A 576,716-nucleotide genomic window follows, 5' to 3' on the forward strand; every position below is an offset into this window, starting at 1 on the left:
TTCACTGATGAGCTATGATGGAATATTTTACTCACAATAGCATATATACAGATTTTATAAATTGCACATATTTGTATATGACTTATAATGCAAATTCTCAATATGTCCATCAAACAAGGCCAACTGATTTTCTATTTAAGTCCCTATATGTTTTCTGGTGAAGATTAAGTATTCATTCCCAGCCCAGGTTGTTAGCCTAAAGTGGACACCAAGTTTTTGTTCACTCGTTTGCTGTCAGGATACATAAAGCCATGAAATCTGGCAAAAAAAAAAAAAAAAAAAAAAAAAAAAGTCAAGCTAACAAGAATGCATAAATGTTTTGGGTGCTAGGGAATGGTGCACAATAACTGTTTTAGTAGCACTAGAGACCAAAGTTCAATTCTGCAATTCATAGGAATAAACATTACTGAAGGACTATTGTAAAAAGAGTTTGGAATCTTTATTAGTAAAGGCAAAGCGTCAAATTGAGAGTGTTCTGCTTGCTCTCTTGAAGATGATGAATGTCTACTATGGGACAAGGTATTACGAAAACAAATAAGATGTAAGATGTGTTCAAGTCTGGTACTCATGGTACCGAAGAGATGTCTCAGCAGTAAAGAGCAAATACTGCTCTTGAAGGAGATCTGAGTTTTGTTCCCAGCACCCATGTCAGGAGATTTGCAACTGACCATCGCTCCAGCTTCTTTGGGTCCAAAACCCTCTTCACGCCTCTGTATTGATCATACTCACATGCACACCCCTTCCCACACACATACAAACACGTGTATACATAATTCAAAAGAAAATCTTTTACAAGATTGGTGCTAGCTATAGTTCACCAATTAGTTAACATTTTCATCAAAGGACCAGTCCCACAGAAACAAAATTCATTTGCTTTCCACCCCAAATTCTGACCTAATATTTGGTTTCACTTGGGTTACCTGTGGATCTTTTGATGAATTGACACTCATTGCCTCTTGGATGTTTTATTAGATAATATCACACATCTATTCAGCAGGCATTCACAAATAATCTCAAATGTTTTGGAGGTCATAGCTGAACTTTCTCCTTCAGAAAGTGCATGCCTTCTTCAGTGACAATGGAAGTAATTACTCAAAAAATGGCTTCAGAAAAATCAATTATGAATGGCTATCAGGTGTCCCTTCCCTGAGACTATAGCCATTGACTCTCTCCTGCCTCATACACTACATATAATCCTGACCTAGATATGTGGTCTTAGACCTACTAGAGTTGTAGAGAGTAGAATGCTGAGTGTTGTTTGGATTTCAAGGATGCAGGTTTGTGAGGGAGCATCCATGCTAGAGTGAAGGTTTTTGATGATGCAGCCACCATAGAACTACACATGCTATTGCAGGTAAAGTCTTCCCCATGCTCCTGTAACTAAACCCAGTGAACTCATTGTTTATATATCTGGGTTTATGTGGAATGGTTTATTTGATCTGTTGTTAGTCTATCTCAGTGAATAGGTTTTACTGCGTGTTTCTGTGATGCAACAAAATTCACTATTTCCAGATGAGTGTTCCACAAGTGCCTAAGTTATATAGTCAAGGGGAGGGGATGTGGCACACTTCCAATAAAAATGTCAAGGGAGAAACAACCAGACAGATAAAGTATTCGTTTAAGGGAGATAAAATATTGGATAAAATACCAATATTTTGTAAAAAATTTCAGTCACCATTTCTAAGTGTAAAATTAAATGTTTATAAGATATATTATAGCTAATTCAGTAAAATGGGCATGTAAGGGACCTCACTGATGAACAGAACATTTTCACATAGAAAATGCTAGATAAAAACAAAATACAATGAGCTAAAATATATAAATATTGCTCAAATAATAGGTTTGAAGAGCAAAACATACTTCTGTAACTTTCTCTTGCATTTATGCCCATGCTATACAAATGAAAAATAGTATTGTTGCAAAGACTTATAATGGTGGGGATGGCAGTGCAGGGAAAACCCACTCTTTTTGTTTGTCATGTTGAAACTGAACACATTATAAATTTGCAAGTTAAAATTCTTTCAAACCATATACAAAGGAAGAGTTGCATTTTAAAAATGTTATGTCGGCTATATTGTCAATTCATGTAATATGTGCTTTTTTTCAGGTTTTTAATATTTCAAAGTTGGCTGAAGTTTTATGTGATAAATTGGATAATGCAAGGCTGATATACAGGGTGGGCAAGGAGACTTGCAACTAAATAATTTTCATTATTAAATGGTATATATTATTTCAATATATTTCTATGTAACACCATTTTTAAATTAAAGTGGTTCATATTTTTATTAAACAACAAAAAATTATATTTTAGTACAGTGACTCAAAAAGTCATTACCTACTTTAACTTAGATTATTCACATGTACTGTCAGCACAGAGGGATGGCAGAGCCAAACAGGTCACAAAGTGGTGACCAGAGAACCTAAGAAACCTGGCACAATAAAAATCATGTTCCATGCTTGCCTTAAAATAATTTATTGTTATTCCCTTCTTATTGTCTTGTTGCCTACTAAAGTGATAGAAGCAGAACAAAACAATAATGAAAGGAAGAAATAAAAGAAGAAAGTTTTGACTCCCCCAAAAAAAGTATTTTTCTGCAAAATTTTCCCATACTGTGTCTTAAATATCTTTTTTCATTACTTAGGTGGCAGACGAAAACAGGTGTTTACCAAATAGGACCCTCCAGAGCTTGAATGAATTAATAGTGATTTCCTAAGGAAAGATAACAGTATATGCTTAAATATCCCTTAATAAGCTCAATGCTTCACTCACATAAAATGTTTTTGCAAAGTTTTTTCTAGCATTTTGTTGAATATTAAAAGAGAAAGAAATAACCTCACTCACTGACCCTTCCTCTCAATTTTCTCTAGCTATCTATGTACCTATACTATATATACATAGTTAGTTAGAAATTCTTCATTTCATTTATGTTTAAAGACAGGCAGAGCACATGAAATAGGAAACATATCATTGTGTACTATAAGCATACAGAGAAGACAACAAAAGGAAGAGAGGAAGGAAAAAGACTCATGTATAAAAGGGAGATAAAAGAAAAAATAGAAACATACATTTTAACCTGCAATTTGAAAATGGCTAAGAATTTTCTGTCCTATGATTTTTATTACCAGCATTTTTCCCAGTCCAGATTTCTTGTAAAATCACTCCAGATTTCTTGTAAAATAAGGGTATGTTACTCAGAGACTGTTGAAATGGCTCAGGTGATAAAGTGCTCTCATGAGGGTGTGAACACTGGACTTAGGATTCTTAGAACCTATATAATAAGCCTGGCATGCGGTATACAGAATGAGGCAGAGATAACTTGTATGTGTAGCTTATTGTCTAGCCAAAAGTTTAATAGATGGACATTTTTTAAATGTCATGATCTGTTTATTTTTCTTCTTTTTAAATTTAAATTTGAAACAAGGTTGTTTTACATGTCAATCCCAGTTCCCTCACCTTCCCATCATCCCCTATCACCCCCACCAAACCCCAACCCATCCTCTTTCTGCTCCACAGGGAGGGTGAGGCCTTCCATAAAGAGTCTTCAAAGTCTGTCATATCATTTGGTGCAGAGCCTAGGCCCTCCCCCATATGTCTAGGCTGAGAAAGTATCCCTCTATGTGGGAAGGGCCCTCAAAGCCCATTCCTATACTAGGAAAAGAGGCCCCATAGCCTGCACAGTCCTCCTAACTAACACCCATATATAGGGGGTTTGGGTCAGTCCTATGCTGGTTTCCCAGCTATCAGACTGGAGTGAATGGGCTCCCCCTTGTTTAGATCAGCTGATTCTGTGAGTTTCTCCAACCTGGTCTTGACCCCTTTGCTCATCACACCTCCATCTCTGTAACTGGCCTATAGGAGATAGGCTAGCGTTTAGCTGTGGGTATCTGCCTCTGCTTATAACAGCTACTAGATGAAGGCTCTAGAATGGCATATAGATAGTCAACAATGTAATTATCATGGAAGGGCATTAAAGATAGCCTGTTGCTTAGATTGCTTAGGTTACTTAGATTGTTAGTTGGGTTCATCCTTGTATATCTGTACATTTGAATTTTGTGAGTCTATCCCCAAAATTAAAATGAACAGATGTAGCATGAATTGTAATTTGTCTTAATAATAAGTCCCCCCCAGTCAGATAAGGGGTATATGCTAAAAGATTGGAGAAGCAGAACAGGAAGTCATTATTTCTTACCACTACCAAACCTAGACTGTCTCTAGTAATAATCTAACTGAGTATTACTCTTAGCTCCTGTCTTTTCTTGCCCTATATTTCTCTCTCTGCTCAGCCAAATCCCTTCCTGTCTCCATTTCCCTGGTTCTGGGATTAAAGGCATGCAATTTCCAACTCATGGGATGGGATTAGAGGTGTGAGCCACCACAACTTGGCTCTGTTTCTCTTTTAGACGGGATCAGTTTCATGTAGCCCAGGTTGACCTTGAATTACAGATATCAGTCAACATCTTTCTCCTGAGTGCTGGGATTAATGGTGTGTGCCTCCACTGCCTGACCTCTATGGCTAACTAGTGTGGCTAACTTCACACTCTTATTTTCAGGCAAGTATTATATATTTAAGCACAAACAAAATATCACCACAGATAGTGGTCAAGAAAAGACATCTGGCATTAGTGCCTGTTCACAATCTGTAGGTGCTCACATGTACACATGCATGCACACATGCACATAGCATACTAACAAGTGCATATAACACATGAAGAGACACCACATATATACACATATACATGACCATCAACATGTGCATACTAACAAATGCATATAACACTTGAAGAGATATCACACATACACACACATATCAAACACACACACACACACACACACACACACACACACACACACAACTAAAACATACATCAAAATAAAATTAAAACTGACAAAACCGGATAAATGTGTGATTGTATGTATATGTTTAGGTGCAAGGGTGTATTTTGGTGAAATAATATCAAATAATACACTAAAATAAATTATCTAAAGACCAAAGGAAATAAAAAAGGGAAGACAGTAGCTCAAGATTTCTAAACTTAAAAATATGCTAACTTATACACCATCATAGAGCCCTCATCTAGTAGCTGATGGAACAGAAGCAAACACCCACAGGTAATCACTGAGCCAAATTTCTAGAATCCAGTTGCAGAGATGGAAGAGTGACAAGAAAAGGGGTCAAGACCAAGCTACAGAAACCCACAGAGACAGCTGACCTGAACATGGGGAGCTCATGGGGAATCCAGCATTATACTGACTCAGACACCCTGAACATGGGTCTCAGTTAGAAGTTCTGGGCAATCTAAAGGATCTCTGACAGTGGAATCAGGATATATCCCTGGTGCATGAAAGGATTTTGAGAGTACATTCTGCATGGAGGGATACTCCCTTAGCCTAGTGGCAGGGTCAGGGCCTAGACTCTTTGATGATTCCTCCTGGAAGGCATCACCCTCCCTGTGGAGTGGGGAGAAGGGAGGAGAGCTGGGAGGTCATGGGAGCAAATAAAAGGGAACTGCAATTATATGTAAAATAAGAAAAAAATAATAAATGTTTTTTTAAAAAATGAGGAACAAGTTGGTTATGATGCCTCATGACTTCATTTCCATCACTTTGGAGGCAGAAAGAGGTAGAAGGTAGATGTCTTTGATTTTGAGGCCATCCTGCCCATGTAATGTGACCCTGGTAGTTGGGAGGAAAGAAAAGAGAGAAAGAAAAGAAAATAAATAATCAAACACAAAGATCAGCAACATATTTCCCCATTCCTGGTCATTCAAACAAAACAGGATCCCAAATACACCACTGAAGTTTCACACGTCTCAGAGTGAACGACACATTGTGTTGGCTTGAAAAGCAGTATTTCTTTTATACTTGTATCACACCAAAGTTGAACATGGGACAGGACAGTTTTTATAGATGATCTCCCTAGCAGCGTGGTAGATAATTCTGAGAGTGTCCCTAGACCAATACTTCTGTACATTTTTTCTCATTAATAGATTCAAAAGGTTCTAAGTTAAGTCATCTTTTATGTTTCCAATTAACCAAATTGTTGTACTAGCTATTTTTCTTCCTTCCTTCCTTTTTTTCTTTTTCTTTCTTTGTTTTTTTCCCTTCTTTCCTTCCTTCAATTCTTTCTTTCTTTCTTCTTCTTTTTTTCTTTTTTTAAGAAAAGACCTTTTAGCATAAGATCCTTTATTAAATAAGTGGCCCTTTGTGTAAGTGTAATTTTTATGGTGTTAAATTTTTTCACAGCTCCTTGGGGAATTTTTTGAGGAAAAGAATTCTGTGAGTAAATATCCTACTTTTACTCCTTTAAAGGAAGGAACACCTGAGCTCTGGAAAAACTCAAGTATCACAGACAACATATATTTTTCTTCCATATGATTGGTCCTTTCAAGAAAATTATTAGAAAAATTCACATGCAAATATCATACTAAGCCAGCTCTTAAATGGGAAGAAAATATCCACCAATCCATCTCAAAAAACAGTGGAACCAGAATCTATTTCTATCAATGTCATTTAGTTTTATTGTAATCAGAATACATTGTTTGAAGAAAAAATATTAATTTAGGTAGGTCTGAAGAATTGTCACCCAGTTAATTAATCCCATCTGCTATTTTACTGTCAGAGCATCGACAATCTGTTTGCCAGGGATTCAAAACCATAGAAAAGGCCCCATGAGCCCCACTAACAATCTATGTCTACAACAGCTTTTCTCTAATACACATGGACTTAAATTTGGAAAGGTGACAGGGAAAAAACTCTATCATGATAATCTGCTGTATTTAATTTGTGTCATGAAAATTAACAAAATTAACTTTAAATATCATGACATTCAAAAACATCCCAAACTGTGAAATTGAGAGGGATGGAAATGAAGAGAAGTATAGGAATATGTTTATAAAATTTACCTTTGTTCCTAAAATCAAATTAGTGGTTTCAATCATTAAAATGTGGCCTCATTCCATGCAACTATTTCTCTGATATCTGATGTAACAAACTGCTGTTCCACTCTTATGTTAATTTTGGAATCAAATGTATACCTGGTCTTTAATCTCTTTACATATTTTGAGAGACCTAATATTGGCTGTTTTGCTGAGAAATAACTCACATGTCACAATGTAATGAGAGCAATTACCTGCATTATAAATTTCACAAATTGACATATGGTATCATGTATTCCCTTGTGAGTTTATCATTTAGTTGTGTAGGGAAATATGTTAACACTTCAGACACTCATATTTCAATATTAAAAGCAACAATATCACACACATACACACTAAACCCATTCTTTAGAAAGACAACAAGTCTATCATACTTAATGTCACCAGTGAAAGCAAAGATAGATATGCAATTCTAGTCATCAAATTTCCTTTCAGACTTTATCTTTAATACAAAAAATTAAAAAAAGAGATAGATATTGGGGTTCAAGCTGATGGTCAAATAAACAAAGCAGACAGACACTAGCTCTTACCTCTACCTCACACTGCAATGCTCTCTCCATGAATCTTTGGAGACCATAGCCCTCCCTGTCTGGAAACTAAATCTCCACATGGGATCCTTTTCTTCTTCCTTGTATACCTCCCTAGTGCTAGAATTAAAGGTGTGTGATCACAAATACTGAGATTAAAAGCATGGGCTATGTTACTCTACACTCTTGTTTTTGCCAAGGTGGCCTTGAATTCAGAGACATCCATCTGCCTTTTCTCCTGAGTCCTGGGATTAAAGCCACCACTGCCTGTCTCTACAGATTTCTAGTATGGCTGCTGAGATTATAGGTGTGTATCACCACTGCCTGGCTCTATGACTTTGGCTAGCTTTGCATTCGGAACCCTCAGGCAAACATTAATATATCATAAATAATATATCCCCACAATTCCGCTTTTATGTCCAATGTAAAATATGCTACAACTAACATTAGAAATACTATATAAAATAATTACATACAATATATACAGGCAATAAGTATCGTCAGTCTAGTCCATTACTTTTGACATATTCAGAATAAATGTTCCATTATCTATTCTGTCTATTCTCAATCTGAACCTGAGAATCATTCATCTTCTCTACTTGAATTGAATCATAATTCTTCCACTAATTTTGTCTTTCTGTGATGGTGTTAATTGTCAACTTCACAGAATCTAGAATTACCCTAAAGCCTGGCTGTAGGGAATTATGTTGATTATGTTGACTGATGGTTGAAGATACATCTAAATGCAGACAGGAACATTGGGTACTTCATTGGGGCCGGACTGTATACATGGAGAAAAGGAAAAGAACATCCATGTAGTTTGCTTCTGCCTCCCTCTGCTTTTTGACAATGATAGCAATGTAATCAGGTGCATCAAATCCCTGCCTTTATGACTTTCCCACTATGAAGTACTGTAGTTTGAACTATGGGATAAAAAAAAATTCTACATTAAGTTGCTCTGGTCATGTATTTTATGTCACAGCAACATAAAAATAATGATGGCCCCTGTTCTTTCAAGGATATATTTTCAAATTCTATCATATTGCATTTTCTTTAGAGAAATATTATTTAAAGACATAGGATAAAGTGTCATTTATTTTAATGTGTGCCATTTTAACTGTATTTTCATTTGCTTGATTGCTAACCACAAAATTAAAGCTACCCAAACCTAATCATATCTTGTTTCCCCTTAAACTACATCATTTCCCTGTATTATTATCATGAGTATTCGTTTGTCATCTGTATTATTAAAGGTAGTGGCCCATTTATACTGTTCAATTAATTCTAAAGATCAGTCATCATTGTGGCTTTTTTTTTTCTATTTATAATTTAAATTAGAAACAAGCCTGTTTGACCTGTCAATCCCACTTGCCTCTCCCTCCCCTACTCCGCTGTACCCCATCAAACCTCTATAGCATTCCCTTTCTACTCCTCAGGGAGGGTGAGGCCTTCCAAGAGATCTTCAGAGTCCCTCATACCATTTGGGGCAGGGCCTAGGACCTCCCCTGTGTGTCTAGGCTGAGAGAGTATCCATCTATGTTGAATGGGGTCCTAAGTCCATTCATACACTAGGGATAAATACTGATCCACTACCAGAAGCCCTGTAGATCTGCCAGGCCTCCTAACTGACACCCATGTTCAGGAGGTCTGGCTCTAACCTATGCTAGTTTCTCAGCAATCAGTGTGGGGTGCAGGAGCTCACCTTTGTTCAGGTGAGCCATTTCTGTGGGTTTCTCCAGCCTGTCCTTTACCCCCTAGCTCATCCCTCCTCCCTCTCTGCAAATGGGTTCCAGGAGTTCAGGTCAGTATTTAGTTGTGGGCTTTTGCTACCCTCAGCTACTAGATGAAGGCTCTAGGATAGCATATAACATAACCAAAAATTTCATTATCAGGGAAGGTTATATAAGGTAGCCTCTCCACTATTGCTTAGATTGTTAGTTGGGATCATCCTTGTAGGTCTCTGGACATTTCCCTACTGGAAGGTTTCTTGTTAATCTATAATGGCTCCATCTATTATAGTATCCCTTTTTTTGCTCTCCTCTTTTCCCTTTACTCAATTGTCCTTCTCCATCATGGTCACCTCTGTCCTCTTCTTCTCCCTAACTCCCAATTTGCTTGAGAGATTTTATCCCTTTCCCCTTCTCAGGAGGAACATGTATATCTCTGTTAGGGTCCTCCTTGTTTCCTACCTTTTCTGGTGGTGTGAATTGTAGGCTGGTGATCCTTTGTTCTATATCTAAAATCCATATATGAGTGAGGACATACCATGTTTGTCTTTTTGTGACTGGGTTACCTCACTCAGGATGATTACTTCTCATTCCATCCATTTGCCTGCCAATTTCAGGATTCCATTTTGTTGTTGTTGTTGTTGTTTAACTAATATCCACACTTATTAAAGTCATGACACTTATATTGACAAGTAAGGTTTTGAGGTTAGAAATCACTAACACTCAATAATTTAACATCTTATACCAACAATTAGCTGTGCTCTGATTTTCTACAAGGAACAAATCAAATATTTACCAATGAGCTTGTGATTCTAAAAAATTATTAGACATCATTTATACTAATTACTTATGGTAGAATTGTGATGCTAGACATTTGTTTGACATTATTGTATTATTATAGTATTTAAAATTTGTTTTTCATAAACACTGTTTTCAAGATCTCATGTTTCACACGGGGATTATATTTTCAACTACTTGTCTACAACCCATGTGAGGAAACTTTCTAATACCAAGAAACATTGGGTATTTTTCACAGGTTTTTAAAGAGAAATTATGTTATAACATTTCTTAAGTTGGGCTATTCTTGAGCATTTATTGAGCTATGATTTGTTGTAGATATTGAATATGAATTTTCTTGTTCTTAGGCCATGTGTGTAGTTATTTAATTTTAATAAATCATATTTCTATTGGGCATAAAAGTTTTGGAAAAAACTTTTTCTAGACATACTTAAAAATAATAAAACACCAATCCTTGATAACAAAAAATTTAAATTCTATTTCATAACAAACCATACTAAACAATAAGCAATAATCATAATAAATCCTCACAGTTTGATGAGAGTGCTAATCTCAACCCACCCAAAAAAAAATAAGACATATTTAGGTGGGTTGTGAATCTGAAAAATGAAAATGCAGGTTTACAGACAGGGAGAGAGGATAAAATGAAGTTCTTTTGAACTTATTGCAGATATTGTGTTACAAAAAAGATAGGTTACAAAGTTGTTTTTTCCTTCTTTCACAATGAAAGGTTGTATTTCTATGGTTTTTTTTTTTTTCTTTTTCTTCCCCAACTGTTGTGCTAAGTGGTAAGATAGAAAATATAATATGCTAAATGAGTAAGCTACAAAATAGCTAATGAAAGGAAGCCATTCCTGAAGATCAAAGAGTTAATGAGGAATTTTTAGTAGCCTATTGACTCAGCTTCACTCTGTTACCACTTAAATGGTCCCAAATAGGATGGGAAGCATAACATATCACGAAACAGATCTTAAGTTTAGGTGGCTGTAAACATTTGCTCATTAATCCTGGTTTGTTTCATGCATCAGCATCAGTTGTAGCAAGTAGGCAGCCTAACCTCAAGTTTTATTTATTTGTTTATATGAAAAATGAGACAATAACGAAACAATAAAAACATATACTGTTCTTCATATTTACTTGATTCTTTTAAAACAAAAAAGACTCATACCCTTGTCTTTTTTTTTTTTTTTTTTTTTTTTTTTGTGGTTTGATAAGACCAGTATTTTGTTTCCATATAGTAAATGGCAATAAAAGAATTTCTAGCTCATATGGCTGTGCCCTATTTTTCACTGACACATTGTGTGTCTCAAATGTTTGTATATCCTTAGTTTTAGGTTTTTATCTTAGCTGGGAATTTATCCAAAGTTTCCAGATTCTTTTTTTGGTCATATTATATTGGCAGTTACAAATGTTTGTAAATATTGAAACTATATTTTGTCAGTCTGAATGTCTTAGAGTTTCTGTACTATATTTATGATGTGATTTTGGATGATATCAACTAGGATTTTTTATTATACATATTAAAATAAGGCTTTTGTAAGCAAAAATGTTTACATATATACTATTTATTGACTTACTATGTTCAGAAATGAGTGAATCTCCACTTCTACATTTTATTTTTTAATTTATTTATTATTATAAACTTCATTTCACTTTCCAACTATTGTTCTTCCTGCCATACTTCTCATCCTCTTGCCTTTCTCCCAGTGATATTTTAAATGCATATTCACTCCAACCAGTAATTGGATGAACAAATATCCTATATTTCATAATCAGTTCATTTTATTCCTTCTGTTTCTAAAAATACTCAGTGATTCCTCTATTCATTCTAGAAAATATTCACCATTGTCTGATGAATGAATTGGTCACCATGCCCATGACTGATATAAACCTAGTGTTGTTAAGGACATTGTTCTTTAATGTGACTTCCATGACAGTATTTGTCTGTCTTTTAGAATCTGAATTGTCTCCTCTTTAGGAACATCCCCATATCCTTTGAGAATTACTACAGTCATCCTACTTTATCTTCAACAATGCCCTGGGTATTTATCCTCATTAGTAAAAGGCTACCATGACTGGTCTTTCTTCTGTCCTCAACATGACACAGAACCTTTCAGTGTTTTGTACTTTGTAGCAGTCAAACACCATGAAGTCTCATTTATTCCCAAGCTTGCATCTCTTGATGTTAACAGCATTCAACTTCACAAGGGTAACTACTCCCTGGAAAGGCTGTGCTGTGCCATTCAGGTCTTGGGCAGATAATCTTTCCCTGACAAGGTTCTCAGTTTGCATAGTCTCTTAGTTTCCTCTGTCATTGTGTCCCCAGTCTGTCCTCATCAGCACCTCAAAAGATTTTACCCTGTAATTTTCTCTTGACCATTGCATTATATTAACCTTTCTTTACCCTTATTTTATTCTCTGACCAAAATAGTTTCTCTGTAGATACAATTCACTGTATTGTATATTTTCAGTTTCTCTAAAAATCTCTAAGTTCTAGCAGAACAGATTCTCTAAGCTTTGCTTACTATTGTCTGTTTGATGTCTGTTTGATACCTGACCCATGGTAGGCAAGCAAACTTGTATGATGAATGGATCAGTTACAACTCAATTCTTACCTAGGAAGTGATTTGGTATTTAAACAAAAAGATGGACAAAAAGAAAGTCCACATTCTTATGTACTCCTCAGTGTTGCCTCTATTTTATATGGCTTAAGCAAGAGCCCCCAAACTCATACTTTTCATGTCCAAAATTCATATTTAATCTTGGCCCATCTACCCTCAAATTCAGGCTGTACTGAGGTATTAGGAGACCTATAAGAGGTTATTAGGATATAAGGGCTCCTTGATCAAATTGTATTATGATCCTTAAAATTATGGATGCTCTGCAGCATGAAGCTGACCTAATCTTCTGCTGTCACATTGCTCAGCAAAAATCATTCCCTGTTTACATATTTCCATTAAGTCTAGAACAAAAACCTGCAAGACCATTCATCTGACAGTCAAACTGATCATATCATATATTCCCTTCTCTTTTAAATGTCCAACTCCTGTCTTTAAATGGTGACCAAACTAGTATGGTAGGAAAGCATGTCTGTAGTCTGACATTTACTTCTCTCGTGGTTTGTTCCTTGCCATGTTCAAACCACTTACACAGAATGTTCCTGCCACAGTGATCTGTATTCAGCACTCTACTATACCATCTGTCTTATTTCCAAGATTCTGATAGCAACTCCAAGAGCCAACATTTTCCAACCAAACTTAGTCTCCATAGCCTCAAAATATCAGCTAGATGATTCTTCCCTTGTGGAGCAGTCACAAACTCACAATGTAACATTTTATCTATTTAAAAATGGTCTTTTCTTTTGATGGTTTAACCTGTACTCTACACCCATTTAGGCAACGATCATTTCTTCTTTATAATTTTGAAATCTGAAGGATTGGCTGATCATAGTATGTGAAGGCTTTAACTGGCATTTATCAAACTCGTAGCTATTCATAAATCTTTCCCTGTTAATGAAAATAAATGTTCATATCTAATACCAAATATTGACTTCCACGGCCTTTTCCATCTTTTCATGTCTATTCAATGATCCTCTACTCACTGTACTGACTTTCACATATTGTGTGCATTAACATCTCTATATAATCACTTCCATCTGTCTGTAACACATACATAAACTCACACTCACACACACACACACACACACACACACAAATACAACACAAATACCTTTTGATCTGTATTTTTATTCTTAACCCTACCTAAGCATACCAGTTAAAATTTTCCTGAGCTACATGTTCCAACTAAATTTCTAAACAGATATGTTTGTCTTTTAACTATCCCCACTCTCAGTTTTAATTTTTAAATAATGTGCTTCAAATTGACTACTACTAAAATAAAATGTTATGACTGAGAGATTTACAAACAGGAGACATTTATTTCTTACTCTTCAGGGACTGAGGGATCCTAGTTCAGCATACCTTCAAAATGATAATCTCCAGATTATGTTTCTTCTTGAAAGAAGATTGCCTTTGATATTGTATCTTCCAACAGAAAGAAATGCTGTGACAACACATGCCTGATGGAAGAAGACAAAGGACCAACCTCTCTCCATGGACCTTATAATGACTCAAGTAATTCATCCACAAGTGGCCTTTATGAACTATCTGCCCCCAAAGCCCCATTAGTCTAAATTGTTACACTGGGAATTAATTTTACTGCACAAATTGTTTACTCATAGGAGATTTCACCTACAAATATAATATATTTAGATCATATCCAATTCTCACTACCCTATTTCCAACTTCTCTTGACCATAACCCATAGCATAATCCAAGGTTCTTCTCTGCCTCATTTTCTATCTAATTCTTCTTTAAAAAATCTATTGATTCATGAGAGAGTAGCACATGTATCTAATTCCAGCACTCAAAAGGCAGAAGCAAGATTTGAGTTCTAATCCAAACTAGTCTACAATGAGATTCTGATTTCAGATTATAGCAGAGGCTACATAGTGATAACCTATATTAAAAACAAGCAAACATTGAGTCCAGTTACTACTCTCTGTATGAGTATGGGTATGGGGACATCCACTGTAGTATCTGCAACCTACCAGGGATCACACCACGGAAGAAATCTTACCATGTCCTCTATGAGCATCTATCATTTGCCAAAGCCTCCTCAGGTAGAAGACGGGCTCAGATAGGGATGAGTTCTCCTGAATCTTCCCTAATCATAGTAGATGGAATATTGATTGGTTTCATCTAGCACAGGGCTTGTGCAGACAACCATAGATGCTTTGAATTTGCTAGTGTAGTAGCCTTATCATGTCCATTCTTCTGTCCTCCTTCCTTCCTTTCCTTCCTTCCCTTCCTTTATTTTCCTTCCTTCCTTCCTTCCCCTCCTTCCTTGCATCCATTTAACCTTCCTTCCTATATCCAATAACATTTAGTTCATTTCTTTAAAAACATTTTTATTCTTTCAGTGTTAGATTACTTTGCATCTTCTATTCTTATGGAAATGAAACATTTTTCTCTCATGTATTACATCTTAACTGCAGTTTCTACTCCCCCCTTCTTCCCTCCCATCCTGCAGACTCCCCACACCATCCTTTCCCCTAGACCCAGCCTCCCTCTTTCTGCCCTCAGAAAAGAGCAGGTCTCCCGGAGACATCATAATATGTTACTATAAGAACAGGCACGTATTATCAAATCAAGGCTGGGTAAGTAAACCTAGTAGGAAGACTATCACTGGATCTGCTGCTAGGAATCTTACAAGAACATCAAGCAACTTTAGCTATAACATATATGCATAGTATCTAGGTCAGATCCTTATAGATTCCCTCATCTCAGTGAGCTCTCGGTCTATTGATTCTATGGGTCATGTTCTTAGGTATCCCTGACCTTTCTGGTTCTTCCAATCATTTCTCCCCATCCTCTGCAGGACTCTCTGAGCTCAGTCTACCCTTTGCCTGTGGGATTCTGCATCTGCTCCAGTCAGTTGTAGGAGGAAGTCTCTCTTGTCTCTTTGATGAAGATTCTGCTATGGTCCAGTCCCAGAACACTGTGCAGGAAGATTAAGATGCGGGCAAAAGTTTGTAACTGAGTAGGTGTCATTGAGGCCTTGCATGATTACAGAAGATGGCCAGTTAATGCTTCTTGTACCCATTATGAGAAGTCTTTGCTGGGGTTATTCTGTAGATTCCATAGAATTTCTCTTGCACTATCTTTCCACTTCACCCCGGAAATGAACCCCCAATTTCCAGTCCTTTCACAACTTGTTCCTTCTTGTTCTCAACCCCACTGTCCACCCACAGAATCTGTTCTATTTTCTTTCCCAGCGAGATCCTTGGTTCCCCCTTTAAAACCTGCTTGTTACTTAGCCTCTCTTGAGTCTGTGACAACAGCATGCTCATCCTTTATTTTACAACAAATATCCATTTATAAATGAGTGCATACTATTTTGCCTTTCTGTGTCTGTCTCACTCATGGTATTCCATATTTTATAAGATTTTTTTATTTTTGTTTTTCTTATTTTACATATTGATACCTCTCCTTCCTTTCCTCTCTCATCGTGATATTTTTAAAATTCCAACCATTTGTCTGCAAATTGAGTGACATAATTGTTTATAACAGCTTAGTAATAGTTGATTATGTAAATGTACCACATTTTCATGGATTTTTGTTTTATTTTGTTTTCTGCATATTTTCTTTATTCTTCAGTTGAGGAATATCTAGGTTGTTTCAAGTTCTTGACTATTATGAGTAAAGCTGGGATGAATATAGTTGAGCAAGTGTCCCTGTGATAGGATGTTATGAATTTATGACCAGGAGTGGTATAGCTGGGTCTGGAGGTAGATCGATTTCCACTTGCCTAAGAAATGGACATATGAATTTCCCAATTGGCTGTACAAGTTTGTACTTACACCAGTGGAGTAGCATTCTCCATGCTCCACATAGTTGCCAGCATAAGCTATCACTTTTATTTTTCTTCTTCTTTTTCTAATTTAAATTTGAAAGAAGGTTGGTTTATATGTCAATCCCATTTCCCTCACCCTCCCCTACCACCCTCACCAAACACCAGCCCATCCCTTTGATGCTCTGCTGGGAGGGTAAGGCCTTCCATAGGGTGTCTCCAAAGTCTGTTTTATAATTTGAAGCAGGGCTAACTTCTCCCCCCAATGTGAGAAAGTATCCCTCTATGTGGGATGGGCTCCCAAAGTCCATTCCTATACTAGGGATAAATACTGATCCATTACTAGAGGCTCCAGAGACCGCCAAGTCCTCCTAACTAACACCCACATTTACGGGGTCTGGATTGGTCCTATGCTGGTTTTCCAGCTATGAGACTGGGGTGCATGAGCTCCCCCTTGTTCAGGTCAACTGATTCTGTGGGTTTCTACAGCCTGATCTTGACTGCTTTGCTCATCACTCCTCCCTCTCTGTAATTGGATTCCAGGAGTTTGGCTAGTGTTTAACTGTGGGTGTCTGCTTCTATTTCTACCAGCTACTAGATGAAGGCTCTAGGATAGCATATACTGTAGTCATCAATCTCATTTTGTGAAACTGTGTTGAAGGTAGCCTCTCCACTATTGCTGAGATTGTTAGTTGGGTTCATCCTTGTATATCTCTGAGCATTTCTCTAGTGCCAGGTTCCTCCTTTAATCTATAATAGCTCCCTCTACTATGGTATCTCTTTTCTTGTTCTCCTACATTATTTCCCTGTCTCAATCTTTCTGTTCCGTAATTCCCACCTGTCCCCTCCTCTACCCTCTTCTCTTTCTCCTAACTCCCTCTTCCCTCCCTCCATGCTCCCAATATGCTCAGGAGATCTTGTCCATTTCTCCTTCTCCAATGGACCATGTATGTCTCTCTTAGGGTCATCCTTGTTTCTTACCTTCTCTGTCAGTGTGAATTATAGGCTGGTAATCCTTTGCTCTATGTCTAAAATCCATATATGAGTGAATACATACCATGTTTGTCTTTTTGTGACTGGGTTACCTCACTCATGATGAAAACATGGTATATTTATAAATGAAGTACTACTCAGCTGAATAACAAAATGGAATCTTGAAATTCACAGGGAAATGGATGGAACTTTCTCTTGTATTTTTTAACCTAGCCATTCTAACAGGTAAAACATGGGATCTCAATGTTCTTTTCATTTGCATTTACCTGATGGCTATGGTTGTTGAAAATTTCTTAGTATTTCTTAGAAATTTTCTGTTTTGTCCATACACCATTTTTCAACTGGATAACTTACTTTGCTGATATCTACTTTTGTGAGTTCTTTATATAAATTTTATCTTAGGCAACTTTTCCTTCTATCAGGTTCAGTGTATCTGGTTTTATGGTGGGGTGTTTGATACACATGGTCTTGAGTTTCATGAAGGGTTATAAATGTGGATCTATTTGCACTATTCTATGTGATGATATCCAGCTAGACCAGAACCATTTTTTGAAAATGATTTCTTATTTTCATTGTATATTTCTGGTTCTTTATTGAAAGTCAGATTCCATAGGTATGTGTATTTACACCTTCAATTAAATCCCATTGATCAACATGTCTGTTTTTATGCCAGTACTATGTGGTTTTTATTACTACAGCTCTATAATACAGTTTGAAATTAGAGTTGGTATTATCTCCCGAACTCTTTTATTATTTGGTGTTACTTTATCTGTCCTTTTCTACCATCACTAGTAATTGTTCACAGAAAGTGGTACCGTCTCCATGAATTATTAGATCTTATGTTGTTGTTGATATCCAGCTTTAATCTGTGGTGTCCTGATAAGAAATAGGGGTTTATTCCATTTTTTTTCTTTGTATTTAGTGATACTGATACTTGCTTTATGTCAAGTATTTAGTCAATTTTAGAGAATGTTCCATGTGGTTCTGCAAAGAATATGTGTTCTCTTTTGTTTGGGTAAAGGATTCCATAGATACCTGTTTTGTCCATTTAATTCATAATGTCTATTAGTTCCATTATCTCTCTTTTTAGTTTCTATCTTCATGCCCTGTCCATTGTTGATAGTAGGGTGTTGAAATCTCCCACTATTAATATTGGTGTTCAGTGTATGATTTAAACATTAGTAATATCCATTTATAATGTTGATGCACTTGTATTTGGAACATATATGTTAAGAATTGCAATGCTACTGGGTTAAATTTTTTCTTTAATGTGTATGAAATATCCTTGTTCATCTCTTTCAATTAAATTTGAAGTTCATATTGTTTCATATTAGAATAGCTACACCAGCTTGTGTCTTTGGTCGATTTTTCTTTGGAAAATCTTTTTCTGATCCTCTCCTCTGAGGTAATATCTGTCTTTGAGGTAAGGTCTATTTCCTGTATGCACCAGAAGGATGGATCTTGTTTTCATATCCATTCTGTTAGGCTTTGTCTTTTTGTTAGGAAATTGAGTACTTTAATATTGAAAAATATTAATAACCAATAATTTGATTGTTAATTCATGTAATTTTGCTATTGGTGATGTTGGTGTTCTCTCTCTCTTTCTCTCTCTGTCTCTTAAGTGTTTTTGTGCACATGTGTTCCTTCTTTGGTTTTGTTGATGTGAGATTATAAATTTTCTATGTTTTCCTGGGAATAGTTAACGTCCTTATTTGGAATTTTCCTTTTAGTACCTTCTATAGAGGTAGATTTGTAGATAGATATTGCTTAAATTTGACTTGGTCATGAAATGTCTTTTGGGGGGGGGTGTTTTTTTTTTTTCATGTATTGTGATTGAAAATTTTGAAGTGTATAGTAGTCTGTGCTGTCACCTGTGGTCTCTTATAGTCTAGCCAGGCCCTTCTAAATTTTAGTCTCCACTGAGAAGTCAGGTATAATTCTAATATGTCTGCAATTATATGTTACTTGGCTCTTTTCCCTTACAGCTTTTAATATTCTTTCTTTGTTATGCATGTTTCATGTTTTGTGTATTATGTGGCTAGTGGACTTCCTTTTCTGATTCAATCTAATTGGTGTTCTGTACCTTTATAGGCATGTCCTCTTTTAGGTTAGGAAGTTTTCTTACATTGTTTTCCTAAATTTTCTTTCTAGGTTTTGAGTTGGGATTCTTTTCCTTCTTCTATTCTGATTATTCTTAGGTATTGTCTTCTTATTGTGTCCCAGATTGACTGAATATTTTGGTTTTATATTTAACAATTTGTTTTCAGATTTAATATTTTCTTTCATGATGACTCTAGTTCTTTTGTCATATCTTCAACACATAACTGTCTCTTTTCCTGTCTTGTTTTCTATCTGTTTGTTCATTTTTTCATTTCTTGACATTCGTAAAGGAATTTATTGGATTTTCTCCCCTTTCCTATTTTTTTTTTTTTTTTGTGTTTTCCTCATTCTTTATTTCCTTTGTAAGGACTTTTATAATCTCTATAAAACTGTTTTTAAGGTAGTTTTATTGTGCTTCAGCTGTTTTGGAATATTCAAGTGTTGATGTGAAAGAAAAACTAGGTTCTGCTAGTATCATATTCTCCTGGTTGTATTTCATTGTACTTGAACATTGACATTTAGGTGTATCGGTTTGGAGTGACTAAGGTTTAGTTTATGACTTCTGAGTTTGTCTTTGTTGGATATGTGTTTTTTCCTTGGTTTTTGCTTCCTTTTTTGTCATATGGTCTTTGTGTCTTGGTTTTCTGAATGACCCCTGATCTGGAAGGGATTTTCTGTCCAATTTTGAAATTAGCCTTGTGGTGTTTAGTTTGTCTATTAGTGTACCATGGATTTTCTGTATGGAAATCATTCCATATCAAAGTTCTTCAGTTTACAGTTTTACAGTTACATAGTACTCTGCTGCATATACCCTTGTTTTGTGGATAATCTTGTGTATTTATAATTGTAAGTATTACAAATATTTTATAATTATAAATTGTAGCACCATGGATAATTATTCTGTGTACATATTCACCTGTTTGGATGGATGTGTTCAGCAGAAATTCACAAAGTTGAGTAACAGATAAATGAACAAATTTATTTTCTATAGAACTTGTATTTGTATGATCAATATACAGTATGAGACTCACCCAATCCTGTCAATTGATCTCATCATCAAGTTTCCAATTTTTACAAATTTAACAGGTGATTGTTTTGCTTGATTTCATTTTAATTATATTTGAGATTGAGTGTCATAACATCATATGTTTAATATACATTTTTGCATACTTTATAGGATTTTCATTCAATATCTGAAGCTGCATTTCTAATCCAAACTTCAAAATTTATGTATTCATAACACAGCACCTCATCTGCTCCTAAATCTGCCTCTTGCCATACACAATAGGTGGCAAATACATTATCTTTATTACTGAGGCCAAAAGCTATGGTGTCATTTTTGTTTTTTTCATTGCCTTATTTCCCATGGTTAATTCATCAGGAATTCCTGGTGGTTCAAATCAAAACCATTTCTGATTTGTGCTTCGCTGGGTTACTTCGACTGTGCTATGCGAGTGACTGCTGTTACCATTCCATCAAGGAGTTATTGACTGTTCTCCACCCTTCCTTCTTTTAGTACTAAAGAGGACAGGGTTATTATGTTCAAATTCATAGTGTATATCATCATTCCTCTAAAGGTTCTTATTCCTTTCATAGGAAATGCTGTATTAGTTACTGGAATCTCCAAATGCTTATGCAGTTTACTATTCATCACCTCTATGCCATGAACTTCTACAAAGCTACTATTTGGTTAGTTCATATTTGTTGAGCCTATATCCTTGCTAGCCAACAACTAAATTATATTTTTCTGTATGGTAATTTTGTGTCAGCATATCTTCCTTTATGAAGCATTTTTCATGTAGATATCCATTTAGGAAATTCTATTTCATTAATGTAAATTCTTAAATACTATTATATCAACAAAGTACTGTTATGAGTATGTTTTCTTCCAGCCTGGTCCCACCACCACACCAGCCCCAAATAATATAGAGATATTGTATTAGATGTAATTCTGTGGGCCAGTTACTTATTTCTTATCGGCTAGCTTTTTCTTAAATATTAACGCATTTCTATTAATCTAAGTATTTCTGTGAGGCCTCATCTTATTGGAGAGAGGTCCCAACATTCTTCTCTCTCCATCCTCAATCTTGAATCTCCTCCATACTACTTTCTGAATTTTCCTTGTCTACTAGTCCCGCCTATCTTGCTTTCTTATTGCACAATAATACTTTATTTAATAAACAATAAGAGAAACATTTTTTACAGAATGACATCTCCCATCATCTCTTTACTGTGTAAAATAAAAAGAAGGCTTTTAACTTTAACATAGTAAAATATATAACATGGGTCTATCTGCAGTCTTCTACATACCATCATCCAGTTGTGCCAGCACCATTTGTTGAAAATGCTTTCTTCCTCCCATTGTACACTTTTAGCTGCTTTGTGAAAAATCAGGTGTTCGTAGGTGTGCAGATTAACATCCGGATTTCCAATTTGACTCCATTGATCTACTTGTTTATTTTTGTGCCAAAACCAGGCTGTTTTCAGGACTATAATTCTGCAGCAGAGCTTAAAGTTGGAGATGGTGATGCCTCCTGAAGTTCCTTTATTGTACAGGGTTATTTGGCTATCCTGGGTTATTTGATTTTCCATATAATGTTAATTATTAGTCTTTCAAGTTCAGTGAAGAATTGTGCTGGGATTTTTTTTTTTTTTTTTGCTCTTCCCTCTCCCTCCCTCTCTAACTCCCTTACTCCCTCCCTCCCTCTTACACTCTCTGCCCCCTCACATACACCCTGATCACCTTCCCCTCCCATCCCCCCACCACAATTCCACATGTAGGACAATGCCATCCAGGTGGGGTCATGCAGACCTGTCAAGTAATTTGAAGTAGGGACGAAGACTTCTCTTATGTCTCTAGGTTAATGGAGTATCCCTTCATGGGGGATGTGTCCGCAAGTTTCTTTTGTGCCCCAGAAATACATCCTGGTGCCAATGTCTGAGGTCCCTTAGACTGCTCAGTCCTTCTGGCTGAGACCCATATTCAGGGGGCCTGAGTCAGTCCCATGCTAGATTCCCAGCTGCCAGTCTAGGGTCCTGTTAGCTCCTCCGTGTTCAGATCAAATGTCTCTATGTGTTTCTGCAACCTGTCTTGTCCTCTCCCTCTGCATCTGGATTCTAGTTCGATTCAGTGTTTAGGTATGGGTGTTTGCTTCTGTTTCCAACAGGTACTAGATGAGGGCTCCATGATGGTGGATAAGTTAGTTGTTGATCTCACAATCTGGGAAGGGCATTTATGGTAGCCTTTCCATGGATGCTCTAATTGTTAGTTGGCAGCAGTCTTGTCGTTCTCTAGACCTTTCTTTTGGTTCATTTTTCTCTTCAAAACAATAATGGCTCCCTCTTTTATGTTCTCTCTCTCTGTGTGTTCTATTCCTATCCTTACTCCATCTTCCTAGTTGCACATCCTTTCCTCTAATCCACTTCTCTTTCTCCTACTTATCTCTCCATTCTCTGCAACCCCACTTTCTGTGTGAACAGGGGGACGGGGGACTTGTCCCTTCCCCCTTCTGTGAGGGACTTGATATGAATCTATTAGAATACACCTTGTAAAATAGTTCCTCTGGTGGTGTGAATTATAGGCTTGTGATCCTTTGTTCTAACATACCATGTTCCTCTTTTTGTGACTGGGTTACCTCATTCAGGATGGTTTCTTCAAGTGCCATCCACTTGCCTGCAAATTTCAATATTCTATTATTTTTTTTCTGCAGAGTATTATTCCATTGGGTAGATGTGTCACATTATCTTTATCCATTCTTCAGTTGAGGGTCATCTAGGTTACTTCCAGTTTCTTGCTATTACAAATAATGCTGCTATGAACATACTTGAGCATGTGCCTTTGTTGCATGGATGTGGTTCATTTGGGTATATGCCTAATAGGGGGGATGGTGGGTCCTGTGTTAGACTGATTCCCATTTCCCCGAGGAACTGCCATACTGATATCCAAAATGGCTGTACAAGTTTGCACTCCCACCAGCAGTGGAAGAGTGTACCTCTTTCTCCACATCTTCTCCAGCATAAGTTGTCATTGGTGTATCTAATTTTAGCCATTCTGGCAGGAGTAAGACAGTATCTCAAATTTTTTTGATTTGCATTTCCCTGTTAGCTAAGGATGTTAAGCACTTTCTTAAGTGTCTTTCAGCCTTTCTTATTTCCTCTATTGAGAATTATTTTTTCAGTTCTGTACCCCATTTTTAAACAGAGTTATTTGGTGTTTTGTTGACTAGTTTCTTGAGTTCTTTGTATATTTTGGAGATAAGCCCTTTGTTAGGTGTAGGATTGATGGAAGTTTGTTCCCAGTCATTGGGCTGCTGTTAGGTCTTGTCCACAGTGTCCTTTGCTTTAGAGAAGCTTCTAAGTTTGAAGACGTGCCATTTATTAATTGCTGATCTCAGTGTCTGTGTTCCTGGAGTTATGTGCAGGAAACAGTCTCCTATAACAATTTGTTCAAGGGTACATCCTACTTTCTCTTCTAAGAGGTTCAATGTGGCTGGATTGCTGTTGAGGTCTTTGATCCATTTGGACTTGAGTTTTATGCTTGGGAACAGACATGGGTCTATCTGCAGTCTGCTACTCAACATCATCCAATTGTGCCAGCACCAATTGTTGAAGATGATTCCCTTGCCCCATTGTATTCTTTTAGCTGTTTTGTCGAAAATAATGTGTTCATAGGTTGTGGGTTTATATCAGGATTTTCAATTTGATTCCACTGGTCTACCTGTCTAATTTTATGCCAATACCAGGCTGTTTTCAGAACTATAGCTCTGTAGTAGAGCTTAAAGTCAGGAATGGTTATGCCTCCTGAAGTTCTTTTAATGTACAGGGTGGTTTTGGCTATCCTGGGTCTTCTGTTTTTCCATATAATGTTTATTATTATCATTTCAAGGTCAGTAAGAAAATGTGCAGGGATTTTAATGGGGATTGCATTGAATCTTTAGATTGCTTTTAGCAATATTGCCATTTTTTTTCCTGTATTTATCCTACCTATCCATGAACATGGGAGATCTTTCCATTTTCTGCTATCTTCTTTAATTTCTTTCTTTAGAGCCACAATGTTCTTATTATATAGGTCTTTTACTTGTTTGGTAAGCATTACCCAAGATACTTTATGTTGTTTGTGGCTATTGTAAAGGGTGATGTTTCTCTGATTTCTTTCTCTGTCTCTTTGTTGTCTGAAAAAAGTAGGGCTACTGATTTTTTCGAGTTTATCTTGTATCTTGATAGTTTGCTGAAGGTGTTTATCAGCTGCAAGAGTTCCCTGGTAGAGTTTTTGGGGTTGCTTATGTAAACTATCATATCATCTGCAAATAGAGTCAATTTAACTTCTTCCTTTCCAATTTGGATCCCTTTGATCTCCTTTTGTTGTCTTATAGCATTAGCTAGAACTTGTAGTACGATATTGAAGAGATATGGAGAGAGAGGCCAGCCTTACCGTGTTCCTAATTTTAGAGGAATCGCCTTAAGCTTTCTCCATTCAGTTTGATGTTTCCTGTTGTTTTGCTGTATATTGCTCTTATTATGTTTAGGTATGTTCCTGTAACCCCTGATCTTTCCAAGACCTTTATCATGAAAGGGTGTTGAATTTTTGTCAAGGCTTTTTCAGCATCTAGGGAGGTGATCATATGGTTTTTCTTTTTCAGTTTGTTTATATGGTGGATCACATTGATAGATTTTCATATGTTAAGCCATACCTGTATTCCATGGATGAAGCCTACTTGGTCATGGTGGATGATTTCTCTGATGTATTCTTGGATTCAGTTTGCCTATATTTTATTGAGTATTTTTGCATTGATGTTCATCAGGGATATTGGTCTGTACTTTTCTTTCTTAGTTGTGTCTTTGTGGGGCTTGGGTACCAAGGTTACTGTGGCATCAAGAGTTTGGCAATAAACCTTCTGTTTCTATAGTGTTAGAAGTAAAGGTGTATGCCATCATACCCAGTACTCTCTTTATTATTATTTTTATTATTGTTGTTGTTATTATTATTATTATTAACCATTGTATCTTTTCTTTTTCTCTCACAAGCCTATGTATATTTTAAAACATATGGTAAATCTTTAGAGGTTTTTCTTAATGTGAATCTGTCCTTGCTGTAAATCTTTTGTGGTCACGAGTCATGTCTTTATCCCATAAACAAGTTGTTAAAATGAAAGCCATAGCTGTATTAGCTGTGGCCTATCAAAGTTGGCAGCAGGTAACTTTACTGCTAGAATTGACAGCTGTGCTCATTGCCTTGGTCCACGCTGCCATCCAGCAGCATGGTGCTGCCTTGGAGATGTGGTCACTGCCATTACCAGCTCTCTTACACACCGTTCAGTTGTTAGCAGAGATCTTTATAAGCCTTGTGGATTTTTGCCACTTATGCTGAGTCAGGAAACCTCCTTTAAAGGAGCCATGCAAGTCTCTCCTGGTCTCAGCAAAACAGAGTCCAATTGAGAAAAATGCTGTTAGCAAGAAGCCTTGCTTATATCTGTTCTCTTGTTTTTAAAACCCTTTTTAAGCTTTTGTCAAGTTCTAAGTGGAAGTTCTTATAAGCCACATTGCCAGCTTCACTTTTTTAGGAGTATGTTTTCTGCCAGTCTGGTCCCACCAACGTACCAGCCCCAAATAATACAGAGACACTGTATTATATATAATTCTTTTGGCCAGTTTACTAGTTTCTTATTAGCTAGCTCTGTCTTAAATATTAACCCATTTCTATTAATCTAAGTATTTCCATGAGGTCTCATCTTATTGGAGAGAGGGCCTGGCATTCTTCTCTCTCTGTCCTCCATCTTGAATCTCTTCTTTACTACTCCTGAATCTGCCTTGTCTCCTAGTTCCGCCTATCTTGCTTTTCTATTGTCCAACAGTGATTTATCCATCAACCAATATGAAAAACATCTTTACAGAATGACATCTTCCATCAAAGTACATCCTGAACACCTTATTAACATATTTTCCTATACCTCACCTTTGAAAATGTAATCACACTCATATTTGTTGATATGTTGTAGATTTTACTCTTTTTTCCACTTTTCTAATTTTTTTATTTCTTTTTACATTCCAATTATAGTTCTGCTTCCCACCCCTCATTCTACCACTCTTAACTCCACCTACCCCCCTCCTTATCTTCCCTCTAGCCCACTCCTAGTCTACTCATTCACACGGATAAGGGCTGTAATGAAGAATCAACACAGACAGGTACAATCTGTTGTGGCAGGTTCTGGGCCCTCTCTCATGCATTAAGACTGACCATGACATCCTACAAGGGGAAGTAAGCTCCAACAAGCTAAGTCATGAACCAGGATAATATCATGGTCCTACTGCCACTCATTATGGTATTCCACCCTAAGGAATGGACTCTAAACTTAGCTCATCTACCAGGTTTTCATCAAAATCCTACAGCCAGGGTCCCCTTAGGTAGTCCAAGCTTCACAACTATCTCCCACATATAGAAGACTTAATTTGATTCCCTGGAGTCTCCACAGTTGTAAGTCTAGAGTTCATGAGTTTCAACATGCTTGGTTTGGCTGTCTTCCCTTTATCTCATCCCTACTCCATGTATATTTCCTTCTTTCTTTTTTTTTTTCTTTTTTCAACCAACAAAAACCTTTAACTTCACAAAACTTGAACATTTTTTTTGCTAATGCATTGTGATAACTTTGAGTAGCATTTGACACATAGTAGGTGTTTAAAAAGTCTGTGATGTCTGAAAGTAGGCTGAATAAGTCATGTTCCATTCCAGTTCTTAATATTTATACAGATGCCTCATATATTTCCCATTTCACTGTCAATTAAGAGCAAATATCTACAGTCATGTGTCAGATTAAGAAGCCATGATTTCTAGTAATTTTTTTCCTCTAAACTTCATTTTCATAAACTGACTTCATAACTGAAAAGTGTAGACTATTAAAGGCACTTACAATCTTGATCACTTGAGATTATATTTCAACTTAAAAAAAAAAAAAACTAGTATCATATCAAATGACAAATTTTGCCTGCCAAGTTTGTAGAAGTTGAAATTTGCAAAGTCCCCATCTCAATATATGCCCTGAACATCTGCCATTGTTTGAAACCAATATGAAATCTGAAATATCCTGAAATTGAAAATAAATATGAATATTCACATTCCTCCAATTATTGTTTAGAATATTCTCATCACCAAATTATCCCTTTTATTTCTCTTTCTTAAATCCATTAAAGATAGCATAGAACTATAATGTCAAAATATTTCAGTCATTATTTGGTCTTCTTAATTAAAAGAAAACCAGAATTAATAGGAAATTCTTAGAACATACAGCTTTCAATCCTCAATTGACTGAAATGATAAATGAGACAGGAAAACAATGCTATCATTTACCAGTGTTCACTATTAGTGTTTTAATTAGGACAAGAATTCAGAAGACCTGATTCCCACATTAATTACTTTCTCTTATCTTATAAAGTGTAATTTTAAATATCACCAATATTTTAAGAATACAACTTGTATGCTTTTATTTTTCTATTAGCTTTCATCTATTAATTCTGAAAATATAATATATTCATGTAAATTTTTATTTAATATTTACTACCAATATATGGATTTTTGATTGCATGTATGTCTGTGTGCCTGATGACCTTGAAGTCAGAAGAGGGGGTCAGAATCTCTGAAACTGGAGTCATTGGGTAACACTATATAAGCTCTGATAGTAAAATTTTTGGATCCTCTGCAAGAACAAGTACTTTTGACTGCTGAGCCATCTATATAGGCAAGGATTCATGTAATTTTATTTATTTATTTATTTTATATAACTCAGTACATTTAAATGAAAACAAACATTTATAGACAATATTTGAGAATTTGGGTGTCATTCTTTCCAAACTACTTCCTGCTGGTAAGGGGCTCTGTCATGGGGGATTCGAAGAAGATGCAGAAATCCTGGCTGTAGTCTGCAAGGCTGCTTTGTCCAGCTGTTTTGAATGTAGGATCACCTGCTACTCTGTCTCAGGCGGTCTGGCGTGATCAAACCACATTAGTCTGGAAGGAATCCACATCTTTTCATTATCTGTGGAAACAAAATTAGAAATCCTTTTCCCCAATAACTTGTCCTTGAACTTAAATTTTGGAGTCAAAGCATTTTTTTTTAGTTTAATTTATTATTTTACATGTCGATCCCAGTTCCCTCTCCCCCCGGTACCTCCCTCCCTCCTTACCTCCCTCCCTCCTTCAATCCCTCCCTTCCACCCTTTTAACCTCACTGCCTTATCACATGCACCGTAACTCCCCTCCCATCCCTCCAACCCAATTCCATATGTAGGGGAATGCCATCCAGTTGGGGTCAAGTAGAACTGATAGGTCATGTGAAGTAGGGACTAGGGATTCTCTCCTGTCCTAGGTTAAGGCAGGTATCCCTCCATGGTGGATGTGTGCACAAGGTCCTTTTGTCCAGCAGGGATACATCTTGGATCCACTGTCTGAGGTCCCTTAGACTGCTCAGTTCTTCTGGCTGAGACCCATATTCAGGGAAACCTGAGTCAGTCCCATGCTGGCTTCCCAGCTATCAGTCTGGTGGCCCGTTAGCTCCTCCTTGTTCAGGTAAGCTGTCTCTGTGTGTTTCTGCTGCCTGGTCTTATCCTCTGCATCTGCATCTGGGTTCTAGTTCGACTCAGTGTTTGTATGGGTGTTTGCTCCTGTTTCCAACAGGCATTAGTTGAGAGCTCCATGGATAAGTTAGTTGTTCTCACTAACTGGGAAGGGCATTTATGGAAGCCTTTCCATGAAAGTTCAAATTGTTAGTTGTCTGCAGTCTTGCAGTCTTGTAGTTCTCTAGACATTTCTTTGTGTTCAATTTTATCTTCAAAGCAATATTGGCTCCCTCTTTTATGTTCTCTCTCTCTCTCTCTCTCTGTTTCTCTCTCTCTCGCCAACAATCAATGGTTCTTACAGTCAACATTAATGGGCTCAATCTTCCTGGTAGCACGTGTTTTCCTTTCCTCCCACTCATTTTCTCCTACTTCTATCTCTATTTGCTGCCCACCACTTCCCCTGTGCTCGGGGGTGGGGGGGGGGACTTGTCCCTTCCCAGTTCTGTGAGGGACTTTATATGAAAATCTAGGATACACTTTGTAACCTAGTTCCTCTGGTGGTGTGAATTATAGGCTGGTGATCCTTTGCTCTACGTTTAAAATCCATATATGAGTGAGTACATACCATGTTCCTCTTTTTGTGACTGGGTTACCTCATTCAGGATGAGGTGCCATCCACTTGCCTGCATTTTCAAGATACCATTATTTTTTTTCTGCAGAGTAGTATTCCATTGTGTAGATGTGCCATATTTTCATTAACCATTCTTCAATTGAGGGGCATCTAGGTTGCTTCCAGGTTCTTGCTCTTACAAATAGTGCTGCTATGAACATAGTTGAACAGATGTCTTTGTTGCATGGATGTGGATCATTTGAGTATATGCCTAAGAGGGAGATTGCCAGGTCCTGTAGTAAACTAATTCCCACATTAATTACTCACCTTCCTCTATGTCTACTATTCTTAGGTTTGGCCTTTTCATGGTGTCCCACATTTCCTGGATGTTTTGTGTTAAGGATTTGTTGGATTTATGATTTTCTTTGGTCAATGAATCTATTTCTTCTAGTTTATCTACAGCGCCTGAGATTCTCTCTTTGATCTCTTGAATTCTGTTGGTTATGCTTGTGTCTGTAGTTCTCAAATTTTTGCCCAGTTTTTCTAGTTCCAGCATTTCTTTGGTTTGTGTTCCCTTTATTTTCTCTATTTCAGTTTTCAAGTCTTGAACCGTTTCCTTCACCTGCTTAATTGCTTTTTCTTGGCTTTCTGTACTTTCTTTACTTTCCTTAAGGAATTTGTTTATTTCTTCCCCTTTTTTGTTTTTTTTTTCCCTCCATTTCTTTAAGGGATTTTCTCACATCTTCTTTGAGGGCCTCTATCATTTTTATGATGGTAACTTTTAAGTTGTTCCCTTCTGCTTCCTGTACTTTCTTGTTGTGTTCGTTCTAGTTGGTGTAGATTCCCTAGATTCTGATGGTGTCATGCTTGCCTTTCTTTTGTTAGGTGTTTTCTTATATTGCTGTCATCCCATAGCTTCTTCCAGTAGGTGTTGGTGGGGTCTTCCCCTACTCTATGGTACTTCTCCGGTGGGCTTATGTAGGTCAGAGATTCAATATCTGTACCTCTGGGTGGTCCAAGCACTATAGGAGGTCTCTCCGCAGACAGAGACCCAGGGATGGGGTCAGGGCTCAGGATCCAGTAGAAGATGCCACTAGCCAATGGTTGAGCTGAAACTTGGGAAGTGTTTGTAGGATAGTGGGATCTCACTGGAAACTGGAACTCTCCAGCTGAGTCCTCTTTCTTTAGCAGAGGCCCTCTTTGGGGGACAAGGATCTTGCAGGCAAGAACTCAGAGTGTACCTGCAGAGATAGGCAGATATCTGGGAATGGCCTGGGACTCCAGCCGAGGACTGGAGGTCGGGCGAGAGACCAAGCAGGTGGAAATTACAGGTGGTCCTACGTAGATAGGCAGGTCTCCTTTGTTCAAAGTTGCTCCGAGAAGTGGATTCATATAAATTTTAATCCCCCAAAAAAATATTAAGTTGTCAGTTTCTTCATTACAAATCTACAAAGCACTTAATAAATTATTACAAAGATGTGTTATTATGGCACTTGGAACAAATTATTCTCTAAATAATAAGAAAAACATCCAACAAAATGTGACTATGAGTTGGACTATTCACAAATTCAAAAAAGAAAACATCCAGTTCCAGTTTCTAATGATTTACCTCAATAATTTCATAAGCTTTCTCTTAACATTGATGATTTGCCATTTAAATCTGTAGGCATATGATTTTAGAGTGTCACTTTGCATAAAGCATGGGTGCTTGACAACTTCAAGGCATCTCATGTGGATGTCAATGTGGTCATGAAACAAAAGGTGACTATTCTTGTCTTTTATTCCATTTATAAGAGGACAAAAAACAAAACAAACAACAAATAATAAAACCACTATGTAAGAAGAAGTACGGTTTTTCTGCCTGCCGCTGGTCTGGTCTTGTCCTGCCGCCATGCCAGCCCCAAATAATACAACCAATTGTGCTAGAGTGTATTGACTTCTCATGGGAGCCCTTACCAGGGCAGAGGAGAGGACTGGGGATGGGTCAGGTGGTAAGTAAAAGAGAGTGGGAGGAGGGTGGGAAGAAGAACTGTGATTGGAATGTAAAATGAAATCAAATCTAAAAAACAAAAATAAAAGATAAACGAAAGTTGACAATCACTGGCTTAGTAGAACTTCTGGGTGATACCATGGAGGTTTGTAAATCACTTGGCTTCATAGTTTGCAACTGCAGCTCTAATCCTCCACATATCTTAAAAGTCTGTTGATAGCTCTGTGCTGGGAGGAATTGATTTCTGTAATTTCTGTGACCTGTTTTCTCTTTCACACTTTACATTGCTCACATCTGTAGCAACATGCCTCTTTTCTTTGTCTATTCTCTCATTATGTTTTGTTTTGGATTATTCTGAAGTTTGTCATTTATATTAAATGATGATGGCCATGAGATCTTTTGTCCTTTAAGATAATAAAAGTTTAATGTCATATTTCTCTCCCTAGTACTGCTTTAGTTTCATTTCAACAATTTTAATTTGTGCAAGTTTTTATTTTCATTTAGCTCAAAGTAGTTTGTAACCTTTCTGACATCTTCCTTTTAGAGAGCCTGAATTTCCAATGTTCTGATTGTTTGAGGTGATCATTTTGTTATTGATTTTCAAGGCTTAATGTATATACTTGAAGTAACTTAACTTTCTTAAATCTCATTTTCTTATTGTTTATCCCCAGAATATGTTCTTTCTTGGTGTATTTCATGAGTACTTGAAAACAATGTGTTTTATTATAAAGTAGGCTACAGATATTAATTACAATTTACCAGTTGGTAGTTTTGATCAATTCTATATATACTGTTGATTTTCTGCCAACATATAGTATAGTTACTAAGCAGAAGAGTTGTGGGTCTCAAGTTTTATTGATATTTATTCTTTCTATTTTTATGTATTTTATGAGTCCTTGTTAGATATGTACACATGTAAGATTATATGACACTTGGTGGCTTAGTCTTATTATCATTATATAATTAATTATGTATGGTATTATAAGCCAATAATACCTACCACCTATCACCACCAAGTGATCCCTACTTCCATATTTTATTTAGGTACTCAATCATTTTCCGTTTAGATATTTGTTTCTTTGCATGTGCTGTGGCATGCTCACAGGTGTTAATGGTCAACTGGAGGTAGTCAGTACTCTACTTCCATAATAAGTGACCTAATATAGAATTCAGGCTATCAGACATCCTAACAAGTGTCTGTACCTCCTGAACATTAATACCAACTTCTTCCCTAATTTTAAATTTAATATACAGCATATTATCTTCTGTTATTTCACATTATCCTATCTACAAAGATTTATGGATGCCATTTTTCTTGTATTTTCTTATAGTTTAAAGAACTCTTTTTTTATCCCTTGTTGACATTGTCCATTTCATTCCTTATCCAGATCAATGAAGTTTCTATTTAGTTTAGATTTAGATTTTGACTTAATATTTCTCTCTTGCCTTATCTTTTCACAGTTGCATCATTTCATTTTATTTGCACAGTCCTGGTGATTAAACCCAGGGTCTAGCGCATGCTAGATAAGCTTGCTAGCACAGAAATGTATCTTTCAGCCCACATCTGTCTGCATTGGTCTAATATAATTAATCTTGAAGTGGCATGCATAACATTTTGTTGTGATTGCTGTTCTTCAGATTATATTGTACACATACTGCTTTTGTACATCTTAGAACCATTGTTTAAATGGATTGTAAAAATCTTACTAACAGATTAAGCCCTTAACCTTCCTTGTTTATATTATCATTTCATTACATATTACATATACATACATTGGCAATCACACTGAAAAATGTTCAATTTCAACTGCCAAGAATTACCATATGCAATCAAAGGGAAATGAATAGTCTATTAAGTTGTTTCAGATTGATCATTTGTTGATATTCCATTGTTAGTATTATTCAAAGTTTGATGTTATTTCCATTCTGCCTAAATCTTGCCACCCCAAAGCTTTTTCTAAGTTTTCCTTTCACATTAAATTGCCTTTAGTGTACCTTCATTTCTTAGAGATCATATTACGGAGTAGAGAATTGGAATAGTTATTAGATTTTGAGAGATATCCCCCATATCTGTATGTGATTGAATTTTAGGGACTGGAGTGTTGACATGGTAAATATGAATGCTTGTTTTCTTTCCTGAGAACCTAAGTTCAACTCCCGCCACCCATAATGGACAGCTAATAGCTGCATATAGTATCGGATTAAGGTTATTCAGCAACATCTTTTGGCCTCTGAAGTCATCTGCACTTAATGTGTACATGCCTACACATGGATACACATTGTTGAAAAATTATTGTATAATGATACACCTACTAAAGATTATATGTACAACATATTAACTATATGTGTGTAGATATATATGATATGAAAGTAGAAAGGAACTATTATTAGAAAGAGACCATCAGAAGGGGAAGGAGAAACATAGGTTAATGAGTTAGGTAAACACACCCACTGGACCTACAATACTTAATTTTTAAAATTCTCCTTCCCTCCATCTCTCCATTCTCTGTCTGTTTACCTATCATCTCTGTCTTTTGATTTCTTCCCCTCTGTCTTTGCTGCATTTCTGTGGCTTTATTCTACTGCATACTTGCTAAACCTCAAATTTCTGTATGATTATTATTAATATGGTTGTGGATTCTCATCACTTTCTTCTGGACTTCAATTACAGAAATAGTAGAGATTTTTATTACTGTTTTGCATATCACTGATATCAGCTTTGTTTCCAACAGTATTGGTTTTTGTTGTTGTTCCGATTCATTATTATTATGAAGTAATCTGCAAATTCATTCTTTTGCATCTGATTCACTGTTAAGTACATTTGGCTCTTGCTTGCAACTGATCATTCTAAGTTATTTGTTTAGTTTTCACTCCTATCTTAATTAGCAGTGGTCTCCAGTTTCTTGCTAAGCATTTATATAATGGCTGCTGTTAGTGTTAGCATGCCATGTTACTGATATCTGTTGACTTTTTCTGTGAGAAGTTACATTGTTCTTTTTGTCTACATGAGGATAAGCTTTAACCTAACCCTGGACATTGTAAATATTGCACCAGAAAACATTGTAGGTCCAATTGTTCCTACATGTAGATGATGCTTGTTTTGGTTTTGTTATTTAAGGGTAGGATTTGAGCCCAAGTTCTAGTCTCCTTTCTGAAGACTAATTGCACTCTATCAGTTCATTTCTTAAAGTGCTTATAGACACACTCTACTCTGTGTTCTGGCTTGTGGTGAACATAGGAGTTCATCTGCTTATTAACATTGCTCAAATCCTTTATTCTTCTGTGGAGTACAAATTCTATCATGTGATGTTTTGGGTACAGATTTCATGACACACTGTTGGCATTCCTGTCCATACTTACTATCTTTGTAGTGTCCCCTTCACATTGTATTTTCCCAAATCTCTGCTTTTCTGTGCTTTGATAAACATGTGAGGACAGTTATGACACTTTTGACAAAATCTTCTATGATTGCACCTATGTCCTTAGCAGAACCAGTGGGAAATGAAGGAGAGAAAACATGTAGCAGCAATTTGACCAACATTCTTAGAGTCATTCTTTATCAGCTGGACAGTCTCTGTCCTGTAGGACTCTAATAATGGTAAAGGTAAGTTTGTTAATGTCCTGGGACAGAGGAGGAACTCCATGAGAACAGAATGGAGGAGGGAATTTCACACGTGCTGTGATTATTAGATGTCTTTTTCTTCCAAGATCTAGACCAAGAGATCTTTCCCTGGAGCTCCCTATATGTCTAATGTCAGTTCCTGATGAACTGAACTTAGAGAGTATTGTGGGGGAGGTGTCTTATCTCTATGACTGTTCAAGGACATTCTGAATTCTGTTCTTTTTGTCAGAATCCTTCTGTAGTTGTTTTATTTTCTTATTAAAATTTTGTGCTTAATTTACATACCAACCACAGTTTCCCTTCCCTCCTCTCCTCCTGTCCCCACACTTCCTTTCTATCTGCCCCCCATTCACTCCTCTGAAAGAGTAAGGCCTTCCATGGGAGTCAACAAAGTATGGCATATCAAGTTAAGGCACAACCAAGCACCTCCCTACTGCATCAATGTTGAATGAGACATTTCACTCTGTTCTGAATTCTCAGCTCAAGCACCAGAGACATATCCAGCACTGGGGATTAAGATAAGGACAATATTGTTAGCAAGGCATTATTTTGCCTTTAAGTGCTGATTAATACTGATAGTCTTCAGGTTTTGTTTTGGTAACAGTCTATGAAGATAACAACAGTCTTAGAAAAACTGTATCCTTGTAATAAATAAACTAGGAAAAATAAAATAGTTGAAAGAGCTTTTAGTAGATAGGACTTATTAAATAGAACCTGGAGGGTAGGTTTTCACTCAGGGAAATAAAAACATAATGAATTTATAGATTTCAAATTAAGCTTAGACTGATGATGAACTTGAAAGATAGAGGCATGAAGATCAGGAGTCAAGGTTATCCTTGGAAAGAAATAAAAACAAAAAAGAAAATTCACACCTCAAATTGTATAAAAGTATAGCTTATGCACTGTTATTACTGATGAGAACATAAATTTAGTATGGTTATTTAGGATGATTGACCTTTGTATCTCTCACCTCTAAAATGGGATTAAAATAATACTTTAGAAAATTCTTAAAATATAAAGTTAGGAAATGTTTATAATATACTTACAATTACTGATACCTAGGAATGGTTCAAGGGCAAATTAGTCATTCTTGGAGATTGAAGTGAATATTTTGAAAAGTCAATAATCTCTGTGATCTGGAGCTTTTTCTCAAAAGACTTCCTCTGGGAAGATTGATGACTATTGGAATTATCAGTGTTCTACAAGAAACCTTGGAAAGTGTCACAGACTGATGGATTCAATCTCTAAACAAGATTACTCCCTTCATGCATGATTCTTATCTTTTCCAGAGACCCATTGAGGTTTAATGAAAAGCAAAGATAAACCTGCATTTTAGGGTGACCATAAGCTAAGAGTGGAGGGCATATCATTGCCAAATCCATATGTACTAAAATCACAGCCAGTTGTGCAAGCCATAGGAGTCTGAAGAATCTGCAGAAGGTCCTAAGCTTCCTCTGAATATTTGGAGACTTCTAAGTCTACAAGCCCAAGTATGTGTATTTTACATATCTACCCCAGTTCCCTCTCCCTCCCATCCTCCCATGCCATCTCTCTGACCCCCCATCCCATTAGACACCCACTTCCCAGGGAGGAGGAGGCCTTCCAGAAGGGATCATCAAAACCTGTCAAGTCATTTGGGATAGGGCCTGGGCCCTCCTTCCTGTCTCTAGGTTAAGGGAGTATCCCTCCATGGGGAATGTGCTCCCAAGGTAATTTCGTGCACCAGGAATACATCCTGGTTCCACTGACGGATGTTTGATAGACTACTAAGTCTTCTAACTGAGACCCACACTCAGTGGGTCTGGGTCGGTCCTTCTTTGGTTTCCCAGGTATCAGTCTGGTTTGCTTGAGCTCCCCCTTTTCCGGTCAGCTGTCTCTGTGGGTTTCTGCAGCTTTGTCTTGACCCCTTTGCTCATCATTTCTCCCTCTCTAAAACTGGATTCCAGGCGTTCAGCTCAGTGTTCAGCTGTGGGTGTCTGTTTCTGTTTCCAACAGCTACTAGATGAGGGCTCTAGGATGGCATATAAGGTAGTTATCAATCTCATCATGGAAGGGCATTTAAGGTAGCCTCTCCACTATCGCTCATATTGTTAGCTGGAGTCATCCTTGTAGGTGTCCTGACATTTCTCTAGTGTCAGTGTTCTCTTCAAACCTATAATGGCTCCTGCTATTTTGGTATCTCTTTTCTTGCTCTTGTCTATTTGTTCTCCAACTCGATCTTCCTGGCCCCTCACATTCTCCTTTCCTCTCCACTTCTCCTCTTTCTCCTAACTCCCTCTCCACTCACTGCCCTGCCCCTCAACTCCCAACATATTCAGGATATCTTGTCCCTTTGCCCTTATGTGGGAACCATGTATGACTCTCTGAGGGTCCTCCTTGTATCCTAGCTTCCCTGGTGGTATGAATTGTAGGCTAGTGATCCCTTGCTCTGTGTCTAAATTTCATATTTGAGAGAGTACATACCATGTTTGTCTTTTTCTGATTGAGTTACCTCATTCAGGATGGTTTCCTCTAGTTCCATCCATTTGCCTGCAAATTTCAAGATTCCATTGCTTCTTGTTTGTGTGTGTGGGGGGGGTGTTTTGTTTTGTTTTTGCTGAGTAGTACCCCCATTGATAAATGTAGCACATATTCTTTATCCATTCTTCAGGTGTGGGGCATCTAGGTTGTTTCCAGATTCTAGCTATTACAAATAATGCTGCCATGAAAACAGTCGAACAGATAGATATCTTAAGATGCATGGATGTACATCTTTGGGGTATGTGCCTAAGAGTGGAATTGCCAGATCCTGTGGTAAACTGATTCCCCTTTTCCTGAGGAACCACCATACTGATCTCCACAGTAATTGTACAAGTTTGCACTCACACCAGCAGTCAAGGAAGTGTTCCCCTCTCCCTCCATCCTCTCCAGTATGAAATGTCATTGGTGTTTCTGATTTTAGCCATTCTGACAGGAGTAAGATGGTATCTCAAATTTTTTTTTTCATTTCCCTGATGGCTAATAGATGTTGAGGACTTTCTTAAATGTCTTTCAGCCATTTTCGATTCCTCTATTGAGAATTCTCTTTTTCAGTTCTGTACCCCACTTTTTTATTGGATTATTTCATGTTTTGGTGACTAGTTTCTTGAATTCTTTGTATATTTTAGAGGTCAGCCCTCTGTCAGATGTGGGGTTAGAGATCTTTTCCCATTCTGTGGGCTGCTGTTTTGTCTTGTTGACTGTGTCATTTGCTTCTCGGTTTCAGGAGGTCCCATTTATTAATTTCAATCTCAGTGTTTGTGCTACTGGTGTGTTCAGGAAGCAGTCTCCAGTACCAATTCATTCAAGGGTACCTCCCACTTTCTCTTCTAAGAGGTGCAGTGTGGCTGGATTTATGTTGTGGTCTTTCACCCATTTGGACTTAAGTGTTGTGCATGATGGTAGACATGGATCTATCTGCAGTCTTCTCAATACCAGCATCCAGTTATGCCAGAACCATTTGTTGAAGATGCTTTCTTCCTTCCATTGCATAATTTTAGCTGCTTTGTCAAACATCATGTGTTCATAGATGTGTGGGTGGATATCACAATTTTTTATTCAATTTAATTGGTCTACCTGTCTACTTTTCTGCCAATACCAAGCTATTTTCAGGACTACAACTCTATGGTAGAGCTTGAAGTCAGGGATGGTGATGCCTCTTGAAGTTCCATTATTTTAGAGGGCTGTTTTAGCTATCCTGGTTCTTTTGTTTTTCCATATAATGTTGAATATTATCTTTCCAAGGTCAGTGAAGAATTGTGTTGGGATTTTGACGGGGATTGCATTGAATCTGTAGGTTGCTTTTGTCAAGATTGCCATTTTTACTGTGTTTAAACTACCTAGCAAAGAGCATGGGAGATCTTTGCATTTTCTGGAATCTTCTTTAATGTCTTTCTTTAAAGATGCAAAGTTCTTGCCATATAGGTCTTTCACTTGTTTGGTTAGCCTTACCCCACAATATTTTATGTTGGGAAATCTCACCCTTTACAATATCCACAAACACTATCCTTATTTTAAGCCAATTTTTCTGACCTGAAGTTTCTTGAAATACTGCCATTGAGTACATGCCATTTATGGTAAATATAACTCTGCCCAACAGTTCATAAATTTTCCATGGAAATTAATCCAAAGTCTCTGTTACAATGGGATAATTGCAAACTCTTCTTCCTTTTTCCATTGACTTAAGCATCATGTACCTAAATCATAGAGTCTTATGTCATTTTTAATTATGAATACTTAATGTCATTCTAGACTTCTTTGTTGTTGTTTTCTGATTGTGCTACTTCCAGCAAGAATGCTACTGACCTCCCTATCCACTTGGAAAATAGGTCTTAACTAGATACAGTATGTCTCATTTGTAAGTTCTTTCTTATATCTCCCCTGCAAACTGTTGATCTATCTGTTTTCCAAGTTTGTGTTGATCATTTCATGTCATTTATAACATTGTATTATAGACATTTTAAATTTTCCTTACTATCTGACCAACTATGCAATGATCTGCATAAAACAGAAAGTGTGTTTCTTGTTTCCATGTTCAAGAGTACCTGGAACTTTCCTGAAAGAGTGGTAGAATTTTTATCAAGAAGACAGTTGGCTCAAAATATATGAATATCAATATTACATCACTCATCCTAGCTTACACAAATGATTTCGAAAAGGATAATCACAAAGAGGAGCAGAGGAGCGATTGATTATCTGTTCTCTTACAGTAGCATGGCTTAGTATTCTCATTTGCTTGTCTTATCTAGATGCATATATTCTTTGCTTTTCAGCCTGTGTTTTGTAAACATGAAGAGTAACAAGCATTTCACATAATTAAATACTTTGTATGTACAGTACTGTTTCAAAGAGCAGACAGGCTTTGTGTATCCTATTAAGAAATCACCAAACCCAGAAAGAGAATTTGATTGGCTGTCTTAGGTCAGCTGATTGTTGTAATTCAATTACCAGTACTTTACTATGGTAGAATTATTACTGAAATGAGACGATTGGGAAGTAGTAGTCCTACAGAAGGAGAGGAGGAAGTGTCATGTGATCAACAGCTATCTACTCAATTTGAGTAGTGCCACTCCCTGTATTTGTAATATGTATTTGTAAATATGTCAATGTGGGGATGTTTACCACATTATATTCTTGGTTGAAATAACCAATGGTCAACACTTCTCAACTTGATGAAAATAAACTCTGGATGTTAAAATCCTTGAGAAACTCAAAACTTAATTCTCAGTTCCTCTGAGTCCAGACTACTTTCTCCCACTACCAAGAAGCTCTAGTGACTTCATTGGTGTCTCCCATACAGAGCCACTCCAAGGGGCAGCTGTGTATTTATTAAACAACACCAGCACTCATTATGGAGGTGTTAAAAATTCAGATCCTTAGAGAACACAGTAGATCGAAATATTGACTCCTGTTTCACTTTCCCCATCTGTCCAAACATCAATAACAACAGTGTATGGGGTGTGGAAGTACTGGGCTAATGTACCTTCCTTCGATCATAATTCCAAAGTTCACCTTAATTAAGATTGATTTTTGCCCCTATGTTGTACATCTCTTAACTAACAGAAAAGTCTCAAGGGCACAGTTTAAGCATTAAGAATGTGTGGATTGAGGAGGAGGGAGTGGGATCAGGTTTTGTTCTTATGGAGTTGAGATACTGCAGAGCTTGTATGTTTAAAACAAATCCTCAAGCAGATTCTTAAAGCACTGGCAGAGAGACATAAGGGCACTGGAGAAATGAATTGCTCTTCTGACTCACTTTCCTACATAGATGCTGCCTCTGTATGTTATTTTTTATGGGAAGAAAGAAAGGTACTTGAGTATAAGCAAGTGTGTGCCATAGCAGCCCACAGCTATCTGCTTTTATTCTTAGACATTTTCTGAAACATCACAGTCATCAACAAAACTCTATTGAGCGCTAACAATACTGCAGGCTCTTTGAGATTACTTCTACTCTACAAAGGGAAAGTATAGCCTCTGCCCCCAAGCCAATTACAATCTAGAGTAGAAAGGAGACCTGGCATTAAGGAACAGAGAAAGTGAAGCCATGCCATACACAGAAAGAAACAACTCCACAAAGGGGTTTGGATTGGTCTTGACTCTGCACCTTCATAGAACTGCTCAGAGAGAGTTCTCTTTGGGAAATAATTTTAAAGTTGTTTGTTTTCATTTCCAGAGGAGTTTGAATAGGAACACAGTGAACTGGGAGAAACACATTTCTCTCAAAGTGTTAGAATTTCATGCTAGAACTTTTAGCTTTCTTTTTACTGTGATATTTTATGGGAGTGAAAGGTCACACAAGTGTGTATGCACGTGAGTGTGTGTGTGTATGTGTCCATTTACTGTAAAGTTAGTATTGACTTCAAAAGGAATACTGATTCTAGTTGCTGGTTTTTTTTTTTTTTTTTTTTTTTTTTTTTTTCATGAAAGTTACACTGTCCCCCAAACTTCAAATATTCCTTTTAGAAATACTTAACTAAACATCACAGTAAATTTATTCACCTTATACAATTTTCCTTTAATCCATGTATTCGTGTGTATGTAGCTGAAATAAGGTGAAAAAATATCTGCCAATTTTCATGAACAATTTAATGATCAAGATTTAAAAATCCTCATGTTGGTGATAATGTAATGAAACTAGTCCTCCTTTTAACTATTTTTCTCTCCGGTCACATGGAAGTCTCTATTTTAAATGTGATATTATCTGGTGGTAAATTGAAAGGAAATAAGTGGACCTTCAAAAAAATTGATTATTTTTATGAAAGTACAGAAGGAGTTAACAATCATATATCATCTACCTGCTATCACTTAACTATTTCTCACCTATCATCGATGTATCAATAAATTTATCTATCCACGTACCTATCAATTATCTCTGTCATTGTCTCTGTTTTTGAATCTATCTCTGACTCTCTCCCATGCTCCCTACTGCCCCAAGACCCCCACCATCCCTCTAATGATATTTCAAGTTAGTATGAAACCCAGAAAAACATCCTTACTAGAACAAGGCTGACACCTTAACTTTGGATTCCATATCTGTGAGAAACTCTGTTGTGTGAGTAAGATAGCTTATGGTATTTGGAAACATTGATACTAACACAAGGATTCTGTACAAAGCTATGTCACTGATTTGGTTTTTTTTTTTTTTTTTTTTTTTTTTTTTTCATTTTATTTTATTTACTATTTTTTTTTTACAAACAATAGATTTGCTGCAATATGCTCTGGCTCATAATATTGAATTAAAAAATTTAACACATTTCAAAAATATCAAAAACACATTATGATGAGTCTTAGGACTACAATACAACAATGATTGCACAAACACCAAAGATAAGATCCCATTGTTCGGATGACATCCTCTGGCAACAGTGAGAAGGTACCGTATAGCTTCGGGGAGAGGTGCATGAAATTTAGATAAAAGGAGCTAATGTTCTTTGGCTGATCACCAGATGATGGTACAGAGCAGATGTATGTAGCTACTTCTCTCACTGATTTGTATTAAGGAAAATACTTTCTCAACGTCTTCCTAAAACAATGCAGTGTGTGTGTCTGTGTGTGTGTGTGTGTGTGTGTGTGTGTGTGTGTTCTTTCCACATAGCTTGGCATTCTCCACTGTGAAGTCTAGACCACAATTCTCCCAAGGGAAGAGGAAAAAAGGAGAATGTTAGTAGACAAAAATACATGTAAACATGACACATACAAATAAACCTGTGTATGGTCCTGTTAGTTAAGAAGTCCTGAGCTATCATGAAAGGAAGATACTAACATCACTTTCTTTGTGTGCAATAATTGTAGAGAGTTTAAATCCAGATTTATGCCTAGTGTAGTAATGATTAGTATAGAAATATCCAATTTGACTTGGACCATGCATTAATCCAAGGAGGATAACTTACTCAAAGAGGACAAAAGGACTTTCTCCTCCCTCAACAGAAGCATATTTTACTTATTAGCTATTTTTTTGAGTGATTCAAAGGACTCTTCAGAAATCTAGGCTGATGACATTTCTTCTTGTGGTAGATTCATCATTTGGAATCTAGTATCTCTTTGATTGCTTCCTTGACATTGAGCAGTGATAGTGAAAATCTGGGACTCATGCTTTTGTTAAAGCATCTACATTTTGTCACATGGCTATTAGTCTCTCCCTGACTCTGCCCTTCTTCTCTGCATTTTGAGGTTGGCTTTGCTGCCTAGCCTTGGTTTGCCTTGTTATAAGCCAATTCAGCTGTACCATCAATCAATGAGAATAATACATACTCTCAGCATACATAGAGATTATCCCACATCAACAATTGTTTTTTAATCCAGGTTTCATATTGAAGGCAGAGGCCAGGGTTTTACAAGAGATAGGCAAGTCATACTAACAGGAAACAGTACTCCAGCTCTCTATAAGTATTTTCCCTCTCCTAAGTCATGTCAAAAACTATGAATGCAGATTCCACTCTTTTCTTACCATAACCCTTATTTTCCTTGTTATGCTCTGCCAAAATAATTAGCCCCAACACTTTAACTCAAGGAGCACTATGAGTAAAATGTTGGAGGGTTTGATCCCCTGGGCTACCTATCTCTGGTGACTTCCAATGATACTGCTAGCAAGACATATGCTATCCAAGCTTAGTGGACAAACACTCCTCTGATTCAGTCTCCTTTATTATTAAATGTCATCAATTTTTTTTTGCCCAAAGTATATATCAAAGGTGTAGTCTTTTCTAAATTTACCCCCTGCAAGTAGTCAAGCTGGCAGCAGTAGATTTTTATTGCTGCTGTAGGTTAAATGACAAATTTACTTTTTTTTTTTTTACACAATACCAGTTTACAGGAATGTTTCATTTTACTGCATATGTTACCATTTTCTCTAGAAAATTGATATTACTTACAAACCTGTCTTGATTTAGTCTATTAACACCACTTTTCAATGTGTTGACATGAATGTTAGCAATTAGCAATATTTTAACTAATAATAATATTGGTATTATAAGATGTAATAGTGTCATTCCTTTAATTGACTGGAACTTAGTGTAAATATATTTTTGTATGGAATTGGGAATTAAAAATGCATGACTTTTATTGTGACAATTGTGACACTCCCCATTATTACAGTAGTCTGGAATTGAACCTGCAGTATCTCCTAGGAGTGCCTGTTCCCATCTGCAGTCTTTTAGTGAGAATTCTGATGCAGGTGCTTCTGACCTATAATCAAGGTCATGCCCAGGATGCATTCATAGGAAGCATGAGGAGAAAAGTCTTACCTTTTTGAGTTTCTAAAATTGCCTACATTCCTGTGCTCATTGCTCTCTCCCTCTTTCAATTTCATCAGATACCAGTTTCTCAAATTAGTTTACCACTAACTTTTCTTCTCTCCCTAATTCTTATGACCTCACTCCCTCTACCCTATGGTCACATAAGACCCACTAGGTGACCTAAGATAACTATAGCTTATCTTGTTAGCTAGTAGATTTACCTTCATCTGCAATCATAAATACAATATGTTCAATGGTCCTGAATATTATTAGTGTGTAGGCATTTTTGGAAAGTAATTTTTCTGCCTACCAGAATTAAAATTTCTCCTTTAATTGCCTATAATATTTGGTCAAAAATACCAAAAACAATCAACTCCAACATCACAAAAGACCTTGATTAACATTCACTTAAACAGCCTACTTTTATAATCAACATGTTTTCCTGTGTCACTAAATATGCTTTGCTCTTTAGTTTTAAAATGTGAAACTTGAGAAATGTCCTTGCAAAACCTATTCCTCTGCTTGTTTTAAATTAATCATTAGTATCCCATTTTTAAATCAAAAGCTCATTGCATATATATTTGTGTCCAAAAACAACTATTGATAAGTTACTTAGTTTCTTTCTGTGTTTGACTAATTTTTTCATTTCCATTAGTAATGCTACTGATGGCTACACACAGGCTATTCTTTTGTACTCTAAGACATCATTTTACTCATCATTGCCAAAACACTTGTCTGGAACTTACTTTACATAGATTTGCTTTGAATAGAAGTTCTTCAGAGACTTTATAATTAGTTGGGCAAATATAGTCATTGGTCAATTATCTATATTCTTTATATCCTGTCCTTTTTAATTGACACCTTTGACAGAAGTCTCTCTTGATTCAAAAAAAAAAAAAAAAAAAAATCAGCCCTTCAATATGGTACTCACACATGCTATAATGTATGAAGTGTTTAATATACTGAAGCTAATGTTGGAAAAAAGACCTCTCAGATTATCTTATTATCAGAAAAAATGTGCATGGTTCTTTTGTCTTCTAATATACAGGGACAGTGTAATTATGGAAGGAGGTAACTTCTGCATGATAATACAGCAAGTAAGGCTCACATAGGGCTTGACCTCTGCTTCTAATCACTGACTCTGAAGTCTTTAGCATGAAATTCTTAGGAAGTGGTTTTCCAGGGTTCCCACCTTATTCACTCAAACATCTGTCTGAGAAACCATGCAAATTCTTCTATTACCTCACAAAATGCCTTTCCAATTCAATTGAGGAAGTGTTTATTGCATGTACACTGAACTCCAGGTGCCATTTACCTGGGACTGTACAATGTTTATGCTAACTCAGCCTTAGATCACGAGGCACTTCCTTCAAAGGCAGCATGTTTCACATATGGACACAGTTATTATCAAGGGTATTCTTAAATTTGCTGTCGATGCAAAACCTCTCTAAGCACCCTATATAGATGTTGCTAAAATGGAAAAAAAAAATTCACTTGATTTGAATAAAGAGAAAATCTGCAGCCGTTGTTTTGTCAGTTGTCCTCGGGAAACAGTTGTTCTTAGTGAGGAGCGGTATGTCTCAGCGATGTTTGCATAAAGCAGAATTTATGCAGGAGAAGCCTCTTGGCTCCTCTGTAATGGCAAACTGAGAGGCAAAGGAAGGAAAGGATAGAAGGGGGTGAGATTAAGTCGACAATTATCTTTACAGACTGTCAGGTTTTTTGCTGTTCCATCCACATGTACAGACATGTAGTTTGTATGGTCTGGAGATCATACTTTTAATGCATTGTGCCTTCTGCTTTCAAAGAACCAAATAATATTAATTTAATCCTTTGGCCACAGCTTTTAGCAAGACAGCAAATGACAGATTGTGAATGTAAACGAACAAGAGATCCTACGAAGTACTGTGGGCAGAGTTCCCCTTACAAGTATAGAGCCATAGGTGTGATTCCGAAGTGACTGTTACCTAAAGCTGGACATTCAGAATGTTCCATAGACATCCTGTGGAAGGAAGCAGCCACAGAATGCTGAGTACATATGTCTATGTGCACGTTTTTAGAAAATCCCCAACAAAAATTTTTACATTTGTGAACTCTTTTAATTTTATCCTCTGACGTGTCTCTCCCCATACCTAGCAGCGCCCTCCAGCCCTCCAGAAAGCTAAAAAACCTCTAGAGGTCTTTGAAGTAATGAGAAAGCCGAAGGCCTTTTTCCCTCCTTCTAATAATTATACTTTGATTTCTCTATAAACATCTTTAGTTTACAGCCGGTTGTCAGTACAACTTTTACAGCTTTTGCCTCTCAGTGAAGTACCCTTGGCGTCTGCAGTCCCATCCTCCCTGGACTACGTTTCTTTCTTTTTTCTTTCTTTCCTTTTCTGTTTTTTTTTTTTTCTGTCCCCCCCCCCGGATGTGAATTGTCCACTAGGTGGAGCTGTAACAATTTAGCTCACAGATCGCAATGTAAGAAAGATTAAATTCACTGACCATTGCTCAGTCCTCTGAGGCAGCTTGTTGCTATGGCCCAGAATTGCAAATCAAGTGCAGAATGGAAAACAGGACAACAAATCCCATAACAGGAACACAATCGGAGATAACAAATTCCATGGGACGTGTGTTTACTGATTCCACAAGTGAGTCTACGTTGTATTAGTCCTTCTAAAAATTGCTTACCTAATTCCTGTTTGGTTGATGGCAAATTAAAAAAAAAAAATTGCATCCAGAACCTGGAAGCTCCTGTCTTGGACTCAGTTGTGACACTTTCCGGATGCTGAATATCATTCAAGAGATAGTGCCAATGATTTTGTGGATAATATCCAACTAGAATCAGTATTTTGTTATAAAAATAGAAATAAAATTGCAATAGTTTTTACAAGATAGTGTAAAGTATCAATACCAACCTCTGCTTATGAAATATTTCTTCTTAGTTAAATGCATCTATGCATTTATATATTGCTTTGTCTGAACACTGGTTTTAGGGAAATATGTGAATTATTTTCTTCACTTCTATTCCACTTTTAAAAAGTAAAATCAAATGAGAATATCCCTTTAAGATGTGAATTGTTGCTTTTGTAAGTTGAGAGTCAGAACATTACCCCTCTATGGTGAAATTTACTAACTTCCTGCTACCCTTTCAATAAGTTTTTCCACTATACTTAATCTTGTTTACATGCATCCTCATCCTTAATTTACATAGAACATTGCATTTGAATAACCTTTAGATCCTGCAGAACAATAGCAGCAGATAGCAGAACTGCAGCATAGGTATTTTCTCACTGAGAAGTTGATTATTTCAAGTTCCCTGTTTCCATGGGTTCTTGGTTGAGCCAGTTTTTCATGCTAAAACAAATTGTTTAATTATTTTTAGCATTCAGTTTTCTCTAGATAAAGTTTCTCTCTTTCACTCTCGAACAAAGATATGTTTGTCTGGAGAGCTGTTAAGTTCTAATCCTGCCTTTCTCTTTTGCCTAAAAGCTTTTCTTTCTCCCATTAGCCCATGGCAGTGAAATCTAATCATTCAATGCACTCATAGTGAAACATTGAAAGCATATGCAGAAACATGTATGATCTGTTAGGTATTTTTATTTATTATTACTGTTTCATCCATATTTGTCTGCATGTGTGTTGTGTACAATATGTGTACCTGCTGCCCTTGGAGGCCAGACTTGGGTGAAACTGGAGTTCCAGATGATGATGGTGATGGTGTGTGTGTGTGTGTGTGTGTGTGTGTGTGTGTGTGTGGTGAAGTACATGATGAAGCATCCTGGTCAGCTCCTTTATTACATTAGCGAGGAACTGAAGATCCCCATTTGGTAAATAGCTTGCCCAAATGATAATCAAAGAGTTGTTTCTGAAATACATGTGTGTGGAACAAAGCGAGTTAATTACATCATTTTATCTCCTCACATACTCCCAAGAGTCCAACCAAAGGATAACTTTGCATGTTCCCAAGGGATCAAGCAGAATAAGTGCAGAGCAATTTCTACAGTGTTTGCAGTAGTGAGATTAAAACACTGTAACCCCAAGAACTGAGTAAGAGAGTCTTCCAAAACTGTTTTGTGGCAACTTTTTCCAACAAAATTGTATACCAACAGGTCTGTCCATCACTTAAATTGCCAAAGATTGTCTCTTTGAGTATATGTTAGGCTTCTCTGGGTTACCTTCCGGAACACTGCTCAAGTGATAATCCACTACTCTCTTCCGACTACATGTTCCAATTGAATACAAAATCACTAAGTTGGTTTAGATATCCCCTTAGTCTTTATGTCTCCTCTTCATATTTTTCTGTCCACTCATCCTCGTCCCTATCTACACTCTGCTCCTTGACTTTGTATCTCAAGCTGCTTTGGCTAGTCTGGGAGGTAGATCAGATCTCCAGAATTCCAGTCTACCATGTTAATAATCTTGAGTAATGTCTTCCTTCCATGTTATCAGATAGCAGGATAGTGTTTCTTCAGCCAAATGAAACAAAACAATGTATTTTCTTTTACAGGTGATCCATTATCCACCTAATGCATTAACATCCAATTTACTAGTTCCTGTAACCAAAATCGTAACCATGTCACTACAAACAGATTTTTATTGTCTTAGTTCTTCCAGCTATGAGTTCATCTCTAGAGAAGCCAGAACTGAAGAAGGGGGAGGAGGCTAATGAGGACTCTGCCTGAGATTTTGAGGAACTGCTAAACTGCTCAACTGAAGCAGGCCTCATAACAGAAAATGACTCATAGATGAAGGGTCCATGCACAGAAACTGCAGAATGAACATTTTTAAATCTATTCTATTTTGTATATTATTTCAAGAAGCACTGAATGGCTCCTTAAAACATCTGTATTTATTTTTACACAGAATTATGTTTTTCTTTTCAGAAGCTCAGTGAGATGTCCACTTTAGAAAAGAAAAAAAAAACAAAAAAACAAAACAAAACAAAAAAAAAAAAAACATTTGAGTGCAATGACTTCTTTTATTTTCTAACATAGAGACCTACAGATCATTGAGGAAGTACAAACTAAGCAGAGGAAAAAAAAAAATAGATTCAGACAGAAGTCTGGAGTCCTTTTAGGATTTTTTTTGTTTTGTTTTGTTTTCACACCTCATCTGAAGTCCCATGAAATGAAAACAATGAGAATTGGTTATTCTTTCTACTCCTACATCTAGAAATTCAGATGAACTAAATGACAAGCTTGTGAGTAATACTCCTGAAACATTACTCTGTGCTGTTTTGCTAGAATAAACATCCAAATTATCAGCTCATTATTTCCTAAATCTGCTTCCAGATAGAAATGTTCTTTATTATAACATTTAGATAAGAAAGAACTAATAACATTGTAAGGTTAGAAAGAGTGCTTCCTTATAATTAAATCAGAAAACAATGAAGGCAAGGGTTGATGGATAAGCCCCACCCACTAAGTCAAAAGAACTTCTATGTATTATATGAAATCACTATGTTCTCAGGATACTACTATCTTATTATAGGTGAGGGGGAAGTCCTTATAATATTGTAAACCATGGCAAGATAGAAATGGCCTTATATCTTCAAAAAGGCCTTAATGATTGTATTTAAAAATCCCTGTGTTCAATAGCTTTTGTTGAACTTGGTAATTCCTCCAAGGTGTTATTCTGCTTCCCATGTATGTTGTCCGTAAGCAAGGTGCTAGAAGGTGCTAGTTTTTTTTTTTTTTTTTTTTTTTTGGTTTGTTTGTTTGTTTGTTTTTTGTTTTTTTGTTCTAAGGAACAAGAATAGTTTTCAATGATTCAGTGATTCAGAGAACAAAACCTGCTACCCAATCCGCTATGTGACATTAGAGAATTGTATTGTTTTATTCAGTAAAATCTCATGAATATTCTAAAATGGTAACAACCTGTGTTGGTAGAGATCTGCTAGTAAAGATCTGCTAGTAAATATCCACTAGTAAAGATCTTGGGGCTGGGCAACCTTAATTTAGCTTAATCTTTTTTATTACAATGTTTTCTCTCTTGAGAACTGACTGAAGATTATATAACTTTTTGTTGCATGGCATTTAGATCTAATAGTTGTTTTAGGGAAGACATGATTTACTGAGAAACTTAATACAAGAATGGACAGAGTGATTGATAGGGGTTGGTTGGGTTGGAAAAGAATTCCTTGAATATAGTTATCATGGTGTATCCTGAGAATGACACAATGGAGCTGCAACATGGGCAGATAACAATCTGTTTACATTGATTCATATTTTAAACGATTTCAAGCATAGAGTTAAGCAACACTGTAAAAAAAATGAGGGAAATGTCTAAATTATTGACCTTTGTCATCAATAAGCACCTTGAATTTGGAGCATGTTTTACTGAAGACTTTTGGATCATATGTGATCTTCCATAATGTGATGATTTTAGTGTTTAGAGTTAATTCTCATAATTCATCTAAATAAATGTTCAGATATTTTGCTATTACAATTATTAAAATATATTGATTGACATGCTAGATTTCGATAGATGGAACTTTGGCCTTTGGATACAAAGTAATTGTAATTATGAATAGTGGAGAGGCATGCCTAAGATGAATCTCTCTCACTATGTTTGTACAGATTCTGTATCATGGATTAGAATTCTCTGAGAATGAAAGTTACAATTAATGAACAGTTTGGAACTATTAACTATTAGCCCATGAGGTCTCTTTTAACATTGAATTTACTTCAGAGAAATCCAGCCCAGTTTTTGTTGCTGTTGTTATATGGTTATATCTTTTAATCTATGCAAACAATCCGGCTTGCCTGGGGTGAAAACAATTCAAAACATAGTATTGTCTTAGGTTCAACTAATGGTGGCTTATGTTGTGCTTACTATAACTATTGTATTGATATTTTGAATTCAACCTGGCAAGCACCTATAATTAAGGCTGAGGCACAGTTTGATCTATTATGTCACAAAACAGACATTTTCTGTTGAAGAAACTCAGTTAGGGTATTGGGGCAGGTTTGGGGCTACCTGGAGATGCACAGTATTGACAAGTAAAAGAGGCAAGCACTCAGTGCTCCGCTTGGATTAGCAATATATAATGATTACTAGGGTCTTCAAAAGCCAAGTAATCTTTAATCCATAGATCCCCAAGCATCTCAAACACATTGATTTATTAAGTGTGGCCACTATAATAGTAATGTTTTGAAGCTGAAACACTTAACCACTGTGTTCAATAGAGATACGTTTATCTGCGGCCGTGTCTACATGACATGGAAACAAGAAGCAGAAATGGTCAATTCATTAAAAAATAAGTCGAACTAGTCCATTGTATTGTGTCAACTTACTTAATTGGCATTCCATCCATCAAAGAATGAACTTCCTGGCTGATTTCCTCCCCTCTCAATTGAGTGAGGTTATATGACATAGAATTTTCCATGTGAAAGTCTTTTTGTACTTTTTGTTTTTGTTTTGTTTTGTTTTTCCATTTTCATTTTTAGATTTGGTAATTTTTCTGGAACTGAGGCAATCTCTATTCTTATAATATCTATTTTTAACAATTGATAAAAGTATCCTTTTATACAACTTAAGAAAAAGTGAATGCTGAGAGAGTTAGATATAGCAACACACTGCTTAAAATTCTATCCCTGATTTAAGGTCCCAAAGTCTTAATGATAAAAGAGGTAGTACTTCTTAACTCAGAATTTTATTTTTTAATTTGATTTTTTCATTGGAATGAAACAAGTAGTGGCTTTCAAGCTAAATCTCAACATAGAATTTTAAAATGTTCTCTGATTTCCCTAACAATCTAAGAAACTTGCCTATTAAGATACAGTTAAAATACCTGCATAATAGTTAAGGAATTACAAGTACTGTAATTTTTCAGGCAGCACTTGTCTTTCTATATCTATATACACATAATTACAGTGAATCTATAAAATCTTAATAGAAACAAAAAGTGATCTGTGGCAATTGATCTTTGGGTAGAAGGACACCCTCTAGGATGAATTTATTTTTAATCAAGTGTAATCATAAATAGTATGTCTGGAGCGTCTGATGAATCTTTAGAAGGCCCCAGGATGAAATCCTTTGCATTAAATTAATATAACTAATATTTAGTGAGGAGGGGCTTTGATACTGCTACCATTAATGATCCTTCTAACTGAAGCTGTGAGCGAATGTCCATAGCTAATGAGCTGGCAACCTTCAAAGTCTGAGCTTAGAAAAATTTGCTTAATAGAACTGAAAAGGATCCCAGGATACATATGCTTCTTTGCCTTCCATGTTAAACATGGGAATCACAATCCAGAGAAATCATGATTTTATTCTCATCTTCTCGGACAGCTTACTGTTTTGGTTTTGTTCTATTTAATAGTTTCTTGTCAAAAACCTGGAGTACCTTGTAGTAATATGGGTAGAAGGAAAGTCTAGATCATAAGATACCAATATGGGTAATAATAATGGTGACTGTCATTTGTATTTATGAGGAATCATATTATGAATGATTGTACATTGCACCTGTAACTACATACTTTAGATGCTTGATGAATTTCACTAAAGTTATCTACAGCAATAATTTAAATAGCAGATTAATTCCAAATGTTTTAGAATATCAGCATCTTCCCAATATTGTCTACAGTGTTGTACGTCTTTCAACACTAGCCATTGAATTATAGATAATAACCTTTAAAATATTTTTATTATTTTCATTTATTTTTATTTCAAGTTAATGGGTGTTTTGTCTGAATGTACATCTGAACAATACATAATGCCCAGTGCCTAAGGAAGCCAAAAAAAAAAAAAAAAAAAGATTATCAGTCCCCCTAGGATTGGAATTGCAGATAGTTATAAGACTATGTGGGTTCTGGGAAACTAAACTGGGTTTTCTGAAAGAATAGTCAGTGCTCTTAACTGTTAAGTCATCTCCTTCACTTCCTGCTCCTTTTTTTTTTTTTTTTTAAAGATAAAGTATTACTATGTTGTCTAGCTGGATAGCTAAAATACACTTTGTAGAGCAAGCTGGCCTCTAACTCACAGAGAACTTCCTGTTTCTGCTTCCTGATTGCTAAGGTTAAATGTATGAACCACAGTACTCATTATGTCATAATTATTTTTTCAAAGTATTTTTGACATTACTTTTGATATTACATTTGATAGTATCATAATCCCCCACACATTTCCTAAGCAACATGTACAAGAAGACAGACAAATTATATTGAGCCCTGGTAAGACTGGAGAAGGTTACATCAAGAAACTGACAGTATCAAAAAAACTTCCATTTTTACTTATGGTAAAAAAAAAAAAAAAAAAAAATATATGTATAGATGCCATCTGCCCGATCACTGCAGTAAACAGCCTAGAAACTCCTGCAAATATTCATACTTGAATCTTTTAAACTGCTTACTTTTGACATTGACTCTCCTTTATTTTTTCCATGTAATTAGTGTGACATTGTGTGAAGATGAACTAGACACCTACTGACAAATTATTGAGAGAACTCCAGTTTCCAGATTTATAGTCACACCATGATTTTCTGGATAAAGATAATTTGGCTTGAGACATAGTCATATTTGATAAAAATATTTTTTTTATTTGTGGAACCCCTGAAATTGCAGCCAAAAAGAGTCAAGAGTCAAATGAACAAAACAAGAAAACATTTTAACTTAGGGGGAAAAAAACGGTCTGACATCACACATCACACAATAATTTTCAGACTTGGCACAAAATTTAATGTATTGTATTATAATATTTCTATCCAAGGTGTCAATTAATTAGGTCAGAGGCCTCTTTTTCTACCATCCTAATCAATAATAGAATGTTCTTCATCAACAAGGATTGCCTCTGTATTCCTCCTTCTCTCCAAGCACTGTCCCGCAAGCATCTTTACAGCAACTACTCTTTACTACAAATTAAATTTTATGAGGTAAGCATGGTGGGTGTGGAAGCATGTGGGGCTGGTCTTCTGAGCATTCTTTTCCAAAGATACAATTAAAGATCAGTGAAGATGCAAGAACAACAGAACACCTCTTGTCAAAGATGAGAGAGGAAGGCTTCCTTCTTAATTTCTTTAAAGCCAATGGAAACTAACAGTATTTATCATAATCTAATGGAGTTATTAGTATCTACTTGAATCAGAAATATCTTCATCTCACTTAAGATTCAAGTCAATATAAATAAACATTCTGCATAAATTCTTCCCACAAAATTCTTCCCACAAAAATAACCTAATAGTACAGAGTTGTCTTTGAAAGAATTCACCTGAAACATCTCACCCTATTCTATTCTTCTCTGATTGGGAAGCTGTAGCACAAGACAGTGGTTTGCTATCACAGATCATATTCAGCATGGAGCTTGCCACCTTTAACCTAAGCATTTGCAGAAAACACTTTACTTCTATGAAACAAGGGAAAGGATGGTGCTAACCCACCTCATACAAATGAGATAACTTAGAAAATGCATGTGCTCTTTAACTCTTAGCATGCTGTCTAGGGATTGATAAATGCTTCAAAATTATTAGCCATTGTTATTCAAAGTCCTCATCAGCAACCTCACCTGCAGCTTGCTATTTATCTGCTTGTTGTAACCACATTTAGCTGCAGTACTCTCAAGCTTGGGAGTTACCTAGTAAACAGATTGGTTAATTGAACCCCTTGCTCCTGCAGTAATATAGTCCTAACTTACCTCTGGCTACAAAATGTTCTTGTCTGATTCATAAACCTAATTTAATGCAGTATCTGTTTATATTTCTTTCTGAAAACATAGAAGGGAAAGTCTTCTGTAACTGTCTTTTTAATGATATAATTATGTGAAGAATCATTTTTTTCCTCTTCAGGACAATATGAGCCAGGTACTTCAAGAGTTCCCATTTTATAAGTGGATACCATTTGGACAATATGAATTGACAACCAGGTCCAAACACAGAGTTATTTGTAGTATGCCTTCAGTGTATGAACTCCCAGTTTGCTACATGATATTATTTCCCAGAGAACAGGTAGGACAGCATCTCCTAACTCCTACTATTAAATCTTGTTTTCAGCCAAGAAACTAGAAACATTGATTTTTGTTTCTCCCTTCCTTTCTTGATTTCTTTTTCCTTCCTTCTTTTCTTCCTGTCTGCATCTCCTAAATGACAACAATCTTTTACCAGTAAATTAGTCTCTTTTTTTCTTACTATAATGAAATATTTCAGGTAGGTTAGCATTATAAAGAGGTTTTCTCATCACTTTTAGAGGTTGGGTTCATCTCCTATGAGAGATGGCTCCAAGGCTTGTGGTGGAGTGTTGCGAGAGGAAGCAGTGTTTGAGAAGAATCAGCACACATTGAAATAAGAAACCAGAGAGAGTTTCAGGGTCACACTCAAGGTTTTATAACAACTCCCACCAATAATATTTCAGCGGAAAGGACTACTATTTCCTCTTGAGGCTATGTCCCTAATAATCTAAGGTCCTTCTCCCAACCTATCACACCCTGAAGTTCCCAAAGCACCTGACAGAAACTGACATTCTAGGGACTGTCATCGAATGTATGACCCTTTGGAGGGCAAACAAATTGGAAACCATAGCCCCTTAGTTTTATAGAGCTCTGTAGCTGAGGAGTCAAATATTCTTCCTGTTTGTCAAATCTTTTAGAGCTGTTTGCAGGTTTTGCTACATTCCCAAACTATGCCTCACCTCACATTGCCATTACTTAACTACTCCTATTGTACTACCTATATTTGTTTAGTGTGAACTGGCAACACTTAACTCAGTTCAAAACAAGTCACACTTAGAAAAAAAGATTAATATATTAGTGGTCTCTATAATTTTCAAAGAACTGGGTGAAGATCCAGAGTTACTCTTTTTTTATTTTTATTTTTCTATTATTTTGTCTTATTTTACATATGGATCCCAGTTCCCTCTCCCTCCCATCTTTCCATGCCCCTGCCTCTCCTCCCAGGAGAGATCCTTCCAGGAGGCCTTCCAGGAGGGATCATCAAAATCTGTCAAGTCATTTGAAGTAGGGCCTAGGCTCTCTCTCATGTCTCTAAGTTAAAGGAGTATCTTTGACAGTGGAACCAGGAGGTATCCCTGGTGCACAAAAGGACTTTGAGAACATATTCCCCAGAGTTACTCTTACTTGTTTAAGACAGTATATGAACTTGAGTACAAGAGTAGGATTTTCAAGCTGAATTTCACAGCTCAGTCTTAAGTGAACTTTTCCCCAAATAATATATGCTAATGAAGTATCCTTAAGTCTTTCAAAAGGTATTTTCACACACACACACACACACACACACACACACACACACACACACACATGCTAGTCTGATACAAATATAGTTGCAATTGTTTTCCATGTTTAGTCTCTCTTCTAGCTGCATGACTATTCTTTCTGCTGAAGCATAACAAAGTTGCAACCTTGGTTCTCCCTCAACTGTGCAGTGGTGGTTTTGAGAAACAAATTAGGAACAGAAAATCTCCAATTATGAAGAAATGGATGCCCAATCACTCATTGAATTAATTGCCCTAAAGCTGTAGGGCTTTCTTCTCTAACTACCTCTAGCTTGTCTCCCAAAGGATGTAGCTCAAATTATTCAGTTCCAAAGGGTTAACATCAGCACCATCAAGCCATCCCTTTACCTGGCAAATTCTATCACTCTTGAGCATATGTCACTTGCACAACTTTTCAACTCTTCCTTCCTAAGGTAATGGGCCCAGAAGCTGGATGCTGCTGTGCTTCGGCACCTGTCATTTTGACATTTCATGCTTTCTTTAGAAAAGAGAAGTTAGTAGAATGTGAGAAAAGTGGGACTTTGACAGGTTGTCAGGATATCTTGCAGCACAAACCAACCTGCCAGCCAGCCTGTTTTCTGGTATATTTCAAAGTCTCCTAGCAAACGAACTGCAGTAACTGACTGAAGAATTGCTTAAGTCAGAAGAGCCTTTGCTTTTTTTCAAGGCCAACATTAAATTACTTTCACCTGAAATTGCTTTAAATGGCAGGCTGCTTACTTACAGATGTCCAACAAACAAAACGTATGACACAGGAAAACGAAATTAACAGATGCAACCTAGCTGGTTGTGTTTTCCTTTTCTTTTGAATTAGTTTGAGTTACACATACATTTTTAAAGAATGAACATCTATAACTACAAAATAGTTCAAGAAATGACCTTGATTTTTGCAAGCAATAAATACTTTGTGTCTCCTTCAAAAGCAAAAGGTGCTGGCATACAGATATTGGTAAGGGATCAGGGAAAATAGGCCACCAACCAGGAATTCAGGGACATCACTAGTAAAAGGAATAGGAATGCACCTTTCCTCCTATAGATGTTGTGGGTGGGTATGTGGACCAATGGCCTATATAAAATATTTACTGATTGTCAATGTTCCTACTAATTCTTCTTTGGTATGAATTTAATGTTTCTCATGATATGTATCCCAAAAGAAAAAAAAATGATACAAATGATTTATTGGAAGAGTATTTGAATTCACCTACATAAACTGAATACCCTAAAATTGTAGAAAAGAAGGAATATTTCTTGTAATTGTACTGGCACAAAGATGTTTGTTGAGTCAAATCCAACTCTATATGGTGTTTTGATTTTTTATTTTTTAACATCATTCCTCCCAGTCACAGATTAGGAACTACAGGTCCTCCTCGAATTGCTGATTCTAGTATGACTCATGTTTCTCAATGGGACTACTTTATAACTATATTTTAAAACTAGGAAGTATTTGTTTTTTGTTTGATTGAGATTTTATAGCCTCTAGGGAATAATTAGAAAGAACTAATGTTCATTTTATTTCTGCAGTAAAAGTTCATTTTTCATTTTCCTTTCTTCGTTGTTGATGATAACACATGTGGCTAAAATCATTGCACTATAGATGATTCAGTCTCTGCATTAGTGACATATTGAATGTTGGCATGTTTTCTTTTATCTACTGTATAGAATGTGTAAGAGCTATAATGAACTTCCTCACATACATTGGCTTCTATGAAGTGTTATATTGAGTCTTCTATTGAGACAGGAGTGTTGTACTCTAAGCAGATATTTTCATGGATCTCCATCCATTTCTAGAGAAATGGATGTGCAAATGACTCTGTCACTGCCCTGTAAATAGATAGCAGGAGACACTATTGCAAGAAAACAAATATGGCAAGCAGTGTGAACTGCAGGAGCAAGAAAGAGAAAAGAGCCAGAGTATAAGCATCAGAGCACTGTTGTATTTACAGCAGACCCAGGTTTAGTTCCAAGCACCCACATGATTGTTTATAAGCATCCATTACTCTAATTCTTGGGCATTCAACACTCTCCTCTGATGTCTGTCTTTATCAGACACACACATGGTTCAAATATATATACATTCAGGAATATTAATTATAAAGAAAAATAAAGCTAGGAAATGTGTAAAAGAAGTACTAGTTGGTACTATGTACAGTAAATATGCATGTGAGGGAGAAATAATAGCATTGGAGTAAATATAAATAATTACAAATAGAAGAGACAAGAAACATCACATTTTATCCTGCACTTTTTAAAGTTTGTTATCAAAAATACATCCTGGGCCAGGGACATGTCTTAGTTGGCAAAATGATTGCCATGCTAGTATGACAACATGAGTTTAATCCTTGGTATTCAGATGACAAATGGGTAGGGTAGCTTTGATGTATCAGTTCAAGGGTGGGACAGTGAGTGGCAAAGCAATCCGCAGAACTCAGTGCCTTACCAAACCAGCAAGATTCTCATCTCTAACTACATCTATATTTTCTTTCCAAAGTACGAGAGACTTTGGCAGACTAGATTCAGCGAGAGACTCTGTCTCAAGGCATACAGCAGAGAACAATAAAAGGAGATATTCAAAGTCAGCCTCTAGCTCTGTATGTTTGTAACAATGGCACAAATATACATGTATACACATGCACATGTATATTACACACACACACACACACACACACACATACACACACACACACACACACACACACCTTTTCCTGAGTTACTTAAGTAGATCTGTTCCTAATCCTAATAACCCTCTCATTATAATAGACCTTCTGAGTAAATGTGAGACCATCTTTAAATATCATTATTCTTTCCATTTGAAGAAAACCATTCTGAAGATGTCACTCTTCATTTGATGGTGAAGTCTGATTCTCCTAATTCCTATTGTATTGCTCATGTGTGTTAGCTATATTTCATCTGGGCAGCCACTTACATCCATTTCACTTTTCAATTAACTGGTTTATAGTCTGGTCTCTTTATTTTGGTAGATATGCCCAAATTACTTTTTTCTCTAAAGTGACTCACTCCATCTCTTCCATCATTTTTTTTTTGAAGTTTATTTGCCTGCCATGCATTTAACATGCATTTGTTTACTGAATGAAGAGCATTTTGTCAGAGTGTTCTACACCATGATTCAGGGAACCTACAGCCAATCCTTCTCATAAACATGGGACTTGACAGCAAGGAGTTCACTGTCCTGGATACTATTGTTTTCCTCTATAAATGTGTAACAATATTACAAGTTCCCAACAGCTCATTGTTGAGAAATTTAAATGGAATTGCATGCATGAAATTTCTTAGTATGTTACCTGGAAATTGGCAGATGTCTAATAGCATGGATTGAATATAAATCTCAGACTTTTTCACTCTTGAAGCTGTATCACCAGGGAATCTTATACTCTCTTTATTACTTCAATTTCTGAGCATATTCTGTCAAGAAATATTTTATTGAACACCAATAATGAATTACCACAATCATTTTTAGTTACAAATTCTGTTAGGCCTCTGTCTTTTTATACATGCTTATTAAAGCAAGGATAAAGTTTAACAAACATTAAACACTTATAAGTTATAAACTTTATTTACAAATTTTCTCAGAACTGGGGGATCAAAGTCCCCTTACCCTTACTTTATAAATAAGATAATTGCGGTCATTTGTATTGAAATAACTGACACAATGATGAGTTAATGGGAAGAGCAGATTTGGATTTTGGTGGGATTGACTGACTCAAGAGCTTCAAACTTCAGCCTTAAGGTTCTTACCGTCACCTCCTGCATTTATTTTTTCTCATTCAATACCATACTAAGACTCAATTTGTAAAACATTTTCTATTCAATAGAACTACAACTCTGAGTTTTATTAACTTTTCTTTTTCATTTTACATTCCAACCAATTTCCACTCGCTCCCAATCTCCTCCCTCTCCATCAGCTCCCATCCCACCCCCCATCCACTCCTAGAGGGAGGAAGACTTCCTTGGTGTGTCAAAAAAGTCTGACATACCAAGTTGATGCAGGACCAAGGCACTACACACTGCATGAAGATTGAACAAGGTATCCCACCAGAGAATGGCTCCAAAAAGCCAGTTCATGCATCCAGGGTAAGTCTTAGTCCCACTGCCAGGGACCCACAAACAGAAGAAACCACACAACTATCACCCTGGTTAGGTGTCATTCAGATTCCCCAGATGTTAGTCCCTAGTCTGTGAGCTCCCACGAGCTCAAGTTACCTATTTTTGATGTTTTCTCCATCATGGTCTTGTACCCCCTTGCTCATATGATCCCTCCTCCCCCTCTTTATCTGAACTCCAGGAGTTCAGCCCAGTGCTTGGCTGTGGACCACAGCATCTGTTTCCACAAGTTATTAAATGTAAGTTCTATGATGACAGTTAGGATAGTCACTAATCTGATTGCAGGAGCAGGCCAGGTCAGGCAGCCTTTTAACTGTTGCTAGGAGTCTTAGCTGAGGTCATCCTTGTGGATTTCTGGGAATTTCCCTAATACCAGTTTTCTTCCTAACTCCATAATGTCTCCTTCTATCAACATAACACTTTTATTGCTCCCACTCTCTGTCTTTCTCCCAACTTGGCCATCTGGATCCCTCATGTTCTTATCCGTATCCACCCCTCCTTCTACCCCTACCCCAGTTTACCCAGGAGTTTTTAACTATTTCTCCTTCCTAGAGCCCTTTGTGCATTTCCCTCTTAGGGTCCTCCTTTTTACCTAGTTTATCTTGTTATCCTTTGTTTTGAGTCTAACATCTAATTATGAGTGAGTAAATACTGTGTTTTTCTTTCTGGCTCTGGGTATGTCACTCAGGATGATTTTTCTAGCCCTATCCATTTGCTTACAAATTTCATGTTATTGTTTCTTACCACTGGTTAATACTCTGTTGTGGAAATGTACCACATTTTCTTTATCTATTCCTCAGGTGATAGGCATCTCTATTGTTTCCAGTTTCTGGCTATTATGACTGATGCTATGAACATGGTTGAGCAAGTGTCCTAGTGGTATGATTGAACATCCTTTGGGTATATGCCCAATAGTGGTATTGCTTGGTCCTGAGGCAGATTGATTCCCAATTTTCTGATAAACCTCCCTACTGATATCCAGAGGCAAAAAAGCAGCCTACAGAATGAAATAAAAAATGTCTTCACCAAACCCACATCTGACAGAAGGCTGATCTCCAATATACAGAAAGAACTCAAGAAACTAGACATTAAACTACCAAATAATCCAATGAAAAAGTGAGATAGAGATCTTAACAAAGAATTCTCAAGAGAAAAATCTCAAATGGCCAAAAGACTTTTAAGGAATTGCATATTCCTAAAAGGAAATGCAAATCAAAATGACAGTGAAATATCATCTTACATCTATCAGAATGGCTAAGATTAAAAAAAAAAAAAACACTGATGACAGCTTATGTTGGAGAGGATGTGGAGTCAGGGGAATACTTCTCTACTATTGGTAGGAATGCAAATTTGTACAGCCATGCTATAATTCTGTTATAGGGTGGACATATTTTATGTTTTAAACATGTCTCTTTAATAGAGTCTGTAGAACTTAAGGAGATTACAGATGCACTCCACTATACCCAGCTTTTATGGGGTGGTAGGGATCTGAACTCAGGTCCTCATACCTCCACAGCAAGCACCTTACTGATCTTTGTAGATCAGTAGTGTCTATTTGATTCAGGACAGAGTTAAAAATTATATGCTTCTTAAATTTTCTGGCATGGTAAGAAAGCATAATCCTTCTTAGAAATACACTTTTCATTCCATGTTCTCTCATTAAATGAAACTTAATTGTTTCCATCTTTCTACTTCCCAGAGGAGGAGAGCAAGGATAAAAGGTGGCCTATTAGGGATGAGTCTGTGGTTTCTAAAGAGAGACCTGCCAAATAAATTTTTGTCTCAGAAAACCACAGTCCTCAAATCAATTATAACTTTCTCAGGCTTCCCAGATGGTTTTTCCTTGTGGTATAATTCTTATATTTGTCCAGCTAACCAAGTTTGAACTTCTTTTTTTTAATTTATTTTATATAACAAAGTCCATTTAAATGAAAACAAACATTTATAGACAATATTTGGGAATTTGGGCGTTGTTCTTTCCAAACTACTTCCTGTTGGTAAGGGGCACTGTCATGAGGGATTCGAAGAAGATTCAGAAATCCTGGTTGTAGTCTGTAAGGATGCTTTGTCCAGCTGTTTTGAATGTAAACCCTGGGCCTAGATCAGATCATATATTTTAATTAGCTGGTAGGACAATTGCAATCCCTGGATTACCCTCTGCCATATGGTACTCCTGGGTGTTGATTGTTGCTTCTATCTTTCATATTTTGTTGGTTGAATCTTGCTTTCAGTGCTTCATGACCATCAATCTAGCTTGATTCATTCCTTCTTTTTGACAGTGTATGAAGAAGTTTGCCTGGACTCCAGAGGATAGAGGGTATACTCTGGAGACTGGAGTTTCTTTATTGTCTTACATGTGAACTTTTAATCATGGAATTCCAAAGTCAGCTTCTTGGTCTGGCAGGTTTGTTTGGCAAGTAGGAAGGAGCACATTCCTAGGTGATGAGGAATCAAATGCAGAGGAGATGAAGGAAGTGTATATACATAGAATGGTCACCGTGGAAATGAATAGGAAATATCTATAGTTCTAACAATAAGGACATATAATATTGCTAAAGGATGTATGTGTGAAAAGTTTTTAATGGTAGTTAAATAAACAGTTTAAGAGACTGTTGCATTTCTGTATAAATCCTGACTCATTATAGAGCTTGGCATCCTATAATAGAATAAAATAAAAGGGACCGCAGGGAAGGCACTGCCCTGGTCCCCTGCTCTTCTCTTTCTCGCAGTACCCTTTCTGCATCTCTCAGTTACCAGAGTTGGGTTATCATCAGGGCATGCAAGTCACCAAGGTGCCATTTCTCCTTGTATCAGAGCACGACAGCAGACCCCCTGTAGTAGAGATCAAGCTACCTTTCACCTATGAAATGTGTTTGTTCCTGTCTGAGAGGGCTAGAGTCCCTGTGATGGGGACATCATTAAAAAGGCACAGGGAAGCTGAAGTCGACTTTTGGAGGGACTCAGTAAGTCAAAACAGGTTTCATTAACAAAACTCATTTGGTTCTAAAGGATGCCGGAGACCAGACAAATGGCAGCCACTTAGCCACTATAAAGTATTGGCAACTGAAGAGTATTCCCTGCCACATTAGGGAAGGAGGGAATTTAGGCCAAGGACACAGAGGTGGTCCCTGTTCCTCAATACTGCTATTCAGTCTTTAATGTTCACATAGAATCAGCTTTTGTAAGACATTATCTGAAAGACACATACTTTCTAAATTGTGAAACTTTCCATTCTCTACCTTGTGAGGATGAATGGTTGAGAGAGCCCTGCTGAGATCAGAGCCTCTCCATCTAGGGACTCTAAGTGTTTAAACCAGCTGCTGAGCCACTGTGCCAGCCCTCTACCCTCTAGTAGAACAGCCTCTCCACAAAGAAGTCCACTTCAGCAGCCATCCCCCTTCCCCGTAATTCATTCCCAGGTTTAGAAAAGAAGCAGCTGTTAAATAAGTAAGTTACCTCCTCAGAGTTTTTTTACAGATCTAAGTGTCATTAAAATGTTGTGTATGTCAGACTTTGAAGATTCCCCATGGAAGGCCTCACCCTCCCTGGGGAGCAGAAAGGGGATGGGATGGGGATTGGAAGGGGGACAGGGCAAGAGGGGAGGGTGATGGAACTGGGATTGACATGTAAAACAAGCTTGTTGCAAAATTAAATAAAAATATTATCATATTTAAAAAAAAAACTGAAGTAGGCTGGATGTTGGTGGCTTACACCTTTAATGTTCAAGGCCAGCCTGGTCTACAGAGCAAGTTCCAGGATAGTGAGGTATACACAGAGAAGTCCTGTCTTGAAGAAAACAAACAAACAAACACAACAAAAACAAAATAAAATCACACACACACACACACACACACACACACACACACACAATTTGAGCAATATCAAAAAGTTTATTACCCTAGAAAAATATTACTATTAAGCATAGAATTTCTTAAAGATTCATTTACAAAATTAAAAATAATAATTTTGTGTATCATTTGGAAACATAACAGAGATTCTGGAAAGGAGATCAGGACAAACTCCATGTCTCTGTTTTTGCCAAGTGGATACAAAATTAATCTCCTCAGCTATCAATAGTGTAATTCAAGTCCTAATGATCCTTACTCAAATCTATATAGCCACTTAATTCTTTCCTAACACAAACATCATACAAGCTGTTAGTATATCTCAGTGAACTAAACTTCCAAAATACAGAGTCACCCTCCTTTTTACAAACCTCATGATTATAGCATCCCTAGCATGCCTCCTGAGTCACTTCATGACCTGGCCTAGATCAGTTTTCTTATGTACCTCTTCCACTATTCTCTCTACCCAAGACAATCAAATGTCTACTTGTTCCTTTTGTCCTTCAAACACACTAGGCTCACAATTATAATAGAATCTAAGGAATAGTGAATCCCCTATTGACAAAAGAATGATTAGTCAGAAGTATTAAAGATAGTTTCTGTTACATAGTATGTTTGGTGAACAGTATGTTATACAATAACCTTTTCATGATAAACTATTTAATGAGAGCCAGGTATGATAGCATGCTCTCCTTGTGTCTGATCTAGCAGTCTAAGGCATTGAAAGCACAAGTTCAAAGATTCCCTGGGACAAAAAGTGAGCCCTGACTTAAAAAAGAAATCTCTGGTTACAAAACTTAGCTTAAAATTTTATTTGGGTGCAGAGCAATGGCTGCTTATTTGTCTGTGTGAATGTGTGTATACGTGTGCTTTCATTTCAAACCCAAAGAGAGCACATTACAGTTCAAAACTCAGTTTGCCTACATTCAAAACAGCTGGACAAAGCAGCCTTACAGACTAGAGCCAGGTTGCCGCATCTTCTTAGATTCCCCTATGACAGCGCCCCTTACCAGCAGGACGTAGTTTGGAAAGAACGACACCCAAATTCCCAAATATTGTCTATAAATGTTTGTTTTCATTTAAATGGACTTGGTCATATAAAATAAATAAATAAATAAAAACTCAGTTTGGGGCAATTGTTTTCTGTCTTATTATTATCTTAATTTTTATGAATACACAATTTTTACTAGTATTGAAACTCATCAATTTATATCTGTATTCCTACTGTTTGCTCAAGTATCTTAGATACCAGAAACAAAATTTCAGCAGCAACTGGCTTGAGAAAGTCAAAGTTATTTGTTGGCCCCTGGAACTGCTTTGCCAAAAGGCCAAAAATATAGGCTCTCTTTTATTCCTCATCAGTCTCTCTTTCCTTCATTTATTTCAGGAGATATAAATTGAATAAGAAATAGAGAATATGCTGTAAAGAGCTCCTACCCAATTTTTCCCTCTTGGAGCCACTATTTAAATACATAGGACATTATACATTACTAAGAACAGCAATATAAATCTCTACAAAGGACTTTGGTTCAGCACAAGTGGGCCATGTACCCACCAATAAACCAATCACTGGGCCTTTTCCAAGGCCCCAAGGTATACCCTACCTGGGAAAGGAGACAGAGGGATTGTGCATTAACAGAAGGGGAAGAAAAACTAGAGTCATTGCATAATTCATGAAACTAGTTTAAATTCCTTCTATAACAGCTGCTGTCCTGTATATAGTTTTTACATTATTTTTTTTTTGCTTTTTGTATTTTGCTAGAGTGTACATGTATGTACTGGCATGTGGCAGTATCAGAGAATAGTTCTAGCTTACTCTATTCTTTCTAGCTTACTCTATTCTTCTCTTAATGCTTTGTGCATGTGGTTGTGTGTGCACACTCTCATGAACATGTATGCGTGTGTGAGAGAAGTTGCCCTTTTAACAGTAAGCATCTACTACTTCTTTGTTTCTAAGCGAGGCCACATAATTGACGTATGGGAAATCCTAAAACATTAGAAATTTTGGGGGCAATGGATATAGCTCGATGCAGGAAAAGTTTGCTACCCAAGTATGAGGACCCTAGTGTGATCTCCTGAACAAGCATTAAAAAAAAAATGATAAGCCAGGTATGGAAACATGACCCCTTTCCACAGAGTTTGGAAATGGAGACCAGTAGATTCCATTTTCAGATCCAACTTAGAAAAAGGTCTAGAACTCAAAATTCAGAATCAACTTTGTTGGCAGAAGATTCCTGTTTCAACTGCCTGCTCCCTTGTAACACCGAGATTTAAGATTACTTATAAATGCTCAGTCAATAGCTCATGTTTGATACTAGCTAGGTCTGTAGTTTAAAATAACCCCATTTCTTATCTACCCTCTGGCACATGGCTCATGGTTTGTCACTTCATTTTCTACACATCCTGTTTCTGCCGTGTCTGCTGGCACTCCCTCCAACTCTGCCTTTCTTCTTTCCATCATCAGTTTGGCTCCCCCACCTAACTTTTTCCTTTTCAACTATTGGCCAGTCAGCTTCTTTATTAAACCAATCCCAATGACAAATTTATCACAGTGTACAAAAGGATTATTCCACAGCCCAACTTATCAACATTCTTGCTGATAAGGCTTGCAGATTAATAAGCTGATGAATATGGCTGCTATGTGAAGCCACGTGGTTTTCATGATTCACACTGAGAGAGACTATTCCAACTTTTTTCAGGTTACATAAGATCTCGCTCTCCCCTTCATGGTGGCATTATCTGTCCTTCCAAGATTTCCAATAATTGAGAGAACAAACAAACCAAGGTGTGTGTTCTCTGCATCAGCATCTCTGTAAGGAACTCAGAGGAAGCTGGTACTTTCATGGCCAATTCTTATTCCTAAGCAAACAGGGAGATTGTTTCAGGTTTGCTGTTCCTATGTATAGATGAAGGTGAGAGAAATGAAGTCTGTAACTTTATTTCAGTGATAGTGTACCCAAATATGAACAGGAGGCTAGGGATAAGGAGTTTGCTTTTTAATGACCTTGATTTCTACTTCTAAGCTCAGTTTTCCTCTTCTTGCTCTATTTTTTATTAGTTTTTTCTTCATTCTATTTTGATGTATAATTTCTATCAAATGCCATAGCCCTTCAAGAACATCTTCTGAATTTTGAATTAGATATAAAATTTAATCTGTTTGAAATGTTCAAAGCCACCTCCAATGGCACCCTCGTGGCTCCATATAACAAATTGAACACAGAGCAATAGCCCTATTAAGATGATGAAATCATTGATTTCTTCTATGTGTAATGGTTATATTAAAAGCTGAAATTTTCAAAAGATGTGATACGAACTCACCCACAGCCTTACCATATTAACAAAAAGCCTTTTAAACTCATGACCATTAGTGGAGAGTGTTTATTAGAATGTGACTAGGAATATAAATATACCAAAACTGTAACTCCATATTCTAGAATCAAAAAAAATATCAACAGATTGTTTATATTGTCTACTTTTTTGCCTAGAAGATATAATGAAGCATTAATATGGAAATATGTCAAGTGTTTTCTCAGCTGTGTTAATCTACAAGGTTGGAAAATGTTTGGGATACCTGGCCTTGACAACTGGTTCCCCAGCAGAGTTTAGCTGTACAAAAACTGATTAGTATGTTGGAAAGTTGAACACTTAAATCCAAGGTCAGATGAACAAAAACAGAATGTAGGGGGAAGGTAGGATCATTTATCAGGGCTCCATGTGGTTTGGGCATAGATAAATTTATAAGCTATCATAACAAATAAGTCCAAGATTTGATTCAGATAAGAAGTGGATTAGGGCTGCTTTATTTCCTTGGTACATCTTTCTCCAACTTTGATATGCAATCCTTTTATAATGATACTATATGCTCTCTCTCTTTATCTGCACTGATCCTAGAAATTTCACAATGAGGTCAGTCTTATTACTTAGTGTGATTAAAAACAAAGTAACTTTAGTTATACTGGTAGTAATTTTTGTTGGCATAAACAATATTAGCTAAGAATATGTTTCAAAGAGGATAAGGGAACAGCATACTGAAGGATAAGCTGTTAAAACTCAACTAATATAGAACTTGCTAAGAGCTGGAGAGTCTGCTTAATGTGTGACTTCTGGCATACTGACCACATTCCAAAGAGCCCTGAACCTGAGTAATTGGCTAACACAAACTGTCTGAGTTTTAAAAGATAGATAGAAGGTGGGCAGTGGTGGCACATGCCTTTAATCCCTGTACATGGGAGGTAAAAGCAGGTGGATCTCAGTGAGTTCAAGGCCAGCATGGCCTACAAATAGAGCTCCAGGATAGCCAGGACTGTTACACAGAGAAACCCTGTCTTGAAAACCCATTTAAAAAAGACAGATAGAGAGGGACTGGCTTAATTGGAGTGTTAGGGAAAGGGAGGTGGATCAATGAGGAGTTGGGAGAGATGGTGAATATGATCAAAATAAACCACATGAATTTCTCTAAGAAATTATTAATGACATTGTTTTAAAATTTGTGTATAGCTTACAATTTTCTGACAAGTTTCATTTGCAACTCTCAAGGATCAAAAAGTACATGTCTGAATTTTAAAAGCAATTTATACCTTTTCTGTCTTTTTGTGGACACAAAATATCCATATTGATTTGTATCACTATGTTGCTGCTATTCAAACACATATGAGAATAGTTTCAAACTCCTGTCACATAATTTAATAGTGCTACAGTTTTCTATTACACAAAAAATAATTCATTACAAAAAGGTAAGTACCACAACCCATTATCAAAAAGCTACCATAATCCATTGCCACTGCCCATTGGCTCTTCACTAAATTGAATAATAAACAGCATAATGATTTCACAGTTAAACTCTACTATATCCCCAGGATTAGTTTCTTAGGGCCATTACTAATATAGTTATTAAACTCATCTCTATATTATGAATGTAATGCAATTTTTTGTGTAGAAAATAAATTCTACACATCTCTTAAAGAAATGCAAATTCAGACCACTTGGTTGTTGTAGAAGAGAAAAGTAAGAATATCATATATCATATATATATATATATATATATATATATGTGTGTGTGTGTGTGTGTGTGTGTGTGTGTGTGTTTGTGTGTTTGTGTGTATTATGTGGCAGAATATTACACTTGGAATAAAAATAAATATGTATGACTCAGCTTTTTGAAATAAAGAATTAATGACAACAGACTATATACTATATATGTATCACAGAGTTGTCTACCTGTGTATGTTGGTCCATTTCTAAGAAAGTTCCAATCTCAGAGATCATCCAGATGCTCTGACAGTAGAAAGCAGAAATCTTTAGAAAAATGTTGGTTTAGGAAATGACTCTTTGTAAATTATTGTCAACTAGGCATGCTCCCTCTTCAAGGATGAATAAATGCAGGTCCAAAGAATCATAGAGAAGGGAACTAATGTAAAAGATCCCCTTAAAATATTTTTCATTTAATTTATTCCTTAAATTTAAAGATAACCCCATTCCCAACTCTGGAGGTAATATGTATAATGGCCATGAGAAAATATAACATACTCAAGTGGAGTATTTTATTAGAATGCATACATAAATTATCCATAAGGTATAGTGATCAAGGAGATAGGCATGGTTTACTAGCAAAGAAGCTGCAAATTTAGATAAACAATACAGGCAATTTAGTATAAATGTTTTCTTAAACACTGTGTGTACTGAAATAGAGAAGGAAGGAAAAGTTAATTATTTAAGTGCTTGGGGAGAAGTGAAATTCAAACATTGAGTCCAGTAATACAGCTAAGCCATTCTACCACACTGAAAGCCTCACTGAAGTGTGCTTTCCAAAACCAGGTTTTTGATGCTAAACACTAAGATGTAATTAACCTGTAGTAGAGAGGAAATGTGATGTAATATGGTATTTGGCTCCAATCTTGACCCTATTTCTTGATTACCTGAGCAACCTAAAAAAGGCTCAAAATTTGTCATTGTTCTGACAATAAGGAATTAACATTTATTGTATGATTTAGGAATGTAAGTTCATACTCAGCACACAATGTGGCACATTCAGTATGTGCTTCATAAACAGTCTTCTTTTGGAATAAAAACTATTTTAGTGAACATTTCCATTTCATATTATAGAAGGACTTTAAGATAATTTTGTATACTCTTGATTCTCCACCATTTCCTTCCTAATATATTTCCTCAATAATTTAACAACTTAGCTGAATAAAATGCAGGGCCAACCTTGTAAAAATATAAAAGAACTTTTGATTAAACCTGTTGTGCCTTGGAATCTCATATATGGATCTGTATTCAGTTCAAAACCTAGACATGTATAAGCTCAGAGTTGGTATAGAATATTAAGGATGAAACTGGGAATGAGAGAATCTATACAGAGTTTGTTTGAATGCTAATAAATCATGAAATCCCTTCTTCTGGGCTACTGAAATCTGCAGCACAAGAAACCCAAAATTCAACAAGGAACCAGGTTCCCTAAAGAACTCCTTAGTCTGACTGAAACCAATACATTCTAGGAAGGAAAAAAATCAAAAGAAAACCAAAGAGATTTCTAAAATGGAAGGAATTGCTTGTTTTAGAGTCTTACATGTTTATAATTGTTATTTTAATACTAATCAACCCCCAGTGGCAGAACTGTGATGGCACTGGGAACAAGAAAGATAACCACAGAGCTACAAAGTCTTACAGCTTGGTGTTGCAATAATATACTTCTTCTTCTTCTTCTTCTTCTTCTTCTTCTTCTTCTTCTTCTTCTTCTTCTTCTTCTTCTTCTTCTTCTTCTTCCTCTTCTTCTTTCTCTTCTTCTTCTTTTAACAACCTTACCCCTGTCGTTGTTCCATGTTGTTTTCTATGTGCAGCCTCCCTTGTATATCTGTAGCCAAGTCAACCTACTTCTCTGAATTTCATATACTGTGACATGGACATGTTGGAGCAAATATGCTACACACACACACACACACACACACACACACACACACACACAAACACGGAGCAAGATCCATGTTCCATGTGAAAGGGTGTCTTCATGTATTTCACCCCTGCCAGTAGGTTCGGGGCAAACTTCCCCAGAAGAATTGATGAGGAAGGGAAGCACACTGGCCACCTGGGCTGAGTGAGAATAAGAAGTCAAACCAACAAACCATCCTTCCCCAGAAGATTGTTTCTAGCTCTTCCTCCTCCTCACATATCCTCACTGTAGAAGGAAACTAATTTAACAAGATATCCCCAATTCCTCTGAACAGTGGCAAAAATATTCCTACAGGACTTTATTAAGACAGACCCCAAAGTACTCATCAGGCTAGAGAAGGGAAGAAGCCTGCTGTGGCCTTTTCTACACACAACACCATTGCAATTAAAGAAGAGACCAATATCAAAGCAGGCAGGTAACTTTATAAGCACACCAGGCATTTGCCCATGCCCAAGGCCATTTTAAAGGAAAGAGCCATTATTTTTCCAGTGGTACAGGAAAGGAGCTGCAGGACATGCAGGTTAAATTGAAAAGCCCTTACAAGTACCTTTGGAGGTTAACAGCATCACCTGAAGCCAGGTTCCCATCAGTTATGGATTCAATATTTGTTGGCATTTGATGAGGTCCATGGGGATCTTTGTAGAGAGGAGATGTGATTGGCCCACTTACTTGGCAGTTGTTTGGCATCCCAAGCAGAAAATGTAAGAAGTTCTTTATTTTTTTTCCCATGTGGATCTGGCAAAATAAAGCACTGAAAACTCTGTGCCAACCTGGACTTGGATGTAAATTGTAGCATTCTCATTTCTGTAATTTGTTGTTTGGAAAGATGGCGGCAGAGAATGGCAGAGGGACAAGGTGATTATTACATGACACAAAATATAAATTTGATTTTATTTTTAAAAGTGAAATGTTGGTGGACATTTTGGATTTGGACACAAGTAATGTCCAGCAGACTAATGTAGTACATAATTATAGATTGGAAACATAGTAATTTTTAATTTAGGTCTTAGTTCTGCTATTAATCCTAGCTTGCCTTTACATCTTTTCTCAGGGAGAACTCTGTTTTGAATCATTTGTGTGTTTCATTTGTTATCCTTGAGGAGGGTTTAGGACTTAGGACTTTCTTTGTTAAAATAAGATAATTTCTCCCAAAGGAGAAGCAAAACAGGAGGGGCAGATCCCCTAGATCTTGGGAGGTAAGAAGATAAAGTTCTTTCTCTATTGCTCACAGTTCAATTTCACACTTTCTTTAAGGCTATCATAGTGCTCTGGAGTTCAGCAGATCAATTTAGACTGTGTACTTTTCTGTCTTTATTTGCATTGTTCTTTTATGCAGCTGCAAGTCTGCTTTCCTCTTAGCAAAATGTCAAATGGTGTTGAATTTGTTCAATTAGCTTTGCAAATGTGTGTTTGACGTCCAATGGCATCTTTCTCTTCCTCTCTTTGTTGTATATTTCTTATATTTCAAAGGGAACATCAAATAAATTCTTCTTTTGAAAGAAATTAGCATTTTAATTCATAGATGATAGTCTGCAGTTGTGTTTCTGATTATGTTTTTAATTAAAGGACAGAAACATGTGCATTCTTCTCCCATTTGATTCACTTACTTGGAAGGTGAAGAAAATACTTAAATCCCAGCTGCATTGAAGGTAATATTTTGACAGAAATAACTTTATTATACAAAGTAGCTTAATCAAGCAATTGTGGCTGGCCTACAGACTACAATGTAACACTTTCAAATCTTGCTTGCATCGGCCTTTATAATTTCAGTTACTGGAACTGAAAATGTATGAAGTACTTTTTTAAAAGAAAAAAATAAATGAAGTCTTTTCAGGAATCATAGGGAGCAGGAAGACAGATTTTTTTTCTCTAATGAGATCAAGCCAATAAAGGTTATTTGTACAGAGTGACAGAAAGTCAGGATTTTTATTTTAGAAGAGGGGAGGAAGAGAGAGGCTGAGATCAGAGTAATGGAGATGAGCGAGGGAAGTCTGGGGATGCACTGCTCTCATTTAAGACAATTTTACCAGGCAAAAGCAATAGTTTATTATCCCCACTCATGCCTCGGCCATTTTTTTTTTAGTTCTTACATCTCATTCAGGTAAAAAATAAAATGAAAGCACTCTGTTCTGCCCCATTTTCAGCTTTCCAGAAAGGAAGGAGGTAGACATAGCACACAAAATACAATTAAAGGCCTTCAAAGGCCCTGTCAGGCTGCTGAAGCTAAGCACCTCTTATCTGCATCTGGGTTTGGTTTCTTTGAAGTTAATTCAGAGATTATACTTCATGCCTTTAAAATTCTTTAAATAAGAATGTGCATTATGTCTTTTTCTAAAATCCCCTGTACCATCAGTTTGAAATGAAGCTGAATGCTCCATAAGTTACTGTTGCCAACCACAGGGTAAGGATACAACAGCAACATCAGGGTGGCCCACAGTATAGTGGAACTGTCACAAACAACTCTGTTACCTTCCTCTATTTTTGTGCTTTTTATTGGCTTTCCATTTCTCTCTCCCTCAGCTGGAAAAGAATAAACTTTTCATCACCACATGGCATGGAGAAGTTAGAAAATCTTCCTGGTGGGTAATACTTTCATGGTAGAGCTAATTGACAATTGAATAGGATATCCAGGTGTAATAAATAAAGTATATTTGAACCACTTCTGATAAAATTGTTTTCCTCAGCTTCCTAAAAAGAACCTAGTCATGAACAGACTGAAACTGGCTGCTCAAAGATAAGTTTGCTGGTCCCTTTGGTTAGGAAGAATGCTCATTTTCTATCTACAAATCAGCTGTTGTCTGAAGTAAGAGCCTTGGTGTAGGGAACAAAAACATTTGATGAGCTAAGACTGAATATGGTGGAAGAGAAGTTATATTTACAGCTCAGAGTAGTGGGGGCAGGGTTTGGAGCCTATGTATGCAGGGAGCTTTGTTGTTTCCCAGGAGAGCTAATTGCTTGTTAAGAAATATCAGGGGAAAAAAAAAAAAAAAAAAACATGATTCTTACCAGAACACTAGATGCACAGAAGCAAGTGAACAATAATGTCATCTGAGATTGTTTTAGAAGACTTTTGTGGTAAGCTTTTTGGTTTTAGTTTGTTTGTTTGTTTGTTTGTTTCAATTTAGTACTAGAATCTGATAGCATTAAATTGTGTACTTACAAAAAAATTACTCAACTTAGTTAAATAAATATTCTGGATTATTCCTACTCAATCTAAACACTAAAAGAACTCAATGTGACATTGAGTGAATGAAGAGGCCATACTCTTTTATTCCTTGCAGCTTGTATTGTTGTATATTTGGTTTGTGCAAGATAATAAAGCACATGGAATTCTAATAAAGTTTGTCTCACAGAATGGTGTCAACCGAAGCTCATCTGTTACCTTAAAGAATAATAGGCTAAGCATGCCCAGTTTTATCTTGCAGAACCAACAATGTCTAAGTAAAAGATTAGTAGCTGACTAACAAGACCTGATAATGAATGGAATCACCTATTCACTTTGAATTCTGCTGGGTATGATTTTAGCTAACTAAAAGTTGAATTTCATTTTGCTTATATCCTTTACTACCTTGAAAAAAAAAAACAACTAGACAAAATGGTTGTTATTAAAATAGTGGCAGTTCTTTGATTTTCAACTTGTGTCCTTTTTTAATATCTGAGGTAAAGAGCTACTGATTTAGATAGCTGTATATTATCAAGTACTATTAAGTAGCTATGCATTTTCAATTATTATATATATTATCGAGTATTGATATCTTATAGTTGCTCCCTCAACTATAAGAGTATGGTAGAAAATTAAGCCACTCAGAGTGCTAATATAAATATTATATGTACAATATTGAAAGATTTGCTAATGTCTATACGTGTCTTGTAGGTACATAGGAATAGAATTTGTTGGGAAAGTTGGGATAGCTTTGTTGTTTGGTTATTTTCTTTCTTTTCTTGTGTGTGTGTGTGTGTGTGTGTGTGTGTGTGTGTGTGTGTGTGTGCGTGTTGTGAGGAAGGAGATACAATAAATTTAAACCTTCTAGGATTTTAGGGGTGAAAGCACTATGTCAAAAACAATGTAAAGGAACTAGGGAATTTGTGACATCTAGGTATCTGGGAAACAGTTGGAAGATGGGATAGAGAATAAGAGCAAAAGGCAGAGATCCACCTTTCTGAAAATACACCATCTGACTAAAGAGCAAGGATAAGAGAGAGGGTGAGCCACAAACAACCTGGGAAGAGGGCTCTAAGAGAAAGTACTAGCTGAAACCAGGAAGCACGCAAGTGACTGCTTGGAATGTTAAATGAAAACAAACAGGCCCGCCAGCCTTTCTGCATTAGCACTATGATCAACACCTGGAAAATAAATGGGACAATGCCAGACAATGTAGTGCCCTGTAGACAGAATTACATGTATGCTGAGAAAAATGGAGAATTTATCACAAGAAAAAAATGCAGAGTAAAGTAATGACTCTCTAGGCAATTAAGCATACTACTGTTTATAACTGTTCCCTCTCCCCTTCTTTCCTGTGGGGTGTGTGTGTGTGTGTGTGTGTGTGTGTGTGTGTGTGTGTGTGTTTGTGTGTATGTGTAGGTGTAGGTGTTGGGGAAAAAAAGGAAGTCTGTGAACAATTTATTGAGAGCATCCTAGGCTTCCTCATATAGGAAAAGAGGTTGTTCATTCTGTTGCACTTTAATGTCACTGAGATTTAGTGATGGGTAGAATATAGAAAGGGAAAAAGAAAGGGACAGTGTGACACCATGGACAGGAAGGACATTGTTTATCATATGAGAAAGTTGGCTATAAGAGTGGGTGCTGGTTTAAATCCAAGAATTCATCTTGGAATCCATATGATTTTCTGTGGACTGACAGAGTTGATATTTGGGAGACCTTAAGGTGGAGTTGTAAATCTAGAAATATGACTATGCTGTGTTCTTAATACCATATTTATCCATGAACAGACAAATTGGAGTTCAGGGCTATGAAAAGGTGAGCAGGGGATATGTTAATGCCTGGTGAAGCTATGTTTGGGGAAAAAAGAGGAGGGCTCAGGGTTACTGAAGCCATATGCAAGAAGTAAGTAAGAGAGGTGTATCCATCGTTTCGATAAAATGTGAACATCTGACCAAAAGACGTAAGACTATATAGAAAGGAAGTCTTAAGATATGGAACAAAATAAAAGGACTTTGGGAGCACATTCCCAATGGAGGGATACCCCCTTAACCTAGAGGCAGGAAGGAGGACCTAGTCCCTACTCCAAATGACTTGACAGATTTTGTTGACCCCCTCTTGGAAGGTACCACCCTCCCTGTGGAGTGGGGAGGGGAGTGGGATGGGAAGGTGGTCAGGTGCCATGAGAGGGAAAGAGAGGGAAGTGGGATCGACATGTAAAATAAGAAAATAAATAAAAAGAAAAGGGATAAAAGACATGAATAGGCTCTGAACTAGTGTGTCTTTGATGCTATGAGAGATTACTATAATCACAGTGACTCAAAACCATATGGCATTATTTCTGAAGTGTTAGGATATGACAGTTCTCAAATGAGTGTCACAGGGCTGAGGTAAGCTTTCTGCAGGATGAGCTCCTTCAGAAGAACATAAGGGTTGATTCATTCCCTTGTTTCCTTCATCTTGTGGAGGCCACTGATGTGCATTAAATTTGCCACCTCTTTTGTATTTTTTTTTTTCTTTTTTGGTATTTTAGGGACATATATACTTACACCGAGTCCAGCAAGATCACCCTGGTAAATGTGCAATCTTTGAGGACTGTTTAGCAATCTATAAATTTGTTTTCCCTTGCTAAGTATATTAATAAATTTATATACATATTTGCTCATTCTAGGGATTGGAAACAGTCATTATTCCCATATATTCAAAGATGGCCCCTAGGAGAGAAAGAACATAGAGATGTTTCTCTTCCTATGGAAAGTTTGCTTTTACCTATTGGAATTATCAAATAGAAGGAAAAGAATCAGTGTTGGGTATAGATGAACTTATAGGATGGTTCTGATTTGGCCTTAGCAGAGGGCAGCTGTGCCAGACTGTAGAGAATAGAGCATAGTTAACTTATCTATGACCACAGCTAGCCAGTATAACCTGAAGGTGAACACACAATTAAATAAGTGGATGCTGTGGTTCAGTAGTTCAATAGAATCCCTTTCACATTCATCTGTTTGTGGAGTACTGTCATGAATACAATGATGAAAGAAAACAAATTGTTAAGGATTTAAGAAGGAAAGAAAATATAAACATTATCCTGAAAGAGAGAATACTAAATGTTCTGAGACAATGAAAGGATTTTGAAGCTGAGGCATTACAGGCAAAGGGAAAGTTTATACAGAACATATTGAGTCAATATTATGGACTGTTTGCATTTTATGCTAAGGGAGCCGTAGCATATTTTCATTTGATCCCAACAAATTTATGTGCAGAAGTCCTGAGTGTCACTACTCAAATGGTCACTTCAAACTTAGCCTAATTGCTAGGACATTCAGAAGCCTCAGGTCAGTGTATATTGTTATCTTTATCACTTCAAACCTTTCCTTTATTCAGATCTCAGGCACTGTCTCTTTACATCGCAAGTTTTGAGGCCATGGGGTAATTTATATTAGCTTTTAATATATTGATTTGAACTGGAAGAATTACTACATTTTACCATGAAGTTAGAACTTTAAGACTATAACATTAATTAGAAGATTACTATGTTTATATGGTTTGAAAATTGTCACAGTGATATTATGTATTGTTCTTACATAGTATAACATAAAATTAATACTGTTAATTTCATTAGAAAAATAACAAAATTCATGGTAAATGCTATACTGGAACAACTGAAGGACAATTCAAAACTAATTGGCTACTACATACTTCTAATATTTTATTAATTATGTGAACATTAAAATACATTTTGCTTTGATTTTTTAAATCTCAAATGTGACAGTTATGGGGAGTGGAGTTACATTTGAGATTTGCTCTTGTGTATTTCAGAAGTAAGGGGACAGGACTTATTTGCACATGAATGTGTGATACATATGCATATTTGGATGATAGAGTTGAATTGGGATTGAGATGATGGATGTTACAAGCAGTGGGGCAGAATGTTTATAGTTTTTGAAGTTAGGTGATACACAAAGTATTTTGCAAATTTGTTTGTCTATAAACACATTTTAAATTGTTCATAATCAAATGATTACAAAAGCAACCCCTAAGCTACCTCATATGGACCAACTCCTTAATATGAAAGGCACAACCTCATGTATATGCTAATTTTATTGTAACAGAAAGTTGAAAACTGAATGGAGACATAAACTTGTTTAATTGGCATTAAATGTCTAGGTATTCCACTGACTGTACATGGACAATTGGTGTGTGTGTGTGTGTGTGTGTGTGTGTGTGTCAGGTATAGTTGTTTAAAATTCCACAACTTCACAAATGTATTTTCCTCCTTGTTTTATCGATTGTCACATTTACAGAACATTACAGAACCTTTCAGAGTCCTTCTTCTACTAGTGATTCTTTGTATGTCAATGGTAAGAATTTCAAATCCATCACCTTCAGAGGAGAAGAAATGTAGTTAAAGATGGATGCTGTCATTTGTGCTGTGATTGATTTTTAAAAATAACAGTCATCATTTTTGTTGTTCCTTTAATTTGATGTTAGATTAATACTGTTTTACCTGGTAATAGTGGCCATCAATCTGTTTTCCTTCCTATGACTGAAATGATTTCTCACCTGCTGTAGGTTGAGGTCAATACTCAACCTACATAATCAGATCTACGTTATTAAGCTAAATAATACATTCAATTAAAAAACATTTGATATGGTTGGGTGAGGAAAACAATAAATAAGTCTTTTGGGTCAGCATTAAAATTTTTTTTTCAAAATATGAATTCCACAACTTAATAGCTTGTATTGATTTGAAAATTAAGCATCTGCCAATAACTACAGTGCATTTTATGTAACAAAATGATGAAAATATGTTTTGGCCATTTAATTTGAAATTGCCCTTCAAGACCATACTGTTCAATGTGTACATTTTAGTCTACTCAATAAAACACAATTATGAATGTGTTCTCTAAGACATAGGTAATTAATAAAAGAAAAACATCATAAACACATTTGGCTCCATGTATTATAGTCATGACTTTGAAGGTGGGGGATTATAATCTATCTAGCATTGTATTTGAAAACACATATATGTTGATAGAAGTAACTAATGTTTCTTATATATCAGTTACATGCTAAGAAGGCAGTTGCTTATCAATGATCAAATTAAATTTGGTACTTATTTTTCATCTTTGTGGCAAAGTATGATGACTAGAACACATACTTTGTGTGACTAGAAGTGATGTGGTGACTGAGTATAATGTTGCACACTAGAAGGAAATGTTACAGAGGGTGAGAATTTTCTAGCTAACTCCTTACAGTGTTAAATGGGAACTCAAGAAAGTTCAGATTCATGCAGTCTCAAAGGACCTGCGGTTCTGTAATCACTGAGGAAATAATTGTTGGGTGTATTGAATTATGTTTTTTCCCCTCTCATCTCTCCACTATTTCTGTAATTGGAAGTTATCTCTGTATAATTACATCTTCAGGAAAAGTAATTAGAATTCTTATCATTGGCTTCTAAATGAGCTTTTTTTCCTCTCTAATAAATACTATTTTTTGTATCCCATCTAGCTAGTCTGATAGGAGTAGCTAGCATAGGAAATCAAACAAGATTTCAAACTGCAAAACTAGTTAAATGGGAGAAAGTTTATGAAGTTTTATGAAGTAAATGCAGTGGTCCTTGTAGAAACCAGAAAAAAAAATTGAAACTAATTTTTATAGGAACTGATCAGAAAAGAGGAACAGCGTATCATTTTATTTTTCTCTCATGTTTTCACCCTCTTCCTCTTCCACTCCTCTCATTCATTGTCACTGAAGGAGTTCAGTCCCAATAGCCTCTGGATCTATCATTTGTTCACCAAATACTGCATTGATATCTGCCATCATGTGAAATGACTCAACTCAGTAATATATTTCTTTGCAACATTAAAATAAAAATTAGCTAGATAGTGTTCTTGGAAGGTGAAATGAGAATGGAGAATGTTTAGAAAGCCATCCTAGCTGCAGCTGGAAACTTGACATAAACATAGACTCACAAGGAAGAGAGAATGGCCTGTGATAGAGTTGTCTGTGTCCATGTATGTGTGTCTACAAGACATTTTCTAAATTGATAATTGATGTAAAGGGTACAGGCCACTGTTGGCACTACATCCCTAAATGGGCAGATGAACAATATAACAAAGCCAGCTGCGTAAGCCATGACACAATATTTCTCCATAGTTTGCTTCAGTATTTTATGCCAGTGTCCTGTCCTGGCTACCATTGAAAATGACTGTAAGCTGTGGGCTGAAATAAACCCTTTCTTCCCCAAGTTTGTTTTGGTCAGAGGTACTTCAACAGAAAACAAACTAGCACAAAAATATTTACCTTAGATATCTTTAGTGTTCATAGGAATCTTTGAGAAGAGCCTTGATTGAGATTGCTCAAAAACATTGAAATCAAGTCATGAAGTATTTGTATGAGTGTGTGCACACAGAGTTGATCTACATGGAAATTATGGAATTCTTTTGTGCTGATAATTGGCACAAAACAGATATTGCATGATTGACCATCTATAATACAGACTGTAAAATATTAAATGACAGATAGTTTATCAGAAAAAAGAAAAAAATGAGTAATGGGGGGCTGTGTTCTATACCTTGTCAGTGTTTATGTACACAGGCTCCTGTCTGATAAAAGTTCAACTATGACCTTTATAATTAGTAAAGACATATGAAATAAAATAAGTTGAGGATTGTTCCAAATATGGTCAAATTAGAGGGTTGTCTTAAAAAGTCCTACTGTCTTTTATTTTCTCTCATAAGAAAACTGACCTTTTAACTTGCTTTATAGCTATAGTACATTGTAATAGGTAAGAATTTAGGTTGATTTATGTATAAATTGTTCTTTATTAAACAGGCTGGGTAAATACAAGACATTTATTTAAAGTGTTGTTCCATCCGCAAAATGAAAATTACAATGACAGGATATTGATTATTCATAAATCACTGAGTTGATATGAGGATAAAATGTGTAAAGGCCTGAGTACCAAAATCAATTGGCTATACAAAGCAGAAAAAATATAAATTGCTATTTTGATTAAAGTTTTCTAGCTTTCTTAGATCACTAGTTATTTTCTTTCACTTATTTCATGTATGCATAGGTGCACATCTCTACATGTATTTGGAGGTAAAAGGAGTACATACAGGAATTGGTTTCCTACTTCAAATACATGGGTTCTGGGAATTTGGTTTGGGTAATCAGGCCGGGGTGGCAACTATATTTATCTGTTGAACCTCTCCAGCCAATGCAGCTATCTGAAAACTAGAAATAAGCACTTCAATTATCAACAGTAATTAGAAAGGCTAACAAGAAGTTACTTTAGATTGACAATTATAATTCAGAGAGAAGAACTAAGTAAACGTTTGTTGTGTGACAATTGCCACCACCCTTTTCACCAAAATATCAAAAATGATTTCTAGGCAATGTACTAACATTCTTCTCTGAAACCTCTTGAACCAGCTCCCAACATTTCAAACTACTATCAGCACATTGTCTTCCATGCTTCTACTAGTATGCTGCATTAAGCAGTGCTTAATGCATTCTACTCCTTTCCTAATACAAAGTACTGAAATCACTATCACTCCAAACAAACACATGGTCAGGCCTATCGAAGCAGAGTCCCTCTCCTGGTACCAACTTCTGTCTCCAGTTTGGGTATTTATTGGTATAAAGAGACACCATCAACCTTGGAAACTATTATAAATGAAAACATTTAGTTGAGGGGCTCACTTACAATTTCAGAGATTCAGTTCATTACCATCATGGCAAGGTGGCATGATGGTAGACATGGTTTGGAGTTGAGAGTCCTACATTTTACTCAGAGGCAATAGGAAGTTAACCGCCTCTCATACTGAGGGAATCTTAAGTAAAGGAGACCTCAAAGCCCACACCCACTGTGACACAGTTTCTCTAACATGGCCATACCTCCTAATAGTGCCATTCCCTTTGGGGGGCATATTCTTTCAAACTACCACAAGTAACATGGATTTGAGTAAATAAAGGTACTGCTGTTTTTCTCATGAGAAAAGCTTTTGTAGGTTTAGGGTGGAGTGAGAAGCCATGATCAAAAGTCAGCCTGTGAACTTAAGCACACTAACTTCTCCTTCCTATGTGATCCTCTTCCTGTAACTTCAAACTGTGCTTAAAATTTGTATAACAATACAAAGACAACCTAATCTTTATGTGTCTTAAGGCAGAAACAGAGGGGCTCTGAGCAATGAAACAGCAAAGTAGAAGTCAGATTGCTGGGAAAGAAGAAATGCTTAAGAAGTTTCCAAGTCTCCTGAGTAGCATGTAAAGAATATTCTAGAGCCCTCTTAATACTTGAAGGAAGCCACACTTTTGTAATCCAGGAAGCACAATGACCTTCAAACATTGATAGACATGCACATAAAATTAATGAATGGTTAGAAAAAAATCTACATTAGAGATTCCAATATTCTTGATATTACAAGCAGAGATACTTTTCCAAATTAACATTTTATACTGAGAAATTTGTTGAAAATTTATTTGAGAGACAGAGACAGACAGAGAAACTTTCAGAAGGAGAAATTGTCCCAGTAGCTTTTAACAGTTGCCTTATGGATAGCCAGCCCCCACCTCTACCCAAATTAATCAAAAACGAAAACCCTAATTGGGAGAAATGCCATCTGATGTGTACAACAAGCAACGAATGGATGGGATATCAGTTGAATGCTTGTCAGTAACAAGAAGGCAACCCCCAAGTAAGTCTGGCATGCCCTGTGTGAAGTAGCCCACAACTCAAAATTAGAAACGCTTTTACCACAGCTGCCTGAATGTCGCTCTTCCATTTTTTTGGATAACTTGACTCCTCTTTTGGAAGCTGCAACACTGATGGGCTATCTGCCATCATAAGTGAGTGTGAATTAAGGGGAAAACAGTTGGATCATCTGTCTCAGCAGATGAAGGTTTGCACTGGGTTGGAAAGGTAAATCCTTTGGATTGCTCTGGAGAACATGCCTGGGAAGTACACAGACAAAGGGGAGCAATTACAGTTCCCCTAAATAGTGGAATTTTCACTTCAATCAGGTGAAGTGGGTGAGATTTAGTACTCGTGGGTGCCCTAGCCACCTCCTTGTTGTGCAACAATCCTACTCTTCTTTGCTGTGTTAAAGTGTTCACTTCCCTTTCTCATTCCCCTCTAAGAATTTAGCCACCTTTTGTTCTGACTACAACCTTTTGTTCTGAGAAACAAAATCTTCCAGGCTTACAGTATTTTGAATTAGAACACTTTTTAAAACTGTGGTGTTAAATATCATGTCTAATCTGCAAGAGGTGGTCGTAGCCCCCTAGACACTGGTGAAAGGGCTTATCCTAAACACACAGACAAAATGTGATGCTGTCAGGGCCCTGGACTGCAGCCATTTCTTGATTTTCCTTGCATAACCCTCTGCCTCTTCACAAATTAGTCTCAGATATGTTGGTCAGAAGCATGGCTGCTTTCATTTTAATACATTGCAAGTCTGTTCTTTCAAATGGAAATTTGCATGACAAAAATTACCACAAGGGGTTTCTTAAAACAAAACTGTAAATCTTTTAAAATAGAGATGCTGACTCTTTTAAATAGCAAAGCACAGACTAGACAGATTTGATATGATTGAAACAAGGAAAATCCATAGTATCAGGATCTAAGCCAGTCTCCTTGACAAGGCACTAACTTTCATTTAAAGCCTTCCTATTTTAGTTTAATTCTTCTAAGAAAGGATGCAATAATGAGAAATGCAAAAAAGAGAGAGAGGATACTATAATCAAGGGCAAGAGCAGTAAATGTTTGAAGATGTGTTCTTCAGTCTGTAGGGTTTACTGGGATTACTTAGGCTAGACAAAAACCCATGAAGGTCATAATGACATATCATTTTAGACTGATGTATGCCATCTTTTATATTGTCTTTGCAATACACATTAAAATTTTAAGGAGTAAGCTGTTACATTAAAAAGGTAGATTTAAAAATTTATCAGTTTCAGCCCTCTGCAGTTTAACCATATTTGTTACCTCTATCATCTAGGAATTTACTCAGAATCTGTTTCACACAGTGATGCGTTTTCTACTGGTGAAAAGTAACTGGCTATACTTACATATTTCTATGTTCTGTGAATTAATAATAGCTAATGAAGAAAAAATGAAAAGGCATTATTACTTGATATGCATTCACAAAAAGAAATATGGCAATCACCCTCTATTTTGGAGAAACTATAAAATATTTGCTAGGAAAATTTGTAAATCCTTAGGAGTAATAATACCATAATTACCTTTATTGGAAGCTTACTGTGTGAATCCAGAATCTCATATCTCAGACAAGTATATTTGCCCAGTCATCACCACATATTTGTCATATAAGAGGAAGTTTTGAAAGAAATGAAAGAAAACAGATGACATCCTATTGGGTGTCAGAAAAATATTGGTAGTCATTAAGGAACAAATTACCCTAACTTTGTATGATTAGAAAAAAAATTATAGAGATTAAAGTATTTAATAACAAAGTGGCAAGACTCTTTGGAGGTAGAAATAGGCTGTAACTGCAAATATGACCAACGACCAAGTGAGTCATACATTTGATCAGATATCTGTACATTTTTTACTTTGTATTTGACAGCCTTAGGAAATAGGTAGCTATGTGTTGGACTCAGGCATGAAAATCACTCTACAGGACACTGAATTCAGCTATTGAGATAGTAACACTTATCCATATGCTAGGAGGAGCTTTATTTTAGATGAAATTAGTATTTTGAAATATATTAAAGGTGACATCATTTTGTGAAGACAGTGATGCCAGGTGCTTCAGTAGATACTGGCCCCTAGTAGTGAAATTTAGTAAATAAGCCAAAGAACATGGCCACCTAGTAAATGATGAGTCACTTTCCTGTGCTTCTGTGCTTCTCTGTTAGTTTTCAGTCTACATTACAATCCAGTATAAATCTACACTGAAGAAAAATGTGTTACCTTTTCTTTGTTGTGAAATTGAATAGGTAAGCATCTTATCTCACCAGATGAAGCATCATGGGACTAGAAATATGTTATTTTAAAATGTGGGCTGCAAAGATGTCTCAGTGGTTAAGAGAACTAGCTGTTCTTCCCAAGGTCCTAAGTTCAGTTTCCAGCAAGCACATGGTAACTCACTACCGTGGAAAATGAGAGCTGGTACCCCCTTATTGTATGCAGACACACATGCAGACAAAACACTGTATACATAACAAATAAATCCTTAAAATTAAAAAGATATGCATGCTTGAGCTATATGAGTCAATAGAGGGAGGTAGATAAATCAGGTGGGGGTGGGTAGAAGAAACATCAAATTGAAGAGCAAAGTGAACTCAAATGGCAGAGAACACTTGGGAGATGAGCAAAGAGAGGAGCAGCAAAGAGAGTTGGCTAAGATGTAACCACCTTGAACCCTGACTGATATTCTAGATCTACAGGGTCATCATTGTCTTTTTCCATTAGTAGGCTGTGCTACAAGCAGGCTGACCACTGGGAGTGCAGCTGCAGTTTGGAACTTCTCTCAACATTGCAAATGCTAAGAAAATCTTTCATGAAGCCATCAATATTTTTAGAGTTCTTAGATTTTCTTTTCCCTCTGCACTTGTCTCTCTGAACAACAATCTTGCACACAAAGGTTTTAATGAAAAGCATTGCATATTATTCACAGTTGCTTTGGTCTTTTCCTCCTACCAGTCAACATTCTCACTTGTTATATGAACCTTCTGAGTCATTGGCAGGCAGCAGTAGTAATGTCTTCCAGCTATGCCTGTCCATCTCAGCAGATGTGTTCTGTGCTTCTGGATAGGCACAGAAAAATCTTCTTCTTCTTCTTCTTCTTCTTCTTCTTCTTCTTCTTCTTCTTCTTCTTCTTCTTCTTCTCCTCCTCCTCCTCCTCCTCCTCCTCCTCCTCCTCCTCCTCCTCCTCCTCCTCCTTCTTCTTCTTCTTCTTCTCTTTCTTCTCCTCCTTCTCTTTCTCCTCTTCCTTCTTCCACCTTCCTTTTCACTTCCGCAATCCCCTCCACCCACTTCTCCCTTCCATTCCCTCCTCCACTTCATCCATTCCTCTTTTCCTCCTCCTTTTCTTCTTTCAAATTACCACTCTCATCACAAACTAAATTTATCCTAAGGCTGCTTCTTTTCAGTATGGTGGCAGCACACTGACACCTCTCCTGATTATGTCCATTTTTCTATTGATATCTTCCCCAATTTATATCCCTCATATCTTGTGAACAGCTGTATTCCTTGGGTTTAGCTCCAACCTTATTTTCCCTCCTTGAAATCTTGTGTATTGGCCTTGAATTTTTCTGTAGACATTGTAGTCCAGTTAACTGTGTCCTGTGCTTCATTCATCTGGTGTTTTGTGAAATTCCTAGAAGTCTCCCTGGTGTTTCAGCTTTCCATATTTGGGTTCAGAATGCTACTTCATTCATTTGCTCTATCTACTTATCCATAGTTTACATTTGATACTCAAACACCTTTAAGTTTTCATGATAGGTACTGAAATATGGTTATTTATACTCCTTCTCATGCCATAATGCTTCTTGAACATCAGTATAATCTTCCTTTTCTACAATTCTTCATTGCTTCACCATCTAGTTACTGTTCAGTGATTGCCTTATTACCTCCCTGCTTCCACTCAAATCTTCCTCAGTAAAATTACTTTCAATATCCGAATCTTCCATCCCTGAAGCAAAAGACCATGGAGACCATTCAGTGATGTGTGTTCAAGTATATTTGTTCCTTTTAATTAATAGCCCTGGGATGTCAGCAGGAGGGCTGGTACATCTGGAAGGGAAGAAGAAGTCATGGGAGGTCTTAGTCATCTATTTTTAGTAAAATTGCCATTGCAAGGATGGAATTAAAGTCTTGGTGCCTAAAGGCCAGATGTGCTAAAGATTAGTTACAATCACTTTCAGTTTTGTTCAAGGTTGTGATTGAGACATGGAATGCAGACAGGAGCTAGCTGAATTCATTTCAGCCTGGAGCTGCAACTCAAAAGATATACTTCTGTCTGACAAGAAATAAATACAAGAGGCAGGAGTGTATATACTAAGCTCTTAACATCTAGTTCATAGTTGATATTCTTTAGTTTTGCCTTGTTCAGAACCTATAGTATTTCCCATTTTTACTTACTTTACAATGAAATAACACCATTTTTAGAAGATGGAAATTTAGATTTCCAACTCTAGAATAACAATATATTAAGAAAAAATATTCTTTTGTAATTTCAAAGAAGTTTAGGAGAGGAAAAAAGCCAACTTTATATAAAGAATTGTGTGATTAGTGTGAAGTGATAATTAGAATGCCACTGTTACAGTTTATGAGCTTGGCATTTGGAAAATCAGTTCTTACTCTGATTCACTATTCTGACTAATGCCTGTAGCTTGCACAGATGCTGCAAAGTACAGGATGCCTGGGAGGTATAGCTGAAATAAGGTTAAATTGGCTTTTTCTTCAATTTCTTAACTTGTTATTATGGCATGTTATTTGTTTAGTGACTGTGTGTGTGTGTGTGTGTGTGTGTGTGTGTGTGTGTGTGTGTGTGTGAACAGTGGCATGTCATAGGTATAGGTTTTAGAAGAATACTCACTAGAGTCAGTTCACCCCTTCTACTGTGGGAATCCCAGGGATGAAACAAACATGATCAGATTTGGGGACAATTGCTTTATTCATGGAGTCATCTCGGTGATCCTAAACTAAGAAGGCTAGTGATTTATTTGCCTTCCTTCATTAATTTCTTTAATTTACCCAACATAAATAAAATAGCCTCTGTCATGCCTCTATCTTAGAGTGATGACAGTGACTTAAAGGGGGAAGAGACTAGAGGTTGGGAAAATGTCTCATTTGTGTAAGAGTGGGTATATTCAAGCATAAGGACCATTTGAAGCCTGGGTATGGCTAAGCATGCTTGCAAATGCAGCCTTTGAGTTTGAGAGATTTGTTAAATACTAAATTGTTGTGGCTTGCTGGCTGTCTCTCCAGCTGAAAAGCATGGAGATATGAATTCATTGGGAGATCCTGTCTCAAGAGAATAAGCAGAAACTGATGACTGACGGAGGACACTCATGCGTGGATGCAAATGCCCTTTAACATACATGTTCAAAACTGTATACCACACATAAATTAGAGAGAGTCAAAAATGTTATATCACACATACATGAGAAAGAGAGAACACATGAACATGGTATCACCAATATAATCCTATTAATAAAACATGCTTTAAACATTTAAAACTGGATATTTATCATTTAATGATATTAGCAGGGAATTAAGATAACAAAGGTAGTGAGTAATTGACTTTATTGGGCATATAACAGGACCTGAGCTGACAGATTTTCAAGTTGAGTGTTTAGAGATGTTCTTTTTTGACAAACAAATATGGAGTAAGTGTTGGTGTTCCTACTCATAGACTGAAAGAAAACAAGATCTTTATTTCTTCAGCAACTATTGAGTTCATCTTCAAAGACAGAGTTTACACAGAGTGAAGATGTATCAGGCACAATCTTGATGGGTAATTTCTTATTGCATAAACATTTAGGTGGATGGTATCCTTATTGCCTGTTATCTCTGTAATTTATTTTTATCTCAAACTGTAAGAATCCCATATTCATGAAGTTTCATTTTTGTTGGCTTGATTTGAGTAATAGCCACACAATACAAAACTATCAGTTTTGTAAAATCTTTCTGTAGTCTTCAGCATGATACCATGTTGTATTAAATGAATTTCTAAGATGTTTTCCAGAGAAACTGAAAAGAATATCTTGATCTTCATTATTAATTTAATACAAATTGTAATTACTTCAGTCCACCTTCCCTTTCCTCCCTCTAGAATATCTCTCACAGTAGCTGTTCCTCAGTTGGCACTGCTCCATGAAACTACAATTCTGACTCATGTTCTCCATGATTTATCCACTTTGACACTATAAACATAAATGGAAATCTATAATACTTTTCAATTTGTGTCTGACTGATTTCACTATGTATCTGCCTTTCAGTATATATCAGTACTTCATTCATTCCACAGATTAATAAAATTCCATTATACATGTAACCTTCAATTTGTTTACCCATTCGTTCTTTAAAGGAAAACTGAGCTATTTGATTTTTTTTTCTTGTTGTGAGTAGTTCTAATAAAAGCATACATGTACATGTATTTGGGGAGTGCAATCATCAATGCCTAACATTTTAAGGAACACCTAATCTGTTTATCACGCTGCAGGAACCTTGTCTTCAGATCAGTAGCATACAATCATTCAGATTTTTCTATATCCTTGTCAACATTTTATTTTCCTCTTTTTAAATTCTTTCTTCATATATCCTCTCCTCCCCTTTCTCATCACGTTTGTCTTCCTCCTTCTCTGTCATGTTTCCCTTTTTCTGCTCCTCTTCCTGTCCCTCTTTAACTTCTATCTGTACTTGTTATGATTGATACCTTGTAAGTTCTTGAATTTACTTAGAAACCAACCATATTGAACACTTTCTCAAGTGTTGATTCCAGGAGGCTTGATAGGAAAAGAAAGAGTCTTGTTAATAAAATTTAATAATAAATTGAAATTAATACTCTTTTTTTTTTTTTTTTTTTTTTTTTTGAGACTGGGTTTCTCTGTAACAGTTCTGGCTGTCCTGAAACTTGACTTGTAGACCAGGCTGGCCTTAAACTCGCTGAGATCAGCCTGCCTCTGCCTCCCAAATGATGGTATTAAACACATGGGCCACCACTGCCCGACTTTTTATTTTAAGATCATTTTTCAAAATAAACTTATTTTAGTTAGAGCTGTGCCAGTTTAGGAAAAAGAACTATTAGGTTGCCTTTCTGAAACTAGCATTCAGGATTGTCCTTGACTTTATTTTCCCCTGAACTCCTAACACATAGACAATGAAAATAGTCCTTTAAGTTAGCACTCACTATCAATTATTACACTATGTGTTTTTGTTGTCAATACTCCGGTGCAGTCCAACATAATCTGCCTCTTACCTAGGGTAATTGCTGATTTAATTTAATAACATGGCTCAATTATTCTATACTCTTCATAACAGTCAGGCTATTAATCATGATGTAGAGTATGGCAGTCAGCTACTTAGCACCTACAACTCTTGATATCACACATGGGAAAAGAAAAGTGATTTGTTGTGGAATATTAGTTAAAGATGTGTTACATTCTTTTAAGCTGTGTAATATATGTTTAATAATGCAAAGATGTGTTGCGTTTGTTTGATTATGTGAAGCCTGTCACTTTGCCTGTCTATAACACCTGATTGGTCTATTGAAGAACTGAACAACTAGTAGCTAGGCAGGAGAAATGATAGGCATCCTGGCAGGCAGAGAGAATAAATAGAAGGAGAAAAATGGAGGACAAAGGAGTGAAAGTTAAAGGAGAAGAGAACTTCAGGGAAGGGTCACCCAGTTGCACAACAAGCCACAGAGTAAGAAGCAAAGAAGGGCATATAGAATGGCGAAACACAGTGGTAAAAGATAGGATAATTTAAGGTAAGAAAAGCTGGCTAGAAATAAACCAAGCCAGGTTTTAATAAGAAAGAATAAGTATCGCTGTGATTATTTGGGAGCTGAGTAGCAGGCTCCTGAAGAAAAAGGAACAAAGAGTAAAAAGCAACCAACAACAAGATTGTGCTGCATCACAGCCTAGGGGTGTGACTCACTTTGTCACCACTATATATGAAATTACTCTCTCCATGGGCACCACTGTCTGCCCAGTCCAGCCTTTTATCATTTTGGGACATTCTTCAGGTCATTTGCAGATGCAGTTACCTCAACCTGGAAAATAACTCCAAAGAATCCTAAAGATATATATTGTTATTCCTTAAATTATGCTTTCTTGGGAATTACTTAATCTCCAGACACCACCTAGAACAGAAGGTTAAAACTGTTGATTTTATTCACTTCAAATTGTACTTTAGTATATCTATGAAGTTTTTCTTTTTGTCTTTGTGTGTTGGCCTTATATTCATTTAGAGTAAGGACTGTTTCATTTTATTCAAATTAGTATAAGCTGTAGTTCTCAGATGAATGGAGGCTCTTCATAAATGTGTGATGTTTGGAGTTTGCATAGAAATGTCATTGTCTTATTGAGAGGAAATAATTAAAGCAAATAGAAACCATCCTTAGGGAAGAGTACTTCTGTAGATGTCTGGAAGCCTCCCATCGCCTTTTGAAGAACCGACTTCCCCTTTTTGAAGCCTATAGTTTGTAAAGAGTGATAGTAATATGGCATATCCATAGGAGACTATAATGGACAGGAACAGTCATAGTTAAGCAGAACCAGAAGTTCCTTTAATCTTACAGTTTTGTACAGGTTACCCCCTGACATTCAAGAGTCAATACTTGAATTCCACTGCTGTGACTAGTCCACGGCATCTAGACCTGAATTTCACCCACAAATGTAGGAAATAAATGGAATCAAGTTGTATGGGAATATATAAATCTGTTTCCAAGTAAACAAAATAATTTGGAGTCAGCATGGATTCCTGTAATGTACTTTTCATCACTTTGCCATCCCATATTAGGTGCTGAGTACTATACTCAAAAAACAAAACAGGATATTTTTTTGTTGCATTGAATATTTTCAGTAATTGAAATATGCTTTGACCATTATGTAGATAGAATCTGTATTTGAACTGTAGTCATTGATTTCCAACAAATATATGGTATACAATCAGGGATCTTCTGCTACTGCTAAATTTTGTGATACATATATATATATAGTCTCTATTTTCCCTTGTCTTTTCTTATTTTATTCCCAGTTCCCTATCTCTCTCACCGTCCCATACCTCCCCCCCCAAGTCCCCTATCCCATCCCCCTTCCACTCCCCAGGGAGGTTGAGGTCTTCCAGGAGGGATCATCAAAATCTATCAAGTCATTTGGGAGTAGGGACTAGGCCCTCCCTCATGTCTCTAGGCTAAGGGAGTATCGCTCCATGGGGAATGGGCTTCTAAAGTCCATTAGTACACTAGGGATGTATCCTCATTCCACTGTCAGAGGTCCCATAGACTGCCCAGGCCTCTTAACTGACACCCACATTCAGGGGGTCTGGGTCAGTACTATGCTTGTTTCCAAGCTGTCTATCTAGGATCCATGTGTTTCCCCTTGTTCAGGTCAGCTGCTTCTGTGGGTTTCTCCAGCCTGTTCTTAACCCCTATGCTCATCACTTCTCCCTCACTACAACTGGATTCCAGGAGTTCAGCTTAGTGTCTAGCTGTGGGTGTCTGCTTCTGCTTCCATCAGCTACTAGATGAAGGCTCTAGTCATCAAGCTCATTATCAGGGAAGGGAATTTAAAATAGCCTCTCCACTATTGCTTAGATTGTTAGTTGGTTGGGTTCATTCTTGTAGGTCTCTAGGCATTTCCCTATGCCAGACTTCTCTTCAAACCTATAATGGCTCCCTCTATTATGGTATCTCTTTTCTTGCTCTCCTTTATTCTACTCTAACTCAATCTTCCTGCTCCCTCAAGTTCTCCTCTCCTGCCCTTTTCTTGCTTCCTCTTTCTCCTAACTCCCTCTCCCCTCACAGTCCCCTTCTCCCACTCCCAATTTGCTCAGATCTTGTCCCTTTCCTCTTCTGTGAGGTATCATGTATGTCTTTCTTAGGGCCCTCCTTGTTTCCTAACTTTTCAGGCAATGTGGATTGTAGGCTGGTAATCCTTTGATCTATGTCTAAAATCCATATATAAGTGAGTACATGCCATGTTTGTCTTTTTGTGACTGGGTTACCTCACTCGGGATGGCTTCTAGTTCCATCCAATTGCCTGCAAATTTCAAGATATTTTTCTTTATGTTTTTTTGTTTGTGTTTTGTTTTTTTTCCTTTTGTTTTGTTTTGTTTTTGACACTGAGTAGTACTCCATTGTGTAAATATACCACATTTTCTCCATTGCGTAAATATACCTGAATCGTCCTGAATATGCCCCCACCAAATGCTGGAATAACATTATTGCCCCACCATGCCTGAAAAAAATGTTTTTTGGTCATTTTCTGAATTTATATCTTCTTAGTCAAATTTTGTCAATTTTTCTGTAATTTTCAAGTTGTTGTTTCTTCAAAATTATTCTTTTGTATGTTATTAACCTTTTGTTTGGGAAGCATGTAACTAATATTTTCTCTTTTTAAAGTCTTGAATTCCTAATTTTTTTAACATATAGAATGCTTTGTTGTTGTTGTTTTAATATGAATAGATCTCACTATGTAGCCTTGACTGCACTCACTGTACAGAAAAAATTTGCCCTAAAATTCATAATTCTGCCTCCCAAGTGCTGGGACTAAAGGCATGTGCCACCATGTCCAGTTCCTAATATTTGCTTCTCTAGTCATACTTAACTGTCCATCAATCCATCCTTCTATTGACCATGTTTCTGGGTCATGATTAGGACCTTTGCCCACCATGGTGCTAAGAAGAAATTCATTCAGTTTCTTGTAGTATTTCTATAACATTTTTTTAAGTTTTTTTGTGTTTATGTCTTTGGTTCATTTAGGATTCACTGTTTGTGTCATGATCATATAAGTGGCTTTTGCAAGTTGTTGCTTGTGTGTGTGTGTGTGTGTGTGTGTGTGTGTGTGTGTGTGTGAATAAAGTGATTTCTGGTTTTTGTTTGTGAAAGCACCCAGTTATCTCAGTGATCTTTATTCTAAAAAATTTACCTCTGCTTCTATAAGTTGAGATGTCATCTTCATATCATTACTGTTATCATTAATCTGTTTTCTGTTCACACATGATTAGGATATTTATTGTATTACTTATGGAAAACTTTTTTATTTATATATAACTGGTAGATTTAGTCCCCTAATACAATTTTTCTTAAAATATTCTTTTTTTTCTCTATAGTCTGTTTCCATCATATCTTTAGTACAGGTCTATAAAAATTGGTTTTAAGACTTTTGTTGGGAATTGTAAAAACTTTCATATCAATGGATAAAAAGCACACACCTCTCTCTACTGGCTCCATAGCTCTTTATGAGTAATAATTATTTTATATACATATCTTAATAAAATTGAGCCACTAATGTTAAATTCATAAAAATATTAGAAAGGATGTCTTCATTTTGTGTGATGTAAGATGGAAAAGAATTGGTCTGTATTTATGGATGCTGGTAGAATTGTCATAATATGAAATTTAAATCTGATGCATCTTGCTGTCCTCTGTTCCTTTTGCTCCTATTCTTAATAGCTTTCCCATTTCCCTAAAAACAAACGTTTTTTATCTATTTAATGTTTGTTTTTCTTTTCTTTTTTTACTGAGAGTTAGATTGGTTTTCTTTGGTAGAGGACAGGATCTCAACAGGTATCTCACCATGAAGTTTTGACTAGTCTCTAGCTTACTACTTGGAACATAGTCTTGACTTCATACTTGGAGCCTTCCTGACTATAAAGTGCTGAGCTGCCATGACTATCACACAAAGTGTTTTAATATTCCTATTGGTAATGAAATTTTTTTCATAATGTATTATTATCTCTAGAATTAGAATTTCTGTCAAGATTTTCTTTCTTTCTTTCTTTCTTTTCTTTAATGTACTCAAAGTAGGGACTTTCAATTTTGAAATGTTATTGGTTATCATGGGTTACTTTCTCTTTTGTATACTTTATATATGTATGCATATTTGCTCTCTTGGTTTTGTTGGTGATTTTTAAATTTTGTTAAATATTAAAATCCTAGGCCCCTATGTTTTTAAAGATACCATGTGTCTGTCTATCCTCTTCTTCAATCATTCATTTATCTTTATTTCTCTTGTCATTTCTTTTTATCTACTCTGTGGTTCTTAAGTCACTCATTGGTTTAAGTTGGATGCTATTTTATTTTTTCATTACTAAAACTAACCCACTGTATGGCTATGAATTTCCCTTGTATCATTGTTTTACCTTGTCTATGATGTATATTTTATTACTATATTTTTATATATACTTCTTTATAATATATTAGGATTATTTCCAAAAGCCTATTATTCCATGTTTTTCTACTAATGAGTGAATAGGAAGTTCATTATTATATTAAATGCTAACCAAAGAGCATTCCCCTTCCTTTTTAAATATTAGGTATTTATACTTTATTATGACCAAATAGTTGTTAGCAGTGTTACCTTGTAAATATTAGGTATATTTTAAGGTTATTTATTCTATGCATTTTCATAAAACCCATTATCTCCTAAGAAAATAATTTTTCTGTCATGGAGGTAAACATTTCAACACATTTGTTTACTAAGATATTATGCACTACCATGCTCATGCTTAGAATTTAACTTTTTAAAACATGTTGTAGTACAATCAATGATCTATTGTATTTTCTTAAGTTGGAATCAAAAGTTGCTCTTTATAATCTCTCACTGATGGATGCTTATTTACGACAAGAACACATTCTGGCATGCATATAACAAAGGTTTAATTTTCATTGATTTCTCACCTCCTTTCTCCAAGTTGACAGATCCTTACTGTGCATGTTAGATTTTTGTCAACTTGATACAAGCTGGATTCACCTGGGAAGAGTCAGTGAGAAAATGCCTCCATCACATTGGCCTTTAGTCAGTGTGTTGAACAATTTCTTGGTAAATAATTCATGTGGGAAGGCCTAGCCTACTGTTGGTGGTTCCACCCCCCAGGCAGATCATCTTGACTGCTTAAAAAAAAACAAGCAAAGCAAGACATTGCAAAGAAGCCAGTAGGAGTTTTTCTCCATGCTTTCTACCTCTGTTCTTGCTGGAGTTCTTGTCTTGACTCCCTTCCATGATGAGCTGTCATCAAAACATGCAAACAAATTACATACTTTCCTCCAAGGTCATTGTTTTATAATAATAGGAGCCAAACTAAGATGCTTACTTAATTATACAATTAACGTGGTATCGTGGAAAGCACTGTAAAATAAAATGAATAACAACACCTGCAAAATTTCCAGACATTTGTTTAATAAAGTAGAAGAATAGAGGATTTCCCATAAAGACTCTACTAGGTCTTATTTCCATTTTTCAGAGGAGTCAGGGCATAAGCCCCTATTAAAAATATTCTTGGGATAAATATTATTGCCTGAGAGTAAATCATTTTATCAAGTTGCAGTAAATAAGAACAAAAAAATGATGAAATCATAAATTATAAAAGAAATAAGTAAATCATAGTTTAAAGCAGAAATTATAGATATATTTTAAAGAGAATCATTATTCAGTCCATAAATTCAATTAGCATTTTCAAATATGATATATAAAAAGGCATCGCATCATTATTCAGTAGTGGTAAGCAGGGTCTGGGGAGACCCTTAGTTGGTAAAGTGCTTGCCTTGTAAGTGTGAGAACTTGATTTAATCCCTAGAACCCACATAGCAAGCCAGATTTAATGGAGAGCACAGCCAACACACATTAAAAACAAAACAAACAAACAAAAAACCAGGGATGCAGAAACAGTATCACAAACAATATTACTGGGTCCTATTGATAGCTAGTCTAGACACATTGATGAGCTCTAGGCCCCAAAAAAAACAGCTATCCAAAGAGGTGAACAGTATTTCTGATGATGGTCAAGTTCTTGAACTCAAATAAAGGACATGTAATAGTATCCATACCACACTTATATAAGTTTGCACACACACACACACACACACACACACACACACACACAAATACTTACATGTACCCACCTACCTACCTATCTACACACATACACACACACACACACACACACACACACACACACACACACTTACTTGAATACAAAAGAAATACAGGTAGGTAATAAAGAGAATTGGTATAAGAAAATGAGAGGGACTTCTTAGGATATTCTAGTATTTCATATGTATTTTTATATGCTTATATGTTGACACAAATATGTGCATTTATAAGGACTGTATAACAAACTTATCCTATTGGATTGTGTGGGAGATCTGCTCCTGAAGGGTTCAGGTCTCAAAGACAACATGTGGAGTCAGCAGGTGGGTGAGCAGGAGGAGGTCCACAGGATCTAATGGTTATTTTGGATGGCTGCCAGCTGTTTATTGAAAAAAAGAATCCATTTTTTTTATACTCTATAGTTGCACATGTGATTAAAAAAGAGAAAGAAGGCATGTTAACTGGGGTGTAGCTTGAGATCAGCGGTTGAGAAAGCTATCATTGATCTCAATAATAGGCAATAGTCAAATGTTAATGGAGGGCTACAAGTTCCTCTTGTCAGAGAGAAGGCTGCAGAACTTCTTCCTCCAACCACCAACACTCCTTTTTTTTTTTTTTCTTCTTTCTTCTTTTTTTCTTGTTTTTTTTTTTTTTTAAAGCAATCAGAAACTTTCTTCAAGCTCCTCAGGGAATGGGGAATTTTGTCTAAATGTCTGACCTTGGGGAAAGGACTTTCTCAGGGGACCAGATGTCCCATTATAGAATATTACAGTTTCTTGTATGACTTAATTTATCCAAATAGCTAAAGCTTAAAAGTGAATAAAGATGAGGCAAGAAAAATATTACTATGTACCTGAGTATACCTTAGGAATTTATAAATCTTGGTTATTAAATATACCTGATTTATCAAGCATATGTTACTTATCTAAATTTTCCAGCAGCTTGGTGTTTATTTGTATGGGAGTGGGCAGAGTAAAAGGATGTATAAATCCATGGTGGGGAGGATCTTTTCCAAAGAATTATTATTATTATGAGAGGCTACCATTGTAAACATTGTTAGGAATAAAGCCCTTGGGGAACTTTGGTAGATTCCATGGTGGTTAAGAGACAAACATGTCTGGCAGATAGAACTTAAGAGAAAAGTTTTATTAAAAAGGGAAGGGGGGAGGAGAAAAGAGATAAAGAGATTCAGAAACACAGAGACAGAAAAAGGACAGAAAAGGGAAACAGGAAAAGTCCTGCATTCCCCTTCAAGGATGCAGTGGGAAAGAGAGTGGAAGTAGCCAGGGATTTTTCTTTTTCTTTCTTTCTTTCTTTTTTTGTTCCGCCAGTTTAGTGATTTTTTTCCAATTTTAATTTTTTTTTCATTTAAATTCCAGCCATAGTACTCCCATTTCTTCTCTCACTCCCCCGACCACCCACCTAGCCCAACCCCAGTCTATTCCTCTGGTTAGGGTTAGGGCTCCCATGAGGAGTCAATATTGTTTGGCATAATAGTTTGGATCAGGCCCCTGTACCACTCCCATGCATTACGACTGAGCATGACATCCCACCATAGGGAATGGGCTCCAACAAGCCAGCTCATGTACCAGGTTTGGATCATGGTCCTACTGCCAGGGGCCCAACCAATACTCCAAACTTTACTACCATCTTCCACATACAGAGAGCCTAGTTCAGTTCCCTGGAGTCTCCTCAGTTGTAGGTCTAGAGTTCATGAGTTTCCATGAGCTTGGTTCAGCTGTCTTTGTAGATTTTTCCATCATGATTTTTACCTCCCTTGCTCCTATGTTTCCTCTTCCCTCTGTTTGCCTGATTTCCAGGAGCACAGCCTGCCTGGTTCTTGACTATAGATCTCTGCCTCTGGTTCCATCAATTACTGAACATGGGTTCTATGATTATAGTTGGGGTATTCACTAATCTGATTACAGGGGTGGGCCAGTTCAGGCATCCTCTCTACTATTGCCAGGATTTTAAGCCGGGATCCTCCTTGTAGATTCTTGGGAATTACCCGAGCACCAGGTTTCTTGCTAAGCCCATAGTGGCTCTTTCTGTTAGGTATCTTTTTTTATTGCTCTTCAACTGCATCTCTCCCAGCACCTGTGTGGACACTGTGTAGCCATGGAACCCTGGGCTGACCAGGGTACTGCCTGAGTACATTCTGTCAGGGGACAAGGAGCAGGCCAGCATAATGCCTGAATCCTTACACACATTATCATCCTTCACCAAGCCTGCACAAAATTTCCCAAAGGGAAAGGCATAATAGTGAGAATCATTAAAAATGTAAGTAAGAAGGTTTTGGAGAGTTTTGATTTTCAAAGTTGATACTGGAACTTTGTCAAGACAGAATGGTCACTATGCAATTCATGCCAACATTCATTTATATGTTACATGTTCTCTAAGTAGATAATATTGAATAGTAGACAAAGAAGAAATGAACCAGTTAAAGAACATAGGGTGTCTTAAAAATCTCAGAAAGTTTGTCATGCAATGGGAGGCATATATAGTAAGTACATAATTGATAAATAGACAGTCCAGGAAGGCAGAGGCTGGCCTATGTCAGCCCAAATTCATTGAGAATATTTGCATATGGCAGCCTTTGATGTGCTACTTTTTACCCTCCAGCAAATACTTCTTTACTATAAAATTGGTGAATTTTGGAGGCAGACCATGCAAGAACCTTTCCCCCAAAATTTGACCCGCTTAGAAATCTTACACAAGCAAAGCTTGAAAAGCAAGTACATAAAGTAGTTCTTAAACATATTTAATTCTTTCCAGGATAATACAAGACTACAGCATTTAAACTGTGAATCCTATAGTCTATTAAGAAAAAATGTATTTATTTACATGCACATATATTTTGATGTCTTCCATATATAATATTTAAAGGAAAAGCAGATCCTTATGAAAAAAATGGGGTGCTGTTTAGATCAAAGCCATTGAAAAATATTTGTAAATTAAATGAAATAAATAATGCCTAGTTATTACTACTTTGTGTTGGCTTTATTTCCTATTTGAAAATGCATTCTGTGTTATAAAAAGCAGTTTAACTGTTAGGGTTTTAAGGTGAATCCAAAAGATGTCAGTGGTAGTTATTGTTAAATATTTACGAGCCCACTGGTAAGGACAAATCATTTTCTTAATCTATTTCGCTAATAGAAATTATTTATAAGTACATCATTAATTATTTATACTTTCCGGGTATTATGTTTGCATTAATAATTTAAATATTCATAATTATCTATTAAATCATCTAAATATGATTTAACTTCATTTGTTTTTTGTAACACAAATAGCAAGTTGATAATTTACCATAGTAAAATAAAACAAGGTGTGTCACTATAATCACTATAATCAATGGTCCTAGAGAAAGAATTGTAACAATACTCAGCATATTTATCATTTTGTTCAATATCTGTGGGGCATAATGAAGATTGTTCAGAAGTCTTAGAAATTTCTGACCTATGAGTCTTTTTTCAACTAATATCCCCGGGTCTTTGCCATGTAGAAAGTAACATTTTTTTTCTACAGTTTGCTAATTAAAATGCCCTCAGAATAACAAAAACAAAACAAACAAATAAACAAACAAAACAAAACAAAACCTTCTCCTTATATCCTTCCATACTAGGTAAAGTCTCATTCTGTTTTGGAGCAGAATTCAGTATCCTAGCTGAGAGCAAGGTTTACTTCTGGACATCGTAATTATCATAACCACTTTTGCCTTTCCCTCTTATTGATTTGACAAAGTATTTCTCAAGTTTCAGTTTTGAAGTAATGTCTGGAATTTATAACCAGATAATAGGAAGTTTTATAACTCTAAGTAGATGTAAAAGAGGAGATGTCTTCATTGGGAAACAATTAAAAAGCTTCTAACTACAAGAAGAAGGTTTATGGCTGAGGACACTGGGAAGAGAGCCCAAATTATCACTTGAGTTTTCTGGAACAGAAAAACATTTACATGGCATTGAATAGTATGGTAAAGGTATAAAATAAGCTTAAGTATGAATTCACCAAGACTAAAGGTCTCTGAGTTGTAATCCACAAAAACTACAATTCTGTTTGTAGTCTATTACTGGCCTGTGTCTCTCAAAATTGTATGTCTCTATAGCTTAATCCCAGTACTTTAAAAACAACTGCATTTGAAAACAGTCTGTTTGCCAAAATAGTCAGTCATAAAGGAATTTGAACCCTGTAAGGCTGCTGCCCTTTAGCTGGAAGAGAAGGACACAGGCACAGACATGAAAACACACAAGAGGAAAGACATAAGGAGAAGGTGACCATAAACAGCTCACGGAGATGTTTCTGAAGGAGGTAAATCTATGGTCAGTTTGGTCTCAGAACTCCGAATTACAAATCTATTAGAAAATTGATTCCCATAGTTGTGAGGTATTTGGTCATTGACATATATTTTTATTGTAGAAATCTTCAACATGAAATCCAACTGTCCCACCCTAGGATCCTAACTTGGGGCATTTAAAGCTGGAGCTGGAGGCAACTGTTGTCCTTTATCTACAAAGCAGTAGGTCCTAACTAGAATTGCTCATGATTTTACCTTTTAGCAACAACATTTTAAATGATTGGTTTTAAGAAAGGAACTTATGCAAATAGGCTTCCTAAATGCTTCATTAACAGCCATTTACCATGCTTTCCTGACAGCCTTGGTACCACTGGGTGTTCCAACTGATCTTAAGATTAAATCGCCTTTTACAGTTTTATAAGAAAAGTTTAACATTGCCACACACTGAGAATCTTAGTGGAAAATTATAAGAAAAATGCACTTGCAGTATTTTTAGAAAATTGAGCTGATACTAGGTATCTATATGTATTTTCCTATTTAGATCTACATGTATTCCATAAATAAATTCATCAAATACTTCCTAGTAATGTAGTTTTATTAAATTTTAGTGTGTGTGTGTGTGTGTGTGTGTGTTTTATGAAATTCTTGACCTATTTGCTCCTAGAACCTGGAATTAGTTGTACTTAGTATGCAGGGCTATTTACTGAATACTGTTCAACAATGTTAGGTTACAAACATGGGGAAAATTAACTGCTTCCATAGCAAGATGACCCAAGGGGACACTTTAGGACAATAAAAGCTACTGTGCTTAAGAAATGGGGCCGATGGCAACATGTATATCTTGTTAATTTGAGGATTATGTAGGAAATGAAATGTAATCTCCAAGGTGAACAAGTGCCTGTGCTGGAGTACTTAACCCTAAGTATGAATCCAGCATAAATTACAGGATTGTTATTAGCTCATATTTAACTTCCTTGCACTGTAACACTTACTACATTGGAGAGTATTTTTTAATCTGCTCCTGGGTGATTAAAATGTTCTTTTCTTTCATATTTAATATTGTAGAATCATATGCATTGAGAACTCACTAACATATCAATTATTTAGTCATTAAATTGTGGGTGAGAAGTCATTATGGTAATAATTAGGACTCAGTCCAACAAGTGGAAAAGGAAGTTCCCTAAATTGCAGCAAAGAGCAATAGAAACATTAAATTGTCCATTAAAAAAGGAGTATTATTAACAATTCTCTAAATGAGGTGGTAATTCATAGTTTATAACAGCAGAAAATATGCATTTGAAAAACCATTCCATGTATCAATAAAAAATTCTAGGAAAATACCCACTTTTGGACGAATTTTTTATCCTGACTGAAATCCATTTAATATGATTGAGAAAAGATCTCCACTATGGAAAACCAAGATATCTATAAGAATGAAGTGTATCAAACCTTCAAGTCATCTTCAGATGTAACTTGTCAAATCAATTACTGTGACAGTAAGATAACCACTGAATAAACAGCAGCTTCATTGGTGTTTATGAAATACCACAGATTTGATGAAATATGCCTTCATTGCTTCCACAAGAACAACATTTTAGTTAAAAGGATGAAATTGCAAGTTGGGCAGATTTGGCATACACCTTTAATCCCAGCACTTGGGAGGCAGAGGCAGGCAGAGCTCCATGATTCAAGGTCATCCTGGTCTACAAGGTGAGTTCTGGGATGGTTATAAAAAGAAACATTTACAGGGAAAGTAATATTATCATCATTCTTCCCTCAGTTTCTCCCCCAACTCTCTATATTCCCACAAGACTACTCCTTTCCAACTGTAGTGTTTGTTTGTTTCTTCATGCCCCACTAAATCTAGTAAGCCCTTCTCTTAAAGTGCATGGGTGTGGAGCTATCTACTAGAGATGAGAAAGCTAGTAAACATATCCTCAATAAAAGATGGTCTCTCCCACAGCAGATATCAATGCCAATAACTCCTCAGTATGGTATTGGTCCCAGAGATCATCCACCCTATTTGTGGTAGGACTTTGGTGGGCTTGATCTTGTGTAAATCTTATTATACAGGTCACCTTAGCTCCTGAGTTCATCACTTGACAGCAATGCCATCCAAACATAGCATCTCAGAGGACTCCTCCCCATTCTTTTGCTCTCACACTCATTTTTCTCCTCTTCTACCACCATGTTATCAATTATTCTTGCTTTCTCTCATCACTTATGACACTAATATTTGCTATTATGACCATTGTTTCATATGTATTATATAGCTTTTGTGAGAATCAAGAATTAGGAATTATTTATTTCACATAAAACTTAAAATGGAAGGCTTTGATGGCTAAAGAAATTATTAACAGGTGTTCTAGAACATAAATCAGTCTGCATTCCTTAGTATTTTATTAGAGCTGTTTTTTGTTTACTTATTACTTGCTTGTTTGCTTTTCTTGAACAAGGTTGATTATTTGGGAGAGCAATTACATGTATTAGTTGGTCATCAGAACCTGTGAAGTTTGTGTACGCTGTATTTGAATATTCACCATCACCACCTCTAGGTCCCCCTAACTGCTTCATAATTCAGTTTTATGCCATCCTAGGATCCTGTCGATTCCTGCTTCTATTTCCTCTCATTTGTGACATATAAGTAGATAACAAATAATAAATTTGTTCAATGACATATGATATAAGATAGCAAGGTTTGTTTTCCTTGAAATTATGCTTCTGAACATTGTCACTATTTGAATAAAATTGGGTAATGCTCTTTAACTGTTTTGCCTGAGTTTAAATGTGAAATTTTTTATTTATTTTTCTTATTTTACATATAGATCCCTGTTTCCTCTCCCTCTCTCTCTTCTACCCTCCCATATCCCCCAACTATCCTCCCCTCCCATTGTCCACCCACTCTACATTTGAGGAAGATAGTTTAAATAAATGCTAAGAAAATTAAATTACCATGTCACTGGCTCTTACAGTAATAAATGTTACATGTGTGACTTATTCCTATACTTTGCATTCAAATATAAACCTACAAGACTTATAGTATGCTCATCAAGCCTTTATTTTTTCAAAACTACATAGTTGTCTTATATGTACAAAGGAAGTTTGCACTTGTGCACATGTACCCTCTTTTGATGGCTTTGGAAAGCATACTGACATGGTCAACCTCTAGTTGTATGACACTTTCCTAGATGACAACATGCATCTCCTCACTAAAAATAGCAAACTCTGGCAAACTTGAGTAAGAATACTACTGATTTCTAACTTGGGAAACCAGCCAGTGATTTTAATTGAGGTTATTTTGTAGCTTGAGTTTCTTTTCTGCCTGGTCCCACAGCCATTTAGCCCCAAATAAACACACAGAGACTTTTATTAATTATTAAACAGTTTTACCAATGGCTCAGGCTTCTAATTGGCTAGCTCTCTCTTAAGTATTAACCCATTTCTATTAATGTAAGCATTTCCATGTGGTGGTCTTATCTTACCAGACAATCTTGCTCCCTCAGCAGTTACATGGTGTAGCCTCTCTCTGATTCTCTCCCCAGCCTTCTCCTAGTTTGGTAGCTCTGCCTATACTTCCTGCTTGGCTACTGGCAATTAGTGTATTATTCATCAACCAATAAGAGAAATATATATATATATATATACAGAAGGACATCCCCCATCAGGATTATTTACAAGGACATTGGTGAAGGGTATTTTACAGGAACAGAAATAAGTTAAAGACAGTTACATCACCAAAACTATCCCAGCATGGATGGCAGCTCACAAACTTGAACATCTGGAACACACTATACATCTTAAAGGCAGCTCAACTAGTCAGAGAATACTATTTCTGAGCTGCAAAATTGATCTGACCCTCTTCTTGAATACTCAATTAGGCTATGATTTTACATTCATATTAGCTGGTCTCTGCTTTCCCCAGGGTGCTCCACTTGTCTGAGTGTCTCTGAGCTGCCCCTATTTCTTATACATGCTTGGGAAAGGATGGACCTTGTAAATCTGGTTACTTGCAGGGGCTCCCTGATGCAATTGGATTGTTTACTTTCTGAATTTGAGAAGCTTCTCTGAAGGATGGAATGTTTCACCTCTCCTGAACCACCCTGTGTTTAACAAGAATTCCCCCCACCCAAGATGGAAGGTTTTAATCTCAGAGGAGATTGCTACTCAGCACATGTGCACATGCATTCTCCACTTGAGGCTTGAAGATTTACACATTCATTTATGTTAGCTGTGCTAGAACCAATTTGGAGCATCAGCATCATGGTGAGATAATGTTTTCTTTTTCTTAACTTGTCAATTGCTTTGATGTTAGAACTGATTAGCAGGAGTTTGTAGATATCAGACAGATGGGTAAAAGCCAGTGTATTGGTTTCCTCTTGTAGAATGAAATATTGCCTCAGACTAGAAACTTGTAAAGAGCTAAGGAACACCCTACTGCTGTGCAGTCTTGCAGGTCAGAAGCTGCTTTGTGGGCTAAATGGCCCCTGCTCACAATTTCATCTCACTGCAGCCAATGTGCTGATCAAAGTTGAATTTTCATCTGAGACTCAGAATTCCTTTGTAGTCTTGTTGGATGTTGGCAGAATTAATTTCCTTTCAACTGCATCAGTGGCAACCCTACTTGTTAGCTAGTTGTTCTCCAATGCTGAAGACAGCCCAATATTCTGTACCCTGTGTGCTTTCCAGAGTGCTAGGTCTTAAATGCCAGCATGATATACCCCATGCAACTCTGTGTATCTTATGGCCTCTCTGATATGAGTTCTATATTCTTGTCTTTTAAAGTTCATCTTCAGGTGTAAAGCCACTTGTATTCATAAGAAATAAATTAAGTAATGACATGCATTGGCACTCAAGAGAAAGAGAAAGAGAGAGAGAGAAAGAGAGAGAGATAGATAGATAGATAGAGAGAGAGAGAGAGAGAGAGAGAGAGAGAGAGAGATCCTGTAGGGTATCTACAGAGAGTGAGAGGGTTAAATGGAATGATGTCAAATATGCCCCTGACAATTGTGAATGGTTTCTTTCTGGGAGACATAAAATGGAACAGTGTGTGTGTGTGTTTCTTTGCCATGATAATCCTTTGCACTGTTTTGAGAATCTAGAGCAATCAGGTTTACAGACTCATTTATACAACTGTTTTCAAAATGGTATCAACATTTTAAGAACATTTTATATTTTAAAATAAATATTTATACACACAGATGTCCACAAAAGCTAGCTTCTTATTTTCATCATAAAACTGTAAATAAATTTTACTTGATGGGACACACAATCCTCTGGGTAGAAATATTTATGGCAAATATGTTTAAAATAAATATTTTTCCAATTTAGTTGTAATGTTCAAAACATTTAGAGTAATGACTATTGATTTTTGTTATTTTAATATCTATGTCTACACTCACAAAATATTTATAATGTTGTAATTGATATGATGTTTAGACTTTTAGTGTGGCTAATTCACAAGTCTAAGAATTATATCTCTGTAAAATAATTTATCAATATCAGTGGAAGCATCCTAGTGGATCTTAAGTCCTTAACTCTACAAAATAATCCTGATTTCAAAACCCAAACTGGTAACTAACACCATTCTCAGAGGGCTTTGAGAAAATGAAATAGCTACAATATTTCTTGTTTCCTTAGTTTTAAGGTTAATACTAATTTCTTCTTTTTTTTCTTCAGTTTTCTTCAGGATTGTCATGGATGACTTGGTTAATCACCAGAACTCTACCTAGGAAAGTCATGAAGTCATGATATGTGTTATTTCTAACTTCTTGACCAGTTAGGTAGTTGTTTTTTTTTTTTTTTTTTTTTTTTTTTGAATAGGGTTTTTTTTTTTTTTTGTGTAGTAGTCCTGGCTGTCTCTCCTGGAACTCATATTGTAGGCCAGACTGGCCTCAAACTCACTGAGATACACCTGCCTCTGCCTCCCAAGGGCTGTGTTTAAAGTGATGTGCCACTACCACACAGCAAAACTTGCAGATTCTTTACAGGAAAAGATTGCACCGTTCAATTGAAAAACCTCGCTTGAAATTACTATTCTCATCTGACAGGAATTGAAACAAACATAGTCCCCAAACTATTTATTTCTCTAACTTGTTTCTTCTAGGCATTTATGTTCAAGTGGTATCATTGTGTTGTCTTAATTTTAGAAAATGTATTCTTTTAAAATTAAACTTTATGTTCTTTATCCATTTTTCAGTTAAGAAAGATGTAGGTTGTTTACAGTTTTGGATTATTATGAACAAAGTCAATGTGCATATAGCTGAGCAAGTGTCCTTGTGGTAGGATGGAGTATCCTTTGGGTATATGCCCAGGAATAATATAGTTGGATATTGAGACATATTGATTCTCAATTTTTGAGAGATGTCATATTGGATTAGATGTATTGTATGAGAGAAGAATCTATTTTCAATAATAAATAAATAAAATTTATTATAAAACTTTCAATAAAAAAAATCACATACTAAAATTAATCCGACCCAACGTCTATGCCATTTTCAGACTATAGAGCTTCCCATTTGATTTTATACTTTCACTATTGAATATTTTTATGCACTCATCTACTAAGACCACTCCTCCTCCCAAGAAATCTATGACAATGTTAGAACAAGAGAAAAAATAGCTTTGGATGCCCTTTAATAATCCATGTCCATTACCTGTATTAACTGTTTCCATTCCCTAACATCTAGCCTGTTTTGTTTGTTTTCCTACAGGTTAAACTGTACCCATATGTATGTGTGGAGTTTTAAGACAAAGAGGTGCCTAAAACTTTACAGATATAAACTTGTGTTATTCATTCATATTGTATTTCGATTTGTTAATAATCCAATAATTGGCTTTTTGAGCAAGTGGTTTTGGTGATCTTGTCTACAGAATTTCAAGTTCCAAAATAAACTTGTGTGCACGAAATTGAATGTGTGCATGATATATTTATTTTGGTTTTCATTATATCGTTTAAAGTTTGAGTATGAGGGCTTGCCATATTTCTCTACTTCTCTTAAAAACTATGCCCATAGTCAACTACTAGATGACTCCCAAACCCTGGTTCTGTGAATCTGTGGATAATAAATAATACATGTAGAATATATGTAAGATGACTTTTTTACTTTTTAAATTTATTTTATTTTTTTTTCTTTCTCAAGACAAGATTTCTTTGTGTAAAAGTCCCGATTGTCCTGGAACTCTGTTTGTAGACAAGACTGACCTCAAACTCACTGAGATCTACTTGCTTCTCCTTCCCAAGTGCAGGGATTAAAGGTGTGTGCCACAAATGATCAGCTCTAAGTTGATTTCTAAACAATAAGTTTCATGTCAATTGGAAAATAGTGGAATTATTATCTGTAAAGAATCATAATCATTGCCATTCCTAGTTTAAAAACCACATTTGTTTTGGTATTAGTTGTAAGTCTATTTTTTAAAATATTTTGCAAACATCAAGAAAGAGTAGGAAACAGATATGTTTAGAATTAGTTTGAGTGCAACACAATATGTACATGTAGTTGTCAACATGAGTATATGGCACCTGGTTTTGAAATACACAAAGATTTATCATTAATGATGTTTTCTGATACCAAGACAAAGCCTACAAGTTAAATAAATGTGTATTTTGAGCAAGGCACAGAAACGACTTGCTAGCCAATTTGGGAAATGAATACAGGATGAGGAATTTAAGAAAATGAATGTTTCCATCAGATACAAAGGGATTTGGTAAGGGAGATGTTGGAACTGTATGTTACCTCAGATTTATGTAGTGAGGGTTCATTAACTTCAAACAAGGGGGAATCATACTCAATTTAATAAGACATCACAGAGCGATCCTGTCCATTTTCAGTGTGTTTCTCAAGGTGAAAACAGCAGGAGAATGAAATGACTTCATTTGCTGGAATTACAGCTTCTTTTGTATAAAACTTTAATCATTTTATATATGACAACTTTATGCTTAATGTTTTTAAAATACTCTTCATAAAACATTATTTAGCAAAATCATCCTCTCCCACTGAGGACATTGCTACTTCAATGGCTATGCTAATCTAGTTTGAATATATACGGCATTTAATCTTAATTATGATGCTGAAGTCTATACAGTGTTAATTATTCATTACACATACTCCCTCCACTTTATTGTAACTCCTAATTTGCTTAACAAAATGTGGCTTTTAATTATAACTATGGGATAGTAGGGGCAAGGTAGTGTTCTAAGTGTTCACATATGTACAAATGAGCCCCTGTGCTTTTTATTGCAGTGGAAATACATTGGGGGCTTTGAGTAACCGAGGTCAAGTGTTTTTAATTTAAAATGAAATAACCTTTGGTAATTCCATTTTCCCTCTTACTTAACTATTTCTCAGTTATAATTTGACATGGAAACAGGGAGACATAACCAGTTACCATTTTGAGAATGAAAGGACTGTATCTGGTCCTTATAACTTGCATATTCAGAGAGACTCTAGAGATACTGCCCAATTTTGCTTTCATTATGAAGAATACAACTTGGATAGATTTTGTTCATTCAATAATTATTTGTTTTTAGTCATGAGGCATGATTTTTAAAAATGAATTCAAAATATTGTGCTTTACTAAGCTTGGGAAAGTAATGAATTTACATAAAAGGTGATAATTCACTTCCCCAATGTGAGCAGAACTGGGATGACACCAGCAACCTTGCAATGGGGAAGGAGAAGCCCATGATGCATGTCTTAACACTGCACAAAGAAGCTTATGAAGCTAGAGAAAACTTGGAGTGAGAGAGTTGTGCTCCTCAGGGAAGAGCACTCCAATCTAATTGGTGGTCCAATGTCAATGGTCAGCCCTAAAAACATAAATGCAAGTTATCTTACATAAACTAAACAAGTTATATTTAGGGATATACATGTACATATACATACATACATACAAACATACATACACACATACATATGCATACAATAGCAATTAGTAAAAATGCAAGCCATGATCTTGGCAGTGGTGGTACACACCTTTAACTACTGTACTAATGAGGCAGAGGCAGGTGGATCTCTGTGAGTTTGAAGCCAGGCTGGTCTACAGAGTGAGCACTAAGACAGACTCCAAAGCTACACACAGAAACCCTGTCTTGAAAAACAGAAACAAAAACAAAACAAAACATAAAAGCTAGGAATTTGAAAAAAGTGTGGGGATGGGATATATGGGAGTATTGAAAGGGAAGAATGGGAAAGAGAAAAATGTTGTTATATAATTATAATCTCAAAAAAGTTAACGCTTTGCAATTTCTACTTTCAGTTATGTGCATGCGTTTATATTTGTCAGTTTACATTTTAATAGCTCTTGAAACTTATATTTATCCTTTAAATTCAATGTAGCATTTTTCAGATATAAATAAACAATGACTTAATATCTTATCACATATTGTCTATCTCTGTATACCTTAGAGAATGGTTAACATTCTATCTTTTTGAATAAAGAATAAACAATGCGAAGGATATCTAAAGTACGTTTTAAAAGTTACAGAGTTTTAAATATTGAATTCCACATATCATTGCAGTTAGTGGCATGTGACATCTGAGACCACCTGACATGCCATGGCTTGTACCCCAACTCTTTACTTCCCTCTGTGATAACCTCAGCTATATGTTTCCACTATTCTCTGGGTCATCAGACCTCAATGCCATCTGTGCTGTTAGCTCAGACATTTGTGCTGTTTGCTCCAAATCCTCCTTCTCTGAAATAATTTTATTGGGTCCCCACATTACACACACTCATAAAAACTTCCATTTGTTTAATCAAAAGAGTAGCTTAGTTAGTATAAGTAAGCAACTAAAATTGTGGATATTGATTGGATAAAATGTCTAATCATAGAACATTTTGGATAATGGGAGACAGAAGTTGACAATCTAATAAAAGAAAATTCTGCTTTGTTTTCAGAGCTGTATCCATTTTGATACGCACCGAACTAAATTAAATGACATTTGAGTATATATAGGGTTGTGGTGTGCAATTCTCTATGGTCAAGTTCTGTTTGTTTAAACATTGACTTCTGTTAACGTGCCCTTGCTCTCTAGGTCTTCCTACAGTCATAACCACTGCACCATATAAACATATATAATATATATGTATATATACATATGTATACATATATACACGTACACATACATACATACATATGCATATACATATATAATCGCTACACCATATAAACACACGTTATATATATATACCATATATGTGTATACTATATATATTATATAGTGTATACTATATATATTATAGTTTCAGTTACTGATACACACATGCTTATGCACTAATGCCACAGGGTCAATAAAGAGTGAAATATTTCAATATATGTAAAGTACTATAAGTAGGAACAAGATTGTCTGTGGTGCTTGTTTTTATTAATACACTCCACAGAATCTGAGGAGCTGCTTTTGAGAAACGTTCTGATTTAAGATGTCTTAAAAAGTACATGGATCTTATACTAGACTCGTCTGAAGCTTGAAGTTATTATGTTCCTACTGTGAAGAACCTTCTCTCTTTTAATAACCTTTATCAAAAAGTTCATGTAACACTTCTCTTCCAAATAATGCAAGTAAAAGAAAATGGCTAATAAATGTGAAAACTTTTATCCAAATAGGTTTTTTTTTTTTTTTTTACATATATTCAAATCCTCCAAATAATTACAAAGCTCCAACTTAGGTTTTTTTTTCTTAGAAATCACCTAAGCATATCTCAACAGACACAACTTCTGTCATCCCACTTCCCTTCCTCCAGTTCCTGAATGGCTCTTTATGAGAAAAAACGGGGGCGGGTGTGGGTCGGAGTGGGTATGTGAAGGGAGAGGATTCTCAAGAACATGGTGTGACTAGGATTGTTTGCACCCACACGCTTCTCTGTGTTCTTTACTGATTATTTAGTTTTGTTTCTCATATTTGTCTCTGCCCAAATCCCAAACCTCTAATGTAAGCCACGTAACTAATCTTGAGATGTTCTCTTAGTGCTGCGAACTTGTAGTTAAGTTTCTTCGGACTTTTACATCCTGGGGAATTGCCAAAAATTATGAAGCTCTGTGGAGCATTGCCAAAACATGAGCCTGCTAGATCCCTTTGTCCCCTCTCTTTGAAATGGAAAGCTCTAGCTTTTGGCCTGAATCTAGATCTATTCACTATTTAACTGACACCCTGGGTGGTTTCTGATGTTTGCCTCCCAGGCAGTTCTGTGTCCTTATGCTACACCCCACCCTTTCTTCCCCCTGTGCTTTCCAGGCTCCTCTTTTGTCAGTGGCATTGCCATTCTATTTAGGCATCACCCAGGATACCTTGTTCTGTCTGTTGTTTACTGAGTTGATCTCTAGGCAGGCAGCAACCTTGCAACACTTCTTCCTTACTGGACTCTTCTTGGTTTTGTTGCTAGGGGTGCTTCAGACCAGCAGATCTTACCCTGTCGATTGAGACTCCTTTGAGGTTCAAATGACCTTTTCATGGGGGTCTCATATCTGATATCCTGCATATCAGATATTTACATTACAACTCATAACAGTAGTGACATTACAGTTATAAAGTAGCAAGGAATATAATTTATGGTTGGGGGTCACTACAACAGGAGGATCTGTATGAAAGGGTCAGAATTAGGAAGGTTGAAAACCATTGATCTAGATATTTGTAAGACTTTAAAAGGGCCTACTTCTTTTGTGGCATGTCAGTGGAAAATTGTGTTGGGATAGTTTTAGATATATTTGCCTCATGCCTTCTTTATAGTGACATCTAGGTTTCATCTTAAAGATGCAGAAATTGACCTAGAGTCTCTCATTAGACAAGACCATCATCTGATATTTTTTTCTCCCAGTTGGTCCTGCTTCTTAAAAATGATACATTCTGCTTCCTGCCATTCACTTAGCAGATTGTGATTACTGAGTGATAACTATTACATCAACAGGTTTAAAGTAAAAGAGCTCAAGAAAAAGAAGAAAAGCTTTAAAAATAATTTTAACAGTTATTTAATATCTAATAATATTTTAAAATAATGTTTACTTTTACTTTATGTGCACTGGTGTTTTTCCTGCATGTATGTCAGTGTGAGGGTATCAGATCCCCTGAGACTAGAGTTACTGACATCTTCTGTGAGCTGCCATGTGGGTTCTGGGAATTGAACCCAGGTCTTCTGGAAGAACAGCCAGTGCTCTTAACTACTGAGCCACCTGTCCTGCACCCATAAAACATTTTTATGGAGTTCATAGTTGCTTTTAAATTATAATATTTATACACGTGGGGACAGCCATATTTTGGGATATGGGGCAATTCATTCATTCAACAAGGATGTGTTGAGTGCTTTTGCCCTGCTGGACAGTGCTCCTGGCAGAGGTAATGAAGTCCCCATACTATGGATTTCCATTCTTTCAGAGGAGTCATCGGTGAGTAAACTAGTATTCATTCTGTGGTTGTGCTGGGCCTTTTCTAATTGAGAAATTCATTCAAAGACTTAGTCCATTGGAATATGTGTTTCTTATTTGCAATGGAAAATGCTGAGAACTTTTGACCAGTATCTTTTTTTCTTGTATAGGAAGTAGCAGAAAAATATGTGGAACAGTTTTGCATAATATATAAATATATGGAAATAGACATGCTTAATACTGTGTGCTGAAATATGTAGGAGGGATTTTTGGCAGGATAGTTGTACAGTTGGGAATGTGGGATTTAATGTCTGACAATGTAGTCCCATGTTCTTAGGACACATTATTTGTACAAGCCTTGTTTTCTTCATTCACAAAATGGACCACACAGCTCCTGGAGGGAAGAGTTAAATGAAGAGAGAAGACTTTCTCTCATCTTCAGTGAGCTGTGAATTGCACAGAAGTAGCAGTGTTAAGCAGGGAGACAACAGTTATAGTAGCAATTATTATCAATATAGTTTCCAAGGCTTTTTCTGTGTGAGAGTTTTTCTTTTATCCCATTTCTTTACAGATATAAAACCTGCAAATGACATATGTGAGATCTTTATATAAAGTCTATGTTTATTATTTTTATCATCATTATTATTTTACATGTCAGAAATAAAACCCAATTCTGTAGTCTTTGGGAGCAGAATTTCTATCTTACTTTGCAGTGGGAATTTCTGTTTAACAGTCTTTTACAAAGTCCTAACTTTGGTTTCAGTGGTTATCAGGAACCAACTTAAAGGAGCATATCACCCAGTATGGTAGCTCCAGGCAGTTCTGACACCATGACTGCTGGGTGGGGCTTTCACTAGGTGCTACTAGGAAGAGATAATGAGCTATTTGCTGCTTTCAGAATACTACAATTCTTTTTTGTAGCCAGTACCTAGTCTGTTTTGTTTTCTGAGGATTTCCTTGTTGGGGGACACTGCAGGTCTAAGGCATTGAAGAAGAGGGGCTGGGAGTTGAGTGGTTATGAAATTCATATATATATATATATATGTATATATACATATATATATATGCAGCAAATATCATCAGACTTCAGACTTATGATAGTTTAGAAAGATAAGTGAATTGTGGCAACTCTAAATTTGAAGTTATTGCTTTAAAATCATTTGACCATCATTAGCCTAAGGAACTCATTCAATATGATTAATGATATATCTACTTGGATCCCTAGTTCTATAAGATATTTTATCATGTTTGCTCATGTTTTCTCATTTTAAATGATTTAACTTGAAACACATATGTAGTTTTAATTTTTAGATGTCTTAGGAAAAATTTTGCTAATGAATCAGAATTCAATTCATGAAAAAAAATCAATGAGTAAAGAATAAATGCATTTTATGCTAATGTTAATCATGGAATTTTTATAAATATGGAATCAGTATCTCAATTCTCCTTCTGCATAAATGAATAATAGTACAAAATTATTGAAACATTAACAGTTGTGCCAAAGACTTTCATGTCACAAGTAAAAGACATTTAACAATTACCCGTATCTGATTTTCATATTTTTGTTTTAAATTAGCTCCAGACTGACATAAAACAGACATCTTTAATTGCATAATATCCATTCAAAGAAGCACAAGGTAGAATCCACAAAGTAGAGAGAAGATCACTTGTTTAGAAATTGCAGCATGCCACAGGAAAGGACTTTCAAGCCATCACAGGCTTTTCTTAAATATACTCTGACCATGGTTTGATGTGGCTGCACAAGGTTTTCAAGTCAAACATTTTCCAGATTCTTACATTGTCAGTGTTAACTCTTAAGTTCATTCATACTTAGCTATTGGTTATCTTATTTAAAGAAGAACTTTAAATGACAATCACAAGCAGGATAGTATCAAATGAATAATTCTTCTTTTTTCTTAGCATGTATGAAGTCCAGCAACAGAAACATCTGCTGGAGACTAACAGCAGAGAGTTTAGCAATGGTGTTGTTAATCATTGGATTCTAGAGGCATATCTTTAATTATTTTTTAATTTTAATGAGCATAGTTACAACATATCCCCTTCTTCTTTCTTTCTCCCAACTCCTGTAGTGTAGCACCAACTAACTCAAATTCATGGCCCTTTTGCCTTTATTATTTTGAATATATATTCATATATAACCGGCTCAGTAACTTAGTGTTGTGGGGTATGTCTTTTGAGCATTAGTTTATATGTTGCTTGAAAGGTCCCTAAAGATAAATTGTTTTAGCTGTCACTGAATGTCTCTTTAAGGTTTGTAAAATTTAGCTATATAAGTCATGGAAACATTCAACAGGTAAAGGTGCTTGCCTTCAAAGTCTGGTAACTTGAGTTTAAACTTTATAGCTTATATAATAGTAAAAGCAAACACTTGGCTCCACAGAGTTGTCCTCAGACTTCAATATGTGTGTCCTGGAATGTATGCTGCTATACACATATTCATGCATATCAACCATGCATACTAATAACGAATAATAATATGTATATTCACATATATACATATGTATTTATATTTGTATCTATTAACACACACACATATTTAAACTGGTATTTACCTAAGTGGTCATTCTTGCTAAATTAGTAGTACCTGTACTCTTTATGTGTGACAATGTCTCAAAATGAGGGAAAAACAATGAAATTTTAGTTACTTAATTCATACTCTACTGTGACTGCATTGAAAACAATTGGTATTTAGGAAACATTTTCAGTAGCAATACACTTGATTTAAGACATGAAGACACTAAATGGATGGTGATATTTATGTAATATTGTCCAAAACGATGATCTATAAGTATTCATTGGTGTTTATGAAGATACTGTTTTGTTACTATATCACAATATTTTTTGGGAGGCGTCAATTAAAAGACCTTCTTTGCAACATGCTCCTTATCAAACTGTTTCCCTAAATTGTTACACCAATTCTAATTCCTGTATATTTTGTAGTTCTTTAGTAGTTTACCTACAAATGACTAAGTCTTTCTCTTGACAAATAATTAAACTGATTAGATGTAATAAATTATGTTTAAACTTTCCTAAGTAAAATGGGAAGCCAGCAGTTACTATCCATTAGATGATCTAGACATCATTCCTTTAGTAATTTTGCTGAATACTCAGAAGGTATTTTTTAAAAGGAGTGTTCTTATATGTAATGTAGAAGAAATATTTATAGGAGTGGCTACAATTCTTCACTTTAATTCCAGATGTATGGTATTTCTTAGACAAAGACCTCTCAATTTAGAGAATAGAAAATTATGGTGCTAAGAACTAAATGAGTGATGAACTGAGAAGAGAGACCTGTCCCATCACTGATGAATTATACAGAACTTTTAAAGGACCCTGCACGGTCTTCTGCCTGCTCTCTTTCCTGCTGACATAGAGTAATTGGTTATGCAGACAACAAAACTGGTGCCTGAGCCTTACAAATATGAAGTTTGCTCTTTAGTTCTTCAGTCTGGGAATATGGAGGAATAGGGCTGATATAATCATCACAGCAGTTCTGCTCAGCCATTCCCATGGGGAGCTTAGATGCAGGAATGGCTCCTCCATGTTGTTGATAACACCTAAGCCATGCATGTTAATACTATCAGTTGTGAATTACAAGTGTTTTGCAGAGTCATTTTACCAGCATATGACTGATATGGCCTTGATATTCAACATAATAGAATGGAGAGGGTTTAATAAGTACTTGATTTGATATGTAGATTATGTGATAAAACCCAATGCCTTTTATCAGTGAATAACACACAATCAGTGCAGTTTGGTTATGTGACATATTTTTGGAGGGGGTCCCAAAGGATATTAAGTATATAATTATTAGGTAATTGTGCTGTAGTTTCTTAGTTATACATATATCAGTTTTTCCATAAGGATCTTGTAAAAGTAGAATTAGTTATTAAAACAGTAAAACATATACTTATAACTTCTTCAAAAGAAAACTATCATAGACCATCGCAAAAATATTTAAACTTTATTTGAAATTCTTTGATTTTAAATAATGATTATTATGATGAGCAAAAACCTCGGGATATCAAAAAGGGATGGCAACTTGGGGCACAGTGCATAAAGGAAATTCAGTCTAGGGCCCTGTAAGATTCCTGAAGGATAAATAAACCCCAGTTTTCAGATACAATCAGATGATATCAACCCCCAAAAGAATGTCTAGGTTCAGATATTTGGGATTGAACATAACAATCTTCTGTAGTGGCACTTAGCATAGACAAAAATAGAGTGAAGGCCTAAAAGGATTCATTTTTTTCTGTGCTAGATAATGACCTCCCAAAAGACAGGCTTATTGAACCTTCTCACAGTCAGTTTCCCTAGCAGTGATTCATTAGAATTTAGCAAATGTTTTTTCAAAATGAATATTATCAACCTGCTATTACAGATTATGAAATACAAGTTCTGATCCATAACTAAGAACTTATCTCTGTTTGACAACTTCTTGCAAAAGAAAAGTTAATTTTCCCTACTAGAATTTCACTGGTATATGAAGGCACTTAGAGGTAGGTCCTGTGCCCAGCAGGAGATGTCCAACAAAAAATGAACTCAGTGGTATTTTTTGTAGATTTTTTTTTGTCTCGTTGTTTGTTTTTATTCTTGTTTGTGTGATTTTATTCTTTGCTTGATTGTTTTTGTTTTGCTTGTTTGTTATCTTAAAGAGAGAAAAAGACATAGAGTTGGATGGGTAGGGAGTGTCCGGGAGGAGATGTGGGAGGATAAACCATGGTCATCATATAATGTATGTAGAAAAATATATTTAAAAAAGAAAAGGGTTTTCTCTACCTGTGACAAGCAAGAGAACAGACTCTATGGAGAAGAGCACTGAGTCTTGCTTGGCAGCAGAGTGGAACTGACCCTGTATGTAGGGGTATGGGTAAGCCAGGACAAGAACTAGAGTAAGGGAGGTCTGGCCTCACCACAAATCTGTTATATGGTGGCATGAGCAAGCAAGAAATACCCCCCCCCCAGTGCCGCTGCTGCCCCAACTCCTTTCCACCTGTGGAAGTTGGAAGAGTTTACCCTGAGGTTATAATAGCCAAAAGGCTGTACCTTCCCCTCATCATCTGTAGCACTTGGGAAAGTGGCCCATTAACCAAACACAGGCATCACAGTAGGGCAGGCTGTGATGGTCCAGGTATGGGAGAGCCAACTTTGAGGACATGAAAGCAAGAGAACTGCTTGTGCCCCTTGCTCCTTGCTGCATAGGGTGAAATAGCCCGAGAAATGCTAGCAAGCTCACCCTGATTGTGAAGATGGGGGTCAGCTGGTTGGCTGACTAATCCTACAACTACTCAGGCCAAGAACTAGGGATATGATTTGGCCAGCCACAACATCCACACTATCTATGATCTTCTGGAGCATGTGAAGGGGCAGGTTATTCATACCCATAGCTGCAGGATGTCCAAGACACTGGACAACGACAACAGGATATCCAAGAGGAGTCTCAGTAATGGCCCAGCATCAATGTGTAGCAGAAACTAGAGGCCTAGAACCTGACCAATGACTCTGCAATGAATACTTATGAGTAGAGGTATATGAACTAAAACGTATACTATTCGATTCACAGTGTCATATTACCACTTCCACAAAGAGACTTCTATTTTCCCCTCTCCCCCCTTTTTTCCTCTTAAATTTTATTTTATTTTGGATGGGGGGACGGTTTGCAAGAGCAGAAGGCAGAAGGCAGGGGGCAGAGGACAGATACAAAAGGATGGGAAGATGAATGGAATAAAAATACTCCATATGAAAGGCACAAAGAATAAATAAATAAGTAAACAAATTAAAAAAAAGAAATTCAAGGCTAGAGAGGATAAAGTAAATATAAAGTCATAAACAAAAAGCATATCTGTTTGAATGTACAATCCAAACCACCATAACGGAGTTAGTGTGTATCAATACACCTCTCTCTCTCTCTATATATATATATATATATATATATATATTAATTTAAAAGTATAGTGCTTAGTTGTATGTAAATTCTCTGTGTTTCACTTTACAAAAATATCATGGATTTTTTTCTTTCTTTTTATTTACTATTTTTTTTTATTATTGGAACCACACCAAATGGTTGTCCAGTTTCCAGATGAGGGTCATCCCTGAAAACATACACACAGTAAGCATTATACAGACAGGTATATGTTTATATCCATATCTTTATATATAGAGGCAATAACAACTAGTTAAAAAATGCCATGAACTTGAAAATGGAGGGAGTATATTGGGAGAGTATGGTCTGAAGAAAGGGAAGGGGGAAATATTATAATTAAATTTTGGTCTGTGGTGACAGCAGTATTAGGATTTCTCTGATGCCAGGCTTTACGATAACCCATATGTTATGCAATCTCTGTTTTCAAGGGAAACAATGACAATATTAGTTAATGAGATTTTGGATATGTATTTAACCAAGTCACTCATGCACAGGTATCTCCAAATACAAAGATAATTGCTATAAATCTACTGAAGTATACAGTGTATAAGTTTTACTTCAAATATTTTTTTCCAAAATAAAGAGTTATAACTTCTTGAAAAAAAAATAAGAAAGAAAGGCAGAAAGCTGCCTTTCAATATTTTCTAGTCAAAAGTATTCTTCATAAACAACGGGGACCATACATGAATCAGCTTGGTCTCAGTTGGAACTTTCTTTCAACAATAACCTGTATTTAATAAGCTAGTACCCAGAGTGTGTGCCATGCTGGTTCAAAGTGATAGTAAGACCGAGAAGAAGATCAAAGGGAAATGGCCATGGATCTGAACGGTTAGACCAAGCAAGAGAAGTGTATCTGTGTGCACACAGGTGCTTTTTGTCCTGTTTGTTTGAGAAGAAAGATTTGCTTTATTTTCTGCAACTGCTTAAGGATTTTAATCCAAACTTCCTTTCAGACATAGATCAAAACCCCCAAATATTTTGACATGATGGAAGAGGGTGACAACAGATCTGCTGCGGGATCATTTCAGTAGCTTCAGAATCACTGTGGTTTAGCATTGTGATTGGTATAATTCTAATTTGTTTCTGTTTTACATTTTTATTTAAAGAAAACTTTGGTGTTTTTTGAGACAGGGTTTCTCTGTGTAACAGCCCTAGCTGTCCTGGAACTAACTTTGTAGACCAGGCTGGCCTTGCCCTCTCAGAGATCTATCTGCCTGCCTCTAATTCTCCAGTGCTGGGATTAAAGGCTTGTACCACCATGCCCAGTTTTATTAAAATATTTTATAGAATATATTCTGATCACCACTTCCAACTCTTCTCACTTTTTAATCCATCCAGCTTTATGTTCCTTTCCCCAGTCTTTCAGGAAAAGAGGGGGAGACCCCCAAACCCCAAGTAACCAAAAATGAAAGTTAGTAAGACTTCAATTACACACAACTCTGAATCAGAAATTTTGGGATCTGAGTCAAGGGCAGGCACTGTAGTGCTGTTTAACATTGATTCCCTTGGACTGAATTGACTAGCTACTGCTCTCACAACTGTTAGTATCCATGTGTTGACCTGCTACATGTATTATTGAAGTATTTGTTGCTGGAATAAAGATAGAAATATCACATAACCTGTACTTGTGTAATGTTGTAATATCTGTTATGACCTATGATTTAAAGCACTTAATTAAGTTAAGATATGTTCTATTTAATTCAGAAAATGAAAGAAATATAAGTATTTAAAGGTAGGTGTGTGTGCGTGCACGCGCGTGTATGTGCCCATGCTCTTAAACTTTAATACATTTTTTTTTCCAAGTCTAATCATTCACTGAAAAGAGAATGCCATTAAGAAAATGGGAGAAGATATTCACCAATCCCACATCTGACAGAGGGCTGAACGCCAAAATATACAAAGAACTCAAGAAGTTAGTTAACCAAAAACCAAATAATCCAATTTAAAAATGGGGTACAGAACTAATTATAGAATTTTCAATAGAGGAATCCAAAATGGCTGAAAGACACTTAAGAAAGTGCTCAACATCCTTAGTCATCAGGGAAATGCAAATCAAAACAACTCAGAGTAACTATATTACTCCTGTCAGAATGGCTAAAATCAAAAACACCAATGACAACTTATTCTGGAGGGGATGTGGAAAAAGGGGTATAATCCTCCACTGTTGGTGGGAGTGGAAACTCATACAGCAATTTTGGAAATCAGTATGGTAGTTTCTCAGGCAAATAGGAATCAGTCTACCTCAAGATCCTGCAATTCCACTTTTAGGCATATACCCAAAAGATGCATATCCATACAACAAGGACATCTGTTCAACTACGTTCATAGTAGTATTATTTGTAATAGCCAGAACTTGGAAGCAACCTAAATGCCCATCAACTGAACAATAGATGGAGAAAATGTGGTACATTTACACAGAGGAATACTACTCAGTTTAAAACAAAACAAAACAACAACAACAAGAACAATGGAATCTTGGAATCTTGAAACTTTTAGGCAAATGGATGGAACTAGAAGAAACCATGCTGAGTGAGGTAACCCAGTCACAAAAAGACAAACACAGTATGCATTTACTTATATATTGTCTTTGGACATAGACCAAAGGATAACTAGGAAGACCCTCAGAAAGACATACATAGAGAAAGGGAATGGGAAAAGATCTCCCAAGCAACTTTAGAGCCTGGGGGGGGGTGGTGGATAGGGAGTTAGGAAGAAGAGGAGAGGAGAAGTGGATAGGAGAAAGCAAGAAGATTGAGTCAGGGCAAGAATAGAGAACAGCAAGAAAAGAGATACCATAATAGAGGGAAATATTATAGGTTTCAAGAGAAATCTGGCAATAGGGAAATGTCCAGATATCTACAAGGATGACCCAATTAAGAATCTAAGCAATACTGGAGAGACTAGCTTAAATGCCCTTCTCTGATAATGAAATTGATGACCACCTTATATGCCATGCCAGAACCTTCATCTAGTAGCTGATGGAAGCAGAAGCAGATACCTACAGCGAAACCCTGAGCAGAACTCTTGGAATCCAGGAAGGACTGATGAGCAAAGGGGTCAAGACCAGACTGGAGAAACCCACACAGACAACTGTCCTAGGAGGAGCTTATGTACTCCAGTGTGATAGCTGGAAAACCAGCATAGGAATTACCCAGACCCCCTAAATGTGGGTGTTAGTTAGGAGGACTGGACAGTCTAGGGATCTCTTGTAGTGGATTAGTATTTATCCCTAGAATAGGAATGGACTTTGGGAGCCCATCTCACATAGAGGAACACCCTCTCAGCCTATACTCATGGGGGAGGGCCTAGACCCTGCTCCAAATGATTTGACAGACTTTGGTGATCCCCCATGGAGCCTCACCCTCCCTGGGGAGCAGAAACTGGATGTGATGCTTTTGAGGTTGAATCTATTCTCAGGCAAGGAAGAGTCCCGTGGTTGCAGAAAGTAGCAAGGATCAAACGTTAATAGGAAAAAGGGTAGGTGGTGTGATGTTCTGACCATCACGGTGTTTGTATGAGTGCCAGAACCAGAATATCAAGCATGCCTGTTCTCTTTAACATGTTGTTAAAGGTATTGCTTCTTGAAAGGAAGCTGCACTTTCAGTATTCATTATCATGATGTCCCTCAGTGATTGTATGGTGCCCTTCTTGAAACACTGGAACCATCCATTATTGATGTCATCTAGAGCTCTGCTCTTCCTCTTCCAGGCATCATAGTTTTATTAAGATGTTTGCTTCACACCTCTACATAAGTCTTAAAATAAGTTTGCAAATGAATAATGCTAATTACTAAGCATTCACACTAAAGTGTAAATAGCTGATAATATCTAATGAAATGCCACATGGGGCAACATCAGGCAGTGTCTGAATGGCGGGGGAGTAAAGAGGAAGAACATTAAGGACAGAGATGAAAAATTCCACTTACTTAATAACTGTGCCTTGGGCAAGCTCTAGTCTAAGTAGTTCCTAATGCTTCCGAGTCATAATAATAATGGTTAAGAAATTTGGAGTGTTTCTCTGACATTACAATTTGACTTAAAAAACCTGAAAAATATTCCTATGAGAAAAAGAACTGTTTGGATTCATATATAGTAATACATTCTCTTTCTCCATGAAAGACAAACACAATTTAACATAATGAATATAAACATAACAAAATGCTTTTACAAATGTTTTTTTTCTTCTGACCCTTCTTTTAATATATACTTCTTTTATTCAGTGGCATTAGAAGCATTGGACATAAAAAGAAACCATTGGCTTGCACTACCCCTATGCAGAAATCAGCCTTACAGATGTATGCTGTGTGATTAGTGACAGACACAGACATTCTTAGGGAAGCTTGTCATTGGCACAGCTTTGCAATTTTTCCTTTTTCTTTTTCATTTTTTAAGTCTAAAAACTGAGAAAATAAGCAAAATCTTGGGAAAAAATAGACATTAGTTACATTCTCTGATATAGTTTTTAGTGTATTCATTATGTAACTATTCTTTTCAAGGCTCACTGTCTCCTTCTCCATGACAATTCAGATTTTAGGGAATTTCAATCTGGATTGCTGAGGGAAAATGTGGATTTTAAAGTCAAACAGTTTGATGCTTAGTACTTGGTCTTGATATGGTCTCTGGGCCTGTTTTTTCCTGTGTAAAAAAATGAAACAAATGAACTCCATACTCAGCATTGTCTTTATACAGAAACTAGAAGACAATACAGTTTCAGGGTTTGTTGATGATACCCAGACAGATAGAAAACTCTGACACAGATGATACTTTCTTAGATATGTTTCCATTGCTGTGCAATGGTCAAGGCAACAAATAAAATAAGCACTTAGATTGTACTCACAGCTCCAATGTGTGTCCAAGATCATCATGGCTGGAAACATACCAGCAGAATTACAGGCATGTTGCTAGAATCTGAGAGCTTACATTTGATCCCTAATCATGAGAACTAAGTGAAAGAGGTGTGAATTTTGGAAACCTCTAATCTCACCCCCAGTGACACACCCTTAGTCCTTCTCAAGCAGTTCCAACTGTAGAGACCAAGTATTAAAATCAATTAAAATATAGCATTCATTCTCATTCAAGTCACCACAATGGCAAAACAGTATTCTTGGCCAAAAGACATGTTCATGGTAACAGACTTCTTTGAATTTTTTGTTCAACCTCAGAAACTAGGTTTCTTTGAATTACTTTGAGTTAACTCATGGTACTGGCCAAAAAAAAAAAAAAAAAATGAATGCACTATGAGAGTTACAGCTATGTACACACATGAACACACCAGTATATATTAATACACTCAATAAAAAAGCTTTCTGAAACACCAGCTGCCACATAAAAAACTACAATACAAAGCAATTTATTCTTGTTGCTTCAGCCAAGTAAATTACAGAGTAAGAAAAGGAGATGTCATTTATGTCTCAGTGTTACTGCCTTTGTCTTTGATAAGTTGCTAAATGATTCCCATAGCAGGAATCTGTGTCACTTGGGTGTAGTCATTCACCTGGGCTTGTCTAAGGCTGCATTCTCCCCCAGGAAATACTAAGTAGAATATACTGAGATCTCGTGGCTGTCATTGTTTTCCCCTGTGCCAGATCATAACCCTCCTCATAAGAAAAGAGAGTCAATTTATGTTCACTCAATTATGCTAGCAATACTGCCTGCCCTACATACTTCTTTAGAAATTATGTGTATTCTTTGACTTTTACATTCATACATTTTGTTTGCTTTAATTTGGCTTTTTTTTTTTTTTTTTTAAACAGGTTTCCCCTATTTAGTCCTGGATTGTCCTGGAACTCACTCTGCAGACCAAGCTAGCCTCATACTCAAGAAAGGAATGAAGACAGGTGTGGTAACATCCACCTTAAATCTTGGCTATCAGGAAAAGGTGTGTGTCACCACACCTGGCTCCATTTTTTTCTTGAATTATGCTTTTCAGTTCTTTGAGAAGTTTAAGAGTTATTTTGATCATACTCAACCTGCTCCCTAAAAACTTGACACATCCAACCCCCCCTTTTCTTCTACTTAACTTTGAGTCCTTTTAAAACATTCATTTTCTGGTGGTGATGCACATCTTTAAACCTAGCACTCAGGAGTGAGAGGCAGGCAGATCTCTGTGAGTTCAAGGCCAGGCTGGTCTACAGAGTGAGTTCCAGGACAGCTAGAGCTACACAGAAAAGTCCTGTCACAAACAACAACAACAGAAAAACAAAACCAAAACCCAAACCCCATTTTCTCCATTAAGGCCAGTTAGTACTGCTCAGGTATTACTGGAACATGGTGAACATGATCAGAGGCTCCGAGAAAACTGATTATCCTTCTTGCAACAGTTCACATGTATCAGTGGGGCTAGGGGTGGGCCTCCCTGCGAAACTGGCATCCTCATGCTTGGATTATATCTGGCTTTGTCTTTCACAGAATTTATGCATGCTGTCACAACTGCTGTGAGCTCATAGGCACAGCTTCCTTGTAGCACCAGGAAGACAGTGTCCTTTGTAGTCAGCCACTGCCTCTGGCTTTTATAATCATTTTACTTCCTCTCCCAAGATGATTCCTCAGTCATCAGGTGGAGGTTCAGTGCACACACTCCCTTTGGGGCTGACTAGCTGAACATTCTGCAGTATCTTGTTCTTTTGTACTTTGGCCAGGTCTGAACCTCTTTGTTGATTATCATCTACTGCAAAGAGACATGTCTCTAAAGAGTGATAGAGATGCACTGCTCTGTGGTTATTATGATAAATCGTTAAGAGTTGAATAATACTATGCTCCATTTAAGAGAACAACACTAGTAAATTCTCTTTTAGGGTCTGTGATATGTCTTGCAACAGGTTCTTGGTCTGATAATGGTTCAAGGTTTGTGTTTGATCTTGGTTTTAAATTCTTGGTCTTGAATTCAATCAGAACCACTCTTCTGGTGCATTATAGAGTTTTAAATTTTTGATATTTATTTTGTTCGCTTTAATTTTTTTTTTTAGTTTTTGTCTCAAAATATTATCTTGAACCACACTTCCCCCCTATTTGTCTTCACATACCTTTTTATGTTTTATATAAAGGCAAATGTTTAGGAAATTACCTGGCACAGAGCCATGTCTGCAAACAGTGTTCTCACAGGAAGTGCTATTTTTCTATGGGGGGTTTTGAAATGAGATTTTCATTTATCATGTAACTCATAACTTGTGGTTGATCTCATGAGCTTCAAGAAAGTTTGACAGATACAATACAATTTGGTGTACAGGTCAGTCATTATATGTAACTTAAACACACCAGGTCTTGCCTCCCCAGATTTGATGTTAAACTTTGAAATTTTCTAGTTATAACCACTGCATGGCCTCTACAAATTCTGCTAATGGACACACATAAATCTATGAAATTGCTTTATTTTGAACACTTACCACGTGTGTACTTCTTGAAAATGAACAAGTTTGGGAAAGTGTCAATCTATACCTTGCCTTTGTTTATAACATATCTAACCTTAGTGGTGGCAGGACTCTATCTGCTTACCCTGTGACCCTGGCAATATTCTTTACCATTCCTGTTTACATTTTATAAATATGTGGTAATTGTTGCGCTCATATTTGTAACATATCTGTCCAATCAATTTTATGTGACAAGATAGTAGGGACTGTTGTAAGGATATGAATGAATCTGAAGGATACATTAAAAATGATTGTTCCACGGCTTCTATACAGAGACCTCCTTATTCATGACAACCTGAGGCTTTATTCTAAGCCATGGTCATTCCTATGTGGTTCCAGAGAAATTATCTTACTCCATTGTGGAAAACAAACAAACAAACAAACAAACAAACAAACAAAATCCCAAAGATGGCATTCAACTTGGTTATAAAGATGGTTATAAAGAGGTAGAAGCAGGAGAAACAGGAGGGACATCGTGGACTACCTGAAACCTTCTTTCACAAAAAACAAAGAGGGAGAAAGGAGGAGGCAAAAGAACAGTGGAACCAGGATGTATCCCTGGTGGACAAAAGGACTTTGGGAACACTTTTCCCAAGGAGGGATACTCCCTCAACCTAGCAGTAGGGAGGGTCTAGACCTTACTTCAAATGGCTTGATAGATTTTGTTGATCCCTCCTGGAAGGCATCACCCTCCCTGTGGAGTGTGTGGGGTGTAGGATGGGAAGGTGGTGGTGGGGGCATGGGAGGGAATGAGGGAGGGAAGGAGAAAGGGAGGAAGAGAGAGAGAGAGAGAACTGGGATGGATATGTAAAATAAGAAAAAATATATTTGAAAAAAGAGCTAGATTTACATAGACAGTTGGGAGATAGTTACATAAATAAATGCTATAGTCTCACAGTGGTCAACCTAAGGAAATGAATAGTGTGGTGAACAAAATGTCCTGGAAAACAACAACGACAACAAAACAAAACAAACACACTGAGTCTGCAGAGAGTAATTGACTGAAAATACTGGGGGGGAGATTGAGTTGCTGCAAGTGAAAAGGCTAGTCACCTGACATTAGGCTAGCGCTAGCCCATTGCAACAGCCATTCCTTCCCCACCTCTGTGCTGTAACTAATACCTTGTGACTAACAGATGAAAACCTTGAGAGTCTTTTAACTTAGCGGACAGCTAGCTTCCATCAATCAAAAGTAAAGAATGACATCATCATCTTGAGCCTATAGAAGAGCTTTCCCACTTTCACTGTACCTGCCTCTCTGATACATCCTGCACTGTTGTTTAAACTTGCCTTGATTTCTGTCTTATTTTGTTCTAAAATGCTAGAAAAATGTCACGAAACTGCTCTTGATGGAATATGGAATTTATGAAACCTAAATCTCTATTACTTGGCCATGGTCACTCAAAATGATCTCAGAACAAACTCTCTATTAAAAGTAAGAGAGCTGTAATTTTTGCTTGATCAGACCAGTCCTCTTGGGCAAAGCACTCATGCAGAGCCCCTAAGGGAAAGATACATTCTTGTAAATCCATGCTATGAAAGCTGCAAGCTGTGTATCAGAACCATGTTGATGTGGTCTCAAAATGCAGTAACTAAACTCAGACTGTTTAGATATAGACAACACTTACAGAAGAATGAAACGGCTGACTCTTCTCTTATACTGACAGGGGCTTTCAACTAAAAAGGAGAAAATTGACATTTGAATGAGAATAGAGAGATTTAGACAAGAGTTAAATGCAGGAAGAAGAAAAAATCCTGTTAAAGAAATATCTGAGGAATGCCCAGCTTTTCTAACTTTTTCATATTTATGTAACATTCCAAGACAATAGACTTCTAAAGCATATGAGGTGTGTGTGTGTTGGGTGTATTTATTGCTGAACATACCTGACTCAGTGGTCTATCTCAGGATCACAGCATATTTTCAAGAAAAAAAACCTCTGTCCCAACCAGCATATGGAAATAGACTCAGGGGTGGGGCATAGAAGCACTTTTTATAGAAAGGCCATGACCATATTCTTTGCCCACTATACAATCTCCCTGATTCTTTCCCCCAGTAGTATAAGCAATAGTTTGGAAAACAGTGAACATAAACTATGCTAACTGCTAGCAGCTGCTCATCTCATGCATGTTTTTGATTGTACATTGTTTCTCACCACCACTGTTTACTCTGCTTACCAGTAATCACAACTTTCAGACTGAAAAAAAAAAAAAAAAAAAAAAAAGAAGGAAAACAAGAAAAACACTTATTTTGGAACGGGAACCAAATGCATGCTGCTCTTTCCTACTGTTTCAAAAAGTTGACTTCAAATGCCTCTGGCCTCATTTGTGAAGCTAATGGGAAAGTTCTGCCTTGGATAAAACCTACAGATCTGTGTTAGAGAAATCCACATTGTAGCCAACAGGCTACCTCAAAGATATGCCCTTGTGAGTTCTAGTGGGAAATAGGTCAACAGGTTTCCCATCTCAGAATTTTCCCAACATATTTCATTAGGAAGCAATTTTCTTCGTCAAACTTTTTTTCCCTGTAAATTTTATAATAGGATGCAGCTGCTTGTATACCCCCATATATGCTGATACAGTGTTGTATATAAATTGCTGCATAAAAACATGCCAAATGGGCAAAAAATACAACATGAGCAAAATTATCAGATTAGATTGGCAGATGCTTATATTAAACATGTCTGTTTACATTGTGTATGAAAGGTTTTCATGGGCTTTGATTTTAGATTCACTGGAGCATCTCTGTTTCTTTTATGAGATCTAAATTACACTAGTTATTACCAGTTTTAGAAAATGTAAGCTAAATTACAGAAATAATCATATGATTTTTCTATTTATTTTCTTATTATAAAATGTATCACAAACGTAGTAATAATATACTCTAGGAGATCTAAGCAGTTACTCCTAACTGAGGTAGTCTCAGTGTTAGCCTAATTAGTGTGGTTTTGGAAATCAGTGAGAGAAATAAAAGTAAATTTCAAGCCATAATGATTTATACCCCAATGTCAGGATTTAAGGATTCTTTGCAGATAGAAAATAAAACAGTGAGCACACAGCTTGAAGAAGGCTAAGTTACTTGCTTAGTGATGGGCCATATTTTATTACATTCAGTTGTGATATTGTTTTTAATTTATGTTTTCAAATATTTTGATAAAATTCTATAATTTATTCAAAAGAGTGCCTACTGAGAATCCATGCATGTATGCATAGTTTCTACAAAAATGTTGATATACTTATGATATAGTTGTGTGTTTATAAACATAACTTGCAGTGAAAAGATTCTGAGTTCAAATTACATTTCAGTGCTCCTAAAGTACATCAGGGTTTAGCCACTGTGCTGAGAACACTTACTTAGCCATGGATGTTGCACCATGATATGCAAGCCTGTACCTCCATGGCAAAGGGAATGCAATGTAAATGGGCCTGAAAGATTTCAGAGCCAAAGAATGGGAGGAGTGTCCTGTTTAAAACTGTTTTCGAGATATGCAATGGTTGCAATAATCATGAGCATGCAACAACTGTTTTTTGTTTGTTTGTTTGTTTGTTTTGTACAAAATCTATATAGATAAAGATGTGAACATAGGAGGGAGACTAGCTGGAAGAAAGGGGGTTCTATGGAAGTGGGAGATAGAGACGTTAATAGATAGATCAGATTAGAATACAGAGCATGTATAAGAAATTATGCAAAAGACAATTTGGAGCACAGTTCTAATTGAATGCAAAGTTCCCTCTTAGCACTTTATGTGTCAAAAGTAGTAGTAAGTTAGGAAAAAAATGTTTACAACACCTCCTTTCCCTAATTTAAAAGTCATAGAACATCTCAGCGCCTATGCTATTAAGATTCTGTTCATGAAGTAGTCTCTCAACATTATTTCCTACTTCTTATATCAGGTTCATTGTAACTGGATTTATGTTGAGGTCTTTGATACACTTTCGCTTGAGTTTTAGGAAAGATGATAAGTAAGGATCTATTTGCATTCTTCTACATGCCAACATCCAGTTGAACCAGCACCATTTGTTGAAGATGCTTTCTTTTTTCCATTGTATAATTTTGACTTCTTTGTCGAAAATGAGGTGTCCATAGGTGTGTGGTTTTACATCTGGGTCTTCAATTTGATTCCACTGATCTACCTGTCTGTTTTTATACCAATATCATAATTTTTTATAGCTTTGTAATAAAGCTTGAAATCAGGGATAGTCTGGCCCAAGTGGCATCAGAGCGGCTTCAGCCACCAACTAATATAAACCCTAACCCTAACAGTGGGAACAGGGGCTGTCTCCAACTCTGTTACCGTCTTTTGGGACCATACTTCCCCTGCTGGGTCACCTTGCCCAGCCTTAATACATGGAGAGGTGTTTAGTCTTATTGCAACTTGATATGCCATGTTTTGTTGCGTTTTCTTGATATTCATGGGAGACCTGTCCTTTCCTAAACAGTAATGGAGGGGGAGTTGACAAGAGGATGGGAAAAAGGGGCAGGGGTAGGGGATTGGGCAGAGAGGAGAGAGGAGAAGCTGCAGTGGGATGTGAACAAACAAATAAATAAAGAAATATTTAAGTATTTTTTAAGAGAGATATCCCAAGGACAGAAAAAAGTATTTGGATAGAGTGTATTGCTCTACTTTGTACCTAGATTTTTTGTTTGACTTGGAAGTGACTGAATATCTTTAAACAAACAAACAAACAAACAAACAAAAATAGAAAAATAAATTATAGAATAATCAGTTACTAACTGTATCACATTAATATCACACACAATTAATTCCTGTGTTATGTTTCCCACCAGGAAACTACCCCTGCCCATGAGATGGGAATAGAACACTCTGACATCCATTCTAAAGTCACACATTTTGTACCATGGTTTCAGAAAACATCCTTAGACAGTTCCAGAAATTCAAGAGGAACTTAAGTGGTCCACAAATGGGCAACAGAAAAAGTGTAAAGGTTTGTGGAAGTATCCTAACATCAATGCTCTGATTTTTTTCTTAATTTGTGAAATCTTCAAAGAAAGTCTCTCTATAGATGTCTGGCCATGTAAGACTTTCTTTCTTAAATATAACATTCAAATTTATGCTGAATAGGAAATAGTAAATCTTATTCTAAATGTTCTTTCTTACCTACATTTTTCAACACTTATTAGATTGACATGATTTTGAACATCAAATAATTAATACAGTGAGTATCTTTCATTTGGCTTCTTTTAGCTAATATTTCTTTTTTGATATTCAGACAAATTAAAGCACACAAGAATGCATTTTTTTCATAAGATTTTAAAATTCCACTGGAAATATGTGCCAGTTTAAATAATTTTGTATTTAAATATTTGTTATCAACATATGCAAATTACATGACTATGGACATATTTGAACATTATTTTAGTTGGCCAATGTGATTAACACATGTATTTAAATAACATGATAGTTCTAATGAGATGATATTTTTATCATTTGCCATCATTAGACTTGTATTCATGGGATTCCAGTGTATGTGGTCCATTTTGTCCTTGTTGAGAGTCTTTAGTGGTGGTGCTGAGTGTGGCAGTGCTTTATCTGTTCAATATTGTATTATTTTCCACTTAAAACTTTGCTTCTTTTTAACAGGTGTGTGTTTCTTCCTCATTTGTTAAAGACAGTGTGTATTTCAATTATAATCCATTGTTGATTTTATGTAGCACATACATCACCTGTTACATTAATATCATAAGTTTTGAAGTAAAAATGAAAATTAATAGTATTTCCTTTACTATACTTTTATTCAGATAAAGTAATACCTGTATATGCCATAGTAAACTCCTACATTATTTTATGAATATATATAATTGGTTTATTTCACAGGGAAGTTTAAAAGTTATTTCTCATGCTTGCATCATATTTATTGTAAGTTTATGTATAATAAACAGTAGTTTTGCAGTTAATCCCGCACCATTTACTGAAAAGCACATTGCTTTTACTGTGTTCAGCAGTACATTTTAGTAAATGTAGTGACAAACCTTGCATATTTTTTTTAAAAAATGGATTTACCATTTATAATATTCCTTTACAAAAATCATGTAGTTTTAATCTCTGCTTTTTATTTTTTTTTTAAAAAAGCTCAGAGTCTAGAAGTAGGCAATTACCATTCTGTCATCTTCTTCAAAGTTATGTTTGTTAGTGATCAGTTCCAATCCTAAATGTCTTAGGAGCCATTATATTGAATGCGGACTTTTTCTTAAGTGATGATTCATGACCTTATTATAATTGTTTAACAACAATAGACAAGTTTAAATTATTTGACAACAGTATGCAAACTGGATCATTTTTATCAATCTATAGTCATTGGATTGTTTTCATTCCCCCAATAAGATGTAAAACACACCTAGTGTTCTAGATTTTATGCAATACTTTCATACTCTTCAGCTGGTTCTTTGATTATATTCTTAGTTTTCCTCCCAAGATAGTCTAGCATTTCATTTACTGAATTACCATTGCCATTTAGCCTGTTGAGTATGATTAATGAATCTGGGGTTGTAACGTTATTCTCACTACTTTTCATGTTATATCACACAGTATTTAACTTTGTATTGTATTTTGGATTACTGATTGTCTCATGTAAGGATTTTAGATTCAGTGAACTATCTGTAGAAGACAGTTTCATTTTTTGGTGGGTTTTGCAATGCAGTTGACTTGGTTGGGCATAAATAGTAAATCAGCATAGTGAAGAAGTTTGTGATGATAGAGTTTGTCTTTAGGTGGCATGGTCTGAACTTTTACTAGGTCAGTTTTGCTAACATACTGTTCAGTAGAATGACAGAGACTTGTTGAGCTGTGTTCAGTGACTTTCCGTCTAAGGGTTTCTTTTTATATTTTCTCCCATTACCACAATCATTACTGGAATTTTGGGGGAATTCTAGTAGAGGTTTCACTTGTTGACCACAGAATTGAGGATCCTCTCAGGGTTCTTAATCTTGATAGTAAAATAACTTAAGGATAGGTTAGAAAGGAGCTCAAGACAAATTTTATTAGCTTTTTCAAGAAAAATCCAAGTCCAGGCAAACTGTACATCTTGGCAGATGCTTATAGCAGAAAGAGGGAGGCAGAAACAAGTAAGCCTTACTATTTGAGTTAAGTTACTTACTATTTGAAGATAGCAACATGGTGGACAAGGAACCTTCAGAAAAAGAATATAGAAGCCCATGTATCTAAACCACAACAACAACAAAAAAGGGTACTTAGGTCTGGCTGGCATCTAGAGGAGAGGGACAGAAGAGAAGGAAAGGGAAACTATCAAAATGTCATGCTACCTGTATGACATAAGCACAGAGAGAAGGAGTTGTGGGAGGAAAAGTACATTATCTCATTGAGGGTATAGTTATTTGTTTCATCTCTTTAGCATAGCTTACAGTGAATCTGCTTTCCTGAAGGATGGGCCCCTGGTCAGGTGACTGACTTGTCCAACTGGGTTAACTCTTAAGGGAGGAAGCATTGCCCAATCTCTTGCAAGAGTAGATTACATTCTTTTTGCCTAAAAGGCAATAGCTTTCATAGTAGCACTTCAATGCTACCAGAACACAATAGTTTCTTCTAAATCCAAACAGGGTATGTGTTTACTATGAGTGTTCCTGTTATCATGCAAAAGGTGGTATGTGACTTCCTTTCTACAGTTAACAGGTTAGAGAACTCCTTACAGGAGGCTCCTTTTCTAGAATATACTATACTATTAAAGCCTATACTACTGCACCAGGCCCAAATAACATTGGGCAGGAGTAATAATATTAACAAACTCTTGACTATATCACTAGTATATAGTGAGATTAATATGCTTCTTTGCCAGTTGGTAGTACCTTTGAATATGTGAGAGATAATGTAATTTTTGCTATGCTGCTATATGAGTCATCAGTCTGAGTATTAATCAGCCACATTTCATTTAAACAAAATTTCATATAGTACTCAGTTGATGCTAAATCTTCACCAAATATCTTTAAACTTACCAAAGACAAAGGAAGATATAAAACATCTGAGCATATACCATCCCCCATGTTATCCTGAAGCAGCAGGAGAAATATAGAAATGAAATGGTAGAAAATCTTAACTAAGAAATAACAGAATAAAAAAAGATTGATATGTGTGTTATTTCATTAGAGATAACCTTTAAAGGGCATGTATTACTTTATACAGAAATGTGCTGATGAATACATTTCAGAAAGAGAGTGCAAACATTGACTGATAGGTAAGGAAATATGTGTTATGCTCAGAGATAGTATGGAAAATACATTTCATTAGAATTTAATGTGTCATATGAGAATAGTAGACACTAAAAATGAAGACTAAGCACAAACTTGGGCAGAACTTAAATGAGACCACTGGGAAAACAATGCATAGTTAAAGAGGTTTAATATTTTGGGGATATTGTTTGGTCTCCATTTCTGTTACTTGATTTTCTGATAACTGTTACCAAGTCATAAAATAAAGGAGATTAATTTTTATTCATGGTTCCAGAAGATTTGTTCCATAGTCAATTTTCCCTAATAAACTTGGTCAGAATATCGTGGTGCTGGTTTGTATGGAAGAAGGGAACTGTTTCTTTCATGGGTTAATGGAAAGGGGAATTCTAGGTTGTCTTTCACTGTACACTCTTATTTTTCCATAGTCTTCTAACCCTAGAGATGGTGCAATGGTACAGAAACCTTCATGGTAGGTACCTCCACCCAACTAAAATACATTTGAAGGCTGTGACAGCCACATCCATACATATATCTTGCTAATCTCTTAGGTGACTTTATATCTAGCCAATTTGACAGTGACAATAGATCACCACACTGTTCTTCATAAGGACTGTAATAGGGAGTTTTCCAAGGAAATAAACAAAGAGAAAATTGAAGGAGTTGACAGCAAGTCAGGAAGTTTCCTGCAGACACAATCTGTTTGAAAAGGAAGGAATGACCAAGATACATGAAGGGTAGCCATAGAATCCAGTAGCTAAACAGATACACAAGGAAAATGGGAGGCAAGCATGAATTTGGAAAGTTTAAAACAGGGTAAGTTTACTTTAACAAATGTTGAATATGCAGCAAAAGTATATTATAATCAGAAAAGAGCTGGTGATAAAAGCTTGGGTTAAATATAAATATCATGGTTGCAAGCATGTATTTAGAGTCATCTGACTAATTATAATTAATAATAATTGCAGCTAATATCGATAAACTGTATGCCAGGCACACTGCCAAGTGCTTTACACAAATAACCTCATTTACTCATCAAAAACATCTATGTGTGTCCTAGTTTTTATTTCCAAATTATGTGTGGAGAATATGAGTCTCTGATATGTTCATTTCCAAGGTCACACAAATAATAAGTGACAGATCTAAGATTTAACTCTTACAAAAAAAATGAATCCATCATCATTACTGACTCAGTAGAAAATTGATGCTAAGAAATCAAATTAATGTCTAGATCCTTTGAAGTTGTAAAGAGATGTTGAGCAAAGAAGAAATATAGAAGAAAATTAAATGTGTAGCCAGGGTTCTTGTAGAAAAGGGACTGAGAAATAAAAATTAATAGTATTATCATCAGGAACTCAATATAATCCAAATCATGATGACCTTGATCCTGAATGAATTTTGGGTGTTACCATGTAATGTGTGTGTGTGTGTGTGTGTTTATGTGTGTGTGTGTGTGTGTGTGTGTGTGTGTGTATTGAATGCACATGTATGTATTTCATAGAGGATAATGTAGAGACATAAATTATTCCTTCTCCATATTTCCTACAATGTAATAAGTCCTATATAGCTGCTTCTTCTGTTGTGTCTTTTAGCCCTGCACCTGGGCAATCTTCTTCTTGATAGCCATGAACATCACTTTGGACTTATTACAGTGTCTGTTATAGTGGGTGATGTATTTCTCTATATAGGCCTTTTCCTTTACTAGCTACAATACAAAGGAGGCCAAATTATCACTTAAAATAAAATTTTATATAAATAATTAAAGGGACATTTCAGGATGCAATGAAATGCATCAAAATGAATTACACATTTCATAATATTCAAACAGACAAAGGATTAGACTAAAGCAATTTCTGTTGTCTAACCAGTTATAAGACTTGCTTGTAAATTGCTTCTCAATGTCCAGGGGCAAGAAATAATCATCAGTAGCATCTTCCCAGTGTCATGATTTAGCTATGAGTTTAACATTGATTATCAACACCTTCAAATGCGTTGTTTCCATTTTGACTTGGACATTCGTATTTTCTTGTTATTTCCTTTGAATCCAAGTCTCATTTGTCTTTCCTTTGATAATTCTCATGCACACTTCTTAAATTAACCTAAAGGTGGGATTAGAAGATTTTTCTTCTTTTTCCTAATGAGAGAATATGTACTCTCCAGACAGAACTATTTTCTAAACTTAAGAGAGCCCCTTTCCATCTCTGTCATAAAATACCACAGACAAATAAAATGTATGGAGAAACAGGTTATTTGGTTATGGCCCAAGGAGACTCAGTTTATGATGCCTGATTTGTGTCACATTCCTGTGACAAGGACATTATGGAAAAAGCATAAAGAGGAAGTGTGATCATTTCAATGCCTCCAGGAGAGAGGGAGACATGCCAAGGGGATGGGGTGGGGAACAAGTCACCTATATCTGCTGCAGAATTAACTTCTAATGACATACTTCCTACATGTACTTTCCTAAACTTTCACCTTCTAAAGTTTTCACCACCTCTAGAGACCAACTAAAGCTGGAGAGTTAAATCATAACATGTGGTCAAACCATGCCGACAGTTAAATAATTATGACATTTCTGTTCATTGTGCCTTCTATGTTTTAAGTTTTTGAGATATTAATATAAATACATAATTCACACATTCTTTCTCCTCTTTTCAAACCCTCAATACATCCTTATCTCCTTATCTCTTTGAAATTCATTATCTTTATGGTTACATACATATACAGTGTGTATCACATGGAAGAGATGACTAGAGAGAAAGGAAGGGTGGTTAGGTTCAACAAATTCCATACAAGCGATGACTAGAAAGAATCCCTCTGAATTCAGTATCATAAATACACAAACACTCACACATATATTACATGTAATTTTTATGTTATTACTATCACTTGTGAGTGATGCTCCCTGTCAATGTGAAAGAAGACATGGATCTTTATGAATGAAGAGGAATAGCTTCATCTTCATGACTGCGTGTAGCTTTTACCATTGCCTTGGCAACTCATGGGTCTTTATTGCCAGCACGAAGCTTCAGGAAGTTTAAAGAGTGAGTGCCATATAATTAATTCCAAGTCTGGTATATTAACTAGCTGGACCTGAATAATAGGAACCCTTTTCTTCTCATAATAGTCATCAATTACAATAGGTGACATTTTAAATATTTAATAAAATATGAATAATAAATAACACTGTAAATAAAAGGTCAAAAGCTGCCTAACACTGGGGAACTCTCACACTTGAGGGGAAGAAACATGCATGCATTTATGCCAGGCCATTATCATCTGTGGTCTCCAGAGCATAGCCCCACCAAACCAAAAGGCCTTTCTTACTTTTTTTTTTCCATGGGTTTTAAGAAAATTGTAATTTGAAGATGTTGGTACTCGGAAGGACTGAAGACTTCATTAAATAAGAAAATATTAGATTCTTTAATCTAAGTTTTCATAGCTATATATGCATTTGAAACTAACATGTTCAAGTTCCAAGTCTTTGATTCGGTATCTTTGAACAAGTGAGTTGCTCTATCAGTTGCATTCTTCAAAAAGAGCATTTAAAACTCTGTATCATTGTTATTCTATTCACAAACTGAAACTTCCCTGCATGGAGTGAGAAAGAGTAGAATATAGACACGGCATTGGCTAATAATGATAATGGACATAAAACCAAAAGACTCAGAGCAAAGACTGAAATTTTGTTGGTAATCACTTAGTACAAATCTGAGAGTTGATTTTTTTCTGTCTTGTTTCACACTAAGATGGAGGGAGCTTGTTCTCATGGTTTGCTTCATACACTGGTCAAAGTACACAAAGAAAGTGGATCTACTGAGGGGAAATACATAAAAATACCACACTGTTCTCTTTGAAATTTGGTTTGGGTTCACTTCATGTTTGGGTTTCTCTGCCTTACGAACAATAAACTATGTGTAGGATTCTCTGAACATATAATTTACTTGTTAAATAATACATTCCAAAATAAAGTTGCATTTAAACTCTCTACAGAAAACAAGACCTTTACTCTATCACAGAGATGATATAGAATTTTTTATTTTTGGTGAGCTGACAGACTATTAATGCCTATCCAGAAAATTCCCCACCCATCTTATTATGCTCATATTAATGCCAAATGTATTATTAAAACCAATATATCTTATAACCCTCATACTGTGATACTGTAGATATTCAGAATTTCTATTAAGGGAATAAGAATACTGAGAATTGAGCAGTGTATTTTACAAAATAAAATACAAAATGACATTTTAAAAATCAAGAAACTCTTTCTTTTCAGTTGACTTTTATCTATTATTTATTCTGAATTGTATTTTTATAGTGAAGTTGTTAGAGAAATCTGAAGCACAAACAACATATGGAGAACTAAATATTTTGTAGGCTTAATGATGTATTAGTATTTTGCTTTGTATGAAATTCTAATCACCAGATATGTTTATCACTACAGATGGGATGTGCAGGCCCCTGATTCCTGAGGGGATTAGAAAATCCAAACATCTGTAACAGTGGGAGAATAAAAATTCCCATTGCATTGTACAAAATTTAAAAGAATGAATTAATGAGAGAAATGAATAGAAATAAAAGTTTATTATTAATACCATCTTGTATATATAATTACCAAGGAGCCCCATGTGCCTTAGAGATCTTGATTCCATCCTTAAAAAATGTAATGAGATCTTAAAATGCAGCATAGATGTAAGGTGGGGAATGTGTAACACTCTTCAAAACATTTTTAGTTGGTTGGTTTGGAACTGAGATAAAGATTTGCCAGTAATTAATGCATTCCACATCTTGGGCTATTTATACAATAGAAGCACCTGCTTTATAATTGGCTGTTATACTAAATTCAACCAGATATTTTCTCAACACTTTAATACCATATTAATTGGGAAACATAGATGTGAAGGGTGCATTTCTTATGTGTTATTTACAGGTTTAACAGAACAGGAGCCAACAGATGATGGATGTGGCATATATATTTACTTTAAAATATCCACTGCCACTTGGTCATAAAAGACACAATCTGTAGTTTTTTCTTTTTATTCTTATCTCTCTAATAAGTCTAAATGTGTGGAAATAATGAATTAGCATTCACTTATTTGATCTACTTTAAATTTTTTCATGTTTTCTATTTTTCTTTTTCCTTTTTTTTTAATTTAAATTTGAAACAAGGTTGTTTTACCTGTCAATCCCAGTTCCTTCTCCCTCTCATTCTACCCCACCAAACCCCAGCCAATCCTTTTTGTGCTCCCCAGGGAGAGTGAGGCCTTCCATGGGGAGTCTTCAAAGTCTGTCACACCATTTGGGGCAGGGCCTAGGCCCTTCCCTCATGTGTCTAGGCTGAGAAAGTATCTCTCTATGTGGGATATGCTCCTAAAGTCCATTTGTATTCTAGGGATAAATACTGATCCATTTTAGAGGCCCCATAGACTGTCCAGTTCTCCTAACTAACACCTACACTCAGGGGTTCTGGGTCTGTCCTATGCTGGTTCTCCAGCTATCAGACTGGAGTTCATGAGGTCCCCCTTGTTCATGGCAGTTGATTCTGTGGGTTTCTCCAGCCTGGTCTTAACTCCTTTGCTCATCACTCCTCCCTCTCTGTAACTGGCCTCCAGGAGTTTGGCTAGTGTTTATCTGTGTGTGTCTGTTTCTGCTTCCATCAGCTACACAGATGAAGGCTTTACGATGGCATATTATGTATCTGTCAATCTCATTATCATGGAAGGGCGTTAAAGGTAGCCTCTTAGAGAAGAAAGTGAAGAAACCCAACTCAAAGGTGCAGAAAATATATTCCACTTTAATTTTTAAGGAAATCTTAGAAGGAGCTTTGCTAGGAGACAGATAAGAAAAATTGGAACAAATCTTATGTTCGTGTATTCCAGGTAGAATGGAAACAATGGTCCCTGCCCTGGAAAGGGATTTGATTGATCAAAATTTCTTGATAGGTAGGTAGGTAGGTAGGTAGGTAGGTAGGTAGGAAGGTAGGTAGGTTGTAGTGAGATAGTTCTGTGGCATTGACCACGCCCATTGGGTGGTGGAGCCATGGGCAGAGTGACCTGTGGAAGGAGGTCCGAGGGGGCCAGGAAAGGCGCTCTCTTTCTGGCTTGATTCGGACAGGAGAGGATTGGGTTGAATTTCCTGGGGTTGAATTTCCTGGTGTTCATCTGTCTAGGTTGTAAGTTATTTCTCCCTGAATAAACATCTATTCAGCCTATTTGTTTATCCTGATCCTTATTTACCGCGATAGTAGGTAGCTAGGTTCATAGATTGGTTGATTGATAGACTGATGGGACTTCCATGGAAATTTTAAATATTATGAATTGTAACTCAGGTACAATTTCTTTGATGGTTTTAAATGTCACATCATTCATAGAATTGGTCTTAGGATGGAAGAGAATGCTCATTTAAATTGTGGAAAAGTTGGTAATAGCATGGTTTCTGAAGCTGGACAACTAACTGCTTTCTATGCCAATTAGAAGCTGCTACTCAAGGTAATTGACTGTACAGTGATTCAGTTTTCACAGCAGTGGGAAGTTATTAGTATGTCTTTGGGCAGGATAGCACATGGTGTTAGCTATTAAATCTGCCCAATCAAATTGTGTTCCCAGGATTCACATTGTAGAAGGAGGCAACCCCCTATGTCTAGTTTTCCTCATATTTCCACGTGGAAAAGCTATTGTTTACTGTTTTTCATGCATGGATTAAACAAATAAATAAATGTAAAATAATGCACAATCTTAACAAACATGTTTTATAACAGTAATGTAAAGATGAATTTATAAGCATACACATATATGTTTATGCAAATCAATATGTATGTCTATACATAGATTAGTATTGGTAGATATTGTTTGTTCCCCATCATCTACTTGGGATAGCTTACAAAATATTGTAACTTATGCTCCATGGAAGTAGATGCCAGCTTCTGACGTCATCGGACACAGCACTCCTGTGCACAATTCCTGCCTTCTTTCCCAAAACACCCTCCGACAAACACATAAAGAAGATAAAAATTAAAAAAAAATCTTTAAAAAACAATGTTTTCACAAGAGCCAAATTGAGTTTTTACTTTAAAACTTGATTTATATTCATTGTCATGTTATCATCATTATTTTCCTATTTGTAAGACTACTATTGGATTATTTATATCTCTAATATGTAATGATGAAAATGGAAGTGTCAATAATTTATATACCTGGGAACTCTATGATTTCCCATATTTTTTTAAAGAAAACTCTAATTTATTTTAACACAAAATTGGGAATCAAGAATGTAAGTAAATATTGACAATGAAAATCTGGAGAGATTGATCTGAATAAAGATACATTTGAATAATATTTCATTTTAATATATGTAGACCTGAGTGAAGTGTTTCTTTTCAAAGAGACCAGGATTATCTGAGTGTTATATAAAGAAGAGAGGGAAAAGAAAGCTACTGTCCTTGGACCAAATAACCTTCCATATTTATTTTGGTGAATACAGTTTTCTTTGAATCCAGCACACCTTGTCTGCTGTGTACTGTCTGTGGCTGCTTTCATGCTATACTGACAAAGCAAAGTAATAGGGCAGAGATTAAAAGTGTTCCTTATTGAGTCCTTGAACCAATAAATTGCTACACTTGAAAAAATAGGGTCAAAGTCCATCATAAAATGAACAGGCTTACTAAATCATAAAATCATGTAAAATCAGTCTCTAATTGATCAAAACTTCTCATGGAATATTAACATTATCTGAACATGTCTACATCTTACTGTTTTCTTTTTTGTTTGTTTGATTGTTTTAGTTAGGAAATTAAGAAGGGTTCCCAATTATAAAATTATAGTTGGCAAACCTTCCAAAAAAAAAAAAAAAAAAAAAAGTCACAGGCTACATGAGGAGAAAGAGTGATTTTAAAGAATGGTTCAGATAGCTTACACAGCTGTTGATTAATGTGTGACTACCTGTCATCCATAATTGTCACATAATTAAAAAAAATATCTACAATAACAGGGATGCTAGTACTTTGAAATGTGTATGATTTAAATATCAGAACTGAAAGAGGTCCATGGAAAACCTTACTCAGAATTCACCAGTATGTATTAGGCACTGAGGGCTATGTAAAGTTAATTTCAAAGGGTCATTTCATGGTCTACCTTTTTATATTGAAAACAACTGGCCTATGTTTTAATTCTAAGATCATGTTTCTGATTATAATTATAATTCCCATATTGGCAAGTAAAAATGAAATATATGTAAGATACAATTCAATTATTGTTCACTGTGATGTAGCAGAATTCTTTTGGGCATAAATATAATATTAGATGCCCATTAGTTCAGCAAACACAAAGAAAATCAAAATCCAGGGTTTCGTTCATAGTAAACACCACCTGATCCCTGGTATTGAGCTTACATATATTTCACATATCCACGAATGCGTCACATTTTCCGAAGGCACCCTGCCATTACACAATGTTCCCAGCAAACTTTTCAAAGTAGAATCCTGAACTCTTTCGGATTTCTTTTGCTCTGAGAATAAATTAGATTTGGATGGCATATTCTTCATATGTGACTATAGATACTCACACACACACACACACACACACACACACACATATACATATGTAGTAGGTGAATAAGACACAAACACATGTGAAATTAATTTGAATAAAGATGTGAGTAATTATTTTATCTTCTTAAAAGAAATTATTCACAAGTTATCTTATTACCAAAATAATATGTTGTTTTTAAGATAGTTAAATTTAAAGAAATCTGTGTTCTTTTCCAGGGGCAACATTGTTTAGCCTCCTGAAGGTAGCAAAGAGATACAGAACTTTGATGTACCTTCTGGCCTTCTTTTTATAGATGAACTGAGAAGTTTGTTTGAACTGATACCCGTGTCAATTACTATTTAAACAGCTCAATCACAGGCTCATTTTGAAGAATAAGAAAAAGCATTGTAAGGAAAACACACCTGACAGATTTTCAACTAAATGATAGATAATGTCGTGAATGTGTTCTTGTACCAAACTAACACATCATTTACTCTGCTTTCTAGTGTTATGAGTGGCATTTAGTTTAAAGTTTTCTGTCTTTTCCAGCATTCCTAAGTGATTTGATTTTTCCTGTTTTGCAATGAGGTCTGCAATCATGACAGAAAAGGTTATGTCCTTCAGAGGCAACTTTCTCTGAAAAGCAAGGTCTTGCCAGAGTATGTTTATCAGCATTAACTAATAATATGGTGTTCCATGACAGATACATTTATCCATGATCTCCAAGCTGAGCTTAAAAATGTAAATTGAAGTGGGGTGCATTTGTAGAGCAGTTGGTGCCTGATGATGGTGGATGGGATACATTGCCACACTGAAAGCAGTTTACAAGGAAGGCAACTTTGTGCATAGGCACATGTTGTGTACATGTTAAATTCTACCGAGATTGTAAGAATGGCACCATGTTTTGTGGGCAGATATATTATTGGACATTTAGAATAATCTAATATATGAATTATATTCCCCCACTAAAGTATTAACTATAAAATGTTCCCAGAGCTTGACTCAGAATCACACACCACAAATATGTCACCTAGTTATTTATCTGAGTTGAAGGATTGTATTTTATCAATGAACCATGAAATGTGTTATGGCAAAATTTTATGCTAAAAACTGATCACAAGAAATTCATGTGGTAATAAACCTGAACGATTCAGTACCTTAAGATAGCACCATTCTAAGTAAACTAATGCTTCATGGATGTTCAACAGATAACAGGCACCATAGGTCTCTGCTTGTCAACTTTAGCAAGATAAATGATTTCACAAGATGATGACTAAAAATATCTCTCCAGCTCATTTTTTCCTTCATAAAAGGCAAGTTCACTCTGGTGCCTGAGTTGAATTTCTGTGTTGTAAAAATGGTATCATCTGATGGCTCTTAAATGACAAACCAGTTGTAAAGGGACTGAAAAATAATTTCCAAGTCCTCACTGTAGCTATATTCATTATTAGACCTGGATCCAGTTACATAAACCTCTCAATCTCTATTCTCACCCAGGGACTCACTGTTGCTTCCTGCTTCTTGTGAGGGGCATGGTATTTCTAACATTATTTAATGGGGTCTAGGGTTTGAACCCCACATTCTTAGCTTAGTAAGTTAGGATAATTGGAGGATTACCAAGGATCCTTTGTGATTCTGTGTAAAATTAAACTAGATGAGTCCTGCAAGAGAGAATAGCCCCATGACCACAAGGAATGCACACTTGACATCTGTTCTGTGCTTATCATTTCCATCCTGCTCACTTAGAGGACTCCTCTGTGCTTTAATGTACATATAGATATATACGTATATATACGTATATATGTATCTGTATTGTTTCATGTTGATTTAAGATGTGAATGAGTATATGTAAATATAATATTCATATAACTATCTTAGTAAAAGGACTGGACAATGGTAGATAGCCAGCAAATGTAAATCTGTGTTTCTATTATTTATTCTCAAACTACAAACTTGCATCTCTTTTTATTTCCAAATGACATCTTAGATTTAGTTGAGTTGTCTAATCCTTTCAAGCTGATTTTATAGGATGAATCAAACAGAATAAAGCGTATGGAAGAAGTGACATTTAATCCCCCTTTCTTCTAGAGAGTAAGAAGTTTTGGAAAGATAGATTGCCCCGAGGTTAATTTTATGAGACAATATTGGTTACCCACTGTTTGACACCCATATTCCTTCCAACAAAAAGTAAATTCTATGTATTTTCCCTGTAAAAGACATTTTAATTATTTCTCTTTCCCTGTCTTTTACTGTAACATCCCACCCTAAGCATAAACTATCATTTCTCATCTGGAAGATATTAGTGTATTCACAAGGAAATTGTCACACCAAACTAGTCATTTCTTACCACATGTCTAAATCATGTAAATAAACTGCTCTGCACAAACCAAGACTATAGGCTTGTCCTGCCCTTTATAAGTCACAGCCAAACTCATCTTCCTGCTGTCTTGGGAAAGGTTTTTAGCCTTACCTCTCCTCTGTATCTAGAATTAACGTTCCTACCACCTTAGCCTGAGATCACATTTCAAGTCTCATTTTGCTCAATTCCTTCTTGGGGAAGCAATGCCTGAACCTTTAGCAGCATTTTACATGCTTGCTTTGTTTTCTTTCCTAGCATTTGTGCTTGTTTTCAATAGGACTTATGCTTAAAATGTTTCAGACATTGGCTTAATCATTAACTGTATAGGTGTCTTGCTGACTAAAGTAGAAGCCCCTGGAAGGTTTTATTGTGTTTTTCCTATACTGCATACAAATTAATAAGCATATTACAGGCTCAGTAAGTACATTTGTACTAATGGAAATACTCCATGATACTCAAACCTCAAACAATGAATGACCTATTGTCAAGCATAATTTTTAGTCGCCCTCCCCACTATGTTATTTAGTGAAATGGGTCCTCAGAGTAAGAATCAGTAGATGCAAGTTATAACCCTAATTTGTGGCATCGTGCAAACTTCTTTGAGATTCATTGAAATCAGCTGCAAATTTTGTGGCTTTCACTAAATAATTATGGTCTCTTTCATTTCTAAATTTTCAAACTTTTGACTCTGTAATCCTCCAAATTATCTCATTGACACCAATGATTACCTTCTTTTACTGTCAATTACAACTATAACCACATTAAGAATTGCAGTGCCTTTTGAGAACTGTTTGAGAAAATATGCTATGACAAAATGTCAGTGTCTTGTTGAAATGAATACATATTTTATTTAACTAAATAACACCTATATTTGAAAAATAATGAAAGCATATGACACAGGAGACACAGTGACTGAGTCAAAAGACGCTTACTATGTGAAGGCATTTCAGGACCCCTGAGACTAAGCTACTCATCTTACCAAAGCCTTGTATGACAAAATCTCTTTGCACACCTCTCCATCCTTAGCAGTCCTCACCTCTCAGCTGCCTGAACATCCTTCATTTGTGAAGACAGATTATGTAATTTACATTTAATAGATGCATCCATTCATTTGCCCCTTCTTATTCCCTCTCAACAGGTTGTAGGTACTATTGCTTTCTGCTAATTTTATAGATGACCAAACACACAGATTTAAGTTTCCAAAGGTCAGTTGGGGTAGATACATAGGTTGGGGTGGTTTCTCTATTAAATGCACTGGACAAGGTGCTGAGGGATCACAAAAGTAATGAATTTATTTGTGTACCTGTGTTGTATGTGGTGTGTGTATGTGTGTGTGTGTGTGTGTGTGTATGTGTGTGTGTTGTGTGTGACTGTGTCTGTGTCTATGTGTGTATGTGTGTATACTGAAGCATAAGTGTGGGTGAGCCCATTACTACTGCATGTATTTAGAGGTCAGAAGACATTTTGCATGCCAGTTCTTTCCTACTTTATTTCACACTGGCTTTCATTATTATCACCTGTAACTGTGTAAGCCAAACTAGCTGGCACAGGAGCTTTAAGGGATTATCTATCTTTCTCTCCTAACTCTTTATAGGGAACACTTGGATTACATATGCAAGCTACCACACCTGGCTTTGCTTGAGTTCCAGGGAGTCCCACAGTTCCTCTAGCTTGCACAGTAAGCATCATATCCAATGAGTCCTTGTCACAGATTTTAAATTTCTTTTAAATGAGAAGGAAAAACTGCAGTTTAAGATGATGATGATGGCTTAATTTATGTTAAAATGTCTCTTTTTGCCAACATCAGTCAGCACAGAGAACAATACACCTCCCCCCTACACACACACAGAGGGAGAGAGAGACAGAGAGAGAGGGATATGCAGCAGGGGAGGGGGAGGACTTTATGTCACATGTGGTTACAACATTTTACTCTCAGATATAAGTAGTTCCGTGACCCTGTATTTTTTTAGTTTCCTGTTTTAGGTCATCTCTTATAAGTGAAATGCTAACTAATAACTGCTGTGCACCTGAGTTTATGTGGCTTATAAGCCACATGTTTCATTTGCCAGGCTCTTTATAGCTTAGCCCATAATTCTGTCATTGAGGATTTACACATTGCTTTTTCCCCACAAGATATTTTCTTCCCAAAGAAAAATTTTACTTTCTTTCTACCTAATCCCGTTCCATTAAGTCTTCACAGCTAACTGCCATTAGGAATTGATAAAGGGGCCTGTAAAGGAGCCTGTTCTGTACTGAGCTTAGTACTCAAACACATCTTTCGCATTATACCAAGAAATCATTAAATTTCAAAAGGTTTTATGTAGGTATCTTTCATATGGTATTGAATGTTGTGCTTTTGTTACAAAATAAATCAACTGGCTATGCATCCTAGTGGAGGAAAATGAAAATTCTTTAGTTCCCAGGCAACACATACCTGTTGATGTTCACATTGCTGGGAGCTGTTTCTAAGATCACATTGGTACTGAGATTGATTGGAAGATATTGAAGGACAAATTGTTTCATGTAATATGATCATAACACACTGAATGATGGTTTGATACAATGTAGATTTTAATTAATATGAAATATAAAAAAATCCTTTGTTAGATTTACAAGAATGCTATGCAGAAAGGTAGTACTTCCATGTGCAATAATGACTTAAATTCACTTGTTATCACAGTTTCAAATGATTTTTTTTCCATGTTTCATTTGTCTGTTAATATTTTTAGTAGCAGTATTTGCTGTGGCATCAGAGACCATGTTTTACAAGAAGGACAATTAGAGGTCACAAATTAAATGTTCTTTGTACAAGTTGTCCTAATAGATATTTTAAAAATTAAATGTAGTTCTTAAATGATATGTATTTGTGTGTGTATGCCTGTGGGTATGCATATATGTGGGCTCAGGTGCTGAAGGAGTCCAGAACAGGATACCAGCTCTTCTGGAGCTGGAGTAACAGACAGTTGTGAGCTGCTCAGTGGGGAGTACATTCTCTAAAAGGAAAGTGCATGTTCCTAACCACTGAGCAATCATTTCAGCCCCTTCTCCTTCATGTAGATCTTTTGCTGTTCTTTTGTGAATTATTACCTCATGATACTGGATGTTAGACTCTGAGTGGGAGTTTTGGGGGCCTAAAAGCAAGTATGCAGTCACTTGGGGCATGGGGGCTCTAAAGAAGAATATGTCTATTTTCCCCCTTTCATTTTTTGAAACCTGTACAAAAAGGGTTGTTTATGTTCTATAAGAATATAAATAAAAGTAAACCAGAGATAATAATAAAAATATTCACCTCCTGTCAGTATTATAATATCTATAAATCCTTTTGTTAGTATGCAGCAATATCTATTACTAATTTTGTTTTGTAGGTATAGATCACTATTAAGCTATTAATACAAAAACTAATTTTATATGTGGAAAACATCAGGTGTGTTATTTATTTAGCTATGATCCTTACCGTAGGGTGAAAAGGCACATAGACATTACAAGTTTCTTGTGGCTAAAGTGATGATTCTGCTGTTAAAAGCCCTTGCTCTTCTTGCACAAGACCTTAGTTAGAGTCTCTTCACCCTTATGGGTTCAATCACAAGTTGCTGGAATTGCAATTCCAGGAAACCTCACATTCTCTTGTAATTGTCTCAGGCAGCTACACGGATGTACATATAGATCGAAGTTCTGCCCCACGAGGTCCTACAGCAGTACAGTTCCAAACAAATACACAGAGGCGTCTGTTAATTATAAAACTGTTTGGCCAGAGGCTCAGGCTTCTTATTTGCTAGCTTCCTCCTAATTATCAACCCATTTCTATTAAACTATGTATACCCATAATGTTCCAAAATGTTACCCCTTCAGCAGCTACATGGCATTTTCCAGCGGTCACCTCTCTGCTACCTCTTCCCAGCATTCTCCTAGTCTGATAGCACCACCTATACTTCCTGCCTTGCTTTTGGCTAAGCAACATTTAGGCATCAACCAGTAAAAGAAACATATATTCATAGCAAAAACAAGGACATCATCCATCATGTATACATACCCATAACCATAAGCAGAAATGTACACATAATATTTAAAAATTTTTGAAAAGTGCAAGTTTATTTCACTCAAAACTATTTATCATGCCAAATTAAAATTTACTATATTTCAAAAACTGGGAGACTTTAAATTAAATTGTATGTTAATGTATTAGATGTTTTAGCTTTTATTTTTTCTATTGTATTTGAGTTGTTTGACTCAAACTCAACATATAACAATAAAGAAACATATAAGAGAACTCTTAGAAGTTGTGGATCATATACTGGGGCAGTCATAATCAAACAGACTTTCATATAAACTGACATGGATGTGGACATGCTATACATATTCATGAAAGGCTACAGTCATGCACACATTCATACATGTCTGTATATTTTCTGTCTTCAATGTTGATTGCAATCTCTGTCTTGAAAAGAGAATCGAATACAAAACAATAAGTCTTATACAAATGAGGAATGGCAATGATAAATGATGGCTACGTAGGTTGTTTTAAGGGTTATTCACAGAAATTATAAGATCAGGACCATTGGAGACTTTTGAAAAAAAAGATATAAAACTAAGAATTGAGAAGATGAACATTAGAAAGATAGAAACAATATTTCCTAATATTACAAAAGACAAGGTTTTAAGATTTCTTCTGCATATTTTAAAATCAGGAGGAATTTATACAGTTTTTTGGTCTTTTCAGCTGGTGAAGTTAATGGTGATTGTCAAGTTGATTAAAATTGCTTTAGACTAAACCCCAGGTAAGAATTACACTTTATGTTTATTGACTCAAACTGGAATAAACTGTGTACAAACTAGGAAACTTATACCACATAATCTTTGGAAAAAATAACATCAAAATTCTCTCTCTCTCTCTTCTATTTTCTTTTGATTTTCCTGACTTTTTTATTTGCTTGTTAGTTTCTCTGTTTTGCTAGAATTAGTGCAAATCACAACTCATTCACACACACACCACACACACACACACACACACACACACACACACACACACACACCAAACAAACAAAAAACTTTCTCTTTGAAACAGGTTGAGCTTAGGGTTAATTTTATTTTGCCTATTTGTTGCTAAGATTCTTGAGCTTTCAGATTTTTATCTTTTATTTTTGTTTTCTCCATGTCTGAACAAATCCTACCTCCAAGTAATAACACGTTTCATTAGTGAAAAACCGATAAGCCTCCAAGATAAAGCCATGACAAGTCCTATGTGTGACTAGTTCTTCACAGGTAAAATATAATTTAAAAATGTCAGTAATAGGTAAATAAATATTATCCAAAATATTTCATAATATTTTATTATAAATTTTGTATATTGTCCTGGTGTCAGTATCTCTCCTTTCATTGGTATGCACGTGAATGCCATACTTTTAACTTGATAACTTTTGGGATGCTAGGGCTATTGGGAGAAGCCGTTTTGCAAAGGTGGCCAGAGGCACAGGGTGCTATTATTTCAGCATATCCTTTTGATATATATTCTTTAATTAAAATAAAAAGCTAAGGTGTGATGTAGTATTTGTATTGAGTGTGTAATACTTAAGCTTTCTCAATTTTTGGACTGGATTCTTTGCTAAAATGAAATAGTATGCCTTGTATTCTTTTCTATTTTCTTTGTAGTAATTGGATGACATTTTAACTCCTACTAGATTTGAGATTAATTAAAAAATAATTGTTTTTTGTTACGTTTTATTTCTTTAATACAGTACTTCTGAATGTCCAAATTTATATGAGGCAACATAACCTCATATATAAGGAGTGTCATATAGGATGTTAGGCCTATTGCACTTCTTATACAGAAAAGACTGTCCCATGGTCACATGACCCAAATAGTGAAAAAGCAAGAGATTTTCCCAGAGATAAAAGTTACTTGCTCATAAAGGAAGACTGAGTGAGAGTAAGTAGTAACAGTAGTAACAGTAACCGTGTTCTCCTAGTGAACACTAGCTGAAATCTTTGGGAACCTGTCACGCTCTGGGGCTATGGATGTTCACACATCAGTTCATTTAATATTTGGGGAAACTATGAACTAATGACATAGAGCATTCAGGGAGTTTTACTATACAGGCACCATATGAAATTACCAGCAACACACAGGAAATCAACACCAAAGCTAATGTCTAAGCCCAAGCTAATGTCTAAGCCCATATTAGGTTAATAAGCATGTTGGTTGACTGTTTTAATATCAAGAATCTTTGTTCTCCAAACAGACCATTAAAGAGCACTTATTAGCAACATGTTAAAGAAACAAAGATCTATTTTGTATAATTTTAAGTGGTTATTTTTTTTTGAAAAAAAAGTTGAGCAATGAAAGAAAATAAATGGAGAGAAATATTCTTTAGTTAAATATAGAAAATAAAATTAAAATTCATTTAAAATTATTTAATCATAAACACATAGAAACCCAGAATTATACAAAATTGCAAGTACTCATTCTATTAGAACACTCAATAATGAAAATAATAGAATCACTATATGATTAAGTTATAGGATACATAATGATAAGGCCAATCTACTTGTAAAAATTTAGTTGCTTATAACCTATCATTAAGATATGTTTTATCCTTTAAGACACTATAAATTCTTACAGTGACACAGTACATAGAGACTCTACATTTGACTAGTGTATTACCTAATTTCTCTAGTACTATTTAAATTCCAAATTTAAAATATGTCAAAATGTTGTGATTTAACATAAGATATCTGTGAGATTAGAAGCAATAAATATATTTTAAATGATAATTATATTTAACTATTCATTCCATATTATAGTATTTGGTCAAAATCAGATGTATGACATGTTAAAATACTTAGGATAATAATGAGTCTTACTGTTTATCTACAGCAAAAATACTGTGTAAAATACAGTTGTAAGTGAAGTAGGATGGGCAAAACTATTACCTATAGAAGGAAGTGTGTAGGTCTGGATGTCTCACTCTGAACATGATTAAATTTGAAATGTAAAATGTATAATTATGAGAATAAAATGTAGGGGGCATGTTTAAAGATGTAGGCATAGACAAGAACTTTCTAGGTAAAATAATACATATTACCTCCCAGAAATTGTCTAATGGGATTATACAACCCCCAGAAGCTTTTTCACAACAAAGAACACCATCAGAATTGGACAGGAAACTTATAGAATGGTTGAAATATTTGCCAGTTATTCATGGGGTTGATTTCTAGAATATATAAAGGACTCCAAAAATTGAGCAATGGGAAAACAAAGTAGAAATCAGTAAGTGAACCACAAAATAAAACAGAAATCTTTTAAAGATGAAACACATTTGTTATCAACCATAGCAACCAAGAAAATGGAAAATAAGTCTACTCTAAGATTCCATGTTAGAGAAGGAAGAAAACAAATGACAAGAAACTCTGGTAAGGATGTTGGGAAAGAGGAACTCTAGGTGAGAGCAACAGAAAGTCAGTATGTATTTTATTTTTTTTTAAACCTAAAAATTGCACTGCCATATGACCCAGCTATACCACTAATAGGCTTGTATTTAAATGGCTCTATAACCTAATAGAGACACACTTTTAACCTATGTTTAATGTTGCTCTATTCACGACCGTGAAGAAGTATAATCAGCTTATATGTCTTCTAATGGAAGGGATGGATAAAGCCATGCAGTACAATTTTATTCAGCCACAAAAGAAAATATAAAGTGGCAGATATTAATTTGGAAACTCTTCTCTAGAAGTTATTACATTTAAATCACCCAGAAAGAAATTTGCAGCATGTTCTTTGTAGTGTGCAGGACCAATTTCTGACTTATATATCTTTTTATTTATATGTGGTGTGGGTTTAAGTCATGGAACTAGAAAAGGGATGAGAAAGGAAAAGGTTTTAAGGAAAGCGATGGAGACTATTATAAAATGCATGAGGCATGAAAGAGGAACAGGGATAGTGGAGGAAGAAAGCACAAGGCAGAAGGAAAAGGGGGATGAAAATGAGAAGTTTAATGGGAAATGGGAAATCATCCATATCAAAGTATGAAGGAAAATGTCATAATGAAGTTGCTACTAATCAACTAATTTTGGAAATGGGAATTTCCCCTTTTATCCCATAGGAGTCAGTAAGAGTTAAAAACTATTTGTAGGGTAGAAAAAGAAGAAGTATCTTTACTTTGTGACAGCTTTTTCTTTTCTTTTTTTTTTTTTTTTAAGTAGATAGTGTCTATCATTTCAATGTTGTGAAGTTGAGGGATGTTTTTCATAGAAAATCTTCTAAACACCTGGACTGAGGTGGTGATAACAGATACAGGAAAGTGAAATTCAAAAGCCCTTCAGTTTTTATCAAGTGCTTGCCATTTGTCTAAAGTTAGACTTGAAGGATGTAAAAATCGTGACAAAATAAACAAATTCTCAATTTTCAGAGGAATTGTACTTTAGCAGGAAACACGGGGGATAGGGGAAAAATAGTCAAATGATAAGTAATGTGCTTATGTTCTTTGGTAACTGTTATACAAGAAATCAGTAACAAAGATTCAAAAATAAAGTAGCAGCTTGACAGAGAGGTAAGAGAATGCCTTCATGAAAATACAGAATCAGTGTGGTGGCACTTGACAGAACAGAGAGGGAAACTGGCAGAATTGGGAATATTTTTGAGTGTGTGTGTGTGTGTGTGTGTGTGTGTGTGTGTGTGTGTCTATGTATCTGTGTGTGTGTGAATGAGAAAGAGAGAGAATGTATGCATGTATGTATGTATGTACGTATGTATGTATGTGTGTTCCACATGTCAAAGGTACTTTCTTTCGAACTTTCATTTGATCATATAATTGTAGGTTTCGTGTCACAAACCTAGCTGTGTGCCTGAGTCCTCTGATATCATATCATTCTTGAAAATGCAGTTGTACTTGGAAAAAGGAGGTGGAAGGTTAGTGTGGGTTGGGGAAGAAGAGAAAGTGAAAACATGACTTCTGACAAAATGAGGTCAACTTGATTAAGAGCAAGGATTGGCCTCAGGTGAGCTCCAAGGGAGCTTGTTTGGAACCATAGGTAATAGCTCCCTAAAAAAGAGTTTGAGGATTTGTGAGAACACAGGATTCCTGAAGGTACCTCAAAGTCTGTGTTCAAGCAGAGATCTTCCACAAGAGAGAGAGGGTAGCAGCATATCCTAAACTATGTTAGGTAGGAAGACTTGAGATAAGTGGTTTAAGGGACAATCTCACTGTTACATTTGGATTGGTAAGTGAAAGAAAAAAGAATTTTTAGAAAGGATGGTCTATTTTCTACTCAGACTATGAACAAAAAGTAAACAAAAATTGCAAAACTATGATATCACCTAGTAAGCTTCAAAAGAAATGGAGGAGTGAAAATTTCTGGACTCTTATTCAGCATAAAGCCAATCAATCAAGAAGGTCAAAATTAAGATTAGATTCTATAAATGTATGACTAAATTATATACACTGAACACACATGTTTTAATACAGGCTTTATAATACCAGTTTATACACAAACACAAAAATTTCACATTTACCAACCAGTAGTAGATGTTAATGATTACTGAGTATAATTTCATTGACCATATTTGCTAGTGCTGTTGAAATGTTAGAAGTTTTCAGGGGGAAATGCCAATTTGACTGGAAACATTCAGTCTTCATTTTCAAGAATAGTTGTGCAATACTTGAGAGAGGGACAGATAGGCACCTAGGGGTTTAAAAAATGAGCATGAGTTTTAACCCAAATGACTGTGTCCATACATTATGAACACATTCCTCTCCTATAATATGGGCTTACATTAAGCACCAATGTGATTGACCTTGGAAGAGAAAAATAAAAAAAATTTAAAAAGCCTCTTTCTATCCTAATATTTAGCATCTCCAACCAGTATTTTCAAAAAAACAAGTTTCACCCCCCCCCCAAAGGTCCATCATGACAAAACCACCCTGGTAGGATTTACTCCTCTGAACTAATGAAAATGCTTGATATACCTGGATTATTTTGGTTGAGGAAGGGTCTCAAATTCATTGACATAAATATTTTGTAGCAGGTATCATATGCAAGGTGCTGTGAAAGGCACTGAGATTACACCAACGAGCAAAACAAATGCTCAATAGAGCTTGTCTCCTGAGGTGCAGAGGGAGAGAAATCAGGAATAAAATAAAATAAATAAAATGTTGTTAATCAAATGGTGATATCAGCTCAATCAGTAATAATGCATAAAAATCTCAGAAACAGGGGAGCAGATGAGAGCTACCAGAGAATGGTCAGTCTTGAATCCAGGATGAAAAATATTCAAATAAACATAAAGACAAAAAGCCTGAGGGTATCTGGGGTGAGAATATTCACAGAGATCCTCCATAAGAAGCATCAGAGATGAGGAAAGGGAATGTGTTTGTCAGTGAAGGTTGTAATAGGTCACTCACTGTTTTGACTTGAGTACATTCAAAGACAAAGGTAGATAAAAGGATGAGAGACAGTAGAGGTGAGAAAGGACATATTGTGAAATAATATCCAGACTTTGTGTTTTCACTCAGATCTAATACTAATAGAGAAATTGTAGTGGAAAATAATATGTGCTCTCCGTGCATTTTAAATAAATCATAAATAATATGAAGTCATTGTAAAGAGAAACATTGTCCTCCTATTATAATCTCTGCAATACTGTATTTGACTACATTCACAAGAAACTTTTTATTAGCTCTTTTTCAGATTAAATTGGAAATATGGAAGAAGTTCTATGTATTACTCACTACATAGTCTAATATTTTATGCCAATATTTCCAGTTTTATTTGTTTTATTATTACTTATTTTAGTATGTGTGTGCATAGTTCACACACACACACACACACACACACACACACACATATATATATATATACATACAAATATATAAAATCAATGAAATGTATATTAGTAAGCAGGTGACCTTCCATATTTATACATAGCTGCATAATATTCCACTCAATATTCTGTGATGGGAGATGTCATTATGTATATATGTCTCTCATACTGGTTAATGAATAAAGCACTGTTGGCCAATAGGAAAGGAAGATAGGAGGGACTAGAGACAAGGAGGAAAGAGAAAGTAGGAAGGAGGGTCAAGATGGAGAATCTGGAGAAAGCAGAATGCCGGCCGGCTCCCCGGTAAGAGAAATACATAGATTAGCAGAAATGGGTTAATACTTAAGACAGAACTAGCTGATAAGAAACTAGTACCTGGCCAACAACACTATATCATATACAGAGTCTCTGTATGTTATTTGGGGCTGGAGCAGCAGCAGGACAAGACTCGGCGGCCGGCTGAAAAAACCTTACTCCTTACAATTCTGTTTTGTTTTTCTTTATATCTAGATGTTTCACTAGGTGTACTTGTAAAAATTATAAACAGCAGTGGTAATATCAAAGTAAATCTATTTGATATCCAATGTAATACTATATTTATATTTACAATCCAACAAAAATTATATTCTCCAAATTATAGGGACTTTGACAAGATAAATATAGAAATGTTTAAATATGTTGGTGGTTTTATTTAAGTGATTGTGCCATCTGTATACTCACCAGGCTACAGAGTATGTAATTTGAAGTTATACTTAAGTAAGGACATTGAAAATCATTTCTTGTCTTTCTAGGATATTTACCTCTTACTCAGTTCCTGCTAAACATAATTCACCTCTTTTGCTTCTATTTTTTGTCTATTGTTATTTTATTTAAAAAGGCACAAAGTTTAATACCATCATTAAAGTCTCAAAAGTCAATTGCAAGAATATTGTCTGTTTTTATACTGCTTTTGTTGACTCACTAATAAAGAATGTGTCACAACACATCTCTTTATTATAGCTCAATTATTTCTTCTACTCTTCCCTTGCCTTTATTTATTCTTTTAAATTTATTTATTTATTTTTTTACAGGTCGATCCAAGTTCCCTCTCCCTCCCTCTCTCCTTCCCTCCCTCCTACTCTATCTCCCCCCTCACATGCACCCTGACCACCCTCCCCCCCCCATTCCCTCCACTCCCACTTCACATGTAGGACTATGCCATCCAGGTGGAGCATGTAAATCTGACAATTTGTTTGAAGTATGGACTAGGACTTCTCTTCTGTCTCTAGGTTAAGGGAGTACCGCTCCATGGGGGATGTGTCTGCAAGGTCTTTTGTGCACCAGGAATACATCCTTGTTCCACTGTCTGAGGTCCCTTAGACTACTCAGGCCTTCTAGCTGAAACCCATGTTCAGTGGGTCTGAGTCAGTCCCATGCTGCATTCCCAGCTATCAGTCTGGGGGCCCTTTAGCTCCTCCTTGTTCGGGTCAGCTGTCTCTGTGTTTCTACAACCTGGTCTTGTCCTCTCTCTCTGCATCTGGATTCTAGTTCGACTCAGTATTTAGGTATGGGTGTTTGCTTCTGTTTCCAACAGGTACTAGATGAGGGCTCCATGATGGTGGATAAGTTAGTTGTTGATCTCATTATCAGGGGAGGGCATTTATGATAGCCTTTCCAGGGTTGCTCAAATTGTTAGTTGGAGTCTATTTAAAACTGGGTAATTGTTGGTTGTTTTTCTTTCTCATTGATATAATATATTAGGAAAACCTAGGGCTGAGTGCCTTCAGTGTCTCCCAAGAATTTTTCTCAACTTATCACATTGTCTTAATTTGTCTGTAATTCATCATAGCTGTTTTTTTTTAAACACTTAGGTTTTAAAGTATTTCAGGTGTGTTTCACCTGTGTGTGTGTGTGTGTGTGTGTGTGTGTGTGTGTATTAATACATGCAAATTCCTGTGAACAGTGTGTTGGACCCTCTGAAGCCAGACATTATAGGACATTGAAATCCACCAAATGTGAGTGCTGTGAACTGAATTGGTATCTCTGGATGAGCAGCACAGGATCTTAAATACAGCCTCATTCTACCTATTTTATTTTAGATTTCTGTTCTATATTTCAGGTATAGGTGCTTATTATATAAACCTGGTGATTAATGTTTAATCTTGGAACCCATGCAAACAAAGAAGAAGAGAACTAATTGAAGAAACTACCCCTGAGATCTCCATGACTGTACACTATGACTCTCTCTCACACACACACAAATACACACACACAAAATAATTGCCATCAACATCATTATCAGTAATAGTAAATATAACATAAATGTTTTAACTTTAAACAGATAAGTCTAGTTGCCTTGGTTTCTGTGTTTTCTAATTGGTAAAAGATAGAAGCAAATAGTTATTATATCAGCAATTTGGTCAATTGCTGCAGCAAACCACAGCAAACTGACAGTTTCTTAAATCAGCAATACAGCAGTATAAGTAGTGTTATAACTCAACTAGATTGCAAAGGTAGAGTCATTAAGTTTTGAGTTTTTAGCATGAATAGAAACTCAGTGATTAAACCAATGTTTCTGACATTATGAATCGAAACTTGACATTAGCCAATTCCAAAGTAGATGCTTGTTTAGGATAAGACCTCCAAATAAAAATGTCAGCAGTGAGTGGGCAGTTGGATAGTAAAGCATTGGGAGACCTGTAGGCTGTAGAGATAGGTTTGGGAGCAGTCTGCATAATAGTGCTGCTCAAAACTATGAGATTGCTGAAAGTACACCAGACTTGCATGTAAGCAGAGCAGAGGGAATGTATTGAGTCCTGGAGAATTGAGTCAAGTAAAACAAATAAGGCCACTTAAATTGACATCCTTGAGACAAGTCTATGGCCAGTCTTATTGAGAATGAGTGTGGTCAGGATAATCAGACAACTAAAAGAGAAGTATAAAGGTAGAAGCAGACTGGTCCCATCATGTGTCCATCCTAGCTCGCTGCATCCATGCATTACCTGAAAATTTTATAATTTCTTTTTTCTTAAAACCTGAACAGAATTATGTTGTGTATGTATACTTCATTTTCTTTATGCATTCAACAGTTGAAGGACATTTTATTTGTTTCCATTCCCTAACTATTATGAATAGGGCAACAATGAACTCAACTGAACAAGTTTCTATGGAGCCGGATGTCCAATCCTTTGAGTCAAGAAGTGTTATAGTCGGGTCACTTGGTAGATCTACTTTTGGCATTTGAGAAAACTCTACACTTATTTCATAAAGCTACACCAGTTTGATATCTTACCAGCATTGTATGGGAGCTTAAAGAAGACATGAGAAAACACCCAGATAAACATCAAGAGGATAGAAACAAACTCCTGAGTGCCTTAAAGACAAAATACATTCTATTTAAATAAACCCCTCTATGTTTCAGAAACCATCTGCATCATGCATGATGTTTAATTTTTGTGATACTTCTTAATTGTGTATGTTTTTGGTAAATGCTTGGGATCAGAAGACACAATCAGATTCCAATTATGTTTGCAACAGAAGATAGAATCAGAAAGAAGAGATAGAAGACACTATGGTATCACATGTTTGGCAGCCAGCAGTGTTTCAAGGAGGAACTATAAGGGAATAGCTGAGAGCATTGCCTATAATAAAAAGAAAATGGGTTACAGCCATGTTAGATGTCTTATAGATAATCATGGAATGGATGGCCCCTGATTCTTCATACCAGATAGGGCATACAAGTAAGTCAGGTATTTTACAGACACATGCATTGGTGTTGCATGCCTTTAATCCCAGCACTTGGGAGGCAGAGGCAGGCAGATCTCTGTGAGTTTGAGGCCAGACTGGTCTACAGAGCTAGTTCCAGGACAAGATCCAAGGCAATACAGAGAAAATCTGTCTCCAAAAACCAAAACAAACAAACAAACAAATAAAACAAATGTTTTAAAGGGAAACAATGTAGTTGAGCCTGGAGACATTACACAAAATGAAATAAGCCACCCACTTAATGTCAACCATTGCTAAATCTCTCTCAAATAAAAAATGTGTTATAGTCAAGTTGACAAAATAATAGAGCAAAATGGTGGTTATCTGGGACAGTCTGGGAGGAACTGGTGGTTGGGCATTTGTCAACAGATTCAAAATTTGAGTTAGATATTAATACTTGTTTCAGAATTAATTGGAATCTATTTTGGATACAATTAATTAGATACCCAAACATTTTAAATGTTTATCAGTTAATTACTTAATTAAAATTATTGAAATGATATAAAACCTTAGGATTTCATAGAAACTCAGAGCAGACAGTATTCCCAGTGCTGATAGTTTTTGTTGCCTGATGAGAAACAGTTTTTATTAATTTAGCGTCAGGTAGTTGGTACCTGCTAACTTTATCCCATGAAAGGTAGGATAAAATGAAATGAAATGATGAAATTTAGTAAATGAAGCAGTAACTCTAGTGCATATTATGAAGTGTAAAATTTTGGAAAAGTCTTAGAGTAATAAGCCTGAAGCTGAATAACAGATGCTATGTGAATGCATTTGTTAAAGCTACTAAATGTTTTTTTTTTAATTCACAGACACATAAAACAACACAATAAATGGGATGAAAAGTCTGTGATGAGAAACAGTAGATAGTTCATGATTAAGGGCTAAGATGTTTCAAGTTGAAAAAATGAAAAAAGTTGTATAGAGAGATGGTGGTGATTGATACTGATGATGTGTGTATAGTTTGCAACACCAAACTTCATATATAAAAATATTCACAATGGAAATATGCTACTAAGAATATTTTACCACAATAAATTATTTGTAAATTCGTAGAAGATAGCTCAGATTTACTGCATACAGATGCTATGATTAATACATTATAATCAGAAAATGGAAATAAGAGTGAGATTTTCATTCATCCATCAAATTCTTTAAACACACAAACACACACACACATACCTACCTGACAGGTTGTTGAGAGTAAATATCTCTGAATTTTTGTGCAATTTACCTTTTCATGGAGCACTGACTGCCTTCCTAATGGTCATATCTTCATGTTAAAAGTGGCAATAAAGCTATGGCTTTCTTTGTTTATTTGGGAGAACTTATTTAGACACATTTATATAGAAACATAAGAGTCTTGTAGTAGACCCTTCATAAAAATATACTAATGTCTATTGCATTTTACTGAACAAATGAGTATTATGAGTTGCTTATGGTCCAGTTAATACAAAGCTGTGCACACATAAGATACATGTGAAGAAAAGGAAATATTTCAAGACATATGGCTTAGTAATGACTGTGACTTCTTGAGGAAATACATAGACCAAAATATTGTACATACACATATATAAATAATACCTAAATGCAAAACATATTAAAATACACATTTCTCCTTGTAAGTGTGTAAGCTCTTAAGTTGTTTTAAAATTAGAGTTGTGAAATCAATATTATAGTAACAGTTTTCAAAATCAAACAAGGATTCTATTTTTTCTAGAAACTACCATATTTTTAACAAAGTAGCTATTTTTCCCCATTCACTTCTCATCTTACACACATGGATCTATGCAAATGAAATTTTGCATGTGACATTTCCAAGTTTAATAAACACTCAAATAGTGGATGGAGACTTATTTTAATATTTGTATTTCTACTCCTAGTAAATTTTGGTAAATTATAATAAATATGAAATAAATATAGTGAATTTAATACTTAGTGTGTTTTTCTTCCATTATAAATTTGAATGACTAGAAATAATTGTAAAAGCTATAAATGATTGGCTGTGTGGGGGTCAAGTGACACTCCAGTGACACTTGCATCTAGAAACAACATGTTACATCATCAGCTACTGCCTTCAGATCAGCTGGCTGCATAGATGATGAACTCCTTTTCTGATTAGACATTACAAATGTTCTTTCTTGATTTTTCAAATTGCACTATTTCAGTCGCAGAAGTTAAGTAATTTTCAATACTGAGGTATTCCCAGATATATATTTGTTTCTGGATGCTATAACACTAATATATTTTTATTATTGAAAGAGGGCAATCTCTTTACTGTATGTTTTTATTTTGTAATTAACTTTTTATTTATATTAAAAACAATGCTATTTCAGATACCAATCCTAGTTCCCTTTCTTTCCCATCATCCCACTCCGTGAACCATCTCCCCATCACACCCTCTATCCACTCCACAAAGAGGGTAAGGCCTCCCATGGAGAATCATCTAAGTCTTTCACATCATTTGATGCAGGACTTAGGCCCTCCCCGCTGTATCTAGACTGAGAGAGTATCTCTTAATAGGGAATAGACTCCAAACAGTCCATTCATGCTCTTGGGATAAATACTGGTTCCACTGCCAAGCCCCTCAACTGACCTAGTAACTGTATGTTTTTATGTTTAAGAGGAAAAAATATATTTTATTGTTTATTATGATTACATGTATACATGTGTTTCTGGGTGAGGAATATGTCCACATGTGTGCAGAAACCACAAAAGCCAGAGGAGATGGATTGTCTGGAATTGGCATTGCAGGAATCTGCAAGTTCTTTGGTAAGGGTGCAGGGAACTGTGGGTCCTCTAGTAGGCCAGAAAGCACTCCTTTGCTAACCTATCTATCTCTTCAGCACCAAAGGAGGGAAATTTCTTAATAATACAATTATCAAGTGATCTGAGTTAAATAAGGAATCAAGTAGTCATTAACAGTATATTCTTTCCCTTTTTTTCCTTCCTTTTTAAACATTTTACTGTTGTTAATGTAGAAATATTAGTATGATTACTAAATTTTTACAGAAATTTTATATACTTTTCCACTCGTTATTGAGTAAAACAAAGACATAACCACACCATAAAAACAGTTCAGCTTTATATGGATTCTAGTGTAAATATGTAACTTATAAAAGAATATATTATCCAAAATTATGTTAATTACACCCAAACTTCACACTAGTAAAATGTTTTCATATTCATTTTCTTTTAATTTGGTGACATCACCACAAATTTTAGAAGAGCAATACCCCAAATATCAGATATATTTTGAAACTGACTATTTTACTGTTCTTACACTTGAATTTTCAGAACTAAGCAACTAAAATTCATGAATCATTGAGCATGTAACTATAACTAGTAAAATATTCACTTAAAATACTAATATACTGAATGGATACACTCTTAAGTCTATTAAAATGAGAATCTCAAATAAAAAGTTGGATAATAAGTTTCCCTTTATTAACTCATTGCTATCACTGTCTTTGTTGTCATTAAGATGAATTTTCTGCTCTGCAGTGATATTGTTTTTTCCTGAGCTTTTCAGTAGTGCTTCTGCCCAGGTTTCTTGAGATAGAAATTCATAATCCACACATTCTGCTGTTTATAATGAGGCATAAATACCCATTCACAAAATATGTGGACAATTGCTACAGGACTAGTTCTTCTCTTGTTTTCATCTGAGAGCCTTATTTTCATGATTTTAATTGGCTAATATGGCAAGTAGATGTTTTACACACATATATTTGTAAAGGGTAGATAATAGCATCTGCTCTTGAAATAATAAAATCACATCAATAGAAGAAAAATGGATGTATTGGATATATGTTAAAACTTTGACTTCAAATATAGTTACTCCAATTCATATAACATGTATTTTGGGAAGGGGATGAGCAAGTGATGACTTCAGTACACGAGGAATGTGTTGTGTGAAAAGACTTTGACCTCTGGTTTGGTGTACTGGCTTACTCCTGTGTGCTTTATTTCTAACTAATTACAAGTGATCCCAAGACATGCACATTAGGACCCCATCTAAATGGGAGAAAAGGCTATAAATATATTCAAGTATCTTGTGATCATGGCAGTTTAATTCTCTTTCATGACACAATGCTGTGTACCTTTTCTCAATAGCACAGTCAAATCTGATTACCATGGCCAGAATTCAGAAGCTTATGAATACATAGATATAGCCCTTGTTAAAATCACAAGTGGACCACACTCAATCACTTGCCTTCCAACATACAAATTTAAGTAGGGCTTCAGCCCTTTCCCCCTTTGCTAATCAGTACCACTGCTGCTGACTGGGTTTTTATAACCTTTCCCATCATATATTCATACCACCTGTTCTGTTATTATTGTTTGCTAATTGATATGAAGTTTTAAGTATGTTTAGCCTTTGTATTTGTGAATGCAGCTGAATTTTTTTGACAATTTCTACCTTACCAGTTGTATAATATTCTGTTTTGTGTAAAATTCATTTCAGATCATTTCTATTGATAATATTTTATGTTTTTCATCTTTCTCTCTAAATATAAATGACAATATATATGCTAGCATTTCAAAGACAAGATTATTAGATGGTAAAGTTATTGGTTTTTAAAAGTTCTTAATCATAATACTATAACTTGATAACTTTGAAAAATTATTATCTAGTTAACAGTTTTAAATACAATCTGATACATAGCTTAAAGGTGCCCTATCAGACTGTTAATGAAAATACATGAACTATATTAATAAATTAGAAATATGTGCTATATTTTTCTGCTGTACATTGTCTATCTATGGTAGCTAATATAAGCTTCTCTGACATCTTCCACCAATTATTTTCTGTATCAAAAATGAAAAATGTACAAAAATAATCATCTGATATAGTAAAAGAAATATCATGTCTGGGTAAGCTAAGACTTCCACCAAATAGGTGCATTTTAAAACCATTTTCATGCTGACAAACAAGGAAGGCATTCCTAATAAACACATAGAAGGATTTCAAGAGGAATGTGTGCATGTAAATAAAATTTTACTACTTTGATCTTACTTAAGGGGTAGCTTTCAAAGGGATTTTAACCACAACAAAAAGAACAGAACCACAGTAATAGTGTTTTATGGCTGAGAATATTTCAGAATCTAATTTTTTCTTCAACATTTGTGTGAGTAGGTTCACACAGAATTTAAGAATACACAAAATAGTCATATGCATATTTATTTTAGATGATGAATGTGTTGGATGTATATACAGATGAAAGGCCGATTTGTCTGGATCATCTTGAAAATGCCAGGTTATTTCTGTTCTTCCTCTCGACCATGTGAAAAATAGAGATGACTATAACAATTCTGACCCATTTGCATTTGAGGCATTAGACAAATTAACCCGAATATGAACTCTATCCATCAAAGTAATAGCAGTTAAATTGCTCATCCTATCATTGTATTTATACCCTCTCATACTAACACAGACCTAATTTGAAAAGAAAATATATTGCAAGATTGAGGCAGCTAAATCAGGTCTTAGCAAAATATTACATAAAGTTACAAACATCATGGAGCCCTGAATATGAGTATAATTATCCTACTTTTCTGGGAAACAGGTTGACAAAACCATGAAAAGTCCTTTCAATAACTCACAGGACTTGTGCCAGACAGTAGTTACACTGTTCATAACAAAAGCCACAATTTAGTAAAATAAAAACATGAAAAGAATCTTCTTAGGACATCTTCATTTTGTACAGTTTAAAGATGGCTTTAAAGTTGCCTGCTCATTTTACCAATATGGAAGTCTAGAATGAAGGGCAAAAGGAGAGGAGAATTAAAGTATGAAGTTGATAATACATTAGCCACTTCCTTTTATGGGGCATTTGAAGCATGGGTCATTCAACTGTTCTTTTCTGTTCTGTTACCTTTGGGTCCAGAGAAGCATCAAAGCTCAGATGGAAATTGAAATCCAAAGAGAATGACATACCAACTGAGCTTTAAAATTCAACAGCAGTAACAGTGTTGCCATTGAAGTCTTCTCTCTCTCTCTCTCTCTCTCTCTCTCTCTCTCTCTCTCTCTCTCTCTTTCTGTGTGTGTGTGTGTGTGTGTGTGTTAATGTGCATGTGAAGATGCATTTCTTTGTGTGTGGATACCATGTATGTACTTATGTGCACTTGCACATAGAGTTCAGAGGGCAACCTTGGATGTGATTCTTCAGGTGCAGTACACCTTTTAGTTTTGTTTTTCACATTTGGGACAGGGTTATCATTTTATGGACTGGAGCTCACTACCAATTATGCTATGCTGGTTAACTAGTAAACCCCAAGGATACTCCTGTTTCTGTTTTTCCAGCACTGGGTTTGAAAGCAAACACCTCAATGCTTGGATGTTTGTACATGATTCAATGATTTATGGACATACAACTCATGCATCACACTTGCAAGACAACGACTCTTCTATTGATCTGTCTCCACAACCCCCTTTTTGCATATTTTCATGTGCTCTAGCTCATATGTACAATATTGTACTAAAAACTAAAAATTAGAGAAAATAGAGGGATACACTCTCAAATGAAATCAAATTTGATAAAGCACTTAGAGAGTGTCTTAGATGATTCCCCTGGTGTTTTGATAAAGTACCATAACATGGAAAGAAAGAAGGGCTTGTTTTGACTTACCTTTCCCAAGGGGTGCAGTCCATAATGGCATAGCACACAGAAAAGCATGCATATTAGGCATGACAACAGCAAGACAATTTCTGTTCACACTAGGTCCACAGTCAAGAAAAAAAGGAATAGGAAATGGACACAGACTACAAAGCCTCCGGGCCAGCCCTAGTGATCCCATTCTTCCAATAAGGCTTTGCCTCCTAAGTTTCCACAATGTTCCTGAATTGTACTACCAGTTGGAAACAAGCATTGAAATAATTAAGAAGGTAGGAGATATTTCTTATTTAAACCATAGCGGAAGTCTTTTTAAATAACTGTAGACTACATCCTTGCTTTTGTCTATAAATGGTGAGCAGTAATTCTAGGCACTATATATATATATATATATATATATATATATATATATATAGTTGGAGAGGTCATAAATGTATATACCATGAAATATGATTAAACCCACCTCCATTTTCCTATTCTGTCCCTCCATCATGTCACTTTTTACCTTCATATCTTTTACTTTAATTTTTTTATAGCACACTAAGTCCAGCTAATTATGACTATATGTTTACAAATGTGTGACTATATCCATATCCCAGGCTGTACGGGAACCTGGGATATCTATGATGTGAAAGTGTAGATACCCTCATTTATTTCCTTGCTTTTTTTCTCCCTTTGTGATAGGGTTTCTTCTTGGCACTGGCTGTTCTAGAACTCACTAAGTAGAGCAGACTGGCCTTGAACCCTCAGATACATGCCTGCTTCTGCCTTCTGTATGCCGAGATTAAGGCCATGTGATTCTACCTGGTTTATTGGTTTGTTTTTTAAAGCAAGAGCGAGCGAGCGAGAGAGAGAATATGGAGTTGGGTGGATGGGGAGGTAGGAGAGGAGATTGAAAAGAGGCCACCATGATTGGAATTTTATAGAAAAACATTATTTTCAATTAAAAATATGATTTCCTTTCCATTAGCAATCATCAGCTGCCAATAACTCCTCAGTAAGGGCAGAGGCTTAGAAAAAAATTACCTTCCCTACTAATCCCAGAAGCGTGGCTTTATCTTGTCTACATTTTGTTCAGTTAACCACAGCTTCTGTGAGTTCACAAATGCTACATCTAGGTTCATTTTGATATTGCAACTCAGATGATGTTAATGACGACTTCAACCCCATACCCTAATTTTCATATGCATGATCTTTTCCTTTTCCAAGTGTGATCTGGAGACAAGAGAGGAAAGATGAAAAGTAGCCTGCTCTGATTTCATAAAGATTATTGAGATCAATAGCCCAGGACTGGCATTTAGGTGACCTGCTGACCTTATAGTTGATGCAGTTTTCAAAAGTGCTTAAATTGGTAGCAGAGAAGAGCTTACCCCCCGGTGAAATCAGGATCAATAGTTATTAAATACTTCATGAACTCTATTCATTTCCAAAACAGCCACTTGTCTGCCCTTCCTGTCATGTTCAGAATTAATTTGATATGTGATACATTCCATACAATTTATATTAGGTTACTTGTATTCTGAAAAGGGAAAAGCCATGTTGATGCCTGGGAGAAGGGCCGTTAGTATTCACTCTGTCATTAACAATCTGTTCTGTCTTTTATTATTAATTGTGTTTTTAATTAACCTTTTAAGTCAACATACACAGTGATAGGTTTCGTTATGGCAGTTTTATACATACATGCCGTTGAATACTTCTCTTTCCCATTTTCCTCTCTAACCACTCCCCAATCCCAAGATCTTTATTGTAACATTTTCTACACACATTTCAATTAGTTTCCCTCTGGATTTTGTTAAAAGTATTAGGCTTAAGTCCACAAGCAGTAAACATGAGCAAGTGTTTTGATATTCAGTTTGTGGACTTGGGGGAAAGAGGTGATTTGTGTAAACCATTATTAGTCATTTTGTTAGATTCTATATAACATAATGTAGTTGGATTTTCACATTGGAAATACTTGCTTTAAATTGTGCAATGATTTTTTTTTCTTTTAAAAAAATAGAACATATAATTCCCCCGAGTAGTTTAGATAAGCTATCTCTGAGAGTAGCATTTTACATGGATTTCAACTCATTTCATATTTGGCACTCATACTGAGTGTGATCTTCTTCATCTTCTCCTTCTGCTTCTCCTTCTTCTTCTTCATGGACCAAGAGCTCAAGAGCTATATTTATTGTAAGCAATCCTTCATCTGAGGTCATTTTTTTATTATTTAATATATTATTTTACATATCGATGCCAGTTGCCTCTCCCTCCTTGACTCCCTCTTTCCCTCTTTCCCACGCTTACATGCCCCACCAATTACCACCCTCCCCTCTAATCCCCACCTCCAAATGTATGATGCCTTCCAGGAGGGGTCATCTAAATCTGTCAAGTCATTTGGAGTGGGGACTAGGCCTTCTCTCCTGTCTCTAGGATAAGGAGTATCCCTCCATGAGGAATGTGCTCATAAGGTCCTTTTGTGCACCAGGGATACATCCTGGTTCAACTGTCCAAAGTCCCTTAGATTGCCCAGGCCTTCTAACTGAGACCCATGTTCAGGGGATCTGAGTCAGTCCAATGCTGGATTCCCAGCTATCAGTCTGGGGGCCCATTAGCTCCTCCTTGTTGAGGTCAGCTGTCTCTATGTGTTTCTGTAGCCTGATATTGTCCTCCCTCTCTGCATCTGGATTCCAGTTTAGCCCAGTGTTTAGTTATGGGTGTCCTCATCTGTTTCCATCAGCTGCTAGATTAGGGCTTTATGATGGTGGATAAGTTAGTAATCAATCTCATTATCAGGAAGGGCCTTTCCACTCTTGCTTAAATTGTTAGGTAGCATCAGCCTCGTAAATCTCTGGACATTTCTCTGGATTCAGTATTCTCTTCAAACCTATAATGACTCCCTCTTTTATCCTCTCTCTCTCTCTCTGTCTCTCTCTCTTGCACCTCCACTGACTCAACCGTCCAATCCCACAGGCTTTCCTTTTCTTCTCCTAGCTTCCTCTCCACTCACTGCTGCCCCTCCTCCACACTCCAAATATGGTCGGGAGATCTTGTCCCTTTCCCCGTCTGTAAGGGACATTATATGAATCACTTAGACTCCTCCTTGTATCCTAGTTTCTCTGGTTGTGTGAATTATAGGTTGGTGATCCTTTGATCAATGCCTAAAATCCATATATGAGTGAGTACATACCATTTTCATATTATTGTGACTGGGTTATCTTACAGGATGGTGTCCTTAAGTCCCATACATTTGCCTGAAAATTTCAAGATTCCAATGTTTTTTTCCATTGTGTAAATGTGCCACATCTTCTTTATCCATTCTTCAGTTGAGGGGCATATAGGTTTCTTTCAGATTCTTGCGATTACAAATAATGCTGCTACAAACATAGTTGAACACATGTATTTGTTGTATGGATGTGGATCATTTGGGTATATGCTTAAGAGGGGGAATGACAGATCCTATGGTAGACTGATTCCCATTTTCCTGAGGAACCGTCATACTGATCTCTAAAATGGCTGTATGAGTTTGCACTCCCACCAGCAGTGGAGGAGTGTTCTTTCTCCACATCCTCTCCAGCATAAGTTGTCATTGATGTTTCTAATTTTAGCCTTTCTGGCAGGAGTAAGATGGTATCTCAGAGTTGTTTTGATTTGCAATTACCTAATAGCTAAGGATGTTGGACATTGTCTTAAGTGTCTTTCAGCCTTTTTGATTTCCTCTGTTGAGAGTTCTCTATTCAGTTCTGTACCCCACTTTTTAATAGGGTTATTTGATGTTTTGTTGACTAGTTTCTTGAGTTCTTTGTATATTTTGGAGATCAGCCCACTGTCAGATGTAGGATAAGTTGAAGATTTTTTTCCCAGTCTATGGGCTGCCATTTGGTCTTGTCAGTTTGAGGAGGTCCCATTTATTAATTGTCGCTCTCAGTGACTGTGCTACTGGAGTTATTTACAGTAAGTGGTCTCCTGTAAGCAATTTGTTTAGGGGTACCTCCCACTCTCTCTTCTAAGAGGTTTAGTGTGGTTGTATTTAGATTGAGATCTTTGATGCTTGAGTTTGTGCATGGCAATAGACATGGGTCTATTCAGCAGTCTTCTACACACTATCATCCAGTTGTGTCAGCACCATTTGTTGAACTTGCTTTACTCCTCTCATTGTATATTTTCAGCTGTTTTCTCAATAGTAAGGTGTTCATAGGTGTATGGTTTAATGCCAGCGATTTTTGATTCTATTTGATTTGTCTACCTGACTATTTTTGTGCCCATACCAGGCTGTTTTCAGGACAATAGCTCTGTAGTAGAACTTAAATTTGGGGACAGTGATGCCTCCTGACGTTCCTTTATTGTCCAGAGTTGTTTTGACTATCCTGGGTCTTTTGTTTTTCCATATAAAGTTCATTATTATTCTTTCAAGATCGGTGAAGAATTGTGCTGAGACTTTAGTGGAGATTGCGTTGAATATGTAGATTGCTTTTGGCAAGATTGCCACACTTACTATGCTTATCCTACCTCTCCGAGAGCATGGGAGATCTTTCCATCTTCTGGTATCTTCTTTAAATTCTTTCTTTAAAGACACAAAGTTCTTGGTATATAGGTCTTTCACTTGTTTGGTAAGCATTAGCCCAAGATACTTTATGTTGTTTGTGGCTATTGTAAAGGTGATGTTTCTCTTATTTCTTTCTCAGCTCCTTTGTCATTTCAATAAAGTAAGGCTACTGATTTTTCTGAGTTTATCTTGTATCTTGCTAGTTTTCTGATGTTATTTATCAGCTGTAGGAGTTCCCTGGTGGACTTTTTTGGGTCACTTATGTAAACTATCATATCATCTGTAAATAGTGAAACCTTGACTTCTTCCTTTCCAATTTGTATCCCCTTGATCTTTTGTTGTCATATTGCTTTAGCTAGAACTTCAATTACGATAATAAAGAGATATGGAGAGAGAGGGCAGTCTTGTTGCTAATCTAATTTTATAGGAATTGCCTTAAGCTTCTCTCCATTCAGTTTGATGTTGGCTGTTGGTTTAATATATATTGCTTTTATTATGTTTAGGTATATTCCTGTTATCCCAGATTTGTCCAAGACCTTTATCATGAAAGGGTGTTGAACTTTGTCGAAGGCTTTTTCAGCATTTAGGCAGATGGTCATGTGGTTTCTCTTTTTCAGGTTATTTATATGGTGGATGATGTTGCTGTATTTTCATATGTAAAACCATCCCTGCAACCCATGGATGAAGTCTACTTGGTCATGGTGGATGGTGGATGATTTCTCTGATGTGTTCTTCGATTTGGTTTGCCAGCATTTTATTGAGTATTTTTACATCAGTGTTCATGAGGGATAGTGGGCTGTGGTATTCTTTCTTAGTTGTGTCTTTGTGTAGCTTGTGTACCAAGGTGATGGTGGCCTCGTAAAAGACTTTGGTAATCAACCTTCTGTTTCTATTGTGTTCTATTGCTTAAATTTCTTGTAGTATTTTGCACTGAAGCCATCTGGCTTTTATTGGTTGGAAGGCTTTTGATGACCACTTCTATATCATTAGGGGTTGTAGATCTATTTAAGTTGTTTATGTGTTCTCAATTTAATTTTGGTAAGTGATAGTTATCCAGAAAGTTCATTTCCTTTGAATTTTCAAGTTTTGTGGAGTACAGGTTTTCAAAGTATGACATGAAAATTGTCTGGATTTCTTCAGTGTGCATTGTTATGCCCCCTTTTCATTTCTGATTTGTTAATTTGCATGTTTTCTCTCTTTTTTTTTCATGAATTTAGATAAAGTTTTGTCTATTTTGTTCATTTTCTCTAATAACCAACTCTTTGTCGCATTTTTTTTTTATTGTTTTCCTGGTTTCTACTTTATTGATTTCCTGGTGTCTACTTCTCTGGGGTGAGTTTGCTTCTTTTTGTTCTAGGCTTTCAGTTGTGCTGTTAATTCTCTATTGTGACTGTCCTTTGTTTTTCTTCAGATGGGCACTTAGTGCAATGAATTCCCTCATAGAACTGCTTTCAAGGTGTCCCATACGTTCAGGTATATTGTGTCCTCATTCTCATTGAATTTTAGGAAGTCCTTAATTTCATTTTTTTATTTCTTCTTTGACCCAGGTATGATTCAATTTCCCTTTTGCCCTTTGTTCAGTTTCCATGAGTTTGTAAGGTTTCTGCAATTTGTGTTGTTGTTGAATTCCAACTTTAAAGCATGGGGGTTTGATAAAATACAGGGGACTATTCCTTTTTTTTTTTTTTTTTTTTTTTTTTTTTTAATCTGTTGAAGTTTGTTATGTCCCCCAGTGGTTGATTTTTGAGAAGATTCCATGTGGAGTGGAGAAGAAGGTATATTCTTTTGTGTTTGAATGGAATGTTCTATAGATGTCTGTTAAACACAATTGAGACATAACTTCTGTTAGTTCTTTTGTTTCTTTACTATGTTTCTGACTGGTAGTCCTGTCTAGTGGTGAGAATGTGGTTTTGAAGTCTCCTCCTATAAGTATGTGAGGTTTTATGTGAGCTTTGAGTTTTTGTAGCATTTCTTTTACAAATGTGGCTGCCTTTTTATTTGGGACATAGGTGTTCAGACTTTGTGCTGATGGATTTCTCCTGTGATGAATTTGAAATGACTGTCTTCATCTCTTTTGATTGACTTTGGTTTGAAGTCTAACTTGTTAGATATTAGGATAGCCACACCTGAAAGCTTCTTCTATTCATTTGATTGGAAGAACTTTGCCCAATACTTTACCCTGAGGTAATGTCTGTCTTTGAAGCTTAGATGTGTTTCTTGTATGCAACAGATTGATGGATTGTGTCTTCATTCCTTTCTGTTAGCCTGTGTCTTTTTATAGGTTATTAAGATTATTAATGTTAAGAAAAGGTAAAGACCATTAATTGTTAATGCTTGTTTGTTTCAGATTTATTGTATTTGATGGTGTTGTGAATATTTTTCCTCTGCTTTATCCTTGGGTTCTGGTGAATTGGGATTATCTATTGCCTATGTCTTTGTGAGTGTATTTAATTTCCTTGTGTTGGAATTTTCCTACTAGAACTTTCTGTAGAGCTGGATTTGTAAATATGTATTATGAAAATCTGGAGTTGTCATTAAATATCTTATTTTCTCCATCTATAGTGATTGAGAGTTTTTTGGAGAGTATCCTGGCCTGCCATCTATGGACTCTTAGTACTTGTAGAACATCTATCCAGGACCTTCTGGCCTTGAGAGTTTCCATGGAGAAGTTTGGTGTAATTTTGATAGGTCTGCCTTTATATGTTACCTGGCTTTTTCTTCACTGCTCTTAATATTCTTTTTTTTATTGTGTATGTTAGGTGTTTTGATTACCATATGTCGAGGGTCTTTTTTTTTTTTTTTTTTTTTTTTTTTTTTTTGGTCCAGTCTATTTTTGGTGATGCTTCTTGTACTTTTTCATGGGCATGTCCTTCTTCATATTGGGAAATTTTCCTCAATGATTTTGTTGAATATGTTTTCTGCACCTTTGAGCTGGGCATTTTTGCCTTCTTATATGTCTATTATTCTTAGGTTTGGCTTTTTTTCACGGTGTCTCACATTTCCTGGATGTTTTGTGTTAAGGATTTGTTGCATTTAAGATTTTTTTTTTTTGGTCAATGAATCTGTTTCCTCTAGTTTATCTTCAGTGCCTGAGATTCTCTCTTCCATCTCTTGTATTCTGTTACTTATGCTTGAATCTATATTTACTAATTATTTGCCCAGTTTTTCTATTTTCAGCATTCCTTTAGTTTGTGTTTTCTTTAGTGTCTCTATTTCAGTTTAGAGTCTTGAATTGTTTCCTTCATTTGTGTATTCATTTTTTTTCTTGGCTTTCTTACTTTCTTTAAGAGATTTGTTCATTTCTTCCAAGTTTTTGTTTGTTTTTCCTTCCATTTCTCTAAGGGATCTTCTTACATTGTCTTTGAAGGCCTCTATCATGATCATGAAGATAATTTTTAAGTCATTCTTTTCTGCTTTGGGGTTTTCTGGTCTAATTGGTGTAGAGTCCCTAGATTCTGGTGGTGTCTTGCTTGTCTTTCTATTGTTAGGTGTTACTTGTATTGCCTTCTTCCCATTGCTTCTTCCAGTGGGTGCTAGTGGGTCTCTCTCTCTCTCTCTCTCTCTCTCTCTCTCTCTCTCTCTCTCTCTCTCTCTCTCTCTCTCTGTTACTCCCCTGGTGGGCTTAGGTAGGTCATTTGATATCTGTAGCTCTGTGTGGTCCAAGTTCTCTAGGAGGTCTCTTCAGGTAGGGGCCCAGCGATGGGGGGTCAAAGATCCAGCAGGCAGTGACTCAGCATCATCCCATGGAGATAGGTGGATTTCTGGCCTGAGACTAGAGCTCAGGCACAGGACCAGTGGTGTGGGTCAGAGATCAGTCAGGCAGAGACTCAGGGTGGTCCTGCGTGGATCGGCAGATCTAGTGTGATCAGAGCAGCTCCTGGAAGTTCCACGAAGGTGGCAGGATTGTTGGATCCACCCTCTCTTCCAGTGCTCAACCAGAGCTCTCTGACAGTGGGCTAGGTAGGGCACAGGGTTGGGGGAAAGCAGGCTCTTTGCAGGGCAGAGGTTGTGTATCAGTGCAACAGGAGTGTCTCACTGGGGACAGGACACATGGGGGGGAGCGAGTTTCGGGGCCAACCCAGGGAGTTCCAGGGAAGGGTGTGTGTGTGTGGGGGGGATTCAACTGGAACTGGTTGCAAACTCACCTCCAGCAGAGGCTTGGCGATAGGTGTCAATGACCCACTGGCAGGGACTCAGAATGGTCCAGCTGGGATAGGTAGATCTCTGGCCTGGGCCCAGAGTTCTGGCAGAGGACCTGAGTGTGATTTTCTATTATGTACTTTTTCAATGACTTTCAGATAAAGCATACATGGTTTTAATTCTTCAAAACTAAGGACTCCAGTACACAAAGAGAATGAGTGCTAGCAAGGATCTGAGATCATCAGGTATCAGGTCTCAGGCTTTGGCTTCTTAAAGATTTTAGACTCAGAGAATGTACTATCAACTTCATGGTGTGCTAAGGTTTGGGGTGTTTGAACCAGCACAACTCCAAATTGGATTCCTTAAGAGAAAAATAAAAGCCCTTTACCCATGTATCATTGAAGCTTTCCAGAAAAGCTCCCCTCACTTTGAACCGCATCTCTCATGACAATATCTTTCTATATTATATCTCTTACCAGTCTCTACTTTCATGAACTTGGCACAGTAATTGCTGTGAACCTACACAGCCATCTTCCCTAAGAAGGATAAATAAAGCTAATCTTTCCAGTGCTGTGAATGAAATAAAAAAAAAAAAAAGTTCTCATTTGTAGCTCTTTGGAAAACACTATTCCCCAAATAACCCTAGCTTTTTTGAATTATCATAAAATGATAGCATATGGCTTCCTGAATGTTTATTGGACACTCAGATTTTTTTTCCAAAGGCATTGAGTGCAGTGTCTCTTCTTCAACTCTCTGAAATAATGCCAAACCATCAATAACAATTGGACTTTGTCTTATGGCCAGAGACTGAAAGTATTCTAAAAAATTGCACAACAGGTAGGAAGGAAAAACTTCATTAATTGAACTAACCCAATGTCTTACTATCGAAAGTAGTTTTCATATATACTCAATGGTGTTTGTATTTCCCAAAGGGGTACACTTTTCTGCCAGCCAGAAGGACATTCTGAGTATCTTGTTTTGTCACAATGCTTCATACAGCAGTGATTGTCACTGGGGTTTAGTAAATGTTCTGAGTAAATAATGAGGGCATTGTCTAGTATAGAAAATGCTACAGCAATTTATTGAGGAGTTAGAAAGAAACCTTAATTACACCCGTAGTGATGTAAAAGAACAGAACTAATTTAATTAAGATCTTTGAGTAAAAGACAATACACGTAACAGATGTGATAGGTTTAAAAAAAAAACTTTGTTTTTCAAAATTTCATTCCTTGGAAATCATGTCTTGATTTCTCTATTCACTTTGGATCTTTTACTTGTTTGTTTTCCTGATTTTTTAAATTCTCCAAAAGCTCTTTTCACCCATTAGTATCATTGATATAGTAGCTGTTATCAGAAATCATTCTCAGAAAACTGTGCCCCCACCCCTTTTCTGCTTTTTGGCTACTTCGAAAAGGAAAAATACTTAATATCAGTATGAATAACAAATGTGCTCGTTGCAGCAAAATGTTGGTGCAATCTGTGCTTGATACAGTTATAAATAAGTCTTTGAAAGCATTTTTCTTTATTTTAAATAAAGGCTATAGAAAGCCACAAGAAGGATCTAGCCTTGTTAATATCACAAGCTGTTCCTCCACCTGCACTCGGAGCAGCTTTGGTACAGCAGCTGGTGGGTTTGTGTTGGCACATCACTGTCTGCACAGGAACCCCATGGCTTACACAGAAAATGAATAGGCCTCAGTTCCAATGGGGTCTTTAATAATCCTTCCTCTAATGCTTCCATGTGTGAACATTGGGCTTTGAAGGGCTGTGAGGTGGGAAGTTTCAGGGGGATTACTTCAAGCCACTCAATTTTGAAAGGTTTTAAAAAAAAAAAAAGCATTACAGAAGCAAGCAAGTACCTTACAATGCTCCTGCATGTTGATCAAATGTGGTTTGTATTGATAATAACACTCCGTGTCCAGCATGTGAGAGCAAATGAAGGCATGGATATAATTACATGGCTCCACTCCATTTGGCCTCCTTTAACATAGACAAACAAAACCCTCTATCAATGTTCTGTTGATTTCATTTACCAAATATTAGCTGGGAAAATATTAACCTAATGGGAACAAATACCAATCCTGTCATACCTATGGAAATCACACACAGAGAGGAAGAACTTTGTATGTTACACTCGCTTTGTATTAATAAGTGACCACTGGACTCCGGAATTGAATCAGTAGTTTGTCTTTTTCTTCCTTCCTTCCTACCTTCCTTCCTTTCTTTTGTTCATAAATTTTTTAAGAAAGCATCCTTTTGTGGGAAAACATCAGTTACATATAAATTGTTGAAAATTGGGGTATATCCCCACATTTCTAACTCCTCTTAGGTAACATTGGAGAATTAAGAATTTAGTATTGAGATAATCATGAGTATTTTGAAAGACCAGAGCACGTATGATGTGATGTGATTTAATTGTTCACTTAAAGACATACTATATAGATATAGAATGATAATACTAGGGTATTTCCAGTTATGTATGACCCACATTTATACTTAAGTTGATATTATCATGAAGTATTGGGAATTTAAGTATTAACCTGAAAGAAACTTAGCACCCACAAGTGTGTGAATAAAAGCTATTCATGAACACTCAATCAACAGGCATTTGATCTATAGATCAGACATTGTGTTGGCAGTCCAGAACAGCAAGGAAGTAACAACATAGGATATATATATATATATATATATATATATATATATATATATACATATGTATATATATATGTGTGTGTGTGTGTAGATATAGATACATATATATAGATATACTCACACACACACACACACACACACACACACACACACAAAATCTTGACTCCTTGAAATGGAAGCCTCCATCTATATTCCTTTAATTTCATTTACCAAATGTTAGCTGTGAAAATATTAACCTAAATATTAACTCGTCTAATGAGATGCATACATTCAAAGACCTATAGAGCAGCCTTAGAGGAAGATGAGTGTCAGGAAGAAAACAGTAAAGCTGAAAACTCAGTATCACAGGGTATAGCCAACAAAGCAATCAGAGTTTCCCTGAGTGGATTAAAAAGGCACACAAAGTAATGTGTGTGATGCATGATTATAACTCCATACAGCATGGTATTTGAACTTGTTTTGATAACATTTGGAACACAAGTTTGCAAAACAGACAAAAGATCATAATGGATCTGTTTCCTAACATTCTGAAATAGAGGAATAGTGAAATAAAACAAGCCAAAGGTTATCATGTACGTATTTGCATTTTTAAAGATGTTTCTGAAACAGGAAAGTGTGAAAAAGTGGCCTGAGGAAGATCAGCCAGCTAAAAGAAATAGGAGGTATAAACCCAGTTAATAAAGAAAAGGCTAGAAATTATGAAATGGGAGAATAAAATATCCAGGAAGCCTACTTGTCAATTCTCACTGGAGTGACAGAAATGGAGTAACACATCTCTGGAGTTGTGCTCTGTTTTACTTCCCCTTTCAAAAGATTGAGCACCATCATACTCATAAAATTATTGAAGATTGTGGTGAGTTTTCTGTCTTCTGCTTTGACAGTTTCCAACCCCTTCACATACTTCTGTTCTATGCAACGGAGCATGGAGGATCCATAGATGTTCAGGGCAGAGAAACCAATGGCTACTTCCAGCAGAGGTTGACAGGTACCTTCGCCCTGTCATTGATTTACAGCAGCGTTTTAGCCATAGTGTAAAGATGATTGTAGCTACCATTGCCCTCCTTAACGCTAAATAGCTTGCACAGTATTTTGCCCTAATGTTGTCAAGAAGCATAGCTCCTTTCCTAGAAACTGCTCTAATTGGATTCAGTGGACCTTGACTGGCTTGTCACAGCTATGTTGGAGGTGAAAGAGAAAATTCTGAGATGCTTTATCATGAAAGTTAGAACTGAATGCCTATGACAAAGGCATTTTGTTCCTACTATTTTTTCCTGACTTTTGTTTTGTTAATTTGACAATAACATCAAAATGAATATGTTAAGGTTGTAGGAAGGGTTCCATACACATATTTATAATTCTGATATTTCATTGATAATGACTATACAATTTGAAATTTTCAAAAATATTATTCCAGCTTTTACTAAATTCCATTTTAAAATTTTGTAGGATTTTGGCGTTTCCTGTGGAAGACACCTTGATTGAAAACTCAGGTGGATACCCTCAATAACCACCTGATCAAGAGAAAATACACAAGTTCATAAGGTAAGGGCATCCTTATTTCCTACTTGGCCTATTTCCCAGGAATCCATAATGATGTTTTAATTATTAATGAAATAAAGTTTATTGCTTTGTCCTAAAAATCTGAGCATTATGCAAAGCTATCATTTAAAATAATTATTGTTGGAATTTTCAGATAATCATGAATAAAATTAATTCACACTCTCAGCCAGATTTTCTTAATCTATTTTTGGTGGTAGGACTACTGCCATTCTGTATGACACAGGTAAAAAGAAAAAAAAAAAAACGGAAAAGAAAAATCATCTGCATATGCAATCATATGAAGGGAGTGACATGATTGTAGTTAGAAACAGAAACACTGTGTCCTTAGGCCTCATTTGCATAGAATGCCAAGCAGAAACTTTGACTTTTAAAACATGCATGTATTAAATACTTATACTATCTTGATGACTGATGTAGCACAACCTGGATCTTGTAAGACAAATAGACATTGTGTGAGTTATGTCAGTTCTGAGTTACATGTAAGAAAATGGCTATTGTGTATTAGATCATCTTTCTAAAAATAAGAATGATACTTTTGTGAGTAATGGGAACATACTTTGTCTCCGCGTCAGTGTAGTAAGGAGAAATGTGATACAGACAAACTCAGAATGAGGAGTTAGATTGTCAGGTGATGGGTTCGAATCTCTCTCTCTGTCTCTCTCTCTGGAGAAAGTGGTCATTTTGAGAGGCACCTGTTAGAGGGTGACAAATCAAAGTTGATTTTGTTAAGTGAAGAAGCTAAAAGTCTGGGCACTCTTTACTCCTCAACTTCATATTAAAACATTCTTCTCTTGACCTTTCTTGATTCCGATTCTTTAGAAAATGTAATACTGGGAAAGTGTGTGAAGTGTCTCACACAGAAAAGTGGGGAGCTCTTCTCCATCCATGACTGCACTGAGTTTCATCTTAGTCTAAGATACATTTTTTTTTTCTTTTTAATGAGTTGTTTGATTATCACCATGGAACTGAGAAAACTTAAGTTATTCCACAGACAAATATCAGAAAAAGCAAGCAGTGATCTTGATTTTTCAGAAGTCTACTAACTTCTGAGAGCATAGCTACCACTCACATTAAATTATTTATTTGAGCCTATGTTGAGAAATAAGTAGACTGGATGGATTTATACATGTCTTCTGATATATGTATCCCTAGCACGAGAATTTAAGTATGAAAATTCAGGATGCTTTGCATCCTGTATGCTAAACTCAGATTCAGGCATGGTAGTGATAATTATGCAGTAAACCAGTTACCTGTGGGGTTTCGCTGTGCTGATTTTTGGAAGAGATTAGTTATTGTGAGAAATGTTACAATTTCTGTTTATATAAAACTTCAGAATTTCTAACTTGAGCCTCGCAGGAATCTCTTAACTCATGTACAGCCCTGTTCCATGAGGGTTGGATGCAAATTGAGGGATGAGAGAGCTTTTCGATTTCCCTTCCAAAATTTTCCTTTGTTTTCTGATTAATGGAACCCCTGATTTTGATTTATATGATTATATTACTCATTGTAAGAGGAAAGAGAAGTCAACCCCTTTTTTTCTATTTAATTTTAAAAATTAGGGCTAGCAGTGATAGAATTTAAAATCAAATTATCCTGTCAGAGTGACAGATAAATCTCAAGAGTTTCTAATGAGATTTCCCACTGTCAGGGTGCTGAAAATCTCCTTTCCCAGACTCCTTCATCCCAGGCTCTTGACAGTGAGTGACAGCGAGCATCTGCCTTTTGAAATATGGTGCTATTGGAGGTATTTGGTTCTTATTTAGAAATTTTGGGGCAGCTCTCTTCCTTGTTTGTTCTTGATTAAATGGGAAAATGTATCTACACAAATAACATGGTAAGTCTTTTCACCATGTAACCTGTGGATAATTACCCCATACCTGGATATAGTTAAATGAAGTACTTTTAGCAAGCCTTCTCTTGCCTTGGGTGTTGCTTTTCTTATGAGGATATTTCTGAGGAGCTGTGATGAATATGACTCAGTGTTCTCCTATCCTGTCCCTCCTCACTCTTTTCTAATCATCTTAAATAAATTGAAAACATCTGATGCTTTCGTAGCATTGGGCAGACCTCTATCCTAGTCAGGTCAGCTAATAATTTAGTTGTATTTAAGCATGCATTTAGCAGCTCTCTATTTCTGATACCTAAAAAGAAATAATTCTTTGCTGTGGTCTGATGTGAATAACCAATAATTGTTCTTAAATTAAGTATTCTGTTCCTCTATAATATGTATCTCCAGTGACAGTACCAGAGTAACTGAATTACCAATAGTTTTAAATGCCCTGCAGAAGCAAAAGGAATATAAAAGGGAATGAGTAATGATAAGAGGATCTTTCATGTAAGCCTATCTTGGTACATAATGTGCTGCAAAGTGAAATTGATTCTAGCTCTACCTGTTTCACTTCTCTGACCAAGACTACAGGGAGAGTGGTGGTGTGATCCTTTAATCTTAGCACCTGGGAGGAAGAGGCAGACAGCTCTCTGTGAGTTTGAGACCAGTGTGGTCTATAAAGTGAGTTCTGGGACAGACTCCAAAGGTACAAAGAAACCCTGTCTCAAACAACAAAAATAACACAAGACAAAAAAAAAAAAAAAAAAAAAAAAAAAAAAAAAAGACTGTGCAAGGAGCCCATGAATTGTCCAGAAGCTTTTTTCTCCTCACATATACATGAGCTTTTCTTTGCTTTGCTTTCTTTCCCTCATTTTCTTTCTTTATTAGCAAAAAGCTAATCAAAAACTACAACTGAAAATGCAGAGCTTTGCTTTTTCATTATAGTTCAGTTTTTTCACATGTTGTAATCCTTAAACTGAAGATATTAACCAGGAAGTGCCTCCCAAGAAGCCTGCTATGGTTGCTCAATTATTATTTGAAAATGAGACGTGGTAATGATATTAGCTAATAATTCAAAGAGCAGATGATACTCAGAAGAAAATGTGGCAAGGCACCTAAGCATAGGCCCTGGAGAGCTGTGCATACTGTATGGTAGTTAAGGGTCTTAATAAAAGAACAGAAGGAAAGGAAAATAACACAAGATGAAGAATGAATTACTTAAGATTAAATAGTTTCTATTTCAGAAATAGGATACATGTATAGCTAATGGCAGGCAGTTTCTACAGACAGATGGAATACTCTCATCTCCCAATAGTATTGATATGAAGATTCTGTTAAGATTCTTTTTTTCTGAAACATTTGCATATAAATATAAACATCATTACTAGGGGCTAATTGCCCTGCAGGAACTCAAATGTGGGAATTAGCATCTTTAGTCGTTTTTATCATTATTTTTAAAGTATCTCTATCACACATCATATTTGGTACTGCATGGCTGCAACAGATAATTACTACCATTAAGGATCTCAAACGCAAAATCCAAACCATTTGGAATGGCTTCCAGGGCAACCCAGAACAGTGAGTAGCCACCAAAATGAATATAGGAGGGTTTTGTTCATGCATATTCATAAGGGTATTTAATTTGATACTCCTAGTAGGGGACTTTTGAAAGTTTATCAAAAGAGCAGCCCCAAACAAGACTAAACATCAAAGAGCATACACCCATGCTTGTCCACTATGGGTAGTAAGAGACAATGGGTATTAATTACTATAGGAATTATTTGTTTTAACTACTCTGAGGAGGCAATTGTTTCTATGAAGATATAAACCACATGCTTTTTCCATCTTTACCATCCATCTTATTGATCAGAAATGTTGGGAGTAAAAGCTATTCATAGGATAGATTATAAGCAACAACTTTGATGAAATGAGCATGGTGATTAATGTCTCTTGCTTGTGCAAAATATGAGAAAGTGTCTGTGGCATGTCTCAAGCTCCGACAAGAGAAAGTAAATACAAAGATGGCTGAGATTCTGGCTATGTGAAAACACTGACCATTTGGGGGTGGGCCTTTATACTTAGCATACAGGTGCTACTTTGCTTGGGGGCTGTTCTCCAAGGCGATCTTGCTGACACTTATACTTTTCAACACCATTTTCATGACATTCAGCAAATGTGTATTCTGCTGGAACAAATCTGTTAAATTATAGATTAGAAACAGCACAAAGAAACCTTTACAAATGTTTCAGTTTCACACAAAGTAAACACCATTATATTTAAATTCAGCACTCTTGGATAGAATAAAACATCTATCTACTTATCAGGTTTTTGTAACTCTTATGCCTTCCCGGTCTTTTGAGTATAGATTCCTGAGAGACACAGACAAGACTGAATGTGGATCCTATGATCTGTGATTCAGAACCTGCCTGCCCTTTAGTGTTGTTCTCCTCCTTTCTCCAGACTGTCTTTCCCTAGCATCACTTCCTACCCAACCCCCTACTACTTGACTTGGCTTTCCAATATTTCTATGAACACTCTGTGAAACATTGAGTGCTGCAACATAACGGTTGTCTCATTTTATTTAATGAGCATTTAATTTTCCTCTTCTCCCCTGTGTACCTTCAGATACTCATTATATTTAGGAACTATTGGAGATTTGTAGGTTTAAAAGCATTCTGGGAATAAGCACTAGGACATCACTGCACTTAACACAGGCTGCCAGCCACATGACTTTGAAGTGATTGTATCTGTTAAGACAAATGTTAAATGCATACTTCTATGTTGAGATAAATAAGGTCTAATTTAGCAATTCTTTGTTGAAATGGTTTTATTATGTGTATGTATTATTTTAGTAAATAATCACAATAACTTAACAAATAATTTGAGGCCTTACTGAAAAAGACCAAATGATCTAATATGCTAAGTTCTTCTACTATCCTATGAAAACAGGCCAATGTTTTATAAATGTTCAGTTGGCTACAAACATGTTTTAAAAGATATTTTAGAATAGATTTAAAGTATGATGAAAATATATTGAAGTATTCTTAACATAAAATATGTTAACCATTATGGTATTAAATAATATCTAAAAGGATAGATAAAAGAAATATTCTTTTTGTGGGTGAAAATCCAATAATTCATTGTATTTTGGATGAAGAAGTTACCAGAAAGACATCTGAAAAGCACAGAACTTTTATAACCAACAGATAGGGAAGAATTTTGGCCATTTTTAGAAAGAGACAATAGTTTAATTCTTATTCATATAGGAAGATAAATAATACTGAGATGGGAACAGAATCTAAAATTATACATGAATGAAGGTCAGTGCAGACTAAATATTAATCTAAAATATTTTAATGATAAAAAGTCAAGTAGATAAGTGCTTGGGACATTGCCATACTTCTGAGCATAAGTACCTCCTGTAGATTTTGAAAACTATAAGCCTAGAGTCAATTATTGAAGAAAAAGTAAATTACCTGAACTAAAATTTGAAAACATGTTTGTTTTCAAAAAAACTTATTGTTAGTTAATTTAAGTAACACAGGAATTTAAATGCCAAAAAACATAGGATTCTGTGGTGTGTTTCTCTTAAAATGGTAAGCAGTGACAGATGTCAAAATATAAAAGCCAGAATGATATAATAGCCTATAAAAGTACTGAACCTCCATTGCAAGAGAATACGAAGAAATAAGACGATATGTATACCTCCTAATGTTTAATGATGCAAGAGGAAACAGAAAGACTGTAAGAGTCAAATGTGGTGGCTAACTTTAAGGAAATGGTATTTCCTGGCTACAATAAGGCATTTACCCCTATGAAATAATAGTAATAGTAATAGTAATAGTGACATCATGTCCAAGATCTTTGTAAGCTAGGTGAAGAGCAATTTACAATTGAGAGCTTCTGAAAGATAGGTAGTTAGCTTTCTTAAAGTGTATGGTGCCCGGTGTATCTAACACGTGTTAGAGGATGGCTACACACTTGAGAATCTATGGACAATACTAACGGGAGTTACCGATTTGTTGCTGAGTTTTGTTCTTGCTTTTTAAAAGAACACACAGATGGATGGGTTCAGATCAGGGTACAGATCTGGGAGAATGATGATTATTACCAAAATACAATGAATGAATTCTCAAAAATAAAACAGACATCCTTTCTTTTGTTGATGGTTTTATTTAGCTCAGTTTTGTTTTCCAAAACAGCTGATATTTATAGGTAAAAATCTATCTCCTGCAGACAGAAAAAAGACGCAGGCTCATCCACAAACGTGTATATGCGTGAATATTAACTTACTAAAATTATGCAGAAAATCAACTATTGGTTTAAAATATAATATTTACTCCTTTCCCTATCTGATCAGGCTTTCAGGGATATTTTTATGAGAACATGACTATTGTAAAATAACACTTTAATGATGTTTACTTCTGGCATTTTTAGAATTCTTATTAATAGAAAAAAGTCCAAGTGTGAAGTGCTATCTCTTTGCATTTACATTGAGTAGAATTTTCTGGTCTCAAATGTTGATTTATCACCTGCCTTCAATTCTCAATGTCTATGTAAGTGTAACAGAGATTCTGTTACAAAAATGTCCACATCCTTCAATCAGTCAATACAGGGAAAGACAAGAAAAGAATGGGGAATGAGGTCATGGACATCCAGCGCAAGCCCCATTGAAGCATAACAGTCTTAGCATTATAAAAGGATATTGCACACATGTGTTCAGTTAGTATACAGTGAGGTTCTATGAAGGTGGGGAAAGAACTTGGCTACAAATTGGATTGAATTAAAAGGCATGCATATTGCTCAATGGTAAAAGTCTTTGCCTAGTATGTGTAAGGCCATGGGTTGATGTCTTTATCCACAAAATGATGAATATGATCAATTATTTTTTTCATTGACGCAAAGCACATGAATAATAGCTAAATACAGGCATAATATATTTTTACGATATTCATATATTACATATATTATAATATTTTTATTTCCGTTGTATACAGAAATCCCATATCCTAGAGGAGGAAATGTTCAATTCTACTATTTCAAGCATTTAATAGCAACACTCACTTCCATCAGTTTATATTTTCCTCAGACGAGTGGTTTGCTAGTCCAATTTCCTTTTTCAGAAATATAGGCACCTGCTTTCCAATTGTCAGCCTGAACAACAATGGTTTAGTCACCTTTTAAAAAACAAAAGCTCCTGGTAAGAGACATGCTTTTCTGGTTCGTTACTGTGCTCTTAAAACTTGACTACTTAATAAGTATTTGTTGAGTGATGAATGCAAGCTTCTTATATGACTAAGCTGTTTGTGTAGACACGCTTAGTCCATAGGGGAGAAAAAAAAGAACAAAAGAATGTAAAACTAAGAGCAAAGAGAGGAGATTAAGGGATGAAGAAAAACTGAGGCAGAGTATGATATTTGTGATAGATTTTTCTTTTTAAGAAAAGCAGAAAAGACACTAGGAAAAAGAGTTTCTTATTAGCTGGAAAGAAAACTGTTCTGGTGTGATTCGATGATAGGGTTTTTGAATCTTAGAGTAAACATATTTCATTTTTCAAAGTAAAATCTGATTATGTTTCAAAGTGATAATCCCAATTTCTGCTGTAACCCCAGTAACTATGTGAAAATGGGGCTAATATGTAATATGACCAGTATTTGGTATTGTGTCATTCTTTAATTTTCTTCAACATTAAGGCCAAAGCAACCATTTCATTTTAATTAGTATATGTTTTATTGCAAGTGATAAATAAGTTTTTTCATCCTTGTAATATTGTCTCATTTACATTCTTAAAAGTACAGCCTTGATCAGTATTTTTGTTGTTCAAATATTTTATCACCAGAAGTCTTTGTGTAATTTTTTAAGTCTTACCCACACAATTTTTTTATGGGAACTTTTGGGCAATAAAAGCCTTTGTAAGTTTATCTACATTTTGTGATATCTTTTAGCATGGTTGATATAGATTTAGGTTTTGTGGTATTTCTTAGGGTTTGCTTGAGAACTGTTTTGCTTTTCTGGATGTTTTCTTGTATTTTTTTAAAGCTTGGTAGCTTGATTATTTGGACATATTCATTATCTACTCATTTAACACTGCATGGAAATTCTCTCTCTATCCCATTCCTATATAGTAAGAATTTTGAGTTCAAATTCACTATTTCCAACAGTAATCAGCAAGAATCTGTGCAGTATCTATTGAAGAAGTCTTTCAGTAATGTGCAATCCTACCTGGCATAGGATAAAACCATCAGTGAGGCAGGTTCTAGGGACCCTATTTGATTCCACTTAGCCACATAATGCCATTCTATTCATTGTTCAAGTTTTGTAGTTTTCTTGTTCCACAGTTGAATCCACATGTTCCTAGTCTATGTATTCTCTAGCAAATATATTTATGGGCAGTCTTTGTGTGTGTGTGTGTGTGTGTGTGTGTGTGTGTGTGTGTGTGTGTGTGTGTGTGTGTGTTTAGGCTAGAACTAAATCTTGAGTGTCATTCCTCACTTATTTTCCATATTAATTATTTAATTTTGTAGTAATGTTAGAGAGCTGTGGGATACCCAAAAGATGTAAATGTCACCATTGCATCACTAAGGGGATCTTGCCTCATGATAATTGTTTTTCATAGGTATCATGGTAAAAGGACTATTTCTTGCTTCCTTCCCTGGGCAGGTTGCATAGTAACTTCCTGTTCTATGTGGAATAGTCTTCAGGAAGGAGGCTTCTACATCAGCTCCACTTCCATCCTTCTGAATCCTGTGACTGAAGTATGTGGTGTCTTTTGTAATAGGCACTTACCTTCAAATTCTGGGAGACAACCAAAAGTAATGGCAATAGCTTATATTATTTTGACATCTCTTGAAGTTTCCTAACCAACAACTCAAAAGGTTGTTTCTAATGGATGGTTTTAGGAGTTTTATTGCATAGACTGTGGTTCTTAGAGGGCAGCATTATCATCCTTGATGTGTGTGTGTCTGTGTGTGTGTGTCTGTGTGTGTGTGTGTGTGTATTTATGTACATGTCTATCTAATTTATGTGTTATTCTAGAAAACATAAAATAAATTAATGTACCATGGCTTTTTCAAACAACCTTAGTGTTGTTATCAGTACCTCCTCACCTCTTTCCTCTTCTCCAGTTAAAGCCTCTTACCATATATTTCTATTCCATTTCATGCTGTAATCATCTGTTGAGTTTCTTCTCTCTCTCTCTCTCTCTCTCTCTCTCTCTCTCTCTCTCGCCCTTTTGCTCTTTGGCTAGGCTGACTGAAAATTAAGCCTCAGGCATCAACTTGTTTCTGACCCATCTGCCCTGTACTAGGATAACAAAAACATATTGCTGTCCCTAAGTTTCTTGATATAAGTACGAAGAATGAGCTCAGATCCCCATATCTATGCAACAAATGCTTATGAACTGTTTTCTTTGCCCAATAAGCAAATTTTTGTATAGATAAGCTAAGCTTAGAGTCTTAATATAGCATGTTTTACTCCAAAAGGGTACTTTTATACATTAATATAGGCTCTCATTCTCAAAAATGGTCTGTGCTTTACAGTCCCTTGCACAGGGTAGACTTTCAGGATCTTTTTTACATGCTTCTGACATCCTGATATTTTTGCTTAGCAATATATTGAAGAATAAATACATTTCTATTTCACCATAACATGTGTTTGTTTTAGTGGTAACAAAATTGAAATTCCTAACTCTAATAAAATAACATAAATGGAACTTTTATCAAGCTTATTTGAATGTTGACATTGTCTTAGTGTTTCTATTGCTGTGAAGACACATGATGATCACAACGACTCTTATAAAGAAAACATTTAATTGGGGTAGCTTTCTTACAACTTCAGAGGTTCTGTCCATGGTCATCATGGCAGGAAGTATGGTGATGTACAGGCTTGTACAGGCATTGTACATCTTGGCTTATAGGCCACAAGAAGTCAACTAAAAGAGTGGGCAGTTACATGAGCTTAGGAAACCTCAAAGCCTGCCCCCACAGTGACACACTTTCTCCAATAAAGCCCCAACACCTAATAGTGCCATTCTCTATGAGATTATGGGGGCCAAATACATTCAAACTACTACAGACATATATTTTATTGCAAACTCTTTTCCTTATAACACAAAAGTACAAGTTGATTACAATCACTGTGGAAAATGGTTGTGTTCACACAAAATACTTGAAGAAAATAATGCTAAGTACTAACAGATATCAGAGATATCTGCCTTTTCATTATCATTATTGAATTGTTTTCAAAAGCTCAAATATGGAAATAAATCAACTTTTAACAGACTAATGAAAAAATAAAGATGAAGACCAGAGAGATTTCTCAGTGATAAGGACACTAGATACCAACCCCGACTAAGAGTTCATCCTCAGAACTTAATGGGAGAAATAAAGAATTCATTTTGCAGCTTGTTTTCTGCTACACACACACACACACACACACACACACACACACACACACACACTTACCACATATATTCATGATGGCATTCACATGCTACACCCTGACAAGTAACACACAAATAAGTTAAAATTTGATCGTATTTTTAAGTTGACACATGTATGCATGTACAATAGAATATTTCAGAATTTAAAATATGATATTGTTGACACTTGAACAGAATGAATAAAGTAAACATTGTTAAGGAAACTCAGCCAAATATAGAAAAGAAGGCATAGTGTGATATTAATTATGCACAGTCCTAAAACTTGAATTCACGGAAAGTATGGAAGTATAATTACCTGGGATAGGATACTAGAAGAATAAGAAACTATTGATCACAATAAGCTTCAGTTATCCAGAATAAATGTTCTAGACAAATAATTCCAAGCTACATGTAAGCACACCTAACAAGCCTATCATATGATACTGAATCTATAGAAGAGATTATAAACAAAGATATTTATGTGAAGGAAATGATGTATTAATATGCTTAATTAAATATAATGCATATGTAAATTCTCCAGTCTCCAAATATAGTTAATTTTTGCTAATCATTTCTCAAAGAAAAGGAAATGATTATGCTATGATATAAGAATATTGGTTCTTATTTAATTATTTGGGTACTATGTTTTTATGGGTATAATATCCTTGTTATTATAGAATCCTCAAATTCTTTACTAACTGACTTGTCCCATTTCTTACCATTTTAGAATTCTGATAAAAAAAGTTTTACCTTGAGTTATGGGACCAATTCTTTAAAGCAGTCAGTAACACTGATAACCCATAACTCTTGAACACTTTAGATGAGATGCATTTCACATTTAGTTTCAAAGTTAATGTTAAAATTACATTGAGAGTTTTAACATTTTGTGCAAGAAAAATTATACACTTAATTAATATTTTAAATATCTCATGTTGAAATGATCTTCCAGAAACATTAAATCAGCTTATATATATATATATATATATATATATATATATATATATATATGTGAAACACATTATAAAAATTTCCACTTGTTTCTGTTAAATAACTTGAACACATTTCTAACTCCATTTGTTGTTAATTCCTTTTATTTACTTGTAAAGACAATTAAAGTAATATATTTACACACTTTACTAAGATTACCTATGTAAGTTTGTATCCTAGAGTCTTCCCATGATCTTATGATTAGTAGACATTTCATTCAACTCTAGTTGAATATCTCTATTCGATTTTCCCATATGATCATTCAATGAGAAATGAAGCTAACTCAGGATTTCAAATTTGCCATTAAAAATTTTATAAAGTTGGCATCTGCAAATGCTAATACTCATACCATCAAAGATTATCAGAATAAACAATGTAATATTGAGAAAATTAAAGTCATTGTCAACCAAGAATTAAATTCTACACTTCCCAGACAGATTAGAAGAAAACCAGTTATATTTGAACTTCACATAAGCAAAAACTGTTATCATGAAATATTATGAATGTCAAATACCAAACAAACAACACATGAAACATGGATGTCATTATAGTAAAGAATTGCTGTTTAAATGAAATAAAATTTGATAGAATATTTTGTAATTTGATTTGCTGAGTATCTGCCTGATTGGGTAAAAGATTGCATCTCTGATTTCTTGGTAGGTTAAATGGAGGAAATAATTGGCTTTCACATGATGTGAGCTTGATAAAACCTTATTCTTTTGTTTTCTAGCAGACCACAATCTTTGATTTATGAAAGGTTTATCCCTTGTTTGTGTCAGTTTATGAGTCATTTATTATCCTTTACTGATTACTCAATTCCATGTCTTTTTCCCTATCTATCTATCTATCTATCTATAGATATATATTAAATTACACCTGATATATTTGGTTTTAGCTTCAGTGTTTCCTTTTGAAATCAACTGTGTAGACAGAAATTTCTGACCTGCCTGGTCCTGCAGTCTTTTAGTTCCAAATAAACACACAGAGAATTATAATAATTATAAATGGTTTGACCTAATGCTCAGGCATATTATTAACAAACCATTACAACTTAAATTAATTCATAATTCTTATCTATGTTTAGCCACTTGGCTTGGTACTTTTTCTCTGTATGACATTCACATCCTCTTTACTCTGTGTCTGGTTAGTGACTCTGCCTGTGCCTTTCCATTTCCCAGAATTCTCCTAGTCTGGTAGCCTTGCCTATACTTCCTGCCTGGCTACTAGACAATCAGCATTTTATTAAACCAATATGAGTAACAAATCTTTACAGTGTACAGAAACATTACTCCACATTATCCCCCCCCCTTGTTTTCTTTTCGAACAAGAATCCTGAATCTAAATTTCTCTGTTTAGATTTTTTTCATCATCATTATACTTAACAGCTTGCAATCAACATGTTAAACAAAGACAAGAATCCATAATCCAGTTTTTGGAAATGCAGATACAGTTTTCTAGGCTACTTCCTGCTGATTGGGGAGGGTGGTAATCTTATGGGCACCCAAATAAAATTTAGGATTATGGTCAAATCCTGACTGGAGTATTCTGTGAGACTGGATCATCCCAACCAGTAGCCTTGAAGCTGTTCTGGATGTAGAACTCAGATGAAACTGAAACAGATGCCATCCATTCCCTTTGGAGATGTTTCAGGAGGTCTTCCTCCATCAAACCTTATTTTTCTCAGTGCAGAATGAATCCACAGCCTCTCATTTGCTGTAGAAACAAAAGCAAAACCTCTTCTCTAAAGTAACATCTTTGGACTTAAACTTTGAAGTCAAGGCACTTTCTAAAAATATATGTTGGATTAATCCATGAGCATGTGTAATCAAATATTCTTTTTTTTCTTCCCTTGTCATTTTTGTAATTTTATATAACCAAGTCCATTTAAATGAAAACAAACATTTATAGACAATATTTGGGAATTTGGGTGTTGTTCTTTCCAAACTACTTCCTGCTGGTAAGGGGCACTGTCATTGGAAATTCGAAGAAGATTCAGAAATCTGGCTGTAGTCTGTCAGGCTGTTTGTTCAGCTGTCTTGAATGTAGGATCACCTGGTACTCTGTTTAAGGTGGTCTGGCTTGATCAAACCATGTTAGTCTGGAAGGATTCCACATCTTTTCATTTTCTGTAGAAACAAAATAGAAATCCTTTTCCCCAGTAACTTGTCCTTGAACTTAAATTTTAGAGTCAAAGCAAATATTCTTAGCACCTGTTGCTCTTTCCTCGCAGTCAATTAAAAAACAACACAATATATACAGAACCAAATTCTTTGGGTATTTTTCATTTTTATGTGGCTATTTTTTAGTGCTCTCTCCCCCCCCTCTCTCTCTTACACACACACACACACACACACACACACACACACACACACACACACACACACACACATTAGTTTTACAAGACAGATTTTCTCTGTGTAACAGTCCTGGACTCAATTTGTAGACCAGGATGGCCTGAAGTCACAGGGATCCTTTTGCCCCTGCCCATCAAGTGCTAAAATTAAAGGCCTAGTCCAACATCTCCTGGCTTTATTTCTTTTTGAAGTACTTTCTGTATCCTTTTTTCTTTTCTTTCCCAAGTCTATGTATATTTTTAGATACACTCTAAACCATTTAACCATTATTAATTTTTTTTTGTGTTTGGAATCAATCTTTACTGTAAATCTCTATGTTTTTCAGACCACATGATTTTTAATCTACTAAACCACATGGCTAAGATTAAAGAAGTGGCTGGTTCCATCTCATTCCTTGGCTTCCTGGGAGTCTAACTTCATGGCAGAGGTACTGGTCGGAGCCATGTTTATTACCACAAAACTGGACTTTTTAAGTCCATGTCATCACCAAGAAGCATTGCACTGGAACACAATTTAATTCTTTGTATAAGGAACAGCCTTGTGATTTTTGCCTCTCTTAAAGGAGCTGAGCCTCTCCTTGTCTCTAGCAAACAGAATCCACCCAAAAAATGCTGCTACCAAAAAAATGTGCTTGATTCTGTTCTTTTAGTGTTTAGAATTCCTTTTTTAAGATTTTTGCAAGATTTACATAGAAATTTTTTGCCAAATATTTGGGCTCCACAAAGATGTAACCTCATTAGAATGCCTAATTTTTACTCCTCACTTTATAATTTAAACTGGTATCACTATTTAACCAGAATCTTAATATCTCTAATTAAAGAAAATGTACACAGAAGGGCCTTATCACCCCCCATACTTCCTAGCCTTCTGACAGGTTTCTGCTTTAGGCATTTTATTACTGATATCATCAACCTGGGATCCTTGGAAAATATGCTTGTTAAACATCCTGAAACCTCTGTTATATTTAGAAAAGACAAAAGAAAAAGTTGGCATTGAAATGAATTAGAATGTTGACTTACATTTCCCAATGAAAAGGAAACAGGCATATATAGTAATGCTACACTCCCTAATACTTTAGAATGAATCAGAAAGTACTTGTTAATTCTATGACAATTAGCTGAGTAGGAAAACTATTAGTCATTTAAATGCATTTAATTTACTATGATTGCAAGAGCTGGAAGGATTTACACATAATACTAACCTACATTACATTTGAGACTTTATATGGTCACTTATAATTTTATAACCCTTGCCATTTAGTAAACTGTTAAGATCTATGAAACATTTTATGTAGTTTTATAGTTCTTATTCAGTTTTAAAGTTAACCATATATCATTATACTATTTTTAAATAACTGAAATAACTATGCCATGATTAAAGAGCAATAACTAGGAACTATTACTTTTTCAGATTACAACAGCTCTCAGCATGGTTCAGAACACTTAGTAGGTAATTAAAATGCTTATTTAATTTTCATGCATGGTTGACTCAAGTTAAATATATGAAGAGCTTAGGGTTTGAAGTCAGAGTCAAATTTAGATCATAAGTCCTATGCTTAAAAGCTATGTTACTTCAAACAAGTTGCCTAAGTAGTTCAGTTGTAGGTTTAGTTTTGTAAATTAGTTTTCTAAATAAGAATCAATGGCTATTGGCTTGCTATGAAGATTAAAAGTTATTATGTAATAAATTATTAATTAAGCCATAATAAAATATGTACTCCATATAAATATTAGGTCGTACTTAATTTTATTTTTAATCTATTGTTTTTAAGTGATAGACAATAGATTACATAAGGATAAACTCTTCAAATTATCTCACATTAATAGATTTCTTTTCAAGGCTATTTTTATGAGGATATCATCATTGTCGAAATCATACATTTTAAACATTTTATGTTTACTTTCATCAGAAAAGTTTTACATGTGCATATTCATTTTAGGTAAATAGCAATAAATAAGACTTTCCTTACTTTGTGTAACACACTATTTGTGCTTGCAGTTATGATTGACAGTTAAGAAATGGGTGGCTACATAGCTTTGGCATCAAATTGGAAAGCATAAAAAAGGCAAGGGTTTGAGGTTGAATGAATGTTGGTTAGGTAGAGAGATCTATGAAATAATGCATGAATAAATATATAAACATGATACATGTCTTTGGAATTAATGAACAACATAGGAATTACTTTATTCACCATTTCTAAAAGCCTCTGTTCAAGCACTTTCTAATATGCGCCTCAAATAACAAACGGTGTCACATTATTCACATAACATGTGAACTTGAAATGCTTCTCTCGGCTTTGAATGCAAGGGCTATATGTATTATGAGCCCTGTTTGGAAACAGTTTGTTTCTGTAGTGATTAATTTTAATACATAGCAATATCCTACTTTTCTGCTGAAATGAAACAGAATTCCCTAGTGGACTTGTTCTTGTTCATTCCCGTAGGATGGGGAGTATGTGTATTCTTACATTTGTAAGGTAAATTATATGCTTAGGAATGTAATAGTCTTTGCTTTCATTTATTTTTTTTCTCTAAGGAATTAGGCACATTTCATATTGGTTTTAGAAAAATGGAAAAGTAGATTTCAGTCTTGACCTACCATCAGAATGCTAGATGATAGCTTATTTTCAATATTTTCCCCAAAACTATAAAATGAGTTGTGAGGGATCTAAGATAACATATAAAGAAATGTGTCTTGAGTCAATCACAGCATCTCAAGTCTGTATCAAGCACTTACACAGGTGAAGAAGTGGAGAAGGGAAGGTCACTCTGAATCTGAGGACAAGGGCTTTAAAATAAACATCAGGCCAGATTGGGTTACATAATCAGATTCAGAAGATACTAGGGGACAAAGTGAGATCCTATCTCAAAACACAAGAAAACAAAACAAAATAAGAGTAAAATTTAATGGAAAACAAAAACATTTTAATTTATTCAGCCAAAATATTCAGATAAAAATTCAGTAAATAAATGAGTAAAGCTTAGATGAAAACTAGACTTTTCTCCATAAATAAGCTAAGAATGTTTAAAGACATTTAATTTTTAAAAGAGATAATATTTACTGTTTAAAGAAATATGATTATTAAAACTATTTTATAATATTAACACTTTGTATTATCATCATTAAGGATTTATCTTTAGTGGCAGAAATAAATTCTATTAAAATGCCTGTCCACACTCTTCTGCCTGTAACCAAAGTGATGCTTCTTCATATTCTGGGAGAAGTAATCCTGTACAGTTGTTAAAATCTTTATTCTAGCTGCCATTGAACTGCCATACTAGAATATTGGGACAAGCTAAATTAGTTCTTTTTCTTTTATTATCCGACAGTTATATTGTGTGGTATTTAGTAGTCTGTACATTCATACTATATAGAAATTGATAGTCTTTGAAAGGGCAATTATTGTCACCGACTATGGCATGGTTGCAAGAAGAGCCCATGCATAGAATTTATATTGAGAAATTGCAAAGTTGAAGGTTGTCATAACTCACTATTTCTCTGTTTGGGAACAATAGGATCTCAAAGGGTCCTACCATTGTATTCTGGTAGGCCAGATACCATGTGAAATTGTGTTGTCAACTATATGAGAACAGGAGTACCATTGTGAATATTCAAACTTTAGATTATGGTGTTTAGAAGTTGACTGTTACCTAACCATGGTGCAACCCTTGATAGACTTTCAATGCTTCTGACGTATGTCTTCTCAGTGAAATGTGAGTAATCAGGAAGTCTATGGTGATATCTCATTAGTGCTTTAAACATAAGCTTGCTTGAAAGATTAGAGAAGTAAAGGAAGTCTGAGGATCAGACTCTTGGTCTGAGGTAGAGGTAAGAACTGGTGCTGGCTGCTCTGATACTCTTATGTCAGGCAAGCTTTATTTGTTAGGTCACAAACAAAATATCACCACAGAAGCCTTTACCTTCCTAATAGCCTGGAGGAAGAGAAGAAGGAAGAGAAGTAGTATACTTAGAGCTTTGATGACAGTGGCAGATACACAGGTACTCTGTTGTGAATGGTGAAAATAAAGACCATATTCAGAGAGAATCATTTCACTCAGCTTTTCAAGCATCTCTACTTGCCAGTCCAACTTTATGTATTATAAATAACCACACCATTCATTCATAACTCATTTTTAAGTATGCTTTCACTTTCTGTTTTGACAGACACCCATCACAGTTTTGAATTAATATAAAATATCATTGTTCTAGTTTCATATAATTCATTTAGATTTTCTCTTCTTAGCTAGGTTTTCATAAAACTTTTTGACATTTCATAACAGGGCTATAGTTCTCCCTCACATGAAGAGATATGTTCCAAGAACCCAGTGAATGTATACAATTCCAAATGACATCCAACTCCATATATATTTTTACAGATATGTATTCTATGATCAATTTAAATATATAAATTAGACATAAGTAGGATATGAATTTATCCATGTAGACCTAAAGCTGTTATTTCCCACACCCATAAATCTCTCTCAGCACAGACTACTCGGTTTTAACTTGTCGTCTCATTGTGTCTTCTTGCTTCTTTGTAGTTCTCCTTTTTGTTTCCATTTATTAATTTTTTTATTTCAGTTTACATTTCAACCACAGTTCTCCCCCATCCCTTCTTCTGCTTCCCCGCTCCAGAGCTCCCCTCACTTCCCTCCTAGCCCACCCCTAGTCCACTCCTCCTCACAGGTAAGGACTCCCATGGGAAGTCAACATAGTTTGGCACAACAGTTTGAGCAGGTCCAGGACCCTCTCCCATGCTTTAAGGCTGAATTTAGCTTCCCACCATGGAAAGTGGGCTCCAACACCCTCGCTCATTTACAGAGATTGTATCATGATCCTACTGCCACTGAGTATGCCATCCTACCCTAAGTAATGGGCTCCAACAAGCTAACTCATGTACCAATTTTGTATTATGGTCCTACTACCAAGAGCTACCTCCCTTCCTCCGGTTCAAGTTTCACAACTGACTCCCACATAGGTGGGCATAGTTCAGTCCCCTGGAATCTCGACAGTTAGATCTAGAGTTTATGATTTTTCACAAGCTTGGCTCAGTTGTCTCTGTAGATTTCTCCATGATGCTGTCTTGGTCATCTTTCCCTGGCTTTCCTGAAGTTAAAAGTTTGAATTGCATGGGGTCCTTTTTCTCACTACTTATTTTGACTGTTTTACATGTTCTGCCGCTTCTTTCTCATCAGGCGTTGAAGGCTCTGCTGTAGAACTTGAACATTTTACTCGCAGCCTGTGACTGAATTTTCATTACCATCCTAATAGCCTGGAGGTATTTATTTATGGGACACTTTAATGATATTTTCTTTTATTTCTCCCTCATACATTACATCATTCCAACCTATTTTTTCAACCTCCACACTCCCCTCTCCCACCTATACTCTCTCCCAGTTTCAGTCCTCCTCTGATTTTCTTTAAAAAAAAAATAAAAAAAAAAGAAGAACAGGTGTCCCAGGGATACCAATCAAATGTGGCCTAACAAGATACAATAAGACTAGGCAAGAAACCTTATATCAAGGCTGGGCTGGACTAGGCAACCCAGTAGGAAAAAAAGGCAGGCACAAGAGTTAGAAACATCCCCTAACTCCTGTTGGGAGCCCTACAAGAATACCAAGCTACACAAGCTACACATGCAGAGAACCTAGGTCTGACCCATACAGGGTCCATGTTTGTCACATCAATCTCTGTGAGTGCTTTAGAGCCCTGCTTGGTCTGTGCTCTTGTGGAATCCCCTACCTCTCTGGCTCCTATGTTCCTTCCTCTCCACTCTTCTGTGGGGCATTCCCAGACTCCACCTAATGTTTGCTTGTGGGTCCCTGTATTTGCTTCCATTAGCTGCTGAATGATGCTCCTCTGATGACAGTTGGGCTAGTTACCAATCATTTTATTATTTTTCAAATAAGCTCAATACTTTCAATATGTTGGCTTCAGTGTCAGTACGCTTTCTCTTTATGTCTTCCACCTACTTAAATGACTCTGCCATCTTAAATGTGCACCCATTGTGAACCACACTATGATTGTGACTTGCTTCTTTGTGAAGCAAACCGATGCTGCCATTAATTTGTTTGCTTCTTTTAGCTCTCATAGATAGATTAGCTCTTCCTATAAATAATATGCCTCTCTCTATAACATAATCTTTATTGTGTTGTTTCTTTGTTCTAGAAATTTCACCTTTCCAATTAAAGGAAGCAGTGTATGTTTTGTTTGTTTACAGCATGTTTGTATTGTCAATACCATTAATTTTTGCAATTTTGAGCTGTTGATGAGTGAAAATAAAGAGAATTTGAACACAGTTGCTCTGGAAGTACATTAGTCAGTATAGTTACAGAAATCGATCAAGGCACTTAGTGCACACTGGTTGGATAAGAAAGAGAAAGGAATGCATTATATCCCCATGGGACATAATAAGGTAAGGTTTGGAACAGGAAACTTCAGTGCTTGTCCTAGCTTTCCTATGCTGCATTGAAAACACTATGGCCAAAAGCGACGTGAGGGGAAAGGAGGGTTTTATTTTTGGGGGGTGGGGGGTTTTACTTAGTCTCAACAATAGACCTTTGAGGGAAGCTAAGGAAGTAACTCAAGCAGTGCAGGAACATGGAGGTTGGAGCTGAATGCAGAAGCCATAGATTGGGTGGTACTTACTGGCTTGCTCCTCATTGCTTGTTCAGCATGCTTTCCTATAGAATCCAGGACCTCTATCCCAGGGGTGGTACTACCCACAACAGTCTGTGCCCTTTCCCCTTCAATCACTGATTAAGACAATGCCTTACAAGCTTGCCTATAGTCCTGTCTTAGGGGAGGCGGGCATTTTCTCACTTGAGGATTTAGCCTCTCAGATTGTATCTGTAGCTTGTATCAAGTTGACATAAAAATAGCCAGCTTACCATTTTACTGGAAAATATGGAACTTAAAATATGTCTTGAGCTGTCCATTTCATAGTATTGAACTGTCGTCAGTGATCAAGAGTAAGTAAAATAGTGAGAAGCAATACGTCAGGTAATGGAAGGGGAATTTCACTATACTTGTAATGTCTCCTACAAATCAATCAGGTCAAACAACAGAAAAATCTACTTTTAAAAACAGTTATTATGTATCATAAGTAAACACTTCTTCCAACAAAGCTTACAAGAACAACTGTGTCCATTCTCATCAAATCTACTATGTAGTCTTTTTACTACAGGTAAAATCTGTTTGTACTGAAGGAAATAGTACATTTCTACACATTTTTCATCTGAATATTGTACACTAACACCACATAGATATAATTTCTCTAAAATAGAAATTCTACCCACATACTTGCTCACCAAGTGTTTGAGTTCATTTCTGCATGGCAAGGAAGAAAATAAGATTTTTGTGTTGTGTCATGGTAAATGAATAAATAGTTTTTCTATTCATTAGAGTGGACATAATAGAATAATTATATATTCATGGTGGTCAGTTTTCTATAAATATTGGAATCCAGTAATTGCTATAGAACTGCATGCTATTTATTCATTTAGAGTCTTAAAGGAACATGCATAGCATGAAATATTTCTATAAATAAAACATATACTTGCCTTACTTATTGTGACCCTTGAGCTGCTATAAAATACTATTTTCTTGTTAATATTTGATATATTCACCATCCAGAAGTAGACAGTATTTTAGATAGTTTTCCTGTGTACATGATCCTTTTACGGCAACTACTCCTCTCCCAGATGGCAGGGATATTGAATTTTCTTTTCTCTCTTTTGTTTTCTTCTCTTAAAGATGTGGGGAAACAAATGAAAATTGCCTATTTTTTCCTCCCACTTTCATAGTCATATTGCCTAGCTTTTGATTGTTTTCACTAGGAAGTCTGAGAATTGAGAACATGTAGGGTGGTGAGAATTTCTCAGCTTATGTTTTCCCAGAATCAGGGTGCATATGGCTAAATAGATTCACATAGCAAACCTCAGAATGCTTCTTTTCTCCAATTTGTCCTCCTCCATATTTCCATAACGATCTAACATTCAAGATGTAGGCTTCACAAATAAGAATATTTCATGCAAAACAGGAGCCATCTGTCAACCCTCAAAAGCATCCTGGCTATTGTGTTCTCTCTTTGTTTGCTTTTAGAGGAAGAGAAATTTCAATTTAGGAATCTAACATGAATCTATCTCTTCTGAACTTTGATCACTACTTAATATCACATTAAATTTACAAAGCATTTCTGGAGATAAAACTGTCATGGAACTCAGAAGTCCATAGAAGGAAAACTAGAGATGCAGAAAAAAAGGTATGGTTTAATCAATAATTTGCACAGGCAAAAGCAAAAATATGGTCAAATTAATTCACTGTAATACTTGGCTTATCCTGTTAGTTTCAGTTCTGTACTCATCAATGTTGACTAAATAATCTGTTTGGGTGTTCTATTTGAAAACAGGATAAAGAATCAAACTTCCCCTTGTCAGTATTCAAAATATATTTTGTCTTTACTAAGTCATTACAAGACACTGACAAAATGTCCATATATTCTCTCCAACCATGGTTTCCAAGACTTGCAGTATAAAGAGGGTTAATATAGAATGGCTGCTAGTAACAATACCAAATGACAGTGATTCTTGCTAAGTCATCTTTTTTCTTTTTTTAATCAGAGAAAAGTGTGATAATCAGTAATATTACAACACTGGTTCCTATTACAGATCAATATTCATTTAATACAATTTGTCTCTAGTTAAAATTAGAAACACATTATACACATTATGTAAACTACACTTGTATTTAAGCATAAAATAACCAGACATTGATGGTTCTGATACATAATTTGTCCATGCACTTGTAAAAAGCTTGATTACATACTAAATCATTGTTTAGTAGGTTTAAAAGCTAATATACTTAATATTTTTATATTTTATAGGCAAATCAACATATTTATCATATATATACACACATATTTCTGTTAACGTGTTTACAAAACATATTTTGGGATATATTATGTTAATCATAGAAAAATTAAATTTCTATTGTAATGCTTTTGAATTTCATTATTTCCTTGAGAGCAATAAACACAATTATTACGCAGGGCATTTGAAGATAATTTTTCAGTGATAAAACTGTGCAGTCATTAATAAACTTGTGTGATAGAATAACTATTATCAAATACAGAGAATGAACTTTCATTAAAAACAAATACATGATCAGTGAGCCTAACTGGAATCCAGAAGCAGAGAGGGAGGACAAGACAGTCTGCAGAAACACATAGAGACAACTGACATGAACAAGGAGGAGCTAATGGGACCCCAGACTGATAGCTAGGAATCCAGCATGGGACTGACACAGACCACCTGAACATGGGTCTCAGAAGGCCTGGGCAGTCTAAGGAACCTCAGACAGTGGAACCAGGATATATCCCTGGTGTACAAAAGGACTTTGGTAGCACATTCCCCATGAAGGGATACTCCCTTAACCTAGAGGCAGGAGAGAAGGCCTAGTTCCTACTCCAAATGACTTGACAGATTTAGATGACTCCTCCAGGAAAGTATTATCCTACATGTAGTGGGGGTTGGAAGAGGATGGTCGTCGGGGGACATGGGAGTGTGGGAGAGAGGGAAAGAGTGAGTGAAGAAGAGGGAACAGGGATTGATAATGTAAAATAAAAATAATTTTAAAAAATCCCCTCCCAAAAAATAGAAAAAAAATGCATGATCAAAAAAGCAGCTTCTTTCTAGCTTCCATAATTGTGGGATGAACCCCACTTACAAAAATAGAAATTGAAGAGTAAATGTGGGTTTAGAGCAAGTGTATGTTTTTTTTTTTTATCCCTGAGAAAGTATAATGAATGGGCATTATTTTCTTGTGTATAAAAAAGAAGATGCAAAGTATTTTTTAAATCTCTTAATCATGTTCTGTGATATAGTTTATACAATGTATAGTGATAACTCTGACTTGGAAGATGAATATAAACATATTCATTTAATATATTAAACCATTGTTTTTATTGGTAATATCCCAGAATGTCTCTCTTGTTAGACAATTTTCCAGAAGTGCTATCAATTCACATAGTATTGTTCTTTTCCCTGATCAGCACTGAGAAGGTCACAGCAATGCAGGTATTAAATAGCATATTGGAAAAAGAGAAAATATATTTATATATTGTGAAATTTATATTTTCAATATAGCTAATTACTGTCACGAGCAGTAGTTAGCTATAAAAATAACAAATGAGAAAAATTTAAGCAAAAAAAATCATTACAAAATTTGCATGTGTGTATCACATGTTCAATTTAAACACTGTGTAGGAATGAATATTTACATGGAAATAATATTTAACAAGCACTACTCAAGGTATAGGATCGAGTTGTGTGTGTGTCATTAGAGCAAATAGCTCTCTTAATCCTTTAGCATACATAAAAGAATTTCAAAGACCTTGTCGTTACTGAATGGATGATGATTATCATTTACCAGATAACTCTTTCTTGTGTATCTATTATTGACAGGCAGTAGGTTTTTCCTGGAAATATAAGGGTATATAAAAAGGCTGTGTATATAGGACAGAGTTTTGTATAGATAGTTTAAATACTATACAGTTATGATACCTTCAAAACATAACAAATGAAAAATTTTTTAAAAAGTCTTATATGAGAAAAGAGTTACTGGTTAATTATTAAATTAAAAATCTGACAGCTGAAAAAACCATTATGTTATACAAAGAAAAAAGAAAGAAATTTAGAATTTTGTTTTAGGCCAAGTACAATTTTCATTTTCTGGACTTTTAAGGAAAAACTGCTTAGGGCTCTCTACATTTAGCAGTGCTAGATGTAGACCACCCACATTGAAGATTTGGGTCTAAAGGAAATCAGACACCACACATAGGTGACATTATAAGACCTTTCTTTGTAGACTGAGTTTCTTTCTTGTTTGATCCTACTACCTACCCTTCAGCCTCAAATGAACACAAAAAGACATATTAATTATAAGCTGTTTGGCCAAAGGTCCAAGCTTCTTATTCACTAGCTCTCTTTTAATTATTAACCATAACTACTAATCTATGTGTTTCTACATGTCCTTACCTTACCAGACAACATCCAGTGCATCCTATCTTCCCCATAACTAGACGATGTCTCCTCACTCCTTCTCTTTGAGTTTTCTCCCCAGAATTCTCCTTGTCTGGTTGCTCTCCTTATACTTTCTGCCTGCTATTGGCCAATCAATGTTTTATTCATCAACCAATAACAGAAACATATATACAGAAGGACATCTCCTATCATTTTTATAACAAAAACACTCTAAATAATGTAGGTAATGTTTTGAGTAGATTTGTATAAATGAACATGGGATATTCCTTGGGAAATTGAGACCCTCAAATAGGAAAATAAACTGTAGTAATATCAAAAATCTTACTTTTATTTTGTATCTCCAGTATCTTTAGTTAGCTTAAATGAATACTGTTGTGTATATTATTATTTTTATTATTATCTTGATACACAATGCTTTGATATAATACAAATAAAAGTTAAATAAAAACAAAAATATTTATATTTCATGCTTTATTAAATTAGAATACTGATGGACTTCAGACTAAATTTAAGTCAAGGAGCCCATTGTATAGATAGCAGAAAGAACTAGAATTTCTGATCAAAGTAGCAAACAAGAACAATTCAATTCTATGTGTTTTTCTGAGAGAAACCAGAATAATATTGCCAGATTTTTCTTGTAGATAGAGTGAGTTAGACTTTTACATAGGATCAGACAATATGCATGTGACATAGAACAGGTAAATATTTAGTAGATGAATTGTAGAAGGAAGTTATGTGTAAAAATGCAATAAACATATATATATATGTTAGCTGCTGTAAACACAATTCCACATGTTGGATTCCTTTCTCTCTTGTTCTTGCTAGTGTTCTGATATTTGCTCAACAATTTTCTTTCTTGTAAGCTAGTCCTAAAAGGAAGGTTATTCTCTTCTACTCTGGATTTAAAGAAGATATTTTCAGAAACTAAATAAAACCACATGAAAAAATAAAATTATCTTTGGAGCTTGTGAAATTCCATATTTGTAGTTGTTTTCCATCCTATTTTTTCACTTTTTTCTGCTTCCTATTATTTCTGCACAAAGCTCTACAATGCAAATTTATAAGCATCTTTAAAGAGCATATATTTTACTGAAATTCTTAGTTTCCCTCTCAATAATAATGCCAACAATAAGATAGATATCCAAGAATCCATGCACATAAGTGACTTCACTGATGTTGATGAAAGCCTCTTTCAAGGAGGGTCTAGTAAGCATCCAACCTTGTGGATAATTAGAGAGTCCTGGGAAGAAGTATTGCTGGGCAACCTGGCGATGTGCACAGATTTTAATTTTGTGTTCCTCAGAGTTCCTATATCCTGGCCTCAACATTATATTTTACTGTCTTCTGAAAAGTTCTATGTCAGAATATATAGTCTAATTCAAAAGTAGACTTGGCATTCTGAATTATGAATGATTGTGGTCAGTGTAAAAGAACCTGAAATATTACTGAGCAAATTCCTTAATAAGATTCTTTACAACACATTTTTCCCTGTGTTATAATAATTCAATAATGATATTAGAAAGAATGAGTCTAAATAGTGATTAGTATGTAATATGAAATAGTTTATATGACCATTAGTTCATAAATACATTTAACTATCTTTATATAATCTTAACTCTTGACAAACAATACAAGACATCATTAAGTCACTCTGGAAAGTGTTCAAAGACACTGTTTTGTGTGACAGGCCACTGTGGTCCAGTTGTCTTCTCCTGTCCAATTCTCATATGGCTTTTTATCCTTGATGCCAGTAGGCCAAACTATATGCTTGGTCAGGCTTTCTATGTGGTCCTGAAATATGGAAATCATCTTGGACTCTCTTCCCTAAAGAATGCATTACTACTATTGTTATAAGTGGTTTGCTTCTTGAAACAAGGTCTCACAATGTAACTCTGGCTTCCTGGAACTACAAAGATCAGGTTGACCTGCAACTCAAAATGATTCACTTGCCTGTTTCCTGAGGTTTTGGATTAAAGGCACAGATCTAGCTGTCTAAATTATTTTTTATTTGATTAAATATATTTATTTTATATCCCAAACACAGTCTCCCCTTTCTTTTATCCTCCCATCTCCTCCTCCACTTTCCCTCTGCTCCCCCCCCATTCTGCTCCTTCTCTGTATCTCTTCAGAAAGGGCAGCCTCCTCTTATGAATATCAACAAAATATCAAGCTGTGGTAGGACTAAGTACCTACCTTTTATTAAGGCTGGGAAAGACAACCCAGTATGAAATATAGATCCTCAAAAGCCAACCACAGTGTTAGGGACAGTGCCTGTTAACACTGGAAGGATTCCCACAAGTAGACCAATGTACACAACCATCACACACACACACACACACACACACACACACACACACTATATATATATATATATATATATATATATATATATATATATATATAGTTAGAGAGAGAGAGAGAGAAAGAGAGAGAGAAAGAGATGGTCTTGGTTGGTCCCATGTTGGCTTTCTGGTTGCTCTGACTGGTACAATTTTTCTTCCCCCTTTTCAACATGATTCCTCAAATTCTGCCTTATATTTGGCATTGAGTCTCTGCATCTGTTTCTATCCGTCACTGGATAAAGGCTCTCTGATGACAATTGGAGTAACTACCAATCAATGAATATAACAGAATACCATTAGGTATCATTACATTGACATCTTTTTTTTTTCCCCTCCAATCATGTGTAGTCCTATCATAGATCTCTGGGCCATTCAGCCTCTGTGTCCTGGTAGTCAGAAAGTGTCATGGGTAAGCTCACTCTCATAGCATGTGTCTAATCAGGACCAATCATTGAATGGTCACTCCACAGTTTATGTGCCACCCTTATGCCAGCACATCCCATAGGCAGTACAGAGTGTAGATCAAAAGTTTATGGATGGATTGGTGTTCCAGATCCTCTACCTGAAGTCTTGCATGGTAACAGGAGATGGCCATTACAGGGAATGTATTTACTCTTGCCAGGCTTCTTACAAAAGAGGAGGTGAGAGAGTAGATTGGAGGAAGAACACATGACTCATACTCATGGTGTCCTGACTTCAATTCCACTATGAATAATAAGTAAAGTCAATGTATATCCCTTATCAAACTTTAATTTCCAGTAACCACCTTCATTTAAACATTCTACTTGTTGACAAAGTTTAGTGGACTGCCGTGAGCTTTTGTGTAACTTTTATGTTGACAAATGCTATTAATTATTTTGAGCATATTTCTAAGTGGGATCTATTGGGTGAACAGAAATTCTCTTTAGGTTTGGAGGAACTGCTCAACTCTCCACTGTAGTAGTTACATTTGGCATAAGCAATGACTGAAGATTAATTTGTACATAACCTTGTTAACACTGGCCACTGTCTTATCATTGGTTATATCTTGATTACGTCATTTAACTCAAGAATTGGTACAAAGATATTCCTAGAAAATAAAATGATTAGACATGTTACATCAAGAGAGGTCAGAGCAACATATAGGTACACAAAGAAAACAAGGTCAAACTGAAGAAATTTCAAATCAATTGTAATATTTTAAAAGAAATTTCCACATGAGGCATATTCATGGAAAGACTAAATTAGTAGTTATTTGTGTTTGAGGGTAGAGTAGTGGCACTTTTATTGGCTTTGGGACTTTGGGGAGGCAATAAAACTATTTTGCAAATTGTTAGGACTGGTAGATTCATATTTTATAAAACAAATGAAGTCTTATATGTTCATATATTTCTAGAAGATACATGTACTATCTCATGAAATATACCTCAATTATTAAAATTACATTTTATTTATTTTTAAAATATGTGTGCGTGTGCATGTGCACACACACACACAAACACACACACACTCCCTCTCATACATGTATACATGCATAGGTATGCCATAGCAAATTTTGGAGATAAGAGGTTACATTCTGCAATTCTCTCCTTCTGCCATCCTGTCATGTTCCAAAAGCTGAATTTAAGTTGTCAAGTCTGGGAGCAAAAACTTTTACATACCAAGTCATCAGTAGCCGTCACTATATCAATTTTTAAAGTCTATTTGGAAAACAATTGGCATAACAACTGTAATAATGACAATTACATTCAATATTGGAGAAAGGAGAGAAAAGCAAAATGCTATGAAATGTGTTTATAATAATTACTCTGACAATTTCATACAATGTATTTTGACAATATTCACCACCCTTTTCATAAAACCTTTCTGTGCATACATCTTACTATTCTATTTATTGTAAAAACCACTTAGTACAATTTGAGTTACCCAAATACTCAGATGTGAAGCCAACCCTAGAAGATGCCACACCCTAAAAGAAAACTAACATCCCCTTTTCTGGTAACTATCAAGTACCAATAGACATCATCTAGGAATGATAACTTGTGCTTAACCCTCAACCCACCCCACCTCTGCCAAGAAGGTGGAATTTTCTGTCCAGTTCTGCAAATGTTGTGCACGCTGCCACAATTGCTTTGAGTTCCTATATGGTATTGCTGTGTTGTTTGCAGATAACAGTGTTTCTTTGTAGTCATCTACCGTCTAGCCTTTAGAGTTTTTCTGTACCTCTTCCTGTGATCTCTGAACCTTGGAGATTTTGTGTGCTACTCTTCTGTGTAAGGTCCTCTGAGTTCATAGTTGTTAGACTTACATACAAATCAGTAAAGCTAAATAACCAGATATGAGGTCTGTATATGCAATTATAGATGTATTGGCATGATATAAAATTCATCTGTTTACAGACAGATGAATTGATTTCATATTTTGTCTATTTGGATAATGTTATTTTATCTAACATGGGACACAAATGAATCTCTCTTTGAATCCCTGTTGATTTCACATATTGCATGTGGATTCATGAAAGTAATTCCATTTCATTATTTTGAGAAAAACTTGTTAATGTTCTGGTAGGGGTTTATTGAATTATATTGCAACATAAAGCATGCAGAGTACAAGGTAAAGGGTAACAACTATTGCACATGCTTAACAAGAATTGAGATACACAGTGTGTGTGTGTGAGTGTGTGTGTGTGTGTGTGTGTGTGTGTGTGTGTGTGTGTGTGTGTGTTTGCTTTTTGGGTAGTAGCTGTCCTACTGGATTGGAGATGGTATCACATTACTTTTCTTTACTTAACTAGGTATTAGTGAGATTGTGCACCCTTTCATCTTTTCATCTGCTTTTGACCATCTGTGTATTATTTTCTTTGGAAAATTTCTGTTTAAGAATATTGCCCATTCTATTGTTTTGCTCTGATTTCATTTATGTTGTTGAGTCTAAGGAGATTATATGTTCTAGATATTATTTTCTTATTAGAGAAATAATTTAACAAAACATTTCTACACATGAGTTATTTTTTTCTTTATGAATAACAATTTTCAATATTAAAAATTATACTTTTAGTATAATTTTAAATTTTGTAGCCCATGCATTAACATCATAATCAAAAACCATTTTAAATTCAGTTGTACTTTATCTTCTTCTAGGAGTAAATCTTTAGGGCTTACCTATAAGTCATGGATCCGTTTCAAGATAATCTTTAATAAATTATTATATCCATGTATAAATTCACTTTTTACACATAAATCTTCAATTCCCCAAAATATATTTGTTAAAAAGAATCACTTCACTTGATTGTGCTATTGAGGGTGTATCTTGGAACTTTCCCATGCTGTGGCCTGCTGTTTTATCTTGTTGATTCTGTACTTTGTCTTACAGAAGATTTTAAATTAAAGGAGGTCCCTTTTATTAATTGTGGATCTCAGTGTCTGTGCTACTGGTGCTTTTTTTCAGGTAAGAGTCTCCTGTACCAATTAGTTAAAGGGTACCTTTCATTTTTTTCTTTTAAGAGCTTCAGTGTGACTGAATTTATGTTGAGGTCTTTGATTCATTTGGACTTAAGTTTTGTGCATGGTGATAGATGTGGCTCTATGTGCACCCTTCTGCAAGTTAGCATCCACTTATGCAAGCATAATTTGCTGAAGATGCTTTCTTTTGTCCACTGTATAATTTAACTTCTTTGTCAAAAATAATGTGGTCAAGAACCATTTGTTGAAGATGCATTCTTCCTCCCACTGTTTATTTTTAGCTGTATTGTCAAAAATCAGGTGTTCGTGGGTGTGTGGGTTAATGTCTGGATTTTGGATTAGATTACATTGTTCTACTTTTCTATTTTTTGTGCCAATACCAGGCCAACACAGTAGTAGAGCTTAAAGTTGGGGATGGTGATGCCTCCTGAAGTTCCTTTATTGTACAGGGTTGTTTTGGCTATCTGGTTCTTTTGTTTTTCCATATAGAGTTGAGCATTATCCTTTCAAGGTCAGTGAAGAATTGTGCTGGGATTTTAATGGGGATTGCATTGAATCTGTAGATTGCTTTTGGCAAGATTGCCATTTTTGCTATGTTTATCCTACCTATCCAAGAGCATGGGAGATCTTTCCATTTTCTGGTATCTTCTTTAATTTCTTTCTTCAGAGCCACAAAGTTCTTATTATATAGGTCTTTCATTTGTTTGGTAAGCATACTTTATGTTGTTTGTGGCTATTGTAAAGGGTGATGTTTCTCTGATTTCTTTCTCAGCCCCTTTTTCATCTGTATATAGTAGGGCTACTGATTTTATTGAGTTTATCTTGTGCCTGCTAGTTTGTTGAAGACACAACTGGATAATAATGTGTAGAAGACTGCAGATAGACCCACTTCTATTGCCATGCACAAAACTCAAGTCAAAATGGATCAAAGACCTCAACATAAAACCAGCCACACTGAACATCTTAGAAGAGAAAATGGAAGATACCCTTAAATGAATTGGTAAAGGAGACTGCTACCTGAAAATAACTCCAGTAGCACAGACACTGAGATCGACAATTAATAAATGGGATCTTTTCAAACTGAGAAGCTTATATAAGGCAAAGTACACAGTTGAAAAAACCAAATGGCAGCCCACAGACTGGGAAAAAAATCCTTACCTTATCCTACATCTGATAGAGGGCTGATCTCCAAAATATACAAAGAATTCAAGAAATTAGTCAACAAAACATCAAATAACCCTATTAAAAATGGGGTGCAGTACTGAACAGAGAACTTTCAACAGAGGAAATAAAAAAGCTGAAAGACACTTAATGTGCTCAACATTATTAGCTATTAGGGAAATGCAAATCAAAATAACTCAGAGATACCATCTTACTCCTGCCAGAATGGCTAAAGTTAGAAACACCAATGACAACTTTTGTTGGAGAGGATGTAGAGAGGGGGAAACACTTCTCCACTGCTTGTGGGCATGCAAACTTGTACAGCCATTTTGGAGATCAGTATAGTGGTTCCTCAGGAAAATGGGAATCAGTCTACCACAAGACTCAGCAATCTCCCTCTTAGGCATATACCCAATGATCACCATCCTTGCAACAAAGACATATGTTAAACTGTTTTCATAGCAGCATTATTTGTAATAGCAAGAACCTGAAAGCAACCTTGATTCCCCTCAACTAAAGCATGAATAAAGGATATGTGGCACATTTACACAATGGAATACTACTTTGTGGGGGGAAAAATCAATCCTGAAATTCACAGGCACGTAGATGGAACTTGAAGAAACCATCCTGAATGAGGTAACCCAATCACAAAAAGAGGAACATGGCATGTATTCACTCACATATGGATTTTAGACATAGAGAAAAGGATTACCAGTCTATAATTCACACCACCAGAGAAACTAGGATACAAGGAGGATACAGAAGGGGAAAGGGACAAGATATCCTGGACATATGGGGAGTTGGGGGGTCAGTGAGTGGAGAAGGAACCACGAGAAAGGGAAGGGGAGGAGAAGAAAGCATGAGGGACTAGGAAGACTGAGTCAGGGGAGGAATAGACAAGAAAAGAGAAGAGAGAGAGAGAGTGTGTGTGTGTGTGTGTGTGTGTGTGTGAGAGAGAGAGAGAGAGAGAGAGAGAGAGGAAAAGAGAGAAAGAGACAATAAAAGAAGGAGCCATTATAGGTTTGAAGAGAACACTGAACCTAGAGAAATGTTCAGAGACATACAGCTGGCCCTACCTAAAAATTTGAGCCACAGTGGAAAGGCTAACATAAATGTTCTTCCCTAATAATGAGATAAGTGACTACCTTATCCACCATCATACAGCTCTCATCTAGTGGCTGATGGAAACAGAAGGAGACACCCAAAACTAAACACTGAGTAGAACTGGAATCCAGATGCAGAAAGGGAGGATGAGGCCAGGCTACAGAAACACATAGACACAGCTGACCTGAACAAGGAGGATCTAATGGGTCTCCAGACTGATAGCTGGGAAAGCAGCATGGGACTGACTCAGATTCCCTGAACACTGGTCTCAGATAGGAGGCCTGGGCAATCTAAGGGACCTCTGACAGTGGAAGTGGGATGTATCTCTGGTGCACAAAACGACTTTTGTAGTTCATTCTCCATGGAGGGATATTCCCTTAACCTAGAGACAGGAGAGAAGGCCTAGTCCCTACTACAAATAACTTCACTGATTTAGATGATTCACCCTACTTGTGGAGTAGGGTGGGGAGAATGGGAGGTGTGGGTGGTCAGGGGGCATGAGAGAATAGGAGAGTGTGAGAAAGAGAGGGAGAGAGGGAAGGTGGGAGAGTGAAAGGGAGGGAGGGGGAACTGGGATCAATATATAAAATAAGAAGAAAAAAAGAAAAAAAAATCAGGTGTTCTTAGGTGTGCGGTTTAATATAAGGGATTTCAGTTCAATTCCATTGGTCTTCCTGTCTATTTTTGCTGAACTGTATTTGTGTATATTAGATTTACTTTTTCAACTATACTTCTTTTTTATAATATTTGTTGTTTTATCTTTATTTAAAATTTGTTTAAACATTTTCTGTTTCTTTAGTTCTCTTCTTTAATACTTAATACCTTATTTATTTATCAAAGTTTAGGATATTTTCAGAATTCTTCCATTTCCTTTTATGTTTTCACTTGAAGAAGATAGTTCTCATGTACCTATAATTTCATGGATTAGGACCAAACTTGTGCCTTAAAATGTAAACTGATATGGAGAAGATCCCACAAATGTTTGGAATTCTCTTTGGGCCACCACCCAGCTCCCAAATAAAGGCATGGAGACTTATTATTAAATATGAATGCTTGTCCTTAGCTTATGTTTGTCCCACTAGCTCTTTTAACTTAACATGTTTCTATTAATCTACATTTTGCCTCAGGGCTTTTATCCTTTTCTTCTGTATGTCATATTTTCCTGATTCTTCTGTGTCTGGCTGGCTGGTCTATAACATTTCTCTTTCTCTGTTCTTGAGCCTAAAATCCTCTTCATGCTTAGTCTCTCTGCCTTCGAAGTTCTGTCTGAGCCTCCTCCCTCACTATTAGGTCTCCAGCTTCTTGTTAGACCAATCAGGTTCCTGAGGCAGGCCAGCAACTCATCTTTACATAGTTAAAATTTTATTCTGCAATATCTAAATAAACTGGATAAGATAGTAGGTGCTGTGATTAGGAAATCTGGTTTATATGTATTCTTTTGTGTGTGTGTGTGTGTGTGTGTTTTCATTAAATCCTCCTTTCCTTATTCATTATATCCCTCATTATTCTATCCATTGAGGATGGAATGAGGTCTTCTTTATTGTAAAATGGTCTGTTATTCCCCATGAATCTTTCAAGGGTCATTTGTTATATTTTCACAATTGTCAGGCATACTGGTGTTTATAACTGTTGAATCTCTTTGTATCTGATGCATTTATTCACATATAATTTTCCTTTTTCTCTCATGAGTGCCTTTATTTCCATAGCACATGAAATTTGCTATTTAATAGAGTTACATTTGCTATTAGTATAGTCACATTCTCCATTTGGATGGCTATTGTCATAATACACACTTTCTCATCCTCTCAGGTTAAAAGTGATTGTACATTAAACACCAAATCAGTCTTTTCTAGAGAGTATATGTTTAAACCAAGCTTTGGTATCCATTTTGCCAATCTGCTTATCTTGTTTGCTAAATTTAGTCCATTTGTACTTAACAGGTTAACTAATTAAAAGTCACTCAGTTTTTTTCATTCCTTATAGTTGTATATATAGTATCCATGTTGCATCTCTGTCTTTAATCCACTCATCTTTGATGGTATTTTAGAAAAAAAAGTGTATTATTTTATTTATTTATTTATTGGTTTTCCTTTGTGTGTGATATGTTACTAATTTCTTTGTGGTAACCATGGGAACTATATTTACCATCTTAAAATTATAATGCTACTCTTTGGGCTTATACAATATAACTTTAATATCTACATTTTAAATGGCTCTTTTCCCATTCCTTTCACATTACATCTTCTTGTGTTATACACCCAAACAATACATTGATAATTGCTTAATTCATCAATAAGTTAAAATATCTACAAAACTAACTTTGGTATTGAAGTTGCAACAACTGAAATGTTTATATTTATAATTCACTTAAAGGCATCTCACAACCATATATGAAATAGTGAGATAACATGCCATAATTACAAAAAATAAATTGTCATGGGCTTACCTATATGCAAATGTCTATTTCTTCATAAAGCTTCGTATTACTATGTGAAATGATTTTGTTTATCCAGCAGACCCCTTGAGCTTTTCTTATTTTGTTCCTGTTTGCTAAGTGTCTCATTAACAAGATGCCTCTGATTGTCTGAGAATGCTTTATGTCTCATTTACTTTTGAATGACATTATCTTATGTAAGGTTTGTTACTAAGATTCTTTCCTATTGCCTCTTAATATGGTAACCATTGCCTTTGGGCCTTCAAATATCTGATGACAAATCTGTTGATATCCATGTGAAACCATTGTATGAAATGAAATGCATTTCCCTTGCTGAATCAAACTTCTGTCTTCAATTTGAGTGGTTTTCATTTAACATGTGCTGGTTTGCATATCTTGCTTTCTATTTCCAGTTCAATTTGTTTGGTTACTTATTTTTATAGTTGAGCCTCATCATATTGAAAGGCTTTTCAAGTATTAGTTTAAACTTTTTATCTTCCCTTTCTTCTCCTTATCACTTTCTTGGGGGAAAGCCACAGATACTAATAGTAGGTTAAATAACTGTATTAGTCAGGATTCTCTATAGAAATGATTTTCAGCCTTTCTAATGCTGCAACTCTCTAATATAGTTCCTTACACTATGGTGAGCACAACTATAAAATTACTTCATTGTTACTTCAGAACTGTAATTCTGCAAATGTTATGAACTGTAAGGTAAATATCTGATATGAACAATATTGATACATGATCTATGTGATCCCCAGGTTGAGAACCTATGCTCTATAGTAAAAGGAAGAATCTGTGTGTGTCTCTAGTACACACACACACACACACACACACACACACACACAAATAACACATATGTATGTATGTATGTATGTATGTATGTATATGTGAATGATTATAGGCTATAGTTCAGCTAATCTGACAATGGCCACATATGAATGGGAAATCTGAGCATCCAGTAGTTGCTCAGTCCAAAAAAGGATATATATCTCAGCTTATCTCCAATACATGCTGGAATCCCTAAATAACTAGGCTCTATCACCAGTGAAGAAATGGACTTGCTAGCAAGGAAAGAGAGGGAATCAAATAGCAAAAGCTTCCTTCTTTCATGTTCTAATATAGACTTTTAGCAGAAGCAGTGGCTCAGAATAGATCTGATTAAAGACCTGGATTAAAGATGTGCATTAAAGTGTGCATTCTTTTTTTTTCATATTTTACATATTGATCCCAGTTTCCTCTTGCTCCCTCCCTCCCTACATCCCTTTCTCCCTCCCTCCCATGAACCACCAACCACCCTTCCATCCCATTCCCCCAACCACACCACAGAGAGGGTGATGCCTTCCAGGAGAGGTCAACAAAATCTATCAAGTCATTTGGGGTAGGGACTTGGCCCTCCCTCGTGCATTCTTAAAGATATAAACTACAAATAGATCTTCCTACTTCAAAACAAGTAGAAATTCCTCACATGTGTCCACTCCATTTGGGGGTTTTAGTTAATTGTAAATATAATCAACTTGATAACCATGTATAGTCATCACAGTGATGATGCACATGTCTCCTTGGATCTTCTAATTCACCTTCATTAATCTCTTTTCAAGATTCCAATGTCTTACTTCAAGCTTTCTCATGCTTTCTACCTGGTAAAATTTGCCTTTGATTCTTCACAACACAACATTAAAAAAATTCACTTTAACTTTGTAATTTTTCACCTCTGAATTTCCCTTTTGGCTTCTATTTAACATGTTTATGTCTAACTGGTATTTATGTATTTACCATTTTTTTTTTGAAAAGTTCTGGTTACTTTTAAATTCTGTTGAAAACGTGTTATTTAGAGAGTTGGTCCTGAGGTCTTAAGAGTGGAAGAACTGCCCCTGCCCCTCACCATAGGCAGAATTGGAGAGAGAAATCTCTGCTCCTTGCGCACAGTAGAACTGAGGCAGGGGTATGGTTACATGCTGCCTGATAGAGAAAAGGGTCCCAACCCTCCTCTTTACCACCTATAGCACTCAGGAAAGTGGGCCATGCTCCTTGCCTGAGCAGTACAATGGAGGTGATCCTGTTGGTGAAAGCATGGGTAAGCTGGCCCTGAGGCTGTGAGAATGTGAGATAGCTTGCCACACCAGGAGAGAAATGCCCTCCTGCACTGCCCCAAATCCTGGTAATAGGTGCAAGGGTTGACCTTTCCCCTCACCAGCTTCAGCACCCTCACCAGCTTCAGCACCCTCACCAGCTTCAGGAAAGTTTGCCCTGCCCCTCAACTTGGAGAGAGTAGGGTTGACCCATGGGTATCAGTGAACCAGCCCCCAGAATGTGAGCTAGAAGATCTATCCCTGCCCTTAATCTTCTATATGGTGATGTGGGCAGGGGAGGGATGTCCTCTCCAACCTTTCTTTCCTATGGCAAGTGGTAGAGCTGACCCTGAGGTAAAAAGAGTGAGAGAGTTGTCCCTACCCCTCACTAGCACTAAGGAGAGTTACTCCTACACATAGCCTTGACAACAAAGTAGAGCTGTCCCTGAATGTCCAGGTGTGTGAAAGCTGACCCTGAGAGCATAAAAGCAAGAGAATCGTCAGACCCTTGCTCATGACTGTAAGGGGTTAGCTAGCCAGAGCAATGCTGGGCATCCACCCTATATATGATCTGCAGATGAATGTGAAGGGGCTGGTTGTGCAGCCCCAAAGCAGCAGGAACTGCATGACCCAGAGCAACAACAGATTACAGGAATTTCAGGGAGGGCCCAGCAACAGTAGTGTAGTAGAAACCAGAGGCATAGAATCAAAACAATGACTCTTTATGATGAATACTTGCAAGTAGAGATACATGGACAAAGGGATTTATTGCATGGCTTACTGTGATGAGATTTTCCCTTTTTCCTTTTCTTTTTTTTTTCTTCTTAAACATTATTAAATTTTGGGGAGGTTGCAAGGGCAGAGGACAGATTTAAAAAAAATGAGGAAATGAATATGATCTAGATTCATGATGGAAAAAACACAAAGAATAAATAAATAGAAAGTTTTAAACCAGAAAAATTGTTACATAAATTCAAACAGTGTGGTAACAGGAAATCAGGTTTTATGCCTTGTTAGGGCTTACTCTATCTATTTTGAGGGTTTTTATGTGCTATGTCTATATCACCCCTCAGTCTACAGCAGAACACAAAGTTTCTCTCACATCTTTTCAGGTCACATATTATCACTTCTGTCTCTATAAGGGCTTTTTCATTTCCTGCATGAATAGGGTTGCTTTCCAAATTTTAGCAACTAATGCCTGACCTCTAAAATGAGAGAGAAAGCGGGGGAGAACAAGCAGTGTGAAGAGAAGGTAGTACCACCTTTATATTTCTTATTACTTCATCTGGGGTGTGGGGTAGGGATTGCAGCAATACAATGGATGATAACACAATAGTAGTGGTTTCCTTGGTCATAATTTTGTGGTAAGAAGCAGCAGTCCATTATGAAAGAAGTACTTATATGTTTGGATATTTTCCCACAATAATAACTGACAGACAGCTTCAGACATTTGAACAGGTCTAAGAGTAGAACAAGGGAGGGAATCTCATGAACCTGGTAGTGTGGGAAGAACTGTGGTTGATAAAACTAACTACCAGGTATTGTTTATTGCTTCCCAGAGAAATCACAGGCTTTCTCCATTGCATAATTGTTCCCAGATTTCCTGGGCACTTATGTCAGATCATTTGCCAATGTGATTGCTCTGCACATTGGCCAAGTGTTTTCTGGCAGATCTAAATTTCCACCACCTATAATCCTCTGCTCTCCTAATATTTCATTTTTGCTTTAGACATTCTGTTTAGTTATAGGACAAACTTGCCAACTTCTCCAAGAAGTTCCTGGGATTCTGATTCAAATTTGTAAAATCTAAGAAATAATTTTGGGAGACATGACTTTAAACTTTAAGATTGGATACAGAGATATTAAATACTTTTTTCCCTAAAAATGAGTTAATTCTGTATCAATTTTATTGCCATAGTTAACAAAATTAACAGGGCATAAAAGGACTGATCAAAATATTTCTAACTAAAAACACTGGGAACCAAAACCTTATTGTATCAATTCTTCTGGATTTCTAAGGGATATTATTTTTTAACGATTAAGTTTTCCAACTCCTAATACCCATGCACATATGGCTTATACTCATTGGAACTAAAGTGTTACATGGGGAAACTATGGCATGGAGGAGGGAGAGGGATGTATTGGGTTGCAAATGGAGGGAGTTGGAGGATGGAAACAGAGGCTAGATCATATTTCATTACATGGGAGTATGAAATTCACAAAACTAAAATAATTGGCAAAAAGAAGTATTGTCTTGATCTTGCCTGTTAATTAATAAATAAGGTATATATCTTCCTTCATTAGTCTTCTAAAATATTTCTGTGTTGGGTGCCTTATAGGCATGTAGGCTGAGTTAGAAACATCACAAGATGAGGGATTACTGAGGATATAAAGTGAGCTCAAGGCCCATCATCAGCTATTTACTGAGACCCTGAGTCAAAACTCAAATGAAACCGGGCTGAGATTGTAGCTCAGAACACAAAAGTTTTCTAGGAATGAATGAGGTTCTGGGTTCAAACCTCCAATAGTAAATTAAATAAAATGCAGTTTCTCTCTGCTTATTTTGCTTATTTGTATTTCTTCTTTTGTTGTTGCTGTTTTCCATTTATTATTTTTTTCTTATTTTACATATCGATCCCAGTTCCCTCTCCCTGCCATCCTCCCATGCCCTCCGAACCCTGCCATCACATTCCCCAACAACTACACAGGGAGGATGAAGCTTTCCAGAAGGGATCATCAAAATCTCTCGTCATTTGGAGTAGCGCATAGGCCGTCCCTCCTGTCTCTAGTTTATGGTAGTATCCCTCCACGGGGCATGTTCTCCCAAAGTCCTTTCATGCACTACGTTCTTGTTATTGTATTTATTCCTAGGTATTTTCTTTTTAATGTTGCCATAAGTGGAATACATTCTGAGCTTTATTTTCTGGTCCTACAGTATACAAATGTAAAAATCTAATTTCGTTGTCTCTTGTTTTTATTTTTTTTTTTTTTGTTTTTGTTTTGTTTTTGCTTTGCTTTTCAAGACAGAGTTTCTCTGTATTGCTTTGGAGCCTGTCCTGGAACTAGCTCTGTAGACCAGGCTGACCTCGAACTCACAAAGATCTGCTGCCTCTGTCTCCGGAGTGCTGGGATTACAAACATGCAACACTAACCCCGGCAAAATCTTATTTCTTATATAAAATTATACATGATTTGCAAAAAATCATTTAATAAGTCTTAAAAACTGTTTTAGACCCTTAAGACTTTCTTTATAAATATAATGTATAGATATCTGCACAATTCTACTTCTGTTGGATACTGATTTGGCTTATTGCAATGGTTAGGACTGCCAGCAAAATGTTAAACTACATGTTAGAATGGGCATCCCATATTTTTCCTTCTATATCTGGGTTTGAGTCCATTCCCTATGATGAGTCCATTCCCATGCTCAGTTTTAACACAAGGAGGGAGGGGTTTTGTCCTGCCCCAACTTAATGTGCCAGACTTTGCCAACTCCCCATGGGAGACGTTACCAGTAGGGATGAGTGGATGGAGAGTGGACTGAGGAGGAGCCAAGGGGAGGAGAGAAGAACAGTGGGAGGTAAAACATTTTTTATAATTTAAAATAAAGTAAAAAATACACATTTAATAAAAAATATAATGGACATTCACATACGCTCCAGATCTTATGTATACATACTATTAAAACGTACTGACCATTGAAAAGTAGGATTATGGAATAATCTGTTCAGCATATTGAAAATGGAAATTCACCTTAGTATTTTGGCTCTTATATTTATTAAGTTCTATATTTAATTAAATATGTCTAATGCCTTTTTTCCCTCTTCTCACAGCCTTTCTCAATTATGTCAATGGGCTGTTACTCTGATGAATTTTTAATATATATGTATTGTGTGTGTGTGTGTATATATGTATATATATATATATATATATATTAAATATATCAATGTCTACTTTATGAGACACAATAATCTGTTATATCCTTTAAAAATCTCAATCAATTTCTGCTATTAGTAGTTTATTCTTAAAGAATAAATTGGCCTATGTTCATTGCTATATTTTCTTTGGGGCTATGGATAAGACTATCAATCAAAGGTATTCTCTATTAGGTTTTAATAAAACAATCCCCCATTGAAATATGGAGATTTACTTGCACTGTAACAGTAAACCATCAAGTCTTGGATCTTTCAGTACAAGTGAATTTTCAGTAAAAGTACAACTTGCTAAACATATAAAGGATTTTCCACTTCTCTTTATTAAGGTATTTATTTCAGCATGTTGTCTTTTTATGGACGCAGTCAAATTTGTTGACATGTAGTAGATGATGATAGCATTTTCTTCTGTAGCATGAGAGGGGTTCACATTCTCTTGACTATGACTAAATGTTTACCTATCTTTTATTTTTTTATATTTTTTTAATTTTTTTAAAAAAACTGCATAGCTCCTTTTAAAATTTAATTTAGAAACAATCTTATTTTGCATATCAATCCCAGTTCCCTCTCCCTCCCATCCTCCCATGGCCCCCACTGACCCCCCTATCCCACCCCATCCACTTCCTATGGAGAGTGAGGCCATCATGGGGTATCATCAAAGTCTGTCATATCTCTAGTGGGAGGGCCTAGGCCCTCCTCCAGGTACCTGGGCTTACCCATCTTTTCATTAAAGCAACTTTGGACTAACAAAATTGCCTAGTGATCAACTCTATTTATTTTAATTGATTTCCACTATAATTCTTTTTACTGTGTATTAACTGATTTGGACTTAAATTATTTTAATAATTCACTATTCTCAAAGTTAATCTCAAGTTATTGACTTTAGACCTTACCTTAGCTGCTAAGATTAGAATTTAAAACTAGAAAATTACTTTTAAATTCTGTTTTAACTATATCCTAAGTTTACTGACATTTTAAAATATCAATCACTGAGAAATACTTTCCAACAGATCATGTAATTTAATAATTAACTTTTTAAAAACTGTCCTCTTTAATTACAAGCTATTCAGGAGTTCTTTAACATATTTTATATTTAATTTTATTTAAATAAATAATGGGTGTTTTATTACATAGGGGATATGCAATTAATTGGAAGGTCTTATGGCAGAAAATAGGGTCAGAGATTGCTTCCATGTCATTTGAAAACTAACCCTGTGAAGTATAAAAATTATTGTTGTGATGTTTTTCCAAAGACCCTCATTCAAACAATTTGATAATATTGTTCAAATCAATATCATTCCTGATTTTTATCTAAGTGATCTGTTAATGTTTTAGAGATAAATATTATTAAAATCTATAATTATGGAATTACATAGTGATTTAATTTTGGCTATTTTTTATGCATTTTTAAGTTCCAATTTTAAGTTGCCACCTTTACTTCACAAAGAAAAATTTGCCATTATGAATCTTTATGTATTTTGGCTCATAGTGTTTTCTTGAAGAATTGACTGTGACTATATCACTATAATTGGGAAGCAATATCTTTAGATATTTTTAATCTGCCCTTACTGAGTAATAGGTTAATTTGTTTTTATATAATTAACTTCATATGGTATGGCCAGAACTTCTTCATTTCTTAAGAAAATTTTCATATTCATTTGCAATTTTCCCTATAATGTTACCTCTATTCATATTTAAAGTTCTACAAGGAATCATAGTTTGTCTGTAATAAACTATACATCAAGTCTTCTTTACCAAATGTTTGGATTCAATAAAATATATTTAGACTCTTATTTTAATACATTCTTCTTTGCAATCAACTTTTGAAGCTTTGAAAGATAACAATATGCTTTTTAATATTTAAGATCTATGACATTAATATTTTAAAGAAATAGTTTTCTTTCAAACTGAACTTTTAATGTTTATGCTATAAATTTACTCATAAAACATCCAAAGATATTATAAACTATTAATACCATAATAAACTTGTTACTTTAAATAGTCAGATTTGTTTTAAAAATATGTACCTATTTATCTGTCATCCTTACTCCATATTATTTATGGAAACTACATATTATTCCTTCTGAGGCAAATTGAATTAGTTTCTCATTATCAGATCATGTATTTGCATTACTTTTATTTTTGTAGCATATAATTGTGGACAAAGTTTTTGACTAAGAATTATTTTATCTCAATATGTTATAAGTGGTATTTTGTTGTTCCCTGCATGCCAAAGACTGAGGAAATGTCAGCGGCCTTGCATTCATTGTTCTGTTTCATATCATGATTGATTTTTCAGTGACTGTTTACAAAAATTTCTTTCCATTATTGTTCTTAGCATTTTCTTGATATTTGGTGTATATACTATTATAACAATATTGTTGTATTTGTTCCATTTCAGGTCTTATCATTTTTAAAAATTACATGTATTTCTTTCTATACTAGTAATTGTTTATACATACACACATATGTATGTAACAACAATTAATGAGGGTGGGGAGGTCAGAAATATGTGGGAGAACCTGGAGGGACGAAAGGTAAAATGAAAATGATTTAATTATATTATAAGTTCGAAAACAAAAGAAAAATAAATATAAATAGGCCTATATTAGAGAATTTAAATTGTGTTTAAGTAATGAAAGCCACATAGTCTATAGAGTGGAGTGATCAGGATGATATATTTGAAGGGCTATTAGAATGTGAATTTTTTTATCCAGTAAATTTGGTTATTGACAGTTTCACATACATATGTAACGTGTTCTGATTACTCTCATTCTACCCTTTTCTGTCTTCCTTCCACCCTTGCTAACCTGCCCTCTTGCCATGACTTTCATTGGTATGGGACCATTCAGTGGAGCCAGTTGTGCCTATACCTGTGGGTACACAACTGAAAATGACAACTTCTTCTTGAGAAACTGGTATTAGCCAATAGTTTATAGTAATGGAAGGTAGTATCCCAAGAGTCCCTCCATTATTTGTGATTCAGTGTGGATGTGTGTAGTCTTGTATAGGTTCAGAAACAGTGATTGCTCTGAAACCATAATTGCAGTGTCTGTCATACCTACAAGAGAGTACTTGGAAGCTGTTCTTGTTCCTCCAGCTTTTATTTTTATTCTTCTCCTATTCTGTCATATTCTTTAGAAGGGTTGGGATAAGTGTCCCCTTTGGGGCTTTCAACTGTAAATGGAAGGCAGAAAGAATTCAGTAGAGTAAGTTTTTATGCCAGTTTGGAAAAAAATAGAATAAAAATTGAAGTGCATATTAAGATCAAACCATGGAGGAAGTAGTGAAAAGTGTATAGATATAGAAGATAAAATATCTAAATTAACAATTTCCATGTTTGTATAAGACATGTAGAATTTGTGCCCCTCTCAGTGTCTAGAAATCAAGCAGTTATTTCAAGTAGCCAGGTAGTTGAGACTAACCTGTTCTAAAATCACTGGTACTTTTATTTTTGGCTTCAACTGTGTAGAGGTATGAGTTACAGTATGTTTTATCTATCTTTTCTCATTTGCATATCTTTCAACAACAGTTCATTTATTTGGGAATAATTAGAACCTTTTGTTCAGGAAAACAACATTGTGATATGTGCTCAGCCATCTAGAGAATATCATTACATAGAAGCAAAGATACCTAAATTGCCCAGGTATTCATGAGCATTAGTCATCTATAGCTTCTAATTTATAATTTATTTCATTGACTTTTGAATAAATTATGTAAAAAGTCTCACTTATGTAATTACAAGGGCCAATGAAAATGAGATTTGTGTTTTACACTTGTATACACTTGATGGACTGCTAAAGCTCTCCTCGGTGACACTTAGTCTATAATGGTGCAAAGAAAGCCTTGAATGTCTTACATAATGGTCTAATAGATAGTAATATATATTATTTCTGTAATGAATTTTTCAAAAAGTACTTGGTGTTCTTTTAGATTAAAAGAAACTAATTTGACACATGTGATCATTGCAAAGACTTCAAACTGAAGACCATAGAAGGTTTTTTAAACTGAGAAATTCCTCATCTAATTTAAATTTCTCTATTTAACTTTCACAAGAACTGCCTTTATTTTACAGTTGAAACGGGCAATATTGATGTAAAAGTATCTATCTAGAGACATCTTTTCTTATACCACATCTACTTTCACTTCTGCATTTATATTAAATCTTAGCATTTTTTTTATATGTGATTGAACTGAAATTTCAAACAGGTGACTGTCAAAGAATAGGTTACTAGTTTATTAATATTTTAACATTTCCCATAGGCAAACATTAAAGCTACTGCCATTAAGTGAATGATTTAGGAATAAACTGATGGTGGATATGAGGAATATCATTGTAATGATGGACAATAGCATTATATTTGAAGGATGTTAGGCAGAGTATTTATTACTTCTCTTGTTATATCTTTGAGACATGAATTATAAATGATTAAATTCTCCTTAAGATAGGTATATTGCATTAGAAATTAAAGTATTTTATGTGTTTCCATTAAAGGGACAGCACTATGTAAATATTCCTTGTGATATTTTATAGCTAATGAAAAGTTGCTGTTTTGAAACAATAAATGAAATGCAAAATAATAAGAATCTTTTCAAACAAGTCACTGTCATGAAAATTGTTCTTACAGTTGATTTGATTGCCTAACATACTTCTATAAAGGAGCTGAAAATTATGCATGCATTGCTGATATTAACTGTATAAGCTGTTCACATCAAGCCTTTACCTGACGCAGAACTAATAAGTCAGTTCAATGCATTTATTGTATTAAAGCATATTAGTTATGTCACAGATGATTTCATTTTTTTCAATAGTATACATAAAAGCAATTTTCTCTTGGGGGAAATGATGATTTTAATTTGATTCTGTGTAACTTCACTGTCTTTGCTATCACTATGGAAAGTATGAGCAGGGAAATGACTGAAGACAGTGGGAATTTAATGGACAATGGGAGTCGTAAGGCATGATGATGCCCACCAAAACAACTTCTAGACTCTTGTGGTTCACTTCATTAACATATTTTGAGCATGTGAATTTGCCCAACTAAACACTTCACTGAATGCAGCTTTTCTGAGAGTTATTTGGGGGAGAAAAACAATATTTATAAATTGAGACATTTATGGGGATACAATGAAATATTTGTAAACCAGTGTAGCTGGAATATTTTCAGTTGAAATGTTTGTAAATCAATTTCTCTGTCTAAAGATTTTTCATTGCTGATATCACACCACTAGTGGAAATTTTCATCCTACAGATCTTTATTTTGTGTAAAAGTTTACTGCAAATTGTACATATACGTGCTTTCAAATTATGTATGTAAGTTGCACATGATATGTAAATGAATCTTATTTATAAATTTGAGTCACATCTCTAAGATTATGTGGATGAAAATATCCCAAAATTTAAAAGTAATTCCAAATGTCAAATATAAAAAACTAAGTAATTCTTTCTATTCGGAAGTTAAAATTAATATATGATGTTTAGATATGTCATTATCAACTAATATTTAATTAAAATTATTTTAATCAAGGAAATTCTAATTTCTTTAGAAAATTTCTATTAGAATTATAACCAAATACAAGGTAAACTAATTCATTTACCTTTACTCCCGATACAGCAATTAGAAGTAGTAGTGTAAATATAAGACATTATGAATGAAATCTGAAGTGCTGTCCAACAGAGGAATGACATTTCTAGGACACTTGATTGGTATCAAATCTAAGCATTTCCAGTTGTAGTTAAGAAATCAGGACATAACAGTTGTACGGCCAGTCATTAAGTAAGGATTTCATTTAGCAAAAAGAAAATTCAAACAGCATCTAACACCATGGATCTAAATTTCTGCTAGCCTGAGAATTCACTACCCATCAAGTGTTAGGTACAGTTACTGCAGACAAAGTTACATTCAGGAAGTGAAAATGACCACAAGGAATAAAGTATGAGATAAGAGAAGACTTCAGCAAATCACCAGATATTTCCAATCCATAACATTTCAGAATATATTTTCAGAAACTTATGTAAAATCATTTCTATTAGTATATTTAGCTGAGTTTGAGCATATTTTGAACAGATTGTTATCCAAATATTACATTATTATAGACAACTTAAACATTTTCAGACATTGCAATTGTGTGTCTATGTTAAATTTGATGAGGGACAGAAGCAGTGAATGATTGGTAAATGTCAGAATATTCTTGCTATAAATTCTTGCTATATCTAAATCCTGGTTCACAACAGGGAGGAAAGTGTAGAGTCTGGAGAATTAGAGGGGGTGGTCTATGAGAACACAAAAGCCATAGGGAGTAACAATAGAAATGCTGAAGACAAAACAGAAAGTTTGTGAAAGGATAAGAGTGTTGTATATGAGCTGAGAACTGGAAGAGCATCCTGAGGAAAGGGGTATTTCTTTCAGGCAGTAAGTGTCGATTTATTTAGAAAAGGTATAAATAAAAAAGAACAGTTTGTTTCTTTTATATAAAGTGAACAAAGCAAAGATATCATGGCATATGATAAACAAGAAGAGCAGAAAAGGAAAGGCAAGAGTCATATGCAAAATATATAAGACATTAAGTGGAATTAAGAGCACAATTTTTTTTTTGAAAAATAAAAAGGGAATTTGTGAATTCCAGGAGTAAGGAGTTAGAGTTTCTAGTTAGATGGGGTCATTTGAAAGACCCTGATAGTGGACAGCTTTCAGGATATCTTTCTGTACAACAGCAATAGCTGATATGATCAGGAGAACAAGGGAGCTGATGTTACTGAAAGAGAATGAAGAGAGGGAGAATAAATGATCTCAAAGAAACAGTAGGAATCAAGATCTCCCAGGATCCTGTAGGAGCCTAAAGATGTGCTAACTCCTCTGAGCAAAGCAACTGGTTTTAGCCAGAGGAAAAGGGGAAGGATATAACACAAGCAGAAAATTTGATCAGAAACCTATAGAGATAATCAAGGTGAAGAATTATGACATCTCAGAAATTGTGCTGAAATGTAGCAGTCTCTATGTCTTTAATGAAGGTTAAATGAAGATGTCTTCTTGATTAATTGGAAGCTGAATGTGAGAGAGACTAATCAAGAATTATTAAGCTGTTTTGGTTTTGAGTAACTGAAATAATGGAATAACAAAAATTAAAATGATGGTTTGAGTGTAGCCAAGTTTAGTTCAACTCAAAAGCAAGAAATAAAAAGCATGTAAATTAGAAATGAATTGTAGTGAGATATTTATTCTGCTCACACCTATTACACAGACCATGCCCAGTGGGGGTGAAGACAGGTGTGGACATGGACCTGGGAGAACTTGGTCTGGAATTGGTGACCCAGAGGCTGTCTCTTGTATCCCGGTCAGAAACAGATAGCATTTAACCATAGGCTACTCTCTCCATTCATTCCCTCCCTGATTTCCCTTCTGTACTCCTAGAAACATCATCTTTTCTCTTCCAATTTTCTTGATTCATGACTTTCAGTTAATAATCAAATTCAGTTTGCATGTAACTTGCTCATAAGAAGTTGATTTTCATGCAATTTTTAAGTTTGTACTTTTAGCAGAAATAATCCATTTACAATCTTTAGGGTATTATGAAAAGCTTCCTATATATTTGTTAGAGTGATCTCTTTAAGGAATTTGACACCTTTGAACTAAATGGCATTATCAATGTGAATCCATAGAAACAATGTGGAAAAATGATTGAGGGTTGTATGTAAAAGATATAGCTATGATCATAATGTATTATTTTGTCACTGCTTTTCAGTTGCTATGGCTAGAGAATTCATTCAAATGCAGATTATAATAAATGTACATCTATTCTCTCACAAGAAAGCTTTAAACATACTCAAGGAAATTCGAATTACCATAAGCAATGCACTCCAGCTCTTTAGCTGGATAATACTGTTATTTTTTTTCTTGATCACTCAGCATTCTTGGCACATGTTTCTTGTCATTTTCATGTTGTATCCTTGGTTCAGGTTTCCACTGCCAACAGCTGGGATAATCTCTTCCTCAACATCTGGATCTGCCACCAAAGCTTACCCCTATGCAACAGCTAAACACAGATGCAAGTCTGATGATCTCTAATTACCAGGTCGGCTGTGCATTTGCCTCTCAGTTGATGACAGATTGGGGGAAATTTTAAATAGAATACCTACATTTATATAATGTTTTTCATCATGTACATTTTAAACAAAAACTTTAAAAAAAATCTACTATAAATTTATTGCCCATACTCCACTCACTATCATTGCTAGGCAGTACATGGAGGTGGGATGGATGAGAGTTTTTATAAGAACATAAGGTAAGCAATTTAAAAGTCATCAATAGATTGTAAATTAAATGTGTAATTTAACCTGTAAGCATTAAACAGGAAGGCAATTGCAGGATGGTGGAGCTTTGGCTGTGGCTCCTAAGAGAGTAGAGTGGCAAGAAGTTACATTGCTATGCACAGACTGTGAGTGAGAGTATTCCAACAACAAGAAACATTGTATCTACTGACATGTACATTATTTGTGCTTTAATAAAATCATCAGTGTAAAAGGACATTTGACTGTTTCTATTCTCCTTAAAAATATACCTTGAGATAAAATACCCTCTTTTGGTTCTCAAATACTATAGTTCTGAACTTTTCTGAGTAGAAAGGATCACTCATATTTAACAAAAATAAATAAATAAATAATAAAATAAAAAAGAGAAAGAAGTTATGAAAACATTTTGTAACCACATGCATTTAATTATAAATATCCAGATATACCAAGAAAAAAATCTCAGGTTCTGTCTGTGTGAGATCACTGCTTTTTAAAAATAGGATCCTTCCATTTCTATGGTTCTCAAAGACTCCATTTGCTCTATTGGCTGACTGTAATAATTTTAAAGGGAATTTACCCAGGTAAACCAAAGTTTAGGTTTCTGCCTACTGGATTGCGTCACTCGCATAGACATAAAATGGTTTCCCAAGTTCTATTGGCTTTTCTTAACATCATATCTATTTACCTAGAGACATCTAGTAAGGATTCTGACTTTTCTCTGCTGTCTTCTTCTTTCATTAGAAAGACTTGAATCCATTATTTTCCTCCTGTTCCATCTATGGTTTATGTTGTCAACTTCTTTTTCTTACCTTTATTTATTTCTCCTGTTTTTCCAACTGCTATTTTTGAATATTTATGTGCAGAAGTTTTGAAGCAAGGTAGAATATATATTCATGTTGGCTGCTATACTTACATATAAATGTTAAATCTGTAAAGTATTCTTAATTCTGTTAATTCAGAGCAAGGCAGTTATCGTCCCCTAGCTTCAAAGTTTTAACCTCAAAATAGTATAATAATGCATGCTTGTGTAGGATTCTTGATCATTTCCATTGTTTTATATTACTAAATAGCAGAAGTGAAGCAATAGTACACAAGAGGGACTACAAAGATAATAATGGTGGTGATAGGAAGCAACCAACTATTGATACCCATCCCTAAGGCAATTCTGATCACATAAAGAGAAAAAAGACAAAAGACAAGAGAAAGAAACAGAAAGCACTGTTGCATTTATTAAAATGCCTGACATTAAGTAGTAACTATATCTTGATTAGAGTGAGGCTTTAAGTCTCCATCAAATATGAATTCAAATTAGAATTATTTAAACATTCTTGTATGTGTCATCTCTCAAATATGATGTTAAAAACAATAATATATTGCCAATATTACCACCAAATAGAGCTGAAGATACAGATTCATTGATATCTATGACCCCATCTTTACAGTTTTGTCTGTGTCAAAGTTTTTCTCATTTCTAAATGGCTTTTCCCCACCTCTGGCTTAAAGATAATGATCAATATTTGTTAATTGGCTATATGATGTATTTTTATAGGTCATGTTCATTTTGAGATGAATCATGGTGTTTTTCCATTCCTTTCTAAAGCCTTACTTTATCCAATAAGTTCAACAGTATTTTTTTCTAAGTGAAAAATGATAGAAGTGGGATTATTTTTTATACTATGGAGGATGCTGGAGTAGAAACAACACACTGCAGCAGTGAGATGTGCCTTCAGCTTGTTGCTCACTAAGAAGTATATTTACATTTAAATAAATGTAGAGGAATAGCAAAATGTATAGAGTGCCTACAGTGCAGAAACATTGCACCAATATTAACTCATTCAACCTTTATGTCAGTACCATACGACTTCAACATTACACCCAAGGGGTGATTATAAGCAGTCATATAAATCATGCAACTGGAAATTAACCTAACAACAAACACTCCGCTGCTGAGTTAAAATGTGTATGACATTTCTCAGTACCTTGGTCTCCTCTGCTAAAGTTAGGCTATGGACAATAAAGGCTTGAGAAGACACAAGGAGGCCAGGCATTAAAAGGGAGATGGAAGAGTTTTCTTGGAATCAGACCTGGTAATAGGGAATGATTTATAAAATAGACTAGAAGTTAGCTGTTCAGAAAGGAAAGCTAAATTTAAATGGAGGAATGTGTCTAGGATCCCACAAAAGAAAACTGAAGGATATGAGAATCAACAGGGGTCGTATGTGATCATCTGACCCAACTTAAATTTTCAGCACCCCAACCTCAAGGGTGTAGTTTATTTGATGGATAAACTGGCAAGGGTTTACATGTTGCCAGAAATAAATTTGATTGAAGAAGCTCAATGAGATAGGAGGAAACTATGCACTAGCTGTGTGTTGAGGATACGTATCTGGTTTACTATAGCTTTGTGGAGGGTTTTAGAGTGAAAATATCTAGAGAATTGAGTCTACATAGGCTAAAATCCTCCATTTTGCTTATGATCAATCCTATCTGGAAACTAAACTGCGATGAACTGTACCCAGATTATAAAATTACACTCACCGTTATTCTGTGAAGATGACACAGAAGTGAATTCGAGTCCTTTGCACAGAGTTGAACTTGAAGTTTTCAGTGATTATTAAACTACTCTTGGAAAGAGGACAGTGATATAGAAACAACTTTATAAAGCCAAACATGCTGTGATTAGAGAAAGGCAATGTTTGTATTTACGGTTATAACTCTTCGGAAGACAGCACTTTAAAATCTGGACTTAGAAGAAAAACCTCCTGCCCAGTTCTGAACAGAAAGGGCTCTGTAAAGGAAGAATGAAATACAATATCCATAATAAAATGTAGGACTTGTTTCTTTGATATGGTAAATAATTGCATTGTCATCACTAAAAATGAGAAAGGTAAAAGAATACAAAGACATAATAAAAACCCCTTGAGGCACTAAAGGTTTTTCTACATTTGCTCTTGCCTATTCTACTTGCTTTTCTGTGGATGTAATAAATACCATGACTATAAGTAATTTCTAGAAGGCAGGGCAATTTAAGAGCAGGAAAAACAATTAGAATTTATAGATGCCCCATTTTGCTCCTTTAGAAAGGTAAAGCTTTTAAGTGGAACAAGCAAAGCTCTGTTTAACTTTTTATATCTAGAATATATCTAGAATAAAAAGTAGAAGTAGATTTCAGGTACTATGAATCTGTGGCTACTCTGTCTTTGCACTGAGATATTGAAGCAGTGATTCTATTACTTAGTGAGAATCCCATGATGCCAGTGTCATCCCAGGTGATACTATACTCAGAGGCAGAAACAATAACATTACCAGTACATATTGGCCCAATTAAGACTGGTGAACAGGTGACTTACTTACTTCCAGAATATGCCATCAACTTAGAGTGATTAGGACTAATTGTACACACACACCACTCATCAGTTTTGTCTTCTTGGTTTATAAATAATAAACAAAATATGCAAAGGGCACAAACACATAGTCAAAAGCTGACAAATACCAGCACCAGGGGCTGCAGGAGACATATGTGATGACTCAAGGATGATGTCTTCATTATTTTAAACAATGGTTTTGCTAGCAGTAATTTGTTTATTATTTACTTAATTAATCCTAGGTTGTATTTCTAATAACATTCTTCTGTTTTATTCCCTCTGTATTAACTGAAATGGCCAATTTACAATAGAACATTCAGTTTCATCTCAGGCCGAATGCTATTTTCCTGTTATCAGAAAGAAATGTCAGATCTGTATTTGTTTCTACATTTCCCTTTTCCTGAAATTATAAAACCAAAACATGATATTTCTAAATTCTGTAACTTGTTTAAGTATCAATTATCAATTAGTGCAATGATAACGTTTTCTTTCTTCACATTCTTAGAGATTTCCTGGGCTTGTCATAAACTATATGTTAAAATATTTTATATTTATTATTAATGCAATACTGTCAATATTCAATATGCAAAATATATGTGTGGTGTGTGTCTTTGTGAGTGTGTGTGTGTGTGTTTGTGTATGCCCATCTGTTACTGGAGTTTAAATTATGGCTTTGTGCTTAGTAACGGAAGTGTTTTAACTGAAATTATTAGTCTTATTTGGCATTTTATAAAAATCATAATGTACATTAAATGCAAAATACCCATTTTGTTGTTTCAAGCAAAGAAAGCATTTCCATGATGAATTTTATTCCTTGCTAATATATCCTGACTTCCTTACACATACAAGCATTTTGCATTTGCACTCTTTTGTCAGGAACATACATACTCTATTTCTTTTAATGATTTGTGAATGGAATGTAAGAATTATTCACTGAAAAGATGATAACAGGGGAATAGGTTACCTATCACTTTTATCCTAATAATATTTTCATCCCAAAATAAAGTCAAATTTGCTCTTATTGCCTAGTTTATATTTAAGATATTTTCCTTCTTCCAAGTGTAGTTTACTGCTAATGAAAAGAGAATATTTGCAAGCTTGAATAGGCCATATATAATGTGATATAATAAAGAATGTTTATCGAAATAGCACACTTGTAGTTATATTTAGTGAGATCAGGGAGATGGATGTAAAAACTTGCCATTGTGTATACCGGGCCATTATGTTCATGATTTGTTTGCCACAATACTGAAAAAGAAGTTTCAGCAATGACTTGCATAGAAACCATGCAGTACTATAAATACAATGCATAAGGCAAATGTTTTCAGCTGTTTTCTATTGCATCAATAAAATCCATCCTTTCACATGTTAAATATTAAACATCAGTGTCTTGATGCAACCTTCAATGATCCCATTGTGTGGTTATGTGTTGTCATGTCCCTTTATTGCTATAACAATGAATGTAAACTTCACCCTTGTTTTAATTTTTCATGAAATGTCTACATTTCTGATGAGCCTGTATGTTCCCTAAGGCCAGATTGTGTGGTTTGGCTCCTAGTTTAGTTATGAACTGAAAGCACAGAGTAGAGAACAAAGCAAAAATAAGTAACATTTTAAGATTTGTCATCCCATCTATTAGTCTATAATTTATCCTTCCAGCCCTTATGAAGCAGCATCACATAACTGAGATACATTGCACATTACAAAGTCAAACCTAGTGCTGTACTTAAGAAGTCCTATAAACACCTTGGAGAGACCCAGTACTTCATTCTATAGTGGAGTCTATCCCTTTGTAGGTCTCTGAGATAGAATGAAAATATGTTCTGCATTTGTTAGTTTCTAGCTGCCTATCGGGATGTTTCCCCCAGCATTGCCTGGAAAGCAAACTCCCTACGTGGGTAGTTTCTGGCCCTGCCTGAAAATGATAAAAATAGCATCCTTTTGTGAAGCTTCTGTTGGTGGGGTGGGTGATGGTCTTGGTCACATTTTCATCACCTTGAGTGTTCAATGTGATAAACATAGCCCCTTGTACTCTTATTTCCTACATCTTCTTGTTCCCAGATAAGAGTGAATGAATATTTCTTATGAAAAAAATAGTGTGAGTAATATGTGAATTATAAAGAAGTAAAGCATTACTTGAAATATTAGAACTAATGTTGGAGAAATGATTTAAGGGTTGAAGTACTTGTATAAACATGAGGGTCTGAATTTGGATCCTTAGTATTCACATTAATGGTAGATGTTGCAGCCAACATCTACAACCACACTGTTGAGACATGGCAGGAAACAGGAAAATCCTAGGGCTTCCTAGCCAACCAACATAGTTAAAAATTATCAGTTCAGGATTAAGAAGAGATTCTGCCTCAAAATCAAGGAGTAGAAATTGTTTCTATTAATATGTATGTTTGAAAGAAAGCAAGACACTGGGGGAAGAAGGACGAGCATGTGCCATGGTTTAAGGTCAGAGGACTAACCCTGGGTGTCAGCTTTCTCTCACTGTGGGTTGTGGAGATTGAACTCATTGACTCAGGAATGCATGGGAAGCTCTTTTACCCATTGAGCCATCTAATGGACTTAACAACTACTCTTTCTCAGTTGGCAAGGGATAGTGTTGAATGAAGTGACCCTAAGAGAAGAAAGGGCAACACAAGACTCACTCAAGTAAGTCAAGTATACATAATCTGAGCATATATATGCATGCTTTTGTCTTCCTACTCAGCAATTCTTGTTTATATCCCAAAGGGCATCAACAGACCACCATTTAGTGTCATTTTACCATCTGAGTAAATGCACTGTTGTTTTGTTTTTCCCTCCTACCTATGAAAAAGAGGTGTCTGGTATGCTTATGAGGAAGGAAGCACAGGCTATTCTTAATGAAGATAGAAGTTCCTATTCATTGCAGGAACACATATAGCTGACAGTCTATAATTGAGCTATTGAAGAGCCCACCCAAGGAACATAATCATGAAACTTCCCTATTCAAGAAAATCTTACCAGCCAAAGTAAAAATGTACTTGCCCTCTGTTTCTTTTTATAGCATGCCACAACATGCACATTAGTAGCCCACTATTGTTATGTATGTGAGCAAAATGCCCCAAATTTTCAAAACACTTTTATGGAAGCACAAAGACCACCAGTAGCTGGGGTTTTGGTTTTTGTATTTTGTTTTGAGGTGGGGGGGGCTGTGATGGAAGAGGTCATGGTAGTATCTACATGGATTAGCAAGGCAATTCACTTCATACCAAGATAATATATAAAGAGAAGGTGCTGGGTCTCAGTTGGAACTTTGAGGTCAGTATCCCAGGGATCCTAGAACTTCTCAGGAAGACACACTTTTTAGTGAATCTGTTACCTTCCAGTTGTTGCCACCAAACACTGTTGAGTAATCAATTAACATTGTAGCATTTTTTAGGACCAGCAAGATAACTCAATGGGAAAAGTTCTTTTGGAAAAGCCTTATAAATGAGCTTGATCCCTGTGACCTACACATTGCAGGAAGAGAAATTATATAAGTTTCCCACTAACCTCAGAGCACCAGGTATGGCATATGCATGCTCACCACCCACATACACGCAAAATAAACAAACAAACCAAAGACAAAAAACAAAAACAAACAAACAAAAAAACAAAAGAGTATGTAAGAGTATGTAAGTTTGTTAAAGTACATGGCCATTGATGGGAAACCATCTAAATCAAAGGCCAAAGGTATTTCATAGAATTTCTAAGTTTACTGCAATATGAGTGCTGGTCAATTAGGACAGTCATCAGAACAGTTGTACTGCTAGACATCATCTGTTGGCAAATTTTTTCAAACAAGGAACAAAGTTGATAAAAATAGTAGAGATGGATTAGCATCAGTGACATAACAGAAATTATGTTTTATTTCAGGCATCTCCACACTTACATAGCCGTAGTTCAGATGATATGGTATTTGAATGCTGAAATTCTTTTGATAGTTAAGGTTTTCCCTAGGAAATATTCCACAAATGCACACAGATACCGCACACACGTGTGCGCGCCTGTGTGTCTTTGTGTTTTTGTGTATGAATTGATCTTGACTAACATGTCAATTCTTATTCTTAAATATTTTATGTTTGAATTTGATAATAGAATGTTAAATGTAGGAAAATAAATCATTGTTTCTTTAGTGTTCACTTATAGTTAATCGTTTTTAGGAGGGAATATGCAAACTGAGTATTTTCTTTTTATATAGTGAGTTACTATAAGTGATTTCTCAGCCTGATGATGGTTAGTTTAATAAGCAAATCACAGAAATGTATAGCATAAACCTCTTTAAACATATTGTTAGCTTGAAGTAAGTCTAGTGATACATATCTTGTGTTTCATAATGAAGCTTCATTTCCTTATTCGTCATCACAAACCAAGTTAAGCACATGATCCCATTCTATGAATGTATTGAGGGTTCCAATGCCAAGTGATTACTAAGAAAACAATTAATGCATGGTAAAAACAGGATCTGAATCTAGATAGACTAGATGCTACTTCTACAGGGTAAGCATTTCCTATTGGGTTCAATAAAGGTGTCCTTTAAAAAAATTATCATTTTATACATAGAAGTCAGAAGGTACTAGGATGAATCTAACTTTCTCTTTCCTTTATCTACCAAAAGCCTCTTCCTTTTGTCTTTCTTCCTTGTTCTTTCTAATCACCCCTCTCTAGTTTTTCACCGCTCATTGAGGCTGATAAATTTAGAGCCCTCATTTCTTTTTAGTAGGACTTTTTGTGCCTCATTTCTTCTGTCTCTCCTGATTGATCTCTCCTCCCATGATTGCACTCCCATCATCTCTGGTTTGACTCACGAAGCTGGATGCTTCAATCATAGGACCTGCCCCTGATGATCACCTTCAGGAATCTTACCTGGCCGTCAAATTACAGGATTGAGATACATTTTGTCTTTGACTTGCATCTTTATTTTGAAAACCAGTGACCTTTTTTGCATGTCCTTGACAGTGGGTGTCAGACATGAAGATCTATCCCCTATTCCAAAGAATAGATATAAGGTATAGATTGAATTTTGTCTTCTAATTTTGACTATTTCAAGTGAAACAGGCTTATTGCATTTTTCCTTTTCAAGTAAAAACTTTAAAATAAAATTGAAATATTGTTTTCTTAATTATGACAAAAGACTTACATGAAAACTAAGGAAGCAACATACTGTGGAATTGGAAGAGAATCATAAATGGTCAGTATTGAAGTGTCTTTTTCACGAGATATGCAGTGTCAAGTAGCATTAACAAAATTGCTTCAAAAGCACTCAAATAATTTATTCTTATTGAGAAGTAAGATCATTATTGAAGTACTTGGTAAAGTACAAGCGATCAAGGCTCCTACTACATCCTGCTCAAGGTAGAGATAGGTGATTCCAGTAGACCAGTTGGAACACACAATTAAACCAAAAATGTTAATTAAATAAAAATCTCCCACATCTATAAAATGAAATGGAAAATCAAAGTCCAGTAGGTAGCTAGCAAACTAGGATGGGAAGAGAAAACTATTTTCTTTGACAAAGAATGAAACAATACTAATAGCAAATACTTCTGTCATAGGTGCATTAAAACATGATTTGGATGTGAGTATAGATTTTTTTTTTTAACCTCCTATGCTGCAGGAAGTTTTTAAAGTTTTGGGCTCTCTATGTGGTTGTTTGTTTTAGAATTCTTTAGTTCTTGAAGTTTCATTTTGCTCACTTCTCTACTCCCTTCAGATCTTGGCAAAAATATCAAGTACTCCTTGTGATTTGACTCTTCTCATGACAATATTAACATATGTTGTTTCCTTATCCTTGGCATGTCAAATTTTGGATTCAGTATCTCTGGGGATTTTGTTTTTTGTTTTTGTTTGGTTTGGTTTTTGCCTATTATATCATTTATCCAAGTGCTGCCTGAGAAACTAAAACATTTGAATTCAATGATATAAATTAAAGTTATTATACTAAGAAGGATAACATGTGCCTAAGCATATTGGTTCATGTATAAAGAAAGCAGAAAGAAAGAACAGTTGAAATTCTATAAGTGGGAAATAGACTGATTCATAAAATGTTATCATAGGTCATACAGAAGGATATTTGAAAGAATATGTTTTACTGACATTTAATGAGTACAAGAATAACCACAACTAAACAATAACTGTGAAGAGAAGTTTTTAGTTTAGTTTATGAAAATATGGAGAACATCAAAATCTGTATCGCCCACAGTCACCATTTTTAATTGATAAAGTTAAATGAAGTTGGGGTGGTCTGAGCAGATGGTACCTGGCTGAATATTAGCAGATGTGTTTTATTAGGCAGAGATGAAAATTTTAGTTGGTTAATGTAGACATCTTCAGCTGAATGTTGTTCTCTACATATCTGAAGGTATACTGCACTTGGCCTCCTCTTTGAAGAAGTCCCTCACAAAAGCCTCCCCCTACTGCAACTCTGCCCTTAGAGTCACCTAGACAGCACTTTCTTGCTGAATAATGGATCAGCTTGTAACAGCCAGGATTGCAAAGCTTTGTAAATAGCCACTGTGTTATTTAAGCAGATAACTGAAGCAGCAAACCAGTTGGCATTAGTTATTGGACCTGCTCAAGTCCAGTGTTCCACTCCACAGTTATTGAATAGGATGGTATCGCACTAAGAATATTTTCTAAATATATTTAATCAACAGTCCTCCAAAGACTTCTCCAGAGAAGACACATGATCATATTGTCATTTCTAAAAAAGAAAAAAAAATCATGTAAATTTAAGGACTTGAGAAAACCCCATATTTCTAACTTAGAGATTTGTGTGGGTCAAAGTCATTATGATAAAAACAATATTAATTCTTCTATTTCCCTAAAATGGATATTTTGATGAGTTTACTCTTCTAACACTGAGACAGATGAAAATCATCTTTTGCTACTTAGGTGTTTTGTTTTGTTTTTACATATGGATATTATATATAACTGTACCTCTCAAATATATGTGGTATTTATGACCTCCCCCTTGATCAAGCATTGACAAAGAGATGCACTAAATCGAATTGGTCTAGTCAGAGCTATGTTTTGTGTTGCTTTTGGTGTCCAGTGACAAATTTTAATTTTTGAAAAAAAAAAATCCTGCATATGTGGCTTCAGTCAAAGTGATCAATTCAAACCCAAGGCCAAACAAAGCACAGTAAAGTGTGAGAAACACAAAGACTTGCTATCCATTGGGAGAAAATGATGCTTTTATAAATAAGTGAATGCCATAGAAAGAAGTAGCAGGTAGGAATTTCCTTAATAATGAAACACTTAGAGGAAAATCCTAAGATACAAGGAAAAGTTTACATTTGGGAGAAATTTAAATTAGTCACTTTAAATGTCACTTTATAGAATGTCCTCTTAAAAGGAGTAACAAGTTAATTAGTATGTTTTTTATTTTTTTTCTTCTAAATATGAGCAAATAAAATGTGATGTGATTCTAAAGGTAGAAATAAGAAAAAAAAATCAGTTTATCTCTTTTAATCCCAAAATTCCTTAGCTGGGGCCTGTCAGTGTTGCTATGTTGCTCTCGATGTGTTCATTGAAAGATGAAACTAACCAGCATCAAAGACTTAACATTGAGATTAACCACTTTTTGGCATCTCACCTCCTTTTAGTTTGAACTTGGAATCCCCTCCATGTACAGCCCACTAATGAGAAAATCCTTGCTTATGAATTCAGTTCAGAATGGGCAAACTCTCCCCCTGCCTCCTTTTGCATAATATCTGCTTTGAAGTCAGGCAGTCCAAGAAAATGATTGATCTCACCCAAGTTCATAACTTTTTCAAAGTACTGCCGATATCATTAAATTTTAATTAACCCTTTGAGCTCCTTCTATGATGTAAAGATGAGGGAACATCAAAGGCCCCTGTGTTGGAGCAGCAGTGGTATCTTTTGCTCCCATAAAGCTTTTTAGGAGGTATCTAAGATGCAAATATTTCAATGGGGTCTCCAACTTTTTATTTGTGTGTGTGTGACTTTGCTGTGATGTGACAGTGGTAGAACTAACATCTATTGTTAGCCTTTCAAAGCTGGTTGTTTTAAGTGTTACCATGTTAAGGCTTAGAAGTGGTATACACTTCTATCTCCATTACAAAAAGCATTGTAATCAAGGGATCTGTTTAAAATGTCACTTGGTTTGCAGCTTCTTGTGTTTTTGTCCTTCACTATCTCTCATTCATAATTAATTTCACTCTCAACTTATGACTTCAGATGTAACATTTTGCATGCATTTTTAGATAGAGACTGTTACATTAAAACCTGCTTCATTAGCAAGTCAAGGTAGAAAGTGAAATGTGTACTGCTAAGAGAAATGGGTTTTTTAGGCTACATGCAAAATATGATAAAGGAAAGCATTTTGGGATACATTAGCTAATACACATTGAGTTCCAACTTTGCCAGACATGATTTAAGGTGGAGTTGTTTTAATAAAGCAGAGTTGGCAAGTGCAGGTATTCTTTGCCTTTTACTATCTCTAGCAATTACACTTAAATATTATGTTATTTTTCCTTTACTACAATTTAAATAAATTTATAAATGTTTCACACAGGCTTTCCTTTGTAGCAAAGTTCACTAATTCAGTACATGATGGTAAAGGGGGAAAGGAAACAGAAATAGCAATGTGCACACAGTGTCTAATGGCCATGTCTTGGATAACTAAAGTCAAGAAATTTGTGCAGTTAAAAAAAAATAACTAATGGACCTATACCTAAAATTTTCTTACACTTGTCTAATTTGATACCTTTTTGAACAATTTTAAATGAGGGAATGCACACAATTTTTGAAATAATACTCTACTACAATTATTGTGATTTTAGCTCATTGAGATGTATAAAATTTTGACTTGAAAAGGGCTTGTGCCTCCTATTTCTGTTTGATTACAAATAAATATCAACACCCATGGCTTTTCCTCTAAAAATTCTGTGTGAGGAAGAACAGAAGAAATGATGGAAGACTTGATTGCCTCACTTCTTTGGAAGTAATGATATGCTCATTTCCAAGGCCCAAATGCACATTTGCCCCTCTGGGGTCACTTTAATCAAGGCATTATCGCAGATGATGCGTGTCTACCAAAATGAGATTCTGTGACCTTCTGAAATGAACATGATCTGGCCTTGCATTTGGGATGTCTGGTTTAGTGAGCTTCGTGTTTATGAGATTTAAATTAAACTTGCATAGATTATGAGGAGAGGATTGAATAGTTTTACACATAACTTTAAAAAGTTGGAAGTTTTTCTTTCAAATAGAAATTTAACTGATCAGATTGAAGAAATTATAGTAGAATGAGATAATGATTCTACAATACCTGATAATATCAAGTTCACACAACAAAAATAATAAAATTGTTGTTTAAAAATGAGATATTTACCCATTTGACTGATTGATATAAGCAATGCTTTCTGGCTATAGTGTATTTATTGTCTGTTTCCCTTATAGATAAAGATAATCCTGGATAGGTTAAGAATGTATAGACTACAGGAGTTAGTGAAAATAAAGAAAATTAAAATAAAAATTTTGTAGGAAAGAGAAAATAATACATATAACAAATTTATTGTTATTTTTCATATATGTTGGCCAATAGATCTTTAATGGTGACAGTATTTATTTCATATTCTTTATCATTGCCACCTCCATTTCTTTCAAATTGTTAATTGTATGAAAATTTTTAAGTGTTTTTTTCATAATAGAAGACAAGAATAAGTATCATGGACATTTGTTCTAGGTTGCTTGAAAAAAAAATTACAAACATTGACAGAAGAAAATTATTCAAAACAAATCCCCAACAAACTAATTCTTAGAACAGTACACATTTTAAAATTATTCCAACAAAGAATTTATCTTAAAACTAAATTCCATTTACATATATAACATGACATAATTTAGGGGCTTGCGCAAACTGAGTTTAAAATAGATTTGTATAGATCATGAACATATGGTGATCTGTGAATGTTATGGCAAATTTAGTCATAGTATGTAAATTATATAATCTTCCACCTTATCTTCCTGGTATTTCTACCAAATGGTAACATGCAGAGATTTCAGTTACAATCAGAAGAAAATTTGAAGTCTGTGTTATGACAATAATTCCCCATGTGTCCTGTGCTTTGTGAATTTTCAAATATTCAGTAGTCATCAGGGAGAAGATGAACTAAGGATAACTTCTTGTTTGGATAATGTCATGTCCTGGACTAAGGATAACACTGCTAGAAGTGCAAACTCACAAGAGGCATCCAGAAAAGGTGTGTGGAGATGGATAATTGCTTACTCTAATGATTCTCCATTATTTAGATTAGCATCTGGGACCTACAGACAAATTGAGTTTCTGAAGAATTAAATATCTTGACCAAAGATAAGCTATAAACAAATAGTAAAGTTAACATTAAAAAAATCCTTTGGTGTAAGTATATGGGAATGTATGTATGAGTGCAAATGTAGTATATGTATGTATGACATATGTGCACATGTATGAAGAAACATAGGTCTGTGCACTCACTCAAGGATGCCAGAAAAAGATGATTGGTGTTCTCTTCTGTGTCTTTCCACCTTATTACTTTCAGATAGCAGCATCTGTCATTGAACTGGTGTTAGGCTGATGGCCTCACAGCTCCAGATACAAACCCTTCTACCTCCTGTAGCAGTAGGGTTAAATACATACTTGACCACATCTGTTTTTGTTTGTTTGTTTGTTTGTTTGTTTCTCACATGCAATGTGAACTAAGGTCTTTATCCTTCATGGCCAATGCTGTTAGCCACTGTGTCATTTTGTGTGGGTTTGACATTGTCCAATTTCAGAGTAATTTTTATTCAGCTGTACAGAATTTGGCATTTATTTTGTCAGTTTCTAATGTTTTCACAGAGATGCCATACTCATTACTGTCTGCTCTCTGAGATGTGGTAGAGGACCTAAGTGATAGAAAAATATGTTCCAACTTCACATCTTTCCTAACAGCCTTCTGAAAGCAGAGACTTTCAGACTTCTGAAAGCAGAGATCATGTGGCCCAAAGGTACCTCAGTATAACTCTTAGATCAGACAGTAAGCTTTAGCCCCCTTCCTCTATCAGGACATCGTAATCACTTCAAAGATATGTGTGTAACTCATGCTGGATCAAGCATCAACTCTACCCCAATATTAGTGGCATCAGAAAGGACATCTCCTAGTATGGCAATTTATTTATACATATATTGCCTGCTCTGTGGATACTCCCTTCTAACTGTAAATTCACTCAGAATCAACCACAGCCATAGAAATTGGACTCTGTAAGATAATAGGCATCCTAGATCCAGCCATGCCAGAAGCACAAATATTTCTTCCAGTCACACAAAGCAAATGAACCCACAGGAGCCTCTATTGTGTTGGAAATTTTATTGGTTGTCAGAAACACTGTTACTGTTGACATGCATTTTATGGTTTCTTTGGTTTAGAATGTTAGGGAGAGGGGGCTGGAGACCAAAATCAGGCCTCTGCACATACCAGACACATGCTCACCTTTATCATTCAGCTTTACTCCAAACCCAAACATTTGATTTAAAAGCACCCTTTTTTGAACACAGATTTGAGATGTATTTCAATGAAACCCATTTTCCTTACCTAGTCAATAACATTTTGTTTCATTATCATTCTACAATCCCTAGGACACTATACATTTTAACACGGTATCATCCAGTTCTTACACTTCTGCATGCCCACGCACACACACACACACACACACAGGCACATATTCACTCACACATACTACTCATTTTTACTATATTTACTTTTAAAAACTTACTCAGATAATACAAAATACTAGGTTACATACTGTATAACAGAATATTATTGATAAGTCTAAATCTACTTTCAAAGCACTTAGAGTCATTTTTTGGAGGACAGAAGACAGGCAGATGGTTGGGATCATATGAAGGACATAATTTCCATAGATGCTGTAAACAAGAACAGAGCAAACCAGTTGCTTCCGTGAGCACTCACTATGCACAAAGCACACAGAACTAAGAGTTTGACAAGGATTTTATCAGTCCTCTAGATCACCCTAACCAGAATTTTGTACATTTCAGTGTTTAGCAGACTAAAGGGTAGGGGCATCATTTGGACCAAGTCTCTACTGTAGGTAGAGTATGTTGAATAAATGCCACCTTTGTGAGGGAACCTGAGTTTAACTGAGAAAAATGATTACAGTAGTTACCTCCACCCTGGTCTATGGATCGGTGTCTCATTGGTGCCTAAGGATGTCTGGAGCTACTCTCCATCCAAACCAATATTTGTTCTAGTTGTGTGTGTGTGTGTGTGTGTGTGTGTGTGTGTGTGTGTGTATGTCTATTTTAGGTACAGTGAGAGATTACATCAGTAGCTACTGTGCAGAACATTAATAATAATAATGCAAAGGTTTATACTTGCCTTTTTTCTCCTAAAATTGATATTTTGTAGTTCCACATTTTCAGTTAAGCACTGTGTGACTTCTCTTTGAAATATATGAATTGATAGTCTCACTTCTTTTGGTCTGAGGGGCCATGAATTGGTGTTACTTGAGCATGAACACTCTGGCACTGCTGCATTCCAGCTGATAATTAAAGGCACTATTTAATTACAAGTACTAATAATAGTATGCTATTATACTAGTAAACTTTTTTTTCTTTTTTATATGCTAAATGAAAGTTAGCATAGCATAGTATTAGTTAGCTTTGCAAAAAAAAAAAAAAAAAAAAAAAAAAAAAAAAACAGTATTCAAGTCCCAGGATTTGAAAGAGAGTGAGGTGGCTTTGAGACTTTATCACATGACACAAGGTGATATACCATTTCAAACATCCAAATTATTTTCTTCTAAATTTCTACATTTAAATTGTGGCATATGGTAGAACATGATAAATCCAAAGAAAGAACAACTACAGATACATATCTTGCTATGCTAAGATTGTGTTCAAGCCTGTATCCAGTGATAGAATTCTCCCTGAAATCAAGGAGAGAAGAAAAGTAAGTGTGAAGAAGGAAGTGTCAGTGAGACCAGGTCTCAGGATCAAGATGAGGCCAAGTAGAAGGATCATAGATTCAGAATGAAATTTAGCAGTGTAAGAGATAAATTCAAGAAGTCTCAGAGTTTGTGGTCTCTTTAGAGTCAGGCAGTAAGATTTGGGATAGTATGTACTGGATACCCAGCCACCTAGTTAATCAGAAAATAAGGGAGATTTGTTCTGTGAGCTTTCAAATGATCACTTATTCCCCTTAACCAAATGCTTTGAGAAGCATCAAAGAAAAGGGCCAAGGAGAAGCACTCCAAGCTATGGAGCTGAAAGGAAATGAAAGTGCTTAGGGATTTAGAGGAAAGGACTTGAAATGTATCAAAAGATGCTGCAGAAAGTAATTCTTATAAAGGGAAAAAGGACAAAGGGAATACAGTCTGAGAATTTAGTATGACTGATTTGAGTGATGGATGAGAAAAGAATTGCAGAATTAATTTAAGGAAAACATTCCAGAGAGCAAAACGGGGCACAGCATGCAAGCCTTTTGTGTGATCAACATATATGGTTCTAAGTCATGAATATTACTCTGAAAAATTAATACATTTAAAACAACTATTATTTCCAAACCACAATCATTAACTAGAGCACAGTGAAGGTATAAAATGAATCCTCATTTGAAAGCAGCCTGTGTGAAATCTCCTTTATTTGTGCATTTCTAGGAATGGAGATAGGAAAGCAGAGAAGCTTGAAGTAAAATTTTGAATTGATAATTGTGCTTTGGTGCAAGTCACATGTTTGAAACACAATTTGAATCTATAGACATGGAGTAGCTATTCAGACAGTTGTGAAAATCAATATTAAAAATCACTCTCAATTGTGTAGCAGGATATTGATCATAATAGAAGGAAATAATATTTTGATGCACTCATAGTTACTATTTTAATAAATTATTATTTTATTTTATTTTTCATTTAATACAAAACAAGCTTATTTTACATGTCCATGCTAGTTCCTGCAACCTCCCTTCCTCCCCTGTTGATCTTACCAACCCTTGTCCCATCCACCTTCTGCTCCCCAGAGAGGGTGAGTCCTCCCATGGGGAGTCTTCAAATTCTGTCATATTATTTGGAGCAGGACCTAGGCCCTCCCCCCATGTGTTTAGGCTGAGAGAGTATACCTCTATATAGAATGTGCTCCCAAAGTCCATTTGTACACTAGGAATAAATACTGACCCACTACCAGAGGCCCCATAGACTGCCTAATCCTACTAACTAACACAAAAATTCAGGAGGTCTGAGTTGGTGTTATGCTGGTTTCCCAGCTCAGACAGAAGTACATGAGCGCCCTGTTGTTCAGATCAGTAGTTTTTGTGGGTTTCTCCTTACTGGTATTGACCCCTTTGCTCATCACTCCTCCATTTCTGCAACTGGATTCCAGGAGTTCTGCTCAGTGTTTAGCTGTGAGTGTCTGCTTCTGCTTTCATGAGCCACTAGATGAAGGCTCATGTTTGTCTTTTGTGAATGGGTTACCTCACTCATTCCATTCATTTGCTTATGAATTTCAAGATTCCATTGTTTTTTTTTTTTTTCTGCTGAGTAGTGTATCATTCTGTAAGTGTACCACATTTTCTCCATCCATTCTTCAGTTGAGGGGCTAGAGGTTGCTTCCAATTATTGTCTATTACTAATAATGCTGCTATGAACATAGTTGAACAGATGTCCTTATTGTATGTATGTGCATCTTTTGGGTATATACCTAAGGGTGGAATTACTGGATCTTGAGATAGACTGAGTACTTGTGAAGAATATGTTAAAGTTAATGAATCTTAGCAACTTAACTCATTTATAGTACCTCCATATTTTTAATATGCCATCTGGAAGTATAAGTTGGTTCCTTACCCTCATTCTGTATAGCTATCTCTACTGCAAGACAGTTATCCATTCCCATTATCCTGAGAAAACTCCGTATTGATTTCCAAAGTTGCTGTATGACTTTGCACTCTAGCCAGCAGTGGAGGAGTGTACCACTTTCTCCATATCCTCTCCGACATATGCTTTGGTGTTTTTGATTTTAGTTATTCTGACAGGAGTAAGATGGTATCTCAGAGTTGGAAAAACAAAAGATCCAGAATAGCCAAAACAATCCTGTACAATAAAGGAACTTCCAGAGGCATTGCCATCCCTGACTTCAAGCACTATTATAGAGCTATATTCCTGAAAACAACTTGATATTGGCACATAAATAGACAGGTAGAGCAGTGGAATTGAATTGAAACCATCATATTACCCCACACAACTATGAATATCTGATTTTTAACAAAGAAGCTAAAATTATACAATGGAAAATAGAAAGCACTTCTACTAATGGTGCTGGCATAACTGGAGGCTAGTGTGTAGAACACTGCAGATAGATCCATATCTTTGTCGTACACAAAATGTAAGTCTAAGTGGATCAAACACATCAACATAAATCCAGCCACACTGAACCTCTTAGAAGAAAAAGTGAGAGGTACACTTGAAGTAACTGAGACAGGAGCCCCACTTCCTGAAAAAACACCAGTAGCATAGACACTGAGATCAATTATTAATAAACAGGACCTCCTGAAATTGAAAAGCTCTGTAAGGCAAAGGACATAGTCAACAAGACAAAATGACAGCCCACTGAATGGCAAAGATCTTCACCAACCCTATATCTAATAGAGGGCTGATCTCCAAAATATACAAAGAACTCAAGAAGCTAGTCACCAAAACACTGAATAATCCAATTAAAAAGTAGGATACAGAATTAAATAGAGAATTCTCAATAGAGGAATCCAAAATGGCTGAAAGACACTTAAGAAAGTCTTCAACATCCTTATCCATCAGGGAAATGCAAATAAATTATTAATTATTATTTTTAAAACAGTGAATTATTATTTTATGTCCAAAAGTCTATAGAGTAAGATCTGTAAACATAGAGCTCTGCTCTGAATATTTAAGAGATTTTTCTCAAATTGAGACCCAAATTATATCAGTAGTTTACATATAGTAATACATATATTCTTACATTATTTTGATACACAACACTTATCAGTTTATCAGCCAACCTCCAATACCTGTTCACTAGGTAGGTGCAAAGCTAATGCCAAGGTTTTATTTATTTATATTTTTGCAGCAATCATTCACTCTTACAGACTAATTTCTGTATCAGCAATATTTAAGTAAGCTTATGGCCAGAGAGCAAATACCTCCACATTTTTTGCTAATGATGTAGTCTGGAAATCTGATATAGGTTTTCTTCATGTGTCTTCTTTATTCTAGGTCTGATGTTGACAACATAAGCCTAGGTGGTATATGTTGTTTGGTGAAAATGGGAAATAATCTAAACACATGGGCATATTCTAAGAAATGGTGACATATTAGTTCAGCTCATAGACTCTTGGTCCAAAGCCAACAGTGTGGGCACCCCAGTAACAATGACCAAGGAAAGTATGGATGTGTTCCCAATATATTATAGTCATAGCATTCATTTTCCAACAAGTTGATTAGTAGGAGTTATGTTTTATGGAGTGCTAAAGAACCATCTAGATTAATAGCCTTGTGACTAAATCTGTGACTGGGCTATATTCTGATGAACAGGTGAGATGGTGGGACACAATTGACTTGGAGAGTGAAAGTCTATCTAAGGAAGCCCCACCAAGCCTCATGAACTCTTCAAGGCAGGAACAAAGGGAAGTAAGAAATTGCAGACACACAAAGGAAATTTGAGACATCCTCAGATTTTGTTTGGGGTACAAATAGGCAGACATGTCACAAAGTGTAAAAGAGTCTCCAGGAGCTGGAAGCAGCCAAGAAAAGTTAGGAAGACAAAGATATTACTTATGCAAGCATGACACCAATCCTTACTCTTACAATCATGATAATTGAATGTGTCCAAATGCACATAGGAGCAGATTCTTCCTCACAATTGTTGGAAAGATATGCAGATTGGCTAACTTCATCACAGGATAACCTGAATATATAATACATTCATCTGGTCCCAGGCTTTTGGTCTTTTGGCATAATAAAGAATTGTAAAGTGGCCAGTCTGTGGTGACGCATGCCTTTAATCCCAGCACTTAGGAGGCAGAGGTAGGAGGCCAAACTGGTCCTCAAAGCTAAACAAAGAAACCTTGTCTTGAAAAAAACCAACCAAACAAACAAACAAAGAATTGCAACATACCCATACTATATTTGTATACAGTCATAAGCATCAGATAAGACGGATGTTGAAAAATGGACTATAAAAAAAGCTACCAATCTGTGGTAGATTGGCATTAAAACACATAGAGGTGGTTGCACTATATCTACTCACAAACCAACAAAACATGGGAGTATTTTATCTGGCCATAATATAACAATAAAGTCCAAGAAAGCAGTCATAAAAAAGTCATAACAAACAAACATTTCAGCTAGATAGACAGGGTTTGATTTCATCTGTTTTAGGAAAAGCTACAGCTGTTTGAATAATATACTTAATCTCAGTAAGCTTTCATTGAACATAAAGCATTTAATAGTCAATAAGGATTATTTGTTGAATACTGGAGAATATGAATATATACATACATACATACATACATACATACATACATATATATATGGGTGGGTATGTTAATTCATATCATTTATTGTAAGTTTAAGAACACTTCCTATAAATTGTCTAAATTGTCTAGAGCATATCTCTATGCCCAATCACTTTAACTGTATTCTGAACCATGTCAAACTCTCTACTGAGTTTGTGCAAAGAAGAATCTAGCAGGATGCCAATCTGGGCAAATTGGCTCCAGGCTTCATCTGGATAGGAACAGTCCCTAGTCATCAAACCCACAGTTTGCAATTATGGCTTTTGCATTAAAGTTCACGGAGCATCACAGATAAGCTCTCTTGATTAAGATCATTAAGGAATTCTTTATCTTTAGTTCAGTGGCATCTTGCCTAAAGATTTATTAGGCTGCATTTTTGGTACACTGCCTATTTCAGGGAGAAAGTATTCCCCTACTAAACACAGGCAGGATAAGATTATGCACAACTGCCAATTGCACATAAGGAGTAGGATGTGTTCCTATAACCTAAGGGAGTCTGGTACCCAGAAATAAGAATAACCAGAAAATCCTTGACTGAATTAGGATGCATGTTAATGTGTGCTTTACACATACAGGTACTAAAAACATAGGTAATTTACTGAATATCCTATAAATAAGGAGCAAGCTAACCTTCAAATCCCAAGCTTTTCTTGTTTTCCCACAAGCTCCATACTTCTCTTTAGAAGCACTCTCTCCTATTCACAAGTTTTTGATGAATAGTAAGGAATTTCTTTTCTCAATATGTGTTTATAAGAGATAACATTTAGTCAAATGCCTGGTGATCACCCATGGATGAAGGGGAGACTTAGATATCCAAGATAAAATCTTGTCATAATAAAACCAACCACATGGTTCTACCAAGAAATTATTTAGTGAAAAACCTATTATAAGAAAACATGTAAATGGTACATTATATCCTTTATCCCATGAACACCAAAACCTACTCATAATTCTTACAAACAATGAAATTTTAATTAAAGCAATAGCATGAGAAATATGATGGAAAAACCCACAAAAATGCAGAAAGCTTTGGTAAGAGATGAAAAATAAATGAAATAAAATCCCAAAAGAGAAATGTTAAGAAGTACCCAATCAAGAGAGATGAAGGGGGAGGAAAGTGATCAAAGTGTGAGTAAGCAATTATCTGGATTCATGGCTAGGAGAGAAAACAGCACAGAAATTCTAAGACACTCATAATAATGTTGAACACATCATTCTTTATCATTTTATTGCTAAAATTATGGTTAAACTAGAAAGTCTGAATGCAAAGAGCATTTGTAAAGTATTTATGGTCACATTCCTCCTTTCCTGAGGAAATACTAGAATATAATAGTGAAGGCTAAATGATGACATGTGGTCACATTGAAATACATCTCTAAAACCTATATGGAACACGAAATACAGTGTGGTATCCAAGGTTAAGAGTGACACTGGGAAGGAAGACTAATGTGTGTCATTATCAGAGAAATAATACTGGATGTGTTAGGAATACACTTTCAGAAGCAGAGACTTTTACAAGGCAATTATAGTATTTGTGAACATGTGTTAGCTGTATTTGAGTTGTATTACTCTACATACATTACAGAAATAATGTGAATGTTTAAGTAACAAAATCAGGTTAAAATGGTCCTGATTTTATTATAATTATATAAGTTAAGAGTCATCAGTTCTGTATTATTATTCTCCCTTTAAGAAATGTAGATGTTCACTAATGACAGACATTAGCTAAATATGTGTGTTTTGCAGGAATATGGCAATACATATTAAATACTTTTCTAGAAACATTGTGTCCTTCAGTAAGAACAGAGGCTTTGGAAAGCATGAGAAATAATAAGACTCATTACAATATTATAAATTAGCACACAAGTTAGGTTGAGCTAGAAATGACACAGTGACTTCATGTTCTGCAACCCTCATGTGTTCCAATGATGACTGCATTTGGAATGAATTTAGCCCTGATCCTAGGGAAAATGTGTGCAGACCCAAATAATCAATTCTAAACCTTGTTAATGATGTTATTAGTCGCACTATTGTAAGCTTGTTTAATTTTTAAGAAATATTAATAGGCTGATTGCAATAGTCATATTATTAAAATGATGCCATGTCATTATGGTAACAGAACACTGGTCAGCACCTTATTCTAATAGGAATTTCAGAGACTTATATGACATTGCTCCTCGGAATGACTGTTTCCCTTGCATAACCAATTTCCTCTCGATACAGAAACAATGTGATGTGATTTTATGGTAGAGGCATTAAGGGTAGAGTTATACCTTAAAATAGTGTGTGGTGTTTATCAAGGCATTATAAAAATATATAAATAGAGATAAAAGCCACAATTATATACTTTTTAAAGATTAATAGTGCTTCTATGTGATCCTTTTCAATGGAGAATGTTTAGAAAAGACAAAGTAGTTAGCAGCATTCCACTTGAAATTTTCAAGAAAACTTGTCTTGATGTATCTCAAACATCTATTGAGTTGTTACTATACACCCTTCACTACAAGAATTAATCCAGTGTTTCTTTTATTGTTGTTGATAACTTTTTAATTTAAATTTGAAACAATCTTGTTTTACATATAAATACCAGTTCCCATGCCCTCCCTTCCTCGTAAGTTTCCCCCACCAAACACCATTACATCCTCATTCAGTTTCCCAGGGAGGGTGAGGTCTTCCATGGGGCATCTTCAAAGTCTGTCATATCATTTTTACCAAGGCCTAGGTCCTCCTCCATGTATCTAGGCTTATAGTATCCCACTATGTGGAATGGCCTACCAAAGTTCATTCCTGTGTTAGGAATGAACACTGATCTGCTACCAAGGACCCATATCCTGCTTAGTCCACCAAACTAACACCACATTCTGGGGTTCTGGATTGGTCCTATGCTTGTTTCCCCGCTGTCAGACTGGGATCCATGAGCTGCCCTTGTGCAGGTCAGTTTCTTCAGCCCGGTCTTGACCACTTTGCCCATTAATCCTCCCTCTTTACAACTGGATTCCAGGAGTTCAGCTCAGTGTTTAGCTGTGTGTTTTTGCTTTGCTTCCATCAGCTACTGGATGAGGGCTCTCGGAAGGCATATAAGGTAGTCATCAGTCTCATTATCTGGGTAGGGCATTTAAGGTAGCCTATCCATTATTACTTAGAGTGTTAGTTGGGGCCATCCTTGTAGTTCCCTGGACACTTCCCTAGTGCCAGATTTCTCTTAAAACCTTTAATGGCTCCTTCTATTATGGTATCTCTTTTATTTCTGTCCTCTTTTTTTCTCTGACTCAATATTCCTGATCATTCATGTTCACCTCTCCACTCCTCTTCCTCATAACTCCCTTGTCCTCCCCTCCTCCTCCAAGTCCCCAATTTGCTTGGGAGTGTTTGTCCTTTCCTCCTCTCCATGTATGTCTCTCAGAGTTCTCCTTATGTCCTAGTTTTTCTGGTGGTATTGACTATAGGCTGGTAATCCTTTGCTCTATGTCTAAAATCCCTATATGAGTGAGTATATGCCTGATTTGTGTGTGTGTGTGTGTGTGTGTGTGTGTGTGTGTGTGTGTGTGTGTGTGTGTGAATAAGTTACCTCACTCGGGATGTTTTCTTCTGGTTCCATCCATTTGCCTATGAATTACAAGATTCTTATATTTTTTTAATTACCATTAGTAGTACTCCATTGTGTACATGTACCATAATTTCTCCATCTATTCTTCAATAGAAGGGCATTTAGATTGCTTCCAAGTTCTGCCTATTACAAATAATGCTACTATATACGTAGTTGAACAGATGTCCTTGTTGTATGAATGTGCATTTTGAGGTATTTTCCTAAGAGTGTAATTACTGGATATTGAGGTGGACTGATTCCCTTTTTCCTGATGAACCACCAATCTGATTTCTAAAGTGGCTGTACCTCTCCAGCACAAACTGCCTGTGGTGTTTTTGATTTTAGATATTTTGACAGGAGTAAGATGGTATCTCAGAGTTGTTTTGATTTGCATTTCCCTGAGGGTTAATGATGATGAGCACATTCTTAAATGTCTTTCAGCCATTTTGGATTCTTCTATTGAGAATTCTCTATTTAGATCTGTACTTCCATTTTTAATTGGATTCTTTGGTGTTTCAGTGATTAGCTTCTTGTGTTCTTTGTATATTGTGGAAATCAAACTTCTGTCAAATGTGAAGTTGGTGAAGAGCTTTCCCCCTTCTGTGGGCTGCTTTTTTGTCTTCTTGACTGTGTCCTTTGCCTTACAGAAGCTTTTCTATTTCAGGGTGTCCCAACTATTAATTATTGATCTCAGGGTCTATGCTAATGGTGATTTGTTCAAGAAGTAGTCTCCTGTATCAATTCATTCCAAGGTACCTCCCAGTTTCTCTTCTAAGTGGTTCAATGTGGCTAGATTTATGTTGAGGTCTTTATCCATTTGGACTTAGATTTTGTGCATGGTGATAGATATGGATCTATCTGTAGTCTTCTGCACATAAGCATCCAGTTATGCTAGCAAAATTTGTTGAAGACCCTTTATTTTTCCATCATATAATTTTAGCTTCTTTCTCAAAAATTAGGTGTTCATAGCATTATCGATTTGATTCTGTTGGTCTACCTGTCTATTTTTGTGCCAATACCAAGCTGTTTTCAGGAATCCTCTGGAATTTCCTTTATTGTACATACATATTTGTTTTGGCATCCTGGGTCCTTTTTTTTTTTTTTTTTTTTTTTTTGTAAAGTTGAGTATTGCTATTTCAAGGTCTATGAATTATTGTGCTGGGATTTTGATGGGAGTTGCATTGAATCTATAGATTGCTTTGGGCAAGATTGCCATTTTTACTATGTTGATCCTACTTATCCAAGAATATGAGAGATTTTTCCATTTTCTGGTATCTTCTTTAATTGCTGTTTTAATGACTCAAAGTTCTTATTATATACATCTTACGCTTCTTTGTTTAGTACTACCTCAAGATATTTTATCTTGTTTGGGGCTATTGTAAAGGGTGTTGTTTCTATGTATATAGTAGGGCTATGGTTTCTTTTAAAATAATCTTGTATTGTCCCACTCTGCTGAAGTTGTATATCACTGGTAGAGTTTTTGGGTCACTTATGTAAACTATCATATCATCTGCAAATGGTGAAAGTTTGACATCTTCCTTTTCAATCTGTATACCCTTAACCTACTTTAGTTGTCTCACTGCTCTAGCTAGTACTTCAAGTACAATATTGAAGAGATATGGAGAGAGTGGGCAGCCTTGTCTTGTTCCTGATTTAGGAGGAATCCCATTGTGTATCTCTCCATTAGTTTGATGTTGGTGGTTGGTTTACTGTGTTTAGGTATGTTCCTGTTATCCCTGGTCTCTTCTACTTCAAGACCGTTATCATGAAGGGGTTTTGGATTTTGTGAAAGGCCTTTTCAGAATCTAGTGAGAAGATCATGTCATTTATCTTTCTCAGTTTATTACAGTTTATTCAGTTTTATGGATGACATTGATGGACTTTTGTATGTTGAAACATCCCTGCATCCCCTGAGATGAAGTCTACTTGGTCATGGTGGATGATTTCTCTAATGTGTTCTTAGATTTTATTTGCCAGTATCTTATTGAGTATTTTTGCATCAATGTTCATGAGGGATATTGGTCTGTAGTTCTCTTTCTTAGTTGTGTCATTGTGTGGCTTGAGTACCAAGCTAATTGTAGCCTCATAAAAAGAGTTTGGCAATGACCCTTCTGCTTCTATTGTGTGGAACACTTTGAGGAGTGTTGGTATTAGTACTTCTTGGAATTTCTGGTAGAAATCTGCACTGAAACCATCAGGCCCTAGCTTTTTTTTTTTTTTTTTTTTTTTTTTTGGTTGGGAGAATTTTGATGACAACTTCTATTTCACTAGGGGTTATAGGTCTATTTAAATTGCTAATCTGTTCTTGAATTAATTTTGGTAAGTGATAGCTATCCAGAAAATTATCCATTTCCTTTGAATTTAAAATTTTGTGGAGTACAAGTTTTCCAAGTATGACTGAAAATTCTCTGTATTTCCTCAGTCTGTTGTTATGTCCCCCTTTTCATTTCTGATTTTGTTAACTTGCAGGTTTTCTCTCTGTCTTTTCATTAGTTTGGATGAAAGTTTATGTATCTTGTTGAGTTTTTTGAGGAACCAACTCTTTGTTAGATTGATTCTTTTATTGTTTTCTTAGTTTCTACTGTATTGATTTTAGGCCTCAAATTGATTATGTCCTGGTGTCTAGTCCTCCTGGGTGAGTTGGCTTCTTTTTGTTCTAGAGCTTTCAGTTGTGCTGTTAATTCTCTAGTGTAACTATTCTCCAGTTTCTTCATGAGTGCAGTTAGTGCTATGAACTTTCCTCTTAGCACTGCTTTAAAAGTGTCCCATAAATTTTGGTATGTTGTATCTTCATTTTCATTGAATTCTAGAAAGTCTTTAATTTATTTTTTTCTTCCTTTACCCAGGAATGATACAATTGGGCATTGTTTGACTTCTATGATTTTGTAAGGTTTCTGCAATTTGTGTTGTTGAATTCTAACTTTAAAGCATAGAGATCTGATAAGATATAGGGGGTATTCCAATTTTTTGTACCTTTTGAGGTTTACAATGTTGCTGAGTATGTGGCCGATTTTAGAGAAGGTTCCATGTGGTGCTAAAAAAGTTATATTCTTTTGTGTTAGGATGGAATGTTCTATAAAATCTGAATAACCCAATTGGGTCATAACTTTTGTTAGTTCTTTTGTTTCTTTGTCTGGTGGACCTGTCTAGTGTTGTGAGTGGGGTGTTTAAATATCCCAATAGAAGTGTGTGAGGTTTTATGTGTGATTTGTGTTTTAGTAATATTTCTTTTACAAATGTGGGCTGGGTTCCTTCTTTATTGGGCATATACGTTCAGAATTGAAATTTCATCTTGATGGATTTCTCCTGTGATGAATAAGAAATTCTTCACCTCTTTTGAGTTTTAATTTAAAGTCTATTTTGTTAGAGATTATGATTGCTAAAGGGGGATTATCTATTGCCTGTTTTTGTGGGTGTAGTTCATTTGCTTGGGTTGAAGTTTTTCATCCAGATCTTTCTGTAGGGATGGATTAGTAAATATATACTGTTTAAATCTGGTTTTGTCATGAAATATCTTGGTTTCTCCATCTATAGTGATCAAAAGTTTTCCTGGGTATAGTAGTATTGACAGGAATCTGTGATCTCTTAGGTTGATGGAATATCTATCCAGGCTCTTCTGGCCTTTAGAGTTTCCATGGAGAAGTCAGGTATAATTCTGGTAGGTTTGCATTTATCTGTTACTTGGCTCTTTTCCTTTTGCTTCTCTTAATATTCTTTCTTTATTCTGTATGTTTGGTGTTTTGATAATTATGGGGTGAGGGGACTTTTTTGTGGTCCACTTATGAATATATTTTCTGCACCTTTGAGTTTTTTTTTTCCTTCTTCTATATCTATTATTCTTAGGTTTGGCCTCCATATTTCCTGGATATTTTGTGTCAGAAATTTGTTGGACTTAAGATTTTCTTTTGTCAGTGAAGCTATTTCTCCTAATGTATCTTCAACACCTGAAATGCTATCTTCCATCACTTGTATTCTATTGATTATGCTTGCCTGCTTTCCTATTTCCATCATTCAGACTGTGGATTTTTTTTTCTCTATTTCAGTTTTCAAGCCTTTCACTGTTTGAATTGTTTCTTGTAATTTTTGGGTTGTCTTTTCCTCCATTTCTGTATTTTTTTTCTTCCATTTCCTTACCAGATTTTCTCATTACCTCTCAAAGTGCCTCTAGCCTCTATCACCATAATAAATTTGCTTTTAGAGTCATTCTCTTCTTCTTCATCAGTTTTGCCATGTTCAGGTTTTGCTGGTATGGAGTCTCGAGACTCTGGTGGTGTCATATTGATCTTATGTTGTTGACTGTGATCGTATACTGTTGCCAAACCATTCCTTCTTCCTGTGTATACTGGTAGGATTTTCCCCTCTCCTGTTGGGTGCTGGGCCAAACTGCTCATCCCTTTTCAGGTGGGTGTAATAATGTCCAATACACCAATTGCTCTCCTCTTTCAGTGGGCTGTGGTGTGACTCCTCCCATGGGTGGAGATGGGAACAGGATCCTGGCAAACTCTAGATGGGCCAGTCTGCCATGGCAGTCTCCCCAGCATGCAGACCCCAGTCCTCAGGAGGCTCTGAGCAGGGCACCAGAGGGCAGTATCCAGTGTTTCTTAACCTTGCTATACAATATAGTCACATAGAGGGACTTGTATTTAGAAAACAGAACAACAAACAAACAAAAACTCCAAACTACTGAGGTCCCTAGGATATAACACAAACAACTTTTACTAAGCTCACTTGGCTCAAAATCCTGTCACTGAAAATTTATTCAGGTTTTCCTGGCAGTTCTGTTTTGTGGTCAATGTCTTAAATCAATGTTTTCAAACAGAAAAGCTTGGAGCATGCCATATTCTACTGATGAACTCTATGCTTGTTGTCCAAGGAACTTACACTATGTGTATTCCTGAGGCTTCCCCCCTATTCTGTGTATGCATGCTTTACTCTCCTTTGCAGAACTGTGAGACATGGTTAGTGTTCTAAGTGTTGTTTTTATCATATGAACTTAACTATCTCCATTGAGTCAGAAAAGCTACCGGGATTAGGAGTTGTAGTTAATGTTATAGTTTAAAAAAGAAATGGCAGGCAGGAGTCACACCATACAACAGTTCTCAAGTGTAAGGTTTATTGGAAGAAGAAAGAGAAGGAGGAGAGAATGGAATAGAATGAGAGGCAGAGACTGGTCCTTGGGGACAAGAGTAAATGGAGGTTTAGTGGGAGGATGGGCAAGACCTTCCTTTTAAAAGGGAAGCTAGTAAATGTAGACAGGTGGTGCTCATAGTAGCTGCAGCTGAGGATGCATCCTGTCAGAATCCCAATGGCAGGCCAGTGCAGATGCCTAAATACTAACAGTTAATAATACCATGTAAGAGATTTGAGAAACATTAGCACCCTATTGAGTCTTAGGGGAAAATATTGGAAAGACTACACAATTTCCAGGGAAAATTACAGCTGTTGCATGTGTGACTGTCAGAATAAAACTAAAAATCACCCTAAGAATCAACAATATAAGGAGAGAGAGAAAAGAGCCTGAAAGGTACACAAATTTTGCAAATTCCTACACTGGGATGAGGTCTAGTAGTATTTTCCAAGAAATAATTCCTTGCCACAGGCAGCTTGACCCAAGGAAACCTATTGGGCAGGTAGTCATGAGACTAGGCTACACAAATCCAGACAGAAGAACATAGAGAGAAGAACATACACTTCCTAAATTAAAGTATTCTTAAACAGCAAACATATCCCCCATCCTCTGTGGCATAACACTTATCACTTCTCTAAGAAGAACAAGGTGCTAATATTGTTGAAGATGTAAAATAGCAAGGTCATTCCACATGACCCTTCTAAAGCAATTGTAATACTAAAACCATGCAATGCTCTGCTGTAAAACACAACCAGCATTTGACCACACAGCCAAGTATCCTCCCTGGACTAATTATTTTGTAAAAGCTAGACAGAAAGCCGTTGGAGTTTTAGGCACTTGTGTCAACATAGGAGTGAATAAAAGCACGTTTCTGTCAAGCATGCGGTTTAAATAGTATGTTATTCTGTGCTATTTATTTTTTTCTGAATTGAGAATGTTTTCATCTCACAAGGAAGCAATAACTTGAGTGTTACAATATTTTTGTTGTACTGGATGAGAAAAGTATGCAATAATGGATGGTACAGTGATAACTAAGTGATGTATACATGCACTTTCTTATCAAAGTGTACCACCCCCAAAAAGGTTTCAGGGTTAAAGCTTCTTGTACTGATGCCACAAAGTACACTATGCTTTTGTAAGTAGTAGTTGAGTTCTTTTACATTCACTATAGATAATGTGAACTATGAAACTGTGAGTGAAGCTGAATGAAATCCCAGTTGGAATGCTGAAAGGTCACTGGATGATCCCACAAATTTTATATGATTCAATGAAAAATTTTTAAAGGAACAGGCACAGATATGTCATATTAAACATAACAATTAGTTTTTTCAAAGCACAGGATCTGTAGACATGATTGGAAGATCCTGGTTGATTTTTAATTTAGCCTCTCTTGCTTACTGGTAGTGAACTTGGGCTATTTCCTCAAGTCCTCTCCCTCTGGCTTCCTAAGAATGAACACTAATTCTACTGCCTACCAGTGGAGGTTACTGGTATTGTTTAGTAGCGACTCATTGAATTGATATCGATGACATCAACTTATAATCTGTGCACATATACTACATATACTACACGGTATGCTTCTTGTGAGCCTGGCCAGAATATGCCTAAAAATATTCTTATTTCCATCAAAATAAGTGTTTATATTGTAAGTCACAGTTACATACAAACTATTTCACCAACGCTTTGCAAAATTAACACAAATTGGCAGACTCTTGCAATTGTCCACAAGAGAATGCCATTCTTCATGCAACTTTATCCTGTATTTTTGTTGAAACAGGATGCTTTACACATAGTTTTTTAAAACCATATGCACCCAGCATCACCCCCATTATTCTTACGCAAAAGAAAATTTCAAAAATGCGCAATGACTATTTCTTTTCCTCTGTTAGATGTCAGTAAGTATTGAAGACTACACACTTTATTGGTGGTCAGGTGGAAGAAGATAGTTTTTATAAAAATGCAAACGTTTCTAAAATGGCCAATCTCTGTTCTGGCAACATCAGCTTCAAATCATCTTTCCAATGAGATCATCTCTGTTTGACATATTCTGTTTTATAAAAGCTGATTCAAGTTTTAGATTCCTGTAGGGTCTTCACAAAGTGATGTACAGTAATAAAAGATACAAGACTAATCTTCAAGACTTAATCTAGGGACATTTATTTCTTATGTCTCCTCCTTTTAGAAAAAATGGTGTTGATTTTTCTTTTTCTTTTTTCCAACATGACATTTTTATTGATTCTTTGGATTTTATTTTCTTAAATATGTCTTGTTTGTTCATCAAATTTTCAAATAGGCTGCAATAAAGAATATGCAAGTATTAAATGGATATTCATAATTATATTTTAGTAACATCATAACAAATTATAATATTTGAAAAATAGTACCCAGAGAATCAGGTATTTTATTTATTTAGATGCTCAATTAGGCTTTAGAACATTGTTTATCTTCAAATATGTTTTAAGACCAATCATCTTGATGTAATGCTCCCATATAAGAAGGAGACTGTCTTGTCTCTTTAACAAATTAATAAAGTGAACGAACAAAAGAGGTGGCCCAGCTGGTAGGAGCAGTTTTATGCAAGCAGGAATAGCTGGATTTCAATCGCAGGACAGACATAAATTCTGGACATGACTGTGTCCATACATGTACCCACAGGACATAGGGCATAGAAACAGAATGGATTTAGGAAGGCTGCCCAACAGCACAGATACTTGTAAAAGTCAGATACCTTGTCTGAAGGAAATAAGGCTGATAAAGAAATGGAACATTGTCCTCTGGCCTCTCCATAATCCCAGAAATATTCACATATCCCATACTCACACAGATAACACACACACCAAACAAAAGAAAAAGAATATGCAATTAGAATTTGATTATTTAATATATCAAGTAATCCAGTAAAGAACATATCTAATATGATGACAATTGCACATAGAATCTATTAGGTTGGTTAGTTATTATGATTATTTCTGAATTTGAATATACTTAGTGAGAAATGGGTTTTTTTTTCAGTATTGAAGAGAATGCGTAAGATTTCAGTCACTCACGTTATAAACTAGTAATAAGTACTTGCTTTCACAGGATATGACCCAGTAGTTGAGATTTCAATGTTAACCTCAGGGTAACTATTTGATGTATATGCGTGTTTTCTCTGCTGCAATCAATCTTGCAGAATTAGAATTACTTGGTCTGTGACTGATAATGATCTCCTTGAATCTCAAAAACTATATAATAATTATCTCCTTTAGCATTTATACCTCATGATTTTCCAGGATATTTATGTTTATATTTTAATCCTGCATAATCTTCCCATTATTAATATAACAATATAATCTTCCTCTGATATTGGATTACAACTTATTCACAAACTCATTTTGTCTTATTTATGATGTCAGCTTTTCATGTTCAATGTTGGTATGGCTAAGCTGATCTTAGCAATTTGCTTCCATTGTACTGGATATATTTATCATTTGAAGCCATTGCAGTTGTTTTTGAAAAATCTCAAACATTGACATCATTTGGAAATGTGCTTATTGCTAGTTTTGACATATATAAATATATAATCTCCAATATATTTACTCACCTACTGTGGAATTGATCCCCTGCTGTTTTTGGCTTTTATTTCCCCCTCTACTAACCAACCTGCTTCTTAACTATTACAATCTCTCAGTGCATTTCAATTCCTTCCAGGTTTATTTCCCCACCTGTCATTTACTTCTCCTCTTTGTACTTTTTATTTTGTTTGTTTTCAAAGGAATTTAGCTTTTCATGTTTGCTTCAGGCTAACTCCACTATTTATGACTAATATTGTTTTCTACCAATTTCAAAATTCTATATAACATAATTTTAATTAATTAATTAGTTAATTAACATTTTGTGCAGTGGGGTATGTGTGCATGTCCTGTCCTGTAGAGGTCATGTGGAGGTGAGAGCCAACTTACAAAAGTTAATGTTTCCTTCCACTTTGGGGTCCAGCAGGAAGTGAAGTATACCTACCAAATGCTTTCACCCTCTATCTTATTTCCTGACCACCCAAATCCTTTTTTTTTTTTAATTGTAAAATGATTTTTAATGTTATTCAGTTTTCTGTGGATTCAGGGAGAGGCTTTTAAAATAGGCTATATTCTGTGAATTTAAATACTTGTAGGGAAATATTAAGTCTATATAGTAAGCCTTTCCTTTTCAGAAATCAATGTTCTATTTTCCTCAGGTGTATGTATATAACCTAATGTGGAAAGCTTTTAAAACTTTATGTTTAATAAAAAATATGAAGCATAGGACAAAATGTTTTTAGCTTTACAAATTAAAAATAATTGCATTGTGATAATCCTGGTCATTTTTATTACCTTCAAAGTTTGTTTCATTGAGAATGATACATAATTGTTACTTAGATGATTGTAGTTGTAGATAACTATATCCTAGTTCTTATGCATTGGAAGCGGAGGATAGTGAATCCAAGACCAAATTGGGTTACTTAGTGAGGCCAAGTTTATAGCTCAGTGGTAGAATGTGTAATGAACATGTACAAAATTCTAGCTTCTATCCCTAGTGTGCCATAAAAGATAATGAAAATGTAGTAGATGCCATTTTTAAAAGCATTGTTCTAAGAGGATTCTATTTCACTGTATCATAGTCTTTATATGATCTCCACCTTGTGCAGAGAGATACATGAGAGAGTGAGCAGAGTGCTCTAGAGCATATCTACCTAATAAAGGAATGCTAAGGTCCAAATCCAGGAAGATCAGCCACAGAATCAATACTCTCAATTAATCTACATGCTTCCTTTGTGACTTGCTAATCTTTATGGTTAAAACACGAGGAATAGGCTAAGTATCAAGTATCTTCCATTTTGACACATGCAAAAATCTATGGTTAAAACTCTAGGAGCATCTTTCATTTCATAGCTTCTTGTGCTGATAACAAACATGTGGCTGTAAACACATTATTTTCTTTGAGGTCTAATATTTTGTTAAACAATTTACCTAAGCAATGGGATGAAGCATTTTCATTTTCTTCTTTAAAATACTTGAGTTTGTTCAATACCTAATAAGCATCTCACCAATTAATTCAAAAGGAAAAGATTAATACAGAAACCCATATGAGTGACCAGTATGTAGAGGACAATGTAATATATGCAAGATGGTTGCATGAAATGATGGCAAGGGAAAGTTCTTCTTCTAAGATTGACAACACCAATGACCTTCCAAGTATCATCTTATCTCTATCCATGTTTGAATTGATATAAATTATAGTAATACCTTACAATTCACAAAGACACAAAGCAATTTAAATCATCCTAACAGGAGCACCTGACTGTTCCATACGACTATTCTCCAGTCCAAGATTCATGGCTATGTGTCTACTTTCAATTCATCATTCCCTTCTCATGAACAGAATGAAGCAGTAACATTACAGAAATATGTTTAATGTGTGACAGAAATATGGTAGGATGGAAAGGCTGGGTCTTCTCATTAAAATAAATTTTATGAATTACATAGTGTCTGACAGTTGTTAGTCGGTGGGAAGCTGTGTTGTAATTGGCATTAATCCAAACAAGAATAGAAAACATAGTATTGGATTCATTTCCAAACATTGATTTCTTTATTGTGCATGAAGGCTTTGTCTAAATAATTTCCTAAGCTTATTCCAGCATTCTCCACAGAAACTATGGTCATGTGTACATACATGTACTCATGTATACCTGTATGCACAAATGTAGCTGTATAGTGATACAACTCTATTTGAAATGGTATTTAGGCTAGTGTTGCAAATTGCAGGCTAAGACTAAAAATCACAGAATTATCCGTATCAAGATTCCTTCAACCTACCTATAAACCTAAGTTTTATGTAATTTAGAGAAGACTTCCTGAATAATGTTTGTGAAACATGTTAGAGAAATGTGTTCAAGACAAATAACCTTCCTTGAGCAAGGTACTATTTGACCTTGAACTCTCCTTCAGTCTCTTCTCTTTGCTGGATCTCTAACATTGGTTTCTTCAACTACAGACTATGGAAAAATCCTGCATCTTTAGGATTTGCTCACTTTTATAACCACATGACACAGTTATTTAAACTAAAGTCCAAAATCACACACACACACACACACACACACACACACACATTGCTGATCCCATGGCCGTGCAGAATTCTGATAATATAAACTGTTGACAGCCCTGGCTAATGAAAAAGTTAACCTTGTTCTCTTTAGAATCTTAAAATGTCTTACCCTCTAATCAGTTATAAACTGATAGCATTTGCTTCACATGCTAAGCATGGAAGAAGAGTATATACAGACTAAAGTAAATGTAGTGCATTTTTCCATGGCATTTCTCCCATTGCCAAGCCTCCTTTTATTTGCTCTCATCTTTCCTGTCTCTCTATGTCTTGAATTGGTTCTGTTCTTAGGGTTAAAGGATTAATTTTGGCTATCCTGTTACATTTAGATCTGTGTCATATTATTATCCAGGTCTTTTTTTATGTCAAGCTAGACTAGCATAAATTGTTGGCAGATGAATAATAACACCAAATGAAATGAAGCTTGCAATTAATATCCCATTTTAAATTATGTGCTTATTGAATCCACTTTCAGGAGACCAAAATAGTCTGCACTGAACATACCATCCCTGATTTGTCCAATGCTATAAACATAAATCACCTTGGATTCCAATCACCAAGGTCTTACATTGGTGATCCTTAAATTCCAAAGTCTTGTCTCTAATGACATGAATTCTTTATATATGCAAATCTGTATGGTGTTTATATATATATATATATATATACATATATATATATATATATGTATGTATGTATGTATATATGCTGGCTTAAAATAGCTTGATTCTTCCCTTTCATCTTGTTGACTAAAGTGAATCTGTAAGGAATCATTAAGAGTAATCGAGAGAAGTAGATTCACCAATATATTTAAAGTATTAGGCAATGGAAGCTTCTTTTTATCTCAAACAATAACTTGCCATTTTTTTTTCATATTCCAACTAAAACTTCTTTGTCTTTTTATTAAAATATGTACTACCTGTGTGAATTTTTCATGGCAAGTAATGCTGTAATCACCCATCCATGATTTATTGCCCACAACACCTTGCATCCTCTGTCCTCTATAGTTTTGAGTGAGGTAATATATTGTGTTGAATTCAACTGCAGGAGAGTGAAAATGGTATAAACCATTTCTATATGCAGGCTCTAAACATTGACCTAGTAGCACGCATGCCACATCACTCATTTGCTAACAGAATAAACATGTTAGAGATAGAATCCAAAGAAAGATTCCAAATTTCTAAGGTTAAAATAGAGGGAGTTTTTATATGAAATGTACTTAGTGTGATTGGTTATAAACTCCACAGAGTGTTTAAAGAAGAAATTCATATGGCTTTTTTTTAGAGTATGAAAATAAAAGGAAGTAAGTGTTATGAAAGTCAGACACTTGGGTTTCATGTTTATGATAACATATTCTAAGCTTTCATTATAGTATATTAATTGGAAGTTTTTCCATTATATTTCTAACTCTAAATATTTTGACCATGTAGAAAATATCCATACTGATTGAATAAATTTGCTTTCATTTTTAAGACCTATTTTAAATATTTCTTACTTCTTCATACCATAATAAAGATTTTACTATTACTTCCAAATATATTAATTATGTAACATCATGAATTATGTCCTAATATGCTTAATTTATTTGTAACCAGTACATTTTTCCAATTTAATATCTGGGACATATCTATGTACATAACAAAAGAGATACTTAATCAAGTTTCTTATATTCCTTATGTTCAAAACTACCTGTAAGCATATTCAATTTTTGTCACTTGTTATTATACTAGGTAATCACAGGACATATTAATATCACTTAGCTTAAACATATACTAAATGATCACTTCATACATAACTTTGACCTTTTCATTTTTATATGATTTACTCAAAAATTATAAATTTGATAATTTTAAAATTGAAAAATATAATTGATTTTTTTTAAGAAAGCAGTTCTGAGTAGTATCTTTTACATGCTCACTGTTGTGACTTACTTACAGGTGACTCCTCTCTGGAAGTAAAGAATTCCTTACATTTCAGAAACCATTAACATTTTAAAGATGCAGAATCCTGAGGTCAGCAATAAGCAGGCTAAATGGTACCCATGAGGAAGTCAGCACATGTCCCCAAAAGTAAATTTCTTATCCCCTTATCACAAGAAGCAGACTATTAAGTAGTTATGGTAGTAAATTTTAAATTCCCCTGAAGAAAAGGTTGACAAAATTGAATTATGAAGAAGAGGAAAGAAGATTAAATTACCAGAATAAGAGCAAAGTCTTGAGAGTAACTTCATAGCAAGCTCCAGGTCCAGGAAGATTTATTAAGGAAGAAGTGGGAGGGGATACAATAAGATAACATTGCTGAATTTGCAGCTGTTTAGGGTTATCTGTGTGCAATGTATGAAGGGTGTAAACACTGCAAGAGAGGATAGAGGAAATTTGTAACATCTGGTATTTGGGAATTAATGTTCAGCACATCCCCAATCCTAGAGTCCTATGAAAATAGAGTCCACCTTTCCTCTCTGAAATGAGAAAAATGAAACAAAGAAAGGTTAGGTAAAGAGAGTGAGGGTACATCACTCCAGGTTTCAGAGAATGAAGTGTTTATAGATGCCACACAATATAAACTATTATTACTGCAACCCCTCTGATTCATTTTTTTTTTTTTTTTGTAATAACCTATTTGAACATTCCTGGGTTTGTTTCATTGTCTTTACCATTTAAAATTGAGCAGTATATAGCCAGTAACATCCCATATTTACAGCTTATATTCACATTAGGTGAATGGATCAGGTTGCACCTGTTTCTATTTTCCCAACATGTACCACCACTGCCCTTGTTGTATGAACACCAAAATTAGATATCCACTTGGTATTTTCCACAAACCAAGTCCATCCAACCTTTCTAAGCAGAGCATAGGATGGCCAACCCCAGTGTTCCTTCAACCATAGCTAAAGATTTCTTTCTTCTTCATCCCAAAATGAATAATTCATCTGGGAACAAGGAGAAACTTATACCTAGAGTTATGGATTCTGATATCATTTGTAACTGTAAAGATTAATATAGGAGAATGCTGATTGTGTTATCAAAAAGATTGCTGTCAAGAGAGCCACAATATTCACTTAACTATAGCTCCTAGGTGTCATATCCACATTGAAAATGTGGATCTAGGCATATTATAATATCACTTTCATAATAAAATTTTAAATAATATAGATGTAAAAGTTCAATAAACTTTCTTTCAAATCTGTTTTGGGAAATGTTACAACCAGACTATGCTCCAAATTATTTCATTTTGTGGAATCAGGCACTTTAGGTTGTACCTTCCCCTTGGTGACTCCAGTTCATATAGTGACATTTGCTTTCGTTTTGAGTGACTAGGCAAATGACATTGCATCTTATTGTACACATACATACTATTACCTGTTCAATACTATCTGTGAAGCAGACACTGATAAATACCTTATACATTACAACAATTGGGTACCATCTACATAAACTTGTTAAAGTATATAAAATATATTGGGAAAACATAAGCATATGAGCACATTAAAATCATTTAGGAAACTGGATTGAGTTTTTACTGAACACACCAGTGTGACAAAGGTTACAAGGCCATGAATTGGATTGCACAGAGAGGGATGTCAAACTAACATTGGGATGCCAAAGGTCCCATTACCTGCCATCTGAACACCCATTGCATACATCAACGACTGACAAACATCTAGATTATAAATTATCACCTTTCTTGTTTCATCTCTTTTATTTTTACTTTTTAAAAGGGCTTTATTTTATCATTTTTAAGTGTGTATTGGAGTATATGCACGCATGTGGACAGCCACATGTGAGTGTGGGTTCCTCCAGAGCCCAAAGGTTTTAAATCCTTTGAGATGATATATAGACAATTATGAGCTACCTGTCATGAGTGCTGAGTATTGAACTCATGGGAGAGCAACAAGTTGTCTTTACTGCTGAGCCATCTCTCCAGATATGTCCTTTACTTTTGTTTTCTTTTTAAAAATCTTATTTATTTCTTTAGTAACCTATGCATAATTGAATTGTGGCATTTGCAGGAAAATGGATACAACAGGAGATAATTATGTTACACAAAGTAAGCCAATCTAAGAAATGCAAATGCCATGTTTTCTCCTATATGGAGAATTTGATTTATGCATTTAACTATTTATAGGTATGTATCTATCTATTATCTACATTTATATCTATAGCTAAAGATAGAAACATATATGAGTGGAATCAAAAGATAAGTGTGAGATTTGGGGGAGGAAGCAGAAAATAAATAGAAAGAGAAAGGGATCAACAGAAGAGGCTAATAGGGGTGAATTTGAGAAAGCACATAATATACAAGTATGAAACATCATAATGAAGCCAATGACTTTGCAAAATGAATACTAACACCACAAAAAATTGAAACAAAAAACCAATTTTATTTCATGGACACATACAAAATTAATTATCAAGTATGTGATTCAGAATCTTAAGTTAAGTATTGAGGACAAAATTATAATTTTGAAAGTCATTGCCTAAACCAGCCACAATACTAGATAATTAAATGAAGGTGATGGATGGGCAGATAGAAAAGAGATGAGGTTTAAGGTCAGAGGACTGAGAGTTTTCTCTGCCTGGGGTACCAGCCTCCAAGACAGCATAAGGTTCAAAAGGAACCCATTGTGTTGGAATATACTATACTTTTCTCCCTGAGGGGGTTAAGAACAATGGTAAACACTCCACTCTCACTTGATCTCTTGATGGTTTCCTTCTTTACTGTCTATTCTTTTGTGTTCTTTCTTGAATTATTTTTCCTGTTTCCATTTTTTTTTTTTGGTTTGTTTGTTTTTTTGTTACAGCTTATACACCCCAACAAAGTTTTGTAGGCAATGTAGGAATATGGTTGCCTTAAATTATTCAAGTGAACAGTTACAGTGAATACAAAAAAAAAACAGTTAAAAAAAAAGCATGTTTTCCATATCCCTTAAATGATTAAACATTTTATGTATCATAGGTTAAAAAAAAATCTCAAAATCCACTTACATTCGTACCCAAGCAACTTGTTATAGATTAACTATGTGTGCAAGCAAGGTATTCTTCTCAGTTAGGCCTTTTACTGACAGGCTGCATTTTGCAGTTACCAGTGGCCAATTATTCTTTATTACTTATCTTTGAAAGGTAATATTTTAATGAATCTTAAAGGAATAACAAGCCTAAATTTTTATATATGGAAAAGAATCAGTCAGCTCTACTTTAAATTTTTAGGGTGTGTGTGTGTGTGTGTGTGTGTGTGTTATGTATGAATGTATAATGAGATGGAGGGCAGAAATCTGTATAAGGAATTAATCATCATCTTTGATCATCAACCAATCCTATTAAGGAAAGTATGTCACCTAGTAACAATTGGGCTGTTTTGTACTCTTGACTCAGTTATGTTTCCTTTTAAATTGTGTTTTTTTTTTTTTTAATCAAAACATCTGATTTAAACTGAAGTTACTTTAAAGCTTTATTTCAGCTATGATACACACTGATACCTGTGACTGTGACTTTCAGCATTAAGATAATTAAAGCCAGCCTGGCTCCTGGGTATTCAAATGTGTTTCCTTAATCATTAACTTGAGCTATGGTCTATGTAGCTCTTTAGGTGAAACTCATAGGCTCTGGCCGTGTAACATTTCCTTATATTTATTTTTTATTCATTAAAACTCTGTATAAACTAACATTATTATTATCAATTATACAATGCAGATTAGGAAAGAACCATCTTGACAACTCACAGATTAAAAAAAAAAAAAAAAACAGAACAGGATGTCACCATTAATAAACACAGTACATTACAGGCAGTGGGGGTCTCCCCACATCTACTTACACCTTCCAGACACCAGAGAAACATTGCAGTAGCAAACATGTAAAGGCACATTAGAAACAAAGTACATTCCATGGCCTGTGATTTGGGACATTGCCTAACTGAGATGGATCCATCAGAGAGTTTCTTCCTGTTGGTCTGACACCTTGAACTTCAATTGCCTCCTGCTGTTCCTGTGACATCACCATCACCAGAGAGTCATGGAGCCTTACAGGGTGTGTAATAAAAAAAGAAGGATCAATGGACAGGTAAGGAGACAGGTATGTTGGCTCAGATGCCAATGGGAGTAATGTCCTAAAAAGTGGAGTTACTAGCCTAAATATTTTTTTTTACATCATCCCTAATTTCAGCTCAGCTTCCAAACCATTCTCCTGATGCTTTTTTTCCCCAGTATTCTTGTTTCTACTAGGACTTGGCAAATGAATGTCAAGTAATTGGTAAGCTATCTTTGAAACAAAGACTTCAGTAGTAATTCGTTAATCAAATCAATGAACTTCCCACACATCTAATGAAATTATCAGTGACTTCTTTTAAACTTCACTGGGGAGTTGCTTCAGACACAAAAATTAATGCAAAGTCCAAATCCCACACATGAAAGAACAATATACCTTTAGAAGTTTAAAGAAATCTAAATTTCAGCCAGCCACCCACTCCAATATTGGGAATAATTGAAATATTCATGCTCATGATGGGCATTTAGCAAACTTTAAGAACCAAAAATAAATCACTAGTCCTGATTTTCACCCCTCTTAGTAATAATTAGTACAAGGTTATAGAGTGAAAAGGGGCAAAGCAGATTGGTGGATTTCTCTTAACCTGTTCACCCAGTCAATCACCTTCTTTCACTTTGTTGTAGTTCACCTGCAACCTTTTCCCTGCCTTGGAGGTAACCTTTCTCATGTAGATAGCAAAATCAGTGTTTTCCCATGCATAGAACTCACTTACTTTGACTCTGCCCCTCTTTCTTTATCCACCATGAATGTATCCATTAACATAGCTATCACATTTGGAAAAACTGAGCTGTTTTTCAGAAGACAAGAAGTCCCCATTATCAAAGCCATTCAGTTAAGAGGAGCAGAAAACTTGCATCAGATTTAGCATTACTGAGTGGACTTAGCTGTATGGTGACATTGACCATGACCAGCACTGTCCCTGGTGCTGATGAAAGCCTGGTGGAGTAAACTCAGCAGAAAGAACTCCCAAAAGTCCTTCAACCATGGCACTTTCTAGAATAGAGAGATTATGAATAACAGAAATAATGCATCCACATCTCTGTGTAGGCTGAAGCAAAAGGGAGTTTTGCAAAGTTGATAGAGGGTCTTATGCAGAAACAACTGAGATTTGCTTTATGTTTCTGTATTTTCTAAGCATCAGGTTCATCATATTTAGGGAAGCACATCATCTGAAACCCCACCAGTCCATCCTTTAACATCCATGCTCCTATCATTATTACAGTATGCTAATGTCCCACTGGCAATACCTGTTAAATTCTAATTTTAGGGTTTCCCTCCTCCAGACTTTTCTAAAAACTCTCCTAAAAACCAATTTCAAAGACTTCTTACCTTAGGAAGAGTCTTAAACACCCTAACCCTGGAATAATTTTACTATCCTATTTAGCATCCCATCAAAATAACAAAGACTTGAGATAGTCATTATATAGAGATGAGGTTTATTCGGGATACATGGTTTCAGAGTTACTTGTACAGAATCAATCAGCTCTTTGCTGTGGCATGTTGCTGGATGGCAAAAATGACAAAATGTTCATGGAAGAGAAATATGTACCTTATGATGTACAACAAAAGAAAATAAAAACAGGGCTACTCAAAAATTATACATATATGCCTTCAAAGACTGAAAAGCTCACATAGACTCTTCCTGTCTTAATGGTACTTAACTGGGAATCAGACATTCTTCAAAAGGAATTTGGGGACACACCAGAGATGCATAGTAAAACACAAAGGGTAGATTATCATACTATGATGCTTGCATTATCTCATTTATTATCTCATTTATTTGTAAAAAACTAAGAGGCAAAATCATATAATCAAATAGAATAGTGGTTCTCTAGGGATGATAATAGGAAGGAATTACTAGTCAAAATGTCAAATATTATAGTTAGAATATAGGTTATGAAAATTTAACACAAGGCATGATAATTACAGTTTTTACTCATGCAAATAATGCACTGTTTGTTTTCATCTCATAAATATTTTGACTTTTAAATTTTATAAATATATTAAATTTTTCATTAATAGTTAGTAGTATACAAGCATAACAGGCTGTATAGACATCAGAAGTACGATGTTGGAACTTGATGCTGATAGATTCTTATATTTTGCCACATAGGTCCATCCATGCACTTACCTGAAGAAATTGCATAGAAAAGCAGGGGCTGTGGTGAGGGAACTTGGTGCATACTAATATCTCTATGTCTTATCACAGATATAAGAAAAGTATACAAGACTTTTCTCTTGCAAGTCAATCCTGGAACTGCTGTCAAACATTCAGATTTGTTAGAATAGCTGGATTTTGCTTCCAAGGAACTCACAGGTGGATTCAAACAAAATAAAATAAACAAGAGGAGGAAGAAAAATGGAGTGATAAAAGTCTTCAAAACACAACAAAGACATGAAAAGAAAATGAAACAGTCTACTAAAGAGTCTCCATAAGCTCATAACTCAGTGCCAAAATCAAAGCTAATGTGTGTTAAGAATACCAGAAAATCACTTCAAATTTTAGAATCCCCCTAAAAAACAAACCAATAAAAAAACAAAACAAAAAGACTTATTGATGTTTAGTAAGGATCAAGAGAAACAAATAAGCCGAATAGATGTTTATTCAGGAAGAAATAATTTACAACATAGGCAGATGAACACCAGCAGGTTTCTGGTCCCAAGGATGCCTCTGGATGTACTCCTGTCCCTGTGCTGCAACCAGAGAGCTCTCTGAGTCCCTTTCTCAGCCTTAGTTCCCCCAGGTCACGTCCAGCCCTGTCTCCACCTCCAATGGGCATGGTCTATGCCACAGGTGCAAACAAGGTGAATATCTCCCTACAATGACTATATAAAAGATGAATGATATAAGAAAATAATTCATGACCATATTAAAAAGGTCATCAACTAAACAAAATGATGATTAATTAGGTAGAGAAATTTTAAAATGTAGAAACTAAAATTCAGTAAAGAAATTGAGATTCAGAAGCTTATGGAAATGAAGAATAATTCAGTAAAGTAATAATAAAATATTGAACAGTATCATCCACAGACAACACCAAATAGAAGAATGGAATTCAAGGACAGAAGTGAAGGCTAGTCCTATAATGCACTTAAAAACATAAAAATAAAAACAGCAAATGTTAACTAAACTTCCAAGAACCCTTGAGTAAATGTACCACATTTTCTCCATCCATTCTTCAGTTGAGGGGCATTTAGGTTGCTTCCAGGTTATGACTATTATAAATAATGGTGCTATGAACATAGTTGAACAGATGGCCTTGTATTAATGTGCATATTTTGGGGATATGCCTAAAAATAAAATTTCTGGATCATATGGCAGATCAATTACCATTTTCCTGAGGAACTGCCATACTGATTTCCAACGTGGCTGTACAAGTTTGAACTCCCACCAGCAGTGGAGGAGAGTTCACCTTTCCTCCACATCCTCTATAGTATAAACTGTCTTTGATGTTTTTGATTTTAGCCCTTCTGATAGGAGTAAGATGGTATCTCAGAGTTGCTTTGATTTGCATTTCCATGATGGCTAAGGAAGACCAATATAATAAGGCATTGGGTTAAAACAGAGTAACGATAAAGTCAAACAGCTTAGGGAATTTCTTCAGTAAAAAAATACAACAACAACATCCAAAAAAAATCTTAAACATTGACAAAATGTGGAGAGTCAAACATAAGAAGTATTTAGAATTCAAAATAGACATGACCGAAAGTTAGGGAGGTTATCCATGGTTTTGCTAACTCTCCCTCTCTCAGAACTCATCAGTTGCCAGTCATTAGTTGTTCTAGTATGTGACTTTGTGAGGTTTCTCCCCTTCCCTGTTAGAAGGTCTACTAATATTGCCGTTTTTCAGGCCTTAATTGTACTGTCATATCTATGAAGGAATGCTTAAAGGCAGACTTCATGATATGTTTGTTCTTACACTCATTGCATTTTATTTTCTGTGTTCTGCCTTGGCTCATAGAAACAGGAGATGTGCTGTAGATGTATTCATTGAGACTGGGATACCCACAGTCCATTGATCCCTTTATTGTCTTAAGTTGTGATTTGGGTTTTTTGTTTTATTTTGTTTGTTTTGTGATAGTCTCCTTTTGCCACTAAGAATGCTGTTTTTATGGGGGTTGTAGCTATTCTTATTTATATGTTTAAGGATAAGTTTAGAATATAGTCAGGAATCAAAGTTTGAGCAGTATATTCTCTACACTATCTCAGGGGAGTTGGATATCTTTCTAGTTTTAGGCACAACTTTTTCTTTGTGGAATGGGAAATAAATCCAATTATATATCTGTTGATTACCACCAACATATAAGTGCCACTTACTATACCTTTAAAGATATCTTGACATGCTAGTCATTGTTATGGTTTATAGCTGGGTATGACTATTAACTAATTTCTTTCCTTGGCAGTTTGCATAGTAACTTTTAGTACCATGGAAGCTAGTCCACAGGAAGGAGATTTTGGGATTAGATCCCGCAAAGGTCAGAAATCCAACTACTGTTTTCCAAGAGTGCAGATTGTTCAGGAAAACATGCACTTACCTTTATTTGATGGAGAAGGAGGGCTATTTCAAGATAAGTATAAACTAAGGCAAGTGATTATGACTAACCAAGAATGCCAAAAAATGCTTAATGAGAATACAAGAGATTGTCTCCTCCATGAAAACACAAGAAACAATACCAATTATGATATGATATGAATGGCACAGGAAAGGCAGACAAGAATCTGTTTTATATATAATGAAACAAACATGCAAAATCCAAATTTCAGCATAACAAGAAAAGAAATACCAATACTCAATCAAAAAGAACTTTAACAACCAACAGAAACAAAATAGCTCTCAATAATAATTATCAGTGTAATTGTCCTCAATTATCTAATTAAAAGGCATAGACCAACCAAAGGAATGAAAAGATCTAACCACAGATTGTTCCCAGGAAACATTCTTATAGACATGCAAAACATGAAAGTCAAAGAATGGTCATCAACCTTTATAGCCAAGGAAGCTATCTGCAGAGAACAGAGGCAGAATATAGGATAGAAATAGGATAGAAAGAATTTTTTCAGCCATAATTCAGAAATAGCACTAATACCTAAAATGTATGAAGAGCTGTAAAATCTAAATACCAAGAAAAAATTTCTTATAAACAAATAGATCAATTAACTAAATAGACAATTCTAAAAATAAAAATAATCCTGTAAAAGTTTAATGGTCTTTAAAAGTTTAATGGTCTTGAATGTTACTAGCCATCAGGAAAAATGCAAACATAAAAGTGATACCATTTCATCCCACTCAGAATTGCTAACCTCAAAAAAAAAAAAAAAAAAAAAAAAAAAAAAAAAAGAATGACAACAATTACTAGTTAGGGTAAGAAGGAAGGAACAAGGAACATAATCCACTGTTGTGGGAGCATAAACTGATGCAGCCAATAAGAAATTAATATGGCAGTTTCTTTAAAAATTATATAATTACTCAGTTATAGAACTCTTAGGTGTATCTTCAAAGGACTTTAAGGCCTACCATAAAGATTCTTGTGTATCATATCTTTTTCTGAAACAATCACAGTACCCATGATGTGGAACTTGCCTAGATATTCATTAAAGTCTTAATGAGTGTGTGTGTGTGTGTGTGTGTGTGTGTGTGTTTAAATGTGGTAATATACACATTGAAACTTTGTTCTACTTTAAGGCATATGAGTATCACAGACTCACAAAATTTAATACTGGCTGTTTTCTTTCTCATGTGGATTCTCAGTTTTAACACATGCATACACACATACATACACACACAATCATATGTAAATATATATATATATATATATATATATGTACAAACGTGTGTGTGTGTGCATACACATATGTATACTAGAACAATAAACTGAAATAAAATACCATAAGAAGGGAAATAAGGCCTCAGAAAGTGCTGGGAAAGAAGAAAATGGAGAGCGATAGAGAATACAGAATATGTAACATGAAAATGAAAGAGATTTAGTAGGCAAAAGACTAGCCACCATGTGTAGGACCTGGGAAAGTCTTAGAACAGTAAAGGAAGACAACCAACAAAACAAATTATGTATACAAATGCCACAACCATCCCCACTATTTTCATGCTAATCTTTAAAAATGAGTCTTCAGTATAGCTGGATCAACTGGTGGTTTGCCATAGGCCAATTGTACTTTAAACAAATCAATTAAACTACAGAAGTTTTCAGAACTTACACATCTTATAGTTGTTGTTTTTATAGGTCAAGACAGGTAGGGAGATGGCTTGGTAATGACGCTTTTGCTTGGGCAATTGAAGCTAAGGTGAGGTGTGTCAAACAAGGCATCAAGGCATATCTCTTACTGTTTATAGGGAAGGCGATATCCAGGCTTTCCCATGATGTATTTCAGAATTTTATTGATGTGAAAAGCTTCCCCAAAGAGTATTTCAAGTGACAGGTAATTTTGTTACGACCCTACTCCACAGCACCAATATCCACTATTCTGTGGAGGATTAACTAGAGTAAGCACCCTGTAGTCACTGGTTATGCATTGTAAATGTAGTGTAATTATGGTTCTAAAAGTACAAAACACATTTTTAATAGTGATTTGTGGGGCCTGTTTTATTAGAAATGAGCTGAAAACTGCCAGATTCATTAGCTGTTAGAGCAATGCTGGTCATGTCGTTTGTGTGTTTGTGTGTTAGGCTTTCTTAATCAAAGGACTAAGCTCACATAATTTCTTTTAAATCACAAATAGTAGGGAAGGAGTGGCTCAGGAAGGTTTGTGAAGAACACTATGAAATAGGAATGCCAAGAGTAGTTCCATATTAAAAAATGTTTAATGAGCAATAAAATGCTTCTGTGGTGAGTCCAAGGGAGGCATAGCATGGTCCATGGAAGAGAGAGTGTGTGCCAATAATTCCTTTGAGAACGGTATAGTTTGCAAGCTCCAATTATGATCTGTTGTTCAGATCTGTTTAACTGATTGTCTTAGCATTGTTCTTGGGTTTTTATTGTTGTTGGTAGGAAATAGAAATAGTAACTTGGTGATATATTTTGAAAGAAAGATTATTTCATGAACTGAGCATAACTGTATCTTTTGTAAAAACAAAAGCAAGACAAGAGAATCCATTGTATCACAAAGTGAAAATCTTTTTCCCATTAAAACAGCATTATAGACACACTAGCCCAAGAAACCATGAAGGAAAAGCTTATATACTTTGAATGTTGCTCAAGTATTCACTCATCCATCAAAAACCATTTGAATGTATTATAGTCATATTATCTTGATAAATGTATATATATATTAATTTATATCTATACACATACACGTATATCAGTATACATACTATATAATAATCACAGTATTCTAATCAAATAAGCTACATATAAGCATTTGTATTACATACGTAACATAGTTACTATATAACATTTTAAGGCATTTTTATAATAACACAAGAATGTCATTGGCAGTCATTAAGAACATATTTGATGTGCAAACATGTCATCAAATTTATAGAATTTGTGATAAAATCAAATCCCTCCTTCATGGATGTAGCTTAACATCTTACCTGAGTTGTAACAACACAATGACAAATAATGACTCATTTCATTCATAAACAATTGTGTTATGAAGGAGTACTACATGTTTTGTAAAAGATCAAATGGCTTCTTCCCTGTTGTCATAATAGACTTATCAAAGAGGCCCTTCAACTCCCACCCAGACTTTAGAATACCCAGCTTATGACTTTCAAAACACAAAGGAATGCTTTCCACACCACCCCATTTTTCATGTTTTTTGGACAATACTAAGTACTGTCCTTAGGTGAGACAGAAGAAATACATTGTGGAGTCAAAGCCCCTATACCCATTACCTGTATAAACAGGTGAGATTTGTCCAATTGGTTAAAGATAGTGAGACGACAAATTATAGTTTTCTGAAGGTTTTTCTCAAAGCTCTAACATAAAAATCCTTTCTGAATTTTAATGTTAGTTTACTGTTTCTGTAATTATTATTTCATCATTTCAAGATTATGATATAATTGCATCTAAGTTTTTCAGACTACAAGTTTCATGGAAATATGGGTGCCATTTTCATAATATTTTCTCAGAATCAAGTGGTTTTTTCTGACAAACAGCAAGCTCTCGCTGTGAGTTCCAGTGAAAGACAGAAAAACCTGACAAATAAGATGCTCACTTTTATTTTTCTATTGATGTTAATGTCTTCTAAGATAATAACTATTGTTTTTAAACATGATTCTCAAGAGCAAAGATTCAGCTGTCATTTAGTGTAACTAATAGTATTTGAGTAATTTTTTACATTTATGTTCTTTGGTAATGTATTTATTTTTTATTAGCCTTCAGGGAAATGTCTTAAGAGTAAGATAAGAGACATACAAGTGCAAGTATTTGCTGAGCTGTTCAGTGAACTACATTATTGAAATACTGTCACACACTCAGGTTTTGTTCAGAATTCTTAATTGGTCTGCATATTCCATCATTATCTACAATTTTACTAGCTGTATTCAACTATCTTGTCTTAGAATTGCTCACAGATTAGCCAATGAAGTAAACTTTCTCTTCCTGCAATGTATTCCTCTCTGTAGCTAAGAATACACTGATGAAATTGATTTCATATATGAGAGTACTTATCTAGTTATATGTTCCTTTTGAAACTAATATGCCCCCATTTTTCTGGGTAGCTTGGAAAAATCTGAGAATGAAAAAGTGACTAAAAAGTGCTTCTTGTTCCAAGTCACTCACTTTGGGCAAAGGGGGAAGAATGGTATACAATGAATAACAATTTTGTTGAACACAACTTTGATTGACATCTTGAGTTTGTGCCTGTACAACACAACCATTTAAATATTCTGTAGTCCATAACAAAATATTCCAGAGGAAACTTTTCTATATTTCCAAGTTAATACTTCTTTCCCACTAGAAAACTGATACTCCCATGCATAATATCATGGATTATAAATTTATGCTCAGAAATATTTAAGTAGATTCTTTGACAATGTTTGAAATGTAGTCTATACAGCAATCATTGCAGAAGAAAGCATATGGTTGAAAGAGTCAAAGGAAGGAGACATCCGCCATGAAACAGTATTTTGTAGACATGATAGCTCAGGTGCACGTGTGAACATACAGCAGCTAGAGCTGCATGCACAAGATGTACATATGATCAAACAGTTCAAATCCCACCATGATTAGAGATGCGACTCATGAAGTTCAAATCCAAACTAGCAGCTACTGATAACACATACATGTAGGTAAGGGACAGTACATTTACCTAAGGGATGAGGCCTCTTATAGACTGATTTGTAGATGATCCCACACCCCAACACAGGATGGCAATGCTAAGTGGGCTCAGTGGATTTTAACTGGGTCCCATGAAACTGGGAAGAAAATGGGGTGGAGTGCATAAAGCAAGGGTTAACAAGAAGGGGAAAGGTATAGATTTCATTAAAACACTGTGTGTGTATTCCATAAAGTTAGGTCTGAGATGTTAGAAAATGGAAACAGTGTAAAGAGTGTAAATCTTCCTGAAGGGGAGGTAGTTCAGTTGAGCCTGGAATGATGTGCACTACTTAGTGCATGAAAACATGCAGTGCGCCTTGTTAAGAGTATGTTTATCCCACCGCTCTGGTCTTGTCTCTCTGTCTTGCCAGCCCCAAATAACACACAGAGACATTATATTTGAAATAAAGCTGTAGGCCAGTCATTTGTTTCCTATCAGCTGGCTATGTATTAAATATAAACCCATTTCTATTAATCTAAGAATTTCCATTTGGTTTTATCTTACCAGAGAGAGGGGCTGGCATTCTTCTCTCTCCATCATCCATCTTGGATCTCCTCCTTCCTATTTCCTTTCTCCTCCTTGTCTCATAGTCCCACCTCTCTTGCTTTCCTATTGGCCAACAATGCTTTATTCGTTAACCAATAGGAGAAATATATTTACAGAATGACATCTCCCACCATTGACTTACCTGAAGGTAAGACAAATGTAGTAAAGAAAGAACAATGTTTTTGTTTTTTTCAGTAGATAGAGTATAGGTTATTTCACTAATCAGTATAAGGTCAATACTAGATGAGATATAGGACACACGTAAGAGAGGGACGAATGGTCCAGATTTTCCCTAAAAGGCTAGGAGTGTCTAATGGGTTCTGGGGTGTTTGGAACTTCCCCTTTGCAAGTGGGGATGTAAGAGCAATGTGAGGAAGAGAGGAACAAGAACAATTCCTATGACATAGGAAAGGGTTAGTGAACCAGAACTGCAAGATAATAAATTGGTCACTTTCCAACTAGTATTTTCCAGCTCTTCACCAACACTCTGTGATAGTTAATTTGAGTTATCAACTGATAATAGTGAAAAGAGAGAACTGACTGTAACAAGGCTCTGGTCTATACACACACTACAGTAATATGTTATAGAAAAGCCTAGAAGTGAGGTACACCTCTGGGAATATCTGTTAAGCCTACTCTGGAGATAACTTGATCCTAGTACTCGGTACTAATTACTTGATTAAAACCTTGATAAGATTAACAGTAAGATGCCATTATTATAAGGTGGAGCACAGACAACTGGGGAAAATGGATAACTGAGAGCATACTGCTACTGATATTTTTGCTCTAACTCATTGTATTCCATTTCTCATCTCTCTCTGCATGCAACATAGTTCTTCACTGTAGCTAGAGATATGGGCTCAAAGGACTTTTCAGTGAAGCCTGAGCCCAATACGAAATTTTCCCCTTACATCGTTTCTGTCAGATACATGCTCATAGGGATGACATAAGTAGTTAGTATTCTACTTGCCCAATGTTACTGATGATTTTATAGGAGGAAAGGCTCAAAATCTCTCAGTCTTCCCCATCATATTGACCACGTATCTAACATAACTTAAAAAGGAAAGACTTGTTTTGCTTATGGCTCTGGAGATTTTTGGACCATTGTTAGCTGACTCTGTTCCTGGGCTTTTTGTGAGAATGTTATGGTAGCAGGAGCATGTAAAGAGGTAAAGTGATTCAGCTCAAAGCAGGTAGGAGATAAAGCAAAAAGATGAGTTAGAGATTGGGCAAAATCTAATTCCACTGGCAGCCAGATATCCTTAGAACCACCTAAAATAATGCCTCAGTGGGGAACCAGGCATTTAACACTTGATCCAGGGATGTGAAGCATTTCCTATTCAAACCATGAAAGTCAACCTATGCCTTGCAAAGGCTCATGCCATCTCATATGCAAAAACATGGTTAGTTCATCTTCAAGAGTCCTACTGGTTTCAAAGTTCTAGTACTGCATTATTCAAAAGTCTCAAGTTCAAAGTCTGCTCAAAGCCTCCAGGTCAATCCTAGCTATGAGATCATGTACTTTAGAAGAAAATTCTATACATCTAAGGTACAATGGCACAAAATAAACATCTCTGTCCCCAGAGGTTGGAATAAAAGAAAGCAAAGATCAAAACAAAGCAAGACAAAATCTTACCAGAGAAAACAGTAAATCTTATATTGTATGTCTGGCATCCAGGGCACATGGTACTATGAAGTCAGTTTCAGTGGGCTCAGTTGAGCCTGCTCTCATAGGATTGTCTTCTGCTGCTGACAAGACCCCTCCTTCTCTAGATTTGTCATTAGTGGACAGTCAATGTTCTATAAACCTCAGAATTACGGAGGTCTCTACTGAAGTTTAGGTTAGACATTCTCATTGGCTGCCTAAAGAGGTCTTATCTCTGTCAAACATTGTCTGGCCTCTCAGACTTGTATTAAATCTTGGTAATAGCCTTCAGGATCTTATAATTCTCTTTTCTATGACTAAAAGCTAATGTCATATGGATGACAAAGTTTGTCTTACATGCATAGTTGTATGATTTTGGAAATATGGATGAATCACAAACTTATAGTCACCATAAAATATTTCAATTGCTTTTATTTACTGATATTTAAGATAGTGATAATAGTCTATGACCCATAGTCTGGGAAAATATTGCCATAAAGTATACACATTAAAAATGACCACTTCAAACCTGGGAGGTGGTATACATGCTTTTAATCCCAGCACTCAGGATGCAGAGGCAAGAGTAATCTCTGAGAGTTCATGGGCAGCCTGGTCTACAGAATGAGTTCCAGGACAGTCATGGCTATACAGAGAAACTCTCTCTTGAAAGAGAGGCCTGGAGAGATGCCTGAGCAGTTAAGGCCCCAATTCAATTTCCAGGAGACCACATGACAACTTACAACTATCTCAAATGAGATCTGATACCTTCTTTCTCTGGCATGCAGGCATACATGCAGATAGAATACTCATATACAAATAAATCTTTTTAAAAATGGCTTCTTCAACAGAGGAGAGGGAGGAGTGATGAGCAAAGAGGTCAAGACCAAGCTGGAGAAACCCATAGAAACAGCTGACCTAAACAAGAGGGAGCTGATGGATCCCAGTCTAATAGCTGTCAAACCAACATAGGCCCAACCCAGACCCCCCTGAATGTGGGTGTTTTTATTTTTTCTTTCTTTTCTTTTCTTTTCTTTCTTTCTTTTCTTTTTTTTTTTTTTTTTTTTTTTTTTTTTTTTTTTTTTGGTAAAGATAAAAACAAAAATCACAGCTCAGAAATTGCCAGATTCTGCCTAGCATCATCCACTGACCAGAATAATAAAAATAATTTAGATAGATAGTTAAAGTGTTATTTTTCAAGGTTTGAAGGTAATCTATATGTCTTCTGATCCTGTCAGGGAGACAGAAGAAAACAAAGGTTCAGATTCAAAGTCATTTATTCATTTTTCTTGTATTCCACTTTTAGCTTCTGTTTTATTTTATTTTATTTTTTGTATGGTTTGCTTTCTCTTTTAGGAAGCTTCTCATCTACAGAATTTGAAACTTAATATAGTGCTTTTCTCAGTCACAATTGCTTTTGGGTTCACAGTCCTAAGCTATCTAGATGGTAATGAATGATGATACTATGTAATCCAAAAGCTTTATGTGAAACCCAGTTTGAACCTGCAGTTTTCTCACTATAGCCCAGTCATAACCTGAAAGGTGTGGTTGATCCTCTCAGTGATGTTCCTAGTTAGCTAATCTATTTGTAATCCAGACTGTGACTTCATTATTTGAACTTATGGAGGTTCTCTGTGTATTCTTCTTCTGTTGGGATTATTACCAACAAATGTTATTTGTGACAGCTAGTCTCAGAGGAGAAATAAACGTGGGTGAATGACATGGTTAAGATTCTCTGTTACAGTAGATTTTACACTGTTTACTATGACTGATAGCATAAGACAAAGGAGAAATTTGCTTGAAATCACTGTGGTTTGCTTGGAATACGTAAATGAGTCAATACCGTTCAAGATGGAAGTTCTCTATTAAAATTATTTCCGTATTAATTGCACTGAACATTCTTATGGGCAATAAATGCATGAAAAAACACTATCCACAAAACACACTATTTTTATATGCATGTCTGGACACAGGCTGTGGGACCCTCATGAACACACAAAATATGGGTGTTGTTTTTAATTCCTATCTAGATACAGCAGCATGGTTCAAAAGTACCTTTTCTGTTAGAACTGCTGAAGCCTGATTTCCAACACCTTGCTATCTTATCTGCTTCCCTTCAATCTCTCAGTTAATAGGATTTCTATAAACCAGCACAGCACTGGGCTCCATAGCTCAGCAGATTAGACTGCGGGCTTTCATCCTTGGAACCTGGTTCAAATTCAGTCCCCACCAAGATGTCCAATAATCCTCCATGGACAGATTGCTCTCACAGAGGCATGAAGCCAAGATTATATTTGAACCTGATTTGATTTTTTTCTTTACTTTTCCTATAGCTCCAATTTATATCATTCATATACCTAAAATATTATGTAGTATAGACACTTTGTGTAAGTGTAGACTAGTTTTTATGGCCCAGAATTTCAGGGTGGGGTGAAGATTTTTCTTTTTTCCCCCCTTAACTATCTATATGCTACAAAATTCAAAACCAGAGTCAAAATACTTTACAAATATTTATTTTTGTTGTTTTTAATGCTTGAGGACAATTTTACAAGAACTTGAAAGAAAATCCCCAGCCAGAAAAGCTATGAACATCTGTTGGTGCCCAGTGATGTTAGATAGAGAAGAGAAAGAGGATGCCATGCTCATCGACTTAAGCAGACATTGAGGTAGGGTACATGATGAACAAGCAGCCATATGGCTAAAGACAGAGGGTTTAGACAAAGATTATAGAAGCCCATAATACCAGAAAATCTATACTTAGTTTCCGGTCAGCAAACAAAAGAAAACTAGATGGCAAGATAAAGAATATGGTTACATCTTTCTGAGTCAGGACTTGGAAAGACCAGCAGTACTATGAGAACCATCTGGAACCTTTAGAGCCACTACCTGCTTTACACGTTTTTCTGACAACTTTCTCTTAAGGACTATTACTTCATCAGCCCCATCCTACCATATCCAAACTGTCTTGATGCACATAGATGAATGCCAGAGTAATAAACTGTCAATTAATTAAGTAAAGACTATGATGCTTGCTGGTTCATTCTTCACTACATCCAAATATCCTTGTAAATTCCATCAGAACAGATATCATATATTCTTCATTCTAATATATAGACAATGTGATTGTGTGTGTGTGTGTGTGAGAGAGAGAGAGAGAGTGAGAAAGAAAGAAAGAGAGAGAGAGAGAGAGAGAGAGAGAGAGAGAGATGTTGGACATCAAACCCAAGGTTTGAACATGTTAGGCCAGCACTCTGCCACTGAGTTATTCTATGACAGTCTAATTATATTTTTTATAGTTCCTACATTTCATAGCTCTGTTTTATTTTTTCTTTTTACCTATTCTTTAAGCAAACACTGGCTTTATTTCTCTCATCAGTCTAGGTTCTCCAATATCCAAGCACAGGAGCTGATCTTTTGTACAGTACATTAGAAGGATCAATGAACTCAGAATTCTATAAAACAAAGCAAGAAAAAGAGTGGTGACCATGAAAATAATAACAAAAACATATACATTTACGTGTTAAATGCATGCTGGTTTTTAGGACCACTGTTGCATGTCTCCCCAATAATTAAGAATGTTTCCATGAATATATAACTCCAATAGTGAAAGCTTAAACTAGTGTTTAATGATTTGCTACCTTTTTAAAGATATGGGTAGAGAATTGTAAACAGTTTCCCAAAAGAAAGATGTTATTCCAGATTAAAACATTTTTTTCTGTTTAATTTTTTCCTAATTTTCAATTGTGACCCTGCTGATTTCTTCCGTTAACTCCCTGAGCCTCTTCTGTCAATGAATATGAAAAGGTGATCAGTAATCCCTTCTTTTTTTTTTTTTTTTTTTTTTTTTTGAGGACTGCAAGGATTTTTGTACATTTCAGACTACTATTTTATTTTGTTTTACATTACTAACCACTTGGATCTCTCTCTCTCTCTGTCTCTCTGTCTCTCTGTCTCTCTGTCTCTCTCTCTCTCTCTCTGTGTGTGTGTATGAGTGTGTATTACTCAAACAGATTCTAATTGATTATAGGGTCATCATCACAAAGAATTCATCGATTTATCTTTTATTTTTAGGCAAAGCACATACACTTTAAAGGCAAAACCATTAGTATTAATGTTAAACAGAGGAAATGAAACATTCTAGAAACTAATTCATTGAAATATTTTCTTAGAACTGAACTCCCACTCCTTACAGTGTATTTTCAGTACAAAAATATATTGAGCAAAGTTTCTGTAGACTAAAACTTAAGAGCTATTGGAATATTGTGAATGTCTTTGTTCTGCACATTCCTAACACTATGAACTTTCAAACCTTTTAAAGTGGGAAGGATTAAGAGTGACATATAATTTTGAAAGAAACTATTGTCTAGTATTACTAATTATAAGCAGAATTAGTCAGAATGAATAACATTTAGAGAATGGTTATGACCTTTTGTCCCCCCAATTGGTGGAGGGGCTAAGATGGCTAGCACATTTCTACTCACAATCAACCAAGGCTGCAAATGTATTCTCAGAAAGATAAAAGCAGAGATTTTGAGATAAAATTTAATCCTTCAGTAAATCTTTTCCTTTTCAACACTTTAATATATTTTCTGTACATTAAAAGATACTGAGTTGGAATGAGTATAATATCTTTTACCGTCTAAAAATTCTGATAATGAAATTCGTCCTTCTATATTTCTCTTTATTTAATTCACTTGAATAATACAGAGGAGTATGTTAATATTTAGATCTTTCCCCATCATTTATGCTTACATCTTTATTGATACCCAGTATACTGTGAACTGATGCTGACCTACTGGAATGTAACAGATAAGACAATAGTACTTTAACAGACCAACTAGAGATAATTCATGAAGACCTTAACAACAATAATATGAACTACAATTTTTCTGGACAAAACACATTTATGTTTATTAATATAGTTACTTGTTATTTAAGATTAAGTGAAGAGCTATATAATATTATAGTCACTTGAGATATCAAAATTGGCTTAAATCTCCAGTTTTATTTAGCAATGTTGTAATATCCCTTACATATATACATATATACATACATGCATACATGCATACATGCATATATATATATATATATATATATATATATATTCTTACTTCAAAATATAAAAAACCAAAAATCACTCTTTCATTCTTTCACATGGATTTTATGGAAAGAGTTGTCAAAAATCATGAGTGCATTTAATTGCATGAATGAGTTTACCTGTATCAATATGATACCGATTTAATAGAGGGGTCTTCAGGTTGTGTATGATATAGTAGGTACAGTTATTGTGATATAAAAGATTTGAATAAGGTTAATGTCAATATCTTAAGTAAAATTAAAAGATAGCTGAGTGTGATGATATACTACTTAAGAACATCTTAGTTTTATATATTTTTTGAGGCCCTTCAAAAATCTATATAAAAATGTTTGGACCAACACAGTTTTGTTCTAGAATTCAGGTAAAATTTTATTTGGTTCCACATGCAAAGTGCATGTATCCATACATTAAAGGTGAAAAATATATAGTATTATATAACTTGAATTTACAGGGCTGGACTGATGGCTCAGCCAGTAAAGGTTAGGCTCACAACCAAAAGTATAAAATGAGTTTACATGCAGTGGCTATGGACACCTTGCACCTGAGTCTAATTACCTAGAGTTAGAATTTAGGTTATCTTTTTAGTAGTTTCCATCTATAATATGTCCAGGATTGTGATTAATTGGAACACATGAGAGACACTCAAACCTGGCCATCTCACAATTACTATGTTTAGAATAGCCAAATTATTTTTACTTTGTTTAATCAAATTTACTAATCAAATTTTATGAACTACATCATATGAGCAATCTGCTATGATTCAATATTTCTCCTTAGTTCTGTAGGTCTTGCAGAGTGGTATGTAAACCCTTGGTTTTATAAATAAAGTTTTATTGAATTAATGGTGCATTCCACATTTTAGTTTCCATATTGTGGGAAAGAGCCTGTACATGAGTCCTTAAAGCAGACCCAGGGCCAGGAGTAGTCAGTTCTCCTTCAGTGTGCTACAACTCTTGAGATCATTACTGTATAAGAAGAAAATACCTTATTTTGACTCACAGTTTGACTCACTCCTTAATTGATTGGCCAGATGTTTTTCTGAGCCAATGTTGTGGTAAATACCAGTACAAGAAGTACACAGGAGAGTAAATGTTCACCTAATGGTAGCTAAGAAGCAATGAGAAGCAGGATGGGTGGAAATGCTAACAAGCCTTTAAATAGATTTTCTCTAGCAGCATAAATTCTTTCAACTAAGTTCACACCAGCTCCACATCATGGTGACCATGTTCTCATAAGACAGGCCTAAGAGAGACATTCCCAAACTGGAGCAAGATAAGAACTCTAAATACATTTTTGAGCCAGAATCAAGATCACAGTGTTTGTCTCCATTAAGAATAGTATTGCTGCTTTGAAACGCCATGACAAAAAGCAATTTGGGGAGGAAAGGATTTATTTGGCTTACATATCCTCAAACATAGTCCATTGAAGGAAGATATTGTTAGGAACTCAAACCAGTTAGAACCTAGAAGCAGAAGCTGATGCAGAGGCCATGGAGGAGGGCTGTTTACTGGCTTGCTCCTCATGGCATGCCCAGTGTGATTTCCTATAACCGAAGGACCACTAGCCCAGAGATGGAACCACCCACCATTGATCACTTAGAGAATGCCCCACAGGCTTGCCTGCTCACACCATTATCTCAGTGCTGTAACTTGTGCCAAAATATTTGTGTCAAATAGACACAAAACTGACAGTTCCATAAAAGACAACAATCAGTTAAATAATTGGAATAACAAACATACAAGAAACCTCAAAACTCAGAAATTTAATGCAATAAAAGTTTACTTTGTCTCCCGAAAATTGGGTGACTTGTATGCAACTCTCTGGGCCATGGTCCTTCATAAGGGTGTTTCAGGAACTCATATGGAACCTCGCTGGTTCTACTAATCTCAATAATTTGCTGTCAACTGGTTAGACAGTCTGGGGAGCCATGTGAACTTTTTTTTTTTTTTTCACTTTTCTAGCTTTTAAGTAACCCTTGCTATTTTAATTAACATATCATTTTCCAGAGGAGGTCCCATGGCTCTGTACAATATTGAGAAAAAATGAGAAGTATTTATTTCTTGCTCTTAAAAGAGCTAAGAACACAAATTATCAGGCGTGAATAAGGTTTGGCATGTCACAGAAGGTCTTTTTGAGGAGGCTGCAACTGACCAAATACTGAAGATAAAGTATCAGTGAGGAGAAAAGTAGGCAATACTATGACTGATACCTCCATCAAACTACGAGAAAGCCAAGGAAAAGAAAGGTCATGGTGTACACCAACATCCAAAGGATACCAATGTATATAAACTGGAGAAATAAGATATAATTAAGAAAATTCAGCAGGGCCTTGTAAGTCCTGAACAAGTTTGAATATTATTCAATAGGCACTTACAGACTCTTTCAAACACAGGACATCATCTCATTTGTGTTAAAAAGGAACCACATTGCCTCCAGAACAGAGAATGGATTGGGAAATTTGTCTATGTCAGGCAAACCCCAGTGAGATTCTTTCTCTATTGTGAGTCCCTTTCTCTGAACATCTCACTTACAAATATTGAAAGTTTGAAATTAAATATTTTTCTGGTGAAGGTCATAAAACTGTCATAAGTTTTAACAACAAAAATGTATTCTATTACAGAGATTAAGACAAACATGGAAACTGTAAATTACAGTTTTGGGGCAATGTGACCTAATGTTTGCCACACAAATCCCCCTCCACCCAATACTGTTCGTATAGATTATGCACCAGCAGGAGACCAAGATTAATGAAGAGGAATTTAACAAAACCTCTTTTGTTTTCCTTGCTACCAATTGTAGCTTATGCAACCACTCCACGTGGAATGAGAGCCGGTATTTCTTCTCTATTTTCATTCCCCTTTCTTTTTTCAGGTGCCAGCTTTTTTATGTTAAAAAGATAAGGGTTTTGCAAAACAGAAAAACAACTTCATTTTTTGCTTGACTCTTAGACATAAAATTTGTAAATACTAGATAATAAATCATAGAGCATGGATGTATGTGATGTTATAAATTTAATTTTGATGTTTCCCTGACTAGCAAAGCAACAAAATTCATCCACAGTGTAATCACACCTTTTATAACAATTCCTATATACATATATCAGGTTAATTATAGTTGGTGTATCTGACAAGAATTTTCTGACAGCTGAAAACAGTTTTCATTTCTCTTTATAAATGGGTGACATTTTTTCTTCCTTTGAGCACATTTCATCAGTTGAATTCAGCATGAACTGTGAGAAAAATAATGGGAAAACCCACATTTCAGGTATTTGAGGCTGCCAAGCAGTGAAATCCAATGCTGTGGGTTCTTTTCCCAAGTGAAATTAACCAGGACTTTTAAGGCATATGCCATCCTTTTCCAGAGGCTACCCAGAAAAATATCCAAATGTCCTGTGACAGCTGCCTCTCAAGTCCCTTGGCCAAAATTAGGGAACATTTTGTTTCTCATCTTGTTCACATTGGATGTCCTGAGTCCTCATGTTGCTGACACTCAATGTAGTAAATGAAGGGAAACTTCTTTGGGGTACCATCATTTTCAAAATAATTAATGTTCTAACTTTATAAATATATTTATGTATCACAAGAGGCTTATTAGATTAATTCCCAGGAAATCACCCTCTCCTTTCAAATATTATATGAATTGAAGAATGGTATGAATACAAAACCATCTTTTAACAATACTAATGGCAATTTTGCTCAGCCCTTAACAAGAGGACCTTTATGCAATTAACGAAGAAATGAAAGTATGAATTACAAATGCCATCACATGTGCAACACTACCATTCTCAGCTTTTCTGTTTGAACATTGACTCAGTTACTGTTTTTTTGTTTTCTAAACATGTGAGTTTGTACATTTTTTAAAAGCAATATCCAAAACTATAGAGTGAATTAAAGCTGAGGCTAGAAAGAAATTTTTGAGACGATAATTACTGGCTATTGGGTGGTTTCCTTTTAATACTTGATGTGTCAGGTACTGTGCCACATATTTTTCATGCATGACCTTAATTTAATCTCTATGAAAACTATGAGTCAGAGCACTGGTCTTCTCTTTCTGTAGATACATTTTAAGTTCCTGCTTAGGAGAACACATGTACAAGCTCTGGGCAGATTTGAAGAAGAGTCCACACACACACACACACACACACACACACACACACACACACTTCACAATCAGTTTTTAAATCTTATTTCCATTACAGTGCACTGAAACCTTCATAAACAATAAAATAAAATAATTGTTTTCATATTCCCCAAAGACATCATGTCTGTGAGACATTTAGACACAGCAATTAACTAAAGGCAGTTCACAGATCCCATGTTCATTCTTTGTCATGTACCATCACCTCTAAGATGCTCACAATTTTCCCAGTGCTGTAGGTTTGTGTTTATGGTTATGCACAAAACAAAGTGTCGTGGGTATAAAAAATCATGAAAAGTCAACAAGTACCAAGAATGAGTGATGATAACATTTAGAGCAGTAAACAGTGTCTAGCAGATTGTACTTTAATTAAAATTAGTGTTTAACTTGGATCAGGAAAGACTTCAAATGATAACTAGCATTTTGGGAGACCCGATGCCTAAACTAAGTAATTTAAGCTTCACAACTAATTATTACACACTTTTTTAACAGACAAGGCTAAAAATTAAATGGAGTAATTTATCAGGTTTGCAGAGGTAATCGGTGAAAAAGAAGTAAGTGATGTGCCTTTAAATACCCAAGAAAAGCTAGTGAGTGCTAGAGGAACAGAGACACTGGTTAATTTCAAATTTGATAAGGAGGGTGGCCACACTGAAAAGCCAATCTGTGGCAATATCTATAGAATTCAAATAATGAGCTCCAGACCAAATAGAAGTCTGACACAAGGCTTTGAAGTAGATACTACACAAAACAAGAGATGGTTGCAACATTTACAGCCTATTACCTTCAAAACAGCAAAAGACTTCCTACTCATGCAGAGTAAAAGCTAGCATTTGCAATAAGGCTCTGCAAAGAACAGTTTATTTTCTGGATTCTATGTAAAACTTGATTCAAGGATGAACATAGGTCAAATATCTAGAGGACTACCTTGCTACCCAGGGGAAGAATATTTACAGGTGAAACTATAGGATGGAACAATGGAAGATAGAGAAAATATTCAGAGTACTGTATTATTTCTTAAGGCAGTTGCAACAGAACCTGGGGATTAAACCCATTGTGTATGGATGAAAAAGAAGGGACACATATAACAGTGTTTTGACTTAAATTAGTGAAACAATATTTTTAGTTCCTATAGTTCAGCAGTAAATGGTGGAGGGGTAACAAGGAAAAGGAATCATATGATTGCTTTGTAGACTGATAAGTTAATTGCTGTGCAGATGGTTCATCTTAGGCTACTAGAATATACAAGTGTCTGTGGTCTCTCTGTGGTTCTCTACTTATAAAAAAAAAAAATGTCCTGATCCAACAATGCAATGTCTGATGAGTATTTCCTGACACTTATGCTTTGTGGCTGTGGTGGTTATAATGAGAATGACACCATGGATTCATATGTTTGAATACTTGTTCCCCATTGGGGAAAGTGTCTGGGAAGTGTTAAGAGGTATAGCCTTGTTGGAGGAGGTGCGTCTCTGGAGACAGGAATTCATAAACTCATGTATTTCCAGTGGGCTCTTCTGCCTTGTGGTTGTGAATCAAGATGAGAGTTCTCATTTGTTCCTTTGCTTGTTCCATCATGGACTCAAACTCTCTGAAACCTGACACAAAATTAAATGTTCTCATTCATGAGTTGCCTTGGTCATGATATTGAATTGCAACAATGGAAAAGTGAGACATAGTCCTAGGGATTTTCCACATCAGGATGAAAATAATTTGGAATAAAACCAATATCTTATATCCTTTGACTAATGCTTAATGTTAGATCTTTGTTTTATATCTCTAAGAAGAAAGGGAATTGATTTAGATTTTAATGTGTCGCAAAAGGCATATATAAATAGATCCCGAGTATTTAGACATTTCTTAATAAATGGAAGGTACTTTCCTGCTATCATTACTCTAACTATTATAAGTTGTGTCATTTAGCTGAGATTAAACATTCTACTTTGTATTTGTCTTTGAAGCCATTTTAAAGAATATTAAAATGTCACAGTCTGCTAAGTTTATATAATTAACATGTAACTGATGATGAATTTATCCATTTGTTTGGCTTTGTAAAGTAGGAAGCTAGAGAGAAAGGGTAGTTTCAATATAATTTTAATTGTTTTATGAGTGAAGTCTAATACAATAGGGAATAGCCACACTCTCTGTAGAGGCCTAGATACCATCCATGAGTCATGGAACAAACCCACAATCTCTTCTATGGCTCATTAATTATCAGTTGCAGGCTAGATATGGTGGTACACACTTTTAATCCCAGCACTTGGGAGACAGATCAGGCTTGCCTACATAGTGAATTCTAGACTACCAAGGCTACACAGTTTGACCATGTCTCAAGAACCAAACAAAAACAAACCAAAATCAATATAAAAAATTATCAATGTCTTGAATTGTTTAGTGAATACATCTTACCAACAATGTCTAGGCAAACTAGGTCATCATGGTTTAATTTTATGAAAATAATTACCTACTTTCAAAGTGTCAGTGTGCTGGGCACTGGTGGTACACACCTTTAATCCCAGCACTGGGGAAGCAGAGGTAAGAGAATCTCTGTGAGCTCAAGGCTAGCATGGGCTACAAAGTTAGTTCCAAGACAACAAGAGCTATTAAACAAACAAACAACAACAACAACAACAAAAGATTTAAAGTGTCAATCTACTTCCCTTTCATTATGAAGACATCACCTCCAACTGGATTAAAATGTTTGTCTTTTAGTACTCTCGTATGTCAGACCAAGCCTTGGAGATTTGACTTGGTTTCTATGCTAAGTTGACAATATATCAATAATCATGTCAGTATCTTCTTAGCCTTTGAGCATCTTATATGTGTCCTTGGCTCTGGGAAAAGGCAAGGCAAGGTTATTCTCTTCAGTGCTCATCTATTCAACATTCTGTTAATTATTCTTACATGGGGCAAAGTTTAGGTTTTAAAGTAAATCTAGTGTGTGCCCTCAAGGATAGTGCCTTTTAGAGCACAGCTTCAGGAGTTGAGCTTGTTTGGGAAGAGGAAAACTGATACCCTAAAGCAAAAATAGTAGATTTTTAAATCATTAATATTATTTATTCCTACATATTTTTCAGAAGTTCTAGAAACTACATAGCATTTGACATTCCAATATATTGTTCGGTAGGAAGCACTGTCTAAGCCTACCATTTGCTCAGTTAAGAACTCAACAGTATTATTTATCCCCAGGAAATGTTGGTATGATATAGTGCTTCATAATCCAGTAAAGGATAATAACAGGATGCAGAAGACAATCCATTGACCCATGAAAATGTGTACTGTGACAAAATTTACAGAATTATCACATTGAAATTCGAGTATCTGTTCCTTACCACGTCTTCCCTTGGTTTTTATTTGTTACATTCTACTTAAGAAACTGCTCAGAAATTTAGCTGTGCTGGAGCTGGTCTGCCTTATTTCTAAAGGCCTTATTTTCTCTAAAGTATGAAATGATGGGCATTGTAGCATGACTGGGCTCATCCATGTGAGATATGTTTAGAAGTGATAACAACATTCTGCAATGTGAAGTCAGAGATCATGCCTCTGCTTTCTTTAGTTTCCATGCTAGATTATATAACAGATCTTTTCAAATAACATGTATGTAGGTATGTCAGTTGTACTCATTGTTTACCTCACAGGCATGAGGCACTGTTGCAGACAATAGCAAGGAATGAAACAGTCGACGAAATGAGTCAGACGATAAGCAAATAGTGAAGTGGATATGTAAGACAGTGTCCAAACTCATAATTTAGTACAGAAAAATTAAGTGGCATGAGCAAAATTAGTAAATCCTACGGGAAGGACTCTCTGAGCATGGGAATGCTCTACTTCGAAGTTTCACTTTGCACTTTCAGTGACCAAACTTGTATACTGTACTCAGCATTGGAGGTAAACCTGCAAAGGGTGATATGGATCAATAGTTAAATCAAATTTAAAAACACTAAAGAGCTGCATGTACCTTATACATATTACATTCAAAATAATCTCTAAATAGGTTGAGTGAAGAGGACAGTGGACTTCTGTGAAAAGAGGCAATCTGGTCCACATAGTGACTTTCCAGCCAGCTAGGGCTACCTAGTTAGACCCCCCTATCTCAAAAAGAAAATAAAATCCTCTTTCACTTGTATTTTTTAAATTGCATATTCATTTATTTGTTTATTGTGGTGTGTGTGCATACTTGCGTGCATGCCTGCATGCGTGCGTGTTTTCACTTGTGTGTATTTGTGGAGGTCAGGGGGAAACTTGTGAGGGTTGGTTATTTGTTTGTATAGGTTCTGGAGATAGAACTCAGGTGATCAGATTTGATGGAAAACATCTGCAGCCCCTAAGTCTCATTGCCAGCCCTTTATTGTTTTAGTTTATCACAAATGTTAGACTCATTCTCTGAGGTCTATTTCAGTGCACACTATTCTGATTTGATGGACCCCCACAAACATAAGCTGCATCTTCTCTAAGTATCCACCCAGGATACATGTCAGTAGAGTCATCCTAAATTTGCCCACATCTCAAGCACAAATACCCACCTTGAGGAAATTAGTGCTTAAATAATTTATTCTGGGTTACATAACTAGCCATTAAAAATTAAGGCCAATTTCTAGTCTCATAATAAATTGCATCATTCCTTGTTCACACAGGGGCATCAGAGAATTGAATGTAGCAGAGTTTTGTGCTCTCTTTATGTCACCTCAAAATGCCCAGTATCATGCCTCCATGTGCTGCAAATACCTATGTAGTTTTTGATGAAAATCACACTGAAAGAACACAAACCTCTGATGGAATATAAAACTATGCATGCAGCATTATTCTAAAGATGTGATAACAATTAAGGGTCTAAGAAAGCATTGAGAAGTAATAGGGGCAAGGAAAAGCTGGGGATGAATGCAAATCCATGCCTTGCTTTCCTCTAGGGAAGTAAATCAAATCCTCATTGTATAATTTGATTTAGTTAGTCATTGTTTCTAATTAGAAATAATCACATTTACATGATTTCCCCTCCTTTTTAGTTTCTCACCAAAATTGCTTTGCTCAATTATGCCACTTTATGGTTTCATATAATTTGTATCTCTTGACTCAACAGTTCCCTGTATCATTTGGAATGTTTTTTATTTTTTTAAGAAGTGAAAGTTTGAGAGCTATCCTCCAATTGATCATAAGACTGAAGTAGTCCCAGCAAGTGCAGAAGCATGCTAAAAGCAAACTGAGGGATGCTTGAAAGTTCAAAACTGGAATGATGCTTATTACTAACTATATATGAAATTAATTAAAGATTTAATTATTTGAGGAAAAATAAATTGGCAGTTTCTACTTTTTGAGTCATTAAAAATATGTCTATTGCTCTAGGGGCTTTCAAAAATGTGCAAAAATGTTGAATACACCAGCTTTGATGTTGCAAGTACTCTCCTAATAAAAATTCAACTTAAAAGTGTGCTACAGACTTTGCTGTTTATCCCAAACGTGCCAACCTAATTTCTGATTTTTGGGGTTTTTTGTTCTGTTTTCTTTGTTTGTTTTGTTTTTTTTTTGTTTGTTTGTTTTAAATGATCTTATGTATTCCAGTCTGGCTTTGAACTCTCTATGTAGCCAACAGTGATATTAAACTTCTGATCCTTTCTTCTGCCTTTACCTCCCCTGAGTACTGGGATTACTCTATTTCAAAAGGAAGGACTGATACACATGTTCACTGAGATTTTTCAGTAGAACAAGGCACCTTTTTAACTTCCTAAAATAAAATGATGGCACTTGGAGCTGTAAGATTTTTCAGTCTCATTTATAAATAAAAAGACTGAGGGCTAAGTATGTGAGTGTTAACTGTGTAGATAGTAAGCACTGAGCTCACAGATACAAGGATAACCCTGTGCTAGTATTCCTGTCAAAAGATGTTGTAGAATGGGTAGAAATAAATAGGAAAGAAATTGTGGTGATGAAAATGTCAAATCATTTCTTTCTATACATACAATGTGTGTGCACATATATTATATCTTTTTTGTAATTTATAAGAAAACTTTCATTTTTCTTCTGCTCTAATCTTCCATACTCTACTTTTAAGTAGTCATTGTTGATGTAACAAATACCTACTATATGGCAGTTTTGTACTGCTGTCTAATCTAAGTGATGTGTATGGAAAGGTATTTACACTGTAATGGAAACACTAAATTTCAAAATATATGAATATTCATAGATTACATGAATATATGGATGGATCTATAAGATAGCTTAATTAGTCAACAGTACCTTTTGCCAATCCTGATGACTAGTGCTCAGTCTCAGAATCCTACATGGTAGAATGAGATAACTTTCTCCGGCATGTTGTCATCTGACTTCCACACATGGTATAATTATACATCCATTAATTAATAATAATACATCTATATGTATATTTCACATAGGGGATTTTGTAAAAGTAAGTGGAAAATGATGAAGTGATATATAAGAGTAGCAGCTTGGTTGGTAAAGGTATCTAAACTGCTGGTGTGGTCACAGGAGAATCTCTCTGAATTATAAGTATTTTAAATAGTTTTAAGAAGTCAAGAACACTAGCAATCTGCCTTTACTGTCAACTAAATTGAATATAGAGATATCCAGAGACAGATTCCAGATATCACTTCACATGGGAAGACAGCATTTTCAAAGATGATTATATCATGAGAGCTGTGATATAATCAATTCATTCTTCCCTGTATTCAGAACATGCTGTGAGTTTGGGAGTTGATGAAACATAGCAGGTAGAGTCTGGATAGATGAAATGAAGTTCAGGTGGGGTCTCATCGGAGAATGTCTTGAACTGGCTGCTTTCTGTTTTCCATTTCTTTGTTCTCCTGGATTCACTGATAAAATCAGCTATATCCTATAACACAATCCCACCATCATAGAGTGGTTCCACTAACACTGTGATAACATATACAATTCTTCTCTAATTTTTTATGTCAAAAACTGTCATAACAACAACAAAATCATCTATCACAGGAACAAGGCATGGGGCATACTTGGAACCCAGGGTTCCAAGAGAAAAGGGCAGATGGTATAGGGGAAAGGTGTGTTCTGAAGGTGGCTCCATATTCTGACACAAATTTATCAAGAGCACAGGAAGATGAATCTAAGGTAAAGGCAGAACAAGAGAAAGGAGTGGAAAGAATTCTGGTACTTAGAAGCCATGGGCATTTCTCTCACTCATTTATGTACAATTTAAAGACCACTGATGTTATCTTTGCTTGCATGCTTATTTATGTAAACTATAGAATTCCATGTTAACATATGGCCACTATTCTGAGTACTGTGCGATTCCAAAGTAAACAATGGGGTTCTTTAGGAAAGAAAAAGGCAGAATCAAGTTTAGTTCTGAAACTATACTAGAAGATTCTTTACTTAGTGGCTAGATGAACTACCCAGTTCAGCATCTGCTTCTTTGTAAGTCAAGTATCTATGTGACACTGAAAGTTAGGCACAAACAGAAAACTCAAGAATGTAAGTTATTGCTGCTTTCTAGCACAGTACAAATTAGGGTTCTCTGTTTAATATTTCAGCCATCATTTTTCTTGGAAATACAATATTTTCATGTAAATAAAATCATCTGTAGCCAAGACAACTTCTAACAGACATAATCAGGATATGTAATTATGTAAAATGATGATCTATATTTTATTGACTTCAATAATGGAATTGCCTTTCAGAGCAGTTTGAGTCATTACTTCTCTACCTTGTTTAAAGCAATTTCCTTTTTTGTTTTTTTCTAAAACATGGGTAAAATTGAACCAGTGTGATAAAGGGAACACAAGTAGCGGTTTTGTAATGATACATTTTCATCTTTCTGAGTATTCAATTACTATTTATTATATATGAATATATATATGTATATATATGCAATATAATAATTAACTAATGGATAGTAAATTCTTGTGTCTAAGGTCAAGAAACTTTGCTATTGCCTTTTTGTGTTTTTTCTTTGTTTTTTTTTTTTTGTTTGTTTGTTTTGTTTTTTTGTTTTTGAGACATGGTTTTTCTGTATAGTCCTGGCTGTCCTCCCCACTCTGTAGGCTAACCTGGCCTCAAACTAAGAGATCTGCCTGCCTCTGCTTCCCAGTGCTGGGAATAAAGGAGGGCACCATTACTACCAGGTAACATTGCTATTTTCATGGAACACAATGTAATTCAATCAGTCTACTCAAATGCTTCTCTTAGTGTTCTGTACTGTAAAGAGTAAAGGCAGATGCAAAAGTTATGTGTTGCTCTCGATAGAGCAAAATGATAGGAAGTGTGTCGTGAAGGTTATATTTAAATCTCCATGTTAATAGGTGTAGCTAGTACCTACTTCTTCATTCATTTGGAGCATTGTTTTCACCAATACAATAGAAGCATACCGTTTTCTTTTGTGTTGGCCATCTCCTTCTAGGCCTACCCTAGATATTGATATACCCAATAACACTCCATTAGGGAGAAAAAAAAACTGAACTGCTCTCTCCCAATGGGCTTCAGTTGCAAATAGCTTCTTGGTTAGAGGTGGGGTTTATCTGTACTTTCCCTTCTCCATGCTGGGATTTTGTCTGGTTTGAATTTGTGCTGCTCAAATTATACAGCATGAAGATTTTAAATAAAAAGTAAACATGCCAATGTCGACTTTGCATGTTTACTGGCAGTTTTAAATGATTCACCATGAAGTGCTATATAGACTTGCTGTACATAATACCTCTAGTACATGTTTTTGCTTCATAAAGTTTAACTACTATTGCATTTTTCATTTTAGCATTTTTAAAGGAAAAGCTTATATGAAGACAAGGGTATCTAGTTTTTCTATGGATTTTTATTTCTTTGCTCAATAACTTTTCTTATCTGCTATGCAGGAGTAGCCAAGGATCTATTCTTTGACAATTTTACCTTCCACTTTCCCTCTTCCTTTCTCTTTTAAGTTTTCATGATTGCATATATCTAGGGCATATGTATAAATTAACAGAAGTGGCCTATAAAGTAACAATGATAGTATTTTTAAATTTTTATTGTACTTTACTTAGTTATGTTTAAAGAATGAAATCATGGGCTACAGTGTATATTTAGACATTAGGGAACAACCTGCAGGAGTTGGCTCTCTCTTTCTTACCAGTAGGCCCTGGGTTTCACTCTCATTTCATCAGGGTTAGTGGTGTCACACATGCTGAGTCACTTTTCAAGTCCTGGTAATAATGTCTTAAAATCTGAGCTATTTTTCAGGATTTTCCATTACCGTTAGCTCTACCTTTAAGGTGAAATGTGTGAGTCTTTCATTTGGTAGGGATGGGTATCAATCTTAACCCAATGAATTCTGTTTGTGAATTTGTTGAGACACAGCTCTCACTGTCCTGCCCTGTCACAGTATGAACTCTGTGTGGCCTCAAACTTGAAATCCCCCCCTCAGCCTCTTTAGCCCTGGGATTCCAATTGTGGAACCATAAGACCCTATCATCTTACTGGGTTTGAAGAATTGCTTTTGAAAGATAATGTGTTTTACTTATGTGTGGACATATGCAAAGACTTTTATTTTCCTGGGGCATTAATATGGAGTCACATAAATATATTTCATCACATTGCCATAGAACCGTCTTTGAATTCCTGGAACAAATCTTGTTTATGATGTGTTTCCTTTGTTACAGGATTCCATGCTATCAAATTTTATTTGCCAATTTGCATAGTTATGTATGCATGAGACTGGTACATATTTTCATTTTGTGTATGTGTTTAATCATTTAAGTTTTGTATTCTGCAGGAGAAATTTGGAAGATGCCCGTTTCGTAATTCTCTAAGTATTGTTTTACACTTTCAAAAATACCTCCATCAGTCTGAACAGAATTGTTAACAGTGTGGGCTTGGTCTGCGTGGTCCCAGCTTCTTGGTGCTTGTTCAAACAATTGGAAAAGAAATGTACATCAAAAACAAAGTAGTTTTATCAAGAGCAATGTGTGAGCACAGGTTTTAGATATGCAGCCAAGGAAAAGAGTTGTAAACCTGATAGAGTATCCAAGAACTTTGATAGTTGCTTGGGACTTCCTTTGATGCTATCCAAGAGCAGGACAACATAGTTGTTGCAGATGTAGCTGGAGTGATTTTCTATTCTGAATGACCTGCTTGGGTTTATGTAAAGTTTTCTGTATTACACATGTACTTTACAATGATTAATGTGATTTTAATCACCCTGAATGCCCGCTCATACATAAGCCAAAGATGGTAAATAGAAGGTTCTATCTAGATTTCACTCCAGGGACACAGTTTGCCTTATTGTACATGTGCTCAAATCGTGCCCTGGCTTGCTCCACTTCCCTTGGCTTTATGTGTAGTCAGACATTTTTGAATGGAAACAAGGTTTTGTAAATGGAAAAGGGCTTTGTAAGTGGAGTAACATTTCCACTGTTTATCACTGATGTGAATGAAACCTGTTGCAACTGGGGGATCCCAGGTTGTCCTTATATTGCTAGGTACATTGTTAGGAAAAGGGTATGATTATGAGCCTAAGCAAGTGAAGTCCCAGATTGCTAAATTAATCCATTCCCAGCCTGCTTCAGAGCAGCCTTGGAAAAGTCCTGGCCCCGGTGTTTCCTGCATGGAAAAGCAGCTGGTTGGTTTATGTTTCTAGTTTGTCAGTGAAACAAATAGGTTTTTATTGTTTCTCACTTAAGATCTATTCAGGTAACTTGTATTTCATGTAAAATATATCCCTTTGTAGATCATTATAAGTGGGTAATGGCTACTGAGAGGGGAGAATCAGTTTATAACAAAGTCAACCTGCCACAGTTGTCCAATCCCAAATAGGTAGCTTTGAATAAATATGTATATGAGCAACAACAAAGGGTTTCAGTACATTGATTGTGTGTTTGCTTCTCTCTGTCTCTCTCTGTCTCTGTCTCTCTCTATCTCTGTATATATATAATAATTATTAAAGAAGAAAATAGTGGTGTATGGAGAGAGTTAGAAGGTAGGGCATAGTAGAAATTATATATATGTCATATGGATATATGATATACTCAAAATACTCACTATAAAAGTTATATTTTTCCCTAAATATTAAACAGATTATATGCCAAATAGACGAATAGATGAATAGCTGAAGGGATAAATACTTATTTGTCGCATTGTAAAAATAGCTAATGACAATGTGAATAAGTGGTTTAGAAATGATATGTAATAAGCAGGTAGATTGGTTGTATTTATGTTATATCATCTTCTAAACACAGTGATAATTCAGGTATAGTATATGGTCACATAAATAATAAAATTGAACGTTAGTGTGTTATGTTATTTGAAGTCCACCATCACTGAATGTTTTTTAAATTTATTTTATATAACAAAGTCCATTTAAATGAAAAAAAAAACATTTATAGACAATATTTTGGAATTCGGGCATTGTTCTTTCCAAACTACTTCCTGCTGGTAAGGGGCGCTTTCATGGGGGATTCGAAGAAGATTCAGAAATACTGGCTGTAGTCTGTAAGGCTGCTTTGTCCAGCTGTTTTGAATGTAGGATCACCTGGTACTCTGTTTCAGGCGGTCTGGCGTGATCAAACCACATCACTGAATGTTTTCCTATTATGAAGTTATTCACTAATAAAATAAGACTGTGAAAGGACAGAGTGAGAACATGACAGGATGTGCCATTGAAACTGGATGTGTAATAAAATGTACAATCTGGATTTATCTAAATATATTCCTTGATGTTCTGAAAGCAATTACATCCCCTGTCGGCATAAGATACATCTCCTTACTGAGAAATACACATCTGTATTTCCATTTGTACACAGTTTTCCATATGTAGTATCATAACACTTGCAAGAAAGAACTTCTCCCTGTAATGTTTAGCTTAATTTAGCCAAAGTATTGTTCACATAATAAGCATAAGTTGTCTTTTTTAAAATGTATATATAGTCTATAAATGTTTGTTTTCAGTCAAATGGACTTGGTTATAATAATAACCAATAAATAAATAAATAAATAAACAAACAAAGATTTATGGAAGGCACAAAGCATAGATTCTGGGATTATCTCATCATTAATGATATAAATAAGAATATGTACTACAAGTGACTTTCAAAAGATCTGTAAGATGCATCAGAGTTGAGCATTTGTCCAGTGTTTGGGTGGACATGGTTTGGTTTATATATTTGATGCTCATACATAAAGGATACAATTATTCCTACTGTGGTAGGAAAAATCACCACTAAAATTTGACCATGCTGTAGTCTCCAGAGTCAGTGGGCAGGTTACATTGTTAGCAACAGAGACACAAGGCTACCTGAGATATCATTCCTAGTTAATGTAATTTAGATAAAGTATCCTGAATATCCCAGACAAATCTATTGTAATCACAACATTCTTCAAAAGAACGAGAAGCTGCTGAGTAGGGGAGTCAGGGTTAGCGACCTGGAGTTACAGAAACTCAATTAGGTTTAATTTCTGGCTTTTAAATATGCAGGAAAGAATGTATAAAACAAAAGAAGAGGTGGACTCTTAAGACTGAGAAAAAGCAAACAAACAAAATAAAGCAGATATTCCCTTAGAATATCCATTGAGAAATTTAGACTTTCTGACATTTGAACTTCAATTGATTAGAACATAATTTGCCTTCTTTACCCCCATAACTGAAGGATATTGAAATCCTGTTGGCTTAAGCTACTAGACTTAAGAAATTCTTTCAGGTTTTTTCCCAACAATAAGAAGTAAAGACACTCAATAAGGTTTTGTAGCTTCTAACAGCTTCATATATTGTTTTGTCTGTTTCCAACCTGGGGACAGGTGCATAATGAATCAACAAAGGCCAGAAATCTAAATTTCCAGAGATAAATACTTAAGTTTACTGATAAGACTTATTGCTGAAGTTAGCTTATTGGTCCTGACCAAATTATATTTCTGTCATAAATAGCAGTGGGTGTTTTGTGAGAATCTTTGAAAATATCTGTTTAAATTCAATGCCAAATAAATATTTCCAATATCAAGTCTGAACAGTGAAACTGATGATTTAAGAGAAATTTCATGTTTTGAAATTAAGTTTAATACCTAACAAAAATAATGTGAGATTTATCTCACATATATATATATATATATATATATATATATTAATAATGTACAAGTACACATATGTACATTTTAAATATGTATAATCAGGAATAATTGTACGTGCATTTGTGTTTATGTACCTCCACATGTACAAGGTCCCTTCCCTCTGAATTTTTTTTAAGGAAGGTTACATTTTCCAAGCATTTGTTTTGCCACGTTTTACTGGGACAGGACTTACTGTTTATCAAAATATAACAAATTTTTAGGGAGGAAGTTACTCATGAACATTTTTGATGAAAATATTCAAAGGTAAAAATAACAGTTTTTGTTTATTTGTGAAGAATTGTATCCTTTCATTCAATAACTTGATCATGGTCAAGAGATCATGCTTGAGTACATATGTGGCAGCATGGGGGAAGATCCTTGGCTGAAACACAAAATGAGATGAACTGTCAAGATGGTATGGAGTGTCTTTCTGATATTTTTGCTAATTAAACTGTTACAAAAAGTTGCAGCATTGTGTCTGCCCTCGGGGAAGGTTTATTGCTTTTCTGAAGTAGTTCAGGAAACCAAAACATGGGCCCTTTAGGAAGCAACACAATGTGCAAGGCCGAACTTAGATTAGCAGAGTTGTTTTGAAGAGGCATCAAATAATTGATCAGGAAGTAAAACTGTGATTATAGAATAAAATCACAGTTGAATTGTAGCAAATAATTGCAAAAATAATTAAAGTCACAAATCCTCCCAGTAACAATGTGAAACAATTCTCTTTAGTGCCCCACAGGGATAGGACTTGCTCCCTTTGATTGGGATTAAACATGGAGGTAAAAGAAAAGAGTAGGGGCTAGAAGAAATCATATTGAGAACATATCAACTGTGAAAAAATAAACTTTGTAAGAAGTGAGTATGGACCTTATATAATTTCCATTTCAAAGGATATAATTTATTATAATTCCTTTAATGATTTTTAAAGGGAGCCAGGACAGGTGTGGGCTTCCACACACTGACAGACTTCTGGTTCTCAGTTTATTTCTTTTGTGCTGTGGTGAAATACAGATAACTTGCCTCGAATTTCCAGCTGAAGAAAATATGAACTCAATTAAGGGAAATCTTTTTTTCTTCCCAGTGAGAATTATAAATATGATTATGGTAAGCAGAGGCTGAATTCAAAAATGTAAAATCACGATTGTTTGAGCTTTTGTGCATAAACAGAATATACAATGCAATGTGCTATTACTAGACAGAACCCTGGTGTCAAAGACGTGAATCTCAAAATCCATCTCACATCCTTCATAAAATTACATAGTAATAAAAATACAAAAGATTGCTCATTTTTGCAGTTGATATTCATGTTACATACTCAGTAATTCTCTCCATTTGTATGTTATGATCCAAGTATAAATATTTGCCCAATCTGGGATGTCTCTGATTTCTCAGAAATTTGATACATAAAGTGGCCCAAGGAAAAGAGGTGTAATGGGAGAATTTTAAAATAAAACAATAATTATATACAATTTAGTCTTGACTTCAATGCATGCTGCGTAGAGGTCCCGCCACAGTCCCTTTTGGTGTGTTTATTTCTGCTTCCAAAGTCACATGCTCCTTAAGACATTCATTCTTTATATGCTACATGTAGAAATGTATTTTCTGAAGCATGTGGTGATTTCTTTTCAGCCAACATTTTGATGTTTGCAAATTGCCTTTGTAGGAGCCAAGATTCTCAAAATTTTTATTTATTTATTTTTATTTATTTATTTTTTTTTTTGGTGGCTTGTTTTGCTTTTTGAAACCTGAAGCTTTGGTGATACTGGGCTTCCATGTCATTGTAGCATAAACTAGTAGCATAAACTGGCTAGGACAACATAATGACATCACCCGTGTAAATACACACTCAGATCTTGCTGCAGTCCTTATCCTTCTGAACACCAGTTCTCTGAACACACTAGACATCTGGTCAAGGGTTATACCCTTTGCCTATGAACTTCCCTTCTGGTTTACTTTTGGTCTTTGTCATCATCCTTCTTGTTTCCTATATTGCAGGGCTGGATCTTCTCTTGTTCTTAATGGATCCAGGACTTTCTCTTTGTGTATTTCTTTCACCACTACCATTAGAGGTGACCCAAAGTCCTTCCCTTTGTGTGCATTGCCTTTGTGACAAGGCCTTTTTACACTCTGCCATTACCAAAGCAAGTGAGATAGCCTTGCTCCTCTGTTGAAAAAATAATCAGAGAACCAGCGAGTGATGATAGCTATATCCCTGCAATAGAGCTATGTGACCCTAACCTTCCTGATCATTTCGCAGCTACACCACATCACTACCTATTCTGCAGGCCACTGCTCTCCTTCAGGTTCTCAAATACTCCAGATGTCCTAACCAGGAGCCTTTTCTCTAACAAGAATCATTATTTCTCACCTCTTGCTAGTTCTCATCTGATGTTTTCAGTGAGCCATATCTTGAATATGTGGTCTCATGGAATACACCCACCTGCTGTCACAGACATTCAAATCTCTGACTGATTCACATTCATGATTACTTTCATTATTACAACTCATTATTCTCAAAATTGCATGTTTTGTAGATGTATTCTGCCTATTGTTTATTGTCTGTCTTCACTGCCTGACTGGCGAACAGGAATCTGAGTCACTTTATTTTTCATTGCTCCTCCCAGGAACATAAAACAGTGCAGTATTTAAGAATATTAACTCGATAACTGGACTACAGATGCCGTGTGATAAAACCTGAAATGGATGTGATCTCTCATAGCTGTATTCAGAAGGACATTTTTTTTTGTTTGGAAAAAATAAGGTATTCATGATATATAATGGACTTCTAAAGTAGCATATTGATATTTTTCTTTTGCTGGGACATATCTTCTAACTGGAACCCCTGGAATGCTCGTCCAGTGTTCGTAGCCATTCTTATTCTTACATATTTCTGTGGGAGAAAAGACAATGAGACTACAATCTGACATCGTCTTTGTTTCTTCTAACTAGCACAGAGCTAGATTTGTCACTCTTCCACTCACTTGCATAGTTATATGCTAAAACAAAAAGAAGAAAAGCAAAATTGCAATTTAGGCAGTAGTAGCCCACCAAGACTCTTTTTAGCCTGTGTTTCCCAAATGATTTCCCAACAATCATAGTAATTTAGTGTGTTATGTTCTTGATTCTCGTGGGCAGAGAGTGATTATGTAAGAAAATAAGGTATTTTGTGCTGTTTGATACTGTACTTAGCAAAGGCACACCACCAGCTGACAGCAATCAGGCTAGGAAGAACAATTATGTGGAAATTTCCCAGAGTGTGCCTGAGCTTAATGAAGGTAGAAAGGTGATGAACACTGGTTGTTTGGTCAGCATACTGGAGTTTGGAGTACAAAGTCTATGGCTTAGAAAAGAAGAAGTATTAGTGAGTCCTGCATGGTTAATGATCACTTTGAAATTCCAAAAAGGTTGCTTGTTATGTGGGTGTGTGGGAGACCAGTCCAAATGTTAGGGACTCCTGTGGTCTGTATGGTATAGCACATGATTCCCAGCATGTAGTGGCATTTGATGAAGAAAGAGGTTATGTTTTTCTTCATCACATGGTGATTGAAAGATTTTGGGAGCACATTCATCATGGAAGGATACTTCCTTAGCCTACAGGCAGGAGAGAGGGCCTAGACCCTACTACAAATAACTCCATAGATTTTGATGATTCCTCCTGGAAGGCATCAACCCCCACCTCTGTGGAGTGGGGGGAAATGGAATGGGAGGGGAATACCAGGGGCATGGGAGGGACAAAGGAAGGGAGGGAGCAAGAGAGGAAGGAAGGGAGGAAGAGAGGAAGGGAGAGAGGGAGGGAGTGAGAAAATAAAAAAGGAAAAATAAAAAGGCTATGTTCTAACAGGGTACTCTTCCCCTCCTAGGAAAAAGTGTTATAACAGTTTACAGAACGCTTATTGCTTAATATAAAATAAAGTGATTGTAGAAGCTAGTGCAAGAATCAAGATATTTACTTGGGTGAGAAAATGATTCAAAAAGATCAAGTTAGCACAAAATGATTAAAACTATCAAAATTATAGGTTAAATATCTCTGAGACAATAAAAAAGTATTACTTCTCATAACAATTTGTTATAAGGTGATATAATGGGTTGGAAGATTTTGAAATCATAGACAAAGATCTTCTGTTTGACTTTATTCTTATGATTCTGGAACCTTGAGTGTGCTATTTAATGCTTGATATTTCCATTTGGACAGTGGGACATTGTTCCAAACTCATGGCTTGTGGAAATGAAAAATTAATGATATTATGTCTGAAACAGCTGAATCCTGGCATGCTGTATAGGCAATGTGCAGTGTGTGTTTGTGCTCTTCTCATGTTATATGCCCTGCAGGTAAGGGATTTGGCTCACAGTAGAAGAAATGGGGAGAGGTGAAAAAGTCAATGGGATATGGAGATGGTTCAATTGGAAAAGTTTATCCCCAGCACCACATATACACCCCAGAAACATCATAGATATATTATCCCAGGTTAGAAGACAGAGACACACATATCCCTTCAGCTCATCAGTCATTCCGTCTAGCTATAACACCATGCTGAAGGGTCAGTGAGAGATTCTGCCTCAAAACAAATATGGAGACTGATTGAGAAAGGCAGCTGGCATTTATCTCTAGCTCTGTTGTTCAACACATATGTATGTATACCTAAATATACATGAGTAGAAATCCACAGGACCTATACATACATACATACATACATACATACATACATACATGCATGCATACTACACACAGAGATGGAGACACACACACAAACAAAATCAAAGTTGATAGCATTGTTGAAATTAAGCAAAAATGGCTCAATTATTTTTCATTCACTTCATATTATATTGCTTCCTGGGGTATGCAAAGCTTTATGAAAACAAAATATCACAAATTCCTCTGTCATAATATTATATAACTGGTTTAATCATTTCACTTATCTAGTCACACAAAGCACACACACACATATATATATTATACAGTTATGTATATACTTAAGTATATGAAATTTGTTTTTTCACATTGAATGCATTGTTGCTAATATTTTTGACTAACATGTCTAAGAACAAAAATATATTTATTCAAAAAAGTTGCATCATTTTGATTGTTATAGGACACTATATTTGAAAAATGTCTTCTTATAACCTCCATTAGACTTTTCATGTTTTTATGTCATGCAATAATTTTATAATTATATACTTTACATATTTGGGAAATTATAAAAGGAATAAACAAGCTTGATTCCACTAGTACATATTTTCTTAGAATCAATTACACATAATTAATTCTCCCTATCTCTTGCCATCAACTCAATATTCTCATATTGTGTACATTTGGTCTTAGATGCCATTTTCTCTTGAGTCCCATCACCACTAGTTTTACACTATTCAAATTAGTTTCTTTCTGATGATTCAGAAACTCTCATCTATAATCTTTCACTCCCTTGTTATAATATGTGCAATAAAATACATTGGAAACCAAGAAATCCTGGCTTCTATTTCCAATATATATATTATTTCACTGTAAATATGTTCCATGAGTTTTTTATAAATTGCTACCTAACATGGTGATATAAAACAATAAACATATTTTGCCTCAAGTTTCTGTGAGAAAAGGATCATGGTACATCAGCACTTTAGGCTAAAGGTTTCCCATATTGGTACAGAAAACTAACAGTCAGGGCTGCAACCTCTTCTAAAGGTTTGACAAGAAATAAGTGAGTTTACTTCTGTACCCATAGGTGTGGTTGTCAACAGGCTTTATTCCATTGACACATAGATGTCTACAGATGGTTGGATCATAAAATTATATGTGACCTCTTTGAAAACAAAGAATGCAATAGAAAAAAAAAAACAAAGGACATATGAGACAGACCATATAGTACCACAGTTTAATTCAGTAAGTGCCATTATGTCACTTTTGTCACAATGTTTTGTTTTTTGTTTGTTTTGTGTGTGTGTGTGTGTGTGTGTGTGTGTGTGTTGGTGTGTTCAGCATGCATTTTTTTCTTTTTTCTTTCATCTATTTATTTTATATCCTGACCTCAAACTCCTCCCTGCTACAGTTCCTCTCCCTCATTCCCACCTCCCACACCCCAATCTCCTCTTCTTCCATAATATGCAATTCAGCATGCATTTACAGAAAGAGAAGATCACACAAGGACATGTATATATGACAGCAAGGAATCTGCTCTTGAAGGCCATGTCACATCTCAAATGTATTTGGATGTTTAGCTAAATGTTTCACTTCTGCTTCTCAATGAGATTTTGCACTTACACATATGTAGGTTCTAGTCTGTACTCTCTTTAAGTTACTGATACTTCAGGTAAAATGTATGCATTTTGGTTTTTGTTTGTTTGAATCATTCTTAAAGGGCAGTGATTTTATTATTTTTTCAACCTCATGTATGATTTAGGATTGTCAAACATCTTTTATTTATTTTTCCTTTTCAATTTTTTTATTTAATTTTATTTAATTTATTATGTCGATCCCAGTTCCCTCTCTCTCTCCTTTCCTCCCTCCCTCCCTTCCTATCTCCTCCCTCCTTCCATTTTACCCTCTCTGCCCTCTCACATGCACCCTAACCACCCTCCCCTCCCATCCCCTCACCTCAATTCCATATGTAGGGGAATGCCATCCAATTGGGGTCATGTAGATCTGACAGGTCATGTGAAGTAGGGACTAGGACTTCTCTCCTGTCTCTAGGTAAAGGCCGTATCCCTCCATGGGGGATGTGTTCGCAAGGTTCTTTTGTGCACCTGGGATACATCCTGGCTCCATTGTCTGAGGTCCCTTAGACTGCTCAGTCCTTCTGGCTGAGACCCATATTCAGGGGGGCCTGAGTCAGTCCCATGCTGGATTCCCAGCTATCAGTCTGTGGGGGCCCATTAGCTCCTCCTTGTTCAGGTAAGCTGTCTGTATTTGTTTCTGCAGCCTGGTCTTGCTCTTTCCATCTGCATCTGGGTTCTAGTTCGACTCAATGTTTATGTATGGGTGTTTGCTCCTGTTTCCAACATGTATTAGATGAGGGCTCCATGGATAAGTTAGTTTACCACAGGACCCGGAAATCCCCCTCTTAGGCATATACCCAAATGATCCACATCCATGCAACAAAGACATCTGTTGAACAATGTTCATAGCAGCAAGAACCTGGAAGCAACCTAGATGCCCCTCAATTGAAGAATGGTTAATGAAGATATGGCACATCTACACAATGGAATACTACTCTGCAGAAAAAAATAATGGTATCTTGAAATTCGTAGGCAAGTGGATGGCACCTGAAGAAACCATCCTGAATGAGGTAACATAGTCACAAAAAGAGGAACATAGTATGTACTCACTCATATATGGATTTTTGATCTAGAGCAAAGGATCACCTGCTTATAATTCACTCCACCAGAGGAACTAGGATACAAGGTGTATTCTAAGAGATTCATATAAAGTCCCTCACAGAACCGGGAAGGGACAAGTCCCCCAGCACAGGGGAAGGGGGAGCAGCGAATGGAGAAAGAAGTAGGAGAAAGTGAGGAGGAGGAAAGGAAAACACAACAGGTGAGACTAGGAAGATTGAGCCCGGTTAGGAATAGAAGACAGGAGAGAGAGAGAGAGAGAGAGAGAGAGAGAGAGGACAGAAAACATAAAAGAGGGAGCCAATATTGGTTTGAAGATGAAACTGAACACAAAGAAAGGTCTAGAGACCTACAAGACTGCTGCCAACTAACAATTTGAGCATACGTGGAAAGGCTGCAATAAATGCCCTTCCAGGATAGTGAGGCCAAACATCTTTTATTTGCTTTCTTTTGTAGATTTACCTCCAAATTAGTATCTGTATCTCTTGCCTGAGGAATGTTCCTGGGAAACAAAAGATCTTAAAAAGGGATGCTCAGTCTACAATCCCTTTATAAATTCTTAGTAGTAGAGTTTGATATCCATAGATATAAAGCAATCTTGATTTTCCTAGGATGGAACACTTAACAACTTCTACAGCTCTTCCAGAGGGTTTAAGTGTGGTTCCCAGCACCTACATCAGGCAGATTACCACCACTGTAACTCCAACTCCAAGGGATCCTGTTTGGCCTCTGTTAGCACAGGCACTCATGTGCACATACCATGTCTCCAACACACACATACACAGGATTACACATAAATCTTTTTTTTGAAATTCTTGAATATTCAAGATGGGATTTTGAATTACTCAAACCTTGTTATATCTACTTCAGATACATAAATATCAACTTTCTGAGTATACTGCTGGTTTAAAAGAGACCAGCCCAGTCTTCAAAGCAATGCAAACTTCTTTTGAAGAGTGCTCATTATTTCCTCTACCCCCTATATTTTTTTTCCTAAGTATTCAATCTTCAATATAAAAATTGGACACTTAGCATGCTATATTCTCCTGTATCACTGCCTTTAAATATAAAGGAAACAGAGAGACAGTTTACCAGATCACACAGCCAGTGCAATAGAGATTCAGAGCATCAAATTATCTTACCTGTAGAATGGTCTCACATATGCTGTTAGACTCAGATGCTTATTGATGGGAAATACCATATGGCGACCTAGATTGAAAGTGTGTTTGCCTTCAAACAGATTATCTGATCAGAAACAAAAAAAAATATATGTGTTCCTTTATTTATACTTAAAAAAAATTAATTGCTCCATATTATGATTTGTGACTAGTGTTTCATTTAAAATTATGAAGGCTTAAAGATTAAATATTATTTCTGCGTTTATTGCCATCATTAGCCAACTTAGCATGTTATATATTAAGAGCCAAAGTGATTTTAAAACAGGAAAATCTAATGTGATTCTTGAATGATTTTTTATAAGGTAGTCAGTTTGGACAATGTAAATACATTTGTGCTAAATTTTACACGTTTTAGTGTATAAACTCTTCTATAGAGTTTATGGCTAGCAAAAGAATTCCCAGATAGCACTAATGTTTTTCTAATGGAGAGGACATCTAGATTACTTTTTAAAAATTTTGACATTGTTTCCAGTTTGAAACAATGTGAATGGAAAAGAATTCAATTTGCTCAACCATACTATTGAGTATCTTTCTAAGGGAAACTCTACAAAATTTAAAAACAAAACAAAAATCTAGTTTATATAAATTCCTTCCAGCTATAAATATTGTCCCCCTGACAGTCTCGAAGTGCATAGGTATGAGTGCAGGTGCACATATGAATAAACAAAAGCATAACAAAAGGAATATCAGCAAAATTATTAAGGCTGGTAGGAAAGGGCACATTTTTGCCTACCAAGCAAGCCAAAGAACTATTAAAATAAAGATGGCTTACATAATGGGGTACAGCATCATTGCAATGGGGTAAGTGTGCAGTTGTACCAGTCTCTCTCCAGGAGTTGGATAGATATACATAAACTAAACATAAATATTTTTGTGTGTGGCAGATTTTTAAACCTAAATGTTAGTAAGCAATGACTCCATGAAAAGCCTCTAGGGGACAATGAATTTCTCCAGTATTGAGAGCATTATAAAATAAAAACAAGCATGTGTATAAAATATATTTGAAGGAAATTGATGATTATATTTCTATTTAGCATACAATATTCACTTTGGCATAAACCATATTAGATGCATGCTATAATCACAGAGCTCAGAATAAAAAAAAATCTTCAGTCAAAATGTAAGCCTTAAGTTAGGGCCATCGTTAGAAGAGGAAATATGTTAAGCCTTTCTTCCTTCTGCTAGTGGATAAAATACAATATATATATATATATATATATATATATGTGTGTGTGTGTGTGTGTGTGTGTGTGTGTGTGTGTTTTGGAATAATGAGAGCAAAATCTCAATTAGCTGGACAGGAAAATATTATATTTTTAATGTATTGGGAAACAGTTAAGATACCTAGAAAACATAATTTCCCATCTCATAAATCAACAAAAGAAGATCTAGGATTTTGCAGTCTGTAAGTATTGGTGAAAAATTGCCAATGCCAAAAAAAGTCACATGACAATGTCCCTCATTTCAATGAACCCCGTCACAAAAAGAGGAATATGGTATGTACTCGCTCATATATGGATTTTAGACATAGAGCAAAGGATCACCAGCCTATAATTCACACCACCAGAGGAACTAGGATACAAGGTGTATTCTAAAAGATTCACATGAAGTCCCTCACAGAAAGGGGAAGGGAAAAGTCCCCCAAAGCACAGGGGAAGTGGGGGGGGCAGCGAATGGAGAGAGAAGTAGGAGAAAGAGAGGGGTAGGAAAGGAAAACACGTGCGACTAGGAAGATTGAGTCAGGGTATGAATAGAAGACAGGAGAGAGAGAGAGAGAGAGAGAGAGAGAGAGAGAACATAAAAGAGGGAGCCAATATTGGTTTGAAGAGAAAACTGAACCCAAAGAAAGGTCTAGAGACCTACAAGACTGCGGCCAACTAATAATTTGAGCAACCATGGAAAGGCTACCATAAATGTCCTTCCTGGATAATGAGATCAACAACTAACTTATCCATGGAGTCCTCATTTAATACCTGTTGGAAACTGAAACAAACACCCATACCTAAAATTGAGTAGAACTAGAACCTAGATGCAGACAGAGAGGACAAGACCAGGTTGCAGAAACACATAGAGACAGCTGACCTGAACAAGGAGGAGCTAACGGGCTGGGAATCCAGCATGGGACTGACTCAGGCCCCCTGAATATGGGTCTCAGCCAGAAGGACTGAGCAGTCTAAGGGACCTCAGACAGTGGAACCAGGATGTATCCCTGATGCACAAAAAGACCTTGTGAACACATCCCCCATGGAGGGATAACTGCCTCAACCTAGAGACAGGAGAGAAGTCCTAGTCCCTACTTCAAATGACCTGTCAGATCTACATGATCCCACCTGGATGGCATTGCCCTACATGTGGAATTGGAGAGGCAGGATGGGATGGGGGTGGTCATAGTGCATGTGAGGAGGCAGAGAGGGTAAAAGGGAGGGAAATAGAGAGGGAGGGAGGGAGGGAGGGAGAGGGAACTGTGATCAACATGTATAATAATAAATTAAATAAGAAAAAAAAAGAATTTGAAATGGAGCACTACTCCTCATGGAGGGGAAAAATGGGATCTTGAAATTTGCAGACAAATGGGTGGAAATAGAAAAAACCATTCTGAATGAAGTAACCCAGTCAGAAGAAGACAAGCATGATACATACTTGCTCATATATGGATTTTAGACATGGAGCAAAGGAGTACCAACCTACAGTCCACACTGCCAGAAATGCTAGGAAACAAGGAAGACCTTAAGAAAGACATACATTGTTCCCTGGAGAAGGGGAAAGGGACTAGGCCTCCTGAGAAAATGGGGATATGGGGGGAGGGAAGAGGAAGTTATGACAAAGAGAAAGGGAGAAAAGAAGGGAATAGGAGGATATGAGGGAGTAGGAAGATTGGGTCAGGGAAAGAATAGAGTAAAGGAGATACCATAATAGAGGGAAACATTATAGATTTAAAGAGAAATTTGGCACTAGGGAAATGTCCAGAGATTTATAAGAATGACCCTAACTAGCAACACAGGTGTGAGAGAGTGACACCAGAGAGCAACAGGGAAGAAGGCAGTACCACCTGATGGCAAAAGAGAAAGAAGAATGTAAATTCTGATAATGACATGGGGGCTATCTAATACCCTAAGAATACAGGGAAGAGATTGCCACCTGACCTTTTCCCCTATTGCTCTATACCATAAGGCATAAATAGTCAGAGGACTTCTCAACTGGGCTTTATTTTTAATCTTTGCTATTCTCTTAGCTTTTATCAATTTCTAAGATATCTCCTTTTAGGAGATTTCATTTTGTTTGTTTTGGGAACTTGGGCTTTTTAAGTCAATGAAATATGATTGTGAATTTCAAATTATAAATCAGAATAGACTGAGATACTGTGCTGTATAGCAGCGAAGAACATTCAGTCTCCTGAGACTCCATTTCTTAGTTCCTAAAATGGGTGCACTGTCAGGCACAATTAGCTTAATGACTGAAAAATAATCTTAAAAAAAGCAAACTCAGCTAAAGTGTTGTGAAATAAATTTAAAGAAGCCATGGCCCAGCTTCTAGAACTCACTGCTTCATCAGGGATTCCTGTCATTAAAGTCCACCTTCCAGCTAATAAACCACATTGTCTATGGACTTAACTATGTTGTTAAAGATGGCTTGATTATATATTACGTTAGATAAGCTGAAATGAGATCTACAGTTTTCCAAGATACCAAAGGCACACTGTAGGAACAGCCTTGGCTTCTCAATCACAACTACAGAATGGACAAGTAATTGAAATCACTTTGAAGGCCAGAATTGCCTTTAACTGCTTCTGGCCTAAGATAGTATTAATTTTAAATCACTCTCCGTTTTAAGCACCCATTATTATCCATTTTCTCCACTGCACCTTACAACTAACCTCGAAATGGAGACTTAATCCTATGGCTAGAATACATTTCTTAAAATGAGTTTTAGTTCTTAAGTAGTTAAGTTATGTCTGGGATCTAATGGAACAATATCAGTCATCTTATGTCAAGAAAAAAATAGTGTCTAATCTTTGACAGGAATGAATTACTTCATATGGGACAGCTACATTTGGCCTGATACTTGTTGTCAGTTTTCAGTGGGAGACGAGGAACTAAGAAATAGATTTCATCAAATTCTGAGATGGGAGGAAATGAAATCTTAGCAAAGAAAACAAGTTATGCCTCTGAAATGAATTGTACAAGCAGGAAGATATATCAGGTGAAAAGTGAATGTTAAAATCATTTGCCAAAGTATGACATAAAACATTTTGGACAGATATTTAAGGAAAGGAAAAAAAGGCACAATATTACCAGTTTATAAAATGTTCATGTATTCAAGAAAACTATATAATATCCAGATTTGGAGATTGCTTGTAAACATTCTCTTGTTTTAGCAGTAAATTTTCCTTCTCACTTCTAGTTCTTTCCATGAGCTGACTATTGTCTCTACAATGAACATCAATAGAATAGGCTTATAACAAACATTAATCCTTTTAGCTTGAATAACTAAAGAAACTAATTGTCACTTGTTTACCTGACTCACCACTCCAGATTTAAGTTAAGAGACCACTTATGCTTTCTCACATTGATGAAGAATGAAACATCATATTTGTCAAACGAAGGAGACAGGGATTAAGGATTGTAGATGGACCTTTTCATCTCTAAGTCACTTCTCGCTGTCTGTAGTGGGTTGGCTGTGACAGAAATCACTGTGTTTGAGAGTTGTTCTGCTGTGTCCTAGGTGTCAAAGACATGGCAGTCTTCATCTAGTTCCTCTTAGACATGTGTCCATATCACACAAAATCCATCCTGATTAGCAGCTAGTGAACCTGTCCCCTTAGGACAAGGTGAAACTTCCTTACCACTGCCAAACTAGATCAGAAAGAGCAATTCCAGGTGCCATCTGTAACAAATGATTTCAGATATTTATCTTATGCAGGGATAATAATTCAGAAATGAATATTGCTCTGTTCAGTGTACTTATAATATCTGACTCCCAAAAGTCCAGAGACCCCCAAATGTAGGTTGAAAAGGATAAATAAGTGACAAATCTTAGGACTCATTACTTTGAGAATATATAAATTTAATGAGAAGTAACTGTATAGGCTTTCATATTAGATGTTAAACTTGCAAAAAAGATTTTATGTGTATTATATATAATATATATGATATATATTTTTGACTCCATATCACATAAAAGACACAAAGGATAATTTTTAAATGATTTTGTTCTTTGAGAATTCTTACATATATTTTGATCATATTCCTTGCCTTTCCCCGTCTCTTTTCCACCTTCCTACACACCCAACCTCATACTCTTTCTCTGTCTTAAAATGCCATGGAGTCTGATTTGTGTTGTCAAGCTACTCTAGAGCCAGGATGCCTGCCCTCAAATGTAGTTGATAAACCCACTATCATATTATTGAGGAAAACTGTTTTTCCCTCTCCCACGAGCTATCAACTGTAAATAGCTTCTTAGGAATAGGACTTTGAGCTCACTTCCTTTTCTCTATCCTTGGATCTCTCTTTTGGCTTGTGCTTGTTCAGGTCTGAAACATGTTGTCTCAATCTCTGTGAATTCTGGCATGCATCAGCTCTGTTGTATATCTAAAATGCCATTTCTGTCACTTCTGGCTCATAGAATCTTTATACTCCCTTTTACACACAGACCATTGAGACTTGACAGAGAAGTTTAATATAGACATGCCATTTACAACTCAGTGTTCCAAAAACCCTCACTCCCTACACATCATCCAGGTGTGGATCTCTGTGTTAATGACCATCAACCAGAAAAGGAAATGTTTTGTTATTTTTGTTGAGCAGTGTACTGATATGTGGGAAAAGCAATGCATGATCAGGAGTTGTTTTAGTGCTATGTCCAATTAGCAAAGTAAAAACAAAATATTTTCTTTTAGTAAATGGGAAATATTTTCCACTCAGTATGTACAATAGTGGAAAAGAGTCCTTGCTAAGAAATAATATCACCATCAACATCCCAACAGGTTTCCTTTGCCACCTCTTTTCCCAGTGCCTAGCCCCTCCCCTAAATATGTAACATCTTTGCTCCAATATTATTGTTTTCCTTTGCATATACTGCTATAATTTATTTTGTGAATCATTATGCATTGTCTAAGTTTAGGGCTAAAAACTTATTCAGTTGTAACAAGAGAAATAAAGATGTGGAATATGCACATTTCATAATGAGATTTATAACCTTGAGACTCTGACTACCTCTAGCCAAAGTTTATTACAGTTTATGTATTTATTTTAAATCATCTCAGTTCATATTTGTCTGTAGAGAGAGCTACCAAAAGGCATGAAAATTAAATCAAGACACCAGACCTCAAGGAGTATGGTACACAGATACAAGATAAAAGTAAGTTGATGTAGGAATAAAATAGCTCTGCTTCAATGACAGTATTTTATTTCTATCACTTAATTATATTAATATTGAGGCTGGATTTTTAACTCTTTGGGTTTTCAATTCCTTCAAATATAAAATGTGACACTAACAATAAATTTTTATAGTCACTTTTTAATATGATCTATGTTTCAAAAAAGATAGTTTGAGAATTATTTTTCTTACAATTTTTTTGTCATTATCTACTATGCCACAAAACTGGAAGTAAGGACTAGGAGTGCACTTCGGGTGACACCTGAAGAAAGACTAGATATGGAAAAAAAAAAAAAAACACTTTTGTTTCAAGGTCACAGTCATACTGTACATTTTGTTCCATAATGCCAGATTTTTCATTCTGAGAAAATACCTTGGAGAAGAAGCATAGGTTTAATCTCTCACATTATACAGATAAGAAATGAAATCATGGAGTACTCTAGTGATTTATGAAGTAGCAGGTAAAAGTTAGAAGAGGTGGGGAAAGGAGTTTGATCTCTTGTCTTCCCTTTCAAGGTTCTTTCAGAGACTTCCCTCTTGTTATTGAACTCCAACATGCTCTTTGGATAGCGGCTGGAATGAATATGGGAGTCTGTATTCTCTGAAGGGGAATGTAAAAGAGACAAAGGAACTCTTTCTTATGAAGCTCTTGACCACTGGTGCTTAGTTCTCATAGTATTAAGTGCCCAGGCAAACTGCTTAGTAGCAGAAATGTCACTGCCAGAACTTTAAAGAGGTTAATCAATACTGGGCCTCAATCAAAATCTTGCCATTATGTTTCCAAACACTAGCGTCCTTGTGGAGACTTTTACATATTCACTGAAATGCTTCTAGAGCATAGAGGTCGGGCTCTTTAAATTGTTCAAGTGTTGTCAGCCATCAGCAGGTCCCCATAGAGTATAAACAAGGAACAGAGCCCCTGTCCTCCTGTTTGATACTTGTTTTCCCAGTAGAGGGCTGAAGTTGCTGGCTGAAATGTCAGAATAAAACAAGACTTGCCTATTTTTAGACTTAGCTCACACAGTTTCCTTTCTATTTAATCATATATCAAGATTTTAAACTAGCCACCTTTGTGAGACTCTTAAGGAAAGTGAAAGTCTGTAAATATGGGAAACACTTTAAATCAAGTACTGAAATATATAGGAACAATGGTATTTGATTTTAGAAACAGGCAATTTTGCTGTCATTCTTTGGGAGGCTGTATTTGACTATCCTAGCCATTGTGTCCTAGCATATCATTGGATACCTAAGTGAATGAAATGCCACAAGTTCCATAAAGGAATAAATCAAAATGACAAATAATGATGAGGGCACTGTACTAGATCTTCACCCCAGACATCACTGTCATATCATCCATGTCATTGGTGACCATAGAACATATTGAAGAATGTAATACATTTCTAGTTAGTTTCAGAGAAAAATAATTGTGTTCACAGCTGATAAAAATTTATATTGTTTCAACTTTACTTAGACCTATAAAGGAGAAGATAATCGTGGCAAGTCATATTATAAATGTAACTAAATCATAGCAATATATCTTGTGTGGATAGGAAACTATTTGTAGAAATTGAATTATAGGTGAGAGTTTGAGGTAGAGGTTTTGGAACAGCTGGTATTTTACCCAATCATTCAGAGAGCCTTTGTTGATGCCTACTATGTACTCAGATTTACTCTAATGAAAAACAACTGTACAATCTGAAATGGGAAAACAGGAACCAAGTAAAGCTGTATTATCAGATTGTGATAACTTTTGTGCATGTGATGTATATTGTGGATAAATCGTATGTTAGAACTGATTTTTCACTCAAAGACAGTAGTCATGGAATCCTTGATAGTTGACATTAAGGAAAGGCACAAACAAAATTAGAGTGAGCTATGCAGCTAAATCTGCTAAAATTCTTTTTCAAACTAAGGAAACCGTCACTGAAGTGTATATTCCAAGTGAAATGTGGATGGCTAAAGGCTTGTGAATGATGAAAAACAAGAAGAAAATGGAAGAACTCTGGGCCAACGATAGGAGAGGGCCTGAGAACTTGACTGTTGAGGTCATTCTCAATGGTCAGGAGTTTATTGTTGTAACAATAAAGGTTTAACATTGTTTTAGAGTTTTGAACAGCATTTCAGCTGAGATTTGCCTTCCTCTAAGGTAACTCTGGTTTCTCTGAAACTTGATAGTCGGGCTTTAAAACAAAAGTCAGAAAAAAATAGCCTGAAGATACAAATGTTAGCTTAGGTTATTGGTGGTGTTTTCAAATAGCCAATACCAATGAAGATAGCTGGATGAGGCTGAATTCTGAATTTACTTAAGAGGAAGTAAGTCAAGTTTGGTAATGACTTAAATTGATAATGCCAAAAGAAGAAAGGATGTGGTAATGCTTTTAGTGCAGGAAGTAATTGCATGACGGTGCCTTTTTTCAAGTCTTAAATGGTGATCTGAGATGAATCTGGGGAACAAATGAGATGATAGAGCTCAAGTGCACCATGCTTTAAACTTGATGCTATTTAAATGAAAATGTCTGATATCTCAATGAAGGGTCAATGTTATAACTAGAATTAGACAAACTTTATAAACATAGATTCAAGAACACCTCCTAATGAAAGAATAGCCATACAAAGTGACTTACAAGCTTCCAAAGGAGGGAAGTCACCACCAGTTCTACCTAGATATAATACCTATAAACCATATTAACAATCTGCAGTGCATGATAACCCTAAGGATGCAGTAGCAGCACACATAACTTGCCACTAACCATCAGCCCTCTAATTGGATTTTATACTGCTCAATAAGGGTGAACTATGCCTGGTACTGAAAATCAATTGGGCATCCAAGTAACCAGGTATAGTAAAGTCATGGATCTTGTAGAAGAAATGACAATCAGCACTTTATTAAGCCAGAATAATCCCCAACAACATTCTAAATATTTATTACTATACATGTAGGTAAGTGTAATCCTCTACCCTCATCAAAGAAACTTCTCTTTGCAACATATGGATATCACTACAGAACACCATAAAATGTGGAAGTATGGAGCCTGTTCCATGTACAAAATCCATCTCCACCTAAGCCTCATGGATCCCTGGGGAAATGGTGGGGGAGGGACAGAAAAATTGTGAGAGTCAGATGATCAGGGAGTTTGCTGTGGGAAAGTGACACATAGCAATGTCAGACATTACACTCATAAAGTCTCACCAACATGAGCACCTCAACCTGAGCTGAACAGGACAAAACCAATAGACATTCTAAGTGACTGAAGAAAAACTGTGAGGCTTCAACCCTACACAAAGTGACACAAACATGCAGCTAAGGAATGCTGAAAGTGGAAAAAGTAATCTTCATAAAAGAACTCATAGATTGGTTAACTAATACCAAATGGTGAGCCCCAAAAACATGCATACTAATAACATATGTATTCCTAAATATAAACTTCTCAGTTTGTGTAATATTGCTTTAAAAGTAAGCAGTGTGATAGATTGAAAGAATAAAGTTATTTTATTAATAAGTTCCTAAATTAAAGGTTATATCTTAGATCTGCTTAGGCCCAGTGGTTCCTTGGAATCTAATAAAAATAAGTCATTACATTCTATTTCGGATGTACTTATAATACATTGTAGTCTAACAGGTTGGAAATTGTTTTCTGTGGTTCATCAAACTTCAAACAATGAGTTATAGCACCATTATCTGGACATTACAAAAAAAAACTGGTTAGAACATTTTTCATTTAGACTTGTGTACACGAATAGTACAATGTCTTTTGTTCATTGTTCTTAACCCTTCTTCAATTGTGTGATATTATTTCATCCATTTCCATATGATTGCTTATTAGATAGTACACTGGTTTTCCACTGAGATACTTATTAATTTGTGGGAATAGTTAAAGGCATTGATAAATCAATGCCCAGAGGTAAGTCACTAAAGCTGTGTGTTTCTCAGAACAGATTCTACATAATATTTGATTCTGACTTCAAATGTGTAATATACCTGGTTAAAAAATTTCCATGCTCTAGGAATTCAGGAAAGATTCAGTAAATTAATGAGCTTCATGACTGCAAAAAAGAGAAGATGGCTACATGTGTTATTTTTTCCTTCATCCTTAATTGCCACTCTGATCTTTTTATGCACAGGATTCCATAAACAGTGAATTTGAAAGAAAGAGATTATTTCAAGGCTAAAATGCAAAAGAACTTATCAATTTTTTTGAAAGTGAACTAATTATTATTAGGGAAAATTGAAATTGATAAATGTTTTGAGGAACACTTTCAAAGGACAAGCAACAAATTCCTCTTTTTGTATTTTCATGTATTAATGATACCAGATTACCATATACTAAAGAGACAGTTACCAAAGGAGATTAGCCGAAATCCACAGTGCTTGTAGGTAGGAGTGGAGATATTCATTTATCCCTAGATCATTTGAATTCAGGGTCAGATCTCCATCAAACTGGTTCTCGAAATAGGGTCATTGAAATAAAATTTTCCATTTTTTGTTGCAGTTTACCATATATCCAGATTTAGTCTCTTCAATCTCAAACTCAAGAATTTAGAGACCAGAACTTTTAATTCCAGCAAAACTTCTCTGTAACCGTTATAGTATGGCATGGTCTGTTCCACTAGCTTTTAGGTTTTTAGTAAAATGGATGATATGTGCCAGAGCTGGAAAACATACTAGGCCAATAATATATAATTATGAGTGTGGTAAATTAAGATTCTCAGATTTTAATATATATATCAAAAGTATGTGTGGAGATGTTTTACCAAGATCATTCCCCAGAGCCTGAATATTGAAATATGACCAGGCACAAAGATGAATGGATTAAGATCACTCTAGAGATAGACTGAATGTGTGTGTGTGTGTGTGTGAGAGAGAGAGAGAGAGATTAAAAGTTTGATTCTGGTTCAGTTGGTCTGGCTAGATTGGCTGAAATCATGCCTTTCTTTCAAACCCCTAGTTAATATGGAAGCAGTTGCTCTAAAGACACACAGGCTGAATAGGAAAGATTTAATTTGCAGTTACAATTTTGCATTTGCTCCAACACTTTATATTTAATAACTACGAAATTAAAGCTTGAATTTAGTTAGAAAACTCCCCTGGAGAAATTCTGAGCATTGTAGGCACAATGTGTTAATATTTTATTCGTTGCCTTGTGCTATTGCATGAGAGCTGACCAACTGTCTTGCTCTGCCCATAACTGGTTTAAAAAGTAGAAAGGGGATAGTTTCAAACAACCCAGAGGAAAAGTGACTATGTTTCATGGAAGTATACTTTCGTTTCATATGGAAGAAACTGATTCTAACATGAAATGTTCATTCACCATAGTTGCTTGTGCTATACCTACAGGTGGTGAATAGTGCATCTGAGATGTGTACAAAAGTGGATTGCCCATCACTCAAATGATATTCCTCAAGTTCAACGTTCACAGACTGTAGAAAACCTGGTTTGAGATCTAGAAACTAGACCTAAAAGTTGTAATATGTTTTGTGTGCTAGTAAAAGAACCGCCCTGTAGTATTCAGACACATCTTTTACCTTCAGTTTTGGAACACCGGGTCTCACCTTGTAATTCACATTGACCTGACATTACCTGCATATAATAGATTACCTGTGAGTGTGGAATCTTCCTCCTTCAGACACCAAAGTGTTGGAAACATAAGCATGTACTACAAGTCCTCATGACAAGAATGTTAATAACTCCTATATACCAACATTTCCTCTGAGTATCTAAGCCAAGGTTATTCTAAAGTGTTCGGAGCATGGCCTAGATAATAATTTTGAACATCGGTTTTGTTAGTTTTACTTCTCCTTGTAAATATTTTTTTAAACTTCACCTTTGGATACCTATATACCTCTCTTTAAATAATATAAAATATTTGCTTTGTTAATACCACATTTTATGGTTTTGTAATTCATGATTCAAAACCATTAACAGTAATTTGAGGATCAAACAATACATATAAGTCTGTGGATAAGATCTCCAATTTTCCATGTATATATGAAACCCAAAAATTAAGACAATTTTAAGCATTAAAGATCATACTTTTACACATGCTGAGGTACCTTTGAAGTTAATGTGGTGTACTGTTGAAAAGTGTATCTAGTTAGATCCATCCTACTCCTCAGGCTAGGATCCTTTGGGGGCCTGGTCCATTGGCTTTGTCTAAATTCTACAAGTCACCTTAATGCAAGGTGATAAATGAATGTGCGCCTATATCAAGATGAAAGTATTGGACACTGAATTAATTCAAAGCAGTTCTAGGCTATTTTAAGACATTTAGAATTTTTTAAATATTCTCAATCTCATCTCTCTAAACTTTAAAGGCTTTCCTAAAAATTTCAGCATGGCAGAAAGAATTTCAAATCCCACTCAGAAAAGTAGATTTAAGGGATCCCTGTAGTGTCTTACATACATAGACAGACAGACACACACAAACACACACACACACACACACACGTCATATTAATCTATGAGTCTGTACTCTACTTGTTTTCTTTTATCCTAATATGTATATATACATGTATATTTCATTACATACAATTAATTTTATATGTTAAAAATATTTTATAAGTTTAATTTAAATCACTATGTCTCGGATTAGTCATCAGAGGACAGATTCTATTCACCACTTCAGTCATTTTCTAATACATAAATGTATTATTTGATCCTCTTGAAAAGAAAATTTTGCTACATTTATGCAAGCTAAAGTATCAAAAATATCTTAAAACAGACTTTCAAATGAAACTTTCATTTCTAATAAAGATAATATAAAATAAATTGCTTGGTGTGACCAATTTAAAAAAAAATATTTAAGCATCATCACTTAGCGGCAAAATATTTCCATGACAATAATTTTCATTTCCACTAAAATGTATCTCTAGGAAATGAGAATCCTTTTCTTAACAGCAAAGAAACCAATAACAGTAGGTGAACACTATTGTTAGTATTGTCTATTTGACAAGATCTAGATCTTCTACGAGACAGGCTCTGAGCACACCTGTGAGTGATCATCTGGTTAGGTTATCCTCTGGACATGCCCTGAGGGATTATCCTCACTAAATTAGTTGAGGTGGGAATACTCTTCTGCTGTAGGTGGCAACATTCTCTGGGCTCAAATATTGTGCTGTATAAAAAGGGGAATGATGAGCACAAGTGTCCATTGTTCTCTTCTTCGTTGCTGTGGATATAGTGTGCCCATCTTCAAGCTCTTGCTGACTTGGCTTTCCAACTGTGATGGATGATACCTTGCATTGCAGGTCAAAAGCAATCCATTCTTCTTCCCTTTAAGTTGCTTTTGCCAGGGTACTTCATCAGAGAGGCAGGACCATTTACTGAGACTTATATGTATATGACACAATGTTCATAATGGCATCTTCACAATGTGTCTGACCTCTTTGATCCCCCAGTCTTTGATGTCCTTCCTGTGTTAGTTAGGGTTTCTATTGCTGTGATGAAGCACCATAACCGAAAATCAAATTGGGGAGGAAAAGGTTTATTTGTCTTACACTTCTGCAGCATTGTTCATCATCAACGAAGTCAGGACAGAAACTTAAATAGGGCAGGAACTTGGAGGCAGGAGCTGATTCAGAGACAATGTGGAGATGCTGCTTACTGGCTTGCTCATCATGGCTTGCCCAGTCACCAGCTCAGGGATGGCATTGATTACAACAGGCTGGACCCTCCTGCATCAACTGATAATTAAGAAAATACCCCACAGGCCTGCCTACAGCCCAATCTTAAAGAGGCATTTTCTTAAACAAGGCTCTCTCCCCTTAGATAACTTTAGATTGTGTTAAGTTGTCATATAACTATTCAGCACACCTCCACTTCAGGAGCAGCATCTAGTACCCTGTGGTCTCTTCTTGTACACAAACTTTCAATTCTAAAGTCACCGTGGCAATACTTGTAGTGTAATGCAATGTGCTCCTACAAAATGGTATTTCCTATTCCATTTTTCAATAGAGGTCTTTATAAATGTGATTCAGAACTTCAAAAAGGTGTCACATTGGATGCAGGGGATGTCCTGGAGGCGGCAAAGCACTACTGAGACATTGCATTTTGACATCCTGACACACTCTGTAACTATGACAGCTTGAATGTCTGTTTTGAATGTTTCAGTCTACAGTCATTTATTTCCACAGTGTACACACCAAACCTTATCCTATAGTCCTGCTTCCCCACCTCTCCAACTTTAAATGTTCACTCCTAGATGAGGAATCAAAATTTCTGCTTATGTTCCAAGCCTCTACTGTGATGGTCAGATGTTGACCTGCCTTATTATTCTATTTATAGCTTTGAAAATCATTAATATTTTGTCCAAAACTCCTCCTTTACCTAATCGCCAAAGACAAGAATGGTCGTTTCAATGGACTCAATTATGTCATTCTCTATCACCATTGTCCTCTAAGGCTTCTAAGAAAGCTGGCAGCATCTTTCATTTTATCCTGTCTTACTAACTGCAACTCCTCACATCCCATATCTACTTTGGCATCCATCACTTCAATGATTGATAGCTTACAAATATTTCCCAAATAAATCCATTTCTCTTTATCTCTGTCACTCTGCACATATGTCTTTCTTTTAGGCAACTGCCTTCTCTTATTAATATTCTGGGATTTTTTTCTGCCTATATATTCTCAAATCTATTAATCAAAGCAGTGATTTTAAAAATAAAAATCAATGTGCATCATGTTCCTGATTAGCCTTCTTTATCACTCATTTACAAAAATATGTAGTCCTTGACATGACCTATGAGGTGCTGTATGCCAAGATCCTTGCTGTGTTTGTGTTATCATTATAAACCTCATTTTGTTAGGATTCTACTTCTGCCTACCATTTGCCAGAACATGTATTCATCTGTTCACATTTATTCATTATTTTCTGCCCACTCCTCTTCTAGTCCAGGAAAGTGAACCTTTAAATCAAGATGTTTACCACAGCAGTAAATACCTGGGATAAGGACAGTGAAGCTGTTCCAGTATAGTTTATAAAGGGAAAAAAATAAAGGAAAAGAAAGAAAGGAAGGAATAAAGAAAGAAGGGAAGTAAGAAAGAGAGGAAGAAAGAAAGAAAAGGAAGAATACATATACTTGGTAATCTGTTCCCCAGATTGTTACACAAATCGATGAAGTTCAAAAGATAATAGTTTAGGAAATAAATATGTACACTTTCAAAAGTAGAACTCAGGCAATAGAGGCAGGCCTGATCTCTCTGTGAAGTTAATCCACCCTGTTCTACATAGCACCTTCCATGCAAAAAAAAAAAAAAAAAAAACAAAATAAACAAAAATCAGTGCATCTACGTCTTTATAAACATTTTTTGACTATTTGATGTTGATTGAATGCTTGCTTTAGTATAATTACTGTACTAAATTATTCAATTGCATAATCTAATTTTAGTCCTAACAGCAATCTAATAAAGTAAGTACCCACATTACTCCCTTTTGCCAAAGTAGACTATGGAGCTCAGAGACAAGAGCAAAGTAACTTTTGCTTTGCCATGTAGATACAAGACTCAGTCAAATCTGTGACAGAAGATTCTACATTTTTCACAACTCTATTAGTTTATAACAACTTACTACAAAATCCATATATCACTCAGAAATTTGTTTTTATTCACTGGGTTCTAGTTCCAAAACGTAACTACCAAGTATAGTGATATTTTCTTGGAGTTGCAACAGCTCATGATGCTAAACATCCCAAATTTGGGACCAACCTGCACAATTTTCCTTGAAAGCCCAAGGATCTGAGTTCGACCCCAAGAGATCAAAAGTGCTGGTTATAGGAACATGTACCTGGAACCACAATATGTGAGGAGTAGAAATAATATTTCCATGATGATTACTGGCTAGCTAGCCTACCCCAAATATGGAGTTTCAGGACAATGAGAGACCCTTTGCCAAATAAAAATGATGGACAGTACCTAAGGAACAACAGGCAGTATCTGACAAACAATATGAGAGTTTATCCTCTGGCATCCATGTGCATTTGTACACACACACACACACACACACACACACCATAATATTGGTACATACCGTGTATAATCCTTCACCATGCTAATAAATTACTGTTACTGATCTATGTATTTATTATACCCTTTAAAATAATTATTATCAATTTCTTTTTCAACACAAGGTTTTATGGTGTCTTAAATTCTTAATCTTCTTGCCTCCCACTTTTAAGTGCTATAATTACAAGAACATGCACAGACCTATGTTTTTCATTATTTTCAGGGTATTATCACTTATCAAAAAAAAAGTTTACTATACAACAGTATGCCTGGTTAAACATGCAATATCTTCTTATATTTGGTGTTTGTTAAGTATCTTGAATACATCAAGTGGCCTCACTGAGGGGTTGGAGAGATGCCACCACAATTAAATGACCTCACTGTCCTTGTAGATGATCCAGGTTTCTCTTCCAGCATCCACAAAGAAGCTCATAGCTAACAATAACAATATCCATTTCATGGGATCTGAGGCTTTCTCTGGTGTCTGTGTGCATGCATGTGGTACATATATAAACACGCTGGCAACTTAGTCAACAGAAAATAAAATAAAAATTCTGAAACAAATCACATGACTAACCTAGATGTCCTGGAAGAGTTACACAATGAAAAGTTCATTCCATGTTCCATGATTTCTCTCTCTCAGGGCATACTCTTATCATTAGTAAGCAATTTAAAATTACTTGAAACCTCTTGACAAAAAAAAAAATCAAGGAAAAGTTTGGATTCTTTAAAAGTCAGTAATTGCTCCAAGTCCATTTTTATTATTTGCTTATTTTTGACATGTTTATGTAAATATATTTATAATGAGTAAGTCTACAAGTACCCTTGAATAGGCTGCATTTCTTGGTCAAACCCCATTACAGGTGTTTCTGGGTGGGTATTTTTAAAATGTGATTTGTTTCTAAACATGTGTTCTTTGGAATAAAGAATTTAAGTTGAAGTAGGTCTCATCCAGTTACCCAAGACTGAGAGAAAATTCTGGGGTTAACCAAGGGGAAGAAATATTGCCTCTATGCTGCCTTGGGACTCAACTGTAGTACATTAATTCTTTTGAGCCTAACACTTCTGAATTTAAAGATTGCCAAACCCTACCATCATAGAAGGCAAATGCATATTATTTGTTATCACTTTTGAATATATAGTTTTATTGCTTCTGTTTCTCTGCAGTGGCTAACACAAACACACAGGGTTGAAAGACATTAAATAGCTTCACTTTTCTTTTTAATTCTGTATTAAAGCCTCCATGAAAGCATGGTGCATCTCTAGAAGATGGAAGATAAACTACTTTCTGATAGGGAGAATATAGGATGTGTAAGAGCAAGGGTGTACCCTCATCAGCACTATGGCCAAGGACATTTCTATAAAGGACAACTGGACACATGCAAAACTGTCCCATGAATTTTCACCTGAATCAGGTGCATTAACAATACTAGTATCAAGGTGATGGTTCCCTGTCATTAACTGAGGTTAACTGAGGTTCTTTACTGCTTTTGCTCTCTACGGAGGAAACCTGACCTCCTGGTTAAAGGTCTCATTTATTGACACTTTCCCACTTTGATGTCACTGATCATGCATCATCAGTGGCATTTGGCATTTAAATGTTATTTTACAAATTGTGCAATACAAAGAGAACACATAAAGCATTAGACTTGGTTAAGCCTAAAACTGTCTGATATTAGTGAGGCAGTTGGCAATTTTATCTCTGTTCTTCCCTTCTATTGCCAATAATACACAAGTCATAACACTGTTACAAAAGTTAAATAATAAAGGTTTTACAGTGGTACATATTATTTGTTTATCGCATTCTGTATGTGAAGTGCAGTATACACTGCAGCAACAAACGCCATTATTTACAATTTATTTTTATGTGAATCAGTTTCAGCTGATGTATGCATATGTACAATGTGTAGTCCTTATTTTTATGTGAATAAGTATTTAGAATGCTCATACTGCATATAATGCATGTGTACTTGTGTAAGCCTCACTTCCAGGAAAGCCAGGAGAGAGAATCAGAGTCTTTGGAACTAAGGTTAAGGGTGGTGGTGAACAGATATGAATGCTGAGAACCAAATCGGTGTCCCCTGTAAGAACAGTTAGTACCCTTAACTGGTGAGGCATCTTACCAGCCAAGAAATGCCATTGCTATCTCCTCTACTCTACAGGTAAGGACTTTGCAATTCTGTTGTCAATGTAACTTAGTCAATACACACGATCTCTTAACATAAAATCTAAGCCTGAACACTGTGACAGCATGATGTGTCTCTCTTTATATCCCCATTACTGTTTGCTTTGTGCCTTATGTATGCCAGGTGAATGTCTCATTAAAATAATGAATATTAAATTAGGCATCTCTAAAAGGGTTCCTTTCAAATCTTGTTAAAGATAAATTGTACATCATATAAATCAATGTACACAGGAGTGTGACTTTGTATGTATTTCAAATTTTAATGGAGGATTTAGATGTTTCTTAATAGAAACTTATTGAACTTTATAGTTGATTAAAATGATGAGATGAAGCTTCATGACTTCTGTTTGGCACTGAAGATGTGTCTGTTGTCTGTTAGCATTTCCTGATATCCTTAGGTTATATTAGATTGTGAATTTTGTGATATTTTGTGCATGTAATATAATAATTTCAACACAAATATATCTAGGCAAAATCTGGTTGTTAAGCTAGATTTAAGTTATAGAACATAATTATTGATTCAGACAAAATTCTTTAAAAGTCTTTTAGTGATGGGGGATTTTATGTGATTATTTTAAGTTACTTTTGCATATTTTACTAAGATAGATTTGAGAGGAGGAGACAAAGTATCAGTTACCCAGTGCAATGTACTAGAGAATATTTTGGCTCCAAATGGTGATGCTACTTGCCACTCAGTGTATCTGAGTTTGATGAATGTCATCAGCTAAAGACACATCAAATATATAAAGTACATGAATGTTTTCTACATACACTTAAAGTTCTGAACATTTAAATTGTATATAAATTATATTATACTGCTGTCAAAATAAACTTGCTGAGGGTTTTGCTCAGTATAGTGTTTTTTAAAAACCTGAAATAAGCTTTTAATGCATAAAAACACTAGAATTTATTAAAACAGAATAATTATTCAAGTTTCTTATTTTTTATGACGTTAAGAGATTAAACCCAAGGCCTCTGAGTGTGAGGTTGGCACCATACTATTGAGAATGCTCAACCCCCAAATTATCTTAAAACTGACCACAACACATTTCTAAATGAATGAAAAATGATTTTATAATCAATTGATTTGAATGCACTACTGGATCCTCTGCTATAAGCGAAAACATATTTTGGCATGTGTATGCTAGGCCCACTTTCTTCTTCACATTATCTGTTTTGTCCTTGCAATATTGTGAATTTGAGTCTCAAGTTCTAAGAAGCCATATTCTTTCATTTCTCATTTCATTTTAAGAAAATAGATCTGTCATAACACAGTGTACAATGTCATAATATTGAATTTCAGAGATATAAACTTTTTTACATATTAAAATGATGCTGTATGAAATGTGCTTTCAGGAGTTTAGACTTCTGGAGTGTCTATTAAAATTCCCTCTCCAGTTCAGTTCAGGCAAACAGCAGTAGAAATGCAGTGATGTATGGATGCCTCCTGATTGTGTGACTGACAAAGTCATAAGGAGCCAGTTCAGTATACAATGAGAGCTCAGATTGGGTTGTGAATGAAAACATCTATCATTAACATAGAGCTGTGCTTTCAGCATTAATATCTAACCCTGTATACCCTCTCTGTGACATACATGTAAAACAACACAATACATTTCAAGTCATATTAGTGACTGTTGTTGTACAAAATTAATACAGAGAAAAAATGCCCCAAAGAGTGCTGATTTGGGAAAAGTAAGTTTTCTTCCTACAGGATGCTGTACAGGCAGATCCCACCAACATGTACATAAGGGTACCCTTACAAAGGCATACGCTGGCTTCTAAAGCAAAATAGGAACTATGATATATACAGCTCATTGGAAAATTAAGATTAGGTACAGAAAACTTCATTAAGTACAATTTTAAATAATGAAATTAAAATTACTAAAAATTAAAAGGAAAAGGGGCAAATGACATATTTGATAGTTTGAGTAGAATTTGGAGAAGCAGATCTGGGAATCTCCCTGAACCCAGCAGGTAGAGAGGAAAGGAAAAACATGTGCAATCAGTGGCACTGAGCTCTCTGGAAAGATGGAGATGAGAAAAAAAATGAATGAATATACAAATAAAATTCTTTTGCTGAGTTTTTGACTGTTGAAGTTTAAGACAAAGTTTTTAAATGTCAAGTAAATTGTGCAAATAAAGTACAAGTCATTGGTAAAATAATGAAAATACAATATATAACTCATAAAGGAGTAAAATAAATTGACTAAGCACACAGATACACAGCCAGTCTTCAAAGGTAAGTTGGTGGGGTAGGGGGTGAGTAAGCTTTAGAATCTTACACAAAAAGTGCAAAGGTGATAGGGTGTGCCGTAATACATTAATGTTCAAAGTAAGTGTGACAGAACTGAGATACAGCTCAGTGGTGGAATGCTGGCCTAGAATGTATGAGGTCATGAGCTTTATTTAGAAGTCAAAGGTAATGGAATAAGTATATCAGTTTATAGATAAGGATCAATAGAACAGACAGTAAGAAGAAATCCACTCCATGATACTTACCAAGCTCATATTAAAGAGTAAAGTAAAAATATGAAGTAAGTAGTTTTTAAAAAATGATAAAACAACCAGACCTCCCTTTTATCATGGATGAAAATCTTTATGTTGTCTCCATTCTTTCCAAAATTAAACATTAAAAATTTGACATGAAGAAGCTCATATCCTGATCAACAGTTCTGAGTTATCAACGGAGATTTTAAATAAAGTGGCTAACATGTTAGAGCAATTAAGGAGAACAGGAATAAGGTCCTAGATATCAAGAAACAAAAAACATAACCTCTAACCCAGTGGTTATCAACCTTCCAAATGTACTTTTAATACAGTTCCTCATATTGTGGTAAAACCCTACCATAAAATTACTATTGTTCTACTTCCTAACTATAATTTTTCTACTTGTATGAATCATAATGTAAACACCTGTGTTTTCTGATGGTCTTAGGCAACCCCTGTCAATGGGTCGTTTGACCCCGAAAGTGGTGGCAAGCCACAGGTTGAGAACTTCTGTTCTACCTCCCTTCTCTTCCTCAAATTAATAGCTTCCATTTATTTTATTATTATTGTTATGAGCACACATGTAGAAGTGTAACCTGTTGGGTGTATTGTGTCTATACCGTTTCAAGGCTGACTACTGTGTTTAGTTAAACAGTGAGGGCTTTTCTCCCTGGGAGATTTCTTCTCCCCTTAACAGTCATCAGTGCTTGTGGTTCTTTGTCTAAAGGAAGGGTCCAGTAAGACTTCTCTGCTTCTGTTTTACCTCATTTATTGGTACGGTCATTTTTCAGGTCATGTTTATGCATACATTTCTAGGAAAGAATATTTCACAGCAAAGTTCCTGGTATTCTGCTTCATACAATCTTTTCACCCCCTCTTGTCACATGTTTCTTGAGCCATAGATGCAGAAACATTGATGTGGTTGTGGTCCTTAGGGCAGGGATCCCATATTTTATACATATATACATACATACATACATACATGCATACATATATTCCAGTTGTTGTTTTCTATGATGGTCTCTCCATTTATTGCAAAGAGTGCCTCCTTTGATGAGGGTTGATAGCTATACTTATCTCTACATACAGGAAAAAAATGTAGAATGTAGCAAGAAAGTTTAAAGAATGTTCTATCACTTGGACTGACAATGGCCTCTGAAAGAACCATAGATAGCAGGCACAAGAAATTCCCTTTCACTTTCCAAACACTAAAACACAGCTTATTTAGTATAAACAAGCTTTCCTAGTGAACAAAAAAACAATTGTGAACTGGAGGGATGAAGAGGGGACAAAGATAGTAGAAGAATAAGAAAATTGCAGGGCAGTCTACCTAAGGTACATGTTTATTTCAAACAAATCTTCTGTTGACTGACAAATTGTTAAAGTGAGGGAAATAAGTGACTATTGAGTGCTGAGCCATAAATGAGCCATCTGTTCCATCTCCTGTGAGGCTGGGGGCATATTACAGAGGGAGAACAGAGTGAATATAAGATCCAGAGAATGGGAAGAGTGCCTGCCGCATGATAGGACATGAACTCACAAGAACTGTGTCTACCTGTGTAATATCTGCATCACACTGATCTTGTCAATGTTTCATCATCCATGGGGAGAGAGTCCTTGAGGCCCATATTTATTTTTGTGATAGCCTATTGGTAGTTAATTGTTGCTTGGAGAATGTCATTTATTCAAGAGTAGGACCACTGATAAGTTGTTCATTCTCCATTAAATAACCATTACTTGTGCTCACGGTAGTAAGCATAACTAAACTCAGTGGGTCACACCAAAGGTAGAAAGGGGCTTGCTGTAAAGAACAGGTCATAATCCTGTAATCTTGAAAAGACTTTCTTTGAAGGTTCGAGTTATGTATTTCTTTGACAAGCTTGTTTTCTGGTAGCCCAACAAGCTTTTTAGCTGCGGCATCCTCATTCCAATCTGTTTCTGAGATCATATTATCAGTTCTGGTTTGTTCTACTTTGAGACACATACAAACCATTTGTTATCATATTTAGGTTCAACCAGAGAATTTAAAATGTCCATTCACCTCAATATCTTTAATCACATCTGCAGTATCTCTCCCCAAAATGACAAAACTCCCAATTTCCACAAATAAAAATGTATATATAGCATGCGGGCCACACTATAGTGTCCTTGTCTGAAAAATTATCTGCAGCCTGTAGTGTGGCAGCCTGCAGCCAAAAGTGATCATAATACCTTTGTTTTTCTTTCTTCTGCATCTTAGTTATCAAGTGTGTGTGAAATATAATGGAAGAGATAAAGAATCCATTAGTTTTTAGTTGCTGTATTAGTTACATTTCTCCTTGCCATGACAAAATACATGACCGAAGCAAATTAATGCATGCAGAATTTTTTTTTCTCTCATGCTTGAAGGACGCTAAGTCTACCATGGCAGAGAAGACTTGGCAGCCAGAGTATGACATAGCTCAACCCACATGAAAAGTAGCAGACAAAAAATGCTGGGACTCAGTCCACTTTCTCCCTTTTCCCTTTTTCCATTTTAATCCTGGAACCTTCTCAAATAACCTCTTTAGGAGCACACTATCAATACACCCACAGTGCTCAATTTCAGGCACATCATTGGTGAAGCCCAAAGACTCAGTGCCCTTCTCAGATACTTTCTGCCTACTCATGCATCCCATTGCCTTTTGGTTTTACTCAGAGAACCATAATCTCTTGTTCAGTCCCAACTCCATGAACTGATCATATTAGATTAGTACAAGCAAAAAAATATGGATTTTGAAAACCACTTTCTAGCTTCAATCCCAAACCAGGTGAACCATCTGCAAATATTGAAATATAAATGGAAAATTCTCATGTGCCATAAAAAAAAAAATTTTCCTCTGTCATCAAAGGCAAGGCCTCTGCCACTTGCTACTTCTTGGTTCTTATAGAACTAGCATGAAGAGGGAACACAGGCATTGCACCTTCTAGTTAGACATGTTCACAATGAAAAGTAAGATTGAAGGGCCAGAAGAAAGAATAAATTGGTGTACTGTTACTTTAATCCTAAAGCCTCCTTATAGGAGAAAGTTTGTTTGTTTGTTTTTTATTTAAAGCCTCTTTTGATTCCAGGTTTTTGTTTAATATGCAATAAAAGCAACGTTATGATTAGGGTTATAAACACTATTTCACACTCTGAGATTAGACCAAACACATTTTCAGCTACAATGAGCAAACCTTATGATTATCCATAACTTTTTTTGTACTTCCTAGTCTCCTTTGAATAATTGAATGGTATGTTTGATTGTACTTTTATTATGAGCAAAAACTAAATCCTAGGCATTGAGGTTTCATTCTTTGTTTTTCTGCCTTTCCTTCTGTATTTCTGACATATACCACTATTTAGCCCTCACATGCGTTTTTGATACATGAGACAATGCTTGAAGCTGTCATATTATCATATCTGCCTGACAGATTCTCCTGGCAAATAACAATGTTGACAGAAACAATTGACACACAACATCTAAAATATAAACCTCTCTTCAGATTATTGACTTATGCTTCTGAGAAGAACAGCCTTCAGTTGTGCTGACAATCACACCTTGCTCTTTCAAAAGTGTCTTTAAATGCCAGAATACACTTAACCACAGAGTTTGTGGAAATGTGTGACGTTGAAAGTTAATTTGAACGCAAGAATTTTGTGGATGCAACATTCACAATGATCGTAACGATTTACCACATGCATTTAGGGTTTTGTTTTGTTTGCTTGCTTGGTGTGTGGAATCAATTAAAAATACATAAACCACTTGGCCAAGTGATGACTTCATGTATTTAAAAGTTACCACAGTATTTATGGATGGCTTACCATAATGCTATATTAAAAGATAATGTTAGTTAAACAATATTATTCTTGAATTATCATGTCTCACCTTATACTGAACCAGTTTATATAGAGATGAATCATTCTTCTCAAAAATGTCTAAGAGTGCATATGTGCACTCAACTTGTTGGAACCTCATTCTAGAGTGCTTCAAATGAAGTCTAAAAGCAATAACTTTTCTACAGATGTACATATGATTAAGTATCAAATCTTATGCATAAAATAAATTTACATATGCATTTTAAATAGTTATTTAGTTTATGACCTTGGAATTATTCTGTGAAATTTTTGCTAAATAAACTGTGACTAGACACTGCGGACTTAAATGAAGATGAGCTATCTATTTTTTAAAATTTTTATTTAAATTTGAAACATTTACATATCAATCCCAGTTCCTGTACCCTCCTGTCTTCCCCTGTTCCCCCACCAATCTGCATCCCATCCCATTTCTGCTTCCCAAGGATGGTGAGGCCTTCCATGGGGATTCTAAAAGTCTGCCACATCATTTGGAGCCCTCCCCCATGTGTCTAAGTTTAGGAAGTATCCCTCTATGTGGAATGGGCTTGAGTCCAGTTAACAAGCTGGTTTTTCATATCATTTATATATAGAAAAAATATTTCTATAGTGAAAAATATTCAACTTCTAGTATGACAACATAACTGATACCTAAAATATGGTTCATACATACATGAGTATCTATTGTGAAATAAATATTATACATCTGGATTAAGTTGTGATACATTTACATTGCAGTTCTGTGTCCAGTAAGTAATTCAGTTATTACTTGTCTATTTATAAACACACACACACACACACATATCAAAGTGATTATCACCAACTGGATAAACTTATGTCTTCCTTCTTAATTATGACTTAATTTATCACTATATTGAACAAGATCAGGGCTGTATAATAATAATTTTTAAGGGCAAAATGGAAACAGTGTGAATGCACAATTCTCTCTCTCTCTCTCTCTCTCTCTCTCTCACACACACACACACATACACACACACACACACAACACACCGAGTGGGAGGGAGCAAAAAGAAAAGTCATTTGGCATTCCCAAACTTCATGTCCTGTATAAAAGAAGTGATACTGATCTCGTAGCTCCACACACATCATTCCATTAGGAATTCTTCAGATTTAAATACCAGTTTAAGATACAACATCATTTAGAACTTGTTTCATATCTAAATCTAGACTTTATCTCTTTCTCTTATGTGTAAAGTCCCTTTCCTGCCATCGAGTTTACCATAGTTTCAAGAAGAACAATCACTGATGCTTACTTATATCTGTAAAAGAAGAGCTTTATCAGTGTCAAGCTTCAGTTTGTTCTCTTTCCTGTAATTTAACCACAAGTACATTTTCTAAACAATGAAATATTTTAATCATGAATCCTATTTGAAAACAAAGAGATTAACAAGATAATCTTTGGGAGAAATATCAAAGATTAATTATTGGAAATCATCCACAAACTAATTGATATCAAATACTTATTTGAAGTTATATATTTGCTTATCATATATTACCTATTTAATATTATTCTTCTCTAAAGCAAGTAACTACCATTCATATGTTTTGATTAGAAGGAGTAAATAAAATTATATTCATAATATCCAACCATATTTTGTGCCATCTATGGTCTCAAAAATTATTTGATTCCTTTTACTCAGCACTCCAAACTAAGAGTCTTTCTTGAGTTCTGTTTGTAGGTTGGTTAGCTTTCAATGTTTGCCCTACCAGTTTAAGAGCATTCAGTTAATTGTGCTTTAGCCTAAGTTATACCTAATCTCATGATTTCATCTGATTACAGGGACCTGGACAAGCACTCTCTGAATACGGTTGCCTTCCTTTGTCTTAGACTAGATATTTGCAGCTTCACCTTTATTGTTCCACAGAAATGCTAGGTCAAACCTGGATCATAGGGAAAAGTTTACACTTTCTTTCATGTGAAGTCAGTCCTATTGATCTTCTCAATTTAGCAGTTGCTGCCTTTTATATAATCTGTAAATCACATTGCAACTGTGCTCACATCCCAGGTCAGTGAGGAAACAGTAGTGAGACAAATAATGGCTTCTATCTGCTGAGCCCTGTTTTATGGCACTTGGCAGAATGGATGTTGGATAGTTTCAAGTAAGAAGATATGAAATAGAATTTACAAAGCAGTGAATTAACATGGATTCGAATGAGGTTAAAGATCAAAAGCCCAAAGTGTTTATTAAGTCTTTTTAATCAGTTTCCAAAAAGAATTCCATTAAATGTAATGCTAGGGAATCAAACTAAAGGAATGATCTAAATGAACCTCACTTCGCAAAATCACAATTGATTTGAGATAGGTAAGAAGTAACCATACACCTTTACCATCTGACACAGAGACTCAATCCTGTCTTCTCATTACAATCAACCCTTTATTGATAGCATCAATACAGTGTCAGAGCATGGGTACTAATCCTCAGTCTGTAAATGGTGTATTTTATTAAACATTAATCATGTCATCCTCCCAGCAGTTTACATAGATGTTAAATATTGTTTGTACATAGTACACGGGGAATTCTGATACAACTTTCATAAAGTAAAATGAATCTAAGTTTTATTTAAACACAGAACTAGCTTAAGATACATTATATTTACACCAATCTAATTCACATTTTAGTTTATTCAAACTTCTGTTACTATAATAAAAAGTACATTTTCAATACAGAGCTTGATGTAAATTGTGATTTATGATACCAGACTTTGGCTTAGGAAGAATCCCATTCCAAATTGCTGTTGTCTGCAGGTCATTGATTATGTCTTTGAAGACTGTTTCCGTAGGTCACATTCAGATCATAAGATGTTAAGAATTTTGTGCATGTGGATGTTTTATATTTTATACATTTAGTTATTGAACACAAAGCATCAAGATTCTGTCTTAGAAATTATCACTGATGAAATTCTTTGTTATAATGATAATCAAAAAATTATTTGTAAGCATAAAAACCATCCTATTCCATTATATTTCTGTAAAAATCAGTATTTGAATAAATTATAAATACATGTAATTGTTAACTACTGTAATCCTGTGGTTAGCTTTTGGTCTATTTTTAATGAAGAATGCCTGTAGCTGTTTTATGTGAAACGACATAGTTATTTTTTGATAGTTGGAATCTAAGAGATTTTTTAAGCCTGATTTTATTTTACAAAGTCCAAAGTATATGTATGTATGTGTGTGTGTGTGTGTGTCTGTGTGTGTGTGTGTGTCTGTGTGTGTGTGTGTGTCTGTGTGTGATTCATATTTATTATCAGCTCTTACAGGTCTTTCATTTTTACTTTAGCTTATTTTTCATTTTATGGTTCATTCTATTTTCCTTTAATATTAACATTGGTTTTTGTAGAAATTCCCCTGGCAATCTTGGAAGGTCATTGAAATTTACTTTCTTATTCCCATAATAAATTGAGTACTCTAATGTTCTTGACGTTCTCTGGACACTCTTCCAAGAAAACGTGCTGTCTATAAAATTAGTTATACTAATAAGAAATGACCAATTCATTGAATGCTTTAAATTTTTCCACATACCTATTTAATATAATTGGCAAAAACAAACAAACAAACAAACAAAAATAAAACAAACAAAAAAACTAGGGTAAATATGAAAACATTTATGTGTAAAATGTCCCCCATTGTCAAGAAGCAACAGTTTGCTTTTGAGCAATCAAATAATTGTCTTCATACAAAAATAAGATTTATTTCAAATAACACATGCCATTTAGTTGAGGATTTTCAGAAGATGATTACAAAGCAAACAAAATTTATGAGGGAATGTCAAAGATTGATAGAATGATCAAGGTATATTTTAGCAAATCCATAGCTGTTTCAGAATTCAAAAAAAAAAAAAAAAAAATCCTCAATCTGAGTATATCCTTTACCTCCTTCTAACTTTGCATTTAGCTCTTCAGGTAATACATGAATATGTTTTATTGATTTAAATAGGCCTGAAGGAAACACATACGAATAACATATTAAAGGGAGATGCATTGGTCAATGGAGAGTTAGCAATTAGTATGCACAGTTGGCATCTACTTTACCTTAGAAATCTTGCAGTGACTAGAACAAAGTTTTATCAATTAAATAAAAACTGTCAGATTATAAATGATCTCCCAATTTATAATAATGTTTGTAAATTTTACCACAGCAATTTTATTCTCTTAACATAATACTCATTGTGGGGAAAATAAAAATAGAATAAAGATATTCCCATGGCAATTTAAGCATCTTTAATCCAACAGTCTAAAATATAGTTGCTTTACAATCCATAAGCTATTGAGTATTGACATTATATTAGAGTAGAAAATTATTTCAAAGACTTCATGTGATATATCAAAGTCAAATGCAGCTAAACTACAATTAATGCATATGTGACATTGGAACTAAAAAGTATAATTGCATACTTTTTTATGGACTTGAGTCCATCCTCTCAAATATCTCATTATGCACATGAAAATAGTGTACAATCTCCCTTCAAAATGCAAATACCTGAAACTCTACATTCCCAAGCATTTCAGATAATGCAAACATAACTCATAGTTAGCATCATCCTCTTATATAGTTGATGCTGGACATTTATTATTCTGAATAAATTATGATTCTGTAGAGAAAAGTAGATATTGTTTTCTTATACGTAACTTTATTTCTGGGATATTCATATTTCACATCAAATTCTGAAAACATTGTATAACAGGTTCATTTAAAGGTAATTTAGTTGTAAGAAAAAAATCTGAAAATTATTTTGAAATTGTAGCATCATTGAAAAACATCTCACTTTAAATAGTTCTGAATGACAGATGGAGTAAAAGTGAAAATTAAGTGATCTTTCTCTATGACTAATCTCTTACAACATTTAGTGATTATTACATTAATATTTAGTTTAATACTCATGCGTGCAATCTAATCCACTAAATTTTCATAAAAACATTCCTAATTCTCAGCATAGTGGGACAATTGAAAAAAACCTGACATGGATGACAAATTTAGACTCCAATTTCAATGGTAAGGCTGGAGAAAAAATATATAGGACAATTGCATGAATTTGCATATATGGTATATATTCAAAATTCTGACATACTTATAGATATTCTAATTACAGAAGGTGTAGAGACAAGAATAATTTAAGAATTCATGATAGGTTAGGGAATTCATGAGTTTAATTATAATAGGTGTCTTAAAAGATGTTGACATTGACTTATACCTGCATTGCTCACATCTGCTGGATATTTTAAATATGACATTATGTAATGTGACATTTTATATGTGAATCAATCTTTAAAATTTTTCAATTTTTTGAACTATGAGGATGTTTGAAATATTCCAAATATGAAAAAAAAAGAATGAAATTAAGGGGAACTCAGGGAACCACAATTTTCAACATGTCCCCTAATTACAGTAAAAGCAATAACAATTTACTAACATACTGTGAAGATGTTTATATTTAGTGAGAAGGGAAAACTTTGAACACTTTTCTAAAAATAATAGAAGCAAGATATCTAGTAAACTGATTATGAAAAATAATAGAGGAGGAATAATATATTTATTAAGAACGTTTCGACATTGGTTGAAGTTTTATTAGAAAGGACAAGGTGTTGGAAAAGTTGGTTTGGGTTAATTTACATTCATAATCATACTCAATTCAAAGTACTTAAGATCATGCAATTTTTATTGACAAATATATTTTTCATGTGGATTGCTGCATGGATTCCATTTACATCTCTTTTATGTTCTAAGTCCTTCACAAAAAGTGTAAGGACTGAGACAAACCCAATCAGCAAGTTATCCCAAGTCTTATCTGCTGCCATCAATAGGGCTAGCTCAGTAACTGCATCATATGGGAAAGATTTTTGAAGTAGAAGAATCATTGCTGAAATCAGAAGATAGGAATGTCTCAGTAGAGGATTGGGATATTTTGCTTGTCAAGAAGAATATCGGTTGTGGCTCTATTGTGTCTAATCAGACAAGGAATTTTCCAAAACGCCATTGTCCAACCCACAGCATTCCATTGATTTATTTACTTTGTACAAGGATTCTGTTGGGTTCTTTTTCCTATTTCAACCCACTTGTCCATCAGGATTGCCCTATCCTCCTTGGGCTTTGGTGGTCACCTGCTTTTGTTTTATGGCTCAAACAGAATGATTTGTTTTTATTCCAGTGCTGAAGTGCAAGTTGGAGCTTTGGAAGTGCTATCCACCAAAATATCTTTATTTACAATCACCCTGTCTCATGTTCTGCAAAATATGGACTTCTGAATTGGTGTTCTGGTAGTTTGAATGTTCTGATGGCTGTTGGTAGATATCAAATAGCATTGTGAAGCTTCCAAAAACTTAACTTTCTGCATCTCTAAAGATGAACTCAGAAGTTTCCCTAAGGATCATTGTTAGTATAATGAGACACTATTTCTAATCCTCCTTATAACTCAAACTCAGACCCAACACTTCATGAGACCTTAATGTCTTAGGTCATATATAGTCCATTAGAATTCCCAGATTTGCACATAGTTTCCACTCACTGTAAATCAGCTCCTTAGCACTTGAAATAGTCCCTGACCCACAGTAACTTCTCTATTAAACTGATATAGTATCTGACCCATGAGTTCCCCAATAACATTATTTAAATTACTATGACCAAAAAACAATCAAAGTTAAGTGCACTGGGGGCGATAATAAATTAACTGAATGTTGGGCTGTTATGGGTCTAAGAGTCAAAGAGGAAATCCTAGGAAATGAATAAAATACAAAAAGATATTGTAGAATGGATAGGGTACAGAACTGTTGCATTGCTTCTCTGCTTGTGCTAACAGAATGCAATGTGGATAGGATGTGGAATATAAACTTGACCCTGAACAATTCTTACCTGAGATCTATGTACTATTGACAAGTATACATACTTGTTGTTTTTGTTGTTGCTTTGTTTTATTGTTTAGCTATGCTATGAAGACTGGAAAGTAGAAACAAGACCTATGTATTCAGGGTTTATTTAAATGAGTCTCCTATTTGCTGTATTTTAGACAATGAGAATAAATTTTATTAGATTTTTTGATATTTTGCTGCAGTTAATCAATGAGAAAGCGAAATCAACCTTTGTTTTGGTATGTAATTGGAACAGTAGTTTTGAATCATATCCTATTCCAACAGCAAAGTGATGTCAGACTTAAGTATTCCTGTTCCAACTAGAAGGCTCACAATTTGCTTTCATACAATTTTAGTAATTTGGTTATAAAATCTAAATGTATGGGTTCTCATTACTTTTAGCATTATGCACAAAAGTAAATTAATTACCACAGAATACCTTGAAATTTGTATTTAAACCCAACTTAAGACTTGAATAATCTTCAAGTTTCTTAATTGAAAATTAATAGCTTTCTCACAAAATATATGCAAAAGTCAACTCAGTAGTGTCTAATTCTTATAAACTGATTGGTCCTTCCTTAGATGCTAGCATTAGCAACAGCTCTCTGCTCTTACATTTCCAAACAAATGAACATCATATTTTGAAAATGAAGACTATTACTATTCAGGATTTATGCCAGATATAGTTGACCATTAACCAGGTTTCATAAAAGAAGAGGATTAGCTAAGATGGCCTAAATGGTTAAACATTTTTCTCATTTTTTCAACTTAATGTTTTTAAATTAACTAATTGTTTTTACCAGGGCTGATTTAACAGTGCTATATTATAAGAAATATTTTATTTAATTAAGTGATAATGTTTTACACACACACACACACACACACACATACATGGAGACAGACAGGCAGATGGAGTATACTGATTATCTGTTGCCCTCCCCACCACATTCTCTTATCTTCATTGCCAATCAGAGTGGATCTGTCTATTACAGGCTGGTGGAGTTTTCAGTGGGTATACAAATATATGAATGGGTCCCCTTCTCACTGAGCAAAGAGTTTATTAGCAAGGAATATGGCCTCTTGGGCCGCTCCTCTACAATGTCTGACTGAAGTGGCTCTTCTTTTGCCTTCCCAGTGCATGCATACATAGCTGCTAAGAATTTATGATTGCAATGGCCGTGTCTTGCCTGTAGTTGACATTTCATAGCCTTTATCTGTATGTTCTGTCTCAAATTGCATCTACCCTCTCTTCCATAATGTTCTCTGAACCTTATAGTACATTCTTTTAATGATTTTTTTGTGGGGGGGAGGGGTAGAACCCTCTTAGTCACCAATTCTGAATACCTCGTACAATCATAAATCTGCATTCACAGACTCACTGGAAAGTGGCTTACCTGCTTATGGATGAGAACAGCATATGTCTCATACATAATTAGAAGGCAGTTTGATGTTATGTCAGTTTCGTTGAACAAAGTCAAACTCCTACCTAACCTCCCGGAGGGCATATAAACTCTCCTGTCATGGATATTTGACCAGATTTACAGAACTGGGTATTGATTTTCTCCTGTGAAGTGAGTTTCAAATACTATAAGAGATTAATTGGTTACCTCCAAAACATGTAGTGCTACTAGTACAAGTTCATAGTGTCTTCAGGAGTACCAAGTATCTCGTTCTGACGAACAACTAAGCATGATAGAAGGAACTCATGTTGTTTGTGGCAGCCATTCTGTCTAATATGTCATAAGAAGGTATCCCAATTCTAACACTGGAGTTTTGTTTAAATAACTCAAAAGTTTTTCCATGAAAGATGTTTCTCTTTAAAATAATTTTTGTTTTTTAATTATTTTTCTCAATTGGATTAGAAGATGGTAGTTATCATATGTCTTTTTGTTTGTTTCTTTGTTTCAGTCACCAATACCTATTCAGTTTACAATCCCCTCCCTTTCTCCCTACTTAAACTTTTCTTGTGGAATAGAGTTCCTCTTTACTTTTCTCTTATTTATGCTTTACCATCTCCTCTCCTTTAAAGCATCCCTTCCCAAAAATGTGTTTCTATTTCCATAGCTTATACAGGAGCTCCAAATGTTGAAGTTATCATGTTAAAGATTAAAGATCTGAAGTTAAGAAGAGCATTCAACACTCAGTTCTTTTGTATGCGCTTCAGTTTGTTCCATGTCAATCAACTTACCTACAAACCTATTATCCCCCATCATTCCCTCTCCTGTGCTGTTACTACAGAGAAATGTAGTATCGCACATGCCTTCATTCATTTTAATATAGGTATTTTAAACTATAAATTTTCCTGCAGATCATGCATTTCCTAGAATGATTATTTTATAACATTCATTTTTGATTTGTCTGAAGTTATTTTCTGTATTCTTTGTTGATTTCATCTTTGAGCCACTGGTTAAGAAAATGATGCCCTCCACAGTTGTATTTATTAGTTTTACATTTTCAATTTTACTTTATACATTTTGATTAGAAAGGATGCTTAGTATATAGTCTCATTCTTTTCAATATCACTAATCATCATTGAATATGGGGTAACATATTGTCTACCCATGACAAGATGCTAAATACATTGGAGAAACATGTTAAGATTTCTGTTTAGGTATATTTTAGCCCAGACAATATACAGGAGTAATCTAGATCTCTTTGTTCCTCGACTTATTGAACTCCTTTTCATATTACTAAAAATTAAATAGTAAAGACTATTGTTTGTATGGATCTTTTATGAAGGCTTTAGTTCCATTAGTTTCTATAAATACATGGGACCGCAAATATTTAATGTAGATAAATGACAGATAGATAATTTAATGTCTTCTTGACTGACAGACATTTAAAATTATATATTTTGTCTTTTTTAAAGTCAGTTTAGACATACCATTTTTGCCTGTTACTGGTATAGTTCTTTGGTTAGTTCTTTTATTATATCTTCTCTCTATGTCTCTCCTCTTCTCTGTTATTTGCTCAGAATAATATCCTGACTTCTCCATTTTTCAATGTGGGCACATCCTTAGAGTGATCTTCTAGACAGTTTATATATGTTATCAGTATATCCAGGTTGCCCAGCACATAACTTCTGTTTGTGCTGGTCCTATAAAGTAAATTCTGTCCATTTAAAGCCTCAATATGCAGTACACACATATGTCTGTTGATAAGTCCTTTAGTAACTAATAAGGTCATGAGGAGGGAATTCTTGTTATGTTGTTATTGCCTTTCTTGGAAGAATCATAGGGAGATATCTTGTTTCTCATCACTCTCATACAAATGGAGTAAAGGCTGTGTGTGACATAGAAGGTGGCTATCAGACACACAAGGAGGATGATCTCAGCAGGATCTGAGGAGTTTGGCCCCTTAATCTTCTAATTCCCAGCACCCAGACTCTGAGAAAATATTTTCTCATTGTTTAAATTACTGAATTGTATTTTATTGTTATTATGGTGGCCAAGAAAGGCAAAAACAGAAAGTGGTGCCAGAAGTTGGAGTATCATTACAAATGATTGAAACAAATGATTGACAAGAAGCAAGAGTTCCCTTCATGGAACTCTTAAACATAGGTCTGAGCGGAGCTCAGAATAAAATCAGGAAGATGGAGGTACTACCTTCCTCTTCTTTAAGAAGACAGCTAATCATGAGAAAAGTTTTGGTAGAGCTTTGAATGATAAGAACTCTTCTAGAACTCTCAGATGGAAGTACTCTGGAACATGGTGGGAGGACAATCTTGTCACCCAGAGCTGGTTTGAATGGCCCATGGTCAGAAGTACAGAAAGAAGCAAGAAATGAAAGCATTATAAGAGGTCAAATACAAGAATGAAAGTTTGGACTTTAAGCACTAAATGGCCAAGTCTAGCTTTTTAGCCAGGAGTCTCTGCCTTTAGAAGCTGGCCCTTTAGAGCAGTCAGCAATCACTTTAACTGGTGTGGGGGCATCTTTTTGGAAATGTGCCATCCCCATACCCCTGATACAAACACAGATGAGAACCACAGAGGATTTCCTAGGATACTGCCTCAAATATAAAAGCCTGGTTTTCCCAGCTACACTTATAATTTGAGACAGACTTTTACAAACCAGATTTGAAGCAGGAGATGAAATTTTAACCTCAGGCAGGTGTAACTGATGACCATAGATGTCCCTTAATCACAGTGGTGTCTCAGAACTGGAGAAAGGTTTGAAGTAAACCATGAGGACTAGCAGCGGTGTCTTGAATAATAGCTATTTTTATTTATTAGCACAATAGTAATTATCTGGCTATGTTAGATTGTTAAATATATTGCATGTTATAAAATTCTGAAGGTAATAGTAATTAGTATTCTAAGGATGTTGAAGCCATTTAACCCACATTGGTATTACAGTAAGTAACTTGATTAGATGCCATGCTACCTATTACCTTAATTATACTGCTTATTGATGTAATGCCAAAATTTCTACTCTTTTATCAATTGGAATACCTACACCACAATTACTCTATACAATACCTAAACCTGCTCTCGTTCCTCAGTGGCACAATGCCTTCTGACAGTGTGATAACATGCTTCTGTGAGTTTTGGCAATCTGCCATAAAACATTGCTATTTGCGAAAGGAGAAAAAAAAATCTTGTCTCTCTCTGTGTATATCTTTATGCTAGAAAGCAGAGAATCATTTACATATCCCAATGCCAAGCTGACACATTCAAGGCTGTAAAAACATGCTATTCAACATACAAGGGACAAACATTTCAAAATGCCATGCTTTTGAAGTATTTTATAATGTATAGTTGGTTTCTCGTGAAAATCACATCCCCAACAATGAAGCATCATCTGTCCCCTGGGAAGCAAAGTCTATCCTTTTATCACTACCTATATAGGCTCTATTTGGGCGAGATTCAAATTTCAATTAATGTGAAATTACTTTTATTTGCTAATATCTTATTTAAAATATTTATGATGAAATTAAGTTTTTTCCATGGTGACATTTGAATCAGAATAGCATTAAATTGTTTTATACATTTTTATGCCATCAAAAATTAAGATACAAGGCAGGTATGGTGGTACACACCTTTAATACCAGTCCTCTGGGGGGCAGAAGCAGTGAATCTCTATGAGTTTAAGGCCAGCCTGGTCTATAAAGAAAGTTCCAAGACAGCCTAGTTTAGAGACACCCTGTTTTGAAAAGTGAAAAAAAAATACAGTATCAGATCTTCGTTTCAACACAAAATTCATTCAATTTCCAGACCCTTTGTTCACCTGCAAGGTAATATATGAATATATGTACACATTTCAAAAATTTATTTAAGTGTAATTATAAAGTCTACCATATATATTCAATTAAAAGAAATTTTGGGATAATTCTGGGAGAGCTAACAAGATGTGTCAGTAAGTAAAGACACTTGCCACTACGCATGACAACCTGCATTAAATCTTGGGATCAACACAACAGTAGAGTAGGATGGGACCAGCTGCTTTGCTTGTTGTCCTCTGTATACAAGTACACACAGACAAAGAGAGAGATGTAGTTGTTTAAGATAAAAAAGGATGAATCCTTCCAAGCAGGGACAATGGACCAGAAAATCACATGGGTTAATACCAACATTCATAAAAATTATGTGAGAAGACATTGTCAAGAATGAAATGCTTTATTACATAAAATTAAGATTGAACCAGGCAAACACTGATAGAAGAAACATTGTAACTAATTTTGTTGACTGTGAATTCTAGTTTCTTTATTTCTTTTAATGAAAATAGAATCTTTTCTCACACCATCTACCTTCATTATGGTTTCTCCTCCTTCTACTCCCCTCAGTTCTTCCCCATGTCTCCTCCCTTCCAGATGTACTCCCTTGCTGTATCTCATTAAAAAAAGAATAGGCTTCTAAAAGATAAAAGCCAAACATGGTAAAATAAAATCCAGTAAGATGAAGCAAAAATCATTCATATTGAAGTTGGACAGAGTAAACCAAGAAGAAGAAAAGATTCCCAAAAGCATACAGGAGTCAGAGACCCACTCTTTCTAATAGGAGTCCCATAAAAATACTAAGCTAATACCTATAATATATATATATATATATATATATATATATATATATATATATATATATGCTGACAACCTGGTTTAGAACCATATAGACCCTGTGTTTGCTGCTTCATTCTCTGTAATGTCCCAGCCATTGAAGGTTAGGCTAACAAACAAAAAATGTTTACTTATAAACAAAATTTTCTCAGCAAGAAGGTGAATTGATAGACAAAGTGGAAACCCAATTCTACTAAAGACTGTTAACACACCAAGGAAGGACTGAAGCCTAGCACTGAAGTTAGCCTCTGACACTCAACAGAAGCCTGTATGTGAAATAGAGATACACCTAAGAGACCAGCATTGATTGCATATTGGCTATTCATGATTTGTGATACTAAAAGGTGACAACAAAAACTTTCCTGTTTTAAAATTTTATAGTGTTTTGTGGTGAAAAAACATTAAATGTGAGTAAATTCAAAATAATTAATTGCAAAAATGTGAATTTTACTGCTAACAGTTTCCTATATTTGCTTCAGTGCCCATGGTCTAACATATTATAAATCAAATCCCAGTTCATCAAATATCACCACTAAACTCTCTGTCCTTTCATTTTAAAGTGTAAGAAGATTTTTTTTTTTTATTTTTGGCTTCTTTTCCTTAACAATTTCTGCACAGGCCAAGAGCTGGCATCTACTTAGAGTTTCTTCAGTTATTCTCTTTCTCTGTTCTTTCTTCTCTTTCCCTTTGGATCTTCACTATCAAACTTCACTTGCAAGGACTCATTCTATTTCTGCAATAAACCTGAACATTCTGCAATAAACCTGGAACCTTTCCTGATCCATTTAATACCACCGTTCTGTAAATATTTGTAGATAAGTAAAAGTTTCTTTCATACCATTTTAATTCTTTGTTTATTATCTCTAAGTTTGTATATAGATGTGAGTGTTCAAACAAAATAGAAAGGTATGCATATGAAAATCAGAAGAAAATTCATATGGGTAGTATTCCTCTGGGTGTAAACTCCATGGATCTCAGGGCTGAACTTCAGTCATTAGGCTTGGCAGCAAGTGCTTGGCCTATTGAGCTGTCCCATCAGCCCAAAACATTAACGTAAGAACTAAGGGAATGTTAAGTTTTTATTGTAATGAAAGTTTATCATGTCAGTAATATAGTGCCATATTAACCCTTGAGGTGTGCATTTTCTTCTTGTATATGTATTCCTTTGTATATATCCTAACATCTCATATTTCTCATCCCCAATATGTAATTCTCTTTTAAGCTTAAGATCCATAGACTTCAACAGCTGTTAGAAACCTGGCCCATTAAGCAGTACTTAAAATGTTTAAATGCTTTTCTAATCTACAGCCCCAAGATCCATATTCTTTCAAATAAAAGCTTGGTAAGGCCTATCAGAGCAACACTACAGTCCCTGGTATTAACTTCTGTCTTTGGGTATCTATTGCTGTGCAGCAATACCCTGGCCACAGCAAATCTTATAAAGAAAAACATTTCATTGGGGTGGCTTGCTTACAGTTTAGAAGTTCATTCCATTATTGTCATGGCAGGAAGCAAGGTAGAATGAAGGAAAACATATTGCTATAGAAGGATGTAACAGTTGTTACTAACATCTTGACTCACAAGCAAAGGAAGTGGTCTGAGACACTGGGTGTGTCCTGAGCATGTATGAGACCTTAAAGCCTGCCTCCATGGTGACATACTTCCTCCAACTAGTCCACACCCACTCCAAAAAAGCCATACCTCCTAATAGTTTCACTCCCTTTGGAGGAAAGGGCTTTTACTTTCAAACCACCACAGACATATTCAATAGGTCTCTGTAGACTTCCCAGTGAAATTATGACACATGTTCTATTGTGTGTCTTACCTCTCATCATTTTTCCAGTCATCAACTGCCTTCAAATCTCTTGGGTTTAGACCCTCACTTCTATTGATTTGGTGTGTATTATGTTTTATTCTTAATTTTTAAGTGAAAATTCATTTTGAAAATTTATACATGAATATTCTATTTGTATCATATCTATCTTTCTCTTTTCCCTCCTCTAGGTCATGATGTACCCCTTGACCCTGGCAAGAATTTGTGATTATTTTTAAAATTCTTATAGTTATAGCCATACACATATATTACACACACACACACACACACACACACACAAACACACACACACACACCAAAAGAGACAGAGAGAAAGCTATGGAGAGAGAGAAAGCATATTGAGTCTATTTAGTGTTGCTCATATGAAGACGTGTTTAGGCTAAACTCTTGGGACTGTGTAACCTATCACAGAGCTAATCACCGAACTGATATATCACACAACAAAACATCTATACCTAAGGTTCTGGGAAAATTCCAGGACAACAGAAAGATGGTTAAGAATCAGGGAATCTGAATGTCTGATGCTAAATATTGTCTTCCATACATATGAGGGAAGCTTCATCCATGAAATATTAACAGTATGAATGCCTAAACAAAGAAATGCATAATGACACCACCAGTTGATAACCCAACTCAAGGTAGGTCAAATTTCATAAACTATTGTGTCTGGCTTCACCACTAGCATGAGATTCAGTCTCCTACTTTCTTGTTAACAGAGTATTTTGTTTCAGTATTCCATTCTACTTGGAAACTCTGATTTTTCTCAGTCTGTCATATTTCAGTGCTCTATTCCCTTTTGATTGTACCTCTACCCAATCTTCTTCTTTACTGTCTCCTATAATCTGTAGCAACATACTTGAGGCTATGCAATACGATTTACTCACGTTTGTTCTCTTGTGTATAATAAAATACAGGGACACTGTAGCTTTCAGTTAATGAATACATAAATGATAAGGGCAGCAGTAGATGCTATGCAAATTCAGGCTAATTGCCACCTTATCTCATTAAATCAGTGTAGACAGCTGATAGTAAAACAGGAGAAATCATTTCCAGCCTGTAAATTAAGGATGTTGGGACTTGTAAAGAATGTTTGTTTTTCAATTGTTAATATTAGACTATTTTGTCATAGAGAAAACTGAAAACAGGGAAGAAACAAACTGTCAGAAACAGAACTGCCAAACAGGGAAGAGATGTTTAATGTAGACAAATATGTGAGCTACATTCCTTGTGTAAAGCCCTTTCTTCATTGTCTTGAAAGCTATCAAACATGCACTGTAGTTTTGATATTCTTGTGAAATTTTAAGATTCAATAATAGCTTTGTTAGCCTAATATCTAAATATTCTTTATAAAATGTAATAAATTTAGGGCACAGTAAAATATAACTTCAAATTTTTACAGAATTTGCCCCCACTGAATACATTTCTTAAGAAAATGCTCAGAATCCTGTTTTAATACTATTTATAACTATTATGAAACAAACATTTTAACAGGAAGAAATTTTTAAAAGAAACTATTTAGCTGTATCAACTTGTTTAATTTCAATTTGATACAATCTAGACTTATTACAAAAGAATGAACCATCTTAGATTTAAGGGGAATCCAATGAAAGGTCATCTACAGCAGAGAGTCCATTCCAGTGATGTTTCCACTAATAAGAATTTTAAACACAAACTCTGGCATCAATCTTGTTCTTTATCTTTTTAAGTCATATAATTAGTAGTCTTGTGGCTTTGACAAAACAACAGTATCTGAGGAATGTCCAATGAAGCAAAATCTACATCATCTGTTCTGTCTTGGTGAGAGTTTCTATAGCTGGGAAAAATACAATAATCATGCTTCTGGAAGAGGAAAGGACTTATTTCAGCTTACAACACTCAGGCCACCTTCTGTTATCAAGAAATAGCAAGGCAGGAACACATGGCAGGAACCTGAAAGCAAAAACAGACTCAGAAGTATGGAGGAGTACTGCTTACTGCCTTGTTCTTCATGGCATGCACAGCTTATTTTCTTGAACAGCCCAGCACCACCTACTTAGGGGTGGCATCACTGATAATGAGCTGAGCCCATGCACATTAATCATTAATAAAATACTAGATAGACTTGTTTACAGGCCTATCTTACAAAGATGTTTTCTCCATTGAGATTCACTAGCTGTATTGAAAGACCCGCGGAGGGCTAGAACCCTCACGCCCCGACTCAGGAAAGCCCCCCCCCCCCAAATCACTCCAAGAAGCGGTCTTGATGCAAAAGCATGAGGTCTTTTATATTCCAGTGCACTGGGGTCCGCAGCCATACTCCACGTGGGGTAAAGGACTGGGAACTCTGAGTACAGGGTTCAGACAGCTGTTATAGGGTTACAACAAAGCCCGCGCATTACAAACCAATCATCTCATAGCATCCAGTGTGGACCAATCAATTTGAACTACCCAAGCCCGCATTTTGCCCAGGAAGTCTGCTTTCGCTAAGGCTCCTGGGTAGTGTGTCATGGCTCATTTCCTGTTCTCATTCACTCACAGGTGCTGTCCATAAACTCGCCCTGTTGTAAACAGTCAAGAATGACCTTTTGCCTACTCACTGCTAGGGGGCAGAGTATAGGGAAAATTAGGCTAAATTTTTCCATCCTTACAGAATCACAATAACATGAATTAAACCAGCATGTGTCCTATAAGATTTAATATATTTCTTTACTTTTGGAGGTGATTTGATTTTATATTTTAATAATATCAACAACAATATATTTTAACTTCATGAAAACTGAAATTTATTAATGGAAATGGAAAAGATGACCAGGTTTGTCTTACAGTTCCTATACTCTAAAGTCATATGACTCTACTACCAACAGAATAAATAAATTTATGCAGACTTCTCAGTTCAAAATATTCTGTCTTTAGCTTACCCAAGAGTTAGCTTTCTACTGAAAATTCTCTGGGAGTGTCTACTCTAGTGGCAGTGTCCTAAATGTGTATTTGTGTATGCATGCAGGTATGTATGTATTTTTCTAATTTCCATTTTTATTTGCTTTGTTTTCCCATATAGCAGTGAAAATTCTCTCAAAGATCAAAGAAACAGTAGATAGGAATTAATGCTTGAGAAACTAGCTATGAAGGGCTTTTCCAAACATAAGAAATAAATGAATGAATGTGCAATCAAACAGACTTTGTAAACATTAAGAACAAGCTACTAGATGTGTCTGATCCATTTCTTCTCTGGCCTCTGAAAGGCATTGACAAATGAAACTTTCTAATCGCCAGCATTGGCAATTTTAAATCTTTTTACTTCTGGCTTGGGTAGAGATGACTGGATTTGGTGCCATGGCCAATGCAATGCCATCCCCTTAGAGATGCTATCAGTGGAGCTCATTGAAAGGATTGCTTCATGTTTTCCTCTGGTGTGATTTCACTAAGTTTAGTTGTGTGCCAGTTAATTAGACATTATACCAGGTCCCAGGTCACTTTAAAAAGTACCTGCCAGGATATGTATATCACAAAAATGGATACTTGGGTCAAAAATTACCACAGTGTAGGAAAGTAATACTTGGAATTATCATGTTACTATTAGATAAATGTTTCCAACTTTTTACATAAGGCAAGTAATTTAAATATGGGAAGCTTACTGTAAGGAGTACGGTTTTTCCTCCTGCCACTGGTCTTGTCCCACCGCCGCACCAGCCCCAAATAACACACAGAGACTCTGTGTTTGATATGATGCTGTTGGCCAGTTACTTTTTTCTTATTGGCTAGCTCTGTCTTAAGTATTAACCCATTTCTAGGTATTTCCACGTGGTTTCACCTTACTGGGGAGTGGGGCAGGCATCTAGTCTCCCTGGTCTCTCCATGCTGATGCCTCCTTACTACTTCCTCTTTCCTTCATGTCTCCTAGTCCCTCCTATCTTCCTTTCCTATTGGCCAACAGTGCTTTATTCATTAACCAGTATGAGAAATATATTTACAGAATGACATCTCCCATCAGCTTACCCTTGTCCTTCCTGTACTCCCTACAATGCAGCATTTCTAATTTTAATTCCTCAGCTTGTAAAGGGAAAACTCTGCATTTTTCTCCTGAGTAACCTGGAACAAATTTGATTAAATAGTGATGTGGACTAACACACAGGAAATTTACAAGATACATAGTGGCTGAATGTTGAATTCAGACACAGTAATAGTATGATAAATCATTGTTCCTTGGACTCATTATCTGTCTTTACTATAACCAATAGCCAGTAGTCATGGGACTCAGGAAAAAAAAAAAAAAACAAACTACCATTGTCTTGTTCATCCCATACATGGGTGCATAGAAGATGTGAATTCTTTTCTTTTTATAAAATTAAGATGTTACAGAACACATCTGGCAGAAGCAGGAATTTTAGCCTGACTTCAGTTCTGTGGCATGTTTTAGAAATATACATTCAGGGCAGGCAGAATTAAACTCTAATGTCTTAATCATCTACATATCTACCAACATTTATTCTACTTAGCATATTCATCATGCTTGGTTTTAAATTACACATGTGATTAAATCTCAATGTTCATGTAAACTCTCATCTTTAACAGAATCACTTTGTAAATGCAAAAGTATCGTATGTTTTCCTTAGTACTCTATAAATACGTGAAGTATTTATTTACTGTAGGAAAACTGAAGGAATTCAGTGTTTATGTTAGACTATGTACTTGGAGTCACCTTAAGAGCACATTGGTAGCTAATTAATCAGAACAGGAAACAGATATAAGACCTGCATGGCACCATCAAAATTTAGAGGTTTTGTTTTTGCGGGTTTTTTGTTGTTTTAATTTAGGAAAGAAGATACTGATAAAGGGGAGTTAGAGCATTTTTCTCTGCCTGACTGTGGATCGGCCTCTGTTCCTGAAAACACATTTATTATTATGTGTGCCTTTTCTTTTCTTTCTGTGTGTGGCTGGGTGAGGCAGAGTGTGTGTTGGATGTGTAGTTTTGATTTAAAGCACAGTGGATAACAGCAGGCTTAGTTTTATATATGAGTAACTCTAGCAGGTGATGAATTATCTTTGACTTTCATCATTCGCCAATAAATAAGAAACGTAAGAGATTTATCATGTATGTAAAAAAAAAAAACTGGCAACATTCTCTATCATGAAACATAAAATTTAACAAAATAGTATTCTTAAAATTGCATGTGATCTCATTTTATGAACTGTAAATTCCAGACCTGTGTAGTGTTTCCAACATTGGATGTAAGTGATCAGAAGTTGGACCTACTTGTCTAGAGTCCAGAAGAGACAAGTTAGCACTACTCTTTTGAGGAGAAGGTAATGGCCATCTTTGTGTCTCTCAGACCCTTTTATTAAGTACTCAGCTGTGCTCCATAAGGAAATGGATTCTAATTGCTTCACAGCAGGTTAGGTGATTTAACCTGAAGTCCAGCCAGAGTTTTCATTTGCAATTACCAGAACTCTCACATAGACATCCTTATGCACAACAACACCATGCTGAAAACTCGTGTAGAAAAGAACTAATTTTCTGATTGTGGAAAGGAAGAGGACAGAAAATGTGTCCAAAGGCAAGAAAGTGTTATCATGGAAATGGGCTTAGCAATTCCTCTCATTGTTTGACCTCATTAATGTAGGGATGCTTTTCACCCAATCATATGGTGGTCAATCAAGAGACTTCCAGGGCTATGGTGGCCAGTGACAGATTTTTATGGTGTGGAACCTTTGTTTGAGTTAGACTCAGGTCTAATTATTTTATGATTTATCCTTCAAACATCTATTTAGCAATTGTATGTCACTGGTCTAGGTCCCCTGGGGTATGAGGAGACTAACTGTTTGTTTCATAGTCTCTTCAATGCTATAGCAGGAACTAGCGTAACTAGCACAGGCACCGCAGAAAATCTTATTAATACACATCCTCTTTGGGGATCCATCTAATATTCTCCTAACCTTGAACTTCTAAATGAAGTATGTTTTAGAAATTGTGCTCTTTGGCTCTGTAACCATATGTGGATGAGTATAGGGTTATCTATTGGGCCATGGATGACATAACCATGGCTATGCACCCTAAGATAAAGAGTCTGCCCATTCCTCCCACTCTGGAGTCCATGAACTGGTAATAGTTCCTCAAGAAAGGGTGAATTAGTAGGAGTTCATCCTGCCTCCTGTCACGAATTTTTACCTGACTTGATCATGTATGATTCTTATGCAGGCAGGTAGTTTCGTGTGTGCAAATCTTGTGCCATTTCCAAGAAACACTTTAATATAAACATTCAGACAGATCAGTACCTCCTTCTTCCACACCATCAGAGACCAACTTCAGAACTCCGTCTTGAACCCTTCAGAAACCTCTGTCTTGACTTAGCCTGCATAGGAATCAATGAATATACACAATTGTGCTGTTTTTGTATCTCTCCCAGGCCTCTTTCCACTCCCAGCTGATAAGAATCTCTAATGTGCTGTTATAAATGCTTCACTTCTATACTCAGTGTAAATAAGAAATAGCATTTATGTCTATTAGCATCCACAGAAACATTTGTCAACAATGTGGAAAATGACATAACTTTCTTAAGTGCATCCATCTGGGAGACTTTCCAAGTTGGGAGACACCCAATTGGCAAAGACTCTAAGCAACTCATTCATATACACTAAACATGAAACACATTTTGAATTTCTTTTATATTTCAGGCTATTAGATTTGTGAATGATGGAGATAAGACAAAAATTACATACACACAAACATAAATAAAAATAAAACAAACAAGAAACCCTAGCACACAAGGTCATCCAGCTTTCAACAAATTTAAAGCAAATTAAAATCAGATCTTCACAGTCCCACTATGATAGGGATGCCGACCAGAAAGTAGAAAGCAAGAGAGAAATCAGATCTGTTCTATCTTATTAAAACATGTGTCTCTGACTGACCCATTTTACTTACTCAAAAACAAGAAACTATTACTAAGAAGACTATTATTCTACCTTTAACATCTTAGAGAGTCAATGAATTAAACTTACGCTCACCAACTAAGAAACAGTTTAACTCGACACAAATGTATGGCATTTGACAAAGAAACATAGCAAAGTAGTAACTCTTCTCTTAGCACTAGTTGTCCTGTATTTGCTGTGTAGACAAGGCTGTCCTCAAATTGACAGACATATACCTGCCTATACTTCACAAGGCTAGGATTAAATCAGTATGTTTCCACACCCAACCTCTTTCTCTTAGAATTTATAAAGAACTATATTGTGTCAAGTTTAGACATCAGGGCATGATATAATCTGTTACTAGCCCAACAACCTTTTTTATTTTGAAGTACCCATAATCTAACGACTAAATTTAAGTTGGAATTAAGTTTTCTTGTTCATAGACTATGAACACGTTTGCATAAATAGAGCTACAATATCAATGGCGATATCATTAGCTTAATATTTTTATTTATTTTATATAAGAACGTTTCACCTGTAAGTATATACATATGTAGGTATGTATTTATGTATGTATACCACTTTTCTGCAGTACCCACAGAATTCAAAATGAAGTTTTGGATTCCCTACACCTGAAGTTCCAGATGGCTGTGAGACACAATGTGGATGCTGGGAACTTAACTCAGGTCCTCTATAAAAGCAACAAGAGCTTTAAACTAGTGGGGCATCACTCTAGTTCCTAGTTTATGTTTTAAATCATGAATTAGATTTTGAAAGAATCAAATTAAATTTCATCACTAACACTTGTAAAACTGGAATATTAACTTTCTTCTTAGATTACTGTCATAGCTGAATGGTTAGGATACAAAAATAGTATTGTTAGGATAGAGGATTATTTGTGACAGATACCAACAGCATCATTACTAGCCCATAAATATGACTAATAATCTTCTGTTATAGTGCTTAAAATAATTCCAAGATACACCATCTTCAAATTGAAATAGAATGCATATATTACATATATGTCATACTGTACAAGATAAAAGCAAAATACAGCCAATGATTCCACTAAGTTTGCAGTTTATTAATCATAACAGGAGGGTTATTTTATGATGCAATTATTTCTTTCTAGTACTTTGAAAAATAGGAAGCAATGTGAAGGATCTTTCATGTAAGAGTATTAAAAAACCATAAATAAGTTGTGATACAACATTTACAGTGCGCCTTATACTCATTCAGATATGATTAGTTCTTGAACACTGTAAATTTGTGCAAATGCATTCTTTTTGAATGTGTATTACACAAAATAAAACTCAAGCACTATAGACTAAGAAAACAAGATATTTAATGACAAAGCCAGATTTTCACAATACATATCTATAAATCCAACCCTACAGAAAGTTCTGGAAAACTCCAACCCAAGGAAGTTAACTATGCTCACAAAGACATAGGCAACAGATAATCCCACTTTACCAGAACCCAAGGGTAAAGCAGGACAAATATATTCACAATACCAATGCCAACAACAAATCTAAAACAAACAAGCATTAACAATCAATGATCCTTACTCTCCCTCAACATTAATGGTCTTAACTCACCTATAAAAAGACACAGGCTAACAGAATGGATACGAAGACAGAATCCATCCTTAAACTGCAATTTTAGAATTGAAAACTATGATAAAAGTTCACCAATTCAGATTGTTAGTTTGATGATGGAATTTATGTTGAAACAAATATAGTCAGCTCTCATTTGATCCATTTCAGGAGCACTTACATGCAACATTTTGAACCTGCATTACCATGGGACTTAGTGATGGAAATCAAAGAGAAAAAAGTAGACATGCTCATGACAGGGTACTACATTTGCAGTATGTGGGTTTTACAATTATTGAGTGTAATATGATCCCTTCATGGATCCATCTTGGAAATCCTGTTTCTTGCCCAACCTTTCCCTCTTGTTTGGAAAACTGTCTTAGAGGAAAAATTAATGTCTAGAATTTAGGATTCACAGTTCACATTACTTTATTTAGAGTTTTAAGCTTTTTTTTTTTTTTTTTTGGAAAAGTGTGTTGTGTGTGTGTGTGTGTGTGTGTGTGTGTGTTTAGGCTCTATGTTATTATCTTTAAGTCTAACAAAAGAAAATGTGGGATTTGGTTGAAAAAGATTTTGTTGCAAGACAAAACATGTTTATTTTCAGAGCAGAATCACTAAACCAAATATATTACTAAATAACAGGGAAGATGTCTGAGAAAAAAATGAGACAAATGCCAATGTTACCATTTCTAAATAAAATAACTTTATATTGTTTCTCATTAAAATACTTTACATGCTAATTTTTGACTTTCAGTATACAACTCAGATTTTTATTATAAATTATAGCATATGCTTCACAAGTTTTGAAATTCTTAATAAACCAAATATACTAATACTTAATATAAGTTTTTTATCTTGCCAATCTTCTAAAAGCAACCCATTTCTCATAATCATCTTTTTTTATTCATTCTATCATCTCCTGATAGAGAACATTTTTCAAAACTGTGCATGATTCATTTCATCTAAGGTATCAAAATGAAAATTGGCATCATTTAAGTTTTTTCTTTTAACTTTGTATTGTCATTTTTTTACAACAATCACCTGACAAAAAGTATGAGTACCCAGAGGGTAGAGTCATATGCCTAGATTATAAAACACATAAGGCAAACTAAAGGTCACCTTTATCCTTTGCTTTGGCTTGAGTGTCTCTTTAAAAAATCAGGTGTCACTGGATCACGAGTCACCCCATTTTTTCCTTGTTTCCCGTCTGCCTTTTGCCATGTATTGCAGTACAATATCCCTCCTACATCCAGCAGATGCCACTTTGTAGATGCTGATGACAAATTATCCCTACCCTTTCCAAATTATTCAGTCTCTGTTGTCATAGTGTTAGAGCCCAAAACAGAGTAGGAAATTTTCTAAGTGTTTTTCAGCAGAACCTGAGCATCAATCAGATTGAGATAGATAAACCAGAAAAAGCAAATTTTAAAGAATCCTCAATATATCTTATAATAGACCTTAGACAAGAACACTCTTAGGGAAATAAAGACACAGAGAAGCATGTGCTGAACTCTTTTGAGTTGGACAAAGAGTGACCATTGTCAAAACAAAACTATAAGAGGGCATAGACGACAAAAGTTATTTAAATAAGTTTTGCACAACTTGGTCTCAACCTCTCATCCTCTGTGATAAGAATGTTGTTTTCCTTACTGAAGGAGAAGGACATCTTTCACACTGGAAGGCCATCCTTTGTTTATAAGAAGCACCACAAACACCTGTGCATGTCCCTTTTATGTCACAGCAGCATTCTTGTACAAGTAGTTTTAGACTATAAACATCTAATAATTTCTAAATAAGCCTGTTTAAAACTAGTGTGGGTAATTTATCAGTCTTTAAATTTCTACAATTTTAACATGTTCTGAGTGTTTTGAATAATTTCTTGAACTTTGTATTTTTTAAATATCATCTTATTACTCTGAAAATTCACTGCCTGCAAAAAGTGATGGTATAAATGAAAATGATGACAGTGATTTAAGTAAATATAATAGACTTTAGGAGAAAGTACTCTTGGGAAAATAAATGTGAAGTGCTCCTGCTACTATGCTGAGCTGCTTTTGATAGACCACTGTTTAAGAACTCTGAATGATGTCACTATGGGTGACAGAAAGATACATTGAAAATCAGCAGTCAGATTCATGGAAATCTACTACAGAGGCAAATAAAATCTAAATATTATTTTGCCTGCTTGTCCTTTTCAAACAATTTGCTGCAGAGAAAGAAATGGGCTTGGTTTAAGACATGAAGTAAATAAAACACACACAGGAAATGCCTGAACTGTCCTCTTTTTATCTGCCAGGCTCAGCTCTGTCTCTAGAATAGAACAAACACATTGTTTCCCACATTTTATCTCTAGAGGTTGGCATAGTTTGTGGCACACTGTAGGTGCTTCATAAATATCTGGTAAGTGGTATCTGGAATAATAAACATACTTTATGTAATCAGGAAGAAAATTCAATTTGTGAAGCCATTATTATTCCTCAGGTGTGAGTTTTAAGTACCTGGCTCAAACTTATAAAAACTCAGTCAGAGACTGCGGGTTAAATTTTATGTGATTTAGGATAATAGCATTTGATATACTTTGTCAGAGACTATCAAATTTTAATATTCAATTGATCTCTTTTTACTTCTAACTCTACTTAGTCCATTTGAAATTATACCCTACTAATTGTGTAAGTGTAGCCAACAATACCTTTTGTTATCTGTACATTGTCTTCTATCTTTTCTTAGATCTCTGTGTATCCTGGTGACTAGTGCTGACTCTCTTGTAGGTTGTCTTATTTAAAACAAACAAAAAAATCCAATCAGTTATTCTCTGCCTTCAAATTACAGTATTCTGTCCTGTTATATTCCTAGTGACTACTGATATTTAACGAACCAGTATCTCCATTTTGTTACTTGTTTCCTAGTTGTTGTATACATCTTCATTTATTATACTCTTACTGTCTCTATCCTCCAGAACATGGTTAAATATTAAATATATGTTCTTGGCTGGTGTATATATAAGTTATGTGCTTGCCTTGCAAACCTAAGGACCTGATTGAAAAGCATCAATGGGAGTTCATTGCTGTTCTGTAGAATTGAAGACAGACAGATTTCTCGCACTCATCACAGCTTCCCAGTCAGTGTAAGCAACCCACAAAATGACCTATATCAAAATAAATAAATAATAGATAGGTTGATAGATGGATGGGTGCATGGATAGATAGACAGATGGATTGATAGATAGATGGATGGATGGTATATGAGGAGTGTGATACCTGAGAGTGTGATACATGAGATTATCCTCTGACCCATTCATGTATGTGAATATGCTCCTGGACATACATTTGCACATGGCATAGTCATATACAAAAAAAGTGCATCTTACATATACTCTTCTGTTCTAATTATGCTTTCCTTTTATCAGCCATTAGAACAAAATTTAAAACATGCTATATTAATAATACTGTTGATTTATATAATGATAAATACTGACATGTCAAGAACTTAACTGTAGTTACAAACTTCTATATGATACAAATAGTTTAGATTGCTTCCGTATATAAATAATATAACTCCATATATGAAACCAGTAGTTACAAAGAAGACATTTTAAAATAAATTATCATCCTTTTGTTTATGAAGTGACATAAATTTATACATATACATATTCATATATACATGCACATACATGGATACTACAGGTTACAAATAGTGACAAGTGGGGTGAGATAAACATGTCCCACAAACCCAGTAGTAATTATTAATTGGGTTAGAAAAGATTTTCTTTTGTATTTTCTTTCCAGATATAATTTACCACAACAGAACTGAAATAATTTTGTATACTTTATAATGCCTCTCAGATATTAACATATCAACTAAACAATGAGAACAGAATTGTTTAAAAGCTCTATAGTGTTCCTCAAATGTCAACTGCAATATTAAAAAACAAAATCTGTTATGTGACAACCTTTCTTTGGGGATAATATTTCTTGGCTTTCATAAACTGAATCAATGCCTTATGTGCATGTTAATTGTTCTGAATGTTATTTACCTAGAAATAAGAATTACTAGTGTTAGAATGTGTATGTTCTATGCAAAAGTGCTTACTTTGTTACATAATAAAACAATTGCAATTATTTACAGAATTTGAAATACAAAAACAACCTAGTAGGCTTCCTAAAGGATGTGGCAGAATGTGGATAGTGGCGGGGAGGGAAGAGAGGGTGTGAAAAGGGGAAAACAGTTTAGTTTTCAGAGGCACTTGTTCTGTTTTATCTACATAACTTGGGTCTTCTGATTCTCATTCTTTTCTGTGAATAATTGCTTTGTTGTTAGTGCTTTGACACTGAGTGACAGTGCTTTTGGGTAGTTGACAGCCAAATCTATTGGCAGACCATAGTCCTCATACACAGAGAGGTGCTTTCTTTCTGCCTGGTGACAGTAAGAGCTCCTGAGTTGACAGAGGAGGTCTCATCTCTCTCAGGAAAGAGACAAAAGCAAAAGTGGGAGGAGTGAGATTTCTGACAGAATAAAAGCATCTATTTAATTCAGCTGTAGAGAGAAATATAACAGGCAAGCCTGTAATGGCTGCAAGTTAAAACAAATCAGTTCATTTATGCATGTTTTGCCTATAGAAAATTTTATTTCTCAGTAAGCTATCAAGGTCCCCAACTTGTGTCTTTCTAAACATTGTAAATGAGAAATAAGTTCGACATTTCTCAGAGGAGTTTATTAAACAGAGTTGGATACAAAGTATAGAGAAACTATTGGTGAAGTTCTGATATATTTCATGTCACTGAGTTAAAATTAAGAAAATATTTTGAACAATGGTTAGCAACATTCTGCTTAAATTTGTTCAAGGTTTTGCAAAGGGATTTGCAAGAATAAGGCAGGGGTTTTGATTTGGTACTGGTAAGTCAAGTTTGAAATTCATACAAGTTTTGATAACCAGCACAATTTTCTCTTCCTCAAGAAAAGTATTCAGTTTTGTTCTAAAGTACTTTATGGCCCTTGGAGGTCAATTGTGAGCCCAATACAGAGGGGGAAATAGTTAAAAAAAAAAACTTACCTATTTGCATGAGGTGAGGTGAACTTCTGTAGGAACCATATTTTTCTCTATAGTTGCTCTATCTAGTAAAGTGACCAGCAAGGGACTACCACTTAGGAGCTTGTTCACTGACTCAGATTGGGGACTTCAGTTATTACCATAATCACAGTTAAGATAGATTTAAAGTTGTTCCTGATGTTCAAGTTTACCTGTCCTCATCACAAGTGGGAGATGTCAGATGAGAAGTTCCTACTAGACATAGAGCATGCTGCCTTGGAAGATGAAGACTATGACTTTTAAATGTATCTTTATCTTATTCAATAACATGGAAGCTATTCATTAAATTTCAATACATATTACTGAAATTACTATACACAATTTAGACCCAAATGTCTACCTATAAGCTTCTCTTGAAGATTTTATGTTTTATTATCAGAGTTAAAGAAGAAACAGAAAAATCAATATATGAAAAGACATACTGTACAAAGATAAGTGCTATGACAACAATAAAAGAGAAAGATGTTATATCACATGATGCAAAAAATAGTTCTGATTGAAATTTCATCCTCAGAGTAGTCCCTGGGTGATTTTTTAAGAAGAAATCTGAATGACAAAATGATCCAAGCATTTAATTATTTGGAGGTTAGCAGTAGTTTGCCAAAAAAACTTTGAAAAAGGCAGGTTATAAAGAAAACTGAAAGAAAGACTGTCCTTCTGAAGTTGCTTCATACTCAGAAAAGTGGGGTTTGTTTGACCTCAACTTCTGGGTCCCATTATTATGCTCAAATGTGTCTACTTCCTGGGATGGAATTTATGAATACTTAAGTTGAAATGAATAGATGAATCAGTTTTTTTCTTTACTGAACGACATCACCCACTGTGAATATTCAAGTGAGAAAGATGAATGATACTGATGCTGGTAGCCTTATATCATCCAGATTCACTTATCTAGTACTTTTAAAATTCCTTTATTTGTTCTTGTTGTTGCTCCAACTGGCTATATCACAGCTACTTATCAATTTTTCATTGAAATTTGTCTCATCAGTAAATGGCTGAGGTTTTTAAGTCTCCCTGTTGGAATGTTGCCCAAAAACAGAATGTAGATCAACTAATGTGTTTTTAAAATTAAATTAGTGTGGAGTCCATTGTTAGGGTCCTGCCGTCTGCTGATGTCCCAGAGTGCTTGCCAGATGGCCCTATGCCCACACACCATTGAAAAGAATAAGATGAAAGGAGACCTGACAATGTTTTCAAAATACAGGATTTTCAAACACAATCATTTGTGAGTTGGGGTGTGTGTGTGTGTGTGTGTGTGTGTGTGTGTGTGTGTGTGTGTGTAGAATTGCATTCTAAGTTTTTTTATATCAGTACATTTTACATTTTTGTTTTTCCTGGGAAAGGTCTTCTAACATGTATGTGAGTCTCATTCTTTCACATGTTCCTTCATTTACTTTCTTCACAAATACATATTTGTCCAATTACTATGCTATCATACTCTATGTGTAAGTCTTAAAAAAGAAACCCATCAAGATCGCCTTCCTTGCTGATAGTAAGGATTTAAAATAAGTAAAATATTAAGTAATCAGAGGAATGGGTAAAAGCAAAAGTGTGTGAAGATTCAGGTATAAAGGAAAACACAATTAGATAAGATGGAGTCTCAGTCTAGGATGCAAGTTTTCTTCAAATTATTAGCTTTTTAGATTGGGATTTCTAGGAAATTCTACAGTTTCCACCTCTAAAAATGAAAAAGTTGCAATCAATCTCATGGGGCTTGTGGAAGAGATCAAAAGCAACAGCACATTTTCATATATACTAGATTGTGTGTATGTCTGCCTTCAAAAACAAAATAATACCTTGATACTGTCAATATATATATATATATATATGTATATATATATATATATATATATATATATATATATATATATATATATATATAGAGAGAGAGAGAGAGAGAGAGAGAGAATTAGCAATCTCATGGACTTGAAAGACAGGAAATGAAATACAGCTGAGCTCATGGATCCAGAGCACCAAGAGTCAGTACAGTGCAGGATGTCCCATGGTGTTTCATAACTGATAGGCATGGCACACAAAGAGAGGTAGAAGTCAAAGATAACACAAAGCTTTTGAGATGGGTGAGAGAATCCAATATCCTGGCAGAGAGGCACTCAATAAAATTACCTACTCTCTAATGACTGGCTGACAGGCAGAAGGAGTTCTTTCAAAATGAAGAGCCACATGCAGCCTCTGACACCTGACTTTGATATTCCTATTCCAGGTTATAAGTGTCATCTGTCCAGACACTTGGTGGAGGTTTTAATAGGAAATCCTGCACTGTGTTTTCTGTTGATGTAAAGTTGTATTTATTATCAGAGTGGCTGTTTTGCATGTGACTTTCTAAGAACATTGACATAGACTGATATACCCAATGCATTTGATTCTTGTGAACATGATTTAGCTGGTGTGTCCTTATGACTAGGAAGGGACTGAAGTTCAGTTAGTTATCTGATGTCAGGTTTCTTTCTAGCAGAGAGAAGTTATGATTTCCTAGATCATAAATCACTTGAGATTTTCAATTATCAAATAATACTGATGTAGTCTGTGAATATATTTAAATTCAGCATTGTTTTTTTTGCATAATATTCATCTGCTTTGGGTCCCATTGTAATTGTTAATTCCTGATCCAGGTTACTTAGTGTGAATTTTAAACAACCCTGACTGCTAACTAAAGATAAGAGAGATATCCCATTATGCTTAATATATGATAATTAGTACATTTTATTTTATTTTTATAAACTTTTTCATACAATAAAATTAATATATTAATTAGTAAATTTGTATTTGTATATCTTAATCCAAAAAACAAATCAACAATCTGAACACATTTAATATTCATTAAACATTCATATATATACATAAATCTAGCAACTGAATATCAGGATAGGCCTTGGATCCACAATTTGAGTATAAGAATATATGACCTCATTCAAATAACATAACAACCAAAGCTAAAGTTCATCCAGAAACAATGACCCTAAACTTTCTTGGAAGTGTGGGTGTCATGAAACAAAATTAAGATCTCCATTTGCTAATATCTAATGGGCATTTTCACATATAATTTCAAATACCAACTTCTGAAGAGGAAATGACAGTGTTACCAAGTTGTCATTACCTATTGTATAATTGAAATGTATGCTTTTGTTTAATCTGTTTAGTCAGTTCTCATACAACTGGAAATCAGACAAACTGTAAATTTTAGGTTTCTATTTTTATACACTCTACTTCTACCCTTGTTCAGGAATGCTTTAAAAATTAATTAGACTAGAAATTTATTCAGAGACAAATGTAGACAGAAAATGTATATGTAAATAGATAGATAGACGGATGGATGGATGGATGGATGGATAGGAAGAAAGAAAGGAAGAAAGATGATAGATGAACAAAGATAGATCTGTGAATTTGTATATATATATATATATATATGTGTGTGTGTGTGTGTGTGTGTGTGTACAAATTTGATCTAAAAATTGTACAAAATTATTATCTATATTTGAAAATATTCAAAACACTGATAAAAGTGTGTTACAATCTAGATGGAATTCTAACATCTTTTATAACCTAATGCAAAATTTAATCTGTTGACTAGAAATATATTTGTGCATGTGAACATATACAGAGGTAGCAGTGGTTATATAAAAATAGAAACTTACTGAAAACTTTTACACTCAGTATAAACACTACACAGATAAATGTTTACAAAAATAAAGAAAGGATAGCAGAATGTATACTTGGGTCTTAAGTCAATATTATGAATTCAGGGAAATGTCCTATTTATGCTATTAGGCCTACTATATCTTTTATGAAAGTGATAAAATTAGGATTAGAAAATAAAAGCAGGAAATGCTTAAAATCTACCATGTATTATCTTTAAATTTGGTTAATTATTCCATAATGATCTCTCTCAATTAAGTTCTAGTGCCATTGTTGATATCTTTTCATGCTCTGCTTAGAATCCCAGGATCAAATTTTGTCCCTACAAGAAAATGCAAACAGAGAACTATTTCATTATCTTCTGCTAGGAAATAGTTTGAGATGATTTATTTACAGATTTTGTAATTTTCATATTTCTTATCTGGCTAACCAACTGATTTATAGAACCAGTGCAGTTGATTTGACCTCCGTAGACATAAAGCACTCTCTTAGCTAGAATGTAATGATTTGATTTTTATTATGCAAACTTATTAAAATCTTCATTTTCATTCTCCTTTGCTGAATCTGATTTCATAATTTTTTATTCTCTCAAGGAAATGAGGGATGCTGTGGCCATTTTTCTCCTCCAGATTTTCTCTCACTTCATACTCATTACTCTTGTAGTCTTACAACCTGTGTCATTACTATATAAATATAAGTCAGCAAATTTAATCTTTGCATTTTTAGAAAGAAGCCTCAATAGGGATTGCCCCTAGTGCCTGATAGTACAGTAGCTAATAGTTGAAAAATATTATTTTTAGCTGAATAAACTTGAAAGTTACAACTTTGCTACTATTCCATCAATTTTTCAGTGTGCAGTGCATCGTTAGGGTTATATAAATGTTAAATTCTAATTATATTGACAATTCCTACCTAAAAGAATCCTTATAAGATAGGTTATGTAAAGGATGGCTCATCTGGCTAAATTAAATGAATTTAAATGTAAATATTGCATACTCATTGATCTGTTTGCTTGATATGTATTTTTGAACAAACAATTCCCAAGGCCTTTGAATGTATGCATGTGTGTATATGTCTGTGTACGTGATTATACCATTTTGTACACACAAAGATCCACATGAAATTTTCACATAACAGTGACAGAATAAACATGGTAGCACACATATTAATAGATTCAGTCATTACTTTTATTAAAAATGATTCATACAATTGACAGATTCTAAAACTGCTTATGTCTATAAATACATTTATGCATGTGTGCACATGTTTTCATGATATATCTGTTCATAATGTTCCATAAGCCCCCCTTTTACTCATAATATGCCAGTTTACCTTTTTATTTGATGACTAAGTAGCTGAATGTCATTTCTCCCTTGAAGGAGAGCATCCCCTTGTAAGTCTTTAGCCTCTTTTTAATGCAATCTCTGTAATAATCATGAGACCATGTGGACATTTGAGAGAGATTTATTGGTAGGGGTCAGATAGCTGGGAACTCTTGGATAAGGTTCAGTCCATACAAAGTAATGATGCTATTTAAGAGCACAAAATCTCTCCACACCCATCACTTTGACATATGCCAAATCCTACTTGGTTGCAGTTTGCTAAAGGGGACTTCTGGAAGCAGTATCAGTTCTATAGTAGGCCAGTTTGTAAGTGACAGAGCAATTCCTGTGCAAAACCCCTAGGTTCCTAATGAAATTATTTTGAGAACTTTAGCAAATCCAAGATTACTTGTAGCAGGATATTCTTCTGCTTCTATAAAACTTTCATAGTTTCCAAGCACTTTTAAATATGATCTGCTTAGAATAAAATGCAAATGAGGGTAAATGAAATTGTAATTTTCCTTCCTATACTCTATATTGACCCTCATTTATTAGAAACTATTTTCTTTATAAATGTTTTATAAGAACATATAATTCTGTAAAACATGATTAAAGAAATGGAAAAAAAGATTATTGTCAGGAAAACAAAAAAGAAAGATAGATAGTCTATTACCTTAGGAAAATTTCTGAGACATATTCAGTCATGGAATATGCAAAGGTTCCTCCCAAAATGATTACAATCAGATGATATAATATCAGGTAGGCATGGATGGAAAAGTCTGCACTACCAAGAATTTGCAGTCACAACTGGTCTTCCGATATGTTTTGGGTAAAGGCAGATTGTAGAAATGCTATGATAGAGCAATTTGGTAACATCAGTTAAACTGAAACCATGTACAACCCTCAGGTGCTATCTGCTTCCATACTATAAAGCAGTGGTTCCTATGTGTTATGAACAGTTTGTGGGTCAAACAACCCTTTCATAGGTATCACCTAAGACCATCTGCACATCAAATATTTACATTGATACTTAGAACATTAGAAAAATCACAGTTTTGAAGTAACAACTAAAATAATTTTATGATCAAGGGTCACCACAACAAAGGAACTGTATGAAGGATTTGCAGCATTATGAAAGTTGAAGAACACCTGCTTCAAAGAAATATTTATGTACCCAGGACCCATTACCATGTCTGCCACAGTCCCTGGATTTCTTACAACAAGTGAAATATATAGCAAAAATAAACAACACTTATAAATCCATCAGCTGTTTAATGGACAAGTTAAGAGTGTGTGTGTGTGTGTGTGTGTGTGTGTGTGTGTGTGTGTGTGTGTGTACACAAATAGTAAATATCACTTATCAAGAATACAACTTACATGGACACATTTAGATTTAAAAATCTAAAATTTGCCATTACAATTCAAAATATAGAATGATGTGTATAACAGCATGTATACAATACTTATGAGAAGGAAAAACAGACTAAAATTGATGGTAATAGTTGCTGATAAAGTATCATCAGTGAATAGTGTTATATAATATCATATCAAGTAATATTTTCTAGTGAAAAATTAATCAAACCTAAAATGTGCTATAAATAAGTGGTCAGTTCTTGATGAAGAGGACAAGTGTTGTATGATATTAATTCTTGACCTCTAATTAGATTCCAATTTTCCTAAATACAATAACAATCTCCATAGGAATAAATTTATTTCACTAACTCAATATGTTACAATAATTGATAAGCAAATATTTTCTCTCTAGTAATGAGGTGTCATGGGTGTATATTTTAATGTCATTGCAGAAAACAAAGGAGTGTGTTTCCAATAAGGTTATGTTTATTCAGTATGATTTTAAATAAGACATTTAATTCTTGTACTGTTACTATGAGACATTAATTTCAAGATCCTTTGATTTGAAATGTCTAATATAATTTACCTACACAAGATTGTGGTTTGGTTCTAATTGCATTTAAGACACACATTCTCCTAAAGTAATATTCAATATGCACCATCAATTATCTTAAAGAAAGAAGCACAGAAAATATATTAATTATGGGTTATGACCCAGCAAATTATGAATTTCCAACCAGAAGTAAATTATTGCCACTAATTAGCTTTCTTGTTTGCCAGACTGGGTTAAAGTCTTCATCGCATTAGTCATTTCGTAAATCACTTTCTCAAGATACAAACATGGGAGGAATGAGATTGGAGCTTTGCTAAGAGCTTACTAATAATTAGGGCAGAGGGTTGTTGGGCAATTTGGACTGATTCAGGAATATTTGATCAGTTAAATAAGGAATGTCTGAGAAGGTAAAAACACTGTTTTTTTTTCTTTTACTGTATAGAGTGTTGTATGTCTTTGATGATTTGTTTCTCCATTCTAGTATGTCTCATAAACATGGAATCTGTCCATTATTGCCTAAAATGAGTAGTGATTTTTAACTCATGTCAGCTGTACAAAGTCTCTATGAAGTTGTGATGTCTCTTGAGCTGGACTTGCTCTAAACCTTCTACTATTATGAGGCAGCAATACTGAATTCTCAGAGTTGTAATGTACATGAGTTTTTATAGTCTGATAATTTTATCTTGTCAATTTCACCAGCCTTTGCAAATGGCAATCTATCTCTACCTCCAAAAGTTATCATGTCCCTGTTGACTTCAAAGATCAACTCATTCAAATAGAAAATCCAAACACAAGCTCATAGTAATGAGTTAATAAATCCTAGTGAATGAGAATGTGAAAATGTACTTACATGAAATTCCAGAGTAACATATTTGGGGCATAGTTTTATTTTGGAACTAACATACATGTTGGTAGGACATCAACAAACTAAAGTATGGCACCTTTGTTGATGGCACTCATGTGTCTCTCATGTTCACAAAGTATAACACACTTCAGATGTACCAAAATACATGGATTCATAGAGGGAAGAAACAAATGAACTTCTTCAAACAGATAGGAGAGGGAGAAGTTAGGGATGATTTGTGGATCATCTTGTTTCCTGCTGCTTGTCAGTTTCAGGCATAAGGTGACTCTAACTCAGGGTGTACAAATTTTATTTAATCAGTTTGGATTATACCCATAACATTTAGAAATCAAGTCAATACATCATGAGCTCTGGAGAAAAAAAATGCTATTTTCCTGATTAGCCACTTTTTCTTGAGGATTCAAACTTTTAAGAACGTTGCATATGCCTTGTTTGATTTTTACGATAAAGGCTATTTCAACACCAGCATGAAATGAGGCATTATTTAGTAGTATGAAAACTTAAGGAAACTAAATTCAGGTCAGTCTCCTGGACAAAAACAATATATAATGCAAAATTTTCCCAGTTGAAGCACCAGTGTGTCGCGCCATTCCCACTTACTAGCCAATATCAAAAGTGGATTTTTTCCAAACCTCTAATGAAAAGGCCCATTCTCCATCTGCTCCTGATCTGACCCCTCTGTGGCTTCCAGTATCATTGCTATCCATGTCCACACAGGCACTGTGTCTCAAGCTCACCTCCTGCTTCCCTGAGTTCCTCTGTGTATCATCTTTTCCAGCCCTTCTTTCTTGCCAACTTCTAACTGCTGTCTTCAGAATGCTTGCTTTTCAAAATCAGTGCTTGCTCTCCTTTCCCAAACTGCAAAATACAGATGCATGTGTTTAATACAAACATACATACATGAATACATACATAGTACATCCCAGCATGCACACACAAATGCAGTGCAGTCTTCTCTTTCAGATAGACACAGTATTTTCTGAATTTATAATCCCAAACTCGAAATCATCCTAGACTGTCTCCCATAAATATAAAGTCTAACATGGACTATTTGCACATTACATGTGGGAATAGGCAAACCAGTACAGGAAGAATGAGAGGCTACACAATCATCCCTGCAATCCAATTATGTGAGAAGACTCATATTTAACAGTACATATTGGATTGTGTTCCTCATAGACATCCACACTGAAGAGACACATTTTATCTTCCTTTTACTACAGCTCATCATACCAACTATATTGATAGACTAATATTCTCAAATCATTTCACTGTATTCTTAATGACCTTGAGGAATATTCAATGTTGTTCTTATGATGGACATGATGGAGGTGAATTTTAAATACTGTAAGTGACTCTCTAAAAGGTGTCTAGTTAGTAATTTGCAGAGCTGGAATAGGACTTGAGATTATTTTTTTCTTTATATAAAATACGATTTCAAGCTACTGTAGGATTATTTTTTATTATATTAAATGAGGTCAATGGGAGATTAGCCTCAGTTTCTTCATCCATAGAATAAGGATAATAATATCTACCTCAATGCGATAATTAAATGAGATAATGGATGTAAAGCTCTTAGTACAGTGATTGGGCCATGGTAAGCCCTTGTGATGGACTACAATTTATTAAAGTGAGATTTTAAACCTCTTCCTCTATGAAATGTGAAGCAATTAAAGGCTTTTGAGTAAGATAGTGATACAATGAAAGGGGCAGATTAATCTGTCACTTGTGGGAAGGTTGCATTTAAGTACAGAGAACCAAGAGACAAAAGCAAATGCTTTGTGAGCTAACATAATAGCACCCACACAAAGCACTACTTTGCCTAAACAAAAGTGGCATCTGTTGGGTACCAGTCTCTAGTTTGAGATGAGCCTGCAGGAGCACAGCCCAAGAGAAGAAATGCCAAGTCAGCTAGCCTCCTAGCTCAGACAAAGCTGGCAAGGGAAGTAAGGCAAAACCCTTCTTTCAGGCAGAAGATAGGATGGCAGTTTTATAGATTCAGGAGTTCTGCATACAAAGGAGAAAGCAAGGAAGGATGACAGCAGGGGGGGAAAGGTATCTGTTTCAGACCAGGTCATGCTCAGAGAGACAGGCATGAAGGTCTATTATTCCCCCACTGCACTGTTTTAAAGTTTTATGGTTGTGGTCTAAGTTTATAAATGAGAAGCCCCAAAGCTCACAAGTCTTGTTTACACCTGCCAACATGTGTTCTTGGAGGCCATTGCCTTCAAAGACCGAAAATCCTGCCTGTTGCTTCTTGCTAGTTCTCAACACCCATCAATTGCATTGTTGCCAGTTCTGGACTGGATATCAATCAGTTCATCTTGCAGCGGCCCTTGATCCAAGTGAAATATTGTACCCACAAGTTTTCAATAGTGAAGAATTTCTTACCCTGTGGTAAGACAAGAACTGGATTTCCTCAGTTATGTATAAGTGGCTGATGGCTTAAAAGGGCCTAAATGAATTAAGAACTGAGCTGTTAAGTATAAATAATGCAAATTCAATAAAGACATGAGTGAAGAGTCAGTTATAGTGGTGATCTGGTTCTTCAGGTTATTAGCAAGGGAATAAGTAGTACTATGTAATGGTTTTGAAATTTCTTTAAAGTACCCGAAGCACAACTCTGTGGCATATTTTAATACCCGGAAAAGCTAAAATACACCAAAGTGAACGAGTGTCATGTCTCTACAGCTGGCTTCTTTAGAATGTGCTTTAAACCTTGAGAATCATAACATTTACTGGGTCTGTTATCAAGAAGGAAAATACAATGTTGATAAACTCGTCTCTCAATAAAAGTGTAGAATTGCTGTTTTTAAAAATTGTTTACATCACATTTTAAATTTCTCCATTGAAACCCATCACCAAACAATAACAAAACCTGCCAAGCATTATGGCTGCTCAGTGAAGTAATAACCACTTGGATTAGTTTCTCTGCTTGAGCAGAAGTTAGATGCATGTACAAGAGTGATATATAGCATGGTCAGAGATACCGGAGAATGTCTTCACAGCAGACTGAGCATCGGAATTGACACTAAACCCTGTGTCAAGATACACACAAAGACTTCCAGACACAGAGCTTACCTGAGGTTATAATCTGTCAAGATTAACAAAGAGGGAACGCCTGCTAAAGCAGATAGACTGGGGGATAATTGTCGTCTTCAAACTGGTGAAAGAGATTTTTCTTCCCAATTAACATTCAAGTGCGTGAAACCGAAATCCATTTACTCATTTTCTGATAATTTATGCTGCAGTGTACAGAAGTAATAGTCTTGGTTTCATGGCACATTTATACAGCACTTTTCATCCCCAAGGCTCCTGAAGCTCTTTACAATTATAGCTAATGTTTGTTAAAGTACTTTGAAGCAAGGGGTGGGGGTGGGGAATGCCTCAGACGTTCCAAATATTATGATTGTAAAAGACTTGAGACAGTATGTATAGGAACACTCCACTGCCATAAAGCCGTTGTCAGTTCTACTGGAGAAAAATATCTTTTACAAAACTGATGAGCTGGTATTTATACTACTTTGTCTTCAAGAAATTCCCTATCAACCACTTCTATGCTGTTTCTACTGAGTCTGTTCTGGACATACTATGTGTCAACTCCATGGAAACAGGTGCCACAGCTACAATATAACAGCTCACTGCAACCTTGGGTGGGGGGGTAGAGGCACATCAACTTGAAGTCATCTGTCCACACATCACCTCTTTACTTTAGACAAAGAAATATTGAGCTTAAAGCACCATTGTCCTCTGACTCCCAATTATAATATGGAGTCCATAACCAAGAAGCCTCTAAGTAATGGGTTAATAACACCTGCCACTCTGTACAGATTTAGATGATGGATGACTGGAATTTGAAGTGAGTGGACAGCTGTCTGAACAGATTATTTCATTATATGTGAGGGGATGCCATCTCTAACTATGATGATAATCACAGTAGATAAAATGCATAAATCAGTGGATTTGGGGGGAACAGTTTTTAACCCTCCTTATGGGCTCAGTGCATTGGATTAGGAGCCAATGCATGTTGCTATACCTGGAAGGATATGATATTGTTTCAGGTGGTACCTAATGTGGTTTTCTTATATATGAATTCAGAGTAACTTATGATGCAATAAGATAATTCTCTTGCACTCACAATATTGAATACAATGAGCTTCATAATGTATTGGTATTGTTACTTTAGCCAACTTACTCCACAAGCATAAGGAAACTACTTTTAGCCTTTTCCCAATATTCCACCATTATATAGTTTTAAGATATCTATTGCCATGTAACAAAATTCCTTCCAAACTTAAATGTGTAAAACAATCAGCATTTGATGTCTCTCTTTCTTCTAGTTTATCAGAGGCCAGTTATTCTGTTAATATTTTACAGTGTTTTTATATAGTTGCAAGTATAGTGTAGATGCTGCCAAAGTCAAAAAGGGGTTGATCAAGATTCTGGGAGACCTGGGTATTCCTCCAGCAACTTGTACTCTGCAGGTTCTCCGTCTCTTCATGTACTGCCCATGTAGAATCTGCTCCAGTATTGAGGAGCTGCTAACTGAACACTACCCTCTCAAAAGCAACATTTCTTAGAAGAAGTAAAACCACAAATATCTTGTTAATGTTCTGGCTGGTAGCAACAAGATTTCAATTCTGCTATCTTCTGTCCATTGATTGTAGACCCAGCACAACTCGCATGCAATGCAGAGGCACCATACACAAATTCATCAAGGATATAATTTATCAAGGGTCATTTCTAAAGAGCAGTACTACAGTGCCATTTGATGGATGGACTTGATTATTTTTTAGAATGTTTCACAAGTAAATGGACACTAGCTCAAAGCTCCTGCCTCTGAACCCCAACTTTTATTAGTTTTGTTCATTTGTCAACAATGTCAGTCTTTGATGCTTTAAGTAAAGTGATTTGTGTTTAATATACCAAAGACTTCTGATTGGTAAGATATATTTGTGGTAATATATTGTTTATGATTTAATAAAGCCACTGGAGTTCAAAATGCAAAGTGAGTCACTGGCATAGAGCCAGGCAGTAGTTGTACACAAATTTAATCGCAGGACTCAGGAGACAGAGATAGATGATCTCTGTTAGTTCAAGGACACTAAGCTACACAAAATTGATCAAGTCTAAAAGAGAAACAGCTCACAGCTGTGATTACATGCCTTTAATCCCAGTACTTGGGAGGCAGAGACAGGCTGATCTCTTTGAGTCCAAAACCATCCTGGGCTACCCAAGAGTAAATCGGAGCTCACCATTTAATTCCAGGATTTGAGAGGTATGAAAAGAAGTAAAGTTTCCAGACAGGGAAGGCAGAGGAGGCTTGTGGGGAACAGTGCAGTCAGCATTGCACTCAGAGGATTTGTGGAGACAGGACAGCCCTTTTAGCCTGAGGTAAAGGTAAGAGCTAGTGGCAAGCTGCTTTGCTTTTCTGATTTTCAAATTTAACCCCAATATAACAGTCTCTGGTTTTTTATTATTTGTGTTACATACATTTCTAAATTTTCTCTCACATGTGTTTACTACTTTATCATGGGTATCTGACTGTATGATATAACATCATGTAGTAATAAATAGGATAATATTAAAGAAACACACTATCACTGAGGCCAGAAACATGACTATGCTGGTGAAAGCACATACTGCCATGACACACAATCTAATTTAATCCCCTAAACCCACATATGGAAGGATGAAAGTGACACCCACAAATTGTTTTCAGACTTCCACAGGAGTGTGACACATGTGAGCCCCAAAACATAAAATAAATAATTAAAATGTAATTAAAAAATGAGTTCAAACTCTGACATTCAATATGTAATGATTTTTGTCAGAGTCAATTAGCATTTTAAAGCTTTATTAAGTTTACAACATATCTTATAGTAATATTTCCATTAATGGATAATGCACAGGACACTGAATGCCTTGGGCATTAAGCTTTTGAAGCACTCAGTAAATGGTATCATTTTTTCTCTAAGTGTTGTACCTGACGATCTTCCCAACCACCCTAATTACTCAAGCTCACCTTCTTACATAATCCAGTGCTGTCAAACTATGTGTTCCAAAAGCAGGATAAATTGCATGACTTATTCTCAAAGTATCCACGGATTCATTGTCCTGAGTCTCAGTTCTCCTAGGCTATCATAGTCATAGTATGTGCGTGTGTGTGTGTGTGTGTGTGTGTGTGTGTGTGTGTGTGTGTGTATACACACACATATATTTGAAGCTACTTAAATGGTTTTTTGTGGGAACAGATGCAATGCATACACAATTCTTATTATCTTGATAAAGGTATAGAAATGTTATAATAGATATTCCTCAGTATTTCAGTGGTATAATACTACTTGCACCCCACCCCTTTAACCATGCAGTAGAATTTTGAGTGGTAAAGCAGACAGAGAAGAATTTGGGATTATGAATTGCTCTTGTCTAGAAATGTCCCCAACATTTCTATTTACATTTGCAGTGGAGAGGACTGAGCAAAGAACTCTGTAAAATACAAGTTAACTTTCAGCTACAAGACAGAAACAGTACATTCTGAAACACAGGTAGCAGCTTCTGACAAGCCTTAGAGAAGTGACTTGGCCCAGATACAGAATAAAAACAAAACACAGCCAGGAAATTGTAAGGACTGTGACATACCAAAAAGATTTTGATCAAACAACATAGGGCAACATTAGTTTAAGCAACTTTTGACATGGAGGAATGATTGCCAGTTTCAACCACATCCTGTGACTATTTTTTGCACAAACCACAAAAGAAAAAGCTATGTTAAACATAAAGCCAACATGTAAAAACTACCATAAATTTACTTAGTACTTTTGACAGTGACTAGATAATCGTGGAAAATGATTGAATGTGCATAATAATGCACTGATCTATGGTAACTATTTTCAATGTCTACTTTGTTAGCTTTTTTATATCTGAATACTTTATATGCATGGAGGGTCAATTGATGTAAAAGTCTCAAACAAATTATCAGGGAATTAGACATTGTAAAATGACTATGGAGACAGTAATCTCAGTACTTTATAAATGATTAGAAACTTATTTCAGTTTCACCTACCACGCATGGTTGGTATTTATTCCATGGGGTCCCTGGGCAAACGGCTGGAATTGGGAGTGGCCTTGTAACTTGTTTGACATTGAGTGGTGTTTCCTTTGTAGGAGAAAGTTTATAATCCACTATGTACCTTGTTTCTTTCTTTCACTCTTCATATATTGATGTGCAAAAAATCAGATATTGGCTGATATTAAGGCTGCCAAGATTCCCAACAGATCTTTCTGCAATCCCAAATATTGAAAATATTGTTAACAGAAAGATTTGAAATTATCAGAATATGGAGTTATTTTGCAATTATAATACATTCTTACTAATATTCTTGTCAATGGCGCTTTCAACAGGTAGCTTTGGACAAGGATTTATAAAGGCTTGAAGTAGGAATTATGAGACTCATAGACCCGTAAATATGAAGCTAATAAACTGGGTGAACTTGCTTGTATTACTTAATTTATCTGATCCTCTGTATCATCATCTAAAGTGGGTACTAATAACTTGAGACACTTTTAATTTATGCATTATTCCAAATACATCACCATGACATCTACCTGAATGACATGAGCAGTGAAGAAAGCCTGAGGACACTGAACCGATTCCTATTGTGTTTATTATTATCACAAATTTTAACCATGCTTAAAAATTAACAACATTAAATTTATATGTTCAGAATTAATTCACTTGGAAACAACTTATAAACAAGACATCATCATAATAATAATAATTAAATAAAGGTTGTTGATTACTCCAATCACAAAAAAATAGTGGGAAAAATTAGAATAAGCCTAGTGATTTGAGAGCCTAGGTTCCATCTTTAAGGCTGTATTTGTCATATAAATTCGAGTTTCCTCTAGAAGATCTTGCTTCATTTTCCGTGAATTTTGTTTACTCTGCCAACATACATAGTGCAATTAGGATGGTTCTTGAAGTCTGTAGGTTACTTTGCATCATCCACTGAGAGAAACATAGGAGAATATTTAAAATTTGCTTTGCTTTGAAAAACAACATTTCAGTATGTCTTTTACTGGTGGAAAAAAAGTGAAGGAAGTAAGTTTAAGAAGAGAAATCACTAGACAGCAAAGCACATTGTGATAAATCAGCTATAACGTGATTATAGCAATGTCCTTGGGAATGAAATCAATGCAGAATCAGACTTAGATAGACCAGGGGATCAAGTAGAGGTCAAAGGTACTTCTTCGTCTTGAAATTGGATAATTATTGCAGTTATTATTGTCAGTTGCTGTAATATAATACAGGAAAAGATATATGGAGTCCCTCTGCTCCTTCTATTGGCTGGCTAGACAAGTCAATCCATTACAGGGAAAGAAATTTAAACATATTGTGACATTCAGTTATCAAATGAATTAGAGTACTTAAAAATAAAAAAAAAACTTAAGTCCTTGTGATTTTTTTTTACATAGAATGAAAAGATAAGTAAGATTCAAAGAAAAAAATTGTGTGTAACTTTTATCTTCAGAATTAGCCAACAAAACCCCCTGTAACAGATGATACACAGGGTTGGAAATCGATAGAGATGGATTGAAAATCAGCTTTAGAAATTGACTATGTACCAATTTATCAGAGAGACAGGTTTTTTGTCTTATTTGTAACATTGTTAACCATGTTATTTTTTTCTCCTGCTTTGGTAATATCCAATTTTCCCTTACTCTATTCACTTTTCCCATGGTCACCATTTGCAACTTAAGCTCCTTGCCTGATTCCTGTCTTGCCTGTTTGCTCATCTCCCTAACTTTCATAACCTATGTTTCTGGTAATTTTCAAGAGAAACCCAAGAGAATTTTCTGAAATGTACAGCTATCTGATTGCACCACCAGCATACTATAAATCATGCAGCAGCTCTCTAAGGAATTAATTTCCAAAGATAAAGACTATTAGCATTTTCCTTGCCAAACATCAGTCAAATTGATTGCCAAATAACTCCATCCTTCATTTTCAATTTACTATTTAATCATAATTTTCATTGTTGGACTCCTGTTCTTATTCTGCTGATGTGTCTTTCTCTTTATTTCTAAAGTCCTTTTGGGGTAATTATTGGGATGGTGCTGCAGTATCCCTTTTATGCTCAGCCTCGTAAGCACCAACAGTGTCACTGCCCTGAGGAAGTGTAGCATCAACTAGAGTCATTGGTTTTACTTGAAGTATTAATATAGACATTTTGCTTTGCTTCCATAAAAATTAAAAAAAAACACACACACCATTAAGTTATAGAAGAAATGAATGTGCTTATATATTAAGCACACTCACACATGTGTGATTGCTTTGTATGTTTGTATAAAGCCCATTCAATTCTCATAGAGAAGTTTCCATCATGGAAGGAGGTGAAGTAGATGCTTGTGAATGGTTAGTCTCAGAACTGATTAAAGAAGATCAGGGAACACAAACACTTTAGCACATTTTATTTTGTCTTTTTGCTTTTCTTCCTTGAAGAACTCAAATGCAGATGTAGTCCAAAGAATGAAATTGGTGTTCTATGAATGTTCTTCTAATAGCAGAATAGGATAGGTAAGTCAGTAAGAAAATGCCCAACACTTTATCTTTAATACAACTTTCATGTAACAATCCATTTCTGAAAATGTTTACAGTGGGAATGAGTAGGTTTGGTTTATGGAGTATTTTGCTCAACAGTACCCAGAACTGGAAACTTCTTCTAACCCACACTTGCTGGCTATGGTGACCACTTCTCAAGTACATGCATGCCCCAAATTTATAATCTTCTCCTTAAGCAGGTATATACTTAACATTTTTAATAAGGAATTGATCTTTATTTGTTCTGTTGCCAGGCCTATAAGACATTATCATTTAGTGATCCATAATCCTAGGTAATATGTATTAATGCAACAAACTTGCTGCCTAGAATAAGTGTCCATGGTGGTATATTAAATATTTGTTTATACAGTTGTGTTTCCTATATTACATTTATTAATAGCTGCTCATGTATTCAAAACTCGTTTGTAATAAGAGAACTCCTTATGGTAGAGTGACCAGATAAGTCACTGGCCACCAATAAGAATGTACGAATTTGCTACGTAATACTTATTCCCTGGGTAATGAGTACCTTTGACTTTTATCATCATGACAAAATTTCAATGTATTAAAATAGCTGTAATTGTTTGTGGTAATGGTTCATCATTGAGGCTTAACAAAAAACAGTAGTTTTCTATATCAGAGAAAAATATATATGTAATTAAAAGATACCAATGGATAATCTCAGATGAACCATGAAGAGCTTTAGATCATTTTAAAAACCAATTATACACACTCATGTGAGGGATTTTCTTTTAGGCTGATTGAGGTGGGAAGACCTACATGAATGTGGATGATATCATCCCATGTACCACAGTTCCAGACAGTGGTTAAATATTATGTTAAATAGATTTAGATCATTTTCCTTGAAATAATAATTATTTTCCATATTTATACTCACATATAAAAAATAAAGTAGAACACATCAGTCAGTAGTACATCAAAGAATTCCTAAATTATCTTCATGACAAAATATATTAAACAAATAAGCATCCCTTCCAGGAGACCTGACTTTTTCCTAAAGAGAAAAAAACAATTTATTAATTTACTCAGCTACTTGTGCACTTCCTAGGGATATGAATTCCTAGGTGAGATGTAAAGGACAAATATTTTGACCTAGCTATTCATCTGTGATATCTAGCTATCACTATTTAGCTGCATTCCCTTTCTCTTTTTTTTTTTTTTAATTTATATTACAAATAATGTTTTACATGTCAATCCCAGTTCCCTCTTCCCTGCCCCCCCACCAACCGTCTATACCATCCCCTTTCTGCTCCTCAGGGACTGTGTAGTCTTCCATGAGGGATCTTTAAAGTCTGTCACATCATTTGGAGCAGAGCCCAGGCCCTCCCCGGTGTGTCTAGGCTTATAAAGTATCCCTCTATGTGCAATGGGCTCCCAAAGTCCATTTGTGCACTAGGAGTAAATACTGATCCACTAACCAGGGGCCCCACTATATGCCCAGTCCTCCTAACTAACACCCACATTCAGGGGTTCTAGGTTGCTTTTATGCTACTTTCCTAGCCATCAATCTGGGGTCAATGAACTCCCCCTTGTATAGGTAAGCTTTTCAGTAGATTTCTCCAGCCTGGTCTTTGCTCATCACTCCTCCCTCTCTGCAACTGGATTCCAGGAGTTCGACTCAGTATTTAGCTGTGGGTGTCTGCTTCTGCTTCTGCCAGCTACTGGATGAAGCCTCTAGGATGGCATATAAGATAGACACCAATCTCATCATTAGGGAAGGGTATTTACGGTAGCCTCTCCACTATTGCTTAGATTCTTAGTTGGGGTCATCATTCTATATCTCTGGATATTTCCCTAGTGCCAGATTTCTCTTTATATCTATAATGGCTTCAGATTGAAATCCCTGATATTAACACACACACCTACGAACACCTGATTTTTGACAAGGAATCTAAAGTTATACAGTAGGAAAAAGAAAGCATCTTCATCAAGTGGTGCTGGCATAACTAGATGGTGGCATGTAGAAGACTGCAGACAGATCCATATCTATTGCCATGCATGAAATGTAAATCCAAGTGGATCAAAGACCTCAACATAAACTTAGCCACACTGAACCTCATAGGAGAGAAATTGGGAGGCACCCTTGACCGAATTGGCACAGGAGATCACTTCCTGAACATAATGCCAGTAGCATGGATACTAAGATCGACAAGTATGGGACCTCCTTAGAAGCTTTTGTAAGGCAAAGGACACAGGCAATAAGACAAAACAGCAGCCCACAGAATGGGAAAATATATTCACCAAACCCACATCTGGCAGAGGGCTGATTTCCAAAATAAACAAAGAACTCAAGAAGCTAGTCACCAAAATGCCGCATAATACAATTAAAAAGTGAAGTACAGAACTGAATAGAGAATTCTCAATAGAGGAATGCAAAATGGCTGAGAGACAGGTAAGAAAATGCTCAACATCCTTAGTCATCAGGGAAATGCAAATGAAAACAACTCTGAGAAACCATCTTCCTCCTGTCAGAATGGCTAAAATCAAAACACCAACTACAGTTTTTGCTGGAGAGGATGAGAGTGCAAACTTGTACAGCCACTTTGCAAGTCAGTATGGCACTTCCTCTGGAATTGGGAACCAGTCTTCCTCAAGACCCAGCAATTCTACTCTTAGTCATATACCCAAAGGATGCACACTCATACAAGGATATTTGTTCAACTATGTTCACAGCAGCATTATTTGTAATAGCTATAAGCAAAAGCAACCTAAATGAAGGATAGAGAAAAATGTGGTACATTTACACAATGGAATACTATTTAGCAGGAAAAAACAATGTAATCTTGAAATTCGCAGGCAAATGGATGGAATTTAAAGAAACCATTCCTGAGTAAGGCAACCCAGTCACACAAGGAAAAATATTGTATGTATTCACTCACATGTGGACAAAGGATTTCGAGCCTACAACCTACACCATCAGAGAAGCAAGGAAGAAAGGAAGACTCTAAGAGAGACATACACGATCCCCCAGAGAAAGGGAAGGGAAATGATCTCCTGAGCAAATTGGGAGCATGCGGGGTGGGAATTAAGAGAAGAGAAGAAGAGGAAGGGAGAGGAGGACATGAGGGTACGTAAAGATTGAATCTGGGAAAAAATACAGCAATAAAAGAGGTCCTTTCCTTGTTTTAATAGTATTATTTATTATACTCTAGTGTTTATTTCTAGGTGCTTTTGATGTGTATTATGTATTCAGTTAAGGAAATCTAATATCTAAAGGCTTATTAGCTGGTATGAGAAGACATACAGGAGTGAACAGATTTGACTTTTATTCTCAAAGAGCTGATAGATTTGTTAAGAGGGGATGTGAATCTTTATGTTTTAGCTGAATTTAACCTGAGCTCTTGTTTGGGGCAAATGTAAATGTGATATTTGACTATTGAGTGAAATTAAGATGAATATCAGATGTTTTCTCTCCTCTGTGGGTCCTCACTTTTATAAAGATACACTAAGTATTTTATAAAAATACGTGAGAAGGAAATAGCTACAAGGATTGGCAAAGTAAGGGAACTAGTGACAATTGGGAGAAAGGAATTGCTGCAAAGTGACAAATATGGTGAATCTATGTGGCATATTTGCAAGAAAATGTCTTTGAGAAGCCTATCACTTTGTACAATAAAGATATGCTGATATTTTTTAAATACTAGCTACAGAAATTAATCTGTAATAACTACCATTTTTATGTCTTCATTAATTTGTATCCTTTTAAATTTTATGTAGTGTTAAAAAAAAACAAGAAATAGATGACACACTTCAGTGTGTTATAAATAATAAGAATGCCATGCCTATAAATTTTCAATAATAAATCAATATTGCTATAATAATTTATATATTCCTATACTTCTTAAAATGTGTATATTGAAAGGAGAAAAATGTATTATGGCTGATATTTTTTGATATTAATATAAGTCTGTATGTCCTCAAAATTAGTACAGAGAATTAAAAAGAGCAGAAATACAAATCATTAAATTGAAATTTAAATATTTTGAAAGAATTCTTTAAATCCCACTCTATTATTTGTTGTTTAAGGAAACCTTTTGTTGTTCCCTTTGCATTCTGGTACTGCAATTATATCTTGCTTTGCTGACATTTTCACCCACCAAACTTTACTGTAGCTGATATTCCAAAATTAATACTATGGGGGCTTCTGTTTTATTGAGTTCCACTATCTGAAATAGTCATTTACATGTTCCTAGACCCCTGGATTCCTCCTGAACAGCAGCACAATTATTCTAGTTTCTTTTATTAAATCCCCAAATCTCTTAGGCAGAGATAAGTAAGTCCTCCTTGATAAAACAAATGCTGATTGAACACTTGTTATTATACCCCACAGCAGCACTATGTTTTGTAACTGAAATATGCAGTTAATTTACTGACTCCTTTCCAATTTAAACCTATATCAAAAGCCATATATATCAGCTACAAAATTTGAACAAAGATAGAAACAATAGTCTAGGCTAGTTCTGGTTTTCACTTGTAATATGATACCAAGGAAGCTAAATAATGGTTGTAAGTTGGAGGCAAGACTAGACTACAGTGCAAGACCCTGTCTAGGAAAACCGAAGGGGGAAAAAAAGGAAATAGTAACTTCTTATAGTCATCATCACCCAGGCAACTCTCTTAGAAGGCATATGCATATGGAATATTATTGCATTAGCATCTTAACTAAAAATAGTTTAAAAAAGAACTCCAGTCTTGCGAACAAAAACAATGAGCAAAAGCTCTGAAACCAGAAAAGAGCATTGCATTCAAGGATGTATAAGTGTTCTTTGTTTAAATCTCAGCATTAACATCTAGCATGTTGTAGCAAACATATTTATTTTAGTCTATTCTATCTCCAATATACAAGTTTGCAACTATGAACATCCTAATTTCATCAGGGAAATCAAAATTATTCCTTTGATAATCCAGTGATAATCAGTGATAGGAATACTTTTTTCAAAACAGCAATTGATGTTTGTTTTGTTGTGATGTGTTTCCATAATGTAAGTAGTCTCGTAAGTGATCGGTAAACTAAGGCATGCTGACATTATAATGTGAGAGTCACATTATTTCCAGCAAGTTATTGATTTATTTTTTTTTTGTACAACTACCTAGTCACAGCTGAATGCAAAGTATATAAGCAAAGCTGAAGCAAATGGAAGCAGAGGCATTTCATTGGGTCCATGATTCTGATAGCCTTCCCCCTCCCTTAGTTGAGCCATAAGCTATATACTAAAAGAGCTTTGTAAATGTTTCCCCAATATTTGTGTATTTTTATCCAATCTTCAGTGCTGATTTATTCAACCCTTCTCTATATTCCTCCCATACAATGTTATAAAGTTATATTTTTGAAGTAATTACTTATTCTTAATATTTATTTATAGTTTATAAATACAGCATATATTTTTAAATACATAGTTCTGATATTTATATTATAATATAAATTGCTTGCCTGGTTTTGTTTTGCAAAGTATGCACAGACTCAGTTTTTCCATATGCTTAGTTATATGCTGTTGGGAACTATAAGACTGTTCTGGAATTTATATATTGTGTAGTTTTGATAAACCCTTGTTAAAAGGAAAATTAAATGAAATCACTCATGAAGTATTTTCAACAGGACCCCATGGAGGGAAAGAAAGCTCACCCTCCCCTTTAGACAATAATCCATGAAAAATACTAAGAAGAAAATCCACTTGCCTCATTCCCCAGGCCATGCTGTTAATCTACTGTCCACACAAATGCACTCAGATCTCTTTTCCCCATAGTAAAGCTGTAGCCAGTGCCAAAAGCCAGAGTACAAATACAAATAAATGCCAGAACAGTGAATAGTAATGTGGTCCATCAATTTGTTTTGGTAATTGGCACATCCCATGCTGTAGATTTCTGGCTCCTTTCAAATTCAGCTGCTTTCTTGACTTGAGTTTTCTCTCTTGCTGTCTGTTGCCTATTCTCTTTCCAACCTGACTGCAAACTACACATTTTTATGCCTGTTTTTCTTTGTAAATTGCAAGGGACAACCTGATTGTAGATTATTGATATTATTTCCTAATTAATTCATAAGACTTTGTGCTATTACTAACATATATTAAACTTAGGGAAAATGTTTAAAATTGTTGGTTTTCACCACTGAGTTTAAAACTGAGAAATCAGATAGAACAAACTTTTCCCATCATATATATTTCTTGGTGAGCCCTTTGGGTAGAGGGGCACAACTACTTATTAAGTACATGGTATATAAAATACCCCTTAATGGTATTGTTTACATTATAATTCAAAGTAAGTGTGTCTAATTTATACAGAATGTAATAGCAAGACAAAGTATTTTAATTGTATAATCATAAACTGAAATATCCATATATTCTCAAGCTACATTTAAGTAGTTTTATTATGTTATTTTTTGATTTTTTTAAACCTCAAGCAATTGGGTATTTTTGTTTGTTTTGTTTTGTGTTTTGAGAGGATATTACTTAGTATGTTTCTATTTTGATTAGCCTAATCCCTGCTAAGTTTGAGTATTTCAAAGACTTTTAGAGGAGTTTTATTCCTCTTCCCTGTTGACAATACTTGGGTTTTTATTGACTAACGATTGCTTCTGGTGCTGTTGTTGGCTTGGATAACATGCAACCCTGGTAGGAAGGCTTTGTTTCTCTTAGTTCCTTTGATAGAAGGAAAGAATATTTGCATTTGGTGGTTGTGTGTTTTCATCAAGCTGAGGATGTCAGCTGTGGAAGATAATTAATGGAGCAATTATGAATTTCGTAGGTGAAATAATTGTTGAAAACAGATATTGACATGTGGCATCTTTCTTTCTAGATGTGAACTAGGACCTTTGCTAGCCATTTGCAGTCTCTGTCTTGTATTTGTTTACATTTATTAGTTTTACTCTATGTATCACATGCATATCTGCCCTTCTAAGGGGAGAATAGTTGTGTGTATCAGACACCATGTTGATATTTCCCCTATTCTCACTTTTAACCAATACTTTGAAATCCCAACCATAGTTAATTGCATTTAACTTATGTAGGTGAAGAAATCCCCATCAGGACATACCTGGTCTTAATGACTTACCATCTTACTAGCTGTCTCAATACACTTTGTATCTTGTGATGTGTGTTGCTAAGACTTTGAAAAAGCACATCGTTTGATAGGCTTGAAATCTATTTAGCTCAACACTTAACAAGCTTACTGTTTTAAGTCACAAAAGACAAAACGTATGTATTCCTCATATATGGTTTTTAGACATAGAGCAAAAGATTACCAGCTTACAATCCACACCAACAGAAAAGCTAGGAAACAAGAGGACACTAAGAGAGACATACATGGTCCTCTGGAGAAGGGGAAAGGTACAAGATTTTACAAACAAATTGGGAGAATGAGGGGAGGGGAGAGAGAGGTAGGATGAAGCGGAGGGAAGAAGTGGTCATGGGAGAGGAGGAAGATTGAGTCAAGGAAAAAATAGAGGAGAGCAAGAAAAGAGATACTAAGAGATACTATAATAGAGATAGCCGTTATACTTTTATTTTTTTAACATATAGATCCCAGTTCCTTTTCCCTCCCTCCCTCTTTCCCTCTCCCCCCCCATGTGCATCACAACCACCCTCCCCTGCCATCCCCCCAACTCCACATGTAGGGTGATGCCATCCAGGAGGGATTATCTAAATCTGTCAAGTCATTTGAAGTAGGGACTAAGACTTCTTAACATTTTAAGAGAAATCTGGCACTAGGGAAATGTCCACACACTGATTCTTAAATGAACCCTACGTATCCTATCCCAGAGAAAGATAAATAGATGTGTTGCACTGATAGCTTGTCACAAATGCTGCATAAAGAGCCCCAGAGTCAGGTGACTTGTATAGAACAAAACAATATTTCTTTATAGAAATATTGAGTTTCATTGGAGTTCCCCAGAAACCTTATACTAAAATACAAGTAATTGCATGCCCTTGTAGTAGTTGTTCCTAGATAAACTGTGAAAATCACCTTTTATTTTGATGTAAAATATTTCTCATGAATTTCTGAGACTTTCTTAAGATAGAAATAATAAAACCAGGAATGTTACCAATGCATCATTTGTTACATTTATTGTAACATTATGGTTTGGAATTAACCAATAAAGTATTGCATTAAGAAGATATAGTTATTTGTTTTAATACAAATATAAAGGTATTATAAAGGGAAAGGCCATAATATATTTAGGAGACTTTAAAAATATTTTTGTTTCAGATTCCTCTCATACATTCAGTCCTTGAACACGATGTTTTAATTGGCAACAACCAAGATATTATCATCCATTACTTTGAATGGTTCTACAAACATATCTATCAACTTCAACTCTTAACTGGCCTGTGAGGGTTCCCAAATACAAATTTTCAGTTTAATTAACTATTAATCAGTATTTGAATTAACCCAATACCCATAAATACCTTATCACTTAGTACAGCCTTGTTCAATGTTCAATGTTTTTATTCCTTAACTATAGTGTCTTGAAAAGTACGAAATGATTAGTGAAAGAAAATGATGATATTAAATTAGTAATAGCATCTGTAGCCTGTGGTGGTCAGCTCATATTAACCGAATAAATGCCTGAGGCTGGTTGCTTATGATGAAAAGAAATTTGCTGTGGTCTCAGCTTGGTAGGTTCAAATTCAGGATAAATACACAGTCATTTGATCCACAGTGAGAACTTAAAGCATACATTGGAAGACTATGAAGAGCAAAGGGTAAATCTTCAAGCAGGAAGTACAGACCAATAGAAGATCATGATTCTTCTTTTTATTGATACATTTTAGTTAAATTAGAAATAGTTTTATTTTACATATCAATCCCAGTTCCCTCTACTTCCCATCCTCCTATTATCCCCACACACACACCGAACCCCCATCCCATCCCCCATCCACTTCCCAGAGAGAGTGAGGCCTTCCGTGGGGATCATCAAAATCTTTCAAGTCATTTGCGGTGGGGCCTAGGCCCTCCCCCATGTCTCTGACTAAGGGAGTATCGCTCATGGGGAATGGGCTCCCAAAGTCTGTTCCTGCACTAGGAGTACATCCTGGTTCCACTGCCAGAGGCCCCAGAGACTGCCCTGTCCTCCTAGCTAACACCCACATTCAGGGTTTCTGATTTGGTCCTTTGTTGGTTCCCCAGCTGTGAGATTGGGGTCCATGAGTTCACACTTGCTCAGGTCAGCTGTTCCTGTGGGTTTTCTCAGCCTGGTCTTGACCCCTTTGTTTGTCACTCCTCCCTCTTTGCAAGTGGATTCCAGGAGTTCAGCTCAGTGTTTTGCTGTGGGTGTCTGCTTCTGCTTCAATCAGCTACTGCTTGAAGGTTCTAAGATGGCATTTAATGCAATTATCATTCTTATTATAAGAGAAGGACATTTAAGGTAGCCTCTCCACTATTGCTTAGATTGTTATTTGGGGTCATTCTTGTAGCTCTCTAGACATTTCCCTAGTGCCAGATTTCTCTTTACACCTATAATGGCTCTCTCTACTTATATTACTCTTTTCTTGCTCTTTTCTATTCATCTTCCCATTCAATCTTCCCAATACCTCATGTTCTCCATGATTCTTCTTTTTATAACAACCTTTTCCTTAAAAGTTGAGGACCACCTTAGAGATAGCTTAATCCCTTTTGAGAAAAGGAAAGTCAAAACCCAAAGACTTCTGACAAGACTTGTTTCCATAGTGCCTCTCAACCTCTTAGAAACTAATCCTTCAACAATGTGAAACATTGGGAAATTGTGAACCATAATAGAACCCAGTGATTATCTTCTCTAACTGAGGTGTTTGGTTTGGGTTTTGTTTATTTGCTTGTTTTGTGGGTTTTTTTTTTTTTCATCATTTTAAAAAGATTACCTAATTCTAAAAATTTTGAGAAAAGGAGTATGTCTTGGAAGACAAACTTGAATATGATATTTTCTCATAATTTGCATGAGTAGCCATTATTTCCTTAGTTGACCATGTATCTTTATTATTGTTCTTTAAAAGAAAGGATGAAATGAATAAAGTGAAAAATTTTGAGAAATATGTTTTTTCCCCATTTGGCTGTAAATTATGCTGATTTTCAACCAGTCATGTAGTACTTACTTAGCTTGCACAAAGTCTAAATATTATTTTTAAGTCAATGAATTATAAATGAAAGATTTAACCTAAAATATAGATAATCGACTTTTTATAACAATTCAGGCATTTGAAAAGCCACATTGTGGCCATCCATATGGTCTCAGGGTCAGTCACCAGACCCAGTAACATTCCCTGTGATTCACATGTGGTCTGCTTAATTCATGTATAATCCTTAGATGACCCTTTTGCTTTGAATTTGTAATTTATCTTTACAGTTTGTCAAGGTATTTTATAAAATATGAGAAAATAGACTGGACAAAGCTTAATCATTCTGAGAAATATGAAGTGGGATCATAATGGGCATCTCATCTATGATAACTTTCCTATGTTCAAAGCTAGGAGAGAAAATTTTTACAAGTGTGGCAATCACTCATGTCTCTCTTGGTCTGAAAGAATGATAGTTGCCTCTATCATCAGAGAATTGTGAGACAGATATCCTTTGTAGAACACAAAATCCTAAGGTGGAATTGGAGAAATATCCATCAGGCAGGTAAATATGCAAGAGTGTCTTGCAATTTCCCAAATGGAAATAATAATAATATTATGAAATGTATGTAGTATTTTGAGAAGCAATAATATGATCCTGTGTTTTATTATCCCATGCATCCATAAAAACTCCCTTTGCATAATGTAATATTTAATACTAATTGTATCGCCAACACTTTTGAGAGAAAGTGGGCCTGATTCCTGATCTTGCTTCATTAATGATTATAAGCAAAACACAAATTGTATTAGTTTTACTAAAAGAGATAGCTTAAATATGGTATCTCTGACTGAAAAACGAACAACATGACAGTGACACATTTCTGTATTTAAAAAATAAGACGAATTTTCATCCTGTTTTTGGAGATATAATGTATGTTTGTACTTTTGATTGCAAATGTTAACTATCAACTGACAAAGGGTTTGCAAAAGGAAACAAACATAAATCCTGTTTATTTCCTGCTCCCAGTATTTTAAAACATTGCTTAGGAAATATAATGTGATAAATCATCAGAAAAATATGAAAGATACATTTTCATTAAGTGACAGTGAAAAAAATTAAAACATAAATCATAAAGTTTTCCTTATTTTCAAAAAAACTGTGATTAGTGCTTTTTTTCATGCCTCAGTATAATTCTTTGTAGGTAATGCCATAGTTGGCATAATTGAGTGGGTTTATGTGTACATACATGATATGTTCAAAAGTATCTGAATGATTTGGAGATTTTGCAGGTGACATTAATGTTCTCTCAAAGCCTGTTTTAAGATTTTGGTTTTTGTGCTGAAAGGATGAAGGAAAAGGTGAAATTCCTATTTAGAGTTTGGTTTCTTACTTTTGTGTTCTTTAAGTAGAATAGGTATTGTTTCATATAGCCCAGGCAGGCAGGAAGGCCACTGTGGAATAGGCAGGAGATAGTTTTCCCTAATGAGCACACTTGCTTCCTCTGTGTAGATTCCTGGTACTCATTTGGAGGCTCACAGCACCTGTAACTCCTGTTCCAGGAGATATGTTTCTTCTGACCTTCCTCAATACCACACACACACACACACACACACACACACACACACACACACAGTATACATACATACACACCCAAATATATACATTTATACTTACTTACATACATATACACACAACACAGAATCATATAAACATGCATATACCCATAATACATGCATGAAAGTAAGTACTTAAACACATAAAATTCAAATTTAACAAATCCTTTATAATGCATTATGGAATGTAGAATGATCTTGAATATTTATTCTCCTTCCTCAACCTCCTTAGTTCTTGGATTATAGGCATACACTATCATGTTAGTCACAAATTTTATACCTGTGATTAGTTAAGCATTTATACTTTCACAGTCTTACATAATATTTCCAGTCAGGACAGAATTTTTCCATAATTACATTAAAGACAGTGCATCAATGCTTCCTAGAGCTCAATTCCTATGCCTAACAGATCTTCCATCTACTTTCAGGTGTCCTTTTGTCAAATCTAAAATTAAACAGCATGTACATATATTAAGAGGACATTTAATGCTTGTGTCTGTCTCTGTTGTAGAAATTCATACACATGTTATAGTATCTATAAGATTTTCTTCCCCCTGAACACTTACTGAAGATATAAACATATGTTGAAGATATCAACATCTCATAATGCAATGTATCCATTCTCCTGAGATGCCTTGTAAATCATTTAGGTTTGCCTGTTATCTTAGGGTTTCTAATGCTGTAAAAACACCATGACAATGGCAACTATTAATATGGAAACCATTTAATTGGGCTTGACAAAAAGTTTCAGAGGTTTAGTCAATAATCATCATGGCAAGTAGCATGGTGTCATGGTACTGGAAAAGGAGCCGAGTGATATTCTACAGCAGAATCAGCAGACAGCAGGAAGAGCCTGACTTGAGTATTTTCTACTTTAAAGCCTACCCACCAGTGATACACTTCCTCCAACAAAGCCATACCTATTCTTACAAGGTGAAACCTACTAATATTGCTACTCCTTGGTGACCAAGCCCTCAAATCTGAGTCTATGGGGGTGAGTATTATTCAAATAGCCATACCCATGGAAGATCAGACTGTGAGCATTTATATTGAAGTCTCTGTAGAGGAAGTGAAACCCTAAGGGTGAATTACCTCTAGTGTAGGGCTGATACATGTTTCATTTCAGCAGGAACAGTCAGACAGTTTTCAAAATTGGTTACAGCATTTACAACTACTAAGAAAGAATAACCATACTAGTTGACCTGAATATGAATATATAACACCAAGATTTGTGACATGAAATTTTCAAATTTTAGTTATTAATGTATAACTGTTTTGATAGCTAGCACTGTTGAAGCACAGTTAAACGCACTGTACTGACGCCCCTGTAGCTGGAGTTATATATAGGTGCTTGTGTGGTGCAAAAGTGAGAAAAATGAGTTACTAAGAAGTAAACCAGCAAACAGGGGCTCCAAATATGAATATGTCTTCAAACTTTCATCATGTCTTCACTCTACTAAAGAAAGTAGTGGGAAATGGCAGTTACAGAAAGGGAAGCAATATATATATATATAATCTTTAGTACTGAGGCCCTTACCTTACAGTTGGCAGATGTTGGCAAACTTAGTGTAATAAACAAAAAAAGCTATAAGATTGGGACAATGTAAGTTTTACAGGTGCAATGAAAGGACAGTCAAATAATACATAAAAATGTCATTCCCAGAAGCCAAGTTTAAAAGATGTGTGTGGTGGCATGCACTTGTAATTCCAAGGTCAGAGAGGCAGAGATAGTTGGTTCCCTGGGACTCAATGAAAAACATCCTAGTCTCACTAGCACACCAGACCAATAAGAGGACCTTGTCTTATAAAAACAATGCAGAAGACTCCTCAGAAATGACACTCAAGGCCAATCTTAGAACTTCACACATCTGCACACTAATGAACACACACAGAGAGAGAGAGAGAGAAGAGAGAGAGAGAGAGAGAGAGAGAGAGAGAGAGAGAGAGAGAGAGAGAGAGAGAGAGAGAGAATGGGATAAGAATGGAGAAAATCTATTTTAGATTACTCAGGAGACAAAAAAAATATCTTGTGAAACTTTGAAATTTTAGAAGAGATGTGATTCACGGTGTGAACAAGCTTGAAAAAACAGGCTCCCCAGTAACTGCTACCAAAACCACATTGAGGCCAGGATGGAAAGAAGGTCACTATTGCTGGAGGATAGGAATCTGAATGAGAATGGTGGAATATATTTGGATTCCCTACCTCTATCCCAGAATAGTAACATTACTATGTCCATGTACACACACACACACACACACATACACACACACACACACACACACACACATTCTCAAGCACACACAATTTCTTACTTCAAATCTGATTTTAAAAAGTCTGAGTATTACTCAGAATTACATAAAAGTAGTTCATTTCAACTGCATGAACACTTCACAGCATTGGCTAATAATTGCATTTGTTTTGACTGAAGGCTTTTAGAGTCTCCAAAGGAGAATAGCTGTGCTTAGTAGTACTAGCTTGAAATCACAAGAAGCTGGGGGGTGGGGAGTCGTGGGGCATGTTGGAGGCCAACATGGTCAACCTATATCTAAATAAATGTTAGAAAGAGAGCTAGAGACATCTGTCAGTAACAGAGCATGTTCTATGGGCAGAAAACCAAAGAAAAGATGAGTTTTCTAAATGAACAAACTTCTTTACCTCAACACCTACTTCCCTTCCTTAAGTTGATTATTTCATTGACCACACATTCCAGGACATGTCTGCTGGGTAACAACCTGCTCTCATTTCTATTTTGAAACTCTCTTTAAACTCAGAGGAAGTCATACAGGAAAGCTTTGAATCAAAACTTTTTTTATAATTTTTTAAATTTATTTTATATAACAAAGTCCATTTAAATGAAAACAAACATTTATAGACAGTATTTGGGAATTTGGGCGTTGTCCTTTCCAAACTACATCCTCCTGGTAAGGGGCACTATCATGGGGGATTCGAAGAAGATTCAGAAATCCTGGCTGTAGTCTGTAAGGCTGCTTTGTCCAGCTGTTTTGAATGTAGGATCACCTGGTACTCTGTTTCAAGCGGTCAGGCTTGATCAAACCACATTAGTCTGGAAGGAATCCACATCTTTTCATTTTCTGTGGAAACAAAAATAGAAATCCTTTTCCCCAGTAACTTGTCCTTGAATTTAAATTTTGGAGTCAAAGCATTTTTTTAATTTAATTTATTATTTTACATGTCGATCCCAGTTCCCTCTCCCTCCCTCCCTCTCTCCCTCCTTACCTCCCTCTCTCTTTCCCTCCCTTTTACCCTCTCTGCCCTCTCACATGCACTCTAACCATCCTCCCCTCCCATCCCCCCACTCCAATTCCATATATAGGGGAATGCCATCCAGTTGGGGTCATGTAGATGTGACAGGTCATGTGAATTAGGGACTAGGGCTTCTCTCCTGTCTCTAGATTAAGGCAGTTATCCCTCCATGGGGGATGTGTTCGCAAAGTCCTTTTGTGCACCAGGGATGCAAATTAAAACTTTAATGACTTTGAAAATGCCACACTCTAGTATCTCATTCAGAGTTGCACTTGATGTAAATGCTCGACAGAGTTTATTTTTCCATTTTAGTTCAATCGAACAAGACATATTCTTTATGATGGTGGTAGAAACTCCAAAAGGACACATATATTTGGAAATATCAGTCTAGTCACTCTTTCACAAATACACAATATTTGTTTTGTTCTGTATTACAAGGTATATTAAGTAGGACTTATGCATACTATAATGAGAAAATAACTTCTTCAAATTGGATGATTTTTTTCTTGGTAAGTTAAGGACACTTTCATCAGTAGCCTTTGTTAAATGCAAATGAAGGTTATGAAATACCCACATGTAGGTGATATTCAACACATTATTCTGGTAAACTCTGAGCAGCTCCGTGATTCACATAAGCTGTTATTATATCAATCATCTCCATGATAAGAAACAAGAAAATATATTTTAGATTTGGGAGAAATTGACAAAATTTTATAGGCTTTCATTCAAACCTTTAAGCAAACATCTGCAGACACCTGCTATAAGACAGATTTGATTTAGTAGGACACTAATCAGAGATATCTGTCTTCCATAAATGGAGATACTACTTTTAATTCACATCTGCAAGACATATGCTATGGTATTTTTTTTCTAGAGCATTGTGATTACCAAACTGACTTTGTGACTTTGTGATCACATAATAAAAGTTACCTATTATTTCTTTTTTCCAGTTTAAATTACGTTTTTCAAAGGCATGTCTATGTGAGTGAATACAATCTGTCTGCATGCTCCTACAGAAGCTAGAACAGGGCATTAGATGCTCTGGAGTTGCAGGTGTAGGCAGTTATGAGCACCAGATATGAGTGCTGGGAACCAAATATGGGTTCTCTGGGAAAGCAGCAAATATTCTTAACTACTGAACCACTTCACCAGCCACAGGGGTTATACACTACTGTACATATTGATATTTGAAAGAAAAGTGATTAATACTGTATTTCTTCTTTCAATTTAGAAGTAAGCAAATATGTTCATGAAAAATTTTACTTTGTTTTTAATAAAGTTGAGGTTTAAGATTAGCAAATTCACCTAAAATTATTTTTGATACTTTTTAAATTTGAATTTGAAACAAGATTGTTTTATATGTCAATCCCAGTTCCCTAACCTTCCTGTCCTCCCCTGTTCCCCTCACCTACCCCCATCTATCCCCATTCTGCTCCCCAGGGAGCACACTTGCATAGGTAGTCTTCAAAGTCTGTCATATAATTTAGAGCAGGGCCTAGGCCATCCACCCTTTGTATAGACTGAGGGAGTATCCCTCTATGTGGAATGGGCTCCCAAAGTTAATTTCCATACTAGGGATAAATACTGATCCATTACCAGAGGCCCCATAGACTGCCCAGTCCTCCCAACTGATGCCCACATTCAGGGAGTGTGGGTTGGTCCTATGCTGTTTTCCCAACCATCATGAGCCCCCGTTTGTCTAGGTCAGCAGTTTCTGTGGGTTTTTCCAGACTGGTCTTGACCTCTTTGATTATCACTCCTCCAATTTTGCAACTGGATTCCAGGAGTTCAGCTCAGTGTTTACTTGTGGGTGTCTGCTTCTGCTTCAATCAACTACTAGATAAAGGCTCTAGGATGGCATATAAGGTAGTCATCAATCTCAGTATCAGGGAAGGGAACTTAAGGTAGCCTCTCCACTATTGCTTAGATTGTTAGTTTGGGTCATTCTTGTAGATCTCTGGTCATTTCCTTGGTGCGGATTTTTCATAAAACCTATAAGGGATCCCTCTATTATGGTATTTCTTTTCTTGCTCTCCTCTAGTCTTTCTCTGACTCGATCTTCCTGCTCCCTCGTGCCCTCCTCTCCCTTCCTCTTCCTCTTAACTCCCTCTCTCCTCCCATGCTCCCAAATTGCTTGGAAAAACTTGACTGTTTCCACTTGCCCAGAGGACCATGTATGTGTTTCTTAGGGTCCTCCTTGTTTCCTAGATTTTTTTTTTCAGCAGTGTGGATTATAGGCTGCTATCCTTTGCTCTATGTCTAAAATTCATATTTGAGTTAGTACATGCCTCATTTGTCTTTTTGTGACTGGGTTACCTCACTCAGGATAGTTTCTTCTAGTTCCATCCATTTGCCTGTGAATTTCAAGATTCCATTGTTTTTGTTTGTTTGTTTGTTTTTCCCAGTGAGTAGTATTCCATTGTGTAAATGCACCACATTTTCTCCATCCATTCTTCAGTTGAGAGGCATTTAGTTTGCTTCCAGGTTCTGGCTATTACAAATAATGCTGCCATGAACATGGTTGAACAGATGTCCTTGTGGTATGAATATGCATCCTCTGGTTATATGCCTAAGAGTGGAATTGCTGCATCTTGAGGTAGACTGATTTCCATTTTTCTGAGGAACTGCCATAGTGGTTTCCAAAGTGGCTGTATGAGTTTTGACTCTCACCAGCAATGGAGGAATATTCTCCTTTATCTACATATTCTCCAGCATAAACTGTCATTGGTGTTTTATATTTTAGCTATTCTGACATGAGAAAGATGGTATCTCAGATTCATATAAGATCCCTCACAGAAGGGGGAAGGGACAAAACCCCCAGAGTACATGAGTTGTGGGGGGGGGGCAGTGAATGGAGAAGGAACTACGAGAAAGTGAAGGGGAGGAGAGGAAAGCACGTGCAACTAGGAAGATAAAGTCAGGGTAAGAATAGAAGACAGAAAAGAGAGAGGGGGGAGAGAAAAGTGAACCTAAAGAAATGTCTAGAGACCTACAAGACTGACTCCAACTAACAATTTGAGCAACAGTGGGAAGGTTACCATAAATGCCCTACCCTGATAATGAGATCAACAACTAACTCATCCACCATCATGGAGTCCTCATCTAGTACCTGTCGAACTAGAATCCAGATGCAGAGAGAGAGGACAAGACCAGGTTGCAGAAATACATAGAGTCAGCTGACCTGACAAGGAGGAGCTAACAGGCTCCCAGACTGATAGCTGGGAATCCAGCATGGGACTGACTCAGACCCCCTGAATATGAGTCTCAGCTAGGACTGAGCAGTCTAAGGTTCCTCAGACAGTGGAACCAGATTGTATTCCTGGTGCACAAAAGGACCTTGCAGGCATATCCCCCATGGAGGGATACTCCCTTAACCTAGAGACAGGAAAGAAGTCCTAGTCCCTATTTCAAATGACTTGTCAAATTTGCATGACCCCACCTGGATAACATCACCCTACATGTAGAGTGTGGGGGGGTGATGGGAGGCAAGGGTGGTCAGGGTGCATGTGAGGGGGGGAGAGTGGGTAAAAGGGAAGGAGTCAGGGAGAGGGATCTGGGATCGACATGTAAGATAGATAGATGATATAAGATGGTATCTCAGAGTTGTTTTGATTTGCATTTTCCTGATGGGTAAGGATGTTGAGCACTTTCTCAAGTGTCTTTCAGCCATTTTAGACTCCTCTATTGAGAATTCTCTATTTAGTTCTGTACCCCACTTTTTAATTGGATAATTTGGTGTTTTGATAACTAGCCTCTTGGGTTCTTTGTATAGTTTAGAAATCAGCACTCTGTCAGATGTGGAGTTGGTTAATGCCTTTTCTCATTATGTGGGCTGCTGCCTTTTTGTCTTGTTGACAGTGTCCTTTGCCTTACAGAAGCTTTTCAATTTCAGGAAGTCCCATTTATTTAATGTTAATCTCAGTGTCTGTGCTACTTGTGTAATGTTCAGGAAGCAGTCTCCTGTACTAATTTATTCAATGGTACCTCACACTTTCTCTTCTAAGAGGTTCAGTGTGGCTGGATTTAAGTTTAGGTCTTAGATCCATTTGAAATTAAGTTTTGTGCATGGCAATAGATATGGATCTATCTGCTCTCTTCTACAAGTGACCATCCAGTTATGCCAGTACCATTTGTTGAAGGTGCTATAAAGTTTCCATTGTATAATTTTAGCTTCTTTGTCAAAATTCAGGTGTTCATAAGTGTGTGGGTTACTATCAAGGTTTTTTATTCCATTGGTATTCCTGTCTATTTTTGCATGAATACCAAGCTGTTTTCAGGACTATAATTCTAAAATAGAGCTTGTAAGTCATGGATGGTGATGCCTCCGGAAGTTCCTTTATGCACAGGGTTGTTTTGGCTATACCGTGCCTTTTGTTTTTCTGTATAAAGTTGAGTATTCTTTCAAGTTCTGTGAAGAATAGTGCTATGGTTTTCATGGGGATTGCATTGAATCTGTAGATTGCTTTTGGCAAGATTGCCATTTTTACTATGTTGATCCCACTTAACCAATAGGATGGGAGATCTTTTCATTTTCTGGTATATTCTTTAATTGCTTTCTTTAAAGACTCAACAATCTTGCTATACAAGTCTTTCTTTCACTTTTTCGGTTAGCATTACCCCAAGATATTTTATGTTGTCTGTGACTGGTGTAAAGGGTATCTCTGATTTCTTTCTCAGCCCATTTATTGTCTGCATATGGTAGGGCTACTGATTTTTTTGTCTTAGTTAATCTTGTATCCTGCCACTTTGCTGAAGGTACGTACCAGCTGTAGGAGTTCCCTGGTAGAGTTTTTAGGGTTATTTATGTGAACTATCATATCATCTGCAAATAGTGAAAGCTTGACTTTTTTCTTTCCAATTTATATCCCCTTGATCTACTTTTGTTGTCTTATTGCTCTAGGTAGAACTTCAAGTATAATATTGAAGAGATATCAAGAGTGGACAACCTTGTCTTGTTCCCTCATTTTAGAGGGATCATGTTCAATTTCTATCCATTTAGTTTGATGTTGACTGTTGGTTTACTGTTTAAAGCTTTTATTATGTTAAAGTATGTTCCTGTTATCCCTGATCTATCCAAGACCTTTATCATGAAGGTGTGTTGGATTTTTGTCAGAGGCTTTTTCAACATCTAGTAAGATAATCGTGTGGTTTTTCTTTTCCAGTTTGTTTATATGGTGGAGTACATTGATAGGTTTCCATATAGAACCATCCTTGCATTCTTGTGATGAAGACTGCTTGATCATGGTGGTTGATTTCTCTGATGTGTTCTTGGATTCTATTTGCCAGTATTTTATTGAGTATTTTTGGTCAATATTCATGAGTGATATTGCTCAATAGTTCTCTTTGTGTGCCATGGGTACTTAGGTAATGGCAGCCTCTTAAAAAGAGTTTGTCAATGACCCTTTTGATTTTATTGTATGGAACAATTTGAGAACTATTGGCATTAGCTATTCTTTAAATTTGTGGTAGAAATGAACTGGCCCAGGGCTCTTTTCAGTTGGGAGACTTTTGATGACTGCTTCTATTTTATTTTGAGTTATAAGTCTATTTAAATTGCTTATCTGTTCTTGATTTAATTTTAGTAAGTGATAGCTATATAGAAAATTGTCCATATCCATTAAATTTTCAAATTTTGTGGAGTATAGGCTTTCAAAGTATGACCTGAAAATTCTCTGGATTTCCTCAGTATCTGTTATTATGTCACCCTTTTCATTTCTGATTTTGTTGATTTGCATGTTCTCTGTCTTTTGGTTAGTTTGGATAAAGGTTTGTCTATTTTGTTGATTTTCTCAAAGAACCCACTCTTTGTTACATTGTTTCTTTGTATTGTTTTCCCAGTTTCTACTTTATTGATTTCAGACCTCAGGTTGATTATTTCCTCCTGTCTACTCCTCCTGGTGAGTTTCCTTCATTTTGTTCTAGAACATTCCCTTGTGCTGTTAATTCTCTAGTGTGATTACTCTACAGTTTCTTCATGTGGTCAGTTAATGATATGAACTTTCCTCTTAGCACTGCTTTCAAAGTGTCCCAGAAGTTTGGGTATGTTGTGTCTTATTCTAATTGAATTAGGAAATCTTTAATTTCTTTATTTCTTCCTTGGCCCAGGAGTGGTGCAATTATGCATTGTTCAATATCCATGATTTTTAAGGATTTCTGTAATTTGTGTTGTTGAATTCTAACATCGAAGTATGACGGTCTGATAGGATACAGGGGTTTTTCCAATTTTTTTCGTACCTATTGAGGTTTGCTATATTGACATGTATATGTTCAGTTTTAGAAAAGATTCCATGTGGTGTTGAGAAGAAGGTATATTCTTTCGTGTTTGGATGGAATGCTCTAAAATTTCTGTTAAACCCAATTGGGTCACGACTTCTGTTAGTTCCTTTGTTTCTTTGTCAAGTTTCTGTCTGGTGGACTTGTCTAGTGTTGAGAGTGGGGTGTTGAAATATCCTACTATAAGTGTGTGAGGTTTTATGTGTGATTTGAGTTTTAGTAATCTTTTACCAATGTGGGTGCCTTTGTTTTGGGGGCATAATTGTTCAGAATTGAGACTTCATCTTGATGGATTTCTCCTGTGATGAATAAGAAATGACCTCCTTCATCTCTTTTGATTGATTTTAGTTTAAAGTCTAATTTGTTAGATATTAGGATTGCTACACATGCTTCTTTCTTGTGTCCATTTGATTGGAAATTCTTTTCTCAACCCTTACCACTAAGGTAACATTTGTCTTTGAAGTTGAGGTGTTCTTCTTATATGGAGCAGATGGATGGATTCTGTTTTCGTATCCATTCTGTTAGCCTGTGTCTTTTTATAGGTGAGTTAAGACCATTAATATTGAGGGATATTTTTGGTCATTAATTGTTAACTCTTGTTTGCTTTGGATTTGTTGTTAATAGTGGTATTATGTGTAGATTTCCCCCCATTTTCCTTTTGCTATTGGTAAAGTGGAATTATTTATTGCCCATGTTTTTTGTGGGTGTACTTGACTTCCTTGGGTTGGAGGTTTCCTTCCAGAAATGTCTTTAGGGCTAGATTATTGATAAGTATTGTTTAAATCTGGTTTTGTCATGGAATATTTTGGCTTCTCCATCTATAGTGATTGAAAGCTTTGCTGGGTATAGTTGTCTGGGCTAGCTTCTGTTGTCCTTTAGTGTTGGTAGAATATCTATCCAGACACTTCTGGCCTTCAGACCTCTCTGGGGAATTCAGGTGTAATTCTGTTTGGTTTGCCTTTATATGTTATTTGGGCTTATTCCTTTGCTGCTTTTAATATTCTTTCTTTATTCTGTATGTTTGGTGTTTTTGTCATTATGTAGTGTGGGAACTTTTTTTCCAGTCTATTTTGTGTTCTGTAAGTTTCTTGTACTTTCATAGGCATATTCCTCTTCAGGTTGTGAAAGTTTTTTTCTATGATTTGTTGAATATGTTTTCTGATCCTTTGAGCTGGGCTTCTTTGCCTTCTTCTATATCTCTTATTCTTAGGTTTGATCTTTTCATGATGCCCCATATTTCCTGGGTATTTTGTATTTGGGATTTGTTAGACTTAAAATTTTCTTTGGTCAATGAATCTTTTTTCTCCTAGTGTACCTTCAACACCTGAGAGTCTCTCTTTCATCTCTTATATTCCTTTGGTTACACTTGCATCTGTAGTCCCTAATCCTTTAGCAATCTTTTCTATTTCCAGCAATCCCTCAGACTGTGTTTTTGGTTATGTGGTTTTTTTTGTTTTGTTTTGTTTTCTGTTGTCTCTATTTCAGCTTTTAAACTTTGCACTGTTTGAATTGTTTCTTACAATTTTCAGTTTGTCTTTTCTTCCATTTCTTTAAAGGATTTTCTCATTTCCTCTTTTAGAGGCTCTATCATCTTCATGAAGTTGTTTTTAGGGTCACTCTCTTCTGCTTCATCTGTGTTGGTATATTCAGATCTTGCTGGTGGAGAAACCCTAGACTCTGGTGGCATCATATTGTTCTTTCTGTTGTTAACTGTGGTCTTATACTGTCGAGTACCCATCTCTTCTTCCAGTGTGTAACAGTTTGATCTCTCCCTCTCCTGGTGGGTACCAGACCAAGGTTCTTTTTTGGAAGGTGCAAGCAGGTCCAATTCTCCAATGGCTCTCCTTTTCCAGTGGGTGGAGGTGGGACTAGGGAAGTATTAGAGCCTGGATGTGCTGGTCCACTGGGACAGGTTACCCTGTGCACAGTTCCCAGTCCTCAGGAGGCTCTGAGAAGATGAGCAGGACACTGGAATGCGGGATCCTTCTTTGGGTGGAAGCTGGACCAGAATGCTGGCAGACTGGACAGGCCATCCACCTGGATGATCCATTTGGATGGGTTGCCCCGATCAAGCACAGCCCCAGGCCTCAGGAGGCTCCAAGCAGGGCCAGGAAGATAGGGCCAAGCTTTTCTCCTACCGTGGTGGTTTGAGGTGCAACTAGGATGCTGGCAAACTCTGGATAGGCCATCTGCTGGGACTGGCTCCCCTGCATGCAATCCCCAGTCCTCAGGAGGCTCTGAAAATTATTTTAAAGAGTTCAGAATTCATTCTTTAATCTCAACCCCAGCCAGAGTTGCTTTTTAAATGAAGGATAATGAAAATAATGGCTATGGTTTTAAGGTAACCTTGACAGGCAGAACCTAAATATCTAATAAATGGAGAAGAAATTCCATCTGGGACTTCCAATAGGATGACTGTAGATAAAAGATGCCATTTACATCATCTGCTATGTAGGTTTACAAGTCTACATCAAAAAGATATTTCAAACAGAATTGAAAATCCCTACATAGTTTTCTCTCTTTCTCAAAGTTTATGATACATTCTTAGAAAATTGAAACATCTCTGAAGAGTTACAGTCAGTATACTTTTCCCATGTTCTTCCCATTTATTGTTTCCTAAGCTCATTTAACCATAGCTCTCTGTGAGGACTTTAATAAACACAGAGACTGTAGTGAAAACACTGTTCTAGCCAGCAAAATAATAGAGTGAACACCGGTAAGTATAACATGTGCCTGACATATGTTGAACTTGCTTGATATGTGTCATGTTATTTATCCCTCACAATAGCCCTAGTCACAAAGAAAGCACACACGACTGGGCTCTCATATGAATTCTGTAAGAGAAACAGGGCCTCAAGTGATGACATGTTTCACGAAGGTTGCAGAGTTAACAAGGAATGGGATTACATTTTGAGCCCCAGAAATCAGGCTGTGCTTTCTTTGAAATGCTTCTGCTCCCACACTCTTACATTCTGACTCTGTTCTTCATAAAAAAAAAAAAAACTGAAAATATTATTGGACTGGAAGAAAAATAAAGGGTTAGAAACCTCTGGTTATTATGTAAATGCCTCTTAAAAGTAAAAAAAAAATCTCTTAAACAAAATAAGCAAAAACAAAAACCTAGGGTACTTGTTTTTTGTTTGTTTTTGTTTTCTTTAGTGAGTGAATTCATCTGTTATTTCTATTTCAAACTATGCTCTTAGTGAAATGGCAAATGAAATCTGTCTTAATGGAAGGCCTTTTCTATTTGCTTTCATTATTGAGAATTTCACTAAGTTAGTGTTTACAATTTTTGTCCAATCTCAATCTTACAGGAAAATTTTAGTGGCTGTGGACTTATTGAAATCACCATAGGACTGTTTATTGATTTTCAATATTTTTGACATCTCTATGTGCTTTCCATAAAATAAGTTGTAATAGGTGTAAAAATATTTATCAATAGCATGCTTTATAAGTAGTTTTCTTCTTTGAGGATTTATCATAGGAACCCTGAGAGCTAAAAGATTCTAAATCCAACATTATTAGCCAAAAGACACAAAAAAGAGTAATTAAACTGAATTAAGTTTCAAAGTCTACTGTGCTCCCATCTGTAGTTCATTGTACACTACCAGAGAATGCCTTGCTAATAATCACTAAAAGTTACTCAGTGCCCATCACGACAATGTTAATGAGACTAATACATCATTATCATTTTGCAAGTGTCAGACAGCTTACAGGCATCAAATCCAAGAATTGTGAATTACAAAGATGTGGTAATGAATAAGAAGGACCAAATGCAATGACTTCGGTTTGGAGAAGGCGCCAGTGTCAGGATTCTTCTATTAGAGACAGTGATGTATAGAATTTAGGATGGTAAACTACTGAAACTCTGCATGCAGGCTTGGTTTACATGCTTGTTCATGTGTGCTTTCTGCCTTTCAGGAGGCCTCTCATGTTTGACCGGAACTGTACTCTGCCCATTTTTTTCTGCAACACACTACCATCACTTGTATTGCCCTGGGGATTTCTGTCAGGACAATTAAGGCCCTGACAGTTCTAACATTCCCCAACAACTTGAAGCTACTTAGGATCATGCTTCTGACACAGCATTACAAATTTCACTCTAATAGTCTTCTTTCCTTACATTAGTTATAACATTCATTCTCAGTGTTCCTTTCTATGTATCTCCTGCTACAATGACATAACATTGTTTTACTGGTAAACTCATACTTCTCTCTCTCTCTCTCTCTCTCTTTGTGTGTGTGTGTGTGTGTGTGTGTGTGTGTATACAGTTACCTATCATTGTTTAAGTCACAGCACAATATCTTACAAGAAAAATGCTTTTTTAATCATTTATTTTTCTAGTCTTTTCATCTAGTTTTTGTTGTTGTGACTTGGTATTTTCCCATTATGAGACACATGGTCATGATGTTTGAGTATAATTCAAGTTCAAGGTAATTAAAACACATTGTAGAATCACACCATTCCACTTGCTAAGATTTTGGTAACTGTGGACTTTCCCCTTATCTAGAATACAGACAGAAGTTTGGAAAATGGAAAAGGATCCATTAGTACAATACGATAGAATTTCAAATAAAGGTAGTAGTTGCTTGGTGACTAACGTAAGATGATGGCCTTTTTTTTTTTTTTTTTCCAAGCAACTTATATTACATTTTCTGTATCTGATATATTCAGCTTGTCAAGTGCTTCTTGTTTGTATTTAGACATTTGCACTGGCATGCCTTTGGAGTTCTGACAGAATATGCCTTCAGCTGTTGCCACTGAGAGCATCACCTATGTCTATTCACTATGCTCCCTTTTATTTTTTTATTTTATTATTTTATTTTATATAACAAAGTCCAATTAAATGAAAACAAACATTTATAGACAGTATTTGGGAATTTGGGCGTCGTTCTTTTCAAACTACTTCCTGCTGGTAAGGGGCACTGTCATGGGGGATTCGAAGAAGATTCAGAAATCCTGGCTGTAGTCTGTAGGGCTGCTTTGTCCAGCTGTTTTGAATGTAGGATCACCTTGTACTCTGTTTCAGGTGGTCTGGCGTGATCAAACCACATTAGTCTGGAAGGAATCCACATCTTTTCATTTTCTGTGGAAAAAAAATAGAAATCCTTTTCCCCAGTAACTTGTCCTTCAACTTAAATTTTGGAGTCAAAGCATTTTTTTTAATTTAATTTATTATTTTACATGTCGATCCCAGTTCCCTCTTCCTCCCTCCCTCCCTCCCTCCATCCTTCCTTCCCTCCCTCCCTCCCTCCTTCCCTTCCTTTTACCCTCTCTGCCCTCTCACATGCCCTCTAACCACCCTCCCCTCCCATCCCCCCACTCCAGTTCCATATGTAGGGGAATGCCATCCAGTAGGGGTCATGTAGGTCTGACAGGTCATGTGAAGTAGGGACTAGGGCTTCTCTCCTGTCTCTGGATTAAGGCAGTTACTATGTTCCCTTTTAAAAGGGCCCTGCCCACCTCCCAACTCTCTCTCTCTCTCTCTCTCTCTCTCTCTCTCTCTCTCTCTCTCTCTCTCTCTCTGTGCCTCACTTTCCTCTTTCCCTCTGCTTCTTTCCCTGGAGGCCAGTCTCCCCTCCCTTTTCTACTTCTTTATGATCCCTTTCCCTTAATTAAAAAAACAAAACAAAACAAAAAACCCTCCACATGAACTCCATGACACGGAGTCTTTCTCAAGCTGCTCTTTTAAAATTACAACACTTCTCATTTCTAAGGAAATTTAATTTTCTTGGAAAGTATCCTTATAATTTTTTTTTCATTTTTCCCCTTTTTTATTTAAATTTGAAACAGGTTATTTTACATGTCAATCTCAGTTCCCTTACCCTCCCACCCTCCCCTATTACTCCTCCAAACCCCAGCCAATCCATTTTCTGCTCCCCAGGGAGGATAAGGCTTTCCATGGGGAGTCTTCAAAGTCTGTCACATCATTTGCATAGGGCCTAGGCCCTCCCCCATGTGTCTAGGCTGAGAATGTATCCCTCTGTGTGAGATGGGCTCCCAAAGTACATTCATATACTGAGGATACATACTGATCCATTACTAGAAGCCTCATAGACTACCCAGTCCTGATGGGAGATGCCATTATGTATATATGTTTCTCATACTGGTTAATGAATAAAGCACTGTTAGGCAATAGGAAAGGAAGATGGAAGGGACTAGGAGACAAGGAGGAAAGAGGAAGTGGTAAGGAGGAGTCAAGATGTAGAGTCTGGAGAGAACAGAACCGCCATTCCTTCGCTCCCGGTAAGACCACATGGAAATACATAGAAATGGGTTAATACTTAAGACAGAGCTAGCCGATAAGAAACAAGTAACTGGCCAACAGCATCATATCAAATACAGAGCTCTGTGCCTTATTTGGGGCTGGCACGGCAGCAGGACAAGACCAGGCGACAGGTGGAAAAACCTTACTCGTTACACAGTACTCCTAACTAACACCCACATTCAGGTGATCTGGGTCAGTCCTATGCTGATTTTCCAGCTATCAGACTGGGGTGCATGAGCTCCCCCTTGTTAAGGTCAGCTGATTCTGTGGGTTTCTCCAACCTGGTTGTGACCCAATTGCTCATCACTCCTCCCTCTCTGTAACTGAAAAATATCCTTAATGCCTAAGAGAATAATTTCCCCTCTTGGATAGTTTTATATTTACTCAATGAGTAGTTGCCTTTTTTAACAGTATCAATGCTACAGTCAAACACACACACACACACACACAGAGAGAGAGGGGGGGGGAAGAGATCAATGGCTGATAAAACTATTTAAATGTCCTAATGGCATAAAGTTTCTTTCTCATACTTTGCAGGGCCAATTATAATGGCCCAGTTGCCCTTGTTGAGAGTAGGCACTTGCATATAAAACTGTGGTCCATTATCTTGCCATAGTTCTTTTTTGATGAAAGGAGGCAGCAAATGAGGAAGAGAGGGAAAGAACATGGAGGAAAGATGATATGAAATGAATTGTTTTTATTGTTGCTAATTTACCCCAAAGTTGTAGGAGGCTTTATTTATCCCAAAATTTAGTATACAAGTGGCATCCTCTACAAAGTAGAAATATAACTACATTATAATTTTAAGTCCAGCACTTCAGATTTCAGGACACATTTCCCATTTTTTTTTTTTTCAAAATCTAATAGAAATTCTAACTTTTCTTTTCCTCATCTCCCTCACCATTCACATATTCTTTCCTACTTTTCATGCTCTTCACCATTTCATTTGTAGGAACACCCATGGGAATGGAAGCCTCTCTCATTAGGTGTGGGATGTAATACTCAGTGATTTCCTCAAATCCACTTAGCACTTGATCTACGGAAGCCAAACCGGCTATTGGAGTTCTCAGTCACTGGACAGGCTTTGTGCATACCTTCATCTGTGCCCATACATCATCACAAATTACTAGCATATAACCTCAGACAGGAGGCTGCAGTAGCTAAAAACCATATAGCTTTTCACATATTTATTTCCTATGTGTTTATTTTATTCTTATCTCTCCTTTGAAGACAATTAGCTTTTCCTCCCCTTTCTTCTTAAATTAGCCCATTTTATGCTGATAAACGAGCCAGGTTACAGACCTTGAAAGAGTCATTAGCTGAAACCTAAAATGATGTGCATGCCTTGGACCATACATCTCTTCTTCTTCTCTGGGTCAAAACACAAAATACACACATATATTAAAATAAATTGATTTGAGTGAATCATACTTTCTATATTACTTAGGACTTATTTAAAGATCCCATAGATGTTTCAAAAAATTCTTTCTGGGCAAGGCTTCTCATTCACAGAATGTAATTAACCTTTTCATTTGGGCCTTGTTGCTTTGGACTTTGAGTTCTCTGGTAAGATTTACAGCTTGCACAAAGACACATACTAAATTTTTGAAATTCTGGTTTTAAAATGATTCATTGTTTCACTATCTGTTACAACTAGCACTAGATGTTTCAGCTGCTGTCTGTGTGTGACCTTTCTTCCCTGACTTAGACTCTCCTGAAACAAAAGGAGCCTAGACATGTTGCTTCTTCTCCTGACTGTGTCCAGTGTGATGCTTCCCTGCACTGCACTGGCTGTGAAATAACTCATAGATTTTTCCTCTTGTGAATAACTGACTTCTCTCTGCAACAAACTTTCCTGCTAAATGTTTGGATAGTAAGTTTGGTTCATCATGTCACACATTATACTGTTTTATTTGTATTATGATTGTGGATAGAGAATGAAGTACCTTTTTTCTCTGTGATTGAGGCATTGATAACTTCCTATTCTGCCACACAACAGCAATCCCTTGGTAGTCTGTGGAGGCTTGTCTCTGTTTCCTAACTTATTCATTGTCACAGAGTTATTTTCCTTCCATTTCTTGTCAGTTGATTTTTCTTCTTTGCTGCTATATTTTAGGCACAGCTGTCTGAATGCTCCTTTTCTCTTTTAGGGTACAGCCTGAGAGTCCTGGCTAAGATAGTATTTTTCTTACTCATCCCATTCATCAATCATTTCTAACTTTTTTAGTTTTGTGAATATTCCTTGAATTTATTTCGTACCACTAGTGGAGTGGACAGATTGGAAAATATTCATTCTGAAGTTTAAAATAAATGTAAATACTATATATATACATAATTGTAAACACGTATACATATAAAAGATCCAATCTATCCTGGAAACATCATAGGTTAAAAGAGATTCACAAAAGACCTGTGTCCTCACTTAGGAAAGAATAGTAAGTAAAAATAAAGCCAGATTTTTATTTTAAAATCATTTGAGAGAGAGGCAGAGAATCTGTGCAAATGCAGGTATGTTGCCATGAACTTGGAAAGGTTCCCCTTCAAAACTTGTGCTTAATTTTAAGTGCCATTATACTAGTAAAAGGCAGAAGGCCTGTACTCCAAGATCAGGCTGTGAGCTGAGATTAGTTATATTATTAAAAATGTTGCCTTTGACCCCATTTTTGTTCTCTACTCTTCTTGCCTTTGAGCACCTTATTACAGAATAAGAAGATATCTCAGCTAATGTGGGCAGCTCAGCTTGTGTTCATTGTAAATTTATCCAGTTTCTGCTGTTCTCCTTTATAACACCACACACAAATACATATGCACACACAGAAGTACGCATTCACATACACATTCATGCACACATGCACACACACACACACGCATACAACTCAGATACCCAATAACCTCCAAGTTTAACATTATAGTAAGACTAATATATTTGCAGACAGTTTGAGACCTCATTACTGATCAAAAAGCACAATAAGTGTAATTTCTTATATTTATTTTTTATATTTATTTTTGTATCCATATTTCTTGAGTTTCTAAACACTGTAATATGATAGACTATAACAATTTATTGAAGTGGTTAACTAAGGCTATTACTATACATCATACTCATCGATTCTATATTACAGAGTCTAATCTTACTCTGTTTCACACCAAGGATAGTCTTCTTTGAAGAATATATTCTCTCTTTTGTGTGGACATCATAGGCACTTCCTAAAACTTTATATAATCCAAAGTTAACACTATTTAAATTTTGTCATATAATATTGTTCTTTAATTGATTTTTATATGTAAGGAATTTTTAAGGTGTCTTTTCTTAGCTCACAGACAATAAAAAAAAAAGAGAGAGACTATAAGCCTAACTGTGTTCCACAGTCATTTGCCATCCTTTGTTTTCGAGGGATTTCCTGGAAATAAAAATTACATTCTTACCTCTTTAGAATATGAGTATTTTGTAATTGACTGATTTACTAGAAACCTGGTTTCTAGTAAAAAGTTCAGTGTAAAGATAGTTCTTGTTAAGTATATCAGTTAGTTATTTTTAAAAAGTTATGGAATATGTCATGCATTTTTTCGTTTGTTTTCATTTTAACTGCTGTTTACACTATATTTTTTTCCCAAAATTGAAATGTGTTTAGAAATCATTCTGGTACCTCATTCTAATTTGGACTCTCATTTTAGCGTTTCAGGGATGAGAGCAAAATTTTTGCTGTTTTAGCATTTCAGGGATGAGAGCAAAATTTCTGAGTTTAACAATCTTGGGATTGATACCAATACTTCTGACCAAATGAAAACCCTTTGAATTGTGACCACAGACCATTGCAAAGAAAGTTCACTTTGGCGAAGTAAGTGATAATTAGCTTGTGCAGTGGTCTTTAAGTGAGTGAATTTTGATGGCTTTAAATGATGTTTCTGGCCATTACAAAAGAAAAGCCAACATTTATGAAAAAAATAGTAAGACTATAAAATGATATAAATGGCCTCACAAAACCCAAATAATTCCATTAAAAGCCTGACATGCTGAACTTGTGCTGTGAGTATTCTGGCTATGTCCAAAAATATACCTTTTCTTCAGACCACCTTCATTCAAGCTTTTAAAAATATTTTTAATCTTTTTATTAAATTAATGCTTGCCTACATAATGAGAAATTCAGTACAAATAGTAAAGCTAGTAAAGCGTGTGTTCTACTAAAATTCAAAATACACCATAGAGGCTTAGAAGTTGCATTTGCTATATGAACATATAAATATGCAAGTATGTGAAGTTTAAGATGCATTTGGTCTGAGATTTCTAATGTCAGGTTTCAATCCCATGCAAATGAAAGGGGCTGAATACATAAACCTGTCAAAATTGTGATTTTAATGGAAATGTCAAGATATTTCTGAAAGCCAATATAGTAATCCCTTTTATGCAGCACCAGGAAGGAACCTATGTTACTAAAAGAAGTAACCAGTCACCCCTCACTGTATGTTTCATGCCAGTGCCATCCCCAGCTCCATTACCTCAATGACCAAGCATTCTTTCAATTACTGGGCTAAATGATGTGATGACATGACTAGCATCATATTTATACCTCATAAAATTAGAAAGGTTATTAAACATCATTTGACCTTTGGTATACTCTAAGAAAATCCTGCTTTTTGCTGTTTTCTTTTTTTTCTTTCCTCTTCCTTTTTCCCTTGTCACTAGTTCCCCTCACTCAACTCTTTACATTCTCTAACTTTTCATTAAAAATATTGTTCTTATATGTATGTGTGTGTGTGTGTAAATATATATGTGTATATGTGTGTGTGTGTGTGTGTGTGTGTGTATGTCTGTGTATCTTTTCTTAGGCAGACCCTGGATTTTATTAAATGAAATATTTAAATATTTATTTGTATGTTTCTTAGTTACTCTTCAAAGCTGTTGCCCATAGAAAAGAAGTTATGTCCATTGAAACGTAAATTCAATGTCAAGTATATTTGCCCTTGACCTTTCTGATGGAGCAGTGTGTGTGTGGGGGGGGCGGGTCTGAGATAGCTCACTCTTCTGAGGTTCCTATTGTTTCTCACTAGCTAGTGGTGCAGTTCAGGAGGATAGTAGCTATGTTTATCTTTGTTGGCACATTCTGATCAAAGTATATTCAATGAACAGATGCTTGAAGGTGGACAAAGGTTATGAATTTTGTATGCTGGACAACTGAGGATGGAAAAGCACTGGTCGGACCCTTTACAGATCTCTTTAGCATTAAAAGATAGTTTTAAAAGAAACATAACAAAAAGAAAGGCTTTATAAATACTTCAAAATAAAGACATCCTTGTTCCATGTATGGGAAGCTTATATGATATGTATAGAATCTATATGCCTTTTATTTTCCAGTCTTAATTTATCTTGTCCGGAATGGAAGCAGTTTTGTAATACATTTTAAATGCTATCTATTTTTAACCTACTGCCCAGCATCACAGGTTTATTTCTTCTAGCACTTTAGTTAGTTTTCAGTGTTCTCTACATTCCTAACCTAAGGAAACAGTGGCTTTCCATATCAGAGACAACTTCACAAATAATTTTGTATTCAAGAAATAAGTCTCTTACTAACCCCCTAACTTCCCATTCTCTGTTTGATTTATGATGCCATTGATTTATACTCAGTAGCTATTTATTGAATGCATACTACATTAGAGGAAACGTAGTCCTTGTTTGCAGGGAATTTGTATTCTCATGTGTATGAAGGCAATGGATAGGATAATAAAAGTAAAAATATGATGTGATATGCTGTCTATTAAATCTATGAATCAATCAATATATATTCATGAAATGAAAACTAGGAATTGTCATCAGCCTTTTTTAGACATAGTTGTAGTCATGGATATAAATGCAGGCACAATAGAGTTATTGGCTCCAAAGAATTGGAAGCTAATAGGAAAAAAAAACCAATAAGGTAATAGGAAGGCTTCTTGTAAGATTCTATATGATGATAGCTTTTCATTCTTACAAGAATTGAGCAGTCTATGAAAATTAATGCATCTCTAGTAAGATTAATAATAATTCATTGTGATATAAACTCTTGGTCTCAGAATAAACATAAAAATCTTCACACACACATTTTATTTTTAATTCTGATCCAAAGAATCACTGGTCTTTGAAGGTCACTCAGTATTCCTTTGGTTTTTCTTAAAGTAGATAAACAGTACTTGTTTGGTTATGTGGTATCTTAGTTTTCTTTCTATCACTGTTATAAAGCAACATAACCAAAAAGGACTTGAGGAGTGAGCAGATCATTTGACTGACATGTGAAAATTGTAATCAGGAATGAAAAACCAAAGTTAAGGAATAACCTGAAGGAAGCAAAGAACAAGCAATAAAAGAACCTTCGCTGGATTTTTCTCCATAGTTTACTTAGCTAGCTTTCTTATGTAGCCAAGGACCACCTGCCCAATGGGTAGCATCACCCACAGTGGGCTGGACCTTCTCACATCAATCATTAATCAAGAAAATGCCCCAGATGTGTACATGGGATAATTTGATTAAAGCATTTTCCCAGTTGAGTTTCCCTCTTCCCAGTTGACTCCAGCTGTGTCACATTGACAAAGAAACTAAACAAAATATTCTTCCATAAGACTATATTGTAGACTGTCTGAATGGCATGAACAATAGAAAGTAATTTTATCCCCATTTTGAACTTTGGAATTCCAGATAAATCTGCCACCAATCTGGTTCCTAATTAGGATTCTCTTCCTGGTCCTATTTACACTGTGTTATTACATGGCCTTTCTTCTATGTGCACAAAGAGAGATTGCTGTATAGCCTTCTGATTTTGATTTCTTCTCTTGTAGAGGCACCATTTCGTTACAGTAACTCACTAGTATGACTTCCTTTTACTCTAATGTCTTCCTTAGAGGCATTGTCTATAAATACAGTCCCTCTTTGAGCCCATGTATTAACATATCAGTAATAGAAGGCAGAAGAGGTACACAGTGATCAAAATTTTTAGTAGTATTTTATGTTGACATTCACAATCTCAATAATTAAACATCCCAGAAAACAAAACAAAACCAAACTTTGACTTCCAGTTTTCTCTTTCCTTTCCAGTGATAGGTCCATTGCCTATAGTAAATATTCGGCGATAGATACAAAATGGAATGTCAATACCATCTTCATGGAGAAAGGTAGAAAGAACATGAATCCTTGATTTTGGTAGAAACCTGAAATAGGAGTTTTGTCATTTTACTAATTAGGAAAACCTAAGCTTATACTAGAAATATGGTTGCTTAGCACAAGATCTTGAAGCACCATAATATTTAGAAGAGTAATTTCTATTTATTTCTGTTTTTGATCATAGTCTCAGTTTAGACTAGATATAGCACATACACAAACTCAAGGTCACACTTTTCCAAATGGAATTATCCCCTTTTAATCAATTTTTTACAATTAATTTATGGTTAAATTCATTGGTAGCTTTATGCATGTATATAAGGAGTATTGGTCTTTTTCACCCTTATTATACTTTTCATCCCTTTTCCTACATGACTCTGAGGATGTCTCCTTCCACATAAATAAAGAAAATCTCTTTTTATAAAGATGATGATTTTGTGGCATCTCAACTACTTTTGCTGTTGGCTTAAAAATGATTTGTGTGTCATTCTTTCTCTCTCAGTGTATCAAGGAGCTTTTTGTGTTCATGTGCACATCACATTTTTTCTGCTTTGACCACTCATGCTATACACATTTAATGAAGGAAAAGATGGGAAGATGAATGGATAAGTTTTTCGTGTAGATTTCTCAAAGTAAAAATAGAAATTATTAAGAAAATCTTGCATGGCACAGCTATGCAATAGTTTCAGGCTTAACTGAAAGAAAGAAAATAACAAATACCCAAAATTTATTTATCTTCCAAACAAATAATATTTATCAGCATCTTTAACAATAAATGAAAACCTAATTTCAAAATTTTTGAAAATTTTACTTGCAAGAGCATTGTAGTCTAACCCTTCTCAATAGATTATGGAATAGCAAAAGTTTGAAGTGTGGACTGAGTTATAATCTTCCAGTTCATCCTACTATTTCTATACTTTTAAATTTTAAGGCCATTGTTCCTTGATTCAATGATCTACTGTCAAGTTCTTAAAGCCACCTAAATTGTTTTTCCACATATTTCTTTTCCATAGAGCAAAGAACATTATCACAAGGTATCAAGATCATAAGTGTGTGTGTGTGCATGTGTGTGTGTGTGTGTGTGTGTGTGTGTGGTGTTTGGCTCAAGTTTAAAACTATGGTTCCTATTTATATATTTCAGACAGTCTTCAGTGCTAACCTATAAAGACAGCTTTTCTGGAGTCCCTACTGTTGTAATTTAAGAAAAGCAGTGTGTGAAAAAAAGATACCATGTGACAGGGTTTAAGCAGAGGTTTTTTTTTTTTTTTGTTTTTTTTTTTTTAATTAGGGAAAAGGATTATAAAAAAGGGAAAAAGGAGGAGGTGACTGGCCTCTGTGAACAGGAGCAACAGAAGAAGGAAAGAGTGGTAAAGAGAGAAAAAGAGGAAAAGAGAGGGACATAAAGAGAGGTAGAAAGAGGGGGGAGAGAGAAAGAGTATAGGAGGTAGGCAGGGCCCTTTAAAAATGGTACATAGTGAATATTTACAGGTGGTGCCCTTAGGGACTGCAGCTGTGGGTATAACCCCAAAGACAGGTCAGTACAAATACCTGAATACTAACACCTACATTTCCTCACAAAAGGCTAAGGATCTTTAGCTCTTTGAGGCTCACATTGTATTGGAATAAAAGTTGGGGGGGTGGAACATAAATGCCACCTAAGACAGGGAATGATGAGAGCTTTTCCCCATGACAGGTAAGGGATTTGTTCCTCAGGTGACCTAAGACAAAAATCGCTTCATTTAAAAAATAAAAAGGAAGGAACTGTTAGGAAATTTAAGTGCTTGTTCTTTACAGCTCTCTTCCTACCCACCCAGCTGTAGAACTCCTGTGCTCTCAAGGTTGATCAAACAAGGTTGTTCTCATAATTTTCAGGTGTGAGCTGCCAGTGCCTTGACCCCAGGTATGGGTGGTGCATGATTTCCTCCTATGCTTAGCCCATCCCTGGCTTAGGTACATAAGCCCATTACTCTCTGTAATAAAAGGCAGCAGCATCCTCTTCAGTTCTCATGGTGGTATGTTAAGTATTTCAATCCTGGCACGCTCTGGCTGTGTGGGCACAGCAAGTGGAGGTTCCACCAAGATTTGGAAAGTGAGGAATCATGGACGGGGTCACTCTGTAGCTGGCAGGAGCACATTGGGTTAAACAAGGTGCACACAACAATATGGAAATTGTTTTAAGTACCTTCACCTTGTGGAGGTTAGCCAAAGATGTCTTACTAATAGACAAAGCTAAAGTGAAAAAAACAAAAAGACATAGGAAAAGTAACAATTAGTCAGATCTCCATTAAAGAAGATAATTATACTAAATGGTTAACATCTTCTAAGACAAAGTCAGAGGACAAAACTTTAATAAAGGAAATTAAAGAAAAAAAAAAACTGATAGGGGACATGGTCATGAGGGTCTTTCTTCAGATAAGGAAGATAAGAAAATAGCCTGACAGGGATTAACACCCTCTGTTCCACCTGCCTATGTCGATACACTCTATGATGAAATCCCACGGGTGAGAGGGTAATGTTAGGAATAGTTTTCCCCAGCCAGTTTGGTCCCACCACCACGCCAGCCCCAAATAACACCCAGAGACACTGTATTTCACATAAAGCTGTAGGCCAGTTACCAGTTTCTTATTTGCTAGCTCTGTCTTAATTATTAACCCATTTCTATTAATCTAAGAATTTCCACGTGGTCTCATCTTATGGGAGAGAGGGGCTGGCATTCTTCTCTCTCAGTCCTCCATCTTCAATCTCCTCTCCAGTACTTCCTCTTTCCTCGTAGTCATGCCTATCTTGCTTTCCTATTGGCCAAAAGAGCTTTATTCATTAACTAATAAGAGATACATATTTACTAAATGACATCTCCCATTATCTCCTCTTTTCTGTCTAAAATATAAAGAAGGGTTTTAACCTTAGCATAGCAAAATATATGACACAACAGTTATCAAGTAAGAACCACAGTTAACAATATTTAGTCCATTAACATTTAGCAAGATTTAAAGAAAATATTCCAACATCTATCCTATCTTTGTGAGTCTGAAGTCCTATATGTAACTTATCTCTAATATTAACTAAGGAAAACTATAACCACTAACTATCTGTCTTCAACTCCATCAATGACTACAGAAGAATAATATATAAACTCTAGAAATGAGAGAGACAACTCATCTGGATAGTCACAAAGTGCGTCTATAATGTTCCATCTTCAACCTATAGGCCATAAAGTGTCTGGCAGACACCTCAGCAAAGCAGGAAACTTTAAACTGTCCACCTGTATTGGCTGTTTGTCAGTCATTTTTCTCTGTGTCCTACAGAATGTCTAGCAGACTCTTTCATGAAGCAGGAATCCTGTAGCAATGTCCATCTTGTATCAATAGTCACTTTCCTGAGGTCCTTCATATCCAGTTTATACAGCATGAAATCAAACAGTCCAGAAAAGAGCAGTATCTTGCACTAATGGCTAGTCTTGCCATATTGAAAGCAAATTCCGTAACACATTTCTTCAAGGTCCATCCTCCTTTCTGATGCAGGTGGTATTGCCAGGAGCATTTATGTTTTGCTGTTGAGAAAATCCCTAAACCATTTTAAATGCCATATTCTGTAGGTCTTTGAAAGGTTTGAAGAATGCTTATCCATGTCAAATACATGTCTGTATATCTAGAAATCTTAACTAACTTAACTATAAGTTTTGACTATCATAGGTATCTATAATCTGTATTGAATTATACATTACATTTCTAAATGAGCTATATAAACACAATACCTAAAGAAGACGAGAAATATACATATCACAAAATTGACATTAACTTTGTATCTATAAATGAAAATCCATTTTAAAACAAAGTGTTCATATCTATATCATTATCCCCTTTTTACCTTTAAAAAGAATTGTTTGTGATCAGTAACCATTTGTAACCAAACCCATTTAAATGACAACAAACATTTATAAATAATATTTGAGAATTTGGGTGTCATTCTTTCCAAACTGCCTCCTGCTGGTAGGGGGGCGCTGTCATTGGGGGATCCTAAGAAGACACAGAAATCTTGGCTGTAGTGGTCTGCAAGTCTGCATTGTCCCATGGATATTACTTCAGGGGTTGCTTGTTCAACCCATGTTAATCTGGAAGGAATCCACAGCTTTTCATTTTCCGTGAAAACAAAAATAGAAATCCTTTTTCGCAGTAACTTGTCCTTGGACTTAAATTTTGCAGTCAAATCATTTTTAAAATGTACAATTGAATTAATTCAGCAACATTTCTTTTAACAGTTGTTATTATTTCCTCAGCAGTCAAATGATACAAAGACCATATAATACCATACAGTATCCAGATTCTCTCTGTGCTTTCCATCTTTAAGCGGCTTTTTTATTACTCTATTTCTTCTCCTTCTATTTTTTTCACTTTTTGAGACAGGGTTTCTCCATGTAACTTTTATCTGTCCTGGAATTAACTCTGCACACCAGGTTTACTTTGCAATCACAGAGATCTGCTTGCCTCTGTCTCCTGAGTGCTGGAATTGAAGGCATGTGCCACCACACCTAGCTACTCTCTGTCATTTTAAAACCATTTTATTCTTTTTCTCTCCCAAGCCTACATATATTTTAAAACACACTGTAAACCTTTAGAGGTTTTTTTCTAATCTGAATCTGGATTTACCGTAAATCTTTATCTTTTTCAGGCCATGAGTCTTTTTGTCTGGTAAACAACAACATTGCTAAAGTGAAATGAAAGCCACAGCTGTTTCAGCTGCGGTCTATCAAAGATGGTGGCGGGTACTTTTACCGCCAGAACTGTAGCTGTGCTCACTGCCTTGTTCTATGCTGCCATCCAGCAGTATGTTGCCAGCTTGGAGATGTGGTCACTGCCATTGCCAGCTCTCATACACACCATTCAGTTGTTAACAGAGCTCTTTAAAAGCATTGCAGTTTTTTGCCACTTATGCTGAGTCAGGAAATCTCCCTTAAAGGAGATGCACAAACCTCTGCTTGTCTCCAGCAAAGCAGAGCCCAACTGAGAAAAATGCTGCTACCAAGAATCCTTGCTTGTCTCTGTTCTTTTGTTTCTAAAACCATTTTTTTAAGTTTTTGTTAAGTTTTAAGTGGAAGTTCTTCGGTCAGTGTTGGACGCCATTATGTCACCACTAAAGTTTTTCCAGAATCCTGGAGCCCACTGCCGCACCAGCCCCCAATAACACACAGAGACATTGTATTAGTTATAATTCTGTTGGCCAGTTAGTAATTTCTTATTGGCTAGCTCTGTCTTAAATATTAACCCATTTCTATTAATCTAAGTACTTCCATGTGGTCTTATCTTACCAGAGAGAGGGGCGTCTGTCAGTCCACCATCTTGGATCTCCTCCCTCCTACTTCCTCTCTCCTCCTACTCTCTTAGTCCTGCCTATCTTGCTTTGCTATTGGACAACAGTGCTTTATTCATTAACCAATAAGAGAAACATATTTACAGAATGACATATCCCATCAGGGTGACCTTTAAAAATCCATCTCTGCAAACTTGCCCTGTTATAGAGATTCCTGAGCCTAACAATCCATGTCAAGTCATCCATCAGCATTCCCCCTCAATTTTAAGAAAATTAAAAGTTGAAGGAAGCTGATACCTCTTATGGGCCTTTAGCACCTTTCATAGTTTCCATGTTTGAATCTTTCACTGCCCTCAATCTTTCTCTCAGCAACTGGCAAGTACTCTGTTGCAAGTCAATTATCACAAGTTTTACAAGGCCCCACTGAACCTTTCCAGAATTTCTTGTCCAGGCTGTTAGCATTAGCAGGTAAAATATTTGGAGATGCTAATATTGCCATGCCTATTGTCAAACAATTGGCTTTTGGAAATGCTAACAAATATTGTAAAGAGGCTATTCGGTCACATAAGGACAAGAGTTTAAATGATTATATAAGGATATGCAGAGACATTGATGGAGCCTATCATCAAGAGCAGGTAATGGCCTCAGCCCTTCTTTAAAGACCAAACAGAGGTCATTTGGATGGAGTTGGTGATCGAAATTACTTTGGGTGAGGCCAGCCTGGTCATTTCTTTAAAGACTTCCCACAAAACAACCGGAGGGCTGCGGGACTAGGCTTGTGTCCTAAGTGTAGAAAGGGGATAGAAGGACGGTCTTTGCTGTCAGGAAATTGCAAGCTCTGGGGCTCCAAAACCCAACAGGTATATGGAGAAATGAATCTGAGCAGGCAGTGGTGAATTCAATTTGTCCTGAAAAGCAATCCCTTCATGTTGAGGACCTTGTCTGAGGGACAGCAGGGAGCACAGGATTGGACCTCTGTACTTCCACCAGAGTAGTCCTAATGCCCCAGATGGGGGTTCAGGTTTTACCAACTTGAATTCATGGGCCTTTACCTAAGGGAAGCATGGGGTTAATTATAGGACACAGTAGTGCTCTTTTAAGGGGTATTCACATCTTACCTGAGATGGTAGATGCTGATTATACAGGAGAAATTAAAATTCTTACAACAGTGGATAGGGGAATGTTAGTTGTACTCCAAGGAGACAGGATAGCTGCACAATTGGTATTAAATCCTCTTGTATATACAAATAATCCATTTCTGAGACCACAGAGAGGCACCCAAGGTTTTGGATTCAATGCTGTGTATGAGCAGCTAGATAGAGTAACTGGATATGGTGGTACATGCCTATAATTCCAGCACTCTGCAGACAGAAGCAAGCAGATCTCTGTGATTTCAAAGTAAACCTAGTATACAGAGTTAATTCCAGGACAGGCAAAGTTACACAGAGAAGCCCTGTCTCAATAAATAAAAAATATAAGTAAAAGAAATACAGTAATAAAAAAAGCCACATAAAGATGAAAAGCACAGAAAGAGTATGGATACTGTATGGTATTGTGTTGTCTTTGTATTGTTTGACTGCTGAGGAAATAGCAACAATTGTTAAAAGAAATGCTGCAGGATTATTCCAATTTATACAGCACCCCCTACCAGCAAGAAACAGTTTGGAAAGAATGAAACCCAAATTTCCAAATATTGTTTATAGAGAAAAGTGACTGACTAGTGATTGGTGAAATTTTATGTTCCATGTGGGGGAATGGGTACAGCACTATGGGGTCTATTGCATTATCCCTACTCGGGGTCCTGGGTATCAGTGCCTGCATCTGGATTCTGCAACCAGTACAATAAACAGGCAAGTGTAACCTAACAGACACTCATGGCCTTGGCATCTTACCTAAGTATGCTACAGATGCTGGAGAAGGGATAACCAATGACAGGCAACTCTTAGCATGATCAATGCCACCTAAGACAGGAAATGATGAGAGCATTTCCCCATGATAGGTAAGGTATTTGTTCCCTAGGTGACCTAAGACAGAGATCGCTTCATTTAAAAAATAAAAAGGGAGGAAATGTTAAGAAATTTAAGTACTTGTCCCTTACAGCTCTCTTCCTTCCCACCCAGCTGTAGAACTCCTGTGCTCTCAAGGTTGTTCCCATAACTATCTGGTGTGCAGTGCCCATGCCTTGACCCCAGGTGTGAGTGGTGCATGATTTCCTCCTATGCTTAGGCCAACCCCTGGCTTGGATATGTAAGACACATTACTCTCTGTAATAAAAGGCAGCAGCTTCCTCTTCAGTTCTCCTGGTGGTCTGTTAAGTGTTTCAATCCTGACACCCTCTAAGCAAATCATGAGCAGAAAACATGATATTCATGTTTAATTTCTGTTGTTGTGATAAAGTACCCCTATTAAAAAGCAACTTAGGAGAAAAAGGGTTGATTTTAGGTCACAGTTCTAGATTTCAGTCCAATATCATAGGAAATAGAAGGAGGAGGAAACTTGAAGCAACTAGTTGCACTTGCTTATGTTGGCCATGTGTCCGGAGAAATGGATGCACATATGCTTATTTGCATTCAGTCCCATCTCTATACATCTATTTATAGTCCATGTTCCTACACCTAGGTAATGGTGTCAACCACAACGTTGGGTAAGGGATGGCAGGGAGGTTTTCACATATCAATTATTATGCAATCAAAACAATCTTCCCATTGGTCAGCTTGACTAAAATAATTCTTCATTGAGGCTTTTTCCTAAGGTAATTGTAGACTATGCCAAGTTGGAAATTAGAATTGATCATCACATGTGCTGTGGTAACAAGCAACAATGGCCATATTATTTAAGCAGACCAAGAGAGTGCTTTTGAGTAGGAATAATTTGAGCTATTCTTGAAGAACAGATTTTTCAATCATAAGAATTCAATTGGAAGGGAAAAAACAGAAGAAGGAAAAATAAGAGAGGTTTGACCTTCAAATGCCAAACTATGGAGACAAGATCTCTTAGCATGTTAGAGAGAAGCCTGGAATGAAGTAAGCTAGTAGGGAGTGCTGAGAATTGACTTGGATTAGGTTATGTTGGTTAGGTTGTAGGCTGTTGAAAGATCTTGGATTCCATCCCACGTGCTGAGTAGAGATGTATCAGATTCATGGCATAAAGCTCCTTTGAAAGACTTTAAATTTCTAAAATCTATAGTTCAAGGGGAAAAACAGTTCTGATTTAAATGAAACACAACTGCTGTTGAAAGGATGACTTTGTAATTAAACATTTCTTCCAAAGATATGCCACTATTTTACACACATATCCTGGTAAGTGCCAGAGGAACAGGTCACAACAGTTAAAAAAGCCAAATTTTGGCTGACACAGCCATTGCCAGCATATTCATGTGTACCAGCTGTTTTTTTTTTTTTTTTTTTTTTTTTTTTTAAACTGCATTTTACACCAGGGGAGATTGCACACACTAAATGTCAAGGATTCACAGGGGGCAGTACAGTTTCTGAGGCATGAAGCTAATACATATTTGTCTCATTACTGTCAGCAGATCAACTTTATTCTTTGGATGGCAAAGACTCATAGCTCATAGGAAATGTAGTTACAAATGACCTTTGGGAGGTCATGGGGACCACAACTTCCAAAACACACCAGGGCATTAAGAAAAAAACAGGGAAATAATTTCCATAGACTTTGGATCCTTGATTTTTTTTTTTTTTTCATAGAAGCAGATGTGTGTGGAAGGGATCACATTTTTTCATCTCTGATTCATCAAACCTTACATTGGAGACAACATAGAGTGTTTGAGCATGCAGTCTAATCCACTCCTGTAGATTACATATTGCCTGACAATTTTCCTGAGCTAAACATGTTTTGCAGGATCATCAGGCCACTAATGGTCTTTTGCTTGAGTAGTTTCAAAGACAGAAAGAGAAGAAATCTCAATTTGTTGGTAGGGCAATTATGCACTATGGGGATCATAGCTTTTTGTTTGTTTGTTTTGTTTCTATGTAGGTATGTTCATCATAGTTTTAATCAAATGCCATAATCTCAGACACAAAATATTTTTCATTTCTTACAGTGTTTTCAATTTTATTTGAAACAAAAATTCTCAAGGTATTTTTTTCTTCAAGTGATTTGATGAAGAAAGACATATACAAATAGGTATTCTTAGTTTTGCTATTTTATTTTCATAAGATGTAACATACCTCATGTTCAGTAATCATTAACAGTGATTAATAATGATTGAAAAATACATGAAAATCTCAGAAAATGTCTTCTGTGTCTGAGCACTTCCATTTTTATCTAAATGAAATTTTATCCTGTTGCCCCTCTACTCCATGCCTTCCTCCATTGTGTCTCCACCATCTGTATTAAGGAACTTATAGACAGCGGTTTATTGCAAAACTTAACAGGATTTATGATGTCAACACACCAGCATAATCTATTACATAGCTGTTCGTGTTAAATAAGTGGCTTGTGGAATTCTTAAGAATGAGACAGGAATCTTTTCCAAGCTTATACTATGACAAAAGGAAGACTCCAATGACAGCACGGAGAGAGATATGCTAGCATACCTCCTACTGAGCATTCTGAATAGGTATTGAAAAGGAAAGGGAGTTGTTGCAGCAAATGCGAAGGATTTCCCATTAAGGCAAAGACAATAGAAAACAGCTTCCTGATAACTCAGCCACAGTCTTTCTAAGGATGATTTAATCAGTGATTATTAACAGTAAAGTTTTTCCTTTGCCCTTCAGTAGAGCTAGCACCCAAATACCATCCTCTGCCTGACTTAAATAAGTGCTTAAATAGTTTTAAAGACAGTGTTTACACCTTTTCCCTGATCTCAGCTTCAAAGGCCATTTTCAGAAGCTGAACATCATTATATATTTATTTTAGCTTTTATTTCTTTTTCAGCCAATCTGTTTTTTTCCTCGGAGGCAAAAAATGGTATTAGCTAAATGGGGGGGTGGTGGTCTTGAATCAAACAGGAAGGGGGAAATGGCATCAGTTGGTATTCAAAGGTATTATTTTGCTATCTGTATAAAGTCAGTAACTCACAGCCTCCATATGTTTTAAACGTGATGTTTTGGCACACTGTCAGGTAAAAGTGGATCTAGATCTTATATGACTAGACATTAGAGTAATTACGCTACTCAGTGACATCATGTTTCCTCAAGTAGAATGAACTTTACCTTTTCTGGGATTGGCAGGTTCCTTAACATGCTCTCACTCTCAGTGTGTAGTATGAGACCTCACAATTGGCATATGCTAATCAGTCCTGATAGCAATTCCTGGAGAGTCAGAAGTGAGCCTCAGAGTCCTTGTCAAATTCTTATATCTTGACTGGAACACTGATATAAGAGATTTTGCCAAAATTCACACACACACACACACACACACACACACACACACACACACCACACACCACCTGTTAAACCAAGTATACCTTTGGAACTTTTCTTAGGTGAGTGAGTGTGTGTGTGTGTGTGTGTGTGTGTGTGTGTGTGTGTGTGTGTTACTTGACTTCTTTTTTTCTTTTTCCCAATCTCAAAACTTTGTTTTCTGAGGTTCACTGCTATACAGAGCAGGTGTCTGAGCCTTGCGTGTTTGAACTGTCAAGGCCCAGGCTTTGATTATAACAATTCCAGCAGTGTTACTGATTATTATGGAATATTACATTAAGTAGGCAAAGATGTGCTACATTTGTTTACAATGTGGATTTTTTAACTATGTAAAGGTGTGTTACTTTTGTTTATGATGTGGAATCTTATTTGAACCCTAAAAAGGTGTTTATTTTGTTTATGCTGCATTTGTTTAATTATGTAAAGATGGGTTGTATTTGTTTTTCTTACCTTCCTAAGGCATTTTATTGGTCTGGTAAAGAGCTCAATATCTGATAGCTAGGCAGAGAGAGCATAGGTGGGGCTGGTAAGGGAAAGAATGAATAGGTGGAGAAATCTAGTCTCCAGAGAGAGAAGAACAAAAGGAGGAGGAAAGAAGGAAGGAGACACCCAGGGCAAAAAGCCAGGCAGCTGCCAGCCAGCCAGACACGAGAAAGAGCCACACAGAAACAAGGTTAAAAAGCCTAGAGGGAAAAGGTAGATACAGAGAAACAGCTTAATTCACATTAAATTTACTAGTAAGAAATGAGCCTAAGCTAGGCCATTCTTGAGTAGTAAGTTTCCATGTCATGATTTGGGACATGGTTGGTGGCTCAAAAGAGAAATCTCAGTACAATTGGTCACTGTACAAATGGCAAAAAAGGTTGGCATTAAGTCCATCAGGAATAGAAGTTCAGGTATTTCTTGCCCAGATAGGGCAAATAAAGTACAATAGCAAAATCTGAAGTATACTTTGACATGGATTAATTACTTACAGATAGGCACCAGATACAACAAGAATGCTAGAGTTAATTGTGAACTGGTTCCTATAGGCTCAAGAAAACTTTCCTGGGTAGATAGAGCCATGGTTTCAGGTGTCGCATTTTCACCATAGCCATACAATCAAAAGGCTAGCTGGACTCTGAAGGAGGGAAGGAGAAAACCCAGGATATGCTGGATAGTCCTATACTGAGCAAAAGAAAGAAGTTCTTGACTTTCTCAGACAGTTCCTCCTTGTATAAAGCAACTGTATTTCTAGCAAGTCCTATGGTAATTCTGAGATCTACACAAACATGGGTGAGAGTGGTGGTCCTGTTGGGGTAGGGAAGACTGATGTTTGAGGCCACCTGGAGGACTTGCCTGAAGACTCCAATAGAAATAACAGAATGTGTTATGCACTACAGTTGTTTTTACCACTGAAGTGAATGTAGGCCTCATTTTGATGTTTATCTCAAATCATTTCCTTTGTAGTTTATCCTCTTGATTACTAATCAAGTTACACACAACCCAAGGAAGCTTGTTTCTTTGTAATCTCTTTATTGTGAAAGTGGAAAGAATTCTGATTGAACTGAACATTTTCCAACAATAAAATATAGTAACGCACAAGTCAAAACACCCAGAGATATGCCTGCACAAACTAAAAATGTTATCTTTTAAAAAGACCTGTCAGTTGAGTAGAGCACAGTGGCACATGCCTCTAGCATCAGCACCTGTGGATGGATCTCTGTGAGTTCAAGGCCAGCCTGATCTACACAGTGAGACCTTGTCTGGACAAAAAAAAAAAGGGGTCAGTGACATAGTCGTGTTTGGCTTTTAAAGCTATTATGTGTGGTAGGGTAGAAGGATCCAATAGATAAGAAAGCAGTTTCAGATGTTTGAAGTTAGTAGATTGCTTTGGGCTTCTGCTGCTTGAAATCATGCCAACAGCTCAAGATACACACTTCTATAGTCACAATAAGAGATGTCTCGGTGCATGCTAGTGTATTCAAGGGCAGAGAAGGAGTTTATGGTGGTTTTCTGTGCAAGGATATAAATCAACATGTATGATATGACTTAGATTTCCCTGAGGACCAATTAGTAAATGCTCTTACCTAACTGTAAGGAAGCCTGAGAAATACAATTAACTTGACCATCATGTCTAGTTATGGGAAAGAAAGGGAAAGACAGCAACAAGTATTAACTCTGAAATTGGGCATCAAACTTAAGAGGAAAAATAGGAAATGAGGTAAACTCTTCTAAAATTTGTTCACTTCAAGTTTTCAAACTTAGTTCCCTGTGGAATATATCTTTATTATTATTATTATTAATTCATTTTTTACATTCTAATACCACTCCTCCCTCCCTCCTTTCCTCCTGCTTCACCCCATTTCCCCTCACCTCCCATCTGCTCCTTTAGGAAGTCTACTAAGTTTTTCCCATCATCTCCTTGATGAAGGACCAAGGCAACTCCCCATTCTCCACATTCCTGTGCCTAAGCTGAACAAGGTATCTCTCCATATAGAATGGGCTCCACAAAGTCAGTTTGTGAATTAGAGTTAGATCTTGGCCATGCTGCCAGTGGCCTCCTATATTGAAATTTGCTTTAAGAATCCTAAGGCTAGGTCACAACATTACTGTATATCGCACCTCTAACTGAGTTGTAATTTATGTTAGAACTTGACAAGGCAACTCCAAAACCATATAGTCCTTTATTTTGGTTGCTATGTGTGAATTCTCTGTATAACTCTCTAGTTTGGACAACTTCTAATCAAGTTGTAGAGGGCTGTGCCTGTATCCAGAGCCACTCACTGTCTTAGTTCAGAACTTCCATATGCCATAGATACATCTTTTTCTTAGTACGCACCAAAAATAACAGTGCTTGGAAAATAATTGAACATAATTGTACAAAGGCAAATATGACCCACTGCTGGGAACATGTCACTCCAGGCAAAAACACTTAGAGTGGCTGGATGTTCCTCTGATGTTTCTCCTTAAATAACTTAATTATTTAATAAGAAGTGTTTTAATCATTTAAGTGACATAAAAGATGAGCTTGTTGTATTTATAATGAGATTGTGTTTACCAAATCTAGGTCTTTTTACATTGGAGAAGCAAGTACTCACCAAACCCCAGTAAGTGTGTGTGGGGGTCTCTCTTCACATTTAAGAAGAACAAAAGGTTTTTAATGCTTTGCAAGTATTTCTGTTTTCTCTACAGGCTCTTGTGATAATGCTTTGCCTGTAGATTGTGCTCCTTGCTTTATTAAAAAGAACTTTGCCCCTTACCTTTGCAAAGCATTTACTTTTGTTGCAAATGCTTGTACAAGCTGCCATGATATTTACAGATAATGGATTTCCCCCTTCACCTAGGTAACATCACCATGGTTGGGAATTGTCCTCATCATAATAGTAAAAGTAACAGTAATTAATCAATGTCATTATCAGTGCCTCTATTTATTCAGTGCTTTCTCCCTAGAGTGTTTCATTTACTTGATTTCACAACAACTCAAAGCAGGAAATATGATCTCATAGATGAGGAAGCTGAGCTTGTACACCAATAAAGAGACAGCAGTAACATCAACAGGACAGAAAATTAAAACACTAAATGTAAGAACTACGATTCCAACAGAAACTTGAACTACTCTAAGTTGGCCCTCCTCCTCAGTTTTGCCCCCAATTCCAGTTTTCTCCCTGTCTCTCCAGGTCCTTAAAATTCCCTGTATTTCTTTTATCAGAACAAGAAGAAAATTATATATTCCTTCTGTTCGTCCTCATTATGCAGAGGAAGGGGGCAACTGTGGGTTGTCTTTCAGATACGTGAGACTGACTTAGGCCTCATGTTTGTTCTCTCCCTGGACCTGGAATGTTAGGGCCTTGTAAATAAACAGCCCTTTATTGGAAAAGGCACCTGTGTGTCCTTCTCAGAGAGCTGAAACTTAAATTCAGTTGTAAAAAGTGGGAGAGTTTAACCCTTCCATCATGAGAGTTTGTTTTATTGGGTGAGTAAAGAAAGGTTAAAAGTAAAGTAATACTCAAATTTAGACGTCTCTTTCAAAAATCTGTAACTTATTATTTGATCAATGTATGCACATGTATATGTTGATATATAGAAAGGAAAAAGAGGAGGGAACAACTTTCCTTAAGCTTTAGTATGTATACAAAACCCAGCTAAGTTTCCATCTTTCACTCAACATTTGTGCTTTTATGCTTCTCTCCTTGAAAGTAATAGTGAATGGGTTGTGACTAATGTCAGGGAAGAAAACTGAGAGGATGAGGAGAAGCTATAAAATAGCTGAGCAAACTACAAGAAACAACTCATAAACTTTGATCTACTTCCATATTGGATTGAGAGGTCCTAGACTCTGAAGACAGAGACTAATGAAGTGTCCTCAATAGGGATGAATTGGCAAGCTTCTTCCTTATCCTATGATTAGGCATTCAATTAAAGATGCAAATACACAGGAGAGCTGTGTGGGTTCAAGTTGTAGAGGTACATGTCCACTGCTTGGCAGGGAATGTATACAGGATGTAATGTACATTGATTATCAGTACCTACAAAGCTCTACCGAAAATAGAAGGGCATGTCTGTAACATAATGTCTGTAAAGCAAAATCCTGGTGGTGCTTTGAGAAAAAGAGGGAGTATATGCTGGGCAGACAAGACTACCTGAGGTCAAGTATACCCCATGTTTTTGCAGTTGCCAGAGATTTCTGTTTTCAAGCAGTATTTATACTGTTTCTTCTTGAAAACACCAGGAGAAGGGATGCAAGACAGGAATTGCCATTGAGGAGAAAAGGTGTAAAAAGAAATAGGGACTTAAAATAAGAGACCAGTTTCTAGTATTAGACTCTTGTTGTTTTTGTTTGTTTGTTTTGTTTTGTTTTATGTTTTTTTTAAATTGTATATTACTTAAGTGAGGTCTCTCACATAATCTGGAGAGGAATAATTTGGATTGTCTGATATTTGTATAAAACTATCAACAAGACAAGAGGATTTAAAAAGGTAGAGAAGAAATTTCCAGTTATAAGTGTTTTATTGTTGCTCTTGTTCATTTGTTTGTTTTTGAGCCAATAACCTGACAGTAGAGAGGTCAGGAGGCTTAGACAACAGCAAACCTGGGGAGTGTTTGGAAGGAGAGGCAGAAGACCAGGCTTTCCCCAGCATCTTTTCTTATAGTAATTTGTGAGTTTCTGCAACCCTTACTCTGGAACCCCTTCAGATGTCTCCTTGTTTCCATAGGGTGTTAAAATCCCATATTTCTCCTATATTAAAATAGAAAAAAAATATTCAGTTGGTTATTCTTCGTGGAAGTAATAATGCACTCTACTGATATTGATGACAACAAACAGTAGAGCTTAGTCTAAAATTGTAGATTAGGCATTAGGTCTTCAGATGTGATACTCACATGGCCCTTGAGGTCTTTTCTTGGATGGTTTTATTATAGGAGCTTCTAGACAAATCCTTTTCTATTCTCTGGCTTCATTCAATCCCTGCAGGACTGCTTTCCCTCTCATCCTCCTTCTCCAGCCTCCAGGGAAGGTGGGAAAACCCTCATTACATTATTATGCAAAGTAAATTGTGCTTTCTTTGTTTCAATCACTACAGCCCTAGCTCAACTTTAGCACTTATTTATGCATATTGCATATTTAAATGAGACACTTCCTTTCTTAAAAGTTATTTTGACTATGGTTTCTATATTTAAAAGACTAACCAGAAAAGGATAAAATAAATAAATAAAAATTTTAAAAAGGGAAAGGGGGAAGAGAAAAAAAGGAAAAAATAGAAGGCCACAATATGTTTTTGCATGCCTCCAAACAAATCCCTGTCCTGTGCTCCAATTACAATGCCAGCAACAGCATTTTTGATGATAGGGAGGAGGTCTCAGAGGTAGAAATAACAAATAGAGACTTTTAAATGGTGTTCTCAAGTTCTCTTTACCATCAGAGAATAAATTCAGAGAACCAAGGTAAGGAGTGAGGAGGATATTTTTACCAAAGTGAAGGCATACACACAAGAGTTAAGTAGAGGATTCCGAAGAAATCACTGAGATAATTGTGTATACTTCCCCAACACACACACACACACACACAGACACACACACACACACACACACACACACACACACACACACACACAAGCACCGAGTAGGGGGTGCTATACAACTTGTCTTCAGGACATATATTGTTGGCTGGGAGAATTATTAATAAGTGGGAAAGAAGAAAATAGAATTAGAGAAAAGTATGAAGATTTTGCCAGAATAGGGTTTATTCTTTTCCTGTTCTCATATGGTTTATATGGTGTGAATAACCATTTCTCCAAGACAAAGTAATGGACATGTCATTACAGTAAAGCCCAGGACAGAAGGTTGGAGCCATCTGCATTGACCATGTTGGTCCCAGATGGTTTGGGGTGACTAGTGTGTATTTTTTGCATAGTGCCATGATATACTTCTATAACAGAGCTTTGGACAGAATCAGCCGGCAGCCATCCAGAAATTTACATATTTTCCCTATACCTGTTTATCCTACCTCAATTTAATGTGTGGTGTTAAAAGAGGAAAGAGATAGAAGGGAAATAAGAATTTATACATTCTCCTATGGGACCATATTTAATTTTATTCTAGAGAGAAGGATGCTGCTGACTTTGCAACTGTGTAGTTACCCGTAATATTCAGACACATGTGAATTAGAGACAGAGAAATCTCTTCAAGCTAAGTGATTGATACTGTAATCATGAATAAAATGATTAGAAGTCTTAAAACATATTACTTATTTCTACTCACTTCTATACATTTAAATTTTATATTGCCTGGATTACCTCGACCTGCTTCGACAAAAGGGGAACTTGTCCTGCCTCAACTGTGATATGCCAAGCTTTGTTCACACTCATGGAGGCCTGTCCCTTTCTGAATGCAGATGAAGGAGGATTGAATGGGTGGCTGGAGGTAGACAGGAAAAGGAAGGAGATGGAGAAGAGGAGGGAGGGGAAAGTGGTTGGTATGTAAAATAAATGAAAAAAATGTTAATTAAATTAAAAAACTTAATAAAAATTATATTTCAATCATAGTGGGAAAGAAATGAAAATGAGAGAGCATGGGAGGAAATAGGTGTTCAAGAAAATTAATAATGTAATTGACATGTAAATTTTTAAATGTCTGCATGATAATCACTTGATGATATATACATCATAGAATGACTAGACATTTGATAGCCTAGCCTGTGCTAGATGTGATTCAACAAGTAATTGACTACAGACAAAACCACATACTTAATAAATATGTTAACTACACCCCATGATGGATTTGCTAATCAGCTTGATTTAATAATTCCACGGTATATGCATGAAATACATGAATTAAATCAAAACATTATATCATATCTCATAACTATATTTAATAAGTTGCTAAAAATAAAAATTCAAGGTGGTTGGAGAAGCAGCTAAGAGGTAAAGAGCTCTAGCTGTTCTTGCAGAGGACCTGGGTAAAATTCTCAGTACCTACACGGTAGCTCAGAGCACCTGTAACTCTAGCTCCAGGAGATTAGTAATTTTGTGGCCTCCATCATCATTGTATACAAGCTACACAAGCATGCATGTAGACAAATACTATTATAAATGAAATAAAAATAAATCTTTAAAATTACTTGAAAATCAAATTTTTTAATTAAATTTTCAAAACAAAAAATTCATGACAGACTATGTAGAGAATATGTCTTGAGGTGGGTGAGTATGTTTTTGTGAAAGCAGGTATTCATGGGAGCTAGAGGCATTGGATCCCCCTGGTGCTAGAGTTACATATAGTTGGGAGAAGCCTAAACTGGGGGTAGAAATTGAATGTGGATGCTCTGCAAAAGCTGCTCTTAACTACAGAGCCATCTCCCAAGCTTTGTGTGTAGTTTCTTGATCAAAGTGCTTGCAGAGACTTACACCTCAGCTCTGTAGTACTGTCCATGGATCAGCTGGTCTTTTAATCTTCTGATAATTGCTTTGGAGCCTACCAGTTCCAAGAGGCACAAAACAGTCAGAGAAATTATGCCTGTTTCCCTTGTGTATTTGAAACACATGAGTCTGGCATGAGCATAAACACAGAAGAATGAAGACTTTCGAGCAATTCATTTAAAAATGCAGGCGGCAAGGAGAGGTCTTGTTTGCTCAAGTGATAATGTGTGCCTGGTTCGCAACCTAAGCCAGTTGTGGCTGCTACATAATGATGCTTCACTTCTCTGCTGAGTAAAAAGTGGAGTTGAGCTGGTAGAGAAAAATGTGCCATAGCAAATTGACCATGAATAAAACAAATTTACAAGTTTCTCCTGGGTGTCTGATTATCTAAAAATCTGCCAGGAAATTGAATTGCCTGTCAGCTGCCCAAATTATTTTACGCTCTGCTATTGAAATTCTTGGTGGGGTAGGTTTTTTAAGAGGAAAAATAGGAAATGAGTTGGAAATGATTGATCCAACTTGAAAATAACAGTGTATAGTGTAGCTTCTTCCATGCAGCAGTGACACCTTCCATTGCATTATTTTCTCATTTATCCAAACAACAGAGAACCAGATCTGAAGACCCATTTTAAGCAGTACAAATATTTCACATGAATTTTATTGATTTGCTTTTGGATATGACAGTGAGAGTTAACGATCATAATGATTCATTGTAGAACCTGACTACATTATTCCTGTATCAAAAATAGTTAAGAATACAATGAATCCATCAATAAAACATGAATTATTGTAAAAAAGAATAGAGATACCAAGGACACATTTGTTTGAGGAGATATAAAATTTGAGTTATTGTGTTCAAATACTGTGATGGTAAAGGTGGTAAGAGCTCTTCTTTCTTTCTTGTTTTGTTTGTTTGTTTGTAGTATGGGATCATGGCATTCTTGAATTACCTGTCTCTCCCAAGAATGTTACTTTTCCTAGCAGGATGCAATTGGCAGATAGTTTTAGCATGAGTATAAATGTTCATTCCCTTCAATATTAGTTTCAGAATAAGATCCATCATTTTCCCTTAATGGTTCCAGTTCTGAAATTCAGGATTACATTTTCAGTGTCCCTTATTGTTGTCACCTCAAGAACCCTAAGTCATTTGCTCTACTAAATTATTTCTTCCACATAGGTTACTGCAAATCCATCCACAAACTATTGTTGGTGTAATTCTTTGGGGCAAATGTTCTTGATATCACAGATCCTCATTTGTTTAACTCTGCTTGCCCAGGATTTTGTTAGCTCTAAATTTCACAAGGTTAGACCTTGAGGGTATGTCCTCTTATCTTATCAATACAAATAATTACAATTCTTCCTCATTTGCTTGTGAAGCCCACCCTGTGATCTCCAACTTCAATAATTCTGTTTATTCCCTGGAGGGTTTGACTTTCATTAGCATTAGTAGGTGGATGGTGTCACCTTCTCCTTACTCAGGTAGCGTCCTTACTGTCCTTCATGACATAAATTAACTATATGGTAAAATAAAATGATAATCTCACTTCCTTCTTTCCTTTTTCTTCACATCATCATAATGATCCATTAAACTCACAACACTGTACCGACCACCCATTTGCTTAGCACCTCTTATGTACCAATGGAGTTTAGATGCAATAGAAAGGTCACACACTTATTTTCACTTCTCTATTTGAGAAACCCAAATCTTAGAAGCTCAACAGATAAAAGCAAGTGCTCCTCTGCCAGAGGACTCAGATTTGGTTCCCAGAACCCATATGGAGCTTACAATCATCTTTAAGTTCATTTCCAAGGGATGTGATGTCCTCTTCTGGCCTCTAGTGAAACACATGCATACATGAACGCAAAACATCCATACCACATCTCTTTGATGTGGCCAAATTGTCAGTTTTGGTAAATTTTTTTAGTAAAAAAAAGTGATTGCTTGCATATAAACACTGATATTGTGGAATTGGTTGATAACTAACACAGAACTGATGAGATAGTAGTATATTAATATTTATCTAGGGCAAAGGGATGGCTCATATCCCAAAAAGGGAAGGAGGGAGCTGAAGGTTTCATTTTCTACTATGAATACTACACAATTTTAAAAAGTAGACTTATGCCTAGAATTTTCCACTTAACGTTTTTAAAATAATAGTTGTTGGTAGGAAACTGAAACCATGCAAAGTGGAATCATTGATTGGAAAGAGTTAATGTGTTATGATCCACACTTAGTCATGTCACTTGCTATGGGCTTAGCAGAGATAAACTAGCCTAGATTTGAAAAGGGCTGGATATACATCCATGCCTTCCTGTGTTTTTGAGGTACTGAGCCTTGGGCTGTTTAAGTATTTCTCTGCTTCATTTTCAGTTAAATTTTTATTACAACAGCTGTAGTCCAAATGATAGAAAGTCATGGACACATTATTGAGAGAAAGACAAAGTGTGTAGGGTTAGAAATTTTCTAATCTTTCCCTAAGCTATACAATTTTGAATTTTGAATTCTAATTTGACTATGGCAAGTAGCAGAAAAATAAATAAATAAATAAATAAATAAATAAATAAATAACATCGCACAGGATCAGATAGTACACTAATGGGCAATTTACACTTTTGCCAATAAGCAAATAAATTTTGAAATATCAGAGAACTTGGGAGAATGACATGTGTGTTCTAAAATCATTGCCCTTTGTCACAAGAGGGCCCATCTAATGAGAGGTACTGTGTAGCACCAGAAAAAGAGCCGTTGGTTGCACATCAAACTGAATGCGGAGTGATAGGGATCGCTGAAGATTTGCCAGGCTGCCAGTGAATTGGTTTTTCGTGTCCTCAGGGATAGACTGCCCTGTGAGAATTTGAACCTATCAGTTAGCTGTCAAATTTCATTTGACACCTCATCCAAAATTTAAAAGGGGCCGCCATCTGAAGTCAGGGATGCTCTGGGAGGAAGGAAAAGGCTATTTCTTTCCAGACTAGCAGGATTGAAGCTGCCAAGTGCTGCAACTGAGGGCAGCAGCCTAGCAACCCTTCCCAGAACAACCTTCACAGACAGTATGGCTTACTATGTAAGCAATTCTTTTCCTGTTCCTAAATTCAGTTTCTTCTCTCCCTTTTTAGACAGATATTCCCCCAGAGGCATAAAATCCCTTAGGGGATATTTAGTACAACTTGCAAAACTGTCACTGTATTGTGACCCAACAGAGGTGACAGCATGTAACTCAGAGGTTACTTAATACCATTGAGTTGAGTTTTCCCTTCTCTTCTTTAGGACTTCTCTCTCTCTCTCTCTCTCTCTCTCTCTCTCTCTCTCTCTCTCTCTCTCTCCCCTCTCTCTCTCTCTCTCTGTGTGTCTGTCTCTCATGCCGTTCCTTTTTATAAAATGCAATATTTACATTATTTACTCATGAGCAAATGAAGTGCATGCTAATCACAGTGCCACAAATCCTACTAAAGTGTTCTGCACTCGAAATGTTTGCAAACTTGGATGAGAGTTGGACCCTCCTGTTTCCAGTGTTCTCCTTTCCCACATTCACCTTCTCTAGCTGGCTAATTTAAATGGCTTATTGTGGGGAAGGCGTTTACAATTTGGAAACTGCCCAGAGACAAGGAACTCTTGATGGATTCACTATTGACCTCCTTATTATCTGTTGCCATCTGAGGAGATTCAAAGAGCATGGAGAGGTGTGTTAACGCAATCAGTCTGCTGCCCCCTTCCTTCTTTTCCCTTCTCCTTCACACAGACTGATTCATCAAAGGACATTTGCAATGCCTCATTTCAGAGATCCTGTCTTCAAAGTTAGGCTTTATTTTTCAAAGAGAAAAATACTAAAGTCTCTCCTAGATTCCTTCAGGGCCAGAAGGGAGAAAAAAAATATCATCCTCTAATTGTCATTTCTATGCTCACTCTGGGGTGGGGTGGGATGGGTTGATAGATAGAAATGTAAGTGCATATGTATGTAAGGGAATGGCTTTAAAAGAGTAAAGGGAAAGACCATCACTTTTGTCTTATGCCACCATAATTTCTGTAAGTTTCTTTAGGATAGTCATCACTATCAAACCTGGATGCTTAGCAAACTACAGAGGGTGTACAAAGGTTTTAATTTAAACATTGGCTCCTTAGGTAAATGAAGCTCTGTTCCTGCCTTTGCAATCTAATTCACACAGGGCCAATTTCATTCTTGTTCCATTATTTCCTCCAGTTTCTGTGATCACAAGGCTCCCTTTGAAGTTGGTTGGAACTCTGAGCACAGATAGAGTCCCTGGGTCTCAGAGTAAAATGAGTAATAGATCTGTAACCCCACACTTCCAAAGGCTTGCTACCTCTCTCTCACTTTCTTTTCCCCTGAGGTCTTCCTGTGGGATTTGTATAATGCCTCAAGCTGGCTTACATATGAACTTGTTGAACGATAGGCATTTTAATTGAACAGCACACCATGTGTGCAAAACAAATCAAAGTTGGGTTTTATTCAGGTTATATTTTAGGTGGGTTTATTTAAAAAAAAACATAATACACAGCCAAAATAAACACAAATTGTCTTTTCCTATGTGATTTTCTTGAAAGTTGTTGCATTGCAAAAGAGGCCAGGGAGGTAAAATTTCAGCAACAGAAATATGCAATACATCCAACCCCCATTTAGTCTTGTCTCTAGCTTGGGGAACAGTAGCATAGCAGATAAGATTACCAGACACCATAGAGACATAATCCTCTCCATCATCACATACTGCTAATGTCTACAGCCTAACTATACATCCCTTTCAAGCAAAAACAAACAAACAAGCAAACAAAAACCCACACAGTTAAAGAGTAAGGTTTTATTGTTGTTTTGTTTGCTTTAAAGAAATCACTGTCCTGAGTGGGAGTATAGGTTAGAAACTGATCCAGTTTACACTGATCTGAGGAAATGCCTGGGGCTTTTAGGCACTAACTCAAGAGTAGTTTCAGACAGAGACCCTGGGACCCTTTGTCATTATAGTCTGGAAAGCAAAGTCTAGAAGCAGCTGTTGTATCCTTCTTCTTGGTCCCCATTCATTTTTTTCTGTATTGAGTGAATAGGAGAGGAGGCTCTAAAACTGATGATGAGAGGCCAGGTCCAAGCAGACAGTTACTTTTGTTTGGGTCATACATACCAGGATGAACAAAGTGTAAAATTTTGCTTTTGTATCAGTGCTTTTGTATCATTTCCTATGTGTACCAGGCAACAGCAAGCATGTAAAGTGGGTAATAGTATATCCTTATACTCCATGAACAAATTATGCCCCTTCCCTGTAATTGGCCAAGCTCTGCAGACAGTCATGCACATCTCAAGAGCTAAAGCAGAGATTGATGGTTCATCTACGCAAGGCCCAGGGTAATAGCCCCCAATTAAATCCCAGCAAGAATGATTGGTTCCGTACAGCTAATTTTCAAATATGCCCCATAATCACAACACAGTGCTTTAAAAATGAACAGTCTAAAATATTTCCCAGCTTCTCTTGGGCATTCCCCAGTGAGCTTTCATGGAACTTAGAGGATCTCTCAGGTCTCCTGTAGCTCTAAGACTCTAACTAAAATCTGGAAATTGCCCATTTTTTACCTCTCGTTGAAAATGCATGTTGTTTCATGGGTAGTTTAATCACTGAAATGCTTCCTACTTAAAACATGTCAAAAGTGTAAGCCTAACCAGTTTACTCCGATTGTAAATCAAGTGCTTCCTCCGATATGCTTTTCTGAATTGGGAAAAATGGGGCTCTTACGGATCAATATGTGGCATTCTGCATGTTGCGATCAATTGGTGATTAAGTGCAAACGGTTTAGCTTAATTTGCTTTGAAAAGCTGTGCTTGAGCTGATAAAGTGTAGAAGCGTTTCTGAGATGAGATACAAGGAACAGATGTTTAGTATAAAATATTGATAGCATAGAGCAGAGATAAGCTTGGTATTTAATTTGTCTTAATATTTCCATTGCTACAAATTCAACAGCTTTTATCTAACTGGGTAATTACAACTTTGCAACCCACCCCCCCCAACCACCTTGGCATAAGATAAGGTGGACTTTTTTTTTCTTCAGTTTTCTGTCATATTTAAACTCTTTAAGTCCATCTTCTGTGTTCCCTTTTCCTTCCCTAGGAGTTGGTTTCCTTATTTTAAATTCAATGGCAATCTTCACTACCAAGATTAGAAAGTTTGTTTGTGAAAGTTGGCATTTTTCTTACCATGGTGTTTTTCAGGTACTGAGTCATGTGACCCCTGAAAATGAAGGGCACATTGGGATGCAGTTACTTGTTTTGTATGACTATAGTGTGTGTTGTGAGAGAGACTATATCTGCTTTTTTGCTGTTTATTTTCTCCTGTATCATTCATGTCATGCAGTGGTCTCTACCCCATGAGTGTGAGACCATCTAGCAATGCAGGAATGGTGTGTACACTCTGCCAATTAAAAAACTAAGACAGGAAAGAAATATTATGGGTAAACTTGGAGAATCACAGCAAAGGCATCATAGGATGCGTGGGATATCAGAGTCCCCTTTGGAAACTCTTACTTTCACACATAATTTAAAAAGAACACAGATGCCAAAGGACAAGACATGGATGTAGATAGAATGTGTTAGAATCTATAAGGAAAACTGCAGGGCAAGCAAACTGCAAATCCTGTTGCTGCCTGGAAGGAATGAGGAAAGCAGAGAAAAAACAAAAGCCATGTTACTTGTGATAAGACACAATAGAGGTCAGCTAGGTGGACAGGTAATCACATCAAGGATTTGGGGTGCTAAGATATCAGTTATAGATTTAAAAGTTATAGACTTAGGCTCTGGGGAAAAAAAAGAGAGACAAGAGAACAAATGGAAATAGGTACACCTTTCTGAATCAGGCTCAGGAATGTATCCTGTGCAAACTGACCCTCACAAGGGTTACTAGGGACAGCACTGGGGAGGGTAGGGGCCAGGAATTCTGGGAAAGAAAAGTACATTAGCTTAAGGTAAGCAAAGCACCTTATTAGGGGTGATCTCTGAGCCAGGACTCTGACCTGTTCCACTAGATTAGCCCCTTTGAGACAGGGTTTCTCTTTATAACAAACAATCATAGCTGTCCTGGAATTTGCAATGTAGCCCAACCAGGCTGGCCTCAAACACAGAGATCCTCATGCCTCTGCCTCCCAAGTACTAGTGCTGAGATTGATAGTATGTACCAGCATGCCAAACTTTATTTCCCATTCTTTACAGGTTCACTTAAGTACCTGGGCTGGAGAGCAAGTTTGACCATGTAACTTCCTTTGCTGGATGACCAGCTGTTATGATTTGATGTTCCACTTCCTATGAAAGGGAAAAGGGCTGGGGCTAGGTGAATAAGCAGGCCAAGGTAAAGAGCTTGCATTAGGGCAGTAATCCAGAAGTTATACAGACAGCACTCTTCATCTATCCTTGGTGTACTATAGATATATTTATGTCTAAGTAATTGTTTGCTCAAACAGGAAAACATCAGGCTAACTGTGAAAACACTTATCCAGAGAGATGTACCTTAAAACAAAATCACAGAGATTTTCATGAATTGATGTCATTATGTTGTGGCTGTGAGGCACATATCCCAAGGAAAAAACTAAGATAAATTAAACAGACAGTAAGCTGAAAAGAAGTTTGAGTACATTTAGCAGTCTTTCTGAAGAAACAGTGAGCTCACTTTTGCAGTCTCAGTATGAGGCATATTGGAAGTCAAAAGTATCCCTGGGCTCATGCAGAAACCTACTGAATTAATACAATGAGAGGCAAGGGGGTAAGGAACAGACTCAACTTAAGTATTCAGATATCCTCTCAAAAAATACCAGCCTTCAAATAGTCCCCAAAATATTAATAAAGGCTTGCTGAGATGAGAGTGATCAGAATTAGTGCACAGAACATAGGCATGGAAACACCCATGTGTGATTCCAATATGGGAATGGGTAAGACAGGACGATCTTAAGTTTTAGTTCAAACTTCGACTACATAGGGAGATATGTAGGTATTCCATTGAAACAAATAAATAAGTAGTTTAGTCCCTTCAGTATTTCTAATGAGATAATAGTATATAAAAGGTGTGCATGTATCACATGCAAATGTTGAAATAAATGAAAGATGGGGTCAATATGGAAAGAGAAGGTAGGAAGGAAAGGAGGGAAAAAGAAAGGAAGGGAGCGAGGGAGAGAAGGAAGGAAGGCAAGCAAGCAAAGGAAGTAGAAAGATTTGAAAATCCTAGTATTTGAGAACCAGATGGCTCAGTGCATCAAAGTGCTATCAGGCAACCCTAATGACTTACATTTGATTCTGAAACAGGGGTGGAACCAATTACTGAAAGTTGTCCCCTGACCTCCACAAGACAGCAGTGCTCAAGCCACAAGTACACACGCCCACACCTGCACACCACTTTCAAGAGTGTGCCTGAGTTTGGATAGAGATAGGAGGTGCTTCTGGTTCCTACTGCTTTTTCTGGGTCCAAAGGCATAGGGTGGTGGGAAAAGTCTTTCTTTTTTGACTACTCTTCTCACAGGTCTCTAAGACCCATAAGACATCAGCAATCTCCTTGGTGAGACATTTTCTCCCTTAAAGAACCCAAACAACTTTTGCATTCTTGAAGCAGTTTGCAAGCTTTAGAGCCACATCTCCATTTCCAAAGAGAGTGTATCTGCTCTATATTTGCATAACTAAAAGGCTCAGTTAGATGGCTTTTGAAGAACAAAGGCACATTCTGCCTAAAGAAATAGAGCATTGAAGTTTCCCACTCTTGAGAGTTAGAAACCACTTAGCTGCCTTTTATTGTCACTTTTCTCCCATCGCAGCCCCACCCCCACTCTGCCTCCCTGAGTCTATATCCATAAAGGTTTCCAAAATCAGTGTCATCAGACACCAAGCCCCTTGAAGCCTTGACAATACCCGCTAAGCAGTTCTCTCTGCTCTTTGGTTGCATGCAATCTAATGAGGTGCAAGAGCCTAGCTTAACTGCAAGCTTCCCCCTCTTCCATATTCTGTAATGTACAATTATGAGTCTGACAAAGAGGGGCAATGTCAGGGGTGCACTTGTTTTCAAGGAGCCGTCAGAATATTATGCCGTGTACACTGTTCGGTAATTACAGTTGGAGCGGAACATTGTTGACTCAGGCGGGTGCTATATCACCTTAAAATTCCCTCTGAATGTTCAAATAGAGATCGCTGATCTCTCCGTGGCCCTTTGTATTTGCAGCATACATAAACGTTATGTCGGCTTTCTCATTTAACCCTCCAGTCCCTACTGCTACAACATACAGTGTTCTAACTTATACATGGGAAACTGCGGCTCAGTACCCACATGTCACCATTGACAGCCATGATATGATTCCCATGCTTTTACTTATAAAATCTAGAGTAGTCTGTATTTCCTGGTTATAGAATGTTTGACAGATAAGTTGGATCTTTGAAAAATCAATTATTCATAGTTTACAGTGTCTTGTAGTTATCCAGAATCAAGTAAAGATTGTGTATACAGGGTAGTTATGCATGCAAAGTCAGGAGACTCCAGATGTATGGAGCCTCTGTAATTAACCCATATTGCATCATTGAATATGTTATACAATTTCACTGGTATCCACATTACTCATGTGAATTGCAGGATTATTATTTTGTTTGTGATTGTGAATATGTAAGTTACTAATGATTCTGCCTGTTATAAAAAATCCCATACCTTTTATGTACTTGATTGTAAAATCATGTACTCACTTTTCAAACCCAGAACAAGACAATGTTTCAACATCGCTGAGTCAAATGTTATGTAAGTTTACACACAATCAGTTTTAGTTCTCAACACATCTGGCAATTATTAGAATAGAGGGATTGTTTTGTCTTCAATACACTGTGGATCTTGGTATTCCTACCTATTTAAGCTAAATGGTGATCTGTTAGAGTAAAAATAAATTATCTATCTATCTACCTATCTATCTATCTATATATATATATCACCATCAAAGTGTGAAATAACCCTTCTTTAAAAGGCACAATTAATTTAAATTTCAGATTGCAGAATATAAAAATTGGACCTAAGACTTTCTTCATTATTATTATTTAAAATCAGGGATTAATTATGACTCGGTGGGTAGGGTTCTTTTCATACAAGTCTAAGTATATGAGTTTAAATCTTCAGACCCACATAAAGCTGAACATCATATCATGTTATGATCCCAGCATCCATCATTTAAAGTGGGAGGCAGAGACAGCAGCAAACCTCTGAAGCTCCTGAGCCTGGGCACCTGGCATAAGCAGGGACAAACAACAAAATGAATGCACTTTCAGGGTGGAAAGCAAAATCAAGGTCCCCCTCTGACTTCTCTGGCATATGTGCTGAGATACAAGTGCACACAAACACATGCATACATACCCACAAAAATAAATGACTATAATTTAAAATAAAAATCAGATTTAATTAGCATACATAAAGGCATGGTTTGCTTACTGTTTCTTTTTATAAGATTAAAGTGATTTCTTGAATGGAAATAAAATTTCATCTTTCTAGAACTAGGACACCATAGATTCACAGTTTCTTTTAAGGTAATACTCATTGCTTTCATATAAGTTCATTATTTCTTTCATCTCCTCCAATGAACAACATTAATATTAACACCTGATTATCCCTTCTTGAGAATGTATCACCAAAGCTGACTGAAAAGCTTGACAGTACATTCATTTAGTGTAGATGAAAGTATTTTTTAATGACTTCCCGGAAGTCAGACTTAAAGATACTTCCTTAAAATTATGTGCATTTGTGTCTCGAATGATTCTTCCTTGTTTTTCTGCTTTGGTGAGAAATTTCTCACGGGAAATGTCAAGTGAGTATAGTACTATACTGCTGCCAACATCTTTGACTTTGGCAATGAAAAATTGAGCTGAGTTTTCAGTATTCTAAAAGGGTCTGCTGTGAATCTGGAAGTGTGTTCTGAAGCTTCCTTCAACAAAATGGATAGGTATCCATTAATTAGATATTATTATTAATGTCATGTTAAGATCCATACTAAAGATCAGGGAATAGAGCTGAAGGGCAAGAACCCTGGCTTTGTGATAGATGGACCACTGCCATAAATTACTTAAAGAAAATTCTTACTTCTTATCCTGTTGCACACTATAATGAAAAGATAATGATTGGTTATGAGAAAGAAAGTAGGCACAGTAATTGGACTTGTTGACCTCTTGGTATCATTTATTATTATTATTGTTTTGGTGGCAAGAAGTTTCTGGAAGCTTCCTCAGGTTTGGGAATCTTACAAAATAAAGAATGCCATAAAATTCTTATTTTTTCAAGACTTTTAGAGATTCTTCACGCATCTAGATGACTGGCTTTGGTATTTATGCATTTTACAGACAGAGAAAGAAACTTAAGAGTGTCTGTTATGGTATTGGACCAGAGCAGAGTTCCCAGAAGTTTGTTCCTTGTTGTTCTATCCTCAAACAAGAGAAAATGTTCTAGGTTCAAAAAAGTTAAAATATGTTGACACTGTTAAACATTGTTTATTCTAACATACCCTAAGTCTCTTAAGCATGTAAGGGTGTTCAATGTTTTAAATTTAAAAAAATGTACAGAAATTGTTTCCAGAAAAATCATTTTGCTTAACTCTTCCAAAGCAAAAACATCTGCTGACTGTGAGTTTCAGTTTCTGGGGTTGAAGTAGAATATTCTATCATGTCCCAGAATCCTCATGGCTCGACTAGGTCTTTTCTTCCACATAATTCTATGATAGCTATGTGCTACCACCATGTTGGTTCAGTTGTCTATTGTTTAAAGTCTAGTTGCTTTTCAAAAAATATTTATTCTCTGAATTAGGGTCTGTGTGTCAAGCTTTTACTGTTCATGTAGTTAGCTGACTAACTTTTGCTTAGGGCAAGGAAGCAAAAAATGAAGAAAGGAATGCAGAGTTCTTTCCATTACAGTGTCTGGCTCATGGTACGACTATTATCAGCATCTCATGGAATTTTTACATGCTAAATTTCTTTGTCCTATATGTACAGCTGGAGGAGGAGGAAGAAAGCACTGCATGCCCGCAGGCTCAAACACACACACACACACACACACACACACACACACACACACACACACGAGAGAGAGAGAGAGACAGAGAGAGAGAGAGAGACAGAGAGAGAGAGAAAGGTAACATTCATCACCCCTCTTTAAAATTTGAATAGTTTTCTTAGTTGCTTGCAAACCTTCATTGCTACCCCTGACTACTCTTTTGAGTAGTAACTCTAAAGAAAGAAAGAAAGAAAGAAAGAAAGAAAGAAAGAAAGAAAGAAAGAAAGAAAGGAAGGAAGGAAGGAAGGAGGAATTTTCCCTTTGCCTTTTTCTTTTATTGGCAGGGTAGGGTCTACAAATCTAATTCCAAGTCTTTTTGGAATTTTTCACCATTCTCTGAAGACATTATTCCCTGTCCCCCTTCTATAACTCTTACACACTTCCATGGGTGACCCTCATCTAAAAATTCATGATTATTTTTCTCTCTCCCCCATTTCCCTCTTCATGTACACAGCTTCCATGTCCCATTTTTTTTCCTCTCAAAAATTGAATGAATTGTCATTTTAATCGATAAGTATGACTGAGTGACCTGATAAATAAGTCAGCAGGTAAGAAGACTGGATGCCTCTGAGTGGACCAGGATTCAGTCCCCACTCCCACAGTAGATATCTCATAATGCTCTATGACTCCAGCTCCTGACTGTGTCGTTCCTTCATGGGCATCTGTTGTTATTATGCTCACACATTCATATGCACACATACGCACACACACACACACACACACTTATTCATAATAAAATAATTTTAAGAAAACAGAAAATTTTCATTTGTAGTTCAAAAATTTACTCTTCCTACTCCCTGACTTAGAGAAATACTTTATAAATTGTATTAGCAAATGTGAATTACATTAGATTTGTGGCCTACCTCTTTTGTATATTTATCTAACTCAAGATTACCCTTATACTGATTAACAAAGGAAGGAAAGGAATAGCTAGTTTTGGGGCCTGCCTTTAACCAGCTGTGTCACTTGAACCAGTAGTGTCTTTTCTGTTGATGTAGATGTAGATAATAGATATAGCTATCTATTATAGACAATAATTTTTCCAGTATCCTTCCTTTGTTCAAGTTTGATGCTATCATCACTCATAAACCCAGTAAACCCTTTAAAAGACATCCTTTCATTTCATTTTATCAGTCTCTTCTATAGTCAACTTTTACCAAAATAATAAAACATTAAGGCATTTGAAATCAAACATTACCACAATGATAAAATATCCAGAGACAGATGTTTGTTTTATAATAACAATACTATGATTAATCAGTTAGAGGAATGGTAAAGAATAACACCCATGTTAACTAAATGCCAGTGAATTTCATTTGACTTTATTGGTTAAACAGTTCTGAGCCCCAGTGGTGGAGTGTAATAACTTACTCTCAAAGAGTGCATGCCTCTCATTTTTAGTTTTCTGCACTAAAAAGAATTTGGGTCATGATTGCCAATTGAAATTTACCAAAACAAACAGCTTTTGCTCTGCAAAATTACTTTTATGAATTCTTTGCCAGAAAATTCCAGGGTGGGGATAACAAAGACACAGGGATTTATTTGTTAAGTTATGCTGATTTTCTTTGATCTTTTTTTTTTTTTCTGTAGAACATGTATATATACTGAGAATAGAAAACTCACACACAGCGTGTAACCTTTTCAACTTTTCACAGTTTAAAAAACACACTGCATTGCTTTATTGCATTTTCTTGCAACAAGGGACATATTTCAGCCAAAAAGGGCAAACCAGGAAATTTACTCATGAAAACCAATTTATATAAGCATATGAATAGTATAAGTATTCCCATAGAGAGTCTGGTATTCATCTTGAGAACTCTTGGGGACACATGAATGATCTTCTGTGCAACTTCAATTTAGCCTGTGTTTAAATATAGAAAAGGAGTGAAATTGGTCCTGGGTTGTTTTATTATTACTATCATTGTTATTATTTTTTGTATGATATTAAATAAACCAGTGTAATCACCCATGAACTGCTCAGCATTCTCTCTGCAGGATCAGTGTGACAAGGTGTCCAAAGTGACTGAGCAGACCTGATTTAATAAAGGTCAGGATTGTCACCAGGAAGAGAATCAGTCCTGTGGCATGCGAGGACTTGCCCCTGAACAAGAATTGAGAAGGAGAAAGTGATTCCAAAGCAGACCCTGAGATGCCTGGTCAAGCGGGGGCTTTCTGAGAGTTGTGACAATAAGTACTCAGAAGTGATTGTAAGATGTCTCTGCCTTGTGTCTTCTCCTTTTTTGTCCTTCACTGCTCAGAAACCTTTAAGGTTGCTGAGGATAGTGAGGTGGAAGATCAAGGAAAATGTTTCTTCAACCCTCCCAGAATTTTTTCTGACTAGGACTAAAAATACTGGCAAAGACTAATTAGCAGAATAAACACATAACAAATTCATTTCACCCCAGTTTTATGGAGGTTAGAAAGGAACAGGGAAATGCCCCAAAAATTATTCTTTCTGCATAATTCCAGAAAGGATGGACAAGTTTACAGAAATGAGTTTGGATCCATAGTAGGTGTGGATTCAGTTTTTCCTAGGCTTTCTGTTACACTACTTTGTCTTGATTGCTTGGTGTTAGTTAGGTTCCCAGTACTACAAAGGAATGCCTGACCAACCAATTTCTAAAGGAGAAATGTTTGTTTGGTCACTAGTTTCATGATCAGAGGATTCAGTTCATGGTCACTTGGCCTAGCTGTGTGGGTGGTGAGATCATACACTATGATAGAAAGTAGCACAGTGAGCGACCTACCTGCATGTCTGTGGAAGCAGAGATGGAGAGAAGTGTAAGGATTTTGCTGAAATCTAAAAAATCCTTTTCAAGAACAGGCTCAAGGTAGTCTAAATCCTTGAACCAAGTCTGTCTTCCCTGAGTTTCACCACTTGCCAATAGAATCAAAGTTTGGCAACCAAGCCTTGAACAGTTAACCTTAACTCTTCTAGAAAAGGCTGTTAATTTTTTGCTATGTTTTTATTCATTACTTTGGGAGCCCATTTCCCATGGAGTGATACTCCCTTAGCCTAGAGATATGGGGGAGGACCTAGGCCTTATCCCAAGTAAATTGACAGATTTTAATGATCCCTCATGGAAGGCCTCACCTTCTCTGGGGAGTGGATGGGAGATGGGATTGGGGGGTTGGTGGGGAGCATAGGAGAATGGGAAGGAGAGGGAACTGGGATTGATATGTAAAAAAGATTATTTATAATTTAATCATATTAGTAAAAGAAATATGAGAGAGTATCATGTTTTGGAAAATAAGTAAAATCTCAAAGGCAAATATGTTTTCTCTCATATATGAAATCAAATTTAATTATATACTCATGCATATTTTGTATTCATTTGTTTCCTGTTGCTGTGATAAATCCTCGACTAAAGACAAATTGATGGAGGAAAAGATTACAGATCCATCACCCAGGGAAATCAAGACCAGAGGAATTCAGGTAGAAGCTTGAACAGAAACCACAATGGAAAGTTGATCATGCTTTCAGTCTTGTTGACAATAACAGTTAGTGATCACATCCATGGACACACATAAACACACATGTATAAGAAAGTAAAACGAAGCCTGTGAGGAAGTGGTCAAAGGAAGGGCAGAAGGGAGAAGAAAGAGTGAAGAGAGAACAATTAGATTTCTACTTTTGTCCTCATGAGCAGTATTTGAATTTAGGCTTGGGGAACAAAATAGGTGTGGAGGGAGAGAGGGGGAATGAGAGTGGGGAGTGTTAAATAGCATGATTAACAAGTTATTGTATATAGCAATTAAAAACTGAAATCTATTAAAAAAACAGAAAAGAGATTATTCTATACAGTTTTAATATCTCCTCAGTTAATTTCTTTATTTTTACTGTTTAGTGTTACTGTTTGATGGTATAGACAATTTAACATTTTTAAATGTATAACTATTCAGGAATGGCTTTAATGTTTAACAACGAATTTAACTGAATTTATTTACCCACTATCCCTTCTAACACCAGACCACATAATAACCAGTTACTAATAATACCGACTGATATTATCATAGGGGAAGAACTCCTTAAAAGTGCTTATGAGGAAAAGTACAGTCTGAGACTTTCAAAACCACTTAACCAATTTATCTTTAGATAATGATTACCTATAGGATAAAAGCTTAAAAAAAAAGAAGGGGGGGGGCTGAGAGAGATAGTATTTTAACATTTTAATCTCATGAGACCTTAGTATGCTGGAAAAGAAAAAGGGAATCTTGGGGATGCTTTTGGACTGGAATTTCATTTTAAATCACTGAGAAGTGTCTACACAATTCACCATACAAAGGAACATAGCTTTCTAAACTAAGGAAGTTCCAATTAAAATTCCCTTCTAGTTTGTCTAACTTCATTAACAGATACAAAGTGAAGAGAATGCATTTACTATTTGTTCGCTCCAGCCTCCCCATGAAAAGCAAAATAATCTATTTCTTACTGGACAAACTGGCCAAGAGTCACTTTTAAGACAAAGACTGTAATTTTAGAAGGTTGATTTTGGTATTATGTAGCTGCCAAAAGATCACAAGTTTGCAGGCATACATACAGATGCACACATATAGACACACACACAGACACACACAGACACACACACACACACACACACACACACACACACACCTACATACAAATTATATCCCTCTATCCATTCTCTGTTAATGGATATCTAAACTAGGTCTGTATCTTGGTTCCTATGAGTGATTCAGTAAATGTATATGAGCATGCTAATGTGATTATGGTTTTCTGGTCTAGAGTCTTTTGAAAACATACCCAAGAGTGGTATAGTTGGGTCATAGGAACCTTTTATGTTGAATTTTCATGAGGACTGCCATACTGATTCCACAGCAGTTGTACTAGTTTAAATTACCACCAGCAGTTAATAAAGGTTCTGTTTCCCTCATCTTGAGAATATTTGCTTTCTGAGTGTCAACTATTCCTAGACAAGTTAGAATCTCAATGTAATTTGAGTTTAAACTGATCTAAAATGGATGAGGTTGAACATTAAAAAAGCACATTTACTGACCATTTGCTGGTTGGATGGTTTGAACCTTTCAGTCTTCAGTTTGGAATTCTTCATAGACTCTAGATATTAATAGCATGTTAGATATACAGTTGGACAGAATTTTCCAAATGTGTCTGCTGCCTCTCTCCTTCACTGAATCTTTTCCTTATGTTGTCCACTTCTTTGTATTTTCATTCAATCCCCTTGGCAATTCCTAAACTATTTCTCAAGATAATAGTATCCTTTTCTAGCCCTCATCTCTGCCTATGTATTCATTATTTTGATAGATTTCTCTCTTGAAGTTTCGAGATTTGGGGTCAACTATTAAAGAATTTAATCAGTTTGGATTTGATTTAATGAGGGATGAGAAATATTAATTCATTTAAAATTGTTAGCATGGAAATGACAAGTTTGCATTGAAACATCTATTTATGATGTTTTTTTCACAGCACATGTTTTGGCTGTTTTGTTAAAAATCAGATGACTATAGCCAAATGGCTTTGTTTTCCCCCTACCTCCCTGAGCTCTTTTTTACTACATTGTTCTGTATATCTGTTTTTAGGCCAGTATTATGTCCCTTATTATACATGTAGGTCTGTAATATGATTTGAAAGTATGTTTGTGGTATGTCTAGCATCACTCTTTTTGTAAGGATTTCTTTAGCAATTTGGATTTTTGCGAGTGTGTGTTTCCACATGACTTAATTGTTATTTCTAAGTCTGAGAGGTCAATGGAATTTTGACAGGAATTGAGGTAAATCTGAAGGTGCAGATTTCATTGGGAGGGCAGTCATTTTCATAGTGCTAACTCTTCATACTGTATTCAGTATGATTTTCTTACATTCTCTCAGATTTATTTCTAAGTGTTTTTAACAGGTATTAGGAAGATAATAACTCATTTTTTTCTTGGCTTAATTCTTGGCATATGTTGCTTTTGTATCCTGCATTGTTGAAAATTTTTACAAGTACTACAAATTTCCAAATAGAATCTTATTATTTCAGATGCCCTTCCAGAAAGGATAATTTTATTTCTTCATTGCCTATTTGTATTCCCTTTATTACGTACTATTGCCTCCTTGCTTAAGTTATGTCTTAAATCACTAACCCAAAAAATGTGAACACAATTGCCTTGTTATTTTAGAAGAAATTTGTCCAATTTCCTCCAACTTAATCTCATGTTAACCATACAATTACCTGATAGAATCTGTCTATATTTATGTAAAAGTATAGTTAGATATAACATAAACATATAGATGTATACAAGTATCATTTCCTTATATTCTTACTTTTTTCAAAAGTTTCTTAATGGAATTTTGACAGACATTGTCAAAGTTCTCTTCTACATCTGATGAGAAGATCATTTTCTTACATCTATTCATGTTCTATATGCACTATATCTTTGTGTATACAGAACTATCTCTATATTTTTGGTATATATCTAACCTGGTCTTTGTTATGATAATTCTACGTGTGTTCTTCATTTATTTTGGGAGATATTTTGCTGGTACTATTTGCATCTGTTTTCATCAGAGAAATTGGTTTATAGTTTCTCTTTGTATTGTGTCCTTGTCTTGTTTGAGAAACATCCCAGAATGAGCTTGGAACTAACCCATCATTTTCTATTTTATGGAACATTTTGAAGATAATATGTTTTAAGATCTTCTACATTCACTTTTCTTGCAAAAGATTTTCCTCAGTAAAGCATTTCAATAACAAATCCACTGAAATATGATGACAGAAAATACATAATTTTATCAATGTCAACATTATCTGCAATGAACTATTTCTGTCTATTTTGCACACACAGAAGTGTGTGTGCATATAAATATCAGATTTCATTTTTGAAGATAGCAGATTACAGATTGTATATTTTAGAGGCACTTTTTATATCTTAAAAGTAGGCTGTGCTATCTCTTAAGTTGATAAATATTTTATTGTTTGGCTTTAGTGGCTGTTTAGGGCTTTTATTTTCAACAAATCATGTTTGGGTATTTTAAGGCTATATATATGTTGCTATTATTAATCAAATACTGGCATTATTATGTCAAAATAATATAATTATGCATAACCCTATGTTATCTTTAAAATAGAGTTATAAGGCCTAAGTAATTTTCATTTCTAATTTTTGGTGCACATTCTCTTCTATAAATTCTCCAAAAGGAAGATTAACCCCAATCTCACTGTCCTTGCAGTTTATGAAGTCGTGTCATTTGTATACTTTTAACATATAGCTTATACACCATTTTTGTTTATAAATTTCCCGCATCCAAACTTTTGTTGAAATTTGTACATATCATTGTAAAATTATCATATATCATCTCTAATTATTTATAAATATTTTTTCTGTATATTTGGAATTTAGTCTCAGTTGACTTCCTAAATTTAAAAACATACAGTTTTTAGTATTTGTGAGATAGGTATTAAAAGAATGGTTCTTTAAGTTTTTTTACAAAATCAGTTCTATCATTTTTAAACACAGTAGGTGTATGTTTATGTATGTTTTGTGCATTTATAGAGAGAAATGTGAAATAACTTTGCTCTCAATTTCCATTATACTTCCTCCTTTGATGGTTCCCTTGTTACCATACGTTCGTGATAAAGCTAAATTAGAGAGAACTACAAGGAAGGTATGTTAATTTTACATATCACTTTTAGTTAAATTGTGCTATGATCGAAGAATTTAAAAGGGAGTTGTACTTGCTAGAAACATGGAAAACAAATTTAAGTGACACTGCATTTACATTTCTAACAAAGAAATAAGAAAAGATGTCAATTTTGCCTAATTCAAAATACAAGTACAAACACCAAAATAAAAATTTTAATCTTTTTTGAATATAAATCCTTCTTTATTAGAAAAGTATTACTATCAAAACAAAACAAATTAAACTCTTGATACCAAACATTAATAATAAAAATACACTGTGAAAATAAAGAAGTGAAATTAACACTAGTGATATGTAATTTTGAAAAAGTGAAAAAGAATTAATAGTTATATTTTATTTCATTTGTAGTTTGAAAAAGAGATGTGGACTATCCAATACATCAGTTTTTAATAAAAAGAATAAACTAAGTCTTCCAATAGACACAGGAAACCTGGAATTGATAATTGATAGAATAAAATAAATATAAAAGAAAAATAATTTGAGTCTAATATTATAATCACTCATTATTTTCTTTGTCTCCTATTAAGTTTCAAGTTACTTAAAATGTTCAATTTTATCATTTTTATACAAAATTTTTTTGCATATCAATCCAAGTTCCTTCTTCCTCCCTCCCTCCCATGTCCCTAGACCCCCACTCCAGTCCCATTCCCCACCCAATCCACATGGAGGGTGATGCCTTGCAGGAGGAATCATCAAAATCTGTCAAGTCATTTGGAGTAGGGTCTAGGCCCTCCTTCCTGTTCTAGGCTAAGGGAACATCCCTCCATGGTGAATGTGCATCCAAAGTCCTTTCACGCACCAGGGATACACCTGATTCCACTGTAAGAGGTCACTTAGACTACCCAGGACTTCTAACTGTGACCCATATTCAGAGGGTCTGAGTCTGTCCAACGCTGGTTTCCCAGCTATCAGTCTGGAGGTCCATGAGCTCCTCATTGTTCAGGTCAGATGTTTCTGTGGGTTTCTCCAGCCTGGTCTTGACCCCATTTCATATCACTCCTCCCTCTCTGCTGCTGGATTCCAGGAGTTAGGCTTATTGTTTATCTGTGTCTGTGTGTGTCTGCTTTTGTTTCCATCATCTACTAGATGAGGGCTCTATGATGGCATATAAGTTAGTTATCAGTCTCATTATCAGGGCAGGACATTGAAGGTGGCCTCTCTACTGCTGCTCAGATTGTTAGCTGGGGTCATCCTTGTAGGTCTTTGGACATTTTTCTAGAGTCAGTGTTCTCTTCAAACCTATAATCGGTCCCTCTATTATGGTATCTCTTTTTTGCTCTCGTCTATTCATCCCCTTAAACAATCTCCCTGGTCCAACATGTTCTCCTCTCCTCCCTTTCTCTTTATCCTAACTCCCTCTCCATGCACTGACACCCCCACTCCCAATATGCTTAGAATATCTTGTTCCTTTCCCCCTTCTGTGAAGGACCTTGTATGAATCTTAGACTCCTCCTTATATCCTAGTTTCTCTGGCAGTGTGAGTTATAGGCTGGTGATCCTTTGCTCTATGTCAAAAATCCATATATGAGTGAGTACATACCATGTTCCTCTTTTTGTGACTGAATCACCTCACTTAGGAATGGTTTCTTTAAGTTCTATCCATTTGCTTGTGATTTTCCAGATTCCATTTGTTTTTCCACAGAGTAGTATTCCTTTGTGTAAGTGTTCTTTATCCATTCTTCAGTTGTGGGGCATCTAGGTTGCTTCCAGGTTCTTGCTATTACAAATAATGCTGCTATGAACATAGTCGAACAGATGTCTTTGTTGTATGGATGTGAATCATTTGGGTATATGCCTAAGAGTGGAATTGCCAGGTCCTGTTGTAGACTGATTCCCATTTTCCTGGGGAACCACCATTCTGATCTACAAAATGGCTGTATATGTTTGCATTTCTACCAGCAGTGGAGGAGTGTTCCCCTTTTCTCCATATCCTCTCCAGCATAAGCTGTCCTTGGTGTTTCTGATTTTAGCCATTCTGAGAGGAGTAAGATTGTATCTCAGAGTTGTTTTGATTTGCATTTCCCTGACGGCTAAGGATGTTGAGCACTTTCTTATGTGTCTTTCAGCCATTTTACATTCCTCTATTGAGGATTCTCTATTCAGTTCTCTACCCTACTTTTTAATAGAATCATTTGGTGTTTTGGTGACTACTTTGTTGAGTTCTTTCTATGGTTTCGAGATTAGCCTTCTGTCAGATGTGGAGTTGGTGAAGATTTTTTTCCCAGTCTGTGGGCTGCCATTTGCTCTTGTGGATTGTGTCCTATGCCTCCAGAAGCTTCTCAGTTTAAGAGGTCCCATTTATTGTCTGTCCCAGTGTCTGTGCTATGGGTTTTTGTTCTGGAGGCAGTCTCCTGTGCGATTTTATTCAAGGTTACCTCCCACATCCTCTTCTAAGAGGTTCAGTGTGGCTGGATTTTTGTTGAGGTCTTTGATCCATTTGGACTTAAGTTTTGTGCATGGTATTAGACATGGGTCTATCTGCAGTCTTCTACACACCATCATCCAGTTGTCCCAGCACCATTTGTTGAAGATGCTTTCCTCCTTCCATTGTCTAATTTTATTTATTTTGCCAAAAATCAGGTGTTCATAGGTGTATGGGTTAATATCAGCATTTTTGATTTGATTTTGTTGGTCTACCTGTCTGTTTTTGTGCCAATACCAATCTGTTTTCAGGACTATAGTTCTATAGTTGACCTTAAAGTCAGGGATGGTGATGCCTCCTGATGTTCCTTTATTGTGCAGGGTTGTTTTGAGGTTGAGTCTTTTGTTTTTCTATATAAAGTTGAGTATTTTCCTTTCAAGGTCAGTGAAGAATTGTTCTGGAATTTTGTGGCATACAGGTTTTCAAAGTATGACCTGAGAATTGTCTGAATTTCCTCAGTGTCCATTGTTATGTCCCCCTTTTCATTTCTGATTTTGTTGATTTGCATGTTCTCTCTCTGCTTTTTGGTTAGTTTGGATAAAGATATGCCTCTTCAAGAGGTGAGTAGGGGTCCAGTTCAGGCTGAATTCCCCCACATCCTTCTCTGAGCCCTCTCAGGCTTAGCTCCATATATATAGCTCGCTCCCTATAACCTGCATGTCAATTTTATCATTTTACAAACAAGGAAGCAAATATATAGTGTTGATGATTTTCTTAAAACCATATGATAAGTTAATAGAGGGCATTTTCACATACATGCATTTTAGAAAAACAAAGCCAGGCGGTGGTGGTGCATACCTTTAATCCCCAGCACTTGGGAGGCAGAGGGAGGTGTTTCTCTGTGAGTTCGAGGCCAATGTGGTTTACAAAGGCTACTTACAGAACAGCTTCCAAAGCCACAGAGAAAATCTGTTTTGAGAGAGAGAGAGAGAGAGAGAGAGAACTTGAAGACCAAACTCAGAATTGCATTGCTTGGCCATTTCAGGAAGGTATAATGCTTTCGAACAACTTGATCACGTTTCTTATAAAAATAGTTGACTAATAGTGTGTTTATTTACTTCATAGGCATTGTATGTAATTAAACCAATATAGTAGGTACAATACTAGTGATTGGAATAGGTGAGATTGTTTATTCATTCAGCAGTTATTTTGGGGGGCTAGCTATGTAAAAAATGTTGGTGTATGAAACTGTAATGTATGTATGTATGTAGGCATTTATTTTAGCTTATTTTTGTTCTTGTGATAAAATACCATTACAAAATGAACTTAAGAAAGTAAGATTATTTTGGCTTACAATTCCTGGAAGGATACAGGTTCTTTGGGGGAACACTGCAAACTAAACCACAAGTTTTAAACAGTCCATTGTTAACCCATTTTTATGAGATTAACTTACTCTCAGTAGTTATCATGTAAGATAGTATGAGATCTTTAGATGCTGATCTATTTCTAGTGTCTATGTGATCCAAGGCAATGAACACAGATGAGTTCCTGAGGCTGGCATATCCGTAGACCTATAGCTGGGTTAAGTTGAGAGCCTGGACAACCAGTTGTGTACTTTCATCTTAAAAAGGTGCATAGGCTCAAGACCCTCAAAATGACTTATAATACGAAGATAAAGAAAACAGACAATTTTCCAGTTACAAAAGTCAAAAAGGCAGAATTTACTCTACTCTGAAATCTATCATTTCGTTCTACTCAGTCTGTCACTACCTTGATGGGGCACACACACATTTGGGAAAACAACTTGCTTTCAGCCAGTCAAATAATAGTTTTCCACAGAACATGGATGGGGTCTATGTTTATGAGAATCAACTTATGACATTGATTCTGGTCCTGGGTAACTGCCCACCCCATTATCTGTGGGAGAATGTAAAGGGGTCAGGTCCTGTAGACCCAAAGCTTCAGGACATCCATGACACAGGACAACAGGATATCCAAGAGGATTCCTAGTGAGGGCCCAGTATCAGTAGAGCAACAGAAACCTGAGGCCTCAGTTCAGACCAATGACTCTTTGCAATGAAATTTTGCAAGTAAAAATATATGGACAAAGGGTTTACTACATGACTCACTGTGTCACACTATAGTTTCCATGACATTGTTTTTCTTCCCCCCTTTATGTCTCTTAAATTTAATTATATTTGTCAGGGTTCTTTCAAGACGATAAGAGGGGACAAGGAAACGAATGGGATAGAGAGGTGTGATGTGAAAGACACAAAGAATAAATAAAAATAAAGTTAAAAATTATTAATCTCCTGAACAAACATCCAATACTCTTAAACATAGGATGTTAAGCCAGTGTGTGGGTATCTTGTGGCCCAGTATATTTTTTTTTTTTCATACAAAATTAACTATCACGCTGTATTTTTCTCATCATTCTGCATCATAACTTCACAGCTCTGATATAAAAATGCTATGTAAAATGCTATCTAGCATGAGCTAGATAGAGTTTCATGCAAATGTGTATATAAAGAAAGATTATCATTAAGACCCCCATATGTCACAACAGTGGCTGTTTCTTTAATGTAAAAATAATCTGTGTAGGAAATCAGACAAAAGAGGGCTACACAAATTCAGTCAATACAATTCATAATTTGTTGAATGACTAAACTTGGTCTGTTTGATTATAATCTTTCTCTGATAAATGTTACTGTAAAAAGTAGAACACTATTTGGCAACAGCATAATCTACTAATGATTGATATAGAAAATAGCAGTCAAACTGTTAGACCCCTCAGGTCCTTGGGAAGCAAGTGTGAAAAAGAAGCAGTCTTAAGGAGACTGCATTCTTTTGAGAAAAATCAAAATAAGAGGCCACAGTAGACACAATTTGCTGTAGTGTAACAGATAATTTTCAAGCTTCTCTAAACTGCTGATCTCTTTTTTCTTTTTTAAACTAAAATCTTAGAAGGTTATAAACCAAACACTGCACTGTGAAATGGGGCTATGAAAACTGCAGTGAGAAAATGTCTTTGACTGTATTTTCTAGAAAGTTCCAGGAAAGGTGATGTGTGTGTGTGTGTGTGTGTGTGTGTGTGTGTGTGTGTGTGTATTAAGACACATATATATACCCTCCAATTGTACCAAAAAATCTGCCAAAGACACTTTGTGAATTAGGTGGCCCAAGGCAAGTTTGTGAGGACAATGTGCCTTTGGGAACATTTAACCAGCTTGTGTTGCTCCTCCTCCCACACCTTCTGGATATCTCTTCCTTCTGCTCTCTTCTTGATCTATTGGTGCTGCCAGTTTAGGTTGTCATAGGCCTCATTTATCCCTTTCTTATACTAGATAAATACGACCAGCTGTTGCTAGGAACTGCCTGCCTTTAGTAATAACTCATTAGAATTGACAGCAAATGTCTCTCAGAGATGCCAGATGCTAACTAGTAGACTTTATACTGATGAATCCATTTGGAGGCATCTTCAGCTGGGAGGAACATTTGAACTGGAGAACTGGATAGCACCAAAAACCAGACCATTGTTTAACTCTTCTTTGTAGTATTAGATTTTGTTTACTCAACATAAAAATAATTTTCTAACAATAACCTTATTTAATTGCTATTTCCAATTCATCCCTTTGTAAAGTCTTAAAAAGATTATTCTTGTCAGATACAAAGCCAGTGTAGCGAGTACGTGGTATCTCTAATCTGGAAAGTCTGGTAGATTACCTGCCAAACAAACAACAAACATATGATTTTTAAATGATTTTATGTTAACATTTGTGTTTAGAATATTTGCAAACATGCAGTAATGAATGTTAGTGGATGAGTGGGGTAAAAGATTCCACTTTACTTTCTATATTTCCTATTGTAATAAAGAAAATAAATCATGCAGAAGGGATGTCTAGGCAAAGGATGAATACAAAGGGCATGACACTGGAAAGAGGATTCAGTAAATTAGGAATGCACCTTCAGAATTCCTGCTTGAATCATCAATGAAGGGTTATTGGTGTCTCCCACAGGAAGTCAGAGGAAAGAAGGGAGAAAAAGAGGGAAGTGAGGGAGGATGAATTCATACAGACTGTTGAAGTGAGAAGTGTATATTTGTCTTTGTTGGGGAGGTGTCATTGTGATGAATATACTTTTATTTTCTGAGAAATTGACAGGAGTATCAGTTTCATGATTAACTGAATGCTTCATTTAGAGAATCTTTCCGCTTTTCTTTTTATTTGGTATAATCTGCAAAAGGGTACAAAGAATATCTCTAAAGTTTTCATACATTTCTGCCTGTTTATAAATCTACTCTATTTGCTTGATGGTTTGTATTCTTTCTTTCCATAATAGCTCTCTACATTCACCACTTACTTAGTTATGTGTGAGTTTTACCAATATTTCTAACAAGTTTTCATGTATCCATAGACTTTACCCACAACTTCTTCTGTATGATTGCCTATACACTGGGATACTATCTAATTGGCTACATTGTAGTTGTAAATTTTATGAAACTCACCATGGTTCATACCATTTTTTAATTACAACTCATTTTTAATTTGATTGGTCAGTACAATAACATGGTCTCCAGCAGTTTTATCTCCACCAGGGAAGAATCCAAGTCAAGGGCATTTCACTTACTTGTCTTGCCTTTGATGCCTCCTTTGATTTGGAACATTTCTATGGCTTTTTTCTTTCTTTAATCATACATGAAAATTTTGAAAATATGCAATGGGTATACTAACCACACTTAAATGTAAGCCCCATGCTCAGCAGTAGTTGGCTAAAATAAAATGAACTCAATGGTAGGCTTGTAGACTTTTTTTTTCATATTACGTTATTTTTAATTTGTGTGTGTGGGGCATGTCACCCTAGTGTGCTGCTTATATTTTAGGTTTTCAAGTTTTGTGTTTTATGGTTTTGTTGTTGTTTTTTTTTTCTGCTAATAATCCTTTTTATTATCTGCTTTGTGGTTCTTTGCCTATATGTTTCCTAAAGCAATAGAAAGAAAGGGTTGTGGAGTTGGGTGGTTGAGTGGTATTTGGGAGGAGTTGGTGGAGCGAAAAGCATGATCAGAATATATTTTATGGGAAAAGGTGGTTTTATTTATTTATTGTCAATGAACAAAAATCACTCTAAATTTTGAAATAGATACTTGTTGTTATATATTAATTTGCTGTTTCATTTTAATAATTGTTACCATCAGTTTTCCAGCCAGCCTGGTCCCATAGCACTGTCAGCCACAAATAACAAACAGAGATGCTGTTTTAGATATAAAGCTGTTGGCCTGTTACTAGTGTTTCTTATTGGCTAGGTCTGTCTTAACTATTAACCCATTTCTATCAATTTAAGTATTTCCATGAGGTCTTATCTTAAAAGTGAGAAGGTCTGGACCTCTTCTTTCAAGTTCCTACATCTTGACTCTCCTTTCCACTACATCTCCTAGAATCCTCCTTGCCTCCTAGTCCCGCCTATCTTGCTTCTTATTTGCCAACAGTGCTTTATTCATTAACCAATAAGAAAAACATAAATATAGAATAACATCTCCCATCATCTTTTCTTTTCTATCTAAATAAAAAGAAGGGTTTTAGCTTTAACATAGTTATATATATATATATATATATATATATATATATATATATGTATATATATATATCAAAACAGTTATCAAATAATAACTATAGTTAATAATATTTAGTCCATTGACATTCAGCAAGATTTAAAGAAAATATTCCATCATCTATCATATCTTTGTGAGTCTAAAGTCTTATATGTAACTTATCTTTAATCCTAACTAAGAAAAACTATAACCATAACTATCTTTCTTGAACTCCATCAAGGACCACCAAAGGATAATATATAAACTCTAGAAATGACAGAGACACCTCACTGTTTGGTCAAAACCTTACAGGTGTAAATAATGTCACAATAAATAACTTTGCACAAATATTGCATATATATGTTCAGCTTTTGAGTTTTTACCATCTCATGGTTTGTGGATGGACTCTTAGGGCAGGCATGATTAAGCTTCTCTTTGTATAAGGAAAGGCCTTTTCCAAGTTTAAGAGGTATTTTTATGCCTTTTTGTGGAATATGTAAAATATCTACATATTGATATATGAATGCTTTCATTCTCGTGCCAGGGAAATGAGAAATGGGAGAGAGTAAACTTCTCCTGAGCCAGAAGCAGAAATCAGGGTGTCTGCAGGTCTAAGTTTGCACAGGTCTGTGAAGGTTTATTCATTATCATCTCCTGTTTCCTGAGGTTTCTGACATTGCTTGAATTAAGAGTCTGCTCATTTCTTTATGTCAGTCCTCTATGTTTAACAAGTCCCCCACTGACCCTTTTCTGTAAAGACACCAGATGGCAATTAAAGCTTTACCTCATGATTTCTCATTTAGGGCTCTTATTATTTTACCATATAAGGTATTTCAGAAATTAAGACTTGGACATACACTCTTGAGCCCACTATAGATAGTGAAACTCAGATGAAGTACAGGGAATGCAAAACAACAACAAAAAGCAATAAATAAATAAATAAATAAATAAAATCCCCAATGAGGCTTCATTGTGCATCATATGGTCTTGGTATTCACAATAAAGAAATGGCAGAAAATGTAGGTGGCTCATCCTCCAGTTTGGCACTCATACCACTGTCTGAACACTATTCAGACTTTCAGAGCATCAACAGCACCAGAGATAGTAATCATTTATGTGTTTTAACTGGCTTTGTCCTTTCCTTAAAATTTTTCTTAAAAAAAAATTAAAATTTAGTTCAACTCAGTGTTAAGTTATGGGTGTTTGCTTCTGTTTCCAACAGTACCAGATGAGGACTCCATGATGGTGGATAAGTTAGTTATTGATCTCACTATCAGGGAAGGGCATTTATGGTAGCCTTTCCGTGGTTGCTCAAATTGTTAGTTGGCCGCAGTCTTGTAGGTCTCTAGACCTTTCTTTAGGTTCACTTTTCTCTTAAACCAATAATGACTCCCTGTTTTATGCTCTCTCTCTCTCTCTCTCTCTCTCTCTCTCTCTCTCTCTCTCTCTCTCTCTCTCTTGTCTTCTATTCCTACCCTGACTCAATCTTCCTAGTCGCACATGCTTTCCTCTCCTCTTCTCTTTCTCCTAGTTCTCTCTCCATTCACCCCCCCCCACTTCCCATGTGCTCTGGGAACTTGTCCCTTCCCCCTTTTGTGAGCAACCTTACATGAATCTCTTAGGATGCACCTTGTATCCTAGTGAATTATAGGCTGGTGCTCCTTTGCTCTAGGTATGAAATCTATATATGAGGGAGTACATACCATGTTCCTATTTTTGTGACTGAGAATCCAGATGCAGAGAGAGAAGACAAGATCAGGTTGCAGAAACACATAGAGACGGCTGACCTGAACAAGGAGGAGCTAATGCCCCCCCACCCCACCCCCGAGACTGATAGCTGGGAATCCAGCATGGGACTGACTCAGACCCCCTGAATGTGGGTCTCAGCAGGAGGGACTGAGCAGTTTGGGGACCTCAGACAATGGAACCAGGATGTATCTCTTTTACACAAAAGGACCTTGCAGACACAACCCCCATGGAGGGATACTCCCTTAACCTAGGGACAGGAGAGAAGTCCTAGTCCCTACTTCAAATGACTTGACAGATCTACATGACCCCACCTGGATAGCACATGTGGAATTGTGGTGGGGGAATGGAAGGGGACAGTGGTCAGGGTGCATATGAGGGGGAAGAGATGGTAAGAGGGAGGGAGGGAAAGGGAACTGGGATCAACTTGCAAAATAAAAAAGAAATTAAATAAAAAATTAAAATTTATTAATAATAAAAATGTTCTGAGAATGTCTGGGTGGTATATTAAACAGTTTTAAAGAAGAAGAATAGGCCCCTTAAATATGTTAAGCTTCTAATGAGTTTAATTTGTAACCTTGGCAACAATAACAAAGCTTTTGAGGGTTAAAACTTTTTAGAAAGGCGGTGATGCTATGATTCCAGGCTTGATGACTCCATGGAAGACAGTCAGCCATGATAGCATTAACCCTGAGAATATGTTTGATATACCTTGTACTTATTGCTTGGTTTTATATAGTTGATCTTAAACAAAAAAATGTACCTTGAAATGTCATTGTAAAGAACATTCATCTTTGTTTGAGCATGGGTCATATAGTTGGTAAATACCATTGCCTTCCCTACTTTCATAATACCTGTCCATCAGAAAGTTTTCAATGGTACTAGATTATTATGAATTAAATGGAATGTTATCCACCATTGTTGCATGGCAGTTTTCCTGGGGAGATGTGAACAACCTCCTACTCATTCCAGATTGGGGATCAATGACTATCCAAAGTAATTTTATCACCAAAGTCTAACTTGATAAACTACTGACTTTGAGTGAATGGTTAATTATAGGAGCACAGCTAACCCAAGGTAGCTACATTATCTTGAGAAAGAGTAATATACAACATGTATGGGAAACTTGGAACCCTTTATGTGACCTGAAAGCATCTCCACAGGTCAGAGTTGTTTTTCCTCAGCAATCTCTACTTTTCATACAACACTGTGAAAGAATGGATCTTGTATACATGGTAATCCTCAGAGACTTTCTGAGATTTTTGAGTTGTTTTGTTCCTGAATCTTAATCATGCTCTCTTTTAGAATACCTTGCCTTAAAATCTATCCCTCTGCAATGGAATCTTTAATTCAAAGAAAATTCTGCACAACTTACACACAGATATTAACGTTAAAGTTTATAGCAGACCATACAGTCACTTAGGAGAAATTGATAGAATATAACCTTAGAGTTTCATGAACCTTTAGAACTGTAGCCACTACCCATTTGATTTGTAGCTTGAATGCATTTTTTTTTATAAATAATCTGCTAAGAGGACAGCTAGATTTTCTTGGGATACTTCCAGCATGAGGTAACTCAATACCTTCTGAAGAATCTATTTCATTTTAAAGGTCTTACATTAAGGAAAACAGCCTTATATGAAACATTAAGATAAGCATCACATTACATAACTTAAAGAAGATCATTTACCTTTTCTAGTAATTTCTTTTCTAAGCTGACAATCCTAAGTGTTTTCTACAGATCTTAATGTGACACTGTTTTGAGTCATTGTTTAAGGCCTTGTCTAAACATGTATATACTGCCAGCACTGTATCTTTACTAAAGTTGGCTACAGCCTGTTGTGGATCCAAGTTAGATGAAAGTGGGAAGAATCTATAACATCAGAGTGGGTGTGACTTACAAGTTATGGGCTTTGGCTGGTATTCTTGCTTTGCAGGATCTGTGAAGTTCCTGCAAGATTTGCATGGTTGCTGTATGTTACTATATGTTTTTCTTAAGCAGTTAAGGAATTTATATTATAGAATGAAAAAATTGGAAGTGTCTCCTGGAAGTGAAGGTTATGAATGTGGCCAAGATTCAAAGGCAGCTAGCAAAGAGATGTATAGAATGTGAGAACCCTACAGATTATGTTCATTCAGCTTCCTCATCACCATTCTATGTATTTCTTTTATATGAACCTATACTTAATCTTTTCTCTTTCAAAAAATGTGACTTTTGTGACATGCTTGAGTATTTATTTTTGATGCAACTAGTAAGAATGAGCATTTTTACTTGATTGTTATTTCACAAACTGCAAGAGAGAGTCCAGTATTCAACCTGGTAGGCGTCTCCATTGTCTAAGCATTTGAGGTGAGAGACGAGGAGTCTGTTGCTCCATCTCACAATAACTATGTAAAATACCAAACAGGTCTTGGAGAGAAGATGTCTGGAGGCCATAGTGGGGGATCTTCAAATTGTATACAAAGGGAGAGAGAACTGTTTCCAAGGGTTTGAGAAAATATTGAATTTTCTGTGTGAGATAATTGGTTAGAAAGTGAGAATACAAAAACAACAACCTGAGTTTAAAGAATTAACTTTAAGATGGTTAAAAAGCAGAACAACATGCTTATATTTCCTTTCTTGTCTATATGAGTTCAGAAGGGGATTCAAGGAGTATAAGAATGTAGAAATAAATTGCCCTTCACCTTTTATGAATGTAGCTGATGATGGATTTAGGAAAGAAACTTAACATGTCTCTAAATAATCCTTTAGGGTAGATTTCTGCTGTGAACATTTAGGTCATACATATACACATTGCCCAATTTATACTATAGTTTTACTAATAGTTTATATTATAGTTTAACTAATAATTAAACATCTATTATCCTATCTATATTGAACCCCACGTTCTTTTGTGCAAGACTTAATGCTTATCCTGGTTGAGTTCATGAAGGGAAAGGTCATAGTATGACTTTTCTGAATGATGATTTTTGTACAGCAGTTTATATCAACTGCAAACAAGATTACATGCAGCAGGTAGTATTAAGGTTGAAAGTTAAGATTTCAGATGGGGTTTATCAACTAGTTGATACTACAGTGAGAGTCATACTGATTTACATTATCAAATAGTGTAACAATTTGCATATGTCATTTAATTGTACTATGCCTTTGTTCACAGACAATTTAATAAGCTATTATCACTACAATATGGAATAGCATCTGTATTAGTCAGGGTTCTTTAGAATAATGGAAGTTATAGTATGAATCTCTCTATGCATATAGGAAGGGGGTTTATTAGAATGAATGGCAGACTGTGGTCCAGATAATCCTACAATTGCTGTCTATAAATGGAATATCTAAGAATTCTATAGTTTTTCAGTCCAGAAGACTGGAGGTCTCAGATGGTCTTTAGTATACACTGGACTCCAGAAGTAGGATCTAATATCAGTGAAGGAAAAGACTTGCTAGCAAGAACAAGTCAAGCAGGCACAGAGGCTTCCTTCTTCCATGTCCTTTATATAGGCTTCCAGTCCTATTAAGGTGAGTCTTCCCACTGCAAAGAATAGGGATTAAAGGTATGTTTTCCACCTCAAAGATCTGGGTTAGCTGTGGATCTTTCCACTTCATATTAAGCAAAACATTCTCACATTTTCAAGTTTTAGTTAATTCTAGACATAGTCAAGTTGACAACCATGAATAGCCATCACAATATCTAAAAAGGAGTCAACCAACTGCTTCAATTTCTGTATAAGCTGATAACATAGAAACTTCCTTTTCTTATGAATGAGGAAATGCCAGGTGGGATGAATTGCTACAGTTCTGGCCCTGGGGTGGTCTGATCTGAAGGACCATTTGAAGTGTGTGGATTTTTCTTTTTCCTGCGGTAGAAAGAATATGTGAATATGTGAAGCCATAGAAGACACCCTGACTGAAGAGGCAATTTCTTCTGTCTGTAGCATCAAATGTATATCAAGTGTCAGGTGGTGCCTTTAAGTTACCAGTCAGCACGTGCATCAAGCCTGCTGAAAGTCACACCGATTAAAGGAATTATATTGCTTTGATTCTTATGGAGCTCCAATGATTGTAGGTTTTGTAAGATATGCATGCTATTTCAACTTATGCATCAAACCTACATTCTTTTTATGCTTTTAAATCACAGATTCCATTTTTCTCCTCATGTAACCAATCTTTTTAATCCCAGTACTATACTTCAATAAGGCTACCTCTTGTCATAAAGGCATGCATGTTGTACACTCTTAACCAGAGGATTCAGTCATTCACTGACCATAGCAATATTACCAGGGACAGTCCAAGTTAGTAAAGCTAGTTTTTTTCTCCTCAACAAATATACATAATAAGTGGAATAATAAAAGTAGATATAGTTTCTACATAATTCTGTTTCTTTCTGAGTGGATTTTTAGACTATTGCATTTCCATTTCCCTCAAAGTTCAGACATTTGACTTATATCATTATATTTGAATGCTGCTTAGCTTAGTTTATTTTCTCAGTTTTGTAAGATAATGTCAGAGCTTAGAGAAGTTATAAACAATGGAATTTCATTTCATTCATGGGTCTGGAGTTTGGGAAGTACAAGAAAAAGTAAATTTCCATTAAGTAATACCCTTCACCCTTGCATCTTACCCAAACCAGATGATAGAGAGGCAATGCAAAATAGAAAGCAAAGGCCAAATTTATCTTTTTAAAATCAGGAACCCATTTCTGACATAACAGCTTTAATCAATTCATGAGAATAGGTTCAGGGCCTGACAAACTCTTTAAAGACTTCACTTCCTAATAGTATTATAATTACAGTTAATTTTCAGTATGTACTTTGGAAAGGACATTGAAACCCTAGCCCTGCTTCACCCATTGCCAGGAAATTGGAGTTTTATATAAGTATGTCTGTGTTTATTTTTATTATTTTCAGATAGCTAAAACTAATTTATACTAAGATTTCTAAAAATGAAATGTATGCATTAAAAATTAAAGGAAATGCAACATTCAAATAGTCTGAGTGATTCCTCCATACATATTATTTTAGTTCCAATGAATTTTTTGATTTTCTGTATTATGCAAGACAGACAAAAATACCAATTTGATTTTTCCTTTGTTTTCTTCCTATAGACTATTTCCACAAGACCTTTGTACATTCAGTGTCAGTCTAAGTCATCATGTTGCTGTATAACAAGCATCTGAAGTCTTCATGCTTTCAAAAAGCAATATTCACATAATTCCATTGGTATATAATATTGCCTTAGATCTGTCTCATTAACACTTCTAAATGATATTACAGAAATATCAGTGATGTCTCTGATGTCATCTGAAGGCTCAAATGGGACTCCATTGTCATTAGTGTAATTGTTGGAAGAATTCACTATTTCAACAAATGCCATTTAGTGTCAGTTAGTGTCTTTTGTGTGGATTCTCTTTTCACATCTTTTAAAAATTGCCTCTCCATGAGACTCCATCACATTAGGAAATAACATTAACAGAGAGAGATTGGGTGATAAAAAGACAATATGAGTCTTTTATTGACCTGCTTCCTCTTACCAGGGCCTACCTCCTAGCTAATAACTCATTCAGCTTTGCATTCTTCAATGGATAAATTCATTAATGAGATCACCAGCATTATAATTCAGTCACCATTCCTCTACTACAACCCAAGATATTAACACATAAGTCTTCAACCCATTTTATATCCAAACCATAATATTTTTCCTTGGCACCCAGTGGCTCATTTCTTCCTTGTAGTGAAGAGTGCATATTGTAGCAGGCTTTCTTTTTGGCCACCAATCAGCTCCCAAATCATGACATAGAGACTTAATATTCATTATGAATTTTGGCCTTATCTTATGCTTGTCTCACTTGCTCTTATAACTTATTTTAACCTGTTTGTCTTCATCCACTTTTTGCCTCAGAACTTTTTAACTTCCTACTCCATATCTTTCTGTCTCACTTGGCTTGCTCACCCTGGGTGTCTCCCCATCTTTCTTCCTTTCTCTTCTCATTCTTTTGTTTTCTCCTCCTAATTACTCTCTCAGCCCACCAGCACCACCTATCTCTCTACTGCCTAGCTATTGGTCATTCAGATTTTTATTAGACCAGTTAGGCAGGCAAGGTAAAATAGCAATGCATCTTTACATAATTAAACAAATGCAATACAAACAAATGCAACACACTTTTATGTAATTAAAGTGATATTCTGCAACAGAATTTAATGTAATATATCTTTACATAGTTAAACATTCCATTAGAGCCTGTAGTCCATCCTCAAGAGTTGGTAAAATCTTAATCCATCCTGCTTTTCTTACAATACCAATTCTAAAGAGTCATCTGAGTTCTAAGAGAAATTCATAGCTATTAATTCTGTAAAATTCAAACAAGCAAGTTACATTCTTTCAGCATACTATGATATAGTGTATATTATAATTATTTTTATTGCTGTTATATGAGTAATAACAATTTTAAAAAGAGTTTATTTCTATTTATGGTTCTAGAGAGGTAGAGTTTATCATGGTAGTCCTGGGAAGCCATTTTATGGCAGCAGGAGCAGGAAGCTGGCTGATGACATTTCTTTTACACACAAAAAGCAGAGAAAGAACAGGAAGTTGGGTAAGGCTAAAACCCTCAAAACCAAACTTGGCTACATGCTTACTCAAGCAAGGGTTCCACAAATAGTGACAATGATTGACTACATGAACTTCTAAGGTGCATTTGTCACTCAAACAACCACATAGGGTAAAGTTCATTTCAAAAATGAGACCTGCATAGGTCTCACATGGGCTTTGGAAACCTCAAAGCTCACCCCCACTAGCACACTACTCTAACAAGACCATAAATCCTAACCCTTCTAAACAGTCCTACTCCCTGGTAACTAAACATTCAAATATATGAGCCTATGTGGAAGCAATCCTTGTTCAAACCATCACAACATGAATGGTATTAACTCAAGAAGTACTTCAGTAGGCCTGGGATGAGCATGGTGCTCTAGAATGCTCTATATATAGCATCCCACAATAAGGGCATGGAAAAATATATATGAGCTTTTGTGAGACTCTTAAGTGAAGGATCACTGGTCCAATGCCCAACATAGTCCTCATTTCTAATTGAGTTTCATGAGCACAGTCTTTATTTCATACTCCCATACAGTATCACAAGTTTTTATTCTCCACCAAACTTATCTCTATTCATCCTTCAAAGTACTTCTAAAGGCATCTCAGTCACATGTTCAGGTTCCTTTATAATAACAACCTCTTATCATGCCAATTTCTTTTCTCAGTTTTTTTCCACTGATATAACAAAATATATGGTGGATAAAATGTAAAGAAATTATTTTGGCTCAGAGTTTCAGACATTTCAATTCATGTTCACTTTCTCCATTATTTTTGGGCAATGGTGAAGCTCAGAGTGGGACATCAATGGAAGAACAATACTGTTTACTTCATGGTAGTAGGAGACTGGAAGAAGAGACAAGAATGAGCCAGAAACAAGACACATCCTTCAAAGATTATTTGCATCTACCAGATTCCACCTTCTACAGTCTACTTAGTTATCAATTTATAGTTATCAATTTATCTATTAATGAATCCATTGATGAGATTAACAGCCTTGTGATCAAATCCCTTCTTAATTGTTCTACCAACTCATGATCAATTCTTCAATGCAGGTGACTATTTGAGCTACTTTATATCTAAATCTTAGCATGAATGTCACCTTCTTGAGTGGTCATGATACAGTGTGTATAAGATCTGCTTGAGAGAAGATCGCTGCTTGTATGTGCCACACAGTTCTATAGGGTTTTCAGTGAAAATCAGTCTTCTGTTAGTATGAATTAGCTTCTATTACTATGCCAGTGGATTCAGAACTCATATAATTTTCATGTAGTTTTCTATGCACAACATACTTTTAAAATTCTCTTTGATATATTTGTTAGTATATTATTTCATATCTTAGCGTTCAGTTACTTTAAAAATTTACTTTAACTATCACTCACTGTAGAAAATCAATTGTGTGCACATATGCTCTCAGAGTAAGTATCCTTGATTTGCATAATATAAGAATTTCACATTTGAGCAGTTTTTTATGTCTAAAGGCTGGCATCATTGTCATAAGTGTTGCACCAGTACAGAGATAAGTAATTTACATGTGCTGTGTTCTCATGATGACAGATAGAATGGGGAATTTAAAATTTGGATCAATATTCAACAGTGCCATACATAGAATACAGATATGATAATGGCTGAGCTGTTTGGCAAAGAGGCATTCTGATTAACTAAGTGGTGTAGTTAAAAATAGATCAGGGTTGAAGGGGCAGCCTTAAAACAGAATATCTACACATCATGTACTTAGCCCTGGGTTCAAAGGAAGTAAATTAATGTTAGGGTCATCCAAAACATGTAGTAAATATCTTCTATTATACCTGCATTTTTCACATTTTGGCTGTGTAATCTTTAAGGAAAGGCTATTGCTTGTGAATAGCTGGAATATGTTTTGCTATTAGCATTCTTGTTCAGGCACACTTGTATTTATCCAATCATTCAGGAATCAGTTATGGAATCTACATTTTGTATCTGATTTACTACCTGCTTGTAGAGATGAATAATACATGGTCATTGCACTTTAGGAATCCAGTTTATTTAAGGAAAGTAGATGTAAATAAATATTTATAATGTTTTATACAAAATAGTGATAATGGAAGGACATAGATTATTTGGAAGTTATTTGAAACATTTTTAGTTCATTAATCAGAAATTATCTTAAAAACCTTTTGGGGGCTGAAATAGACTAAATATATGATTATAAGAAGAAAATTAATCATGGCCTCCATAACTTAAAAGACAGTACATCAAACACCAAGAATTTCCAAGGAAATTATTATAGATTAAATCATATTGAAAAACATCTATATCTGTTACTAAGTTCATTTGCTGCTTATTTTGACCCAGCAAATCCACCCCTAACATTGAACCCTAAGCAATAAAAGCTATTTTATCTTATAGTTTTTACTGTTTGAGATTTGAGATAGTTTAGCAAGGAACAGAAATTTTAGAGATTTTCAGGGTAATGCAGTAGAAGTAGCTATTGAGGCTGCAACACTGGGAATCTTCCTCTCCATTTACTGTGGGGCTGTGGAAGTCTTTGGGTCTCTACTGTGCCTCCACATGAACAGAAAGCAGCCTTAAAGCTTCCTAAAAGCAAGTGAAGAAGAGACACACAATTAATGGGTACCATAACGTTTAATTTCAGAAATGGTGGTAATCCAGCATTTATGAAGCCTGTTTCTTACAAAGGAGAACATACAGGCATTTGTCTACCAACAGGTCATCAGTTCCCAAGAAGTGACAGAATTATGGGCCTTTCAAAAACTGTCCACTACAGAAAAATTGTATTAATACTTGGGTTAACTGTTTTTATTGCAATTTGTACTAATGTATCTTTATGATGAAATACAGAGACTAAAGGGAAGATGTCTTAGAAATAATGCCAGAATGGCACATTTCTCCTCAAGAAATGGGCGATATAAGCAAGTATTAATGAGAATATGTATGAGAGCTACCAGGGAAGACTTGGAAAGCTTTAAGCCTCAGCCTAGAAGATAAAGAACTTATTTGGATTCAGAGCTACTAAACTATAAAATAGTGAGCAAGGATGCTGCAGACATAAATATATTATACAATATCCAGTGTCAGTTACTGAGGAAGTGTATATAATATAATGTATATCATATAATTCTGAGGAACTGGGTTTTCTATTGTAGGAGGATACTTAAAGATATATAAGGGAGGGTATTTGTACTTATCTTGATACTACTAGAAATGCAACATTGCAACGCTCCTACCTAATAGAAAGTTTCTCATATAGGCAATGGTAATAAAGTTGACCACATGGTACATACATGTATGTTTGTGGCTCAGTGGAAGGATTCCTGAAGAAGTCCATTATTTAAAATTAGTTGTTCTGTATTTATGAAATGGGGTAACATAAAAAGCCACTTTCTAATAAATTTCTGGGGAATATTGTTAAAATATGTCTCTAAAAATGATATAGAGTAACAGTAAGAAAATTAAGGGACCAGAGGCAAAACATAAAGTTAATCTGTTAAAATTAGCCTCTCATAACCAGTAGTTAATCTCTATCTCCTTTGATATCAGAATTCTTGTTATAGAATCTTCAGCAGGATCATCAGGTAAGTTCAATCTTTGCAAGTCTTTGATGATATAAGAAGGATTTCATATTGTTCTGGTAGTGTTTCATTGAGAAAAAGCTAGAAGTTATCAGGAAGATACGCCTCATCTAAAGATATAGCTCAGCAGGTAAAAGTGCTTTTTTGTGGCATACAGCCTGATGACCTGAGTTCAATCCCTGTAATCTTCTATAGGAAATACGTGACTCTCAAATGTACTCTTCTGCCCTCCATATGTGTCATGTGTGCTCTGGCACACATACAGTGCAGCAATTATAATAATTATCATAATAATTTAAAAATGCCCTGGATACTCTTCTTGATTATAGTGGTAATTTTTCTCTTGCTTTCTTCACTAATTCTGAACATTGCAAGTGCATATAACTTCACATACATGTATAAGTACACACATTGGCACATGTGTTCACACATATGCACTGAAAGAAATATAGCTCCACGAAACATAACCTCAGAATATCTCAGTATAGTATTACTAAGAAGGTAGATTCTAGCCTGTAAATCATCTTGCATTTTTCTATGAATACAGTCACATCACCTTCAAGAGGATGCCCTGGAGTGCTTCTCAATGTATTTCTAGCATGTGATATTAAAACTGGTGGCAAGTGGTTTAAATATTAATCCAAAATTTAAAATGTTCCCATTTCAATTTTTAATGCTTTCATATATAACTAGTTTACTTTGTTTTGAGGGCATAAAATACGATAACATTTCTTTCTTTAAATTTATATTACCTGGCATAGTGACTCCTTTACAATCAAGAAAATATTATTCTCTAAGTTGTGGGATCCTTGCAATCATAAAATGATTTAGAACTCCTAGAAGTATGCTCTGGCCAGTGGTCAGCCTTTGTGTCTCTGATATGAAAATCAGTAATATGAGGTCTACAAATCCAGTAGGTTTGCCACTAAGCTGTTGCTCAGAGAAAGAGGAAGATGAGAATGCCATCTCTTGACTTCTCTGGGATTATTAGTTGATCCAACCCTGATCAACCCTCAGTAACAGCCCCTTTTGCATAGTCCAAGATAATTGCCTACAGTCATTCACTCTTGCTGAGACTATTCCTCTATAACAGTAGTTTGCAAACTTCCTAATGCTGTGACCCTTTAATATAGTTCCTAGTGTTTTAGTGACCCCCAACAATTGTATATAGATATCTTATATGCAGGATACCTGCTACACAACCCCTGAAAATGTCATGCCCCACTTTTTAAGAACTGCTGTTCATTGTTTGAAATGCATCTTATCATAGCTATCAGGAAGCAAAGAATTAGTAAGGGGAGTGCAAGCAAGCATTAAGATGATTATCACCCCACCCCAGTCTAAGGCATGCAGCTATTTACTTTGATTAGTCATGTCTGGGAAGGTCCACACAAATTGAATGATGGTCCTTAATCTCCCAGGTGATTCTAATTCCAATTAGGTTGAGAATGAAAATTCACTATCCTGATATTTTTAGAATAATTGAAAATTTATACTTTATAAAATTTCCATCACAATAACTTCGTTAGCAGAACTTATTAAATAATCAAAACACAAAGTCAAAGATACTTTTTTTTAGCTACAAAGGAATAGTTTGCATAAAGTCAATTTTTGTCCTTGGAATAGAGTCTGAATCATTTGGTTTATAAACATCAATAGACATAGATGGAAACAAGATGACTGGTCCTTCAGGTCAATGCAGGAGCAGATGAGGCTGTTACAAACTGTAGTGCACATTCCTCTGTCTTTCACAAATTGTAGACTATGAGTTTTTGCTGGGAGAAAATAATCCAATAGAAAAATTAAAAGCTTTAGTCTAGAATTACAAATAAAGTCATCACTATAAATGTTTAACATATTTGCTAAGATTTAAAAGATAACTGTATTTTTGTCAAATTAAAAATATGTTTCTATAGAAAGGAAAAGTAGTTGGATGGAATCAGAGGTTAGTAGTTTTGAGTTGTAAGATGAGTACTGTTTTCTGGTTGACTGGGATCACTAGCTTTGCTTTCTGTGGTGATATCTTTCTTGTACAAATGAAGCCTGTTTGACGGTCAGAGAATGGATATCTTGCTTGTACAGATAAAGCCTATCTGAAGATCAGAGAATGGAACTCACCACTAGCTAACCATAGAGGTCTGGAGGTCTGTACAGACAGATAGGAAGTGAGGTAGATAGGCAGAAACAGGATATAAGCAGGGAGAAACGGGAATTGATCTCTTGTCTGTGTAGAAGCTAATGAGGTTGGTGTGGCAGTGGCTTGCTCCTTCTTCTCTCTGATCTCTCAGCATTTTCCTCTATATTTGACTCCAGGATTCTATTATCTAGATGAAGTAGATGGGGGATGGTATAGGGAGATGGCAGGAAAATGGGAAGAAGAGGGAACTGGGATTGATGTAAAATAATTTTCAATTTAATTTCAATTTAAATAAAAAATAAACTTAAAAAAATCTCCATTTACAATATATGATCTTACAATCACATTATTAAGTCTTAACTTATAGATGCCAATGAGGTTTTACTGATGAAATAACAATGGAATGGATAAATAAAGAATAGATAAACAGAAGTGGGAAGTGATAGGAGTCTAGACTGAACACCTGTGTTAAGAATTTCAGCCAAGACAGGATGAAACAGGTGGGAGAACTTGAAGAAAGCCAGTATGATGTAAATAAACAAAGCTATTGAGAGTCCCTGTGGTTGAAAAACAGACTTAACAGAAAGGAAACACTCTCAGAAATACCCAGAGACAGGGAAACACATTTTGCTAAACAAGGTTAACATTGCAAAGAAAGTGGAAAACAGACAACCAAGGAAAATTAGACCATGAAATATCACATTCAAGGGAAGGGAAGGTAGAATCCAGAAAGAATACAGTATTTCTAAAAGGATGAAGGATGAAGGAAATCCAGCATCTGTGCTAAGTGCTGTAGGGAGACTGAAATAACAATAGAAGACTGGAAATCTGTGCTTCTAGAGGTTTGGTTCAGAGGTGACAATCAAAGTATAATGAATTAAGCAAAAAGTAATACATCAATAAAGTTGGCAGAAAATATAAGTAGTTCTCACTAGAGATTGGTTGGAACAGAAAGCATTTAGTTGTTATGCAGTAATATGACTTGACTTGCTTTTAAAAGGAACAATTTTAAAATAGTTTAATCCATTTGTAATGATACATCCAAAACAACAACATACTGAATTGCTAAGCGGCAAGTAGACTTTGTTCTTGGGGTCTTAGTAGTTGGGATAACTGAGATTAAGTTATGGGTAGATTATGGCTCATCATCCTCTCTCCTTGATGGTGATTTATAGCTAACCTAATGGAAAGGACTAACAGACTCATTAGGAACCTTTTATAGGTTCCTAAAACAATCATGACCTCCTCACCTTGAGACTCTACTGCAGTGTGTACTATGTTTCAAAATGTGAATTTAGGGGAGGACAGAACACAAACATTGAGACAAAAACAATGAGAAATTTTTCTCCTAGACATATGCCCCAATGAACTAAAAATTTACACTCAAATGAATTTATGTACTTGAATATTAACAAAACTCAAAAAACGGAGGCATCCAAGTTCTCATCAGTAAACAAATGGATAAATGTATTCAGAATTATAGGATTCTGTTTTTCCATTAAAATGAATAAAATTGACCTATGATATATGATTTAGGCAATAGAAATATTATCAATACTATAATGCTACACATCCTACAATGTGAAAGAAACTTTAATACTCTATGTTACATAAAATGGAATACAAAATGTATATATTGTATCATCTCTACATTAGATATATTCAGATTTGGCAAACTCAGAGAGACAATATGCAAACTGATGCTTACCATGAAATGTAGGAAAGGGAAGGAATAAGAGATAACCATTTAATGGGCACAGAAAAAATGTTTTGAGATGCAGAAAATATTTTAGAACTAAAATGGAGTATTGAAAGACATCATGTAAATTCCAGAATGGTATTTTTATATTATGTGAATTTGATCACATTAAAAATGATTTCAAAGCAAGATTGAAGAAACCACACATGAGAGAACTGAATATGAAAGAAAGTGAAATGATATCGTGATAAAATATTCTTGGGAAAGCAGGAAAGAGTAGCAGGAGGGTTTTGAATGAGGGTAGTTTATAAAAAAAAATGAAACTTGAATTTTATTGACAAAGAGAGAGAGAGAGAGAGCGTGGGTTTGGCTAGCTGGAGAGTTTGGATGATATGGGAGGACCGGAGGAGGGAAACACCATATTTAAATATTCTGTTTAAAAATGTTTTTTAATTAAAATAGAGGCATCATCCACAGAACAGGCACAACTTCTGATACATTGCAATGGGGTTGCTCTTCAAAGTCTATCATGGTTTGTATTAGTAAATATTAGAAAGCAATATTAAAAGGAAACTTCAATGTCACAGTCATTTTTGTTTCAGCATAGTTCTTTACATGGGCATAATTTATCATAGGACTAATAGTATTGAAGATTAGAACACAGACTTTGGTAATTCAGGCTGCTGTATTCACACTGGATACTAATTTCTCCCCATGGAACCCTACCACCAGGCTTTGACAATGGTTAAACGAAAAAGTGCTATGATCTCTTGATGATCAAGCCTGGCTGATGGTAACTGCTCTGCTATCATTTGCTGTTATTTATGTTATATCCAGTTTTGGTGGAAAAAAAATTGTCTAACCAGAAAATGACAATCATTTGAAGAAAAATACCAGATACTGACAATGAGGGTGACTTTGAAATTTGATGAGCATGTCCTTAATGTAGGTGTATTGGCAGAACCTGTTGGGGTGTGGTGGAGCTTCTTCTGTATATATCAGAAAAAAAATTGCTAGTTCTCCACAGAAGTTTCCTGCACCCAAATTACCACATTGAGAATTGTTTACAATGCCTTAAGTGCAATTAAAAACTATTTTGCTAAATTCTGGATTGAAATAACCTTGATGGCTCATCAAGAGAATATTACAAATTTAGACTGATACCCAATGGGAATTAAAAACAATTTAGTCTTTAATTTGTTACTTACAGAAGGTTTAGGAAATAGACTGAATACAAATTGCTTGTCATAAATGATCTAACAAGGAACTCTCTAGCATTCATAAAGAAGTTTATAATTGTATATGAATTCTCAAAGATGTTCAGTAGATTTTATAAACAGATATAGAAAATCTTAAATGTTTATAAGTAAATATGATTAGAGTAATCATTGTACTTTTTGGTCAAATAAATACTCAGTTACTCAAGTAAATGTGATAAACCTTACTCCTGACATAGAAATTTCCACAAGATATATGATTTATAAAACTGAAGGGTACATAAAATTAATTGGAATAATTCACTAGGTTCCATGTACATAGAAAACTTTTAGGAAAATAAATATCATCAGAAGGTCATGAGAGGAAGTCACTTTCCATGGAAAGCAGAACCCCTGGATAGTATTGATATTTTGTTTTTTTTTTTTCTTTCTTTTTTTTTTTTTTGCTTTCTTTTTTTATATATTTTTTATTTAATTTTATATAACAAAGTCCAATTAAATGTAAACAAACATTTATACACAATATTTGGGAATTTGGGCATGGTTCTTTCCAAACTACTTCCTGCTGGTAAGGGGCACTGTCTTGGGGGATTCGAAGAAGATTCAGATATCCTAGCTGTAGTCTGTAGGGCTGTTTTGTCCAGCTGTTTGGAATGTAGGATCAGCTTGTACTCTGTTTAAGGCGGTCTGGCGTGATCAAACCACATTAGTCTGGAAGGAATCCACATCTTTTCATTTTCTGTGGAAACAAAAATAGAAATCCTTTTCCCCAGTGACTTGTTCTTCAACTTAAATTTTGGAGTCAAAGAGTTTTTTTTTTTTTTTTTAATTTATTATTTTACATGTCGATCCCAGTTCCCTCTCCCTCCCTCCCTCCCCTCCAGCCCTCCCTCCCTTCTTCCCTCCATTTTACCCTCTCTGCCCTCTCACATGCACTCTAAACACCCTCTCCTCCCAACCCCCCACCACAATACCATATGTAGAGGAATGCCATTCAGTTGGGGTCATGTAGATCTGACAGGTCCTGTGAAGTAGGGACTAGGGCTTCTCTCCTGTCTCTAGAATAAGGCAGTTATCCCTCCATGGGGGATATGTTTGCAAAGTCCTTTTGTGCACCAGGGATACATCCTGGCTCCACTGTCTCAGGTCTCTTAGACTGCTCAGACCTTCTGGCTGAGACCCATATTCAGGGGGGTCCAAGTCAGTCCCCTGCTGGCTTCCCGGCTATCAGTCTAGTGGCCCTTAGCTCCTCCTTGTTCAGGTAAGCTGTCTCTATGTACTTCTACCGCATGGTCTTGTCCTCTCCATCTGCTTCTGGGTTCTAGTTTGACTCAGTGTTTATGTATGGGTGTTTGCTCCTATTTTCAACAGGCATTAGTTGAGGGCTCCATGGAGAAGTTAGTTGTTGATCTCACTCTCTGGGAAGGGCATTTATGATAGCCTTTCCACGGAAGCTGAGATTGTTAGTTGGGAGCAGTCTTGTAGTTCCCTCGACCTTTCTTTGTGTTCAACTTTGTCTTCAAACCAATATTGGCTCCCTCTTTTATGTTCTCTCTCTCTGTGTCTCTCTCTCTCTGTCTCTCTCTGTGTCTCTCTCTTGCTCTCTTTCCTATTTTCCATTCCTAACCAGGCTCAATCCTCCTGGTGGCACATGCCTTCATCTCCTCCTCCTTATTTTCTCCTACTTCTCTCTCCATTCGCTGTCCTCCCCCACTTTACCTGAGCTCTGGGGGACTTGTCCCTTCCCAGTTCTGTGAGGGACTTTACATGAATCTCTTAGAATACACCTTGTATCCTAGTTTCTTTGGTGATGTGAATTATAGGCTGGTGATCATTTCATCTAGTTCTAAAATCCATATATGAGTGAGTACATACTGTGTTCCTCTTTTTGTGACTGGGTTACCTCATTCAGAATGGTTTCTTCAAGTGCCATCCACTTGCCTGCGAATTTCAAGATACCTTTATTTTTTTTCTGCAGAGTAGTATTCCATTGTGTAGATGTGCCACATCTTCATTAACCATTCTTCAATTGAGGGGCATCTAGGTTGCTTCCAGATTCTTGCTATTACAAATAGTGCTGCTATGAACATAGTTGAACAGATGTCTTTGTTGCATTGATGTGAATCCTTTGGGTATATGCCTAAGAGGGGGATTGCCGGGTCCTGTGGTAAACTAATTCCCTCTTTCCTGAGGAACCGCCATACTGATCTCCAAAATGGCTGTAAGAGTTTGCACTCCCACCAGCAGTGGAGGAGTGTTCCACCTTCTCCACATACTCTCCAACATAAGTCACCACAGATGTTTCTAATTTTAGCCATTCTGACAGGGGTAAGATGGTATCTCAAAGTTGTTTTGATTTGCATTTCCCTGATAGCTAAGGATGTGGAGAATTTTCTTAAGTGTCTTTCAGCCTTTTTGATTTCCTCCATTGAGAATTCTTTCTTCAGTTCTGTACCCCATTTTTTTAATAGGGTTATTTGGTGTTTTGTTGACTAGTTTCTTGAGTTCTTTGTGTATTTTGGAGATCAGCCCTTTGTTGGATATAGTGTTGGTGAAAATCGTTTCCCAGTCTGTGGGCTGCCGTTTGGTCTTGTGGAGTGTGTCCTTTGCCTTACAGAAGCTTCTAAGTTTGAAGAGGTCCCATTTATCATTTGTTTCTTTCAGTGTCTGTGCCCCTGGAGTTATGTTCAAGAAGCGGTCTCCTATACCAATTTGTTCAAGGGTACCTCCTACTTTATCTTCTAAGATGTTCAATGTGGCTGGATTGATGTTGAGGTCTTTGATCCATTTGGACTTGAGTTTTGTGCATGGCGACAGACATGGGTCTATCTGCAGCCTTGTACACACCCTCATCCAATTGTGCCAGCACCATTTGTTGAAGATGCTGTCCTCAACCCATTGTATAATTTTAGCTGTTTTGTTGAAAATCAGGTGTTTATAGGTGCGTGGATTAATATCAGGATTTTCAATTCGATTCCATTGGTCTACCTGTCAATTTTTATGCCAATACCAGGCTGTTTTCAGAACTATAGCTCTGTAGTAGAGCTTAAAGTCAGGAATGGTGATGCCTCCTGAAGTATAGGGTTGTTTTGGCTATCCTGGGTCTTTTGTTTTTCCATATAAAGTTGATTATTATCCTTTCAAGGTTGGTGAAGAATTGTGGTGGGATTTTAATGGGGATTGCATTGAATCTGTAGATTGCTTTTGGTAAGATTGCCATTTTTACTATGTTTATCGTACCTAACCAAGATCATGGGAGATCTTTCCATTTTCTGGTATCTTCTTTAATTTCTTTCTTTAGAGTCACAAAGTTCTTATTATATAGGTCTTTTACTTGTTTGGTAAGCATTACACCAAGATACTTTATGTTGCTTGTGGCTATTGTAAAGGGTGATGTTTCTCTGATTTCTTTCTTTGCCTCTTTGTCGTCTGAAAAAAATAGGGCTACTGATTTTTTTGAGTTTATCTTGTATCCTGCTAGTATACTGAAGGTGTTTATCAGCTGTAGGAGTTCCCTGGTAGAGTTTATTGGGTCGCTTATGTAAACTATCATATCATCTGCAAATAGAGACAGTTTGACTTCTTCCTTTCCAATTTGGATGCCCTTGATCTCCTTTTTTTGTCTTACAGCATTAGCTAGAACTTCTAGTACAATATTGAAGAGATATGGAGAGAGAGGATGCCTTGTCTTGTTCCTGATTTTAGAGGAATTGGCTTAAGTTTCTCTCCATTCAGTTTGATGTTGGCAGTTGGTTTGCTGTATATTGCTCTTATTATGTTTAGATATGTTCCTGTTATCCCTGACCTCTCTAATACCTTTATCATGAAAGGGTGTTGAATTTTGTCGAAGGCTTTTTCAGCATCTAGGGAGATAATCATATGGTTTTTCTTTTTCAGTTTGTTTATATGGTAGATCATGCTGATAGATTTTCATATGGTAAACCATCCCTGCAATCCAGATATGAAGCCTATTTGATCATGGTTGATGATTTCTCTAATGTATTCTTGAATTCGGTTTGCCAGTATTTTATTGATTTTTTTTTTTTTTTGCATCGATGTTCATCAGGGATATTCGTCTGTAGTTTTCTTTCTTAGTTGTGTCTTTGTGAGGTTTGGGTACCAAAGTTATTGTGGACTCATAAAAAAGAGTTTGGCAATAAACCTTCTGTTTCTATCTTGTGGAACAGTTTGAGGAGTAGTGGTATTAGTTCTTCCTTGAATGTCTGGTAGAATTCTGCACTGAATCCATCTGGCCCTGCACTTTTTTTGGTTGGAAGGCTTTCAATGACTGCTTCTATTTCATTGCGGGTTATAGGTCTATTTAAGTTGTTTGTCTGTTCTTGATTTAATTTTGGTACGTGATAGTTATCCAGAAACTTGTCCATTTCCTTTGAATTTTCAATTTTTGTGGAATACAGATTTTCAAAGTATGACCTGAAAATTGTCTGGATTTCCTCTGTGTCTGTTGTTATGTTCCCCATTTCGTTTCTGATTTTGTTAATTTGCATGTTCTGTCTCTGCTTTTTCGTTAATTTGGATAAAGGTTTGTCTATCTTGTTGATTTTCTCAAAAAACCAACTCTTTGTTGCATTGATTTTTTTGTATTATTTTCCTGGTTTCTATTTTGTTGATTTCAGCCCTCAAGTTGATTATTTCCTGGCGTCTACTCCTGCGGGGTGAATTCGCTTCTCTCTGTTCTAAGGTTTTCAGTTGGGCTGTTAATTCTTTTATGTGACTATCCTCTGTTTTCTTCATATGGGCACTTAGTGCATTGAACTTCCCTCGTAGCACTGCTTTCAAGGTGTCCCATAAGTTCGGGTATGTTGTATCCTCATTCTCATTGAATATTAGAAAGTCTTTAATTTCTTTCTTTATTTCTTCTTTGACCCAGGAGTGGTACAATTGCACATTGTCCAGTTTCCATGACTTTGCAGGTTTTCTGCTATTTGTGTTGTTGTTGAATTCCAATTTTAAAGCACCTAGTATGTGGTCGATTTTAGAGAAGGTTCCATGTGGAGTAGAGAAGAAGGTATATTCTTTTGTCTTTGGATGGAATGTTCTATAGATGTCTGTTAACCCCAGTTGAGACATAACTTCTGTTAATTCTTTTGTTGCTTTGTTGAGTTTCTGATTTGTGGTCCTGTCTAGTGTTGAGAGTGGTGTATTGAAGTCTCCCACTATAAGTGAGTGAGGTTTTATATGAGCTTTGAGTTTTAGTAGTGTTTCTTTTACGAATGTGGGTGACTTTGTATTAGGGGCATAGATGTTCAGAATTGAGACTTTGTGTTGATGGATTTCTCCTGAGATGAATATGAAATGATCGTCTTCATCTCTTTTGACTAGTTTTGGTTTGAAGTCTAACTTGTTAGATATTAGGATAGCTACGCCTGCTTGCTTCTTATTTCCATTTGATTGGAAAATCTTTTCCCAACCCTTTACCCTGAGGTAATGTCTATCTTTGGAGCTAAGATGTGTTTCTTGTATGCAGCAGAAGGATGGATTCTGTCTTCGTATCCATTCTGTTAGCCTGTGTCTTTTTATAGGTGAGTTAAGACCATTAATGTTGAGGGTGAGTAAGGTCCATTGATTGTTGATGCTTGTTTGATTTAGGTTTGTTGTTGGCAGTGGTATTGTGAATATATTTGTTCTGCTTCACCCTAGGTTTCTGGTGTAGTTGGATTATCTGTTGCCTACATTTTTGTGGGCGTAGTTACCTTCCTTGTGTTGGAATTTTCCTTCCAATACTTTCTGTAGGGCTGGATTTGTAGATACTTATTGGGAAAATCTGGTTTTGTCATTGAATATATTCTTCTCTCCATCTATATTGACTGATAGTTTTGCTGGATATAGTAGCCTAGGCTGGCATCCGTGTTCTCTTAATACTTTTAGAACATCTATCCAGGACCTTCTGGCCTTGAGGGTTTCCATGGAGAAGTCAGGTGTAATTTTGATAGGTCTGCCTTTATATGTTACCTGTCGTTTTTCCTTCGCTGCTCTTAATATTCTTTCTTTATTCTGTATGCTAGGTGTTTTGATTATTATATGTCGAGGGGTCTTTTTTCTTTGGTCCAGCCTATTTGGGGTTCGGTATGCTTCTTGTACTTTCATGGGCATGTCCTTCTTCACATTTGGAAAGTTTTCCTCAATGATTTTGTTGAATAGGTTTTCAGCACCTTTGAGCTGGGCTTTCTCACCTTCGTCTATGCCTATTATTCTTAGGTTTGGCCTTTTCATGGTGTCCCACATTTCCTGGATGTTTTGTGTTAAGGATTTGTTGGATTTATGATTTTCTTTGGTTGATGAATCTATTTCTTCTAGTTTATCTTCTGCGCCTGAGATTCTCTCTTCCATCTCTTGAATTCTATTGGTTATGCTTGTGTCCGTGGTTTCCGATGTTTTGCCCAGCTTTTCAATTTCCAGCCTTTCTTCCGTTTGTTTTGCCTTTATTTTCTAAATTTCAGTTTTCAAGTCTTGAACCGTTTCCTTGACCTGGTTAATTGTTTTTTCTTGGCTTTCTGTACTTTCCTTAAGGAATTTGTTCATTTCTTCCACTTTTTTGTTTGTTTTTTCCTCCATTTCTTTAAGGGATTTTCTCACATCTTCTTTGAGGGCCTCTATCATTTTTATGATGGTGATTTTTAAGTCGTACCCTTCTGCTTCCTCTGCTTTGTTGTTGTGTTCCATTCTAGTTGGTGTAGAGTCCCTAGATTCTAGTGGTGTCATGTTTGTCTTTCTGTTGTTAGGTGTTCTCTTGTATTGCCTTCTTCCCATAGTTTCTTCCAGTAGGTGTTGGTGGTGTCTCTTCCCTCTCTCTATGGTCCTTCCCCGATGGGCTTATGTGGATCTGAGATTCAATATCTGTAGCTCTGTGTGGTCCAAGCTTTCTAGGAGGTTTCTCCGCAGATAGGGATCCAGGGATGGGGTCAAGAATGAGGATCCAGAAGACGATGCCAGCAGGTACTCACAGTGGTCCTCTGGCCAATAGCTCTGGCCAATAGCTCTGGCCAATAACCGGCAGAAGAGGATGAGGGCTGAGCTTGAACTTGAGAAGGTTTTGCAGGGTAGTGGGATCTCACTGGAAACTGGCACTCTTCTGCTGAGACCTCGTTCTTTGGCAGGGGCCCAGATTTGGGGGTCAAGGATCTTGCCAGCAGGAACTCTGAGTGGACCCACAGAGACAGGCGGATCTCTGAGGGGCCTGGGACTCCAGCAGAGGACTGGAGGCGGGGTCAGAGACCAAGCTGGTGGAAATTACAGGTGGTCCAGTGTGGATAGTCAGGTCTCCTTTGTTTGGAGTTGCTCCGAGAGGTCTCCGAAGTAGGGTGGACTGTTGGCTCCACCCTCTGTCCCAGTGCTCAACCAGAGTGGCAGGATCGTAGGTGGGGTAGGGCACAGGGTAGGGGGGTAGGCTGGAGGTGGGGATGGGTGGGGTTAGCTCCAAGGGTGCTCTCCATGGGGACCGGACACAGGAGCAGCAGGATCAGGGGCCAATCCAGGGAGTTCAGGCGGGGGAGGGGGGAAAAGAGGTTGTAGGGGACAGGCAGCCCCAATTGGGCCCAGACTCACCTCTGGCCAATAGCTGGTGAAAGAGCAGTATTGATATTTTGTAATATGCAATGTCCAGTTGATGCCAGCATGGATCATTCATTTTTCTTCATTGTATTAAAAAACAAATTTTACTTTGATGCTACATAGATACTTTTAATATTTTGTCAGAATAATATTTATTCCTTAGTTCCTGTATGTCTTGGTTCATTTTCTTAACTACACTTTTTATTTTTCTCTTGCAATCATATGCTTGTACATTTGTATCCTCATTTTTAACTGATGTTTTAGACTGTAGAATATCTGATATGGATAGTAGATATTTAATAAATATTACTTGATGATATGATCCATGATCCAGCATAATACACTATGAGATCTCAGGCTTTGAGATACAATAAATATGGATCAAATTGATTTATATTTTATTTTTTATTAACTTTACATACCAAATGCATTTCCTCCTTTATTCCCTCCTTCCTTTCCCCCTTCCCCTATCCTACTTTTATCCACTCTTCAGAAAGAGTAAGGCCTCCCATAGGGAGTCACAAAGCCCCACTGTCACATTCAGTTGAGGCAGGACTAAAAGTCTGAGCAAGGCATCCCACCATATGGAATGAGCTTCATAAAGCTGGCTCTTGCACTAGGGATAGATCCTGGTCCCATTGCCAGGGATCCCACAAATAGATGAGGATACAAAACTGTTGTCCACATGGAGATGGCTTGGTTCAGTCCCATGCAGGCTCCCTAGCTGTTGTTATAGAGTCTGTGATTTCCTGCAAGTTCAGGTCAACTGTGTAGCAATAGTGGAGAGGGTCCCTAAACTGGCCTTCTCCTGCAATCACATTGGTGGCTATCTAATATGTCATCATGGAAACTGGTAGAAGCAAATGCAGGAAACCACATCCAAGCACCAGGACAAGAGAAGTAGTTCAGTTGAAGAGACAGAGGAGGGATTGTATGAGCAAGGGAAGTCAAGACCATGACTGGGAAACCCATGGATTATTATTTTAATTTCTGTCTAATTACCATATACATATTACTTGGCCTTAGTGAGTTTTAAATAAAATTATAATAACAAAATGCTTGACTTAGGAGACTTTTGGAGTATTTACATGAGATGACATTTATAAAGCTTGCCCCTGTGATAGTAACCATAATGTGTTGGACCAAATTAGGACATCTTTCATCTCTAAAAGTTCAGTCTTCCTGGCAAATGTTTTCAGCCTTTTAAAAATATTTAATTTTCTCAGAATGCATTAAAAATGCAACCAAACCCAAAAGAGACCTTAACAGAGGGTCCATTAAGTTCCCTCCCTCCACAAAAAGTAGGGAGTTGTTTAAGGAAACTAAACTTAAAGTAGGCCTTTTTCATTTTTATCCCTTGTGCATATAAGTACCTAGTAAGCATGAAAATATGATATACAACTTTATAAACAAAGGAGAAGTGAACAAAAGCATTTGGTGTAATCTGTAAGAGCCTTGCTCAAAGCTGTGCATAGAATAATAATATGTAATCCAATTGTAGAGAAGGAAGTCTTCATGACTAAAATCTGAAGGAATTACAGGCTTGTTGTGACAGCTTAGTATTGGGAAATGTCGATTACTCATATTGATAGGTTATAGGCATTGACATGTAGGAGACTAGTGTCCTTCTACTAAAAGTGGGTGTTGGCTGTTCTTTGTTGCATTTTATTAAAAAAAAATCATGATAGGTTCTATAATTTAAGCTTTAGCCACCAGCTAAGCAGGCTTTTATTTTCAGTGAAGAACTAAATCATGAATTCAGATTAATAGCCTTTTTATAAGGTTGTCGCTGGCTGCCCAGTGGGCTAATTACAAAACCACAAGCAGTGAGAAAGATAAGGAAATGCAACTACTTGTGTTTGGAAGGTTGGCATTTGGCATGCAGTTCCAAAGTGAATGTTTACACAGTAGCTGTCTTTAATATCCTCTTCCAAAGGGTTATATATTATTTCTGACTTGAATATATCATCCCATATACAGTACACTAAGCAAACAGCTGTTCACCTATGCATAATTAAACATATTTCATGAGGCGATTTTGACATTATAAACATCCATTCACTCATTTACAGAGCCTTGTGCCCTAGCCCATTATTGTATTTGAGGAGGTCATCCAACCATAATGAAGTTCAATGAAATTTGAAGACTGGCTGGAAAAGTCTTCACCAGAACTGCTTTCTATCTATTGAAATATATTGGAAGGCACAGATTGTATCATCATGAAATTTTCACACATGGTGGAACTCCATTTGTTAACAGTCACAGAGTGTGATGCTTGGCATTTCAAACCCCACTACAGTATTAAACTCATTATCATGTGAACGCCTAAGATCTAGTACAGGATTTAAAACAAGGGCCATTGTAGGTGGTGATTGTTTTTATTAAAGCCATCCAGTTTTGATTTTTCAATTTAACAGTCCACTTCTTTTTTCTTTTTTATTCAATATTTATATTTTATTTTACATACTGATCCCAGTTCACTCTCCATCCCATCTTCCTAAGCCCACCAAAGAACCCCATCCCAATCCCTATCCACTCCCCAGGGAGGGTGAGGTCTGCCATGAGGAATCATCAACGTCTGTCAAATAATTTGGAGTAGGGTCTAGGCCCCCATGTCTCTAGGCGAAGGGAGTATCCCTCCATGGGAAATGGGATCCAAAGTCCATTCTTGCACTAGAGATTCATCCTGGATCCATTGTCAAAGGTACCATAGACTTCCCAGGCATCCTAACTGAGACCCATGTTCAGGGGGTCTGGGTCAGTCTTATGATAGTTTCCCAGCTATCAGTCTGGGGTCTGTGATCTCCTTGTTCAAGGCAGATGTTTCTGTGGGTTTCTCCAGCCTGGTATTTACCCTTTTGCCTAGTATTCCTTCCTCTCTGCAACTGGATTGCAGAAGTTCAGCTCAGTGCTTAATTGTGGGGGTCTTTTGTTTCCATCAGCTACTAGATGGCATATGAGGTAGTCATCAATTTCATTATAGGGAAAGGGCTATTAAGGTAGCCTCTCCACTATTGCTGAAATTGTTAGTTGGGGTCATTCTTGTAGGTCTCTGGACATTTCCCTAGTATGAGATTTCTCTTTAAACCTATAATGGCTCCCTCTATTATGGTATCTCTTTTCTTGTTCTCTTCTATTCTTCCCCCCAACTCAATCTTCCTGCTCCCTCATGTTCTACTCTCCCCTCCTCACAATTTGTTCAGGAAAACTTGTCCCTTTACCTTTCTGTTAGGGTCTATGTATGTCTCTCATAGGATCATCCTTGTTTCCTAGCTTCTCTGTAGCTGTGAATTGTAGGTCATTGATCCTTTATTCTTTGTCTAAAATCCATATGTGAGTGAGTACATATCATGCTCATCTTTTTGTGACTGGGTTACCTCACTCTGGATGGTTTCTTCTAGTTCCATCCATTAGTCTGTGAATTTCAAGATTCCATTGTTTTTTTTTTCCACTGAGTTGTACTCCACTGTACAAATGTACAACATTTTCTTTATCCACTCTTCAGTTGAGGGGCATCTGGGTGGCTTCCAGGTTATGAATATTACAAATAAAGCTGTTGTGAACATAGTTGAACAGATATCTTTGTTGCATTAATGCACATCTTTTGGGTATATGCCTAGGAGTGGAATTGCTGGATCTTGTGGTAGACTGATTTCCATTTTCCTGAGGAACCACCACACTGATTTCCAAAGTGGCTGTACAAGTTTGCACTCCAACCAGCAGTGAATGAGTGTTCCCCTTTCTCTACATCGTCTCTGCCATAAACTGTCATTAGTGTTTTTTATTTTAGCCATTATGACAGGAGTAAGATATTATCTGAGTTGTTTTGCTGATATACACCTTCAGCAAAGTGGCAGGATACAGGATTAGTTAAAAAAATCAGTAAAACTACTATATACAGATGATAAATGGGCTGAGAAAGAAATCAGAGAAACATCACCATTTATAATAGCCACAAACAACATAAAATATCTTGAGGTAATGCTAAACAAACAAGTGAAAGACTTGTATAGCAAGAACTTTGAGTCCTTCCAGAAAGAAATTAAAGAAGATACCAGAAAATGGAAAGACCTCCCATGCTCTTGGATAGGCAGGATCAACATAGTAAAAATGGCAATCTTGCCAATAGCAATCTACAGATTCAGTGCAATCTCCATCAAAATCCCAACACAATTCTTCACTGACCTTGAGAGGACAATACTCAATTTTGCATGGAAAAACAAAAGACAGGATAGCCAAAACAACCCTGTACATTAAAAGAACCGCCCATGGCTTCAAAGTCTATTATAGAGTTATTGTCCAGAAAACAGCTTGGTATTGGCACAAAAATAGACAGGTAGACCAATGGATTAGTGTTGAAAACACTGATATTAACCCACATACCCATGAACACCTGATTTTTGACAAAGAAGCTAAAATTATACAATGGAGAAAAGAAAGCATCTTCAACAAATGATTCTGGCATACCTGGATGCTGGCATATAGAAGACTGCAGATAGATCCATATCTATTGCCATGTATGAAACTTAACTCCAAATGGATCAATGACCTCAACATAAATCCAGCCACACTGAATAACTTAGAACAGAAAGTGGGAGGTACTTTTGAACGAATTGGTATGGGAGACTGCTTCCTCAACATAACACAAGTGGCAGACATCAACAATGGGATCTCCTGAAACTGAGAAGCTTTTTTAAGGCAAGGGACACAGTCAACAAGACAAAATGGCAGCCCACTAAATGGGAAAAGATCTTCAACAACCCCACATCCGACAGAGGGCTGATCTCCAAAATATACAAAGAACTCAAGAATATGCTCACTTAAACACCAAATAATCCAATTAAAAAGTAAGGTACAGAACTGAATAGAGAATTCTCATCAGAGGAATCCAAAATGGCTGAAAGACAATTAAGACAGTGCTCAACTTCCTTGGCTGTCAGAGAAATGCAAATCAAATAGTCCACTTCTTTTTAGGTGTTAATTTTAAGCAATCACAAATAAGGCCTTTATTTGATCATAATATCAGAGAACAGATCATGTGATATCCCTATGCCACCTATTAACTTCATGCATAGGCATAGCATGCAGCAGAGCAGGATTAAAATGACAACTGCAGAAAAGATCTGTTTAGGCCGATATGAACTTATGGGCAGAAATTGGGAATTGGTTTTAAATTCAGAAATACCTAGTAGACAGTTCCCAAACCATTATTTCTGAGCTAAATAGCTTGGCAATATCACCTCAGTCTTTTACTCAATCCATTAACATATACCTGATGGTAATGTTAAGGCCAGCATTGATCTGAATGTTGAGAGATTAGCAAGGGACAAAGAATTGGCTTTGCTCAGAGAGTGTAAAGACAACTGGAGGAAATAGAAACATAACAAACACAAGTGGCAGTGAATCTAAAGTGATTTGGTTAGAAGAGGTATGTTTACGAAAATCAGCTCCTAACAGAACCCAATACCTGGGAGTGTGGAATTCAGAGCACAAAGTCCTCTTGAAGAGACCCTGTGAGTTCAAGCACATGGTCTTGCCTGAATGAGTAACTAAATGAAGTTTTCCTGTTCAAGATGATGAGAATAGATTTGGAGAAGATGGAAAGGCAGGAAAAGAATGAAAAATGTTGGATGTTTTTCTTAAGAGCCTTTTTTTTAACCTTCTAGTTATTGATATGGCTTATAAAAATGGGTCTGTGCGCCTACGGGTCCATATATACTCATATACATGTGTACATGGAGAACAATGAACAACTTTGTTAGTTGTCTGCTGTATTTTCCTTTCTTCCTTCGTTCCCTCCCTCTCTCCTTTATTTCCCATTTTAGGAAGAGTTTCTCATTGGCCTAGAATAAACAAAGTAAGCAAGTGTGCCTAGCCAGTGAACCTTTGGATTCTCCTGTCTCTGAATCTCCGAAACTGAGATTACAAATATTCACCAATATGCTTGGCTTTTTAAAACTGGTTCCAGGGCTTAGAGTCAGGCTTCTCTTCTTGTGCGTAAGCTCTTTACAGGCTGAGATATATCCTCTCTCAGTGTTGTTGTTTTTTTTTTTTTTTTTTTAAGTTTCCATAAGGAGTGTATGTGTGTGTGTATTGTGTAAAAGTCTTAAAAACAGTAACTGCTTTATAGCATACTATAAACAACTATCATTCTCCATATTAATTCTGTTTTCATTAGTATTTTTATGAAATAATCAGACATGGTACAGTGGTAGTATCAGGGTCAATTGGTGTCAGGGTAGGTGTATCACACCTGCCATGCATCTGTTAGCAAACAGCAAAATATTAACATTAGCAATATTTAACATTATACACTAACATTAACAACAATAACATTGTTGTTATTGGCATTTCCAGATGTTAGCAATTTCAAGCCAAACAAGAGGAAAAGAGTTGTCTTTTGGTCTAAATGTGGGAAGTCTAGCACAGTGGGTCTTAACTAGCAGTGATTTTCCTTTCCAGGAAATATTTTCTCTCAAGTAGGGGAACAACTTAGTCTGCAGCGAAACTCCTTTTGTATGAAGCATCTACATATAATAAAGTGATGCCAACTGTGGTGAATTTGGTATCTCCTCACCTAGATAATCCTGGGTAAAGTTGGAAAAGGGGATATATTAACCAGAAAAGACTCCAGCAGGTGCTAACGCATTATACTTCTTTAGCCCTCCTCACACTGCCATGGGGGGTTGACACACACTCTTCCTTCTGCTTGAAAGCCCAATCCTACTTTCTCTTTTGGGCACCTGATAAGTTCAAATACTTCAAATTATCTCCTATTTCTCTCAACCCATTGCCTATTGTTTCCTCTCTTCTGCTACACAGAATACACTAGAAGCATCTACAGTGGAGTATATGTGTAGTTTGCTCTATCTCAGAGCTGCGGAAATGCATCTACCTCCCCTAATTGATCAGCTTAAGCAACCCTGTGTAGTGGGTGGTAATTGCCACTGACAATGGCTGCTGAGTGCTGAAGAAAAGCATGATGATCCTGTGGGAGAGACAAAACTCTGATTGGTGGGGGTGGCAGTGGCAAACATCTGCAAACATCCAAATTAAACACAAACACTCTTAAAGGAACACAAAGATGGCATAATGTGTAAAATCTTGGAAAACATTAACAAAGCATTTGTTACTTGTCTAGAATAAACCAAGAGTTTCTGTAGTCGATGCTTGCTATTGATTGTGCCACAGAGGCTTGTATACAATCTTGCCTGTTTCCTTTGGGATTTCTCTATTTCTTTTTATTGCAACATTACTTTAATTGGATGTCAAATAATAGAAATGGCTGGAAGCACCCATGTTTTATAATCCCTGATTTCTGGATTGAATAAAAATGACCACTGCTGAAACATTTTCATTGTACAATTTCCTGACACCACCATTCATAACATATTCCTAGTGTGCATTTGCCTTCAGCAGTCAAATTTTATTTTATTTCTAAAAATTTGCAATATGTAAATATCACTAATAGCAGATGCAAGGAAGAGATACATGTATGTCAGCTTTCCTTTGTGCAAAATTTAAATCTGCAGAAGGCATTTCCTTCAATGGCAGTTATTAGAATCTCATAAAAATAAACTCCACACTTCATCCCACTTAAGTAATAAGAATCTATCCAAAAGCTACAAGTAGTTATCAGATTTCAGAGCACAAATACAACTTAGGTTTTAAAGAAATCATGTGGTGATTACAAGCAGGTATAGTACAGCTTACCTCACAATTCAGAAATTAAATATAAAGATGAGTGTAGAGCCAACTCTGTCCAGGCCATGGGTTCCACCATGAAGTTTTAAAAGAGAAGTCTGGTCATCCTATTCTTTTGAATAGCATTCTGTATGATTTTCATTATTCTTGAAGTAGAAATGTAAGTTTAACAGCACACTCTACAACCCTCATCTATTTTTAAGTCACCTTTGCACTATGCATCTGCTACCACAGGACCTTAACATTTCACAGCACTAGACCACTTGATTTTTTGTTCTGCTCTTTCATCAATTTAGTAGCTAAATCTCCATATTATGTCTTTTATGTTCCTATCCTTGTAGTCATTTTTTTTTCTTGCATTTATTTGCTTATTTCATTCAAAGAGCAGCTATGTGGAATGGGCTCCCAAAGTCCATTCTTATACCGATCCACTTCCAGAGGCCCGATAGACTGCCCAGTCCTCCAATTAACAACACATTCAGGGAATCTGGGCTGGTCCTATGCTGGTTTCCCAGCTGTCATATTGGAGTCCATGAGCTCCAGCTTGTTCAGGTCAGAAGTTTCTGTGGGTGTCTCTAGCCTGGTCTTCTTGACCCCTTAACTCATCAATCCTACCTGCCTGCAACTGCATTTCAAGAGTTTGGTTCAGTGTTTAGGTGTGGGTGTCTGCTTCTGCTTCCATTAACTGCTAGATGAAGGCTCTAGGATGGCATATAAGGTAGTCATCAATCTCATCGGGGAAGGGCATTTAAGGTAGCCTCTCCACTATTGCTTAGAGTGTCAGGTGGGGTCATCCTCGTAGATCTCTGATCTTAGTGCCAGATTTCTCTTAAAACCTATAATGGCTCTCTCTATTATGGTATCTCTTTTCTTGCTCTACTCTATTCTTTCCCTAAGTCAATCTTCCTGCTCCCTCATGCCCTCCTCTGCCTTCTTCTTCCTCCCAACTCCTTCTCCCCTTCCCCCATGCTCCCAATTTGCTTGGAAGATCTTGTTCCTTTCCTCTTCTGTGATGGATCATGTAACCATGCATGTTTCTCTTAGGGCCCTCCTTGTTTCCTAGCTTTTCTGGCACTGTGGGTTGTAGGCTGGTAATCCTTTGCTCTATGTCTAAAAAACATATATGGGTTAGTAAATGCCTGGTTTGTCTTTTTGTGACTGGGTTACCTTACTCAGGATGGTTTCTTCTAGTTCCATCCATTGTTTTTTTTTTTTTTTTTTTTTCCTGCTGAGTAGTAAGTACTCCAGTGTGTAAATGTACCACATTTTCTCCATCTATTTTTCAGTTGAGGGACATTTAGGTTGCTTCCAGGTTCTGGCTATTACAAATAATACTGCTATGGACATAGGTGAACAGATGTCTTTGTCGTATGAATGTGCATCTTTGGCCACAGTAACACATTTCTAAACAACCAGATCATTCAGAACTTCAAAAGGTCATGATTCCATCAGGATAAAGAATATGAGGAAAACATAGCCATAGTCCATTAAATCATCCCACCAGGGAACAGTGCCTGTTAAGGTTTCTAAGTCCTTCACATGACAGTGGCACTAAGCAGACAGCAGTCCCCAAACTGTACTAAAACCTGAGATTAATAAAATTAAAAGTCAAAGTTTGGCCACTGAGTTCTGGATTCAGAGGTCGAACCAGATCATGTAGTCAGGGGCTTTACTTTCACTCTCGTTGTTGCTGAAATGGCTGTTAAATTTGCCCAGAGCACACTTGTGTGGAGTTACTCTGTGTAGTGTATCAGGTGATGCTGGCCTAAGTCCATCAAAATAGAGGCAAATTTGATCTGCCATGTTTTGTGGATGTGCCTGGGAAGCCTGCTCTTTTCTGAATGGATATGGAAGGGCATGGATCTGGGGAGGTGAGGAACGGTGGATGGGACAACTCAATGGAGTACAGGAAGGACAGGAAGGGGAAACTGCACTTGTATTGTAAGATATGAGAAAAGAGTAAAAAAAAAAAAAAAAAAAAAAAAAAAGGCTAAGCTGAATGTTTCTCTTTCTCTTTCCTGAAAAATGATATTAATTTCCTGGCTAAATCACAATATCTTTTTAATTTTAAATTTTATTTTTAAATATATAGAAAATTTAAAAATTTCTAAAGCACATCCTTTAAGGCCAAAGTTCTTAAACCTTAGCATTGTAAGACTTCCTTCTGGAGCTAACTAAAGATACATGTTGCTAAAGTGATCCCCCTCCTTCACACACACACCTATTGTCTGACTCAGCAGGTAGAGGCTATGGACTGGTTATTGGTGTTTTACCAATCTGAAGACCACACTAGAAAACCATAGCCTCTGAGAACTTGATAGCCTTGAAAGCCTGAGCACTAATATCTGAAATCATGGCCTGGCTTCTGTGCAAATGTGTGACCCTTGACAATTGCTTACAATATAGTAATTTCTGTTCTCCTTGGTCATTTCTTCTCCAACTATTCCGAGTCCTCAAAATGATTTCCTAGCTACACAAGACTGCTCACCTTCAAGCATCAGAGCTCTGCCATTTTGTATTAAAAGTTATAGTCTTTATTTGCTTTTTCTTGGAAGGAGTAAGACCCCATGATGAGATAGTTCCTCTGATATTGAAAATGTACAGTTCTTCTATTATGGGCCCTCCTTTGCTACTTGCTTAACGATGGTATGTCCTTTAACATCCATGTGCCTTTATTACCTCCTATAAAAAGGATTTGGTACAACCTGGGTGCTATAGCTATAGCACCGGAGGAATTGGGTGGTTGGAAAGATGCAATCAGATACTGTGTGAAGTTCTTACAGCGCTTGGGATGTACTTAAGGATTATCTTAACATTTCTGCAAAGGTCCCCATTGTCAATGTCTTTAACTTATAACACTTGGTAGATTTGAGAAGAGAATAGGTTCTAGAAGGCTGTTAGAAATTGACATTTCAATTTAACAACTGGTAGGCTGACAGCCTGAAAATTAAGTGATACAGCCTAGAGTAAAAAAAAAAAAAAAAAAAAAAAAAGTTGATGAGATGAGATTTCTGTATGCTACTATACTACATATGGGTCTTACTTCTTGCCAGAAATGACCCCTCATTGGAGACCAGGGATTTCAGAATCACCTCTGTGTGTGTTGGAGTTTAGGCTTTTCTGTGTGCTAATCAGGCATTTGAATAAGATAAAACGGTAGTCCATATGATGTTGAGAACCTAGACCCAGAAATGTATGTAAAGTATCCCACATAGTGCCTGGGGATTATCAGTTTGTTGGTAAGCTTTCAGTCACTTTGTTCTTCTGTTTGCTTAAGTCAGCCACTCTAAGTAGAACTCTTATCTATTTATCATTTCAGCAGAATTGCTAACAGTACAAACTGTGGATGACAGGTAGATTGCACAGCAGTGGGAAAGGGGAGCCCATTCTCCTCTAAGAATGCTTTCAAGGCTTCGCTGAACATATCTGTAATTGACCTCCCCATCAAGTTAACCTAGAAAGAATGAGTATGGCTGTTAATGGTTCCCATTAGTAGAAATCTTTTTATGTATCTGGTGTTGTACTCCATACTTGGCACATAATAACCTGTTTATTTTTCCTCACAACACTGTAGAGTTGATAGGACTGTTAGGCAGGTGTTTAAGAGAAAGGATTTTATAACAAAGAAATGACCTTAAGGTCTTTTTGTGACCTAATTCCTATTTAATTTGTTGTGAGCCTTTATATTCAAATTTTCAAATGCATGAGGGGATAATGGTAAATCCTGATGGGAATGTTGGACATACTAACTTGAAAATCAATTGTATCTTCTTTTTAAGTATGGATGTACACTTTTTTAGACTTCCATATGGGATTGCAGTGGGAAAATGTAAATTTAATTCTCCTGAATATTAAGAGATAAGACAATTGTCCAAGTTTTACATACATGAAAGCCTTGTCTCAACTTACATTGGGATACTCTTCTGACTTTGGCTGAAGTGATTTTCATCTCTCTAGATGCTAAAGTCTGATGGGATATTTAACCAGTGTTCTTCCCTTCTTTTATAAATACTCTATGGCTCTGGCTTAATAAATGTTATTGAAAGTTTTTATTAGGTAATTAATACATGGTAAAATTGATGAAATTGAAAGAGATAAGCAAAAACAATGGAAACAATGATCTGTGATTTCTGTAACAGGGTAAAAACCATATTTATATTTTGTGTGGTTGAATATGTGTATATCTAAATGAATGTAAGGATAAGAATATATATATGTATATATGGATACAAAAAATCACAAAATTTCTATTATTATATATCTCCATGATTTACCTAAATTGATATAAAATCTTCAAGAATAAACTATGGTTACTATCTTTTCCTTGTACGTTTACAGCTGGGAGAAGTTGGGCAGAAGTCCTTTATGAGACATTCTAATTCAATTAGTATCTAACCAAGCACAACTACTTCTCAGTTATAGGATCTTAAACTTTTTGCTTATTCTGTTGTTTTTTTTTTTAAGTAAAAAATTTATAGGGCTCTTTTGAGGTACAGATAAAGTAATGCAAATGAGATATGAAATATATTGTTTGGCACATGATTGTTCCTCAAAACATTTATCATTAACATTATTCATACTTTCACTTACTCATTTAACAAATGTTAATGATGTCTAGGGATATGCTACCTCTGACTTAACTTTTAGCTCCTTTAAGAGCACAAAAATCTATTTAATTTTTTTTCTCCATAACAGTGTTCACACAATTGACATTAGGAAAAGATGGATAAGCATACAACAAATTAGAACATCCAAGACTTTAGTTTTAAAAATGATGTGCTGATCCAAAAAAATGCAGAGAGCAGGATTTTTCCTATATCTCAATGGAGACTTTATAATGAGCTATCCAAACTTGTAACCTGCAACCTCAGGAATTTTCTTTTATCCTTCGGAGTCTACAATAAGAAAAAAGAAACAAAGAAAAAAAAAAACTAAAATAGTTTTGTCTTATTAGCCACTGTCACTTAATGAATTTACTGTAAGAAAACCAAGTTAAGTAGCTGGAGATTCACCACCTCTCATGGGGTGTTATTTTCCTTGGAGGGACTACATATACACCAAGTTGAGAGGGAAAACAGCCCATAGCATCATCTTTTTTCAGGGCATGAAAAAATACCTTATCCATGTAAAACCTTCAGACCTCCTGGAGACCAAAGGGTAGCATATTAAAATTCATGTCTGGCAGAAACAGTTTCTGAGCTGTTTGCCACACTCTTGTACACACTATTCAAAAAAGAATCCCAAGGGTTTAGCTCTTGTCTCAGCTCTACATTTGAACTCTGTTCATACACAAGTATGGAGGAACTAGTGTGTTACAAAGAGCAAGGTGGTTACATATAAAGTGCTTGGCTTAACCAAAAATCTCCCATGTTTATAGCTTTTCTATAGCAGCCACAAAAATGTGTCCACTGCACTCTTGTCCTTGGAGTTTTTGTTATCAGTTTAAGAACATTATTGAGTTAAGTTTAACAGTAAAAGGTAATTGTTTTGTTCAGTCTGTTTATGTGTGGTGTGCATAGGTGTGTGTGTGTGTGTGTGTGTGTGTGTGCATTGCACTAGGTCCAGAAAAAGTCAGATTATTCAAAGAAAATCTGGGGACTACAAGACCCGCCTGGGACTTTACCATTTGTGTGCTACTGGATCTTTTTGACTAGAAACACCTGTTGTTTTCCCCACAGATCCCTTGGAAAGAAAAGGTGCAGTGAGAATTCATGGGTTCGAAAATGTAGCTAGTGCATGAACCTTGTAAGTCATAGTAAAAGCAAGAAGGTAAATACTGGAGTATGCACTCTCTGACAATTCCATACTACTTTTGGAGAATTTTTGGCATTTGCTTCCTTACATTTGGCACTATGCACTATTTTAATAGTGTTTACTCTCTTGTTCGGCTCCCCAGCTCCACAAGCTGTTAAAAGAAGCCACATTTAAGTAAGCATCCCTGCATCCTTTGCTGTTACATAAAGAGAGTAGCAGGCTGTTCCCCAGAATAGTCTATAAAAGATCTCCAAATAAACTACTTTAATGCTAAGCAAAATGCCACATATGTAAAACAGGTAGTGCCAGATTATATAAAATGCTGTTTTAAAGATGAGGAAAAGGACTTAGCATCAAATAAATATATCAGCATGGGGAATTCCAAAAATACTTGTAAAGGTGGTTTGAATTCTCTAATATGGCAATTACTATTTACTGCCTCAAATTAGCCTCCATTATCATATGAAAGAATCATAGAATAATTTATTTGACTCTCCAGGGGCTTGTGGCCATATCAAGAACAGTTGCTTAAAGAGGTTCCTAAGAGCCTTCTAAGACCTAATTTAGTCTTTTTATCAAACACCTATTAGTTTTTTTTTGGCACCCTCACCATCCAAATTTCTCAAGTAATTCTCTTTTGACATTGTTGTTAATGCATTAACATATTGTAGGGAAATTATCCTTGACATCATACATATCAGGAGAAATAACAAGCAAGCATGATTTGTTCTTAGCAAGCTTCTTAATCTCTCATAAATCTGCAGATGAATCAGAAAACAACATGAACCCCCTAATATTCTTAATTGGAATTAGAATGATTTTTTTGGGTGTAAAGTGCCTGCATGAATACCCATTCCAGCTTTCCCTTTTCCTATTTGACAAAAGAGGCTTTACAAAGCTAGGGCAGCAGTAGTTGGACAATTGATGAAAGAAGTGCATAATTTTAGCAATTGCAGGTACCATGCTACCTCTTATTGACTAGCTTATTAATATCATCAGGAAATTTAAGAAATATAAATAAGTGAGATCATCCGCCAGTAGATCTGTCTAAAGAACTCTGAAGTGGAAGCTAATAATTTACTATTTTTATAAATGCCATGAGGATTCAGTAAAATAATAGCTAGCCCCATGCTCTATCACTTTTCTTTCAAAGGTAAGAGAACAATAATTATCATGTGTGCTTCTATATATTTCTTTTTTAAAAAGACACATCTTAATATGTTTATTAAGTATACCTGTTTTTCTCCCCCTGAAGCTACTGCTACCAACTTTCTTTTAATTAATTAATTAATTAATTAATTAATTCTTATTTTCCCTCTCCCTCCTTCCCATGCCACCTGACCACCCTCCCATCCCATCACCCCCCCCCCCCACTCCACAGGGATCAACAAAATTTGTCAAGTCATTTGAAGTAGGGTCTAGGCCCTCCCTCCTGCCTCTAGGTTAAGGGAGAATTCCTCCATGGGGAAATGTGCTCCCAAAGTCCTTTTGTGCACCAGGTATACATTCTGGTTCCACTGTTAGAGATCCCTTAGACTGCCCAGGCCTTCTAGCTGAGACCCATGCTTAGGGGGTCTGAGTCAGTCCAATGCTGGCTTCCCAGCTATCAGTCGTGGAGTCCAATTGCTCCCCCTTGTTCATATATTTTAGAAATCCATACAGGCTTCTGTAGTTACAGAATTTATTTAAAAATTGTCTATACTTCTGAACATGACTTTGGAAAATGACTTATAATTTAACCAGTGCAGTAGTAGATCCATTTGGAAGTCAATTTTCCCTGAAATCTGCTTTGCTATTTAATATATGTGTCTGTCATCTGTACTACTGCTCACACTGTATATAGAGCTGTGGTCCTCACTTAACCTAATACAATTTTATTTTAATAGAGTTCTTCATGTGTTCATCCCCAACCATAAAATTATTTTGTTGCCATTTCATAATTGTAATTTTGCTAGTGTTATGAGTCATGATGTAAATATCTGATATTCAGTATATGTGACACCCATGAAATGGTCTTTTGACCCCCAAAGGTGTTGTGGCCCATAGATTGAAAACTGCTGTTTTGGAGTTTGGGCCAGTCAATCAACAGATGCCTTGATGTCATCCCAGGTGACATCAAGGAGCTAATGTGATTGCATTTTTCTAAGTTTTTAGAAAGGCAAAGTGTGCCTTTGCCAGAGAGGTTTACTCTACAATTTATCTCTAATCATTCCCTTTAATAGTTAGCAGCTAAAAAAACAAAAATCAAAAAACAAACAAACAAACAAAAAAAAATGAAAACCCTGTTGTCCATGGTGCTAATTGAAGTATTTACCAGAGAATCATAACCATCTTCAAAGACAGTTTGTGAAACTTCCTTGACTTGGGGCTTAACATCCCTGTGGTGGTCAATCCTTACCAACTACATTTGGGAAGGCAGTTACAAACACCATCCAGATATTGTTCTTTTGAGTCAGATAAGCTAAGGAACTTTGAAGTTTTTAGCTAGTGGTGATTGACTTTCAGAAAGGTTTTAAGGAAAAGAAGTGAAAAAAAATGCACAAAAATTAAAACTTAGAGTAAAAAAAAAAAAAAGTTAACCTCTGTTGCTCACATGGCTTATAGGACCAATTTTAGAGGCTGTGCATTCAGCGTCTTCTGTGAATTGTGCTTTCTTTCTTTCCCTTTTTCCATCCCATTTGACAATTAAAACAGTAAAATGTGGAAAGAGCCATTGTTTGTGTTTTCCATGGTGCCATCAGTGTTCACCACTCTGAACAATAGTCAGGGCATGACAAACAAAGACTCTGCCCTGCGGAGCATACAATCCCACAGCGCAGTACAATACAGAACAATACAGCTCAGAACAAGCATATGGTGATTAACAACCTTTCTAAGTGGCATTCTTTCCAGAATAGGCAGCTTTTACTTTTTCTTTTTTTATAAATCAGTGGGTGGGGGGAGGGGCTGGTGTACATTAATTGAGAAGCAGTCTTGTCTATAGGAACTAGACAGATCACACAATTCAGTGTTGGGTGAACAGAGAGAGAAGCAAAGATTAAGAGGATAGTGTAATCAGTAATTAAAGATTCCAGAGCAGAGCATGGACCAAGTTGAGAACTAAAGAGCTCAAAGAAAGAAGATGAAGAAAATAACTGATATAGCTCTATTATGTGAAAAATGAGAAGAAATGTCTCTCTCACAGACAAATAACTATTTTCTAGGGCTTGCAGAAGAAAAGGTGGAGGAAAATGCATCTATGGGGAACAGATAGGAACATTGCCATGCAGTGTGCTTCATGCTTTAAAATCCTTACTAGATATGTACATAAATTTTGGCAGGCATTTAAGAACTGAATTCTGCATTGGCTACAGAAGAGGAAATAGTGCAATTTGGTTAAGGAGTGTGTTAAGGAGTCTCGGATTCTAGAGCAGCAGTGTGCTCGTGAATTAAAACATATTTCAATACATAAATCCAGTGGTGTGTGTATGTGTGTGTGTGTGTGAGAGAGAGAGCAAGAGAGAGAGAGAGAGAGAGAGATAGTTATTCCTAGAATAAAGTGTCATTTGCTTCATTCCAGACCATTTTTTTTTTTTTATCAACTTACCCATTCCTCAATTCCTCACAGCACACTGAAGAGGCAAACACTAGTCCTATTATGTATCATGTAGAGTGAACATGACTGATTTGAGAAACAGAAACAAGGGAACTTCTGAACACCATGTTTTCATAGATTCACTACTTCCAAATAGTGTTACATTTTTTTTTTTTTGGTTAAAATTGCAAGTTCACATTCTCAAGGAAAACCATTCTTGAAGGAATAGACATTTATTTTCATGAGCATATTAACCCCTATTTTTTTCTACTGTGTAGTATTAATCTCTCCATAGGTTTCACATTTTCTCCAAATCCATTATTCTATTTGTTGGGTTACAACAAAGAAATATATAATATTTGTACCAATTACAACATATTTGACATCTTAAAATTCAGAACATTAATGAAAAGAACAGAGCATCCTGCCTTATAACTCTCTCAGTTCCCCGAAGAATAATGAACAACTAGCAAATGAAACATGCCATAGGTTAAAATATGTACTCCCTAACAATATTAGCAAATGGCTTTCTTACATTTGCGTCATTCATTTAAGGCCTCAGTATGACAAAAGTGTCACAAAACATGTAACTACATATGGAGTCTAAATTGCATTCTCACTGTTTATCTCAGATTCAGAAGCAGTTCAAGTTTCTTGCTATGGAGGATTACTATAACCCCCCACCAATCTTGCATCATACATTTTTTGTTTTTGATTTTGTTGCACCTAAGCTTTGGCAGTATCCTAAGAACTTTCATAAAGTCCTTAATAACAGAATATTTTAGGTAGCATTTCATTTTAAAATGAAGAAGCTCTAGAGTAACTTTTGTTTCAGATAAGGGGGATATGAAAAGAGAACCATGGGTAACTTCTGTCACATAGGAGTTGAAACTGCTAGCTCAAGACTGCGAGAGTGAAATACCAAGGACCTCTAAGTAGCTTCATCCCTAGTCAACTTCAAGATTACATGATATCTGTGTTTTGGGAGCATAAATGACATTTTTTTTCTCAAATTTCCCAACACCTAACATGTGCTTCATTGGATAAATAGATAAAGAGAGTAGTTGGGCAGTGGTGGTGTATGATGCTATTAATCCCAGAACTTGGGAGGCAGAGGTAGGCAGATCTCTGAGTTGAGGCTAGCCTGGTCTATGGATTGATTTTCAAGACAGCCAGTGCTACACAGCAAAATACTTTAAAAATAAAAATACAAAAAAAAGTAGGATATAATAAATTTTACTTGTAACATTTATACCTGTTAAAATGATTTTGGCCAGATATGTACTTCACTTTTAACAGTAATATTATGGACTAGAATTTTTATAGATCAAAACTAAAATCATACATGCAGGAAACAAACAAACGTCCACAAGCATAAATAATTCAAGTGTTTAATGGGTGGCTATAGGTTTGTCTCAATTTTTTATTTCATTCATTTTATATTCTAACCACAGTTCTCTTTCCTAGCCATTCCCAGCTCAGCCCCCATCTACTCTCCCTAAAAGGTGAGGCCTCCCATAGGGAGTCAATAGAGGATGGTCCAATAATTTGGGAGAGGACCAAGCCCCCAGCTGACTGCATTAAGGCTGAGATTGGCATCAGGGAATGGGCTCTGACATGCTAACTCATGCACCATGGATAGATCCTGGTCCTACTTCGAGGGTCCCCTTAGATAAAAGCTTCACAACTGTCTTCTACATACAAAGGGCCCAGTTAGGTCTTATGAAGGCTCCATAGCTGTCAGTCTATGTTGAAGGAGTAATAAAAACCTAGAGACAGATATTGGGGTTCAAGCTGAAGATCAGAAAAGCAAAGCAGCCAACCACTAAAGAGTTCTTACCTCTACCTAGGCTGGAGCGATCCTGTCCTCAGTGTGACTACAGACTGAACACATTGGATATCTGCTTCCACCCACCTTATATTCCACTCTAGTTCTAGGATTAAAGGTGTTACCACATCTGCCCAGCTTCTGTGGCTAACTAGTTTGGCTGCTAGGATTAAAGGAGTATGCCACCACTGCTTGGCCTGTATGGCTGACTAGTATGGCTAGCTGTGTACTCTGATTCTATTTTCATGAGGTCTTAAAAATTATTCTCATTGAGTTGTATGGAATGGCTACTTAGCACAAATCCATAAATGGAAAATTGACTAAAAAGAAAAGATACACAAACAATAACATTTTTAGAAAAAAAAAACCTATGAACAATATTAGATGGTCCAGTGAAAACACTACCTATGTAGAAAAATATTAAACACTGGCTTTCATAAAAAAAATTAGAGAAAATATTTTAGAAACAGTATGAGAAAACAGTCAAAATCCATTTACTTGGGTAAGACTATCAGCAGACTTAATCTATTATTGTGATCTTTTAGTCACTCACTATACAGGCACTTCACTTCTCTTTTTCGTACTTTGATTTTTCACACCACTTGGCCCTATTTAGCCAGCCCATATTCTACTGAAGATTTCATTTCTTCTAGCAATGACAGTTTTTCTTATTGGGGTTTTTATTATTCCCTGTAATTTTGGTTTTTCACATTGTATCATTTTCTGTTAGTTTTTGGTGCATTCATCATCATTCCCCAACTCCTGTATTCTTTCAACTCATACTCTGCTCTGGATGGTCTAAGTTATTGCCTCTCATATGTCATGAGCCAGCAAACATCACCAACATCTGTGAGATCTTTACAGTTGTACAAGATCTACTCCAGACCACACACATCAAATCCACACTTTCATAAGATCCTTGGGAGATTCTTTTATACACACAATGAAGTTATAGGATTATCATTGTAAATTGGATCTGTACTGTATGTTTAGTCCTCCATAGAATTCTCTTTTTTTCCCCAGAGTTATGTTTTAGTTTGTGTGGAATCTACATCTAAGTGAAATTTAAGTATATAAAACAGTACTTTCAGGCTGCATGTAGTGAGGCATACTTTCAGCAGTATCACTCCAAAAGGGAAAGTAAGGGGGCCATTTTAAATACAAGACAAGCCTATTCTAAATAGCAAGTTTTGGACCAGCCAGTGATACATGATAAGACTCTGTCTATAAAGAAATCAATGAATGAATCAATCAGTGTGTTCAAAACAAATATGTTATCTTTCTCTTTTTGGACTTCCACACCTAATTAATGGAGAGAAAAAGTAAAATATTTTACTTTTCTATAAAGAATGACTAAAGTCTTTTATATAAAGCATTTAATTTATATAAAATGATATTATAATACTTAATTCCTAATTGTCTAAGTTATAAGAGATCCCAGAAAGAATTGATATAGAAAGCAAAGAAAAATAAGAACAAAATGTGTTTTTTGTCCTGGTTGGTTTTTACTTCTTAGAGGCCTGTTCTTTTCTAATGAGAGTCAGAAAGGGAGGGGGAGGGAGGATGATGGAGAGGAACCAGGAGGAGCAGAAGGTGGGGAAAATACCATCAGGATATACCATACAAGAAAGATACTGTCTTCCATAAAAGATAAATGTAGAAAACAGAAAACAAAATGGTACTAAATAACAATAGTATTCATTAATTCTCCTTTTAAAAATGTTGTTATATAAATTTTTTATCCTACAACATTTTACATGTGGTTCCCAACCTTCCCAATGCTATGCCCTTTAATATGTTGTGGTGACTACAACCTTAAAATTATTTTTACTTAAGCTTAAGAAGTTAAGCTACTTCTTAACTGCAATTCTGCTCCTGTTATGAATTGTAATGTTACCATTTTTGTTTATAGAGGATGGTCAAAAGGGTTGCAACCCACAAGTTGAGAACCTCCAAGTCCTAAACAATATCAAAGTTGGAAACTCAGCTACCTTGTCTTTAATAAAATCAAAAAAGGAATGGTAAACTATTACAAAATATATAAATAATGCAGATATAAATTAGGTATTGTCAGAATGCTATCATATTCATATACTATTAACTAATGTATATCAAGCAGAACTGAAAGCCAGAGCATATGTAATATTAGAATTCAGTTATTCACAGAAAGAAAAGAAGCCATCCATTCCACTGGCAAGATAATGCAAAAAATTTCATTTATATTGTAGAAGGACTAACAATTACAGTTGAATTGCTGGGACTGAATTACACATGTCCCACAAGTACAGAGTCCAATGACAGTTTAATTTTTAGTGAAAAATACTTCATTCTCACTCCAAATGTCAGAACATCTTCATAGTCCTGTCACGGAGAGGACTCTTCTCACCATACCTCTAAGGTGAAGTTCCAAAAGTATGCATTCCCATTAGACTGAGAAATTTCAAGTGAACTTCTTTGCTATGTCTGTCTCCCTTTTAAAATAAAGAACCAATTTATTAATTGACATACTTTAGTTCAGTGTTCTACTAAGTGCATGGAATAAAACAGCTGTGGATATAACTGGAAGGTGTTTGTCATGTTCCCATTGTGTTCATAGTAATAATAGTGCATTGGTTAATATTTATACTGGATTTTATGTGTCTCTTTATATTATTTCTATCATTTAATCTATGTGATGTTTGGAGGGTTGTAAAGACTTACGACCTCTTAGCCAGGATGATGCTAGTCACTGTTCCTTGATTCTGAAGTCAGGGTTTTTCATTGCTCTCACCATGTAGCGTTGCAATTTCTGTTTTTCTTTCAAGTCCCTGATTTGGAGAAGAGTTTAAAAAGAAGGATTTCATCCTCTCTGCACTTTGAGAGAGTAAATTTTCTTCTCCGGAATGTCAAAAGGAGAGATGCAGTCAGAGAAATAATGAAACTGATGACAACTGTGCGAGCTCTGTGGAGGAGAGGAAAATTGATTACTGCGGCATCAGGGTGCATTTGGAGAGGGCTCCCAGAATCCTAGGTAGAGGTTTGATTTCAGAGAATTTTATGAATCTTCCCTCCTGCCCTAGGACTAGGCCAAGACAAAGCCCTTCTACTCTAATAAGGATGAGCTTTTACATTCCTGTTTCCCTAAGCCTCAATGTGATAACGGACCCCCAACTTCCCACTTCTACAACAAAACACGCAGTGTTTCCAGCTGCGAAAAGGAATTTTTCACACATTGCCGGAGTCCTCACCCTGAGCAGACACAGCATCCTCCCTGTGTATAGGCTTACTGAGTGAAATCTCTGCCGCTGACAGGATCCACATTTCCAATCTATATTCATCCGCACAGCATCGTATCTTCTCAGGGAGGGCATTGTCATACCATTGAAGCTAGTGTTCTGGCAGGCTTTTATCTTGCTAGTCTATCATTACAATCCCAACTGAACCAGAAGGCCTCAGGGATTTTCTCTTGCTCTCAGTCAATCAGGATGGCAGTTACTGCCTTTTTCTGAGACGCTGATCCAAAGGAGGCAGTCAGTGTACAGGCTTTCTGCATTTGGCATCTCTGTGTCTTCGTACTCATGAGAAGTCTTGAATAATTAATTGGAGAAAATGGTGAAGAGTTAGATTTCCAGTATTTGATCACGCTATAAATTTCAATTATTGTTGGTAAATTTTCTGACTTCTTTAAGTTGCGATTTGATGAACTGCCGTAAAAGTTCTTAAAAGTTCAAGGACTTCACCAGATGTGCAGCTATGGTACTGCATCTTCTCAAGGAGTCAAGGTATACATCTTGAGGGAGCAAATTCAACTCTTCATGATGTATAATACATAACAGGTCTAAATAGAAACATGACATGGTTTGATATATATATATATATACAATAATACATGTAGGGAAATATATATTAATAAATGAGACCTTTCTTTAGGCATTTCTTTTTTTTTAAATTTAATTTTATATAACAAAGTCCAATTAAATGAAAACAAACATTTATACACAATATTTGGGAATTTGGGCGTCGTTCTTTCCAAACTACTTCCTGCTGGTAAGGGGCGCTGTCATGGGGGATTCGAAGAAGATTCAGATATCTGGGGGATTCGAAGAAGATTCAGATATCCTGGCTGTAGTTTGTAGGGCTGTTTTGTCCAGCTGTTTTGAATGTAGGATCAGCTTGTACTCTGTTTCAGGCGGTCTGGCGTGATCAAACCACATTAGTCTGGAAGGAATGCACATCTTTTCATTTTCTGTGGAAACAAAAATAGAAATCCTTTCCCCCAGTAACCTGTCCTTCAACTTAAATTTTGGAGTCAAAGCATTTTTTTTAATTTATTATTTTACTTGTCGATCCCAGTTCCCTCTCCCTCCCTCCCTCCCTCCCTCCCCCCAGCCCTCCCTCCCTCCTTCCCTCCCTTTTACCCTCTCTGCCCTCTCACATGCATTCTAAACACCCTCCCCTCCCATCCCCCACCCCAATTCCATATCTTTAGGCATTTCTTAAAAAGTTTTTAATAGGAATTGTTTCTGATATTTTCTTTCAATTAAAAATGTATTTATTTTATTTTTAACTGTGTGTGTATGTGTGTTCATGCATTTGAGTGCAAATACTGAGAGAGTTCAGAAGTAGATGTCACAATTCCCCCTCAGCAAGAGTTATAAGCACATGTTATTCATGTGATGTGGGTGCTGAGATCCAAACTGGGGTCCTCTGCAAGGCAGTGAGACCCATACACAAAATTAGCTTCTGAGCTGTCTTTCTAGTCCCAGATAGATGAAATGATTATGTCAGGTTCTTATAATATAACCCTGCCTGGCCTTGAATTGCTATGTAAATCAGGCTGGCCTCAAGCTCGCAGAGCTCTGCTAGAAGAGTACTGGGTTTAAGGCACCAGCCACCATGTTCAGACTGATATGTGTATGCTAAATATAATTGAATAGTGTAGAGATTCTGGAAGGTATCTGTGAATATCCATTGTGTTTTTTTGTGGTTGTTGTGATTCTCTGCCAGGTGATTAATGACAATAAATAAAATCCTTCTGTAGGCAAATTCTTATATTTGTTCAATCATTTAATCACCTGCTATATGCTTATTGAGTTTAGTCATGGACAAAACAGTCTTTTCACCAATAATGAACACAAACAGACACAGCTATTTTCTTGAGTCTGAGATGAAGCCTACTCTGAGAGGTGAGCAAAAGTAAAATAAAATTAACACAAAAATTACATAATACCAATGGGGCCAGCACTGAGCACATAAGCAATGAGATGCTATCTGAGGGAAAAGTAGCACTTTATAAACTACACATTCTGAGGATTGAAAATTTCAATTAGAGTTTAGATAAGAAGAATGGCATGGCATGTGCTGAAGATGTTGCTTAGGAATACACTAAGATTGCTTAAAGATGAGATGAATGCCTGAGTCAATAGAATACCGAGACTATGCAAGCAATTTTATACCCTCTAAACATGTTCAGGAAAGAAAGAAACTGTGTTAACAAGTACTTCATGAGCAAATTTACAATTTGAGAGAAGTAATTCTCCAAACAGCAGACAACTGATGGTCTAAGAATTAATCAAGATTAGGTATAATACAAGTATAATTCAGTGGTTTCCTGTATATTTGGATATTCTTCAAAAGAACTGTAACTTATTTAGGGCTTAGTATGAAAATTAAAATGGGTTTGACAAAAGAGAAATGAAGGTATTTCTGTCAATTGAAACTCAAAACTCATTACTTCCAAATTTTCTATCAAGAACTTTATACAACTGATTACTAAAAAATGAAATACTTTTTTATTACTGTAATGCCTTGGTGGTATAACAATATTTTACATATAAAGAAAATTAAACAGTATATGGTAACTAACATTAAAAGTGAACCAACTCAAATTAGAAGTATACTGGTCCTATTACTAAAATCAATGATTCTTATTTCTTAATAACCTTCCTTGTTTCTATTCATTTATTTTTATTTTCATTGGAAATAGATTCTTCTCTTATACAATAGACCTCAATGACAGTTTTATTTCTCTCTACTCACCCTATCCCCTACCCCCATGTTACCCTCTCCACCATATCTATCCTTTCTCCCTTTCCCTTTGGATAAGAACAGGCCTCCAGGAGACAACAACCAATCAGCACAAAACAAGATACACTATGAAAGAACAAAAGGCCTCATATTGAGGCTGGCAAGACAACCCAACAGGAGGAGAAGAGCCCCAAGAGTAGGAGCGGGTGTAACTCTCATGCTTTTACTTGCTCTTGGTTTATTATTATACCATGGAAACATGTTTTCCTTAGAAAAAAATGGTCAAATTTTAAACATCCTAAAACACTATTGAATATTCATTTGAATTATTGATTTCTTAAGTTGCCATATAGAAAATATTTTCCTTACCTGGAATTGATTTTCTATGATTAAAAGGAAAGATACATAATGTATATGGATTGCTGCTTTAATCCATAATAAGCATTGAAATTCACTGGCCAATTAATGGTACTTAATATGTGTTATTCATAATATGCTCCTGAATTTGGTCATTTAAACTCAGAGCAGCAGATTTTTATACTAGAATTTGTGTGTACTCAAGAAAAAACTAATTCTAGTGCCTGCTAATACCAGCATTATTAGAAAACCTTTTCCTTGTTTTACTTTTTGAATGTAATTAGAAATTTGCTTTAAAATCCCCACTGACATGAAATGTTAATATTGGTGCAGTTAATGAAATGCTAATATTTATGAATTAATTGGTGAAAATCTTCATGAAAGGAAGCTAACTGAGATCATTTATGCAGAATCTACCAGAGGACATGGATTGTCCTTGGTGATTTGTTCATTTAGCTTTCAGAATATTATTTAAGTAAAATAGTCACTGATATTTCAAAAAGTGGTTGAAAAAGTTATCGTGGACAAAGTTAGCAGGCTATTGTAACACAGAAATATTAATTGGAGATATTGTGGATGAATTATTTCAGGTGACAATTCAAATATAATATTTTACTTTCAATAACTCATTTCTTTTTTGAGTTTTTCACTTCCTAGTATCTAGATATTAAGTACTAGTCAGCCTCATGCATGCATTTTTATTTTATGATTAAATAATATTAATTCTATACCACCATCCCTTTGGGTTCATCTGATTTCACGAATATTATATCAATCTTTTCTCAACTTTCTCTCTGTGTGTGTGTGTGTGTTTAGTGAATATCTGTTAACATATTTATGTGTGTGGGTACTTATGTTTGAAGGTGTATGATTTTGTGTGTAGAAGCCAGAGGTCAACAAAATGTGTCTATTGCTATCCCTCTCCATTTTCTTCTTTATTGAGACAAGGCCTCTTCACTGAAACTGGAGCTTACAAATGAAGCTAGACTGGCTTGCTGGTTAACTTTGGGGATATGCCTGTCACCACTACCCCATTACTGTAGCTATAGATCCCCATAGCTATGCCCAGGTTCCTTTTGTTAAACCAGGGCACTGGATATCCCAACTTGAGTTGTCATGCTTGCATAACCAGCACTTTGCCAATACTTCTTCAACATCTACTTGAACATTTTTTAGACCCAGTTTCTGTCCTTAAGGATAAATATTGTTCTCTACCATGTTTGCATCATGTCTGGTATCCCTTCTCTGTCTGAGTGCTCAGTGTCAAACTTCCCCATCTTTTGTTCTGTAAGAAAGCAGTGAGTGGGCTGCCTGGCCCAGGTTTCACGATGTGCAACTAACTTGCTGAAGTGTACTATGGTGTCCCCAAAGAGCTCATTTGTAAAACTGTCTGCAGTGTTTTGGACTTATTAGAACATCATGTGACCTTGCAGCTTTCTTACCTTCTTAAAGGTGTCTTAGATGAAACAGATATCATAGCAAATATTCTTGACAGATTGTTGTCTTGGTTCTATAAATTTTTTATTGTTGTTACATCTGTGTGCCATGAATTTAACACCTTTTTGTTTCTTTGTCCTACTATGACAACTTCTCTTTGGGGGTATAACTGGCCTCCTGAGGTTTTACCAACAAATCAAGAACTTGCAGGTGCCAAAAAAAGAAAAGACAAAAAGAAAAGGAAAAGAAAAACAAATAGCAGCATAGACGGGGCTTGGTAATGTATGTTATCATGCATTTACTTGAATACTTTTTAGAAGTTAAATTTAAAATTGTGAGGTTGGTGAGATGGTTTTGCATGTAAGGGGGATTGCCTGGCACGCATGATAATAACCTGAATTCAATCCCTGGAACCCATGTAATGGTAGATAAAGGAGATGACTTTGTAAGGTTTGTCTGCTGACCTCTGTACACACATACCAAGGTATAAAAACACCCCCCCACACAATATCATATAAATAGTAGTAATAATGATAATTAACAAGATAATTAGGCACGTTTAATTTCAGCAGGAAACTGTACCTTTTCAAATCCTTTTTGGCTTGTATGTACATTTTTATGTAGTGTATATGAAGATGAGCATATGTGTTCACCTAGGGGAAGGTGCGTGTATGGGAGAGGCATATCTCTAAGCATGTACACATATGAGTAGGCACGAGGCTAGTGCCTGGTGTTTTCCTTGATTCCTTTCTATATGGTCTGTTGAGGCAGATTTTTCTGAGTGAATAAAGAGCTTACCAATTCTGGCTAGTCAGTTCTGGCTAGTCTCACCTGCCTTGCCTTGAAAATCCCTTGTGTCTGCTTCCCATGCCTGGGATTACAGGATGCTATTTCTACTGCCTGATTTTTAGGAAGATTTGGGGGATCCAATCTCTAGTCCGCATGCTTTGGGTGAAGGGCAAACATTTTATCCACTAAGCTATCTTCCCGGCCCCTACAAATCCTTTAACAGAGTTACAAACAGTGTTAGACCTCTGGATGGCTGAGACAAAACATTCCCTTTGAGAAGGATGATTTGTAGCTCTTTGCACCTTTTGAGAACCTACTCTTTCCTTTCTTTGATAATCCTCCACTATATCCCAGTCCAGTTCCAAGGGATTGTAAACCAATGTGCAGGGTTAGCATTTTGTTATTTAATATTTATTCCTTCACTCACATGAATACATATAAAATGTAAATATAAATGAAAAGTATTCATATCATATGGCATAATATGAAGGTGAAGGAAATCCTGACGTGTAATAACATGGATGGAACTGGGAAGTATAAATAAAGTGTAGTAAGTGAGATATAGAAACTTGTTGGAGCTTAGGGCAGGGTGATTCCCAGGGGCAGAGAAACTGGGGAAAGGTCATCAAAGGGAGCAGACTTTTAGCTGTTAGGTAGATAAGCTTGAGGTTGTAATAGATAACATGGACTACAGTTAACAAAACTGGTATATACTGGAAATTTTTCTGAGCATGTAGAATGTAAATTTTTTCAATATGGACACACAAAAAGTATGTGTAATTATTGACCTGTAACCTCAGATGTCTCTTCCAATCGAGCTATATTAGACACAGTTGTCAGTTATACATTAAATTTTAGCCCCCATATCACAGTTAAAGTGGAAATCAGGTTTTAAAATATATCCATTTCCAGCATTATTCTCTCACCTTCTCATCTTGTTATAGGTTCATTGGAATAAAAGATATGTGCTCTTGGCCATGATTTTATGTGAGTTCTTAGGTTGTACTACTTGCATGGCCAGCGCTTTACTCAATGAACCATCTCCTGAGTCACCTCCAACGTGGATTTTAATGAAGACATCCCAGAGATAAATTCATCAGAGATGTGTTTAAATTATTTTGAGACAAAAAACCAAGGCAATTCTGAAAATCAGTTTCTGTAAGGCTTGAAACATGGGCACTCACAGATTAGTCAGTAGGTAGGACTGTTTAGAATTAATGACTGCAAGAAAATCTGTGTCTCACACAAAGGATGCCTAAAGAAATCAGGCCTGCTATGTCTGGTGTGATGAGGAAAAGGAGGTGTTCACCAAATCTTCACTGCGTCTGGGGCAGAGCTTAGGGAAAGTGGTCCAGCAAAGGATGGGATGTGCTAGCTTCACGTTTTCATAGAGGTAAAGGAGGGTGGATATATTGATATGTGATAAAAGTGAAGGACAATTCAGGCCCTAAATTTATCTTAGTGACATTCCTCTGTTAAGTGAGAATTACCTGCCCCTATTTGGAGACTCCTTTCTCACCCCAATCAAGGACAATATCCCTCAGAGTAGATAAATGAAAGACAAGGGTTATGAAGACACTAGGAAAAAATATAGAGGAGAAATGTGAAAAAAGTCAGGATATGGAGCCTTCTTTTGTATTTGCCTTGAACATTGACAGTCCCTGGTAGGCTAGAACCACATGACCAAGTGCATAATTTTTCCAAGTCCTGAAGATGATGAAGATGAAAAAAATATATTTTGTTCTTCCAAAACTAGTTATAATGACATAATAATAGTAAATTGAGAGTAAATATATGATGTCCTCTTCAAATTTGAATTTCTGTGTTAGATATATTTTTATGCACCCATTCATTCGTTCATTGTCATATGAGGAAGTACTTGTGTTAGGTAATTTTCTAGGTGGAAAGTTATATTACTAATATTCTGTACCTGTTCTGTGTGTGAGAGGAGGGATCGGTAATTAAAAATATAATTTCAATTCTACTATTATCTATGAAAGAAGCCCTGACCCAGCTTGGGGTGGGAGGAGAGCACTGCTTGAGATTAATGCTTAATGTAAATCTAAAGCACCAGCCCAGACAATATCTGAAGAAGTTAAACCTAGAGATGAGCATTCCCACTTTCTAATTTCAGCGTCTAGATGATACTGTGTTTAATTGGCTGGAGAAGGGGTAAAATAAGAGATGCCCCTCTCTGCCGCTGCAATGAATTAAACAGTTTTCCATAGTGTTAGCTGGGAACGACATGACTGAACTGACAATTTCTTTCTTGTTTGGGCTTCCTTTAAACTTCTGGATGGTATTAAGAGGTTATTAGAGATTAATCTCCAATTAGGTATTCTGATAGCTCAAGAAATTGTCAAAGGGTCCCTATGGCCATACTTTTTAGCATTAAAGAGATATTGAATTAATAATATTTTGCCGTCTCTTCAGACCTTTAAACTCCTGTGAGTGATGTCCAATCATTTAGCCCACTTAAACAGAATGTCATACTGTGAATCTTCTATTCTGAATAGGTCACCATAGGCGACCGCTCATTAGTGTTGAGTGTCCATTGCAGAAACTGCAGCAGCCACTCAACCCCCGTGCTTTAAGAAAATAAGCAGGACTTTTTTTTCTCTCCAAAATGGAGAGTCTATGAAGACAGTACCGAATGTCATTATTGTGACTAAAAGTGTCATCTAGGCTTGCTAGTGTTCTACAGTGTTCCAACATAAGGCCATAAAATCATGTTGGGATAGTAAGTGAGGCTCATGGCATTGTTCCCAGACCCATCTGGAGTGTTGTTCATTGTCCAGGACAGACTCCAAAGCCCAGTATTGAATGTAGGAAGGGCTGGGCCAGGCAACTGTGATTGAAATGGGATTCTCACTTGTGAACATGAGACGTGAATGTGTTAGCCATGCGCTGCAGTGAAGACAAGGGATAGGAGGAGTCCACCGGAAATGACCTATGTTGAGAAGTTGAACATGCCTTTCCCTTGTTTTTAACAAAAGTGTATGGTTTTAGTTTAAAATTTTATTACCGCATGGGAACTTATTATTTTGAATTATCTTTTACCTTTCTTTATTAGCATCTGTGATTACATTGTAGGCACAAGTTGTGCCTAATTCAGCGGTAACTGGGCTCCTAGCATGTAATCTGTGGTCCTTTGCTAACTATTAAATACGATCAGGCATTTTTAGGGAAGAGAGCTATTTTCCTCATTCATTGGTTTACATTAGATGACTTTATGGACATTGGTTGTTTTTATCTCTCAGGATCCATCATCATTTTGTAAGGAAGTCACTAATTTTAATGGCCATTAGTGACCTTCTTCCTTGATGTCCACTTTTTTGGAGTTTAGTGGGGTTGTCACTCGTGATAATTCATTCCCTTTCCTTAGCCTAGGGATACATGACCAGAATTATACATTAGATTTCTTTTATTCCACATTTAAATTTCAGGCACACAAATAAAAACGGAAAATGGTTGGTCCTGATTCCTTCCTGTGGAAAATTAAAAAAAGGACATCATATCATCTTCTGCTTTTAGCTTCCTGAAATCTGTTGTGACAGTTCTAATTGTGATAAAGCACATCTATCTGGGGACCTGTTCTATGCTCTTCCAAGACATTACATTTTAGATAAACCAGTTACTTAGGCTTAATTCTGTAAACATTAATTGATACGATAACATCAAGATCTCCTAGCCAAGTCAGATGGTATATGCACAGTCTCAGCTAGTTGGAAAACAGGAATGGAAGGATTACTTGATCCTAGGAGTTCCAGACCAGCATGGCACAATGGTAAGACCCCTTTTCCAAACCAAACAACACATCATCCTTTCATTCAGATTGTGAAGCCAGAAGCAGTCATAATATTAAAGTGTGTTGGGGACTGGGACATTTAAAAAATTCAGTAGGAAGACTGAGTTAGGAAGAGTTTTGAATTGGCACTTTAGAATCTGTCATCTGAAGTGGAGCACAACACTATTGTACCTCTTAACATCTGGCCTTATCTTAGTATCACCTTGCCTTGTGCATAAAGTAACTCAAGAGGGTAGGACATGACAGTCCTGCTGATCCTTATTGTCCCTTTCTCTGCTTTGAGTCAGTGTCTCCTTTTGTAGCCCAGCTTGTCTTTAGATTCAGCATTCCCTTGCCTTATTCACCTGAGTGCTCAGATCATAGGCATGTTGTGCTAGAGTCTACTTACTTAGATTGATTACCTCAAATAGTTTTCTTCCTAAAACTGTGGCAAAATATTAAGCATTATGTAGTATAAGAACAACAGAAAAAAAAAAAACAAACAAAAAACTAAACCAACCAACCAACCAACCAAACAAACAAACAAAAACCCAGAAAAATAGTTGAGTTGTCTTTGTGGATAAATTAGAGAAATAGGTCCTTTATTAGTTGAAACTGGTCCCAGTATTTACCTGCTTTATGATGTCTTTCCCTTTAAGAGAGGTTTAAAGTATACATAGTTTTAGAGTAAGGAAAGTTAGGTAAGATTTATAGATGAAGTCAAAGGTGAGCTACTAGAGGAAATACATGTGAGATTTCAACTGTAAAATTTACTTTGGATAAAGAAAATGAATTCAGAGAAAACAATTTCAGTAGAAACAGATTAACATTGGTAATGAAACTTGACCAATTCTACTAGAAGATATTCATAACTTAAATTGGGAACTCTATAATAAGAGAAGGGAAAACCTTTTCAGGTTTATTTGACATAATTTGACACCTAACTCAGATTTTATGGTAGATATGCTTAAAGAATAGAGGCATACACATATATTTATCTTTAAGTATCTCACTACTGTCACAGATTCTGAGCTAGTCTTTTAAAAAGTATTTCTGTGTATCAAGTATAGCACAGAGAAATAAATATAAAATAAAAACAATTCAGTTATCATGAGCTCATCATCCATATAAAACTGCCTTATGTCCATGTGTGTCATGACTTGTGACCTATTCCTGCAACATCGTTTTCTTCCCCTTTATTGATAGTACTTTATTTACAAATGAGCCTTCATGCAGACATCTATCATAATCATTTGTTTGGCATTGTAATGGCTTTATTATTCATCACGGCTTTTGTCTAGTCACTTGATTTTATACTTATGGAAACACAATTTGTGTACTTTAGTAAACTTAGCTACTTTAGTTTGCACCTGTGATTTAGCTGTTATTTGGGGGAAGCTATGGCTGGATAGTTTTGATAGTGTATAGTTCTATACATCAATAGAACACAATTTTGTATCTATAATAATATTAACATTACTATTAATAATATAAGCCACACATCCACATTGGGATGAGACACACAAAATGACTGTTAGTACAAGAGACCTGTGGTCATGTCATTGTCATTTCCCTACTAAATAGTATCTTTTAATTCATTTATTCCTTTCATTTTATTACATTTTTTGAAATAACAACTAAAATTCTTAGCTCAGAATTTATAACTGTGTAAAGTCTAATATTTATCTAATCTTTTTAAATTTATATAATATTACTCCCAGCCACAAACAACATTATTATAGAGATTGTGGACATAATATAATTACACTATTGTTCATTTGGCTCTGGGACCTAATTTCACAGTATTACTTCATCATTTGATGGAGACTCCTATTTATCTTACTAAACAGCTTCAATGTCCTTAACCCATGTAAAACCTATGCAAAAGAGCACCATGGAACAGATGATCCATCCTCAGCTTCTATCATGAATCCCATGCACCCTGAAAGGGTGTCACGGGCCAAGGAAGATACAGCAGGTATTAGTTAGTATTAACTCTTAACAACTTGCCTTAAGTCTACTGTACACAATTTGCCCACTTTAAACTCAGAGCAAGTTCAAATTACAATAAAGGCTGTTTGTCAAAAGAGAACTTTATAGCTTGCACAAGGTCAGAGTCAGAATGACTACCAAGGTTACTAATAGCAAGCATGCTAATTCATCACTTGCCAGTCTACTAACAATAGATCTGATTCTGAAAATTGTCATTGGGCACTGTACCCTCCCTGTCTGGTCACAGTTTTGCTCCTATGGGATTGGACCTTTGTATTGTCATGATAAATGGCTCAGTTCCTTATAGCTTCTTCTAAGAATGTGCTTTTGAACAAGAGAAACTTCTTTATCACATAAGGCTCCTGAAGGAGAGAGGTTTTAGAGTAGAATAAGAATCATGGAGAAGCTAGAAGTATTATGGGATTATTAAAGTAGAAACAATAATAAGGAGCACAGGAAATAAAGAATATGACCCTCAGATTGTGGGTGAGGTTACTATAGAAATCCTTTACCCCATCCTTCATTCCTGAGAAGCATTTCACTTTGGAACCTTAGGTACAGACTGGAGCAGGTCTCTTAGCCCTTACAAAGAGACCACAGCTAACCTGTTTCCAAGACAATCCTTACTGTACAAGGTTGCATTGCAGCTCAGACTGATCTTTTTGCCTGTGGAAGGTCAACTCCCACCACACAGCCTTCACTGAAACTTTTCCTTAGTTGCCTCAAAAGCTGAGCAATGTAATACTCTGTTGTCTTCCCACACGGCTTTGTCAAACTTCAGATTCGGTGGGCTCTGGTTGTTTTTGTTTTCCAACGTATTAGTCACAACTTCGCTTTCTTCTACATAAAAAAGTTTTATGTTACTGATCCTTTTAGTCTTATATTTAAAATAATGGTTGCTTCACGCAGCATGTGGCAATTAATAGGTGATTGATATAAGAATAAAAGCATAAATGAATGCATGAATACATATATCATGCCTCCATTTCTCTAGTTATGAGATAGCTTTCCAAAATGTATTCAGAAATTCAGTTTATATAATGTACCCAAAGTTCAGCTCATCACATTTTTACATTTCACAATTGTAGGAAAAAAATGACAGAAATTAATAAAAGCCAGGCACAATTCCAAAAGCTCCAAAAGCTCATTTAGCCAGCATTTTTCTCTGGCTTCACCAAAGTGTGACTAACAAATAGAATGACACTTTATTCTCCCCATTTAGGATTTGCTCGTTAACCTACAGTGGAGGTTTTATTGAGCTGTGAAATTATTGAAAGCACTCGTCTCCAAACATTAGTGGACATAAGAATCAACTGAGAAAATTGTTAATATTGTGTATTTATGACCCTAGATATCAGATCTGTTAAGGGAATGCTGAGTCCCAGAAAGAAGCTTTTGTGAAAATCCCTTTTGTCATTCTCTTCAATGGATTCTCTTACCACCATTAAAAAAATACTCCAGTTTCCATTAAATTATTCAAATGAAGCCTACATAGCCAGATGTGGAATACTGGAAAGATGAAAAGAAACACACACACACACACATCCCGCATATGACCACTATATACTTTATATCTGCACATACATAAAACACACAAACACACATGGATCACACCCACATGCCAAACATACCACAAGTAAAATATGCACACCACACACTAAGTACAACACCACACATATACAATGCACACTGACTATATACACCACACATACACCACACAAAACACTACATACCACATATACACAAAGAGAGAGGCAGAGCATACATGCACACACTTCACCCCCATATTTAAAACATACCACCAGCATACCACACACCACACACTATGTGCACATGCACCATACACAGCACACCACAAATATATCACATATGTGTCACATGAATGACTACCCCCCACGTAAAACACTGACTACAACCACTCCCAACCCCAACCCCACCTCACACAGAATTTGGAGATATAGTTAAAGCAAAAAACATATTTCAATATTTGACAACAAATAAAAGACATAAATACAAGGCAGAAATGGGTATGAGATAAAATTTGTCATTTGTTTTAGGGAAAAAAAAGTAATGTTGAAGGTAAATAACAAGTCAGAGGGAGAGATAAATTAAGAGCATATAGTATCCTGAAAGGTGTTTCTCCAGGCTAACATATATTTCAATCCCAGTGATTACTTCTAACACTTCCCCTCTCCCTATTATCTATTGCCTTTGTTTGAAGGGATTGTGTCTAAGAGTATAATTGGGCAGCAGGGCCCTGACATATGGTGAAATTCAACTGGTTGTGGAATATTTGGATGAAAGAGAGATTTCACTCAACTCATATGAATTTGTTATTTTAGTAGTGTTGTCCAAGCTAATAAATAAACAGCTCAATTTGGTGCATAGAAATGTCTTTGAATTCACTTGTACCAGGGTGTGTCAGTAGAAATTTTGAACAAATTGCCCCTCAGGTCGATTGACTTCATGGACCCACTGGGTCGTAATAAAGCCAGACACATATTTGTAAACAGTAGCTAACTTGCACAACCCTCACATCAGAGTTTCCTGTCTCCAGAAGCACATGAATCTGTACTAGCATTTTGTGTATGTGTTATTTGCAGTGTTACCATGGAACCACACCTGATATTTTGTATTAGAATGTAAGCATGGTAAATGATGGACCCAGCTCTCGTGCTGTGTGTGTGAGGTGGTAAGAATATTCTGGCATCCTGAACCTACCCAGTGAGTTAGCCAAGATAGAAACATTAATTGGAATATATGGGTGCACTCTGATTTTTTATGGCATATCCTTAGAGATGACATGATTGGCCAAGAAAGCATATTTAGGATTCATGTGTTTTAATTAAGAAATAAGACTCTCCACGGGTCTCATTTCTGGCTCAGAGTATTATTCTAATTCCTTAAAAATCTAATAATTAGCATATGTACATGTTAAGTATTTTAATCTCGGCATGATTTATTGATTTTGTGGTTCATCACAACTTAAATGGAATGAAGACCAGACATTGCAAATGGTGTTCTGATATATATATATATATATATATATATATATATATATATATATATATATGTGTGTGTGTGTGTGTGTGTGTGTGTGTGTGTGTGTGTATGTATGTATGTGTGTATTTATGTGTATATATACATACACATATATATGATAGAGAGCGAGAGAGTGAGAGCATAAGAGAGTGAGCAAGTGAGCAAGTGAGAGAGTGACCGAGTGAGAGCGAGTGAGTGAGAGTGAGTGTGAGAGAGTGAGATTATAGAAGAGAGAGAGAGAAGAATATATTTCTTCTTGGATTTCAAAGCTAGGGTTTATCTGTGTATATCCGGCTGGACTGGCACTTGCTCTGTAGGCCAGTCTGGCCTCAAACTCAGAGATCCACCTGGCTCTGACCCCAGAAGGCTGGAATTAAAGGCATCAGCCACTACTGCCCAGCTAGATTGTCTTTTTAAGGGAAAACTGTCTACATTTATTTCTGTATTCCTATCATTAGTCATTTAATAAGGAAATGGCTTAGGTTGGGTTTGGGGTTGTCATTTTCTTCCTTCAAAATTTAGCTAAATAGATTGCTAAGAAATGAAAGGTAGGCATGTTTTTTATGTGCTTGCTTAATTTAAAGTTTTATTGTAGAACTGTTTTCTTTTTTCCCCAACAGTGATAGCAGACTTAAAGTGCTTAGGGAGTGTAAGAGAGAATAAGGCTAGATGGGGAACTGATGATGTCATGGAAATCCACACCCCACATTTTAGAAAGACTTATAAATCCACAGGGACTTTACAGAATGATTTTGGTTAAATGTTGCTAGCATGGGTCCCCTTTTCAGATACTCTGGTAACAGCCATGTTTGCACAGGTCTTAGCATAGCCATCATGTCTGTTTTTAATTTCTGCACCAAGTATCCTGAAAAACTAATTGCAGCCACGGAATGAAGTACAGGCATTGTTTTGAAGTAGGAAGCCTTGGGTTTTTGTACTACTCTTTCTTTTTCTTTCTCATTTTAAATGAAGGGAATTCTTCAAAAAGGACTCCTTTGTGTTTAGTGGTTGTCAACACACTTTCTTTTTTCTTTTTCTTTCTTTTTTTTTTTTTTTTATTATGAAGATGCGTTCTCCTCCTTTATGGCTATCCCCCTTTGCATCAAAAGATGAAGATGATAAAATTGGGCTAATTCTAGGTGCAAAGCTGCAACTGTCTATACCTTGTTAAACAGTATGATCTCTAATGAGGTAATCAAGATTTGTACTGTTACCCCAACAGGGCACGTGTAGAGCCACAAAATTGTTTTACTCTAAAACATGTAAATTGGAATAAAAACATATCAGCATAATGTCAGCAGAAATGCATCCAGAGTACTTTCTCATGAAGAAAACAGATCTCTTTCTGAAGACACAGAACTAAAGTAAAGAACAGTACATCTAAAGCACCGTTATCCACTTACTATTTCGTAGAAAGATATATTCAGACAGTTCTCTCACAATGTGTAAGTGTGGCAGAAATGTGTGCATATTTTTCTTGATTTTAAACAGGAAGGAATTTGTTATTATACAGTCAGTTTAAGAAAGAAAAGAAATGCTTTAATTGGTGTCCCTGGATGTATGGCACACATCAGTTCTTAAACAAAATGAAGGTTCCCCTCGTGTTTTGACATTTTCTCCCTTATTATTAGATGAAATACTATTATATTCACTGGAATGTGGGCTAGGCTGCATCCTGAATGAGGATCAAAATTAATCATTCTGTCTGGAATTTAGTGACAAACATTCAAATGCTACATGGAAAATGGCAGCATCTGCCTAAGAGCATGTGCTTACTCCAAGTCATGGAGTGATATCATGGCCAGAGGAAATCTTCCTGGAAATGGAGTTAGTATCTATATGGCTCTAAATGCTGTGGAGAAAAGAAACAGTTTTAAAGCTAAAATGGTTTTAAAATCATTAAATTATATTACTAAATAAAAACACAAAACTCTTTTGAGGACTGTGTGATTATGAATTACGTGTTTACTTAACATATCTAAGCTTATTAGTATTGAGTCTATTGAATAATAATTCAACACATGTTAGGCAAGATATAGCTAATTATTAAGAATGAAATGTGACTATTAAGACATAATAATTAATACTAGCATCTTATATCCTGCAATCTTAGATAAATGTTCAAATTATAGGTTGGCCAGTGATTTACATGTTTCTGTCAAAGACAAACGTCAAGCACAGGAGTATAAATAATGTTTTAAAAGTCAGTTCACAACTGAGAAATGTGTGTCTTCACTACCCTGAGAACTCTGCTACAATACATAATACAAGAAAGAATTTCCTAAATTCACTTTAATAAATGGAACAACAAAATCCAGGGGCTTATGTGAGAAGCAAGAAAGGAAAACATATTGAAAAATGTTTCTTGTTTTATTCTTATTGTTGACATTTCTTACTAACATTAGAAAAATAGGATCTAATTTTTCACACATGTTAAATACTTAAGAAGTACATTTGTATTTAACTAGGTGTGGCACTTCACAAGCCAGAAAGGGGGCTATATGGCAGAGCTATACTTCCATAGTGAAAATAGCCTACTGCTCTTGCAGGAGATCTGAGTTTCATTCCCAGGAGCTATGTCCAGTAGCTCACAACTGCTCTTGCCTTCAGCTCCAAGGGATCTGACATCCTCATCTGGACTCTGTGGGCACCTGCACTTAGGTGCAAACACAGGCATACCATGTGATTAAAACATTTAAAAATACTGAAAAGAAATCCTATTTGCTTATGAGACCAGGTTTTTGAAGTGTTGTGTTTGATCACCCCGCAGAAGTGGAAGGACCCCAGTCATAAGGATGACTCCAGGCGAAAGAAAAGCTGTGTGACTCACACTGAGACAGCGAGCTTTGCTATCCACCAACTTTCCTCCATCCTACATTATGTCACCCTCAAGTCTTACCTGTTTCAGAGTTTAACACCAGCAAGAAAGGCCATAGGTGAAGACTGGAAGTGAAGAAAGTGGATTCTCTGTCCAGGCAGTAACTTGGCTGTCCATAGTACTTCCTCCTGAGCACCAGGCATTGACTGCTACCCTTCACAAGGCTTGTCTATCATTCATGTTTGCTCTTCCCCCATGAAGCATCATGCTGGAAAATACGCAATCATTAATTTACATATCCAGACCATCTAAAAGTTTCTTATCCTGGAGGAAGCAAAATCAAGGGGTGTAGAAGCTTTTTTATAGAAACTTGGCAGATTAAGCAAATATCAATACAAGGCATAACATAATTATATCTGAATTTCAGGTGAGATAGTTTTTGAATCAAAAAATCAAATTCAATTACGTGAACTGTACTTCAGTGGCACCTCAACTTTTACGAGAATGTTCTTCCAGAGGCAGGTGTGATTGGCTTGGTTCATTGATGGTTTTCCTTCCTGGATAACTTTTGTGACAAGACATTGTCATCTTTTCAAAGTAACTGACAAAAATAATTAAAGAATTGTTTTGCTTCTGTTTTAGTCCCAGGAGGAATGAGGTTTTAAGAAGGAGACTTTCTGCCTTTTCAAATGCCCTGCCTCCCAGAATTAAATACCAAATGCCATAGACTTTTAATACTTTCTCCAGTTTAACAGATTTAAATATTATATATATGTACATGTATAAATAACTATTTGCATGTGAAACATAAAATTCCATACTGCTTCCCCCCCCATCTTCTGAAAAACACTGCCCTGCTGTTATTTTCCTGAGTAAAGAACAAAAGCCCCAATATTTTGCAACCAGCACCAATGAGAATTTTAAAATGAACTCAGGTTTAACTAATTCTGCCACACCTAAATGTCTTTTTCATACCTTTCAAACATGGCCTTCCAAAAATACACATTGCATAATGAACTTTAGAGAACCAATTCTTCTTCCATGGGATTTATTCATGTGATAAAACTCGCAAAGCTATCTTTAATTATTACTGTATAGGATATCCCGTTATCTTTAATTATCACTACCGAACGGTTGCAAAATCAAATACTTCTGGCAATCAAGAGTCATTATACAGTAGCATGATTGCATCTGTCCATATTAACAGATAAGCACAGAAAATCAAAACAGTGTCTGATTTACCCACTAAAACTGTCTGAACAAAATATTGTATCTAGCACTCTTAATATCTTTCAGTGACTTTGATCTGATTAAAGTCCAAAGAAACATAACCACAGATGCAAATGTTCTGGCTTTTCTGAAATTAATATTGCTGAATTCTGTTGGACTGGGTAGTTGGAATCCTAGTGAAGCAGAAGTGATTATAGGGATGGTACAAACTTGTGATAGGAGGATATCTAAATCTCTGAGGCCGCAGGTGCAGGATTATAGCAAAACCCCACTGAAACATTCAGTGTTCTGTCTAAATACCCCAGTACAAAATTAATTAGGCAGTTGATCACATAATAAAGCTATGATGGATGATCTAATGGAAACTAACATCTCAGAGTCAATAACAAACTTGGTTCTCTTATTAGATGCAGCTGATTTTTGCTCTGCCATTTACGAGATTGTGTGCATAATAGAAGATGAAAAAAGAGAGGGGATTCTATTTTGAAAATGAGAACTCAGTTACAGTATTTATCTCTGTTGGAAACTATAATATGTAAGCAATGTAGAATTTGTAGATAGACGTATCTGCAAGTAATTCTCTGAGATACTTGGCTGAAAGGCACATCAAAGGATCGGGAAATAATGAGACAGGCTCCAGCTGTTGGATTCCTACAGCTTTTGATTTGTGCACAACTAGGAACTCCAGGTTTTGATCCTGTGTTGATTATTTCTATGGCAGTGAAGGTGATTTGTGCATTATTTAAAAACAGAGAGTTGCAGCAAACAATGACAAGTTTGCAAACTGTGTCTTGCAGGACATTTTGTATCTGCTTTGTCCTTTCTGGCATTCTATATTAAGGTCTCAGTAGATATAGGTGGACAACCGTGGGGGAACAGATTAAGTATGGAAGAAGTGTAGACTAGAGCTAATCAAGAATTTTACAAAGATATGTGGATGAAATTACAACTGAAATATCTGAGGGATCCTGGGAGCAGAGGATACATGAATGCTACACATTCCATGTTGACTTTCAATTTTCTGAAACTGAAGTAAGAGGGGTAAGACAGATGTCCACTTTGAAACAAGTAATATTTGCTCAGCCTTGAAATCTCATGTTTAAGATTTAATAAATCTCTTTCAACCCTGAAAGCTTTTTTCCCTAACCCATGACTTCAAAGGCAATCCATTTTCCCTGTTGTCCCTACAAGTTTTCTGGATAAAAATAAAAGCCTAATCCTCTAATAATCCCCTAATTACGAATCAATAGTAACATTTGTAGATTTTTCAGCACCCTATTTTTTTCTGGACTCTGTTTGTGTGTGTGTGTGTGTGTGTGTGTGTGTGTGTGTGTGTGTGTGAGAGAGAGAGAGAGAGAGAGAAATGGTGGTTATATTTACATAGGTATATTAAGAGTCTATGGTGTTTGAAACAGTTCAAATTTTTGATAAAATAATTTTAATCACCATTGCTCAGAAATCAGTCATCTCATGTGGGATTTTTGCTGGTTGATTCCAGGATTACATTAGTTGAGCTTTTATTTGGAGTTACTGCTCACAAGAAAGAGAATCCAGTCAGTAAATGGATTTGATATATGCATGAATGAACATGCATGTGCCATGTCACACATGTGGAGGTCAGAAGACAAATTGCTTACATTGATTTTTCTCCTTGTGTCATGTGGGTTCTGGGGAATTAACCTCATACTGTCATGCTTAATGGTAAGCACCTTTACCCACTGAGCCATCTCACTGCTCTAATCTTGCCACTTGCAAAATACACAGTCACAAGTGCAAAATCAAATATTCATATTCCCATTCACAAATGCAAAAGCAATAGAAGCATCACTTTATACTGTTTTTAGAGAAATTATGTATGGTCACTTTTATGAAATACAACTCCTGGCTTATTGACTCAAAGGTATCAATAATCAAGGCATGATTGTTGGAGTATTTTGGAAACCATTGTTTGATGCAGTATTGATTCGAGACTCTTCTAATCAACAATCATTTCCTCTCAGTTGGTATGCTTAAGTCATCAGTACCTATTATTATGACACATTTTTCATGAAATACAATTTGAAAATTATAAGCAGAATGTCCATATTTGTGGACATAAGATGTGAATTTGTAAGATGTAAGTATGTTAGCTTTATTTAGGCTTTTGTGAAAATTTTAAAGTCTAAAGACAGGTTTCTTTTATTAGAAAAATATCTACATGATTTTGGACCTGGTAAAACAATATAGTCACATTTTGAAACTTTAAAATGTATCAAACAAACAATGGAATATTTCAAGGAGACCAAAGAATAGCACAGGGGTTACCAAAAAAAAATTGTCACAAGAAACTACTGATGTTTACAGCCATCTGTGCTAGTATAAGGGGAGTAGGTTACCTAGACACAAAAGGAAACATCCATAGCTTGATTAAAACTTTTGAGAGGGATAGAAAAAGGAATAGATTGAGGGAGGGAGGGAGGAAGGGAAGGAGAGAGGGAGGGAGGGGGGATGAGAGAGGGACAGAGACAGAGGGACACAGACAAAGAGACAGCTGGATATTGGCTACAGTCAGGAAACTGGTCACCACCATCATTGGACCCACGTGTCTGCTCTTCTCCACACTGATACCCTTTTCACAGCTGACAGAAATGGAAGAGGTTCTATAGATTGGACTCAGTTATATCACTGGCTGGGCTTGCTTTGTTTAAGCCAATATTTTGGGGAGAGACTGATAGTGTTCAATTAAGAAGCAGGTTCTCTTTAGTTAATACTAGTTTTCAACTCTCTGAAATACTGAGCTCATCTCTGTCACTAAAATGCCAAAGATGTATAGATTTTAATTTTTTTAGCTATAAAAGAAACAAGGATTTTAGTGTAGACATTGTAAATGCAAAAAAAGAGAAAGATACTATATCAATATTTTAAAAGAAAATGTTTTGTATACTATATATTCCTGTGATGGACTGCCTCTCTATTCCCCATCACCCCTCTCTTCCCTATTACTCCTTCTCTCCTCATCTCTATTCCCCCCTTTCTTTAGTCTCTCCCCGTGTGTGTGTGTGCGTGCACATGCATGCGCGTGCATGTGCGTGCATGTGTGTGTGCATGTGCTTGCTTGTTTGTACATGTGTATGCAAACATCTTTGTAAACTTGCAAACACATGAGAGACCATTAATCAGGATAAGCAAGAAAAGGGGATTATGCTACAGTCAGTTCTCATATTTCAGAGGCTCAACAGAATAGAGATTTGGTCCCAACACCTATAGGTAATGCAGGTTGATAGTCACTCAAAATTCTCACTCATTGGAAGCCCTGTAGACCTTAACAGAAATTATTTGAAGCCATAACCTTCAAGTCACATGAGTCAAAGAGAGACGAAAGGATGCTGTAAAAAGATGTTGACAAGAACAAAATAAATAAAAACAATATTTGAAGCAATATATATTTATTTCAGCCCCTACTGTACTCCCATTTGTGAGCAAAATTTGGATCTATACATTACAGCTGAGTTTTATTTGAACTAATGAGTTATGAATATGTGTATCAATTGTGTGTCTAATGTTTCCTTATATAAATAGTCAATTCTTTGCATAATCTACTCGTTTTTGGATATAAAAAAATTTCAGAGGTTAAATGCAGCAATAAAAACATGTCTTGGAGCTGGGACTTTCTGGTAGCAAAAGAAGTGTTTGAGTCTTCATTTCCAACCCCTACTAACTAACCATGGGAATTATTTAAGTGCCTCTCCCCTAGATCCAATTCCTTTTGAAAAAGAGACACAAATATACCTTCTTAAGTACTTGCCAAGAAAAAAATAACAGAAGGTACTAAGCAACTTGTTGTTAAAAGTTTAAGTCTAGAATAAGCAACAACACTTAGAGTGCCAGCTCTCCATGCAGAGGCTTGTTCTGTGACATCATACTCAGTCTCAAAGTACCTGTTAATGAGACACGATCCTGAGCAGTATTCTCCTGGCAGACCATGGTAAAGCTTACATGAAGTTCACCATGGTTTCCTCTTGAAAAGTAGGAATATCTGCATTGCAATTAGAGCCCAAAAGAACCTGAGATGTCTCTAAGCACAAAAAGTACTGAGATCATGCACCGAGTGCACACCATGCTGTTTGACCACAGCTAGCCACAGTGGAAGAAGCCAGTGGTGCTTTAATACCAATGAACAAACAGGCAATTGAAAGCCACATCTGTAAAGATGTTCATTTTATGTATTTTTTATAGCAAAGACACAAATACAAGATAATAATCAAATATATAGGAGATAAGTTTAGTCATGGAGCATAGAGACAACCAGAGTATGGTGACTCTATTTACTAAGGAAAGAGGTGCCTTGAACCTGTTTCTACAATGATATCCATGGACATGTTATGTCCTATGTTTCATGTCTACATTTCCTCAATTTTCTTTATTGCTTTCTTTTGCATTAAGTGAATATTGTCTAGGGTGGGTCTTGCCTACCTTGAGCAAGTTGGGTAAGACAATCCTTGCTTGTTTAGCCATTCTAATACATGTGCATTAACTTCACAATAAAGTTAAATTTTGTATTTTCCTGGTAGTTTTACAAAAATGTATTTATATCTGCATACCAGCCTTTTATTTAATTTCTTGTAATACTGGCTAAGATATTTTTTCTTTTCTTTTTAATTTATTTTTATTTATTCTTTGTGTCTTTCATATCTTGCATCTCAATCCCATTCATTTTTCCATTCTTTTGAATCTGTTCTCTGCCCTTGCAACACCCCCAAGTAATATAAAACAAAATGTAAGAAGGAAACAAAACCAACCAACCAACCAAACAAACAAACAAACAAAAAAAAAAAAAAACGGAAAAAATCAGTCTTGTCATAACACAGTAAGTCACACAGTAAACCCTTTTGTCCATATATATTTACTTGCAAATGTTCATTGCAAAGAGTTATTTGTCTGGCTAGAGGCATCCCTCTGTTTCCTGCTATACTATCAATGCTGAACCCTCACTGGGACTCCTCTTGGATATCCTTTCTTTGCCCTGTGTCATGGAGATTCTGCATATTTGTGTCCCTAGACTGGCCCCTTCACTAGCTCCAGCAGATCATAAATGGGGTGGATGTTGGGGTGGGCTGACTCATAATCCTGATTCCATGCCTGAGTAGCTCCAGGGTTGGTCAGGCCACCAGCGATCCCCTATCACCACCAGGATAAGTTCTCCACCATTGCCTTGGCTAGTTCACCTCTTGTAGCAATGAGCAAGGGGGTGGGACCAGTTCTTCTGCCTTCATGCCCTCAGGATTCCTTCACCATCAGGGCCACCACTACTGTATGGCCTCTATTCCCAGCATCACATTACTAGGTTCAGTCCTACTGTGCTTCCCAGGTGAGGAACAGGGTCTGCTTTCCTGACTGCTGCAGCTGGTAAGGGGGAATGCCAACTCCCTTGTCTGTTGCAGGAGGGGAGGGGAGAGGTGTTAGGAGGTTTTAATATCTATTTTGCTCAGTAATGTTTTAGGCTCTTTGTTCTTACTGAATTTTGAAAGTTCTTCATATATTGGGGGCATAATTCACTTATTAAACACGGTTTACAAACATTTTTTTCCTCAGGATTAAACTTGTCTTTTCATTCATCTAACACTGTCTAACACTTTGTTTGTTTTTTATTATAATTTATTTATATGTAAATTTATTAATAATACCTTTGATATTACATTTAAATATTATAAGCCCAAGGCCCCCAAAATTTTGTATAAATTTTGGCATGATTTCCTACATAAATCTAGAATTTATTGCTTATGATACTTTCCCAGTAATTTTTTATTTACAGATTGCAGCTTCATTTGAAAGCTAATATTTGGCTTGTAGGTTGTAAAAAGGGAGTGTGCTTTATTGAATACTTTTATTCCTAAATTGCTTTGGACTTTTGCTAACAAGTGATTACCCATGCATATGGATATGTTCCTGAAGACTATTTTATGCTAACTACATCTTGTCTTACGTCTGTGGATTTGGAATAAGTCTTTCAATTGTGGATGGAAAAATCTTAAAATTGGGGATTAGTAACTCTTCATTTCCCCCCTGCTTTTACAGTTGATTTTGGTTATAATGAATTCTTTTTCTGTCTATAAAAATTGTGGAATGAGATTGGGTATTTTTGTAAGAGTAGCCTGATGATATGTTGCCTGACATGGCTCTGTAGACAAGTTTGGGAAGAACTACTGGGTAGCAATGTTGATGGCTAGCATCCTTTTCAGCTCCCTCACTACAGAGAAAAGCACTCAGTATTTCACAGCCATCATATTAACTGAGGGTTTTCTTAGATATATTTTTCAGATTGAGGTCACTCATTTCTCATTTCACTTTCATTGTTATGAGGAATGGTCACTGTATTTTGTCAATTTTTTTTTGGCATTTTAGATTGTTTTTAGGTTGATTCTCTTTAGACTGTTAGTAATTAGAGGGATATTATTATATAATATTAAAACAAACATATATTTCCTACATAAATCTTATGTGGCTATGATATAATAACATACAAGATTTTTTTATTTGGTTTTGTAAAATTTTATTTAGAAATTTCTAACCTGTAACAAGTACTGAATTGACATAAAAATAATGATTGCTGCAAAACTTTGTTGTGGAACACTTTCACTTCATAATTTTCCAAGTAAACTTGAAGAATTTATTACTTTTTCCTTAAGTATTTTGTATATTTTATCAGTTGTGTTACCTAAGGCTGTAGAAAACTATTTTAAAACTCTAGACTGTAAATTTGAGTTGGTAAATTTGTCCTTGGTGTTCTATTATTTTTGCTTCACATGTTTTCAAGTTTCATTTTTAGCTATATAAAAATTTGTAATATTGTCTGGACATATTGACACTTTTCTTCTGTTAGAATTATTTTTATCATCATCATCACCCTCTGTAGTGAAATTTCCTATTTAATAGCTATTTCATGGTTTGTGTGTTCAATTATTCTTAGCATTGTAAAATTTTACTGTAATTTACTCCTGTATGAATCTTTCGTACATGAATCTTAAGCATTGAACATCTTTGCTCTCTGGAGCACATGGTTAGTATATTTGTTGGGCTTAATACTACTCTATATCATCATCCCTCCACGTGAGACATATTAGATACATGTTAGTATGATCATTGGGATTCTACAATCTAAAGATGCCATCCATCTATTCACTTGTTTATGTGTTCTGTGTAGTCTCTCCTTTAGATACTTATCCCATCCCAGTCTCTACACTTTAGTTTGAATGATCATTTTTTTTAAAAAAAAAAAAAATGCATTTTCTTTGTTTCTCTATTAGCTAGACCTGTACAGTTATCTTAATTATTGCTTTAAGATATATATTCACGTTTTACATGAACCTCTCATACTAGTTATGAAGGTATTTCAGTTTCCCTTTGCTTCTGACAGGTATTTTCAATGATGGTAAATTCTATGGGATTATTCATTTATTTACTTATCTTTGGGAGGTAACTTAGAACATCACCTTCTACCCCAGTTATTTGGGATACATTTTGTTTTTAACAAGAAACCTAATAACATTCTTTTCTTTGTTCCTTTATACTTAAGTGCATCCTTTAAGTTTGTTTTCGTTACTGGTTTTGAGCAATTTGATAATGATGCGCAATTATGACATGTCTCTCCTATAATGCAAGGGATCATCTTGCTTCTTAAGTCTGAACATAGTTTTCAACAAATTTGGAAATTTTGAAGTCATTTTGTTTCAAATGTATTTTTCTCTCTCATCTCTTTTTTCACACATTAGACCCCTTGCACTTATGAGCACTTCATACCCATTCTCACTCTTTTTTAAAAGAGATCTTCACTCTTGTTTCACAATTTTCTGCTGTGACTTCAAGCTCTGAATTTCTTTGTAACACCTACTATCATTAAACCCCATCCCATTGTTATTCTTACATATTGTGGTCACACCTCCAAGATTTTAAGTTGTTAATTTTTAGTACTGTTTATGTCTCCACTTAACTTTTAAACATAACATGGATCAAAATATAGTAACAGATCTAATATTTTTCTAAGCAAAGTCTAACATCAAATTCAGTTAGGATAATTCAATTCCTATTTGAGGGGCACATTTAAAAGCTTCTTGTTATTTTGTGATTGCTGTTTTATTTTTACTGAATGAGTTGTTTGGGTGAAAGACTTTGTGCCCTCCACCTTGCTAAGTTTGACGGTTGTGATGGATTTTACTAGATGTGTTATAGTATACATGCACATTTCTTGGTATTTTAATCCTTGGCAGTTTAGCTATTAATATTCACAGGGCTACAAGAACAGTACTCTATCTCATGCTGATTATTAGAGACTAGCATAGCGAGCTCCTGCTGTTTGCTGTGGTGTGTGTCTGTGCACCTTGGAAGAAATGCTCCTCATAGTCCCCTTGCAGGTGGTTCTTTGTTCAGCCCCAGTAGTTGGCTCATATACATTCATGGATCAGTAACCACTACTACCTACTGGAACTCTCAGCAGGCCACTGGAGTTGTGTAGGCAACTCTTTCTCCTCTGATCCATTGTCCCTACAGATTCTGTTAGCCTCCTTAAATCTCTCAAGATTTGGACTCTGTCTTAACTTGAGAAAGACTCTCAGCTGTGCCGGGGTGTGCCCCTACTCTAATACTGCTGTATGGAGTCCATTTGTTTTGGTTTGTGTTGTTATGAGGGTCTTACTTGTAGCATAATATTTATGAAACAAATTCATTTGATTTTTTTCCTTTGTCTTTTAAAAAATGTCTTGCTGTATACCAGGATTAAGCTTGAATTCAAAATCCTCTTGTCTTACACTTATAGATGTTGGAATTACAAGAATATACTAAAATACATGGGAAACTATTATTAGACTCATTCTCATATTGATGAGATGGGGCTGGGTCAAATTTTTTTATACTAAAGACAGGGAGAGAATGTCTCTGTGCATGTGTAAAATACTTCTCTGATAAAGGCAGATATAAGTAGAAGACACAGGCTGGGTATTATGAGCATTTAAATTTTTGATAGGTGATACCAAGTTACCTTAAATATTCTTTAAAATTATAAAATATAAAAATACTAGAAATTCTGTTTTCAGTTCTTGTCTATGCAAATTTGATTAAGAGACAAGAGGAACATTTTTAAATACTAGTCAAATTACATTTTAATTTTTATAGTTAGGTTAATAAAGTCAAGCATTTTCAAAGGACAACAATTTATTTATTCATTTACTTATTTATTTTACATATTGATTCCAGTTCCCTCTCCCTCCCTTCCTCCCTCTTTCCCTCTCTCCCCCTTCACATGCACCCAGACCACCCTCTCCTCCCACCCCCCTACTCTACATGCAGGGTGATGCCATCTAGGAGGGGTCATCTAAATCTGTCAAAGGATAGCAAATTTTATTTCATTTTCTGCCAATCACTGTTGATATCCATTTTCACAAATGTGTCTATCTTATTGATTTCATATGTGGGGGGATAGTTTTAGGTATGATAAAAATCTTAGGAGATATATATATATATATATATATATATATATATATATATATAAAATCAATGCCTTTCTAACAGCTTCACCTTTTCCCCTTTTCCAAAACCACCAGACTGTATCTATTGTGCTGGACTGTTTTGTTAATTTGACCTAAACTACAGTACCTCAGAATAGGGAATTTCAGTTGAGAAACTGCTTTCCATCATATCGGCCTGTGGGCAAGCCTATACGGCATTTTCTTAGTTGATTATTGATATGGGAGGGTCCAGCACACTGTTGGAAGTGCCCCTCTGGACTGGTGGTTCTAAGTTGTATAAGAAAACGGGTTGAACAAGCCATGGGGCGCAAGACAGGACTTTACACTCCACATGGCCTCTGCTATAGTTCCTGTCCAGCTTCCCTCAGTAATGAGAGTGTGAGCCAATTGTTATAAGTTGAAATAAACCCTATCCCTCCCTAAGTTGTTCTTGTTCATGATATTTCATCCCAGCTTTAGAAATCATAACTAAAACATTTATCAACTGAAAGGAAATGCCCTCCCCAAGTTCTTACGTAGAAGTGCACCCCAGGGTCCTTATTATATCCTGGGGTTTGCATTTCTCATTTGAGAGTTGAAGCTGCTTCCAGGCCCTCCTATATGTTTATTTGGATGGAAATTGAATACACTTGATACTATGGCTAACCAGGCACTTCTGATCATACTCAGATGCTCTTTTATGGATACTTGTTGGTGATTTGAAATGTGATAGGTCTGTGATGTCATTTCTTCATTCTTTACCAGTCCCACTAGACCAGTTTTCTTTTTTTCCCACTGGATACCCCTAGCTGCTTATGAAATAAACACTCTGAAGGTTAATATAAGTTACAATTGTTTGGTCGATGGCTTAGGTTTCTTATTGGCTTGCTATCTTTTAAAAGATTAATCTGTGTATCACCAAGTGGTTGTAGCTTACCAGTGATGCCTTTGCATCTTACTTCCCTGGCAACTACATGGCAATCTTCCAGCTCTGCCTTTCTTCTCTCTCTGTTTGGATTTCCTGCCTAGGTATTGTTTTCCTGGTCATTGGCTTTATTCATCAATCAATAAAAGCAACATATATGCACAGCCTACAGAAGGACATCCTACATCGTGGGACCTCTAGACAATGTAATGTATGGATACAGAAAAGTAATACATTTTCAATAGAATTACATCAATTTGTTGCTCACGTATTAAATATATCCATTCTTCAAGCAGGAAATACAACCTTTTTTATATATAACCACCATGTGTACAAACATAACCTTTTCAGGTGCTCCCATAATACAATCAGTTAGTGCATGGTACTTATACAACCATAACTTCAGCAGTTGAACACTTTACATGTGACCTTTACAGGAGAAAACATTCATGTATTTCCCTACTTTTTGTTGTGTACTTACGTGTTTGAGCATGTGATATCTGCCGTGGCATAGGTATGGAGGTCAGATGTCAAATAGAAGTCAGTTTTCTCCTTTTATCATAGAAGTTCCAGAATCCAACAAGTTTATCAGTCTTTGTGATAAGCATCTTTATCAACTGGACTGTCTCATTATCCCCTCAGTCTGTATTCTGACCAGGCACCTTTGGATAAACACCCTTGGATTCAAGTACTCATTTGGCATATGACTCAACTATAGGCAACAATATGCTTTTGTGCATATGGCTTTGTACACCTATGATTTATTTTCTGGTCTGTCTGATTCTCCTTGACCTTTTGTTTATTGAGGTTAGGACTGTTCCAGGCTTATCTTTGTTCTATGCTCTAGCTCAGTGTGACTCACAGAATAAGCTTTCAATAAATATGATTAGAATAACAAATTGTGTGGGTCTCATGCCTATCCATCAAAATTTTCCAAAGCAATGACCAAATATTTTCTGTCTTGCATGACTTTGAGAATATATTTTTCTACACAAAACAAACATTTAATAATGCCTTTATTCACCAATTGTTGGCATAACTGAAGTTAATAATATTTTCTTTATTGAGTCAGAAATAGGAACTTGTATATTAGTCAACTTTCTGATGCATAATAAACAGTCTCAAAGTTTGCCATTTAAAACAATTATTTGGTCTCTGTACTTGGTTGTTGGAGAGCAAGGGATTGGCTACTGTGTATGTGTGTTGAAGTACACATGTCTTTCTGTATCTGTTATCTCCCTTGTGCCAGCATCTTAGAAAATGCTGTTTTTAAAAAGAGAGAAATATTTATTTTTATTTTATATTTATGGGAAGTTTCAGTACTTGCAGAAGCCAGATGAGAGCACTAGATCATCTGGCACTGGCGTTATAGGCGTTTGTGAGCCACCACAATGTGGGAACTAAACTCTGGTCCTTAGCAACAGCAACAAGTGTTCTTAACAACTGAGCCACCTCTCTGGCCTGAAAATAAGCTGCTTTGAAGCAGACAGTAAAAACATATTGGGGGATGGCCAAACAGGCAAGGCTCACGTGAAAGTATTGGTTAGAGCAAGTTACCTGAGTCTACAGGATATTGAGGAGAAAGTGAGTATTGATACTGCAGGAGGAAGAAGGGTCTATTTGTGGGAAAGTTTCAGATCTGGGCAGTTACAAAGGAGTGAATCTGTCCTCCTATAATTGTACTGACCAAGCAAGTAAGAAAGATGCAAACTTTAAGGACACCAGTAGCAAAATTTTGATTAAATCCTTACAAGGATGGAGTAGATATTTAAAGCAAAATCCAAGCCAATTTCTCCTTAATCACAGGCTTCTTCTCGCTCTTCCCACAAATGGTGTATAATGAGTATTACAGTCATTTCTACAGCAATCAGCCGTGGTATCCCAAACAGAAGATTATAACTTCAGCTGGAAATTGAGCAGCAGGACAGTTGAAGGCTTAAAAACAACAACAAAAAGATCTCATTTAGGCTCAAGTGATACTTTGCAATAAAGGAAAAGGGTAGGGGCAAGGAAATTAAGAAATTAGCAACATGAGTGTAATTGTGTCCCAACAGAAGACTGGACTTGTCATTAGAGGAAGTAGCAGAGGCAATGTGAATATCAGAAAATGACACATGAGGTAACTGTGACTGTGTCTGACCAGTAAACAGTGAGCGACACACAGAACAAAATGAGAAGGTGCTAAATCTGGGGAATTGAAACAGACAAAATAAAGGCTTTCTTCTTTTTTCTTTCTGTCTGTGTTTCACATGCATTTCTTTAAGCTTTGTGTGACTGTGGCATGAGAAATGTAGAATTAGAGAAGGGTAATTACTCTAGCATTTTCATGGTGGAGAAGCATAACAGGCCTTTCCTTGCCAGCCTCAGCACCCCTCTGAAGTCACACAGTTGACAAAGCACAACTCTGCTCCGTACTGTCTAGGATCTTCTGATAACAGTGTTGATTGCTAAGCTTAAATGTAGACCAAACAGCAAAGCTGAGATGTCAGTTCATGCACAAACACAACACTACATATTCTATTTACAGGTAAAAATAATGAGGAAAACGCCTCGTAAAGTAGTAATCCTCCCTCAATTGCTGACCATTTCCCCTGTAACAGTCCTACTTTTCAGACAATTTTCTTTATTTTCCTTCACACGAAATGACAGGGGTTTGCAATTTCTCACCCCTGTTGTTCAAATCGTATGCCATTTTTCTTGAGGCTGAGGAATGTGTGTGTGTGTGTGTGTGTGTATTTGTGTCTGAAAAATGAGAGGAAATATGGATATTGTTTGGTCAAAATATTTTTATACTATCTTTAATGGAAGAACCAATAGGTATGATTTTTAATAGTGTGTTTTAAAAGGTACACTACTTCTCCAGGCAAACTAGAGAATAACTTTCTTAGGCAATAATCACCCAAAGGCAAAGTTACAAAAAACAATTAATAGGTCTAGAATCACAATTGGAGATCTTATTATTATTTAGGTCAAGTTTACACCGTTGATTCTGTAATGAAAAACCAGATGCATGTGTAACTGTTACAAGCCACAGGATCCTAGAAAAAAAATAAACTATGAGGTTTCTCTGGGAAAAAATCTTGTGATTATACAAACCCAATGGGGTATATGATTCAGGAAGGTTACACACATTCTCTGAATTGACTTTTAAAAAAAAATCATCATGTAGTCATAATTTACAAATTTCCATTCTTTGTTTCTTTTTACATGCCCAAACTATGGAACTTCCAGTATGTAGATTTACTAGCCAGATCTTACAGGCTGACCAATGAATTAATAAACTCAGTACAGATTACTAAACCTGAGTCATTCACATACTAATAAGGCAAACACTTTGGGCATGGGCTAACAATATGAAAGTGGTCCTCCCCATTGTATTTTATACTTCATTTATATTCATTGCACATGCAAATCTATTGTTATTTAGGGACCAATTTTGCAGCCCAGGAATTCTGTAAATGCTGGAAATGTGAAGGTGAGAGGTAAACTCAGATAGTAGAAGGTAGTCTTGAGTAAAACTATGAAATGTCAAGCAGATATTAAAGCTAAGATGGGGACCAAGTTCCTTGGAAACAGAGAATGGTTAGTTTGGCCTACAATATAGAAGGCAGCCTAAACTGAAAGTTTCAATTTGATGGGTTGTCAGATTCTGCAGAATGCATATAGTCCTAGAGTTATAATGTGATAATGCCCCAATAAGATCATTATTAATTGACAATATAAATTGGTAATGAGCTGAGTATGGAGTATGCTGCATTTCTGACTGCCATAGCTCAACAGCACATGTCTTGTAGAATATGTGTTGTTCACTGTGGTTGTTACATGCCTAGGTTCATGGCAATAGCCCAGAATTATGATACTGCTATATATTCTGTTATATCAACAGTCTGGGGAACAAATACAATTTTAAAATTGAAGTACAGTTTCCATTGAATCTACATCCCCTTCAAATCACCTAAAACCCAAAAGTTTATAAGCCAAGCTAACGTAAAGCTGGGATGGCTTGTACAGATAAACAGGAAGGTGTTCGAAGACTAAAGAGCCTTAGAAACAAAGCAGGAGTCTCCAGCCTCTTGCCAATTAATAGATGACCTGAAGCCTGGCTCCACTTAAAACACAGCTCCAGGGAATTATTGAAAATGGTCTCCCCTCTGCCCTAAACCATGTTACCAAATATATATATATATATATATATATATATATATATATATATATATACTATAGAACAGAAGATAAACTAGAGATGCCTTTTAATTGTTTCTCATGTTGGTTAAGAGGAGTATTTTTAATACAGTCACCTTTGTTTAGTTTCAAGTTAGTTTGCAAAGATGTGAAATTCTTATAATTTAATATGAGACATGCTAGTGTGAAGAACTGGACAATTTAGCTTTGAGCAGGATCTCATCTTATCAAGTAACTGCCGAAGGAGGAAAAAGACTCACTTCTTTTTTTAAATAGGACTTCCACATTAATTTTGAATTACATAAACATGATACAGTTTGTTGTTTTAATATACAAATCCAATGGGTATTGATCAAATGGGCAAGTTGATATTTCTGTCTCCATACAGTTATTCAACCTTTGGAGCTCAGAGACCTACCTTAGGTACTTGCACTTTTTGAGGATATATGTCAAAGTCATATTACATAGGTAAGAAACGATCACTGTAGATTATGTTAGGCTATGTTTATCAGTTACCATTGTCTTCCAAATGAAACAAATGCTGTCTCTTCACCTATGCTTAGAATAGGTACCCCTTCCCCTCTTTTCTATTATACCTTTGTACACTTCACCATTCCTATTTGTCAGTTCTTTGGGTCTTTCCTCTGATTCTGATACAAAAGGTTTTGCCCATCCAGGCCTCAAGAGATTTCTCTTTTCACCCAGACACTCGTTACCAGTCTTGCGTTGTCAGCTGTGTTTCTTTGACCCTCAGGGCTTGGCAGGAATATAGAATACCTCTGCAAATTAAAATTTCTTCCATTTTTAGGAAAGTTAATTGGATTTCTTAATTGGCAACAGTTTGTGCTATTCCACTAAATACCACCTGTATGACCTCAACCAAGGTCATCATGCCACGAGTCAATCAGAAGTCTTCTACTTCCCCCAATGACACTCAGTCAAGCCCTGTTGACTACAACCTACCACAGCATTTAGTTTTACCTATAATGTATTCTTTCCCTTGTGTATGTATGAAAACCATAGCAAAAGGTTTTCTCCTGACAGTTTTTCTACCAAAAAAAAAAAAAAAAAAAAAAAAGGCCCATAAGCCTGTCCACTCTATACATCTCTTCAATAGCAATGTTTGTTCATGTTCATGTACACTAATTAAACTATAACAGGTACCTGATAAAATCGCTTAAAATTTAAAGGTCCTGTCCATCCTGGTGGAGAAGTTATGCCACCAGTTACTTGCAGTAGTTGATTACAATGTATCTGCTGTCAGGAAACGGGGAGATCAATGACAATGCTATGCCTACTTTGTCCTTTTATTCAGTCCACAATCCCATCTTACAGAGTGTAATTGCACACATTTAGGGTGGGTCATCTCACTTCAAAAAAGTCACTTATAAACATACACACAGTTCTTTCTACTTGATATTTCTAGTTTCCATCAAACTGACAAGATTAGTCATCACAACCCCACCCTTTGTTGATACCCAAACATACTGTACTCAGAGCTCATGATTGCCTCAAAATAAAAAATGTATTAAGGTCACACTTAAAAGTCCCCATTTTCTTTAACATTTATAATACTTTCCCAAAGTTCAAGGTCTAAAGGTGTGCTTTAGACTAACATGGTACTGACATCAAGTCACACATAGAACAGAGACAGAAAGCTTAGAGCCCAAAAGTAAATGCATATATGAAGAATGGAGTGCCTATAGGTAAATTTGCTTACCTATAGCCAACTACACTTGCAACAAGAGTATTAAGATTACAGTATGTATAAAAATGACATTTTCCATAAATAAGCTTTGGAAGTTTGGTATCTGCATACAGAGTAATAAATGTAGATACTTGTTTCTCACCAACTACAATATTAACTCAGAATTCTTTAAAGGCTTAATTTACATTTATGAAATACAGAGATGCTTCAGGACATTGGAATGGGCAATGTGTTTTTCAAGCTATCAGGAGTTCAAGAAACAAAATGAAAACATATAAACATAAATATGTTTGCAATATAAAAGAAACAGTGGAGCATCACTCTATGGAATAAGATACAATGTATACATCTGACATTATGCTGATATTGAAAATATATAAGACCCTACAAAATCTTAATAGAAAAAATATATTAAAAATGTACAAAAGATGTAAATAGACATTTCTGAAATAAGCCATACAAGTGACCAAGAACCAAGAAGTGAATAAAATATTCTCTTCATCACTGATCAATGGTGAAATGATAATTTATATTGGAAAAATTTGCCACCAAGCACTGAGCAATAGTGAGTTTAAAAAAATATAACAAGGGTTAACAACAATATGGAATGAATGAGACATTTGAACAATGTTGACAGAAGTGAAAATTTATGTGACCATCACAGAAAACAATATGGAAATTTTACACATAATTTAAAGCGTTGTTTACAACAGGATCCCACAGTTAGCACAATTAGATGCATTTCCATGTTCATGGCAGCATTATTTATATACAATTTCCAAGAAGCTTAAACACCCAAGTAATATGAAAGATAAAGAAAATATGGTACACATATATAGTGGAATACTATTCAGTCATAAGGCAGAAAAACCTTGCTACTTGCAGCATGGTGGAGTGAAGTGGATATGGTTATGTTGAATGAAATGTGCCAGGTACTGAAAAACAGATACTACTCTATATCACTAACATGCAAAATTTAAATAATATCTCATAGAGGCCAAGAGTAGGGCAGTGATCATGAGAGGAAGAGAAATATGGGAGATAGAATGGAAAATTTGACCAATGTAATTGACTTACAGATAGAATCAATAACACCTACCATACTACTGCATAGTATTTTGATTATAGGGATTAATATACACTCTATAGTTCAACAAGCTAAAAAAAAAAGTTCCTAAAACTAATCAACAAAGACAAATAAGTGTCAAGAAAATAATCAGGTATAATTTATTTAAATATTCACCACTGCATATATCAAATATTACTCCATTAATATCTACAACTCGTGTTATTTTTGATCGGTTCCCATTACAATTGAAGAAGAATGCAAAATAAGACAGTGTGTCATTTACTGACCAGCTTCATAGGTCTTGGATAGGAAGAATTTCCTTATAAGTAATCAAAAGTGTATAATCACTATCCAGAAAGCAAATTCCCTGACCCGACAGTTGGAAAAATGACTCTGTGTTGACTGTGCCATAGAATGAGAATTTCAGTAGGTCTTCATCTTCTGGGTAATGTATTGACATCACCCATAAGTAGAGGGAGAAAGTAAAAGCGTGTATGTAGTCCATAGTATTCTTGTATTTTTCTGTGAGGTCAATTTCAAGCCTCCCAAAGGAACTCTGCAATAGAAGCCATAGGTTCTCAGGATTTTTTAATTTTCTTCTGTTTAACTGAATCCCACTGTCTTGATTTTTCCTATTTCTTCACTCCTATGCTGCTGCCTTCACACATGCTTTCCTTCACAGTCTTGTATGGAGTTGGCACTTTGGCTTATTGTATTATACATTTTATTGTTAATCGACACATCATGTGTTATAACAGGGCTCGTGAAATGTCTATATCTATTTGAGGCTTGAAAAATGGTTCAGTAGTTAAAAATACCATTTGCTTTTCCAGAGGATCCTGTTTAGTTACTACCACTAACCTGGCAGCTAACAAGTATCTGTTAACTCCAGATATAGGGGATCCTATGACTTCTTTTGGGTAATGCACCAACATGGATCACAGGCATTCAAACAGGAACACATTCATATATATATATTAATTAAAGATAAATCTTTTTTAAAAAGATTTATACCTTCTTTCCCCAACAGCACCTATGTGGTCAATGGCTATGTGGGAAAGACCAGGCCTGTGCCCCTGTTATTTACCCTTTTACTGTATTTTTTGATCAGTGCTCAAATATTAAAAACATTTCTTCCTGCCTTGTCTTCCTTTTATTTACTCATTATATACTCTAATTCACCCTGAAGCTTTTAGAAGCATATGGCATGCACATCATGCTATCTTGTTTTTTTTACATTCAGGTCTTATATTCACACTCTTAACTCCAAAGGAACTTTTGTTAAGGGCATCAGTAGTTTATATAATGGCAATCCAAAGAACCTGCCTACTCCTTAATATTGCCTGAATTCTTACTTCATTCTGCACAAGTATGCTCCCTTAAAGATATTTCTTTCTTGGGTCTAATGACAGTATTATTTCTCTTTTTTCCTCTTTAACTATTCCTTCAGAATGCCTCGCCACACCTCAATAATAAAATTCTCTCTAGTACTATATAGTCTTTTCCGGAGTGTTCTTCCACAGCCATGAATTACTGATAACCAAAATCTGTTGTTGATCATCTCTGTCTCTTGTTCAGCCCCCTGTTCTGAGAGATGGGTTTAATAGATCCTTGATTTGACTATTTTTCATTGCCTGCAACTTCAACTATCCAAACTTGACTTGTGAATTCTTACCTTCCCACTCTACTACTTAACAATTTCTCTTTATTTGTTATCTCTAACTCACAATTTTATGCCAACACCTATTTTCAAATCAGCTTAATCTGCAGCCTCACTATTCATTCCTTACACCCACATCCAACTCTCTTGTACTATTTTAAAATCATTTTAGCTGATCTCCCACTCTCTCCCTCTTAGATACCTACTCACTCCTATCCCAAACATGCCCAGCTTTCCTTTATGTTTATAATGTAATCAATGTATTTCTTTCGATCACTTTTATTAGCTTTCTATTAAACTTGGAATAAAATATGAAAAATAAAAGCCCTCTAACATCTGTACTATGATTAACAAACCTGTTTGTTTGGCCTGTCTTACATGACCATTGTAAATCCATACTACTCTTTAGCTAGAATTGTTCTTTATGTGCTTCAATTCTTTTCACTCCTGGTCTTTCCTACTCTTGAAGTTATTTATATCTTGTCTCCTTCCTCTTCCTCCAGAGAAAGCCTACTCCTCTGCAGCCCTCATTTTGAATATCCTTTCCTTAAGGAGACCTTTTCAACATCCTGATCTAAATTAAATTCTGCTGGTATACTCTCAGAGCATCTATTTATTTCCTGGTGGCATCTGCCATAATTGGTAATCCTACATTTACATGATGTTTATTTTATGTTGTCTCCTTAATATACTATAAGCCTTATGATTGACACAGCTCTGATTATTGTTTCTTTTTCTAATCAATGTATCTCTAGGATAGAGTAAAGTGCCTCCAAGATATTAAGCCCTTGGTAACTATCCTTTGAATAAAAGATCTCTCTTATAATTCTCATTTCATCAGATTCTCTACCCCCAGCATCATTTCCTATTGCTCCTTTCTTTCCTTCTTTTATCCCCTTCATCTTTCTGTCTTTCTTAAGGAAAATGTTCTCATTGAAATATCTAACACACAATCCCATTACAAAATAACAACTACCTTAATGAATGCTTGCTATAAATAATATGTATTTAGTGACTGATTAATATTTTAATTTGCTTACTTATCTTTAAAAAATTACCTCAAACTATATAACCCATTCAGAGGAATGATATTCTTTGAATGACCTAGAGATATGATTCGATTTGAAAAATGCTTAAGACTGGCTTTTGATCAACTCATTCAGTTCTTAATTTATCAATTCATTAAATTATACAATGATCTGAAATCTCAGTAAACACTGTACACTCAGGTAACTTAAACCCTGAATCCCTCCACCCTCATTTCATGGCTACCTTGACAAATTAATAATTATGCAACCCCTTTAACTCATACAATAAATAAAATAGTAATATTTTACAAGGATATTGGGGAAATATATGACTTATTCCACACAGATGAGTTCAACACAAATAAGGTCCACATAAGTAGTAGCTAGCATTATTTATAACATCACCATTAATCATGAATTAATTTTTTAAACACTGGGTCACAGAATGTTGTGCATGTAAAGATTATGCTTTGCAGAGCTTATATTCAACACTGAAAATCAAGCAATGGCCCTTTAACCAAGTCTGGTTTCTGTTCAGATTTCTAAATAAAGTTTTAAATTTCTAAATAAAGTTTCTGAATAAACACCTTTAGCTTCTTGCTTTATATTTCATCCTCTGTTGTTTGGTGATGTAGAGGCAAAATTGTGTAGCTACTAGAGAAGCTGTATGCCCTGAAAAAGCACTAAATGTCCACCTCCTGTCCCTTGTCTAAATATCTGTTGGTCTGTGTTCAGTGTAGATAGACTCATCTTTATTGGAGAAAAGTCTAGGTTTGTGGATAGTTTTTGCAATACAGGCAATCTGAGCTCATGTGCCAACTTTTCTCTCAGAATATCACCCTTATATGGATCTTAACATTCAACTTACCTTCCCAAAACAGTTTCCCTTCATTTATAACCAACTCAGCATCTCTCCCAAAACGTTGTTATGGGGTTACATAACAAAGTCTACATAAAACATCTGGAAATCTTGATTCTGCCTCCCCCTTTTTCCCCTCATTGCTTTTGGTGAATAAAAGATGTAATTTATATAGATTTTGTGAGTATAAATATCTGTTATAACTATACAGCTATACAAAGCCACTTTGTATCAGAAGTCAGGGGTAATTGTAGTCTGTAATAACACATGATTCACTAGGAGAAACTCTGATGGTGGTTGCCAGGAACACAAAAGAAAGATGTCTGATAAACTTCCCTCCTCTAAGTTCTGCTGTTTATATTTTACCTTCTTTGTCTTGTTTTAAACTTGTCATAGCTCAGCTATAGGTTCAAACCTTTTGTATGCTAATGATTTTCCACTTCTAATTAGGTTTCCAAGGTGCTTCTCATGTAAAAATCAACTGAAAATATTGCACAAATTAAATTACACAAAAAGGAGAGCAATCTTGCTCTATGAGGGAAATAATTTGTTCTGTATTTTTTTTCCTAAGGTGCCTGCTTAATAACAGCTTAAAACAATAAATCTATGAAGATTTGTTTTTTTCCTGTAGTTAACCAGTCAGTAATGTTGCCTACAAAATTCCAATTTAAAAAATGACCTTTTAAAGATGCCTCATAAAATTAAAATTTAATGAGTGATAATAAACGGTGAGACTTTTCACAGGAGGGAACACAAAGCCTGCCTGGAGCCCTTGCTCCCTCACATCCATTCGAATGTTCTGCAATTATATGTTTCCTCTCACTGTTTCAAAGGGGAGATGATGTGAAGATAGTAAGTTTGTGCAGCTAAACAGATGGATTGTGGTGGTTATTAAAGCTGGTTCTCATGCCTCTGTAACTAGACAGGTAGAGCATCATAGACTTTGCAAGTGTCCTTTTGAAGAATGCTGCTCCATCACTCCACAATGACAGCTTACCATACTACTGAGCATTCCTTCCTTTAGTTGACTGATGAAAAAATAAATTGTCATGAGGGGGCTCAAAGAAAGTGTTTGCATCTGATGTGAATGCAACCTGCAGTTCTGGGGCAGTAGAACTCAGCTCTCAGTTGGAAAACAGGAACTAAATGGATGGTTTGGGAGGGTAGGATGTAAGAACGGATAAAATAATTGTACTCTACCATTGCACCAAGTTCCTAGGCAAAATCAGGACTGTTGAAGATACTGAGAACATTGTTATTTGTCTTTCATTAACCTCAGGGGTTTTCAAATGCATTCTTTCATTTACTAAATGTGAACAATTTATCATAAATGGGCTACTTATTGGTTTTGTTTTAAATTTTAGAAACTTGTAAAGCATTCTATTTTTTCTTTTGTTTGTTTAGTTTTTGTTTTTCATGATTCTTGCCTAAGCATTTTGCCCTTAGCATCCTATTATCAGAAAGCCGAACAGTTGTTTCTTTTGAAATAAATTATGTCTGTGTTTTTAAAACACATTCATTGAAGAATGAAAATAATTCATCTGAGTTTAGTACTTGATGTGTCTGTCCTTGGTGTATAGAGATTACATTAAGACAAAACAAAACAACAACGAGAAAATAAAAGTCACATCTTTATAAAGCTCAGAGACAGGTCACCTTAAAATGACACTAAGAAGACTGTAAGAGCAGAGCAAACAAAACGCATCACCAGAGGGCAAGGAGTGTTCATTCCAAAGAAGGGCTTGGTTTCCAGACAGGCTACTTGTGTCACACATAATAGGGAGGGGATGCAGCTATGCAGAGTCCATTTCAAAATAATCAGAAAACTGAAATTCCCAAGACAAGGGAGGCTAATTCTCACTTTCCTTACCAAGTATCTGGAGAGGAAATGACACCTTTAATTACAAAAGATTGTTGGTACCGCTGTATTAACAAGCTGCTATAAATGAAAACCCTAATTGCCTCAGAATCGAATAGTTCATATAAATGCATATTCATCTTCAGTCAATTGTAGCTTTTCTTGTTTTATGTCATTGTATGAGGGAAGGAAGTGACTGTGTCAGATTCTTATTTGCTACCTGTTTTTGACTTATTTTTATCCTCTGTTTGAAGAATAGAGTGTCTACAAGCATTAGCACACTATAGTAATGGTAGTGGTATCCTAGGAATGTGCTCAACTTGACTTAAAATACAGCAAGAAAAGTGGTGGCTCTCTACTGGTTCTGTTTTCTCAGATTTCTATGAATTTGTACCAGTAGACAATTTTTCTCTGGTTTATATCTATTTAAAAGTATAACACACAAAATTCATTTCTCAAAAAGCACACACTGAAGTTTTTCCTAATTTAAATTTAATTTTATGTGCATTATTTTTTCCCTAAAAGTAGGTTTGTGGACCATGTGTGGAATGCACACAGAGGTCGGAATACAGAGTCAGCCTCTCTGAAGCTGGAGTTGGAAACTGGAATTAGTAGTGAGCCATCCTGTGGGTATGGAGAATTGAACCTGGGTCCTCTCAAGAGTAGTTAGTGTTCTTAACTGCTGAGCCATTTCTCTAGCCAATATTCTAAATTTCTCAAAATTAACTCTGTGATTTGAGAATAAACACAATTGTTTGTCCTTTATACCCATCCTTCCCTCTCCCATCATTTTACACCATGAAAATAAATATTCAATGGTAAATCCTGACATCTACCCTGTTACACCCATAGTCTGGCTGTCTGATCCTTTCCTTTAAGTGAAAGTACACAATTGTAGAGGTGAGAGATCTAAAGACAAGAGACAAAGAATATATGGTGAGACTAGATCTGATTAAATGACAGAAACAGAAAACTGCCTTATGTATTCTCTTTTGCAATGTATTTAAAGAAGTTTTTAAAGTTCCAAAATAAAATATAGATTCAAATATTGCTTTTAACTCAAAATCTGAAGACAGATGGGTTCTGAAGAAAAAGAGAGCAGTCTAAATTTCTTGAACAGATGTGTCTCAATGTACTTTGGTTTACAACCAGTAAAGTAGGTGGTTAATGACAGCACACATTAGAACAATTTGTACAACTTGTCAAGGTTTTTTGTTTTCTGTTTTTAAAGCATAGCTGCCATCAATAGTTAATTTGAATCACATTCTAGATTAAACTATATAATTCATAGGTACACTGGCAGTAAGTACTATTGCTTTTTCTTTCTTTAGAAAAGAGTGAATGAAGACAGGAGTTGCAGAGACGGAGGTCAGGGTGAGTCATATCATATTCATTTCTTACATTTGAAGTGTGCAGAATGCATTGTGTGAATCTTGTTTTCAGGAACTCTCAGGGGCTTTTGTCTCCAATAAATTAGACAAATCGAGCCTTCAGGGGGAGATGAAATGCTTGCTTTAGCTGCTCTGCACAGGAATACATCACTTATCCATGACTTTTTGAGACCCTTGTTTTCTGTGTGCCAACCACCATACACTTCAATACTGTTTAAGTGGATTGAGGCTGGAGTGACAAGACATTCTCTGGGTAAATTCCCATTTGATAATTGTGAGTTTTTCTCTATTGTTATTTTTTTAAATCCACTGTGGAAAATATATTACTTATAATTGCAGGATAGATACATACTATGCATCTGAATGTGACCCATATTAAAGTTGGGGTGCCAACAAGGATAGACTGGACTTGGTTACAATTTTATTTAACAATGTTTATTTTAAAACCTTGCTGAAATGTAAGTGCTTGGGTAAACTAGAGAATACGGTTAAGACATCAGGAGGATGGTGTTTGTGTAATGCCTTATTGAAAGACTTCATCTTTACCCATTTAGTTCTATATTGACTTTAATATTTTGAGCCTGATCTTAAATCTTACAGAAGACAGAGCAAATATGGCAATTTTTACTATTACTTAAATGTACTGGTATGTACACAGGTATCTGTAATTCCAGTAATTCTGCTTTCTGTGGTTTTGACTCTTTCTTTCCTTCTTTCTTTTTTACTTCCTTCCTTCCTTTTTTCCTTAATTCTGTCTTTCATATTTCTTTTATTCATTCATTCACTTATTTATTTATTTATTTATTTATTTATTTATTTATTTATTTATTTATTTATGGACCCTTTCTTTTTTTGGTGTGTGTCTTATGCTTGACTGTGCATAGTGGTGTACAGATATCAACTTCATGTATCTTCCTCCCTTTCTCTCAAAGTTTCTTTAATAAGATCTGCTACCTAATTTGGGTTTACCACTTTTGGAAGATTGGCCCAAAGCCTATAGCATCCACAGATCTCTGCCCCAATCCTAGTTCCTGAGTTACAAGTGAGTGACATAGGTTTTTGAAATAGGTTCTAGAGATTTAAATTCAGGGCTTCACTTTTGCTCAGCCAACAGTTTTCCCATGGAAGTATCCCATGAAACTGAAATATTTCTTAATTAAAACCTGTTTCAAAAACCTTTCTCAGAATATCTGTGTATTTACCAGATAGGTGTCTTAGTTAGGGTTTCTATTGCTGTGAAGAGACACCCTGACCATGGAAACTCATAACAAGGGTAACATTTAATTGGAGATAGCTTACTGTTTCTGAGGTTTAGCCAATCACTATCATGGCAAGAAGCAAGGTAGCACAGGCAGACATGAGGCTAGAGAAAGAGCCCATAGTTCTACATTTCGATTAGTAGGCAGCAGGCAGAAAGAGTGAGCCACTATGCCTACCTTGAGTTTCTGAAACCTAAAGTTCAATTTCAGTGACACACTTCCTCCAATAAGGCAGACCTACTCCAATAGGGCTACTCCCAGTGAACCTCTGAGGGTCATTTTCATTCAAACTACCACAGTGGGTCTGAGCTTAAATGATCTTTCATGTTACCAATAAATAGGTTAAATTAATGGTGCCTTGTCTACTCGATTTTTGTTCCTTTGTAATGAGGAGTTTTAGTGGGTTCAAAAGGTGTGAATGGGTTACTACCTAACAGAGAAACTCACATTACTACCTAACAGAGAAATTCACTTTGTGTTTTATAATCTCCAATTTACTCTTTTCTTCTAAACACTTTAGATTGGTGAGTGATCAGACAAAGTTTTCTCCCTAGTATGCTTTTACAACTTGGGATCATATGCTTGAGGCCAATCTATGGACATACATCTGAAATGTTAAGTGATAATTTACAGGAACCCAAGCAAATTATGTTCACAATGGAAGGAAGATAAAACTGCTTCTGACATTGTCACATCCCTTCATACACTTCCTGAATTATGGGTATGATATACAAAACGTATCTGGGATGGTTAAATGAGAGATATACTTTAACATATAAAAACTGGATGACTTCAGCATGTATCTTATTTATCTATCTTTATTTAGGGCTAAAATAAAGGGTTAAGGGTATAGCCAAATAGGAGAATATGCATTTGTTATGACTGATTTTCTCTCTTCTCTCATTTTTTGGTGTGCTATATGCTTGAATGTAAATGCCAGGTTTAATCCTCAACTTTAAAATAATGGTTAAATTTTTAACTAACACATAAGCAAGCATATTCTTGTTTCTTTTCTAATTGCTGTAAAACATACTCTGACAAAAGTAATTAATGAATGAAAGAGTTTATTTTGCCTTATGGTGCAGATGTACAGTCCACCATGACAGGGAAACCAATGCAGCAGGTGCTTGAACCAGCTGGTGCTATCCAACCAGAATAAATCAAACTGAGATTAATTCATGCCACTACACAGTTCTATATATTTGTTTATTCTATCTTGGATCCCCTACCCATGCAGCTATTCTGCCCACAGTTACGATGGCTCTCCCCAAATCAATGAACATAATAACGTATTACCCCACAATTTTGCCCAGAGGATTGTCCTTCCAGATTTTAAACTCTATCAAAAAATAACTGAGTTTTCAAACTGGTAGTCCTCATCAATTTGACCCACAAACTTACTGATGGGAAGATATTTATGTAAATATTTGGGTTTTGAGGTTTCCTTAAAAACAATTAGTGGTTCTAGCAACACTGAACACACATTCTTAAATGATTCAGAAAAGAACCACAACCTTGAAGGAACATCACATCTGGAAATTGCAAATGCATTTGGCTTCCCACCACCTTCATGATCTTTATGACTTCTGCTTGTCTACTGTCATTCTGAGAACAGTATGGCGTTCAGCTGGACCTCTTCCAGATGCAAGTTACCCCTTGCATTCCATTAGGCACTAAAATCATTTGATCCAACTCTGTGAAACTAAAGTTTTTAATGAGAGTTTTGCAAATTGATAAGAAGAATATAGGTTTCATGGGGTATATTTTATGCGATGTCTCTTTTTGGTTAAATTACCAAAGATATATAACTCATTTTTTTAAAATGAATTTGCAGAAAATCTTTCAATACAAGCAGATTCACTACAAGTATAATAATCATCATGGTGCTACCAGTGATAACTGAGGTAATAGCATATCAGGTAGTTCATTTCACTTTTATTTTTTGATTATTATCAATTCTATTACAACAGTAAGGAGTATCTCTCTAAGCATATCTGCCAAAGAAATTTCATATTCCTCTCGGTGCTCTCTTTGTATAAAATTCCTTTCCCCAAATTCCCTTGTTTTTATCTGCCTTCTTCCTCTTCAAAACAAATACACACAGATACATATTGATATTTCTTAGTCCTTTGACCACATAGAATTGGTCTTCCCTTTAATTACTGCTATAGGTATCTTGGAGCACTGTCTTTCTAAGCAGTATAGAATGAGGCTTATGTATTTGCTTTACTCAAGATTATGAGCCTAACTAGTGTTTATTGGAAAGAGTCCTTAGGATAATATATGTACATCTATATCTATCTCTGTATTTATATATAAATCAGTTTCTTTCCTCCATATATTATAAGACATATTTCCCAGAGCCTGCCTTTTCTGAGCTGCTAGTTGCATCATTTATATAGTTTATGACCACTATTAGTTGTGAAATTTGAGAGATTTGAATCTCTGATAACATGACCCTCAAAGAAAGTGCAGAAGGAGGTTCTAAGTTCAGGCAATCAGGCAAAGAGAGCACAAACAGGTCATGGACATATTAAGGAAGCCACCAGTCATTCTTTCCTGCCTGTGGCTTTTGTTAAATGGAAAATTTCAGAACATGTGATACACATCCTCATAGAACGTTATATAAGAAAAGTAAGGTTTTTCCTCCCACCGCCGGTCTTGTCCTGCCACAGCGCCAGCCCCAAATAACTCACAGTGACTCTGTATTTGATATTATGCTGTTGGCCAGTTACTTGTTTCTTATAGGCTAGCTCTGTCCTGAGTATTAACCCATTTCTATGTATTTCCATGTGGTCTTACGTGGTCTTCTTACCGGGGAAAGGGGCCAGCGTCTCTTCTCCCCAGTCTCTCCATCTTGACTCCTCCTTACTACTTCTCTTTCCTCCTTGTCTCCTAGTCCCTCCTATCTTCCTATCCTATTGGCCAACAGTGCTTTATTCATTAACCAGTATGAGAAACATATATACATAATGGCATCTCCCATCAATGGGAGTCTTAGGAATTACTGAGCAGAATGCTCGATCCAAATATTTCAGCCCTGCATATTTTTTTAAAGAGAATTTTACAATATGTCTCTGTAGTGGTGATAAGTTTTTCAACTTCTTGTCTTTAAAAACTGCTTTGTTTTGTCATTTGTAGATTCAGGCTCTATACATGACAAAATCCATGTGCATCCAAGGAATTTTATATTGGCAAATTTTGGCAAGATCATTTGTCTGAATTAACTGAAAGCACCTGGAGGCTGTCTTTTTGAAGCCTAGCTTGATGTGAGGCATGCCAGTTTAAACCCATTTGAAACTCCACAGTGTTCTTCTAGGTCCTGAGATAATGAAATATGTTCCATCTGAGGCTCCCAACACAACAAAACAATTTAGCCAGATTGTAAATTAAGTAGTATATTATAAATTATGCAGCATGGACTGCCAAAATGAAGCATGGCCACCACAACTAATTAACCTGGAGTAAATGCTGAGAGAGCCTACCGTCTTAATTCAGAAACCTGATGGAGCTAGGAGTAGAGCCCAACCTCTTATTTTCATATTTGAAACCAATATGACAAACTGAAAGTACAATCCTATAATTTAAAGACATTTATTCAGCATTTCGCTAAGATGTCCATTTTCAGGACTTCTTATTCAAATAACAAAATAAGGAATTTCAGCAGTTTATGTAATCACAGAGTTTTAGGTGCTCTCACATATTCTCACCTGAATATTCATCCTCTAATCCTGTAAGGATAGAAAACTGATGACTAATAACCAGACCTTGGCAGCTAGTAATGTTCCTTACCACTCAGGTTGTTTACTTCACCTTGTGTTATATTGCCTTCCCCATTCCCTCCTTCTGTCTTTTAAAAATTCTATGATTTATGCTCATGCAGGCTTAGGACAAATGAGACTAACAAACACAATTAATCTAATAAAACCTATGCAAAGTAACTTTTATTGGAATGATGACACAAGTGGCATTTATTGTTTTGCAATAGAGTTGGAATAAATATATTTCTGGTTTCTCTAATACATTGCAAGTTGCATTAAATATTATAATTTTGGTTAATGCTTTTACCATAAAATACCCTCAGTAATAGTCTACCCTGTATATGTTGTCTTCAACACTAGTGTTTGCAAATCTAGAGTCAGTGGTTTTTCAATAATTTGTGCTGTGTCATATCTAATTTATTCATTAATTAATTTTCCTACCTGTTATATATTGTAATAACAGTTTAAGGTTAAAAAAACTCTTTACATTGACCATAGATTCTAATAACTATATTCTTCTAAATGTTTTGATCCCTCTATATTTGTTAGCATTATTCTAGAAGTAATTGATGAAAATACCCCACTGTTGAATTTCACATTCTTAAATCCACTGCATATGCACTGAATAATTATTAGTCAAAGTAAAATCTTCCAATTACAGGAAAACAGTTTTTCAAATTATGCATCTGGTACTGATTTTTTAAATGAAATAAATATTTAATTTCAAATTAATGTTTCACTTTGCTAAGTGAATTTCTTTGTACTAGATTATTTTTTTTTAATTTTAGTTATATGAAAATCATGTAATTACATTCACTATAATACAACTCAAAAGTAAAAGCCATAGGGAACCATATTATGCTACTTTTGAGGAATACTAGGAAAAGGTATTGAAATTCTATCTTACAATTATTGTGCTAAAACACTATCAAGAGGCATATATAATTCATATGCTGGAGCTTGCTAATTCACCCTGCTCAAGAATCACCTTACTAGAACAAAACCTATTCATGGTGAGCTCCTTCCAGGGTCTTGGAGAATGGGCTGTGTGGATATAACTCCATAGAGACTGTGATTCTGCTGACTGTTTTATTCAAATGATTTTGTAGTGTTCGAGGTCCAGTGTAGTCTGAACATATTTTTCCTGTTAGTTGCAGTAGTTCTGCATGTTTTAGGAAGCTGTTAGTCATTGTTAACTTCACCTATTGTTAGATAAAACATATGTGGTGTATTCTACCCAATTATGACTTATAAATTAGCAGATAGTCTTAATCCAAATTAAAGAACCTTACCACCTGCTTAACAATATCTCTCAAGCACTCTGCAGACATACCTCTCTATTCTCTGATATAGGAAATAGTTCATAGTAACAGATGTAAAGCAATGGTCATCTTGTTATCCCTCCTAAGCCTCTTGTAGTATCGTTCTAAGGTAGATATTTTGAAATAGAAGGTGATTTGAAGTTTTTAAGAATAAATAAGAGCTATTGAAAAATGGAAGGTTGGTCTCTTTTTCAGTAAAGAAAAATCTCTATTATTAATTAGCTCCATGAAACATCCCTTTCAAGGAGTTAAGGATTTCACTAATAACAATGAACATATTCCGAAAAGGAATTACAGAGAATCTTCAATACAATTATAAATCACAATAATAGCTGCATTAAAAAATTAAGAGAACATTGTCTGGAAATGGCACACTCTACAGGAACGCATTTCCCACTCAACTTCCAAGAAGTGAATCTCCATCAGTTACCGTAGAGTTACCCGGCATTTAAGAACAGCAAATACAATGCTACCCTGCACAGAAACAACAGAAATACCAGTGCCTGATTTGGGTAAATTATGTGCAACATCTTGAATTAACAACAAAATGAACAAGGTGCTCATTTGGCGGTATTTCTCATATCTTAACTAAAAGTTTAGTGTGTGTCAGTCTAAAAGAATGAAACAAAGTAGAACAGTAAAAAATACCAACCCAGAAATATTACAGAAACAAGGATATCATGGACACATGTTATACTGTAAAGTCATGTGATCTTGACCAGATTTAAGCAATTGTGAACGATAATGAAAACTGACCCAAAGTTGTGGTGTTTGTGGGTTTTTCCCTCCCCCATGTTGCAAAGAAACACACAAGGACAATGAAGCACAGCAAGTAATGTTAATCCTAGATATAACTAAGATTCAGAGATCTGCCGTGTTTGTTTGAGTGGTCATCAGCACGGATGTAGCCTGCTGCTTTCTTATGTGATATTTACAGTATTGGACTAAGATTTCAACTGAATAAGAAGCAACAGATTATTTCCCAGTGGAATTTGAGATTCTGAGGACCTCACCAACAAATTCATCATAAAATTGTTGGGATCAGAGAGTTGCACTGTTGAATGCAGAACAAAATATGATAATCTCTCTATATATTTTTCTCTCTTCTCTCTCTCTCTCTCTCTCGCTCTCACTCTCGTGTGTGTATGTATGTGTAGGCTAGAGATCTATGAAAATCTTCTTTACCTTAAAATCTTCACCTTCATGTTTGTGGCACTATCACTGAACATGGATATTCCTCCATTCTAGCTAGACAGGCTGATTAGCAAACTGCTGAGATTTTCCTGTCCCTGCTTCACCCTAGTTCCCTAGACTTTTTATATTTTTCAAAATAAAATATTTGTGGTTACAATACAATTACACCTCTTCTACCTTTTTCTCCATCTTTCTCTTATAGCCCCTCTCCTTACTCTCTTTCAAATTTGTGGCTTCTTTTTTGTTATTTGCTATTACATTAGTAATGTATAAATAAATATTACTGCTTAACCTATACAAAGTTACTTATATGCATATTTTTCAGGAATGACCATTTGGTATTAAATACCAATGAAACAAACTGAAATGAAACAAAACAAAAACAAAAAGTAAATGTGCCTTTCCATGAGGAAGAACATTTCTTCTTTTCTCAGAGTCTTTAATTGCCTGTAGTTCTTTGTCTAGATTCAAGATATCATGAGCTTCCCCTTCCACATTGGTATTGGTATCATATTTGTTTGGGTCACATTTAGACAACTATTCTTTTAAAATACATATGTATATACAGACATATGCGTATTATGTATATTTTAACTAGAGACTTCATAGTATGATTCCTAACAACATTTTGAGATATGGTTACTGATATACTTTACCTTTTTTCTTTCCTCTGTACTTTTTTTCCTCATCTCTAATAGACTGTCATGTATATGAAAGTGTTAGTAAAAATGACATTCAAGTTAAAGTCTTTTTTCTTTCTTTTTCTTTCCATTTAAGAATAATTAGAAATCTTGGATGTGGCTCAGGGATAGTAACCTTGCTTAGAATTCATTATATCTAGACTTCTATCCACAGCATTGAAAATAAAAGTAGTAAATAGTAAGAATAAGAAAGACTACATCTTCATGTGTGAGATAACATGAAACTTATAGCCAACTAAACAACTACAAATAAGTATTCTTAGAAAAGTATAACTCGGTGGCACTCTTCTAACTACTACTATTAAGAAATACAGGTATATATGTCAATAGATTCATGAAAGGTTATTCATTGTTTGATATATAACTGTTTTCACACAAGAGTTTTATTGCTATTTATTACTCTTATTATTATTGTTATTATTTATGGGTCTCATGTTTCCAAGGCTAGCCTCAATCTCACTATATGACCTATATGGTCAAAAATGACCTTGAACTCATGCTTCTCCTGCTTATGATTGAGTGCATACTATATTTGTCTTTCTGGGTCTGGGTTATCTCACTCAGGATGTTTTTATTTTTCCCTAGTTCTGTCCATTTGCCTGCAAATATTACGATGCTGCTGTTTCTTACTGCTGGGTGGTACTCCATTGTGTAAAAGTATCCCATTTTCTTTATCCATTCTTTGATTGAGGGGTATGTAGCTTCTTTCCAAGTTCTGGCTATTACAAATAATGTTGCTATGAATATAGTTGAGCAAATTTCCTTGTGGCATGAGTTTGCCTTCTCCGGATATTGGTCTAAAGTGGTATTGCAGTATCTTAAGGAAGGTTGATTCCTAATATTCTGAGAAATCAGCATACTAATTTCCACAGAGTTTGTACAAGTCTGCATTCCCATCAGCAATGGAGGAGTTTTTCCCATTATCACTCAATAGGTACATATAACTTACCTGGAGTTGTGTGTGCTTACCTGGAGTTGTGTGTGCTTAACTGGAGTTGTGTGTGCTGTGTTAGGTGAGCAAGGCCTTGATTTTATAGATGTAAATCATAAAAATCATCATTGTTGAAATCATAGAATGCAATTCTAAATGTGTCCTGTCTCCCACTCATTATGATTCCATTTAAACAGGAAAGGAAGCTAAGCATTGATGGGATAGAATAAGAATGTCTGGGGAGTCAAGTGGCAGAGACAGGTATGCTCATAAATTAAACAAAAGTCAAGGTAAATGGAGAACTGTAATGTAACTGAGAAGAACATAGTGTGGAATGACTTTAGAATGGAAATTAAAAAAAAATGAGAGGAGGGGGGGGGGAGATAGACACAGGGAGAGTGAATGAGAGAAAGAGAGAGAGAGAGAGAGAGAGAGAGAGAGAGAGAGAGAGAGAGAGAGACTAGGATAAATGGTATGCTATCCAGCCATCTAGTGAAAATATTAGACCCAGTTTCCCATCTGGGGATTGCTTTAATCTGACATAATATTTAGTTTAAGTCTCCACTGTTATCTCAGTATTTTGCTCACTTGTTATACATAAACAGATGGACCATATTGGTCTTTAAAACTATGTTATATTGGTGCTGATAAATTTTAAATTTTAAAGAACAATTTTGGTGATAGAGAAAAGGTTTCCGTTAGCTGTCCAAAGTCAAACTACCAGATTTAAATTAGACATGGCAAGCCTAATATATGGAACATGTACTTCCCCTTGAACCTGAATATATATTCAAGCCATCTGTGCAGACAATGGGAACAGTATCTATTCTAAAAAGGAAAACGATGGAGCTGAAATATGTTGAAACAATCAATGGTTGTACAATAATATAAAGAAATTGAATAGATTTGTCAGCATGTCAGTCAGAAATGAATTGCAACTGTGGCAAGAAATAAAGGTAAAAGAAATTTCTCTGGGGAACAGCACCATGCAAAATAAAAGCATTAGTGTGACATACAGTTTACAGAAACTCTCTTTGCAAAGATTAAAGTTTATGTTTGTTGACAGTACTCCAGGAACATGTCACACAATACATAAATGATCATGCCATAACCACTTCTTTGTTGATGGCTTGATTTTCCATGCAGTGATCTCCATTAGGTGGAATTCAATATGCTTCTCTCTCTACTGATATCAGCCAGGGAAGGTGTCTGTATGCATGGATGCAATTATTTGAGATGAAAGTGTTTTCTGCCATGAGATATTTTATGCCATAATATGACAAGAACTAGTCATGTTGCCTATGTACTAGAATGATTTTGGTGGAAAATGAATAGTAGTTGCATTACTTGGTTTTGTTATGTGTGTGATTTATTTCTAGCTATGGAATGGAGACAAACATTGACTTCCTAAACTCTCAGAATATTTAGGTATAGTGGAAATATTAGAAAGAGGATACATGGGAATACATCATAAATTCCCATGAATTTATGGTAATGAATTTAGGATGAAAATAAAAAAGACAAGAGAGAGAGAGAGGTATTAGAGTAGATGGTATGCTATTCAGCCATCCAGTTGAAATATTAGACCCACTTTCCCTTTCCCATTTGGGGAATGGTTTACCATGCAGGGAGAATCTCTTTGTTTCCCTCCTTTAGTTCTCTGATATTCATATATTTATGTTTTTACTTTACAGAAGATAAAGTTTAGGTTTAGACTTAATATACACACACATCAATATGCAATAAGAAAAAAGAAATAGAATCCATCTTCACGGATGTTTATCCTACAGATAGCAGGAAGACAGGTACAGAGAGAGGTACAAAATCCAAGTGTGACTCAGATAGTTGTTTCAACTTTAAGTCATTTCTATTGGATTAGGTATTGTTTTGAAATCTTCTACAGAAACAAACCATTTGCAATACTGCCTTGCTCTAAAATTTAAGCATTGATCTGGTGCAGGTTTATTTATTCTACGTTCTCTGAAAATGATTTTTTCCAATCTTTTACCTTAACTCTGGTAGAATGCCTTTGAGTCATATGGTACTGGCCAACCTTAGGAAGTGCAGAAGTTTTTGCTGCTTCACTTTCTTTTTTATATTTTTGACTTCCATCCATCATCCTATCAGAACTGATATTTCCAATATGTGCAGCGTTATTTACTGGGATATTTACAGTTTTTAGGTGCTGGAGCAGCAATATTGTGCCAAAGATTTACTGCCTGACCCTCCTGTAAAACAGGTATGTATATATGTGATATATGTGTTAGCTTTCCATCACTGTGACAAAATACTGGAAAAAATAACTAAAATAGGAAATCTTAAATAGGAAAGCCCTAGAGTTTTAGACTCACGGTCCATTTCTGTGGGCTCATGTTAGACAAAACAAACCAATGGGAGGCTTATGGTTAAGTAATGCTGCTTAGCTCATAATGTTGAGAAACAGAAACGTGGTCAGGGACTTCAAAGTCACAGATGCAGTAGACAAGTTTTCTGCAACTTGTCCCTAGATACTATTCAGTTTCCATCACTTTTTAACAGTCTATTCAGTTAGAATCCTGTAATGGATTCATTTATTGTAGAAGTTTGAGACCTCATGATCTTATCACCTCTGATCACTGTTGCCTTGGGTACAAAACCTTCAACAAATTAACCTTGAGAGAACATTCTAGATCTATACTATAACACACACATGAACATCATTATATATAGATTACAACTTACAAGTAGTAATAATAAAACATGTAATATATCCTTTTGAAAATTCCATGTGGCCAATTCTTGAAAATTATTCACTTGGTATTGGCCTAAATATTATCTACAGCCAACTTCCTGGTTACAACCATATATTATTTTCATCTTTCCCAATGTTAATATTGAGGGTTTTCAAGTTATAGCAATGAGAAAAACATAGTACATATACTAGAACTTCAGTAATTTTCCAATGTGAGTCATTGAATTTATCTTTTACAAGATATATTTATTTTTTACAAATCTAAAAATTTGGTGTGGTGTGGGTACTATTTCCACCCAAAAGGAACATTCCACAAATGGTTCTGTAAAAACTAGATACTAGAATGAGGTTGTCTTCCTGACTAAACCATGTTCAAAAACTAAGTAGAAAGGGAGCCATGGACAAAATATAAGATTTAAACTAAAAGCCTTAAAAGAAAACAGGAAATCTTAGTATAGTTGAAACTTCAGTGTTTTATTTGTAAATATATAACACTCTTAAGAGGGGTCAAAGTAATAATTAGAATCCCTGCAAAACATGTAAAAAGTACTCAACAAAAGATACTGTCAGAGTCCAATGCTCTTCTACAGAATTGGAGAAATACTTAGGAAGTGTCTATCTGTTAAGGGACCAGTGGTGAGAAAGATGACATCAGAGGTTATCTGCAAGGGCAGAAGCAAAATCATGACTTTAAAAAATCTTCAGAGAAATCAAATAGCTGTTGCTCTAAGATAGTGTCCCAATGGCTAAGAAATACATGAAAAGAGACAACGTATCACTCAACTTTAGTGAGTTTCACTAGTGCAATGAAATGCCACTTCACACCTGTGGACATTTCTACTATTTAAGAAAGACAGAAAATTACAACCTTCATGGAGTGTGTGAGGGATTTTCCACCTTTATGCGCTGTCAGCATATTGGCATGGTATATGGCTGTCATCTCCTTACAAATACTCAAATGATAATTTCCATGTGTTCCAGTACATTGAATTTCTGTGTATATGCCAATAATAACCAAAAGCAGAGCATGAGATATTTGTAGTCCCATGTTCAGAGTGTTAACTCACCATAAATGAAACACAAAAACAAAATGTTTCTGCAAGCAAATGAAGAAAGATGTTGTGCATACATCTGGGTATTGTTCACTCTTAAAAAGGGAAGTTCTGACATTTGCTATATTAGTGAGCATTGAAGACACCATGCTAAGTAATGTCTGCCTACTTTTATGAGGTCCTCTAAAGAGTCAAAATTCTACAGATTTCAAGTTGATGCTTCTCTGTCTATGTGCCACAGGATCAATTGTTGCCTAGTAGATATGGGGTTTCTGTTTTCAATATCTACAGAATTCAGTTAGTGGGTGAGGGAGATGCCTATCAGTGTGAACACTACTAAACTGCCCACTTAAAAATTGTTACACTAGCACATTGTATCTCACATGCCCACAATAAAAATAACAATATAGAGGAGATGTATGTATATTGGAATTTTTTTATATGAAAAGTGAGTCATTGAGGAAGCAAGGGCCTTCCTTATTTCATGCCACAGAGCTGAGCTCAAATTATTATTGATAGATCTCTGACTTACTTCAGTTTAGACTGTGTCTGTTAACATGAATATACCTAGTTACAAGCAAAGGATTAGAACTTACACTGCTGTTCATTTGCCTCAAATCATACCTCTTCCTGCTTAAAACCTTCAGAACAGATGAAGCAGTGTCAAAAAGATTAATTTATATTCTGCTCAAAGTGTGTATATTAATTTAATGACTGAAAAGGTTTTGTTAAATAAAAGTATGCAAAAATCCCTGAGCTAAGCCACTGTATGATTCCAGCAACAAAGTTCAGTGGATTAGTGGTGACTGCCAATTTACTTTTTGCCTTTTGGGTAGAATATCATTGTTTTTGATTACTTGAATCAAAATCCCACATATATGCATTTTCATTTGCTCATTTGTTTTGAGTTATAATTTCCTGTTTAAAGTCTAAACAGAGTTTTTTTTTTCCCCCTCTCATAAGTTTAAACATAACCCATTCAACTACACATGCAGGATACATCCATGGAATCTATCCTTAAAATTCCTAAAAGAATATTCTGACACATAACAGAAAATGATCATTTGTGTCTCTTCTTGCAGTATAAAGATTATAAAATATTTGACAAGGATGAAATATATCAATGCAGTATTTTATTTATATGAAAAATTAACTTCTATGATGCCAACTAAAATGGTAAGTTTAAAAATCATTACAAATAAAAATACATCCTGGATTTAATATGTCCTTGTCCTGTATACTATCACTTAAGCTATACCTTAAAATTCTAAATTACAGTAAGGACATTTTGAGTTCAAATTTTTCAAAATATTGCTTTAGTTTAATGTGTTATTTTTTTTGTATTTTTAGACAAATATCTTAATGTTCTTTGTATGATAGTGTTTTTATCAAATTATTTCCATCTATTAGCTTGTTTTCTTATAATTACCCAGTAAGTATGGATACCATTATTATCTTAGTACCTTATATAAGATATAAAGGTTTGGTTTAGCAGTGATGAGCCAAATGATCAGTATCTATAAGTAAATGATCAGATAAAACCTTTATGCTGAAATCCTATTTTATACTATACCCTGGGCTGAACTCTCATCCATAAATATTGAAGTAGGAGGCATTTCCTCAGAGAGGGTCCTCTGTCACTCTCTTTTTAAATTGAGTGCAAGTCACCAGTGACTATATTTCACCATGCTTCTTAAAAAGCACAAAGAACCTGCTATTTTCTGGTCAGGAGATGTTTCAACATGCATCTATAAAAAGACAGGAACTCAAGTGCTGAGAGGACTATCAGGCAGCGCGCATGTGTGAAGAGACAGCTAGACAGTGCTACTGGTTGTGGAGGGGTTGCCTCGTCTCTTGTGAACAGAAGAGCTGTCAACCACAACTGATTAAGAGGTTAACAGATGAAGTGAAGGGACTGGTGGGATGGTCCAGAGGTAATGTGTGGACTTGAACTGTTTTGTTACACTAAAGCTCTCTGTCTCTCCAAAATTCCCTGGCTCTCTACAGAGTTTTGTTTTCAAGCATGAAGCAGCTATAGCAGTTGCAAGACTTTTATCTTTGGAAACACCTATTAGTGGCAAAAATGTATGTTCAGTGCCAAGGGAGTCACTTTTCCTGAATTCATATTGGGTGCAGTATAGCAATATAAGGTGTGGATATATTTCTCTTAGGAATAGCTGAGGAAGGAAATGATGTAGGTAATTATATTGTGTACCCTGCTCAGACTCAGCTAAGAATCATTGCACATCATAGAGTAACTACATCTGTGCTCATAAATAATCACACAGCTAAAAGAAATTCATGATCAGTTCAAATACAGACCCAAGACCAAAACAACCTCTGCTTTGGGTTGGGTCTTGAATTAAAAAGATTAGACCCAGAATTATTGGGGACAAGATTTAACAAATTACATACCTGTTTAATAAAATTGCCACAGTACTTCAGGAAATGACCAGAAAGGGAAGAGGGGGTTGCTGAAAATGGAGTGAACTAACACTATCACTCAATCACCAAATATGACTTTTATTAAAGGATCCATTCTAGAATTTTATCTTTATTTCATGTGTATGAGTGTTTTATTTGCTTGCATGTATATGCATGAAATACATATCTGGTGCCTCCAGAGGCCAAAAGACAACACAGCCCTCTCTGAAAGAGGAGTTACAAATGGTTGTGAGCTGCTGTGCATGATGGGAAGTGACCCTAGGTGCTGTTAGCCACTAAGTCATCACTCCAGCCTATGAGAGTCCTTGGCCTGTTTTTAACAGTACTAAAGCACTCAAATTGAACTTACTATGCAAACTATAAAAGATCTGCAGAAATTGAAATCATACCCCATGCCTAAGGCACCATACTGTCAGTTTTATGGCCCATTGTCCCAATGGGCCTCATGACATCCACTGTTCTCAGCACCTTCCTTCTATCATTTATTGAGCATTCACTGTCAAGAACTTATCAAAGATTAGTATATAAATCTAATGAGACACATAAATTCAGAAAATTCAGGGAGTTATTTAAGGTTAGAGGTCCTGTAAGTAATAGGCTCCAAGCTGCTGGACTTCCAAACATGGAGATCTCAGGATAGAGCTAATTTCCTTTCGTTCTCCTATCATACAAGAAATGAACATTCCCTTATTTAAGATGACCTAATGTTAGTACAACCATGGCATTCACCTTCTTTAAAGAAAACCTTTACTAGATAGATGGATGGTTAGCTGGGTTGGTGGATGGATGAGATAGATGCATGTGTGTCAACTACATTCCTTTTTTTTCAACTTAGAGACATGCTTTATGTGTCTATTCCCCTTCATGTATTTCCTGATTTATCCCTATGCATTACTTTGCTGTGTTCCTCTTCTTTGGGATTACTCTAGTAAAAATGAATGTTTGAACAGGTATTTGCTGAAGACTAGGTACTCCCTAAATCTTAGTTATGATTTCCCAGGATTCCCTGCCTTTTGTGGCTCAGATATCTCAGACATTTTCTAACATGTTGCTTTATATTAAGCCATGACTTGGAAAATTAGTATCATGAGGTTAGAACATGGTTTTAGTTTCAGGGGATTTACAGCTAATGATGTAAAGTAAGGAAAACAGCTATGCCCTGTGTCTTCTGTTTCGATTCCCAGGTAGTGTTTGTTTGCTATTTCAGCTATAATGTGAGTCTTCCTTCCTTGTTATTGCCATGTGTTCTGGGTATATGTGAGCTGAGATCTACTGTTGAGAGTTTTTGCTGAATAAGAAGCTCATCACACATATCCCAGCACTTTCTGATACTCAGTGGAGTATTGTGTCCTTCAGATTCTATTCTGAGTAGCTTTATTTCTAAAAGTGTGATCTGGTTATTTAAACATTTTATTGTCAATGGAGTAATAACATTATTAACCACACATTGTTTTTAAAAATGTATTCTGAGAAGAAACACATTCTTTATGGTCTTCAGAGGTTTGTGGAGTGAAGTAGTATGATAGAAACTGAGTTGTTTTTGCGATGGAAAGGAAGGATCACACTGCAAGAAGACATTGAAGGTCTGTAATGAAAGAAGAATGAAGGTCCTGGGGCTGGACTGTCCACATTGTGGCTCTTGATGATTTAGTTTTTTTTTTAATTAAAATAATTTTATATCGATCCCATTTCCCTCTTCCTCTCTCCCTCCCCTTCCCTCCCTCCCTCTCTTCCACCCTCCCATGCCCCTACTACATATGCAGGGTGATGCCTTCCAGGTGGGTCATCTAAATCTGTCAAGTCATTTGGAGTACGGATTAGGCCGTCCCTAATGCCTCTAGGTTAAGGGAGTATCCCTCCATGGGAAATGTGCTCCCAAAGTCCTTTTGTGCACCAGGGATACATCCTGGTTCCACTGTCAGAGTTCTCTTAGACGGTCCAGGCCTTCTAACTGAGACCCATGTTCAGGGGTTCTGAGTCGGTCCAATGCTGGATTCCCAGCTATCAGTCTGGGGGCCCATTAGCTCCTCTTTGTTCAGGTGAGCTGTCTCTGTGTGTTTCTTTAGCCTGGTCTTATCCTTCCTTTCTGCATCTGGATTCCAGTTTGCCTCAGTGTTTAGCTGTGGGGTTTCTTTACAATCATTTACAGAGTCTGGGACTTTAAAAACCAAAAGTTGTCTTTTATAAGACACAGTTTATAGTCCATCAAAAAGCTGCATTACAATGTTTAATAAATCATGCTGCAAATACTCAGGGACAAGAATATACAATTGCCTAAAATCAAATAAGCCAGAAATACAAGAAATTCATGGATTCTTAGTGTGATTTACAGAAGTTCCATGAATAAAAATTGTTACTCTCTATCAAGTTTAAAGTATTAAAAAAATAAAAAGGCAAAAATGCAGTCTTTGTCCTGAGTGAATGCATGGAGTCTGCTTTCAAGAAGACTTAGTATGTTTCTCAGTACTTGGACAATTGTAGTAGTTCTTATAGTTTAGCAGAAAATAAGTTAATGCTCCCCAGGACAGCAGCTAATTTATTTTTCTAATGACAAAGGATACATCCAGTTATTCAAATACCATAAAGTCTGTATAGAGGACACCCAGATTCCTTAGATTGCTTCCTCTTTGACATGTGACCAGTGGCCCACCTCACTCCACTTTGGTTGTGCCACTTCAGGCATCATCTTGGATAGAACTTCCAGGAGGCAATCCTGGGAGTACTGCAGAAGCAGGGTCTTAGACTGTGAAGTGATGAGGGAATCCATGTTCATGACCTAGTGTCTGTAAATGATTTATTGATCTGCCAATATGTATAGTTTCTGCAGAACTGGAAAGCTGTCAATCATATGACCCTTTGCCCCTTACTTGGTCTGGATGAATCTGAGCGTGTTTAACAATTGTTCCCCCAGTCGGCAGCAAAGAGAAGACGAAGAAGTCAGCAGTGAGGTGGACTTCAGTCAGCAGGGAAAGAAAAGTCCGGTAGTGGCTGCTTCATTTAGAACAATATTGGATTCACAAAGAGGGCAGGAAGGGCAAGGACTTAAGAGTACTGGGGAATAGGGGAAGGCAGCAGAAACATATTGTTCTTGTTCTTATCTTTTGTAGAAATTATGGCTTTAGTTTCTCTTGACATTGAAAAACAGAGCTGCTTCTTTGATTGAGAAGATACTTGGAATGCCATTGTCAATACCATCTCTGTGTGTGTGTGTGTGTGTGTGTGTGTGTGTGTGTGTGTGTGTGTTTGTAAGAGAGAGAGAGAGAGAGAGAGAGAGAGAGAGAGAGAGAGAGAGAGGTTGTAGGAGAGGAGGAACAAATGTATTGTTCCAGGAACAAGCACAGGATGCCAGAAATGTCTCTGCTTTGTAATGAGACAAGACAGACTCAGTTTATCTACTGCATAGCTCTAAGATTTAAGGCAAATTACGAAAAGGAATATTAGTTTCCCAACTGTGTAAAATTAGAGCAATAATATCCAAATCTCAGTTTTGTCACAGTACTGGCACACAAATAAATGTTCAGTAAATCTCAGTTCCTTTTCCTCTTAGGAAATTTCTTCTTCCTTAGTGTTCCGTGATGTTTGTGTGTTACATATCAGGGTCAGCTCTCTGTGGAGTAGGGGACTTATAAGGAGCCATACCCAATGAGACACCAACTTGTTACCAAATCATCAGGTCTGCCTGATTCTACTGAGATGTTTAAAGCAACAGCTAGGGATTATCCTGTTCTCTGTGATTATGTGTTTTCTTTCTCACTCCTGTCTTTGTGTTCATTCTGTAAACAGGGCTTATGTTTTAACTAAATATTTGCAGTGTCTTTCCAGATTCCAATACCAAGAAGTACATTTCATAATACCTTATATCCTTTTTGCCATGTTCCTCATTCTTGATTCATAGCACCTGGCACAATGTTAGTTGCTTACTACTGGGAACTGTTCTAAAGTCTTGTGTCTTTGTCAGCTAACTTTGTGTCCTGCGCATCCTCTGTTTGTCTTGCCCTGAATTTAAACAGGAAACTTTTTTACTGTGAATTATTTGAGGAACATGGTCATCTACACATTATGCACTGTGTAAATCAAGGCAATCATGACAAGAACTCAGACAATTTTAAAATAGTCTACTCGGTTCTAGGCCATGTGAGTCCCTCTCTGTATGGACTCTGAGTCATGCTGTTTCTATAGACTTCCTTTAAATTCAATGTCTTATTTTCATTTTCCTTCTGCTTCATTTCTAGCTTTTCTTTTCCCCAATACAACAGAACTACCACAAAACCTGCTCCCTTGCTTGTTGGCTGATAATCATTCCTTTTGATTTCTGCTAGATTTATCCTTCAAAAAATCTGGATGAAGTTGTGTTATCCCTTGGTCATCTCTTGTAGAACCATCAGGTCTTGTGCATAGAATTGAAGGCTCCTTAAATTTACCCCAAGGGACATTTTTTTTTTTGTTTTAATCCTGACTTCTTTACGTCATGTTGCAATATTTTTGCTTAGGCACATTTTGCATAAGGCACAATATCCTGGTTCAGTCTGGAATTTCTTTCTCTGCTGTGCTACTCAGTAAAATGCTGTACATAACATGCAGCTGTGTGGAGTTTTTGAATCAGATCTCTGCTTATTTTATCCCAATTCATATTGTCTCAGTGGTACTACACACTGCAATAAAAGGTTATCATTTTTTAATGCAATTTTGAGCTTGACCTTTCTGAAAAAAACCTAAGATACTTTCTCTGCTTCTACAAAAACCTCAACCCCAGCATCCATATATATGCAACAATGCTTCAGAACCTTTATGTCTGCCCACATGCTGAACCACAAATGAACTTCACTCTGCCCATCTGCCAGTCCAATCTTATTCCTCGGGTCTCAGTAGAACTTGCCTCTTTCTTGTGAGATCATTGCTCACACCCCTATGAAGGAGCCCACCCATTTCCCACATTCCATATTACCCTAACAGTGCTCTTAAATCCATGTTAAACATGACTTTGTTTTGAATTAGGTCTTCTTTACTAGTCTGTGATACTTTCACTGAAACATTATGTCTTACTTATGTGCTTAAATCATCTAGCATACCATCTGGCCCATAAGAGGTACTTAGTAGCTAATATAAAATAAATATAATGTTCCATGAAGACTTTGGAGATGGATCAGTTAGATAAAGTGCTTGTTGTATAAATATGGGGACCTGGGTTTGGTTCCCCAGCAGATACAGAGAAGTCAGTACAGTGGCATGTTTCTACAATTCCCATATTAGATTGGGATGCAGAGACAGAGGCAAGAAGTTCCCTGAGAGGCACTGCCTTAGAAATAAGGGGAAGAGCAATGAATGAAGGGACAAACATTAGCTTCTGGACTCAATGTGTGCACATATGGGAGTGCATACACGCATGCACCCACAAACACCACAGACACACACACACACACACACACACACACACACACACAAACACCACATATATAAACACAAAATATATTGTAGGGAACCATCCTAATTATCTCAGGTATAACTAATTGGTCCATTACAATGACTTAGAGTCTAGGTGTCAAATTTCTGATCTCATAGTTACTAAACTGATGTTTTCAGTTGCTTATCTTCAACTTATTCAACTTATTGTGATCACTCAGCAAGTCTTAAATCTTGAAACTTTTGCTATTGATTGAGATTTCACTTGTCTTATTAACTTATGACTAACTTTATATACCTTGTCCTTGCAGGTATAAGTGGGTCTTTTGACACTTCATATTTGTAATCAAACAATGTAGAATATTACCTTGTAATCAAATAATATAGAGTATTACCATATTTATGTACATATATATATATATATATATATATATAGTGTTTATTTTTGAATGTGCAGGTGAACTTATGATCATGAATGTTTCCATTACATGTATATACGTGTGTGTACCTCTTATCAATTGACACAGTCATTTCTCCTTATGTCATGCTTAATTTCCAAATGAACACAATAACCAGGTCATAATCACACCTAAAATGATATAACTACCCCTCATACTACTGCAAATGAATTATAAATTTTTAAATAGTTGTCAGTGTCCCTTAATTGACATTCTCTTTTATCTCAAACTTAAATATGACAACCTATAATATTGTCTTAATGTTACATTACAAGATGAAATCAAAGAAAGAAAATAAAAATACTTGTAGAAACACATTCTTAACAAAATATGACAGAAAAACTTGTGTTCATTAAAATCCTCATGTCTGCAACTGGTTATATGCCCTTAGATAGTATTTACAACTTCTTTCCTCATTACCCATTCTGTACTTCTCCCAACCTCAGCAGATATTGACTCTTTTCTGGAGAAGTGAACCATGCCTTCATTCCTGAAGAGTGTGTATCCTTTGTCATCCTGCCTGGATTAGATTGCTGTAGTTCCACATTAACTTTAAACACAGGGCATAGTAGAACAAAAAGATGCCCTAAAGAATCTCTTGCACTCCAAACACTTTCCCCTGATCTGCATCTGTCACTCCTTATCCCTTTCTTAGCCTATGGCTTAAGGATATCAGAAGCTCAAAGTGACCAAAGGAAAATCAGAGCTTCCAATTCAATGGGATGTTTGTTCTGCCTTCTTTCAGGAGCTCTCCCCACTCTGAACCCAAAACTTCTAGGCCAGCAGAACTTAAGGTTGCAGAAAGAGGAAGCAACAATTTTCTTAATGGTTACTAGGGTAGTTAGGAATGGAGGTATTCAATTTTCTACCCCTTGATTGCTAGATCCATGGATCCTGCATGTAAAATAAATCATACCATACATTGGGCACTGATTCAAAACAATGACTGCCTTCTGGAGAACCCTGCCGCAGCTCTCTAGGCTTCGTGCCACTCAGTTGGTTCTGTAACTGTGTCTTCAAATGGTCATTTTACCTTTCTTTCAGGCCAGCTGATTCAGCATGGTGGGGAGCATGGTAAGACCAGTGGATTCCATAATCATGGGCCCATTGTCACATTGC

The sequence above is a fragment of the Phodopus roborovskii genome, unplaced genomic scaffold (assembly GCF_943737965.1).
Source record: "Phodopus roborovskii unplaced genomic scaffold, PHOROB, whole genome shotgun sequence".
Classification (NCBI taxonomy): domain Eukaryota; kingdom Metazoa; phylum Chordata; class Mammalia; order Rodentia; family Cricetidae; genus Phodopus; species Phodopus roborovskii.